Source organism: Symphalangus syndactylus, chromosome 6, assembly GCF_028878055.3.
Source record: "Symphalangus syndactylus isolate Jambi chromosome 6, NHGRI_mSymSyn1-v2.1_pri, whole genome shotgun sequence".
Lineage (NCBI taxonomy): Eukaryota > Metazoa > Chordata > Mammalia > Primates > Hylobatidae > Symphalangus > Symphalangus syndactylus.
Window position 1 is genome coordinate 139051762 of NC_072428.2, and position 549579 is coordinate 139601340.

The window sequence follows — 549579 nt, forward strand, 5'->3', positions numbered from 1 at the left end:
TGGGATTACAGGCGTGAGCCACCGCGCCCGGCCTCTCCTGTATTCTGTAGTTCAGCATCTGTCACTTCAAATATCCTGTCCAGAGCAGTAACAATAAAATTCTAGGGGAGGGGATGAAAAGCAGTCAGTTCCCACCTGAGAGACTGAGGGGCCAGGCCTGGGTCCTTCCCTAACAAGAAATGTGTGTTAACCATGATACATGGCATTTATAATCCACTTTATCCAGTGGCTCATTCTGCTCCTCAGTACATTAGATAACTGTCTCCTAGTCACCCAGTGATTTCTGGAAACCAGTCTTATGACTGAACACCTCTCCCACAGTGCAGGGTCTCTCCCACTCTTGGGGATCTCTCTGTCTCATCAGCCCGTTGATCATGGGAGGACCTATAATGGGGCCCACAGCCTGTGCAGCTACAGCAGCTTCCTCCTCATTCCCTGTTTGCTTTCCTTCTGGGAAGTTCTCCTTAATCACTCCCTTCACTACCTTCCTGCTGGTATCCACTACGGCCTTTTATGGCCTGTGGTTGCTAGGCTTGGTGGTTATAAAATAATGTTAGTGGCCAGGTGCGGTGGCTGATGCTTGTAATCCCAGCACTTGGGGAGGCCGAGGCAGGTGGATCATCTGAGGTCAAGAGTTTGAGACCAGCCTGGCCAACATGGTGAAACCCCACCTCTACTAAAAATACAAAAATTAGCTGGGCGTGGTGGCAAGCGCCTGTAATCCCAGCTACCTGGGAGGCTGAGGCAGGAGAATTGTTTGAACTCAGGAGATGGAGGTTGCAGTGAGCCGAGACTGAGCCACTGCACTCTATCTTGGGTGACAGAGTGAGACTCTTGTCTCAAAAATAAATAAAAATAAAATAAAATAATGCAAGTACATGCAAGTACAATGAAGCCTGTGCATTTAAATTCTGTTTGAGTTGAATAGCTTTGCTCATATATCTCTTTTTTTTTTTTTTTTTTTTTTTTTGAGACGGAGTCTTGCTCTGTCGCCAGGCTGGAGTACAGTGGCAGGATCTTGGATCACTGCAACTTCCACCTCCTGGGCTCAGCAATTCTTCTGCCTCAGCCTCCGGAGTAGCTGGGACTACAGGCGCACACCCCTACACCCAGCTAACTTTTGTATTTTTAGTAGAGATGGGGTTTCACCATATTGGCCAGGCTGGTCTCAAACTCCTGACCTCATGATTTGCCCACCTTGGCCTCCCAAAGTGCTGGGATTATCTTAACGATGAATGGGACCTCTAGCTCTGAGCAACTACTCTGGTCACAAAGGGTGAAAGTGTTGATGGCTGCATGAAAATCCACCCTCTGTGAAGGAGAAATGTGAAGTAGACACACTACAGTGATGTCTTACTGTGTAACAAAGGACATCATTATAACTAGTTAAGTGCTTAGGAAGGGAAGTCATTTTAAAGGCTTTATACTGAAAAGATGGCATAAATGTTTGGGACTAACCTATTCCTGCCTTTATCACCTCTAGGAAAGAGAAAAGATAGTTGATAATCTATAGTGCAGAAGATGTGTTCTGAAATGTGGCTCGCTGGTGGAAATGAATTTGCCTAGAGCTTTTCAGACTTAACTTGCCTGGTTCCTCTAATAAAAGTGGACGTGATGTTTACAATCAGGGCCAGGAAGCAGGGAAGGAAATCACTGACTTCTGGGAGCATGGGCTTTACTGGCCTATAAGCTCCTTGAGGATAATCTTAAGTCTGTGAAGTACTCATTTCTGTATCCTGGAAGTGTGCCTAGTAGAGAAAGTACTTGCTAACTGTTCTTCTGAATATGGCCCTCTAAGCACATGTCTCACGTAGGCCAATAATGTCCTTTATTTTACGAAGTGCAGTGGAACTTAAAGGTACTAGCAGGTCTGCCTCCACACAAGGTGATGAGCCTTAAAGATCTCTTCTTTAACAAGACAGGGACTGGTCCTTTAGGAAAACAAAGTAAATACTATTTTGAGAATAATTACAAAAACACCTTTGGGGGGTAACTATCTTTGCAGAATGCTCGCTATGTGCCAGGCATGATTCTCATCTAATTTTACAACATTAAAATAGAGTTGTCATTATTTTTTTCATTTATATATGAAGAGAATGAGGCTCAGAGAAGTTAAATAAGTTTCTCAAAGTCATAGCTAGTGAGTGGTGATTTCGGGATTTAAACTCAGGTGTATGCAACTGCAAAGCTCACCCTCTTCCTAAACAGTACCTGGCACACAGTAGGTGTTCAATAAATGCATTTGGAATGACTGAATTTTCCCCTCCTCCATCTTCATCAGCTTACACTGGCCTCTCCCTGGTTCCTTCTCTGACCTGGCCTGTTTCAAAGTGACACTGACCTGCCTTTAAAGGGTTTTATTTGTAGAGAAGGGGTCTTACTATGTCACCCAGGCTGGTCTTGAACTCCTGGCCTCAGCCTTGGCCTCCAAAGTGTTGGGATTACAGGCGTGAGCCACCATGACTGCCCGATTTAAAGGTTTATTTATTTATTTGACACAGGATCTTTGCTATGCCGCCCAAGCTGGAGTGCAACCGCACAATCACAGCTCACTGCAACCTCCAACTCCTGGGCTCAAGCAATCCTCCAACCTTAGCCTCCTGAGTAACTAGGAGTACAGGCATGAGCCATCATGACTGGGTAATTTTTATTTTTTATTTTATTATTATTTTTTGAGATGGAGTCTCGCTCTGTCGCCCAGGCTGGAGTGCACTGGCGCGATCTTGGCTCACTGTAACCTCCACTTTCCAGGTTGAAGCGATTCTCCTGCCTCAGCATCCCGAGTAGCTAGGATTATAGGCCCATGCCACCACGCCCAGCTAATCTTTTTGTATTTTTAGTAGAGACGGGGTTTCACCATGTTGGCCAGGCTGGTCTCGAACTCCTGACCTCAGGCGATCCGCCTGCCTCAGCCTCCCAATGTGCTGGGATTACAGATGTGAGCCACCGCCGTCGGCTAATTTTTTGTAGGGATGGGGTGTCAATATGTTGCTCAGTCTGGTCTCGAACCCCTGGGCTCAAGTCATCCTCCTACTTCAGCCTCTCAAGAGTGCTGAGATTACAGGTGTGAGGCACCACACCCAACCCAATTTCAAGGTGTTTGAAGAGGCCACTGTTAAAATGCACTGCACCTTACCTGGGAGAAAGAGCTCAGCCTTCTTTTGACACCTTAACATGAATCACTTCTCTATCATCCATAACAGTGCAAAAGCTCTGGGATGGGTCCAGGTAAATCTGGATTGGGAAGAAGGGGAGTGGGAGGTAAAGTCTGCAAAGGAGTGAGGGAAGGCAGAAGGCCAGAAGAAAATGTCTGAAGACAGAATTACTCTTGCAAAATTTTCAAAAGGGTCAGGCGCTATTTTCTCCCAGGATGCCCAATACATTTATAGAATTAACAGTAATCAAGCCGACAGTCCAGGTCCTCGCATAGTTTGGGCCTTTAAAGTCGGCCATCCCAGACTGAGGGGGCCTGACCCCTGGGCCAGGCCGCCGCCTCTCAGTTCTGGGGCGGCGGCGACCCCAGCCCAGGAGTGGCCCCGGTTGGTCCCCGCAGGCGGGCAGGAGCTCCGAGGCCATTGGCTGGCGCGCGGGCTGCCAAGGGGCGGGGAGCGCCGCCGAAGGGGACTGTTTGCTCCTACGGGCTGTAGATGGAGCTGTCCGGCCCCGGAGAGGGGGAAGGCGCCTGGAAAACGTTCTTCTTCTCCCTGGCCGGCCCGAGCGGGGAACAGCACTCCCAGGATGCAGTTTGTGTCAACACGGCCGCAGCCTCAGCAGCTGGGCATCCAGGGCCTGGGGCTGGACAGCGGGAGCTGGAGCTGGGCCCAGGCTCTGCCCCCGGAGGAGGTCTGCCACCAGGAGCCGGCGCTGCGCGGGGAAATGGCCGAGGGAATGCCGCCCATGCAGGTGGGAGAACCCCGCGGGCGCCATGGCCGCGCTGCCGTGGGGGCGGGGCGCGGGCTGGTCCGCGGGACCGGGCCGCGCCGTCCTCCTGTAGCCTTGCGGCGCCCTCCCAGCTCCCGCGCCCAGACGAGGCCTGAGGCGGGCGGGGCACGGCCGGGCTGCGCGGCGGGCAGGGCGGAGCGGGCCCGACGCAGGCCCGGAACAGCAGGCCTGGCCCGCGCGGCGCGGTGCAGCGATCGCCGGGCCCGAGTGCGGAGGCGTCGCGGGGCGGGGGCCGGGACCGTCCTTTCCGGGACCTGGCGGAGCTCTGACCCTGTGGCTGAGCCCTGGCTCGGGGCTCCCTTTGCGCCCGGCCGGCGGAGAGCTTCGCGGGCAGTGCTTCCGCCCAGCCGCAGGAGTGAATGCCTCGTTCGTGTTTACACGGTGGCCAATTTGACGGGGAGATTTTTTAAATGTTTGATTACCACCTTTCACCAAGTGTAATGAGTAATTCACTCTCCCCCTGCACCGGGTGTGATCCAGGGAGGAGGCCATGGAGAGGTGACTTTGGGGTCTTTCCTGCGGTTGACAAACTTGGCCGCATGTTGGAATGGCCTGGGCAGCTTTTAAGACTCCTGAGCCCTTGCGTCGTCCCAGAGCTCAGGGTCTCTGCCGGGTGAGAGTAGCACCAGGCATTTCTTCAGGTTCCGTCGATGATCTCCGTGGGCAGAACCGGTGCTCCAGAATTGGGTATAAAACCAGGGGAGGTGGATCCTCAGAGAGGCCTGAGAGCTTCCCCAGGGAAGAGTCTCTGGGCCCACCCGGGGGCTGGGCTTCTCAGGGGCCCCTCTGCTCACCACCCGGCTCTCAGCCAGGTGCTAACGAGGGAGCCAGGAGCTGCTGTGTTGTGTTGATCATTTTCAGAGTTAGGGCTTCAAACCCGAGAAAACTAAACTGGGCCTCGGGACTTTCTTAACTCCTACTGTGGACTCTGTCCCCTTCTGTGGGCTAGGGCAGAGTGGAGCCTCCGTGATGGAGGAATGGGTGCTTTTGATGGAAATACCAGCACCTCTTACTGGTATTACAGGGCCTGGCGATCCTAGGGCCCTGCTCTCCACTCTGCCCTGTCCCGGAGCAGGTTTCAGGAAGCTGGGGCTGCTCTGAGTCAGAGAGTGGGGCTGGTCTGCCCAGATTGCCCCAAGCAGCAGGCCTCCCCTTTTCCTAGCCTGAGGGTCCTTCTGCAGCCATCGGGAGGACAGAAAATGACACCTCTTTCTGTCCCAGGTGTGAAGGAGAGTGGGCTGCCAGCCCATGTGGTCCAGTGAGCCCTGAGTCTGACACCAGGTCCCAGATGACCAGTGAACTGTCATCAGCTTCAACCAGCCCCCCTTAGCCATAGGTCTCAGCTCTTAACTGCACCAATTAGTCTACCCTTCTGGGGTGAGGGCTCTGTGCTGGAAGATAAAAGGGGGAGTCCCCAGGATATGGGGCACCCCTTCCCCAGGAAGCAAGGAGGGGTCCCGGAGGAGTTTTTCTTTCTCTTGGTCCTCTTGAGTGTAAGGACATCCACTCTTCACCTCTAATGAGTGACCTTTTTTAGTGAACCTGTTTTCAATTTGGAAAATATTTATGAAACAATAGTTGTATATGGAGGGGAAGCTGCTTTTCTGCCCTAGCTTGGGCTCTCCGGTCTTTCCCTTGACCGCAGCCCTGGTAGGAACGTGGTGGTTTTTTGTTGTTGTTTATTTGTTTGTTTCGAGACGGAGTCTTGCTCTGTTGCCCAGGCTGGAGTGCAGTGGCACCATCTCGGCTCACTGCAACCTCCGCTTCCCAGGTTCAAGTGATTCTCCTGCCTCAGCCTCCCAAGTAGCTGGGATTACAGGAGCCCACCACCACACCCGGCTAATTTTTGTGTTTTTAGTAGAGACAGGGTTTCGCCATGTTGGCCAGGCTGGTCTTGAACTCCTGACCTCAAGTGAGCTGCCTGCCTTGGCCTCCCAAAGTGCTGGGAAGGTGTGAGCCACTGCACCTGGCCAGGAATGTGTTTTTTGTTACCTGTAGCACCTAGAGCTGCCCCAGCTGGCAGTGCAGGGAGGCGCTGCGGAGTGACCAGCTGCCTCCCTGTGCTTCAGTTTCATCATCTTTAAGGCAGAGATCATCATTCTTTTTTTTTTTTTTTTTTTTTTTTTTTTTTTTTTTGAGACGGAGTCTTGCTCTGTCACCCAGGCTGGAGTGCAGTGGCACAATCTCGGCTCACTGCAAACTCTGCCTCCCGGGTTCATGCCATTCTCCTGCCTCAGCCTCTCCGAGTAGCTGGGACTACAGGCACCCGCCACCACGCCCGGCTAATTTTTTCTATTTTTAGTAGAGACGGGGTTTCACCGCGGTCTCGATCTCCTGACCTCGTGATCCGCCCGCCTCGGCCTCCCAAAGTGCTGGGATTACAAGCGTGAGCCACCGCGCCCGGCCGAGATCATCATTCTTGCCCTAACCTGCTGAGAGATTGCCGGGAAGATTAGCATCAGATAACTTACATCAAAGTTCTTGGAAACATAAAACACTAGGCAAATACGAAGTTCGTCATTAAGCCTAGCCCTTGAAGAAATCAGTTGGTGTATTCAAAGAAAGTGGCCTGTGACATTTTAGACAGGGGTCACAGCCTTAACTTGCTAAGGGTCAGTGTGGGTGAACTAGTGACCAGCCTGACTCACCTAGGCAGGAGATGGGAGAGTGTTGAGTTGGGTGGGTGGGTGAGTGGGTAGCTATTGCTGGGGGCGTTAGTGTATCCTGAGTTACGGGGGCCTGGCAGAAGAAAGACAACATGTAGCATCTGATTAGTTGACCCCTGTTCCCAGCTGACTTACCCCGCTCACACAAGGTCTCATCCTGGCTTGTCGCTTTCTCCCTCTGCCTACAGGCTCAAGAATGGGACATGGACGCCCGGCGGCCGATGCCTTTTCAGTTCCCACCCTTTCCAGATAGGGCACCTGTCTTCCCTGACCGCATGATGCGAGAGCCCCAGTTGCCCACAGCAGAGATCTCACTCTGGACTGTGGTGGCTGCCATTCAGGCTGTGGAGAGGAAGGTGGATGCCCAGGCCAGCCAGCTGCTGAACCTGGAGGGGCGCACGGGGACAGCCGAGAAGAAGCTGGCCGACTGCGAAAAGACGGCCGTGGAATTTGGGAACCACATGGAGAGCAAGTGGGCCGTGCTGGGGACCTTGCTGCAGGAGTACGGGCTGCTGCAGAGGCGCCTGGAGAACTTGGAGAACTTGCTGCGCAACAGGAACTTCTGGGTCCTGCGGCTCCCTCCAGGCAGCAAGGGGGAGGCCCCCAAGGTATGTGGCGGTCCCCGGGGTAGGGATGGAGGTGAGAAACAGCACAGGTGAATAAAATCCTTGATTTAATTTTGTTAGCCCTTCTCATAAACTTCTCTGGCTCTCTGTTATCCAATTTCAGTGTTTTCTTTCTTTCTTTTTTTTTTTTTTTTGAGACGGAGTCTCGCTCTGTCGCCCAGGCTGGAGTGCAGTGGCGCAATCTCGGCTCACTGCAAGCTCCGCCTCCCGGGTTCACGCCATTCTCCTGCCTCAGCCTCTCCGAGTAGCTGGGACTACAGGCGCCCGCCACCACGCCCGGCTAATTTTTTGTATTTTTAGCAGAGACGGGGTTTCACCGTGGTCTCGATCTCCTGACCTCGTGATCCGCCCGCCTCGGCCTCCCGAAGTGCTGGGATTACAAGCGTGAGCCACTGCGCCCGGCCTTCAGTGTTTTCTTAAAGCCTGTCTCCACTGAAACAACCTGGTCTTGAACGTTCTACCCCAGCAAGGCTCACTCCATTCATTCCCCACAGTCTGCATTTCTGTCTGGGAGCTTTTGCTCTCGCTGTTCCTAGACCCCTCTGAGTTGTGTGGTTGTCTGCAAGTTCCTGCAGCTCTTCACTCCTTGGTTTTCCCACTTGACACCTACCAGCGACCATGTGTCATTGGCTGTCTTGGTATATACTCACCAGAATGTGGCTGGAGTCGCACCTCAAACCAGGCTCCCTGGAGTTGCTTTCAAGTCATGGTCACTGACCTCAGGGGGGCCCTTCTTAAAGTTCAGAATGCACACTCCGTATCTTATTCCGTTCCCTCTCCTACTTTCCTCCCGGATCCTCAACGCTGCTTTTCATTTCACTGAGAGAACGGAGTCACTCAGAAGAGGCATCCACATGCAGCCAGCTTGTTCTTCCATCTGCTGCTCGGTGGCCACAAGCTCTGCTTTCCCTTGTTCCTGTGGCTTGATGTCCCCTGCCCACCCTAGGAGGTCACCCCAGCATCTCTCTCCTTTCTCCTCTGAGTCATCAGCTCTCCCCCATCTGCTGGGCCGTTCCCACCAGCATGTGACTGTTCTGTCCTGCTGTCCATCTTTAACAGAAAACCTCCCTGGGCCTTGCATCTACCTGCATTGGTGCCTCATTTCTCCACTCCTCTTTAGAGCAGAATCCCTTGAAAGAGTTGTCGATACTTGTTATCTCCAATTCTTTCTTCCCCATTTTCTCTCCTTCCCTCCCTTTTCCCCTTCTCTTTATTATAGAATATTCAAATAAAAGTAGACAGAATAGTATAATGGGTCCCCATGTATCCAACTTCCAGCTTCATTAGCTGCCAATTCTTGGCCAGTCTTGTTTCACCTAAATCTCTGCCCACTTCCCCACTCCCATTTTATTTTGAAGCAAACCCTGGACATCAATCATTTCCTTTGCGAATATGTCAGTATTAGCTCAAAAGGTAAGGACTCTTTTTTTTTTTTTTTAAGTGATAACCTCAATGTTATTACCACCACCACCACCATAGTAAAAGCTTCAGCCTAGATCACTATCTAGTCAGTGATTAGATTTGCAGTTGTTTCAATTTTTAAAAACATTTTTTTAGTTTGAATTAGGATTCAAGTAATGTCCACACATTATGTTTGAGATGTCTCCTAAGTCTTTTTTAATCTGCAGGCATCTCTTCCATCTATTATTTTTCCTTTCAGTTTATCTGGAAGGAATTGGGCCATCTGTCCTGTTTTGCATCTCACTGTCTGGATTCCACTGATTACATCCCCTGTGGTCTCATTTAACATGTTCTTCTATTCTCAGTATTCCAGTTGATTGGTAACTGGATCTTTCTCTCTGGAATGCACTCTGATCAGGCCTTTGCTCACTAATGATGTCCGTGGTGTTACAGCCAGTGGTCGCTTCTCATTCTTCATCCTCCCTGTCCCGTCAGCAGCATTGTGTGTAGGTGACTACTCTCTCCTTGAAACCCCTTGCTGTGGCTTCTGGGACACCTCTCTCTGTTGATTGTTTTCCTACCTCACCAGCTGCTCTGTCTCATTGTTTGCCAATTTTGCCTTCTTTGGCCAACTTTCTAATGCATGGAGTGGGCCAGACCTCTGTCTTGGCCTTTTGCTCTTTATTCGCTCTCCTCCCTCATGACTGCATCCCCTCTCACAGTCTTTATTATTTATTTATTTATTTATTTATTTATTTATTTATTTATTTATTTTTCTGAGACAGAGTCCTGCTGTGTCTCCCAGACTGGAGTGCAGTGGCGTGATCTTGGCTCACTGCAACCTCTGCCTCCGGGGTTCAAGTGATTCTCCTGCCTCAGCCTCCCTAGTAGGTGGGATTACAGGCATCTGCCACCATGCCCACCTAATTTTTTGTTTTTTTACGGGAGACAGGGTTTCACCATGTTGACCAGGCTGGTCTCAAACTCCTGACCTCAGGTGATCCACCGGCCTCCCAAAGTGCTGAGATTACAGGCGTGAGCCACCATGCCCAGCTAGTCTCACAGGATTAAAAGCAATCTGTATACTGTCACCTCCCAAATAGATGCTTTCTCTCCCCTGCTCCCTTTCTATATGTTGCCCAGCTTTCTTTCTGGAATGCCAGATTCACATTCCTACCTATTAATTCATTTGGATGTCAGTAAATCTTAGATTTAACATGTCCAAAGTGAACTGGGGGTCACCTACCTGAGACCTGTTCTACCTGAAGTTGTCCTCATCTCCGTTGATGACGGATGGTTCCATCCTTTCAAGTGCTCAGGCCAAAGCCTTGGAGTCATACTTGTCTCCTCTCTCACACCCTACTTCCAATCTATTAGTAAATACCCTGATTTTTCTTCAGAATATACCCACGACCTGGCCACTCCTTACCACCTCCACTCCCATTGCCATCGTCTGGTCCCAGGCACCATGGTCTTTCATCTGATTTTTGCCATGGCCTCCTGGTGGGTCTCATTGTCTTCATCCTTGTCCCCTCACCCATACAGTCTATCTCAACACGGCAGCCAGAGTTGCAATGTGAAGCAGTCACATCACACCTCTGCTTAAACCTCCTAAATGGACGGGCACGGTGGCTCATGCCCATAATCCCAGCACTTTGGAAGGCCGGGGCAGGTGGGTCATGTGAGGTCAGGAGTTCAAGACCAGCCTGGCCAACATGGTGAAACCCCGTCTCTACTAAAAATACAAAAATTAGCTGGGCATGGTGGCAGGCGCCTGTAATCCCAGCTACTCAGGAGGCTGAGGCAGGAGAATTGCTTGAACCTGGGAGGCAGAGGCTGCAGTGAGCTGAGATCTTACCACTGCACTCCAGCCTGGGTGACAGAGTGAGACTCTGTCTCAAAAAAAACCCAAAAAACACCTCTCAAATGGCTTCCCATCTGATTAGAATAAAAGCCCATGTCTGTTTATGGCCCACGCTCTCTTCCCCTGCCTCTCTGACCTCCTCTGCATCCACTCCCTCGTGCTTGCTCCCATCTGTGCTGTTCTGCCAGCACACCACGTGTGCCCCCAACTCAGGGACTCTCCACTGAGAAGCTCCTGCCCTGAATATCTGCATGGCTGTCCTCACCTCCTCTTCCATCAGGGTCTGCTCAGGTGCCACTTCATCAGCGTGCCCTTCCACAACCATCCTATATGAAAGAACCACGTCCCCCCAGGACACTCGTCTCCCTGCCCTTACTCGAATTTTCTCCAAAGCACTTTTGCCACTGACATCTTAAATATTTAAGATATTCTTTTTTTCTTTTTGAGACGGAGTCTCGCTGTCGCCCAGGCTGGAGTGCAGTGGCGCGATCTCGGCTCACTGCAGGCTCTGCCCCCCGGGGTTCACGCCATTCTCCTGCCTCAGCCTTTTGAGTAGCTGGGACTACAGGCACCCGCCACCACGCCCGGCTAATTTTTTGTATTTTTAGTAGAGACGGGGTTTCACCGTGTTAGCCAGGATGGTCTCGATCTCCTGATCTCATGATCTGCCCGCCTGGGCCTCCCAAAGTGCTGGCATTACAGGCGTGAGCCACTGCGCCTGGCCTTCTTTTTTTTTTTTTTTTTTTTTGAGTCAGAGTCTTGCTCTGTCGCCCAGGCTGGAGTGCAGTGGCACAATCTCGGCTCACTGCAACTTCTGCCTCCCAGGTTCAAGCGATTCTCCTGCCTCAGCCTCCCGAGTAGCTGGAATTACAGGCACGTCCACCACGCCTGGCTAATTTTTCTTTTTTTTTTTTTTTTTTTTGAGACGGAGTCTTGCTCTATTGCCCAAGCTGGAGTGCAGTGGTGTGAACTCGGCTCACTGTAAGCTCCACCTCCCGGTTCACACCATTCTCCTGCCTCAGCCTCCTGAGTAGCTGGGATTACAGGCACACATCACCACGCCCCGCTAATTTTTCTATTTTTTTTTTTTAGTAGAGATGGGGTTTCACTATGTTGGTCAGGCTGGTTTCGAACTCCTGACCTCGTGATCTGCCCGCCTCGGCTTCCCAGAGTGCTGGGATTAAAGGTGTGAGCCACCGCGCCCGGCCTAATTTTTGTATTTTTTAGTAGAGATGGGGTTTCACCATGTTGTCCAGGCTGGTCTCGAACTCTTGACCTCAAGTGATCCATCCGCCTCAGCCTCCCAAAGTGCTGGGATTACAGGCGTGAACCACTGCACCTGGCCTGAAGATATTATTCCTAGGTTTACTATTCCTTTTTTTGTCTTCTTGGTTGGTTTTCCCCAACCAGAGCGTAAATTCTGCTCGGTTGCCTGCTGTATCCCTGTGCCTGGAACGGTACCTGGCTTAGGCTGGTGTGCAAAAAATGTTTGTGGAGTGCCTGTCTCCAGCTGGAGAGCTAACAGCTTCCTGGCAGGGACTGGGTCTTGTATGTCTCCGTGTCTGCTGAGGCAGCCACCCCAATGACTTTGCCAGAGGAGTTGTTTGACATTACTCATTGAGGCTTCACAGAACTGAGTTGTAATAGTGGCTCTGGTTCCTCTGCAAAACGTTCCCTGGCGCTGCAGCCACAGAGGCTGGTTTTTAGTATAGTTTTGCACATGTCGCTTGTCTAGCACAATCAGCATTTACGTACACACTGCCCTTTTCTTTTGTCTGTTCTGTGTGTCTCAGCGCATATCCTTGTGTGGCACTGTGGTGTGTTCTGTGCATTGGATTAGGCGTTAGAGGAGACTTGAGTTGACAAGGGCTCTTACAGAATAATGAAATGGTTTTGCAGTCTGGAATCAGAGGACTTGGGTTTAAATCCTGACTTTGCCACTTACTGGTTTTTTGTTTTTTTGGGACGGTCTCACATTGTTGTCCAGGCTGGAGTACAGTTACATAATCATAGCTCATGCAGCTTTGAACTCCTGGGCTCAAGCAGTCCTTCCACCTCAGTCTCTCAATTAATTAGGACTACAGGCACATGCCACCACACCCAGTTAAGTTTTTTATTTATTTTTATTCTCTGTAGTGACAGGGTCTTGCTATGTTGCCGAGGCTGGTCTTGAACTTCTGGGCTCAAGCAGTCTTCCTGCCTTGGTTTCCCAAAGTGCTGGGATTATAGGCTTGAGCCACTGCATGAGGCCTGCTTGTACTGATTTTCCTATCATTGGTCAAATGTGATTTTTGTTGTTTCTAAGCCTCCTTAATTCCTCTTTTGAAGGAAGTGAAGTATAAACAATTCAGTAAATTCCTCCAGCTGGTTTCTCTGAGTTTCAGGGTTATTATCAATAAAATGAAGATGATAATATGCTTACTTCATGGAGTTGTGAGGATTAATTAATTTTATTTGTGGGAAGACACTATGTAGATTATTGTGTTAGTTATCTATTGCTGTATAACAGATTACCTCAAAACGTAGCAGCCCAGCCTAAAAAAATAATTATTTATCATCTCACCATTTCTGTGGGTCCGGAACTGGGGAGCAGCTTAGGTGAGTGGTTCTGGCTCAGAGTCCCATGAGGTTACAGTCAAGCTGTTGAATGGGGCAGCAGTTATCTGAAGGTTTGACTGGGGCTGGAGGGCCTGATTCCAGCATGGCTCACTCACTTACCTGTTGGTGGGAGGCACGTGGTCTTGGGGAAGGAAGAGGAAAAAGTAAAGAAGACACATGCCAGATGGACGAAGGTAACATAGTTATGGGAACCAAGCAGGATAAAATTCTAGAAAGATGATTTGACCTTTCAAAGAGGTCAGAATTGTTGAGGATTTCAACAGAAGGTCGCTGATGATCTTCCAGAGTGTGGTTTCAGAGAATGGAGGGTACAGAGGCAGAATCTAAGGGGGTAAAGAATGTGCAGATGGTGAAGAGGAAAAAATAGAATGTGTCTCTTGGGATGTTCCCAGTGAATGGGGAGGGCAGAGTGACCTGAGGGAGCAGCGTTTTGAGGGAAGGTTTTTCTGAGGTTGGAATGACCCTGAAGGGACGGAGCCAGTGGAGAGGGAGAAACTGATGATGTAGATTAAGCTTCACAGGCAGGAGGTGGAGGAAGAGGTGAAGGGCACATACTGGTGGCCTTGGATTGGCAAGGAGAGGGGTAAGAAAGGAGCTTGCCGGCGCCTACCTGAGATCAAAGACAGACAGATGTGGAAGGTCACTTAAAGGTCTGGGAGAATGAAACATTTGAAACAAGCCTCCCGGGGAACATAGCAAGGTGTCAGCAAGAGACAAACAAGAAGCTTCTGAAGCAGCCGTGAGACAGCCGTATGAATTGGTGGTGGATGTCATCTGCGGAGTTCTAGTAACAGAGAATTAAAATGAAGAAAGGGGGCTGGGTGCGGTGGCTCACGCCTGTAATCCCAACACTTGGGTAGGCCAAGGCAGGCGGATCACGAGGTCAGGAGATCGAGGCCATCCTGGCTAACATGGTGAAACCCTGTCTCTACTAAAATAACAACAACAACAAAAAATTAGCCAGGCGTGGTGGCATATACCTATAGTCCCAGGTACTGGGGAGGCTGAGGCAGGGGAATCGCTTGAAATCAGGAGGTGGAGGTTGCAGTGAGCTGAGATCGTGCCACTGCACTCCAGCCTGGAGACAGAGCAAGACTCCGTTTCAAAAAAATTAAAATAAAAAAACAAAATGAAGAGGCCAGGTGCAGTGGCTCACGCCTGTAATCTCAACACTTGGGGAGGCCAAGGCAGGCGGATCACAAGGTCAGGAGTTCGAGACCAGCCTGGCCAATATGGTGAAACCCCATCTCTACTAAAAATACAAAAATTGGCCGGGCATGGTGGCAAGCGCCTGTAATCCCAGCTACTCGAGAGGCTGAGGCAGGAGAATCACTTGAACTCGGGAAGCAGAGGTTGCAGTGAGCTGGTATCACGTTACTGCACTCCAGTCTGGGCGACAGCAAGACTCTGGCTCAAAAAATAAATAAATAAATAAATAAAAATAAAATGAAGAAAGGGATCTATATTAATTTTCCCAGGTTGGGGCTTTTCCTGCATCTGGTGGAAGGTCCAGTAGTTAAAGATTCTATTTCTGATTGTAAAGATGGACAGTGAGTTGTCAGTCCGTAGGGGTGGGGCCATGGCATTGAGGTGTAGACATCGCACCTGTGCATGGCATTCTCAGAGTTACAAGCACCTGGTAAAACGGCTGGCATTTCTAACTTACATAAAGGTGCTGCCCACTCACCATGCTGAGTAGTGGTAGCTGTGCTCCTGACTTTGCTTTTTCTAACTCACCCCAAGGTGCCATAGAAGTCAGCTTTGGGCCTGTAAATGCAGATACGTAGACGAATGGACTGTAATCACAGGATGGGGGAGGATTGAAGGGTTGGATTTCAGACCGAGAGTGAGAGGCTGGTTCAGTCGGAATGTGAAAGTGGTAAGAGGGAAGGCTGTGTGTCCAGAGAAGGAAGTTCAGTTATCAAAGTCATGGAAGTGAAACGATTTTGGACAATTCGGTCCAAGTTGAGGTCGTGCTGGCGAGTGGCTGAAGTGAGTGATTGCAAACTGAAATCAGCTTTCTGTAACAGATCCGAACACACTTGTCATCAGTCTGACAAGTGACTGACACCACGTGACGACTCGAGCTGCAGTGGAGCTTCCTGGTATTGGCACTCGCTGTGCAGCACACTCAAGTATTTATTGATTCCCTACTGTATGCTCCTTGATGATCAAGATAGAGTAGTGAATGAAGTGGACCAAGGTCCTGAACTTTAGCACAGGCCTTAGATTTTACATGCTTTGCTGACAAAGAGGTAACTGTGTGCACAGAGGTGACCTGACCTGAAATACAGGTTTGGTAACCAGGTTTTACTCTACTTGTCTCGCGGATACCCACTCTGAGAACCCATCACCCCTCTGTCACCCTGAATACCAAAAGAAGCATATTGAGTACTCTTTACCCTCAGGTATCCAGTTGACCTAAAAGTGAAATAACAATGGATGTGGCTAAATGCTTTTTCTAAAAAGGCAGGGTTGACCATCCGTGTTATTGAAAGCATGAGAAGGTCCGGGACAGAGAGGACTGACTCCATTGAGATGGACATTGGGGACTGGGGAGCCACGGAGAGCAAAGGCTGGGCTTTGGTGGGGAGCGGGTCCTGTGGCCCGCAGGAGAAGGGGAGGTGGTGGGGAGGAGCAGGCAGGAGGCGCTAGATTAACCACTTGTTGGCTCAGGTTCCAGTGACTTTTGTCGACATTGCTGTGTACTTCTCTGAAGACGAGTGGAAGAACTTGGACGAATGGCAGAAGGAGCTTTATAACAACCTTGTTAAGGAGAACTACAAAACCCTTATGTCCCTGGGTAAGGATGCCTTCTCTCCTCTTTGGTGAGCCATCTCTGCAGAGGGTTGTGAAATGCTTATTCGTCCACGTTAGCACTGCCTAGGCAGGTTGTTTCATATTTTTATGTAATGGAAACTCAGGAAATCATTTGCTTATAATGCTAGTAGAACAGTTTACAATAGGATAAAAATTTAAAACCCAGTAACAGGGCCCATTACCACAGAACTCAACGTTACACCACTACCACATTGGATTACAGTAAAACAGCACCATTCGCACCTCACCATGCACCACATCCCAGCAGCCCGGGGTAAACCAGAGCTGGTCTGATGTTGGCTTTCAGAGACCAGCTCTTCCTACAGTAGAAATTTGGGCATCTATCGACTCGTTTTCAAGGTTCTTCATAAGAGATTACCTGCCTAACTCGCATAACTGCTGCCAAAGAGGGACACCCAGGTGGAGAGGGGGAGATGGGGTAGCGGAGAGTTCTCCTGTCCCCTTGCTGGATGCGTTGGTCAACTTCATTCAGCCTTTCCCTCCCTCCTTCTCACTTCCAGATGCGGAGGGCTCAGTCCCCAAGCCAGATGCTCCAGCCCAGGCTGAGCCCAGGGAAGAGCCTTGTGTGTGGGAGCAGCGCCACCCCGAAGACAGAGAAGTCCCAATGGATCCCGATGCAGGTGATGGCAGCAGAAGAGAGTGCGGGGTCCAGGGAAGGGCGAGAGAGGACAGCCGGCGGCCTGCACACTGCTGCTGGGAGGCGCCACTGTGTGTGCACCATGGGGCGAGGGTCTTGGGTGGCTCCCAGGGTTGAAATTTGGTAGTCACTTACAGGAAGAGATCTCAGGGCTCAAAATAGCACCCCGGATATTTGTCATTTGGTTTGTTAAAGCCGCGTAGCTCTGGACTCACAAGTAAGCTGGGTGGAAAGACGAGGAAGGGCTTAGGCTTACGCTACCGCCCGGGCCTGACGTGGAACTGCAGAGAGGCCCCAGGCCCGGGCTCAGAGAGGCTGACAGAGGAGGGAAAAAGGAGTCTGCGGCGCATGCGGGGTATCGCCCCGGCCCGTCGCTTATTGCTCTGCCTAATGTGCAGCGTCATCACCTCATTCTTCGGCCGACACATGCGGCTCACCTGCAGGCTCGCCCTGCAAGCCGCTTGCCTCACTCAAGAAGGAATCTTAAGCCTGAGGAAATCGGGCCCCCTGAGCACATCACACTTGATGAGCTCTTGCTGGGGTGGAAAGGGTGGAAGGCCCTAGGGTTCTAGGCCTGCCTCTGCCTTGGAAATCTTTCCTCAGGGTCAGCTTTCCTGAGCATTGTTGGACTAGGTGAAATCTGGTGCTCAAACTGTGTTCTCTACCTCGTTGGAGGAACTTTTGCCTGTCTGGGCCCTCTGTCCTTCCTTGTTTTTTTGTTTTTTGTTTCTTTCAGATGGAGTCTCACTCTGTGGTTCAGACTGGAATGCAGTGGTGCAATCTCAGCTCACTGCAACCTCCGCCTCCCAGATTCAAGTCTGCAACCTCAGCCTCACTGCAACCTCAGCCTCCCAAGTAGCTGGGACTACAGGCATATACCACCACGCCCAGCTAATTTTTGTATTTTTAGTAGGGACGGGGTTTCGCCATGTTGGCCAGGCTGGTCTTGAACTCCTGACCTCAAGTCATCCACCCGCCTCGGCCTCCCAAAGTGCTAGGATTACAGGCGTGAGCCACCACCCCCGGCCGTGTCCTCCCTTGTTTTTAACTAGAGAACATTTTCCTGAAACTCATCTAAGAATGCAGCTCTCAAGGCCACACTCTCCCCTCCTCCCATTCCCAATCTTTCCTTTTTATTGAGATGTGATTTACAGACCATAATATTTACTGTTTTAAAGAATGCAATTCAGTGGCTCACAAAGTCATGCAACCAAAATCATTATCGAACTCCAGAACATTTCTACCATAAGAAACCCCGCACCTGGCAGGGCATGGTGGCTCACGCCTGTAATCCTAGCACTTTGGGAGGCCGAGGCGGGCAGATTAGCTGAGGTCAGGAATTCAAGACCATCCTGGCCAACAAGGAGAAACCCCGTCCCTACTAAAAAATACAAAAAATTGCCGGGTGCGGTGGCTCACGCTTGTAATCCCAGCACTTTGGGAGGCCGAGGCGGGCGGATCACGAGGTCAGGAGATCGAGACCACGGTGAAACCCCGTCTCTACTAAAAGTATAAAAAAAAATTAGCCAGGCGTGGTGGCGGGCGCCTGTAGTCCCAGCTACTCGGAGAGGCTGAGGCAGGAGAATGGCGTGAACCCGGGAGGCGGAGCTTGCAGTGAGCCGAGATCGCGCCACTGCACTCCAGCCTGGGCGACAGAGCGAGACTCCGTCTCAAAAAAAAAAAAATACAAAAAATTAGCCGGGTGCAGTGGCGTGCACCTGTAATTCCAGCTACTCGGAAGGCTGAGGCAGGAGAATTGCTGGAACCCGGGAGGTGGAGGTTGCAGTGAGCCAAGATTGTGCCACTACTGCACTCCAGCCTGGGCTACAGAGGGAGACTTCATCTCAAAAAAAAGAGGGCCGGGCACGGTGGCTCACGCCTGTAATCCCAGCACTTTGGAAGGCCAAGGAGGGCGAATCACGAGGTCAGGAGATCGAGACCATCCTGGCTAACACTGTGAAACCCTGTCTGTACTAAAAACACAAAAAATTAGCCGGGCGTGGTGGTGGGCGCCTGTAGTCAGTCCCAGCTACTTGGGAGGCTGAGGCAGGAGGATGGCGTGGACCCAGGAGGTGGAGCTTGCAGTAAGCCGAGATCGCACCACTGCACTCCAGCCTGGGAGACAGACTCCGTCTCAAAACAAGCAAAAAAAAAGAAACCCCACCCCCACAAGCAGTCCTTCCCTGCTCCCTTTTAACCCCCGCCCCTGGGAACCACTAATCGACTGTCCATATCTATAGATGTGCCTGTCCTGGACATTTCGTCTAAATGGCTCCTTCCCTGTCTTCATCAAGCACTGCAGAAGTTTAAGGTCAGCAGCGGTAGTAACAGCACCGAGTCTTATGGGGTAGCTTTTTACGTTTGAAGCACTGTAATCTCAACAGTTTCAGTTGATTATCAAACCATCACTGAGCATGAGAAAGAACAGGGATCACTGTGTCCTTTTTTTTTTTTTTTGAGACGGAGTCTCGCTCTGTCGCCCAGGCTGGAGTGCAGTGGCGCAATCTCGGCTCACTGCAAGCCCCGCCTCCTGGGTTCACGCCATTCTCCTGCCTCAGCCTCTCCGAGTAGCTGGGACTACAGGCGCCTGCCACCACGCCCGGCTAACTTTTTGTATTTTTAGTAGAGACGGGGTTTCACCGTGGTCTCGATCTCCTGACCTTGTGATCCGCCCGCCTCGGCCTCCCAAAGTGCTGGGATTACAAGCGTGAGCCACCGCGCCCGGCCTACTGTGTCCTTTTTGTAGATGAAAAGGATAGACCAGAACCCAGAGAGGCTAACTGACCCATCCACTGAGTGGGTGCAGAGTTGAAGCCAGGATCCCAGTCTTCAGAGTCTTTGTCTTCTCTCTTTCCTGGTGCCTGAGCCTCCTCTTGCAGCAGGGGGCGCCATCAGAAGAAAAGGCCCTGTTTGTTGCATGCTGGGCTTCTGTGTAGAGGCTATGTCCTTGTCTTTTATGCACCGTGAGTCCTCACTTAATGTCATTGATAGGGTCTCGGAAACTGTGGCTTTAAAATGACATATAACACAACCAATTTTTCTTTCTCATCAATGTTACAACTAAACATCATAGAAGGAAATGACTTTATTCGAGGATCTGCTATGTGTCATTTCACTTGAACTCACTGTTTCCAAGAACCTGTTGATGACAGTGAGACTGACTGTGTAAGGAGGTTGTGCACTATCTGTCCAACAATAGAGCTTGGTTGTGCCTTTTTGCCCATCCCAGCTTCTTACAGATCATATATATGCACGTGTGTGTGCTTCTGACCTCAACCTGGCCAACTATGTGCATCTGGCCAACAAGGACTAATGACTCCCACAGAGAGGTCCAACTTGTGGCCCAGTCCTGATTAGGACCCAACCAGTTACACAGCTCTAGGTTATTTCTGAATTATCTCTTCAGCCTCATCACCCCTCATTTTGCTGCTTGCCTAGCCCTTTTTCTTGAATGTTGGCTTCCTCTGTGCTCCTGAGACCTTCTGCTCCTCAGAGTCCCCCATGGCTCCAACAGGAACCCAAGACCCCTGTCTTCTCCCCTGGCAGGTGCTGTCAGCCATGCTTCTGAGCCCAGAATGTCCTGGTGACCAGCATGCAGAAAAAAAGACACAAAGCAATGTCATTCTCTGTTCCCAGGAGCAGAGCTCCTGGTGCCTGCAGAAAAAAAGACACAAAGCAATGTGATTCTCTGTCCCCAGGAGCAGAGCCCCTGGTGCCTGCACAGGATGCATCTTCCCAGGTGAAGCGTGAGGACACCCTGTGTGTCCGGGGTCAGCGGGGCCTGGAGGAAAGAGCCATCCCCACGGAATCCATTACCGGTGAGTGAGCCAAGCAGCCATCCACACCAGGGAGGGGAGGGGAGGGGAGAGGGTTAGCATGGTCTGCCAGCCCCCAGAGTTGGCTGTCACGTGTGCCAGGCCAGAGGGCTGAGCTTGAAATGGAAGGGCTGTGCATCCAGGGCTGGGCTGAGCCAGGATTCCTCCAGGGGACACAGACGTGGCAAACAGCATTGACAATCTGCTGGTACACCTGGGCTCAGCGTGTTCTGTTTCCTCTTTCTCATATTATCCGTTTTTAACTATTCCATCTTCCCCTTTAGAAACAATATCCTGGCAGAGGTACTAAGTGTAAGGCTTCATGGGTGGGGGAACAGGGAGGTCAGGAAGACCTGTTGTTCCCTGATCAGGAAGGCCTTTCATTGTTTTAAACAAGTATTTATGGGCTGCTACCTCTGTGCCAGGCACCCACATACCTGCGGTCCTGTGAGGGACCTCCTGTTAGTTGGCATTGCAGCTGGACTCTGTCGTAGGTGAGAACTCTGTTAGAGCAGATGTATGTATCAATCAGAGTTTTCCAGAGAAACAGGACCCGTAAGGGTGTGTGTGTAAACGAGAGATTTATTTTATTTTAAGGAATTGGCTTGTGATTGTGGAGGCTGGCAAGTCCAAAATTTACAGGGCAGGCAGAAGGTTAGAGAGCCAGGGAATCGCTGATGTGGCTGCTCGAGCCTGCAGGCAGAAGTCCCTTTTCCTTGGGGGAGGTCTGTCTTTTCCCTTAGGCCTTCAGCTGGTTGATGAGGCCCGCCCACATCATAGAGGGCAATCTGCTTGACTCAAGTCTACTGACTTACATGTTCAAATCTCATCTAAAAATATACCTTCATAGTAACAGCTAAATAATGTTTGACCAAATATCTGGGTACCATGGCTGAGCCAAGCTGGCACATAAAATCGACAATCATGAGACATATTAACATACTGTAGCCCTTTACTTATCCACAGGTTAGAGCTCCACAAACCTCATCCCCCCCTTAGTCAGAGCCTCACACCCATCGGTAAGTGCTCATAGCGTCTGGGGAGAGGAAAGCCCGTTCACTTGTCATCAGGCATGACCCTTGAAAGCATCACAGTATTAGGATCTTTAAGGAGATCTTTAAGAGAATAGAAGGCAATAAGGGGTAAATTAGGTTTCAGAGACTCTGTAGAAGAAAGAAAATATAGGGTCTTTTTCTTACATCTTAGAAAAATCCCATTCAAAAGATTTAAAGGCTTCTTGTAACATTACTTTATACCCCATAAATATATACAACTATAATTCATCGATATATAATTTAAAAAAAAAAGGCTTTCTGGAAGTTGTCATCTTTCCAGAGGAAATACCTCTTTCCCTGGTGGTCTCAGCACCAGAATGGGAACCTCATTCTAAGGAGATTTAAGTTCCTGCAGCACAGAAAGGCTCTTTATTAAAGACTGTAATGTCACTCCCCTACAGCATCCTCTTATTTGCAGCAAAAGCTCCATTAATTGGGGCCAAGCTGACTTCAACCTTTAGTTAATGAGACTTATGTAATTGTACCTGATGTTTAGGGGAAAGAGATAATTGCATGAAATCAGAGATTTACTCAAAACAAACTTGCAGGAGATTTTGCATCTTCTAACACCTTTGCCGCTTTTGTTCCCGCGAGTAGACTCCCCAATTTCTGCCCAGGACCTCTTGTCCCGGATTAAACAGGAGGAGCATCAGTGCGTGTGGGATCAGCAGGATTTGGCAGACAGAGATATTCCCACGGATCCCAATTCAGGTGAGAACAAGGTCAGAATGAATATTGAGGGCAACAAGCATTTTTCAAAAGGAATCATTAAATTAATAATTTTTTGTGTCTATGCAACTGATACTAAAATTACTTCAGCACTGATTTTCTGTTTTTTGAGATGGAGTCTTGCTCTGTCGTTCAGGCTGGAGTGCAGTGGTGTGATCTCAGCTCACCGCAACCTCCGTTTCCCGGGTTTAAGCGATTCTCCTGCCTCAGCCTCCTGAGTAGCTGAGATTACAGGCATGTGCCACCACACCTGGCTCATTTTTTGTGTTTTTAGTAGAGATGGGGTTTCACCGTGTTGGTCAGGCTGCTTTTGAACTCCTGGCCTCAAATGATCTGCCTGCCTCAGCCTCCCAAAGTGCTGGGATTACAGGCATGAGCCACCGCGTCCAGCCATTCAGCACTGATTTTTGAACAATAAAAACCACCAAAAAGCATCTAAAAGCTGCATCTATTTCTGTGTCAGAAAATCATTTACATTTTCTGGAATTTCTCTTGAGTGAATACTAGTTAGAAGTTTCCCAAGAAACTTGTAGGGAGGGTCTAGGCATTCAGGGAGGCATAAAAGAACAATGGAAGCCCCACCTGCCCATGACCTATGTATGCATCTGTGTGTTTGCAGAGCTGAGAAGTCCAGTGTCATTGCCTGGTAGTTAGGACACAAGTCTCATCCTACCCACCATACTAGGGAGAGAGGATGAGAAGTTGAATCTAGGATTCCTTGTACTTTGTCAACTTCACCACAGAGAAATTGAGGGGACCCAGGGCAGAGGGAAAGCGGGGCCTTCCTGCTTCACTGTGGTACTTATCAGTGACCTCCGGTTGCGGCCTCTGCCATCGCTGGTTTTTAAGTCATACCTGTTAGCCATGGCCCTGAGGGCCGTTATCTGGGGCTTTCTTCTGGCCTGTCTTGGCCCCATGGGTTCCTCTGGGGCTAAGTGGCAGAGCTGGGAGATCTGGGTTTTAATCCTGGCCCTGCCACTGCACAGACCTTGGGCTAAGCCTCCTTCTGGCCAACTTGAAATGCAGCGAGCAGTGAGAGTCCGTTTAGGAAGGGGCTTACGAGGGTAAGGAGGATGGCCTGGAAATGCAACAGCGATACCAAAACATGCCCTGCAGGTTGCAGCCACTGCATGGGATGGTTTTCAAACCTTTGATGGGAGGCCGAGTAGAACTGAACAAAATCTAAGACTGCCTTCTTTCCATGACAACAGAGTCTCTCATCTCAGCACATGACATTTTGTCATGGATCAAGCAGGAGGAGCAGCCATACCCATGGGGACCACGCGACTCAATGGATGGAGAGCTCGGATTAGACTCTGGCCCTAGTGAGTAACGTCCCCACCTAGACCCCGGGGTTTCCCCTCTGGAGCTGTACAGCTGAGGCCTGGACAAAGGCTGGTCCTCTTCTCAGCTCACCCCTCGCAGGGTGATGTTCTGTTGATGGCAGCATTTCGAAGTTCTGCACCAAAGCATTCCCATTCTTTTTGGAGTGTGATACTGTATTAGTTCCCCAGGACTGTCATAACAGGGTACCATAGGCTGGGCAGCTTAAACAATAGAAATTTATTCTCTCACAGTTCCACAGGTTGAAAGTCCAAAATCAAGGGGTGGGCTGGGCCTTGCTCCCTCTGAAGTCTGTAGGGGATTCCTCCCTCGCCTCTCCCAGCTTCTGGTGGGTGCCGGGAACCTCTGGCACTCCTTGGCTTGTAGATGCGTTGCTGCAAGCCTCTGTTGTCACATGGCGTTCCCTTGTGTCTGTCCTCACATGCCATCTTATAAAGACACCAGTCATATTGGATCAGGGCCACCCTACTCTAGTATGACCTCATCTTAACTAACTACGTCTGCAATGACCCTGTTTCCAAATAAGGTCACATTCTGAAGTCCTGGGGGTTAGGACTTCAATATATTTGGTGGAGGAGGGGGAGGGCACAATTTAACCCTTTATGGCAGGGAGGGGCGGAAGGGAGAGGGGCCGGGAGATTGCTGAGCCAGTGTGCCTGAGGCAGTTGACAGCAGCAGGTGGCTCACATGCTGGAAGACACTCGCCACGTTGCACACAGTGGCTCACATCCGTGATCCCAGCACTTTGGGAGGCTGAGGCGGAAGGATCTCTTGAGGTCAGGAGTTTGAAACTAGCCTGGGCAACATAATGAGACCCACAGGGTCTACAAAAAAATTAACAAATTAGCCAGGCATGGTGACTTATGCCTGTGGTAACAGCTACTCTGGAGGCTGAGGTGAGAGGATCTCTTGAGCCTGGGAGGTCATGGCTGCAATCAGCCATGCTTGCACCACTGCGCTGTAGCCTGGGCGAGAGATAGATCCTGTCTCAAAAAAACCTGAAAGAAAAAACAAAAAACACTAGCTGAAGTACCCCAGGCATCCCTGAGCTACCATCCCAGAGTCACTGATGAACACACTGAAGCTCAAAGAGAAAGGGAGGATTGTTTTCCCAAAATGTCTCACCAGACTTGGGTCTCTTGGGTCTTTCTGAAGCTCCGCTTATTGACCTATGACCCTAGGCATATGTTTATGGATTGTTGAACACTCTTAGCTCAGGCTAATATTCCTCGCTAAAACCCAGTACCATCCCCTTGCCCTCAACGTGGCTGACCTAGTGTCTTCTGGATGGTCGAAGTGTTAACGGAATAGCTGAATGTGTGTTCCCTGTCCATATTTCCTGACTTTTTTTTTTTTTTTGAGACAGAGTCTCACTCTGCCACCCAGGCTGGAGCGCAGTGGTGCGATCTAGGCTTACCACAACCTCCGCCTACCGGGTTCACGCAATTCTTCCACCTCAGCCTCCCGAGTAGCTGGGATTACAGGCGCGTGCCACCATGTCTGGCTAATTTTTGAATTTTTAGTAAAGACAAGGTTGCACCATGTTTGCCAGGCTGGTCTCGAACTCCTGACCTCAGGTGATCCACCCACCTTGGCCTCTCAAAGTGCTGGGATTATAGGCATGAGCCACTGTGCCCAGTGCTGACATCTTGAAAGAGCTGAAACTCCACGTAAGAGCGGAGGACATGGGTTGTTTCTGGTTCTGAACAGCCATTTCAAACTCAGGCAAGCGGATCACACTCTCTATAAGACAAACTTAGTTCTAGAAGAGCCAGTGTGGGCCTGGAGGAATTGGCAGGAACGAGATAGGAACAACGTATGTCCTTATTTCAAGTAGAATTGAAAGCGGTCCTCTTTGTAACTGCTGGCTTGGTGGGATGAGATGGGGGAAGCCAGGAGACTGGCGGTGAGCACCAGAAGAAAGCCAACTCCACCTCTTCCTCCACAGCTGGTAGGCTACCGTTGCTAGCCCTGGCCCGAAGGCACAGGAACTAGTGCATCTGACCTGGGGCCAGGAAATTCTGCCCAAACCCTTCCTTAGAAGGGTTTGTCTCAGAAGACTCAATGCTGTCTTCTGATTCTTCCCAGTTGGCTGGGAGCGTGTGGGCCTGGAGGAGCCTGTTCCTGGGGACTTGTGCTGTGTGGAAAGCAGTCTAGGAAGGGCCCATGGAGAGCTTGCAAGGATTTGCAAAGGACCCAGCCATTTTCCTACTGAAGTGTGGATGTCATAGAATGATTCGCCTCATGTTGTTTTATCTTTGTTTGTTTAAAGACAGGGTCTCACTCTGCCACTCAGGCTGGAGTGCAGTGGTGTGATCCTGGTTCACTGCATCCTCGATCTCGTAGGTTCAAGCGATGCTCCCGCCTCAGCCTCCCAAATAGCTGGGTCTACGGCATGCACCACTGTGCCTCACTAAGTTTTTAAAATGTTTTGTAGAGCTAGGGTCTTGCTATATTACCCACGCTGATCTGAATTTCTGGCCTCAAACAATCCTCCCACCTGGGCCTCCCAAAGCTCTGGGATTACAGGCAGGAGCCACCAGGCCCAGCCCGTGTTATTTTATATTTGAGGGACCTTTGAACCCTAGCATTTGGGAGGAAATGCACAGAATTTGGAGATAGGAGTATCTGGAAATGGTTCTCTTGCCTGCCCAGTCATGACAGCCTCTTATCAGAACCTCTGTTCTTTCTCCCAAAGTGAGCCTGCTTCCTATTTATCAGTGTTGGAATGTGACACTGGCCTGTCATCTGTGGTTTCTTTGAGGTTTAAAACCAACCTAGTATTGTGGTTGCCAGGGACAGCCAGATGGTAGACATGCTATTATGTGGAAGAGTCTTCTGGAAAGGGCATGGAGGGGAGAAGAGTCGGGGTAGAGAACACAGTGCAGACATGGGATACCTGCCCCTGCCAACTTCTTCTCCAGCCCTGGGATATGTAAGAGGGAAATAACTGGTATCCGTTTGACTCAAAGGCAGACCTCAACCCAACTGGATATTACATTCTTGTAAAAGGGACTCCTGAATTTATTTATTAATGAGTGTGTACTGAGTCTCTGCTCTCAGCATGTTAGTGTAAGACAAGAAGAAGATTCAGTTTGCCCAAAGTGAATGTACATCAGTCCCTCCCCTGAAGCAGGAAGCGTAGCTAGGACTCTGGAGTCCAGTGGCTAACAGGTGCTTCTGGAGTGAGAGGTGGTCAGGATCCTGAAGCCGGGCCACCATTCCCAGATGCCAACACCCACAGAATATGACGTGAAAGCACCCTCTTGAAATTCCCACATTATTCACTGCATTGGGTTAAAACAGTGGTTCCAACCTTTCATAGTTTCTATTTTTTTTAGCAGGTATTTACTTAATGCCTGCTATGTGTTACACAGTATTGTAAGCACTTAGAATCAGCAGTGAAGGGCCAGGTGTGGTGGATCAGGCCTGTAATCCCGGCACTTTGGGAGGCCAAGGCAGGTGGATCACCTGAGGTCAGGAGTTTGAGACCAGCCTGGCCAACATGGTGAAACTCCGTCTCTACTAAAAATACAAAAAACAAAACAAAACAAAAACAAAACTAGCCAGGAGTGGTGGTGGCACCTGTAATTCCAGCTACTTGGGAGGCTGAGGCAGGAGAATTGCTTGAATCCGGGAGGCGGAGGTTGCAGTGAGCCAAGATTGCACCGTTGCACTACAGCCTGGGTGGCAGAGTAAGGCTCTGTCTCAAAAAAAAAAAAATTGGCAGTGAAGAAAGACCTTTTCTTTTGTGGAAAGAGGATGAATAAGCAGGCCAGCAAGCAGGCAAGGTAAAGCCAGGGTGCAGCAATGCTCGGAGAACAATGGCAGGGAGAACAGGAAGGAGTGCGGACATGAGGCAGAGCAAGGGCAGAGTGGTCAGGAAAGGCCTCTGAGGGGAAGCGGTGCCTGACTGAGTGTGCCCTTGGCAGTGGGAAGGAGCTGGCCATGGGGCTGCAGGGGGAAGAGAAGACCAAGAAGAGGGAAGTGAGGGCAGAGGCCATGGAGGCTTTGGGGAGGGGGATGGAGCCGTAGACTGAGGCACCTGAGCATGTATGACCTATGGGCCAAGTTAGTTTGGATTTTATTCTTACAAGAAAGGAGACTGGGCTGGGTGTCATGGTGGGCACCTGTAATCCCAGCTGCTCAGGAGGCTGAGGCGTGAGAATCCCTTGAACCCAGGAGGCGCAAGTTGCAGTGAGTGGAGATCATGCCACTGCACTCCAGCCTGGGTAACAAAGCGAGACCCTGTCTCAAAAAAAAGAGAGAGAGAGAGAGAGAGAAAGACTAATAAAGGGTATGAAATCGGACATGATCTGATTTACATTTTTATAGGATTTCAGGAGTGGATTGCCGGGGGGTGTGGAGCCATGTCTGAGGCTCATGCATTTGATGCAGACCAGGTGGAGAGATGCTGGTGGTCAGAGCTGGGGGAGCAGCAGTGCACAGGGAGAGAAAGGACAGATTCAGATGCACTTTGAGAGTGTCACTCATGAGTTGCCTGTGGGGGCTGCGGAATCAAGAATGACTCCTGGGTCTGGGTCCTACAGAAGTAGGTGAACGGTAGTACTGTTTGCTGAAGTGCCAAGCCCTGGAAAAGAACCTGTGTTGCTGGTTCTACTTTGGACCTATTAAAATTTGAGATAACGCTCAAGTAGCAGATCAAGTAGGTGAATATAGGAGTCTGAAGTTCAAGAGAGAGCTTGGGGATAGACTGATTTGGGAGTTACAGGTTGCAGTGACTTCCAACATCAGCGACCTGGAATTGGCCAAACCTCACAGGTTGAGGGCTCAGGCCTCCACAGGACTGTTCTCTCTTCAGACACCAGCCGCAAATCTGGGGGTTCTAGGCCACCCTCACTTCTGACCAGCTGGCTACAAGTTCTGGGCTTCCCATCGCCCCCTCATAATTTTCTAGAATGACTCATAGAACTCAGGAAAGTGCTATATATATCATTACAGTTTTATCACAGCAAAAGGATTCAAATCAGAGCTAGCCAAAAGGAGACCCATAAGGCTAAGTCTGGGATGGTCCTAAGCATGAAGTTTCCATTGTTCCCTCCCTGTGGAGTCAGGATGTGTCACCCTCCCAGCATGTCAATGTGTAAAAATATGCAGAGCATTGCCAACCAGGGAAGTTCACTGAGCTTTGGCGTTCCGAGTTTCTGTTGGGGCTTCTTTATATAGATATGATTGATTGAATCATTAGCCATGAGGTTCAGCTCAGTCTCCAGCCCCTTTCCCTCCCTGGAGGTTGGGCCTCAAACCCTAACCCTTTAGTCACGTGCTTGGTCTTTTCAGCATGGCAGCCCCACCCTTTGTCATCTCTTTAGTTTAAACTCTCTAAGAGCCCACCGTGAATAACAAAGGCACCCCTGTCACTCGGGAAATCCAGAGATTTAGAGGCTCCTTCCCAGGAACCGGGGACAACGGCCAGTCAAGTTATTACACTTAGGTTGTTGAGGACTATATGAGTTCTAGCGACAGTGTAAACAAAGAATTAAAGAGATCTTAGCTCTGAGCCTGGCAGAAAACCAGAGGAGCAAGGTGTTACAGAGGCTGGGAGAAGAGAATCTCTTGGGGAGGGTTAACTATGTCAGACACCCATGAGTGATTGCATATGCAGGACAGGGAAGAGGCTGGTGGATTTGGCAGGTTGGATATTGTTGGTGATCTTGACAAAGGTTTTTCAATGGAGGTTGGGTGCGGTGGCTCACACCTGTAATCAGCACTTTGGGAGGCTGAGGCAGGTGGATCATTTGAGGTCGGGAGTTCGAGACCAGCCTGGCCAACATGGAGAGACCCTGTCTCTACTAAAAACACAAAAATTAGGCAGCCATAGTGGCAGGCACCTATAATCCCAGCTACTTGGGAGGCTGAGGCAGGAGAATCGCTTGAACCTGGGAGGTGGAGGTTGCAGTGAGCAGAGATTGTGTCACTGCACTCCAGCCTGGGCAATAGAGCAAGACTTGGTCTCAAAAACGAAAAAGTTTTTCAGTGGAATGGCAAGGTGCATGCCTGATTGGAATCGTCTAAGAAGAATGGGAGGTGAAGAAGTGGTAAGGGCAAGCGCAGTGACTCTTGATGAGTCTTACTATGAAAAGGAATGGAAATGACATGTGAGGAGCTGGGGCAGGGGCCACGCGGGTCTAGGGAGGGGGTTCTTTTAAGGTCGGAGATAACTAGACCATTGTCTCGGGTCAGATGCTCCCAACTACTTTAGAACCCTGATTCAAACTGCCTTAAAGAATAAAGAAATTTCTTCTCTTACGTAACTAGAAGTCCTAAGATAGGTCAGGTTCAGGCTTAGTTGATTCAAAGACTCAGCATGTTTTCAAGGACCCAGGTTCTTTCCAACTCCTTGCCTGACCATCCTCGGTGTGGCTTCTTCCCCAGGCTGGTAGCACGGCAGCTGCAGCTGTCCCAAGCGTCACATCCAGACATGAGTGTACAGGAAAGCCCATCTTTTCCTGCACACTCTAAGGAGTGAGGAAATCTTTCCAGAAGCCTCCCAGCAAACTTCCCATACCCTACTGACCATAACTAGGTTACATGCTTGCATGTGAATCACTTACCAGCCAGTGACTGGAAAGGAAAAGCCCTCGTGGCCATGTGTGGGTCGGGGGGTGGGAGGGGGGTAGGGTAGAGGAGGAAGGATGACGTAATCGTTCCAGAGTGGAAAAGTAAAACCAACTAGAGACATGGACCAGGATGCCGGGCTGTGTGGAGGCCCCGGAGGGTTTTTTTTTTTTTTTTTGAGACAAGGTTTCACTCTGTCACCCAGGCTGGAGTACAGAGGCGCGATCACAGCTCGCCGCAGCCTCGACCTCCCAGGTTTAAATAATCCTCTCGCATCAGTCTTCTGAGTAGCTGGGACCACAGGCATGTGTCACAGTGCCTAATTTTTAAATGTTATTTTTGTAGAAATGGGGTCTCCCTAGGTTGTCTAGGCTGGTCTCAAACTCCTGGGCTCAAGCAATCCTTGTGCCTTGGCCTTCCAATGTGCCAGGATTACAGGCATGAGCCACGGTGCCTGGCCAGCTTGTGCAGTTTTTCAGCTGCCTGAGTGCAGTCACAGGACTGGAGCTCTCCAGGCAAGCACAACGGAGGAGCAAAGGCAATCACGGTGCCCTAGCAAGCGCCTGGGCTGCCGGGCCTGGAGAGCCAAGTTGGGTCAGGAAGACAGAAAAAGGTTGGAGGTGGAGGGCATGGCGGGATGGTGAGAACGTGGATTGAGGTTCACACTGGGTTGGAAGAATGGTCAGAGTAGGACTGTCTTAGGTGGGCTTCCTGGGAGACAGCCCCTGGGAGTTTATGTGCATGTAGTTTCTTTGCAAGTCCTCTGGGAATAACACCTGGGAAGGAGTGAGAGTCGCAGGACTGGGTAGACAGAGAAGCAAACACCCTCAGTGCTGTGGCCACAGAGGCCACAGCAATCTCTCCGGATGCTCTGGAGCTGGGATGACCCTTCCCAGGCATCCTGCACTGACGTGAAGAGAATTCTTTTGGCCTCTCCACCTGGCCGGTGTCCTGCAGAGATGGTTCTCTGCCAGGTCAATTTTGATTGAGAGAGAGAGGGAGGGCGGGCCCAGTCTAATAAAGAGTATCATATAAGGACAGACCTCAGTCAAACACCAACGAATATAGGAGGGCTGGGTGGGAACATGGCAGATGTGGCCTGAGAAGTGGCCTCCGGGGAGCAGTTGGGTCCTGGGCAGAGGGGTGTGAGCACGGAGAAGAGAAAAGGATGCTGAGAAGAGGTGGGAGGCAGTCTCTTTCTTCGGAGCTCTTCCACAGGCTTCCCCTAAATTGGGGAGCAGGGGTCCTCTAGGGAGAAAGGAATTCAAACTGAAGACCAGGGAGGTGATGGAGCCTGACACATAAGAACCACTTGGTTGGGGGGCAGGGTGGGTGGGAGGGGGAAGGACTGGGCCTGAGGTCACCATTCTGATTCTCAGAGCCTGGGCTTTGTCTCCCACTGCCCCCCAAGGTGGTGGAGAACTGTGCACTCGGAGGAAAGGGGACAAGAATCGCGTTTCCTGGGGTGGTAGGTTAGGCGGCCACTGCCACGAGTGCAAGGAGGGCCTGTTATGGTGCTGCCAAGGTCCAGGTGGGTCAGGTGCCAGGGTGGGACTCACGTGTCCCAGCTGCCCACACCTGCCCAAGTCAGATGCCCCACATGCTTAGCGGAAACATGACTGCCAACCCCTCTGATGCTTATGTTTCCAGCTCCCTGCATTCCTTTCCTGTGGGCCTCTAGATGGTTTTCACCTCGGATAAAATTCTTTCCTTCCCATTGAGAGATTGTCCTGAGATAAAAGTGAGCATTGTCAGTGTGTGTGCTGGCTCACATCTGTAATCCCAGCAGTTTGGGAGGCCAAGGTGGGAGGATTGCTTGATCCCAGGAGTTGGAGACCAGCCTGGGCAACATAGTGAGACCCTGTCTCAACAAAATTTTTTTTCTATTTTTTATTTTTATTTATTTATTTTTTGAGTCAGTCTCACTCTGTCGCCAGGCTGGAGTGCAGTGGTGGGATCTCAGCTCACTGCAACCTCCGCCTCCCAGGTTCAAGTGATTCTTCTGCCTCAGCCTCCCAAGTAGCTGGGACTACAGGTGTGTGCCACCACGCCCAGCTAATTTTCGTATTTTTAGTACAGATGGGGTTTCACCATGTTGGGCAGGATGGTCTCGATCTCTTGACCTCGTGATCCACCCACCTCGGCCTCCCAAAGTGCTGGGATTACAGGCGTGAGCCACTGCCCCTGGCCTTTTTAAATTGTATTTTATTTATTTACTTTTTTGAGAGACAGTTTCGCTCTTGTTGCCAGGCTGGATGCCTGGGCCAGTGCAATGGCAAGATCTCAGCCCACTGCAACCTCCGCCTCCCTGGTGCAAGCGATTCTCCTGCCTCAGCCTCCCGAGTAGCTGGGATTACATGCACGGGCCACCACTCCCGGCTAATTTTGTATTTTTAGTAGAGACAGGGTTTCTCCACGTTGGTCAGGCTGATCTCCAACTCCTGAACTAAGGTGGTCCTCCCACCTCGGTCTCCCAGAATGCGGGGATTACAGGCGTGAGCCACTGCGACCCGCCGAAAAAATTTGTTGTTTTAATTAGCTGGGCCTGGTGGCGCATGCTTATGGTCCCAGCTGCTTGGCAGTCTGAGGTGGGAGGATCACTTGAGCCCAGGAAGTCAAGGCTGCAGTGAGCCATGATCTCACCAGTGCACTGCAGCCTCGGCGACAGAGCCAGACCCTGTCTGGAAAAACAAACAAACAAAAAACATTGTCCATCAGACTGCAAGTAAGTCTTGTTGTTTCTGGGCAATTCTACCTTCCAAAATGACTTCTGGACAGCAGGTCCCCTACTCCTTAGCCCTTAGCGTTCTGGAGGGACTTCCTGTCCTTGTCGCGTGCCACCTGCTTGACCCGTTTCTGGGCTCCACAGCAGGGTGGCTTCGAACAGGTCGAAGGGCCATGTAGATCGTGGCCCAGCACCTTGTGCAATCCCTCGTAGTTAGTGGAACTGAGGCTCAGCATGCTTCCTGGGCCCCCTTCGGGAGCAGTGTGGGGTCCTGGCCGAGAACCCCTGTCAGCATGTCACTTCTTCCTATCTCCCCAGGTGACAGCCTGCTGATGGTGAAGAATCCACCCCCGGCCCCGCCACAGCCCCAGCCCCAGCCCCAGCCACCGCAGCCGCAGCTGCAGTCGCAGCCCCAGCCCCAGAGCCTGCCCCCGATCGCGGTGGCCGAGAACCCGGGCGGCCCCCCGAGCCGAGGGCTGCTGGACGACGGCTTCCAGGCGCTGCCTGGGGAGCGTGGCTCGGGCGAGGCGCCGCCGGGTGGGGACCGCAGCACCGGGGGCGGCGGGGGCGATGGGGGCGGTGGGGGCGGCGGCGCGGAGGCGGGGACCGGGGCAGGCGGCGGCTGCGGCAGCTGCTGCCCTGGCGGGCTGCGGCGGAGCCTCCTCCTGCATGGCGCCCGCAGCAAGCCCTACTCGTGCCCCGAGTGCGGCAAGAGTTTCGGCGTGCGCAAGAGCCTCATCATCCACCACCGCAGCCACACCAAGGAGCGCCCCTACGAGTGCGCTGAGTGCGAGAAGAGCTTCAACTGCCACTCGGGCCTCATCCGCCACCAGATGACGCACCGTGGCGAGCGGCCCTACAAGTGCTCGGAGTGCGAGAAGACCTACAGCCGTAAGGAGCACCTGCAGAACCACCAGCGGCTGCACACGGGCGAGCGGCCTTTCCAGTGTGCACTGTGCGGCAAGAGCTTCATCCGCAAGCAGAACCTGCTCAAGCACCAGCGCATCCACACGGGCGAGCGCCCCTACACGTGCGGCGAGTGCGGCAAGAGCTTCCGCTACAAGGAGTCGCTCAAGGACCACCTGCGCGTGCACAGCGGCGGCCCGGGCCCCGGCGCCCCACGGCCGCTCCCGCCGCCGCCCGAGAGAGACTAGGGCTGGGCTGGGGGAGGGCAGGGCCAGACGGAGTGGACTGGGGGCGGCCTGAGCACCAACCACCTTGCCGGGTGTCCTCGGCCACCGTCTGGAAATCGGCAACAGGCATTGCACTCCGGTTGGGGGTCCCCCAGGGTGGGGCAGGGATCCCCCAGATCTGTCTGGTCTGAATGGACGCCCAGCTTGTCTCTAGGGTGGAACCAGCTGCCGGGGAAGGGCCAGGGGGACCGCGAGGAGCCGAGCGTCCTTGGGCACCGCCCTCATACCCCCTCGGGTGCCCTGGGACCACTGGGTCACAGATGGTCATCAGGGGAAGCCACCAGGGAGTCCCGAAGCCCTTCCGAGATCAGGAAATCAGGTCCCAAGGTTAGGAGACGCCCTGAAAAAAAGCGAAGGCCGAGGGATGTGCTAAGGGTAACACCTTCATGATGACAACACTGCCTCGCGTTTCAATAGCGCTTTATACTTTTTTAAGTGTTTTCTATCCGTTATCCATTTCACCCTTGGCCTATCCCTCTAACATAGGTGGGGTAGGATTTTCCTGGTGACCGAGGAAAGTGAGAGGCAGGTGAGACGGTTCACCCAATCACACGGGAAGGGGGCGCGCTGCCCAACCGCGCTCACCGCCTACCTCCGCTGCCCGGGAAGCTGCTGGCCTGGTCCTCCTGGTCTCTCTTCCTTTCCTTGCTCTCACCCACGGACAAAACCAGAAGCGACAGGAGGCCGGCTCCTGGGGTTCCTGGGAGCGGGGAGCAGATTGGCTACGAAACGCCCCAGGTTGTATATTCAGTGGGCTGTTTCTCCATGGGAGCTCCTGGTGCCGCCTCGGCCCCAGCCTGTCCCCAGCCCCTCAATCTGGTGCAGCAGCATCTTGTCACTGCACAACAGTGGCCTGGTCCCCCACAGGCAGCTAGGGCCCCAGGTCAGACCTCACCATGATGATTTGTTCCAGTTTTCCCAGGGCAGAGGGGCGAGGGAAAGGCTTTTGCTGAGAGAGTAGCCGTCACGTGTCTCTTCCCAGCAGCGCCGGGCAAGTGGGTGCTAGAGTCTGAGCCTCAGGCTCTCCTGCCCTGGGCCTCCCAATTGGTGCTATCTGTTACTGCCCATGCTCGCGGACATGGATACAGACCCTGCTCTGCTCCACACCCTGCAGGCGCCTCGGGAAGCGCCCAAAGGATTCCCCTTAACGTTGGTGCACCTGCTCCATGGCTCCGGGCGCTGCGTCCCGAGGGGCCACAGTCTCCATTTCAGCGTCTTGCATGGCCTGGCACCGGGTGGGGTGGCATGCCCCAGGACCCTTGTTTGTGTCAGAAATGACTTTCCCTGCCACCACCGTGGGTCCGGCGTTCCTCCCAGCCGGGATCACAGTGGGCAGCCGGCACCCGGCACCACTTTGGCGAGCGCCCTGCTTCCGCCCTCGCCCTCATCTACGCTGCTCCGCTTTTCTCAGACCCCTTTTTGCCGTGCAAAGGGAATTCTTGACATTAAATAAAAGGTATCCAGATTGCAGACTGCATGTTCACAGAGCTGGGGGTTCTCCAGCTTGCCTACAGTAAAGCCTCAATGAACTGGAATCCATTTCAATGGGGTATTTTTTTTTCTTCATTCTGCTTTTTGAAGGAGACAAATCTTAAGAAAGCAAATTGAGATGAGAAATTAGACAGGGTTCAGTAGAGTTTTGTTAGAGCAGAAGGGGACCCTCCAGTGATCAGTTGCTGGGGGAGGGGGGTAGTGTGCCACTTTTCAAAAGCATATGCACAAAGTATTAATCTAGATCATGGAAAGGTCAGAATGTTTTTTGGTTGCAGGAGTGTGAGGAGAGAGGAGACGTCACTTGAGACATGAGTTTAAAACACCTGGCCGGGCGCGGTGGCTCACACCTGTATTCCCAGCACTGGGAGGCCAAGGCGGGCAGATCACGAGGTCAGGAATTTGAGACCAGTCTGACCAAAATGGTGAAATCCCGTCTCTACCCAAAATACAAAAATTAGCCGGGCTTGGTGGCGGGCGCCTGTAATCCCAGCTACTCAGGAGGCTGAACAGGAGAATCGATTGAACCCAGGAGGCGGAGATTGCAGTGAACGGAGATCGCACCACTGCACTCCAGCCAGGGCGACAGAGCGAGACTCCGCCTCAAAAAAAGAGAGAGACAGGATTTCACTCTTGTCCAGGCTGAAGTGCAATGATTCAATCATTGCTCACTGCAGCCACGAACTCCTGGGCTCAAGCACTCTCTTGCCTTAGCCTCCCCAGTGGCTGGGACTATAGGCATGCATGCATCACCACACCTGGCTATTTTGTTTTTCTTTACTTTTTGTAGAGATAGGGTCTTGCTATGTTGCCTAGGCTGGGCTTGAACTCCTGAGCTTAAGCAACCCTCCCACCTCAGCCTCCCAAAGTGCTGAGATTACAGGTGTGAACTGCTGCACCCGGCCATTTATTTATTTATTTATTTATTTGATGGAGTCTCACTCTGTTGCCCAGGCTGGAGTGCAGTGGTGCCATTTCAGCTCGCTGCAACCTCCGCCTCCTGGGTTCAAATGATTCTCCTGCCTCAGCCTCTGGAGTAGGTGGGATTACAGGCCCCTACCACCATGCCCAGCTAATTTTTGTATTTTTAGTAGAGAACGGGGTTTCACCATGTTGGACAGGCTGGTCTCTAACTCCCTACCTCGAGTGATCCACCCACCTCGGCCTCCCAAAGTGCTGGGATTACAGGTGTGAACCACCTCGGCCTCCCAAAGTGCTGGGATGACAGGTGTGAACCACCTCGCCCAGCCCAGCCTATTTTTTAAATTGACTTTTAATTTAAAAATCAATGCAGGCCAGACATGGTGGCTCACGCCTGTAATCTCAGCACTTTGGGAGGCTGAGGTGGGTGGATCACTTGAGGTCGGGAGAGACAAGCCTGGCCAACATGGTGAAACTCCATCTCTACTAAAAAACACAAAAATTAGCCAGGTGTGATGGCACACACCTGTAATCCCAGCTACTCAGGAGGCTGAGGCAGGAGAATCGCTTGAATCCGGGAGATGGAGCTTGCAGTGAGCCAAGATTGTGCCACTGCACTCCAGCCTGGGTGACAGAGTGAGACTCCGTCTCCAAACACACACACACACACACACATACACACAATGCATGCAATAAAAATTTGAATAGTTAAAAAAGAAAAAAAGAGGACACAATAAACAGTGAAACTCTTTCCTAACACATTTCCTGGAAGTATCCACTGCTGAGAGCTGCATCTGTGTCCTTACAGACCTGTGTTCAATTTCCCAGACATTCAAATTACTTCCTCATTTCAGGATATGCTTTTCTGGGCTTTCTGTCCTCATCAGCCTAGGAAGCTCTAACAGGGACATCTGGATTGTAGCATTCCTTCCTCAGCACTGTACCAGATGGTCAGGTGCAAGCAGTGCTCTGCAAAGGTTGCTGCTCCAAAAAGCTCAGAGAGGTAGAACGTTTCCTGAGATGGGTGGACAGCTCAGGGAACTTCAAGCTCATGGCCTCAGTTTGTGCCTTACTTTATGGAAAGGGCAAGGCAGGGTGTTAGGAGAATGAGATTGAGGATGGATAGATGGCTGCATTGTTATTATTTCATGAACACCTATTAGGGAACAAAGAAGTGTAAGACCTAGTCCTTGCCCTCTGGGAGCCTGATGTCTAATAGGAGAGAAGGTATTTGTGAGAACAACACTACTAGAAAGCATATGACTGCATGAGTGTGGGGGCTTGAGAAATATACACCTGATCTTCTGGAAGGCTCGCCGGAGGACATCCCACTGAGAAGTTGGGAAAATACTGGTCTATAGAAGCCATACTGAACTAGTGGTGGCCAAGGCTAAGTCTCCAGTTTCCTGGATCCTGGGCTGGGGGATCCCGCTGCACTAGTGCCCCTCAACTACACCATGAGTCACCCCAGCCCCCAGCACAGGCCCTAGGAGAGTCCCATAGGGAGCTCTAACCCCAGAGCTGATCAAAGATGGTGACACTCAGGATGCTGGCCTCTGCATTTTGTTCACTTGATTACCTCCTTAGTATTTAGCACGTGTCTAGCCAGGATGGGCACCATAGGGGGTACAAGTGATCAGAGTTGAGCGACAGACATGAAGAGGAAGTTGGCAACCTAAGGCGGTACAATGTGCTTGACAGCAGAGTTGATGGGAGAAGTCGGAGCTCATGATACGATGAGCGTGAGATTAACCTTCATGGAGAAGTCAGGGATTGGAGGATGAATTGGATGGGGCAGAGGGAAAGGAGGGAGGAGGCAATGTGGGACGAAGGTGAAACACACTGGGGAGACAGCAATTGGGATTGAAAGGCAGGAGACTGGCATAGCCAGAGGCCATGGACCAGCTGCTGGTGGTCTGGGCCCCACAGAGCTGCAGCCCCTTTGGAACTCCTCAGGAACAGGGAATGCATAGCGCTGAAAGGAGGCCAGAGGATGAAATGGAAGTCTCGAAAAGGTAGGTTTAAGTCAGACACCAACAAAAATGAAAAACACCCCAAAACACAAAGGTAAAGGCAGTTATGATCAAGGATTTGGGCACCATGACCGGCTCTCTGACATCTGGGCCCTGGGTATTGGGTATTGGCAGGGAATAAAGCGGAAAAGTAGGAAACTTCGTACCAGGCTCAGGATGAGCCAGCCTGTGCCTATAATTTCACAACATTGGTCCATCCAGCTGTGACTGTAAAAACATGCAATAGAGCATCCCAGAGGCCCAGAACCCTGTTTTGGAAGAGCACAGGACAGTTTGGGGGAGGCCATGGCTCCCCCCGCCCACTGACTCCTAGGGAGTCATTAGGGAGGCATATCCTGTTTCTTTCTTTCTCTTTGAGGCAGGCTCTTTCTCTGTCCCCCAGGGTGGAGTGTAGTGGCACGATCTTGGGTCATTGCAACCTCTGCCTTCAGGTTCAAGCGATTCTCCTGACTCAGCCTCCTGAGTAGCTGGGATTACAGATGTGCACCACCATGCTCGGCTACTTTTTGTATTTCTAGTAGAGATGGAGTTTCACCATGTTGGCCAGGCTGGTCTCGAACTCCTGGCCTCATGTGGTCTACTCACCTCAGCCTCCCACAGTGCTGAGATTACAGGTATGAGCCACCGCACCTGGCTAGGGAGGCATATCTCTAATCTGGTAATTCTTGAGATGAAAGGTCCTGAATATCTGTCAGAATCATACACAGCCCCCAGCCCCCCGACAAGGGCCCCAGATGTCTCCTTCCATAAGAATCACTCTGCTAGTGAGAGGCTGGCACCGTATCCCAGAGGTTGGGAATCTCTGTTCAAACTTCTTTAGACATATTTTAATTTAATTTAATGTGTTATTTTTTGAGAGAGGGTCTCGCTCCGTCGCTCACTCTGGAGGGCAATGGTGGGATCATGACCCACTGCAGCCTTGAGCTCCTGAACTCAGGTGATCCTCCTGCCTTGGCCTCTCAAAGTGCTGGGATTACAGGCGTGAGCCACAGTGCCTGGCCTAGACATATTTTAAATCCACATCACCCCTCAGCATGATAATTTCTATAGGTTTACCAGAAGACTCTCTTCGTTATAAAAGACTACCTTTGGGATGGGCACGGTGGCTCATGCCTGTAATCCCAGCACTTTGGGAGGCCAAGGCAGGCAGATCACCTGAGGTCAGGAGCTCAAGACCAGCCTAATCGACATGGAGAAACCCTGTCTCTACTAAAAATACAAAATTAGCCGGGTGTGGTGGTGCATGCCTGTAGTCCCAGCTGCTTGGGAGGCTGAGGCAGGAGAATCGCTTGAAGCTGGGAGGTGGAGGTTGTGGTGAGCCAAGATCGTGCCATTGCACTCCAGCCTGGGCAACAAGAGTGAAACTCCGTCTCAAAAAAAAAAAAAAAAAAAAAAAAGACTACCAGAGATTCCCAACCTCTGGGATACGGTGCCAGCCTCTCACTAGCAGAGTGATTCTTATGGAAGGAGACATCTGGGGCCCTTGTCGGGGGGCTGGGGGCTGTGTATGATTCTGACAGATATTCAGGACCTGTCATCTCAAGAATTACCAGATTAGAGATATGCCTCCCTAGCCAGGCGCGGTGGCTCATACCTGTAATCTCAGCACTGTGGGAGGCTGAGGTGAGTAGACCACATGAGGCCAGGAGTTCGAGACCAGCCTGGCCAACATGGTGAAACTCCATCTCTACTAAAAATACAATCTTTGATGTCTCCCATTCAAGATTGAAGTCCTGTATCTAGTATAAGAGGTGTAAGCCAGTGTTGACTATCTGGGTGTCCCCATACCTTTCATTCCGATGGTGTCAATATCCTTTAACTGAAAATAGCTTCAGACCCATCCTACATATAGTGTCAAAGCCAGTGCCCCTGCCCCATACTTCAAGGATTTGGGGATGAGAAGTGGTTCTTTTTTTTTTTTTTTTTGAGATGGAGTTTCGCTCTGTCACCCAGGCTGGAGTGGAGTGGTGTGATCTCAGCTCACTGCAACATATGTTGCCCGGGTTCAAGCAATTCTCTCACCTCAGCCTCCCAAGTAGCTGGGACTACAGGAGTGCGCCACCACACCTGGCTAATTTTTGTGTATATATACACACACACACACACATACATATATATATATTTTTGATATATATACACATATATACACACATACACATATACACACACACATATATATATTTTCGAGATGGAATTTCACTGTTGCCCAGGCTGAAGTCCAATGGTGTAATCTCAGCTCACTGTAACCTCCATCTCCTGGGTTCAAGTGATTCTCCTGTCTCAGCCTCCCGAGTAGCTGGGATTACAGGAGCTAGTTTTTTTTTTTTTTTTTTTTTTTTTTTTTTTTTTTTTTTGAGACGGAGTCTCGCTCTGTCACCCAGGCTGGAGTGCAGTTGCACAATCTCGGCTCACTGCAAGCTCCGCCTCCTGGGTTCATGCCATTCTCCTGCCTCAGCCTTTTGAGTAGCTGGGACTACAGGCACCCGCCACCACGCCCGGCTAATTTTTTTTTTTTTTTTTTTTTTGTATTTTTAGTAGAGACAGGGTTTCACCGTGTTAGCCAGGATGGTCTCGATCTCCTGACCTCGTGATCCGCCTGCCTCAGCTTCCCAAAGTGCTGGGATTATAGGCGTGAGCCACCGCGCCCGGCGACTGCCTTTAGTTTTTAAAGGAGCATTTCTTCTTTACACTGCCCCTATGATAGCAATACAGACATTTAGCCTGTCAGTGGAAGCTCTCTCTGCTCTATTGCCTGATACCCAAACTTGCCCAGCTGTGCTCAGCCCTTCCTCCCTCCCTCCTCCCTCCCTCCTCCTTCCCTTCCATCCTTCCTTCCTTCCTTTCTCTTTCTTTCTCTCTCTTTTCTTTCTTTCCTTTCCTTTTCTTTCTCCTTCCTTCCTTCCTTCCTTCCTTCCTTCCTTCCTTCCTTCCTTCCTTTCTTTCTTTCTTTCTTTCTTTCTTTCTTCTTTCTCTATAGGGTTTTGCTCTATCTATTTATCTATCTATCTGTCTATCTATCTATCATCTATCAATCATCTATAAGGTTTTGCTCTGTCACCCAGGCTGGAGGGCTGCAGTGGTGCAATCATAGCTCACTGCAGCCTTGACCTTCCAGGCCCAAGCAACCCTCCCACCTCAGCCTCCCAAGTAGCTGGGACCACAGATGTGTGCCACCATGTCTGGCAAATTTTTAAATTTTATGTAGAGATGAGGTGTCCCTAAGTTGCCCAGACTGGCCTCAAACTCCTGGGCTCAAGGGATCCTCCTATGTCAGCCTCCCAAGGTGCTGAGATTACAGGCTTGTCTCTTGAACACTTCCAAGCCATGCCGTTTTTTCCCACTTTTGTTCTCCAGGGGTCCTGGGCCAGGGGAGCTGTGTCCAAGTCCTGGTTTCTCAAGCCCCAGCTCTGGTTCCACTTTGTCCCTGAAGACTGCTTCACCACTCTAGGTCACAGCCTCCCCTGACTTCCCACAGAGCTTTTAGAAGTATCTCCAAGTCCAAGAAACTGTGCGGCTGAGAAAGACACGAAGACAGGATGGGAGGCACTCCTTGCCCTCTGGGACTTTCCATTCGGTTTGGGTATACAGAAAGCCATCCTTCTTCCACTAGTCAGTGTGCTTCCGGTTGCAATCAACAGAAGCTGACTGGCCAACCCGGAAGAAAAGGGAACATTCTGGAAGGAACCTGGAATCATTCACAGACTCAAAGGAACTGATGAAGAACCAATCTTGGATACTGACAAAAATGTGTCTCTCGTTTCTGCTCCTTTCACTGTATTGGGATCATTCTTTCAAACCAACTTATTCTAAAAAAATGGAGGATGGTTGGGCGTGGTGGCTCATGCCTGTAATCCTAGCACTTTGGGAGGCCGAGGTAGGTGGATCACTTGAGGTCAGGAATTTGAATCCGTGTAGCTAACATGGTGAAACCCCATCTCTACTAAAAATACAAAAATTAGCCAGGCATGCTGGCGCATGCCTGTAGTCCCAGCTACTCGGGAGGCTGAGTCACGAGAATCACTTGAACCCGGGAGACAGAGGTTGCAGTGAGCCGAGATTGCGCTACTGCATTCCAACCTGGGTGACAGAGTGAGACTCTGTCCCCAAAAAATTTATAAACAAAAAAAATGGAGGACAAGATTATTCCTGACTCATACAGTTACAATTCACCAGAGAGGAAATTAGCTTTTTCCCTCAGCTCAGTTAGAAGAATCCCAGGGGAAAGCTTGGATTGGTCCAGCTCAGGACACATCCCACCCTGGCTTAATGACTGTGCTATGACTGGGCCCATAGGTGGGCTGGCTTGAGCCAGGTGCTCACCCTTCAAACGGTTACTGAGACCAGGCTGGAGTTGCTATGCAAGAAGATGGCAACACACATTTGAATTACATGGGTAGAGCTTAGGGAAGCGCGATGCCCAGAGGAAGAAAGGAGACATGCTAGGCTGAAGAAGTTCGTGGGTGTGCACCACGGACACATAAACAGCAGGGGAGGCACCTTGAGCCAAGGCGTGTTCATTCCAGGATTCTCACTGACCTGCCGTCTAGCACGGCGTGCTCTCCAGAACATTGTTAGTGTGAGGGAAGGAATACAAAAGACATCGTACGGCCGGGCCTGGTGGCTCACGCCTGTAATCCCAGCACTTTGGGAGGCCCAGGCGTTTGGATCACTTGAGGTCAGGAGTTCAAGACCAGCCTGGCCAACACAATGAAACCCCCTCTCTACTAAAAATACAAAAGTTAGCTTGGCATGGTGGCACACACCTGTAATCCCGGCTACTTGGGAGGCTGAGGCAGGAGAATCCCTTGAACCTGGGAGCCGGAGGTTGTAGTGAGCCAAGATTTCACCACTGCACTCCAGCCTCGGCAAGAGAGCGAGATTCCGTCTCAAAAAAACCCCGAAAACCAAAAACCGAAAAACAACAACGTTTTTTTGAGACGGAGTCTCGCTCTGTCGCCCAGGCTGGAGTGCAGTGACACAAACTCGCTCACTGCAATCTGCACCTCCCAGGTTCACGCCATTCTCCTGCCTCAGCCTCCCGAGTAGCTGGGACTACAGCCCCCTCCACCACGCCCGGCTAATTTTTTGTATTTTTAGTAGAGACGGGGTTTCACCGTGGTCTTGATCTCCCGACCTCGTGATCTGCCTGCCTCGGCCTCCCAAAGTGCTGGGATTACAGGCGTGAGCCACTGCGCCCAGCCAACAATGTTTTTTAAAACAGCATATGTCAAGATTTGAATGTCAGTGGGAAAAAACAAATGGGTAGCTTCTAAGAGACACGACAAAGCCACATTTATCCTGCTGAATTCATTGCAATACAAGGCTTGGGCCTTGCAAAAGTAAAGCAGAGAGAAGAAATTGCCTGTTATCAAGTGCTTGCTGTATGCCGGGCACTTGGCTACATAAGCACTTTACATAAATTCTTTCTTTTAGTTCCATCAACAACCTCAGGATGAGGTGTTCACATTCTCAGCGGAAGACAAGGACACTAGGGCAGAGTGAGCATAAAGCCACGGCACTTAGTAAATGAAGGGTCTGGGACTAAACAACAATAATGATCGTGAGTACTTCTTGAGCTCTTCGTCTGTGCCAGGTACTGTTATAAGCACTTGACTTGAATTCACTCATTTAATTCACACAGCTCTATGAGCTAAGTACTGTTATCTATTCACCAATAATCACGAGGAAACAAGTACTGAGAAGTTAAAGATCTGACCAAGGTTCACATCTAGTAAGTGGCTGTGATGGTGAATACTAAATCAACTTGATCGTATTGAAGGATGCAAAGTATTGATCCTGGGTGTGTCTGTGAGGGTGTTGCCAAAGGAGATTAACATTTGAGTCCGTGGGCTGGGAAAGGCAGACCCACACTTAATCTGGGTGGGCACCATCTAATCAGCTGCCAGCACAGCTAGAATATAAAACAGGCAGAAAAATGTGAAAAGACTGGACTGGCCTAGCCTCCCAGCCTACATCTTTCTCCTGTGCTGGACCCTTCCCACCCTCGAACATCAACGAACATCAGACTCTAGGTTCTTCAGTTTTGGGACTCAGACTGGCTCTCCTTGCTCCTCAGCTTCCAGATGGCCTATTGTGGAGCCTTGTGAGCATGTGAGTTAATACTTAATAAACTCTCCTTTATATAATATTATGTATATATCCTATTAGTCTCTCTAGAGAACCCTAATATAGTGGCAGTGCTGGGCTAGGGACCCAGACGGTCTCACTCCCCAGCCCCACTTAGCAAATCACTGTGCCACACTGTCTTCACCAGCCCAGGCGACTGCAGGTGCCACACCATCTCCACCAGCCCATGTGATTGCAATCCTGGTGCCCGGTGCTGCCTCTTTTGCAGGCTGGAAATTTGATCTGAACCTTTTTCCAGACTTCCAAGCTCAGAGTCTGGGATGCTGAATCATGCTATTTGCAAGAGACTGAGGTATAAATGTGCATCAGCTTCACCTGCATGTTGCCTCCCAGAAGCTACCTGGCAACATGCAACATCAGAAGGTTGCCTCGTGAGTATAGAAATAGAATAGAGGGAATGAGTTCCACGACTGAACTGTTTAATGACCTCAGCATCCTATGTCCTAATATTGTGACTGTGGAGGATAACATTTTTATTTTATTTTTAAAGACAAGGTCTTGGTCTGTTGCCTACGCTGGAGCGCAGTGGTGCGATCGTGGCTCACTGCAGCCTCAAAGTACTGGGTTCAAATGATCCTTCCACCTCAACCTCTTGAGTAGCTGAGACTACAGGTGTGCACCACTACTCCTGGCTCATTTTAATTTTAATTCTGTAGAGACAGGGTCTGCCTATTTGCTCAGATTGGTCTCAAACTCCAGTGATCCTCCTGCCTTGCCCTCCCAAAGTGCTAGGATTACAGGCATGAGCCACCTCACCCATGACACATTTTTTTTTTTTTTCTGTGTCTGACACCAAGAGTTTGTTGGTCTGAGAGATTAGGTCAGACCCTCTAGACAGGATCTCCCTGACTGATTGGTTTCTTCAGCCTGGTCCATTCTTTCTCTAGATTTATTAATGATTCAATGAAGTCCCTGTTGATCTAGTTGCCCTGGAAAGAATGCGTCTGTTAGAGATGACATTTCATATCCTTACACTCTGATTCACCATTCAATCATTTACAAATATGAACAGTTCTGTGTACAACAAATAGAGGATACAGTAGAGAGACATTTCAGTGGAAGAGATACAGATAATTAATATGTAAACGAGTGAAAAAATGAGATTACTTCAGATGGTGATAAACAGTATGAAAAATTTCCAGCAGGGTAACGAGATCGAGTATTGAGATGGAGGATGATGTGGGGCTGTAGAAAGGGGGGACTGGGGATGTCTCTCTGAGGATGAGCCCTGCATGTGAGGAAGGAGCCAGTCATGATCTTAAAAGTTTCGTTCTCTGCCGGGTGCGGTGGCTCACACCTGTAATCCCAGCGCTTTGGGAGGCTGAGGTGGGCGGATCACCTGAGGTCGGGAGTTGGAGACCAGCCTGGCCAACATGGAGAAACCCCGTCTCTGCTAAAAATACAAAATTAGCCAGGCGTGGTGGCGCATGTCTGTAATCCCAGCTACTCAGGAGGCTGAGGCGGGAGAATCGCTTGAACCCGGGAGGTGGAGGTTGCAGTGAGCCGAGATTGTGCCATTGCACTCCAGCCTGGGCAACAAGAGCGAAACTCCATCTCAAAAAAAAAAAAAAAAAGTTTCATTCTCAGAGGAAACACTTCGCGCCTATCCTGTGAAGTGGCAGTTCACTGCTTGTCTCCAGACAGACAATGGTATAAATTAGGCAGGTATGGTTGCCGTAGTGTTGCTGGTAATGGGGATTAAGCACATGGCGATTAAATGGTAATGTGGCCGTGCTTTCCAACAAAAATTCCGAACACATCGTCTTACATGTAGCATGAGGACTGGAAATATTTGAAATCAGGGTTGTCTTGGACTTTCCAAGGCACATGATTACCGTAATAGGCTACAGAGGGCTGGCCTGGGCCTGACCCCACACTCCACACTGTTGATATGGAAACTGTTCTCAGTTTCTAAAAAGCCAAATAACAGGTGAACTTTTGGAATAAAATCACCTGCCTTTTGGAACCATATTTCTTTTCCCCAGCAACATTACATGTTCTTTCCTCAGCAAAAAGTCTGAGTTGTACACATTTTTGGATCCCTCAAAGCATTTAGCAGAGTGCTGGGCATACGGAAGACAGCAGGATCCCGTGGCTTTGCCCGAAACGCGGAACCTGGTCTTGACTTTTGAGTGACTGAGCCCTCCTGCTGCCGGCACCCTGGCCGGGAGTGTCAAGCAGCGTTCTCCCTCCCGCCGCACGGGGGCACAATGGGAAGCCTGCGCAGTGAGGAAGAGCGGCTGGAGCCGGTCTTGTGCCGGGGAGGTCGCTGCTCCCATAATGCACCTGGCATCAACACGGCGGCGGCGGTGGCGGCGGCTTCCAGCAGGCTCCGGGGCGCCGAGCGGACAGGAACGCAGCCCGGGGACTCTGAGGCGGGGTCTGGGTGTTGAGGGGCGACTGGAGCCATGGCGGAGTCGGCGCCTGCTCGGGTAAGAAGCACCGGCGCGCGGGCTCAAGGGCGCGTTGGGGATGGCGGAGTCCCCTGCCCGGGGCGGGGCTTCGCGGTTTGGCCGCCGCTGGAGTCTTGGTTTCCCCGGGCTGCAGTTGGCGCGGGTGAACGCGGACCCTCCTCCTCGCGACCCCAGTGCTCTGCCCTTTTTTCCCTCCGCTTCCTTCTGCAGCGGGGTCGGAGCCTCGGCGCCGTGCGCCCTTGCCCAGAAACTTCTCTGAAGCTTGCTTTAGGTTGGTGGATTTGTGACCCTGCCCACACGTTTTCTCTTTCGTGCCAAAAGAGCCCGTTCCCAGGTTGGAGCGTTTCCAGATTGGAAACGGTCTCCGTCGCTACGAGTGAGCTCTCCCACTGCCTGGGAGACCCCAGGACTTGCCTCTCTGCGACCACCTCCACTTCGGTCCGATGTGTTGTCGGTTTCTCCCGTGCTGCAGATTTCTGTCTTGGGGTTGCAGCCACAGGTTGAAGTCAGCCTGGGCTTCTCCTTGGGGACGGATGTTATCTACAGTGTAGTTGCTGCATTTTGTTTGTAGTGCTGTCCAAACTCTCTCCTTCATCCCCCCCCCAACCCCCCCCCCCCCCGCCCACCGACCATCCCCATTCTGGGAATGTCAAGATACGGAGCTTGGTGTGAGGAAAATCCTATTTGTGGAGTCACGAAGCTCTCAGCTATCCATTTGGGTGATTTTAGGCAACTGTGTTCGCCTCTCTGGGTCTCTTTCGTTTTCTTAACTGTAAATCGAGAGACTTGGAGTAGTTGCTAGATGATCTCTAAGGCTCTAAGTTTCCTTCCAGCTCCGACATTCTCATACTATTCCAAAGTGGTGGTTAATTTAACAACACCAGAGGGTTTGCAACGGAAAGGGCAGCTGGAATTGAATTGATTTTTAATGAAGTGTTCCTTGGTCTAGAAACACGTTGAGAATCATGTTAGATCTTTGTGAGAATGGAGGGCTAAGGAGATTCTGTGGGAAAATTTGACCATGAGCAGGGTGCGCTATATTTGATTCTTGTAGAAAGTGCGTTAAGAACTAAGAAGGGAGGGATTGGAAGACTTAGAGAACACAGTTTTTGCTTTCAAGGAAGTTAACAGTTGAATTGGGAAGACAAGACATAAATGTTTACAATATTAACCTCATCTGACTCCTATAAGCTAGGCTGAGGCAGTCAAAGACTTGGCTTTTCCACAAGATCTAGTTAGTGTTAGAGTCCGGCGAGAGGACTCTGCCACAGTTCTGCCTGCCAGGTCACTCCACAATTACCTACAGGTCATCAGTAGACCTTGTTAGGAAGAAGCCTTAAAGGTCCACCACAGGCCAGGCGCAGTGGCTCATGCCTGTAATCCCAGCACTTTGGGAGGCTGAGGAGGGCGGATCACGAGGTCAGGAGTTCAAGAGTAGCCTGGCCAATATGGGGAAACCCGGTCTCTACTAAAAACACAAAAATTAGCCGGGCGTGGTGGCAGGCGCCTGTAGGCCCAGCTACTCGGGAGGCTGAGGCAGAAGAATCGCCTGAACCCGGGAGGTGGAGGTTGCAGTAAGCTGAGATCGTGCTGCTGCACTCCAACCTGGGTGACAGAGCGAGACTCCGTCTCAAAAAAAAAAAAAGTCCACCACAGTCCCAAACTGTGCCTTAAATAACATGAATTTGTCGTTGTAGAACTTATTCAGATTGTTCTTGAGCCTGTTTCTCTTCTCAGACATCTCTTCAGGTGAGGATTCTGTGTCTCTCATTTGACAGTAAGATCAAGTAGGTGCCCTGATGAAACAACTAAAAATGCTGGAAAACCCTGCACATAAATGCATTTGAAATTTTTTTTAGTGAAGAATACTTGGAGCCCCAAAACTTAAGCGAAAGAGGAAACTCGAAAGTGATAGAGTTCTGAAGCCAACTTTGAGGGCATTGGCCGAACATTCATCTTTGGTATTTATGATTCAAGGGACCTGCAAAATAGAACACACATCTCAGAGCCTAAGATGGAAAGTCTAAGAAGCTCCCTAACCCAATCCCATGAAGCAGAGACTTCAAAGGGCAACATTCTGTGTAAGGGTGAACTGAAAGTAAGGTCTGACCTTCAGAAGATTGCAAAGTAAATTGTTAAACCTTGGCACAGATTACAGGCGTGAGCCACCGTGCCTGGCCATAGTTACATTTCTTTTCTTTCTTTTTTTCTTTTTTTTTTGAGAGAGTCTCGCTCTCTTTCTCTGGCTGGAGTGCAGTGGAGCAATCTCGGCTCCCTGAAACCTCTGCCTCCCAGGTTCTAAGCTATTCTCCTGCCTCAGCCTCCAGAGTAGCTGGGATTACAGGCACGCGTCACCATGCCTGGCTAATTTTGTATTTTTAGTAGAGATGGAGTTTCACCGTGTTGGCCAGGCTGGTCTCTGAACCAACCAAAAAAAAAAAAAAAGACTACCTTGAAATGAAGTACAGCAAAACTAATGGGGGCCAGCTTCTCAACAGCAACTATGGAAGCCAGACAAAAGTAGAATGATATTGTCAATAGGCTGAAAGAAAGTAACTATAGTCCCATAGTTTTATGTGCAGCAAAAATATGTTTCAGAAACAAGGATGTAATGAAGACATTTTCAGACAAATTAAAAATGACAGTTTGCTACCAATACACTCTTAGTAAAGGTAATTCTAAAAGATATACCTCAGGTAAAATGAAAATTTTCCCAAATAGAAAGTCTGAAAATGTGAGAAGATGTGATGATGCATGGAAATGGTTAAATCTAAACAAATAGTGACTTAATAAAACAGTAACAATATTTTGTTGTGTTAAAAACAATTAAAATACATAATGGCATTGATGTAAATATGAGGAAGAGATGATCAGAATTAAAGTGTTTAAAGGGCTTTGTTAAAGGGCCTTCTATGTATGTTTCCCATAATTTCTAGGATACTTGCTAAACAACTAGAAATTGGTTGTATAACTTATAGATCAGAAAGGGGGATAATAGAATAAGAAAAAATTAATGTAAAAGAAGACAAGAAAGTAGAGAAGAAAGATGGGATAAATAGCACAAAAAAGGTAAAAATAAATCAAAACTAATGAAGGATTACAATAAATGTAAATGAATGAAATGTTCAAGTTAAAAGGCATAGATTGTCAGGATGGGGGAAAAATCCAACTAGATGGTTTAAAAGAGATACAGCTGGCCAGGCGCGGTGGGTCACGCCTGTAATCCCAGCACTTTGGGAGGCAGAGGTGGGTGGATCACGAGGTCAGGAGATTGAGACCATCCTGGCTAACACAGTGAAATCCCATCTCTACTAAAAATACAAAAAATTAGCCTAGTGTGGTGTTGGGTGCCTGTAGTCCCAACTTCTTGAGAGGCTGAGGCAGGAGAATGGTGTGAACCTAGGAGGCGGAGGTTGCTGAGGCAGGAAAATCGCTTGAACCTGGGAGGCGAAGGTTACAGTGAGCCGAGATCACGCCACTGCACTTCAGCCTGGGTGACAGAGTGAGACTTCGTCTCAAAAAAAAAAAAAAAAAAAGAAAAAAGAGAGATACAACTAAAAGATAAGGATATAGAAACAGTTGAATATAAAAGGTCATGAAAAAATATGCCAAGCAAATACCAATCAAAAGAAAGTTGACTTAAATATATTTAGTATCTTTAGAGATAGAAGGCTACTACTACTTTTGTAATGGTAGAAGACTCAATTTACCAGCTAGATGCAAAATTTCTAAACCTGTATGCACCTAATTACATAGCCTAAAAATATATAAAACAAAACTGACAGAACTACGAGAAAGATTCACTGTTATAATAGGAGATTTTAATACAACCTTAGTATTTTGTCAAATAGAAAAGACTTATAAGGGTGTAGTGCATCCAGTAGAACTTTCCAAGATGATAGAAATGTTCTGCTCGGCAGTGTTTAATACAGTGGCCACTAGTCACATGTGGCATTTGAGCACTTGAAATGTTAGCTAGTATGATTGAGGAACTGAGTTTTAAATTTTATTTATTTATTTCGAGACAGACTCTCACTCTGTCACCCAGGCTGGAGTAGAGTGGTGCAATCTTGGCTCACTGCAACCTTGCAACCTCTGCCTCCCAGGTTCAAGTGATTCTTCTGCCTCAGCCTCCTGAGTAGCTGGGATTACAGTCATGTGCCACCACACCCAGCTAATTTTGTATTTTTAGTAGAGACAGGGTTTCATCATGTTGGTCAGGCTGGTCTTGAACTCCTGACCTCAAATGATCCGGCTGTCTTGGCCTCCCAAAGGGTTGGGGTTACAGGCATGAGCCACTGCACCCGGCTAATTTTATTTAACCAGCCATATGTGACTAGTGGATATTATATTGGAAGCACAGGTACAGAAATGATTATTTTTATTTTTGTTTTTTTTCTGAGACAGAGTCTCTCTCTGTTGCCCACGCTGGAGTGCAGTGGCACGATCCGGCTCACTGCAAGCTCCACCTCCCGGGTTCATGCCATTCTCCTGCCTCAGCCTTCCCAGTGGCTGGGACTACAGGCGCCCGTCACCATGCTTGGCTAATTTGTTTGTATTTTTAGTAGAGATGGGGTTTCACCGTGTTAGCCAGGATGGTCTCGATCTCCTGACCTCATGATCCGCCCACCTTGGCCTCCCAAAGGGCTGGAATTATGGGCGTGAGCCACTGCGCCTGGCCAGAAATGATTTTTTTTTATCCATATATCTATCAGTATATAATATCAAAGTATAGAGACAAAATGAAAACAAAAGAGAGGAGGCAAAAATAAAAACCTATTGGAAATGAAAATGTGTGAATTCCCATGTCTGTTGGTTGATGCTGGCATGTAGACGGAGACTGTAGGTAAGGCCATTGAACAGAACACCATGCACTCTCTTCATGTGGCTTGGGATTTCTCAAGGGATTCTAGCACCTGGCTGCCTGTGATTTGCCCCACTTGACAGAGAGTGGAGCAGAGATGAATCATCCATGTGCCACCCTCCTTTAATTGCAGATTCACGTGCAAAGTAGATGATGATGTCTTAAGCCACTAAATTTGGGGCTTATTTGTCATACAGGAGTTGATGGTTGGAATAGATACCTAGGGAAAATGTTAAAACATTGAAAGCTATTAAAAATGGAGTCTCAAAAGGCTGGGCATGGTGGCTCATGCCTATAATCCTAGCACTTTGGGAGGCTGAGGCGGGTGGATCATTTGAGGTCAGGAGTTTGAGACCTGCCTGGGCAACATGGTGAAACCCTGTCCCTACTAAAAATACAGAAAAATTAACCAGGAGTGGTGGCACACACCTGTAATCCCAGCTACTTGGGAGGCTGAGGCAGGAGAATCACTTGAACCTGAGACAGAGGTTGCAGTAAGCTGAGATCATGCCACTGCACTCCAGCCTGCAGCCTGGGCGACAGAGTGAGAGACTCCATCTCAGAAAAAAAAAAAAAAGGATTTGCATACTATGTTTATGAATTGAAATTCATCCTAAATGTGTCACTTTTCTGTTGGGTGGGGTGACTCATGCCTGTAATACCAGCACGTATAATCGTGCCACTGCCCTCCAGCCTGGTTAACAGAGTGAGACCGTGTCTTTATTTGAGGCAGAATCGCTGTCACTGGAGGGAAGTGGTGTGATCTTGGCTCCCTGCAGCCTCAATCCCCTGGGCTCAAGTGATCCTCCCACCTCAGCTTCCTGAGTGGCTGGAACTATAGGCACCTGTCATCATGCTCGGCTAATTTTCTTGTGTTTTTGTAGAGATGGGATTTTACCATCTTGCCCTGGCGCCCGTCACCATGCCTGGCTAATTTTTTTGTATTTTTAGTAGAGGTGGGGTTTCACCATGTTAGCCAGGATGGTCTCGATCTCCTGACCTCATGATCCGCCCGCCTTGGCCTCCCAAAGTGCTGGGATTACAGGTGTGAGCCACTGTGCCTGGCCTACAATCAATATTTTTCTCCTATCCCTAGCCCTTGGCAACCACTGATCTGATTTCTGTCCCTATAGTTTGCTTTTTTCCAAACATGTAAATGAAACACAAGTGTAGCCTTTTGTGTCTGAATTCTTTTTTTTTTTTTTTTTTTTTGGAGTTTTGCTCTTGTTGCCCAGGCTGGAGTACAATGGTGTGATCTCGGCTCACCACAACCTCCGCCTCCCAGGTTCAAGCGATTCTCCTGCCTCAGCCTCCCGAGTAGCTGGTATTACAGGCATGCGCCACCATGCCTGGCTCATTTTGTATTTTTAGTAGAGATGGGGTTTCTCCGTGTTGGTCAGGCTGGTCTTGAACTCCCACCTCAGGTGATCCGCTCGCCTCGGCCTCCCAAAGTGTTGGGATTTTAGGTGTGAGCCACCGTGCCCGGCCCTTCTTTTTTTTTTTTTTAAAGTGGTCTTACTTTGTCACTCAGGCTGGAGTGCAGTAGTGCGATCATGGTTCACTGCAACCTTGAACTCCAGGGCTCAAGTGATCCTCCCATCCTCAGCCTCCCAAGTAGCTAGGACTACAGGCACATGTCACCACTCCTGGCTCATTTTTAAAAAATTGCGGAGGTGGGGGTCTTGCTTCGTTGCCCAGGCTGATCTCGAACTCCTGGGCTCAAGTGATCTACCTTAGCCTCCCAAAGTGTTGGGATTATAGGTATGAGCCACCGTGCCTGACCTTTGATTCCCATCACTTAGCATGTTGTTATACATGTCAGTGATTTTGGTTCCTTTTTATTACATAGTAGTAGACTTAGTAGTCGAAGTAGTAGTCTACTACTAATTAGCAGGCTTAGTAGTCTATAAGCTATATAGGAAAAATACGCTAAATATATAATACGGTATATAATGAAGTGTCTTATATAGTGTATCTGTTTCCTAGGGCTGGTGTAACAAACTGGGAAGCTTAAATAACAGAAATTCTGTCTCACAGTTCCGGAGGTTAGGAGTCTGCAATCAAGATGTTTGCAGGGTTTGTTCCTTACGAGTTTTGTGTTTCTCTCCTGGCTTCTGGTGGTCCCATGTGTTTTCTTGGTTTGTGGCAGCATAACTCCAGTCTCTGCTGGAGACATGGCCCATTATGTATTGGTGTAACAGAATACATGAGGCTAGGTAATTCACGAAGAAAAGAGGTTTAGTTGGCTCATGATTCTGGTGGCTGGAAAGTTCAAGATTGGGCAGCTGTGTCTAGTGAGGGCTTCAAGCTGCTTAAACTGGTGGTGGAAAATGGAAGGGCAGCAGGTGTGTGTAGAGATCACGTGGTGACAGAGGAGGCAAGAGAGAGACCAAAGAAGTCAGACTGTTTCACAACCCACTCTAGTGGGAACTAATCCATTCCTGCCAATGACAGCTCACCCCTGTGGGAGCGCATTAATTTATTTATGAGGGATATGCCCTCATGACCCAAACACCTCCTACGAGACTTCACCTCCCAACACTGCCACATTGGGAATAAAATTTCAACATGGGTTTTGGTGAGGACAAACCATAGTAGACATCTTCTCCCTGTGTGTGTGTGTGTCTGCGTCTAAAGGTCCTCTGCTTTAAGGACATCGGTCATTGGATTAAGGCCCACCTAATGACCTCATTTCAGCCTGATTACCCTTGGAAGTACCTTATTTCCAAGTAAGATCACATCCTGAGGTACTGAGGATTAGGGTTTTACTGTATTATTTTGAGGAGACACAATTCAACCCATAACATTGGATGGATCACAATTTTTTCATCCATTCACTGGTTCATGAACATTTGAATTGTTCCCATCATGCTAGATAATTCAAAACAGAAGACGAGAAGAAACTAGTTTAATTATTCTTTTCAACCTCTTACTATGTGGAAGAGGAGGGGGCTTATTCCTTTGCACAGATTCTCACCTACGTTCCTGTCTAGAAAAAGTGCTACTAAGCACAGAATACTGGGCCACAGAAAGAGGAGACTCACAGACTTAAAGTAGAAGCAAAACAAACATGATGGCATGCATATATCCAGTTTAATATTTTGTTTTGTTTTGCTTGTATTTGTCTTTTACATTGAACTTTTCTTTTAATCTTTTGCAGGAGGATGTATTTAAGCTTTTGTCTCATGTGTTCCATGATGAATTAACTGACTTGAGTAACTAGAGTAGGTCCTGGCCAAACTTAAATGTTCAGTTCTGCACCAGTCAGTTTCCTTTTGTCCCATGTTGTCTGGACCACGACCCTTGGCCCCAGCAGTTCTTTCCGAGATATTTCCTCTACGTGTCTTGGTCTTGGTGGCCTCACTGTGGTTAGAGAAGCAGCCTTGAATAAAGTGTGTGCCATGAAAGAATATGAAGTTTGCAGAGGGGGTTAGGACTGAAGTGAACGTGCAGGGAGACAGTAAGGGGACAGCTTGGGGAAGACTTCCCCAGTGTTGGTTTCAGTAATTTTAGCTTCTAGGACAGCGATTTTCCTACTGTCAGAGACAGCTCATTAAAGTGAAAATTATAAGGAAAATGTCAGTAGACTTAGTCACATCATTTCAGTAAATATTTTCTAAGGATTTATTCACCATCCCAGCTGCTAGAGTGCAAAGATGAATGAATTAAGTCTTGTAGGTCCTGCTAAGGAATTTTGTCTTTATTGTGGAGAGCCATTGAAAGTTTTCAAACAGGGGTGACATGATCAACTATGAAGTCTGGCAGGGATGTGGAGGCAAGATAAGATGTAAATGACATCTTTTATCATATAGTCCAAAACATTAAATAAAAATAGGTTTAAAAATGAACACTGATACAGGAGTCTCAGAGAATATGCTAAGCGTAAAACATAGGTAACAGAACATGCACACTATAATTTCACTTTTGTTGAAAAAAAACAAAAGATGAAAAAAACTTTAGAAATACACCAAAATTCAAACAGCTTCTTTCTTTCTCTTTTCTTTTTGAGACAGGGTCTCACACTGTTATCCAGGCTGGAGTGTACTGGCACGATCTTGGCTCACTGTAGTCTCAACTTCCTGGGCTCAAGCCATCCTCCCACCTCAGTGCCCCAAGTATCTGGGACTACAGGCATGCATCACCATGCCTGCCTAATTTTTTGAACTTTTTTGTAGAGACAGGGTTTGCCTTGTTGGCCAGGCTGGTGTCAAACTCCTGAGCTAAAGTGATTCCGCTGCCTTGGCCTCCCAAAGTGCTGGGATTACAGTTATGAGCCACCACGGCCAGCGCTAACAGCTTATTCTGTGTGAGAATATTTTGTGTAATATTTTCTTTCTGTTCTTCAGCATTTTCCAACATTATTAATACAATATCTACATATAATTTTTAGTATCAATAAAAGACATGCTTTTTTTTTAATTAAAAGAAACTAGATAACTCTGAGCACTGATACACTTGAACATTGCTTTCTTTTTTTTTATTTTATTTTATTTATTTTATTTTATTTTTTATTATACTTTAGGTTTTAGGGTACATGTGCACAATGTCCAGGTTTGTTACATATGTATCCATGTGCCATGTTGATTTCCTGCACCCATTAACTCGTCATTTAGCATTAGGTATATCTCCTAATGCTGTCCCTCCCCCCTCCCCCCACCCCACAACAGTCCCCGGAGTGTGATGTTCCCTTTCCTGTGTCCATGAGTTCTCATTGTTCAATTCCCACCTATGAGTGAGAGCATGCGGTGTTTGGTTTTTTGTCCTTGCGATAGTTTACTGAGAATGATGTTTCCCAGTTTCATCCATGTCCCTACAAAGGACATGAACTCACGTATGTTTATTGTGGCACTATTCACAATAGCAAAGAGTTGGAACCAACCCAAATGTCCAACAACGATAGACTGGATTAAGAAAATGTGGCACATATACACCATGGAATACTATGCAGCCATAAAAATTGATGAGAACATTGCTTTCTTTACTTGATGTTTGGAAGTGACATTGTCTGACCCTGTGTCTTTGATCCTTCAGCACAGGAGAAAACGACGCTCCACACCTTTAACTTCTTCCACACTTCCTTCACAAGCAACAGAGAAAAGCTCCTATTTTCAGACCACCGAGATCTCACTCTGGACGGTGGTGGCTGCTATTCAGGCTGTGGAGAAGAAGATGGAGTCCCAGGCTGCCCGGCTACAGAGTCTGGAGGGACGCACGGGGACAGCTGAGAAGAAGCTGGCTGATTGCGAGAAGATGGCCGTGGAGTTCGGGAACCAGCTGGAGGGCAAATGGGCCGTGCTGGGGACCCTGCTGCAGGAGTACGGGCTGCTGCAGAGGCGGCTGGAGAACGTGGAGAACCTGCTGCGCAACAGGAACTTCTGGATCCTGCGGCTGCCCCCAGGCAGCAAGGGGGAGGCCCCCAAGGTAGTCTTATTTAGGATTAAAAGTTAGAAGAGAAGGGTGGACCAGCCCTTTGATATGTAAGCACCTCAGTTGCTGGCTTTTCTGTCATAGCTGTGGGTAGGAGCACTCACGGTGTGCCATTGGTGATTCCAGGTGTCCAGGTCACTGGAGAATGATGGTGTCTGTTTCACCGAGCAGGAATGGGAGAATCTGGAGGATTGGCAGAAGGAGCTCTACAGAAACGTGATGGAGAGTAACTATGAGACACTGGTCTCTCTGAGTGAGTAGCAGTTTTCTCCCTAGAATTGTGTCTCAGACATACTACAATTCCTGGCCGGTAGCTTGTAATTCAGACTACACTTGTGGCTCTTGTGGCTGTGGGTCCTCTGTTGGCCTGCACGAGTGGAGAAATGCAAGTCTCTAGGTCCTCCCATTTACAGAGACTTTTGGAAAGCTCTCAGCATTGTGCCTTTTTTTTTTTTTTTTCCCATGGTCACATAGTCTGTTCTTGATAGTATTTTCTAATAAATAAAATGTCATATACCCTATAGTGTGATATGGCTAGAGTTCCTCATGTTGTTTTTTAATTTATTTTGTTTTATCTTTTTTTTTTTTTTTTTTTTTGAGACAGTCTTGCTCTGTTGCCCAGGCTGGAGTGCAGTGGCACGATCTTGGCTCACTGCAACCTCTGCCTCACGGGTTCAAGCGATTCTTCTGCCTCCGCCTCCCGAGTAGCTGAAATTACAGGTGACTGCCACCACACCCAGCTAATTTTTGTATTTTTAGTAGAAATGGGGTTTCACCATGTTGGCCAGGCTGGTCTTGAACTCCTGACCTCGTGATCTGCCCACCTCAGCCTCCCAAAGTGCTAGGATTACAGGTGTGAGCCACTGCGCCTGGCCTGTTTTATCATTTTCTTTAAGACTCTGTCACTTAGGCTGGAGTGCAGTGGTACGATCTTGGCTCACTGCAGCCTTGACAGCTTGGGCTCAAACGATTCTCCCACCTCAGTTTTCCGAGTAGCTGGGATTACAGGCATATGCCACTGCGCCTGGCTAATTTTTTTAAATTTTTTGTAGAGACGTGGGTCTTACTGTGTTGCCCAGGCTGGTCTTGAACTCCTGGGCTCAAGTGATCCACCCACATCGGCCTCCCAAAGTGTAGGGATTACAGGCGTGAGCCTCTGCACCTGGCCTCTCATGCTGTTTTTAATATTTAAGACTATTTGAGATGGGTGTGGTAGCTCACATCTGTAATCCCAACACTTTGGGAGGCCAAGGTGGGAGGATAGCTTGAGGCTAGGAGTTCGAAATCAGCCTGGTCAACATAGTGAGATCTCTGTTGCTTAAAAAAAATGATTTGACAACCGTATGTTACCTTGGATGAGGCAGGCAGCACAGGCTGATCAAAACCATTTTCTTGGTGTTTGGCTGGAATTATAGCTGGTCATTGTGGTCTCAGTGATTTTTTTCTTGTTGATTAGAAGTGCTGCTTAATAGATAGAAGTCTTTATATGCAAAATGTTACCTATTACATAATAAATGTGTTTTGTTTGGTAGACAAAGTCTTTTAAAACCTAGGTACATGGAGGAGTGTCAAGTGCCTGGAGCAAAGTAAGAGGTAAAGGAAATAGAAAATGGGCCAGAAAAGTGACCTTGTAAGCTTGGTTGGGTCACATGCTCTCACTGTGACTGTTTCCTTGTCTGTCCCAATGCCCATCTTACCTTGCAGTGCCTTAGCAAGGATGAAATTAGACCCCCTGAAAGGAAGCATTGGCAAGACTTAAGCTGCACGCACATGGAGAGGCAGAGGTGGGTGGTGGTGCCATCAAGGGCAGTGGTGGCTCGGTAGCCTGCCTGCCTGAGCCACAGGCCCTCTAATGGAGGAGCACTGGAGGCAGCAGCTAGCCAAGTCAGTTGTTATGATTGGCCAGAATTTTATAATTGTCCCAAACTGCTAGGGGAAACTGACAAGGACAGTAGCCTTTGAATCTGTATTTCCTTCCTGCCATTGGTCACCTTGGTCATTGGCGGCTGATCAGTGCGCAGTGAGCTTTTGCTCTCTCCTGGGCTCACACTGTGCTGTTTCCCACCCAGAGGTCCTTGGCCAGACAGAGGGAGAAGCGGAGTTGGGTACAGAGATGCTGGGTGACTTGGAAGAGGAAGGTCCTGGTGGTGCCCACCCAGGTGAGTGGCTCTGGAATATTCTGTTCCCCTTCCATAGCCCTCTGTAGCCTAGAGAGAGCTTTCCCACGGCTGAACTGCCAGGTGCTGACTTGGTAACCTCATCTGGCATTTGCTTGTTCTGGACTCCTTCATGATTGTTGTTAGTTCAGCTGTTACATGTGCCTCAACTCCTACCCCCCTGTGGGGTCTTTAAGACTAACGGCCACATCAGTCATTCTTCTTCATGCCCTACAGAATAGAGTACCATACTAGGTGGTAGTCAAAACCTGCTGGAGATTGAGCGTGGGTACGTCAGAGCTTCAGGAGGGAAGGCAGTGCAGGGAAAGCACTTGTCAGTAGGTAATTTGGGAGGTTATGGAGGAAGAACAGAGCTGGACATGAATTTTTAAGCTGTAGGTTTAGTTTGTCTTTAATCATTCAAATTTGTTATTTTAACACTCTTAGTATAGTTGTTACAGTGTATTCTGTCATTTTTCACAGGGATTAAATATAAATTTCTAGACAAGCTTGGAGAACTATCATTTACAGTATTGTTTTATAAGAGTAATACATTTATATTTCCAATCAACATTGGAAAAACTGTACATGAATATAGTTTTATACAAGTCTTGGTACCTAGCCAGTGTCATTCTCCTCCACATTATCCTAATTCACTTATTCCTGGGGTGCTTCTGAAATTCACAGATGTTTGTTTGGTTCTGGAGAAACCAAAGGTGCTAGAATGTGATCTTTTTTGTTGGTCTTCTTCCACTTTGCAGCAGGTGGGGTCATGATCAAACAGGAGCTACAGTATACACAGGAAGGCCCTGTGGATCTTTCTGGAGAGTTCTCATGCATTGCTGACGAGCAGGCTTTCCTGAGCCCGGAGCAGACTGAGCTCTGGGGTGGTCAGGGCAGTTCTGTCCTCTTGGAAACAGGTCCTGGGGACTCTACTCTAGAGGAGCCTGTTGGTAGTAGAGATCCTAGCAGCAGCAGAACTGTGGGCTGCCCGAAGCAGAAATCTCATAGGCAGGTACAGCTCGGCCAGGAATGTGGGCAAGGCCTGAAGCTGAAAAAGGACATTTCCCACCCCTACGAATGTTCTGAGTGTGAGATCACCTTCCGCTATAAGCAGCAGCTGGCCACACATCTGCGCAGTCACTCTGCGTGGGAGTCTTGTACACCTGAGGAGCCAGAGGAGAGCCTTAGGCCCAGGCCACGGCTGAAACCACAGACCAAAAAGGCCAAGCTGCATCAGTGTGATGTGTGCCTGAGGAGCTTCAGCTGCAAGGTGAGCCTGGTGACCCATCAGCGTTGCCACCTGCAGGAGGGGCCCAGTGCCAGCCGGCATGTCCAGGAGAGGTTCTCACCGAACAGCCTGGTTGCCCTGCCTGGCCACATCCCTTGGAGGAAAAGCCGGAGTTCCCTCATCTGTGGTTACTGTGGCAAGAGCTTCAGTCACCCATCTGACTTAGTGCGGCACCAGCGCATCCACACGGGCGAGCGGCCCTACAGCTGCACCGAGTGTGAGAAGAGCTTTGTCCAGAAGCAGCACCTCCTGCAGCACCAGAAGATCCACCAGCGGGAGCGGGGCGGGCTGGCCCTGGAGCCCGGAAGGCCCAATGGCCTGCTTTAAGGGTGCAGCCCCTCGCCCGTCTGGGGGACGGAGGGGGGTGGCATTGGTTCCCCCGAGGAGACACTGCAGTCAGGGACTGAGTTCTTCCTGAGAGCAGTTGTTTGTGATTTGCCTTCCCTTGTCCCAGTACCAAGCCAAGCCCAAAGGCTATCCTGAAAACCCTGTGGAAGAAGAGTCCAGGCCAGGTCTTCACCCTGCTGCCAAGTTTGCTGTTTCTTGGCACCTTCAGGTCTCTGTTTTTCTCATTCATGCCAATGCTTGTGGGCTGGGGTTGGCGTTCTGACCCCACAGGGACTGGTCGCTGGTTCCAGGGCTCGTCCCAGCATTTCATGTCTTCCCACGGGGTTGAGTCGGGCCATAGGGGTGAGCAGCTGCCTGGAAGAGTTCTGGGAAGTATAACCCTCCATTTTTTCTTGTTTTGTAATCTCTTTGTTTAATAACAAGTAGAAGAAATAATTTAATTGAACTGCTTAGCCCTGCTCTGAAGAACCTTTTTTGGAATTAGATTTTAGTTGATTTTTTAAAGAATACAGCCCAACACTTGTTTTTTACATTTTAAGAGTTGTAGAAGTTGTTCCTAACTCGGGGACTGGACCTACCCTCTAGGAGGGAATTGTTAATGGGGCTCTTTTAGCCCACTGATGCTTACTTAGGCCAGAGAGCAGGGGACACGGTGCTAGGTTCCCTCGTGCAGTGCTTGGTGCTCTCAAATTGTCTCAGAAGGACCAAGAGGAAAAGAGTCGGAGGGGTAGACCCTGCAGCCCCTGTTGAGGAGAAAGATTCCAGTGAAGTTGCTGATGGTATGGCTGTGGTCTGGGACTTGCAGTGTCTCGGCATACCCCTCTCCTCTTCCCACTTCCTCCTGGCTATGTTCTGCAGCCTCCCAGAGTAGAAAACTACTTTGTTACTTAAGGTTGTTCACCTTGTACCAGTGGTTATTTGAGTTTGTTCCTATTACACCAATCCTAACTTGAGGTGGTTCGGATTACAGTTTCCAAATGCATTCTGGGATTGCCTATTCCAGAGAAGGTACAGAAAAAGCACACAGATGGCTTGTCTCAGGAGTGTTGAATGTGTGCCCCGCTGCTGTCTGGGGGGATGGGAGTGGGCTCTGGGGTCATATGTGAACATCCCCTTGGATGATTTGCAGTTGCCTAGAATAAAACTTGCTACTAGCAAAAAAAAAAAAAAAAAAAAAAAAGTTCATACTGGATGTTCTTCTCCGTTTGTCAAGAACACTTTCCTGGGGCCAAGGTGGAAGAGAGGCGCCTGACCTGGAGTGATGACAGGGAAAGACTGATGGCACAGCCTAACCTGCACTTTTACTTAAACCTAGGACAGAAGACAAGATGTGGCATGGGTGAAAATATTCAGGGGACTGTACTTACGATGGTGGAGAGCTGGAGACAGTCTGAGTGATGGCTATTGGGAGGTAGAAAGAGTAGGTGAAATGTGGGTACCCCCAGGGAGTGCCAGGCAGCTGTTATAAGCATTGGCTTAGATATATGCGTAGCCATCTGGATCCATCTTAAACACAATGCTGAGGGGAAAAGGTAAGAAATTGAGATCTATAATGTAACACCATTTATATAAATTAAAAATGCATGTACACAAAACATTTTGTAAGAACACTTAGTACCAAAGGAGACATGTTAAAGACATTACAGTTTTCCATGGGGAGATGGAACAAATAGATAGAAGGAAACTTGGGTTGCTATAAGGCAGAGGTCCCCAACCTTTTTGGCACCAGGACTGGTTTCGTGGAAGACAGGTTTTCCACAGACAGTGGTGGGGGATGGGATGGTTTTGGAATGAAACTTCCACCTCAGATCATCAGGCATTAGATTCTCATAAGGAGCGCACAACCTAGATCCCTCGCATGCACAGTTCACATTAGGGTTCATTCTATGAGAATCTAATGGCGCCACTGATCTGACAGGAGGCAGAGCTCACCTGCTGCGTGGCCTGGTTCCTAACAGGCCATGGACCAGTACTGATCCACAGCCCAGGGGTTGAGGCCCCCTGCTATAAGGTATGGGATTGTCTTGTTACAGAAACTGAACATGGAGGGAATCCATGTAGGGCTGGCACTGTGTGAGGTCAGTAGTAGCTTCGTCAGGAAAACCTTTGGAGTTTCTTTCCTAGGTTTCTTCTGCAGTCTTTTCTTACCCTCAAGCCTTTGCCTTATAGACACCCCTTCTGTCCTGTCCTTAGTTACTCTTACTTCCCAATTGTTGAGCGTTTTAATGTGACCAGCCTTGGGCCTTGTGTTGTGGGGAAAAGCGAAGCACAGAATATGGTCCTACTTCTCCAATAAAATTAAGTTTTCCTTGAGGCTGGGAAATAATTGTATCAAGCAATTGGACTCCTGCTGACACTTGTTGAATACTTGTGTGCTAGGCACTATTTATTTCCATGAAAACAAATCCTCATAGTTTTGGGTGGTGAGTATGATTTTACCTAGTTTTCCATATGAGATGTGGGAGGAGGCCTGAGAAGTGAAGTAAGATGGCAGAGGTGATGGAAACCCAGAGCATCTTGCTTCAGAGCCACAAACTTGGCTGTGGGGTGGTGGTGCTTCTGCAGTTAAGAACTCAGTGTCAAAGCTGGATTCTATGTCCTGAAGTGTGGGCTCTCTGCTGGCAGCAGCAGCATCCCCTAGGAGTGTGAAATGGTGCAGACTCAGGCTCCACCTAGACCCCCGAATCAGAACCTGCATCTCAGCAAGCTCTCCAGGTGATTCCGTGCATGCAGAGGCACTCTCTTACGGTATGCAAAAGATTTGCCTCCTGTCTGCTTCTGCCAACTTCCACTGAAAGCCTGTTCTGCCAGGTGCTGAGGAGAAAACAGGAAATGGACTGTAAGAAGGACAGAGATGATCAAGTTAGAAAGATTGAAGTCAGCAGGGAAGAATTAAATGCCAAATGTTAGTGACTCATCTATCCTGCCTTTTTTATCCTTCCTGTTCCCACAGTTAAGGTCCTAGTCATCATTCACCCAAATTTTTCAGTAACCAGTAGGTCTGCTGCTCTTAGTCACATCATTTTTGATTCCAGAGTTAATGTCCTTGCACACAACTGGATGTAGACTTTCCTCAAAACCTTGCAATGGCTTTCAGCAGCTACTGATAATGAGCAATCTTTTTAGTATAGAACTCAAGACTCTGACAACCTGCATCACCCTGCATTTTTTCTCTTTTTACTCTATGCTGCTGCCACACTGGGCTTCCTGTCATTCATTCATTCATTCATTTTTTTAAAAAAATTTTTGAGACAGGGTCTCTGTTGCCCAGGCTGCGTGTGCCATCACAGCTCACTGCAGCCTTGACCTCTTGGGCTCAGTGGACCCTCCCATCACAGCCTCCCAAGTAGCTGGGACTACAGGTGTGCACCAACCACACCCAGCTGATTTTTGTACCTTTTGTAGAGACAGGGTCCCACTATGTTGCCCAGGCTGATCTTGAACTCCTGGGCTCAAGCGATCCTCCTGCCTCAGCCTCCCAAAGTGCTGGGATTACAGCTGTGAACCACCACGTCTGGCTCCTGTCTTACTGAATAAGCCATGCTCTCTCCCTCTCTCTGCAGTGTCCTTCTCTGAACCAAACACTATTTTTCACTGTTTTGGTTTATAAGTCCCTTCTGTGAAAGCTTCCCTCATCTATTTCTTTCATTGAACAAATACATATTGAGTCCCTGTTATCTAGACACTATTTTAAATACACATCAATGAACAAAATGAAGATCTTTGCCCTTATTGAGTTTACGTTCTTTCAAAATCAGTTTTCTTCCTTTACTGCACCTTTGCACAGCCTTTTCCCAGGTGAGGACAGTATTCCATTCTGCCTTAGAGTTTGTTCACTCACAAATATCTGAGTATCCTCCCTGTGCAGAATTCTACAGAGGGGTACAGGGATAAATCTTGCTCTTGGACTTACAGGCTGCTAAGGGGATATAAGATAGAATAGTAATGTCTTCAGATAAGTGAGGGTAAAAGGCTGTAAGCATTCAGAGAACTATTATTTTAGATGTGAGACACTGGGGAAGACTTTGTGATAGGTGGTATTTGAACTGGCCTTTTAAGGATGGGAGGAAGGACATTCTAAATGGAGGTGACATGAGCAAGTCAGGAGACATCATGGGACATGTACAGAAGAGGGGTTCATCCAATTTCGGGAGGGTGGAGTGTGAGAAGGAGAGTAGTGGGTGTTAGAGTTGGGTCAGGCTTCAAGGAGTCTGGATTTTATTCGGTTGATAATGGGGAGCTAAAGAATTTTGAGCAAAAGTGACAATTCTAGCTGTGATTTGGGAATGCTAATAAGGATTATACTGTGCTTTTTTGGGGGTGTGAGGTTTGGGATATGTTAGAATGTTTCAAGTGAGATCAAGGAAGAGCCAGTGAGGGCCTACCTGATTGGGTGCAGCTGCAGTGGGAAGGGAGCAATAGATAAGACCAAGAAACAGTCACAGGCTGTGATGCTGTGGGGAAGGAGGGACCATGTGTGTGTGTGTGTTTGTTTTTTTTCTTTTGAGATGGAGTCTTGCTCTGTCGCCCAGGCTGGAGTGCAGTGGCGCCATCTCGGCTTACTGCAACCTCCGCCTCCTAGGTTCAGGCCATTCTCTTGCCTCAGCCTCCCAAGTAGCTGGGACTACAGGCGCCTGCCACCACGCCTGGCTAATTTTTTGTAGAGACGGGGTTTCACCGTGTTAGCCAGGATGGTCTCGATCTCCTGACCTTGTGATCCACCTGCCTTGGCCTCCCAAAGTGCTGGGATTACAGGTGTGAGCCACCGCGCCTGGCCCCAGGAGGGACTATGTCTTACTCCTATCAGCCTCCACAGCTCTCAGCACAGGTGCTCGGCACATAGGTGCTCAGCAAATGTTTGCTGAATGAGAAAGTATAATGCGTGTTCACAGGATAGGGAGCTGGGTGTTGTCTGAAATAGGGAAGGCTTCTATGGAGGAAGGGGGATTTGGTTGTACTTCTGGTCTCCCTCTACTAATGCTTCCGTTCCTAACATCTTTATAATTCTGTGTGGGCCCACCTCCTAATCTAAATTACATTCCTGGCTTGGAGGATGAGGGAGCCACAGGAATTCTGTCTCCGACCTGCCCCTATCTCTTGGCTGAGGATGTTCTGGTGGGGACAATGGCACTTGAGTGTGCTGACCTCTCGAGTGACCCTAGGTACTACTTTGGTGGCCCTCAAATTGTGACAACCCTACCTTCTGCAGGTGGAGTCACCCTTGTTAGTCCACGGATTGGGCCTCCGCTGGATGTTGTCAGTTCACCCAGAGATAATCAGGTCCTGGAAATCTGATCCCCAAAAAAGCAAACTCACAAGAGACAGATTAACAAAGATGAATGTAGGCTGAGCGTGGTGGCTCATGCCTGTAATCCCAGCACTTTTGGAGGCCGAGGTGGGTGGATCGCCTGAGGTCAGGAGTTTGAGACCAGCCTGGCCAACATGGTGAAACCCCATCTCTACTAAAAATACTAAAAATTAGCCTGGCCTGGTGGCAGGCACCTGTAATCCCAGCTACTTGGGAGGCTGAGGCAGGAGAATCGCTTGAACCTGGGAGGCAGAGGTTGCAGTGAGCCGAGATCGTGCCATTGCACTTCACCTTGGGCAACAAGAGTGAAACTCCGTCTTAAAAAAAAAAAAAAGCCACCATGTAATTTTAATTTATATCAGAGCTGGCTTGACACCCCGGCTGGTCTGCTCAGAAACCACATTATGGTGCAAAGTGTTCGTTTAATTAAATATATTTATAAAATCTAAGCATGGGAATGGGAGGTAGCTGTGGGACCCTGATAAACAGTGCCAAAGTTTTTGAACTGTGATCACCAGACCAATAGAATCAGCATTTCTTGGAAACTAGTTAGAATTGCAAATTCGCATCACTTTCATCCCCTCCTGCTTCAGACCTAGAAATGTTGAGGTTTGTGCCTAGCATCCTGTATTTTTAACAAGAACCCTCAGTGAAGATGATGCACACTCAAGTTCGAGTACCACTGACTTAGAGAAACTTTTTTTCTAAAAAACGAAGACTAGCTGTCAAACATTATAGCACTCTCTCCTCAAGAGCTCATTAAATCCTAACATTTTTGTCTCCAGCCCATTTTCCTGACCCTTTCTTTCTTTTCTTTTTTTTGAGATGGGGTTTTGCTCTTGTTGCCCAGGCTGGAGTGCAATGGCATGATCTCGGCTCACTGCAACCTCTGCCTCCTGGATTCAAGCGATTATCCTGCCTCAGCCTCCAGAGTACCTCACCACCACACCCAGCTAATTTTTTGTATTCTTAGTAGAGATGGGGTTTCATCATGTTGGCCAGGCTGGTCTCAAACTCCTGACCTGAGATGATCCATCTGCCTCAGCCTCCCAAAGTGCTGGGATTACAGGCATGAGCCATGGCTCCTGGCCCATTTTCCTGACCCTTTCTGTTTGCACTGGGCCTTAACTGTTATTCTATAATGTCACCATTTACAGGTATTTTATAATCCTGAATAGATTGGACTGATCCCTGATAAGATCCTAGGGATGCTCTTAATGTCTTTAGTGCATATTTGCAGTTTGTGTCTTAGGTTGGGATAGTTCAACAAGAATTTCCAAAATGAATAATGCCAAATATTTATTTGATTTGTTACCTTAAAGTAACACGTCCTAACCTTTCCGCAAATTCTAGGGGTGCACCTTACTTAGGGTATCAGTTTGTGTTTTTTCTGATAGTTGACCACGCTTTTGCTTGGCTCAAATATTTGTAAAAATAACCTCTCACCCTCCCCCCCCCAAAAAAGAAAAAACTAAAAACCAAAACCAAAAAACCCCAAACAAACCCAAACACAGAAAGAAACAAAACTGCAGATTTCTAGCGGGAAGAGTTTGCCAGCTTGTTGGACACAGACTGTGAGATGAGTGGGAAATGCAGAAAAGACAGAAAACAAAGCTTCAACTGCATACAGCACATTTAGTTCAATATGCCTCAGCACAGGCCGAGGAAAATGGGTCCTGCGGTTTATTCAAGATGCCTCGGGGCCTAAATGAGGGATGGACTGATTCACACTTGCTGTGATCTCAGCCTGGACCAAAGCTATAGAAGAGTCCTCGTGGGTGGCTGAGGACTTTCACCAGGCGGGCCCGGGAGGAGGAAGAGACCCCAGAGTCCCCAGGAGGGGAGGGCAGGCTTAGGAAAAAAAAAAAAAATCCTACAATCTTCACGTTTGTTCTGTCAAATTTAAAAGAGACTTTAAATCGTTCATCTAAGTTTCCCTGGCTTCTCCCTGGGTACACACGTATCCTTTTTACTTTCTCCAACTCAGTTCTGTGGTGCGTGGGAGGCGCTGCAACAGAGTCTCGGTCCGGACTGGAGCCCTGGCGAGGGCCGCCCCCGTTCCCCACGCAGCTTTCCCTCGCGAGGTTTCGCACTTTCCAGTGCGGTTCCTTCCCCCAGCCCTCCCGGCTCCCGCGTGGGACGCAGAGAGAGGTTGGGCGCCGCCCTGGCCCGGGAGTGGTTTACGCCTGATGCAGCCCGGCTGGAGGCCGTGGCACGCCCGCCCTGGCGTCAACTCCCGCGCCCCGCGTGAGGGTGGGTGGGCGCGCCTGGGTCCCGGACGCCGCGGGCGCTGAAGGCCTCGGGCGAGCGCGGGGCGGCGGCCGCCGGCGTGCGGTCCTACGGGCTGCAGGGGGCGCTGTGCGCGTCCTCAAGCTCGGCCGCCGAGTGCAGCTCTTTTTTAAAGGGCCAGCGGGGCACGTGGCTCGGGACGCAGTTCGCGGCCGCTCGGCAGTAGCTCCCAGGTTAGGCGGGTCCCGCTCCGCTTCCGCCGTCGCCGCCGCGCCGCCCCAGGCCCGACAGGCCGGGTCCAGGGACTGCAACCCAGCGAGGGACGCGGGCAGCCATGGCCGAAGCGGCGCCTGCCCGGGTAAGCGCCCTCGGCCCCGCGGACGCCCAGAAGGCCCAGGCCGCCGCCGCGTGAGCCCGCGCGAGGGACTCTGGCCGCGCGGGGCCACCGGGTGAGAGGGCCTTGCGCGCAGCCTCCACGCTCGTTGCCCCCGGCCCATCGCCCGGCCCGCTTCGAAGGCATTGACCGGGCGGCCCAAATGCCAGGCCCGGCGGGCGGGGCCCCGACGTCAGCGACTGACATTCGGCCCATCCGCGGCCTCTGCCAGGCCGGGCCCCAGAGTCACGCTCGGCGACGAGGAGGCCGCGCCTTAGAAGCATTGTCCCATTTGAGGCCTCGCGGCCCCCCCACAGCAGGCTGGGCGGGCAGGGGCCGCCAGCCCCACGGGACAGTAGCGGAGGCTGACATGGGAAGGGACAGGCCCAGGATCACGCATCTATTAGAGGCGGGAGCCTCACACCGGGGCAGGGATTTTGGAATTAGACACTTTAAAACGTCTCATATTCTACTTTTGCCAAAGAGAAAGATTGTGTCGTTTACAAGAGAGATTGCAGATTTTATTTAATTTTTTTTTTTGAGAGGGAGTCTCGCTCTGTTGTGCATGCTGGAGTGCAGTGGCACGATCTCGGCTCACTGCAAGCTCCGCCTCCCGGCTTCAAGGGATTCTCCTGCCTCAGCCTCCCAAGTAGCTGGGACTACAGGCGCCTGCTACCACGCCTGGCTAATTTTTCTATTTTTGGTAGAGACTGGGTTTCACTAGTTGGCCAGGCTGGTCTCGAACCCCTGACCTCGTGATCTGCCCGTTCCGGCCTCCCAAAGTGCTGGGATTACAGACGAGGGCCACCACGCCCGGCCATTTTAAAATTTTTTAATTAAAAAATTTTATATATGTGTGTGTGTGTATATATTTATTTACTTATTTATTTTTAGACAGGGTCTCACTCTCACCCAGGGTGGAGTGTAGTGGCGGGATCTCATCTCACTGCAACCTCTGCCTCTGCCTCCTGGGTTCAAGGTATTCTCCTGCCTCAGCCTTCCAATCCCAAGTAGCTGGGATTACAGGCGCAGGTGCCTGTCTCATTTATATCTATCTAACTGTCTATCTATCTGTCCAGATATGTATCTATATGAATAAGTTTATTCATAAGAATAAAGTGTATTTATAAGTATTCATATACAGAATTTTTCTCCTGGAGAAGGAAGAATCACATCAGTTTTTTTGGCATCTTCATCTATATAAACTAGGCCAGTTTAGCAGATTTTAGAATGTTGGTTTGATATAGTGCAGTATGTCCAATTGGGAGATTATAATCCTTTGGCCATTTATGACATACTGGAAAACGCTTGTAAAGAGCTCAATAGATGATACCTACTATTATTAATACACCTCAGTGAAGGTTTTGAAACCTTGATTTTTCTGGATACTTTTATTAAAGTAGAACTTCCTCTCCCTCCTCTTAGTGAGTGTGCTGAGCTTCTTTTTGGGTTCCCTGAGTGCAAGGGAGAGAAAAAGCGTTGGGGATTCTGCAGGTTTATAGCCCTGTTCCCTGGGAAGAGGGGGCCCTAGAAGGTGACATCATCCACTCCTCCTAACCTGGGGCTCACTGCTTCTCTACCTTTCAGATCACTCCTGTCCACCTGCTCCTCCCTTCTTGCAGCACTTGAGATGCCAAAAAACTCCCCAAAAGGGACAGATTTGCCCTGGACTCTTGTTAACCCATCCTATCACACTGTTGTTGTTTATAAGTGTTCCTATACAGAATTTTTCTCCTGGAGAAGGAAGAACCACATCAGTTTTTTCTTCATCTTCATCGTACATTTACTATGATAGGTGTTCAGTAATTGTTATTGAATGAATGAAGCAATTATAGATTACTAGTGCTAAGGAGGAAGGGGCAGTGAAAGTCTCTAGGATGCGTTGTCTAAGCTAGAATCTTAAAGACGAGAGAGACCCAGGCATATAGAGGATGCATATTGAGAGCTGATGTGAAGTTGGAGGAGGGCTGGGTGGGTCCTTGGAATCCACAGGAAGCTGGCATGGCTGGAGCACGGCAGGAACTGGATGGCTCAAGGTCAAGAGAGGTCGGCTGGGCCATGAAGAAGTCTAAATCTTATGCCAGGTACACTGGGAAGCTATCGAAGAGTTTTAAGCAGGGGACTGAAATGATCTATTTGTGTTTTTAAAAGATTACCAGGCCAGGAGCGGTGACTCACTGACTCACTCCTGTAATCCCAGCACTTCGGGAGGCTGAGGCGGGTGTATCACAAGGTCAGGAGTTTCAGACCAGCCTGGCCAATATGGTGAAAGCCTGTCTCTACTGAAAATACAAAAATCAGCTGGGTGTGGTGGTGGGCATCTGTAGTCCTAGCTACTCGGGAGGCTGAGGCAGGAGAATTGCTTGAGCTTGGGAGGTGGAGGTTGCAGTGAGCCGAGATTGCGCCACTGTACCCCAGCCTGGGCGACAGAGCAAGACTGTGTCTCAAAAAAAAAAAAAAAGATTAACAATTATTCTGTGGAAAGTGTATTGTTGGGGAGAAGGCTGGAAGTAGGGGAGATGGCTGGAACTGGGGGAGAAGGCTGGAAGTGCGGAAATCAGGTGGGCAGGACCGCAGTGGCCCAGGCCAAGCAAGGTGATGGGAACTTGGACTAGGCACTGGCAATGGAGAAGGACAAACATGGATGGATTTGAGGTAATTTTGGAAGTTAGGACCTGATGGTGATTTAACCATGAAGGATGAATGAAATTGAGGAGTGAGATATTGATTTGTCTCTCCAACAAGGCTTTTAGCAGCACCAACCAGGACTGTGCCCATTGCACATGCACAGTGAGAGATTGTGAATCAGATACCAGGGTAAGCTGAGGCACTTGAGAAGCTTTTTCCAAGGCACTGAAGGACAACGGAATAAAAGAGGTGGAGGTTAAAAAAAGGCCATATGAACTATTTATACCATATCCCTGAGCCGGAACCATCACCATAATCACTGTCATTGTCTCAGTCTGCTCAGGCTGCTCACCTGGTTCCCGGCAGGGCTCTTTTCCTGGTTTGCAGACGGCTGCCTTCTCCTTGTATCCTTACATGGCATACAGCAAGATCATCTCCCTTGTGTCTCCTCTTACAAGGGCACTAATCCTATTTATGAGGGCTCTGCCTTCATGGCCTAATTGCCTCCCAGAAGCTCCACCTCCAAATGCCACATATTGGGGATTAATGCTTCAGCAGATGGATATTGAAGGAGACACAAACATTCATTCCATAGCAGTCATCGTCATCTTAGCCCTGCAACATGGGGCTCATGTTTATTATCTGTGCTGTGCTACCCGTTGTACTAAGTGCTTTGTACACAGATTTTTCTTAATTCTGTCAGTGCTATTGTATAGGTACTATTATTATCTCCATTTTCTAGATAGGGAGGGGAAGTTGGAAGCTGTTGAAAACACCTTGCCCACAGTTGGCCAGCTTGTGAGTGGCAGAGCTGAGTTGCACCTGGGCTGTCCACTGGAGAGTCATGTTCTCTGTGCCACAAAGCCTTGTCCCTTCATTTTTAGAAGAGGAGACCGAGACCCAAGAAGGGGAGTCACTCGTTTGAGGCTGCACGTGGTTGCTCAAGCCTGTGGGGCATGCCCTGTCTCCATAGCTAGTGTATAGGACAGGAGCTGGGGCTGTTTTTTTTTCCACTTTCCCACTTGCTGACACGTTGGTCCACCACTATCTCTTGTAGCAGTTAGGCTGGATTCCTAACTGATACCCTAGCCTCTCCTTCTCCCCCAGTCTGCTGCTAACTCAGGAGCCCAGATGGGACTTTACCATGGCAGGTGTCATTTCTGAAGTGTGTTTTTGAGGTGGAAGTTTTGATTGTGTAATTCTCATAACATCTCTCTTTTCTCTTCTTGTGAGCAGGCCCCAGAGACAGACAAGCACACAGAGGACCAGAGTCCTTCGACACCCTTGCCCCAGCCAGCTGCTGAGAAGAACTCGTACCTCTACTCCACGGAAATCACACTGTGGACGGTGGTGGCCGCCATTCAGGCCTTGGAGAAGAAGGTGGATTCCTGCCTGACCCGCTTGCTGACTCTGGAGGGGCGCACAGGGACAGCTGAGAAGAAGCTGGCCGACTGCGAGAAGACAGCTGTGGAGTTCGGGAACCAGCTGGAGGGCAAGTGGGCCGTGCTGGGGACCCCGCTCCAGGAGTACGGGCTGCTGCAGAGGCGGCTGGAGAACGTGGAGAACCTGCTGCGCAACAGGAACTTCTGGATCTTACGGCTGCCCCCGGGCAGCAAGGGGGAGTCCCCCAAGGTAGCCCTGGGACACCCTGGGGTGGGGGAGCTCGAGGGGCTGAGCCTGTGAACATGTGGGTGAGTGAGTGCGACACTTATGGTTCCAGGTGCCTGTGACCTTCGATGATGTGGCCGTGTATTTCTCTGAGCTGGAGTGGGGCAAGCTGGAGGACTGGCAGAAGGAGCTCTATAAGCACGTGATGAGGGGCAACTATGAGACGCTGGTCTCCCTGGGTAAGGCCATGGAGGGAGGATCTGGGCCTGTGTCCACAGGTTGTCTGTGGACAGTCTGTGTCTTTGCTTTGGCTTTTGATACTTTGGGCATCTCTGCATCTCTGTGGGCATCTGGGGGTCCAGCTCTTCCTCATTTCTTGTTCTGTGCACAGATTATGCCATCTCCAAACCGGACATCCTCACCCGGTTAGAGAGGGGAGAGGAGCCTTGTCCTGACCGGTGGGGCCAGGAGAAGGGGAATGAAGTAGAGGTGGGGCATCCAAGGATGTTGGACACTGGTAAGTATAGGAGCAAGATGTAGGGGGTGGGGCACCAGGGGCTAGCTGCACCATCGCCTACCCTCTCGGGCTTCCCAGACAATCAGGGAGGGCAGGAAGGGAGCATAGACCATTAACCCAAAGTGAGACCACTCTGTACAAGGACACCCTGGGCAGGAGTGGGTGGCAGGCTTAGAGCCATAGGGTTTCTATATCTGTCGGAGATGGACCATCACACTCACGTTACGTGGTTTTGATGACCGAATGATAAATGTTAACCATGTACATACTGATCACTTTATAATAGTGGGGACTGGCCGGGCTCAGTGGCTCATGCCTGTAATCCCAGCATTTTGGGAGGCTGAGGTGGGCGGATCATGAGGTCAGGAGATCGAGACCATCCTGGTTAACATGGTGAAACCCCGTCTCTAGTAAAAATACAAATAATTAGCCGGATGTGGTGGCGGGCGCCTGTAGTCCCAGCTACTCAGAGGCTGAGGCAGGAGAATGGCGAGAACCTGGGAGGCGGAGCTTGCAGTGAGCCGAGATTGCGCCACTGTGCTCTAGCCTGGGTGACAGAGCAAGACTTCGTCTAAAAAAAAAAATAATGGGGACTTATTAATAGTAATAACCTCCACCAGCAGCACTGCTGCCTCCTGGCATCTTCAGGTGTGTCCATGTCCCCGCTATTGCTTGTGCCCCCCGTTGCAGTCCCACAACTCCAGCCTGTGGCAGGAAGGCCTGTCATGTGCTGGCTCCTATTTGTGTATGTGGCCTTTGGTAGGAGGGCCAGGCATGCCCTGTCCTTGTAGCTGGTACATAGGACAGTGGTTCCAAAGGGGACTGCACATCACAATCCTCTGGGGGGCTTTTTTTTTTTTCAATTAAATTTTAATAAAGTGGAATAGCCCAGTGAATCTCCAAATGATCGTCACCCAAACTCAACACTCTGCTGGGTTTTGCCACATTCGCTTCATCCATCTGTTTTTTCCCTTTTCCTGAACAATGACCACAATACCATGGTCACACCCACAGAATATCAGAATATCATCTAATACCATCTAATACCTACCTTTGTTTTGTTTTCCCCAGTTGTCTCAAAAACGTTTTCTATAGGTCTTTGGATCCTAATTGTAATATACTCTAGTCCACATTTTACATTTGGTTTATGTCTCTGAAGTATGTAAAAAAAACTTGTGAAAATCCCCCCAGTCTTTTTCAACAGCGTTATAGAGATACAATTCATATGCTATATATAATTCACCTGTTAAAGTGTACAATTGAGTACTTTTTAAAAAAATTTCAACTTTTAATTTGGATATAGGCGTACACCTGCGGGTTTGTTACATGGGTATATTGTGCCCAGGTAGTGAGCATAGTACCCAAGTTTTTCAGTCCATTCTCCCCTCTTTCCCTTCCCCCTGTACTCCACAGTGTCTGTTTTTGCCAGGTTGTGTCAATGTGTGCTCATTGTTTAGGTCCCAGTTATAAGTGAGAACATGCAATATTTGGTTTTCCGTTCTTGCATTAGTTCACTTAGGATTATGGCCTTCAGCTTCATGTTACTGCAAAGGACATGATTTCATTCATTTTTATGGCTATGTAGTATTTCATGGTGTAGATGTACCACATTTTCTTTATTCAGTCCACCACTGATGGACACCCAGGTTGATTCCATGTCTTTGCTATTGTGAATAACATTGTGATGAACATAGGTGTGCATGTATATTTTTGGTATAATGATCTATTTTCCTTTGGGTATATACCCAGTAACAAGATTCCTGGGTCAAATGGTAGCTCTGTTCTAAGTCCCTTGAGAAATCTTCAAACTGCTTTCCACAGTGGCCGAACTAACTTACATTCCCATCAACAGTGTACAGGCATTCCCTTTTCTCTGCAGCCTCGCCAGCATCTGATGGTTTTTTTTTTTTTTTTTTTTTGAGGTGGAGTCTCGCTTTGTCGCCCAGGCTGGAGTGCAGTGGTGCGATCTCCTCTCACTGCAAGCTCCGCCTCCCAGGTTCACGCCATTCTCCTGCCTCAGCCTCCCCAGTAGCTGGGACTACAGGTGCCCGCCACCGGGCCCGGCTAATTTTTTGTATTTTTAGTAGAGACAGGGTTTCACCGTGCTAGCCAGGATGGTCTCGATCTCCTGACCTCGTGATCCACCTGCCTCGGCCTCCCAAAGTGTTGGGATTACAGGCGTGAGCCACCACGCCTGGCCTATCTGATGGCTTTTGAGTTGTTAATAATCACCATTCTGACTGGTGTGAGATGGTATCTCATTATGGTTTTGATTTACATTTCTCTGATGATTAGTGATGGTGAGCATTTTTTCATGTCTGTTGGCTGCTTGCATGTCTTCTTTTAAGAAATGTCTGTTCATGTCCTTTGCTCATTTTTTGCTTGTTGATTTAAGTTCCTTATAGATGCTGGATGTTAGACCTTTGTCAGATGCATAGTTTCCAGATATTTTCTCCCATTCTGTAGGTTGTCAGTTTACTCTGTTGGTAGTTTCTTTTGCTGTGCAGAAGCTCTTTAGTTTAATTAGGTCCCACTTGTCAATTTTTGTTTTTGTTGCAGTTGCTTTGAGGACTTAGCCAAAAATTCTTTGCCAAGGGCAGTATCAAGGAGGGATTTCCTAGGTTTTATTCTAGAATTTTTATAATTTGAGGTCTTACATTTAAATCTTTAATCCATCTTGAGTTACTTTTTGTATATGGTGAAAGGTAGGGGTCTAGCTTCATTCTTCTGCACGTGTCTACCTAGTTACCCCGGCAACATTTATTGAATAGGGAGTCTTTTCACCATTGCCTTTTTTTTTTAGTCACACTACAGGTGCACGCCACCATATCCGGCTAATTTTTGTATTTTTTTGTAAAGACAGAGTTTCACTATATTGCCCAGGCTGGTCTCAAACTCCTGGGCTCAAGCAGTCCACCTACTTTGGCCTCCCAAAATGCTAGTCAGCCTTTTTAGTTACCCTGAAATTCAGTCTGCACTGAAAAGGCTGAATGGATGCTTAATTCTTTCCTTTATCAGTTTCAGAATGAATGAAGAGAGCTGCCTTAGTAGCCTCCAAAAGTGACCCTTGACTTGGGCTTCTTTTTTTTCCTGAGTGTTATTGTGACTTCACAGATGGTTGGATATTTCATATGTGCTAGGCCTTTGCAGCCATGATTTTCCTGCTTAAACTGTCCCATCTTTAGCTAGTGGGAGCCTCTTTTTTAAGTTGGCCCATAGGTTATTCTGATGTGACCTCAGTGGCTTTCAGACGCCACAAGATGTGCCAGATTTATGTGTGTGTTTCTTGCTCCAGACCTGGAATCAAAATGTCTCTGGATTTTTTATTTCTTTTGGTGAGGAGTGGTATTTAGAGATTACAATGTGAGTGTTAATTGTTGCTGATTTTTGGCACTACTTCTAGGCCTGTTCAGAAAATACATATTTTTGGAAAGAAAAAAGAAATCATGAGTTTATACATGGATATTTCTAATTCAAATTTAATGTTCTTTGATTTTTTTTTTTTTTTTTTGAGACGGAGTCTTGCTCTATCGCCCAGGCTGGAGTGCAGTGGCACGACCTTGTCTCACTGTAATCCCTGACTCCTGGGTTCAAATGATTTTCGAGCCTCAGTCTTTGGAGTAGCTGGGACCACACGTGTGCGCCACCACGCCTGGCTAATTTTTGTATTAGCAGAGGCAGGGTTTCATCATGTTGGCCAGGCTGGTCTCTAACTCCTGACCTCAAGTGATCCACCCTCCTCAGCCTTCCCAAGTGTTGAGATTACATATGAGCCACTGTGCCTGGCCCCAATGTATCTTTGAGATGTAATCCTGGAAGTTGGATTTCTGGGTCAAAAGGTAAATGAATATGTTATCTGGGGAGAATTTATCTCCAAATTCCCCTCCATAGGGCTCGTATCATTTGCATTCTAGTCTGTGTTGTGAAAAAGGTTCTCTTGCCAACAGAGGATGTGGGCAAACTTGTAGGATTCTTTTCAGTCAAATAGTAAGCAGTGTGTCAGTGTAGTTTTAATGGCATCTCTCTTACTGAGTGTGGATGAGTTTTTTTTTTTTCCTTTAGAACTCTTTCTATTTTAATCTCTAATTTTTATGGGTACATAGTAGGTGTACATATTTATGGGGTACATGAGATATTTTGATACAGGCATACAATGTGTAATAATGACATCAGGGTAAATGGGATATTCATTACCTCAAGCATTTATTATTTATTTGTGTTATAAACATTCCAATTATACTCTTTTAGTTATTATAAAATTACAATTAAATTATTGTTGACTGTAGTCACCCTGTTATGCTGTCACATACTAGATCTTATTCATTCTATTTAAGTATATTTTTTACCCGTTAACCATCTCTACTTCACCCCTCGCACCTTCCCCCAACCCTTCCCAGCCTTCGGTAACCATCATTCAACTTCTCTGTCTCCATGAGTTCAATTGTTTTACTATTTAGCTTCCACAAATGAATGAGAGCCTGCAAAGTTTGTCTTTCTGTGCCTGGCTTATTTCACTTAACATAATGTCCTCCAGTTCTACCCATGTTGTTGCAAATGACGGGATCTCATTCTTTTTTTATAGCAGAATATTACTCTATTGTGTATATGTACCACATTTTCTCTGTCCATTTGTCTGTTGATGGACACTTAGGCTGATTCCAAATCTTGACTATTGTGAATAATGCTGCAATAAACATGGGAGTGCAGATACCTCTTTGATACACTGATTTCCTTTCTTTTGGGTATATAGTTAGCAATGGGGTTCTGGGTCATGTGGTAATTCTGCTTTTAGTTTTTCTGAAGCACCTCTATACTGTTCTCCATAGTGGTTGCACTAATTTACATTCCCACCAACAGTGTATGAGGGTTCCCTTTTCTCCACATCCTCGCCAGCATGTGTTATTGCCTGTCTTTTGGATAAAAGACATCTTAACTGGGATGAGATGATATGTCATTGTAGTTTTGATTTGCATTTCTCTGATGATCGATTATGTTGAGCACTTTTTCATATACCTGTTTGCCATTTGTACTTTTTTTTTTTTTTTTTTGAGGCAGGGTCTCACTCTGTTGCCCAGATGTGACAGGTGTGCAGTGGCACAATCAGAGCTCACTGCAACCCAATCTCCTGGGTTCAACCCATTCTCCCACCTCAGCCTCCAAGTAGCTGGGACTAGAGGCATGTGTCACCACGCCCAGCTAAGTTTTGTATTTCTTGTAGAGATGGAGTTTTGCCATGTTGTCCAGGCTGATCTTGAACTCCTGGACTCGAGCAATCATCCTGTCGCAGCCTTCCAAAGCACTGAGATTACAGGCATGGGCCACCATGCCCAAGCTGGTCTTTTGAGAAATATCTATTCAGATCTTTTGCCCATTTTTAATCAGATTATTTTTAAATTTGGTTATTAGATTTTTTCCTATAGATTTGTTTGAGCCCCTTAGATATTATGGTGATGAATCCCTTGTCAGATGAATAGTTTGCGAATATTTTTTCCCATTCTGTGGGGTGTCTTTTCACTTTGTTGATTGATTCCTTTGCTGTGCAGAAGATTTTTAACTTGGTGTGATCCCATTTGTTCATTTTTTGCTGTGGTTGTCTGTGCTTTAGGGTATTACTCAAATCTTTCCCTAGACCAATGTCCTGGAGAGTTTCCCGAATGTTTTCTTGTAGTAGTTTGATAGTTTGAGGTCTTATATTTAAGTTTTTAATCTATTTTGATTTGATTTTTGTATATGATGAGAGCTAGGAGTTTAGTTTTATTTTTCTGCGTATGGATATTCAGTTTTCCTGGCACCATTTATTGAAATAACTGTCCTTATTCCAATATATGTTCTTTTTTTTTTCTTTTCTTTTCTTTTTTGAGATGGAGTTTCACTCTGTCACCCAGGCTGGAATGTGGTGGCACAATCTTGGCTTGCTGCAACCTCCGCCTCGTGGGTTCAAGCAATTCTTCTGTCTCAGCCTCATGAGTAGCTGGGACTACAGACGCCTGCCACCACTCCCGGCTAATTTTTGTATTTTTAGTAGAGACGGGGTTTCACCATATTGGTCAGGCTGGTTTTGAACTGCTGACCTCAGGTGATCCACCCACCTTGGCCTCCCAAAGTGTTGGGATTACAGGCGTGAGCCACTGCATCTGGCCTAATATGTGTTCTTGACACCTTTGTCAAAAATGAGTTCGCTGTAGATGTATGGGTTTATTTCTGGGTTCCCTCTTCTATTCTATTGTTCTATTTGTCTGTTTTTATGCCATTACCATGCTGTTTTGGTTACCGTAGATCTGTAGTATAATTTGAAGTCAGGTAATAGATTCCTCCAGTTTTGTTCCTTTTGCTTAGGATGGCTTTGGCTATTTCAGGTTTTTCATGGTTCTGTATAAACTTTAGGATTATTTTTTCTGTGAAGAATGTCTTTGATATTTTGATAGGAATTGCATTGAGTCTGTAGATTGCTTTGTGTAGTGTTAACATTATAACTAATTCATTCTTCTAATCTATGAACATGGAATATCTTTCCATTTTTTGGTGTCCTCTTCAATTTCTTGCATTAATGTTTCATAATTTTCGTTCTAGACACTTTTACTTCTTTTGTTAAGTTTTTTCCTAGGTATTTTATATTATTGATAGCTATTGTAAATGGGATTATTTTCTTGATTTCTTTTTCAGATTGCTCACTGTTGGCATATAAAAAGGCTACCGATTTTGTATGTTGATTCTGTATGCTGCAATTTTGCTGAATTTATCGGTTCTAATAGGTTTTTTTGGTGGAGTCTTTAGGTTTTTTTTTTTTTTTTTTTAGACGGAGTTCCGCTCTGTTGCCCAGGCTGGAGTGCAGTGGCGCAATCTTGGCTCACTGCAAGCTCCGCTTCCCAGGTTTGCGCCATTCTCCTGCCTCAGCCTCCTGAGTAGCTGGGACTACAGGCGCCCGCGACCACGCCCGGCTAATTTTTTTGTGTTTTTTTTTAGTAGAGACGGGATTTCACTGTGTTAGCCAGGATGGTCTCGATCTCCTGACCTCAGGTGATCCGCCCGCCTTGGCCTCCCAAAGTGCTGGGGTTACAGGCATGAGCCACCGTGCCTGGCATAGGTTTTTCTAAATATAAAATCATATAGTCTGCAAACAAGGATAATTTAACTTCTTCCTTTCCATTGTGGATGCTCTTTATTTCTTTCTCTTGTCTGCTCTAGCTAGGACTTCCAGGATTATGTTGAATAACAGTGGTGAAATTGCATCCTTATCTTGTTCATCCTTGTCTTGTTCCAGATCTTAGAGGAAAGGCTTTCAGTTTTTCCCCTGTTCAATATGATACTGGCTGTGCATCTGTTGTATATGGGTTTTATGGTGTTGAAGTATATTCCTTCTTTACCCATTTTTTGGATTTTTTTAATCATGAAAGTATGTTGAATTTTATCAAATGCTTTTTTAGCATCAATTGAAATGATCCTGTGGTTTTTGTTCTTCGTTCTGTTGGTAAGATGTATCACATTCATTGATTTGCAGAGGTTGAATGATTCTTCCATCCCTGCCTGGGATAAATCCCACTTGGTCATGATGAAAGATCTTTTTAATGTGTTGTTGAATTTGGTTTGCTAGTATTTTGTTGAGGATTTTTGCATCAATGTTCATCAGGATATTGGCCTGTAGCTTTCTTTTTTAGATGTGTCTTTGTTTGGTTTTGGTGTCAGGATAATACTGGCCTCATAGAATGAGTTTAGAAATATTCTCCCCTCCTTTATTTTTCAGAATAGTTTGAATAGCATTGGTATGAATTCCTCTTTAAATGTTTGGTAAAATTCAGCAGTGAAGCCATTATGTCCCTGGCTTTTCTTTGCTGGGAGGCTTTTTATTGCAACTTTGATCTCATTACTTGTTATTGGTCTGTTGAGGTTTTGGATTTCTTCATGGTTGAATCTTGGTAGGTTGTCTATGTCTAGGAATTTATCATTTCTTCTAGGTTTTTCAATTTATTGGCATATAGTCCTGGGAGGTGGAGGTTGCAGTGAGCCAAGATCACACCATTGCACTGAGACTCTGTCTCAAAAAAAAAAAAAAAAAAAATTGGTTCATCTAGACTTTCTACTCAAGATATGAGTCGCTTACACAGTACAATTACAGTATTATAATATTCTGTTTGTGTACTTACTATTACCAGTGAGTTTTGTACCTTCAGATGTTTTTTTTTAATTGCTTATTAATGTCCTTTTCTTTCTGATTGAAATACTCCCTTTAGCATTTCTTGTAGGACAGGACTGGTGTTGATGAAATCTCTCAGCTTTTGTTTGTCTGAGAAAATCTTCATTTTTCCTTTATGTTTGAAGGATATTTTTGCTGGATATATTATTCTAGGATGAAAGCTTTTTGCCTTCAGCACTTTTATTTTTAGTTTTTTGGAGACAGAGTCCCTCTGTTGCCCAGGCTGGAGTGAAGTGGCACAGTCTTGGCTCACCGCAACCTCTGCCCCCCAGGTTCAAGTGATTCTCATGCCTCAGCCTTCCAAGTAGCTGTGACTACTGGCATGTGCCACCACATCTGCCTAATTTTTTGTATTTTTAGTAGAGACGGGATTTCGCTGTATTGGCCAAGCTGGTCTCAAACTCCTGAGCTCTGGCAGTCCGCCCACCTCAGCCTTCCAAAGTGCTAGGATTACAGGCATGCGCCATCACGCCTGGCGCTTCAGGACTTTATGTCATGCCACTCTCCCGGGCGCGGTGGCTCACACCTGTAATCCCAGCACTTTGGGAGGCCAAGGCGGGTGGATCACGAGCTCAGGAGATTGAGACCATCCTGGCTAATACGGTGAAATCCTGTCTCTACTAAAAATACAAAAAATTAGCCGGGCGAGGTGGCGGGCGCCTGTAGTCCCAGCTACGCGGGAGGCTGAGGCAGGAGAATGGCGTGAACCCGGGATGCGGAGCCTGCAGTGAGCCGAGATCGCGCCACTGCACTCCAGCCTGGGTGACAGAGCGAGACTCCGTCTCAAAAAAAAAAAAAAAAGAAATAAAAGATTTGTAGATTATCAAGCTGAAACCTGGGAACTTTGGCAGGTATTGTTTCTGTGAGTCCAGTTTTTTTTTTTTTGGAGTCATAGTTTCTCTCTTGTTGCCCAGGCTAGAGTGCCATGGCTCGATCTTGGCTCACTGCAACCCCCATCTCCCGGGTTCAAGTGATTCTCCTGCCTCAGCCTCCCAAGTAGCTGGGATTACAGGTGTGTGCCACCATGCTTGGCTAATTTTTTTGTATTTTTAGTAGAGATGGGGTTTTGCCATGTTGGTCAGGCTGGTCTTGAACTCCTGACCTCAAGTGATCCACCTGCCTCAGCCTCCCAAAGTGCTGGGATTACAGGCATGAGCCACTGTGCCCGGCCTGTTTTTGGGAGTCCAGTTCTTTCATCCCTCTATGGCCAATGCCTGCCTACTCCGGGCACTGGTTGTCAACACCACGGTCTACTCTTTTTTTTTTTTTTATTCCCATTTTACAGATAAACTTTAAAATTTATTATTTATTTATTTTTTGTTCTGAGTGCTATACTCTTGTGTGTCGTCACTTGTAACAGCTGAGCTCATGGCATTTTCTGGGAGACAGTGCTGCTGTCTCTCCTGCCATTCTTTCTTTTTTTTTTTTTTTTTTTGAGACGGAGTCTCGCTCTGTCGCCCAGGCTGGAGTGCAGTGGCGCAATCTCAGCTCACTGCAGGCTCCGCCTCCCAGGTTCACGCCATTCTCCTGCCTTAGCCTCCCGAGTAGCTGGGACTACAGGTGCCCGCCACCACGCCCGGCTAATTTTTTGTATGTTTAGTAGAGACGGGGTTTCACTGTGTTAGCCAGGATGGTCTCGATCTCCTGACCTCGTGATCCACCTGCCTGCCCTCCCAAAGTGCTGGGATTACAGGCATGAGCCACTGCACCTGGCCCTCTCCTGCCATTCTTTCAAAATCATCTTCAATGAGGTTGCCTTCTTGGCCTGTGCTTCCCTTTATTCATCTGGGGGCACTGGAGGCCAAGGGGCTGTGTGGGGTTTTCACCTGATGGAACTGATGGAAGTGGCATTTTTGGAGAGGCCTGGGACTGCCCCAACTAGGAGCACCGCTGGCTTGCAGGCTGCTTGATCCTGGGGGTGCTGCCCCTTTGCCAGTGCTGTCCCCCAAATCCAACTGCAGCAGAATCTGGCTCTTCTTCCCAATATTTAAAAAATTATTCTTAATTTTTTTTTTTTTTTGGCAGGGTCTTGCTCTGTCGCTCAGGCTGGAGTGGTGCAATCATAGCTTACTGCAGCCTCAACTTCCTGGGCTCAAGTGATCCTCCCACCTCAGCCCCCTGAGTATCTGGAACTACAGGCATATGCCACCACACCCAGCTTATTTTTGTATTTTTTTTGTAGAGGCAGGGTTTCACCATGTTGCCTATACTGGTCTCAAACTCCTGAGCTCAACCAATTCTCCCACCTTGGCCTCCCAAAGTGTTGGGATTACAGGCATGAGCCACTGCGCCCGGCCTTATTTTCAATTCTTAGTGGCTCATGAACAGTCAGGATTCATATTTTCACTTGGACCGTTCTGTTTCTCATTCTTTGCTGAGGCTTCATCTTGCTCAGTCACCACCTTGTGATGCTTGGGGCTGTTTAGTAGGATGGATGAGTGTTTCTCTTTGTTGTAGGAAGGATCCAAAGATGAAACTTCAGAGGATGATCCACTGAAATTTTAGGATCTGCTGATGAAGCAACCGTCTTTAGGCTTGTCATGAAAGTAACATTTTTAGGGGCAGTGTAACCCGTTGGTTTATAACTCTCCCGTACATAAGGGGAGTCGGTAGCAGTGTTAGCAGGCACAGACTCAATTGGATTATTATTTTTCACCACCATTTCACCTTTTGATAACCTTCTAGCTGGTTTTACCTCTTCTCTTAGAAGAGAACCTCAGTTGAGGTAGAGTGGACAGGACCCCACTTGGGTTACTTTTTATTTATTTATTTATTTATTTATTTATTTATTTATTTATTTGAGACAGGGTCTGGACCCTTTGCCCAGGTTGGAATGCAAGTGGCACAATCATGGCTCACTGCAGCCTCATACTCCTGGGCTCAAGCCATCCTCCTGCCTCAGCCTCCCAACTAGTGGGGACTGCAGTCATGTGCCACCACACTCGGCTTTTGGTTGTTGTTGTTGTTGTTGTGTTTTTTTTTTTTTTTTTTTTTTTGAGATGGAGTCTTCACTGTGTCGCCCAGGCTGGAGTGCAGTGGTGCGATCTCGGCTCACTGCAAGCTCCGCCTCCCGGGTTCACGCCATTCTCCTGCCTCAGCCTCCTGAGTAGCTGGGAGTACAGGCGCCCGCCGCCACGCCTGGCTAATTTTTTGTGTTTTTAGTAGAGATGGGGTTTCACCGTGTTAGCCAGGATGGTCTTGATCTCCTGACCTTGTGATCCACCAGCCTTGGCCTCCCAAAGTGCTGAGATTACAGGCGTGAGCCACTGCGCCCGGTCTGGTTGTTCTTTGATCTCTGACAAGGCATTGTTCTCTGGATGCTTAAGTTTAGGAAGATCCAGCGTGGTAAATTCCAACCCAGGTTTGGAGGTAGAGCCACTTTTTCCATGATTCTGGGTTTCTTGTCTGCTCCATTCTGATCTGATGCCCATCCAATTTCAAATTCCTCTTAGCATCAAGTGGACAAACGATGTGAGCCATTTGCTGATTTCATCTCTGATGGTAGCATTCTGTCAGCTCTCTGTCAGCCTTTTGCTCATCATAGTTTTTTTCTCATCATCTTTTTTTGCTTAAAAAATCAGAGCTTTGGCCGGGCGCAGTGGCTCACTCCTGTAATCCTAGCACTTTGGGAGGCCAAGAGGGTGGATCACAAGGTCAGGAGTTCAAGACCAGCCTGGCCAAGATGGTGGAACCCCATCTCTACTTTAAAAATACAAAAATTAGCCGGGCGTGGTGGTGGGCGTCTGTAATCCCTGCTACTCGGGAGGCTGAGGCAGAGAATTGCTTGAACCTGGGAGTCGGAGTTTGCAGTGAGCCAAGATCGTGCCACTGCACTCCAGCCTGGGCGACAGAGTGAGACTCCACCTCGAAAAAAAAAAAAAAATTCAAAAAAAAAATCAGAGTTTGATTTCTTGTGTGAGAGGACAAGTGCTCATTTCGGGGCTTTACCATTTGAAAGTCTTGCTAACAGCTAGGTTGGTTACGATCACTCTGGGAGGCGGGCACTGATTAAACATGTATATAGACCCGGGTTCTAAGAAGTAGGCATAGGGGTGGAGTTATCTTGAAAGACAACTTCTGAGGGGAAAACCTTGACGCTCCTAACGCCATATCTTCAGTTGTGTTTCTGCCCTGCCTTGGGTCCCTTATGCCATAAGAGCAGCTTGGAGGAGGAGGAGGAGGCCTGACCATGGGAGGTGGTGACCACCCCACTGGCTGGTGGGACAGGCATGGTGTTTCTCCTTCCTGCCTTAAAATGCCAGATTCTGTCATGACCTGCCTGGTGATCATTACCATGAATTCCTGTCTGCTGAATTCCTGTGCTGCAGTTTCCTTCTCTGGGACATGAGGCTTTAGACTGGAATCTAGCTGCCAGGTATTCAGTGGGGTCCACCTCACTATCATGCCCTGTGCTGGAGCCGAGGCCCCAGGATCGCAGTGACTCTGACTTTCCCTAGAGGGTCCCTGGTCATCTGGGCAGGAGACCTCCATGTTGTGCTCAGTGTCACTGATTTGCATTCTCCAGGCCTCCCTCCATATCCAGAGCACCTCACCAGCCCACTCAGCCCTGCCCAGGAGGAGCTGAAAGAAGGGCAGGCCCCCAAGCAGCAGCAGGACTCAGAAGCGAGAATGGCCCCAGCCGGGCCAGAAGCAGGTGAGTGAGGACAGTGAGGCGGCAGGATAAACAGTGTCCCGAGGCAGCACGCGATTACCAAGCGATGGTGCTGAGGAAAAGCACTGGAAGCGTGGGGCTGGGAGAGAGGGCTGGGAGACTGGTTGGGCTGGGCTGGACGGGCTTTCTGGGAAAGAGGCCCCTGTGACAGGCCTAAAAGAAGGTAGGTTTTGGCATTTTCAGTGAGAGAAAACAGTCTGTATAGAGGGGTGGGTTCCTCTGCGTGTTGGGGGCCTGGGCACATGGGTCCGATGGAGTGAGAGGAGGGGGTAGATGGGTGTGTTGTGCCTCCCCAGGGTTTTTACGAGGGTCCCATCCACGGGGCAGTGTGTGTCCTGTGTCTAGTGCGGCGCCAGCGTGGTGTTTCTCAGCAAACACCCTCTTTCTGAAGACCTACTGGGAACTCTGGCTTTAGTCATCCTTCCAGACTTCTTTGTCTGCTTTTATTTAAAGGCAGTCCCTGCCTGTCCTTTCACAAAAATGTATATCAGGGCATTTAGCGGAACACTTGGCAAACAGTCCAGAGCTCTATTCTCTGTCGAGTGTTCCTCTGCAGGGCTGGCTCCTCCGCCCGGTCCTGCCGCTGACCCGACTTTCAGTCTCTAGTTGCTTTCTCTGCAGTGATTTCTGGGTATCTTCCCCACTGGATCATCCTCCCTTCCCTGGGTTTCTCTTTCCAGCCAGTGTGTAAGTCTGGGCTCTGCTCATGGAGTTGGAGAGATGGGACCCTCTTAGGTGGGAAGGCAATGTTCCTGCCACATTGCAGACCTGGAACGGTGTCCGGGAGCCTCCCAACCCTCTGTTCTTTTCAGGCTCATCAAGGTGACAGCTGCTGAAGGACAAGTCATTAGCACTGGCCTGCAGGAGTATTGGGGACGTGGCCTTCATAGCTCTTGTCTCACCTCTGAAGCCCTCTGGACAGAAGCCCTAGGCCTCCTTTCTCTGACAGGGAATTGCGCACGTCCAGGGCTGCTGGGGAGATGGCTGTGCACGCTGCAAGCTGCGGGTGTCCTGCAGCCGGTGTTGGGAGAGGCCCTCGCGGAGTCTTTCTCACATGGCCCCCAGCTAGCACCAGCAGTTTATCCTTGATTAAGCCAGAAGGAGAGTCTTTAGATGGGGAGTCTCCAACCTCCCCCGCCAGGGACATCCTGCCAGGCATGGGGCCAGGGGAAGAAGGGCGGAGGCACCTGTGGCCGCAGCAGAGCCCCACAGGAGCGTGGGGGCTTTTGGGAGTGGGGTGGGGTTGGGGTTGGGTGGTGGGACCTGGTGAGGGGCTTCCTCCTGAGGGTTCTTTCCCTCCTTCTCCAGCTGCTATCTCCCTGGGGACTGTGGGGACCCAGATCAGTCTGGGGTCCTTCCTGGTCTTTCCGTATCGTGGTCTGGTCTGGCCTGGCTGGAAAGGCAGTGCATGAAAACCCAGGCATCAGATCCCAGGCATGTAGTCTGATGATGATGGAAAAGCTGTTCACGTGGTCTTGGTGTGGCTGGGCTCCCAGCCCAGGTCCACAGTCTGTGTCCCTCTGCCTAGAGTCTGTGCTTCCCTGAGAGGGCAGGGTGCCAGGACACTCCCTCACATTAGGGACCCCTGAGAGCTGGGTGCTGAGACCTGGGGTCTCAGGTCTCCAGCACATTGTTGTGATCACCTGCCACTGCCTTGGTTGTCCTTGTCACTGCTGTCCCAGCAGCTCCTAGGCTCCACCCAACCTGGGAGTTGAGTGAGACTCACACAGACCCAGGCAGGAATCTCAGGTCCCAGTGCCTCCTCTCTGTCACCAGTGAGTGTAGTGACAGGCAGGTCACGGACGCTCTGTGCGGATTTGTCATGTGGATGAGCAGCTGAGCATGGGTACAGCACTCACCACTTCTAGTCCACAGAGGCCTCTTACGGTGGTCTGGGGGCATCCAGGGCCTCTGGGGCTCATTGTCTTTCACAGATGGTAACTAGTGTCACCAGAACTCTTGGGGGTGGGGTCCTGCCACCCTCTCTGCTGTGCCCAGGGTCTCTGCTTCTGTGTTCCACTCCAGCTGACCCCTGACCTCCGGGCTCCCTGGCTCCTGGCCTTGCAGTTTGATCTCCCCTCCCCTGATGTCCTTAGCTGGACCTCCAGGAATGAGGCAGATGACAACAATCAGGACTGAGTGACCGTGTGAGGCAGTGCCTGTGTGGGGGGCTCAGTGAGCAGGACCCCCGCAATGTGCTGTGAGCACTGTGGGAAGACAGGGCCCGGGCTGAGGCTGGAAGCCAGGACTGGGCCGAGTGACCTGGGGGACAGGGTGCTGAGGTCCACTTGGAAACCAACATAGACTCCTTTTGCCAGGTGGTGGTGTGGCCATCAAGACAGAGGCACAGTCTGAAGACGAGATGACTCCTGAGCGGCTCTTTCTGGGGGTGTCCCGAGGCCAGACCGAGTGTAGAATCCCACAAGGGCCCAGGAACAGGCCTGGGGGCCCCAGCCGTCATCAGGCCCAGGGCGTGCCCAGGGTGCGGGCAGGGGAGCCTCGGCCACCGGGGGTCGGCGGGGAGATGCCCCGAGTCCTCTCCCGCCGGCGGCAGCGGGCATTCCCCTGCCCCGACTGCGGGCAGAGCTTCCGCCTGAAGATCAATCTGACGATTCATCAGCGGACCCACGTGGAGGAGGGGCGGCAGGAGGCCCCCGGCCACTCGCCCACCAACTGCAGGGACAGCCAGGCCACGCTGGAGCCGGGGGAGGTGGTGGTGCCCGGCCCTGTCATCCGCTGGCTCCCCGAGGAGCCTGAGGGTCGCCACTCCGTGGCAGGGGGCCGTGCATTGGTGGGGCGGCGGCCTGCAGCCAGCAAGATGTACCACTGCAGCGAGTGCCTGCGCTTCTTCCAGCAGCGCAAGAGCCTGCTGCTGCATCAGCGCCTGCACACCGGCAACGGCCAGGGCTGGCCCGCCTGCCCCTACTGCGGCAAGGCCTTCCGCCGGCCCTCGGACCTCTTCCGGCACCAGCGCATCCACACCGGTGAGCGGCCCTACCAGTGCCCCCAGTGTGGCCGGACCTTCAACCGGAACCACCACCTGGCTGTGCACATGCAGACCCACGCCCGAGGCCAGGCGGGCCCACACTTGCCTGCCACCCCTGCCCGCCACGGGAGCCTGCACCTGCCCTGGCCCAGCCGGACGGAGGAGGGCTGACCAGGCAGGAGCCCACAGGGGACCCCTAGCGGGATCTCTCCCCTGTGCCTGACGCGGGTTCTTCCTCTTCCTGGGATGGAGAGAGGTTTGTTGTTTTTACCCATTCAAATGGGAAGCTAGCCGCCCTTCTGGTGACAGTGTGTGTGACCAGGTGCTTTCTCTTTCCTGTTTGCACTCTTCGCTGCCTTTTCTGCATTCCTGACTTGTAAAAGATTCCTTAAGGCTTAGGGATGCCTTATTTTTGGTAGGGCCTCTGGTAGGTACCACAGCCAAGAGGACCAGAGATCATGGCCCTTCCAGTATGGGGGCGATAGAGACATCGCGGACCTGGGATTTTTGTTTTGTGCAGAGATCTCCTGCCTGCTGTCACCATGAGAAACAGTGGAGCGGATGGATGGCCTGAAGAAAGGGCCCTGGAAAGTTTTCTACTTTGCTATTTTGAAACTTTTTTCCCCTTGTTATAGAGACTTTCAAGTGCTTTTGTAAATGTGTGTAGTTGCTAACGGAACTTTGCCTTTTGCAAAGTCGGAAAGAGCTGGCTTTTCCATGTGGGGCTTGCAGAGCTGGAAGGGGAGCTACCTCCACCAGCCTGTGGGTCTTTTTTTTTTTTTTTAAGATGGAGTTTCACTCTTGTTGCCCAGGCTGGAGTGCAATGGTACAGTCTCCGCTCACTGTAACCTCCGCCTCTTGGGTTCAAGTGATTCTCCTGCCTTAGCCTCCTGAGTAGCTGGGATTACAGGCACGTGCCACCACTCTTGGCTAATTTTTGTATTTTTAGTAGAGACAGGGTTTCATCATGTTGTCCAGACTGGTCTCGAACTCCTGACCTCAGGTGACCCGCCCACCTTGGCCTCCTGAAGTGCTGGGATTACAGGCGTGAGCCACCACTCTTGGCCCAGCCTGTGGGTTTTGATGGGGATGTCTTAGCTGCTGTCTTGGAAGCACAGTGTCTCCCCATGTGTGTGTTTCTTGGCCCAGAGTGACTCCCAGTATTCTTAGTCCTTCCCCACGGGATAGTCACATCCATTATTTACTTTTGTTGTCAGCTGGGAGGGGAAACTGAAGCCTGGACACTTCTCCCCAAGGGCTCAGTGTTCATGGGTAAGACCCATTGACTGGACCCCAGAAAGCACCCTGAGGGGCAGTGCAGAGAGAGCCCAGGAAGCCCCTCCACTAGAGGAGGCCCTTGGTCTGGCTGAGGACCACGTCCACCCTGGGCTTCCAGGCCTGCTTTTCACATTGAAGGCGGGACAGTCTCCTCTCAAAGGAGTTGTCCCTTGAGCACTTTGAGCTCTGGGGCAGAGTTGGGCTAGGAGATCTGGGTGAATCCTTTAGTCACGGCTAGTCTCATGTTCCTCTTCTGTCAAAGGGGGTCACGGCCCCAGTGTGTCCTACCTCAGAGTTGTCAGGGTCAAATTAACAGGCACTGGGACAAATATGAAGCCTAGCTTTGTGCTTCCTTTCAAATTCAGGGCCTCCTTTCTACTCCATTCCAGCTTTTTTTCCTGTCAGAATCCCTCAGGAAGGACCTTTATCTTCTGGAGTGAGTGGCAGTTCCACCGGGTTCAGTGAAAGACTCGCCCACGGGGCTCTGTTCCCCAGGAGTCCTTTGTATTTTGGTGAACAAGTTCTTACCGCATGAGATTCGGACTGTAGAAGTTCAGGCAATAATATCAGGCCTCATGGGGAAGTCTGGAGGTCAGCTGGCTTCTGGTGTCTCTCATCACACCACTGCGGGTGCTGCCTGTAGAGCAGCTTTGGTGTGGGTGACCCTGAAGCTGGAGTGATGGGACCCCAGCTATCTTTGTTTTTTACTGCCTTGTCTGGCACTGTGGCCACCCTTCAGGGCTGCTTCTGGGGGCCTTGGTCCCTGGATGTGCCATTTCCTTGCCCTTCTGACCCTCACACTTCTTCCAAAGTCTTGAGCAGAGTTGGGGGCCAATGGTAGCATTGCTGTCATCTCTGGGAGGAGGGTGAGTGTATAAGTCAGTGACAGTTCAGCCAGGCTCCCTTGGGTTTGGGAAGAGGCACTGCCCTTCTGTGCTGTGGATCCTGCTTGTCTGCCCTGGAGTCCTCCCACCCTTGCCAGGAGCTTCACTAATCAGAGACGGGCTGTCAGCAAGAGCTCAGACAGGATGTGGTGCAAGTGCAGGTGCACGAGTTTAACCCTCAGCTGCAGGAGCTAGTCTCAGGTGTTCTGGGGATACCTCAGGCTAAGAATTTTGCCGACTTTCTGGGCTTGTTTGGCTAATGCCAAATGCCCCTGCTTAAATATCACAAGGTGCTGATACTCCTTTTTTCTTTTTTTCATAGCAATGTGCTCAAACTTTGAGCAAGGTCTTGTGAGTTTGCCTAGCACTCAGACGTGTTTAAGTAACGTTCTTTACATTGAAACAAGTCAACCGAAGCTTTGTGGTGCAGGAGCTGAGGGTGCCCCAGACTCGGTGGGAGCCCTGGTTGGGCCCCAAACTCCCCCACCAGGGTCCTCGGCTTCCTCATTTGTGAAATAAATGGGTGGGCCACGACGTTAATAAGCCCAAGAGAACTGTGAAGGTGGTAGTCCCTTGCCCTAATTGGTGCTCAATAAACTTGGCATAAACGAGTGCGTGCGCGTGATCTGGTTTCTGCTCTCTGGGAGGTGAGTGGCCGTGCGGGGCGGTGGCAGCTGGCGACACCTGCGGGCTGTTGGGCACTAGCCCGGGGCGGGCGCTCACACCTGTCGGGCGTGCACAAAGGCCCGGCGCACGCTGTGGGGGCGGGGCCTCCCGGGCTGGCCAATGAAAAGCTGGCACTGGGTCGGAGGCTCCAGCCAAGCGGGGGCGGGGCCTCCAGCACCGGCCAATGGGGATCTGGCTTCGGGATGTGGGCGGTGCCCACCCGGTCGCAACCCGTTGAGTCTGTGCACAGCTGCCGCCCGGACGCGTTTTCCGCGTGTCTCCAGTCCCGGCGGCCCCGCGAGCTCGGTCCATGCGGGGAAAGCAGGGCTGACGCCGTCTGCGAAGACTGCGCAGCCGGGCTTGTGTGGGGCCGCGCGTAACAGCAGCGGCGACTGCCTGCCCAGGCCGGCCAGCACAGGGCCATGGCCAAGGCGGCTGCGCCTCCGGTAAGGGCGACTCTCTTGCAGGCTTGGGGACGTGGAGCCGAGTCCTGAATTCGCCAGGAGGATGTCCCACCCCCCACCATCCCCGGCGACCTCCTGGAACTGGGGAGGGCTCAGCCCGGGTGGCAGAAGGAGGACAAGGACTCCTAAGGCCACACGATAAACGCCCTTCTCGCTCTCCGTTTCCTTGCCTGTGGAATAAGGTGATTGGCAAACACAAGATTTGGAGGTTCCCTCCAGCCCTGATATCCACTGGACGCGGCTCTGGGGGGACAGTGGACTGTGGACGTCTTCATTCCCGACTCTCCAAGGTTCCTCTTTCTGGACCCGCCTTTTGGCACCGCCCCCAAGTCGACCATCTCAAAGATCCACCCCTCCCTCCAAGCTGAGACCAGTGCCATGGCCTGGGGAGGGATGTCCGCTGCAGTCTGGTGGAGCCAGAGTCTGGCTCCTGGCTGTGAGGTGGGCTCTAGACTTGAGCTCTGATTCCAGTTAGGAGGATTCTGATGCCTGCCCACTCTTTCCAAAATTCCCTGACGAGTCTTTCTGGCTGCTGCTGAGGGGATCTGCATTGTGAAGACTTTTGGTTAGGGGCTTCAGGCTCAGGCTTGACCTAGGCCATTGCTGGCCTGCGTAAGAACTGTTGATATTTTCATAGGTTTTTAAAGGTAAAGGGGCCATCTCCTAGTATAAATAGGTTTGCAGTAGTTTTGGATCCATTCCCGGGTGGCACATTTGTGGCAGGGCATTGCAGGGAGTTGAGGATGTTTGCCCCTAATCTGTGACGACAGTGCTGCCTCCTCTGGGCTCCACTTCATTGTATCAGACAGAGTCCAGACTTGAGGATGGAGAGCCATGCTGTGAGGGGAAGGAAAGGGCCAGGTATCTGATGTCTGGTACCTGGTATTTGTGGGACACTTTGCTAAGTATGTTTATCGGGGAGGTCTATGAGAAACTCAGTTGCACAGAATTGGATTAATCACAGTCTTTGGTTCATAACACATTCAGATCACTGGTCCATAGCCTTTATATTTGTTTTTAAGAATATAACAGGTGCTACTAATGTCATACACCATGAGTGCTTTTTCATATCTTCAGTGCATTTCATCCACACAGCCACCTTAGGAGTGAAGGAAGTTAGGATGTCCCCATAAGTGAGAAAATAGAACCTTGGAAAAGTAATGTGGCTTGACCTCAGGTTGTGCAGGATTCAGATGGCAGGAGAGGCACTGAGTCAAGTTCTAGGTGAGTTCCATTTCCAGGAGTGCTCCCTTTATACCTCAACTGTTCCCCACTGAGGCATTCCTGGATTTAAAATTTTATTTCCAGCAATACACAATACATTTTCCACCTCCTGTGAACAGGGTATTCCTTGTAATGTTTCCTTGTTCTTTCCTTTTCTGCTTTCAACTTTCTCTGGCCCCTGTTGCCTGGCAGCTAGGAGGGTGGAGACCACCCTGGGGCTGGTTGACAAGGCACCTGGATCATGGGGATGTGGTATCAGGCAGGGCAGGAAGTCACACCAGTAGATGTCAGGGTGGATGGGCCTTAGAGATCACCAAGGCAGAACAACAGGCCTTTCTCCCCTTGAGCCCACTAAGGGGTGTGCGCTTGTTCTAGAAGAAGGTGAGGACTCAGATTGCTGCCTGGGTGTGCATTGGACCTGAGGTCCCCTGGCAGGTGTTCTGGACTTGGGCTTCTCACCATTTCTTGGCTCCTGCTGCTGGCCATGTTCTCTAGTTGGTTAATTGGCTGAGTTAATAGAGCCAGTGAGTGGTAGAGCTGGGATCCACTCTCTGTTCATTTATGATGGTAATGTTGGTTATGTCATTTTCCATTGCCCCTGGGTCTTGGTTCAGGATTCTTCTCATGGGGGCTTTGTGGGGTCCAGTGTCTGCTGTCTTTGACTATTAGGTGGGTTCGTTTGGGGGTCTGACTAGTGAGGCCCCCTGGCACTCAGAAGACGTCTCCCCCATTCCGGAGAATCCTGACCTTCCCGTATCTGGGAATGGCTGCTCTCCTTCTGGTGGCTGATTCGTGAACTTGTGTCTGGTTGCAGGACTGGCATATGCGGACTGACCTCCAGGGAGAGGCCCAGATCTGATCTGCAGAGATCCCCCTTCTGGCTATTGTGGCTGCTGTTCAGGCGATGGAGAAGAAGATGGAACCCCAGGCTGCTTGGCTACAGAGCCTGGAGGGGTGCACACGGACAGCCAAGAAGAAGCAGGCCGACTGTGAGAAGGTGGCTGTGGAGTTTGGGAACCAGCTGGAGGGCAAGTGGGCCATGCTGGGGACCCTGCTGCAGGAGTACCGGCTGTTGCAGAGGCGGCTGGAGAACGTGGAGAACCTGCTGCGCAACAGAAACTTCTGGATGCTGTGGCTGCTCCTGGGCAGCAAGGGGGAGGCCCCCAAGGTACGGGAGCTGGGTGTGGGTGGAGAGACCCTGCCTGGACTCTGTAGGGTCGCCATACGCATAGCGGAGGGAGCCCCTTGGCTATTGAAGCCTGACCTCTGGGCATCCAAGGCAGTCACTAGTTGACTTTAAAGGGCTTGAAAAATGTCAGAGGAAAATTGTGACACAGAAAAATGTCTGCTTTGGAAGATGGAATGGGGTTTGTTGGGAGAGATATGGTTGTGCAGCAGTGGTTGTACATGATCTCTGAGAGTGAGGACTGGCACAAGTAGGAGATATGTGTGCCTGGGAGAGGGGAGGAGAACCCAGGAGCCCCGATCCTGGATCCCATTAGTCACTGGTTCTGCCCTTTAGCTGAAGGCAGTGTGATGGAGTTGAGTTTGCATTTGCTTAGTAGTTTGGCCTACGATGCCCTCTGCTTCGGGGGAAGGGAGCGGAGACCGGAGTTGGTTTTGGCTGCTCTGTGAAATGGTTGTTATTCGTGGTGGGTGCAGGCAACCCGTACTTCCAGGTGCCCGTGACTCCTGAAGACACGATCGGGTATTTCTCAGAGCAGCAGGGTGGCGGCCTGGAGGACTCATAGAAGGAGCTCTGCAAACGTGTTGTGAAGGGGAGCTGCGAGACCCTGAGCTTCCTGAGTAAGAGGCTGGCCTCTGGGGGCCTCCACACCTTGGTTTTACTCCTTTATTCAATCACATGAGACTCCTGAATCTCAGGAAGCATGTGGAGATCATTTGTTCAGCCCTCTGTCTTTAGGCAGGTAGAAGGTATCTGTCATTCTCATTTTGAGGTTTTATGTAATGAAATACAGAGGTTATGTGACTTGTTCCAGGTCTCATGGAGTAAAACTGGAGTCTGCTCCTCGCTGTCCTGCCCTTCGCGTGGTGCCAGAGGCAGCTCCTGCGTCCACACCTGTGGCTCGCCAGCCTGTCTGCTCCTGGGGAGCTGGGGCCTCCCCTGGTTTACATCTGCATCTCTAGGACTCCCACACTGCACTCTGCACACTGAGTTCTCAGGAGATTCCTGCTGAGCAAAGAAGGATGAATTGTAGGCCTGCTTTTTTTTTTGAGATGGAGTTTTGCTCTTGTTTCCCAGGCTGGAGTGCAATGGTGTGATCTCAGCTCACCACAACCTCCGCCTCCCAGGTTCAAGTGATTCTCCTGCCTTAGCTTCCTGAGTAGCTGGGACTACAGGCATGCACCACCACGCCCGGCTCATTTTGTATTTTTAGTAGAGACGGGGTTTCTCTATGTTGGTCAGGCTGGCCGTGAACTCCCAACCTCAGGTGATCCGCCCGTCTCAGTCTCCCAAAGTGCTGGGATTACAGGAGTGAGCCACCGCGCTTGGCAGGCCTGCTTTTAAGGATGCCCCAGGTCCAGAAAACGAGGGCCAGCCCTGGGAAGTTCGCTCCTTCAGGCAGGTGTGCGTCTTCGTGTGAGACTTGATCAGACCTGGGTTTTTATAGCTACCCAACTCCCAAGCTCTCCTGCATGAACCTGGAATTCTCACTGCTTTGGGCAGGTGAGCAGTTGGCTTTTTGTCCAGTCTCTCCCCTCGTTGGGAGGCTGAGGCCCAGAACACAGTGCCTTCCCTCTCTTTGCCTGGCTGCAGAGGTTCCTCCTTCAGAAAAGGGTCCCAGTGTGCTGTGGGAGGCAGGGTGAGGCGGCTGTCTGGCCTCAGGCGGGGAAGGAGAAGCACGTGGAAGGAAGGGCAGCAGGAAGCCTGAGCCTGACTGCCATGAATGGCCAGCCCCACTCTTGGGCCTCAGTTTCCTCATCTGTCTGGACTAGGTGACTTGTCTGTGTGGGCAGTGGATGGGAACTCTTCCTCTTGGCTTCATGGCACTCACTTCTGGCCCAAAAAACTGAGAGGCCTTGCCCGCTCTACTCTCCATGCCCCTCAACACATGCCTTGAAGAGGCTGCTCCAGGCCTGGCAGGACACCCTCCCTTTCCAGGCCTGCAGAGGACGGCCCTGCCACTGCCCTTTTCCTCCCCACAGGCCGGGCCACCACCAAGCCAGATCTTCTGGTGCCAGTGGAGAAAGGAGAGAGGCAGGCAGCTGCAGCCTGCCCAGTGTGGAGAGGGGCCAGAGCCCGGGCACTGGTGAGTCCCTCAGGGTGTGGGCCTGGGCCTCTCCGCCTGCATCTGGTAAGGGCGTCTGGTGTCAGGAGGCCCCCCCTGGAGAAACAGAGGCAGAGGTGGGGGGAAGTGAACTGCTGGGCCTCACAGCTGGCAGTCAGGGGCAGACCCGGGTGTTCTGATACCCAGAGAGGGCCTGGGCCATTTCCCACACTCCATGTCCCTTTCGAGCCATCGCTTGGCCTGAGACCAGTCTGGAGGCTTGAGGGGAAGGGCAGAGGGCATAGCAGACACCAGGAACCTGAGACAGGCTGTTGTGGTGCATGCAGGGTTCCGGGAGGAGCGACGGGCTGGCGGCCTCCGTGAGACCTGCCCTGACGCTGCGTCTGCTTCCAGGGCCCTTGGTGCCTGCGTGCAGGTCCTCCTCACTTTGCAGCCTAATTCCTGCTTCCTCTCCAGGCTTCACTCTCCTTGGGTGAAGGGACTGAGTCTTGCTGTGATATCCCTTTCCTCCAGCACCTTACATGGTGCCTGGCATGTACTGAGATTATAAATAATAAATAATTATTAAATGAACAGTGAACCAGAATAGGAGCTCAGTTGTCCAATGCAGTTTTTTTTTTTTTTTTTTTTTTTTTTTAGGGTGAGAACCCTTTATTCCAGTGATAACCAGAAACATGTAACATGGGGGACAGTGGGACCATTCTAGTTGAAGGACAGGAACCCTGGAGCTGGTTGCTTAGAACACAGTGGATCATGCCAAGATACTGCTGCTTGCTTTCTAGATTCTTAGATTTGGGGAGGAAGGCTCCCCTGTGAAGCAGACTCTTTGAGTAGGTAAATTAAGTCACAGTGAGCCCAGAGTGGGGAAGATGGTGGGGGTTGACAAGGGTACTGAGTGGCTGGCATGTAGGTCCAAGGCTAAAAGTGGCATTTCCAGGCACCTGCAGGGGGTGGGGGCACCACAGAGAGGGCAGGGTTGTTGAGTAAGGGGTGGGGTGTGGCAGGATGCAGGTCACATAACCCGAGCTGGGGAGCCCTGAGCGAGAGGCCAGCTGGGCGGACCGTGGATCTTGTGGTGTCACTGAGCGCTATTACAGCAGCAGCCTGGCCAACAGCTCCTCCCCTGTGGTGCAGGGAGGGGAGCTGGGCCCAGGCACTGCAGCCACCTTGGCTGGCCCCTGCAGCAGGTGTGGGCAGGACTGGGGCATGTTCAGAGGCTGTGGCCGGTGCCACAGTCCCCAGGGCTGAGCAGCTCCTAGGGGGATGCAAAGCAGCAGGCAGGGCCTGGCCAAAGAGCCCCAGGCACGGCTCTGCCATGAGGCTGGGCTTGCACCTGAAGGCAGCTCGAGGAAGCATGGGTGGAGGAATGAGGCCTGTGCAGGGGGGTTAGGGTTGCCCTGCGGTCTGGGTAGTCCTTGCCATTCTAGCAGTTACTTCTTGTTTTCCACTCTCTGTAAGCTTTTCCAGATTTCTCCAGGAGAGAGCTTTGTTTACCCCCCAGGTCTGGGCCTCACTCCTAAAAGCTGCTTCTAAACCCTTTGCGTGCAGGCCCCAGACAGTGTGGGTGCATGACTGCTTTATCTGTTGGATGTTTCCACAGGTGGGCTGTTCCTGCCAGAATTCTAGAAGCAGTGTAAACGGGCTGCTCATTCATTAGGTACGGGCAGGTTCTGGGCACTGGACTTTCAACATTTTCCTCCCGTGATTCTGGTGCCGTTAGTTTGAGAATCAAGGCTCAGAGATCCCTCTGAACAGAAAGTGACCCGCCTCTAGATGTTGAAAGTGTCTATGTTTTGATTATGCAAATGGATTCTTACACAAATACGTTGGCAATGTGGATGTCATGGGCAAAGCTAAGCAGCTGTCTGCTGGCCACCCGCCCAACCTTAGGCCCCTCCTAGGGTAGCCACTATTATCATTTTGCTGCATAACCTTTCAGGCTGTTTTCTCATGCAAATACATACTTGTGTGTACTGTAGGAAAATATAGGGGTTAAGAACACACAGATATACTTTACATATCTTCTGCAGTTTGCTGTTTTCACTCAACAATATGTCTTAAGGATCTTTTCGTGTTGATATATTTTGATCAACTTCCTCTCTGAAACGGTTTCCAGGGCCCTGGTTAATCGTGGAGCCAGCCTGGTGTGTAGCAGCCAGGTTGGGCTGGAGTCTTCAGAGTGGCTGTGTCAGAAGTGCCTCGTGTATGACAGAAAGAAGTGAGCTGTGCCCTGGCTATAAAATCTGGCAGCGTTGAGCGACTGGACAGCAGTTAGATATGGGTGGCTTGGAATGTTCTCCATTCATTTATTTAACAAAAAATGTGCCTACCCTGTGTCAAGCCTGGAGCAGGAAGAAGAGCAGTAACTATTCCCTGATCTTAAGATAGGCCTTAGAGGTGGGCACAGATTGGTGAGGCCGCCCAGTCCTTGAAGGACACCCACCTGAGGGCACTGTAGGGTCTGTGTTTGGCTGCTGTAACAGAGACTGAAGAAAACAAAACATAAAACCAAAACCACAGCTTCCATACGGCAGGGGGTGGTCTCCCTCCCGACAGAGCTTGTTTGGCAGCTTACAGGCCCAGGCTCCTTCCAGCCTATCGCTCCACCATTCCTGGGGCCAGGCCTTGTTGTTGTGGTTGGAGATGGCCCGCGACCATGCCCACGGCCCTGTTGAAGGAAGCAAGGGGATGGGCTGGGGGGTTGGGGTGCCCTTTCCCTTTTCCTTTTAGTTGATGCCTTTCCCTTTAACCAAACACATTGGTTTCTTGTACATTTAGTACTTACTGTGCACTTTATAAACATTGACCCATTTAAGCTTATTCCAACTCTCAGTTTCCTTATATCATAGATGAAGAAACTGAGGTACAGAGAGGCCGAATCCGGCCAGGCGCAGTGGCTCACGCTTGTAATCCCAGCACTTTGGGAGGCCGAGGCGGGTGGATCATGAGGTCAGGAGATCGAGACCACGGTGAAACCCCGTCTCTACTAAAAATACAAAAAAATTAGCCGGGCGTGGTGGCGGGCGCCTGTAGTCCCAGCTACTCCGAGAGGCTGAGGCGGGAGAATGGCGTGAACCCAGGGGGTAGAGCTTGCAGTGAGCCGAGATTGCACCACTGCACTCCAGCCTGGGCGACAGAGCGAGACTCTGTCTCTAAAAAAAAAAAAAAAAAAAAAGAGAGGCCGCGAATCCACTGTCAAAAGTCCTGTAGCTGGAGGAGGCAGCACCCCTCACATCCATTAGTCACACCAGCCACAGGGCACATCTACTTGCAGGGAGGCCCAGCAACAAGGTCTGGAGTCTAGGAGGCCACATGCCCAGCACGACACCAAATGCTCTGTTAGTGTTGAAGCGGGGTGGATGGCATTGGAAGATGGCTGGTCGTCCCCGTCGCAGCTCACAGCCCATCATTCACAGGCTAAGCTCCCCTGGCTTGACTCGCTGCCATGTCACACGTCCCCAGGATGTGCTTTGCTGGGACCTACAGTTCTGTTGGGAGTCTCTTTGGTGTCGTGGTCCCAACAGAGGCTGTGAGAGGAAAGATGCCCCGTGATACCTGCTGACCTCAGGGCCTCTTCCTCTTTCCCTTAGACACAGGCCAGCTGGAAACGCCCCCAGGAGTTCCGTCCTGGATCAAGCAAGAGGAAGGGGCAAGTGGGAGGAGCCAGCAGGGCCCACAGGAGACCACTGTGGCACACCTGTGCTCAGGTAAGGCATGCTGGGCCATGTCTTCCCCAGGCCTGTATCCCTGGGCCTTAGGAGACATGGCGTCCCCTGGGGGGCCTCACAGCGCCAGCGCCTCTAGCGGGGCCTTCTCCTGCAGGAGGTTCATGAGGGAAGGCAGCGCCCAGCCTTGGCTGTGTCTCCGCAGAATCTTGTGTGCTTGCTGCGTGGTGTCCTCCCATGTAGTTGCACGTAATTATTCTTTTGTTCCTGATCCTGTTTCCTGTTCATTCCATGAACTTGTCTGTAGGCAGCATGGTGCTGGGCGCTGCAGGGGCTCATTAATGCGTGAGACACAGATTCCACTCAGAGAAGACGAACACAGACAGTACACAGTGGGAAGGGGCACCGCTGTGTCTACAGCCAGAGCCCTTTCAGAATCTGACCCAAAAGATGGCCAGTATTCTTTTTTTTGTTTTTTTTTTTTTGAGACGGAGTCTGGCTCTGTCGCCCAGGCTGGAGTGCAGTGGTGCCATCTCGGCTCACTGCAAGCTCCGCCTCCCGGGTTCACGCCATTCTCCTGCCTCAGCCTCTCCGAGCAGCTGGGACTACAGGCGCCCGCCACCACGCCCGGCTAATTTTTTTGTATTTTTAGTAGAGACGGGGTTTCACCGTGGTCTCGATCTCCTGACCTCGTGATCCGCCCACCTCGGCCTCCCAAAGTGCTGGGATTACAAGTGTGAGCCACCACGCCCAGCCAAGATGGCCAGTATTCTAAGAAAAAGCACATATGCTTACGATGTGCAAACAGCTGAAGGTGTTCTGTCTTTCAACTATAGTAAAAGGGGTGTCTCAGTGGCCACAGGTGGCCCAGGTGAAGGTCCTGCTGGGGAATATGTCACCAGGCTGGTCTTGGAGCCTCCGTGAGAGGGAGGTGGGACTTGAGAGGGGCTTAGAGCCTGGGTGAGAGGCAAAGAGGAGGCCAGAGATGTTCTGGGTGGAGAGGACCCTCAGGCCAAGGCTCAGAGGTGGATGAACGGGGGAGCCTTAGGTGGAACAGCACAGGGTGGAACCTGGCAGAGGACAATGGGAGCTGACGGAGGCTAGGCCAGGGTGGGGCCTTTAGTGATGCTTGAGCCCCAGGCTTCAGACTCCAGGAGAGCCAAGGGCAGGTGGTCTGGCTGCAGAGCCTGTGGCAGGGAGGCCTCATTCGCTGTACCCTTCTGTGTCCTTTGCCCGCAGAGACCTGTCTGGGCCGCAAAGAGAAGAGGAGTCTGGAGGGAGGGTCTGAGGGCCACTAGCCAGTCTGGGCTGCTGGAGGGGGTGCCTGGCAAGGAGGGCTCTTGGGGAAGCACCTGTGGGGGTCTGCTTCCTGACCCCAGGGAGCGAGAGGTGGCCTCCCTCCCTCCAGGCCCCCCGAGCCAGGCTGAGCCAGCTGTTAGGGGCACAGAGCAGTGCCCACCTTGCGCCCAGTGTGGCCAGAGCTTCGGCTGGAAGGAGCTCAGTGCGCCGCACCAGTGCGCGTATCATGGCCCCTGGCTTTTCGCTGGTGCTCAGTGTCCCAAGAGCGTCGCGCAGTGGGCCACCCCCGCCAGCCACCATCGGGCACACGTGGCCGAGCGCACCTACACCTGCGCCCAATGAGGCAAGACCTTCGTCCACCGGTCGACGCGCACACCCACTACTGCGCGCACATCGGGGAGAAGCCCTACGAGTGCGCCGAGTGCGCCAAGCGCTTCGGCCGCCTGTCCACGCTGCTGGAGCACCGGCACGCACACAGGTGAGCGGCCCTTCCAGTGCGCGCAATGTGGCTGCTGCTTCAGCCGCCTGTCCACGCTGCTGGAGCACCGGCACACACACATCAGCGAGAAGCCCTTCCAGTGTGCGCAGTGCGACGAGCGTTTCACGCGTCTGGCCAACCTGACCGTGCACCAGAGGGTGCACTCGGGCAAGTGCGCCTTCCAGTGCGCCCAGTGCGGCAGGAGATTCACACAGAAGCCCGGCTTTCTGCGTCATCTGTATGGCCACTCGCAGGAGAAGCACTATCCTTGCAGCCCTTGTGGCGAGAGCTTCACCCGTCCCTCCTGGCTCGTGCGTCACCAGGACAGCCATGCTAGCCAGGCCTCTCCATCTTGCCCGGTTTTTGAGAGGGACTCCCCGACCGATGAGCTGCCCACGGGCCTCAAGGGTGCAGTGTGGGGGAGCCTCCCTAGTGATCCTTCTGCCTCACTCAGATTTGAGGGCACCGGTACAGAGCTGGGCCTCAGGAGGTGCCCTGGGGACAGGCAGCAGAGCAGTGGTGATCAGGAAGGTCTTGGGTGGGGGTCCCTTGCCCAGTTCTCTTTCTCGTGTGAAGATGGAGAATGTGGGTAGCACCCAGAGAGCTCCCTAAAGGGGCTTTCAGGGCGCAGGGGCAGTTGGTGCCCCTTAAATCCAGGCAGCGTCTCCTGGGGGGCACTTCTTGGCCAGGTCAAAGTATTCTGGCCATGGTCTTGGCTTCCCGGGAGAGGGCTGTTCTCCCAGGCACTGCGATTGCCCATGGGGCTTCTCGTTGCAGGGAGGCGGCTGGGATAGAGGCCAGTCCCAAACACCTGAGCCTCACTGAGGGGAAGGCCTGGGCTTGGAGATGGGGTGCGCAGGAGTGGTGGGCTTTGCCTTGTTCTCTTAGGGGAGTGATTTTCAGAGACAAAGGTCCCAGTTAGGAGATGTAATTACTCAGTGCTTTGAAGGGACACCCAAGGTGCTCACTCTTAGCCATAGCCGTTGGTTTCCTGGATGCTGACTGTGAAGATTAGTCTAAAGTGCTTCCTAGGGTGGGCAGTGGTGGCAGGAGGCCTTGGACGGAGTCCAGGCCTGACCCAGCCTCCTGTTTAATAAGCTGAGCCCAAGCGTCCCTCAGATGCGAATCCAATAGCCTTGGTGAGTTGTAAGATTTCATGGAAACGTTCTCTGATTTCTGCCTCCCCCTTGCTTCCCATTACCTGGGAAAGGCAGCTTTGTGGGCCATGTGTCCCAGAAGGGCCTGGGCTGGCTGTGGCCAAGTGCTCAGGACCAGCCATCTTGGCCCTCACAGGGCACTGTCCAGTTGGTATAATATTTGCCTTCAAGCCATTGTTGGTGCAGCCAGGCAAAGGGGGCTTTCTGAGGATCCAACCTGTGCCAGCCACTGGGATACAAAGAAGACTGAGGCCTGGTTCCTAGCTGTGGGGCTGGGAGGGGTATCTGACATCAATGGTGAAACCTGGCAGAGGACACACAGACAACGGCAGGCAACATGGGCTGCAGTAAATGTTGCGGAAGCACCTACAGGTTGAGCAGAAGGGAGATAGGAAACCTGTGGCCTGCCAGCAGCTGAGAAGCCCCCTTGAGATCCTGGCAGCCCCGCCACCATCTGAAGATTTAGGCCAATCCCTTGGGCTTTTCAGGCAGGCACTTATGGTGGCCGGCCAGTTTGGGACCCTCCCATTTTGATACATTAGTTCCTCCTCAGCTACTGGAGATCTCAGCCACAACTGGGCTCCAGCTGCGACCCAGACTCGGCCAGGATCCCCTAGATCCTCAGCTGTCAGATAATCCCGTCCCCCTCCTCCCCCCCACTCAACCCCCAGTGCTTGACATGAATGCATGTGTGCTTCCTAGGACTAGAGGCTGGTGCTGTCTTTACCATTGCCCTCGCTTTAAGGGGCACACGAGCAGATGGTAGCAAGCCCTGGAGAGCAGCACTCGGGCAAGTGAGGTGGCTCTGGCACTGCCCCTGGACTTTCACGTTTGTAGCTTGAGTTGGTTTTAGTTGGAAGCTCTGTGATTTACATAATCACTTACAACCTCTGTAAATAAGGAACTGTTTATGAGGAATTATAAATTTCTTCTCTCCCCCTTCTTACCCTGTCTGTGATCTTGTTTGTGATGCAGTAATGATATTCCACTCTAGGTTCCCATGATCAGTGGTGAAATGTAGTGATTTTCACCTGTGCTTCCATTCTGACGTTCTGAAAAGAAGTACTGGATGGACGGAAGTCCGGGACAACGTCCCAAAGAAAAGCAGAGTCCAGGTGGGCTGGGAGGACCAAGCCCTGGATGGGCACTGGAGGGCAGAGGCCTCAGTGTCCAGCACTGTGCCCTGCACATGGAAAGCCCCTATGTTTGTGGAATGAAAGAATAATTAAAATGTTTTCATAAGTGATGCCATTCTCAATTTTAACAACACATCTTTACCATTTCCTGCCTTAAATAACAGTTGTTAATACATTTCCAGTATTTCATTGAATCTAAGATCCATTGATTGTAAGACACACCCTTATTTTCTACTTCACTAAGCAAGGAAAAAATGTGTCAATTTCACCATGACTCTTCTCAATGCAGGATGACAACTAGGTGGTGACATGTGAGCCACTGTTACTATTCTTGACAATGTCAGATCAACTGATTCATTTCTTTGTTGAGACAGGAGTGGAGTGGCACAATCACGGCTCACTTTATCCTTGACATCCCAGGGGTCAGGTGATCCTCCCATTTCAGCCTCTTGAGTAGCTGGGACTACAGGTGCATGCCACCATGCCTGGTTTTTTTTTTTTTTTTTTTTTTTTTTTTTTTTTTTTGTAGAGACTGAGTTTCACCATGTTGCCCAGGCTGGTCTGGAACTCCTGGGCTCACACAATCTGCCCACCTCATCCTCCAAAGTGCTGGGATTACAGGAGTGAGCCACTGTGCCCAGCCAAATGATTCTTTTTTTTTTTTTTTTTTTTTTTTGTCCTGAGACGGAGTCTTGCTTTGTCGCCCAGGCTAGAGTTCTGTGGCACCGTCTCAGCTCACTGCAACTTCCACCTCCCGGGTTCAAGCAATTCTCCTGCCTCAGCCTCCTAAGTAGCTGGGATTACAGGCACGTGCCACCATATCAAGCTAATTTTTGTATTTTTAGTAGAGACGAGTTTCACTCGAACTCCTGACCTTGTGATCCGCTTGCCTCGGCCTCCCAAAGTGTTGGCATTACAGGCGTGAGCCACCATGCCCGGCCAATGATTCATTTTTAACAAAGGTCCTAGAAGTGTAAAAGTGAACCAAGAACAGCATTGGGTCCTATCAAGATGGGCTACCAATACTTCAGATCCTAGACAGCTCTTGAAGTTGGAATCCCATCATTTCTCTTGGCACCAGGGAGGTCAGTTTTGTGACAGCAGCTCCTATTGTCAACCCCAGCTACAGACAAATCACCCTGAGACACCTGAGCCTCCCTCACCTTAATAAGGTGAGGCACCTATTGCAGGGAGGATCCTCTGGTCCTTTAGGTCCTCTTGTCTCATGTAGCAAATTTATTCTAGGATTCTGCTACAGGCTGAATTGTGCCTCTCCTCCCCAAATTCATATGTTGAAGCCCTGACTTCTAGTATGATGGTATTTGGCAATGGGGCCATTAGGGAAGGTAGCTAGGCTTAGATGATGAGGTTATTAGGGTGGGGCCCTGACGATGGAATTGGTGCCCTTACAGGAAGAGGAAGAGACACCAGAACTCCCTGTCATGTGAGGATGGAAGAGTGTCCTCACCAGGACCTGGGCATGCTGGTGCCCTCATGCCAGCCTCCAGCACTGCCATGAATTTCTGGTGTTTAAGCTGCCCAGTGTATGGATATTTTGTTACGGCAGCCTGAGCTGACCAAGACAAGTTCCCTCCCTCAAGAGCTTCCTGATCCCTTCCTCATTACCGCACCTTTTAGAATTTCCACTGCATTTACTCTAGGCCATTGTCATGCCCAAGCTCTGAGGAGCCATGTCAGTAGATGATTAAGACCTGTTCCGGGTCTCCTTCCTAGAGAAGAATCCAGAGTCCTGGGGGAAGGCATCCATACCAGCACCTTCTCCAGCTCACATCCATCCTCTCCCTGACGATCCAGAGCCACATGTTGCTCTGATGGCAGCTGGCTCGGGGATGCAGTTTCAATTGTGTCCTCCCAAAGATATGCTCAAGTCCTAATCTTCAGTACCTGTAAGTGTGACCTAGGTTGGAAATAGGGGTTTTGCAGATATAATTAAGATGTAAGTTAAGATGAGGTCACACTGGAGTAGGATGGGCCCTTAATCCAGTATGGCTGGTGTCCATGTAAGAGGAGAATGCCATGTGAAGGGCGCAGATGTAGAAGGACATCATGTGATGGTGGAGTGAGTTTGGAGGGACGTGTCTGCAGGTCAAGGAAGGATGGTTGCCGGCAACACCAGAAGCGAGGAGAGGGATGTGGAACAGGTTCTCCCCTGGAGTCTTCAGAGGGAGCACAGCCTTCCTGGCACCTTGATACCACACTTGCAGCCTCTGGAAGTGTGAGGGAATATATTTCCATTGTTTTAAGCCCCACAGTGTGTGGTCCTTTGTTTCAGTGGCCCTAGGATACTCCTGGGGTGGAGACTGTGCTTCCTCACTGGGCCGGGACGAATGGGGCAGTGGAGGCACAGCTTTGAGGAGGAGAGTGAGGCTGGGCCCTGCTCCAGGAGAGGCTATTACTTGTTCTCCAGGTGAGAGGCAGCTGTTCCACTTTCTCCTGGCAGGAGTAAGGAGAAAACAGAATAGCTTTTCTGCCCTCAGCCCTGCTTTACCATCTGGAAAGTGCAGGGAGATTGGGTGGGGGTGGGGTCCCCATTTCTCAGGCTTGTCTATCCAAATCTCCCCATCCTGGACCCCATGTCCCACTGTCCCATGTGGACTCTGACTCTGACCTGGGCAGCCCGTTGCTGTCCCTTGTCTCCTTCCAGCCTTCTGTGCAGACTGCTGCATGGCTACAGGATGTGAGAGCCTCTTTCTTTTTCTTTCTTTCTTTTTTTATTTTATTTGAGACAGAGGAGTCTCACTCTGTCGCCCAGGCTGGAGTGCAGTGGTGCAATCTGGGCTCACTGCAAGCTCTGGCTTCCAGGTTCACGCCATTCTCCTGCCTCAGCCTCCCCAGTAGCTGGGACTACAGGCGCCTGCCACCATGCCTGGCTAATTTTTTTGTATTTTTTTAGTAGAGACAGGGTTTCACCATGTTAGCCAGGATGGTCTTGATCTCCTGACCTTGTGATCTGCCTGCCTCGGCCTCCCAAAGTGCTGGGATTACAGGCGTGAGCCACCGTGCCTGTCTGAGAGCTTCTTTCAAAGCGCCTTAATGACCTTCTGGTATTCAGTTTGTCTCAGTTGGCGGTTGGCTGCCCTGAGCCCGCTGTTTCATTTATGCAAAGCGTTCATGTTGTGAATGGAAGCCAGACCCCTCTCTATCCTCATCTTTATCATTGCCCTACACCAGGCATTGGCAACTGCAGCTTTGAGCTGAATCTGGGCAGCTATGTAATTTTCAGGGCTCAGTGTAAAATCAAACTGTGGGGCTCCTCATTCAAAGGCAGGAAGAAAGTGCCATGGAGGGTACTAAAATACTAAGCTTCTTCCTTTCATCCACACTCTTTCTTTTGACCTGTCATGGTGTTTTTTGTTTGCTCTTTACTGTTATTCTGAGTAAGGAAAAGTTAAAACATTAATTGTTAATGTAAAACAAAAATTAAAATCATTATGAGCGTGTGTACCATTCATCTTTGTATTATGAAATGATAGTTTTAAATGCAGATAGAAGAGCATTTACTGGGATGCAGAATCACTGAAATCACATGATTCCACACAAGTAAACAATATTTGTAGTTCACACATGCATATGCATTTCATTCTTACAAGAACCGTGGAAACTGCCCAAAGCTAACTTCATTGTTTTCATTTCACTTCCTGCTCCGTGCCCATTCTACCAACACTCTCTATCTTCAGTATAACCAGGAGCAAAGGACTGAGGGAAAAGGAGCCATGGGCTGCCCTCTCTTCTTCCTTCTAGCCCAACATTTTCAGAGTAAGTGATTGGCTAGCACATGTATGATAATACGAGTAGCATGGGGAAGAAAGTATCTGATACATTTCCTTGGTTGTTTGTGTTTCTCAGAACACGATGTGATATGGTTTGGCTGTGTCCCCACCCAAGTTTCATCTTGAATTGTAATTCCCACAATTCCCATGTGTTTTGGGAGGAACCTGGTGGGAGGTAATTGAATCATGGGGGCGATCTTTCCCGTGCTGTTCTAGTGATAGTGAATAAGTCTCATGAGATCCGGATCTGATGGTTTAAAAACTGGAGTTTCCCTGCACAAGCTCTCTGCCTGCTGCAATCCATGTAAGATGTGACTTGCTTATTCTTGCCTTCTGCCATGATTGTGAGGCCTCCCCAGCCATGTGGAACTGTAAGTCCATTAAACCTCTTTCTTTTGTAAATTGCCCGGTCTTGGGTATGTCTTTAGCAGCAGTGTGAAAATGGACTAACACACCCTGGTATTCTTTCTGTATTTGAACCAAGTTCTGGTCCCAAAGGAAAGTAGGACCTCTTGGGCTGTCAGCACCCTACTTTCTCGGTCATAGATGGAATGTGTTTACCTTGTATATATCCCACTGGGTCTTGCTGGACTCCATGCATTGTGGGCCTTCAGAATGCAATGGGGCACCACAAGCACTCTATATGCAAATTGGGCTGCAAGGAACATGCTGTGCTCATCTCTGCTCCTGACATGCTCATTGTCCTATTGGATTTCACCTGCAAAACACAAGTTCAAAGGTAAGATTATGAGTTTCCTGATGGCGACAGCAGAGCATGATAGCAAACTCGGGTCTTTCTAAGCACGGGGCTCTGTGCCACTGTGCACGTTCATGCCCATGAAGCACTCCTGATCTAAGTGATGCTTGAGAGGTGTTAGTATCGCCTGTTCCAGGCACTGCTGAATAGAGCAGGAGTTCCAGACAGAGTCCTGCTCTTTTACTATGAAATCACAGTGCAGTTGGGGTATGTGAGTTTATGTATTCAGTAACTCATGTGTTGAGTAGCATTTTCCATGCTAAGTCCTGTACATGAGATATATCAAATATGCGGGATCTGCAGTGAGAGTCCATGCTCTGAGATGTGTGTGAGCGTGCATGTGTTAGATGTGTGAAGGGCTGGAATGGCTCGAATCCAATACAAAGCAGCAATAATGAAATAGACTACATGTTGATGTGGGAACCCGGAGGAGGGGGATACTGGCTGTCGAGAGTCAGGGATGAGCTCACAGGAGCATGACGCTTGTGCTGGGTCTCAAAGAATGAGTAAATGTCTTCAGGGACTCTCGAAGGAGTGAATCCCGTCCAAAGTCCTCAGCCACCCACCTCCGCCACCTCCTCTGCTACCATCCTGCCTCAAACATCATGCTCCACAGCCAGGCCTTCCCCTGGCTCCCTGCAGTCTGCATTGCCCACTGGGAGCCTCCCTCATGGCCAGGGTAAAGGGCCCATCCTTCTACCTGGCCACGCTGGCCATGCTTCCAGGCCTCTGCTCTCGCTGGTCCTCTGCCTGAGAGCCCTTCCCTTCAGACATCCACACGGCTTGCTTCCCGCTCCCTTCAGATCACTTGCAGATGTCACCTCTGAATACTCCATCTAAAATAGCACCCTCCCTGCTGCTGGGGCCCCTTCTCTTCTCCCCACTCTGCCTTATGTGTCTTCACAGCACAGATTTGCACCTGACATTATTTGGTTATTATCTTTTTAAAAAAATTATTTATGTTTTGACACTGAGTCTCCCTCTGCCACCCAGCCTGGAGTGCAGTGGTGCAAACACAGCTCACTGCAGCCTCAACCTCCTGGGCTCAAGCAATCCTCCCACCCCAGGTGTCAAGTAGCTGTGACCACAGGCACATGCCACCATGCCTGGCTAATTTTTGAATTTTTTATAGAGATGGGGTCCCACCATGTTGCCCAGGCTGGTCTTGAACTCCTGGACTCACATGATTCTCCTGTCTCTTGCTCCCAAAGTGCAGGGATTACAGACGTGAGCCACTGTGCCCTGCCTGTTTGATTATTATCTACTCCATGAGAATGGGGATTTTGTTTTGTTCCTGCTTTATGTCCAGTACCTAGAATAATGCCTGGCACATAGTAGGTGCTTACTAAATATTTGAATTATGAAATGAGTGTATTGTGTCTCTTTCAACTAAAATGTAAATTCTTTGAAAGCAAGCACCATGCTCTTCATCTCTGCATCTATCCTGTTTAGCACAGAGCCTGGCACAGAGGAGATGCTTCATAAACGTTACCTGATCTCTTCAAATGGCAACATAACATTCCACTAAGTGAATGCTGTTAACCATTCCCCTACTACTAGACATTTAGAGTTTTTTTTCTAGTTTTAAATTAAAAATAATACAGTGGTAATCTTAGGTTTATTATTTTTCATGGGTGTTTATTTAAAATAGATTCTCAGAAGTGGTATGACTGAGTCAATATAATAAATACAATATTGCCAAAATTGCTTTCCAAAAGGGTTGGAGAGGATGGAAAATGTGGAAAATCCCATTTTACCAGACTTGCCATCTTAAAACGTTAGTGCTAGATAACAAACAAGCAGAAACAAAAACAAAACAACAACAAAAAGTACTGTGTTGATGGTATTGGTCAGCCTGGGCTGCTAAAACAAAATACCATGGACTGGGCAGCTTGAATAACAGAAATTTATTTCTCACAGTTCTGGAAGCTGGAAGTCCAAGATCAAGATGTGGGCAGATTCTCTCCTGGCTCTCCTAGGGCTCTTCTTCTGGCTTGCAGACATCCTCAATATGTTGGGGAGAGAGGGAGAGAGAGTGCGAGAGAAAAGGAGAGAGACAGAGATGTGGAGATGTGGTCTCTCTTCATGTCACGGCACTAATCCCACCCTGGGGCCCCACCCTCATGACCTCATGTAAACCTAATTACCTCCTAAAAGCCCTACTTTCAAACACTATCACTTTGGGGATTAGGGCTTCACCATATGAATTTTGGAGGACACAGACATTCAGTCCATAACACTAACCAAGAAAAGTTTCTGGAAGGCAACAGCATGACCAGATTCATTTTGTGTGTGTTATGGGTTGAATTATTTCCCCCTCCCTTTTTTTTTTTGAGATGGAGTCTTGCTCTGCCACCCAGGCTGGAGTGCAATGGCACAATCTCGATTCACTGCAACCTCTGCCTCCTGGGCTGAAGCGATTTTCATGCCTCAGCCTCCCCAGTAGCTGAGACCACAGGCGGGTGCCACCATGCCCAGCTAATTTTTGCATTTTTAGTAGAGACAGGGTTTCACTGTGTTGGCCAGGCTGGTCTCGTACTCCTGACCTCAAGTGATCCGCCCTGCCTTGGCCTCCCAAAGTGCTGGGATTACAGGTGTAAGCCACCTCCCGCCACCCCCCAACAAATTTATATGTTGAGGTCCCAAACCTCAGTACCTCATAATGTAACCGTATTCAAAGATGAGGTCTTTAGAGAGGTGATGAAGCTAAAAAGAAGCTGTTAGGGTGGGGCCCCAATCTAAGAGGACTGGCGTCCTTATGAGAAGGGGAAGAGACACCAGGATGGGCACACACAGAGGAAACGCGTGTGAGGACACAGCTAGAAGGTGACCACCTGCACGCCACAGAGAGGCCTCAGGAGAAACCAGTGCCACTGACACCTTGATCTTGGGCCTCCAGCCTCCAGGACTATGAGAAAATAAATGTCTGTTGTTTAAGCCACCCAGTCTGTGGCGTCTTGTTATGGCAGCCTGAGTGGATTCATGGTGGGTCAATTGTTGATGTTTTGGAGAGTGAACAGCTCATAGGACAGGGTGAACCAGCTGCAGCTTCCTTCGGGCTGCGTGGAGGCTGCTGGCACCACCCCACAGGATTCTTCTCTCTGTGGATGCTCCTGGGGGTTTGCTGAAGGCTGTTGGCCCCGGGAGGTGTTAACTCTGTTTGCTGGTGGGAGAAGGCATCTCTCCAGGGGCTTGGATTGGCTTTTATCATTCCAGAAATATTTGCTGAACCCGAGTCATGTGCTACGTGTTAGGTGATGGGGCTACAAGGCAAGCAAGGCAGGGTCCCCAGGGCTTAGACCAGCGGGGATGCCTGTAAGAAGCAAGTCACTACACTCATGCTACAGTCAGTGTTTTGGGATATTTAACTTAGGGTGCCTGGACATTGCAAGTATGTGTCCTTTTTAATTTGTATTTTATTATAATATACAGACAACTGGGTTTGGGAATCATATTACTCCTGGTATTTTTTTTTTTTTTTGAGATGAAGGTTCACTCTGTCGCTCAGGCTGGAGTGCAGTGGTGCCATCTTGGCTCACTGCAAACTCTGCCTCCTGGGTTCAAGTGATTCTCCCACCTCAGCCTCCTGAGTAGCTGGGATTACAGGCACCCGCCATCTTGCCCGGCTAATTTTTGTGTTTTTGTAGAGACGGAGTTTCACCATGTTGGCCAGGCTGGTCTTGAACTCCTGACCTCAGGTGATCCGCCCGCCTCGGCCTCCCAAAGTGCTGGGATTACAGGCATGAGCCACCATGTCTGGCCACTCCTAGTATTAAAAAAAAAATATGGTGGGTGTTTTAGTAACTTTTATATTTACTTTTTGTTAGGAAAAAAGTACATGTTTGTGTGGGAACATAGAGGCCCAATGGGAAGGGGGCAGAGAAGAGGGAGATGAGGTGTGACCCCATCACAGAAGGGGTGACACCCAGGCTCCGGTGAGTTTTTGTTCTTGTTACACTCTCTTCCTTTTTAGAAAGATAAGAAAATATTGACACAATAATATATTTACATGGTTCAAAATTCCAGTGGCACAGAAACAATGGTATCTCCTCTCACTCCTGTCCCCAGCCACCCATGTCCCCTCCTTGCAAGCAACTGATGTTCCCAGTTTCTTGTACATCTTTCTAGAGTTTTTTCATGACATAAATGCAAATATGTCATCTCCCCTTTTCTTCCCCTCTACTAACAGTAGCAGGCTATGGCGGAAACACATTGTCCTTGCTTGCTTTTCTGTTTCTTCTTGGCAGTCTTTCCCTATCAGTACATAAAGAGCATCCCCATTTGTAAAGGGTTGCCTGGCATTCAATCGTATAGCTGTATGTAATTTATTGAACAGTCCCCAGATGATGAACAATTAGGTTGCTTCTAATGTTTTATAATTTAAAATGATGTGGCTATGGAATAACCTCGCACAGACATCATTTCACAATGGTGTTCATAGACCTCTTAGTTTCTAGAAGCGTCTGGGTCAAAGTTACGTGCTTTTAGCATTTCAAGAGTTCTTGCCAGGTGCCTCTTTAGAGGTTGTATCAGTGTACACTCCTACCAACAACACAGAAACATGCCTGTTCCCCACACGCCCTGAATCCCTAGTGTGGTATCAGACTTTGTCGTTTTTAGCATCTTAAAGGAGTTTACCTGGAGGTCTTGGAGAATGAGGCTGGGGGAGGAGAGGTTGCTGGGGGAGGAGAGGGAGCTGGGATTGCAGCTGTTGTGAATGAGGCCAGAAAGTCAGGGAAACTGGAATGGGAGGCAGGGAACTCTAGGCTCTCTGGTGAGCTGTGCTTACTGTCTGCTGCGATAACAACACTAGCCATTGTTTATGAAACATTTGCTACGGGTCAGGCACCACTCTAAGGCTGTAAACATGGAGTCAGACTCTTGTTCTGAAAAGGGCCAGATTGTGCATGTTTGTTATTCTATAGGCAGAATAGTCTCTGTTGCAACCACTCAGCTCTGCCTTTTTAACAGGAAAGCAGCCACAGACACCAAAGAAATGAACCAGAGTGGCTGTGTTACAAGGAAACTTTATGGATGCTGAAATTTGATTTTCATATAATTTTTGCATGCCACAAAATATTTTTTAAAGCAACAGCAAATATTTATTGAACACTTACTCTGTGCCATTAAAAAAAAAAAATTGTCTCGTTTACTTTTCCCCAAGTCCCATGAGGTCCCATTTCCCATTCCCCCAACCAAGCCATTGAGAAGCGTGAAATCCATTCTTAGCCTGTGGGGCTGTACCCCGTGACAGGCCATGGTTTGCTGATTCCTGCTGTAGAGGTTCTCATTTAGACTGGATAAAAAAAATATGGTACACATATACCCTGGAATACTATGCAGCCATAAAAAAGAATGAGATCATTTCCTTTGCAGCAACGTGGATGCGGCTGAAGACCATTATCCTAAGTGAACTAAGAAATGAACATATGACCAAATACTGGATGTTCTCACTTGGAAGTGGGAGCTAAACATCTTCACATGGATACAAAGGAGGGAACAACAGACACCAGGGCCTACTGGAGGGTGGAGGGAGGGAGGAAGGTGAGGATCAGAAAACTACCCATTGAGTACTACGCTTATTATTTGGTGACAAGATAATCTGTGTACCCAACCCCCACGATACACAATTTACCCATATAACAAACATGCACATGTACCCCTGAACCTAAAATAAAAGTTAAAAAAAAAACGAAGGTTCTCATTTAATCCTCACAATTGTAGGACCTTCTATTTTTCTCGTTTTGAGATAAGGTCTCGTTCTGTGGCCCAGGCTGGAGTGCAGTGCTGTGATGATGGGTCCCCGAAGCCTCAACCTCCCAGGCTCAAGCAATCCTCCCTCCTCAGCCTCCCAAGTAGCTGGGGCCACAGGCACGTGCCACCACACTTGGCTAATCTAAAAAAAATTTTTTTTTGTAGAGTTGGGGTCTTGCCATGTTGCCCAGGCTGGTTTCAAACTCCTGAGCTCAAGCAATCCTCCAGCCTCGGCCTCCCAAAGTGCTGGAATTACTGGTGTGAACCACTGCGCCCCGCTGTAGGGCTTTTATATCCCCATTTAACAAATGGAAGAACAGAGTCCTAGGCCGGTCCAAGAGAAAAGAGGGCTCAGTTAGCACTCAAGGAGGCGGCCACACTCACGGCTCCAGCTGGACCATCAGAAAGGAGGGCCGAAGGACTCCCACCCCGCTGCGGGGCAGCCCCTTCCGCACCCTCCCAGAGCACTGCGGCTTCCTCCTCACTTGCTTCCTGCAGGTGAGAGGTGGTGGACAGGACCTATGAGGGTCTGGGCCAGCCTCCTGGCTTCATGGGTAAGGAATGGGGTTTTGTGTGGTGTGTGCGTCTCAGCCTTCACTGAGCATTCGTAACAGTTCTCTACTTCGCCACATGCAGTGAGGTCCACTTATTTTCTCCTGATCTGGGCTATTTCCTTCCCTTCCCTTACTCAGCCCTCCCTCTTCCTTGGGGAGCCAAGGTCTCCAGGGAAAGCTATTTATTTCCTGGCCAGAGAGGCCGCAGCCCTGGCAATCCCAGGGACCCCCACGTCTGCGCAGGCCAGCCAGGCTGGAGAAGCTGGAATTTCACAGCCTGGAGGTGATCAGGCCCGGTCGGGCGGCTTCACTCTTTTCTCTGCAGTCCCTGCCCTGGATGCAGGGACCAAGTAACCCCCTGCATGGGGACTGTATTAACTCCCTAGGGCTGCCATACAGGGTATTACAAATGGAGTGGCTTGAAACAACAGCAGTTTATTCTTGGACAGTTCTGGGGACCAGAAGTCAGAAGTGGAGGTGCCAGTCAGGCCTGCTTCCTCGGAGACGCTGGGTAGAGCTCTTCCTTGCCTCCTCCCGGCTTCTGGTGTGGCCTGGCTCCTTGGTGCTTTTGGCTTACAGACATTCGCTCCAGTCTCTGCCTCCATCTTCTCATGACATTCTTTCTGTGTTTGTGTCTGTCTCCTTTCCTCTTCTTACAGGCACACCAGTGATATTGGATAAGGACCCACCCTAATGATCTCATCTTGAGCTCATCATATCTGCAAAGACCCTGTTTCCAAATAAGGTCCCATTCACAGGTACCAGAGGTTAGGGCTTCTACATATCTTTTTAGGCGACCCATTCAACCCAAAGCAGGGACCTTGTCTCTTGGCGAACATGCACAGTGAAGACCACCCTTGAATACCAGAGTTCCTCTCTTAAGTGGGCTATAATATGAAAAATATGGGAAGACATTCATGTGCGAAAGCCAGAATAGGGAGAAGGCAACTGGATTTGAACCCCAACTTCTTTTTTTTAATTTATTTTTATTTATTTTTTTTTTTTGAAACGGAATCTCGCTCTGTCGCCCAGGCTGGAGTGCAGTGGCACAATCTCGGCTCACTGCAAGCTCTGCCTCCCCGGTTCACGCCATTCTCCTGCCTCAGCCTCTCCGAGTAGCTGGGACTACAGGCGCCCGCCACCACGCCCGGCTAATTTTTTGTATTTTTAGTAGAGACGGGGTTTCATCGTGGTCTCGATCTCCTGACCTCGTGATCTACCCGCCTCGGCCTCCCAAAGTGCTGGGATTACAAGCGTGAGCCACCGCGCCCGGCCAGAACCCCAACTTCTTGACCTACAGTCCAGTGCCCTAAGCTGCAGCCCCAACACATCAGCAGTTCTTATGGGTCCTTTTCTCCAGTGGGGTCACACTCAGGGCCCATGTTGACTATTAATTCTGCAAGGAGGTCCTGCTGTACTGTAGGCCTTGGGCCTCGATGCCTCTCTAGGATCCTCCCCCATCTTCTCACCCAACACTCTGCAATGACGATCCTTGAACTTTCTTGTCAAGGCTGCACCTGAATCCATTGCTCTTGCTGCCATTTTCACATGGAATTCCTTCCCACCTGCCTTGTTTATTAAGTAAGCCCTTCAGAGTGCAAGGCCCATTTTGAATAGGGAACATACCATTACCCTAGTTTTGGTCAGTTGTGTAATTTACACCATCTCCTCTGTATTTCAAGAGCTATTATCATGAATTGCCATGACAGGCATTTCCACTAAACTTTTAGCTCCTGAGGCCGGGAATTGTGTGTCCCTTGTCTGGGACACAGGAGGCACCTACTAGTGCTCGTTGAATTAATGCATGAAACCCATCAAGGAATCTGGCTGTGCAGGGCTTCCCATGGCTCTGTTTAGCAGAGGCAGGAGGTTGCTAGTCTCTCTGAATATGTTCCACTCTACTGAGAATACTGAGAAGCCCCTAGGGTTGCAGTGATGGTCCCCCATGGCCATATCCTGGCTACTGCTGACTTCTTTTAGAGAACCACTTTTCTCCTCATACTATAGACATATATTCTGAGTGGAAGCAGATGTACTCTTAGAAGACCTTACTCCTGAAATGGTTATACCCCTTACATACCTTAACCCTTGGTGGTAGTGGCTGGTCATGGATAGGCACAGAACCCAAGCCAAACCAACCAGAGTCCTTCTGTAGAATTTTTTAGACTCAAGTCTTTTTCTCTCTGGCAATCAAAGTGTAGAGCTATGAACCTACAAATGTTGGAGGCAGGGTCTCAGCTGCGTGGAGAGATGGGTTTGAGACATTAAAGCTAACTTAAGAGGGAACCAAAGAATAAAGCTACAGGGAGAGAGTCCTGAGAACATTTGAGTTCCTGGAAGTCAGCTTCTTGTCTGATATTTACATTACCTTTTATTTTCTATCAGCTGAAATTTAATCTCTGCCACTTACCATCATGTTAATACAACATGACTCCAAAGCTGAAATAAGATTATTAGGAAGCATGGTGGCAGTAGGGGGTATAGCTCAGTGGTAGAGCATTTGACTGCAGATCAAGAGGTCCCTGGTTCAAATCCAGGTGCCCCCTAATTTTCTTCACTTCTAGAATGCATCTTTTGGGAGACAGTATTTGAGACAAAAAAGGAGATGGAGAAACAATGAAAGAAGCTTAAGAAGATGGAGAAAGGGATGCTGGGTAAAAAGAATCAACAACTGTCCACCAGAGGGAGTGATATGGTCAGGTTGAAATCTGAAAAAAAAAAAAAAAAAAAAAAAAAAAAAATCTAGTTTGGCCCAGCAGTGTCTGAGTTGGAGGAGAAGACAGAAAGAGACGCTAGACTACTGCAATAATGATGTGCTGAGCAGAGCTGGACTGAGTATTGTTCCTTCTCAACAATTAGCCTCACTGGAGGTCTAGTCCCAAAGCCCTTGCAATCTCTTGATATGGTTTGGTTCTGTGTTGTCACCCAAATGTCTTGTTGAATTGTAATCCCCAGTGTTGGGGTAGGGATCTAGTGGAGGGTGATTATGGGGCAGATTTTTCCCTTGCTGTTCTTGTGATAGTGAGTGAGTTCTCATGAGATCTGGTTGTTTGAGAGTGTGTAGCACTTTCCCCTTTACTCTCTTTCTTTCCTGCCAGCCATTGAATATGTGCTTGCTTCTCATACCCCTTCTGCCATGATTGTAAGTTTCCTGAGGCCTTCCCAGAAGCAGGCTGTACATCCCACAGAACTGTGAGCCAATTACATCTATTTTCTTTATAAATTACCTAGTCTCAGGTATGTCTTTATAGCAGTGTGAGAACAAACACACTTCTCTTTCCCTTCCCCCATGCTGTGGACAAAGATATCAAGAAGAAAATTTTTCTTTGCTGGTCTCCGCATAAGCTCAAGCTCAAAAGAGCTGTTGGCCTGGGGTGCAGAGACCTCTCCTGGAGGCCTGAGACTAGGATGATGATCATGTTGTCCCTTGTGTATCCCGTATATACCTGCAGTGGGAACAGTTCTCTGGCCCATGAGCTCCTTGACTGCCAAAACAAAGTCTTCATCAGCTAGGGGTTCACAGAACGTGACACAGATGGGAACAGGTAGGAGCTCAATAAATGTTTGTTGAATACATGAACTAGTGATGACCTTTTTAAAAAATTTTAAATTTTAAACTCAAGGGGTACATGTACAGATTTGTTACATGGGTATATTGAGTCATGCTGATGTTTGGGCTTCTAATGATCTCATTGCCAAACAGGTAGTTTATTAACCCTTCTCCCACTCCCTCCCTCTCCCCTTTTGGATTCCCCAATGCTTATTGTTCCCATCTCTCTGTCCATGTGTATCTAATGTTTAGCTCCCACTTATAAGTGAGAACATGTGGCATTTGGTTTTTTGTTTCTGCGTTAACTCACTTAGGATAATGGCCTCCAGCTGCATCCATGTGGTTGCAAATGATGTGATTTCATATTTTTTTGTGACTGTGTAGTATTCCATGGTATATATGTACCACATTTTTTTTTGACAAGGCCTTGCTTTGTCACCCAGGCTAGAGTGCGGTGGTGCAATCATGGCAATCATGGGTCTCTGCAGCCTCAACCTCCTGGGCTCAAACAATTCTCCCACTTCAGGCTTCTGAGTAGCTGGGACTACAGGCATGCACCACCATGCACCATGCCTGGCTATTTTAAAAAAACTTTTGTAGAGATGGGGGTATCACTATGTTGACTAGGCTGTTCTCAGGCTCCTGGACTCAAGAGATCCTCCTGCCTTGGCCACCCAAAGTGTGGGATTATAGGCATGAGCCACCATGCCTGGCCCCATATTCTCTTTATCCTATCACTGGTGATGGGCACCTGGGTTGATTCCATGTCTTTTTTTTTTTTTTTTTTTTTTTTGAGACAGAGTCTTGCTCTGTCCCCTAGGCTGGAGTGCAGTGGCATGATCTCGGCTTACTGCAACCTCTCCCTCCCAGGTTCAAGCAATTCTCCCACCTCAGCCTCCCAAGTAGCTGGGATTACAGGCACCTGCCATCATCCCGGCTAAGTATTGTATAGTAGCGACAGGGTTTTCTCGTGTTGGCCAGGCTGGCCTTGAACTTTTGACCTCAGGTGATCCGCCTGCCTTGGCCTCCCAAAGTGCTGGGATTACAGGCATAAGCCACTGCGCCCAGGCTTCCATGTCTTTGCTATTGTGAATTGTGCTGCGATAAACATACAAGTGAAGGTGTCTTTTTGGCAGAACGATTTATTTTCCTTTGGGTATATACCCAGTAGTGGGATTGCTGGGTTGAATGGTAATTCTATGTGTAGTTTTTTTAAGAAATCTCCAAATTGCTTTCTACGGGGGCTGAACTAATTTATCTTCCCACCAATAGTGTATAAGCATTCCTTTTTCTTTGCAACCTGTCAACATCTGTTATTTAAAATTTTTTTAATAATAGCTATTCAGATTGGTGTGAGATGGTATCTCATTGTAGTTTTTATTTGCATCTCTCTGATGATTTATAATGTTGAGCATTTAAAAAACATGTTTGTTGGCTACTGGTGTGTCTTCTTTTGAGAAGTGTCTGATCATGTCCTTTGCCAACTTTTTAATGCAGTTATTTGTCTTTTTCTTATTGATTTATGTTTCTCATAGATTCTGGATATTAGACCCTTGTTGGATGCATAGTTTGCAAATATTTTCCCCCCTTTTGTAGCGTGTCTACTCTGTCGATAGTCTTTTTGTTTTTGTTTTTGTTTTTTGCTATGCAGAAGCTCTTTAGTTTAATTAGGTCCCACTAGTCAATTTTTTGTTTTTATTGCATTTGCTTTTGAGGACTTAGTCATAAACTCTTTGCCTAGGTCAATGTTTAGAAGAGTATTTCCTAGGTTTTCTTCTAGAATAAGACATTTAAGTCTTTAATCCATCTTGAGTTAATTTTTGTTTATGGCGAGAGGTGGGGGTCCAGTTTCATTCTTCTGCATGTGGTTAGCCAGTTTTCCCAGCACCACTTACTGAATAGGCTATCCTTTCCCCATTAAAAAAAAATCTATTTTGCTGAAGATCAATTGGTTATAGACGTGGCTTTATTTCAGTGGTCTCTATTCTGTTCCATTGGGCTATGTGTCTATTTTTGTACCAGTACTGTGCCATTTTAGTTACTGTAGCCTGTAGTATAGTTTCAAGTTGGGTAATGTGATGCCTCCACCTTTGCTCTTTTTACTTAGGATTGCTTTGGCTACTTGGGCACTTCTATGGTTCCATATGAATTAAGTTAAATTTATTTATTATTTATTTATTTATTTATTTTTAAGACAGGGTGTTGCTCTGTCGCCTAGGCTGGAAGGCAGTGGCGCAATTTTGGCTCACTGCAACCTCCACCTCTTTTGCTCAAGTGATCCTCGCACCTCAGCCTCCTGAGTAGCTGGGACTACAGGTGCACACAACCATGTCCAGCTAATTTTTGTATTTTTTGTAGACATGCGGTTTCACCCTGTTGCCCTGGCTGGCCTGACACTCCTGGGCTCAAGCAATCCGCCCACCTCGGCCTCCCAAAGTGCTGGGATTATAAGCATGAGCCACAACACCTGGCCCCATACAAATTTTAGAATAGTTTTTTCTAATTCTGTGAAAAATGATGTTGGTAATTTGATAGGACTAACATTAAATCTGTAGATTGCTTTGGGCAGTATGGCCATTTTAATGATATTGATTCTTCTAATCCATGAGCATGGAATATTTTTTTCAATTTGTTTGTGTCATCTGATTTCTTTTATCAGTATTTTGTAGTTCTTTTTGTAGAGGTCTTTCAACTCCTCGGCTAGATGTATTTTTGCATGTGTGGCTATTATAAATGGGATTGTATTCCTGATTTGGCTCTTAGCTGGAATGTTGTTGGTGTATAGAAATGCTACTGAATTTTGCATGTTGATTTTGTGTCCTGAAACTTTACTGAAGTAGTTTATCAGGTCTAGGAGTCTTTTGGTAGAATCTTTAGGGTTTTCTAGGTATAGAATCATATTGTCAGTGAAGAGAAATAATGTGACTTCCTCTTTTCCTATTTGGTTGCCTTTTCTTGCCTGATTGCTCTGGCTAGGACTTCCAGTATTATGTTAAATAGGAGTGATGATAATGAACATCCTTGTCTTGCTCCAGTTCTTAGGGGGAATGCTTCCAACTTTTGCCCATTTAGTATAACATTGACGTGGGTTTGTCAGAGATGACTCATTATTTTGAAGTATGTTCCTTTGATGCCTAGTTTATTGAAGGTTTTTGTCATGAAAGGATGTTGGATTATATTAAATGCCTTTTTTTGCATCTATTGAGATGATCATATGGCTTTTGTTTTAAATTCTGTTTATGTGTTGAGTCACATTTATCGATTGCATATGTTGAACCATTCTTGCATCCCATGAATAAAGCCGTCTTGATTGTGGTGAATTAGCTTTTTGATGTGTTGCTGAATTCAGTACGATATTATTTTGTTGAGGATTTTTATGTCTATGTTCATCAGGAATAATATTGGTTTATAGTTTTATTTTTTTGTTGTATCTTTGCCAGATTTTGGTGTCAGGGTGATACTGTTTTCATAGAATGAGTTAGGGAGGAGTCCCTCCTCCTCAATTTTTGGGAATTGTTTCATTGGGATTGGTACTAGCTCTTCTTTGTACATCTAGTGGAATTTGGCTGTGAATCCATCTGGTCCAGGGCATTTTTTGGGTAGGTTTTTAATTACTTATTTAATTTCATTACTTGATATTGGCCTGTTCAGGAATTCTGTTTCTTCCTGGTTCACTCTTGGGATATTGTGTGTTTCCGGGAACTTATCCATTTCCTCTAGATTTTCTAGTTTGTGTGCAAAAAGATGCTCATAGTAGTCTCTAAGAACCTTTTGTATTTCTGTAAGATCAGTTGTGATGTCTCCTTTTTAATTTCTGATTGTGCTTATTTGGATCTTCTCTTTTTTCTTTTGTTACTTTAGTTAGCAGTCTATCAATCTTGTTTATCCTTTCAAATTACCAATTTTTGGTTTTGTTGTTTCTTTCTATGGTTTTTTGGGGGTCTCAATTTCATTTAGTTTTGCTCTGATTTTGGTTATCTTTTCTTCTGCTAGCTTTGGGTGTAGTTTGTTCTCGTTTTTCTAGTTTCTTTAGGTGCAAAGTTAAGTTTTTAATTTAAGATCTTTCTATCTTCTTTATGTAGGCGTTTAATACTGCTTTTGCTGCATCCCAAAGGTTTTGGTATGGTGTGTCTCTACTTTCTTTGTTTCAGATAATTTTTAAATTTCTGCTTTAATTTTGTTGTTTACAAAAAAGTCATTCAGGAGCAAGTTGTTTAGTTTTTGTGTATTCGTGTGGTTTTGAGAGTTCCTCTGATATTTATTTCTATTTTTATTCCACTGTGGCCTGAGAAGATGCTTGGTATAATTTTGATTTTTTAGAATTTTGTGAGACTTGCTCTATGACCAAGCACCTGGTCAGTCAATCTTAGAGTATGTCCCATGTGCGGAAGAGAAGAATGTACGTTCTGTGGTAATTTGGGTGGAGTGTTCTGCAGACATCTATTAGATCTAATTGGTCAAGTGTCAAATTTAAGTCTGGAATTTCTCTGTTAGTTTTCTACCTCCCTGACCTAATTCTGTCAGTGGGGTGCTGAAGTCACCACAATTATTATATCAAAATCTTTTCTTAGGTCTAGAAGTAATTGTTTTATAAATCTGGGTGCTCCAATGTTGGGTGAGTATATACTTAGGATAATTAAGTCTTTTTTTTTTTCTGAGATGGAGTCTCACTCTGCCGCCCAGGCTGGAGTGTGGTGGCGTGATCTTCGCTCACTGCAACCTCCACCTCCTGGGTTCAAGCAGTTCTCCTGCCTCAGCCTTCTGAGTAGGTGGGATTACAGACATGCACCACCATACCCGGCTAATTTTTGTATTTTTTAGTAGAGATGGGGTTTTACCATGTTGGCCAGGCTGGTCTCGAACTCCTGGCCTTAAGCAATCCACCTACCTCAGCCTCCCAAAGTGTTGGGATTATAGATGTGAGGCACTGTGCCTGGGCCAGGATGGTTAAGTCTTCTTGTTGAATTGAATCCTTTATCATTATGTAATGTCCTTCTTTGTCCTTTTTTACTCTTGTTAGTTTGAAATCAATTTTATCTGATAGGAGAATAGTAACTTCTGTTCTTTTTTTGTTTTCCATTTGCATCATAGATCTTTCTCCACTCCTTTGCTTTAAGGCTGTGGATGTCATTACATGTGAGATGGGTGTCTTAAAGACAGCAGAAGCAAGGGTCTTGTTTTTTAAAAATGCAATTTGCCACTCTGTGCCTTTTAAGTGGAGTGTTTAGGCAGTTTGCTTTCAAGGTTAATGTTTATATGTGAGGTTTTGTTCCTGTCATAGTATTGCCATTTAGTTGCTTTGTAGTTTCAATTGTGTAGTTGCTTTCTACAGTCTGTGGGCTATGTGCTTGCATGTGCCTTTGTGAAGGCAAATTTCATTCTTTTGTTTCCATGTTCAGAACTCTGTTAAGCATCTCTTGTAAGGTCAGTCTGGTGGTGACAAATTCCCTTAGCAAATTGCTTATCTGAGAAAGACTTTATTTCTCTTTCGTTTACAAAGCTTACTTCGGTGGGATATAAAATTCTTAGCTGGCATTCCTTTTCTGTAAGAATGCTAAAAATGGGCCCCCAATCTCTTCTGGCTTGTAAGGTTTATGCTGAGAAGTCCACTGTTAGTCTGATGGGTTTTCCTTTATAAGTAATATAACCCTTTTCTCTAGTTTGCCATTAAGATTTTTTTTTTCTTTCACTTTGACCTTGGATAGTCTGGTGACCATGTGCCTTGGAGATGATTGTCTTGTTCAGTATCTCGCAAGTGTTCTCTGGATTTCTTTTTCCTGCCTGTCGATCTCTCTAGCAAGATCGGGGAAGTTTTCCTGAATTATACCCTCAAATATATTTTCCACGTTGCTTACTTTTTCTTCTTTTCTCTCAAGAATGCCAGTAAGTCATAGATTTGGTTGCTTTACACAATCCCATATTTCTTGAAGGCTTTGTTCATTTAAAAAGAATACTTAAAAAATTTGTGTGTGTTGAGTCAAAAGAGTGGTCTTTGAGCTCTGAAATTCTTTATTCTGCTTGGCCTAGTCTGTTGTTAAGGCTTCCAACTGTATTTTGAAATTCCTGTAGGGAGTCTTTCAATTCCAGAAGTTTTGTTTGGTTCTTTCTTAATATAGCTATGTCTTCTTTCAAATCTTGGATGGTTTTTCTGGCTTCTTTGTGTTGGATTTCAACTTTCTCTTGGATCTCATTGAGTTTCCTTGCCATCCATATTTTAAATTCTATATCTGTCATTTCAGACATTTCATTCTGGTTAGGATCCATTGCTTAGAAGCTGGTGGGATACTTTGGAGGTGATGAAACACCCTGGCTTTTTGTATTGCCAGAGTTCTTGTGCTGGCTCCTTTTCAGCTGAGAGAGCTGATGCTTTTTTTTTTTTTTTTTTTAAATTTGCTATCATTTAGGTGGAGGTTCTTGATATTTTATTCTTTTATCCCTTAGGGGTATGACTCTGGTGTATATTGTGTGTGACTGATTGGTTGGCTATGTTTCTGGGTGCTTTCAGGATACCAAGGCTCTGTATTGTTCCTTGGATGCAGATAGGTAGCTTTCTCAGACGTTGCTTGTAGTAGTGATGTAATTTTGCTTGGTGGCGTAAGTCAGGCTGCAGTCTAGTAGATGCCCTTAAGAGTAAGAGCCGACAGGGAGGGGTGGGAGTAGAGGCAATGGAAAAATGAAAAGAGCGCCCTCTTCAGGCATGCATTCATCTTCAGTGGGGTGGAGCAGCTGGAGAAGCTGTCTCTTTCCACCTCAACAGGAGGAGCCACTGCTGAGTATGCACCAGTGCACCGAGGAGGGCACCAGGGATAAGAGATGACCCCCTCTTGATGTCTGTTCTGGGCTTTGGTGTGTGCCCCCTGCAGAAGCTAGCATGGTGCTTGCATTTCCTTTGACCTAAGGGTGGCTTTGAAATTCTGTGCTCCCCATCTTCTTAGAGGGGACCATGCCAAGAGTTAGATTTCCATGGGAGTGGAGTGCAGTGCCCTCTAGCTTCTCAAATGGTGGTGGGGCACTTTCCCCCAACTGACCAAGAGAGGCTGGGGCACCCAGCAATGACACATACAAACTGGCTCCAGGTCACAAAACTGCCCCTGGCTGCCAGTCTTGCCACCCAGGGGAAACCTTGGCTTCAGCAGCTCTCCTCCTGCTGTAGCCCTGCAACAGGAGAGAGCCTAATTCCTGCACCTACCGCTGGGCACCTCCATGTTTGCTGCTCAATTCTGGCTGTGGAGGGCTTTTCCCCCATTCCAAAGCAAGTGCTCCGATGTCTAGCCTGAGACTAAAATGCCTGTTATGGCCACTGCTGCCACGTTGCCAAATAATGTCTCTAAACTCTCAAAATGGTGCCAGCTGTGAGCTTGTGACTGGAGAGGGTGGAGCCCCTCTCAGGAAAGCATGGAAAAAAGCTGTGGGGAGTGTGGTTTGCTTGACTCTCAGTCTCACAGAAACCTGTGGCAGGGCACTGGATATTGTTCTAGGTATGCATAGGAGAGTCTGGCTTCCTTGTCCCTCAGCTGGGCAGTGGCCATGGCCACATCAGTTTAAATTCAGGCTGAAGGCGGGGCCCAACCCAGTGTTACACCCTCAAAATGGCATCTTGGGCCTAGGACCAGAGAGAGAATGGGTTGCACCACCCAGGCAAGCAGTGTGAGCAAGAAGCTGTGGGGAGTGCAGTGCGCTTGCATCCCAATCTCAACAGCAGCTCATAGCAGTGTGGCAAGTACCCTCCTGGATGCACGGAAGTGCCCATTCTCCCTCCTCCCTCCTTGGAACATTGCAGCAGCTGCAGCCATGTCTATAGATCCCAGGAATCTGAGACAGCAGGTCATTGCTGGGGAAAAGCCATATAACTGTGTTGACTAGACTCACCTGTGACCGCTATTGGCACTTAACATTGCCAGGCAAACCTGTTAGTTTATGTAATACTCTTGCCTTATCACCTCCTGAGATGGCTATTTTACCTCTTCTATTCTCTTCTCAAATCCTCAACATGCCCTTCTCATCTTCTATTGTAGTTAAATATGCAAAAGTTTTCAGAATCAAAGTGGAATCACTTGCGTTAAAAAACCCTTACAAATAGAGTTGGGGGAGGGCATGAGGGAGGGTTCTCCGCACCAGTGCCTGATAAGAAGGACTATCACGGAAGACTGCAAGACCCACAAGGTTCCACAAAGGTAACCGCAACCTTACACATGCAAAACATACTTTTGTGAGAACATCTGTCCAGAAACTGCTAATCTTGGACTGGCACCCTCTTATTATTGATCCTTAGTGCCAAAGATAATTGTCTGAAAGCAATTATATAATTCCCCTTACTTTTTTCATTAAAAACCTTTGTTTTTCTTTACCTCCGTGAATACACACATAGTTACTATGGCACACATATTCCCATTGCAATGCTCTATTTCCAATAAGCATAATTTTTGAAGAGACTCCCTCTGTATTTCTTAGTTTGACAAAATCTCGAGTGGGACTGAAGTGAGCTCAGTTTGAACGGGTTGGTGGCTCCGGGAATCAAGTGTGGTACCACCTGAGCTCTTTGCACTCTGCTTCTGTCAGTTACCTTTTCTGTCCTGGTGAATCTCCTCTTACCTTTTCTGCCCTGGTGAATCTCCTCTTGAGTTTTTGGACTCCCTGTCTTTGATGAGTTCTTTTTTATTTTATTCATGTTCTGATTTGGTTATAAGGCCACCTCAGTAAAGAACTTTGCATCTCTCCTGGGATGACAGAAGACTTTGTTTTTCTGGCAAACCATTTCTGGTATAAGAACAATGTCCTTCTGGTTTCAGTACTCTGGTTTCTATAGAATTTATGTTCTGTCTGGTTCTCCATGCCTGGTTTAATATTTTGTTTGGTCTGTGCATTAGTCTGTTCTTGCATTGCTATAAAGAAATACCTGCGACTGGATAATTTATAAAGAAAAGAGGTTTGATTGGCTCACAGCTCTTCAAGCTGTACAGGAAGCATGATGCTAGCACTGCTTGGCTTCTGGGGAGGCCTTAGGGAACTTTTAACAATCGTGGAAGGTGAAGGGGAAGCGGGCACTTCTGCGGTGGAGCAGGAGCAAGCCGGGCGGGGGAGGTGCTACATACTTTTTTTTTTTTTTTCAGTTTCCAAATGGTTATTTTATCAGATTGTTTGAACATTTAATTTATCCTGTTTGCAATCCAAAGTAGTTACCTGAAGCTTGCTGTTTTGTGTGTATGTGTGTGTTTACTTGTATATTTATTTTTCTAAACTCTTTGGCACAATTTTCTGGGGGCGTTCAGACTGCCACAATACAAGTCAGGAGAGGGTGTTTTCTTTGTGCTGCCAATTCTGATCATTTAAATTTTGGTTTGGTTTGTGACTTTTTCGTTTTTGAAGTCTGAGTTATTTGTAACAATTGTACTTACATTTTTCTATATCCTCTAACGCCAGAGTTTTCTTTTTCTCCCCCTTCCCCCGCCCCCACTTCTACATTCACAGTTGAACCATATTAGGAAAGGCACCTTACTGAAAAGATCAGGATAGGAGCTCTGACCATTCGTCAGTGTTTTCCCTAGAGTAAAAAAAACAAAAAACAAAACCTAAAGAGCGTCTTTCCTCTGTGTTTTTGTTTGTTTGTTTGTTTGTTTTTACATCTCTTGTGCTGCATCAGTAGACAGAACTTCGGTAAGTTTTATGAAATGCAACATCTAACCCCTTGTTTTCTGGGAAAAAGAAACTGCAATGACTTGAAGTTGAGAATGTGGATACCGCCTCACTTACACACACTCATTCTCAGACTGTAAAAAATCCCTCACCCTCCTTCTAGCTGGCAAGCATACAGTACCATGTGGCAAAGGTACAGCGAAGGTGGGCTTGAGACCCAGGCTCCATCTTTCTCCTCAGTAGCAAAGGCCAGGCTGCCTTTTACAACAAAGCACCACAGCTGAACCCAGTCCCTCCTCCTCCCTGAAACCAGGCATTCCACTCGGCACCTGCCAAAGACAGAAAAGCTACTTCTAGCCTCTCCTGGGAAGAGACAGCTTGCTTGCTTTTCTTTTCTTTTCTTTTCTTTTCTTTTCTTTTCTTTTCTTTTTTCTTTTCTTTTCTTTCTTTCTTTCTTTCCTTCTTTTTCTTTCGTTCTTTCTCTCTCTCTCTTTCTTTCTTCTCTCTTCTCTCTTTCTTTCTTTCTTCTCTTTCTTTCTTTCTTCTCTTTCTTTCTTTCTTCTCTCTCTTTCTTTCTTCTCTCTCTTTCTTCTCTCTCTTTCTTCTCTTTCTTTCTTCTCTCTCTTTCTTTCTTCTCTTTCTTTCTTCTCTCTCTTTCTTTCTTCTCTCTCTTTCTCTTTCTTTCTTTTCTTTCTTTCTTTCTCTCTCTCTCTGTTTCTCTCTCTTTCTTTCTTTTCTTCATTGTTTTTCTCTCTTCCAAGATGGCCGATGTTATGGTTTTCTACAAAGTCAGTGCTTACATAGCTCACTAACAGCACTGCTGTTGGTGGCTGCGGCTGCTGCTGTGGCAGGATTTTCAATGTGGTGTGTTTTCAAGCCTCACTCACTCATCCTCTCATTCCCAAACATTTAGCATCTGTGCACACTCCTCACTTCCAGGTTTTTCAAAAGATTGGAGATTTCCAGTGGGGGTCCCTCCAGGGGGGGGTTATCATCCCAATGGTAACAGATCAAGCTTGGTCCTTCAGTTTCCTCAATTCTTTTGTTGCCCATGTAGCAAGGGTTTTTGCTTTGTTAATCTTCGATCTCCGCCCTTCAGTTAACAATTCATGGATCATTGGCCTAGCTTCTACTAATTTCAGTACATCCTTCCCAAATGCTGTACGTAAGTCCCCTATTCGTCCAGCAGCACAAGCTACTACTCCATCTGTATGATCCTCATCTCCAGCAATGTGGTCAATGAAAAGTTCTCAAGAGAACTCACTCACTCACTATCATGGGAACAGCACCGAGGGGATGGTGCTAAACCATTCATGAGAAACCACCCCCATGATCCAGTTGCCTCCCACTAGGCCCCTCTCCAACATTGGGGATTACAATTTGACATGAGATTTGAGTGGGGACACAGATCCAAACCGTATCAGTCTGCATACTTGGCTTAAAATTTTTATCAACACTCTTACTTTTGGTTTCATTTTGGTCAGGTCACGTGTATCTGTAAGTGATTTGGCTCTTTTCTCCCTTGTTTCTGAACATGTACTGAGAGGAAAAAAAAAAACATTCTAAATGGTGGGCATAAGATGACCAATTAAAAGCTACTAGGTGGTCACTGCTATCTATCATGCCAGTTCCAATTACTGACATTCTTTGACAGGATTTCTAGGATTTTTTTTGCCCTTGAGAGATAAACAAGAAGTAGAATGCAATTATCAAATTCTAAAGGCATACCACAAAAACCTTCCTTTGGGATTCCAGTCAGCTGTATTATAGTTGATTCTCATGCACATTTTAAAACTGATAGGCAAATTACACCAAGAAAAATTTAGAGCACAAATGGTCATTATTCACAGGCTCTAAGAAGACTGCAACCAACTATAGGGTTAACATGTAGATTCTTCCAAGTTCTCTCTCTACTTTTTTCTGCTTATTTTGACTCTGAAGACTTTTCTCCTGGTGTTAGGATGAATTCACTGCTTATGGCATTCCAGCCTCTCTATTTAAATATATATATGTATATTTAATATATATATATTTATATAAAATACATATTATATATTAAATATATATTATATATTAAATATATATATTTAAATAAAGATAGGGTCTCACTCTGTCACCTAGGCTAGAGTACAATGGCATGATCATAGCTCACTGCAGCCTCCAACTCCTGGGATCAAGTGATCTTCCTGCCTTAGCCTCTTGAGTAGCTAGGACCACATGTGAGTACAATCACACCCAGCTAATTTTGTTATTTTTTTGTAGAAACAGGGGCCTCACTATGTTACCCGGGATGGTCTTGGACTCCTGACCTCAAGCCATCCTCCTGCCTCAGCCTCCCACAGCTGGGATTATAGGCATGAGCCACCATGTCCAGCCCCTAGCCAAGATTATTTAAAAAGGAATCTTAAAGGGCTTTCAAATTAATAGCTTTACAAATTACAATAGCTCCATGACAACGAATAACCTAGAAACCTTTTGGAAATGAAAATTTAGGTTTGCCCAACTAACGACTGCTCAAGGTGATGGAAAAATTAATTAAAGATTGACATTCTAAAAAGAACTAAATAAATATTTATAAAAGTTAGGCTACCAGATCAAACAAGTCAAAGCCTTGAGCTCAGAGTAATAATATAAGGAAGGTATCTCCACCCAGCATAAAAATTGCTTTACCGGCCAGGTGCGGTGGCTCACACCTGTAATCTCAGCACTTTGGGAGGCCGAGGCAGGTGGATCACGAGGTCAGGAGATCAAGACCATCCTGGCTAACACGGTGAAACCCCGTCTCTACTAAAAATACAAAAAAAAATTAGCCGGGCATGGTGGCAGGCGCCTGTAGTCCCAGCTACTCAGGAAGCTGAGGCAGGAGAATGGCATGAACCCAGGAGGCGGAGCTTGCAGTGAGCCAAGACAGCACCACTGCAGTCCGGCCTGGGCAAAAGAGTGAGACTCCGTCTCAAAAAAAAAAAAAAAAAAAAAAAAATTGCTTTACCACATAGGGGCAAAGCAATTAAATGAACACTCACAGAAAATATATAATAATTAACCCAAATACCTTTTAGTTTATGTGACACATAAATCTTTGATAAATAAGCTAGTTTTAATTTGTTGATAGAAAGGCCTTTAAAATGGTCAGCATATACTTTTGCCTGGGTTGGCTGGCCAGATAAGATTATTTTATTTTATTATTATTTTTTTGAGACAGTGTCTTACTCTGTCATCCGGGCTGGAGTGCAGTGGCACGATCTTGGTTCATGGCAACCTCTGCTTCCCAGGTTCAAGCGGTTCTCCTGCCTCAGCATCCTGAGTAGCTGGGATTACAAGTATCTGCCACCATACCCAGCTAATTTTTGTATTTTTAGTAGAGATAGGGTTTTGTCATGTTGGCCAGGCTGGTCTCGAGCCCCTGACCTCAGGTGATCCACCTGCCTCAGCCTTCCAAAGTGCTGGGATTACAGGCATGAGCCACTGTGCCTGGCCTGGCCAAATGGGATTATATTTGCCTCTGCTAAATGGTTTAAGGTCATAAAACTAGAAGCCGTGCCCCTAAACAGAATAATTTTTTTTGTAACTCTTTGATAAATAAGACTAATTTAACATTGTTGATTTAGTAAAAACAGTTGTATCTTCTGAGGTATTGGCAAAATACCCAAATATGTAAAGTTACTTGTTACTCAGGTGAATACCTGATATTCACAGGCTACAGAAAAGGGCTAACAGGGAAATGACTTAAAATGATGACTAGTTTTGTCTACTATTTTAGTTTTCAATAAGTAATCTGGGTATAATTGTTTAAAATAAGTATAAATGGGATTCACATTTATAAACTTTTCATGCAATTTGAAATCTTAACATTATTAAATTAAGTGATACTAAATGTCTGGGTTATTTTTAAGTAAGACAAAATACTAAAACATAAATTGCTAAACATAAATATAAGTTTATTCTTGGCTTCTTAAATTTTATAGGAAGACTAAATAAATTTAGATCTACTAATACAAAATAAAAATTGTGTTATGGGGAAACATACTTCTAAAAATTATAACATGGTTCTCCATCTGTAAAATACTCATATGTGACAGGCAGCTCAAAATTTTTTGCTTCCTAGGTTTTCACTAGAATTTAAGGTTACTAAGAGTTAAAAATTCTAATATATATGATTCTGTCTACAAAGTACACAAAAATCATTTGTTTTGATGAGAAAAATTAGAAGAAAGGCTTTAAAACTGTGTTCTTTATTGAGAAAAAACAGTAATTTTGTCTAATTCAGAGATTATTTAAAGACTGTTTCAAAATATGTGTTTAGGAATGAAATAGAAACAATATAGAAAGTAACCAGTAAGTAGGAGAGAGATATGAAGAAACTAATAGGTATGGAGCTGTAATTTTGGTAAGGAAGGTTAAAAAGAAAAGAGAATAATTTTATATGAGGAATAATCTTGTGTGGTATATTTTTGTCCCAAAGTAAAATGACTACTTATTTGGGAAAGAGGAAGTATAGGACAAAGCAGAAAGTCTAAACATGTCATGGAAGGTCTGTGCAAGTCGTGAAAGGTTTGTGAAGGATGCATTTATGAAAGAACTTTTGTGTGTGTGATCAAGTAGGCTATAATTAGAAGGGAATTATTAAAATTATTTCTAAACATTGAGGTTTTATGTTAAAAATATACTAATACAAAACTAAAAATGTGATCCCTTATGTTAGAACAAGGTTTTCTTGAAGTAAAATTACAAGAAGTTTTGATTTTAATTATGAATTGTTTAACAGCCATATTCTAAACTGCAGCCTCTTCCTGTTTTATGGTTTCTATTTATGTCACATTTCATCCTGAGATGTATTCAATTTCCCTAGTTTCAGTTGAAAATACTGTCTTCGTCATTTAGAATGGTAATTTTATTTCTTGAGGTAGAGTTTTCCTCTACCTCAAGGTTCATATCTCAGAAATTCAAATTCCCAGGTTCATATCTCAGAAGTTCAACTTTGGCTGTGTCTCCCTGCAGGTGATTTGCAAGTAATATATTCATCTTTTTGCCTGGCTGGGGTGATAATTTTAACTTTTTCATCAGCTCAGTTCTCTAGTTCTAACTCTGCTGGTATGGCCTGACACTGAAATACTTATCTTGAAGGTCTAGAAATGTTTTTGTTTAATATAACTTGATTTCTTGATGTTTCTGAATTGTTCCATATAACCAGGAACTTCCCATGCTTTTTTTTTTTTTTTTTTTTTGAGACGGAGTCTTACTCTGTCACCCAGGCTAGAGTGCAGTGGCGTGATCTCGGCTCACAGCAAGCTCTGCCTCCCGGCTTCATGCCATTCTCCTGCCTCAGCCTCCCAAGTAGCTGGGACTACAGGTGCCCACTACCATGCCTGGCTAATTTTCTGTATTTTTTAGTAAAGACGGAGTTTCACCGTGTTAGCCAGGGTGGTCTCGATCTCCTGACCTCGTGATCCACCTGCCTCGGCCTCCCAAAGTGCTGGGATTATAGGCGTGAGCCACCACACCTGGCTGAACTTCCCATGCTTTTACCAAGAGCCATGCATTCTGCTGCTCAAGATACTAGTTTTTTGTTTACATTCCTCTATAATGTGTTGTATACTCATAACCTTGGACACACAATCTTTCTGTGTCTTATTAAGTTTAAAGAGCTTTTTCATCAAGTTCAACTTCCATGTTATATAAGTGAGCTTCCTGTAAGAATAAGCAATCACATTTCAGGATGTTTGTCTTATCTTTTTGGTAACTGTTCTAAGAAACAGTCTTTATTAGGTTTTTGATGACTTAGGAAAACTGAGCTTTGAATGCTTTAAGTCTACAAAAAAATCCATGTAACTTTCTGTATTGCTTTTGAAATTTTTGACTATCACTATGGTTAAATGAATGACTATTATTTCACAGTGATCTGTGATCCTGTTTTAATCAGGTGTTTAAAAACTTTTGGCATCTTTGACAGGCTTTCCCAATGTAAAAATTCCAAATTAAGTCTTTTTGATCTTGAATTTGCTTTGTGATTTTTCCAGTTGAGCCCCAGGAGAGCATCAAAAGATGTATCTCTCATTTTTATAGAGATAGTAAATGATTAGGCTTGTTTGGTAAATTATATGGGATGCATTGTCAGATGATAAGTGATGCTAGATTTTTTTCAGTCACATTTGTGATATGTTATTTTAATTTTTATTTTTTTGAGATGGAGTCTCACTCTGTTGCCCAGGCTGGAGTGCAGTGGTGTGATCTCAGCTCACTGCAACCTCTGCCTCCTGGGTTCACGGGATTCTCTTGCCTCAGCCTCCTGAGTAGCTGGGATTACAGGTGTGTGCCACCACACCTGGCTGAGTTTTGTATTTTTTGTAGAGACAGGGTTTCACTGTGTTGGCCAGTCTGGTCTCGAACTCCTGACCTCAGGTGATTCACCCACCTCAGCCTCCCAAAGTGCTGGGATTACAGGTGTGAGCCACCAAATCCAGCCACATTTGTGATATGTTATTGACCTAAATGTTCCAAAATTGTATTAAACTCTTAAAAATATAATGTCATTAGACATAATTTGGGTTATATTGTATGCCACAAAAACGACCAAATTTCTGTGTCAATTGCTGATATAATGAACTTACATCAGATTTTGAAACATGATTATTTTTTGTCATCCACAGTTATTGTTTTGATTTTTCTCTAAAAGCCTTTGGAATCAGATTCATGGAGGAGACTCTAACAAGTACACTTAAATATGGGCTTCTAATAATTTCAAGATCAATTAACTAAACAAAAATCTTTAGGCCAGGCGCAGTGGCTCACGCCACTGTGGCCAATCTTTTCCCTCCGACATGGGACCAGAGCAGCACTTTGGGACAGGTTCATCTCAGCACCAAGGAACATAATCCTAACTACAGAGTGATTTGATCAGCAATGCTTTTAGAGAAAGACCTTGATCAAAAGGGGGAAAGGTGGAAGTTGTCAGAATCAAAATGGAGTTAATTGTATTAAAAACTCTGACAGGCCAGGTGCGATGGGTTATGCCTGTAATCCCAGCACTTTGGGAGGCCAAGGAGGGCGATCATGAGGTCAGAAGATCAATACCATCCTGGCTAACACAGTGAAACCCCATCTCTACTAAAAATACAAAAAATTAGCCGTGTGTGGTGGCACGTGCCTGTAGTCCCAGCTACTCAGGAGGCTGAGGCAGGAAAATCTCTTGAACCCAGGAGGCGGTGGTTGCAGTGAGCCGAGATCACACTACTGCACTCCAGCCTGGGCAACAGAGTGAGACTCCATTTCCAAAAAACAACAAAAACAAAAACAAAAAACGACAAAACAAAAAGCTCTGACAATTAGAGCTGCAGAAGGCTATAAAAAGGAAGGGAGGGTTTTTTTTTTTTTTTTAATTTTTTGAGACTTTGTCTCACTCTGTTGCCCAGTCTGGAATGCAGTGGTGCAATCTTGGCTCACTGCAACCTGTGCCTCCCAGGCTCATGCAATCCTCCTGTCTTAGCTTCCCAAGTAGCTGGAACTACAGGCACATGCCACCACATCCAGTTAATTTTTAAAATTTTTTGTGGAGACAAAGTGTCTCTATATTGCACAGCCCAGTCTTGAACTCCTGGGCTTAAGTGATCTTCTTGTCTTGTCCTTCCAAAGTGCTGGGATTACGGGTGTGAACCACCATACCCAGCAAAAGGGAGAGTTCTTATGCATGAATGCCTGATAACAAGAACTATCACAAAAGACTCTGCAAAATCCGTAACTTTGCACAAAGGCCGTTGCAAACTTACACAAAAATGCTTCTATAGGGACATCTGTTCAGTGGCTGCCTGTCCAGCCTTGCACTGGTGCTGCCCTTGTTATTTATCCTTGTAGCCAAGAATTATCTCAAAACAATTATATAATCCTCACTTTTCCTTTAATAACCTTCGTCTTCCTTTACCTCCCTGAATATGCAAATAGTTTACTGTGGCACACATCATTTTCTTTTAGAGAGTCTCACTTTCTGTTACTTAAGTTGACAAATATCTTGAATAATCAGAAAATAAAGGCAATAAGATGAGAATCACTTCCGTCTTTCTTCTATCAATTCTAACCAAACAGTCTCCGTCTGTATTCACATAATCTGCCTTTCCCTCTGTTATGAGGAAGGGTTCCCATTCTTACCCAAGGCCAACTTATTACTTATAATTAAATTCCACCCCTCGCTTCCTTAAGGACCACACCATGATGATGTCTTTACTCTCCTGCATCATTTGCTCCCTCTCTATGGTATTATTATAAGCATATAAACATGCTTTACTGTCATTCATCTTTTAAAAGTTTCTCTTGATTCTATGACCCTCCAGTTCCTGTTCAATTTTTCTGCTATTTTCCTGAAAAACCACTCAAATTAATCAACTGTTCTCATCAACCTCACATCCTTGCTCCCATTCCAATCCAGCTTTCATTTCACCTGATCCATGGAAACAGCCTTCATCGAGCTTATTAATGGCCTATATTTGTTAATATTTTGCCAGTGCCAGGGGGCAATTCTCTCTCCCTGTTTACTTGGCCTCTCATGCTTTTGCAATCCTGCATATGCAGCTCCAACAGGCTTGGACTCTCTTCTTTGAATAGTAAAGGTCCTCTAAGTCCGGGGCCCAAGTGTGATGATGTGCAGGTATTATCTGGCAGGACTCAAGTAAATTGTTCTAGTTCCTGCCTTACTTCTCAGCACACATCTGGCCACTGCTGAACAGAGGCATGACAGAGCATCAATAGCAAGACCCTTTGACAAATTCACTGTTCATCACAACGCTCCTCCAAATAGTAAAGAATTGGAAATAACCTAAATGTCCAAACTCAATGGAATAGTGAGTCAAAATGTATCAAGGTACAAGGCCTTTAACAAAAGTGACCTTTCCTTGCCTTCCCAGCCTGGGCTGATGTTAGCTCCTTCCCTGCTCCTGTCCCATAGAGCCTGAGGCACACCCTTGGCTACTTCATGCCCTTAGGCCCATTTCCTGGCAGAATTACTCCAATAAGTCTCCACTCAGTGTTATAGGGGGTAGGAAGAGATGACATAATAGAGAGAGAGAGAGGGCTGGAGGTTCAGGTGTGGGGAGGAGTCAGCCAGTGGCCTCACTGCCAGGGGAAAGGTGCCCATGCAAGGCTGTTGAGGGAGAGGTTCCATCTAGGCAGGGATTGGGGCCCAGGACACTCAGTTAAGGGGCCAGTTTCAGCTCCTTCAGCAGAGCTGGCTGGCTGAAAATATCATGATCTTGGGCCAACAGAGGGAGGCTACGGTCGATTCTGGCATGTTGAAGTGGCCTTGAGAAAACAAAAAAACATGGTAAATATGAAATTACTTCAGAGAGACAGGCAAACTTGGTACAAGCAGCCCATGGGTGTTGGGGACCCTCCACAGTATTTCTGGACAAATTCACTACTTACCCAAAGTCCTTGTGAGCTTCGTGGACTTTATTGGAGACTGTGTCTATGGGAGAGAAGATGGATGGGGTGAGGCATTGGGAAGGGTTGATAGGTGAGTTAAAGTCTTTTTTGGCTTGTCTACCGGTGGTTGTGAGTCTCTTTTTGCTCTGCCCCCCATGCAGGACCCAGCTGTTCAGATGGGAGGAAGCTCCTGCCCCTACTGGCTCCCTATTCTTGCTGCCCATGCAGAGCCACCGCCCTCTGAAATGAATCTCGAAACCCAGCCTCCATACCCTGCATGGCTCACAGCTACTGACCACAGTGTTTCCCCAGCGCCCCCCAGTCAATTTCCTTCTTAAGGGAATCTGAAGCTGTTCACCTTATTTCTCCACAATATTTAGCATATTGTGGGGGATCAACCCCACAATCTGACTCATGCAGTAGAAAGGGGGACAGTAGGTCATCTTGTGTCTCAGGGTGTGAGGTTGTGGCCAGGTCTCGTTTCAGACATGCTAGTCTATCTATGAAGAGACTTCTCTGCTCCTCAGCACTCTAGTACAGGAAGGCAGGAGGGGAACCAGGCTTCTGTTAAGCTGGGACAGCCAGTGACTGCCCACTGCAGGGCAGATGGAACAGGGATGGCAGAGGTAAAGATATGCCTGACACATGAAATATGGTCAGTAGGTGTTCACAGGTAGACCAGGGAGTGAGTGATGGCAGTGAGGGCCAGGCTATTATGGGCAGGCTTCCCATACCCCTCAGGAACATGGCTGTGAGTCCAGAAACAGCCATCAGCTGCACAGTTGTAAAGGTGAAATTAAGACACAGAGCAAGTCCTGGGGGTATAGCTCAGGGGTAGAGCATTTGACTGCAGATCAAGAGGTCCCTGGTTCAAATCCAGGTGCCCCCTACTGCTTTTAATCACTGAAGTAGTACTGGGATTTCTGCCCCTTCTCCCCACACGTGACCATTAGTGTGCTTTATTTTAGGATAAAATTTAGTGTCTGGATCAGGACAAGGTCTAAGAATCCTCCCCTGATCATCACTCAGATAATATAATAACTACTAGGGTCACATTTGATTGAAGAGACTGACGAAGTTAGCCCAGACAAGCCCCACTTCTGGGTCTCTTGCCCTTCATGGTCTATATGTAGACTTCACTCTTTCTCGGTATCTCATTTCCTCAACCTCACTGTAATCTCCAGGAAGAAGGCACAGACTATCTCTTTGATCTTGCTACTACTTACTGTGAAGTATGAAGGAAATATATGCAGCTTCCTACTTCCCAGAGGCAACTATAATGATTTGAATGCCATGTCAAAAGTTGTCTCTTCTCTGTCTGTGAATTTCTTGAGGGTGCTGCCTCTACCACAGATTCTGGCCACCTGATTCTCCCTTCTTCTCTCCCAACACTTCTTATTTCTTACCCTGGGTCAGTATTTCCTTGATGAGAATACCTAGAAGTAGACCCTACTTTATATTATATTTACAAATTCAGATAAAATATTTAAGACATATAAATGGCTGTAACAAATCTTCAGAGAATTCTCTACTTTCCTTGATGAACAAAGAAATTTGAAATAATCTTTTATGAGTACAAATAAAAATTCAGAAAATATGAAAAACATCACATTAAAAGTATCAAAGAGCTAACATAGGAAATACCAGATGTAGATTTGGAAATGATGGGAAGCAGAAATTTAAATCTCCATACTAAACGCTGCTTTGGCCCTGAGTGTATTTCTCAGTTCAGAAGAGGCAGCTGAGAAGCTGAGTGGAGCTTTTGGGAGCCTCTCAAAACTAGGGAGATAGAAGTCAGAATTCTGGGCCCAACTTGAGTATAGACATTGATGAGACCAAATCTGGCTTTGGACTAGGAGCTCAAGGAGTAAGAGTGAATGGAAAGAAATTCAGCCACTGTGAGAATTTGTGGCTAGGCTTTTTAACTTTTGAATGGCTCAGGAAAACTCAAACCTTGAAATTATATTAAGGTGTCCTGATTGCTCAGATACTTGGAAAAAGCAAATAAAGGAAGATATTATTATCCCTGACCTTAGATTAGTTCTACAAATACAATTTAAAGTAAAATTTTAGCATACAGCCAAAGATAACCAAATACACAGGGAAGCAAAAAGCTATGAATGAGAATAAACAGAAATAACAGACCACAGAACTAAAGAAAGGGACTTTGGATATTAGAACTACCAGAAACATTATAAAATAACAATGTTACTATGTTCAAGGAGATAAAAGCCAACCTTGAAAATTTCAATAGGAAATTTAAAAGCATGAAAAGTAACTTAGAAGATTTTAAGACAAAATATAAATTTTATGTCTAAAAATATAACTAAAATTAAAAAACTCAATGAATAGGCCTATGCTCTTCTTAATAAATAGATTAAGCCAATGAGAAAAATCAGTGAACTAAAACACTGGGAGGAGAAACTATCCATCATAAAACATGGAAAGACAAAAGTATGGCAAACACAGAAGATAAGGTAATTAATATAGAAGAACAGAAAGAAAAAAGACTAAAGAAAAGTGAACAGAGCCTAAGGGACCTGTGGGACACCACAAGTGGACCAACATATGCATTGTGAGACTCCCAGAAAAGGAAGGGAGAGAAAATGGGGCAGAGAGAATATTTGAAGAAATAATAGTTGAAAACTACCCAACATTGACGAAAGACATGAATATAAAAATCTAAGAAGCTCAGCTGGGCACAGTGGCTCATGCCTGTAATCCTGGTACTTTGGAAGGCTGAGGTGGGTGGATCACTTGAGGTCAGGAGTTTGAGACCAGCCTGGCCAACTTGGTGCAATCCCATCTCTACTTTAAAAAAAAAAAAAAAAAAAAAAAATAGGCGGGCATGGTGGCACATGCCTGTAATCCCAGCTACTCAGGAGGCTGAGGCATGAGAATTGCTTGAACCCAAGAGGCAGAGGTTAAAGTGAGCTGAGATCACTCTGGTGTGATTCCGTCCTGTGCGGCTGTTCTCTTGAGCAGTGGTCGTTTATCTCCATCCACCTTCTCTCCCACCTAAGTGTGTACCACCACCTGATGGAAGATTAGTGGACATGGCGATGAGGCCCCTGAGGTCCCAGAACTATCTTTTCAGTTGTGAACTAAAGGCCAACAAATATTATCACTTTAAGGTGGATAATAATGAAAATGAACACCAATTATCTTTAACAACAATCAATTTAGGGGATGGTGCAACGGATGAATTGGACATTGTTGAAACAGAGGCAATGAATTACGAAGGCAGTCCAATTAAAGTAATACTGGCAACTTTGAAAATGTCTGTACAGCCAATGGTTTCCCTTGGGGGCTTTGAAATAACACCACCAGTGGTCTTACAGTTGAAGTGTTGTTCAGGGCCAGTGCATATTAGTGGACAGCACTTAGTAGCTGTGGAGGAAGATAGAGTCAGAAGATGAAGACAAGGAGGTTGTGAAGCTCTTAAGTATATCTGGAAAGCAGTCTGCCCCTGGCGGTGGTAGCAAGCTTCCACAGAAAAAAGTAAAACTTGCTGCTGATGAAGATGATGATGGTGATGATTTTGATGATAAGGAAACTGAAGGAAAACACCAGTGAAGAAATCTATATGAGATACTCCAGCCAAAAATGCACAAAAGTCAAATCAGAATGGAAAAGGCTCAAAACCACCATCAATACCAAGATCAAATGGACAAGAATCCTTCAAAAAACAGCAAAAAACTCCTGAAACACCAAAAGGACCTAGTTCTGTAGAAGACATTAAAGCAAAAATGCAAGCAAGTATAGAAAAAGTGGTTCTATTCCCACAGTGGAAGCCAAGTTCATCAGTTATGTGAGGAATTGCTTCCAGATGACTGACCAGGAGGCTATTCAAGATCTCTGGCAGTAGAGGAAGTCTCTTTAAGAAAATAGTTTAAACAATTTATTAAAAAATTTTCATCTCATTTCATTTCTGTAACAGTTGTTATTTGGCTGTCTTTTTTATAATGCAGAGTGAGAACTTTCCCTACCATGTTTGATAAATGTTGTCTAGGTTCCATTGCCAAGAGCATGTCCAAAATGCCTGTTTAGTTTTTAAAGATGGAACTCTGCCCTTTGTTTGGTTTTAGGTATGTATGGGATGTTATAATAGGACATAGTAGTAGCGGTGGTTAGACATGGAAATGGTAGGGAGACAAAAATATACATGTGAAATAAAGCTCAGTAATTTAATAAAAAAAAAAGCGAGCTGAGCTCATGCCATGCACTCCAGCCCGAGTGACAGAATGAAACCCTGTCTCAAAAAAACGAAGAAAAAATAAAAAAACTAAGAAGCTCAATGCATTCCAAGTAAGATGACCTAAAGAGACCCATACTGAGGAAAAAGGACACCCTATTCAAAAAATGGTGTGAAAAAATTGGCAAGCCACATGTAGAAGAATGAAACTGGATCCTCACCTCTCACCTTATACGAAAATCAACTCAAGATGGGTCAAAGACTTAAATCTAAGACCTGAAACTGTAAAAATTCTAGAAGATAACATTGGAAAACCCTTCTAGATACTGGCTTAGGCAAACACTTCATGATCAAGAACCCAAACGCAAACACAACAAAAACAAAGATAAATAGATGGGACTTAATTAAACTAAAAAGCTTCTGCCCAGCAAAAGAAATAATCGGCAGAGTAAACAGGCAACTCACAGAGTGGGAGAAAATATTCACAATCTATACACCTGACAAAGGATTAATGTCCAGAATATACAAGGAACTCAAATCATCAAGAAAAAAACAATCCCATCAGGAAGTGGGCTAAGGACATAAATAAACAATTCTCAAAAGAAGATATACAAATGACCAACAAACATGAAGAAATGCTCAACATCACTAATTATCAGGGAAATGCAAATCAAAATCACAATGTGATACCACCTTACTCCTGCAAGAATGGACATAATTAAAAAAAATAAAATAGCTGTTGGCACGGATGTGGGGAGAAGGAGCTCTTTTACACTGTTGGTGGGATTGTAAACTAGCACAACCACTGTAGAAAACAGTATAGAGATTCCTTAAAGAACTAAAAGTAGACCTACCATTTGATATGATATATAAAGATGTGATTTTGCAACATCAACAACTGAAAGGGGTAGTGATGGAGCTGTTAACAAAGCAGAGTTTTTGTATGTTACTGAAGTTAAGTTGGCATGAATTCAAATTGGAGTGTTGTATTGTTATAATATTAAATGTAATCCCCATGATAACCACAAAGAAAATAGCTATAGAATATGTACATATTAAAAAACCTATATATATATATACATACATATATCTAAGAAGCTCAATGAATTCCAAGTAAGATAAACTAAAGAGACCCACACTGAGACACATTATAATCAACTTTTGACATTCCAAGACAAACAGAATCTTGAAAGTGACATACATATATATATATATGAAAGAAATTTAAACATTTCACTACAAAAAAACAGTAATGCAGAAATGAGGGATAAAACTGCTAAGAGGCATACAGAAGATGAATAGCAAAATGACAGAAGTAGTTTTCTCTTTATCAGTAATTACTTTAAATGTAAATGGATTAAACTCTAATCAAAAGGCAGAGATTGGCAGAGTGTACACAAAAACATGATCTAACTATATGCTGTCTATAAAGGATTCACTTTAGACCTAAAGACACGAATAGATTAAAAGTGAAAAGATGCAAAAAGATATTCCATACAAATAGTAATCAAAAGACAGAGGGGGTGGCAAAACTAACACCAGAAAAAAATAGACCTTAAATCAAAAAAGATTACAACACAAAAAAGGACATTATATATTAATAAAAAGCTTAGACCGGGTGTGGTGATTCATGCCTATAATTCCAACACTTTTGTGGGCCAAGGTAGGAGGATTGAGAGGAAGTTGAGACCTGTCTGAGCAACATAGTGACAATCTGTACGAAAAGTAAAAAATTAGCTGGGCATGATGGCTTCTGCCTATAGTCCTAGCTACTTGGGAAGCTGAGGTGGGAGGACTGCTTGAGCCCAGGAGTTTGAGGCTGCAGTGAGCTATAATTGCACTACTGTACTCCAGCCTGGGCAACAGAATGAGACCTCAATCTCTCTTTAAAAAAAGTTCAATACAACAAGAATATGTAAGAATTATAAACATTTATGTACCTAATAACACATGGAGCAAGAACCAAAACAACATAATTGAAGGGAGAAGTAGAAAGTACTCAAATAATAAAGACTTCAGCACTCTACTCACAATAATAAGTAGAACAATCAGATTGACAATAAGTAAGGAAATAGAAGACTTAACACAATAAACTAATTATATGTAGCAGATATATATAGAACACTACCCAACAACAGCAGCAGACACATTTTTCTCAAGTGCACATGGAACATTTTCCAGGATAGATCATATTTTAGGCCACATATTAAGTTGCAATAGATTTAAAAAGATATCATAAAAAATATATTCTTGAACCACAACAGGATGAATATAAATAACAGAAGTAAAACTGGAAAATTCACAAATTTGTGGAAATTAAACAACACACTCTTAATCAATTGAAGAACAAATCACAAAGAAAATCAGAAATACAGTGAAAGTGAAAACACAACATACCAAAACTTATGGAACACAGTGAAAGCAATGATAAGGGAACAATTTATAGCTATAAACACTTACATTAAAAAACATGAAAAATTTCAAATTAATAACCTAGCTTTACAACTTAAGGAACTAGAAATTGAAGAACATGTTTTATTTTTTATTATACTTTAAGTTCTAGGGTACATGTGCACAATGTGCAGGTTTGTTACATATGTATAGATGAGCCATGTTGGTGTGCTGCGTCCATTAACTCGTCATTTATATTAGGTATATCTCCTAATGCTATCCAGCCCCCCTCCCCTCACCCCACGACAGGCCCCAGTGTGTGATGTTCCTCATCCTGTGTCCAAGTGTTCTCATTGTTCAATTCCCACCTATCAGTGAGAACATGTGGTGTTTGGTTTTCTGTCCTTGCAATAGTTTGCTCAGAATGATGGTTTCCAGCTTCATCCATGTCCCTACAAAGAACATGAACTCATCCTTTTTTATGGCTGCATAGTATTCCATGGTGTATATGTGCCACATTTTCTTAATCCAGTCTATCATTAATGGACATTTGGGTTGGTTCCAAGTCTTTGCTATTGTGAATAGTGTTGCAATAAACGTGTGTGTGTGTCTTTATAGCAACATGATTTATAATCCTTTGGGTATATACCCAGTAATGGGATGGCTGGGTCAAATGGTATTTCTTTTTTTTTTAATTAAACTTTAAGTTCTAGGGTACATGTGCACAATATGCAAGTTTGTTAATTATGTATACATATGCCATGTTGGTGTGCTGTACCCATTAACACGTCATTTACATTAGGTATATCTCCTAATGCTATCCCTCCCCCCTTCCCCCACCCCGTGACAGGCCCTGGTGTGTGGTGTTCCCCACCCTGTGTCCAAGTGTTCTCGTTGTTCAATTCCCACCTATAAGTGAGAACATGCAGTGTTTGGTTTTTTGTCCTTGTGATAGTTTGCTCAGAATGATGGTTTCCAGCTTCATCCATGTCCCTACAAAGGACATGAACTCATCATTTTTTATGGCTGCATAGTATTCCATGGTGTATATGTGCCACATTTTCTTAATCCAGTCTATCATTGATGGACATTTGGGTTGGTTCCAAGTCTTTGCTATTGTGAATAGTGCCACAATAAACATATGTGTGCATGTGTCTTTGCAGCAACATGATTTATAATCCTTTGGGTATATACTCAGTAATGGGATGGCTGGGTCAGATGGTATTCTAGTTCTAGATCCTTGAGGAATTGCCACACTGTCTTCCACAGTGGTTGAACTAGTTTACAGTTCCACCAACAGTGTAAAAGTGTTGCTATTTCTCTACATCTCCTCCAGCACCTGTTGTTTCCTGACTTTTTAATGATCACCATTCTAACTGGTGTGAGATGGTATCTCATTGTGGTTTTGATTTGCATTTCTCTGATGGCCAGTGATGATGAGCATTTTTTCATGTGTCTGTTGGCCACATAAATGTCTTCTTTTGAGAAGTGTCTGTTCATATCCTTCATACACTTTTTGATGAGGTTGTTTGATTTTTTCTTGTAAATTTGTTTAAGTTCTTTGTAGATTCTGGATGTTAGCCCTTTGTCAGATGGGTGGATTGTAAAAATTTTCTCCCATTCTGTAGGTTGCCTGTTCACTCTGATGGTAGTTTCTTTTGCTGTGCAGAAGCTCTTTAGTTTAATTAGATCCCATTTGTCAATTTTGGCTTTGTTGCCATTGCTGTTGGTGTTTTAGTCATGAAGTCCTTGCCCATGCCTATGTCCTGAATGGTATTGCCTAGGTTTTTTTCTAGGGCTTTTATGGTTTTAGGTCTAACATTTAAGTCTTTAATCCATCTTGAATTAATTTTTTGTATAAGGTGTAAGGAAGGGATCTAGTTTCAGCTTTCTACATATGGCTAGCCAGTTTTCCCAGCACCATTTATTAAACAGGGAATCCTTTCCCCATTTCTTGTTTTTATTAGGTTTGTCAAAGATCAGATGGTCGTAGATGTGTGATATTATTTCTGAGGGCTCTGTTCTGTTCCATTGGTCTATATCTCTATTTTGGTACCAGTACCATGCTGTTTTGTAGTATAGCCTTGTAGTATAGTTGTAGTATACATGTAGTATACATGTAGCCTTGTAGTATAGTTTGAGGTCAGGTAGCGTGATGCCTGCAGCTTTGTTCTTTTGGCTTAGGATTGTCTTGACAATGAGGGCTCTTTTTTGGTTCCATATGAACTTTAAAGTAGTTTTTTTCCAATTCTGTGAAGAAAGTCATTGGTAGCTTGATGGGGATGGCATTGAATCTATAAATTACCTTGGGCAGTATGGCCGTTTTCATATTGATTCTTCCTATCCATGAGCATGGAATGTTCTTCCATTTGTTTGTGTCCTCTTTTATTTCATTGAGCAGTGGTTTGTAGTTCTCCTTGAAGAGGTCCTTCACATCCCTTGTAAGTGAGATTCCTAGGTATTTTATTCTCTTTGAAGCAGTTGTGAATGGGACATCACTCATGATTTGGCTCTCTGTCTGTTATTCGTGTATAGGAATGCTTGTGATTTTTGCACACTGATTTTGTATCCTGAGACTTTGCTGAAGTTGCTTATCAGCTTAAGGAGATTTTGGGCTGAGACGATGGGGTTTTCTAAATATACAATCGTGTCATCTGCAAACAGGGACAATTTGACTTTCTCTTTTCCTAATTGAATACCCTTTATTTCTTTCTCCTGCCTGATTGCCCTGGCCAGAACTTCCAACACTGTGTTGAATAGGAGTGGTGAGAGAGGCATCCCTGTCTTGTGCTGATTTTCAAAGGGAATGCTTCCAGTTTTTGCCCATTCAGTATGATATTGACGGTGGGTTTGTCATAAATAGCTCTTATTATTTTGAGATACATCCCATCAATATCTAGTTTATTGAGAGTTTTTAGCATGAAGGACTGTTGAATTTTGTCAAAGGCCTTTTCTGCATCTATTGAGACAATCATGTGGTTTTTGTCTTTGGTTCTGTTTATATGATGGATTACATTTATTGATTTGTGTATGTTGGACCAGCCTTGCATTCCAGGGATGAAGCCCACTTGATCATGGTGGATAAGCTTGTTGACATGCTGCTTGATTCAGTTTGCCAGTATTTTATTGAGGATTTTTGCATTGATGTTCATCAGGGATATTGGTCTAAAATTCTCTTTTTTTGTTGTGTCTCTGCCAGGCTTTGGTATCAGGATGATGCTGACCTCATAAAATGAGTTAGGAAGGATTCTCTCTTTTTCTATAGATTGGAATCATTTCAGAAGAAATGGTACCAGCTGCTCTTTGTAGCTCTGGTAGAATTCAGCTGTGAATCCATCTGGTCCTGGACTTTTTTTGGTTGGTAGACGATTAATTATTGCCTCAATTTCAGAGCCTGTTATTGGTCTATTCAGGGATTCAACTTCTTCCTGGTTTAGTCTCGGGAGGGTGTATGTGTCGAGGAATTTATCCATTTCTTCTAGGTTTTCTAGTTTATTTGCATAGAGATGTTTATAGTATTCTCTGATGGTAGTTTGTATTTCTGTGGGATCGGTGGTGATATCCCCTTTATAATTTTTTATTGCATCTATTTGATTCTTCTGTCTTTTCTTATTTATTAGTCTTTCTAGCGGTCTATCAATTTTGTTGACCTTTTCAAAAAACCAGCTCCTGGATTCATTGATGTTTTGAAGGGTTTTTTGTGTCTCTATCTCCTTCAGTTCTGTTCTGATCTTAGTTATTTCTAGCCTTCTGCTAGCTTTTGAATGTGTTTGCTCTTGCTTCTCTAGTTCTTTTAATTGTGATGTTAGGGTGTCAATTTTAAATCTTTCCTGCTTTCTCTTGTGGGCATTTAGTGCTATAAATTTCCCTCTACACACTGCTTTAAATGTTTCCCAGAGATTCTGGTATGTTGTGTCTTTGTTCTCATTGGTGTCAAAGAACATCTTTATTTCTGCCTTCATTTTGTTACGTACTCAGTAATCATTCAGGAGCAGGTTGTTCATTTTCCATGTAGTTGAGTGGTTTTGAGTGAGTTTCTTAATCCTGAGTTCTAGTTTGTTTGCACTGTGGTTTGAGAGACAATTTGTTATAATTTCTGTTCTTTTACATTTGCTGAGAAGTGCTCTACATCCAACTATGTGGTCAATTTTGGAATAAGTGTGATGTGCTGGGAAGAATGTATATTCTGTTGAGATGGGGTGGAGAGCTCTGTAGATGTCTATTAGGTCCACTTTGTGCAGAGCTGAATTCAATTCCTGGATACCCTTGTTAACCTCTGTCTCATTGATCTGTCTAATGTTGACAGTGGGGTGTTAAAGTCTCCCATTATTATTGTGTGGGAGTCTAAGTCTCTTTGTAGGTCTCTAAGGACTTACTTTATGAATCTGGGTGATCTTGTATTGGGGGCATGTATATTTAGGATAGTTAGCTCTTCTTGTTGAATTGATGCCTTTACCATTATGTAATGGCTTTCTTTGTCTCTTTTGATCTTTGTTGGTTTAAAGTCTGTTTTATCAGAGACTAGGATTGCAACCTCTGCTTTTTTGTTTTCCATTTGCTTGGTAGATCTTCCTCCATCCCTTTATTTTGAGCCTGTTTGTGTCTCTGAACATGACATGGGTCTCCTGAATACAGCACACTGATGGGTCTTGACTCTTTATCCAATTTGCCTGTCTTTGTCTTTTAACTGGAGCATTTAGCCCATTTACATTTAAGGTTAATATTGTTATGTGTGAATTTGATCCTGCCATTATGATGTTAGCTGCTTATTTTGCTCATTAGTTGATGCAGTTTCTTCCTAGCATTGATGGGCTTTACCATCTGGCATATTTTTGCAGTGGCTGGTACCAGTTGTTCCTCTCCATGTTTAGTGCTTCCTTCAGGAGCTCTTCTAAGGCAGGCCTGGTGGTGACAAAATCTCTCAGCATTTGCTTGTCTCTAAAGGATTTTTTTTTCTCCTTCACTTATGAAGCTTAGTTTGGCTGGATATGAAATTCTGGGTTGAAAATTCTTTTCTTTAAGAGTGTTGAATATTGGCCCCCCCACTCTCTTCTGGGTTGTAGAGTTTCTGCCAAGAGATCTGCTGTTAGTCTGATGCGCTTCCCTTTGTGGGTAACCCGACCTTTCTCTCTGGCTGCCCTTAACATTTTTTCCTTCATTTCAGCTTTGGTGAATCTGACAATTATGTGTCTTGGAGTTGCTCTTCTCGAGGAGTATCTTTGTGGTGTTCTCTATATTTCCTGAATTTGAATGTTGGCCTGCCTTGCTAGGTTCTTCTGGATAATATCCTGCAGGGTGTTTTCCAACTTGGTTCCATTCTCCCCGTCACTTTCAGGTACACCAATCGATGTCGATTTGGTCTTTTCACATAGTTCCATATTTCTTGGAGGCTTTGTTCATTTATTTTTGTTTATTTTATTTTATTATTATACTTTAGGTTTTAGGGTACATGTGCACAATGTGCAGGTTTGTTACATATGTATCCATGTGCCGTGTTGGTTTGCTGCACCCATTAACTCGTCATTTAGCATTAGGTATATCTGCTAATGCTGTCCCTCCCTGCTCCCCCCAACCCACAACAGTCCCTGGAGTGTGATGTTCCCCTTCCTGTGTCCATGAGTTCTCATTGTTCAATTCCCACCTATGAGTGAGAACATGCAGTGTTTGGTTTTTTGTCCTTGCGATAGTTTACTGAGAATGATGTTTTCCAGTTTCATCCATGTCCCTACAAGGGACATAAACTCATCCTTTTTTATGGCTGCATAGTATTCCATGGTGTATATGTGCCACATTTTCTTAATCAAGTCTATCGTTGTTGGACATTTGGGTTGGTTCCACGTCTTTGCTATTGTGAATAGTGCCGCAATAAACATACGTGTGCATGTGTCTTTATAGCAGCATGATTTATAGTCCTTTGGGTATATACCCAGTAATGGGATGGCTGGGTCAAATGGTATTTCTAGTTCTAGATCCCTGAGGAATCGCCACACTGACTTCCACAATGGTTGAACTAGTTTACAGTCCCACCAACAGTGTAAAAGTGTTCCTATTTCTCCACATCCTCTCCAGCACCTGTTGTTTCCTGACTTTTTAATGATGGCCATTCTAATTGGTGTGAGATGCTATCTCATTGTGGTTTTGATTTGCATTTCTCTGATGGCCAGTGATGATGAGCATTTTTTCGTGTGTTTTTTGGCTGCATAAATGTCTTCTTTTGAGAAGTGTCTGTTCATGTCCTTCACCCACTTTTTGATGGAGTTGTTTGTTTTTTTCTTGTAAATTTGTTTGGGTTCATTGTAGATTCTGGATATTAGCCCTTTGTCAGATGAGTAGGTTGCAAAAATTTTCTCCCATTTTGTAGGTTGCCTGTTCACTCTGATGGTAGTTTCTTTTGCTGTGCAAAAGCTCTTTAGTTTAATTAGATCCCATTTGTCAATTTTGGCTTTTGTTGCCATTGCTTTTGGTGTTTTAGACGTGAAGTCCTTGCCCACGCCTATGTCGTGAATGGTATTGCCTAGGCTTTCTTCTAGGGTTTTTATGGTTTTAGGTCTAACATGTAAGTCTTTAATCCATCTTGAATTAATTTTTGTATAAGGTGTAAGGAAGGGATCCAATTTCAGCTTTCTATATATGGCTAGCCAGTTTTCCCAGCACCATTTATTAAACAGGGAATCCTTTCCCCATTGCTTGTTTTTGTCAGGTTTGTCAAAGATCAGATAGTTGTAGATATGCGGCATTATTTCTGAGGGCTCTGTTCTGTTCCATTGATCTATGTCTCTGTTGTGGTACCAGTACCATGCTGTTTTGGTTACTGTAGCCTTGTAGTATAGTTTGAAGTCAGGTAGCGTGATGCCTCCAGCTTTGTTCTTTTGGCTTAGGATTGACTTGGTGATGCGGGCTCTTTTTTGGTTCCATATGAACTTTAGTTTTTTCCAATCCTGTGAAGAAAGTCATTGGTAGCTTGATGGGGATGGCATTGAATCTATAAATTACCTTGGGCAGTATGGCCATTTTCACGATATTGATTCTTCCAACCCATGAGCATGGAATGTTCTTCCATTTGTTTGTATCCTCTTTTATTTCATTGAGCAGTGGTTTGTAGTTCTCCTTGAAGAGGTCCTTCACATCCCTTGTAAGTTGGATTCCTAGGTATTTTATTCTCTTTGAAGCAATTGTGAATGGGAGTTCACTCATGATTTGGCTCTCTGTTTGTCTGTGATTTGTGTACAAGAATGCTTGTGATTTTTGTACATTGATTTTGTATCCTGAGACTTTGCTGAAGTTGCTAATCAGCTTAAGGAGATTTTGGGCTGAGACAGTGGGGTTTTCTAGATATACAATCATGTCATCTGCAAACAGGGACAATTTGACTTCCTCTTTTCCTAATTGAATACCCTTTATTTCCTTCTGCCTGATTGCCCTGGCCAGAACTTCCAGCACTATGTTGAATAGGCGTGGTGAGAGAGGGCATCCCTGTCTTGTGCCGGTTTTCAAAGGGAATGCTTCCAGTTTTTGCCCATTCAGTATGATATTAGCTGTGGGTTTGTCATAGATAGCTCTTATTATTTTGAGATACATCCCATCAATACCTAATTTATTGAGAGTTTTTAGCATGAAGGGTTGTTGAATTTTGTCAAAGGCCTTTTCTGCATCTATTGAGATAATCATGTGGTTTTTGTCTTTGGTTCTGTTTATATGCTGGATTACATTTATTGATTTGCGTATGTTGAACCAGCCTCTCATTCCAGGGATGAAGCCCACTTGATCATGGTGTATAAGCTTTTTGACGTGCTGCTGGATTCGGTTTGCCAGTATTTTATTGAGGATTTTTGCATCAATGTTCATCAAGGATATTGGTCTGAAATTCTCTTTTTTGGTTATGTCTCTGCCAGGCTTTGGTATCAGGATGATGCTGGCCTCAGAAAATGTGTTAGGGAGGGGGCCGGGCGCGGTGGCTGACGCTTGTAATCCCAGCACTTTGGGAGGCCGAGGCGGGCAGATCACGAGTTCAGGAGATCAAGACCACGGTGAAACCCCGTCTCTACTAAAAATACAAAAAAATTAGCCGGGCGTGGTGGCGGGCGCCTGTAGTCCCAGCTACTCGGAGAGGCTGAGGCAGGAGAATGGCGTGAACCCGGGAGGCAGAGCTTGCAGTGAGCCGAGATTGTGCCACTGCACTCCAGCCTGGGCGACAGAGCGAGACTCTGTCTCAAAAAAAAAAAAAAAAAAAACACAATGTGTTAGGGAGGATTCCCTCTTTTTCTATCGATTGGGGTAGTTTCAGAAGGAATGGTACCAGTTCCTCCTTGTACCTCTGGTAGAATTCGGCTGTGAATCCATCAGGTCCTGGACTCTTTTTGGTTGGTAAGCTATTGATTATTGCCACAATTTCAGAGCCTGTTATTGGTCTATTCAGAGATTCAACTTCTTTCTGATTTAGTCTTGGGAGGGTGTATGTGTCGAGGAATTTATCCATTTCTTCTAGATTTTCTAGTTTATTTGCGTAGAGGTGTTTGTAGTATTCTCTGATGGTAGATTGTATTTCTGTGGGATTGGTGGTGATATCCCCTTTTTCATTTTTTATTGCATCTATTTGATTCTTCTCTCTTTTCTTCTTTATTAGTCTTGCTAGCAGTCTATCAATTTTGTTGATCCTTTCAAAAAACCAGCTCCTGGATTCATTAATTTTTTGAAGGGTTTTTTGCGTCTCTATTTCCTTCAGTTCTGCTCTGATTTTAGTTATTTCTAGCCTTCTGCTAGCTTTTGAATGTGTTTGCTCTTGCTTCTCTGGTTCTTTTAATTGTGATGTTAGGGTGTCAATTTTGGATCTTTCCTGCTTTCTCTTGTGGGCATTTAGTGCTATAAATTTCCCTCTACACACTGCTTTGAATGTGTCCCAGAGATTCTGGTATGTTGTATCTTTGTTCTCGTTGGTTTCAAAGAACATCTTTATTTCTGCCTTCATTTCATTATGTACCCAGTTGTCATTCAGGAGCACGTTGTTCAGTTTCCATGTAGTTGAGCGGTTTTGAGTGGGTTTCTTAATCCTGAGTTCTAGTCTGATTGCACTGTGGTCTGAGAGACAGTTTGTTATAATTTCTGTTCTTTTACATTTGCTGAGGAGAGCTTTACTTCCAACTATGTGGTCAATTTTGGAATAGGTGTGGTGTGGTGCTGAAAAAAATGTATATTCTGTTGATTTGGGGTGGAGAGTTCTGTAGATGTCTATTAGGTCCACTTTGTGCAGAGCTGAGTTCAATTCCTGGATATCCTTGTTAACTTTATGTCTTGTTGATCTGTCTAATGTTGACAGTAGGGTGTTAAAATCTCCCATTATTATTGTGTGGGAATTTAAGTCCCTTTATAGATCACTCAGGACTTGCTTTATGAATCTGGCTGCTCCTGTGTTGGGTGCATATATATTTAGGATAGTTAGCTCTTCTTGTTGAATTGATCCCTTTACCATTATGTAATGGCCTTCTTTGTCTCTTCTGATCTTTGTTGGTTTAAAGTCTATTTTATCAGAGACTAGGATTGCAACCCCTGCCTTTTTTTGTTTTCCATTTGCTTGATAGATCTTCCTCCATCCCTTTATTTTGAGTCTATGTGTGTCTCTGCACGTGAGATGGGTCTCCTGAATACAGCACACTGATGGGTCTTGACTCCTTATCCAATTTGCCAGTCTGTGTCTTTTAATTGGAGCATTTAGCCCATTTACATTTAAAGTTAATATTGTTATGTGTGAATTTGATCCTGTCATTATGATGTTAGTTGGTTGTTTTGCTCGTTAGTTGATGCAGTTTCTTCCTAGCCTCAGTGGTCTTTACAATTTGGCATGTTTTTGCAGTGGCTGGTACCAGTTATTCCTTTCCATGTTTAGTGCTTCCTTCAGGAGCTCTTTCAGGGCAGGCCTGGTGGTGACAAAATCACTCAGCATTTGCTTATCTGTAAAGTATTTTATTTCTCCTTCACTTATGAAGCTTAGTTTGGCTGGTTATGAAATTCTGGGTTGAAAATTCTTTAAGAATGTTGAATATCGGCCCCCACTCTTTTCTGGCTTGTAGAGTTTCTGCCAAGAGATCTGCTGTTAGTCTGATGGGCTTCCCTTTGTGGGTAACCCTACCTTTCTCTCTGGCCGCCCTTAACTTTTTCCTTCATTTCAACTTTGGTGAATCTGACAATTATGTGTCTTGGAGTTGCTCTTCTCCAGGAGTATCTTTGTGGCATTCTCTGTATTTCCTGAATCTGAATGTTGGCCTGCCTTGCCAGATTGGGGAAGTTCTCCTGGATAATATCTTGCAGAGTATTCATTTATTTTTATTCTTTTTTCTCTAAACTTCTCGCTTCATTTCATTCATCTGGTCTTCAATCACTGATACCCTTTCTTCCACTTGATCGAATCAGCTACTGAAGGTTATGCATGCTTCACGTAGTTCTCGTGCCATGGTTTTCAGCTCCATCAGGTCATTTAAGGTCTTCTCTATGCTGTTTATTCTAGCTAGCCATTCATCTCATCTTTTTTCAAGGTTTTTAGCTTCTTTGCGATGGATTCGAACATCCTTGTTTAGCTCAGAGAAGTTTGTTATTACCAATCGTCTGAAGCCTTCTTCTCTCAAGTTGTCAAAGTCATTCTCTGTCCAGCTTTGTTCCATTGTTGGCAAGGAGCTGCGTTCCTTTGGAGGAGACGAGGTACTCTGATTTTTAGAATTTTCAGCTTTTCTGCTCTGTTTTGTCCCCATCTTTGTGGTTTTATCTACCTTTGGTCTTTGATGATGGTGACGTACAGATGGGGTTTTGGTGTGGATGTCCTTTCTGTTTGTTAGTTTTCCTTCTAACAGTCAGGACCCTCAGCTGCAGGTCTGTTGGAGTTTGCTGGAGGTCCACTGCAGACCCTATTTGCCTGGGTATCACCAGCAGAGGCTGCAGAACAGCAAATATTGCAGAATGGCAAATTTTGCTGCCTGATCCTTCCTCTGGAAGCTTCGTCTCAGAGGGGCACCCAGCTTTATGAGGTGTCAGTTGGCCCCTACTGGGAGGTGCCTCCCAGTTAGGCTGCTCAGGGGTCAGGGACCCACTTAAGGAGGCAGTCTGTTCTTTCTCAGATCTCAAACTCCATGGTGGGAGAACTACTAGTCTCTTCAAAGATGTCAGACAGGAAAGTTTAAGTCTGCAGAAGTTTCTGCTGCATTTTGTTCAGCTATGCTCAGCCCCTAGAGTGGAGTCTACAGAGGCAGGCAGGCCTCCTTGAGCTGCAGTGGGCTCCACCCAGTTCGAGCTTCCCAGCTGCTTTGTTTACCTACTCAAGCCTCAGCAATGGTGGATGCCCCTCCCCCAGCCTCGCTGCCACCTTGCAGTTCGATATCAGACTGCTGTGGCAGCAGCGAGTGAGGCTCTGTGGGTGTGGGACCCACTGAGCCAGGCACAGGATATAATGTCCTGTTGTACCATTTGCTAAGACCGTTGGAAAAGTGCAGTATTAGGGTAGGAGTGTCCCGATTTTCCCGGTACCATCTGTCATGGCTTCCCTTGGCTAGGAAAGGGAATTCCCTGACCCCTTGTACGTACTGGGTGAGGCGATGCCCCACCCTGCTTCAGCTCATGCTCCATTGGCTGCACCCCATGTCCGACAAGCCCCAGTGAGATGAACCCGGTACCTCAGTTGGAAATGCAGAAATCACCCATCTTCTGCATCACTCACGCTGGGAGCTATAGACTGGAGCTGTTCCTATTCATGAAGAACATGTTAACCCTCAAACTAGAACAAAATAATAAAGATTAGAGCAGAAATAAATGAAATAGAGAAAAATATGAAACAAAATAGAGAACAGAAAATCAATAAAACCAAAAGTTGGTTCTTTGAAAAAATCAACAAAATTGACAAATCTTTAGCTGGGTGGACTAACAAAAAAAAGAGAGAAGGCTGAAATTACTAAAATAAGAAATGAGGCCAGGTGCAGTGGCTCATGCCTGTAATCCCAGCACTTTGGGAGGCCGAGGCAGGTGGATCACAAGGTCAGGAGATCGAGACCATCCTGGCTAACACGGTGAAACCCTGTCTCTACTAACAACACAAAAAATTAGCCACGTGTGGTGGCGGGCACCTGTAGTCCTATCTACTCTGGAGGCTGAGGCAGGAGAATGGTGTGAACCTGGGAGGCGGAGCTTGCAGTGAGCCGAGATCGTGCCACTGCACTCCAGCCTGGGCAACAGAGTGAGACTCCATCTCAAAAAAAAAAAAAAAAAAGAAAGTGGGGACGTTACTGCCAGTTTTACAGAAATAAAAATGGTTGTATTTTACAAGCCTTTGTATTATGAACAATTATATGCCAAGACAATGTATAACTAAGATAAAATGGGCAAATTTCTAAAAACAGAAAACTTATTAAGACTAAATCACAAAAAATGAAAAAATCTATATAAACCCATGACTAGTAAGAAGATTTAATCAGTGATCAAAAACCTCTCAAAAGAGAAAAGCCTTGAACCTGATTCACTGGTGAATTCTACTAAAACATTTAAAGATGAATTAACACCAACCCTTTTTAAACTTTTCCAAAAAAATTGAAGAGGATGTCATACCTTCTAAATTATTTTATGAGCTCAGTATTACTGCAATACCAAAGCCAAATAAGGACACTACGAGGGAAGAAAACTAAAGACCAATATATCTTGTGCACATTTGTATTACTTTGTTTTCACGCTGCTGATAAAGACATACCTGAGACTGGGTAACTTATAGGGAAAAGAGGTTTAATGGACTCACAGTTCCACATGGCTGGGGAGGCCTCACAATCATGGCAGAAGGCAGAAGTCATGTCTTACATGGTGGCAGGTGAGAGAGAATGAGAGCCAAGTGCAAGGGGTTTCCCCTTATAAAACTGCATCAGAACTTGTGAGACTTATTCACTACCATGAGAACATATGAACATTTATGCAAAAATCCTTGATAAAATAGTAGCAAACAAAATGAAGTAGCATATTAGAAGGTTTATACTCCATAAGTAAGTGGAATTTATTTGTGAGGTGCAACAATGGCTCAACATATGAAAGTTGATCAATATAATACACTATGCTAACAGAATGAAGGGAAAAAACACACATGATCATCTAAATTGATGCAGAAACAATATTTGACAAAATTCAACACACTTTTCTGATAAAAACACTTGAGAAACTAGGAATAGAAAGAAACTACCTCAACATAATAAAAGTCATATGTGAAAAACTATAGCAAATACCATACTCAATGGTGAAAGACTGAAATATTTTTCTGTAAGATAAGAAACAAGGCAAAGAGGCTCACTTTCACCACTTCTATTCAACATAGTACTGGAAGTTCTAGCCAGAGAAATTAGGCAAGAAAAACAAAACAGACATTCAAATTGGAATAGAAGAAGCAAAATGATCTCTGTTCACAGGTGATATAATCTTACACATAGAAAACCCCAAATATCCCACAAAACTGTTAAAACTAATAAATGAATTCAGCAAAGTAGCAGCATACAAAGTCAACACACAAAAATCAGTTGCATTTCTAACAATTAACAATCTGAAAAGGAAATTATGAAAATAACTCAATTTATTATAATATCAAAATGGTAAAATACTTAGGAATTAACCAAGAAAGCAAAATACCTGTACAATGAAAACTACAAAACACTGCTGAAATAATTAAAGAAGACAAATAAATGGAATCTCATCCCATGTTCATGGATTGGAAGACTTGATATAGTTAAGATGACAATACTACCTGTATTAGTCTGTTCTCATACTGCTATGAAGAAATACCCAAGACTAGGTAATTTATAAAGGGAAGAGGTTTAATTGACTCACAGTTCTGCATGGCTGGGGAGGGCTAAGGAAACTTACAATCATAGCAGAAGGGGAAGCAAACACATCATTCTTCACATGGTGGCAGGAGAGAGAAGTATGAGAGCCTAGTGAAGGGGGAAGTTCCTTATAAAACCATCAGATCTTGTGAGAACTTACTCACTATCCTGAGAATAGCATGGGGGAAAGCACCTCTGATTCAATTACCTTGCACAAGGTCCCTCCCCCAACACTGGATTACAATTTGGATTACAATTCAAGATGAGATTTAGGTGTGACACAGAACTAGGCCATATCATTCCACCCCTGGCCCCTCCCAAATTTCATCTGTATTACATTTCAAGACACAATTATGCCTTCTCAACACGTTCCCAAAGTCTTAGCCCATTTCACCATTAACTCAAAAGTCCAAGTCTATAGTCTTATCTGAGACAAGGCAAGTTCCTTCTGCCTATGATCCTGTAAAATTAAAAGCAAGTTAGTTACTTCATAGAAACAATGGAGGTACAAGCATTAGGTAAATACACCTGCCAAATGGGAGAAATTGGTCAAAATGAAGGGACTACAGGGCATGCTGATGAAAGAGGTGGGCTCCTATGGCCTTAAGCAGCTCTGCTTCTATGGCTTTGCAGGGTGTGGTCCCCCCTCCTGGCTGCTTTCATGGGCTGGCGTTGAGTGTCTGTGGCTTCTCCAGGTGCACCATGGTCCAAGCTGTCAGCAAATAAACCATTCTGGGGTCTGGAGGACAGTGACCCTCTTCTCAGAGCTCCACTGGGCAGTGCCCCAGTGGGGACTCTGTGGGGGCTCTGACCCCACATTTTCCTTCTGCACTGTTCTAGCAGAGGTTCTCCATGAGGGCTCCACTCCTGCAGCAAACTTCTGCCTAGACATCCAGGAGTTTCCGTACATCCTCTGAAATCTAAAAGGAGGTTCCAAAACCTTAATTCTTTACTTCTGTGTACTTGCAGGCCCAACACCCACATGTAAGCCATCAAGACTTGGGACTTGCACCCCCTGAAGCAATGGTCTGAACTGTACATTGGCCCCTTTTAGTCATGGCTGGAGCTGAAGCAGCTGGGACTCAGGGGACCATGTCCCAAGGCTGCATAAAGCATGGGGACCCTGGGCCTGGCCCATGAAACCATTTTTCCCTCCTAGGCCTCTAAGCCTGTGATGTGAGGGGCTGCTGTAAAGCTTTCTGACACGCCTTGGAGGCATGTTCCCTGCTGTCTTGGTAATTAACATTTGGCTCCTCATTACTTATGCAAATTTCTGCAACCAGCTTGACTTTCTCCCCAGAAAATGGGGTTTTCTTTTCTATTGCATCACCAGGCTACAAATTTTCCAACCTTTTATGCTCTGCTTCCTCTTGAATGTTTTGCCGCTTAGAAATTTCTTCTACCAGATACCCTAAATCATCTCTCTCAAGTTCAAAGTTCCACAGATCTTTGGAGCCAGGGCAAAATGCCACCAGTCTCTTTGCTAAAATATAGAAAGAGTCACTTTTACTCCAATTCCCAAAAAGTTCCTCATCTCCATCTGAGACCACCTCAGCCTGGACTTCATTATCCATATTATTATGAGCATTTTAGTCAAAGCCATTCAGTAAGTCTCTAGGAAGTTCCTAGAGAAGGAAGGAACAGGAAGACATTTTTCTGTCTTCTTCTGAGCCCCCCAAACTGTTCCAACCTCTGCCTGTTACCCAGTTCCAATGTTCCTTCCACATTTTTGAGTATCCTTATAACAGCAACCCCACTCTCTGTGGTATCAATTTACTGTATTAGTCTGTTCTTATGCTGCTATGAAGAAATATCCAAGACTGGGTAATAAAGGAAAGAGGTTTAGTTGACTCACAGTTCCACATGGTTGCAGAGGCCTCAGGAACCTTACAATTATGGTGGAGGGGGAAGCAAACACATCCTTCTTCACATGGCAGCAGGAGAGAGATGTATGAAATCTGAATGATGGAGGGAAGCCCCTTATAAAATTATCAGCTCTCAAGAGCACTTACTCAACATCATGAGGATAGCATGAGGGAAACCGCCCCCATGATTCAGTTACCTCTCATGAGGCCTTTACCCCAACACATGGGGATTACAATTTGGATTACAATTCAAGATGAGATTTGGGTGGGAACAAAGAGCCAGACCATATCACTACCCAAAGCAATCTAGGCTTTTGCTCAATTTAGGAGTTCTAAGCTGCAGTGAGCTATGAATAGGGATTGCATTGATAGGGATTTAATGCAATCCCTATTGCTATCCAATAATTTTTTTGTCAGAAATAGAAAAAATAAAATTCCTAAAATTCATATGAGTCTCAAGGGACCCTAAATTTTCAAAACAAATCTTGAAAAAGAAGAACAAAGCTGAAAGACTCATGCTTCCTGATTTCAAAGCTTATTACAAAGCTACAGCAACCAAAACAGTGTTATTGACATGAAGATAGACATATAATCAGTGGAATAGAGTACAGTGCCCCAAAATAAATCTTTGTGTATATAATCAAGTGATTTTTTGACAAGGGTGCCAGGACCATTCAGTGGGGGATAAGACAGTTTTTTCAACAAATGTTGCTGGGAATTATCTATCCATATGGAAAAGAATAAAGTTGCACACTGACTTCACACAATATACAAAAATCAACTCAAAATTAGCAAAAGCCTAAATTTAAGACCTAAACTATAAAACTTTTATTTATTCATTTATTTTTTGAGATGGAGTCTCACTCTGTTGGCCAGGCTAGGGTAAAGTGCTGTGACCTCAGCTCACTGCAAACTCTGCCTCCCGGGTTCAAGCAATGCTCCTGCTTCAGCCTCCCAATTAGCTGAGATTACAGGCGTGTGCCACCATGCCCACCTAATTTTTGTATTTTTAGTAGAGACATGGTTTCATCATGTTGGCCTGACTGGTCTCAAACTCCTGATCTCAAGTGATCTGCCCACCTTGGCCTACCAAAGTGCAGGGATTACAGGCATGAGCCACCGTGCCTGGCCATTAAACTATAAAAGTTTTAGAAGAAAATATAAGGCAAAATCTTCACAGCATTAGATTTGACAATCCTTTCTTAGATATGACATTAAAGACAAGTGCAGTAAAAGACAAAGTAGACAAATTGGGCTTCCTTAAAATTAAAAAGCTTTGTGCATCAAAAGATAGTATCAACAGAGTGAAAAGGCAACCCAGAGAATGGGAGAAAATACTTGCAAATCATATACAGTTAGCCTTCCACATTTGTGGGTTCCACATCTATGGATTCAACCAAACACATGTCGAGAATATTTGGAAAAAAAAATTCACAAAGTTTCAAAAAGCGAAACTTGAATTTGTCACTCACTGAGTACTACATTGAACCCATGCAAATGAAGTGATGTGTAGACATTGTATTAGCTTTTGTAAGTAATCTAGAGATGATTTAAAATATGCAAGAGGGCAGCCGGGCATGGTGGCTCACGCATGTAATCCCAGCATTTTGGGAGGCTGAGGTGGGTGGATCACTTGAGGTCAAGAGTTCAAGACCAGCCTGGCCAACATGGTGAAACCCCATTTCTACTAAAAATACAAAAATTAGCCAGGCATGGTGGCACGTGCCTGTAATCCCAGTTACTTGGGAGGCTGAGGCAGGAGAATAGCTTGAACCTGGGAGGTGAAGGTTGCAGTGAGCCGAGATAGCGCCACTGTACTCCAGTCTGGGTGACAGAGCAAGACTCCGTCTCAAAAAAAAAAAAAAATGCAGAAGGATGTGCGTAGGTTATATGCAAATGCTATGTCATTTTATCTAAGGGACATGAGCAGCCACATATTTTGGGATCTATGGGTGTTCCTGGAACAAATACCCTACAGATACAAAGGGACAACTGTATCTGATACTGGATTAATATCCAGAATATACAGAGAACTCTTAAAACTCAACCACTCCAAAAACAAACAACTTGAAAAAATGGGCAAAAGATTTGAATAGACGTTTCTCCAAAGATGGTACACAAGTGGCTAAAAATCACATGAAAAGATGCTCATCATCACTATTCATTAGGGAAATGCAAGTCAAAACTACAACGAGATACCACCTTATACCCAGTAGGACTGCTACTATCACAAAAACAGAAAATAACAAGTATTGACAAGGATGTGGAGAACTTGGAACCCTTGTGAACTATTGGCGGAATGTAAAAGGGTACAGCTGCTATGGAAAACAGTATGGTGTTTCCTCAAAAAATTAAAGATAGAATTATCATATGATCCAGCCATTCCACTTCTGGATATATACCCAAAAAGAATTGAAAGCAAAGTCTTGAAGAGATATTTACCCCTGTGTTCATAGCAGCATTGTTCACTATAGTTGAAACATGGAAGTAGCCCAAGTGTCCACTGGAAGATGAATGGATAAGCAAAATGTGGTCTGTCCATACAATGGAATACTATTCAGGCTTACAAGAAAGAGAAATTCTGACACGTGCCACAACATGGATGAACCTTGAGGACATTATGGTGAGCGGAATAAACCAATCACAAAAAGACAAATGCTGTGTTATTCTACATATATGAGATACTTAGAGTAGTCAAAATCATAGAGATGGAAAGTAAAATGGTGGTTGCCAGGGGCTGGGGGCAGTGGAGAATGGGGAGTTATTATTTTAATGGGTATAATATTTCAGTTTTACAAGATGAAAGGAGTTCTGGAGATGGATGGTCGTGATGGTTTTGCACAACATTATGAATTTTTTTTTTTTTTGAGATGGAGTTTCGCTCTTGTTGCCCAAGCTGGAGTGCAATGGCGTGATCTTGGCTTACTGCAACCTCTGCCTCCTGGGTTCAAGCGATTCTCCTGCCTCAGCCTCCTGAGTAGCTGGGATTACAGGCGCATACCACCACGCCTGGCTAATTTTTTGTATTTTTAGTGGAAACGGAGTTTCACTATGTTAGCCAGGCTGGTCTCAAACTCCTGACCTTAGGTGATCCACCCGCCTTGGCCTCCCAAAGTGCTGGGATTACAAGTGTGAACCACTGCGCCTAGCCATGAATGTTTTTAATACCACTGAATCATACACTTAAAAATTGTTAAGAGGGTAAATGATATAGGTTTTTTTAACCACAATAATAAAAATTGAGAACAAACCTAACAATTATATTTCTGTATTTCAGCCACAGTGAGAAATTTAAATTGTATAAACGATAACATTTATTATAGCATAAAAATTTCAAACATCTAGGAATAACTAACAAAATATGGGAAATGCTCTACTTAGAAAAGCATAAAACCTTGAGAGGAGGCAGGGCATTGTAGCTCACACCTGTAATCCCGGCACTTTGGGAGGCCGAGGCGGGCAGATCACGAGGTCAGGAGATCGAGACCATCCTGACTAACACGGTGTAACCTTGTCTTTACTAAAAATACAAAAAAATTAGGCGGGCGTGGTGGCGGGCACCTGTAGTCCCAGCTACACGGGAGGCTGAGGCAGGAGAATGGCATGAACCCAGGAGGTGGAGCTTGCAGTGAGACAAGACGACGCCACTGCACTCCAGCCTGGGTGACAGAGTGAGACTCTGTCTCAAAAAAAAAAAAAAAAAAAAAAAAAAAGAGTGGAGAGACCAGCTTGGACAACATAGCAAGACCGCATCTCTACAAAGAACAACAATAATAAATTAGCTGGGTGTGGTGGTGCATGCCTGTAGTTCCAACTACTTGGGAGGCTGAGGTGGCAGAATTTCTTGAGCCCAGGAATTAGAGGCTGCAGTGAGCTATGATCACAGCACTGTATTCCAGCCTAGATGACAGAGTGAGACTCTCAGTTACATGCAACATTATGTGTGAATTTTCCAAATGTAATATTCTGAATTTCAGGGTGGTTGTGAATTTTCGAGGAGTACCATTTGTTATGGGTTGAATTGTGTGCCTGCAATGGATGTGTTGAAGTCCTAACTTCTCACATTACATACTTGTGAATGTGATCTTATTTGGAAATAGGGTCTTTGTAAATGTAATCAAATTAAGATGAGGTCATTAGAGTGGGCCTTAATCCAGTATTGCTGGTGTTCTTATAAGAAGAGGAGAAGAGGCAGAGACAGACACACAGAGAGGAGCACACCATGTGAAGACACAGACACAAGAACGTCACATGGAAACAGAGGCAGAGACTGGAGTGATGCTTCTACAGCCAAAGAACAGCAAGGATTGCCAGCAACACTGGGAGCTGAGAAAAAGACCTGGAACACATTCTCCCCTGGAGTCTTCGGAGAGACTGTGGCCTTGCCGACAACTTCATTTCAGATTCCTGGCCCCCAGAACTGTGAGAAAATACAGTTCTGTTGTTTAAAACAACTCAGTGTGTGTGATTTTGTCACAGCAGCCCTGGGAAACGAATACAGCATTCGCTCAGTTCAGTTTATTAGGTTTTAGTCCAACTGACTGCTTTCTACTTGTCCCATTTTTCTTTTATTTTTTATTTGCAGCCTTCCTTTGGATTAACTACAATTTTTTTCCACCTCATTTATTTACTCTTCAAGCATGTGCCCTCCCTCCCCTTACCTCCCTTTGCTTGGCAAAGCCACAGCTTCATAAAATGATACACTAGGAATTTCTGCAAGCAAATTAAAAAAGTGCACAGTTAATCATCTTTGTCCTCCTCTCAAATTACATAAAGATATTATAATACTTAAACTTGGATCAGCTCTTTCCTTATATGTTATTGTGACCAGTATTTTAGTTTTATATTTAAAAAGACCTGTAAGTTAGACATTAATGTGATGTTATATGGTCAATGAAATTTAGATTTACTTACATATCTACCGATTTCCCTGTTTAACATTCCTTTCGTATCTCAGTCCTCCTATCTGGGATCATTTTACTTTTCTCTAAAGTACATATTTTGGAATTTTCTTTTTCTTTTTCTTTCTTTTTTTGAGACGGAGTCTCGCCGCGTAGCCCAGGCTGGAGTGCAGTGGCGCGATCTTGGCTCACTGCAAGCTCCGCCTCCCCGGTTCAAGCAATTCTCCTACCTCAGCCTCTTGAGTAGCTGGGATTACAGGCACCAGCCACCACGCCTGGCTAAATTTTGTATTTTTAGTAGAGACGGGGTTTCACCTTCCTGGCCAGGCTGGTCTTGAACTCCACCTGCTTGGCCTCCCAAAGTGCGGGGATTACAGGCCTGAGCCACTGCGCCCGGCCTGGAATTTTCCTTAGTAAGGATCTGTTGGTGGTAATTTTTCTCAGCGATTGTTTATTCTTGAAGAATAGTTTTTCAGGGAACAGAATTTTGACCTGGCTGTTGTTTCCTCTCATTGAATGTGTTACCACACTATCTTCTGGCCAGCAGTGGGTGATCTCATATTTCTTGCTAGCTACCCTCTAAAGGACCTAGTTCTCACCCATAGCCAGAAGATCAAAGTATATATTGCAAAGCCCAAGGACCAGGCAAAGGGGGTGTTGGGAAGATCAGAGGAGTGGGAGCTGAGAGAAACACAACAGCTCAGTGGGGGAGGGTGTCCTCTGATTCTTCAGCCTTTGCAGGGAGACTAAGAAACCGGGCTCAGCAATGGGAAAACAAACTAGAACTCCTTTACCACCTTCCATGTTTAAAATGCTAGGGGGCACCCAGATTTGAACTGGGGACCTCTTGATCTGCAGCCAAATGCTCTACCCCTGAGCTATACCCCCAGCTACATTAGTAAGGTCCAATTAACAACCTTTCCCCGTGCAGCCACACCCAGACCTGCTGTCCTAGATTCCGCTTCAGGATGGGTTTCTGAGTTACAAGGCCTGACTTGCTGCCAACTTAACACCCTGTCTTAGAGGAAGCAACCAGTTCCTTTTCCCACAGCTCTGCCACCTCTCCACTCTCAGTTCCTGAGTAAGTGCAGGGATCTGGGGAGCAGTCCCCCGATAGCTGGAAGGCTCTCTAGTGACACCCATGTTGTGGGTTTTGTGCCGAGGGCCTGCAAACAGAGACTCAAAATGCCCAATGGTTTGGCCAAGCCCACAATACTTTAAAGATAGAACCCACATTTTCTGGATACTGGATTTGCCAGCTTTTCGGCTGAGATCACTTTCTAATAACCCCCTGTGTGAGACCAGGACAACCTCCCTGAATTCTCCTTCAAATTCCACATTTGTTTAAGGCAGTTGAACATTAAAACAGTATTTTAGTTTTTTGCCTCATATATTGTGGTGCTTTGTTAGGGCAGACCTAGAAAACTAAAACATTCCTCCACAATTATGTTGAATTCTTTCTGCTAAAATAACTGGTACAGTTTTTGTCTCAGAACTGGACCCTGAATGATACAGAAATAGCTGCCAGTGGGGCACCAGGAAACATACCTTCAAGGAGGGTATTGGGATGGACCTGGTCTTGTCTTTGGTCTTTAAGGCAGTGCTGAGCACCTGGTTGGATCCTGAATTGTAGGGGATGGCCATAGGAAGAAGGTCATAAAGGCACTGTTTCATAAGCTCATCAGCTTCCTTCTGTGAGGGGACTAGACTATGGTCTCTACTCAAGTAAAACCCGATTGTGTCAGTTCGGCTCAAGGAGGAAAATGAATTCTTTAAAGGGGGCACCCGGAGTTGATCCAGGGACCTCTTGATTGCAGTTAAATGCTCTACCACTGAGCTATAATTGAGAATAGTATATAATTTGTACTTTCTTACAGTTCTACACATACATACAGGTGCTCATTCTGACTCAACAGAGTTGCTAGTCCTGTTCAAATGTAAGTGGATCTCCTTATGCCGTAACTATCTTCCTTTTCCAAAAAGAAACCAACATTTCTTGACATCAGCTTGGATGCCTACTGGGGGTTCTGTATGAGACAACAAAGTCTGTACCTGGCTTGGTATACAGGCAGAAGATGAAGCCCAGAGGGAAGGCGCTGCTTACAGAGCAAGGATTTGAACTTTCTTTGCCAGGTTTTCAGTTGAGATCACTTTCTAATAACCCCCAGTGTGGGACCAAGATGACCTCCCCGAATTCTCCTTCAAATTCCACATTTGTTTAAGGCAGTTGAACATTAAAACAGTATTTTAGCTTTTTTTGCCTCGTATATCATGCCCCTTACAAAGCAGGCTCACTGTGCACTGGTTACCACTTCAGCCCACTGCATCTCAGGCTGCACTCTTACAGAATCCCTGGGGTGTTGCTTTGCCAGCCAGAAACCTCTGTGGCCAGTGGTGCCTTTGCCTGAGTTTTGCTCTGGCCTTTGGGCTTGTTCTACCCACTCAGCCTGTCAGACTGTGCCCGGCTCAGGCTACTGGCCTGGATCCCACACTTGTCTAGGGCAAGCCAGACATGAAGTGGCAAGGGGTCTGTGAGTGAGCATGGGATCTGGCCGCTGTCCATAGCCAGACACACTGGCTGTGGTGGGGCGGGCAGTTCCAGGCACTGGCATGGATGCCAGCTCCCTGCAAGGCTGCAGCTGGACCAGGCATACCATAAGCAGCTTCCACAGCTCACACCAGAAAATGTGGTGGTGCCTGGAAGCTTGGAGATGCCAGGAACCACAGAGCCCTAAAGAGGGTGTCACAGCACTGGCTCAGGGAGCTCCTAGGTCTGGGGCTACAGCTCCTCTCTCCTTCTCTCTTCTCTTTTTCTTGTCACCCAACGTGGTGAGCAAGGGACATGTTTCAGGCCTGTTTGTCTTACAGCTCTTTTAGCACCCCCATTTGGTGGGTACTGAGTTCTTGTCCTGTGTCCAGGAAGAATGAAGTACACAGACAAGTGGAGGGTGAGCAAGACGAAGAGGAGCTTTATTGAATAATAGAACAGCTCAGAGGAAACCCACAGTTGGTAGCTCCTCTCTGTAGCCAGTGTCCCGATGAGTGTTCAGCTTTCAGCAGAGAGGGCAGCTCTTCTCTGCAGGCAGGTTGTCCCATCATCTCTTGAGCTCTCAGCAGAGAGGGTAGCTCCCTTCTGCAGCTGATTGTCCCATCATCTCTTCTGGTGTGGCTGAGTCCAGGGCTTTTTATGGGCCTTAGAGGGGAGGAAGTGCATGCCAATGGGTCCATGGGTGGCCATGGGCAGGCCAAGAAAAAGCACCATAAGTACCCACTCTGGTCCATGCAACTGGCAGCTTGGTCCCCAGGCTTCAGGCCCTCCCCAGCTTGAAGGTGGGGCTTCACTGGGGACCTGCCCCTTTCTGCCCAGGAGCCTGTCTGCCTCTTGCCACTGTTTGTGGTGCCCAGGCTGTTTATGCTGAACGGCACCTGCAGGCCAGCACCGAGCTGCCCTCAGCCCCTCTTCAGCCTCACTCCTGTGCTTGTTGGTGCCCAAAGTCCAGAGGGGGCCAAGTGGGCAGGCGGCTGGTGTGTCACTGCTGTCCCGAGTGCGCACATACTCAGCCAGGTTATGACAGTGCTTGGGCTCGGCCTCAACTTTGCCGTGTGATTGGAGTGGGTGTTGACAGCGGAGAGAAGCCAGACAGTGGGATCAGGCACTTCCAAGCCTACGGGAGACAGGGGGGACCCTTTCTGGGTCCCTGAGAGTGCAGAGATGCCTAGGTCTGCAGCTGCAGCTTGGGTGGCTGCAGCTGTGCCCAGGAGGGTGGGGCCATTGCCTGCTTCTGGCCCCCAAGAGCTTAGGGATGCCCAAGTCTGCAGTCACAGCTTGGGTGGCTGCATTTGCCCTTGGGGCGCTCCTGCCAGCTCTGTGGAGTGCAGCACCATCCCAGGCCTCACCCCACCTCAGGGCCCGTCTCTGCCTGCCCCTCTGTTCCCGGCTGCACTACTCTCCCGCCGATGGGTGACTCAGCCTGGCACCATTGTGGCAGCTCCCAGGGCAGCAGGCTCTGGGGGGCTCCTAGGGATGGGCTTTGGGGACTGCTCACCTCCTCTCTGTGTTTTCCCTGCAGCGATGGTGGATGAGGTGCAGGTGACACGGCAGCCCCGGCCAACCCCACATGAATAAACTCCATGCTTTTGGGGCTGGTCCCATGAGTCCTGGCTGCACCATTGGCTGGGTGTTTGCAGGCTCCCAAGATGCAGTGGGGAGTGAGGTTGAGGCTACAGTGGAGGCTCTGGGCCTGGGAGCATGTCTTGCCCGGCCATGTGAGGATGGGGGTGGTGCAGTCGGCTGCCTCAGGAACACAAGACACAGGGGCCCCACTGCCACCACTGCTGCTCCCGCAGCCTCCTGCCACCACTGCCCACACCTCCCCACTGCAGCCAGCATGATGCAAGTGGCCACTCTGCATGGCCTGCCGCTGCCATCACTCTACTTGCCTGACTCCAATGAGACAGAGCACTCCTAAACACGTGAGCTCCATGAAATGGGTTTATTACTTACACACAGGCAGCAAGGAACAGCAGAAGCCTAGGATTTGTGACAAACCAGCCCCCCAAAGCTCAGAAAATCGGCCCAGAATAAATGAAGTCTCGTCTGTGCATGCTTCACTTGCACCACAGCTCAGGGACCCTGGTAGGCAGCCAACCCTGGGTTTTATACCCCAGAGTCCCATGACTTGCTAGGATAAAGCCTTGGTGGACATCCTGTTTCTAGGAGGGACTGGAACAGCACCTGGCATGTTTTGGCCCCTTCTTCCATATCTCGGGATGTTGCATTCCCAGCATGTTATGGTTATTCCTCAGAACTACAAGCAAGAAAGTGGGGAGAACTTGGTTCATCTAAGGCCACCTAGAGAGCTGTCCTGCATTCCTCACTGCTCAGTTCTCCTTTTTGTCTTCCCTTTAACCCCTCCTCCCATCCAGGATGACATCAATCTTCTAATTTTTTTGATTCTTTAGGCTTTCTCATCTCCAGATCATTGTCTTTTTTGTACCTTCCCAATGTGGTCCAGAGGCCTGGCTGATCCTAGGAGAGATGTGTCAGTGCTAATGGGAGGGGAACTCTGATTACAGGAATACCTTGTTTTATTGAATTTCACTTTATTTTGCTTTGCAGATACTGGTGTTTGTTTTGTTGTTGTTGTTTTCTTTTGTTTTTTAACGCATTGAAGTTTTGTGGCAACCCTGCATCCAACAAGTCTATTAGCACTGTTTTTCCAACAAGTGCCCACTCCATGCTTCCATGTCATGTTTTGGTGAGGCTCACGTTATTTCAAACTTTTTCAGATAGGCAACAAGGGACAGCAGAAGCCTAGGATTTACGACAAACCAGCCCCACCCACCCATCCAATGCCCCAGAGCTCAGAAAACCTGCCCAGAGTGCAAGGAGTAATTCTCACATTGTTTCAGACTTTTTTATTGTTATTATATCTGTTACGGTGATCTGTGATCAGTGATCTTTGATGTTACTATTGTATTGTTTTGGGGTGCCATGAACCAAACCCATATAAGAAAGTGGACTTAATCGATAAATGTTGTGTATGTTCTGACTGCTCCACCAACCAGCCATTCTCCTGTCTCTCTCCCTCTCCTCGGGCCTCCCTAACAACTAAAACACAGCAATATTGAAATTAGGCCAATTAAATAACCCTTCAGTGGCCTCTAAGTGTTTACGTAAAGGGAGGAGTTGCACATCTCTCACTTTAAATCAAAAGCTAGGCATGATTGAATTTAGTATGAAAAGCACGTCAAAAGCTGAGATAGGCTGAAAGCTAGGCCTCTTCCACCAGTTAGCCAAGCTGTGAATGCAAAGGGAAAGTTCTTGAAGGAAATTAAAAGTGACACTTGAGTGAACCCACAAATGTTAAGAAAGCAAAACAGCAATATTGCTGATATGGAGAAAGTTTGAGTGGTCTGGATAGAAGATCAAACCAGCCATAAGATTCTCTTAAGCCAAAGTTTAATCCAGAGCAAGGCCCTAACTTTCTTCAATTCTATGAAAGCTGAGAGTGGTGAGGGAGCTTCAGAAGAAAAGCTTGAGGCTAGCGCAAATTGGTTCATGAGGTTTAAGGAACATAAGAAGACAAAGTGAAGCAGCAAGTTATCCAGAAGATCTAGCTGAGATCACTGATGAAGGTGGCTGAATAAACAACAGATTTTCAATGTAGATGAAACACTCTTCTGTTAGAAGAAGATGCTATCTAGGACTTTCATAGGTAGAGAGGAGAAGTCAATGCCTGGCTTATAAGCTTCAAAGCACAACCTGACTCTCTTGTTAGGGGCTGATGCAGTTGGTGATTTAAGATGAAGCCAATGCTCATTTACCATTCTGAAAATCCTAGAGCTCTTAAGGATTATGCTAAATATAATCTGCCTGTGCTCTAGAAATGGAATAACAAAGCCTAGATAACAGGACATCTGTTTACAGCATGGCTTAATGAATATGTAAAGCCCACTGTTGAGACCTACTGCTTAGGTAGATTCCTTTTAAAATATTACTGCTCTTTGACAATGTGTCTGGTGACCCATGAGCTCTGATGGAGATGAACAAGAAGATGAATGTTATTTTCATGCCTGCGAAGAAAACTTCCATTCTGCAGCCCATGGATCAAGAAATAATTTTGACTTTGAAGTCTCATTATTTAAGAAACACATTTTATAAGGCTATAGCTGCAACAGATAATGTGGTACCTCTGACAGGTCTGGACAAAGTAAATTGAAAACCTTCTGGAAAGGATTCACCATTTTAGGTGCCATTAAGACCACGTGGCTCACGCTTGTAATCCCAGCACTTTGGGAGGCCGAGGCGGGCGGATCATGAGGTCAGGAGATCGAGACCACGGTGAAACCCCGTCTCTACTAAAAAATACAAAAAATTAGCCAGGCGTGGTGGCGGGCACCTGTAGTCCCAGCTACTCGGAGAGGCTGAGGCAGGAGAATGGCGTGAACCTGAGAGGCGGAGCTTGCAGTGAGCCGAGATTGCGCCACTGCACTCCAGCCTGGGTGACAGAGCGAGACTCCATCTCAAAAAAAAAAAAAAAAAAAAAAAAAAGACCATTCATGATTCTTGGGAGGAGGTCAAAATGGCAACAATAACGGTAGTTTGGAATTTGATTCCAACCCTCATAGATGACTTTGAAGGGTTCAAGACTTCAGTAAAGGAAGTTGCTGCAGATGTGGTGGAAATAGGAGAACTAGAATTAGGAGGGGAGCCTGAAGATGTGACTGAATTGCTATAATCTCATGATCAAACTTGAATGGATGAAAAGTTGCTTCTTACGGAGGAGCAAAGAAAGTGATTTCTTGAGATGGAATCTGCTCCTGGTGACAATGCTGTGAACACTGTTGAAATGACAACAACAGATATAGAATATTTCTTAAACTTAGTTGATAAAGCAGCAGCAGGGCTTGAGAGAATTGACTCCAATTTTGAAAGAAGTTCTACCATTGGTCAAACTATCAAACAGCATCACATGTTACAGAGGAATCTTTCCTAAAAGGAAGAGTTAATTGATGTGGCAGACTTCATTGTTTTATTTTAAGAAGTTGTCACGACCACTCCAAACTTCAGCAACCATCACGCTGATCGGTCGGCGGCCATCAGTATCAAGGCAAGACCCTCTACCAGTAAAAAGATTTCAACTGAAAGCTCAGATGATCATTGGCATTTTTTAGCAATAAAGTATTTTAAATTAAGGTATGTACATTGCTTTTTTGGACATAATGTTATTGCACACTTAATAGACTGCAGTATATAAACATAACTTGTGTATGCACTAGGTAATAAGAAATTCCATGTGACTCACTCTATTGCAATATTCACTTTACTGTGGTAGTCTGGAACTGAACCTGCAGTGTCTCCGAGGTATGCCTGTACTTATATATTGCTGCATAACAAAATAACCCCAAACTTAGCAGCTTAAGTAATGAACATTTACTGTTTTATATCATGCAGTCTTGGAGCTTCAGAAATCTGGGAATGACTTAGCTGTGTGGTTCTGATTCAGGGTCTCCTATTAGATTGCAGGTAAGATGTCAGCTGCGGCTGCAGTCATCTGAAAATTTGACTGGGGCTAGAGGAACCACTCTAAGCTGACTCACTCAGATGGCTATTGGAAAGAGGACTCAGTTCCTTAATGGATGTTGGCAGGAGGCCTCAATTCCTTGCCATGTGAGCCTCTTACAGGGCTGTTTGATGTGTCCTTATGACATGACAACTGGCTTCCCCGAGTTTGTTACCCAAGAGAGAGCAAGGTAGAGCCACAGTGTATTTTATGACTTCATTTCAGAAGTGACACATTGTGATTTCCATTATATTCATTTCAAGTGTGTTACTAAACTCAGTAACACTAAACTTAGTGTCTTACTAAGCACATGGAAGATAATTGAGCTTCACATCTCCAAGGGAGAAATGTCAACATAACTTTAAAACTACCAAAGTCAGCTCAAAGTAGAAGGAATATAAAGTTAGATCAGGCTGAATGTATTTAAATGGGCTCACTGAGCTGAGATTTTCCAGATTTAATGTGTTAGCTCCAGGGACTGGGAATGACTCTGAAAGGACACCTTCAAAGGGGACATCTGGATTTGAACCAGAGACCTCTTTAATTTGCAGTCAAATGCAGACTATATCCACATTCTGCTAGTGTGGCTGACTGAAAAACAGGCTCAAAGGTAGCCTATACCAAATCAAATTGAAATGCCAGAGCTTCCTTGGTATGTTGTAGTGGAAGATGTGGTAGGTAGAACTGTAAGACGGCCCCCACAATTCCTGTACCCTAATATCCATACATTTGTGTAGTTGCTTCCCCATGAGTGTGGATGGGATGTGTAACTTTTTTCTAATCAATAACATATAGCAGGCTGGGCGCGGTGGCTCACGCCTGTAATCCCAGCACTTTGGGAGGCCGAAGTGGGTGGATTATCTGAGGTCAGGAGTTCGAGACCAGCCTGACCAACATGGAGAAACCCCGTCTCTACTAAAAATACAAAATTAGCCGGGCGTGGTGGCACATGCCTGTAATCCCAGCTAATCAGGAAGGCTGAGGCAGGAGAATAGCTTGAACCCGGGAGGTGGAGGTTGTGGTGAGCCAAGATTGCACCATTGCACTTCAGCCTGGGCAACAAGAGCAAAACTCCATCTCAAAAATAAATAAATAAATTAAAAATATATATATATATATATATAGCAAAGGTGATGGGATGTCGTTTCAGCAATTATGTTACTTATCTGGCAAAGATGAAGGGATTTTGCAAATGGAATAAACCTAATCTGCTGACTATAAATTAATCTAAAGAGAGATTATCCTGGATGTGCCTGACTCAATTGTAAGAGGACTTAAGCCTTCCTTGAGACAGAGAGACCTCAAACAGCCACTAGGTCTGCAATTCCTCTATTCTCTCTACATCCTCCTGCCTTTTGCCTGTGAACAACTAGCTTAAGCTTATGTCTATAGGGTTCCAAAGATCCAAGCTTGTCATTTTCCTCCTGAAAGACATCAAGTGCACTCAGAAGAATCAATCCCATATTATAGTTCTTACAGCCATCATTAAAACAGCAGCCACTTGGGCTCCCAAGACATCTGCATCATTTAACACTCAACACAATCAACCACAGTGATAGCTTGATTGGTTGTGATGCCAATGTATGCCATGGACTACTAGCATCCTATTATTTCTCATTGGCAAGGGGCTCCACATTGCACTCAAGCCAAGAATACAAACAAACCAATTCCCCAAACCATGGTGTGAAGCTATCTACTGATTGTTACCACCCCACTTCTGGTATCAATTCTGTTCCAATCAGGATCCAATAGGAAGATAGAAACTACATGGTAACTTAAATAGGAAAAGGTTAGTATACAGAAATAGTAACTTTAGCAGAGGATTGGAATAATGAGGGACATTGATTAGTAAGGGGCAAAGAGAACTCTAAAGAATATAGGAAGAGCAGATATAAGGAGTAAACCCTATCCTAGGGCTGAGAAAGGGCACCCAAGGAAGGAACAGATCTGGAAAAACCCCACCTCCACCACAGGCTGAGATTTAAGCTCTATTGAAAAGGCTGTTGTCATGGCTTACTGAGTGGAGAAATTCACTAAGATGCCACAACAGCTGGGTTCAAGGGGAATCCACCCCTTAGGGTACTGGGGACAATGATCCACAGGGAGATGTTGCACCTGCAGCAGTCACTGGGAAACTGCTTTTGGGAGTTCTTGGGGAAACCAACCATGAGAAAGTGCTGCCCTCAGGACTTGCTGCAAAGCTGCCTGAAAGGTGCTGAGGAAGCCATTCACAAGGAGGTGCCATGTGGCAACACTCCAGAGAAAACAGACAGATGCTGCTGGCTCAGTGTATTGTGGGAGCCCGGAGCTGCAGACACTGCACGCACTGCAGGAGCCTCCAGGCAGAGTGCACCACAACCAGGAATACAAAGCCTTTCCTTCCCCAGCATCCCTCTTGCACCTTCTACTGACAGAGCATAACGTTGTGCTGCTGACTAGGGAGAAATAGTTATAGAGTCCTGCTCTGTTATCACAGAGCAGGCAATGCGGGATGCATTTGGAGTCAAGAGACAATACTTTGATAACTGGCACAGGAGACATACCAACAGAGATTTTCAGCCCTCATCCTAGGGCAGGGCAACCATTCTACCTGTCCCAGAGCCCCAAACCAGCAGGTTGGCCCAGCTGGAGTTGCTGGGGCTGGACACTAAGTCTAGGTTCCCCAGAAACAAAGCTTAAACCAACAAGGGCTTCTGTGTTGGGACCAGAGACCCCTCCTCTGCAGGTCAATCCCAAGCCCTGAATGGGCAACTTTCCCTGAGGTAGGCCCACCTGCGGTGTGTCTGCTCACTGGCCCTTCTGTGTGCCTATGCTCCCCACCTGGATATACATTAGGCCACAAAAGTACTCCCCCACCTTTCAAAAATATTTTTTATTTTATAGAAAACCACATAGAATAATTTAAGAATCACCAATATACTTAACACCCAGAAGTGGTAACTGCTATCATGTTAGAATTGGCTCATCATTTTAAGGTAGTGAAACATCACCAATACAGCCATGTCCCCTGCAACATCCTCCTTCCCAATCCACTCCCATTCCTCCCCTCCCTAAAGACAACCATTATCATGAATTTAGGCTGCATCCTTCCACTTTCCACTCGGTTTTTATTTTTCAACTTTTTGAGATAACTGAAGTACTTTTCAGCTAATTTTCTCCAATAATATAAGTTTGAATAACTAGTGTACATTAGCTCCACCAGGAAACTGACATTGATACAAGCCCCGCCAATCTTATTCAGATGTCATTAGATTCACATGCACCTGTGTGTGTGTGTTTAGTTCTTTGCAATGTTATAACCGATGTAGACTTGTGTGGCTACCACCACAGTCAACCTATAGAACAGTTTCCTCACAAGGGTCCCTCGTGCCACCCTTTTATAGCCACAGCTACCTTCCCTCCTCATCCGTCCCTAATCCTGGCAACCACTAATCCATTCCCCACATCTATAATTTTATGATTTCAAGATTGTTATATGCATGAAACCATATAATATGTAACTTCTGAGACTGGCTTTTCTTCACTCAGCATAAATCCCTAGAGATCTATCCAAGTTTTTGTGTGTATCAGTGGTCTACTCCTTTTTATTGCTGAGTAGTGTTTCATCATATAGATGAACAATAGTTTGCTAAACCTCATTCACCTGTTGAAGGATGTTTGGGTTGTTTCCAGCTTTTGGCCATTATGAATAAAACTTCTGTGAACACTTGGGTACAGATTTTTCTGAGAAAAAAAAATTTTGCTTCTTTGGGGTAATGCCCAAGAGTGCAATTATTGGGTCCTACGGTTAGCACATGTTTGGCTTGGTCAGAACCTGCCATTTTACATTCCTACCAGTAATGTATGAGTAATCCAGTTTTTCTGCATCCTAAACAGTGTTTGATAATATCACTTTTCTATCTGAGTTATGCTGATAGGTGAGTAGTGATATCCCATTGTAGCTTTATTAGCATTTTCCTAATGGCCAATGAAGTTGACACCTTTTCATGGGCTTATTTGCCAACTGAATATCCTCTTCAGCAAAACGTCTTTTAAATATTTTGCTCATTTTTGAAATAGACTTTTTGTTAAATTTTGACAACTTTATGTATTCTGGATACAAGTCCCATTTTTAAAATACTTTTATATTTATATATGGGTATACAGAAACAATATTCCATATTTTCTGTGTATGTTTAAACAACCCAAATGGGATAATGCTAAACATATAGTTCTGTATCTCAAATTCTTTTGCACATGACACCGTTCTTTTGAGAGCTATCTGGTCACTTTTGCAGCTGTTGAACGTGGAGCACTCACGAGGTAATAATAAAAGCAACTTCATTTTTGCTCCTCACTGCCCCTTTTAAACTTTCTCAGTGAAATGGTTTTTTTCTTGTCAAGGAGACTTTAATGATCACTCTTAGGTAGCAGAAAGTCCCATAGCTGCAATCTTAATTCAGTCATTAAAATGTTCAGTCCCATGGAATAACTGATACTCTGAAATCGACTGGAGCATCTATCTTCTGCTAGAAGTGGAAGAGTTGAGTCATGGTCACTCCTTTCCCTGGCCCCATCTAGCATTCATCTCTAGCATCTAGGGTGGGGAGAGGGGGAAGGGGGGAGGAGAGGAAAAGGAGAATGAGAAAGTTCTTACTTGGCTGCCACTGTAATAAGATAGGTTTGTTTTTCCTGGGCTTGGCAAGTGTTTAAAATGACTCCCTGGATATTTCCATAGGATTCTTCAAAGGGCTCCACTGGGAACATCTGACTGCCTCTGTGACCTGGCAGCACACCTCTCTTGGGCTGACATTTCTACCTGCACCTCTGGCTTTCTGGGTTTCATGTCACACAGATTCTCTCTGTTGGGGTCCATGACTCATCGTCTTGGGCAGAGTTTAACATAGCTCCCGAGTAGCTCTCTGTCTTGTGTGGCCTGCAGGGAACGCTCCTGTGCCTTTGGTCCCCAGCCCATGCTGGCGATGCAGGCCCATTTCCAAGAGCTGCATCACACTCTCCACCGGCACGGCAGCCACCCCTGCTTAGCTTTGTGCCCTCCTTTGTGCTGGCCTCTGCTCCATCGCAAACCCCAACTCCAGGGCACGTGGACCAGGTTCTGTGAGCTAAGACTCCTTGAAGCTCCTTCACTAGGCTTGAGTTAGGGGAAAACACCCCCCTCCCAACTCTTTCCCCTTGAGAAGAGCAGGAAAATGTATTCCTCACCAACACTCTAGTCTCCAACAAACTGACCCTCTTATACCCTCCTGGTAGGAAGCCATCTGGTTATCAGACATGACTTTGAAATTTCCACATGGTGCTGTCTCATGCCTACTTTTGGTATCTGATACCTATTTTATCTTGGACCCTCAGCTTAAACTTTCTTTTAACTGCATAATTTAAAAAATTACATTATAAGAGTCCAGAAACTGTTATTCATCTATTCCACTATACATGGACATACTCAGGACATTTCTTTTTTGTTTGTTTGTTTTCAAATTAACAATAGTGCTGCAAAGAACATTTGTGCACATCTCCTGATAAACTTATGCTAGCGTTTCTCAGATGTACCAAGAAGTGAAATTCCTGAATTTTATGCATACTTTTAAGTATACTCTTATAGGTCTATATGATTTATATATTTATTTTGCCATTTTTCTTGCCAAAATTTTCTCCATAGTGAGTGTACCAATTTACCAATTTTACACTATCGGATATATAAATCTTAAACACAAGCCCCAAAGCTGTGCCCATCTGTACACTTCCTTATAAAGTCCAGTTTTAGCCAAGAGTTCTGCTAAGCCAGTTTAGCAAGAACCGCTACACCCTTGATATCTGAGCACCCTTTTCTTTTTTTTTATTATTATACTTTAAGTTTTAGGGTACATGTGCACAATGTGCAGGTTTGTTACATATGTATACATGTGCCATGTTGGTGTGCTGCACCCATTAACTCATCACTTAGCTTTAGGTATATCTCCTAATGCTATCCCTCCCCCCTCTCCCCACCCCACAACAGTCCCCAGAGTGTGATGTTCCCCTTCCTGTGTCCATGTGTTCTCATTGTTCAATTCCCACCTATGAGTGAGAACATGTGGTGTTCGATTTTTGTCCTTGCAATAGTTTGCTGAGAATGATGGTTTCCAGCTTCATCCATGTCCCTAAAAAGGACATGAACTCATCATTTTTTATGGCGCATAGTATTCCATAGTGTATATGTGCCACATTTTCTTAATCCAGTCTATCGTTGTTGGACATTTGGGTTGGTTCCAAGTCTTTGCTATTGTGAATAGTGCCGCAATAAACATACGTGTGCATGTGTCTTTATAGCAGCATGATTTATAGTCCTTTGGGTATATACCCAGTAATGGGATGGCTGGGTCAAATGGTATTTCTAGTTCTAGATCCCTGAGGAATCGCTACACCAACTTCCACAATGGTTGAACTAGTTTACAGTCCCACCAACAGTGTAAAAGTGTTCCTATTTCTCCACATCCTCTCCAGCACCTGTTGTTTCCTGACTTTTTAATGATGGCCATTCTAACTGGTGTGAGATGGTATCTCATTGTGGTTTTGATTTGATCTCTCTGATGGCCAGTGATGATGAGCATTTTTGCATGTGTTTTTTGGCTGCATAAATGTCTTCTTTTGAGAAGTGTCTGTTCATATCCTTTGCCCACTTGTTGATGGGGTTGTTTGTTTTTTTCTTGTAAATTTGTTTGAGTTCATTGTAGATTCTGGATATTAGCCCTTTGTCAGATGAGTAGGTTGCAAAATTTTTCTCCCATTCTGTAGGTTGCCTATTCACTCTGATGGTGGTTTCTTTTGCTGTGCAGAAGCTCTTTAGTTTAATTAGATCCCATTTGTCAATTTTGGCTTTTGTTGCCATTGGTTTTGGTGTTTTACACATGAATATAATAGCTGGTGAAGTTCCTCCTCCTTCATCATCTTCTAGGTGATGATGTCTGATTTCCCTGGCCTGTCTTCAGCAAGAATCCTGTTAGGCCAGTTTAGCCAGAATTCTCCTTACTCCTGATGTTACTTCTTAGTAATTTTCCATCCAATGACCCCTCACCCTGCTCCTTGGCTATAAATACCTACTTACCCATGCTGTATTCGGAGTTGAGCCCAGTCTGTCTCCCCCACTGCAAAACTCAGTTGCAGTGGTCTCTATGCCTATTGCAATGGCTTCCTCACTGTGCTTTAACAAGTATCATTGAATAACTTTTGTTTAACAATATATATGTATATGTGTGTGTGTGTGTGTGTATTCTGTATATTCTACCAAAAGTTTGAGTTCATATTTAGGTCTTTAATTCATCTGTTTTTTTTTTTTTTTCAGATGGAGTTTCACTCTTGTTGACCAGGCTGGAGTGCAGTGGCGCAATCCTGGCTCATTGCAACCTCTTCCTCCTGGGTTCAAGCAATTCTCCTGCCTCGGCCTCCTGAGTAGCTGGGATTACAGGTACCCACCACCACACCTGGCTACTTTTTTTGTATTTTTAGTAGAGATGGAGTTTCATCATGTTGGCCAGGCTGGTCTCAAACTCCTGACCTCAGCTGATCCACTTACCTCAGCCTCCCAAAGTGCTGGGATTACAGGCGTGAGCCACCGTGCCTGGCCTCATCTGTATTTTCTTAATGTAGTGAGGTAGGGGTCACATTGTGATTTTGTTTAGAAGACAATTATTCCAGCACCATTTATTGTATAGTCCACCCTTTCCCCACTGATTGGTGACACCATCCTGGTCTTATATTCTGAGGCCACACTTCATGTAGAGCAACACTGTCCAATAGAGATATAATGCAAGCTGCAAATGTGAGCCATATATGTAATTTCATAGTTTCTAGTAGACACATTAATACATAAAAACAAATCATTGAAATTTATTTTAATGCAATATTCCATTTAACCCAAATATCTAAAATATTATTATTGTAATGTGTAATTAAGCTAACAAGATAGTTTACATTCTTTTTGTACTGTATTCAAAAATCTGATGTGGTTGTGAGGGACATTTTCATGTTTTCTGACTGTGCAGAATCTTTGAGTGCACTAGCTGTTCATGGGGAACGTCTTCCTTATAAGACCAGCAACCTCAAAATAGAAGCTAGAAAACTTGTTCTCCAGGCCCCTTTGAGTTTATGGAATGGGCCTGGGCTCCAATGATGGGATGTACCCTTGTAAGGCCTAAAGAGGGAAGAGGGAGGGGCAGGGTCCATTTGGCTTGCAAGGATGGTGTTATTGTTTTCCAGTTTTGAGGGCTTGAGTTTCTGGTAGAGAAACTCTACCAGATATGAGTTGTGGTGTCTGGAATGTAGACTGTGTCATCTGGTGCAAGGTGGCACCTGCATTTTTGTTTCTTCAGTGGGCCAGTTCTGCAGGGTGGTTTGGGGCATTTTTTCTGAAAGGTTAGACTGGAGACTCATTTTCCACAACTCTTCCTTGTGAGAAAGATGCTTTTAATAAACTTTTACTGCTCAATCTAGGTTCTGTTGCTGGTCCCTAAGGGCCCTGACGAACACAGTGAGTGAAATCTTGAAGTGCCAGCTGCTCCACACTAAAGAGTTCTGAGAAATGAATCTCCAGGAGGGGTGAATTAAAGCCATGCTTTTCAATCTATCTGTGGTGAAAACCCAGCTTTATTTTTATTTCCTTAAAATCTGTCATGAATCAACACTGCTCCATCAGACTTGCAGACTTTGAGACCCACCACACTACCAGAACTGGCCAATGGCAGATTGTTACAGACTTTCTCAGCATTTACTCTCAATTTCTGAATTTCTCCCATCACAGACCCATAACAAAGAATTCATGAACTGGCCTCAGTTCATGGACCACACTGAGTAGCACTGAGCTGAAAGACATGCTAACCATGAATTCCTCTGGCATCCAGGGATGAGTTTACCACTCTGTTAAGTTAGTTATGCAAGCCCTTTGTAGAACTGCTTTTTCTAAACTAGTGGAAGAATCATGCACCAGCAGTTAGGAGCTGCTTTCAGCTGCTAGTAACCAACTGGAAATGAGAGTGACTACTGTGCTAAGGGGTACAGGCTCACTCACTACAGCATACCTTGCATTTCTAACACAAAGACAAGAAGTTCCTGGGGGAGCTTGTAGGCAGACGAGCAGCAAAAGTGCATGGTTCCCTGAGCTCTCCTTATCCTGTAGAGATGTGGACTTGGGCCAGGCAGAGCTGGGTGCACCATGGGATGTGGAACAGTAGAAGGACTTTCCTCCTACACTACTCTGTATCATTAGAGGGAAGCTGAGAAAGCTGTGGGAACACTTAGTTGACTCTGTAACAATGAAAGTTTCCTGGTCAACTCTCAACAATGAGAATTTCTACCAAGGAAATGGCCTTGGTAGAAAATCTTTTTCATGACTAACTCAGACCTACTGAGGTAGGTGCTTGGTAGGCTGTCAATGGAGAAAGGGGATGAACTTACAGAATCATCTGGATTTGTCTGTCCTTGGAGGTTTCAACAAGATAGCAATTTATATATTTTTCATAAAGGATGTATGGAGGTGTATTAGTCTGTTCTCACACTGCTATAAAGACTTACCCTGAGACTGGGTAATTTATGAAAACAAAAGAGGTTTAATTGACTCACAGTTCCACAAGTTGTATAGGAATTATGGCTGAGGAGGCCTCAGGAAACTTACAATCATGGGAGAAGGTGAAGGGGAAGCAGGTACATCTTCACATGGCCAGAGCAGGAGGAAGAGAGTGAAGAGGGAAGTGCTACATGCTTGTAAACAACCAGATGTCATGAGAACGTATTCACTTTCATGAGAACAGCAAGGCAGAAGACCACACCCATGATCCAATCACCTCCCACCAGGTCCCTCTTCCAACATTAAGGCTTACAATTTGACATGAGATTTGGGTGGGGACACAGAATCAAACACATCATTCCACCCCTGGCCCCTCCCAAATTTCATCCTTCTCACATTTCAAAACACAGTCATGCCTTTCCAATAGTTCCCCAAAGTCTTAACTCATTCCAGCATTAACTAAAAAGTCCAAGTTCAAAGTCTCACCTGAGATGAGGCAAGTTCCTTCCACCAATGAACCTGTAAAATTAAAAAAAAGAAACAGAACAAGTTAGTTATTTCCAAGATACAATGGGGGTACAGGCATTGGGTAAATGCCCCTGTTCCAAAAGGGATAAATTGGCCAAAACAAAGGGACTATAGGCCCCATGCAAGACTAAAATCCAGCATGGCAGTCATTAAATCTTAAAGCTCCAAAATTATCTTTTTGACTCCATGTCTCACATCCAGGTTACATTGATGCAAGGAGTGGGCCAAGGCAGCTCTGCCCCTGTGACTCTGTAGGGTACAGACCCCATGGCTGCTTTCATGGACTAGTATTGAGTGCCTGAGGCTTTTCCAGGCACATGGTGCAAGCTGTTGATGGGTCTACCATTCCAGGGACTGGAAGGATGGTAGCCCTCTTCTCACAGCTTCACTAGGCAGTGCCCCAGTGGGGACTCTATGTGGGGTCTCCAACCTCACATTTACCCTCAGCACTGCCCTAGTAGAAGTTCTCTATGAAGGCTCCACCCTTGCAGCAGACTTCTGCCTGGACATCCAGGTGTTTCCATACAACCTCTGAAATCCAGGTGGAGGCTTCCAAGCCTCAACTCTTGCCCTCTGCACACCTGCAGGCTTAACACCATGTGAAAGTCACCAAGACTTCTTATGGCTTGCACCCTCTGGAGCAGCAACCTGAGATGTATCTGAGGCCCTTTTAGTTACAGCTGGACCTGGAGCAGCTGGGAAGCAAGTGCCGTGTCCTAAGACTGCACAGAGTAGCAGGGCCCTGGGCCTGGTCCATGATACCATTTTTCCCTCCTAGGCTTCTGGGCCTATGATGGGAAGGACTACCATAAAGATCTCTGGATTGCCTTGGAGGCATTTTCCTCATTGTCTTGGCTATTAACACTTGGCTTTTCTTTACTTATTCAAATTTCTGCAGCTGGCTTGAATCCCTCCACAGATAATGGGTTTTCCTTTTCTACCACATGATCAGGCTGCAAATTTTCCAAACTTTTATGCTTTGCTTCCGTTTTGAATATAAGTTCCAATTTCAGACCATCTCTTTGTGAACATATATGATATGCTGTTAGAACCAGCCAGATCACATCTTGAAGGCTTGCTGCTTAGAAATTTCTTCTGCCAGGTACCCTAAATCATCTCTCTCAAGTTCAAAGTTCCACAGATCCCTAGAGCAGGGGCACAATGCCACAGTCTCTTTGCTAAAGCAAAGCAAGAGTGACCTTTACTCCATCCAGTTCTCAATAAGTTCCTCATCTCCATCTGAGACCACCTAAGCCTGGACTTCACTGTTCATATCACTGTCAGCATTTTGGTCACAACCATTCAACAAGTCTCTAGGAAGTTCCAAACTTTCCCTCATCTTCCTATCTTTTTCTCAGCCCTCCAAACTGTTCCAACCTCTGCCCATTACACAGTTCTGAAGTCACCTCCACATTTTCAGGTATCTTGACAGCAATGCCCTACTTCTCTGGTACCAATCTACTGTATTAGTCTGTTTTCACACTGCTATAAAGACATACCTGAGACTGGGTAATTTATGAAGAAAAGAGGTTTAGTTGACTCACAGTTCCACAGACTGTGGCTGGGGAGGCCTCAGAAAACTTAAAATCATGGCAGAAGTTGAAGGGGAAGCAGGCACATCTTCACATTGCCAGAAGAGGAGGAAGAGAGAGGGAGGAAGTGCTACACACTTTTAAACAGCTAGAGCTCATGAGATCTCACTCACTATCATGAGAACAACAGGGGGAAGTCTGCCCCCATGATCCAATCACTTCCCAGCAGGCCCCTTCTCCAACACTGGGGATTACAATTTGACATGAGATTTGGGTGGTGGCATAGAGCCAAACCATATCAGGAGGTGAGCAGACCAGAGCTGGCATGCTAACTCGAGGCTGTCTTTAGAGACGCAGGCTCCTTTTATCTCTCTGGTCAGCCTTCCTTAAAATGTGGATCCCATCCTCAAAGTTGACTCATGGTCCAAGTTGATAGCTTGTGCTCCAGCCATCACATCTATGTTATAAATAGGAAGCAGAAGTAAAGGCAAAAGGAGCACATGACATATTTGCCCTTCTCTTAAATTTTCCAGAAGTCTTAACTATTTCTTATCCCTCATGTGTATGCCACCCCTAGCCAAAGATGGCCCAGGAATGTGGTCTCTTAGCTGCGAACATAACTGCTCAGTATGAAACCTGGGTTCGATTACTACAGAGGAGAAGAGAATGAATATTGTGTACTTAACTAGTAGCCTCCTTTGAGACACACACATACACACACACACACACCCACACGTGTAGCACTGTTTCTGCAATTTTTAAAAAATGGATAAATTACAGCAAATATTCAGGGTCACTGTGTTGCATCATTCCAGGGTACCGTGTAATTGGTAAAGTTATATAATGTGCAACCTGTGTGTCTGCACATGGTTGCCCTGGCAGTCACCATCATCTGTCCAATGTTCTATCTATTAAGACCTATCATATTAATGCCTGCTGTTCTTCGAGCTAGTAAAATATTTTTATCCATTGGTGATTTGGTCTGTTTTCCCTCTGCATGATTACCAGGAGCTATGAGATGTTTTGAATTCCACAGTAAGAGCTTGTCCTAACCTAGGCTCTTGGGAATAATTATTTACCACCTCTCCTAGACATTTGGCTCTAGCCTTTTAATACTCGTTTTACCAGTTAGAGTTTTATTGTGTCTTTTACTGTAAGTTGGCTTGGGTCCTTTTTTTAAAGCAAGCTTGGTGTAAACAAATAAAATCTTGATGGTAATAATTAGGTATGAGGGAAACAGAAAAAACGTAGGGCAGCCTTCCTCTACCCCTCCAGGAAATGATTATGGCTGAGGAGGTAAAAATGAAATATGTGAAAAATGTCACAAGAGAAACACTTCAGTCTTTGCCATTGGTTGGAAAATTTGGTTCCTTGAGGCTGGCCTACCAGATAACAAGGAGCTATACTATAATTGCCCAGTGTAAAATGGTAGTGACTAAGGGGGCACCTGGATTTGAACCAGGGACCTGTTGATCTGAAGTCAAATGCTCTACCCCTGAGCTATACCCCCAAGGTACTCATCTTCTTTAAATAAAGATATATTAATAATCACAGTCATTCACAAGCTACACTCCGGCCACCCTGTCTCCTGTAGCTCCCCAGGAGCTACAGGTGTGGAGTTATGTGATGCACAGCAGAGCAGCTCTTCTGTACAACCCCCTCCACACCTGCCAGCACCAGGCCAGTTAAGCTGCAGCCTTAGCTTTTTGGGAAAAGGAGAGTGGTGGGGTTAAATCCAGACGTAGACATAGCTTGAGGGCCTGGGTTTGGGCCCTGGGCCTGATTGTTCTGGAATGCAAAGAGCCCCTACTTGATAGTAATAGATGTTCCAATATTGAGCCATCAGTGCATTTCTGTTTTAAGTCCTTCTTGGTTATGTGGGATTGTACTGTTGGATAAGGTTTTCTACTATTTTGTCTAGATTACTCTGAAATGAGATTGGCCTATAGCTTTCTTTGTGGTATATGCTCTTGTAATTTATTTTTTATATCAGGATTACATGAATTTCCTAGAACGATTTGGAGAAAATTTAAAGCGTTCTATACGCTGGAACATTATATATAACATAGAATTACATATTCTTAACTAAAGATTAGCAGAAACTCGCCTGTAAACCTCTAGGTGGGGTGCCTTTTGTGAGGAAGAGCTCCTTAATGATCTTTTAATGAATTCTGTCGTTACTGGTCTATTTAAGTGCTCTGCTTCATCTTAGGTCACTTTTAGTAATTCGTTTTCATTTAGAAAATGTAATAAAGTTGTACATAGTATTTGCTTTTCTTCCTTCCTTCCTTCCTTCCTCCCTCCCTCCCTCCCTCCCTCCCTCCTTCCTTTCTCTCTCTCCCTCTCTCTCTCTGTCTGTCTTTTTTTTTTTTTTTTGAGATAGAGTTTCGCTCTTGTTGCCCAGCCTGGAGTGCAATCTCGGCTCACTGCAACCTCCACTTTCCAGGTTCAAGCAATTCTCCTGCCTCAGCCCCCTGAGTAGCTGGGATTACAGGCACCCACTACCATGCCCGGCTAATTTTTGTATTTTTTAGTAGAGATAGTGTTTTGCCATGTTGGTCAGGCTGGTCTCGAACTCCTGACCTCAGGTGATCCGTCCGCCTTGGCCTCCCAAAGTGCTGAGATTACAGGTGTGAGCCACTGTGCTCGGCCCATAGTATTCTCTTATAATCTGAAATTTTATTTAGGTGTGTTATATTTTTTTTCATTATGTTGTTCATTTGTCTTTTTTGGCTTAGACAACATGAAGATCCGTTTATTTTTTGAGGTAAAAATTCAGATCCAACTTCAGTTACCAAAAGTTGATCAGTTGATCTCAGTACTTGTTACCTCTTGTATTTTGAAGCTCTGTTAATAGATGCATACACATTTAAGATTGTTATGTCCTCTTGATTAACTGATCTTTTTATCATTATGAAATATTCCTCTTCAATGCAGTAATTTTCCTTGTTCTGGTCTATTTAGTCTGTTATAAAATAGACTTTTCATCTTTCTTTTGGTTAGTGTTTGTTTGGCATATACTTTTTCCAGTCTCTTAAACTATTCATCTTATTATATTTAACGTGGCATTCTTATAGATAGCTTATAGATTTCTTTGCTCAAGTGATCCTCCTGTGTCAGCCTCCCAAGTAGCTAGGACTACAGGTGTGAGTCACCATGCCCAGCTAATTTTTTAAAAAATTATTTTTCGTAGAGGCAGAGCCTACCAGATAACAAGGAGCTATTCTATAATTGCCCAGTGTAAAAGGGTAGTGACTAAGGGGGCACCTGGATTTGAACCAGGGACCTCTTGATCTGCAGTCAAATGCTCTACCCCTGAGCTATACCCCCAAGGTACTCATCTTCTCTCCATAAAGAGGTATTAATAATCACAGTCATTCACAAGCTACACTCTGGCCACCCTGTCTCCTGTAGCTCTCCAGGAGCTACAGGTGTGGAGTTATGTGATGCACAACAGAGCAGCTCTTCTGTACAACCCCCTCCACACCTGCCAGCACCATGCCAATTAAGCTGCAGCCTTAGCTTTTTGGGAAAAGGAGAGTGATGGGATTAAATCCAAATGTAGACATAGCTTGAGGTCCTAGGTTTGGGCCCTGGGCCTGATTGTTCTGGAGTGCAAAGAGCCCCTACTAGCCTCAAACTCCTGGCCTCAGGTGTTCCTGCGGCCTCAGCCTCCCAAAGTGCTGAGCCAAACTCCCAAAGTGCTCAGCCAGTGTGCCCAGCCACATTTGGTTTTATTTGTTCCAAATATTAGATTTTGTTCTTGTTTTCCTGACTTCATTGGGATTGCATTTTTTTAATGATCTCATTTTGTCTCCACCATGAGCTTATTAGCTATTCCTCTTTGTTTTATATTTTTTAGGGTTCCTCTAGAGATCACAGTATCATCTTTAACTTATCACATTTTACCTTCAGATAATGTTTTACTACTTCTCTGATAGTGTAAGAATCTTATAACAGATTTCCATTTCCCTCATATTGTCCTTTGTGTTATTATTGTCATAGATTTTACTTCTATGTTTATTATAAACCCAATATATTATTTTTGCATTACTTATCTTTTTTTTCTTTTTGTTTTCAATTTTTTAATTTAAAAAGGAGACAGGATCTCATTATGTTGTCCAGGCTGGTCTTGAACTCCTGGCCTCAAGCGATATTCCTGCCTTGACCTCCCAAAATGCTGGGATTACAAGTGTGAGCCACTGTGCCCAGATACATTAATTATCCTTTAAAGAGATTTTAAAATGAGGCAAAATTATATTAATCTACATATGTACCATTTCTGACACTTTTTATTACTTTGGGCAAATCCAGATTTTCATCTGGTATCATTTTTCTCTTTCCCTGAAGAAGCCTACTCTACTTCCTATAAAGTAGGTCTATGGGTAACGAATTCTTTCAGCTTTTGTTGGTCTGAAAAAATGTTTACCTTCATTGATGAAGGTTATTTTCACTGGGTGTAGAACTCATTGAATATAGAAATAGTAGTATTTTAAAAAAGATATTCCTTTTCCCCCTTTCTAGACTGCATGATTTCTGATAAGAAGTCTGCTTTCATTCCTCTATGTTGGCTGTCTTTAATATTTTTTCTTTATCATTAGCTTTCAGCAACTTTATCATGATGTGCTTTGGTTTGGTTTTCTTTATGATACTTATGCTTGGGATTTGTTGAGATGATCTGTGGATTTCTAATTTTCATCAGATTTGAAAACTTTTGGACCATTTATTAAAATTTTTTTCTGTATTTCTCTTCTTTTCTTCAGAGACCACACACACGCACACATCACACCACACTTTTGTTTTTGAAAAAGGCATGTCTTGTTCTGTCACCCATCCTGGAATGCAGTGGCATGATCATAGCTCACTGTAACCTCAAACTCCTGGGCTCAAGTGATCCTCTCACCTCAGCCTCCCGAGTAGCTGGGACTATAGGCACACACCACCACACCTGGCTAATTAAAAAAATTTTTTGTAGACACAGGGTTTTGCTTATTACATAGGCTGGTCTTGAACTCCTGGCTTCAAGCAATCCTCCCACCTTGGCCTCCCAAAGTGTTGGGATTACAGGTGTGAGCCACTATGCCTGGCCAAATATATATGTATTAAACTGCTTGATATTGTCTCACAGCTCACTAAATCTACGCTTATTTTTTTCTGTCTTCTTCCTCTGTGTACATCATTTTGGTAGTTTATATTGCTATGTCTTTAAGTTTAATAATCTTTCCTTCTAAAACATCTAACCCAGTTACTTTTCATTTCAGATATTGTATTTTTATCTATAGAATTATATTTGGGCCTTTTTAATATTTTTTATTTCTTTCCTCATTATGTCCTTGTCTTCCTTTTCATATTTGAACACATTTATAAGATTTATAATAGCTGTTTTAAAGTGATTTTCTGCTAACTTCATCATCTCTTTCCTTTCTACATCTGTTTTTCCTCTGATTATGGCTCATATCTTCCTTTGTCTTTGCATTTTTGTTTGTATGTCAGACATTGTGAATTTTATGTTGTGAATGTAAAATTGGATGCTACGTTTGGTTATAGTCCTTTAAAGAGTACTGAATACTAGATTTTGTATTCCTTTAAAGAGTATTGAATTTTGTTTTGGGATGCCATTAAGTAACTCGGCTGTCAACCTACTCCATTTGAGGCTTGCTTTTACATTTTGTTAGAGTGAGTCCAGAGTAGCCTTTATTCTGTACATTAGTCCCCCTTTATCTATAGTTTCACTTTTCAAGGTTTCAGTTACCTGTGGTCAACCTTGGTCTGAAAATAGGTGATATAGTACAATAAAATATTTTGAGAGAGAAAGGGAGACCACATTCACATAACTTTTATTAAAGTATACAGTTATCATTATTCTATTTTATTATTGATTATTGTTGTTAATCTCTTACTGTGCCACACTTACAAATTAAATTATTATTATTATTATAGGCATGTATGTATAAGAAAAAACAGTATAATTAGGATTTGGTATTATCTGTGGTTTCAGGCATCCACTGGGGATTTTGAGATATATCCCCTGCAGCTAAGAGAAACTGCAATATAATTTACCTTCACTCCTATGGCAAGAACCTTCTGATAACTTTGCTCAATGCCTCAGGTATTATGAGAGCTCTCCACTCTCTTTGATTGGAACATGAATTCTTTCTGGTCCTGTGTGAACTCTAGGAGTTGTTTGCCTTGCTGCATACTGGTGTATTTTTGATGTGTTTTTTTTTTTTTTTTCTTTTGGACTTAAGGATTTTCCTGTTGTCTAGATAGAATTTTAAGATACCTCCCAGCTCCCACCAAGATTCCTAACCCCTGGGATATATGCACCATATAATCCTCTTCCTTTCCTTGTGGGCAAAACTTATGAATGTGATGGAGTTTCACTCTCATGATTAGGTTACACGATATCATAAAGGTAAAGGCATTTTGCAGATTAAGGTCTCTAATAAGTTGACTTTGATTCATCAAAAGGGAAATTATCCTGGGTAGGTATGACCTAATCAGAGGAGCCCTTTAAAAGAAGGTCCTGGTCTTTCTTGAAGGGAGAGATCCTCCTTCTAGCTTTGAAAAGGTGGGTTGCCATTTTCTGGAAGGACATGTGGCTAGGACCTGAAGGCAACCCTTAGGTACCTGGCCAACAGCCAGCAGGCAATAGGGACCTCAATCATATGGCCACAGAGAAATGAATTCTGCTCAAACCAGTGAGCTTGGAAAAGAGCCCTGAGCCTGAGCCTGGCTGCATCTAGATTTCAGCCTTATGAGGCCCTGAGGAGATGACCAGCTAAGATATTTCTGAACTCCTGACTGTCTCACTTGCACCTGTGAGATTTGAATTTATGGAGCAGACTGAGAGACAACACAGAGACCAATGCCATTGAAAGAGATATTTATTACTTATATTATCCAACAGAAGGAGGCATGCCCCACCATGCAGAGCCACATGGGTGAAGCACCAGTTTCGGTCAGAAGACAGAAGTGACAGGAAAGCATAGGCCAGAATCTTTATTGGGTTTTCCATGGGAAAGGCAAGGCAAAGCAGGGCCACCAGTTTAGGACTGGCTGGTTTGAATAATCCTGGTGAATCTTAGGGGCATAGAGGCTGTCCCTAGTTGTCTTGATACCTGGCCCTGGAGTAATTTAGAGTAGGGGAATATTGCCATGGTGTGTTAGAGTTTGATAAGGAGATGGTTTGAAGGATGGGCTCTGGGTTGGTTAGTTTGCATATAGAAGATGTGCTCCCGGGTGAGCCCTTTGCTGTCTCTAAGAATTGGCTAACCCTGACAGGGGCAGTCTCTGCCCAGTCAGTGAAGCCACAAATGCCAGAGCATCAAGAATACAGAACATAAGAAAATACAGTTAACATAATTGGCCCTGTAATGAATGGAGGCCAAAGGGACAAAGAATCTAAAAAAGCACAGAACACCAACCCACAGAAACTGTGAGATAATAAGTTTGTGCTGTTGAGGCCTCTAAGGCTGTTTGTCATGAACCAATAGAAAATGAGAACAGTCCTCCAGGCACACTCATCCTCGTCACGGGACCTCTCCTCAGTTTCCCGGAACTTTTCATGCAGCTTCCTTCTCTCTGGTACTTTTACCTACAAATTCTAGCTTCCCTGACCTCCTTGAAGTCTTATTTTTGCCTCTTCAACTCAATGAGACCCCTAAGTCTGCGTCGATTCCCTGTCCCTTCACTGCAGACCGCAGGCACTAAGCTGGGGGATTGCAGGGCTTGATCAGTGTAGGGCCATTGTTTTCCTTCTCACTGCTCTCCTCTGCTTATTGTTCAGTGTCTGAAAACCATTGTTTTATATATTTTGCCCAGTTATCTCATTGCATATGGCAAGGAGGCAATTCCTATAGTAGTTAGTTTTTTCATGGGTGGATGCAGAAATCCAGGAACCCCAAAACCATTTAACAGTCAAGATCACTACGCCTGAGCCATACAGACAAAGGATAACAATAAAATGTTACTTCCAACCGGCATGTTTTCACTTGTGTATACGTTTGTATTCTTTGGTTGCAGCCCACAGAAATTAACTCTGGATAATTCAAGCAAAAAGAAATTTATAGTGTAGCTATTGGGTAACTCACAGAATGGCTGGTAGGCTGGAGAGCTAGCCGGCAGGAAGCAGAGTAGCTTGGTCATCTGGATAGCAGAGAGCTTGGCACTCTCTAGTAGCTGCCACCACCAAACACTCCACCTCTGCTGGTTTTTTCATCCATCCTTGGGTTGCCCTGCTCAAGACCGCGGGTCCCCAAGGAAAGTGTTTGGCCTATCATGGGACAACTGTCTGACCTTGGCCAGAGTAAGGGGGTGTACCTTGCGTTACTATCCCACCCAAAAGACACCCAAAGGGAAAGAGGAGTTTCCCCCAAAAGAAGCTTAGGTTCCAATAGGAAGTGGGAAAGGATGTTGGATGGCCATGAAGAGACAAATGCCACTAGAGCCTTGAGGACGCAAAACCGCCAATGATGTCTGACATTCTGCACATCCCAGGAGCTGGCAAACTTCCTCTCTTGCAAACTGCTTCCCTTCCTGCCAGGATCCCCTCCTCACCATCTGGCCCCGGATGCCCCACAGCCGTCTGGCTGCCCTTTCCAAGTCTGTGGCTAAAAATGTTGACTCCAGCTGGGCGCGGTGGCTCATGTCTATAATCCCAGCACTTTGGGAGGCCGAGGTGAGTGGATCACCTGAGGTCATGAGTTCGGGACAAGCCTGGCCAACATGGTGAAACCCCCCCTCTACTAAAAAAAAAAAACCAAACTAAAAAACAAAAAAACAAAAAACAACTAAACAAACAAACAAAAAACCAACTAAAAATGTTGACTCCTACAACCAGAAAGGACTTCAGGATAACCTTTTCTGTGCCCTTCTGAGTTGGAGACAGCTGATCAATAACAGTCAGGCAGTGCCATGTGGGGTCTAGAGGCTGCATGTCTTGTCCTAAGTCATGGCCAGTCACACCCAGTGTGTAGCAGGCACTGATGACAGGCCAGGCTCTGAGCTGGACACTGCCCATGCATCCCTTACACAACCCACCCAGCCATCCTAAGTGGTAATTTCTCTTTTCGGTGCTTACAGATGAAGATGCTGGGGCTTGGAGAGGTTAGAGAACTTGCTCAAGGCTGCCAGCTAATAAATGGAGAGTCTGCCTTGGAACCTGGGGCCCTGCAAAGTCAAGGCCAGTGATCTTAACCACCAAGTAATACTGCACTGAATACAGAGGACATTTTCCCCTCTTCGCTTGGTACAAATAAGGACACAGGAGGGGTGGCCCCTGAGTCTTGAGGAAATGGTGACCACCCTCCCAGAGAGGGAGCAGTGAAGATTCACCATCATCTGTCTAGCACGTGCTTTTGTAAAGGTGTTCATCCTGGGAGAACGTTTGCCTGTGTGCTGCTGAGAGGAGAGTTGAATGTGGTTGAAAGACCCCCACTGCAAGGAACGGGCCTGCCTCCGTCCCTCAATGGTTTGTGCCTCAACAAAGCTGCAGGATATTCCCAAGTCTTGGCTTTCTCATCTGGAAAATGAGAGAAGGAAAGACCTTCTTATCCCCTGTATGAGTTCCCTTCCACCTGTTGCAGGGAGTCTGTCCTCCTTGCAAAAATTGTCTGTTCGTGGGGAGGGGTGAAAGTGGGGCCAGGGGTAAGCTCATGTGTGGGGGTTGAAGATGAGAGTAGGAGCTCGGTAGTAAACTTCTGTGTGAAGGAGTGATGAAGACAGGGTGGGATGAGGTAATAACCCCTAACTACACTTCCCATCACTGACCAGGGCACGTGTACACATCTGGGGTCCCTTGTGCTGTGGCGTCCAGAGAGGCAGACTCCACAGTGAGGCTTGGAGCTCTCCAGGCCATCCCATAGTCCCATAAATGACCCCCAAGTCCATCCAGCTCCTTTGGTCCAATCCTGAATTTGGCTTTGCGAAGCCACTCCCAGATTCTCTCATCACGGACCCTGCTCCCTGCCTCATAGTTCACAGAGACTCTAGAAGCTCTGTCTTTGACTTTCCCAACTTCCCACTCTTCCCAGGATCACTCTGTCCTCACCTGTCCTCACCTATCCAAACCCTGAGCTTTCCATGGCCCATTGTATCAATGATCCTCTTCTTGGAGTGTGTCCAGTCAATGGTGAAAATACGCTGAAACGCCCCTTCTGCAATGACTGACAGATAAATGTACAATGTCTTGGGCCTTTCTTTTAATTCTCCCAAATCTAGCCAGACACACATGTCTTCTTCTCTTTCTTCCAATTCTTAAATGATGCACACACGAAAATTTTTTAAAAAATTGTTTTGTATCAAAACAATGTGTGTGGCTTAAAAAGTTTGCATAGTATATGCAAATATGGAATATTACTCCGCCTTGAAAAGGAAGGACAGTCTGACACATGCTACAACATGGGTGAACTTTGAGGGCATTATGCTAAGTGGAATAAGCCAAATACTGGATGATTCCACTTATATGAGATGCCCAGTCAAATTCACAGAGACCAAATGTAGAATGTAGGTTGCCGGGGCTGTGGAGGGAGGTTAAAATGGGGAGTTAGTGTTTAATACAGACAGTTTCTGATTGGGAAAATGAAAAATTTCTAGAGATGGATGGTGGTGTTGGTTGCATGACAATGTGAATGTGCTTAACACAAGTGAACCATACACTTAAAAATAGTTAAAATAACCAATTTTATGTTATGTATATTTCACCACAATAACAAAAGAAAAAAGCTTATAAAGCTTATAACAGGCCAGGTGTGGTGGCTCACGCCCGTAATCCCAGCACTTTGGGAGGCCGAGGCGGGCGGATCACGAGGTCAGGAGATTGAGACCATCCTGTCTAACACGGTGAAAGCCCGTCTCTACTAAAAATACAAAAAATTAGCCGGGCGAGGTGGCAGGCGCCTGTAGTCCCAGCTACTCGGGAGGCTGAGGCAGGAGAATGGCGTGAACCCGGGAGGCGGAGCTTGCAGTGAGCCGAGATCGCGCCCCTGCACTCCAGCCTGGGCAACAGAGCGAGACTCCGTCTCAAAAAACAAACAAACAAACAAAAACTTATAACAAAAACCAGGTGGCGGCCCCATGTCACCTGTCTGCATACAATCCCTGCTCCCCGAAGGCAAGGCAACCAGTTTAAACTCTTAGCGTTCCCCTGTGGGTACTTCCGTTGGTCTGAAGAACAGGCTTATACTGTTATTTCTTCATTTTTTCAGTTTGAAATTTTATCTAACTTCCTCTAATGGAAGACAATAATTTAGCTCTTGTATAAGCCTCTTTCTTCCCCACAATCTACACACACACTCATATACACACACAAACACACACGTGTTCACACACGCACACATTTTCTCTCCCTTTAGTCTCTCAACTCAATATTCAGTATTTATGTTATGATCATACAAATTTTTTTTTAACAGCTGGGCTGTATAGCGTCCTCTGATTAGATTTTCTCTCATACAGCTCTTTGTTTTCCTGGGAATTTATGGTGAGCTTTTTGCTAAGGTTTCTGCAAACTTCATTAATCATCCGATATCTCTGAAAGAGGAATGAATCTCTATTTACTGGTGGAGTGTTTTTTTTTTTTTTTTTTTTTTCTTGGAGACACGCCTCCTTAATCGCTCTGAATTGTTTCATGTACTCTGGGCCTGCTGCCAGCTACTACTTGGGGACCTCTCTTCCCCACCAGCCTGGGAAGTCACCAGCCCTCCCTGCCTTTGATGGTCTGTTGCATTCTTTTGATGAAGTGCATCCTCCAGCGCTTCCCGGGACCTTAGGTCTCTGAAAGCACCTTCTTCTAACATCATACTCAGTTGGTCGTTAGACTGGGAATTTCATTCCCACAGTTGGTAATGATTTTTCTGCACAATATTCAAAAGCTTTCCCCCTTGTTTCCTAACTTTTTTTTTTTTTTTTAGACGGAGTCTCACTCTGTCACCCAGGCTAGAGTGCAGCGGAGCGATCTCGGCTCACTGCAACCTCCGTCTCCCGGGTTCAAGTGATTCTCATGCCTCAGTCTTCCAAATAGTTAGGATTACAGGTGCCCGCCACCATGCCTGGCTAATTTTTGTATTTTTAGTAGAGACAGAGTTTCACCATGTTGGCCAGGCTGGTCTCGAACTCCTGACCTCCAGTGATCCACCCATCTTGGCTTCCCAAAGTTCTGGGATTACAGGCATGAGCTACTGCACCTGGCCAACACACCTGTTTATTCTTGTTATTGTTTTTCTTCCTTTGCATATCCAACATTCCATTCATCTTTTCTGCCTGAATAATATTTCCTTTAGGGAGGTTAGCTGATAAATATTGTGTTTTTCTTTGCTCAAAACAATCTTTGTGTCATTTTCAGAGCAGAGAGACAGGCTATTCCAAGAGGTATATCTTCAAGAAAAACAAAATCAGAAGATTAACTAACTGATGTGTTTTACTGTGTCAGAGGAGATTTTTACTGAAAGGACAAAGAGAATCGGAATTAAATTAACAGAAAATGTCATCCCAGTTTGGGAGGGATGGCTGATTTCACAGACCCGAGGATGCTGAAAGCTAAATATCTTCAGTGACAGAACCCAGAGAAGCAATCTGCCTCCCAAGGTGACCCTAACCCCAGAAGGGCTCAGGAATTGGAGGCACTAGAGCCCAGCAGGTGGACCTTTGTCATGGAGCTGGAAACAGAAGCCCCAGTTGAAATTCTGTTTCCAAATCAGAAACACTCCAAATCCTTTCTTTCTGCCATGGAGTAATCCAGATGAGAGAGAGGTTTACCCGCTGAGAGGCTGATCCAGAGGAAGTCCAGACTTAGGAGTATCTGTGATGGTTGCTCAACGAGAAATAGTGGAATTCACTCATCCATTCAGAAAGCATTTGTTGAATGGATACAGTGTACATGGCACAATAACCCAGCTAATTTTTTGTATTTTTTTTTTCTTTTGAGACAGAGTTTCGCTCTGTTACCCAGGCTGGAGTGCAGTGGTGCTATCTAGGCTCACTGAAAGCTCCGCCTCCTGGGTTCATGCCATTCCCCTGCCTCAGCCTTCTGAGCAGCTGGGACTACAGGCGCCCGCCACCACGCCCGGCTAATTTTTGTATTTTCAGTAGAGACGGGGTTTCACCATGTTAGCCAGGATGGTCTCGATCTCCTGACCTCGTGATCCGCCCGCCTCAGCCTCCTAAAGTGCTGGGATTACAGTCGTGAGCCACCACGCCCAGCCCCTAACTTTCAATGTTACTACTGAGAATTCCAATGCGGTTTTAATTCCCTATGCTTCGACTCTGTCCTTCCCCCGGCTCTCCCCGCCACAGGAAGCCATTAAAAGCCTGCAATTTCTTGTAAATTTGTTTGAGTTCATTGTAGATTCTGGATATTAGCCCTTTGTCAGATGAGTAGGTTGCAAAAATTTTCTCCCATTGTGTAGGTTGCCTGTTCACTCTGATGATAGTTTCTTTTGCTGTGCAGAAGCTCTTTAGTTTAATGAGATCCCATTTGTCGATTTTGGCTTTTGTTGCCATTGCTTTTGGTGTTTTAGACATGAAGTCCTTGCCCACGCCTATGACCTGAATGGTATTGCCTAGGTTTTCTTGTAGGATTTTAATGGTTTTAGGTCTAACATATAAGTCTTTAATCCATCTTGAATTAATTTTTGTATAAGGTGTAAGGAAGGGATCCAGTTGCAGCTTTCTACATATGGCTAGCCAGTTTTCCCAGCACCATTTATTAAATAGAGAATCCTTTCCCCATTTCTTGTTTTTGTCAGGTTTGTCAAAGATCAGATAGTTGTAGCTATGCGGCATCATTTCTGAGGGCTCTGTTCTGTTCCATTGATCTATGTGTCTGTAGGAACACTTTTACACTGTTGGTGGGACTGTAAACTAGTTCAACCATTGTGGAAGTCAGTGTGGCGATTCCTCAGGGATCTTGAACTAGAAATACCATTTGACCCAGCCATCCCATTACTGGGTATATACCCAAAGGACTATAAATCATGCTGCTATAAAGACACATGCACACGTATGTTTATTGCGGCACTATTCACAATAGCAAAGAGTTGGAACCAACCCAAATGTCCAACAACGATAGACTGGATTAAGAAAATGTGGCACATATACACCATGGAATACTATGCAGCCATAAAAAATGATGAGTTCGTGTCCTTTGTAGGGACATGGATGAAACTGGAAAACATCATTCTCAGTAAACTATCGCAAGGACAAAAAACCAAACACCGCATGTTCTCACTCATAGGTGGGAATTGAACAATGAGAACTCATGGACACAGGAAGGGGAACATCACACTCCGGGGACTGTTGTGGGGTGGGGGGAGGGGGGAGGGACAGCATTAGGAGATACACCTAATGCTAAATGACGAGTTAATGGGTGCAGGAAATCAACATGGCACATGGATACATATGTAACAAAACTGCACATTGTGCACATGTACCCTAAAACCCTAAAGTATAATAAAAAAAAAAAAGAAAAAAAAAAAAGCCTGCAATTTCACAATGTAGTCCCTTGGTGAGAGTCTTGGTGTTGGGTGCTTGATGGGCCCTCTCTGTCTATAAATTCACTGCTTCTGCTCTGGGAAATTTTCTCCTGTCTTCTGAATTCTTCCTTCTTGGACATTGAAAGTTGGACTTTCTGAATCAATCCTCCAACAGATTTTTAAATCTGTTTTCTCCTATTGTCTTTATCACTGTCTTTTTTATTCTACTGTCTGGATGAGTTTTCTTTCAATCCTTCTACTGAATTTTTAATTTCTTGGGTCATATTTTGAATGTTCAGGCCCTTTTTCTTATGTTTTGAAGTTCTTTTTGGTTTTATACTGTGTTCCCTTTCCGTGCATGCAAAATCTGTCCTAATCTCCCTGAGGATAGCAATGACGCACACATACAGTTTTTGTTTTTATTTTTGAGATGGAATCTTGCTCTGTCACCCAGGCTGGAGTGCAGTGATGTGATCTTGGCTCACTGCAATCTCTGCCTCCAGGGTTCAAGCGATTCTCCTGCCTCAGCCTCCTGAGTAGCTGGGATTACAGGCATGCACCACCACACCCGGCTAATTTTTGTATTTTTAATACAGATGAGGTTTCACCATGTTGGTCAGGCTGGTCTCAAACTCCTGACTTCATGATCCGCCCACCTAGGCCTCCCAAAGTTTTAAGTTTTCTTCTGCTCCTAGTATTGTCTCTTTTTCCTTTTCTGTTTGCTTTCATCTATGTTTTTTATGTTAGAGGTATTGCCTCCAAAGTCTGTGGATCTTTAATTACTCATCTGTAAATCAAGAGTGAGGTGACTGACGCTGATTGGGGGTTCTCTCTGAGTGTGGGTGGTGCTTGTTGGCTGACGGCTTCATAGTAGGGAGATCCAGAAAAGCTTGATTTTGCAGATCACATGCAAAGGGTAAGCACTCCAAATGATATTGCTCATCTCCAGCCAGAAAATGTAATATGGCTACCAGTGAGCTGGGGTCACAGAAGAGGGGAAAGGGATGGAGGAAGTCTCACAGTTTAGCATGTAGGCTTCCCCTTAGTCCTCTCTAGAATGGGCAGGGACTTTGTCTTGTCTGGCACTGTAGCTGTGTTACTGTGCCATGTACACTGTATCCATTCAACACATGCTTTCTGAATGGATGAGTGAATTCCACTATTTCTCGTTGAGCAACCATCACAGATACTCCTAAGTCTGGACTTCCTCTGGATCAGCCTCTCAGGGGGTAAACCTCTCTCTCATCTGGATCACTCCACGGCAGAAAGAAAGGATTTGGAGTGTTTCTGATTTGGAAACAGAATTTCAACTGGGGCTTCTGTTTCCAGCTCCATGACAAAGGTCCACCTGCTGGGCTCTAGTGCCTCCAATTCCTGAGCCCTTCTGGGGTTAGGGTCACCTTGGGAGGCAGATTGCTTCTCTGGGTTCTGTCACTGAAGATATTTAGCTTTCAGCATCCTCGGGTCTGTGAAATCAGTCATCCCTCCCAAACTGGGATGACATTTTCTGTTAATTTAATTCCGATTCTCTTTGTCCTTTCAGTAAAAATCTCCTCTGACACAGTAAAACACATCAGTTAGTTAATCTTCTGATTTTGTTTTTCTTGAAGATATACCTCTTGGAATAGCCTGTATCCCTGCTCTGAAAATGACACAAAGATTGTTTTGAGCAAAGAAAAACACAATATTTATCAGCTAACCTCCCTAAAGGAAATATTATTCAGGCAGAAAAGATGAATGGAATGTTAGATATGCAAAGGAAGAAAAACAATAACAAGAATAAACAGGTGTGTTGGCCAGGTGCAGTAGCTCATGCCTGTAATCCCAGAACTTTGAGAAGCCAAGGTGGGTGGATCACTGGAGGTCAGGAGTTTGAGACCAGCCTGGCCAACATGGTGAAACTCTGTCTCTACTAAAAATACAAAAATTAGCCAGGCATGGTGGCGGGCACCTGTAATCCTAACTACTTGGAAGACTGAGGCATGAGAATCACTTGAACCCGGGAGACGGAGGTTGCAGTGAGCCGAGATCGCTCCGCTGCACTTCAGCCTGGGTAATACAGCGAGACTCCTTCTAAAAAAAAAAAAAGAAGAATAAATAGGTGTGTAATGTAAATAAATATTAATAGTATAACACAATGATAATGTCTAACATAGTTTAAAATATATAGGTAATTACAACACACAGCAACATTACATAAGATGAGAATAAATGGACTTAAAGTGTTTCAAGGTTCTTGCAATTTCTTGGAGAGGGTCAATGTACCATCAGTATTAAATTTTGACATGCTCAGCATGCATGCTATGCCCTCTAGGACAACTATTAAAAAAGAAGAGTAACAAAAATGAACTAGGAAGCAAAGTACAATAGAGGAGATCAATGAAGCCAAAAGTTGGTTCCCTGAAAAGATCAACAAAGGACAGAAATCTCTGGCAAGACTTTTAAGATGAAGAAAATAGAATGCGAAAATACCTACTACTAGGAATTTAAAGGGGAGCATTACTAGAGGTAACACAGATCAGATGGAAATTCAAAGTTAAAATGTGATAGACAACTTTACACTAAAAAATTGAAAATGTAGGTAAAATGGTAAATTATAGAAAACACAAATTTACAAAACTTACATATGCAGAAGTAGAAAGTTGGAATGCTCCTATGACTGTTAAAGGAATTAAATCCATAATTTAAAACCTTTCCCAAAGAAAACTCTAGACTCAGATGGCTTCACCCATGAATCTAACCAAACATTTTAGAAGAAACAGTGCCTCTGTTATACACAGCCTTTCAAAGAATACGAATAAAGGGAGAATTTCTCAACTTAGTTTATGAGGCCAACATAACCTTAATAACCTAAATCTGACCAGAACATTGTAAAAAAGGATAATTACAGGCCAATATCACTTATGAATGTAGATGAAAAAATTCTCAAAAATTACTAGCAATTCAGCAAATCATAAACAAGATAGTACATTCTGATCAATTGAGTTTACTCCAGAAATGTTGACTTAACATTTGTAAATCAATCAAGGTAATGTTCATATCACCACATTAACAGAGTAAAGAAAAAAGTCATATGATAATCTCAATAGATACAGAAAAAAGCCTTGATAATATTCAACATCTACTTATGATTTTAAAAATCATCCATTATAATAAAATAACAATAATCTCAATTTAAAAATAGAAAGGGGCCGGGCACGGTAGCTCACACCTGTAATCCCAGCACTTTGGGAGGCCAAGACAGGCGGATCACCTGAGGTCAGGAGTTCGAGATCAGCCTGGCCAACATGGTGAAACCCCGTCTCTACTAAAAATACAAAAAAATTAGCCAGGCATGTTGGCGCACGCCTGTAATCCCAGCTACTCGGGAGGCTGAGGCAGGAGAATCACTGGAACTGGGGAGGCAGAGGTTGCAGTGAGCCGAGATCGTGCCACTGCACTCCAGCCTGGGTGACAGAGTGAGACACCGTATAAAAATATTTCTCAACTGAACATGGCAGCTCAATGAACCTGCAAACCCAGCACTTTGGAGGCTGAGGTGGGAGAACAGCCTGGGCAATGCAGTGAGATTTTAATTTTTAACAACAACAAAAAATTAGCCAGGTGAAGTGGTGCACAGCTGTAGTTTCAGCTACTTAGGAGGCTGAGGTGGGAGGATCACTTGAGCCCAGGAGTTTGAGCTGCAGTAAGTATGACGGTGCCACTGTACTGCAGCCTGGGTGGTAGCAAGATCTTTCTCTCTGAGATTGAGAATAGGCAAGCATGATTCCCATCAACACTTCTATTCACATTTTTATGAAATTCATAATAACTGAAATAAGACCAGTAAAAGAAGTAAAAGTATATGTATTATAAAGTAAGAAATTAATCTGTTCTTATTCACAGAAGGTGTGCCAGAGTTCCTAGACAGTCCAAAAGGATATACAGATAAATCATTAGAATTGATATATGAGTTTAGCAAGTTTGTGACTTATAAGTAGTGGGAAAATGAAGTCTTAAAAATATAACAGCATCAAAAATACCAAAGACCTAGGGATAAATCTAACGAATATATTTACAGTGAAAATAATAATCTCTTTACACAGAAAGTGATAAAATATTACAGAGATAAATTCCTGAGAGAAATAAATAAATGAAGGAATATATCATCTTCATGGACTAGAACACACACAGCATAAAGATACTAATGTGTATATAGATTCAACTCAATCTAAATCAAAATTACTGCAGTTTTTCATGGTGGATGGAGGGAAGAGGTTAACAAGCTGATTCTAAAATTTACATTGAAAATGCAAACGGCCAGGAATAGCCAAGCTAATGTTCAAGGACAAAATAAGAGGAATTGCTCTTACATATAAAAATATTGTTAAAAAACATTGTTAGCAAGTTATCATGATTAAGATGATATATTTGCACAAGGAAGAACAAGCAAACCAAAGGAACTGAAATCCAAAGGAATCCAGAAATTGACTCACACAATTACGGATTCTTGATTTATGACAAAAGTGGCAGTGGCGTTCCTGAGCAGCTCAGAAAGGATGGCTTTGTCAATAAAGCTTCTGAGTCCATTAGACATCAATATAGAAAAAATGAAACTTGGACCCCTACCTTGCACCAAACACAAAATCAATTCTGGGTGAATTACAGATCCAAAGAGGAAAGGTGAAATAATTAACTTTCTAGTGGGCAACAGAAGAGACTCTTTTCTGCTCTCAAAGGAAGTAAAGATTTCTTTTCTTTTCTTTTCTTTTTTTTTTTTTTTGAGACAGAGTCTTGCTCTGTCACCCAGGCTGGAGTGCAGTGGTGCGATCTCGGCTCACTGCAAGCTCTGCCTCCCAGATTCACGCCATTCTCCTGCCTCAGCCTCCTGATTAGCTGGGACTACAGGCGCCCGCCACCACGCCCGGCTAATTTTTTGTATTTTTAGTAGAGACGGGGTTTCATCATGTTAGGCAGGATGGTCTCGATCTCCTGACCCCTCGGCCTCCCAAAGTGCTGGGATTACAGGCGTGAGCCACTACGCCCGGCTAAGATTTCTTAAGCAGACCTTAAGAAGAACCACAAAAGAAAAAGACTAATAAGACTATATTAAAATTAGAAATGCTTGTTTATGAAAAGTTGCCATTAAAAAGTTGAAAGGGGCCAGGTGTGGTGGCTCATGCCTATAATCCCAGCACTTTGAGAGGCTGAAGCATGAGGATTGCTTAAATCCAGGCATTGCAGACCAGCGTGGGCAACACGGCAAGACCTCATCTCTACAAAAAATTTAAAAAATTAGCTGGGCACAGTGGCATGTGCCTGTGTTACTTGGGATGCTGAGGTGGAAGGTTCACTTGAGCCCAGGAGGTGGAGGCTGCAGTGAGCCATGATCACACCACTGCATTCCAGCCTGGGCAACAGAGTGAGATGCTCTCTTAAAAACAAACAAACCAAAAGGTTGAAAGGCAAGTTATAGAGAAGGAGAAGATATTTGCATACATGTAACTAACAAGATACTTTATTCAGAATATATAAAGAAATCCTATGAACCCAGTACAAAAAAGGGCAATAGACCTCAACAAGAAGGTTATCCAAAGAAAGATGATCAACAAACACATGACAAATGGTCCAATCTCGTCATAATTAGTGAAATGCAAAATAAAATCACAAGATACGCTATACACCCAGTGGGATGCCTAAATTAAAATAGAAAAATACTGACAATAATTGTGTTGGTAACCAGATGGTGTAATGGAAAAACATATACTGCTGATGTGAGCATAAACTTGCACAACAACTTTATCCACTAAAGTTGACATTATCCACTAGAGTTGAAGATACAGACACCATATGAATGAGAAAATCCTCCCCTAGGTATATGCTCAAAAGAAATGTGCACTGAAAGACACGTACATGAATATTCATAGCAGCTTCATTCATAATGGATTCAAATTGAAAATAACCCAACTGCTTATAAAGAATAGAATGGATAAATACATTGTACTATTAGCCCAAGATAATCTTATGCAGCATTAAAATGAATGTGTTATAGCTTCATGCAATAACATGAATGAATCTCACTCTCTTAGTCCATTCCAGCCCCTATAACAAAATACCATAAACTGGAGAGCTTATAAACAATAGAAATTTATTTCTCACAACTCTGGAGGCTGGGAAGTCCAAGATCAAGGCAGATGTAGTAACTGGTGAGAGCTCCATATCTGGCTCATAGATGGTGCATTCTTGCTGTATGCTCACAGGGTGGAAGGGGTGAGGGGTCTCTCTCCAGCCACTTTTATAAGGACACTAATTCCATTCATAAGGGCTTCACCGTCGTGACCTAATCACTTTCCAAAGGCCTCACCTTCTAATACTATCACCATGGGGATTAGAATTTGGGGGAACACAGACATTTACACCACAGCACTCACAAACAGAATATTGAGAGAAAAAAGCTAGACAAAGAGGAACATATATTTTATGTTTCCATTTAAACAAAGTTCATGAACAGGCGAAATTAATTCATGGCAAGAGAAGTCAGAATAGTTTGATTCTTTTGGGGAGGAGAGGCCAGTGCCTAGGAGGGTCCTGCAGGTGGGTTCTGAGTTTCTGCTGCGTTATTTTCTCAGCTGGTGCAGTGGTTACCAGGCATGTTTGCTTTGTTTTAATTCATTGAGCTGTACATGAGGCTTTGTGCACTCTTCTCTGTGTTATGCTTTAATTTTCCAAAGTAAAAGGAAAAAACTAGCCATGAAAAGAAACCATCAGGGTCAGAGACTGTAGCAATGACTGTGACCTCATCAGCTGAATTGTCCTGCTCTGGGCCTGTGGTGGTGGCAGGTACTGCCCAGGTGCTACCCAGGTGCCACCAGGTCCTGTCCGGGTGCTGCCAGATCCTGTCAGGTGCTACCCAAGTGTTGCCCAGGTATTGCCCAGATGCCACCAGATCCTGCCCAGGTGCTGCCAGGTCCTGCCCAGATGCTGCCCAGGTCCTGCCCAGGTGCTGACAGATCCTGTCCAGGTGCTTCCAGGTCCTGCTCAGGCACTGCAACGGCAGCACAGGATCTTGGGGGCCAAAGCATCCCTGAGGCTGCTGCTAGGACCCCACATCTCTGGAAGGCAGTATTCCCAGGGCCACATCTTATACTTTCAGTTAAAATAAATAAAACAGTTTATAAGGAAAAAAGTTAAAACCCCACCCCCAACCTCACAAACAGCAGCAACAGCAGCCTCAACAATACAACAAACATTAGTAAGTCGCCCTTGTCTCCCCCTTCCTCCCACATAGCCTCTGCCTGCTGACACCATCTGCTTGCAAAACAAATACAAACCTTGGTTCCTTTGCTTCAAATCCTCAGTAAACTCCAAGATGTCGAAAATGTCAAAGCTTCCAAGCACAGTCGATATACAAGGCTCCCCACAACCTGTATCAATCTACTTTTCCATCGTGATCACCTCTCTCTCCCACCCCTCCCTGTTCCTCGCTCCCTGTCCTCATCCTCCATACCACCACCCCACAGACCCTCACAGGCACACATGCACCCTCCAGCCACCGTGTGCTCTCTATGGTCTAGCACGTCTTCTAATGTGCCATCCAACACATTTCCCAACCCCAGTGTCTGGACAAACATTCATCTCTCGCAGTAGAGGTGACCTATCAGCTGGGTTTTTTTGTTTGATTTTTGTTTTTTTGAGACGAAGTCTTGCTCTGTCACCCAGGCTAGAGTGCAGTGGCACGATCTCAGCTCACTGCAACTTCCATCTCCTGGGTTTAAGTGATTCTTGTACCTCAGCCCCCTGAGTAGCTGGGATTACAGGTACACACCACCATGCCCAGCTAATTTATTTTTAGTAGAGCTGGGATTTCACCATATTGGCCAGGCTGGTCTTGAACTCCTGGCCTCAAGTGATCCGCCCACCTCAGCTTCCCAAAGTGCTGGGATTACAGGCATGAGCCGCCAAACTGGGTATATTTTTTGAAGACTTTTCTCCCTTTCACTGGCCCCGGATTGAGTTGTTTTTTCTCTTTTCTGTTTTTTTTTTCCTTAATTTAAGATTTTGTTTGCAATTCTAGCACATATTACTATGTTGTCATTATTTCCATCTGGCTCTGAGCATGTCTTAGGCAGGAGGAATGTTCAAATATTCCTCATCTTCATATGTCTGGAGCCTTGGCACTCAGTAGATGCTCAAAAAAAATGTCAGTTGTGTTTAACCAAGGAGAGTTGATTGGCCTTTCCATTCTTAAATTTCAACAAGGCTATTCATGCATGTTTTGCCTTGGGACTGAGGAAGCATAGGCTGAAACATTGTGAAGACAAGAAAGAGATGGTTCATGGCAGTGAGGAAGACCATTGTTTAGAATTGGTGTTGCCAGCTCCTGAAAGCAAGCTTGAAGTCCTAAGTGTGTCCTCACAAGTGAAAGGTGGCAGTTGTGAAGTCACAGCAGGTCAAAAGGATGGCCCGGAGGTAGAGCATTTGACTGAAGGTCAGAAAGCAGTTGGTACAAAGAGAGGAACAAAAGACCATGGAAGTGACAGTGTGTGACTTTTGAAGCTAGACAATAAAAGCATGGCAGCTTCCACCTTGGTCTTTTAGATTTATCACTCCTGGGGGAAGCCAACCTCCATGCTGTGAGGATGCTCAAGCAACCCTGTGGAGGCTGATGTGGAAAGGGACTGAGGCCCTTAGCTCATAATCTGCATCAGCTTGCCAGCCATGGGAGATAGCTACCTTGAAAGTAGGCCCTCCAGCCCCAGTCAAGCCTTCAGATGACACAGCTCCAGCTGACATATGACTACAACTGCAGGAGAGGCCTCTAAATGAGAACTGCTCAGCTGAGCCCATCTTGAATTTCTGGCCAGTAGAAACTGTGGAAGTAAGACATGTTTAGTGTTGTTTGAAGCTCTAAGATTTGCTGTGATTTGTTCTGCAGCATTAACTAATCAAAATACCAGGTGAAGAAGATGAGTAGGAAAGGGAATTTGAGGTAGAGGATGCAGTATAAACAAAGGCTGGCCAAGGAATCACATGTGTCAGGGGAGCAGTGAGAAGGGTGGTGTGGGCCATAGGAGGCATTGAGGGCACAATGGCTGGAGAAGGCAGCAAAGTCTAAATTGCCATGGGCCGTGAGTTCCATGGGATGAAATTTATATTTTGTCCTGTGAACACTGAGGATCCACAAACGGTTTTATTCAGGAGATGAAAATAATCTGCTCAGATTGTTCAGGAATCTCATGGTGGTGATCACATTGGACAGGAGAATCCAGTGGAAGGAGTTACAGGGATGTGACTTTAGAGTCACAATGATTCAGGCAAGAGTACATGAAGCTGTGGCAGTTGGGGTGGAGACAGTGGAAGAAAATTTGGAATAAAAATCTATAAGATTTGGACTGGGTACAGTGGCTTATGCCTGCAATCCCAGCACTTTGGAAGGCCGAAGTGGAAGGCTCACTTGAGCCCAGGAGTTCAAGACCAGCCTGGGGCATCGTAGTGAGACCCCATCTCCACAGAAAATTTAAAAATCAGCCTGGCATAGTGGTACACACCTGTAGTCCCAGCTACTCAGGAGGCTGAGTTGGAAGTATTGCTCGAGTCCAAGAGTTTGAGGCTGCAATGAGCTATAATCAGGCCTGTGCACTCCAGTCTGGGCAACAGAGTGGATCTGGTAACTTTTTGGACTGAAAGGTGAGGTGAGATTGAAGCAGGGAGATGAAATACACAGAGGACCCCAGCTTGGAAGCCTTGAGGGCTTGCAATGTTCTTGCTGTTAATAATTTTTATTTTTATTTTTAAATTTTATTTTAAGAAAGAAATTATTTTATGATTATTATTCTATGTAGTCAGTCTTCTCTCCACCAAAGACAAAAAGTTAGGTATGCCTGGAAGTTAGAAGTTTAAATAGATTCCAGCGGCAGATGAAGTTGGGATCAGAAAATAAGGGGAATGAGAGGAAAAGAAATATGACTTTGCACCAGAGATGATTTTGTTCCAGTGATTGCCCTAAGCAGTTTGCACTGATATCTGGAGGAAGGCTTTTGCTAGTGGAGTGGGACCATCTGCCCACGATGCACCGCTTTGCCTCCACCCATGTACATATGGAATAAAAAATTCCAGGCCCCCCCTCCTCTCTCTTCCTCTCCCTCTGGAGGATGCTGGATGAGGGGTGGTGGGGGTGGGCTGCACAGAGTGTGGGAAAGGATGCGGGCATCTCTGGCCAGTCACCTCAGGGGCCGGGAGTCTGGGTTAGGTATTTGTTCCCGTTAGGTCATTGTGTCCAGGGGGAAGGGAGGCTTTCTGGAAAGAATGTGTTTAGTTTGTATCAGGGGCGGTGAGAGCCGCATTTCCACATTGGGACGTTTCCTGGATGCATTGCCCTCTGTCCACAAGCAGAAATGGAAGTAGCCAAGGCAGGCGGGTGGGGCCCAGGCAGCAACCAGAGCGGCAAGTGAGAGGCCAGAGGGAGCAGATGGAGCAAGTCCCGCTTAAAAGGTGGGTGGAGTCCTCGGCGATGTCGCAGCACAAACCGGCGGAAGTTGAGCTCCTGGGCATAACATACAGGTTTGTCCACACGTGGTCTCCTTGCCAGGACCCCAGTTGTCCTGGTTGTGAGGATTCTGAGAATCAGTGACTTGCTAACAATGACACAGATGGCAGGAGGCAGAATCAGGATTCAAACCTACTCAAACGTACCACAGGGTTTCGGCAGAAACAGAGAGAACCTGCTAGAAAAGTCATCGTGAGGCTAGCAAAGCTTGTCTGCTGCATTCTATTTCTTTGTCACAGACAAATAAGACATTACAGTCCTAGAGGCTGGCTTTTGAGGGGTGGGAGAGGAAGAAAACAAGATAGTCTTGCTGGATAAAAATGTAAACCACAGGAGACACCTGGTCTTGAAGCAGGGACCTCTTATGTGTAGTCAGATGCTCTGCCACCAAGCTATACCCTCTACAGTGGCAGGCTCCTCTCATTAGCGCCTTGCAAGGCTGCAGTCCCACGCCTCTTCTGATCTCTGGCTGTTCCTGGGCTCTCACCTTCAGGGAACTGGTGCTGGCAACACAGCTCCTCGCGCCGCCGCCACGACTCACTCAGGGATTCACTTCTACGCGTCACCAGCATCATCCTCCTGCCCAGGTGCCGCTCCCTTTTATGGAGTGTCTCTCTGCGTCCACCTCCCTCCAGCTCCTGCTTTGCTGTCCCTGGGGCAAGGGCTGTGAGAGCGAGGCCTGGAGAGCTCCCTGTAACCATAGCTCTCACCTTGCCTCAGGCCCGGGACACTGGCCAGGGAGCTCAACGCCTCGCCCTGCCTCCTCTGGGATGGAGTAGGACTGCAAGAAGAAGCTGTCCGGGACACCCGTTCTCCTCCCTTCCCTCATTGGCCTGACCCTCTTCCCTCTGCGGTTGCTGTTGTCCTGCTGTTAGCACTCCCTGCCCCTCCTCTACGCTGATTCTTATTCCCTGATTCCCAAACCGAAAGTCGTGGGACTTGCCAGCCTTCATAATTTCATGAATCAACTCCTTAAAATTCATCTCCGTATAGATAGATGATAGAGAGATAGATGATAGAGCTATCTTTCTCTGTCTACCTATCCAGATCTATCTATCTGTATCAATCTATCTATATCTATCTATCCATCTATCCACCCACATCTTATTGGTCCTGTTTCTCTGAAGAACCCTGACTACGATACCAGCTAAACCCCTGCTCAATAATAATGAAAAGATAAGAAACTTTCATTGATAAAAACTGAGAGAATTTGCCATCAGCAAACTCTCACTAAAGTAAATTTTATTGTATTTTGAGACAGGATCGTACTCTGTTGCTCAGGCTAGAGTGCAGTGGCATGATCGCGGCGCACTGCAGCCCTGACCTCCCAGTGGGGAGGTTCTTAGGCGATCCTGCCACCTCAGCCTCTCAAGTAGTTGGGACTACAAGGATGTGTCATCATGCCCAGCTAATTTTTTCTTTTTCTTTTTTTTTTTTTTTGGTATTTTTTGTAGAGACAGTTTCACCATGTTGTCCAGACTGGTCTCAAACTCCTGGGCTCAAGTGATCCTCCTGCCTCAGTCAACCAAAGTGCTAGGATTATATGCGTGAGCCACTGTGCCCGATCTAAAGTAAGTTTTAAAGGATATTTTTTCAGGAAGAAGACACTGTATACAGAAGGAATGAATGATAGGAAATAAGAGAATTAGAAAAGAAATTTAAGAATCTGGCTAATCTAACAAACATTAATTGAGCAGAAGACTAATAATACAATAATTATTAATTTATTTTTAAATTGATAATCATGCAGGTATTTGGGCATTAAGAAAACAAGGTGAAGCCAAATACTTGCTTTAACAATAAATTGACCAGGTGCAGTGGCTCACGCCTGTAATTGCAGCACTTTGGGAGACCGAGGTGGGAGAATCATTTGAGCCCAGGAGTTCCAGACCAGCCTGGGCAACATAACAAGACTCCGTCTCTACCAAAAAATTTAAAAATTAGCTGGGTGTGGTGGTGGGCCCCTGTAGTCCTAGCTACTTGGCAGGCTGAAGCATGAGAATCGCTTGAGCCCAGGAGGTTGAGGCTGCAGTGAGCCATGATTGTGCCACTGTACTCCAGCTTGGGTGACAGAGCAAGACCTTGTCTAAAATTAAATAAATAAATCATACAGAGAGATTTTAACATAGCTTTCTCAGTAATTGATAATTTAAGCAGACAAAAATGAGGATTTTAAAGATTTGAATAATGTAAATTATAACCTTAATTTAATAGACACATATATTATATACATACGTAAAACATTGCACTCAATAATAATGAGGCTGGGCGTGGTGGCTCATGCCTGTAATCCCAGCACTTTGGGAGGCCGAGACGGGTGGATCACTTGAGGTCAGGAGTTCGAGACCAGCCTGGCCACTATGGCAAAACCCTGTCGCTACTAAAAATACAAAATTAGATGGGCGTGGTGGCGGGTGCCTGTAATCTCAGCTACTTAGAAGGCTGAGGCATGAGAATCACTTGAACCTGGGAGGCAGAGGTTGCAGTGAGCCGAGATTGTGCCATTGCACTCCAGCCTAGACAAAAAAGCAAAACTTCGTGTCAAAAAACAAAACCAAAAACAATAATGAATGTACATTTTTCAAGCACAAATAGAACATTTATAGAAATTGACCGTATTTACAGGTCTAATTTTAGCACATTATAAAGAATTAGTGTAATACAAACCTCATTCTCTGACAAAACGTAGTAAAGGCAGAAATTTGTAACAAATAACTTCTAAATAATCCTGTATGCTTTGACAAAAATTGAATTACTCATGGGTCAAAGAAAAAATTACAATGAAAAATGGAAATACCTGGAAACAAACAATAATAAATATTATCATCAAAAACCTGTGAAATGGCTCCAGGGAGGGACATCCCCAGGCCTGACTCCTAACAGTGACAATGGAGCTCAGCAGAGCGGCTCACAACAGTGATGCTCAACAGTAACTCCATCTCCAGTGCTTCCGATAGGCTCTCTCCCTCTCCTTCCCCACCGAGGTACATGCTGGGTTACAGCAGTCAGTCTGCTCCTTACTGGAGTGCTAATAATTGGCTTCAGAAAGGCATCCAGAAACTCTGAACTGGCAGAACCTCAATGCGGTTGAAGGTATGGAGCCTGGGCCTCAGATTTGTAGCACCAGACCTCTGAACTTGTAGATGCAACCTAATTTGACCAGGCTCTCAAGGTGGCCCTAATTAGACTCTCAAAGACTGATACATAATAAGCCAGAATGGTCTTCAGGTTACCTGGGAAACTAAGAGCCATCAGAAGGTTGCTTAGTGAGGCTGCAATCAGAGCAAATGGAATTGAAGGCTGTTGAGGGGATTTTCTTAGGTCATAGAAAATTATTATGAGTGATTCTTGTTCCGAAGTATTGTCCCCTCTGTAGAGGCCAATATCTCACATCCACGGAACTGAGACCCTCAGTGACTCCTTGCTTATCCTCGGCAGGTCACTGAGTCCTGTCATTCAGTCCCCTGGACCTGGACACCCATCGTCACTGCTAGTGTCTTGGCTCTGTGATCTGCTACGTGTGTCCAAATCTCAGTCCACAAATTGAAGAGTAGAGGATCTGTGACTTTATTCCTTTACAGAAAAACTTGATTTCTATCTTGTGTCCTGTCCTGCTGGGCGACAGAAATTTAATGACTCGACTATAAATCCCCCCAATATTTCCCCCGTGTTGCCCCTAAATTCGGCAGTGGCTTTAGGAGTGCCACAGCACTGGAGGTGGGGATAGGGGTTTGCTTCTTCACATCATCTTGACCACATATGAGTGTGGGATATTCTGGTTTCCTGCTGCCTCAGGGTCCTTGCTGGTTCCCACTGTGCCTTCTCCTGTCAGCCTTGCCCATATGGCTCTCCCATGCGGGGACAGTGCTACTTCCATGCCAATCTTTATTGCCTGAGTCCCCCAGCACCCAGACTGCTGAAATTAAAAGATGAGCACCGACAATTTGCATTCTATGGCGTCATTCCTTCCCTGTGGTGTGAAAGGCACAAGGCCTACCTGTCTGGATGAGAGAGAGAGCAGGTGGCAACAGCAGCCACAGGAGGCAGAAACCTTGGTTTTTTTTTTTTTTGAGATGAAGTTTTGCTCTTGTCACCTAGGCTGGAGTGCAATGGTGTGTGGTCTCAGTTCACTGCAACCTCCGCCTCCTGGGTTCAAACGATTGTCCTGCCTCAGCCTCCCAAGTAGCTGGGATAACAGGCGCCTGCCACTACACCCAGCTAATTTTTGTATTTTTAGTAGAGATGGGTTTTCACCATATTGGCCAGGCTGGTCTTGAACGCCTGACCTCAGGTGATCCACCCACCTTGGCCTCCCAAAGTGCTGGGATTACAGGCGTGAGCCATGGTGCCTGGCCGTGAAACCTCGCTTCTTGTCTCCCATTATGAAGACCCAGCTTCTCAAATGTTCTCTGTCTTCCCTCCACCGCCCTATGACTCTCCATCCTTCCCAGAACAGGTCTTATAGGGGCTTTCATATGACCCGCCGCTACATGCTTTCCATTAATTGCCTCCTTTTTCTTCACAACGAGATAGGTACTGTTATTATCCCCAATTTACAAACAAAGAAACCAAAGCTTAGAGACATTCAGTAACCTAGACAGTCTAACTTCAGAACCAAAGTTCGTGACCATATTACAAGAATTCTTTCTAAAACAAGGTTACAAAGGGTCTTTGCCTACATGGCATTGTGAGATAAAACATCTGCCACTTCCTTATTGTCTGATTTCCCTTCTTAGATATTTGGGAAATAACAGCTCACCACCCATGACTTTAGGCTGTGAGGTTATGAAACAGTTAATTAGACTGCCATTTCATTTATTTTATTTTGTGTATTTTTTTCTTGGATGTGGGAAAATCTCATTTTAATTGCAAAAGGCTTCCTTTACATCACATTCATAATGAACTAACAGGAGAACTGCTGACTTTGGAACATATGAATATATAAAAATCCCTTGTAATACAGGTAGTCAAGATAATAAGTGCAAGCAAGGAAAGCAATCCTCCTCGTTTTTCTGAAAACTGTTTTACATTTTATTTTATTTTATTTTATTTTATTTTATTTTATTTTATTTTATTTTTTTTGAGACGGAGTCTCGCTCTGTCGCCCAGGCTGGAGTGCAGTGGCGCGATCTCGGCTCACTGTAAGCTCCGCCTCCCGGGTTCACGCCATTCTCCTGCCTCAGCCTCTCCGAGTAGCTGGGACTACAGGCGCCCGCCACCACGCCCGGCTAATTTTTTGTATTTTTTTAGTAGAGACGGAGTTTCACTGTGGTCTCGATCTCCTGACCTCGTGATTCGCCCGCCTCGGCCTCCCAAAGTGCTGGGATTACAAGCGTGAGCCACCGCGCCCGGCCAACTGTTTTACATTTTAAAAGGTGACTAGGCATACTTGGAAGTTCAAAGCAGTAGGATGCACCGTGCAGGCAAAGAAAGAGGAAAGCCCTTTTCCATGTTGTTAGGCAAATATATATCAAATATACCCCACTTCCACTTAATAAAGTCAGTTGGATGAGCTCTTTGAACCAGGCTAGGACAGGATACTTAGTAAAACTGGGCGCTGGGTGGGGATGCAAATCCAGGAGAAGAGGAGCACCAGATCCATCCGTTCCCCCTCTAACACAGACGAGGCACGCTGCCCCATGTCCCTGGACATGGGATGCACCAGCCCACAGTCATCAGATAGTTACTGCACCCACTGCCTGGTGCTTTCCAGTGGTCTTAATTTAGGCCGTGGAGAAAATCCTTTTCCACCAAACGCGCAAACTGTCATTGAACTTAAGTCATAAAGGATGTTATGGGGGAAATTCTTGTTTGAAGAAGAATTTCTTCGTCAGTTTGAAGAAGTCACTTTGGTTGTTCCTTCACATGAACACTTCTCTCTGGGTTACTTCTGCTGGCCTCAGTCCCACCCAGTGCGACTGGAAACAACATGGAAAAGGGCTTTCCTCTTTCTTTCCCTGCACGGTGAATCCTCCTGCTTTGAACTTCCAAGTACGCCTAGTCACCTTTTAAAATGTAAAACGGTTTTCAGCTAGAAGCAAGCGATTCTAGCTTCACGATCATTGGCTGATGTTATATTCAAGTGACTTTATCTTCAGGTTCCAGAAGTATCACCATCCCAAAACAAAAGTGGGAGGGTCCTTGGAGAAACTGGAGGTAAGCACTTTTCTGTTTTAAAAATCTCTGGGCAAGATGAACCAGGAAGCCCATCCCTGGGGCAGGAACCTACCTGCAGAGCAGCTAAGGTTTCTAAGGACATTTGTCACCTAGCCCTGTGTTGCTAGTGACGCTAGTGAACCAGAAACCATGGTGACTGGCTCTGAGTGTGCCTTCTTTTTTTGTTTCTCCTTTGTTTTTCAGCAAAGTTCCTATTGGAAATGTCAGCCTGTCTCCGTGGTGCTAAGAAAAGTAAGGAAAGAAAGTTTCCTCCAGACACACTAATATGAACTCCATTCACTTGAGATAGAAAACTAACTCAGAACCTCAAAATCAGACCCTCATTATGGAAAATTTCAAATATACACAAAAACAGTAGTCTCTTCCATCTAGATCCAGCAGTCCTGGTGGGTGAGATCTAATTTAATTAGATTTATTTTAAAATTTAAAATGTATATTTTAGGCTGGGCACAGTGGCTCATGCCTGTAATCTAAGAACTTTGGGAGGCTGAGGTGGGAGGATTACTTGAAGCCAGGAGTTTCAGACCAGCCTGGGCAACAAAATAAGACCCCAGTCTCTACAAAAAATTAAAAAAAAAAAAAAATTAGCTGGATATGGTGGCAGTAGCTGTGGTCCCAGATACTGGACAAGCTGAGGCAGAGGGTCCCTTCAGCCTAGGACTTTGAGGTGGCAGTGAGCCCCGATCGCACTGTCACAGGATGCTTTGCAGCGAGCCCTGACCTCACTGTCACAGGATCCTTCGCAGTGAGCCCCGATCGTGCTGTCATAGGATCCTTTGCGGTGAGCCCTGACCTCGCTGTCACGGGATCCTTCACAGTGAGCCCCGATCGTGCTGTCACTGGATCCTTCGCAGTGAGCCCTGACCTCACTGTCACAGGATTCTTCACAGTGAGCCCTGACTGCACTGTCACTGGATCCTTTGTAGTGAGCCCTCATCACACTGTCACAGGATCCTTCAGTGTTGACTTTGGTATTGCTTCACCAGTGGGAAACTTCTGTGGCCAGTGGCACCTCTGCTTGAGTTTTGCTCATGGCCACTGAGCTCGTTCCACCTACTTGGCCTGGCAGGCTGTGCTCAGTTCACATTACCAGCCCAGATCCCCCACCTGCCATGGGCAAGCCAAGTGTGGAGCAGCGAGGGGTGTGTGAGTGTGCAGGTGTGGGGTCTGGCTACTGCACATAGCCAGGCACACTAGCTGCTATGGTGGGGTGGGCAGCTCCGGGCACAGGCACAGGTGCCAGTTCTGTGTGAAGCTGCAGCTGGACCTTCCACCATAGGCACCAGCAACTGGACGAGGGGAACACATTGGTGCCCAAAAACTTGGAGATGCCAGGAACTGCAGAGCCCCAAAGGGTGTTATAGCATGTTACGGTCTCGGCTTGGGGAGGCCCACAGCTCTTCTCTCCTTCTCATCACTTGCAGTGTGGCAAGTGGGGTTGGGGGTGTTTTGGGGGAGTATTTCAGCCGGTTTGAGTCACAGCTCTTTCAGTCCCACTGCCCTGCTCTGGCCTGGAGCTCCTGGGCTAGTCTGGCCCTGCCTCCTGTCACTGCTGACAGAGGGCAGGAGGGCTATAGTGTTACAGCTCTGGCTTGGGGAATCCCACGGTCTGGGCCTCAGAAAGGTTGCCACTCTTAACTCCCACAGTCCAGAAGCATATCACTGCCCACAGCCTGGTGAGCCAGCCAGCAAAGTGTTACAGCTCCTTTTGCTTCCACTGTGTGGTGGGTCCCAAGTTCTTGTCCTGTGTCCAGGAAGAATGAGGCTACTTAGACAACTGGAGGTGAGCAAGGCAGAGAAGAGCTTTATTGGGTGACTGAACAGCTCTCAGTAGAGAGGAGACCCAAAGTGGGTAGCTCCTATCCACAGGCAGGTAATCCCAGAGTGTATGAGTCTGGCTGAGTCCAGGGGTTTTTATGGGCTCAGAATGGAGGAAGTGCATGCTAATTGGTCCATGGTGGGCCTGGAAGAAGCACCACTTGATTGGCTGAAAGGCATCAAGGAAGTTTTTTCACTCTGGGTACAGGGCTTCACTGGGACCTGGCAGCCTGGCCCCCAGGCTTCAGTCTATCCTTGGTTTGAAGGTGGGGTTTCATCTGGGACCCGCCTCTTCCTGTCTAGAAACCTGTCTGCCCCCTGCCCCCATCAGCACCATTGCACTCCAGCCTGGGCAACAGAGTGGAGGCCTTATCTCTTAAAAAAAAAAGAATAAATAAAATAAAAACAAATAAAAAAAGTATATTTTAAAAATAAATACTGAATTCATAGAACTCACACAATACAATATTCTAAAGGAATGAAAAAGTAGGCAGTGAAAATTCTCCCTCTTGTTTATTTACCAAGACTCCACTCACTGCGGGGAAGCCCATGTCTCGTGTTTCTTACATATTCTTCCATAGATAATTTGTACGTGTGAGGAGTTATTAGTGCATATTTTCTCCTACTTTTTCTATAAACACAAATGATAGCACAGCATATGCATCTTGGTTTTTTTCTACCTAATTTAATTTTATAGTCTCCAGATGCCTTTAGTGGTGTCATAGGGGTAAGTTTTCCAGTTGAAATTTGTAGTAACATTAATGGGAGGGGGAACATTACCACAAAGCCCGATAGGGGAAAGGGAAGGAAACTTGGGAATAGAGGGCATCCAGATTTGAACCAGGTCCCTGCCTCCAAATCTGGTAACTATTTTTTTTAGAATTTTTTGATTTCTATAGGTTATTGGGGAACAGGTGGTGTTTGGCTACGTAAGTAGGTTCTTTAGTGGTGATTTGTGAGATTTTGGTGCACCCATCACCCGAGCAGTATACACTGTACCCAATTAGTGACCTTTTATTCCTCAGCCCCTTCCCACCCTTTCCCCCTGAGTCCCCAAAGTCCACTGTGTCATTCTTAGGCCTTTGCATCCTCACAGCTTAGCTCCCACTTATGAATAAGAACATACGATGTTTGGTTTTCCATTCCTGAGTTACTTCACTTAGAATAATAGTCTCCAGTCTCAACCAGGTTGCTATGAATGCCATTAATTCATTCCTTTTTATGGCTGAGTAGTATTCCATTGTATATGTATACCACAGTTTCCTTATCCACTCATTGATTCATGGGCATTTAGGTTGGTTCTACATGTTTGGAATTGCCAATTTTGCTGCTATAAACATGCATGTGCAAGTATCTTTTTCGTATAATGACTTCTTTTCCTCTGGGCAGATACCCAGTGGTGGGATTGCTGGGTCAAATGATAGTTCTATTTTTTATTATTCAAGGAATCTCCACACTGTTTTCCATAGTGGTTGTATTGGTTTACATTCCCTCCAGCAGTGTAGAAGTGTTCCCTTTTCGCTGCATCAATAGCAACATCTATTATTTTTGATTTTTTTGATGATGGCCATTCTTGCAGGAGTAAGGTGGTATTGCATTGTGGTTTTGATTTGCATTTCCCTGATCATTAGTGATGTTGAGCATTTTTTCATATGTTTGGTGCCCATTTGTGTATCATCTTTTGCGAATTATCTATTCATGACCTTAGCCCAATTTTTGATGGGATTGTTTATTTTTTTCTTGCTAATTTGTTTGACTTCCTCGTAGATTCTGGATATTAGTAATCTTTGTATAGATTACAAAGATTTTCTCCCACTTTATGGGTTGTCTGTTTACTCTGCTGACTGTTTGTTTTGCCATGCAAAAGCTCTTTAGTTTAATTAAGTCCAGGCTATTTATCTTTGTTTTTATTGCATTTGCTTTTGGGAAATTCAGAACATTTAAACTGAGGTTATCTAAATGTGTGAATTAGTTAGCTTTTGTATGAGTAACGATTTCACATGGCTCAGAATTTAAAATGTACAAGATGGCATACAGAGAAAAATTAAGACTCTATTCCATCCTTGTCACCTGGCCAGCATGTAACCTCTTTACTGGTTTCTTGTACACTTTTAAAAGAGAAACATTTCTCTTAGAGCCCCAGAGTTAATTTTAGTTTATTTCTTAGTTTAGTTTAGTTCTTAGATCTGTATACACATATGTACACAAAACTACATATAAATGCCCTGTACTGACAGTTTTATATGGCTATAAAGACAAAATAATTTTAGAAATCAGGCCACAGGTGGTGGCTCAGGCCTGTAATCCCAGCACTTTGGGAGGCCGAGGCTGGTGGATCACCTGAGGTCAGGAGTTTGAGACCAGCCTGGCCAACATGGTGAAACCTCGTCTCTACTAAAATTACAAAAATTAGCTGGGCATGGTCACGTGTGCCTGTAGTCCCAGCCACTCGGGAGGCTGAGGCAGGAGAATCACTTGAACCCAAGAGGCGGAGATTGCAGTGAGCCAAGATCACACCACTGCACTCCAGCCAGGGCGACAGAGCAAGACTCTTGTCTCTCAAAAAAAAAAAAAAAATTTTTTTTAGAAATCATTACAAATGAAATCATAAATCAAATAACACTCAAATTGTTAGCCATTCAGAGGAAACTAACTTGCTAGAGCTAATAGGCTCTGTGTAATGTGTTTGTGAGGCTGTCTCCCTCACAAGCCTGTGAAGAGCCGCTGGTCCCCAGCACGTCTGGGAAACCGCCTCTGTGAACACAACTCTCATTTCCCTCTCTTGTGGACTTAGTTCAGCTTCTGTTCTTTTGCCATCACAGGTATTAAAGCACCACATGGTGACAAGTGAATCACAAACACACACGTACAGGCACACCCAAGCACACAGTGCCTAGAAACAGCTTTTGGTTATAAAGTGTCCACCTAAACAAGCCCTAGAATGCCCATATTAAAAATGTGAAGATTGTGATTAAAATTTGAACAGAAAAATTCTTAGGAGAGTTCAGAGACTGCTGGAAAACACGGATCTAGCTGCCTCCTCCATGCCACCCGCCTGGAAAGAGACTCAGAGGCCTGCCTGTGTCTCAACAGACCATTGGGCTGTTGACAATGGTCAGGACTATGACTCCAAGCTGGGCGCAGTTGCTCGGGCCTGTAATCCCAGCACTTTGGGAGGTGGTGGCAGGAGGACTGCTTGAACCCAGTAGTTGAGACCAGCCCAGTCAACAAAGCAAGACCCTGTATCTACAAAACGTACAAATCACCTGGGTATTTTTTTTGTTTTGTTTTGTGGCAATTGTGAATGGGATTGCTTTTCTGATTTGGTTCTCAGTTTGGTTATTGTTGGTATATAGGAATGCTAGCAATTTTTGTATATTGATTTTGTAGCCCGCAAGTTTGCTGAAGTTGTTTATCAGCTGACGAAGATTTTGGGCCAAGAATATGGGGTTTTCTAGATATAGAATCATGTCGTCTGCAAACAGAGACAGTTTGACTTCCTCTCTTCCTATTTGGATGTCCTTTACCTCTTTCTCTTGCCTGATTGCTCTGGCTAGGACTTCTCATACTATGTTGAATACAAGTGGTGAGAGAGGAAATCCTTGTCTTGTGCTGGTTTTCAAGGGGCATTTTCCAGCTTTTACCCATTCAGTATGATATTGGCTGTGGGTTTGTCATAAATGGCTCTTATTATTTTGAGGTACATTCCTTCAGTACCTAGTTTATTGAGAGTTTTTAACATGAAAGGATGTTGAATTTTTTTCAAAAGTCATTCCTGCGTCTATTGAGATAATCATGTGTTTTTTGTCTTTAGTTCTGTTTATGTGATGAATCACATTCATTGATTTTTGTATGTTGAACCATCCTTGTATCCCAGGGATGAAGCCTACTTAATCACAGTGGATTAGCTTTTTGATGTGCTGCTGGATTCTGTTTGCAAGTATTTTGTTGAGGATTTTTGCACTGATGTTCATCAAGAATACTGGCCTGAAGTTTTCTTTTTTTGTTGTGTCTCTGCCAGGTTTTGGTATCAATATGATGCTGGCCTCATAGAATGAGCTGGGGAGAAGCCCCTCCACCTCAATTTTCTGTAATATTTTCTGTAGGAATGATACTAGCTCTTCTTTGTACATCTGGTAGAATTCAGCTACAAATCCATCAGGTCCTGGGCTTTTTTTGCTTGGTAGGATATTATTACTGATTCAATTTTGGAGCTCCTTATTGTTCTGTTCAGGGAATTAATTTCTTTCTGGCTCAGTCTTAGGAGAGTGTAAATGTCCAGGAATTTTTCTAACTCTTATAGCTAACCAGGAAGGTGAAACATCTCTACAATGAGAATTACAAAACACTGATCAAAGAGATCAGAGAATACAGAAACAAATGGAAAAACATCTCATGCTCATGGATAGGAAGAATCAATATCATTAATATGGCTATACTTCCCAAAGCAATTTATAGATTCAATGCTATTCCTATTAAACTACCAATGACATTCTTCAGAAAACTAGAAAAAATACTTTAAAATTTATATGGAACCAAAAAAGGGACTGAATTGCCAAGGCAACCCTAAGCAGAAAGAACAAAGCTAGAGGAATCACATTACCCAACTTCAAACTATACTATAAGGCTGCAGTGAAAAAAACAGCATGGTACTGTTACTAAAACAGGCACATAGATCAATGGAACAGAATAGAGAGCCCAGAAATAAGGCTGCACATCTATGACCATGTGATCTTTGACAAAGCTGACAAAAACAAACAAGGGGGAAAAGATTCTCTATTAAATAAATGGTGCTGGGATAATTGGCTAGCCATACGCAGAGGATTGAAGCTGGATCCCTTCCTTACACCATATACAAAAATCAACTCAAAATGGATTAAGGACTTAAATGTAAAAAAAAAAAAAAGACTTAAATGTAAAACTGAAAATTATAAAAACCCTGAAAGACAACCTAGGAAATACCATCTTGGACATAGGAATGGGCAAAGATTTCATGAGAAAGACACCAAAAGCCATCACAACAAAAGCAAAAATTGGCAAGTGGGATCTAATTAAACTTAACAGCTTCTGCACAGCAAACCATCAACAGAGTAAACAGACAATCTACAGAACGGGATAAAATATTTGCAAACTATGCATCCAACAAAGATCTATAAGGAACTTAAACAAATTTACAAGACAAAAACAACCCCATTAAAAAGTGGGCAAAGCATGGTTGGGTGCAGTGGCTCACGCCCATAATCCCAGCACTTTGGGGGGCGGGCAGATCACGAGGTCAGGAGATCCAGAGCATCCTGGCTAACATGGTGAAACCCCGTCTCTACTAAAAATACAAAAAAAAAATTAGCCGGGCGTGGTGGCGTGTGCCTGTAGTCCCAGCTGCTGGGGAGGCTAAGGCAGCAGAATGGCATGAACCCGGGAGGCGGAGCTTGCAGTGAGCCGAGATCGCGCCACTGCACTCCAGCCTGGGTGACAGAGCAAGACTCCGTCTCAAAAAAAAAAAAAAAAAAAAAGTGGGCAAAGGACATGAACAGACATGAACACATGAACAGACAGGTCTCAAAAGAAGACATACATGCGGCCAACAAGCATGGGCAAAAAAGCTGAATATTACTGATCATTAGAGGAATGCAAATCAAAACCACAATGAGATACCATCTCACACCAGTCAGAATGGCTATTACTAAAAAGTCAAAAAATAGCACATGCTGGCGAGGTTGCGGAGAAAAGGAACCCTTAAATACTGTTGGTGGGAGTGTAAATTAGTTCAACCATTGTGGAAAGCAGTATGGTGATTCCTCAAAGAGCTAAAAGCAGAACTACCATTTGATCCCATTACTGGGAATATAGCTAGAGCAATGTAAAGCATTCTACCATAAAGACACATGCACACAAATGTTTATTGCAGCACTGCTCACAATAGCAAAGACATGGAAACAACCTAAATGCCCATCAATGACAGAGTGGATAAAGAAAATGTGGGACATATGCACCATGGAATATTATGCAGTCATAAAAAAGAATGAGATCATGTCTTTTGCGGGAACATGGATGGAGCTGGAGGCCTTCATCCTTAGCAAGGTAATGCAGGAATGGAAAACCAAATCCGCATGTTCTCACTTATAAGTAGGAGCTAAATGATAAGAACTTATGAAGACAAAGAAGGAAACAACAGACACTGCGGTCTACCTGAGGAGGGAGGGTGGGAGGAGGGGAAGGAGCAGAAAAGATCACTATTGAATACGGAGCTTAATACCTGGGTGGTGTGATAGTATGTACAACAAACCTCTGTGAAATGTGTTTATGTATGTAACAAACCTTCACATGTACCCCCAACCCTAAAATAAAAAAAAAATTAAAACAATCCTTGAAATTGAAAAAGAAAAAGAAATCGCCTGTAGTTTTAGGTACTCTGGAGACTGAGGTGGGAGGACTGCTTGAACCCAGGTGGTCGAGGCTGCAGCGAGCCATGATGGTGCTGTTGCACTCCTGCCTGGGCAACAGAGCAAGACCCTGTCTCAAAAAAAAAAAAAAAAAAAAAAAAAAGACTATGACTCCAAGGTTTTATTTCTGCTCCAGAATCTCAATCTCACATCTCAGGAGGAGCATGGACTACCCTACTTTGACTTTCTCCTCCTTCCAGTGCACCCTCCCCACCAGCCAATGGAAATGTTTCCTTTCTGAGGAAAACATTATCCTGGGGAATAATGAGTCGGTAAGCTGGTGATTAATGAAGTTGAGAAACTACAAAGCCATCATTAAAAAGGTGAACATAAGTCTGTTATTGAGGACAATCCCCTTTCAGGTCTGTAGTCCTGGCATCTAATTAATGGAACCAAAGCTTTTGGAAGTTCATTTTATAAAAGACGAAACAGTTGCCATTATTGTGAATGCCGGTGTACTCGGTTTAAAAGTGCAATATTGAAGGTAGAACTCTTTGTGCAGCAACAATACAAGGGTGCGATTTGGGGAGCACAGCACTGTGATAAAAGCAATCTTCTTGGCAAGGAAGTCTTTAGTAAATCCCAAGAAGATTCAGCAGGATGTCGTTGGAACCGGATGTGGTGTACACACAACTCACAAGTCCATCCAAACAGGCTGGGATAGTCTACCAATTCAGATAAAGTGTGAGGTTTTTTTTTAGGTGATATATATGCAAATAAACTAAATTATTTTTTGTAACAGAGCTGATTTAGTATAATAAAATATTTAGTTATGGTAGTATGCACTTTCTGCAAGTGTTTTTGAAAATAGCTATTGAGTAGAATCGCTATTCAATATTTGGTCTACCAAAATACTAAAACGAATCATACTCAGAATTATACTCCTCTCCAAATCATCCTTACTTGAACAATACATGTGGATGGGAACTTGACTGTGGCTCCAGGGGCGCAGGTGTGTGAGATGCGAGGCACTACTGAAGTCCGGAAACCCGCGGGCTTTTCTACCCCTTTCCAGGAGCAGCCGCTGGAGATCCTGCCTCTCCAAGAGCACCTGGCTAACCCCCACTTGGATCAGAAGAAATGTGTGATGGGAAACCAGCCCTCTCTGGGAGTATGAGGGTAAAGACGGTCCTGTATTTCAGTTCCAGTGGGGCTGCAGGGTCTTTCGCTATCAGTGTGCTGTGTATGCAGGCCTTGCTAGAGCCTGGGAGCCTCTAAAAGTCATTGCGCGCAGGAGGAGAGGGGAATGCGGACTTACACGGCAAGGTCTTTGAAAGACAGGACGCTCTGTATGCAGGTCTTGCTAGAGCCAAGAAACCTCTAAAAGCCACTGTGCAGGGGGCACCCGGATTTGAACCGGGGACCTCTTGATCTGCAGTCAAATGCTCTACCGCTGAGCTATACCCCCATCACGCAAGAAGAGAGCGTCACTCACATCTTCGTAGTCAGCCGCACGCAAGCCGCGTACAGCACTGCCGGGTCCGCGCTTTGGGCGGCGCTTTCCTCCGGCGGCCAGTTCGGGCCTTTGCGCTCTTACCGTCACACTCCAACGCACTTTCTTCCCCGAGTTTGGGAAGAAACCCGGGGTGACAGCCCTGGCTGACCGCGTTTACTCCTTCGGCCGCCCTCACCTCGAACCTTTTCTTTATCCGTCCCTTTTGGGCTCTTTCCCTTTTTGCTCTCCTCATCTTTATTCTCCACCTCTGTCCTCTTCCCAAGATCCTCTGACGTCACTCATGGCCCTCCCCCACACCCATTCTCCTCCCGGCAAACCACGAAGACCCTCTTAGGCCTTCATCTGATGCAAGCATTGTCTTTTTCAACTAACTGCTTATCTGCGATGAAAATGGAGGGCCTGGGGCAGTGAAGAAAAGGTAGACCATTTATTTCCTAAAACAAAATAGGCGACGGAGGCCAAGAAAACCAAAAAGCGACAGCAGCGGGAGAGACCCTGCCCCACTAAACATCAGCATCTGCCAGGGCACAAGAATGGACTCGGCGCAGGGACAGAACACCTGGAACGCAGACCTGGGAGCACACCATAGTCCACGCACGAGCTGAATGAAAGAGCGTCACTCACGTTTACAGAGCAGTCGTGTTCACAGCGACTCCATAAGGCAGGCGCTGTGACTGGTGTCCCAATTTTACAGATGAGAAAGCTGAGGCACAGAAACGTTGAATACGCTGTCCAACGCCAAATGGTTGGTAAATGGAAATGCAGACTCAAGTAGTCTGGCAACAGAGTCCATACACTCAACCACCGTATTTTACACGTCACAAATTCACAGGGGAAAGGAAGAGTCATTTACATATATTCTACTGGGAGACTTAGTTGGCCATTTGGGAAAAATAAAGTGGCAACTAAATTTCATATTATATACCAAAATAAAGTCCAAGTGGATTAAATTATTACATATAAAATATCAAATAAAAGCATAAGACAGTATAAATTGCATCTAACTGATTTCTGAAGGACTTTCTGATACGCAATGGAACAAATCCCAACAGAAAATACCAATAGATTCGGCTACATAAGCATTAAAGGTTCAGGTACGTAAACAAAATCAAAAGGTTAATATCAAGTTGGGAAAATATTTCTATCATGTATGACAGTCAAAATATTACAAATTAATATCCTTAATAAGTAAAGAGCCCACATGTAATAGCAAAGGCCATCAAAAGACAATTCACAAAAGGAAATAGTATAATAGTAGTTGATAGGAAAGTATAAGTATTATCTCAGTAAGTCAAAATAAATCTTAGTAAAACCAAAGACATGCAAATGAAAACAACACCATTTAACATTTTTCCTGTATTGAAATGCACAAAAATTAAAATAGCAATCCTCATATTGGCAAGGGCATGGTAAGACCATACTATTTTAGGCCTGTAAACTGGTACAATTTTTTATTTTTATTTTTATTTTTATTTTTTTGAGATGGGAGTCTTGCTCTTTCGCCCAGGCTAGAGCACAGTGTCGCAGTCTCGGCTCACTGCAACCTCCACCACCTGGGTTGCAGTGAGCCGAGATCCTCAGCCTCAGCCTCCCAAAGTCGCTGGGATTACAGGTGCCCGCCACCATGCCCGGTGAGTTTTTGTATTTTAGTAGAGAAAGGGTTTCATCATGTTTGCCAGGCTGGTCTCCAACTCCTGACCTCAAGCAATCCACCTGTTTTGGCCTCCCAAAGTCCTGGGATTACAGGCACCACGCCTGGCCTTGGTATAATCTTTCTCGAGAGGAAAGGCAGTATAAAATAAGAGATAAGTTAAAACAATTCCCTTTGACCTAGTAGTAATTCTATTTCTATGAACCCAGCCCAGAAAAAGCCTGAAATATGAACAAATGTTGGCTCTAAGATATTTAAGTGCTCTTAAGTGTTATTTAAAATATTTAAGCAAATAGATGGCAGGGCGCAGTGGCTCATGCCTGTAATCCCAGCACTTTGGGAGGCCGAGGCGGGTAGATCATCTGAGGTGGGGAGTTCGAGACCAGCCTGACCAATATGGCGAAACCCCCGTCTCTACTAAAAATACAAACATTAGCTGGCCTGTGGTGGTGCGTGCCTGTGATCCCAGCTACTCAGGAGGCTGAGGTGGGAGAATAGCTTGAACCTGGGAGGCGGAGGTTGCAGTGAGCCAAGATTGCACCACTGCACTCTAGCCTGGGCCACAGAGGAAGACCCTGTCTCAAAAATAATAATAATAATAATAATAATAATAATAATAATATAATAATAATTAAAGAAATGGAAACAGAAATGCCTACTATTAGAGAGATGGGTAAGAAACTATGGCATATCTACATGATAGAAAACTAGCTATTTAAAATGTTTGATATAATTCACAAGAAAATGTGAATTACATCTTAAGTCGGTGGTTCTCAATTCTGACTGTACCTTAGAATCACCTAGGGAGGTTTTAAAACTACTAATGCAGGTAGGAGGGGGCAGATCAGTTGAATCAGAGTATCTACAGTGATACCCAGACACTGATAGTTTGTACTGTCAGGGGATTCCAGTGTGCAGCCATGGTTGGGAATCACGATGTTAAATGAGGGGGGGTATTATCTCAAAGGTAAAAATAAATAGAATCAACCAAACAAAAAGCTAAAAAGAAATATTTTGAAATGCTAATATCTCCTAGCTCCATGGTGATGAGATTGTTAGTGACTATTTCTTCTTTATACTTTTCGGTATTTTCAGTAATTGTTTTATTTTCCTAAACCACTAAGAAATTATTTTTTAAGTTTAAGGGCCCCCAGAAGCACCTCAATTCAAATTGGAAGCTCTTAATCTATAGTTAAATGCCCTATTTAGGGCCATAGCCCCTTCTTGTGCCCTCCCTCCCATCCAGCCACTCCCAGGACTCAGTCAAACAAGCATCAGTGCGTGGAACAGGCGCAGGTTCTCTCCGTGGCCTTCTAGGAAGCCACCTACCTGTCAGCTTCCTGGATTACCCACCTGAGGGCATCTGAGTTCGGTGAGGATGCCGTTCACATGCACTGTTTGCTCCAGGGCACACATGTGAAGATTAAAGCATGAATACGGGGGTTATGGGTGATTTTAGAACGTTTTTCTTTATATTCCTCTATAGTCTTCACATTTTCTGCGATAAAATGTATCACTTTGAAAATCAGAAAAACCCACAAATATTAGAAATTTAAGCATATCTCTTCTAGTAATTACAAGCAACATCATTTCCTTTTGACATAATTAGTACATAATCGCTTAGATAAGACAAAAAAGACTCCAAGGAATGCTAATTTGGGAAATAAGTGCATTATAATTTACACATAACGTACTCATTCAAGTGCCTTTTTTTTTTTTTTTTTTTTTTTTTAAGAACCAAAGTCTTGCCCTGTTGCTCAGGAGTGCGGTGGCAATGATCATGGCTCACTATAACCTCAAACTCCTAGGCTCAAGCGATCCTCCCATCTCAGCCTCTCAAGTAGCTAGGACTACAGGCCTGCTACACCACCACAGCATCTGGATTTGTTGTCGTTGTTGTTGGAGACAAGGTCTCACTCTGTTGACCAGGCTGGTCTTGAACTCCTGGGCTCAAGCAGTCCTTCTGCCCCAGTCTCCCAAAGTGCCAGGATTACAGGTGTGAGCCACCATGCCAGGCCTCATTTATGTTTTAACAGGAATAATTAATTCCATTTTGCACAAGGACACAGCCTCAGAAAATTTCCAGGGAACTCAATTTCAAGACCTCTCTGTCCAAGTCCAGGGCTGTTTCCACAATACTATATTTCTTCCATCTTTTTTAGTAAAGGTGGGGTAACTGGAAGAACAGAGAGCTGATCACTGGGATCTGAAAGAGTTACCACCTCATTCCCAGTCCTGCCCTCTCCATGTGAGGATGGGTGAATCTGAGATAGAAATAACGGCTCACGTGTGCTGAGTGTTTATGTTGGAGGCTCATATGCACTATCCTACAGAATCCTCATAGCTCTCTGAGGCAGGTACAATTGTTATATCCCAGGAAATGGTTAAGATTGCCCCCATTTTACAGCTGAAGAAACAGATTCAGGGGGACTAAGAGACTCATTCAGTCATTTAACAAATACACTACGTTCCAGGGTCTAGTCTAGGCACTGAGGACTCAGCAGTGAATGAGGCAAAGAAACACAGCCCTGGCCCCATGGAGCTATATTCCCAGAGGCGCAGGGTGACAGACAAGCAAACTAATGCATGAATGAAACAATCACAGATACTGAAAACACTACAGGAAAATAAAGCAGGGTATTCTGATGGAAGACAACAGGGATGGTCAGGAAATGATGACTGGAGCTGAAATCCGAATGATAAGAAGCCAGCGAGTAAAAATCTAGATGGATGTCGGGGCTCACACCTGCAATCCCGGCACTGTGGGAGGCTGAGGTGGGTGGATTGCTTGAGCACAAGAGTTCAAGACCAGCCTGGGCAACATAATGAAACCTCATTTGTACAAAACATTAAAAAAAAAAAAAATTAGCCAGGCATGGTGGCATGCACCTATGGTCTCAGCTACTTAGGAAGCTGAGGCCAGAGGATCAGTTGAGCCTGGAGAGTCGAGGCTGCAGTGAGCTGTGATCGTGCCAGTGCACTGCAGTCTAGGTGACAGAGTGAGACCCTGTCTCAAAAAATAAGTAGATAAAAATAACTAAAATTCTGGATGCAGAGGATCCCAGGCCTTGGGTAGAGTGACCCACTTGGAAGTGGCTTGGCAGGATGAAGCAAGAACGAGGCCAGTGTGGGGCAGCAGAGGGGGCAGAGCAGGACAGTGATTTGAGGTAGAGGTGAGGGAGGTGAGGTGGGGTCAGGCCATAGAGGGCCCTGTGAGCCGGGTCAGGAGGTGGCATTTGTTTACTGTGTCATCCCAGGGAGAGTGGAGCCTGGATTTGGATCTCCCTCCCAGGTTCAGGGGCCACAGCTCTGAGCCCTTCCTCGGAGACTCTGTGCTGGGCTTGTCACGGGTCTTCGTCATCTCGGGCCTGTCCTGTGGAGACAGGCTTCCCAGGTCAGTCTGTAAGCCTCCTTGGCCATGCAATTAAGGTTATTGTTCATCCAGCTGACCTGGTTTCTGCCCCTGAGGAGCAGATTTAGGTGGAGGAGGCACACATGAACATCCACTGTCACTCGGTGTCACTTCAGTGATAACTGTCTTAAGTTCTGTGAACCTAGAAAGGGGAAGAGGGAGAGTGGGCACCACAGTTACCCTAAGCTGGGGTATTCCAGAGGCCTTCTCTGAGGGAGTGACATTTCCACAACACCGTGCAGGAGGAAGGAACGTTAGTTGGGAGATGAGTGGCCCAGGAAGTTGGGCGGCATGGATGAAGCCTGAGGCAGTGGGGTGCCAAGAGCAGAGAGAAGGTCAGGGTGCTGGAGTCTGGGGGGCAGCCTGTGTGGACTGAGTAGGGTCTTCCCAAAGTTCATGTCCTTCCAAGAACCTCAGGAGGTGACCTTCTTTGGAAATAGGGTCATTTTTCGATGTAATAGTTAATTAAGACCAGGTCATCCTGGAGCAGGGTGGGCCCTCGGTCCAATATGACTGTTATCAGAAGAGAGGAGACACAGGGAGCAGGCCAAGTGCACGCTGGCACGCTGCATCCAATGCTGAAGCCAGGAGAGAGGCCTGGGACGGTGTCCCTCAGAGCCTCCAGTAAGAACCAAGCTGGACCACACACATTGATCTTGGACCTCTGGCCTCCAGAACTGCAAGAATCCATTTCTGTTGTTTAAAGCCAACCAGTTTGTGGCACTTTGTTACAGCAACCCAAGACAGGGCCGAAAAGGCAGGCAGGGCCTAGTAGGCCCTGAAAGATTTTGGACGTTACCCTAAGAGCCATGGGGAACCGCCCAAGCAAGAGAGGACTATGATCAAATTTGCCTTTTCAAAAGATCCCCTGGCTGCCCAGTGCTCCCACAGCATTCAAATCCGTTGAGTGAGGCCCCACAATAGGACAGAGGCCCTGCCGCCTGCACATCACTCACAGGGAGGCACACGTCACTCAAATACACCGGGTGCTTGCCAGCCTTCCCGCCGGCCCACGGAGCAGGGCTTCCTTGCCTGCTCCCCACACAGAACTAGGGGAGACAGCCGACCTGCGGGAGGATCGTCTGGCCCTATGTCTCAAACGCCTTAGAAAACGCTCGTGCCCTGGACCGGGCAGTTCCACTCCAGGAGGTTACTCTTTGTATGGCATTTGTTTTCTTTATTAGGGGGCCACCGCAGCCTGGGCTAAAGAATTTAGTCTTCGGAAAAAACTAGGCAGACATTTGAAAATGTATCAAGGAAAAAAAGTGCAGGCCGGGCGCGGTGGCTCACGCCTGTAATCCCAGCACTTTGGGAGGCCGAGGCGGGCGGATCACGAGGTCAGGAGATCGATACCAGCCTGGCTAACACGGTGAAACCCCGTCTCTACTAAAAATACAAAAAATTAGCCAGGCGTGGTGGCGGGCGCCTGTAGTCCCAGCTACTCAAGAGGCTGAGGCAGGAGAACGGCGTGAACCCGGGAGGCGGAGTTTGCAGTGAGCCGAGATCCTGCCACCGCACTCCAGCGTGGGTGACAGAGCGAGACTCCGTTTCCAAAAAAAAAAAAAAAAAACCAAAACAACAACAAAAGTGCAGCCTATCATGAGAGAGCGCCTCCAGGTCCACCTCCGCATGGGACAAACAGCGAGCGGCCAGGAGCTGGGCCTCAGCCTTGGTTTCCTCATCTGCACAACGAGAAAAGTGGGTAGAATGCAGGCTGCCCGGGAAGGAGCTTGAGCAACCCTAAAGCTCGGGGTCAATTCACGGAGTCCCCTCTCCTTCTGGGACCCAAGGCCCTCCGGGTCTTCTGTGCTGTTTTGTGCCGTGGGTTGAGCCTTCGAGGTGGGGTAGGTCCCTTACTTCCTGTGCTCTCAGATTCCTGTGGCCGCACCTTTGTTCGCACCAACTGTGTTTGCATCAGCTGTGTTTGCATCAACTGTGTTTGCACGGGGATTTGCTGGGGCCTTGGGCCGGCAGGCCAGAGTGTGCAAGAAAAGCACCTCCTGAGTGCGGCTCCTGTTAACCAGGGCTGGCTCCGGGCTGCGGCTGGGCGGCTCCCGCACTGTGACTAAGGGCCAGCCGGCTGGCAGGCGGGACTGGGGCTCGGATGTCGGGACTAGCGGGTCCCTGGCGCTAGGCGGCCGCCACCACCGAGAAGGCCGCGCGCATTCCTAGAGCGGCCGCCAGCGGCCAGGTGAGGGCGCCGCGGCCTCCGGGGCCTCCCCGGCTCTGGCCGGCAGGGGGCAGCGCGCGGCCCCGCGCGGCCCGACGTGGCGCTGGCCCGGGAGGCAGCCAGTGAGCCGCCGGCGCGCCCTGCCGGGCACCCAGCAGCGCGCTCCCGTTCTCATCAGACGGGAGAAAAAACGCCCAGGCAGAGGAACGTCTAAAAGTCAAGTCATCAAAATTAATCGAGAAAATGTGTATATTTAAAATATGGAGACGCATACATCTTTAAAATAAAAATATAATCGTTTGTGTTAAGTCCTTGCTCCATCGGCTCGCAGCTGCACTCACAGCACCGCTGAGACCGACACGGTTGTGCCCCATCCCACAGGCGCCAAATGGGGGGCGCAGGGTTTTAGGAGCTCGCGTAGGGCCTCTCGGGCGGCGGCAATGGAGCCGCGAGGCCGGCGGGGAGACCGAGGACGGGACCCGCTGAGCTCTGGGTGAGCTGGGGGGACTCGAGGGGACCTGGACTGGGCCAGAGGCCTGGCTTGGGGGAGGGCCCCTTCCCGGGTCCCCAAGGCCCCGGTGTGCCGCTGCCGTAGGGAAGCAGGAAGGCACGGCCGCGTCAGGCGACCTGAACGAGAGAAAGCCCAGGGTCGCCGCCCGCGGGCGCGGCTGGTGTTCATACCCAGCCAGGAAGGGCGGGCGGGCCTCGGGTGCCACGCGGCGTGCCCTGGGTGCCACATGGCGTGCCTGGCGCTGTCCCCGCAGTCCTGCTTGCTGCCCGTCCCTGGACTCCTTATCAGGCAGCTAGGTGACCTTGCTGCAAAGGGCAGGGCCGTGGAGCAGGATTTCTGCCGCACACCAGCCACCTGCAACGGTGCTAAGAGGATTTGGCAGTGATCCGGGTACTCTACCTAATATTGGGGCTGAAATATCAGAAGGAATGATAAAATCCATTTTTAAGTGATAGCGTTTAAAGGTGTTGGATCAGTTTTAACGAAGGAAATCATCTCCATCCCAGCTGGGCAGAGATTTGGGATTGTACCCGTGTTTCTTCCCGCACATTGTCACCTGTGGCTTGTTCATCCGTTCATTTCACGTGCACTGAGGACCTCTGAGGACCTTGCGCCAGACTCTGGAGCAAGCGCGAAATGAACAAAAGCCGGCCCTGCCCTTGGGAAAAATCAAACACACAATGGCCGCTGAGTGCACGCTCCGAGCACGCGACAAGCCCTGGAAAGCCCTGTAGAGGGGACCCTTCAACCGCCCGCAGTGATGCGTGTGTGGCCAGGGGTCTTGCAAGGCTGCACCTTGCACCAGAATCTCCCGTTGCCTTCACTGTGGAAGCGTTTGCTGTAAAAATAACATGGGGGTTGGTGGGGGGAGACGTCTTTGTAGCTTTCTCACAGGGCTTAAGACATCTGTCCTGCTATCTTCCCCGGCCTTCCAGGGATTCTCAGTGGATGTTAGCTCTCTGGATTTCACTGGCAAGGTTATAGAGACTTACCATTTTCTGATAAGAACATCTGCCAAGTAACTTATAGAGAATAGGAAAGCATGCATATCCCACAAGGAAAAAAAATAAACCTAAGAAACTGTTCTATCAACGAATTAAGTAAGCATAGAGTGTGTCACTGGATAAATTAAACATACAGAGTTTGGATTGAGGCTAGGAAAAGTTGAAACAAGAGAAAAGGAGCCCTGGTGACTTGCCCAGGGCAGAGGTTTTTGAAGTGAGCTTCCTCCTTGGAGACCCCTCAGTACAGGGGGAGTTTGGGAAGACGGGGGCGCCAGAGCAGGTAGGCTTGGCTCCCTCTCCGGCCTCTTAAGGCACGAGTTATTTTACATATTTAGCTTCTGAAAATTGTTTTATTTAAACAAGGGATTCCAGAGGCTACAAACAAAAGCTTGAAAACACTGACAGATGAAGTGCAAAAAATTTGGCTGATCATTATAAATTTTATAAAGATTTCATGTCCTGAATCTGAAAGAGATTCTAAAATATATTACAGATTTAGTTCTACAGAGAAGGGATGAACTCGTCCAAGTAATTTCACAGGTGGAGACGGTTAAAAGTCCTCATACTGGGTGGTAAATAAAATTGATTTCTTCCACAGTTACGGAAAAGACTTGATATCTTCTCTTGGAGAAATAAGGGACTCATTCAATTTTAAGTTTTTATTGTTTAGAACATAGAAATTCCTTCTACAACCAGAAAAAAATGCTATTTTCATTTGGGGGCAAAGAATTTTAAATAAGATTCTGGAATTCTGTTATGTGATTATTACATACTAACGAGAGCTCATCTTTTTGGTAAAATGAACGCCCAAGCATGTTTGTATGCAATTAACGTTTGTTTCAAGACTCTGAAGAGCTGGCAACAATTTGGGCAAGGAAAATGTGTCTATGTCTCTCAATTTGTCTACTGTACGAATTAAACACACCAGAGATTGGCTTAAATTGGTCTGAATATTGACTTGCTTTTTTAGCAGCACTCTGAAACATTTGAGGTTTTTTTTCCCCCAAACATTTCAGAATGCATCACTAGATAAATTGGCTTGGTAAGGCATTGATTAATTCAAGATACAGTAAGGAACCACTGGGTTAAAGTGGGAAAGAAATAATACAAATTTTAGTTGGACAGTCATTATTATTGTTCAGGGGGTAACTATGGGAACCAACTTAGTGTCTTTACTTTTGGACAAAATTAATGTGATTTATAGTGATGACTATCATCCAAATAGAAAAATATATACAGAATTTTTTTTAAGAGACAGATTCTCACTATGTTGCTCAGAGTGGTCTCAAACTTCTGGGCTCAAGCGATCCTCCTTCTTAGACCTCCCAAAGTGCTGGGATTACAGGTGTGAACCACCACACCCAGCAGAAATTTTTTGCATAGGCCAGACGCAGTGGTTCATACCTATAATCCCAGCACTTTGGGAGGCCTATGGAGGAGGACTGCTTGAGTCCAGGAGTTTGGGACCAGTCTAGACAATGTAGTGAGACCCCGTCTCTACTAAAAATAAGAAAATTAGGCTTGGTGGCTCACGCCTGTGGTCCCAGCTACTCAGGAGGCTGAGGCGGGAGGATCACCTGAATGTGGGAGGTCCAGGCTATAGTGAGCCATGATGTCGCCATCGTACTCCAGCCTGAGACAGAGCAAGACCCTGTCTCAAAAATAAATAAATAAATTTATCTTAAATTTTAGAATTTGCATAATTTACCTGCAGCAAATTTGATCATGGGACCATGTAGTTCTTGGCTGGTACCTTCTGTGGAAAAATGGCAAATTTCACCTTTCATACTTGTTTACTTTTCTTAATTGAGTTTAGCTTAAATCCAAGCTATTTCAATCCTTTGAGGGCATACTTTGATTATTTGTGTATCCTGTAAATGAAGAGCTGATTGCATTTAATTTTTACGAAGATTTTACGCTTATTAGACTATAGTGATTTTAAGAAGAAACAGTCTGTTGTCCTGATAATCATTCTTTAAATAAAATTACTAGCAGGGATAGAAATTTTCATTGATACATTTTGTCATTAAAATTCAATTTTCCATTACCTAAATTAATAGGCAGCAGTGATGCTCCTGTCTTATAATACTTGAGTTATTTTGAGATATTATTTTACAAAGAGAAGCAGTGAGTTTCATTCATGCAGTAGTGGCGGGGAGGGAACGGTGAGAACTCAGAGGTAGCATTGAGCCGGCAGGATTAGAGTCAAGAGTGTATTTTATGTTATTAGGGAGCAGGTATGTCTTCCTTATAATAATCTCCTTCATGCAACTACTCCTCTGACTGATAAACAAATGGCTTCTTAGGTCCTAACATCAGAAATAAACAGAGAAAGGTGGCCTCTTGCCGTAACAGTGCTCTCCCCAAAGTCCCTAAGGTATAGAGGGCTCAGTCTAAAATGGGGGCTGGATTGCTGTTCTAACCAATGTGCCCAGGAACACCTATTCTATCCTGGTCAGGTGAACCTCAGCGCCTATCCCAATGTCGCCTGGGCTTGGCTGGCCAGGCAGCCAGGGAACTGTGCTTTCAGATGGGTCCAGACTCACATGCTGTGCCCATAGATAGTGAAAGCTGCAAATCAAAGAGAAATAGTCATGTTTTGCCCTTTTTATTAAGGATCCATGTTGAAATTATGAGGCAGTATATATCAGCGCTTAATAGCACACAACTGGGGTTCCCACCCACTTAGGTTTAAATTCTGGCCCTGTGACCTTGGCTGCTGATTGCTGAACCTCTCTAAACTTCATCTGTTCAAGGGGACACAAATGCCAGTTTCACAGGTTGTTGCAAGATAATATGAAAGGAAAGCATTTATGATTTGGCACAGTGACTGCAGCATGGTAAAACTCAATGAATTGTAGTGATTTTAGTTATTATCCTTAATAAACTTATGGCTAGTTCTGACTTCTGAACAGAACTTTTCATGTAAGGTTGCAATCAGTAGTACTATGTTTAATGTTTTCTTTCCTTTCTTTCTATCTTGGTCTTTTTCCCTTTTTTCCTTCCTTTCACCTTCCTTTCCTTTCATTTTTTTTTAGAAAAATCATTTAACCTGGAGCTATCCTTTGTAGAAAACAAATAAAAGGGCTAAAGTCTCTATTTTAACTAAAATTCCTCATTTCAAGGAAACCAACTAGAAGTGGTAGATGTAAAGTTGATTTTTTTTTACAAATTGTCATCTAGAAGTTGCCACTATGACTGGGAAGCAACAAGAGGCTTCAGCAGCAGTAATGCTTTCCAGAGCGCTGCAGGAGAGGCCCTGGCCTGACTCAACGTTGCCCTGGCAACAGTAGGGCCTGGAAGGCCTCTGTCCCTGATCCCTTAATCTGAGGAGCTGCCACCACAGTGCTTCAGGAAAGGTCTCCCACAGACACCTAGCTGGTTCAGGCTACATCCACTGAGGAGGAATGAAGAAAAGCTGGGGATGCAGTCCTTTGCCAGAGACAGCCGCCTAAAGGCCTCTCTGATGGTCCCAGCTTTCCAGATCCCCAGAGGCTTAATCAGGCTGCCAGTCTCCACCAGATGCTAAGTACTGTGAAGGCAGCCATGGATTCCTAATCCTCTTGTGTTTCTCCACAGAGCCCAGCACAATTCTTTGCACACAAGTGGTGCTTAATAAATACTGGGGGGGGGGGGCGCTGTGAGACAGTGCGCATCCCCTCGGCACTAGCTCTGCCTGTCCCACCTGTGATCTCGGAGGACCCAACTCCTCTCCTCTTCATTTCTCAGCTATAAAATGCTAGGGCTCAGCGCTAAGGGTTTTTTCCTGCCTTGAACGTTCTTTTTTATCCTCTTACTGTGTTCATCGTTTTGGCAAATGCACAGAGCATGTTCTGTTTAATATATTCTGTTTCCCCCAATTTTATCTTCAGTCAAAAAATCTGGAGGCAAAATGGAATAATTTAAAAGAGGTGCTGGCTTTTCTTTTTTCAGCAACCATACCGGCCCCAGGAAAAGAACTTTTTGGCCAAGCACATGGGCTTTGGAGTCAAAGAACTGAGTTCAAATCCTGGCCCTACTATTTGGTTGCTGTGTGACTTTGGGCCTACTTAACCTCCCTGAGCCTGGAGCTCTTCACCTATAAAATGGATGTAATGAAACATACATCAGAGCTATGAAGGGATGTATGTAAAGTCTTCCAAAGTAGGAAGCTCTCAATAAATCGTAGTTATTCCTTCTGCTACACAGCTTTATGGGGCCAACAGCAACAGGAAACTTAGGAGTTCACAAGCCTGACTTTCTAATTAAATTAAGGGCACCCAAGAAAAGCACTATGAAAGAGGACCAGAAAACCCAGCGAGGTGGGGTACTACCTCCTGCAAACTCTGGAGTGTGGCCAAGGGGTGAACTGAAACCCTGTCCACTCCTAGATAAGGACCATGATATAGTTGTGGTTTAATTTGTACTTTCTTACACCAAAATAATCTACATTTGCCTACTGAAATTTCTTTCTCAAAGATTCATTCTTTTAGGATGTAACACTGGCCCACTACCAACTTGAGCTTCTGTTTGAAATTAGTAAACTCTTATTGAGACCTTAGTATCTGCCAGTGTCTTTGCTATGTATTTATTGTGATTTAAGCCTCAGAACAATGGGAACTTTATTATCCCCATTTAACAGATGAGGAAATTGATGTTCTGTTAATTAACTTGTTCAAGGCCATACAACTATGAAGTTTAAAGCCACGTCTTTTTGACACCAAAGACTATCTACACTTTAGGAACCAATAGCAGAGATTAGGGCAAATGGAAAGTGAGATTCAAGATGGTGGCGAGAAGTCAGGACAAGGGGAGAGACGATTTGGGGCACAGGGTGCTGGGCACTTAGGAAGCAGAGGCATGAGGAGGGAGTCAGAGCCAAGGACGGGGAGGTAGAAGTCAGGGAAGTCATGGCAGCCCAGCTACGTGTAAGGGGAACCAATCTTGACATACTATGATGTGTCCTGAAAGACTTTAAATGGTATTCCAATAGACAGAGACGTAAGGATGCACGAACCAGGCTGTTCTAGTTGATGCAATAAATTGTCAGTTAAAAGAAAAAGAAATAACAATCTTTGACTATATTTGGTTTAATCCTTTTAAAAAACAAATTTCAGATGGGAGCAATGGCTCATGCCTGTAATCCCAGCACTTTGGGAGGCTGAGGTGGGAAGATGGCTTAAGGCCAGGAGTTTGAGACCAGCCTGGGCAACACAGAAAGACTTCCCCCATCTCCAAAAAAATTAAAAAAAAAAATTAGCTGGGTGTGGTGGTGCACACCTGTAGTCCCCCAGCTACTCGAGAGGCTGAGGCAGGAGGACTGCTTGAGCCTAAGCAGTTGAGGTCAGAGTGAGCCATGATCGTGCCACCACATGCCAGCCTAGGTGACAGTGCAAGACCCTGTCTCAGAAAACAAACAAGCAAAACAAAACAACCACCCAGATTTCCTAGGAAAAGAAAGCCTCTCAAGCACCATTCTCATTTGACCCCATAATGTCCTGCTAACTTCATGTGACAAAGGAAGTTCCTCTCTGAGTCTCCCACATGGATTCTGTCCCACACCACCTCCGTCTCCCTTCAAGCTGGACATTTCCGGCACTCTTTGGTCCTCCAATTCCAGAGCTAGTAAAAATTCAGGGCAGCAACAGCCCTCTACCAAATACCTCCCCAAATTCCTCCACTAACAACTCTTTGAGACTTCAAATATCCTCACGTTCAAAAGAACCATTTCCCCTGCCATCCCTTCAACCTCCACCCACGGGTTCTGTTATCTGCAACCCGGCCGTGGAACAGAGCTGGTTCTCCCACACCTGACTGTTTGTTTGTTAGATTTCTTTGCCTTCTACCAGATTCAGTCCCTGGATAGCTATTTGTATCATCTCTCTCTCCTACTCAGCAATCTTCAATAGTTTTTCCTACAAGATCCAATTCAAAGTCTGCAGCCTTGAAGTCTTAGATCCTCTCTGCACCCCTAGTCTACTCCAAACCAACATTTGGCCCTGTGTTTCCTAGACAGGCCCTTTCCTCCAGCTGAGGTTGAATCCATCACTGCTCCTGATCTTACATGCAGCCTACTCTGCACACTTTTCCTTTTATGACCACCCCCATCAAGAAAGCTTTCCTCATTTTTCTCATCTATGGAAATCCTCTCCATCCCGCAGGCCCAGCTCAGATTCCACCTCCTGGGGGAAGCTGTCCTCCTGCAGGCCCCCTCTGCCTGGCAACTGGTGAAGCTGACTGCACACTACCGGTACTACCTGCCCACGTATCTGCACCAGCCTCGCAGCTGATGCTTGAGGTCTTGGTGGAAACTGCCCATCAGTCCTTCACGCCAGCCCAGACCTCCGCTCCCTCCTCTGGCCACCATCCCTATGTCCTACCATCGACTTAGAAATTCAGTCTAAATGGAGAAGCTTCACGTGTGAGATCTTGTGCTATCACTTCCCCTTTCTGTGCTTAGCTTACGAACTCTTTTTACAAAGCAGAGGGAGTTGATGATCTCTGTGGTCCCCTGAAAGTCAAGAGTGTATCACCCTCTTCCTCCAAATCCCCTTTTTTGACCCCCCTTCAAGTATCTTGTCACAACTTGACAGGCCTGGCTTCAGCAGTGCTCTCCTCTCAGGCCAGTCTCTCCGCTTTCAGCCCAACTTCCCCAGTGTGCGAGGCTGAGCTGTGCACTCTGCTAGCCTCCATGAATTATCCTTTCGAATGGCCTGAATTCTCTCTGGGCCACTGCCAAACCCATCAGCAGAGTAAATCGCTCTGTGGGCAACGTAATATGCCTGCAGTTTCTCTTTCTGTAAGAGACAGCTGGAGACAGATGGGAAATGAATGAATACCTAGAGAAACCAGGGTTCGTCAGTGCAATCAGCAAGTCCAGAGTAGCTTTGGTGCAACATTCAAATAAAAAATGTTCTGACTGGTGCCTTTTGGGGCTTCCGCAGACTGGCACCAGGGGCCTCTGCACCTCTTCCCTAGGCTTCCCTCCCGCCACCCTACTCCTCAGCCAGCTGCATTTCAAGCTACGCAGGAACGCCTGGGCCCTGAAGGCAGCGCCCAGCTTTTGCTACAGGACCTTCTTTCCAGCTCATTCCAAACCTGACCGTCACTCTCCCTGACCACGCTAGTCAACTGGGACCTATTCCGTCCTGAGCTCCCAGCATCCTCATGGACTCCAGGGCAGACGCGATGGTCTGGGGCTCCCGCGGTCCCTTAGACGTCACTCCTGCCTCTCCTTCTCCATTTCAGAACCGGCGGGATCAGCAACTCCTTCACCACCCAAACGGAGAAGGAACACAAAAAAACGGTCCCAACAGAACCTGTCAACTGACACTAGCATATGTCCCTCGGGCCTTCTCAACCCCTCCCCTTCAAACCAAACAAAAACGGCAAACAGGAAACGCTCGTCTTTTAAAAATTACTCTATTATTATCAAATAGAACCACAGTATCCAAAAGGTAATTATAAAGTTCTATCCCCAACTAGATGGGCCCTACACCGCCCCTCTGAGTGGCCGGCGGCCAAATCACGCCCCCCGTGCTGATTGGTTTCATCCATTTTATTGTCAAGGAAATTAACAGCCCGAAAGGGTTCCCCAGGTCCGCGCCCTCCCCCCTGGGGCCCCCGGGGAAACGCGGCAGCAAGGGACCTGGTCTCACTGCCCCCATGTCCTTGGGAGGAGGGACGAGAGGAGAGGGGAGCTCACGGCAAAGGGGCTAGGGGGCGCCCCGCCCCCGCCCGCTGGGCTCGGGCCTGGCGGTGTCCGAGGGGGGCTCGGCCCGCGCACCTGGCCGGGCGGCAGCGGCGGGGCGCGCGCTCACTCGCCCGTGTGGGTCCGCAGGTGGTACTTGAGCGACTGCTTGTAGCGGAAGCACTTGGCGCAGTGCGTGCAGGGGTAGGGCCGCTCGCCCGTGTGCGCGCGCTGGTGCTCCAGCAGGTGGTGCTTCTGCGTGAAGCGCTTGCCGCACTCGGCGCAGTGGTAGGGCCGCTCGCCTGTGTGGATGCGCCGGTGCTCCAGGAGGTGGTGCTTGCGGATGAAGCTCTTGCCGCACTCGGGGCAGGCGTGCGGCCGCTCGCGCGAGTGCACGCGGCAGTGGTTGGTGAGCTTGGACTTCTCGCTGAAGCTCTTCTCGCACTCGGGGCACTTGAAGGGCCGCTCGCCCGTGTGAGTCCGCTGGTGGCGCAGCAGGTGCGAGGGGCGGCTGAAGCTCTTGCCGCACAGGCTGCAGATGAAGGAGACCTCATGCTTGCCCGCGTGCACGCGCTGATGGATCACCAGGCTGATGTGCAGGCGGAAGCTCTTCTTGCACTCGGGGCACGTGTAGGGCCGCTCGCCCGTGTGCGTGATCTGGTGTTTGGTCAGGCTGGACTTGTGGCTGAAGCTGCTGTCGCACTCGGGGCACTTGTAGGGCTTGGGGCCACCGCCGCCGCTACCCGAGCTGGGTGACTTGGGACGCGGCTTGAGAGCGTGCTTGGGGTTGAACGTGGGCCCGCGTTCGGGTGAGACGCAGCCTCCGCGCACGCGGTGGATGCGCTGGTGCAGTGTGAGCTGTTGCTTGTGCCGGAAGCTGATCTCGCACTCGGCGCACTCGTAGGGCCCCTCCTTGATGTGGTTGCGCTGGTGGATGATGAGGTTGATCTTCAGGCGGAAGCTCTTGCCGCACTCCATACAGGTGAAGGGCCGCTCGCCGCGCCGGTTCCGCTGCTGCTGGCTCGAAGCTCCACGGTTCTCGCTCAGGTGCCGCTCACCGTGCACGGAGGGCGCCAGCCTTTTCACTGCGGGATTTCCTAGCTGCAGGGGCGGGGGGCTCTCCTCGCCCTCGGGGGACATCTCCCCAGGCAGCGGGGTCTGGTACATACTGGCCTCATATCTCCCGGACAGCTGCCCAAGGGATTGCAAGTGCTGCGGCAGCTCATCCTCCTCCTCCTCTTCTTCCTCCTCATCTTGTTCCTCTGTCTTGATCACGATCCCCTCTGCTCAAGGGACAGAGAGAGAAAGTCGTTAGCTGCTGCCTGGCGCCCCTAACCTACCTGGATGGAGGTACAGCATTGCTTCACCCTCACCAAAACATTGCATTATTGGCCCAAATTCCTTCTTTTGGGAAAATTCCCCTCATTGCAGCCCCTGGTCCGCTCCCCTCCCCAAACGGGGTAGACGCGTAACCCAGACTGGCCTTGCTGTTTGGTTCAGGAATGAGTCCAGACTTAAAAGGGGCTAAAAAGAGTCCTCTTTGAATTTTATACGGAGGACCGCGGGGGAAATCGCTTCCTGTTGGTTATGATGCGAAACTGCTGGTACAGCCGGACACAGCAGGAAAGAAGGAAACCAGTACACACAGCCGGTGTGGGAACACCTGGATCCACCCATGCCTGATGCTGGAATGCTCACGATTCTCTATATATGAGCGATACACACCCCTTTTTCCATTAGGCTACTTAAAGGTTGGGTTTCTACCAGCTGTACCAAAGTGTCTCCACTCCTAAGGTTCTCAGTCTTTGCCCCTCTGAGGACATCTCTCCCCGAACTCTACTCAGACCGGCCCACTTCTTTCCTAATCCACTTGGAGATTTCTCCTCTTGGTGCCCTTCCTCGCCTTCCTCCAGACATTTCCCTCTCCTCTCCACGTCTGCCTTGATGATCAAAACCTACAGCACTCCACCCCTCCTTGGAGCCCACAGTACTCGCTGGTGCCCACCCCAGGAATCAGGAACCCAGCCTTTTGCAGCCTCTCATGGGTGGAAGATGCACCGGCACAGTCAGACTCGACCACCCTTGAATCTGGATCAGGTGCAGGCAGTGCATGCCCCACCCGGGGATGCCCCCTCAACTCTCTAGCCTGGTCCTTTATGATAATGTAAGTTTTAGAGAAAAAAAGTGGCTCCTGACTCCTGCTTGAGTTTTCTCAAGTGCCTTGTACTTATTTGGCACTAACTGGTGAGTTCTATTTTTAGTCACCAGCTTTGTGTGACATAAGAAAGTCACTTCTTATGTCACTTCTCTGGACCCATCTGTGACAGAAGTGGCACTTAAGTCACTTCTCTGGACCCATCTGTGACAGAAGACACAAAAACTCTGTGTTTGAAGAATAATTAAAAACAAACCAATGAGACCTTTTCAGAGCGCTCATACCTGTCCTCTCTTTTCATGAGCACAATATCTTCTTATAGGGCAGTCAAGCAAGAATTCTCCCCATTTTACAGATGGGTCCTCCAAGCCCAGAGATATCAAGTGATGTTTCCAAAGAGAAAACGAAGTCCTAGGCCTTTCCAGAGCTTGCAGGTTGGGACCCACCTGGTCTACCTCCTCAAGTAACATGGACCGAAGCTAGCAATGTTTGTGACCCAGCCAACGTCTTGTAAGGTTGCTAGTGACTCCCTGTCCTTAGAACTTCCTTGGCCCCCTCTACAGCCAGTGAACTACAGTGGTAAAATTAGGACACAGGTGTGCTGAGTCAAGGCTGCCTCAGCAGTGTTAGGACTCTCAGCAAGAAGCAACCCAGAACATCCTTGGAGCATGATGCCTAAAAGATCAAGGAGCAGGCAGCTGCACAATGTGGTAACTAGCTGCCCTGGTGTTTATCCCGAAAATACTGAGTATGTCTGAAAGGCAAAGGGGAAAATAGATCCTAAGAAGCGCTAAACTCTCCTTGAGCATCAAAGGTGCGTATTTCTTTTTTTCTTTTATTTTTTGAGACTGAGTCTGACTCTATCGCTCAGGCTGGAGTGCAGTGGCACGATCTCGGTTCACTGCAACCTCTGCCTCCTGGGTTCAAGCGATTCTTGTGCCTCAGCCTCCCGCGTAGCTGGGATTACAGGCACCTGCTACCGTGCCCAGCTAATTTTTGTACTTTTAGTAGAGATGGGGTTTCACCACATTGGACAGGCTAGTCTCGAACTCCTGACCTCAAGTGATCTGCCTGCCGTGCCCTCCCAAAGTGCTGGGATTACAGGCATGAGCCACCGCGCCTGGCCGAAGGTGCTTTTTTCTTAATGGAATGATAAACACCAAACATTTGGCCCTAAAACTCAAGACTCAAAACTCCACAAACTACTGTTTAGTAGTTTTCTAAAGTTCTACTGCAATTAATGGGGACTGCTCAAAAGGCAATCGAGTTTATACAATGATGGTCCCAATTTAGCATATACTCAGAATTTACCTTATGTCTTTGCACTATTCTTTTATGAAAGACAGCATGGTATGTCAAAAATACTTCTGAAATACCACGGAGTTACTTAAAAATAAGGTGGTAGATCCATATATGTACATATTTTTGAGATAGTGTCTTGCTCTGTCACCCAGGCTGGAGTGCAGTGATACAATCATGGTTCACTGCAACCTCAGCCTCTCAGCTTCAACCAATCCTCCCACCTGAGCCTCCCGAGGAGCTGAGACTGCAGGCATGTGCCACCATTCTCGGCTAATTTTTAAATTTTTTGTAGAAATGGGGTCTTTCTATGTTGCCTGGGCTGGCCATAAACTCCTGGGCTCAAGCAATCCCCCTGCTTTTGCTTCCTGAAGTGCTGGGATTACAGGTGTGAGTCACTGCTCTGGGCCTAGATCCATATCTTTTGACCAATGAGATGGTCATTAATAAAATGCCATGGGGTATTTTATTAAGTGCAAAAAGGCAAATTGTAGAGGAATTATCTACAGATAATTTTTAAACATTTTACATCAATATAATACTTTCAAAAACAGAAATGGATGTGGACCTATTTCTAAATATAAAAATACTATACAAACATGTAATGGTGAATGACTCACACATAAACGAAACATCCAGACAAAAACAAAAGTCCATGTGGGTTCTACCAATTTTTCAAGGAACACACTCAATTCCTATTTTTTTTTTCAGAATACAGAACCACAGCAAAAGCTGCCCATTTCATCTGATACGTCCAGTACAATACTGTTTCCAAAATTAGATGAGAATAATTCAAGAAAACGTTCATTTCATTTATGAATACAGTTGTCTAACTTGAGTGAAATATTTATTACCTAAGTCCAATAGTGAATTCAAAAAATACATCATGATGATCAAGTAGGGCTTTTCCTGGGCCTGCCAGGATGGCTCAGCATCAGAAAATCCATCACAAAAGATGTCCTGGGATCAGGCCACTGTGAGCCCCAGTGCCTTACTGTTCTTGAACTCAGAATGAGCAAGGGTGAGCAGCATGGTGATAAAGTTTTATAATTAAAACAAAAATGAAGACTAGGTTCGACCACAGAATGCCAGTGCTATCGTTATTTGAAAACCATGCTCTCCAGGGCTGAAATCTTCAAGGTAGTTGAGGCTTCTAGGGTGATATGAGATGACCAAGGACACGTTGGGAGAGTTCTAGCTTTGCCACTCTCTGTGTGGCCTTGCCCCATCTATTTAACCTCTGCCTGTAAAATGAGGGGTGGGATAGGTGAGCTCTGAGATCCCTTTGCCTGAACCAGTCTTTAGATGTAACCACTTCTTTCCTAGGTCGGAGACGGATTCTTACAAGTCCCGCATCATGGAGCCTATACTAGAGGCCGTGCTTGGTAATTCTTTCCCACCTGGTGCCCCATCAGTGTCCAGCTACCTCTCTGACGGAACCACAGCTTTCCCAGGGGGCAGGGGCCCTCCGGGAGGCCTCATGGCAACACTTCCCCGGCCGTCCCCGCCCAGCACTCACCCGTGCAGTTCCTCTGCTGCACCAGCATCTGCTTCAGTTCGCTGAACTCGCTGGAGCCTTCCGTGGACTCCTCCAGCGTGTTCTCTGGCTCCTGCATGTCCAGGTCTGGCTGTTCCCCACAGGGGTCACCCAGCTCTGAGTCCTGAAAGCCATGCTCTTCCACCTGTCCCATCAGGGGCTCAGGTGTCTCCAAACTTTCTGAGCCCTCGTCGTTGGTCTGTACCTCGATCTTAATCACGATCCCATCATGTGCTGAGAGAGGGTGGGCAGGGGTGAGGAGGAGAAAAGAACCCAGAACGTTCATGCCAACTGCCCAGGTTTCTGCAGCCCTGCAATTTACATCTCAATAAGTCTTATCTTAGAGACCCTGAAGAAATGTAATATTGAGTTGGAAATGAGTAGACACAGAATTTTCTGGACACCTTATAGCTTTGAATACCAATACAAACTGTAGTCAAGTTAAAATAGATGCAAAGTTTGTCTTCCATGAGCTCCATAATTTAAAAAAAATTCAGCATTGTCAGGGTTTATTTTTACTCTCATTTTTTCAATAGAGAAAGGTCTCACTCTGTCACCCAGGCTCAAGTGCAGTGGTGTGATCATAGCTCACTGCAGCCTTGCACTCCTGGGCTTACGGGATCCTCCCATCTCAGCCTCCCAAAGTGCTGGGATGACAGGCATGAATGAGTCACTGCACCCAGCCAGGGTTTATTTTAAAGAGATGCTCATTCCCTTTCTCAGTCAGACGTACAGTTAACACAGTTTCTCTCTCATCTGCTCACTCACAATCGGGCTGATGAAGAAAAGGCCACCTCCTGACCACTCCCATCCTTTGGCCCCATACCCTGAGGTGTCCAAAAAACAGACTCACATTCCCAAGCACGTATGCATGTACACCACGGGCATTTGGGTTTGTTTTTAGTTAAATAGCATCCTATTACACACTGCCTTGAAATTTGTTTTTAAACTTGCCTATAGGTCTGTAGATTAATTTCAAATGTATCATTACATACATAGGTGTCATTTTACATAAATGGGATTATAACACATTTTTGGTTTTCAGTGCAGTATTTTTTTCCATCTAATCTGCCTTCCCCTTCCCTCACTTCCCATTTCACCGCTATGACTTCCCAGGTAACTCCTATAATTTACCAGGTCTTTTCTCTGTGCTTATGTTGTTATTCTAAACAACACATACACAGTTATATGGTGTTTTTTTTTTTTTGTCACTATTGGCCTCTTCTGTGTTCCTCTACTCAAATATCTTGTAGAAATCCCTTCAAACCAATTTCTTTTTTTTTTGTTTTTCAGATGGAGTCTCACTCTGTCGCCCATACTGGAGTGCGATGGCGTGGTCTTGGTTTACTGCAAGCTCCACCTCCTGGCTTCAAGCAATTCTCCTGCCTCAGCCTCCCGAGTAGCTGGGATTACAGGCACCTGCCACCATGCCCGTCTATTTTTTGCATTTTTAGTAGAGACAGAGTTTCACCATGTTGGTCAGGCTGGTCTGGAACTCCTGACCTCATGATCTGCCCGCCTCGGCCTCCCAAAGTGCTGGGATTACAGGCGTGAGTCTCCTCACCTGCCTTTTTTTTTTTTTTCTTGAGACAGAGTCTCCCTCTGTTGCCCAGGCTGAAGTGCAGTGGCATGATATCAGCTCACTGTAACCTCTACCTCCCAGGTTCAAGTGATTCTTGTGCCTCAGCCTCCCAGGTAGCTGGGATTACAGGCATGCGCTACCACACCCAGCTAATTTTTTTTTTTTTTTTTTCAGACGGAGTCTTGCTCTGTCGCTCAGGCTGGAGTGCAGTGGCGCAATCGTGGCTCACTGCAAGCTCCACCTCCAGGGTTCACACCATTCTCCTGCCTCAGCCTCCCGAGTAGCTGGGATTACAGGCACACTCCACCACGCCTGGCTAATTTTTTGTATTTTTTAGTAGAGATGGGGTTTCACCATGTTAGCCAGGCTGGTCTTGATCTCCTGACCTCATGATCTGCCCGCCTCGGCCTCCCAAAGTGCTGGGATTACAGGCACGAAATTTTTGTATTTTTAGTAGCGATGGGGTTTCACTATGTTGGCCAGGCTGGTCTCGAACTCCTGGGCTCAAGTGATCTGCCCACCTCAGCCTCCCAAAGTGCTGGAATTACAGGCATGAGCCACCACACCTGGCTTCAAATCAATTTCTACAGTGCTAATACATTGTTAAAAATGCTGTATATATTCCATGGTCAGGATAATACCGTAGCTTATTCATTCTTTCCCTAATAGAAGAACATTCACTTTTTGTTCCCAGAGTTTTGCTATGGTGAACAAATGTTTACTGCAGTAACGATAGAATATGTCATGTACAAACATATTCATTCATTCATTGAATGTTTATTAGCAGACACTTACTGAGCACCAACTACATGTCATGTGGTCTAACGGCTTTTGATATATCCAGTGAAAAAAACATAGACCTTACATAAGGTGGTAGACACAATAAATAAATTACATTGTATGTTAGAAGGTGACAAGTGCTGTGAGAAAAAGAGAAAAGAAACCAGGAGATAAATGAACCAAGCAGCCTCAGTCCTGCCCTCCTGAGGCTCCTCATGCTCCTCTGCCAAATCCATTCATTCCCTTACTAAGAAATCAGACAAACTCATCGGGCTGAAAATGGGTGCTAGATGACCTAAGCTGGATTCCTTCGGATGCGCGGCACTCCTTTAATGCCTCTCTGATTCACCAACTCAACTGGTTTGGAAGTGGATGGAATATAAAGCAGCTCTAATGTTCTCTCGTTTACCCACCCCCCGCCACAGCCTTAAATGAAGACCTTTGATTCCCTCAGAACTGTGGGACTCTCCCACTCTCTCCAAAGATGTCTGTGTCCTATTCTCTATTAAAAGGAAAAGAAAAAGTCATCCATACCTCCATCCCCTACTTCCTACACTGGCTCAAAGTCACCATCTTTACCTCCCTTTTCTCTCCAGTCTCAGGGAAAGTAATGTCTCTCTTCCCTCCTCCTGTCACTGAACTCCTCTGCTTGTTTCCTTAGCCCTGCCCATTTCTTTCTCCCTGGAGTTTTGCTCCATTAGTTGTGTGCCTTTTCTCCTCTGTCTTCAATCCTTGTCTCTGCGCTAAATCGTTATGATCCCTCCACAAACATGACCACGACTCTAGCATCAGGAAAACTTCTTCCCTGACTTCACAAACTACTTAAAATATTTTGCTTGCTTACACCTTAAAATAATTTTTAAAACTACGTACTCCTTTGCACCTTTTTGAATAAATATATAAAATGCATCAGTAACTGCAAAAGATGTAATTTCTGGAGTACTGTAAATATTGATACTTTGAAATAAACTCTTCCATCACCCTTTAATGTCGCCAATGGAATCTAAGAACCCCAGCAATTTTAAACCCACCATTATTCACTTAAAAATACATGAACAAATTCTTCTTTGATAGCTAGAATTTTTATATCATTCCTTTTCACCCTGAACTTCTATTTCGATTCCCACTTTGCCCACAGAATTTTATCCTAATAGAACATATTTATATGCTTAGAAGACTTTTACTGATCACTTCATCTACCACTCTGCCACAAAAATGTGTATGTAAGTTGAAAATTTAATTTTGCTTTCATTTCTAATAACCACAGGTCTCTAAGTGTTCATTTTTTTTCCTGGCTTAAGTTATCCTTAGTGATTATCACTATAGAACGATAAATAATTATCCAAGATAGAAAATAAAGAAACTTTGGGAAATGTATCTCTTATAAGGATGAATAGAAATTTTTTCCAATTAGTTTACTTATCTAGAAATCAATATTCTTATTGTAGAATGTACAGTTCAGAATCAATTTTAGTCTTTTTCATTTTTATAAATGAAACCTCATTTACATTGGGAAACCTCATTTACATAAATATGTAGATGGGCTGGAAGAAGCTTTGTTATGGAACTGTCACTCAATTCTGAACTTCTGAATTATATGCCACGAAGATCACATGGTCAACATTATCATCAAAAACTGTTTCTAATGACCTATCAGCTCACAATATGATTAGGTTCTCTTTCAATTTTGTTAAAGGTAAAATACTGCAAACAACCTAAGCTGCAAGAGAACTTGCCATCCAGGCCCCAGAGTGACGCGCTGCAGGACATGTATCTCAAAATTCTGAATGTTCTCTCTGTTTGGTGACCTGGGGGCTTTATGCCTCTGAGAAATGCTTTATAGTAAGATGGAGATGGGCGGGAAGTGACTATTTTGTTTTGTTTTTTAAGAGATGAGGGCTTGCTCTGTTGCCTAGGCTGGAGTGCAGTGGTGAGATCATGCCTCACTGCAGCCTCAATCTCCTGGCTCAAACTACCTGCCACCTCAGCCTCTAGAGTAGCTGGGACTACAGGCATCTGCTACCATGCCCAGCTAATTTTTAAAGTTTTTGTAGAGATGAGTTCTCCCTATGTTGCCCAGGTTGGTCTCAAACACCTGGACTCAAGTGATCTTCCCACCTCGGCTTCCCACAGAGCTATGATTACAGGTGTCAGCCACCATGCCCAGCAGACCGTTTTTTTTTTTTTTTTTTTTTTTTTTTTTAAACTAATGGGAGATGTAGACGAGAAGCCACATTTCAGGGACCACGTGCATTGTGTGCTTTTGGCTGATCAGTTGGACAAGAAGAGATGGACTAAGAACTGGAAATTGTGCCCTCAAAGCCACTTGTATTATGTCCCTCTTGGGGAGTACCCTTGTCCCCTCAAGAGCATGGGTACCTCACCTTGAAGATTAGTGCCTTCAACACCTGGCCCTACTTCAAGACCCAACTCGAGTGTCCACCACTCCATCAAGCCTCTTCAGTGCTCTCAGCTGGACGTAGCTGTGCTCCTCCCTGCGCTCCAGGCATTTGCCTGCTCCTCTTTGTGGCACGTACTCTTTCTCCCCCAAAACAGGCAGTATGTACACACTTTCATCTCCCCTCCACTTGCTAGATAGCAGGGAACGCCAGTGTTTCCCACCAAAAACGTCTCCCCACCCCGAACAACTTTTCAAAGAGTATTGACAACCAAGCTGCATTTATTTATAAGCAGGAATTTGTTCTCCCATTTAAAAAATTAATTGAAGACACATACATTGTGGGAATATAGTTTATGAAAAAGGTAACATTTCAATCCAGTGGGGAAAAGTTTAAAAGGAATGGAGACAACTGGCTTCCTGACTAGAAAGGGAAAAAAGCTACTTCACATATTTCACATCAGATTCCTGATGAACAAAAAAATTTATGTATAAATAAGAAATTCATACCTAAGTTTTACAACTTTAAGCTGAGGAACAGGCTATTTGTAACCCTATGGGACTTCAGATATTCCTTCTGGAGGATGTTTGGTTATTCGTGCCAAACATATTAAACATGCCCAACTCTTATCAACTATAAATTTTGCTATAAATTGTTTTGAAAGGATTCTTGTAGCTTGCTGTTGCCATCATTTGGCTATAAGAAACTTATTTAATCTGTGATTGGTTTTTAATCTTTGTAATAATTCGTGTTCATAAGAACTCATGTGAGGTGGGGAAAATCCTATAAATTGTTTTCAAATGTATTAAACATTTGTGAAGACTGAATTTATTAGTTACTGAAACTGATATAATGCTATAGTTTTAGACATTTAGTTAAAATAAGCATTTAATTACTTAGCAATTTTCTTTTTGTTTTCTAGGGCAAAAAAAAATTTTATTTTGTGTTTCAAATATTTTTATAGGTTTTTTTGAGATGCTCACAGACCTAAGATCTGTGATCATAGTGTTTACTAAATAAAATAGCTTGAGTAAATATTTCTACATTTGATATGAAACCCAGACTGGGAGGCTGAGGCGGGTGATGTCAGGACAAACTCCTAACGTCAGGAGTTCGAGACCAGCCTGGCCATCATGGTGAAACCTCGTCTCTACTAAAAAATACAAAAATTAGCTGGGCGTAGTGGCAGGGGCCTGTGATCCCAGCTACTCGGGAGGCTGAGGCAGGAGAATCGCTTGAACCTGGGAGGCGGAGGTTGCAGTGAGCCGAGATTGCACCACTGCACTCCAGCTTGGGCGACAAAGTGAGACTCTGTCTCAAAAAAAAAAAAAAGACGGATAAATTTGAATACATAAAAGTTAAAAACTGCTATCATACACACACACAAAATATAAAAGTAAACCACAGGCCAGGCATGGTGGCTCATGCCTGTAATCCTAGCACTTTGGGAGGCCAAGGTAGGTGGATCACTGGAGGTCAGGAGTTTGAAACCAGCCTGGCCAAAATGGTGAAACTCTGTCTCTACTAAAAATACAAAAAAATTAGCTGTGCATGGTGGTGGGCGCCTGTAACCCCAGCTACTCGGGAGGCTGAGGCAGGAGAATAGCCTGAACTCGGGAGGTGGAGGGTGCAGTGAGCTGAGATAGCGCCACTGCACTCCAGCCTGAGCAACAGAGTGAGACTCTGTCTAAAAAAAAAAAAAACAAAAAACAAAAAACAGTAAACCACAAACTGGGAAAAGTATTCACATACATACTGTCAGACAAGAGCTAATAACCTTAATATTTTAAAAGCTTTTTACAAATCAATAATAAAAAGACGAGTAATCCAAAAGAACAACAACAAAGATTATTCACAGAGTAGTAAGACGTACTAGTAATCAATAAAGGTATGAAAATATGCTCAACATCACCCTTATAGAAAGTCAAATAAAAACATCCACATATTGTGTTTTTTCTACTTATTACTTTGGCAAATGAGAAAAAGATAAATAATACCTATTACTGGTAAGAGTGTGTAGAAACAAACATTCTCATGCTTAGAAGGGTGAAGGCATGTAAAACTGGCACAAGTGATTTGAAGGGATTTGCCAGGATCTATTAAATTTTTAAGTGGGTGTATCCTTTGACCCAGAAAATCCATTTCTAAATAAATTCCAGACAAGTGCATGAAGATCTATTTATAATAATCTTTACTGAAGCACTGAAACTTGTGAACACCCTAAATGCACATCAATGGGAACGTATTTAAATAAATTATTAAATCAATACACAGACTACTACTGTCAGCTATGAAAAAGAACACGACAAATTTACATATTCTGACATGTAAAAATGTCAATGATATAGTATTGAAAAAAGAAACTTGCCAATACTTCTATATTGTCTGAATTTTTTACAATGATAATGTGTATGTGTATTACTTATATAATTAAGGCTATGTGTATGTAATCACATGCACATAAAATTGGAACGAATAAACTGCTGACTCTTGAGAGAAAACTATGGGGGACTTTCACTCTCTCTGCACTTTGTGAAATTAAAAACCAGTATTGCCACATTAACTCTCTCTACCAGCTCAAAGTAAATAAATATTGGTTGACACTGACTTTCCAATCTTCGCATGGCTATACTTTGTTAGGTTTTTTTAATTAAAAAAATAGTTTTTAAGTTATACATGCACATAGGCTAGTTGAACATAGTTGAACAGTTCTTCAAAACTTCTTTTTTTTGAGACAGGGCTGCATCTTCCACCCCTCGGGTTCAAGTGATTCTCCTGCCTTAGCCTCCTGAGTAGCTGGGATTACAGGCATGGGCCACCACGCCCAGCTATATATACATATTTTTTGTACTTTTAGTAGAGATGGGGTTTTACCATGTTGGCCAGGCTAGTCTCAAACTCCTGACCTCAAGTGATCCACCTGCCTTGGCCTCCCAAACTGTTGGGATTAGAGGCGTGAGCCACCACACCCAACCCAAAACTTATTTTTTAAAAAGTTCTTTTCCACTCCTGTGCCCCCATTTCCTGCTCCCCGAGGCAATCACTTCAATGATTCCAGCTGACTCTTTGGTCATTTACCTCCATAACTCTAAGTAACACGCTTATATTGCTACTCTTTGAGTTTTCAATTTTAAGCATCATCCATCGACTTCCAAAGGATGAAGGTCAGAATCATCTCCTCCGAACTGATCCTGCCAATACAGTTTTGTTGAAATTTTAGTTGGATCAATATTGGGTGTTTACCTCGCTAGATTATATCAATGTTATTTATAACTAAACTCTGTAGTACTCAGTGAGTGCTTCCTATGCCTGTAAACCTTCTTGCTTTCCCTAGATCTGACACTTTCTTCTTTTGCCCAGCTTATGACTAACTGTCATGAACTCAGCCCCAAACTCCCCCAACCTTACCTTGCTGTGTAACTCTCCTCTCCAAACATGCAAATATATTGGGTATGTATCCATTTCATCTACTTGGAGACAAATTTCTGAGACCTGTGGAGGTGCCCCACTCGACTGGCTGCCTCTAGGTGCACTGCTGACCTCTCGGAATGCCCCTGTGCCGGGCGCCTGGAGTGCCTCCACCTCTCTCTCAAGTTGGGGTTTGTAATGCCTCCTCCTTGGTTTACTTCCTCATTTTGGCAAAGCGCCTGCCCCAGTTTGATAAAGGATTTGTGGAGACTTGAATATCTCAAAATGTCTCAGTTTCACTCATATTTAATCGAAACAGTCTGGCTAGATATTGAATTATAAGTTGGAAAATATTTTCCTTTGGAATTTGAAAGGCACTGCTCTACTGTCTTCTAGCTCCCAATGTGGTTACAAATGTCTGAGGCCATTCTAATTCTTGTTTCTTCACATGACTCTGTTTCTCTTCCCTGGAAGCTCGCAGGATTTCCTTTGTTCTCAGTTGCTCTGAAATTCCGTGCTGAAAGTGTAGGTCTATTTTCTTCCAGTGCTCTGGGCAGCTGGCTCTTTCAATCTAGAAAATTATGGCTTTAATTGGCGGGACTTATTCTTGAATTATTTTGTTGATAATTCCCACCTGTTTCTGCTACTCTGTTTTTCTGGATATTCCTATTATCTGGACGTTGGCTTCCATCCTTCAGTTTTCTTATTCTTTCCCTATTCCCTTCCATCCTTTATTTTTATTTTTTTTCCCTATTTTCTTTTCTTTTAGCTTTATTTTCTGGGATGTGTGCTTATCCTCCAACACTGCTCCTGAGTCTCTAATTTGTACTATTACATTTTTTATTTCCAGGAGTTCCTTTCTATTCTTTTTTTAAAAAAACAAGCATTACACTTTTGTGTCATGAAGGCATTCACTTATTTCATTTTAAGGATTTTACATGTAAGTATTCATATATACATTTTTTCCTCTCTGCATGGTCTCTGTTCCTCTAAATGTATTTTTTCTGATTTCTTTACTTTTCTCTGTACACTACAGACTTTTCCCAAATGTCTTCTCGTTCTTGGTTGTCCATGGAGACTTAAAAGGGGACACTCAAGAGAACAGGGAGCTGAGTGCATTTGGGTGGGGCTTGCTAACTATGGGACTCTGTTTGGCCCATAGGGTGCTTTGGCCAAGTCATTTTACTCAGAAACCTCTTGGGCTGGTCCCAAAAGTCTCCAGATAAGGCTCTTCCAATATCCTGCCCAATGGACTTAATTCTGGGTGTTGGCAACATTTTGGGAGTCGAGCTAGGGAAGAAGGATGGAGATCTCAATATCTGCACGTCAAGTCTCCTTCTTCCCCTGTTTTCAATATGGTGCCCCACCCTCAACTGAGCCTGGTGCCCATGTCCAGAGAGCCTCCTTTGCACCCTCTCCAGAGAATAAGGCTGTCACATATCAGGGCTAGGCAGAGGCAGATGCCTGCAGTAGGGACTAAGGGAGGCAATGGGAGCTGAGGGGAGCGTTAAGCGGTCTCTTTAAAAGATGTTCAGCCAGCTGTCTGTGTTTAGCCTCACTTCGTTCCTATTTCCAGGGATCCCTAGAGTCTCTGGTACTATTAACTCTTGAGCCCCAAGCAGGTGTGAGGGTGCAAATTAGGTTTCTTCTCAGTTTTCCCCAGTACCAATTTCAGATTCAGCTCACCACATCTGTCCACCTGCTTCAGGGCTGAAAAACTTCATTGCTATTTCTCCTTTCTTTTTAAAAGTTTCTTCACTCTTGTTTTAGAAGGATTTGGGAGGCCAGGCGTAGTGGCCTGTAATCCCAGCACTTTGGGAGGCCGAGGCGGGCAGATTACCTGAGGTCGGGAGTTCGAGACCAGCCTGACCAACATGGATAAACCCCATCTCTACTAAAATCCAAAATTAGCCAGGTGTGGTGGCACATGCCTGAAATCCCAGCTACTGGGGAGGCTGAGGCGGGAGAATCACTTGTATCCTGGAGGCGGAGGTTGCAGTGAGCCAAGATCGCGCCATTGCACTCCGGCCTGGGCAACAAGAGCGAAATTCCATCTCAAAAAAAAAAAAAAAAAAAAAGGATTTGGGAAGGTGGGAATAAATACATGTTCAATCTGCCCTGCTCAACTCAATCTTTCATTGTGTACTGTTTTAAAACATATATTTTTACTGAATAAGAAGTAATATATGCTCACATCAGAGCATTTTTAAAAACATAGAGAAATATGGCTTTGGTATGTTTCCATCCAGTTTTTTTTAATCTACTTTTGCTTACATCATTGACCTCACTATAGTTACATTTCCCACTTCTACATCCTTAATCCTCCTATCAATTGGATCATTCCCATCAACATTTCAAACAGGCTTTAGCGATCCCCATCTTAGGCAAACAAGAATCCCCTCAACTGTCCCATATTTCCACTCCCCCACAGCTACACTTCTTGAAATGACTGTCAGCACCTGCCATCTCTACTTCCTCGCCTCCCACACGCTCCTCACCCACTGACTATCAGGCTGCCACCTCCACTAAGGTACCGTTTGTCTTCCTAAGGTCACTGATGATTTTTAGCTTGCAATCCAATGGACACTTTTTAGTCTTCCTGTTCCTAAACCACACAGCAGAATACAACACTGTTGGGCATACTCTCTCTTTCTGGAAACATTCTTCTCTAGAAATACCCAAGAAGGCACTATCCTAATTTTCCTGCTAACTTTCTGGCCACTCTTTCTGTTTCCTTTGATTCCTCTGGCTCCTCCTTCTTTTTCCAAATCCTACAACAGTGGTTTTCAACCCTGGCTACTGATGAAAATCACCTTGGAAGCTAAAAAATACTAACATCTGGGCCCCATCATGAACGACATATTCCAAATCCCCGAATCTGCCCCAAAAGCCAGGGTTCTGCAGGGCATGGCTTGTGTTCTCCTCTCTTCCCCCTCTACAGACTGAGCAACCTAATCTATCTCTGCTGCCGACACCCAAATGTCCAAATGTGCCAAGGCCAGATGTCTCTAGCTCAGACCTCTGTTCTCAACTCCAGACTCCTTTATTCAGCTGCTTTCTCAACACCTGCTCTTTGATGTCTCACAGGGATCTCAAACCTAATGTGTTCAAAACGGAGTTCTCAGTGTTTCTCCAAATCTGAACCTTACATTACCCTCCCTCTACTCTTACTTAAGCCAGGGGCCTGGGGGCCATCCTTAGCCCCTCCCCAGCCCTCCTATTCAACACCCACCAATCCCTAAGTCCTTCCTAGTCCACTGCCAGAATATACCTTGACAACAGCCACTTCTCTCTCAGGGCGATGCCAAGGTTTCCTACCTGGAAGACAGAAAGAACCTCCAAGTAGTCTCCTAGTTTCCAGACCATCCTCCTCCAGTGAGTTCTCTACGGAGCAACCAGAACCCTACTTCAGGTTTCCACTAGAAATTCCACGTCCTCAAAGAGGCCTTTCTGACTTCCCAAACTCAAGGGCACCTTCCCTGTCGTGTATCTCGCAGTCCTGGATGCTCTGGGTCTCAGCTTTGTCACAGCTGGTGCCCGTGCTTTCATCTGTGGGGGGTGTTTTGGTTGTTAATGTCAGTCGCTCCACAGGAGTTAAGTCTGAGGGCAAGGGCCTCAGGGTTAATATAGTTCTTGACACAGTACCTGCTACCAAAGAGATCTGATGAACTAAATAAATATACGAGTGAAACTTATGGTTTCAAAACTCTTCATAAATGTGATTTTAGTGTGTAATAGTCTATCTTACTGTGATTTGTATTTGTACATCTTAATCTATATTTTGGATTCTTTTTCATGCTAGACTCTCAGGAAGTCAATTATTAGGTCAAATGTAAGAACATTTAAAATATTTAAAATATACTTAAAAATAAGCCAGTGGTTCACGCCTTTAATCCCAACACTTTGGGAGGCTGAGGCAGGTGGATCACTTGAGATTAGGAGTTCATGGGCGGCCTGACCAACATGGTGAAACCTCATCTCTACTAAAAAAAAGTACAAAAATTAGCTGGGCGTGGTGGCGCACACCTGTAATCCCAGCTACTCAGGAGGCTGAGGCAAGAGAATTGCTTGAACCAGGAGGTGGGAGGTTGCAGTGAGCAGAGATCACACCACTGCACTCCAACCTGGGCAACAAAGTGAGGCTCCATCTCAAAAACAAAACAAAACTATATATATATAGAGAGAGAGAGGGAGAGAGTAAAGAATACATATATATATTTTAAGACTAGAAAGCATCAAATTGCTTTCTCGAGAGACTGAAATGATGAACCCTCTGAGTGGCAATGTCTGAGCACACAGAGTTCAGCCATGCCTTCTGGTTTGCTTTACTTTTTGCTAATTTGCTAGGTGAAGATGGTGCCTGGCTTCTCCGGCCTCCATGGCCACCCTTCCAGGGCCGTGAATGAATGGGAGCCCCTGTTATGAGCATTTGGAGGGTTGACATCTGAATCATCTTTGGATCTCTTTGCCCTTGGGAAGCCAACCACTAAATGATAGTTTATTGAATTTACTTAGCCAATTCATACAATTGTCATGTTTGGTATATTTGGAATTATGAGAAGTCTCAACTTTCTGGACTTTTCCCCCTTTGTCTCATACTTTTGGTGTGGCCCATGGCTGGATTTGCTGCCATTCTGCAAAAGGAGAAGGCGCTTGGATGGACAGGTTACCACTGGAGTGCTACGACTCTGATACCTGCAGTTTTGCAGAACCAGCCTGCAATGGCGAGGCTGGGGCCTTTGGTTTAGCACAGAGGTGCGAGTGTGCAGCACACTCTGTGGGGCAGCGGTACCTATGTCCTCCCCTCTCCTCCCACTGCAGACTCCCAGGGCCTGGAGATGGTGACTGGAACAAATGACACATTTCAGCCACACAAGGAGAACTCTGTGAGGCTGCTTCTTCCAGAAGAAGCTCCTGTGGATGTGCATGTGTCAGAACAAACCCAGCCCAGGGCCGAATGGATTTGGGTTATTTGCTTTTCAATTCTGGCCCCATTCTGTGGGAGGCCATCTGTGATGAGGCAGGGAAAAGCAGACAGAGAAAGGGGATCCATGCTCTTGCATCCAGCCCTTCCAAGAAAATTCTATGAGAGCAGCACCTGAACCGCAAGGCCCCGCTGGGACAGCAGACTGTATTTTAGGATTTTTTCCACAAATTATCTCTCCTGACTTCTCATTCTCTGCCTCCCAACACTTCTTTCTCATTTCTTCCACCTAGAATCTATTTCTACTTGACCTTTGCTTTTGGATGTGGCCACGCAAATCTTTAAGGTACAGACTGATTTTCCTCAATCAAAAGTTCACCCTGCCATGTGCCACACTGTCACCAATCCCTCATCCTCATCAACTTTTAAATTCCTCTTTTCTGTCTGCCAGAAGGAACTCAGGATTAGCCCCTCCCCTCGAGTTAAATTTTAGGCAAATCCATAGAAAGTGACACCACTGGATTTCTCTGGGACATGCTAGCACTTGTATTTTTACAGGGTTCTGTCTCTCCCGGAAGTCACCTTCCCACTCAGTACATGGGGCCAACATTACTCCATGTTCCTAGAACATCTGCTTGGAGCCGGTTGATAGGTCCCCAAATCAACAACATTAGTTCCTAACAAGACCTGGCTGTTGGCCCCAAACAGAGTTCTCCAGGTGGATCATCCTCTTTCAGCAGACATGATCGCCAGTAACACTCAGCTATGTTCACACGCCACACCTGCCCACAAAGGACAAGGATCAGCTTCTGCTGACAACCATCGAGGTAAGTGATGCAAGTCCAAGGGCAGTTCCAAAGCAGGGGCTTCAGAGAGCAACCACGCACCACGAGAGCACCTGCAGTGTGAGTGTGTGAGCCACTGACCCAGCCGCTGTGAATGGGGCGACCTCCAGGCACACCAACAGTGGCTGGTGTTTACTGAGCCACTGCTATGTGCCAATCACTGTGCCAGGCCCTACGGTTAGATATTAGTGCCAGTTCTATTTTATAGATGAGGAAACTGAGACTCTAAAAAGATCAAGCAACTGAAATCCCACCACCAGCAAGCAGAAAAACTGTACTCAGATACAGGCAGCCTCACACCAGAGTGTGCACGTGAGCCACACGGCCTGTGGTCAGTATCGCTGGGCGCGTATCTGCTGACTCCACCTACGTGCTGTCCTGCTGAAGCTGTGCATGTAGGATGTTCCTGGTAAAGTCCATGCCTGCCCCTTATCCCTCCACTGACCACCTGCAGGACTCAGGGATGTGGCCCTTTTCTCGGAAGTTCCAGGAATTTTAAGCACTAATGACTGCTTGACAAGGGACTGCCTTTCTTTGAGTTTCTTGCTTTATTTCCTACAGAGAGTGAGGTGACACTTGGTCATGTCAAAAAATTCCTGAGACAGTGAACCCAACGGCATTCCCATTAATCAACAAGTTGGGCCACTGGTGATCATGGCACTCCAAAGCAGGTCCTGGCACCTGCGGGCCTCCTTCCTGCTAACATATCCTGGCAGGGCCTACCTTGGATTGTGCTGCCTCATGCTGGGGCTTCCTGGGTACTGAAAGATCTAGAATGCAGAGCTGCAGATCACCCTTAGCCACTCACCAGCACTGGGATCTGTCGGCGTTTCGCCCTCCTCAGAGTCTTCCTGCTCCTGCATGGTGGGCCGCTCCCCGCGCTCCATCTGTGACATGAGGTCTGGTTTGGAAATTGCATAGTCTGGGCAGAAGAAAGGGAAAAAATATGCTCTGGGATGAGGTTGCGCTGGATGTTGTTAAGGTATCATCTGTGGGCGCGTGACTCCAGGAGCAGCACCTCGATTGGAGACCACAGTGGAAAACCGCCAAGCCTCCCCCCCTTTTCCCAAGAGCCCACTGTGGGGGTGTGTGTGTGTGTGCGTGTGTGTGTGGCGGCGGGGGGTAGAGGGATCATGCTGCTCAGACGTGGTCAAAACCTGCCCAGGTTTTCATGACAAAGGCAGAAGATATTTGAAATTTTGTAAGGTAAAAAACTAATCCTGGCCGGGTGCAGTGGCTCACACCTGCAATGCCAGCACATTGGGAGGCTGAGGCAGATGCATCACCTGAGGTCAGGAGTTCGGGACCAGCCTGGTCAACACGGTGAAACCCCGTCTCTACTAAAAATACACAAAATTAGCCAGGTGTGGTAGCGGACGCCTGTAATCCCAGCCACTCGGGAGGCTGAGGCAGGAGAATCACTTGAACCTGGGAGGCAGAGGTTGCAGTGAGCCGAGATCGCACACTGCACTCCAGCCTGGGCAACAAGAGTGAAACTCCATCTCAAAAAAAGAAAAAAACAAAAAACTAATCCTGATAAAAATCTAAAAGCCATAAAATATCAATAGATTTTCTTACATAAAATGAGTTTGCAGTTCTTTGGAAATAAAGTTAAAAGATAAAGAAACTTGGAGGAAATATTATACATATATATACATGTTTGATATATGGCAAAGGGTTAATATCCATAGTTATACATAAAGAACTTCTATAACTAGTAAAATTGCAAAGCTATAAATAGGTAATTCATAGAAGAAATATGAATGGCCAATAAATATATAAAAAGATGCACAAGTTCGCCGGGCGCGGTGGCTCACGCCTGTAATCCCAGCACTTTGGGGGGCCGAGGAGGACGGATCACAAGGTCAGGAGATCGAGACCATCTTGGCTAACACGGTGAAACCCTGTCTCTACTAAAAATACAAAAAATTAGCTGGGCGCGATGGTGGGCACCTGTAGTCCCAGCTACTCAGGAGGCTGAGGCAGGAGAATAGTGTGAACCCGGGAGGCGGAGCTTGTCGTGAGCTGAGATCGCACCACTGCACTCTAGCCTGGGCGACAGAGTGAGACTCCGTCTTAAAAAAAAAAAAAAAGATGCACAAGTTCACTAATCATCAAAGAATACATATTTAAATAAATGAGGTAGGCTGGGCGTGTGGCTCACGCCTATAATCCCAGCACTTTGGAGGCTGAGGCAGCTGGATCACGAGATCAGGAGATCTAGACCATCCTGGCTGACACGGTGAAACCCCGTCTCTACTAAAAATACAAAAAAAAATTAGCCAGGAGCAGTGGAAGGTGCCTGTAGTCCCAGCTACTCGGGAGGCTGAGGTAGGAGAATGGCGTGAACCCGGGAGGCGCAGCTTGCAGTGAGCCCAGATCGTGCCACTGCACTCCAGCCTGGGCAACAGAGCGAGACTCCGTCTCAAAAAAAAAAAAAAAAAAAAGTAAATAAATAAATAAATGCATAAATAAGGTATCATTTTTCACCTATAAAAAAGGCTAATATTTAAAATAGAAGAACATCAGCTCAGGCCAGGGTATGAACTGGCATTTTCACACACTCTTGCAGAAATATCAACTGGCTCAGCCTTCTGGAAGGCACCAGGCAGTAGCCATAAAACTGCAAATGTGCATCCTGTTTACTTGGCAATCCCACTTCTTAGTATCTGTCCTACTGTAACACACAGAAGTGCACAAATACACAGAGATGTTTATCATAACACTTTGTAACAGTGAGAAAAACAGAATCAATCTACTGTTCAGCAACAGCAGAAAGGTCAAAAGCCCTAACGGTTCACGTGGAACACTGCACTGTCTTTCCAAGGAGGCCTACGTGTGCTGACATGGAACACTCTCTATACCCCTACATTAGGTAAAATAAGCGAACGGGCCCCTCTGTGCAAACCCCAAACTGCATGTGCATCAGTGCATGTATCATGCTTATAACTGCACATGCAAAAAAAGATGAGAGAGAACACAGGCCAAAGTGTTCATGGTGGTTACCTCTGGGGAGTGGTACTGGTGAATGGGTGGTGGTTGCTCTTAATTATATAAATCATTTAAATTGTTGAATTTTCACAATTAAAAAACACAATTAAAAAAAGAAAAAAGAATTTTAAAAGGAAGGGAATGTATCCTATGGAAAGGTATGTATAAAATTATCAGTTCTAGCTGGAATCAAAGTTTCTATGTGACAACACATTTAAATGTTTAAGATAACTTTTTTTGTATATGCCCAAAAAGTTCTCCATATCAGAGAAACAGATACACACACACACACACACACACACACACATATGTAAGTAAAGTACATTTTTCCAGGTTTTCATCCTTAAATATTCTTAATTAAAATCACAAGAATCTACAGACTTCAGGGTAAGACAGATCTCCATGAAATGAGCATTTAACCTCCCTGATCACAGCCTCAGTGTTCAGGCACCTGAATCATCAAACAGGAGTGTGAATGCCTGTCTTAGCCTCCCCAACATCTTGGCTGTGCGGGTCCAAGGAGGTGATTCTTGTACAGCACCTCAAATGTGGCTGGTACACAGTAGACACTCAGCACACTTTTCTTTCATTCTTTTTTCCTTCCTTAATAATAGTTTGCTGGACAAACTAATTTATTTAAAAAGGGGTCCCCATGGGGAAAAATATGATGATGGAGAGACCACTGATGTCTAGGTCTTTCTCTTCCTCCTTGCCCCAGCAGCTTCTCCGAGAGTGGGGTCTCAATTTACAAGCCATTCTGGCCTGGGCCACACTGATGTGTGTGGGTATATGAGGGCGTTTGCTTTAATCTGTTGTGATCTCTAAAATTCTGTTCTCCTTGCTTGCAACTATTGGCTCTGCTGGGGTTCAGAACTCCCTAAGTTTATGAATGCACCTTGAGCTGGTGTCCAGGCAGCCCCCAGTGAGCGAAGGCTTCTCCTTACCCATGGAAACCAGGGACTCGTAGTTGCCCCTCATCACGTTCTTGTAGAGCTCCTTCTGCCACTCAGACAGGTTTCCCCACTCCTGCTCCGAGAAGTGGACAGCAACATCATCAAATGTGACAGGGACCTGAAACCACACAACAACTCGGCTCAGACCTGCTGGAAGGCAGTGACAGGCCCACGGCTGGCCAATCCCAAGGCCCAAACTCCTGGCTCTGGGCCTTCACCTAGGACTTTTCTAGAAGTCTGGCCACTGTCCTGGCCCCAGAGAGTGAAGGGCCTGTCTTGTCGGATCCTTTTCCTCCCCTTCAGGATATAATTCTTGCAGCTCTAAAGCATGGTCTGTGGATCAGCAGCAATGGTGCTACCAGGAAACTTGTTAGAAATTCGGACTCTCAGACCCCACCTTAGACCTACTAAATAGCTTCTGCATTCAGTAAGATCCCGGGGAGATCCATGTGCACAGTTAAATTTGCGATATGCCGGGCTAGAGAACAGAGTCTGTTTTCTCCCTACATATGGCTGTGAAAGGGGGCAGCAGCACTGAAGAAGAGAAAGCAAGCCAGTCCACACTCAAGCTCTTTCAGAACCTTCTGGAAAATAATATGGAAACCTAACTTCTCTAGCTTTTGAAAGGAAACCTCTCGAAATCCGTTTTCCTGGCACTAACATGGCTTATAAGTGAACTCATAAAAATGTGGAGCAGGACAGAGCCTTGTGATGTTTAACCCAAGCTCCTTCCTCTGCTGCAAGTGTGAAGCTAACGCACCCTCAGTGGCTGATGGTAAAGGCTCTCCACGGCTCTCATCGGCCTGCGCTCTGCCTTCGTAGTCTCTCACACCATGGGCGGCTCTGCTGAACACCCTTCCAAACTGACAACCCCCGATCCCAGGGGCATTTCTGTACTAGCCTATACTCTCATCAACAGGAGAAATAATTTGATTTTGGCACGTCCTAGCAATTGGGATCACTATATTTTTTCCTTTCTCAACCACCCCTTTCTTTCATATTACACTACATTCCTAAACCACACTACAATTCAGATCACTTCCTTGGGAAGCCCCAGTTGGGATGTGCTTACCTTGGGAACTTCTCCATTGCTGCCGGGGGGTAGCCGCAGGATCCAGAAATTTCTGTTTTTCAGCAGGTTCTCCATGTTCTCCAGCCGCCTCTGCAGCAGCCCATACTCCTGCAGCAGGGTCCCCAGCACGACCCACTTGCTCTCCAGATGGTTCGCGAACTCCACGGCTGTCTTCTCGCAGTCGGCTATCTTCTTTTCATTTGTCCCCGTTCTGCCTTCCAGGGTCAGTAGCCTCATGGCCTGGGCCTCCAGCTTCCTCTCCACTGCTTGGACGGCAGCCCACACAGCCAAGCGGGTGATCTCTGCCGTGGGGAGCGGCTGTTCCTTCTGGACTGCAGAAGAGATCTGGAAGGGGGCATCCTTTTGGGAGACCGGGCTCTGGAGCAGGGGGTCCATGTCAGTCTCGGGAACTGTTGGGGAAAGGGTCAGGGGGTCTTTCTCAGGAGCTTCAGGGGAGTGAACAGGGGCTTCTTGGTGGTGGGGGGAGTGAGAGAGAAGGGAGACTTCTTGTTCAGCAGCAGCTGGGGGTGGATACTGGGTCCCTTCCTGGGAAGCCAGGGGGCCCTGGAGAGGAGTCTCTTGCTCAGAAGTGGCAGAACACAGGAGTGAAGGTCGCTTCTGGAGCACATGTGGCATCCGGCCAGAAGTCTCTTGCTTGGGAGCACTGGAAATTTGGGGCAGGGAGCCTTGACGGGGAATGGTGGGAGACAAAGAAGGAATTTCTTTGGGAGGAAGAACGCGGGACTGGAACAGAGTTTCTCGGGGGAGTCCAGCAGGGACCTGACGTAAGGTTTCTTCTTGTGGAACGCTGGGAAACGACAGAGGTGATGAGCGTTGGTTCTCCATGTCCAGCTGCTGAACCTGTGTTCATGGAAGAAAGGAAAAGAGGATTGAAGGCCACAGTCTCATAAAGCCCAAAGACAAGTATACACATAAAAAGTGCTTCCGTTTGGTAGCAATAACATGTGCCCCTCATATGTGAATCTCTTCTAGAGACCACAACACCAATTTAGACATCAATTATAACACTATTATGAACCGCAGACGAAAGATGATTATGCCACCTTTTGTTTCTTACAGAGCCATCTCCTTTTTCACAACATACACTGCACGGGTACCTTACGAACAGCAGTGTGGGAGAGGGGAAGGGTTCTCGACTCCTGTTAGAACATGTGGCTTTTGGTCCTGTCTACACCTATTGCCACCTGTGTCACTCTGGATCGATCATTTGACCTCTCTGTTCTTAGTGTCCTGTGTCCTCATCCATAAAACAAGGATAATAATATCTGACACACACACTACCTCCCTGAGTTGTTGGAGCACTGAACATAAAACTTTGAGAAACAAAAGAGCAGAATTTTGTAAAAGCCAAGCACTTACTAACCCACACCTCCCAGCAGTGGTATGGGGCTCACCAGCAGGGGCCAGAACTGTTAATGTTCTTAACTGGAAGGTGGACTTGGCATCCAGCCACCACCACTTCTACCAGCATTAGGCCTTTGTGGTGCCCTGGGTTCCTGCCTTCGCTCAGTCCAAAAGTGAGGACACGACATTATCTGAAGTTTCCCAGACTCCTACTCTTTGATAACAGTTGCATTGCAGACTCATCTCAATGAGTCAGTATGGTATATGTTTGACTTGGAAACATCTTCTGTGTGCCCAGCCCCTGCTGTAGAGGCTGAACAGGCTTCTGGGTATTCTGGCCTGGCTTCTGCTATAAGCAGAGTGAGACATCGAGGCAGGTGAAGGCAGGCAATTCAACCACTCTTAGGAGTGGGCAGCAGTCCACTCCAGTAGGTGTACTCGGGTGGTCTGGGTTCCACCCTGGGGTTTCCAACATGGGGAATGAGGAAGCAGTTGAAGCCTGGAAGGATGGGGAAGTAGAGCAGAAGTCAGCTGGACTAGTGACTTGTATCCAGATTTGGGGAGACTAGATCACCATAAAGACTTGGAGTCCTTCTGGGATCTCAATGACCCATGCTCTCCTTGTTCCCCACCCTGCCATACTCACACTGAGAGAATTCTTGAATCACTGGGGAGGCGAAGCCATGATCTTCTGTGAGTAACTAGTTATGTATTTACCTACGTAGATCATCAATATCTTTACTGGAACCTAACACAATTTCTCCTGTAACAATTTCTGTCCACTCCTTCATCATCTTCCTTCAGTCAATCTGCTCAGTCACTGTGCTCTATATCCAAGTGGTCTTTAATTAAAATTTCAATTTTCTTCCGTTGAAAATTAGCATAGCCCCAGTGTTCAGTCTGACATATAGTATGTGTTCGATAAATGTCTGCTGAAGGGTAAATTGTTGAGTTACAAAAAAATTATTAGAATAATGACATTCCTTTAGTCACCTACCAGAGACTTATCTAAAGCTATTCCATATCTTCTACAGCTTTTTTTCTTTTATTGGTTCATTTATACGTGACTTAACTGTGACAGCATCACACTTTTAAGCCACGGATCGAATATTCAAGATCCTATTCACAAAAGGTTTTTGAGATAGTATCGTCTAATAGTCTCTGCCTCGAACCAGACATGAGCGCTAATCAGCTGAGAATGGCTAACAATTATCCAGCATTTATTATGTGCCATGAGCTGTGTTAAGCATTTTAAAGGATTATCTCATTTAATCCTCACAAAATCTATGAAACAGGTACTACTAGAGTTACTATCCATACTTAGTACAGGAAGACGCTGGGGACAGGAGAGACTAAGCAACTTGCCCCAGGTCACCCAGTGGTCTGGTTCCACAGCCTGCAGGCTACCTTGAGGCCTTAACTGTCAACTGAGGCAGCTGGCCAGGCAGGTGTGTGCTTTGAATCCTTTTTACCTCTAAAATCCCGAGGCCTGGATATTATTTATACACAAAGACCTGTGGCAGGTTTGATAGGGTTGGGAGAGGTGGGGAGGAAGGCCTTGCCTTTAGAGATATTATAATTTAAGTTGGGGTCAGGGACCTCTTTGAAAACCTAATGAAAGTTTTGGGTTCTTGTCCTCAAAAAAGACACAAGGGCACATACACGGAATTTTGCAAACATCTTCAAGGAACTCACAGACCCCTAAACCTGCAAGCTCATCAACAGCTAAGCCACCTTTCAACTCTTCACTCCCTGTGAAGGAAGCGCTGGGGGCCCTCGAGGCTAGGCGCCTGGCTCTCAGGGAAAGTGACTGCCTAACGCAACACAATAGGCACATTACAGCCCTTGCCTCAGAGGGAGATTAGGGTATCTGCCTAGCACTAGAAAGATGAAGGGGAAAAAAATCCCTGGGGAGCAAGTTAGTCTGAGTAATGCAGAGGTTTAACTGAAACAATAAAAAACAAACAAACAAAAAAACCCCAGTATAGTAAACAGAGCCAGCAGACCAAGGCATCTTTACCAGCTAGACAAATCAGAGCTCAAAGGAAAATACTATTTCTTTGCTATTATTAGACTGTCTCTCTCCATTTCCGGATTTGGAGGACTGTAGAGGGGCCACAGGAGCGTGTTCCCTCCCTCGCCTCCCAAATAAAAGCCTTTTGCTATAATTTCATCCATCCCGGTAAACCTGCGGCTTATCTTACCCTAAGCAGAAAGAAATGACCAAAGAGAGGGAGGAAGCTGTAAATATATCTAAAACGAATAAGCTCAAATTCTCAAATTGCTGGTAGGGGGTTGGAGGGAGAATTCTTCTGAACCATATTTATAGGATTTAACCGTCCCTCCTTCCCCCACGGATCAGGACTGGACGGAGTCTCCAGGATTCATGCCACATTAGCAGAAGCATCCATAACCACAGTATCTGACTTATTAAGAAAGTCGTGGCATTTTTTTGAATGACCCAGTATGGTTCACCCAGCATTATATACCATTCAAGGGCCCCGAGGGCCTGAGTCCAGAGTAAGGCATGTAAAAATCTTCGTTTGATTTTATTTTCTCAAGAGTTTTTTTTTTTTTTTTTAATTAAAGAATTGGGAGGCTTTTTAGAAAGCTATATATCCTGCCTCCTTCCTGTGTACACAATAGGAAACTGAGGCTCAAAGGCACTGACTCCCATGCAGTAATCCTCTCACTAGCACGGCCAGGGCGTCTCAAAGAGCAGGTCTGCGGGAGGATCTGAGGGATGATTTTTTAAAAGTGTCTCCCTGAAGAGGAACATCAGCCCCCAACCCCTGAGAAGCTTACTCCCCAGACACCATCTGTCAGGGCACCCAAAGTTTAGCCTGCGACCTTCCAGACGCAGAGGCCGGAGGCAGAGGCTGGAGCTCAGAGGGTCACCTGCTCCCACCGCGGAGATGCCCAGCTGGGCGCTGCCCGGCCTCCCCCGCCGCCCCCGACGGGCCGTGTCTGCTGCCAAGGCGGCCCAGGCCCCTCACCTAGGGGCGGCCGCAGCCAGAGCCACCCCCTCCCCGTCCAGGCCCGCAGCCCGCTGGGCAGGCCTTTCTGGGGCTACCGCACCGTGCCACGGATGCCTTGCTACGTGACCTTGGGGCCGGCAGGGCGGGTCGCCGCCAGGTGTCTGTGCCTCAGTGTCTCCGTTCTGCGAAATGGGAGAGCCGCGTCAGCGCCGCGCCCGGGCCAGGGAAGGCTCCGCGGGGCCGAGCTCTGCGGAAAACGTGCCGGCGGCTACCCCGACGGACGCAGCGCGGGCCCCGCAGGGAGCGAGCGCGCCTCCGGGCGCCCCACCTCGGGGCCGCGTGTGTGCCGGGCCGGGCGTGAGCGCAGCCTCGCACGGACGGCGGCGGGGCCCGTAGCCCTCCCCCACCGCCCGGGTCAAGACGCGCGGGCCCCTCCAGGGCGCCCCCACCCCCCGCGACAACGTCGCAGCGTTTCTGCCCCTTACCGAGATCCCAGGCCGGGCCGCCGAGCCCGGGACACTCAGGCCGTCCCCGGGGCCCCGAGGCCGCGCGTCCGTGCGCGCGCGGGCCGCCCTCACAGGAGCCGGGGCCGCCTCGGCCATGGCCCTGCGCTGTCCGGCCCGGGCCCCCGGAGTCGCCGCCGCCGCTGCTGTGCGCGGCCCCGCGCAGGCCTGGCCGCCCGGCGCTCTCCGCAGGCGGCGCCGGCCCAGCCCTGTCTTCCCCGCCGGGGCTCGCGCGCGGCCGTCGGGCCCCGGCCTGCTCCGGGCGCGCGGGGCGAGCGGGCGCGGGGCCGCGGAGCCCGAGTGGCGGCGTCGGAGCGGGGCGCGCGGCTGTGCGGGCGGCCCGGCTGGCTGCGTCCCGGCGGCGAGCTGGGCCCCGGCCCTCAACGGCGGCCCCCGGCCCGCGCGCCGCCCCTCTGCGGCCGCGGCTGGGACCCCGGCTCCGGCCCCGGCCCCGGCTGCGAGCTGCGCTGCCGTCCCGGCGCCTCTTCAGCAGGGGAGCTGCACAGCAGCTGCCATGTTGCTACAAACTGCATCCTGGGAGGCATGTCCCTCTCAGGCCGTTTAAAGAGAAACACTCTGAGGCTCGTCGGAGGCTGCCGGAACCCAGACAGCTCCATCTACAGCCGGTAGGAGCGAACAGTGTCGAGCGAGCCGCCCGGCGGCGACGGACACGCCCTGAGCCCGGGCCAGCCCGTCGTGGAGCCCGGGCCGAACCGCCGGGGCCTCCCACCCTCCAGGACCCTCCGGCCTCTCACCTGGGGTCCTCGCCTGCCCAGGCACCCTCGGGCGAGGCCGGGAGGCGCGCGGGCGGAGGCGAAGTCGGAGCGCGCAGCCCAGGCGACGTGCTGGGGTCTGGAGGCGGCTTGATTGGCTCCGACAGCCTTCCTCCCGCCGATCCCCTGTGCCTCTCACACCCAGAACCCGGGGTCGTTCCCTTTCAAAACCTGCGCTCACAAAGGGATCTAAGAAACCCGTCACACCAGAGAAAGCCCGGAGTTCATGTGACCAGCTCAGTGCAGCCCGGGTTCCAGGGACGCGGGCTGTGCTTCCAAGGGGAGCCAGGGGGTTGGGTGCTTTTGTGAAATGCCCGAGTGTTGTTTTCGACATGAAAGGACCGAATTCCTAGAATCAGACCCTGCTGGGGCTGGAAGTGGCCAGACGGGTCATTTAGGAGGAAACTGAGGCCGAGTGGGCAGCGAATTGTTTACCCTCAGTCACAGTATGAATGAATGTTCTTTGTAACCATGAGAAGTCCCAAAAGAAATGCAGGAGCTTAGAGCTGAGGACTCCCCTTCCTGGACAGGTCCACTTAAACATGTATTAATTGAATACCTACGAGGTGGCGAGAACTGGGGATGAACTGAAAAGGAAAAAAAGAGAAGAAACTATAGGCAGGCGTCCTGGTTACTAGCGCCCAATGGAACTAACTTAAGTGGGGGGAGACGAGGGGAGCAGAGGACATTGTGTTTACCTAATGGAACCCCAGGAGTGGAGCTGGTCTTGGAAGGCAACAGGACTCAGTATGCTGGCAGCTCAGATAATGGAAAGTTATGGCCAGGCGCGGTGGCTCATGCCTGTAATCCCAGCACTTTGGGAGCCCGAGGTGGGCAAATCACGAGGTCAAGAGATCGAGACCAACCTGGCCAACGTGATGAAACCCCGTCTCTACTAAAAATACCAAAATTAGCTGGACGTGGTGGCGCGGCCCTGTAGTCCCAGCTACTCGGGAGGCTGAGGCAGGAGAATCTCTTGAACCCGGGAGGCAGAGGTTGCAGTAAGCCGAGATCACCCCACTGCACTCCAGCCTAGGGGACAGATCAAGACTCCATCTCAAAAAAAAAAAAAATGGAAAGTTACAGATAGAGGTAAGGCCAGAGCTATGCATCCTGTCCCCTCCCTTCCCGGAGGCTAGAGTTCTCACACAGAGCTTTATGCATTTCCTAACATGCGTGCATTCGTAAACAATGCACACTACTGGTTTTGGTATTTTTACATTTTATGTGAATGATATTCCAGTCCCTATCCTGTTGCAACTTGCTTTTTTCCATGGGTCATTTTGTTTTTGAGATACAGACATGTTTAAACAAGAATATCTGGTTCGTTCATTTTACCCACAATATAGTATTTCATTGAATACATAAACTACAGTTTACGTTCCATTCCCTCTAGAGGAATGAGAACAAACCTGCTGCCAGCGATATCTGCATGCATGTCTCATTGTGCACTGCTAAAGTGCGTCTCTAGAGACGCTTAGACATGGGACTCTGGATGGCAAGAGCACCTTCATCTTTCCTGGTCTTCCCGAACTGCTCACTGAAGGGATGGTGCCCAGTTACACACCCACCATCGTGTAATTTTCTCTTTCCCCATCCTGGCTCATACTTACTGATACTGGACTCAGAACGTTTGCCGACATGATGAGTGTGAAATGGTAGCTCATTATTTTAATTTGTATTTGTATTTCCCTGATTAATGAGGTTGGGCATCTTTTCATGTTTACGAGACATTTGGTTTCTTCCTCTGTGAATTTCCTCTTCATATCATTTGCTAATGTTTCTGTTGTGAGATCTTTTTCTTATTGGCTTATAGGTATTTCATTAAAAATCTATTCTGGATCTTAATCATATCACCAAACATTTAATGTAATTACTAATAGGATTGCATTTAAATCTATCATCTTACTATTTTCTGTGTTCCAGGTGTTCAGTGATACTTCTCTCTCTCTCTCTCTCTCTCTCTGCCTGCTTTGGGGTTGAGGTTTGTTTTTTTTTTAATTCTATTTTTATATTGGTATTCTACTTTTTGGTAATTTCTATTTTTCACCTTTCTCTTTCTAGTTACATATAATTTTAAATGGTTGTCCTCAGTTTTACAATATACATCTTTAATTTTTTAACAGTCTACATAAATTATGCCACTTCACATATGGTGCGATAACCTTACAACAGGTTATCCCTACCATCTTTTATACTGTTGTTGGCATACATTTTATGTTTATGTATATAATCTCCACAATACCTTGTTAGATGGGCAGATGGCAAATATCTTCTCCCAGCCTGTCTTTTAACATGTTTCATGGTAAGTGTTGCACAAACATTAAAATTATTTAAATTAAAGTATTATTTATATGCAGTGTAATGCACAGATTTCAAGTTTATGGCTTGTCTAGCTTTGACAAATGCAAAGACTTACGTACTCCATACCTGCCATCAAGATATAAAACATTTCAGTCAGGCATGGTGGCTCATGCCTGTAATCCCAGCACTTTGGGAGGCCGAGGTGGGCGGATCACCTGAGGTCAGGAGTTCGAGACCAGCCTGGCCAACATGGTGAAACTCCATCTCTACTAAAAATACAAAAATTAGCTGGGCATGGTGGCGGGCGCCTGTAGTCCCAGCTACTCTGGAGGCTGAGGCAGGAGAATCGCTTGAACCTGGGAGGTGGAGGTTGCAGTGAGCCAAGATCATGCCACTGCACTCCAGCCTGGGCAAGAGAGCTAAAACTGTCTCAAAAAAATAAATAAATAAAGATATAAAGCATTTCATTACTGAAGAAAGTTCCTTATGTTCTTTTTCAATCTTTGAGTTCTGATGAATCCATGCATCTGTGTTCTGCCATGGTAGATTACTTTTGCCTTTTCATAGAAATGGAATCATACATATACACTCTTCTGTATGTAGGTTCCTTTAGTCAGCATACTGTTTTTGAGATTCAGTCATGCTGTTGCATTTTCAGTAGTTCAGTCCTTTGTGTTTCTCAGTAGTACATATTTCATTTCATAAAATGACATGCTTAATATGAATTTACTCCTATAATTGTGTATACTCTTGGTTTATTTTCCCCCACAAGATTACCAACTGTATATCTGCACATTAATGCTAAATATTGTGTAATCAGCTGCAGATTTTTGCTATGAATTTATCACAATAGGAATTGTTTCAAAAACAGTATTAAATTGTTAGCAAAAAGTCTTTTGTATTTTCTTCAGTAAATGGTTCTTCTTTTTAAAAACATTTTGTATATTATTTTATTATTTCTTTCTGATTATTGCATTGTGGTTTTAAAGAGTAGCCTGAGTAAAATAGGTTATTTGGAATTTTTTGTGATTTGCTTTGCAACCTATTTTTGTAAATATTCCGTGTATACTTGAAAAGAACAAAATCTCTAATTGTTTGGATAAGACTAGTTGAATATGCTTTTGAAATTTTCTATATCCTTACTAATTTTTGTTTATCAATTACAGAGAGAAGTATGTAGAAATCTCCCATTGTGATTTTTCCATTTTTTCTTTGTAATTCTGTCGTTTTTTGCATTATGTATTTTGAGGCCATGTTGTTAGGAACATTGAACCTCATTTTTTTCATAACATTGTGATCTTATTTATCCTAGTAATGCTTTTTGCGTTAAAGCCTGTTTTGTCCAGTAATATTAATGCTCCAGCTTTCTTTTGGTTAATGTTTGCTGGTATGTCTTTTTCTGTCCAGTGAGTTACTTTGAACTATTTTGTGCCCTCAAGTTTTAGGTATATTGCTTGCAAACATCATGTGACAGGATGTTAAGCATCATTTTGCCTGTGTCTGGGAATTGAGGCTAAGGCTCAATACTAAGGACAAAAGATGTGAGGAACCCCGCATTTTAACTTCATGCGGCCAAAAGGAGTTGAGACAGTCACTTACTCACAGAGCTGACCAGGAGGTACCACCTCAGGACTGGCCCACCACTGACACCCCTCCTCCCTATACACAGAAAAAGACTTCAAGAGAGGGAGGTTGTTGGCTATTCCTTCCCTTTCCACCACATGAGAGTCTTGGTCTCCTTTTGTGGGAGCCCAGGACATGGCTCATGAGCCTTTTCAGTCTCCATCTTCCACTGTAGGGAAGAAGAGGAGGCCTTTTGATATGTGTCTCCTGAAGTGTGTGGATGTACTGAATCATGGAAACAGACAGTATTTCATGTCGATTTCTGAAGAAGTAACTCATCAGAGTAGGGCTTAAAGCAACATAGGGGGCAGGTGGGGCTATTCCCACTCCATCCCAGTTCCTCTCAACCCGATGGTGTGATGAGACCTCATCAGCTTCCTTGCCTCCCTAGGACAGAGCACAGAGATGAATGGGAGGGGCAGGGACTCTGTGGCTGCTGTGGGCCATAGGCCACAGGATGAGATGTCTGCCCCTGAGAAAGAGTTAGGGTCAATACTTTCCAGATCCCTCTCTTAGGAGTGATTCTCAGTGTCAGAGGGGGTGAGGGTGAAGCTGAGCACTACCCCACTTACCTGGACACCACCATACCAGCAGATGCCTGCAGTCACAGGTGGAACCAAGCTGAATGAAGGTTCTCCATCAACACATGTAAGCACATTCTCCTCTACCTCCTTTTTGACCTTATAAAGCCAAAAGTGAAGCTTTGTGAAGGCCTAGGCTGGTGTCTGTGTGAAGGAAGCAAGACAGGATCTGAAGAGCAGACCACATGTTCTCTTCACCCCAAGCTGTTAGTGGTCTAGGTAGGTCTAGCCTGAACTGGAGTTGAGGGGACCTGAGTTCTGTGTTGAGCTTCACTTAAAGTTCAAATGTGCCTCACACTGAGACTGAAATGAGACTTTTCTTATAACAGAAAATGATGAAATATAGTATTAGAATTTTGACAAGATGTCATATGGTATCAAATAGCTGGAAAGCAAGGAAGGGTTGATATAGCACAATTACAGGGTAGTCATGAAGAAAAAGGAAAACTATTTTATGGTTATGCTCCTATGAATTAATACTCCTCCTAAAACTTAAAAGCATAGAGCTGGATTTTTGTTTTCTTTTATAATCTGACAACTTGTTTTTAAACTAGAAAGCTTATTTTGTTTATATTTGTAGTGAATACGATACATTTAGATTTTTTTCATCATTTTATTTTGTCATCTTTTCATCACTTCTTTATCCCTTTCCCTACCTTCTATTAGATTAATGAAACTGTCTTCAATCAAATTTTCTCCCTCTGCTAGGCAACATTCTATTTATCTAAGTTTTAATGAACATTTTAAACGTGTGTTTGACTCACAAAGTCTATATGTAATTGATATCTCTGCCCTTTTCTTGAAGTCACAAGGACCATAGAATGCTTTCATTTTAATCATACTCCATCCACCTTACATGTGATTGTTTTCTAGTATTTTAGTTCCATTTTTTTGTATCCCTAAAATTTGTATTGTTTTATAAAGTCAGTGCATGTTAAGATTTACCCACATTTACTGATCTTTTTTCTCACCATTGTTTCTTCTTAGATCCTTCTCCTACAGGATTTACCTACTGAGTTCAAGTTTCTTCTTCCCAAAAGATAGTCCTTAGTAGTTTTTTTTCAGTGAGGGTCTATGAATGGAATATCTCAGTTTTTATTTTCTGAAAACATCTTTATTTGGTTTTGCTGTTGTATAATAGTTGATCAGGGTATAAAATCTTCATTGACAGTTATTTTCCCTTACCACTTTGTAGATGTTAGTCCATTGTCTTCTGACTTCCATGTTTACCGTAGAAGAGTCTATTGTCAATCTAGTCGTTTTCCTTAGAAGCCAATCTGGTTATTTCCTCTGGTTGTTTTCAGGATGTCCTCTTTGTTTTTGGTGTTTGATAGTTTTATCACAATATTTTTACATGTGACTTTACCTTTTGTTGATGAAGATAGTCAAACTATAAAATATTTGAAGAGATTTTTTTCTGAGCCAAATATGAGTGACCAAGAAGTAAACAAAGAAAAAAAAATGAGTGACCAATGGCCCATGACACAGCCCCAGGGGATCCAAAGTGGCTGGGCTACAGCTTGGTTTTTTATATTTTAGGGAGACACAAGACATCAACCAATACATGTAAGATATACATTGGTTTGGTCTGGAAAGGCAGGAAAACTGGAAGCAGGGCCTTCCAGGACATAGGTGGATTCAAAGATTTTCTGATTGGCAATTGGCTGAAAGAGTTATTATCTAAAGACCTGGAATCAATAGGAAGGAATGTCTAGGTTAAGATAAGGGGTTGTGAAGACCGAGGTTTTATCGTGTAGATGAAACCTCCAGCTAGCAGGCTTCAGAGCTTTTATGAGACCTAAAAAGATGCCAGACTCTTAGTTAATTGTCTCCTGGATCAGGGAAAAGACCTGGAAAGAAACAGATTTTCTATAGAATGTAGATTTTTCCCCTCAAGAGACAGCTTGGCAGGGCCATTTCAAAATATGTCAAAGCAATATGTTTTAGGATAAAATACTTCAATTTTTTCAGGGCCTGCTATTTTTCATGTGATGCCATACTAGAGTCAGGCTAGAATTTGTGTCTTATTGCTACAAAAAGTCTTTTCTGGCAGTCTTAGGATCTCCATTTTAATGTTAATGCTAGTCAGCTGTGCCTGGATTCCAAAAGAAGGAGAGTATAATGAGGCATGTCCAACCTCCACTTTCCATCATGGCCTGAACTAGTTTTTCAGGTTAGCTTTGGAATGCCCTTGGCCGAGGGAAGGGTCCATCAGTCAGCTGGGGAGCTTAGAATTTTATTTTTGGTTTACATTCTATTTACCTTATTCAGGACTTGTGCCTCTTAAATTTGAGGATTTATATCTTTCATCGAATTTTGAAAATTGTTAGCCATTCTTTTTTTAAAGAAAGTTTTTCTCCAGCTTTCCTAATCATTGCTTTCTAGATGAGAGCATCTGATTAGATAGAGGCATGGTAAATATTCCTAGCCTATGCTCTTAACATGTCGTGTTTTTGTCTATAATTTTCTCTCTGTGCCCTTCATTCTGGGTACTTTTCTTGTCTATCTTTGATTTAACTAATTCTTTTCAGCTGTATCTAGTTCTGAAGTTTCACTAGTCCATTAAAATTTTTCAATGAGTATATATTTTATTTCTAGAAATTCTGTTGGTTTCTTTTTCTTTTTCAAATGTTACTTTTTTATAATATCTTGATTTTTTAAAAAATTAAAGAGTCTTGCACTCCTAGTATCTTAATTTATGTTAGTGTTTGGTGATTTCTATTTCTATGCTTTTCCCACTCTGCTTTTTCTACTTTGTGCCATCTATTAGTTTTATACATTACAAAAATACTCATGCTATATTATCTTCTGAAATATCTTTACATGAATTCAAGCTCTTGGATTTTAATCCGCTGCTTGTGTTCTCACTGATGGTGGATTGTTTCCTTGTGGATTTTGCAACATGTGACTATGAGCTTACACTGAGCAGGGCTTGTGGTCTGGATTGTGGGATGGTTCCTCCTGTTTTTGAATTTACTTCAGCCAGAAACCTCAAGTGCAATCATTGGGCTAAGGCCAATTTTTATGTCAATTTATTAGCCCAGTGGATAATGTACATTTGAATCACAAACCTGTGTGAGGTACTAGCTGTGGTTTTGAATTCTCAAGGAAGATACTGCCCCCTCTGGTGCCATCACCCAGAGTCCGGCCTGAAACAGATAAACTCTCTGTCATCCGTGGCAGCCATGGAGCTATGCCACTCACATCTCCATTCAGGAACTTACCATTCAGCTGCAAGGAGCCCTGCTAACTGACAGCTCAAGTAGTGAACCCCTTCAGGAAATGCCTTGGTTTTCATGCTTTTCTTGGGCAGCCCCAGCCCATGGCTGTGCAGGTGGGGTCCTAGGGCCTGGTTATTTCTGCCCATCACAGGACTTCTCTGAGAGGCAATATTTGCCCTAGAGCCCCTCGTCGGGTTGGCTGAAACTCAGATCCACATCCTGCTCTGTTCCTGCTTCCTTACCTCTTTCCTTTCACAGGTATTGGCCCTGCCTTGTGGCCTAAGACTTGCCTGAAAGCTCCTGCTTCCTCCTCTATTTATCTTCTACAGGCAGTATTCCCCAGTAGACCTCCTGAACTCCAAGCCGTGTCTCAGTGTCTGCTTCCCAGAGATACAACTAACACATCATCCTTTGGTGTTGGGATGCATTTTTTTCTGAACCATGTATTTAATGAAGATGAGGACCTCGAAAATGAGGACTTCAAGGGGCTTCATGAGGAGGTGCCAGTTTTTACCTCTGTTGGCCCAAGGCCTACATATCCTTCTCCTCACCCCACTCCAGGTAGGCCCAGCAGCAACCCATGGGCTGACAACTTGGGTGTACAGTTTTGCCTTCATTTGGGGCATACTGGAGTTTCCTTTTATTTCATTCTATCTTAGCTCTATATTTAAAGTTATGTTTATTAGGTCCCATCTGGAACTTCCAGATGTAATTGGGTCATACAATCCATAATATTTGCATTTTTGACTCTTTGACCAAATTTTTTATAAAACATAATTATTTAAGTGTATGTATTTCATGTCTAAACTGTGTTTTTAATGTTTTTAAATAATCAGGTACAATTGTACAACTCTAGGCTAAAAGAAACTTGACAATTACAACAAAATTAGAAACTTCCATTTTATAGCTGTCAGGGAATGAAGGCCTCCTTATGACTTCTAAGTTTCTTGCCTTATTTTTTAATTTAATTCTTTTTAAAAATTTTTATTTTTTGAGACGGAGTTTCACTCTTGTTGCCCAGGCAGGAGTGCAATGGTGTAATCTTGGCTCATTGTAACCTCCACCTCCTGGGTTCAAGGGATTCTCCTGCCCAGCCTCCCGAGTAGCTGGGACCACAGGTGCCTGCCACCACACCTGGCTAATTTTTTGTATTTTTAGTAGAGATGGGGTTTCACCATGTTGGCTAGGCTGGTCTCGAACTCCTGTTCTGCCCGTTTCAGCCTCCCAAAGTGCTAGGATTACAGGCATGAGCCACCGCACCCAGCCTCTTGCCTCATTTTTAAACAACTTTTACACACAAAGTGAGAAATGGTCTCATGAGGTGACAGATAGATAGAGCCTGAGCAGGGGTCTGTGGGAAAAACAGGGGAGGTATCAGTTCCACCTGGAGAGATCAGGGAAGGCTGGGTGATGCCTTGGGCCAAGACCTGGGGGAAAGTGGGAGTGCACCAAGTGGTCCATGAGGAGGGGAAGGAGGACACCACATGCAGTGGGAACGGCATGGTGCTCAGGGAAAGGCTGGCAGTTCGATTTGTCTAGAGGGTGAGATGCAAGTGGAGGAGCAGGAGATGAGGAGAACAAGGAAGGAGTGCCCTCATGAGAGGCTGGATGTGCTGTGCTGAAGTATGGATTTCAGCCAGTAGATGACGGGGAGCCACTGGAGTACTTTAGATTAGGGAGCCTCAGTAAGCAGACTTCCCAGTTAAAAAGGCCCCCCTGGGTCAGTATGAAGGATGGACTGGTGCAGAGTGGGGGTAGGAGTTATACACTTAAGGCCCAGAGACCTCTAACAAGGCTTCAATGTGGAAAAATGATCGATGAATGTCAGAGGAAAGTCAGCATAATAGTTACAAGTGGTCAGGGCACTCTTCAAAGATCTTGCTGCTATTGAGATGGTTAAAGTGCAGCTTAACCAATCTTGTCTTCAATCTGCCTGTGAACATGACAATGATGCAGCATTGCTACTTAACAATGGAAAGAGTTGGAGGGAGGGGGCCATCTTCAGAAGCATCGGGAATAAGAGAACAAAACTGTAAAAAGATGAAGGAAAAGATGTCAAGAGGAGGTAACAGCAAATGAGCACCTTTTGATGGGCAACAGAGGGTGGCCAAGATGAAGGAATGGCTGGAATGATGAACCTCAAATGTTCTCATTTTGGCACAAGTTATTTCGGTACCAGAACATACATGATGTCCCAGGGAGTATTTGGCCTGGCCTCAGAGAAGCAATGAGGGTTGCCCTGAGTTTTGGGAGATGTGGTAAGCTGAATAATGCACCCCCACACCCCCACCCAGGATGTCCACATCCCAGTCCCCAGAACCTGTGAATGTATTAACCTTATATAGCAAAAGGGACTTTGCAGACGTGGTTAAATTTGAATCTTGAAAGGGAGAGATTATCTGAGTGAGCCCAATGTAATCCCAAGGGTCTTTAATGAAAGGAAGGCAGGACAGTGACAGTCAGAAAAAGATGTGACAATAAAAACAGAGGTCAGAGTGATTCCTGTTGGAGGAAGGGGCCACAAGCCAAGGAATGGAGGGAGACTTAAAGGTTGGAAAAGGGAAGGAAATGAATTTTTCTCTGAAGCCTCTGCCTCTGGAAGCAATTCTGCCCTCATGATACCTTGATTTTGGCTCCAGAACTCATTCTGGACTCTGATCACCATAACTGTAAGATAAACGTGTGGTGGTTTCAGCCACTACGTTCGTTATCATTTGTTACAGCAGCAGCAGCAGCAGCAGGAAACTACTAGAGGAAGGGAACCCTGTGCTTGGCCAAGCATGATGCTTTGGGACAGTAGTAGTGCAAGGGTTCCCAGGAAGTCCGTGGGGAGTGGTGGCCCCCTCATTCACTGGTACTCATCTGGTCTCCCTCACAACTGACCGGGCACCTCCTTTGGATGTATGAAGCAGAACTCAACTCCCTTGCCCAAACCTGCTCCTCCCTGTGTTCTGTCTTGGTGAGTGGCACCCAAACAAGAGACCAAGGAGTCCTTCACTTAGGAAACCACATGCCAGGATTCTGGCCATGATACTCAAGATTTCTGCACGTGGTGTGTGAATGAGAGAGAGTGTGAGAGCACACAAGATCACTGGGGAGGGTATGGGGTGAAGAGGTGCCCCAAGCTGGACAGACACCAGAGGCTACCCCAGCCAGCTTCCATGTGCTGGAGACCCATCCGGGGGCAGGTGGACCAGAAGCACAGCAGAGAGGTCAGGGCTGGCAAGGAGGGCAGCACGTTCCCATCCCCAGCTATCCTCACAGCAGCCAGGGCAGATCTTCTCCCATGCCCGCTGTGGCAAAAATTAAGGTGGATTTGACATTTTCATTTTCTTAAAAAGGCTATGACCAAAAGAAGACTGAAAACACGAGATAAAAGGGTAATGATTATTAACTCTGGCTGATGGGAATATGGGTGCTAGCCTGGCTCAACTGCTATTGGCTAGACTTTGCTCTAAGATCTGGATTACAACTACAGGCATCATGGTCCTTTCTTCACCTCCTGCCCAGTCAAGAAAAGATGCAAGAAGAGGCCGGGTGTGGTGGCTAACACCTGTAATCCCAGCACTTTGGGAGGAAGATCATGGGGAAAACCCATGATCACCTGAGATCATGAGTTTGAGACCATCCTGGCCAACATAGTGAAACCCTGTCTCTACTAAAAATACAAAAATTAGCCAGGTGTGATAGCGGGCGCCTGTAATCCCAGCTACTTGGGAGGCTGAGGCAGGAGAATCACTTGAACCCAGGAGGTGGAGGTTGCAGTGAGCCGGGATTGCACCACTACACTCCAGCCTGGACAACAGAGCGAGACTCTGTCTCAAAACAAAACAAAACCCCAAAAAGATGCAAGAAGAAAGCATCCAACATCCATTTATCTTGGATACTCTGCAATTTTTCTCCCAGATTTTCCTATCTTCATGTATGTCATCTCAAATCATATACAATGTAATGACATAAACCATGTTTATATCCTGTTGGAAAGTGATTTGATGTGTTTTGATTCTCTCTCTAAATGTCAGTTTTTCTTCACAGAGTCAAATTTCTCTGGAATCTTCCATTCCTAGTTCTCAAGGTCAGTTACCTGTCTGGGTCCAAGGTGACCAAGCCCAGAAGGAGGGCACTAAGAAAGCTGACCGGACAGTCCAGAGGGCATGTTTGGGGGCATCAGTGACAAAGACACATGCCTAGGAATGGAACCCAACAAACTGCCTTGGTGCTGGTTAGGTTTTATTTTAACAGGATGTTTTCTCTTATTTTTCAAAATATCAGTTATATCAATATTAGAAGTGTAAACAAGTACAAAATATACAGTACATAAAAACAATTTTCTTAACTAGTCTATCGCCTAATAAAAGTATGCATGAGGGGGCTGAATGAATGGGCGCTGCCAGGTCCCTCCCTCTGCAGGGGAAACAAAAGGACCGGTGGCTGCTTCAACAAAACAGGAATGGATATTTGTGTGGTAGGAACAGCACTGTGGTCGAATCAAGAAATCTGGGCCCACCTTTATGATGTTAGATGCGGGAATGAACAAGCCACTTGGCCCCCATACCCAGCCTCGCGAGCTGTGCCCTCTGAGAGTGCACACATTAAGGAGGCTTGGGCACAGGGAAGGCGGCTGCTACAAGCAGAAGTTCCTTTGAGGCCTGGTGACTGGACTCTTGTCGGTGTGGGACAAATATTTTAAGAGGGAAAACCTGGAAATCTCTGCTCCCCCACAATGATGTTCCAGTAGAATGAGGCGTCTTGCCTGTTGCTCTTCCCCACTCATGGCACACCACGTGTACCCACAGTGAGAGGCTGAGGTGTGTCCCCTCTGAGCAGTTTGCACCTCTAAAAAGAAATCCCTGTCCTGCTGCTTCCCAAGGTCACAGTAATGATCAAATGAGATGCATTTTGAAAATGAGAAACTACCACACAAAGTGAACAGGAGAAAGAAGCATCTCACGGAGTGGGAGGCAGCCCCAGGTTGGGGTGGGCGGCCAGGCTTTGCTCCTGGCTCTGCTGAGAGCTAGACGTTTGTGGTGCAGCTCCCCAGTTTCAGCTTCTCCATCTCTCCAGACCCAACGCTGTCATTTCAGACAACTCGTCCTTATGAGGCCAGGGAGTCACACACTAGGGGACACCACCAAGTGCCCTTGGGACGGGTACTGCAGATGGCCCAAAATAGAGAAAAGTTGGGGCCAGCACTTCTGGGGGGCCTTTTCAGGAGAGGCAAGCTGGGAAATGCAACTGCTACTCCCGGAGGGGTCCTTCCTGCTGTGCTGAGGTGTGCTCCAAGGGACCCAGTGGCCCTCACTGCCCAGGGGCTTGGTGCGCTAGGCCCACTCAGCCCACCTGGGCAGAGCAGGGGCACACACGGGACCCCATCCCCAGGAATCAGTGGGCCAGGGGTCCCCAACTGGCCAACCTTCCAACACACTATCAGACTCAGTGAGATAGTGACGGAAATGCACGCCCTGAAAACCAAAAGTACCTACAAAATTTAAATGGCCCTATTACTATTTTCCAGCTTTTTCCTCAATAATTAAAAAAAAAAAAGTTTGCAATTAAATTACTTAAAATTCTACAGCGCTCCCATTTCACAGAGAATTCTACTTGGTTTAGAGGTGGCAGCTGTCCTGGTGGATAGTTTCTCCTTCTCCAGTGATCATCAGTTCAGCAACTTGGACATTTTGGTTCTCCCCGTCCCGCGTCTGCCTGAAGCTTCCACGCCGCCCTGCTGCCTGCACACGGGACTTTTTACACGTGCGGCCGGCAGGGGCTATGGGGCTGGAGGCGCTCACATGTCCCCGCCATCGGTGGGTCCCAGGACGCTGAGGCCACAAGTCCAGTCAGTCACAAGGTCTGTGGAGGCCAAAGGTCCTTTGGAGGCAGGGCTCTTGAAGGGGTCAGGAGGTGCAGGCGGCGTCGGGAGTGGCTGGCCTCGGGCCGGGGTCTTGGCGCCCGCCGCATGGTTGCGCTGGTGCTTGCGGAGGTGGTCCTTGCGGATGAAGCTCTTGCCGCAGACGGTGCAGGTGAAGGGCCGCACGCCCGTGTGCGTTCGGTAGTGGTCAATGAGCTTGGAGCGTTCGGTGAAGCGCTTCTCACACTCGGTGCAGGGGAAGGGCCGCTCGCCCGTGTGCAGCATGCGATGGCGGATGAGGTGCGCGGGGCGCGTGAAGCAACGACCGCACTCCCCACACCGAAGGGCGCTGCCATCCCGTGCGCTGCCCCCACCGCTGGCGCCACCGCCGCTGCTGCTGCTGCCGCCACCGCCTGTGCCCGGGCCCGACCCGTCGGGCGCCCCGCAGCTGCGCTGGTGTGCGCTCAGGCTTACTTGCAGCTGGAAGCTCTTCCCACACGTGGCGCAGGTGAAGGGCCGGCCCCCGGGGGGCGCCGCGGGGTGCTTCTTCAGCCCTGGCTTGTGGCCAAAGCCTTTGGTCCGGCCAGGGTATTTACAGGGTTCGTTGAAGGGCCTTGGGGCCTGGCTGGGGTCCAAGACAGCCTCTCCATTGTCCGGGGTGGAGTAGGGAAGCCCCTCGGGCCCCGTCCTCGGGTTCAGGCCCACTGGCGGTTTACACCGGAAATTCCAGCCCCACCGGATCCCTCCGAAGAGCCAGTCCCCAGGAGGGGTCTCCTCCTGGGCCACAGCAGGACTGAGCTCACCCATGTCCCTCTCAGGCCGGGCGGGCTCTCGCAGCCCCAGCACAGGGTCCTGGCTGGGGAAGGAGCTGCCCTGGCTTTCCCAGGCTCCTTCCTGGGCAGGACTAGGGAAAAACCGTGTGGCTTGCCCTGGTCCAAACAGGGTCCCGTGAGCCTCTAGGTCAGTAGGATGTACGGGTGTGGCCACCACCTCCTCTTCCTGGACTTCTGTTTTTATTACAATTTTTACATCTGCTGAGAAAGACAGAAAGACAGATACTGACCTGTCCCTTACCTGCTGAGCGAGCCACGATCTGCCACCATCACCTGCTCAGCAGCTGCGTGGCCAAACTCCACCCAGGCCCTCGTGGCTGAGCCCAGAAGGCAGCTCAGCAGAGCAGCCTGGTGGTTGTGAGGCTGCCTCTCCCCGGAGGACACCAGTGTTCTGGCACCTTCACCACAGGACAAGCCACCATCATATCTGCTCCCCAGGTTCCATTTTTCAGTTTGGCTGTTAAGGCTAAGCATGAATTGATCCTCAGAAAGGAATTCAGACTGCTGCAGGCACTGTGCCCCACTGCAGTGCAGGGAATGGGGGTTCAGACAGCTCGGCCACATACCAGCTGTGGGCTGCAGGCAGTTCCTAACTCACGGCTCATCTGTGAATGCCCACTTCACTGGTGTGAGGATTAAACCAGACAACATGTCTGAAAGCACCTTAGTGAGCTATTTGACATGCAGCAGCATTCAATAAATGGACCCACTAGCTAATGATACAAATATCAGTGAGTAGGAATGTGTTTGGCCAGATGCGGTGGCTCACGCTTGTAATCCCAGCACTTTGGGAGGCCAAGGTGGGCAGATCATGAGGTCAGGAGATTGAGACCATCCTGGCTAACATGGTGAAATGCCGTCTCTACTAAAAATATGAAAAATTAGCTGGGCGTGGTGGCGGGCACCTGTAGTCCCAGCTACTCGGGAGGCTGAGCAGGAGAATGGCGTGAACCCGGGAGGCGGAGCTTGCAGTGAGCTGAAATCGCACCACCGCACTCCGCCTCAAAAAAAAAAAAAAAAAAAAAAAGAATGTGTTTGATTTTATATAAGCGTACTTCCACTTCACATTCTGAGGTTTCACATCAGGGATCTTGGCTATTAGCACGTTTTTTGGGTACTAAAATATGACGTTATTAAAGTAACAGGTGACTGGTCTTCAAAACAGAAGTAAACAGAAAGCTAATAGATAAATTTGGTGGTGGTTCTTCTGAAATTGGCCTTCAGACACCTGTCTTTGGTAGTACCAATATCTAAGAAGTGGTTTCAGTTCGATTTTGTTTTCTTCCACGCCAGAGAGAAGCCACAGTTGCTTAAGCTGGGGAGGAGGTATATCCTTCAAGAGATCGGCTTATTAGAATAGACCACTTAACACCATATGAAAAAGCAACAGACTGAAACATGGATGTCCTCAAGAAGGGCTGCTGACGCCTATGATTTGGGAAGGAGATAAAGAACAGAATGTGCAAAGGGTCATAAGAGTGCAGACACCCTAATGTCTGTTGGCTGGAAGGTCAGAGCAGTTCACCAGTGAAAATGGGACGCCTGGACCCAGGTACTCCCCACAGGCAAGCATGACCCTTCCCTTCCTCCTCTCGCCACCCGTACCTTCCGTGGAGGCTGCTGTGTTGAGCTTCAGGGTCCCGTCCGAGCATGCTGAAGAGGGATGGTGGGGAGGGAGATCCGCCTGCCAGGAGGTGGGCGGGATGGTGGTGGAAAAGTTGGAATGGACACCTGCGGTAAGGGGAGAGCAGAGCCAGTGGGTTAGGGGACAGATGGGGAGGACAGAAGACTGTTGGGGAGGAGAGCAGGCTAAACTCTGAGGTCCCCCCACTGGGGGCTTTTCTGAGTGAGCACGAGGACCCCGCCTCTCTGAACCCAGCATCTTTTATCCCCCTTTCTGAGGCACTGAGAAGCTCAGGCATCATCCCACGGGCCCCTCTTGAATAGAGGCAGCCAGTGACTTCCATGCCCAATGCTGAGGCAAGAGGAGCGGCCGCACGGTGATATAGGGGCCACTGGAATAGGACCAGAGAGACACCCAGGGACAGCATCAGCCACCTGAGACAGGCTCGAGACAAGTCCTTTAGTACAGTCCTACCTCAAGATGGGAAAATTTCTGAAGTTGTCAGGCCAGAAGTGTTGAGGGCCCACAGCTCCCCCATGCTGCCACGAGCCCTCCCCTGTCCCTCCCATGATCCCTGCAACTTGTTCCTTATGTCCCCGTCTCAGCCACTTACCAGAGGTGGCATCCGTGGAGATGTCTCCTGCTCCGGAATCCAGCTGGCTGAGGCCCCAGGGCTCCTCCCCGATATCTGGCTGCCCAGCTGCCCACGCCTCCACGCCTAGGGCCTGCTGCTCCTGGAGCTGGAGCTCACCCTCCTGCTTGATCTGCATCAAGAGGTCTGGGGCGGGAACTGGGGGCCCCGAGCCTAGGAAAGGGAGTGAGTGTGAGGATACAGCATCACGGCCCCTCAGCCCTGGGGCAGACACGCACCCAGCCGGAGAGGTAGACACAGGGGCCTTACAAGGGTCCAACAGCAAAAGAGCCTGGTGGGAAGGGAGGCAGCAGCAAACAGGAGCCTGGGGCAGAGCCTGAGGTCACATTGTATTGGGAATGCGGGTAGGGTAGGAAAGGGTGAGGTGGGGGAGGGGAAGAATACACAAGTACATTCTCAGGGCTAGGCTGCTGGTCCAGGGGGAGACTGAGTTGCCCTGGGGATGGCCTGCCCTCACTTGAAACACAAGAAATGCTGGACAAAAGTGAACCCCAAGTCCCCCCAAAACCTTCCCCCCCTCATATATTTAAGTGAGTACAAAAGAAAAGATCCCAGAGGCAAGAATGACAGAGAACACACAAAGTCAATCAAGAGTTACAGTGGAAGGCAAGTGACCTAGAGTTGTTGGAGTAAGATACAGGCCTTAGGGGCTGGGCTTTCATGTCCATGTGAGGTTGGGAGTGTGGCCGAGCCGCCTGCCTGAAGCCATGAGACATAGGCTCTGGCCTGTCTGTGAGATGGGGACTAGGAAAACTCCATCTGCCTGCAGGAGCCACCAGGAAGCAGCCTACTTGTCCAGGGCTATGTGTGGGAAAGAAACCCATAAAAACTTGGAATCCCATGTCCACACAGAATTCACACTACCCACACGGGCAGACACCATAAACTGAGAAATTCACAGAAAAATTGGCTGAGAGCCATGGCAACTCAGGAGGCCCCAGCATGGGCAAATGCAAATCTGCCTCAGAGGGGCACCCACACAATGCAGTCCACAGGGGGCTCCTAAGGGAAAACTAAAACCAGAAGAAAAACTAAAACTTACAAAACAGAAGAGGTGCCAAATGGCCATGAGAGTCATGGCAGAGTTCACTCCCAAGAGCTACAGAAAAAAAGGAGTGGCTGAATGATACAGTAACCTAAGTATGTCTAAGATCATCAAAGAGATAAAGAACAGAATCTTTAAGGCAAGAACAGCAAATTATTTTGAAAAAGGTAGATGTGAAAAAGAACTCAACATTCTAGAAATGACAGAGGCAGTTGTAGAAATGAAAAACTCAAATGGATGGCTCTGGCTCAACAACAACAGACTGAACACAGCTAGAGAGAATATTAGTGACTTGGGAGAGAGATCCAGGGAAATAACCCAGAGTACAACATTGAGAGATAAAGAATGAAAAATATGAAAAAGTTAAGAGACATGGAGGACAGAATGAGAAATTCCAACACATGCTGGTAGAAATCCCAGAAGAAGAGAATGCAGAAATGAGTAATGGCAATAGGTAAAGAAATAATGGTTGAGAATTTTCCAAAACTGAAGGCATTGTAAGTCCACAGTTTGAAGGAACAGACCAATTCCCAAGTAGGTAATAAAACAAACAAACCTAGACAACATTCATGTGAAATGGAACCACAGCAAAGACAAAGAGAACAATCTTAAAAGGTACCCAAGAGAAAATAATGACATTCAGACTAGATATTCTTCAGCAACTAGGATATCAGAAGATAATGGAATATCTTCAAATGTTGAGAGAAAACATCTGTCAACTAATTTTATGAGGCTAAGACAATTTTTATTGCACAAACTAGAGGGGTAATATATGAACAAATTTAAAAAATAATCTCATATATGAATAGATATGCAAAGATTCTAAATGAAAGAATTACAAATCAAACTCAGCAATATATTTTCAAAAAAGAAAAAGACATAATATATTATGAACATATTGGGTTTATTCTGAGAGCTCAAGGATAACACTAGAAAATATAATATTATAACGAACAAAGATAAGATTAATAGCAAAAACAATATAATCATCTCAACAGATGTAAAAACAGCATTTAGCTCTTCTATTTCTGACATATGGCTGGCTAGATGTGCAGAGAAACAGAAATTCCTCCCAATGTGGAATATCTAAAATTGCTGAGTAGGCTGGGTACAGTGGCTCATGTCTGTAATCTCAGCAGTCTGGGAGGCTGAGGTGGGAGGAGCTCTTGAGTCCAGGAGTTTGAGACTACAGTGAGCCATGTTTGTGCCACTATACTTCAGGCTGGGTGACAGGGTGAGACCCTGTCTCAAATAAACAAACAAAAAAAGCCAGCCTAGGCAACATAGAAGACCCTATCTCCACAGAGGTGAAAAAAAAAGTTTAAAAAAAAAGTTAGCCAGGCATGGTGGCATCCCCTGTGGTCCCAGCTACTCAGGAGGCCCATTGTGGCCCAAAAACTTCCAGGTCAAGACTGTAGCTTGAAGTGGTCCTAAGTCTGCACTGGCATCAGATGACCAGCTGAGGAACACACACACATTCTCAGGAGGAAAGCATTTTAAACATAGCTTTCAAATAATCAATGAGCTCACAATTACACATCACCATCTCAAGAAAACCAGCACCACAAACTCAGTAGAAATCATGAACTGGAGAATATGACCCATGACTTTGGATATTAAAATTATCATATAAAGAATATAAAGTTCAATTATTTACAGAAATAAAAAGGCGGAGTGAAAGTATGAGGAAATAAGACTATCAAAACTGACCAAATTTTGAAAAAGAATCAAATGTAACTTTAGAATGGTAAGAAAAAATAACTGAATTTTTTTTTTTTTTTTTTGAGACAGAGTCTCGCTCTGCTGCCCAGACTGGAGTGCAGTGGCGCGATCTTGGCTCACTGCAACCTCTGCCTCCTGGGTTCAAGCAATTCTCCTGCCTCAGCCTCCCCAGTAGTGCTGGGACTACAGGTGCACGCCTCCAGGCCCAGCTAATTTTTATGTATTTTAGTAGAGATGGAGTTTTACTGTGTTGCCCAGGCTGGTCTCAAACTCCTGAGCTCAGGCAATCTGCCAGCCTTGGCCTCCCCAAGTGCTAAGATTACAGGCGTTGAGCTACTGCGCCTGGCTAATAACTGAAATTTTAAAATCCAATATGTAGGTTAAACAACAGAATGGAAATGACTGAATGGTGAATAGTGAACTAACTAGAAGATAGAAGAAATTATTCCAACCTTAACATAGAGACTGAGCTAAAAATATAAAGAGGGGTTCGAAGTTATAAAGGATAATATGAAAAAGTTCCAGAATAAAAGGTTAGAGAGAAAGGGGGCAAGGCAAAATTCAAAGAGGGAAGGTAACACATTTTCCCAAACTGGGGAAACATTTCAGTGATTAAAGCAGGATAAAAGAAAATAAATCCACATCTAGACACATTGTATTAAAACTGCCGATCACCCAAGACAGAGACCTAAAAGCAGGGAAAGAAAAAATGCAGATCATCCACAAAGGAATCCTGATTAGACTGATGGCAGATTCTCAATAGCAACAACAAAAGCCAGAAAAAAGGGGCAAATTACCTTCAAAAGCTAAGAGAAAATAACACTCAAGCTAAAATTATGTCTTTCCACTACAGCTGTCCCTTGGTGTCAGTGGGGGATTGGTTCTAGGGCACCCCATGGATACCAAAATCCACAATACTCAAGTCCCTTATATAAACTGGTGTAGTATTTGCATATAACCCACACACACCCTCCTGTACACTTTAAATCACCTCTAGATTACTTATAATACCTAATACGACGTAAACGCTATGTAGATAGTTGTTACACTGTATTGTTCAGAGAATAATGACAAGAAAAAAGTCTGTATATGTTTAGTAGACACCTTTTTTCCTGAATATTTCAAATGTGCAGTTACTTGAATCCACAAATGTGGAACACATAAATACAGAGGACTCACTGTATAGGGATGGAATAAAGATATTTTCACACATATAAACACATATAAACTCATATACACACACAAACTGAGGGTTCATTACCATCAGACCCACAAAAAAAAAACTTCTAAAGGAAGAAAAAATTTCTAAAGATTCCTCTATAACAATAGAAAGAGAATACATAACTGTCAAATTAATTTAAAATAACAATAGTTTGAAAAGGAGAAAACCTAAATGAATAATTCCCAAAGGAGGGGCAGGAAAAATACAGAAAAGGCAGAACTAAAGATTAACAGCACAATTTAAGATGGTAAAAAGAATCCAAATAAACTAATAACCATAATCAATGTAAATGGTCCAGACCAGAACTAAGAAGAAAAAAGAATGTGAACCACATATCTAATTTTAAGTATTCTGGTAGTCATGTTAAAAAAGTAAGAACAGGTGAAATAAATTTTAACAGTAAATTTTATTTAGCCCAAGATATAAAAAATGTTACTTCAACATATAATCAATATAAAATGATTTATATTATTTTATACATGCATATTTTGTACACATGGCTTGTTTTTGTACACGGTTTTTGAAATGCGGTATGTATTTTATCCTTACAGCACATTTCACGTGCTCAGTAGCTACAGGTGGATAGTGGCTACTGTTTGGATATTTAAAAGGTAAAGGTAAAGATTTTCAGACTAAAACCAAACAAATCCCCCAGCTATCTGCTGTTTACAAGAGACATACCTAAACAGAAGGACGCAGAAAGCAATGTAAAAGAATTAAAGATGTACTAAGCCAGAACAACGTGAAGAAATGATGTAGCTATACCATATCACATGAAATAAACTTTGAAAGTAAAAATATTCATAGAAATAAAAAAGAATTACTGCATAATAGTAAACTAACCAGGAAGATAAAATAATTCTAAGGTTTTTTTTTTTTTTTTTTGAGATGGGAGCCTTGCTCTGCTGCACTGGCTGGAGTGCAATGGTGCAATCTCGGCTCACTACAACCTCCACTTGCCAGGTTAAAGCAATTCTCCTGCCTCAGCCTCCCGAGTGGTTGGGATTACAGATGTGTGCCACCACGCCTGGCTATTTTTTATATCTTTAGTAGAGACAGAGTTTTGCCATGTTGGCCAGGCTGGCCTCAAACTCCTGACCTCAGGTGATCCACCCGTCTCAGCCTCCCAAAGTGTTAGGATTACAGGCGTGAGCCACCACACCCAGCCAATAACTCTAATTTTTTAAGCTTATCATATAGCTTCAAAATAATAAAGCAAAACTGATAAAACTCTAGGGAGAAATGAGCAAATCCATCTTTACAGTGGCAGATTTTGATATATCTCTCTGTAATTGATAAATCTAGCCAACTAAAGGTTATATAAAATTTGACCAACTCTACTAACAAACCTGATTAAAGGGACCTAAGCAGATTCCAAACACAGAGAAAACACAAGCTTTTTAAGCTACAGAGCGTTAAGGAAAAATGAACACTTTCTAGGTCATAAAGCAGACTTCAGCAAAATTTAAACGACTAGTATTTTACACACTGCATTTTCTAGCTACAACACAATTAAGTTTGAAATCAATAACCCCCATACATACTAAAATTTTAAAATATATTGCTTTCTAAATAATCTGAGTCTAAGAAAAAAATTGCAATGAAAATTAGAAGATTTCTGGAACCCAATATTAATGAAAATATTATCTATCAAAATGTATGGGCTACAGCTACAATGGTACTTAGAGGAAATTTTATAGCCTTGTATGTTTATATTAAAAAAGATAACGCAGGGGCCAGGCACAGTGGCTCACGCCTGTAATCCTAGCACTTTGGGAAGCCGAGGCGGATCACGAGGTCAGGAGATCGAGACCATCCTGGCCAACATGGTGAAACCCCATCTCTACTAAAAATACAAAAATTAGCTGGGTGTGGTGGCATGTGCCTGTAGTCCCAGCTACTCAAGAGGCCGAGGCAGGAGAATGGCTTGAACCCGGGAAGTGGAGATTGCAGTGAGCCAAGATCGTGCCACTGTACTCCAGCCTGGCGACGAGCGAGATTCCGTGTAAAAAAATAAAATTAAAAAAAAATAACACGGGTCAAAAATTAATGGGTTAAGCAGTCAATGCAAGACATTAGAAAATAACATTTAAGAACCTTTTCAAAAGTAGAAGGAAATAATACATATGAGTATCATAAATTAATAAAAGAGAAGACAAAGATAGAATACAGTTAGTCAAAGTTGGTTCTTTGAAGAGACTATTAAATCAATTCACCTCTAGCAAGATTATCAAGAGAATGGGAGAGCACCAATAACCAATTGGAAGAATGAAAAAGGGAACATATTGATAAATGCAGCAGAGATTTAAAAGATATAGAGGATATTATGAATGTTATTCCAAGTAATTTGAAAACTCTGGGGAAACGGACAAATTCCTAGGAAAATTTCAATCTGCCAAAACTAAAGAAGAAATAGAAAACCTGAATAGTCCTATAATTAAAATAAATTAAATCGGTAGTAAAAAATCCTCCCCACCAAGAAAACTTAAGGCTCAGGTGGCCCCACTGGTGTTTTCTACTAAACGTTCAAGGAATAGATAATTCCAACATAAAACACTCTGAAAATTAAAAACAGAATGAATACATCATAGCTCATATTTTTAATACCAAAACCAGACAAAAACAGTCTGAGAAAAGAAAATTACAAGCCCATCTCATCCATGAACAAAGATTCAAAAATCCTAAACAAAATAATTAGCATACAGCAATGTTCATAAAGGATCATGACAAAGTTAGGTTTATTCCAAGACTGCAAGGTTGGTTCGACATTAGAAAGTAACATAATTTACCTCACTAGCAGGTTAAGGAGAAAAAAATGTATAATCATCTCAATGGATACCAAAAGAAATATAAAATTCAAGTCATTACTGTTAGAAACACCTAGCCAACCACAGACATAGGAAACTTCTTTAGCCAGATAAAGGGTATTTGTAAACAAAATCTTTAGCAAATATTATACTCAATGTGAAAAGTTAAAAAGTGTTCTCTTTAAAATCATGAACCAATAGGACACCTGTTATCATTTCTATTTAAGGATTTTCTGGGAGTTCTCAGTCAACACAATAAAACAAGAAAAAAAACCCATAAATATTTAAAAAAATTATTACTCATAGATATGATTAACTTTTCAGAAAATCTGAGAATGATTAGACAATTAATAGAAAGGTTATTAGCATTAATGAAAATTTTAGTAGGGTGCCTAGATTATTATCAATAAATGAAAGACAACTACATTTTTATATATTAATACTGTGAGGTTTTTGAGAAAGCCTATCAATTACAATTTTTCTTCCTTATGAAGGGTCTTAACAAACACAGAAATAAAACAAACAGGTGAAGCTAATCTATTTTTATTGCTGATAATTCAGAGCATAATTCTGCATAAAGGGCAGAGACATTGGAATGAGTTCTTGTGATAGGAGAAAAAGCATTTGGAGAGGGGTATTCTCTGCCCTCAAGTCCCCAACAGCAACAAACAGAAAATGCAAGTTAAAAAAAGATACCACTGACAAAAGTGATTTAAAAAAAAAAATAACCTAGGAATAGATCTAACAAAATATGTGCAAGACCTTAATATAAAACTTCATTGCGACATTATAGACAAACCAAATGGAGTGACTTAGGACATTCACAGATAACATAACTGAATATAGTAAAAGTGTCAATTCTCTCCAAAATGTTAATAGATGGAATGCAATTGCAACCATAACCCCAAATGGAATTTTTCATGGAACTTGACAAGGCAATTGGAGGGTTTATCTGAAAGAGCAAAGGAAAAGAAGAACCAAAGTGCAGTGAAAAAGAAGCAGGGTCTCCACCTCATAGCACCACAAAAGTCCATTTCTGAAGGATGAAGAACTTGAACATGAAAGATGAACTCTGAAAACCTTTGGTAGGAAATATGAGAAGGTGCACTGGTGTACTACAACATTGAAGAACGTAAACATTTCTTAATTGTTTAAGACACAAAAAGGACAAACCATAAAGGAAACACTAGTAAATCCAAGTACATTAAAATGAAAAGCATCTGTTCCTTAAAATATACCACAAATGGAGAAGATAACGGCAACACACATAGTTGACAAAAAGGTTAATATTTAGAATATGTAAAGAACACTTACAGGCCAGGCATAATGGTTCATGCCTGTAATCCCAGCACTTTGGGAGGCCGAGGCAGCAGATCACTTGAGGTCAGGAGTTCGAGACCAGTCTGGCCAACATAGTGAAACATTGTCTCTACTAAAAATACAAAAATTAGCTGGGCGTGATGGTGCACACCTGTAGTCCCAGCTACTTCGGAGACTGAGTTAGGAGAAATACTTGAACCCAGGAGGCAGAGGTTGCAGTGAGCCAAGATTGCACCACTGCACTCTAGCCTGAGCAACAGAGCAAGACTCTGTCAACAAAAAACAACTTTAAAAAATGCAAAGAAGACATAAACACGCATTTCACAGAAGAGGAGGAACAAATGGCTCACCAGTAGAGGATGTAATGCTCAATCTTATTAATTAGGAAAATCCAAGTTTTAAACCATAAATTTTAAACCATTTCACTCCCACCAAATGGGCAGAAATAAAAACAGCATTTTCCAGGGTGGTGAGGATGAGGTGTGATTGGAACCCCCAGGCCCTCCTGGGGATACCAGTTGGTATCCCCACTTGACATCACCTGGAAAAGTTTGAATACGTGTCTTTTCTTTCCTATGACCCAGCAGTTCCACTCCTGGATCTACACCTAGAGAAGCTTTTACATATGCATAAGAATGTTCACAACAGCAAAAAAAAAAGAAAAGAAAAGAAACAACACAAGCACCCACCAATGGTAGAAGGAATAAATACATTGTGTTATGGTCATAAAATACAAAACTGTAAAGTGGTGAAAATCATGAAAATGAATGAGCTACAGCTATACTACATTAACATGGATGGCTCTCAAAAACATAATGGCAAATGAGAAAAGCAGGTTAAGGAAGAACATATGTGGTATGATTCCATTTATAAAAAGTTCAAAAGCAGATAAAACTAAATGTGTTACTTAGGATACATACTGAGGGAATAAAAATGTAAAGAAAGGCAAGGGACTCTATTTCTGAATTTTCAGTTTATGTATACTGTAAGAGGAAGGAAGGAGTGTGATCAGGGAAGGATGGGGGTCCAGGAGGTTCAAGCTGTGGTATCTCTCATGCTGGGTGTTGGGAATACGGGGTTTACTACCAATTTCTAAACATCACATGAATTTTGTTCTGTATGTATTTTGTTTGTTATGTATAATACACAGTAACAATGTTGTAAAACAGGGGTCCCCATGCCCCAGGGAACCTGGACTGCACAGCACGGGGTGGGTGGAAGACGTGCAAGTGAAGCTTCATCTGTATTTACAGCCACTCCCTATCGCTGGCATTATCGACTGAGCTAAGCCTCCTGTCGGATCAGTGGTGGCATTAGAGTCTCACAGCAGCGCGAACCCTATTGTGAACTGTGCATGCGAGGGGTCTGGGTCACACTCCCTTCTTATGAGATGCAACAGTTTAATCCCCAAACCATCCTCCCGGTCCCCCCATTGGTGGAAAAACTGTCTTCCATGAAACTGGTCCCCGGTGCCAAAAAGGTTCGGGACTACTGTTTTAAAAGAAACAAAACACAATATTTTTAAAAAGGAAAAAAACAGCATTTGATACAATATAACAATTGTTCACAATAAAAACTTTTGGGTAGCGTGGTTAGTAGGAAATGTCTTTAACAGTATTTTCAAAAGCCGAAGGCAAAAATCATACTTAGGGCTGAAACTCTAGAAATATACCTTGTCCACAGACAGGATGCCACTATCACTGCTGCTATTCAACAATGTCCTAGTCAAACTGCGAAATAAGAAAAATAAATTTATAAAAAGTTACAAAAAACAGACACAATCTTTGTGTGATTTGTAGAGGATATAATTAACTACATAAAAAATCCAAGAGAATATATAAAGAAACAAACTATTAGACATGAGAGCAAGATTTTTTTTAATAAACAAAAGTCAACAGCATACCCGTACACCTGCAATAACTAATACATGTAATAAACTGTAAAAATCCCATTTATAATGAAAAACAACTATCAGAAGAAAACTGTAAAATCTTATTCAAGCACATAGAAGCCTTCAATAAATGAGTGTTCCAATGAGTAGAAAGGCTAATGTTGTCATGAAAGCAATTCTCCAGATATTAGACTGTAAAGTCAATGCAATTCCAATAAAATTTCCAACAGGATTTTCTTAGGAACTTGACATACAGATCCCAAAATTCATATAAAAGAACAAAGATCCAAGAATAGCCAAGACAATTTTTTGAAGAACAAGCAGAGAAGGATTAGTTTACTAGATATCAATGCTTATTATGAAGCTAAAAGAGCAAGGTGTTGGTGCAGAGACTGACAAAGAGACCAATGACACAGAAGCAGGCACCCAGAAACTGCCTTGTGCACATGCAGAAACCAGCTCAGGACAGAATCGCATCACAAATCAGTGGAGAAAAGCTAACACATTCAGCAAACTTTGTTGGAAAATCAGTCCATCGTTGTGGGAGAAAAAACTGAAACCCTCCCTTGCAAGCTACACAAATTTTAATTCTAGATAAATTAAAGACTTAAATTTGAAAAGCAAAACCTTTAAAAATTTATAAAAAAATAGAGAAGAGTATCCTTCTGACCTTGAGTGAGGTAAGCAAGGATATCTCACTACAGAAAAAGCACAGATCATAAAGGAAAAGACTGACATGTTTGACTCTTTCAACAGTGAAAACTTCCATACAAGAACTACAACGTTAAAGACCTACCACCGACAAGGAGAAAATGTTTGTAATGCAAATAATAGACAAAGGATTCGTATCTAGAACACATACAAAGAAGCCCTGAATCAAGAAGAAAATGAAGAATATCTCAATAGAAAAACAGAAGACAATTCACTGGAGAAGCAGCCAAATCATCATATGAAAAGGGCGTGCAACTTCACTAACAGTAAGGAAAATACAAGTTGAAATGAGAGGCCATCTCACTACCATCAGGTTGGCAAAAATGTAATTATGGAAATTGGACAGACGTTAGGAAGCAAGTTCAAGGAGCACCCGCTGGCACTGGGTACCCCTGGGGAGGGCCATACAGTAACGGAAGAGCTGAAATCAAGCCTACGACGTGGTGAGGCCACCGCTGGGTCTACTCCCTGGAGCGGCATCCCCACAGAGGCACAAAGAAACAGGCGCAAGAACGCTCACTACAGTATTGCTTGTGAGAGTGAACAATCAGAAAAAGATTAAGTGCCAATCAGTGGAAGACTGGAAAATAAATTACGATATAGTTGCTTCTGGAGTATTAAGCATCTGTTAAAAGGAATGAACTTGATCTATATGTATCAACATGGATAGGTCTGAAATACAGAATAATGAGTGATAAATATAATGACATCTATGTAATTTTCCAGAACACAAAAAACCATATTATATATTGTTTACAGCTACCAAAGTACACAGCAGACGTTTTAAAATGTGGATAGAAAGAATAAACAGAAAATTCCTAGGGAGGCCTGGGAGACCTAAAAAGGGATTTAAATGGTATCAGAAATACATTATTACACACACACACACACACACACACACGTTTTAAATTTTGAAACAGCATACATTCAGCAAATAGTTATTGAATTCCTACTCTGTACTAGGCAATATTCTAGGTTCCTAGAATGATTAAACAGATAAAAATTTTTATACTTTTGAAATTGACATTCTAATGGACATACGATGAATCTATGAATAGGAGACATATATATTACGTGACGCTGTCTAACACGGAAGACCCAAAGCAGGAAAGTAGGCCCGGAGTCCTGGGTGGGGAGGGCCTGCAGTGTTGATGACAGGAAAGGCCTGCAGGTGGGACCTGCCTGAGGAGCACTCCCAGCAGAGGGCACTGCAAAGGCCCTGGCACAGGGCGGAAGGAACAGCACCAGGGATGGTGCAGCTGGGCAGACAGTGAGAGAAAAGTGGAGGAGGTGAGCCGACGGTGCGGGTCAGATGGAAAGCCAGGACTTGGGTCTAAAAGGTGTCACTCTGCTGGGCTGAGACGAGACTCTGGGGGATCAGGGCAGGAGGAGAGGGGCTGGCAGGAGATGATGGGCCTACGTGGCAGAGTAGAGGGGACAAGGCCAAGGAAGAAGACAGACCATTCAGCACCATGGAGGGCCCTGATAAGCGAGGTTGGAGAGGTTTCGGTGGAAGGGTAACAGAGTGGGAGGGAAGGTGCAGGAGACAGCAAGCACAGATGTCCCCAAGGGGCTCTGCCACAAAGGTGAACAGAGAAGCGGGCAGTGGCTGCAGGGGTAGAGGTCAAGGCAGGATTGCTTGTATTGCCCTTGAGAAGGTGGCATGAGGTGGGATCTGGCGCCAGATCAAAGGTGGGCTTTGGCTGGAGGGTTGACAGTTTAGCAGTCACAGGAGTGAAGGCAGAGAAGGGAGCACAGGTACAGGCAGATGGCGTGGAGAGGGCTGTGCGAGTGGTGTGTTTTTCTTTAATTTAAAAAAAAGGATTAAAATATAAAACTGTTCTCAGTTGTGCACCATACAGAAACAGATGAGCTAGGTTTGGCCCTCAGCCACAGTCTGCTGGCCCCTGGGCTAAGGAGACACAGTGTGACTGTGTGGCAGAGTGCCCACTGAAGTCGCTGGTTGTGAATGTCACGTGACACCAGCAGCCAGCTTACCTGGTTCTCCGCAGCCACGTGCAGCTGCTTGGCTGCAGGTGCAGAACACCGATGGATTTCACCAGGTGGATAAAATGAACAAAACGGGCAAGAGCACTGAGGCTGTGTGCAAGGGGGGACCACAATGGTGGGCATGGAGGGAAATGAGGATGAGCCAGGGCAGTGAAAAGGCAGCAGGGTCGATGGCTTGCAGGTCTTGAAGGACTGGAAAACTGCTGGAATCAGGACATTAGACGGAATTGAAGGGACGGCAGGAGGCGGCCAGGGAGTGGTGTGCTGGAGATGGAGATGCTGGGTGTGGTGCAGTCACTGCCGTCACAGTCACGGATGGCCGTGGGATGGGTGGAGGGGGCACAGGACCATCAACAAGAAGGCTGCCATGGCCAAGACTGAGGGCAGGAAGAGTGATAAGATAGGGAAGGTCTGCAGAAGCAGCAAAAAGACAAGGCCTGAGACCCAAAGGCAGGTTCTCTAGAGAGGGATTGAGGCTGGCAGAGGCACAATTTGAGGGGTGAGGACCCTGTCCCTGGTGGGCCTGGGCTCAGAGGGAGGCAGGGAAGAGGATGACAAGCACTCAGAGGGCTGCAGTCCCCTGGAGCTCAGTCCGAGCAGGGAACACTCAGGACTCGGTGGGTCTGCTGAGCCCTGAGTCCCACAAGGCTCAATGGAGGGATGTGCAGGAGGTGAGGAGAACAGGAGGTGAGGTCTCACAAGGGGATGGGTCAGGCCAAATGTGGCAAGGGATGAGCTGGGAGTCCTGGCTTCTCAAACAAAGGGGACAGGGATAAAGGCCACACAGGATCCCTGCCGACAGGCTCAGGATGGACAGGGGAGTTTGTGTCTACTCATCTTGTCTACTGGTGGGTAGAGGCCACGGATGCTGCTGAACATCATACGATGCAGCCAAAGAGTGTTACGGGGTCTTACCAGCAACCAGCATATTTCCAGGCCCCTCTTTACTCTCATTTAAATGATGCTGTGGAAGTGAGGGAAGCCTCCACACATGGTGTAAATACAACGAAACCCACCCACCCAGAACCTCCCACCCAGGCTAGGAAGCTGGACGCGCACGGGTTGTAACCCTCTTTTCCAGCCCAATAGTATGTGTTCTCAGCCATCTTTCTGTCCTCTAGCATTCAGCGCTGTCCTTGACACCTAGAAGATTCTCAAAAATGCATCTGTAGAACTAAACTGTCAATGTCCTGATGACGACTAGCAATGCGGCCAGCCCGGAACATGCTTCTGCCCTTAGGAAAGTGCAAATCTGACTGAGATGACGAACATGGGGGATGCATTTAATTTCACAGAAGTGGAGCACAGGAGGGCCTCTGCGGATCACCACCTTTCTCAGTGTCAGACGAAAGGGAAAACCAAGGCAGGTGGGATGGTCAAGGGCAGGTCTTCTGGAGGAATCAGGGGTTGAGCCTGCAAGAGATGTGGTCTCCCTGGTCAAATGACCCAGCAGGTCTTCACTTTAGGAATTTGGTCTTTCTGCTGTGTCCACCTGTCCTTCCCTTCACTTTCAAAGGTGCTGACTGGCTCCAGGGAAATCTGAGACACTGATATCTGGTAACCAGATTCACCTTAAATAAATGTGTGCTTCTAATAATACCAAACCATAAGGCTGACCAATGTAGACCAAAGTAGCTCTACAACTGCTACTGGTTTAAATTAAGGTTGGTTCTTGGAGGCAAGGCTGACTCTTTGCACAGCTTTGAATTAATTTTGTTGTCAATATACAGCTGACCTTGAACAACACAGGTTTGAACTATGCAGGCCCACTTATAAATGGATTTTCTTCTGCTTCTGTCACCCCTGAGACAGTAAGACCAACCCCTCCTCTTCCTCCTCAGCCTACTCAATCTGAAGAAGACAATGAGGAGGATGACCTTTATGAAGCTCCACTTCCACTTAATGAGTAATAAATATATTTTCTTTTCCTTATGATTTTCCTAGTAACATTTTCTTTTCCCTAGCTTATTGTAAGTATACACTATGTAACACACAGAACATACAAAAGATGTGTTATTGACTGTTCATAGTATCAGTAAGGCTTCTGGTCAATAGGAGACTATTAGTAGTTAACTTTTTGGAGTCAAAAGTTATACATAGATTTTTGGCTGCGTGGGACTGGGGGCTGGTGCCCCTGGCCCCTGCGTTAAGGGTCAACTATGCTCCTGCCTTCCCTCTCAATGTCCTCCTCTCCCTCCCCTCATCTTGTGCCCTGCCTTTGTCTCTTCCTAAAAGATTAGGTTTGCCACCTGTTTCCCCGATAGAAAGCGTTCGTTTCTGGAGCATTAGTTGACTAAGGTAGAGATTAAAACTCAACTATAAAAAACTCAGACATAAAACCTGTAAGTTTCATGTTTCTCCTCGGCTCTCTCTGGAAAGATCACACCCTTCCTGGCCTTTCCGTCCCTGTTTCCCGCACATCACCTGATGTCTCCCTGGCCTTCTCCCAGCCCTTACCTGGACTGGGGTCCACAGGAACATCTGGAATCTTGGGGCCAGGGCGGCGCCAGTTGCAGGGCTCCTTCCCTTGTTCAATCTGGGAGAGGACCTCGGGCTTGGAGATGGCATAGTCTGAGGAAAGACAGAAGGTTAGTTTTTGTCACGTTCCAGTCAGAGCTGAGGACAGTCAGCCCGGAAAACCAACAATGGTCTAGAAACGAAATCTCTTGATCGTCATAGCGCAGTAGCTCTCAACCACGGCAATTTTGCTCCCTGGGGGCATGTGGCAAAGTCTGGAGACAATTCTGATTGTCGTGCCCAGGGCTGGGGGAGAGGTGACTGCCATCTGGAGATGCCCTGAGAGGCCAGGGCTGCTGCTCAACATCCTACGATGCAGAGGATGCCCCCAACACACAGAATCACCTAGTCCCAAATGTCAACAGTGCCGGGGTGAAGAAACTGCCACAGAGCGTGCATGTTAAACAGCAGTGCACTTGTGCTGATGAAACATAACCTCACGTCTGCACCTGCTCCTGCCCTCTCTAACAGGTCTCACTGCCCTCGGCTCCGGAGTCACACAGAAACCATTAGGAAGAGGAAGCCAGCCCAGGAAGAAACAGTCCAGGCCCTTCCTGGGCAGGATCAAACAAGGAGAAGAGCAGTAGCCCCAGGGGCTGAGGGAAGCAAAGTTTTGAGGCTTGAAGAAAACGTCTGCTGCAAGCAGCACCGTCTGCCCATGTTCTCCACTGACCTCGAGGCATGTTGCCATAACGGCCACGCATGTTTGTAGCAGAAGGCTGAAGGAAAGAGTCTTTCTCAAATGTGAGTCAATTACATACTGGATCTGAGAGTAGAAGGGGCCTTCCCTGCTCCAAGTCAGCAAGAACAGAAAGGTCCACATCCCGGGCCTGCGTAGCAGAGACGCCACCGCCATTCCCAGACTGGCATTCTGGGAAACTCAACACAGGGAGAAGGGAGCTTTTAACTCCATCACCCAGGGCTCATCTTTCACAAAAGGTAACAACTTGTAAGGTCAACAATGTTTCTGGTGATTTACATAACACTGACATGAAAACAACTATGTGGAGGGAGAAGTCTGAGGACTTGCAAAATCCCATTTAACAGAGAAATGAGTGTCAGGCCTTACCCAGGGAGACCAGTGTCTCGTAGTTGCCCCTCATCACGTGCTTGTAGAGCTCCTTCTGCCAGTCCTCCAGCTTGCCCCACTCCTGCTCGGAGAAATACACGGCCACATCATCAAAGGTCACGGGCACCTGGAACCACAAGTGTCACACTCGCTCACCCACCCGCTCACGGGTTTGGCCGCTTGGGCTCCCACACCCCAAGGCATCCCAGGGCTACCTTGGGGGACTCCCCCTTGCTGCCCGGGGGCAGCCGCAGGATCCAGAAGTTCCTGTTGCGCAGCAGGTTCTCCACGTTCTCCAGCCGCCTCTGCAGCAGCCCGTACTCCTGCAGCAGGGTCCCCAGCACGGCCCACTTGCCCTCCAGCTGGTTCCCGAACTCCACAGCTGTCTTCTCGCAGTCGGCCAGCTTCTTCTCAGCCATCCCGGTTCGACCTTCTAGGGAAAGCAGGCGAGCAGCCTGTGATTCAATCTTCCTCTCCATGGCCTGAATCGTGGCTGCCATCGTCCACGGAGAAATCTTTCAGAAACAAAAGAGAAACTGGCATCATTCATTCCATCCACTGTCTTCATTGAGCCCCTCTCTCCCTAGGCACGGGGGAGCTGGGCTGGGAGCCCATAGGTGTGGACAAGTGGGGCTATCCTGCACCACATGCCAGATCTCAGGTTGGCAATGCAGACCCTTATCACGGTGCTCACCACCCTACACAGTAATTTCCTACCCACGCCTACACTGTGGGCTCCCTGAACATGGTATTGCACCTTTTCACACCACGGTCCTTGACACATGCCTGGCACTCAGTGCAATTTTGCTACGTATACTGTGACTTAGCATTGCTGGGTATTTTAGTGGGGAAATGGTAAACTGCAGATTTACTAGAGCCCAGCCTGCACCTCCCCTCATGATTACACAGGAACTGTCTACTGATGATGACCCAGCAAAAAAAAACAGCTGGTTCACTGAAACGGCACAAACAAGAGTATTGCTCAATTTTTCTTTTTTTTTTTTTTTAAAGCATCTCATGTCCCCTTTTAACAAACATAAAAATCTAATGGCCAGTTCCTCTTCCCACAGGACAGTCTCATTTTGTCACCTTCCCATCTGCCCCTCCCCCACAAGCTAAAATCCCCATGATTGCAAATCTCCATCAGTCCAGAGTTAGGCTTTTTGACACTGCCTGAGCACTACAAGATTCTTTCTCTTTCCCAGTTCCCACCCCCTCAAGGTAAAAATGATGGCCTCCAACATTTTTATAGCTGCACCAGGAGCAGTGACATACCCTGCAGTCTGGTGAGGAAAGTACATATATGCCACAGTTAGACTTGTATATGGGCAGCAACCATCTAATTAGAGATGGGGGACTTCCCTGTCATTGGAAAGGTTCACATGGCGTATTAGTGGGACAAGGAAGAATGGGCACATTTTGCGGTGGGTAGGGAGCTGGACTGTTTGAGCCACCCACATCTGAATGTGGGACCTACAGGGCAGAGAGGCACTCCTGGTATCAGGACCTGAGGATCAACACCTTCTTACAACATTCTGCAAAATAGTTCCTCAACAAAAGGTTGGTGACTATTTCCAAAATGAAGAAGTGGCTACTAGAAACCAGTGTGGATTCACTTAGAGAAAGTCACTGAGAACTAGAATGTGGATGGACAGCTCAAAAAATAGAGACAAAAGGAGAGTTTGAGCAGAGGGAGAAACAAGCTTGTCTAGGACAGTGCTTAAGATACTATTTGGAAGGAAGCAGGACCCAAAAAAGGTAGGACTCTAAGGGGTCTTCAAGGCTGGGATGTTCTGGACAAGCTGAACTGTTTCTAGGCGAAAACCCCAGTGTGGGTGGGAGTCTTGCTCTCAAGGAGTAGGTGGTCCCACAGCACCTGGGGGGGCCAGCGTGGGTCTGGGCTTGAGTACACCCTCCACCTAAGGCCACTGTTCCTTCCCTCACCTCTCCTTTCTCAGATCAATCCCTGTCACATGATCCCAGACGCAAAGAGTTTACTCCAGAAGCTTCCTTTCAACTGGTCACCAGCTCCCCATCCACTGAAATCCTACCCATCCTCCACGTGCATTATTGCAGTCTTTGTGTGGCATGAAAGGGACCTCTGCATAAACTACTTTATTAAGAAAATATTGTCTTTTACTCATGGACAACAAGATGCCTGGTTTTCTTACAATTCTGATGGGGCCAGGAAACCCTGTGTAACGCCTTCACACTATGTGGTGGGAGGTGGCGACTGTGCGCTGCTCACTCCAGCCCAGCTTCTTACTGACAAGTGGCTGGAATATGTGGGGCTGTCCTTGGACTCCTGCCAGGGGAGCTGAAACTCTTTGCTTGAGAGGAGCTGATGGTAAGAGGAGCCCGATCCCTCACCCACTGCCCACCCGCAGGATGAAGTCCAGGCATGCAAGCCCCTTCCTAGTCTCTCTCTGCAGACTCCTTTCCCACTGCCTCCAAACCAAAACCATCTTCTCCAGGCTCATGGACTCCTTTCGGTGCCTGCACACGCCCTGCACTGTCCCGTCTCTCTACACCTTTGCCCAGGCACTCCTCCCTCCCTGGAAGCACCACCGGTCTAGCTGGGCCTGAAATCCTAGCCTTCCCTAAAAGCCCGGCTCAAATCACAGAGGTGCAGAGCATCAGGCCAGGAGGGGTGAGCAGCGGTACCAAGAGGCCCCCTGACACTCCTTCCCTCGGAGCCCACCGCAAGCTTCCACCTGGGCGCCAGCCCTCACCCCTTTCTGTTTTGCACGATTATTGCCCGTGTACCTGTCTGCCTGGTCCTTGAAGACACAGCCACTGTGTGTCTTTTCACACTTTCCAGCTGGGTAATCCTGGGCAAGTTAAGTTCTCTAGGCCCCGGGTTTTTCTTTTGTATGACAGAGATTAACACCAGTACCCACCCCACAGGCTTGCTGTGAGGACAGACTAACGCCTCAACAGGGCTTGTTGAAGTGCATGGCTCTATATTCCCTTCCGCGCCGACCCCGGGAAGCTAGGCACGTAGTGGGTGTCGGTGTATGTGGATTCGAAGGCGGACACCTCCCAGGTGCCACCAGGCCGCTGCGGGGGAGATGGAGAGGGACCTACAGGCCGAGCGCCAGGCAGAGAAAGGAGCCGCGGGTGGGGAGGCACCCAGAAGGAGGGGACAGCGGCTGGGGCGGGGGCAGGAAGCCCCGGAGGGCCCAAAGAACTTGGCGTGGGGCGGCCCCGGCGCGGGGACAACCGTTCCGCCAGCGCTCGGGCTCGGCTCGGAGTGGGGGCCCGGCCGACGTGCGCAGTAGGCCCCGGCGGACCCCGCACCCCATTCGCGGGAGCCCCAGGCCCGGTGGTCCGGCCCGGAGCCCGGAACCCCTCCCCAGGGCCTGCGGCGCCGTGTGCCGGGGCCGGGCCGCCTGGGGCCCCCAGGCCGCGAGTCCGTGCGCGCGCGGGTCGCCCTTACCGGAGCCGCGACCGCCTCGGCCATGGCCCTGCGCTGTCCCGCCCGGCCCGGAGGAAGTCGTCGCCGCCGCCGCCGCGCGCGGCACCACGCAGGCCCGGCCGCCCGGTGCTCTCCGCAGGCGGCGCCTGCCTGGCCTTTCCTCTGCCGCCGCTCCTCGCTGGCTGCCCCTGCGCCGCGCCGCCCGCAGTCGCGCCGCCTCCGTCAGCGCCCGGCCGGTCCACACTGCATCCTGGGAGCCGGCGCCGCGGCCCGGCCGACGAAGGCCCGTGAGGCTTCCTGGAGGCAGCGCGGCCGCACAGCCCCACCTGCAGCCTGAGAGGCGAACGGCAGGCGCGGCGCCCTTCGGCCCGCGGCCCCGCCCAGCCCCGCCCGCGGGGCCCGACGGGAGGACCCAGCGACCCCGGGCCGACCCCGCGACCCCGGCCGGACTGCCGAGCGCGGGGAGATGTCACTGCGCTGGCCCCGCGGCCCAGCCCGAGGACTTGGTTACCGAAAGGGTCCCCCTCATGGGACCCGCCTGGCCGCGCCCGCGGGCGAGCACGGGCTTCCGGGCAGGGCGTCCCCCGGGTAACCGCGGCCAGGGCGGCCCTCTCGCCCTGGGAGGCCCGGCTCCCCTTCCCCCGCCCCACGGGCACTTCTGCTGCCCGAGGTCCTGGGTCTGGAGGTTTGGGCTATTTTGGGGAGATCAGATGTAACTCATGCCCACCTGTGTTTGACATGGAATAAATACTTCCAACAACAGGAATATAGTTCGGTAAACCCCGGTAGGCAGCCACTTAGCATTTTCTGTAATGGGTTTATTACAGTAAATATTTTTTAATGGCATGAGCAATGGAACGCAATACCATCATTTAAAATTATTTCGGTGAAGGTCTTGGTAAGGACAGATGTTCATGATGTTTTAAGAGAAAAAGCCTGTCCAGGACAATCCTGTCTTTGCTTTAAAAATAACATTTTAAAACAATATAGGACATATGTAGCGTTATATACTGTGTACATGTATAATCATAGTTTTGAAAAGTTTGGAAGCATATATATCAACATGGCCTCAGTAGTTTCCTTTAATAGACCACAGGCCGTTTTTATGCCTTTTCTAATTTTTTCCAATTCATGTTTTTATTTTTCCATAACAAGGATAGTATTTTTAAACAAGGAGAGAAAAATAAAAATTTAAATGTTCTCAAAGAGGCCAACCAGAGCAGGGGAAGGAGGGTGGCTTGGACGGGTCCCCACGTAGTTTCAGAGGCTCATTGCCTTTCAGGAACACGACTTGCTCATCTGTGTATTCCCCAAGACTAACTAGCCAACTGCCTAGCACACACTGATAAGAAAATATGCGAGAGATCTGTAATCTTTTTCAAAGAAGGCAGACCTTACAGAATAGATAAAATTGGAGCTGGATCTTGAAGAATTGGCAAAATATCGATAGGCAGAGAGCATTTCAGACCAGAGGGTGGTAGTAGAGGTGTGAGCTGGATGACAGCCTAAAAAAAATTCATGTAGGAAGATACAAAGCATTTTAGGGCCGGGCGCAGTGGCTCACGCCTCTAATTCTAACACTTTGGGAGGCCAAGGTGGGTGGATTGCCTGAGCTCAGGAGTTTGAGATCAGCCTGAGCAACATGACAAAACCCCGTCTCTACTAAAAATAGAAAAAATTAGCGAGGCGTGGTGGCACGCACCTGTAATCCCAACTACTAGGGAGGCCGAGGTACGAGAATCGCTTGAACCCAGGAGGCAGAGGTTGCAGTGAGCAGAGATCACACCACTGCACTCCAACCTCGGCGACAGAGCAAGACGCTATCTTAAAAAAGAAAAGAAAAAAAGAATTCCAGAACAGCCCTAAGGCATTGGGTGAAATGGACGGAGAGTGCACCTGCAACAGAAATACAGTGATTAGAAATAAGAGACATTTTTAGTGTGCAATTTAAAAAGTCCACTTTTGACAGGCTGAGTCGGATATGCCAGCGTCATTTCTAGGTAGTAATTTCCAAGCCTGGCGCTCAGAGCAGCTGCATCAGTCTCTGGGGAAGCTTGTGAAGGATATGGATTTCTGGATCCTGTCTCATATCTACTGAATCAAAATGTATTTGGGATGGGTCCTGAGTATTGTGGATAAAACTTATTTTAAAAGAAGATCTGTTTTTAACAAGTTCCTTGTAGGGGTCGAGGTAAGGGTGAAGGTGGGGCTCTGCAGACAGCCAAGTTAGGGTAATGATGACTTGCTCTGTCCTCCACTGAAGACAGGGTTCTATCGCAAAGCATCTCTGGTGCTGGTCTTCCAGCCTCTATTTGTAAAAAGAACGAAGATAAACCTCCTTGGATTGATATATGAGGCTTCCAAAGCCTTTCCCTCCATTTTGGGCACAGGTGTCAAAAGCAGGCATGAGAGTTTTCACTCCTGTGCCTTTCCTCATGCTTTTCCCCTCTCCTCTTGCCCACCCAAAGTTCTCACACCTTTTCCAGACCAGCATATGCCCTGATTCTTCCAGTTAAGTCTCTCCATGCCAATCACACCTGCAGCAAGCTCTGCATTGTCCCAACTCTAATAATTTTTATTCTCGGTGCCATTCATTTGGCACTGAGAAAAAAATTACAATACAAGGTAATAGTTCCTAACTCACCTCTTGGATTATAAGTTCCTTGAGAGCAGGGACTATATCTTATTTCTCTTCTCTCCTGCAGTGTCTAATACTGGGCAGGTTTGGGCAACATAAAGTAATGATTTAGTACAAGTCTTAATTGATTGCTCTGTGTGGTATGATAAACTGTGGTCCAAAGAATCATCCCCCTCCTCTGCCCTAATACTTCTGCAGCCCCTACAGTCTCCACCTTCCTGCTGAGTATTCCTGGAAAAAAAGTCATAAAGCATTTTCAACACACCCAGAAGGAGCCTGGAAGGGCTGGAGAACATGAGACCACATGTCAACTCAAGGTGTCAGGGAGGCAGGAAGTGTGTGGTTCAGACTGCGTGCAGACTGTGTAGATGTAGGGGCTACGGACCCATGCACCCCTGTGAGTGCTTCCTATACTCCAGCAGGTACAGCAGAACAGATGGACCTCTATTCTTCCAGCTGCTCCCTTAGGCCTGAACTTTTCCCCTGGGACCAGGCACACAACCTAAAAGTTCAGGCTTGGGGTTTTCAAAAAGATTGTGGTAATCATTGCTGCCCACTAAATATTTCCAGCTGGTTTCCCTTGAAGAACATGGCTAGATGGCACTTCCTGGTTTCTTCTGGCTGGGTTGGACCATATGACAAGTTCTGGCTGATGTTTTTTCTTTCCCTCTACTATGGTAACCCAGCAATATTTGAGGAGGTGGGTGCTGTATTTGCCTGCATCCTGGAGGCAGGGGACATTGAGTAGAATCCCCAGCCACCCCATGATGAGCTACTTACAGCATGGACATGAAACTTTTTGTTGTAACATGGTTTGGGGGTGGCTTGTTCCACAGTTTAACCTAGCCTATCCGGACAGATACAAAGGCATGGTGAAAGTTGGCCAGGCATTGCAGCAGGCAGCCTTGGGCTCCAGATGGTGTCTGTTCGAGCTTAACTTCACTTACGCTGTCTGAGTGCTTTCACATTGAGCGTTACCCTGCAGCGGTTAGATGTGGTGAAGTGCTGGAGAACTTGCAGCTGGCCCTGGAGTCTCTCCCATGGAGCCAGTGCCAAGTTCCTGCATCAAATCCCTCAGTGAAATTTGCAGATGGGGATGGTCAGGACCATGGCTCTGAGGAGCTACCTCCTTTCCTTCTTCTGCTAGGAGCTGAGAGACACAATCGTCTGGGGTTGGCTGGCTGGAGGCCAGTGCCTCAAAAATATTCTATACCAGAGCCCTTGCATACAGAGAAAAGTGAATGTATGTCCTGTGGGTCTGGACGCTGCCTGAAATGGCCCTCGGTGAGCCAGAAGTTGTGATGAATTGTCATACTTTAACAATCGATGTAAATCTTGTCTCCTTTATAAAACTTCTGTGCTTGTTTTAATTTAAAAACATTATTTTGATTTATTGACCACAGTAAAAAATTTATTTGATGTTTCAAAACCCCTCTCTTGCTCCTGAAATGGGAACAATTCCCTCATCCCCCTCTCAGGCTGTGAGATGGGGGCTGTGGCTCACTTCATCGGTGCCCCGCTGCTCAAACCTCTAGCGGGAGCATGTAGGCAGGCAGGTTGTGGGGCTCCAACCCCACAGCAGCATCTAGGGTAGAGTGTTTACAGCTCCTGAAGCCCCAGTGGGTGTGTGTTACCGTGTGCTCTTTCAGTTTAGCCATCCACAGGCAGCAGCTCGATTAGACCCTTTGCCTTATCACAAGGACAGAGGGCTTGCTGTATCCTGGAGTTCTTGCCTTAGTGTGCCAGAAAAATTAGATCATGCGTGGGCTTGGGGGATGGGTGCAAGGTTTTTTATTAAGTGGTGGTAGCTCTCAGTGAGGTGGATGGAGAGGCCAGAAGGAGGATGGAGTGCGAAGGTGGCCTTTCCCTGGAGTCGGGCTGCCCAGTGGCCGGGCCCTCCTCTGACTGGCCTCGGCTGAACTCCATGTCGTCCTGTCACAGACGGCCTGCTGGCGTCTGCTGGTGTCTGCCAGTGTGTTCTTCTGCTGTTGAGTTTCTCTCGATGTCCAACTGCTTGTGTCTGTGTCCACTAGGGTCTCAGAGTTTTTAAAGGCACAGGATGGGGTGTGTGGCAGGCCAGGGTGGTCTTGGAAATGCAACATTTGGGCATAGAAACAGAAATACCTGTCCTCACCTAGGTCAGTGGGCACGGGCCTGAGGGTAGAGCCTTTGCCAGGGACCCTGCCTTTCTCTACCCAGCACTTTCCTGCCTCCCTCCTGTATCACTCCCACATCCCTCCTCACTCTGGACCTCCCTTTCAGGGGGTCCGTGCCTCCATCTGAGAAGCAGAGCTACAGGCATCTCAGGTGTTGCTGAGTTTCCACCATGATGGCATCACCCTCTGCCAACTTGGAGGTAAGATCCTGATGTGGCATTAGAAAGCCAGAGGCAAGGTGGGCAAGTGGCAAATGTGTGGAGGAAGTTTCAGTGCCCTGGCGTCCATGATTGCCTTACAAGTTTTCTAGAAGCTTCTGTAGCCTCAGTTATTCTGATATGGTGATGTTAAAACCTGCCTACACCAAGGGTGTTTATGACTGACAACAACTTAGAGAGTGACCCATCCCAGGGCCCTGGCATCTTCTCTGGGGTCAGAGCTTTGAGCGACAGGAATAAACAACAGGGCATTCTAGACGCCCTCAGCAGAGTGCAAGTCTCTGCACCTGAGCTCTCCAGGGTAGGAGTGAGGTCACCTTGTGCCAGTGGAGATGAGGTGGATGGTAAAAGAATATAGGAGGCACTTCCATATTTGGAGTTTGCTCCAAATATGGAAATATGGAAAAATCCAGACATATGAAACAAGCATCAGAGTTTTGTTTTTAGATTCATTAAAAATTTTTAATAACTAAAGTTATTGAATTTTCCCATAAGTAAAATCTCCACAGCTTTTGAAAATAGTGTTCTAGGTACAAAAATTAGATTTCTTAAGGAGTACTTACTGTGCAGAACATGGCCCACTCCAGCGATATTATTAATTATAATAGAAACAAGCTTATTACTCAGATACTGACTCATATTTACAAGAGATTTTGAATTTTTATAGTGCTGACCTTTGAGTCGTCAATTTTTGAGGACCTCACAATAGTCCCTCATGGCTTTCAGAGTGGGGGAAGCCTGTCACATCAAAGCCTAGCCAGATGAAATGAAGAATATTTTATAGGGACACTGAGTCCTTTTGAGCTTGGCTAGGGACAAAACCCCTCAGTAGAAATTAGTCAACAAGTCTATACTGAGTCCTCAGTGGGACTTACTGGGTCCTCAGCCAGATTATATACGTGAAACATATGTAATCAAGGTGACAGTATTTTCTAAACAGAAAACTCGGGGTTTTTGATATAACAAGAGATCTTTATGTCATTTATTGGTGCTAAGAGATAGTCTGGGAGATGCAATTTGGACCTCAAATATAGAAAAATATGGGCCAATTTATGCATTCATTTGAATAAAAGAGAATATGTGAAATTATGATTGTCCAAGTATGCATGGTCCTTTGTTCAACAAAAACTGCCCAGGGTTCAGCACAAAGATGAAAGCTGCAGTCCTTGCCTCAAAGAGCTCACTGTCTAGTCGGAGATGGATGTGCAAATCCACAAAAATAAGGGGATAGATGTGAAAACAAAATTCAGGAGAGTGAATAAGGAGTGCTAAGTCTTGCCTGGGAGTCAGGGATCGCTTCTCAAAGGAGGTAACTTGAACTGAACAGAGAAGGATCAGTAGATGTTTGCTAAACAAACTTCGGTCAAGGAATATTCCAGACAGGAAATAGAATGTCTGAAATATGGGGGAATTGGACCATGCATAGAGAATGACAAGAAAATTCAGTATGGTTAGGATGGTGGGTGGCCATAGGATGGGGTGAGGGATGAGAGGTGAGAAATAAGACTGAGGTGAGATCATAAGTAGTTCTGTATACCATGTTCATAATTTATTGTAATTTTTACAATTTTTTTGAGACAGGGTCTCACTTTGTCTCCTGGGCTGGAATGCAGTGGCATGATCTTGGCTCACTGTAGCCTCAACCTTCTGGGCTCAAGCAATCCTCTTGCCTCAGCCTCCTGAATAGCTGGGACTACAGGTATACGCCACCACACCTGGCTAATTTTGTTTGTTGGTGGAGATGGGTTTTTGCCATGTTGCTCAGGCTGGTCTTGAATTCCCGAGCTCAAGCAATCCACCTGTCTTGGCCTTTCAAAGTGTTAGGATTATAGGCATGAACCACTGTACCCGGCCTCATGCACATAATTTAGATGCTATATGTAAGTCAAGTGCTATCAAATCATTTTAGCTCCAAGCCCCTTTCTTCAAATAAAAATCTGAGAAGTGCAATATAGAAATCAGATCAATGAGAAACTGCCCTGTGGGAGTCTCTCTCTCTCTCTCTCTCTGTGTGTGTGTATATGTGTGTGTGTGAAGGGGGAGTTCACAAGCCCCCTGGCAGCACTTCCACATCCCTACTGGAAGTTCTAGAAGAATTTCCACAGAACACACTTTGGAAACCACTGATATAGGAATTGGAGAGTAGCTGATAAATTCTGAGGAGGGAGAATTAGGTATTTTGAAAGATTACTCTTGAGGTTTTATGACTGGTTGCTGTAAAAGGAGTGTGGCTAATACCAAGAGATAAGCACAAAAGTTCAGGTGAGATAGCAAGAGGACAAATTGGAGCTCTCATTGTTGAGAAAAGAGGCCCTGATAAACACACCACCCTTTCAGCTTTGACCCTTGCAGGGCTAGATCAGCTTCATAAAAACTCACATCAAATTTGGAATCATATAATTCCCAGATTGATCTATGATAATCTGCTTCTACTGTAACTGCCTGACAGGAGGAAAAGCAAATTTCTCTGAAAGAAGATAACATCTTGTACAACCTCAAAATATTACATTTTCAAATATAGTATCTGTCACTCAATCAAAGACAACTAAATATGCAAAAAGATAAAATTGAGTGAGAATCAAGAGAAACACAGAGGATAGATACAAATTCATGAGAAAGCCACATAGTAAAGTTACCAGACATAGACTTTAGGTTAACTGTTATTTATAAGTTTCAATGTGATTAATAAATGACCTGATGGATAATTTCAATGGAGAATTAGATATGATAAAAAGAATCAGTCATTCTATAATATAAATAAATAACTTAGTAGATGAGTTTAACAGCACAGTGGGCACAGCTGAAGCAAGAATTAGTAAACCAGAATGCAGGTCAGAAGAAAATATCCAGACTGATGCACAGAGAGAGACAAATAGTGAAAAATACATAAAATCTAAAAGAGAATATGGGACATGGAGAAATGGCGTAACATATGCATAATCAGAAACCCAGAAAGACAGGAGAAAGAGAAAAGAGGTAGGAGTAATACATAAAGAGATATTGACCAATAATTTTTCAAAACAAATGAAATGAGACAAGTGCAACTTGCATGAGTTACAAATTCCAATTAGAATAAATAAAAAGGGAATGATGTGAACTGATAAACATAGTATGGTTTATTTATCATGGGAACTCTCTGTACCTTCTGCTTAATTTTGCTGTTAACCTAAAACTGTTCTTAAAAATAGTCTATTAAAAAAAAAGAACCCTCACTTACAAAAAAGGGAAACTAGGCCTAGACTCACAGACAAACAACTGAAAACCGAAGGACAAAAGGAAATATTATATGTAGCCAGATAAAAAAGGACATTCATTTCAAAATAACATAAAATAAGACCTGTCACTAACTTCCAACAGAAAGATGGAAGCCAAAGGACAACAGAATGACACTTTGAAAGGACTGAAAGAAAATAACTGACAACCTACAATTCTATACCCAACAAAAGTATCCTTCAAACACAAACATAAAATAAAGACACTTCCAAAAAGCAAAAACAGATAATTTGTTAGCAGCATATCCTTACTAAAGAAAATAAAGAGGGGGAGTTTTTAAGGTAAAAGAAAGATGAGTCAGATGAAAGAAGGCGTAAATGCAGAAAGGAATGAAGAGCAACAAAACAAGTAAATATCCATGTAAGTCTGCATTAATTTCGACTATGTAAAGCAATAATAATAAATAATAATAATAATAACGTGTTTCATCTTTAAATTATAGTCAGGTTTTTCAAAATATGATAAAAATAATAGAAAAGGCAAGATAGAGAGTAAATGGACTTAAAATGTTGTAACATCCTATATTGTCCAAGTGTTAAGAGTAGTAACTTAAATAAGATTTTAATAAGTCATGGTTGTGTATTGTAACACCTAAAACGCTGAAGGAATAGTAAAAGAACATATAAATTAGTTTTCTAGGGACACTATAACAGATTACCACAAACTGGGTGGCTTAAAACAACAGAAATTTACTCTCTTATGGCTCAGGAGGCCAGAAGACCAAAATCAGGGCATTTTGGGAGCAGGGCCACACTCCCATCAAAGGTTCTGGAGAGGGTGCTTCCTTGTCTGGTGGCTTCTGGCATTCCTTGGCTTGTGGCTGCATCACTCCAATCCCTGCCTTTGTCTTCACATGGCCTTACCTATGTGTCTGTGCGGTCTGTGTGTCCTTTTCTGTCTCTTATAAGGGCATTATCATCATTTGACTTATAGCCCACTCTAAGCTCTACTTTAATTACATCTATAAAAACTATTTCCAAATAAGGTAACATTCTGAGGTTCTGGATGGACATGAATTTTGGAGGAACACTATTTAGCTCACTACAATAACTAGCAAAGAAGATTTTAAAAAGTAGAGAAAAAGGAATATAGAAGAGTTGAGACAATGAAAAACAAATAATAATAATAACATATAAAAGCAAATATATCAGTAATTAAGTGAAATGAAGTAATTAAAAACAAAAATTTCTAAAATTAGAATTAATGTAATTTCCAAAAAATGAAATTATAGGAGACATACTTTAGAGATGAAGATATGTAACATAAAATAACGGGGAAAATATGTACCATGCAAACCTAACAAAAAGGAAGTAGGTAAAGTCATAGTCCACAAATTATATTTTAAACAAGAAGCATTCCTATAGAGATATTTCATAATGATACCAAGGTCAACTCATCAGAAACATTAAAACAAATTTAAATTTCAGTGCACAGAATATCACAGTCTCAAAATAGATAAAGCAATAATTAAGAGAACTAAAAGAAAAAGTGTTTAAATATATAATCATAGTGGGTGATTTTATTTTATTTTATTTGTTTTAAAATTAGATATTCAAAGCCAATTGTTCTGAAGAGTGGGTGATTTTAATAACCTCTTTCCATAACTGATAGAAACAGTGGGGAAAATTAGAAAAGATGGGGGGCCTGAAAAATCTCAGTTAATAATTTTTTTCTAAGCTGGGCACAGTGATGCATGCCTGTAGTCCAGCTACTTCAGAGGCTGAGTTGGGAGGATCACTTGAGCTTAGGAGCCTGAGAACAGCCCGGGCAACATAGCAAGACCCTGTCTCAAATAAAAAATTTTGATCTACTTTACAAGTATAAAACAGTATGCAATGATTGAAGAATAAGCTTTCATTTAAGTACACATGGAAAATTTACCAAAATTGACCATATGTTAGGTCATCAAGCAAGCTTCAACAAATTTTGGAAGACTGAACTAATAAACTATATTCTTGGCCACAGTAGAATAAGCTTGAAATCCATAACAAAAACATGACGAGATAATCCTCAAATGTTTGGAAATCAAACAATACGCTTCTAAATAACTCATAGAAATTAGAAAATACTTTGAAGAAAATGATAAAATGAAAATCAAACATATGTAAAGTTTGCACATTACAGCTCAAGCCATGCTTAGAGGGAAATTTAAATCCTTAAATTCACATATTAGGAAGAAAGGCCAAAAAACCATATAAGTAGCCATACCACTACACTAGAAAAAGAAACAAATTAAACCTGAACAATGTAGAAGAAATGAAATAATAAAGACAAAAACAGAGCGACATCACCAAGATGGCAGAACAGAAGGTAATCCACTCATATACCCCCACAACAAAGACAACAACAATAATTCTACATGCATCAACAGTCAGAAATCTGTCTGTGGGAGCCTCAGGATTCAGGTAGGTGTTTGTGAAACCTCAGTGGAGTCGCAGACCTTGGAGGGTCATTTTGAGAGTACAGATTAACACCCAGGTGGCTGATTCATCAAACTTGCTCTTGGGTTCAAGCTCTGAAATGACTGTCCTCCAAGGTCCTGGCTATAGCTCCATTTGGCTTTGAGCCTGTAACAGAAACCATCTGCTAAGGGGCCAGGAGGAACTGCATACACTACTGCCTCGGTGGAAAAGCTCATCTGCCCACTGACATTGGTTATGGCGGTGAACCTGAAAGTTGCCCTGTAACTCAGCTACAGCTCTCCTTAGCTAAAATCCCAGCTCAGAGCTGCTCACACAAGGATCTGGAGGGAGACTTGCCCATATCTCACAACTCAGGAGTCTGGGCCTCCTTGTTGGGCTTGCCAACCTCCATCTCACCAGAGATCCCAAGGGGATCCAGCTTCAGCTCTGGCCCTCCTGCTGCAATCAGAGAATGATCCTCTCTGTGCTTAGATCTGCTGGGAAACCTATACTTGTCTGGGCCACTGAGACAGGCTCTCCAGCTTCTGTCTCACAGCACATCCCAAGGGGGCCCAATCCTAGCCCCAGCAACTCCTGCTGCAATCAAGGAACTATCTTGTCTGTGCAGGGACTTTCCAGGACACACATACTCCCCTAAGCCAGTGAGGGTAGGCTCTCCAGCTTTTGCCATACAACAGATCCTCAGGGGGCCTGGTCTCATCTCTATCCCCTCCTGCTGCAGTTGAGAGACTATCCTGTCTATGCAGGGACCTGCTGGGAGATGCCTGCCTCTATAAGCCAATGTGATAGCCTCTGTTCCACTGCAGATCCCGAGGGGAACAAGTCTCAGCTCTGGTCCCTCCTGTTGTAGTCAAGGAATAACCCTGGTTGTGCAGGGACCTGCTGGGTGATGCATGCCCATCTGAGCCAATGAGACAGGCCGACCAGCCTGTGTCCCACAGAAGATCCTGAGCAGGGGGCAATCTTAACTTCAGCCCATCTCACTATTTTTGGGGACCCATCCTACCCATGCAGAGGCCTGCTGAGAAGCATGCCCATCTGGGCCACCAGGACAGTCTTGTGGACTCAGGTTCCTGGCCAGCATTCCAGGAATGCTGGATCTTACCCAGGTTTATCGGACCTGGAAAGCCACATCAACCTAGAAGTCCTTGTGAGACTTGTGGTAAGCCTGAGTTTAGAGTATCCTCTGTTGCTGAGATGGCTGCAGTGGTCACAGTCTAAGGAAACTCAACAGTTAGTTCTTAGAATCCCTGGAAGACCTGAAGGACAGGCACGAACAAAGCCAGGCTATAAAGACTAAAATAAATACCTAACCCCTTAATCCAAAGACATTGTCACACATGCACAAGCATCAAGAACATTCAGGGAAATATGACCTTACTAACATACAAAATAAGGTGACAGAGACTGACCCTAAAGTGATGAAGATATGTAATCTCTCAGCCAAAGAATTTAAAAGAGCTATTTAGGCCAGGCGCAGTGGCTCATGTCTGTAATCCCAACACTTTGGGAGGCTGAGGCGGGCGGATCACAATGTCAGGAATTCGAGACCAGCCTGGTCAACATAGTGAAACCCTGTCTCTACTAACCATACAAAAATTAGCTGGGCATGGCGGTGTGTGCCTGTAGTCCTAGCTGCTTGGGAGGCTGATGCAGTAGAATTGCTTGAACCCAGGAGGCAGAGGTTGCAGTGAGCCAAGATTGCACCACTGCATTCCAGCTTAGGCGACAGAGTGAGACTTCATCTAAAAAAGAAACAAACAACAACAACAAAAACCCCAGCTATTTAAAAGAAGCTCAATGAACTTCGAGAAAGCACATAGAGCCAATTCAGAAATTTGTCAGAGATTGAAATAATTTTAAAAAACCAAACAGAAATCCTGGAGCTGAAAAACACAGTGAATAAAATGAAAAATGCAATAGAGATCATCAATAACAGAATTGATGAAACTGAAGAAAGAATCAAGCTCAAAGATCAACTATTTGAAAGTACACATCAGAGGAGCAAAAAGTTTGAAAAAATGAAGAAAGCTGACAGGTCCTATGGGACAACATCAAAAGAGCAAGCATTCAGGTTGTTGAAGCTAAGGAGGAAACTAAGAAACATGAAGGTGTAGAAAGCTTATTCAAAGAAATAGCAGAAAACTTTCCAAACCTGGAGAATGATATAAATACTCAGGTACAGTAAAGTCAAAGGTCATCAGTGAGATTCAACCCAAATAAGAATATCCTAAGACTTGTTATAATCAAACTCTCAAAGGTCAAAGAAAAAGAGAAGATCCTGAAAGTAGTGAGAGAAAAGAAGCAAGTAACATGTAAGGGAGATGCAGTATGCATGGAAGCACGCTTCTCAGCAGAAAACTTACAGGCCAGAAAGGGGTGGAATGATATATTCAGAATGCTGAAGAAAAAAGGCCGTAAACTAAGAATATTATACCCAGGAATGCTGTCCTTTAGAAATGAAGAAGAGAGAAATACTTTCCCAGACAAACAAAAGCTGAGGAAATTTATCATTACCAGAACTGTCCTCTAAGAAATGCTAAAGGAAGTTCTTCAATCTGAAAGGAAAGGATGCTAATGTAATTGTTACACTAATATTGTAATTGTGGTGTATAAACCATTTATATCTTTACTAAGTAGACTAAAAGACAAAACTATTAAAAATGATAATTACTAAGCTGGGTATGGTGGCTGAAACCTGTAATCCCAGCACTTTGGGAGGCCGAGGTGGGTGGATCCCCTGAGGTCAGGAGTTCAAGACCAGCCTGGCCAGCATGGTGAAACTTGTCTCTACTAAAAATACAAAAATTAGCCAGGCATGGTAGCAGGTGGCTGTAATCTCAGCTACTCAGGAGGGTGAAGCAGGAGAATCACTTGAACCTGGGAGGAGGAGGTTGCAGTGAGCCGAGATCACACTACTGCACTCCAACCTGGGCAACAGAGTGAGACTCTGTCTCAAAAACAAAAAAAAAAGATATCTACTACATGTTGTTGAGAAATAGGCAATATGAAAGGGCAAATTGTGACATCACAAATTCAAAATGTGGGGCAAAAAGGGAGAGAGTTAATGTGTATAGTTTTGTTTTTTTTTTCGATAAAAGTTAAGTTGGTATTCATGTAGTTTGGCTCTTTGTCCCTACCGAAATCTCACCTTGAATTGTAATCCCCATGATACCCACATGTCAAGGGTGGGACCTGGTGGGAGGTAATTGAGTCATGGGGGCAGTTTCACTCATGCCGTTCTCATGATAATGACTGAGTCTCACAAGATTTGATGGTTTTATAAGTGCCTGGCATTTCCCCTGCTAGCACTCATTCTCTCTCCTGCCACCCTGTGAAGAGGTGTCTTTCTCCATGATTGTGAGTTTCCTGAGGCCTCTCCAGAGATGCAGAACTGTGAGTCAATTAAACCTCTTTTCTTTATAAATTACCCTGTCTTGGGTAGAATGAACTAATAGAGTATTAGTTTTTTTTTTTCACTTTAAGAAAAGTCTTTATTGAGATTAAATTCACATACCCTAAAATTCACTCACTTAAAGTATACAATGGTTTTAATATATTCACAGACTTGTGCATCTGTCACTGCAATCAACTTTAGAACATTTTTATTACTCCCAAAAGTAACCCATACCTTGTAGCCATCACCGTATGTTACCCAAATCCCCCAGTCCTACACAATCACTAATCTACTTTCTATCTCTAGATTTGCCTACTTGGAACATTTTCTATAAATGAAATTTTGTGATATGTGGTCCTTTGTGAATGTCTTCTTTTACTTAGCATAATTTTCAAGGTTCATGTCATTCATTTTTTCAGATTTCCAAATTCTGTCCTGGATCAAGTTAGACCACCAGAAGTCTACATGCTAGGATGATAACAGTTTACCTCAGATGTTTTATTTATTTACTTATTTTATTTTTATTTTTTAAATTTATTTTTAAAATTTTTAAATTTTTATATTTCAATAGGTTTTGGGGGGAATAGGTGGTGTTCGGTTACATGAATAAGATCTTTAGTGGTGATTTCTGAGTTTTTAGTGTACCCATCACCTGAACAGTGTACACTGTACCCAGTGTGTAGTTTTTTATCCATCACCACCTGCCACCCTTTCCCCCAAGGCCCCAAAGTGCAATGTTTCATTCTTATGCTTTTGTGTCCTAATAGCTTAGCTCCCACATATGAGTGAGAACATATGATGTTTGGTTTTCCATTCCTGAATTGCTTCACTTAGAATAATAGTCTCCAATTCCATCCAGGTTGCTGCAAATGCCATTATTTTTTCCTTTTTATGGCTGAGTATTAATCTATGGTATATATATGCCACGTTTTCTTTATCTACTTGTTGATTGATGGACTTTTGGGCTGATTCCATATTTTTGCAATTGCAAATTGTGCTGCTATAAACATGTGTGTGCAAGTATTTTTTCTTGTATAATGACTTCTTTTCCTCTGGGTAGATACCTAGTAGTGGGACTGCTGGATCAAACAGTAGATCTACTTTTAGTTCTTTAAGGAAACTCCACAATGTTTTTCATAGTGGTTGCACCAGTTTACATTCCCACCAACAGTGTAAAAGTGTTCCCTTTTCACTGCATTCATGCCAACATCTTTTTTTTTATTTTTTTGATTGTGGCCATTCTTGCAGGAGTGAGGTGGTATTGCATTGTGGTTTTGATTTGCATTTCCCTGATAATTAGTGATGTTGAACATTTTTCCGTATGCTCGTTGGCCATTTGCATATCTTCTTTTGAGAATTGTGTATTCATGCCTTAGCCCATTTTCTGATGGGAGTATTTGTTTTTTACTTGCTGATTTGTTTGAGTTCTTTGTAGATTCTGAATATAGCCCTTTGTCAGATGTGTAGATTGTGAAGAGTTTTTTCCCATTCTGTGGGTTGTCTGTTAACTCTGCTGATTATTTCTTTTGCTATGTAGAAGCTTTTCAGTTTAATTAAGTCCCATCTATTTATTTTTGGTTTTGTTGCATTTGCTTTTGGGTTGTTGGTCATAAAGTCTTTGCCTAAGCCAACGTGTAGAAGGGTTTGTCCAATGTCATCTAGAATCTTTATGGTTTCAGGTCTTAGATTTAAGTCTTTGATCCATCTTGAGTTGATTTTTTTGTAAGGTGAGAGATGAGGATCCAGTTTCATTCTTCTACATGTGGCTTGCCAATTATCCCAGCACCATTTGTTGAAAAGGGTGTCCTTTTTCCACTTCATGGTTTTGTTTGCTTTGTCAAAAATCAGTTGGCTTTAAGTATTTGGTTTTACTTCTGGGTTCTCTATTCTGTTCCATTGGTCTCTGTGCCTTTATACCAGTACCATGCTGTTTTGGCGAATGTAGCCTTATAGTATAGTTTGGAGTCAGGTAATGTGATGCCTCCAGGTTTGTTCCTTTTGCTTAGTCTTACTTTGGCTATGTGGGCACTTTTTTGGGTCCATATGAATTGTAGGATTGTTTTTTCTAGTTCTGTGAAGTATGGTGGCAGTATTTTGATGGGAATTGTGTTGAATTTTTATATTGCTTTTGGCAGTGTGGTCATTTTCACAATATTAATTCTACCCATCTATGAGCATGGGATGTGTTTCCATTTGTTTGTGTCATCTATTATTTCTTTCAGAAGTGTTTTGCAATTTTCCTTGTAGAGGTCTTTCACATCCTTGGTTAGGTGTATTTCTAAGTATTTTATTTTATTTTATTTTTTTTGCAGCTATTGTGAAAGGGGTTGAGTTCTTGATTTGTTTCTCAGCTTGGTCACTGTTGGTGTATAGCAGAGCTACTGATTTGTGTACATTAATTTTGTATCCTGAAACTTTGCTGAATTCACTTACCAGTTCTAGGAGCTTTCTGAATGAGTCTTTAGTGTTTTCTAGGTATACAAATATATCATCAGCAAACAGCAACAGTTTGACTTTTTCTTTACCAATCTGGATGACCTTTATTTCTTCCTCTTGTCTGATTGATTGCTCTGGTTAGGACTTCCAGTACTATGTTGAAGAAAATTGGTGAAAGTGCCATCCTTGTCTTGTTCCAATTATCAGGGGGAATGTTTTCAGATCTTCCCTGTTTAGTATAATGTTGGCTGTGGGTTTGTCATAGATGGCTTTAATTACATTAAGTTATGTCCCATCTATGCCAATTTTGCTGAGCATTTTAATCCTACAGGGATGCTGGATTTTATCAAATGCTTTTTTCTTTTTCTTGCATCTATTGAGATGATCATGTGATTTTTGTTTTTTATTCTGCTTATGTGGTATATCACATTTATTGACTTATGTATGTTAAACCATCCCTGCATCCCTGGTATGAAACCCACTTGGTCATGGTGGATTATCTTTTTGGTATGCTGTTGGATTTGGTTCGCTAGTATTTTGTTGAGGATTTTTGCATCTATGTTCATCAGGGATATTGGTTGTTTCCTTTTCTTGTTATGTCCTTTCCTCGTTTTGGTATCAGGGTGATACTGACTTCATAGAATGATTTAGGGAGGGGTCCCTCTTTCTCTGTCTTTTGGAATAGTGTCAATAGGATTGGTACCAATTCCTTGAATGTCTGATAGAATTCTGATGTGAACCCATCTGGTCCTGGACTTTTTTTTGTGTTGGCAATTTTTTAAATTACCATTTCAATCTTGCCACTTGTTGTTGGTCTGCTCAGAGATTCTGTATCTTCCTGGTTTAATCTAGGAGGGTTGTACATTTCCGGGAATTTATCTGTCTCCTCAAGGTTTTCTAGTTTATGCATGTAAAGGTGTTCATAGTAGCCTTGAATAATCCTTTGTATTTCTGTGCTATCAGTTATAATATCTCCCATTTTGTTTCTACTGAGCTTATTTAGATCTTCTTTCTTCTTTTCTTGGTTAATCTTGCTAATGGACTATCAATTTTATTTATCTTTCCAAAGAACCAGCTTTTTGTTTCATTTATCTTTTGTATTTTTGTTGTTGCTGTTGTTTCAATTTCATTTAGTTCTGCTCTGATCTTTGTTATCTCTGTTCTTCTCCTGGGTTTGGGTTTGAATTGTTCTTGTTTCTCCAGTTCCATGGGGTGTGACCTTAGATGTCTATGTGTGCTCCTTCAGACTTTTTGATGTAGGTATTTAATGCTATGAACTTTCCTCTTAGCATCACTTTTGCTGTATCCCAGAGGTTTTGATAGGTTGTGTTACTATTATTGTTCAGTTCAAAGAATTTTTAAATTTCTATCTTGATTTCATTGTTGATCCAACAATCATTCAAGCGCAGGTTATTTAATTTCCATGTTTTTGCATGGTTTTGAAGGTTTCTTTTGGAGTTGATTTCCAATTTTATTCCACTGTAGACTGAGAGAGTACTTGATATAATTTTAATTTTCTTAAATTTAATGAGACTTGTTTTGTGGCCTATAATATGGTCTATCTTGGAGAATGTTCCATGTGGTGATGAAAAGAATGTATATTCTTTAGTTGTTGAGTAGAATGGTTTGTAAATATCTGTTAAGTCCATTTGTTGTAGGATATAGATTAAGTCCATTGTTTGTTGATTTTCTGTCTTGATGACCTATCTAGTGCTGTCAGTGGAGTATCAAAGTCCTGCACTATTATTGTGTTGCTGTCTATCTCACTCCTTAAGTCCAGTAGTAATTGTTTTATAAATTTGGGAGTGCCAGCATTATGCGCATATATATTTAGAGTTGTGATATTTTCCTGTTGAACTAGTCCTTTTATCATTATATAATCTCCTGTTTGTCTCTTTTAACTGCTGTTGCTTTAAAGTTTGTTTTGTCTGATATAAGAATAGTTACTCTTGATTGCATTTGCTGTTCATTTGCATGGAATATCTTTTTCCACCCCTTTACCTTATGTGAGTTTTTATGTGTCAGGTGAGTCTCCTAAAGACAGCAGAAACTTGGGTGATGGATTTTGATCAATTCTGCCATTCTGTATCTTTTAAGTGGAGCATGTTGGCCATTCACATTCAATGTTAGTATTGAGATGTGAGGTACTATTCTATTCATCGTGCTATTAGTTACCTTAATACCTTGTTAGGTTTTTTAAATTGTGCTATTGTTTTATAAGTCCTGTGAGATTTATGCTTTATGTATTTTGAGGACTTGTTTTAAGATTTAGAGCTACATTTAGCAGTTATTCTAGTGCTGGCTTGGTAATGGCAAATTCTCTCAGCATTCTCTCAGCAGTCACAGGCCTCACCCTGCACCCTGCTCCCATGCAGCCTGCAGTCCTAAAGGTCAGTCTCACTCCCATCATGCCCCCCAACAGTACCAAGTCTATTTCAAGACAGCCAGTGACCAGGGCTGAGAACTTTCCCCAGAACACAAGCCTCCCTGTTGGGAAAGCAAGCAGACTTACAGTTTTTTGGCATCTCAGGGAGTCTGCGGCACTGATTCAGTTCCTTCAGTGGGCTTGTGGATTCTCTTGGCTTTCTTGGTATGTTTATGTGGTAGCTCTTGGAGCAAAAGTTCACAAGGTGATTCTCCACATGCTGCTCTGTCCATCTGAGTGGGAGCTGCAAGCTAGTCTCACCTCCTATCTGCCATCTTCAACCCCCATTCTGGTATTAGTTTTAAAAAACTTGTTATAACTATGGAATTTTTTGTAAGCCTAATTGTAATCACAAAACAAAAATGTATACTAGACACATTAAAAATAAAAAGCAGCCCAGGCGCGGTGGCTCACACCTGTAATCCCAGCACTTTGGGAGGCTGAGGCGGGCAGGTCACAAGGTCAGGAGATCGAGGCCATCCTGGCTAACATGGTGAAACCCCGTCTCTACTAAAAATACAAAAAAATTAGCCAGGCATGGTGGCAGGCATCTGTAGTCCCAGCTACTCAGGAGGCTCAGGCAGGAGAATGGCATGAACCTGGGAGGTGGAAATTGCAGTGAGCCGAGATCCTGCCACTGCACTCCAGCCTGGGCAACAGAGCGAGACTCTGTCTCAAAAATAAATAAATAAATAGAAATAAATAAAAAGCAACAAATTAAAACATATTACTAGACAAAATCACTTAACCACAAAGGAAGACAGGAGTTAGAAAACAACTAGAAAACAAGTAACAAAATAGCAGCAGTAAGTCCTTAATAATAACGTTGAAGGTAAAAGCACTAAATTCTCCAATTAAAAGATAGAGAGTGGCTGAATAGATTTAACAACAAGACTTAAGTATATATTGCCTACAAGAAATTTACTTCATCTATAAAAGCCCAGATAGAATGAAAGTGAAGGGTTGGAAAAAGATATGCCATGGAAACAAACAAACAAAAAATAGCAGGAGTAACTAAAGTGTATATCATATATTTGTATCAGATATAATAGACTTTATTTATTTATTTGTTTTTTATTATTATACTTTAGGTTTTAGGGTACATGTGCATGATGTGCAGGTTTGTTACATATGTATCCATGTGCCGTGTTGGTTTGCTGCACCCATTAACTCGTCATTTAGCATTAGGTATATCTCCTAATGCTGTCCCTCCCCCCTCCCCCCAACCCACAACAGTCCCCGGAGTGTGATGTTCCCCTTCTTGTGTCCATGAGTTCTCATTGTTCAATTCCCACCTATGAGTGAGAACATGCGGTGTTTGGTTTTTTGTCCTTGCGATAGTTTACTGAGAATGATATAATAGACTTTAAATCAAAAACTGTAAGAAGAAACAAGAATGGTCATTACGTAATGATAAAGGTATCAATTCAGCAAGAGGATATAGCCATAATAAATACATATGCACTCAACACTGGATCACCCAGATATATAAAACAAGTATTAAAATATCTAAAGGGAGAGACAGACTGCGATACAATAATAGTAAGGGACTTCAACACCCCTCTTTTGGCAACGGGTATATAATCAAGGCAGAAAATCAACAAAGAAACATTGGAGTTAAATTTTGCTGTAGACCAAGTGGACCTAACAGGCATTTATAAAACATTGAAACCAACTGCTGCAGAATACATTTATCTCATCAGTCCATAGGACATTCTCCAGAATAGACCATGTGTTAGGCCACACAACAAATCTCAACAAATTCAAAACAGTGAAGATCATATCAAGTATTTTTTCTGACCACAATGGAATAAAACTAGAAATCAATAACAAGAGGCACCATGAAAACTGTACAGATACATGGAAATTACACAACATACTCCTGAATGACCAATGGGCCAATGAAGAAACTAAGAAGGAAATTGTTAAAGAATTTGAAACAAATGAAAATGGAAATACAACATACCAAAATCTATGGGATACAGCAAAAGCAGTATTAAGGGTGAAGTTTATAGCCATAACCACTTACATTAAAAAATGGAAAGACTTCAAATAAACAACCTAACAGTGCACCTCAAGAAACTAGAAACGAGGAACAAAGCAAACCCCAAAGTAGTAGAAGGAAAGAAATAATAAAGATCAGAGCAAAAAAGATGATATTAAGACTAAAAAGAAATATTTAAAAAATCAATGAAAAAAAGTTGTTTTTTTGCAAAGATAAAATTGACAAACCTTTAGCTAGACTACAAAAAGAAGAGTGAAAACCCAGATCAATAAATTAAAATATTACAAGGGATACCACAGAAATACAAAAGACCATTAGAGACTACTATGGACAAATATATGCCAATAAATTGGAAAACTTAGAAGAAAAGGATAAATTCCTGGGCACATACAACTTACCAAAGTTGAACCATGAAGATACAAAAAAACTTGAACATACCAATAACAGGTAATGAGATCAAAACAGTAATAAAAACTTTTTCATTGAAGAAAATCCCAGGACATGATGAATTCACTGCTGAACTCTACCAACCATTTAATGAAGAACTAATACCAATTCTTCTCAAACTATTTCAACAAATTTAAGAGGCGAGAATACTTCCAGACTCATTCTAGGAGGTCAGCATTAGTCTGATACCAAAACCAGACAAGGACACCATAACAACAAAAGAAAACAATAGGCCAATATCACTGATAAACATAGATGCAAGAACACTCAACAAAATACTTGCAAATGGAATTCAACAACACATTTAAAAAATCATTCACCAGGGATGCAAGGATGGTTCAACATATGTAAATGAATGAATGTAACACATTGCATTAACAAAACTAAGGGTAAAACTATATGATAATTTCAATAGATGCTGAAAAGCATTCAATAAAATTCAACATCTCTTCATGATAAAATCTATTGGATACAGAGGAATGTACTTCAACATGATAAAGGCCATATATAACAAACACACAGCTAATGTCATACTTAATAGTGAAAAGTTGAGAGCCTTTCCACTAAGATCTGGGAAAAGACAAGGACGCCCACTTTCTCTACTTCTATTCAACATAGTACTGTAAGTCCTAGGCATAGCAAGTTAGCAAGATAAAGAAAGAAAGGGCATCAAAATTGGAAAGGAAGAAGTCAAATTATCCTTTCTTGAAGATGATATGATCTTATATTTAGAAACACCTGAAGTCTCCACTAAAAACTCTTAGAAACGATGAACAAATTCAGTAAAGTTGCAAAATACAAAATCAACATACAAAAGTCAGGAATATTTTTATGCACTAACAGTAATCAACTTGAAAAATAAATCAAGAAAAAAATCCCATTTACAACAGCTTACAAAAAATAATAAAATACTTGGAACTCAATTTAACCAAAGAAGTAAAAGATCTCAACAAGGAAAACTGTAAAACACTGATGAAATCAATTGTAGAGGACACCAAAAAATGAAAACAAATCCCATACTCATGAATTAGAAGAATCAATATTGTTAAAATGTCTATGCTACCCAAAGCAATATACAGATTCAATGCAATCCCCATCAAAATACCAATGACATTTTCACATAAATAACAAAAATATCCTATAATTTGTGTGGAACCAAAAAAGATCCTGAACATGATACTGGCATAAAAACAGACATGTAAACCAATGAAAAGAATAGAGGACCCAGAAATAAATCCATGCACTTACAGCCAACTCATTTTAGACAAAGGCACCAAAACATACATTGAGGAAAGGATAGTCTCTTTAATACATGGTGCTGGGAAAACTGTATATACATATGAAGAAGAATGAAAATATATTCCCATCTTTCACCATGTGCAAAAGTCAAATGAAAATGGATTAAATTCTTAAAGGTAAGACCAAAAACTATGAAACTACTGAAAGGAAACATTGGGGAAACATTACAAAGACATTGGTATGGGCAAAGATGATTTTGGGTAAGAACTCAAAAACATGGGCAACAAAAGGAAAAACAGATAAATGGGATTACATCAAGCTAAAAAGCTTCTGCGCAGCAAAGGAAACAATCAACAAAATGAAGAAACAACATAAAGAATGGGAAAAAATATTTGCAAACTATCTATCATCTATCTATCTATCATCTATCTATCTATCTATCTATCTATCTATCTATCTATCTATCATCTATCATCTATCTATATCTATCTATCTATATATCTCAGAATATGTAAGAAACTTAAACAACTCAATAGCAAAAAAACCAAATGACCTAACTAAAAATCACGCAAAAGACCCGAATAGACATTTCTTACAAGAAGACATAAAAATGGTACAAATGGCCAAAGGTATATGAAAAACTGCTCAACATCACTAATAATTAGGAAAACGCAATTCAAAAGCACAATAAAATATTATCTCACCCCAGTTAAAATGGCTATCATAAAAAAGACAAAAGGGCTGGGCACGGTGGCTCACGCCTGTAATCCTAGCACTTTGGGAGGCCGAGGCAGGCAGATCATGAGGTCAAGAGATTGAGACCATCCTGGCCAACATGGTGAAATCTCGTCTCTACTAAGAATACAAAAATTAGCTGGGCATGGTGGCCTGCGCCTGTAGTCCCAGCTACTCGGGAGGCTGAGGCAGGAGAATCACTTGAACCTGGGAGGTGGAGGTTGCAGTGAGCCGAGATCACGCCACTGCACTCCAGCCTGGGGACAGAGCGAGACTCCGTCTCGAAAAACAAACAAACAAACAAGCAAAAAAAACGAAAAAATTCTGGCAAGGATATGGAGAAGGGGGAATCCTCATCTACTACTGGTGGGAGTGTGAAGCCGTACAGCCATTATGGAGAACAGTGTAGAGATTCCTCTAAAACTTACAAATTGAACTATCATATGATCCAGCAATCCCACTTCTGTATATATATCCAAAAGAAGGGATATCAGTATATTGAAGAGATACCCACATTCTTATCTTTATTGCAGCAAAATTCACAATAGCCAAGATATGGAATCAACCTAAGTGGCCATTAACATATGAATGGATAAAGAAAATGTGGTCTACATACATAACATAATATTATTCAGCCATAAAAAAAGAATAAAATCCTATCATTTGCAGCAGGATGGATGGAACTGGAGGTCATTATGTTAAGTAAAATAAGCCAAGCACGGAAAGACAAATACTGCATCTTCTCACTCGTATGTGGGAGCTAAAATAGTGAATCTCATGGAGGTAGAGAGTAGGGTGGTGATGACCAGAAGTTGGGGAGGGATGAAGGAAGGGAAGGCTGAAGAGAAGTTTGTTAAGGAGTATAAAAATACACTTACATCAAAAGAATAAGATCTAGTGTCTGATAGTAAAATAGGGAAACTATAATTAACAATAATTATTATAGATTTCAAAATAGCTATGAGAGAAGAATTGTAATGTTCCCAAGATAAGTGTTTGAGGCGATGGATAGTGAAATTACCCAGGTTTGATCATTATACATTATATATAGGTGTCAAAATATCACATGTACCCAAAAATATGTACAACTATTATATATCGGTAAAAAAGATTTAGAAAGTAAATAAATAATGAAGAACAGAAACAAAACATTTATAGATAGAATCAACAAAGCCAATGTTTGTCAGTGAAAAAGACTAACAAAATTGATAAGTCATTAGCAAGACTGATTGAGAGAGAAAAAAACAAGGCACATATAGCCAATATCAGTAATAATAAAATGGAAGAGCACTTCGGATCCTGGAGACAACAAAGAGATAAAAGAGAGATTTTATGAACAAGTTGATGCCAATACATCTGAAAAAATAGATGTAATTTTCAAGGAATTTTCAAATTCCTAACAACATAATTTATTAAAACTGACCAAGAAGAAATAAAACATTGAATTCACTTATATCTGTTAAATAAATTCTCTAACTAAAAGCCTTCCCAGAAAGAAAACTTGATTCTCAGATGGCTTCACTGGTGAATTCTCCTAAATATGTAAGGAAGAACTAATATTAATCTTACGTACAACCTTTCAGGGAATTAGAAACGTAGGACATACTTCTTAACATATTATATAAGGCCAATATTACATTGATATTAAAACCTGATAAAGACAAGAGAAGAAAATTGTAGGTAAATCTATCTTGTGAACTAGATGAAAATATCCTAAACAAAATATTAACAGATGAATCCAACAATATTTAAAAGGGTAAAGCATGACTGATCAGATTTATTCCAGGAATTAAAGGTTAACATTTGAAAATCAATATAATTCATTACATTAATAGAATAAAGGAGAAGAATCACACAGTCTTCTTCTTTTTTTTTTTTTATTATACTTTAGGGTTTTAGGGTACATGTGCACAATGTGCAGGTTTGTTACATATGTATCCATGTGCCATGTTGATTTCCTGCACCCATTAACTCGTCATTTAGCATTAGGTGTATCTCCTAATGCTGTCCCTCCCCCCTCCCCCCACCCCACAACATCACACAGTCTTCTTAATCAATGCACAAACAGCATTTGAAAAATTCAACATCTATTTATGATTAAAAACTATTAGCATAATATGGATAGAAGTTGTAGTTTCCTATGGCTGCTGTGACAAATAACCAGACTAGGTGGCTTAAAAGTACACATTTATTATTTTACAGGTTCTGTAGGCCAGAAGTCCAAAATGAGTTTCACCAGGCCTAAATCAAGGAGTCAGCAGGCTTCACTCCCATCATAGTCCCTAGAGGAAAGCCCACTCTTTGCTTCTTTTAGCTTCTTGTGGCTGTTGGCATTTCTTGGCTTGTGCCCACATCCCTTCAATCTTAGCCTCTGTGGTCATATTGCCTTCTTCTCTGTAAATCTCTCTTTGCCTGTCTTTTATACAAATACTCTTGATTTATTGCATTTAGGGTCCATCCAAATAATCTAGATTAATCTCCCCATCTCAAGATCTTTAACTTAATCACATTTGCAAAGACCCGTTATCTGTGTAAGGTGACAGTTAGAGGTTCCAGAGATTAGGACCTGATTTTTTTGGGGCCATTACTCAGCCTACTATTGAAGGCAACATTATTAATCTGATAAAGGGTGTTATAAAACTTCTATAGTAAGTACTACACTCAAGGAGGAAATATTGGAAAGGTATTCTTTGAGAGTGGGAAAAAGGAACTGATACCTGGGGTTATGATTTATATTCAAAAGGGAATGAAAAGCAAGAATGATAAGAATAGAAGAAATAAGATTGTCATTATTCACAGATGATATTGTGCATGCAGAAAATCCAAAATAATATACAGATCAACTATTAGAATTAATAAGTGAACATAGCAGATCATTATACACAAGATGAAGCCACAAAAATTAGTCCTATTTCTGTATGACAGAAATATGAAAGTTAGAAAAATTTCAAACAATTCTATTTACAACATAAAAATCCACTACAGAGGAATGAAAGTGAAGTTGTGCAAGATTTCTACACAGAAAACTATAAAATGTCATTGAACATGATATTTTATTTAAAAAATGATAGGATATACTAAATTAGTAGAATGATGGACTAAGTGTGGTAACAATATCAGTTGCTCCCTCATCTTTATAGACTCAGAAATCACATTTTTTTGTGGATATTGACATGCTAATTCTAAAATTGTAATGGACATTTCAAAGGCCAAGGACAGTAACACACTCATGAAGAAGGAGAACAAAGTTGGAAGAATTTACTAGATACACTCTATATAGTAATTAAGACTACAGGCCGGGCGTGGTGACTCACGCTTGTAATCCCAGCACTTTGGGAGGTCAAGGCGGGCGGATCACGAGGTCGGGAGATCGAGACCACGGTGAAACCCCATCTCTACTAAAAATACAAAAAATTAGCCAGGCGTGGTGGCAGGCGCCTGTAGTCCCAGCTACTCGGAGAGGCTGAGGCAGGAGAATGGTGTGAGCCCGGGAGGCGGAGCTTGCAGTGAGCTGGGATTGCGTCACTGCACTCCAGCCCGGGCGACAGAGCGAGACCCCGTCTCAAAAAAAAAAAAAAAAAAAGACTATAATAATTGGTGTGGCATTGGTGCTTGTGTAAATACGTAGATCAGTGGAACAGAAGAAAAGGTCCAGACACAGACCCACACCTATGTGGGCACCTGATTTATAACAAGCTTTGTGCTGCAGAGTTTGGGGAGAAGAATGGTTCTTCCAGTCACTGATGCAGAGTTAGCTAGATAACTGTATAGAAAAAAGGTTTAGACTTTCACTCTGTACAATAAAATGGACTCCTAATGGATTGTAGCTTGAATATAAAAAAATAAAACAATGTGCTTCTGGAAGAAAGTATAAAATAATATCCTTGTGTCCTGGTGTAAATGTAAAGATTTACTAAAGAGAACATAAAAAACACTAAACATAAAGGAAAAGATTGATTCATGAGACCATTATAATTAAGAATTCTGGTCATTAAAGGACACCACTAAGAAAGCTAAAGGTCAAAGAGAAGATATTTGGGCGGGGTGCGGTGGCTTACACCTGTAATCCCAGCACTTTGGGAGGCCGAGGCAGGCGGATCATGAGGTCAGGAGTTCGAGACTAGCCTGGCCAACATGGTGAAACCTCATCTCTACTAAAAATACAAAAAATTAGCCAGGCATGGTGGCACACGCCTGTAGTCCCAGCTACTCAGGAGGCTGATGCTGAAGAATCGCTTGAACCCGGGAGGTGGAGGTTGCAGTGAGCCGAGATTGTACCACTGTACTCTAGCCTGGGTGACAGAGTGAGACTCCATTTCTTTTTTTTTTTTTTTTTTTTGAGACGGAGTCTCGCTCTGTCGCCCAGGCTGGAGTGCAGTGGCGCAATCTCGGCTCACTGCAAGCTCCGCCTCCCGGGTTCCTGCCATTCTCCTGCCTCAGCCTCTCCGAGTAGCTGGGACTACAGGCGCCCGCCACCACGCCCAGCTAATTTTTTTGTATTTTTAGAGACTCCATTTCAATAAACAAATAAATAAATAAAGATATTTGAAGTGCACATAATTAAGAGAAAACTTACATTCAAATATAAAGGTAATGCCTACAAGCCAATAAGAAAAACGACAGAAAACCCAATAGAAAAATGAGACTGGAATAGAAAAATCATATCCAAATGGCCCATAAATTGGTACACACAACCACTTTGGAAAATTGTATTTTATTGACTACCAAAACAGAACAATTGCATATCTATGATCCAGCAATTCTACTACTAGGCATATATTTAATAGAAATGTGTACATGTGTTTCTCAAAGACACATATGAGTATATTCATAGCTGCTATGAATAGCCTTAATATTCCTAATAGCCACAAGTTGGCAACAACCCAAACACTTCAACAGGATGTTAGGTGAATAAGTCATGATGCATTTCCATAGTAGAATACTATACAGCAAACAAAATGAGTCAACCATTCTTACATACATTAGTATGGCTGGATATCACAAAAATAATATGAGGAAAAAGATACATAAAATTCAAAAATAGTGTTAGAAGTTAGAAAAGTGGTTACTTTAGGAGAGAGATATTATAAATGGGAGGAGGCACAAGAGTGGTTTCTGGGGTGCTGGTAATGGTTTTTTTGTTTTTAGTTTTAAAAATAATTTTTAGACCAGGTGCAATGGCTTATATTTGTAATCCCTACACTTTGGGATGCTGAGATGGGAGGATAGCTGAGATGGGTGGATAGATAGAAAAAAAATTCTCAGGAATTTGAGACCAGCCTGTGCAAGATGGTGAGCCCTCGTCTCTACAAAATTTTTAAAAATCTAGCCAGGCATGGTGATGTGTGCCTATAGTATCAGCTACTCACAAGGCTGAGACAGGAGGATTGTTTGAGCTAGGAGGTCAAGGCTGCAGTGAGATGTGACCATGCCACTGCACTCTAGCCTAGGCAACAGAACAAGACCCTGCCTTGAAAACATAAATAGATAAAAATAAAAATACAATTTTTTATTTTTATTTTGAAAATCTTAAACCTGTAGAAAAGTTATAAAAATAGTATAATGAAAATCCTTATACTTTTTACCAGGATCACCAATTGTTAACATTTTGCTACATTTGCTATTTCTCTTTCTTTCTATATATACACGTGTGTGTGTGTGTATGTGTGTGTGTACATGTAGATATATATATATATATATGTTTTTTTCTGAATCATTTGAAAGTTAGTTGGAGAAATCCTGGAACCCCTAAATATTTCTACATATATCTTCTAAGAACAAAGGCATTCTCCTATATAACCACAATATACTCAGAAAGTTTATAAATTACACAATCAGCTGTTATGCAATGCACATTCTGTATTTCTTCATTATCCCAATAATATCATTGACAGCCTTTTATTTCCACTGCAGGACCCAATCAAGGCTTTCGTTTGTATATGGTTGCCATGCATTTTAAGATCACTTTAATCTAGACTAGTTCTCTAGACTTCTGTTTTCTTTCATGATGTTGACATTTTTGAGGAGTCTGAGCCAGCTGTTTTGCAGAATGTCCTTGTATTCAATATCTATACAGCAGCATAACTGGATCTCACAAACATAAGAGTATGTAAAGTCAAAAATAGGCCCAAAATATGCTAAAATTAGTATATTAGTTTCTTTGGAGAGGATTTGTCTGATTGTTTTCTCATTATTTAAATAAAGTTCAGTATTTTGGTAAAATTACTACAGAGGTGGGTTTGTGTTCTTCTCAATGCAACACATCAGGAGGCAAGGAAGTCAGTTTGTCCCACGACTGGTGGAGTTGAATTTGATTATTTAACTTAAATGGTGTTTGACACATTTTTAAAAATTCTGTTCTCCAACAATTTTGAACTAACAAATTTAGCATCTGATAATGATTGTTACCCAAGTCAATTACTACAATGATGTTTATAAAATGATGTTTTATATTTCCATCATTCCATCTATATTTTTTAGTTAATTTTTTTGGTAAGGAAGAGATTTTCTTTCTCTCTTTACCTTAAATAAAAAAATAAATTTACTAATATGGATTGGCAGACTCTTTAATGAGCTATAAAATATTCCTATCTTTATTTGTGGCAATGCTTAAATTGCCCTAAATTTAGCTAGGAGTGAGTCTCTTCAGGCTGGCTCCTGTGTTCTATTGACATAACTCCATCAGTTTTTAAGCACTTTCTTCTGGCATAAGATGTTCCATTGTTTACCTTTTAGGTTTCCTGTCCAGCCCTGGAATCAGACATTGCTTCAGGAGTTCCTGATTTCTTTTCTTTCCCTTTCTTTTCTTTTCTTTTCCTTTTCTTTTTTCTTTTCTTTTCTCCCTTTCTCCCTTCCTTCCTTCCTTCCTTGCTTCCTTCCTTTTTCTCTTTCTTCTTTCTTTCCTTTCTCTCTCTCTCTCTTTTTATTTTTCTCTCTCTTTTTTTTTTTTCAGAGTCTCGCTCTGTCACCCAGGCTGAAGTGCAGTGGCACAGTCTCGGCTTACTGCAAGCTCCACCCCCCGGGTTCACGCCTCTGCCTCCCGAGTAGCTGGGACTACAGGTGCCCAACACCATGCCTGGCTAATTTTTTTTTGTATTTTTTTTTTTTAGTAGCGACAGGTTTTCACCATGTTAGCCAGGATGGTCTTGATCTCCTGACCTCGTGATCCACCTGCCTTGGCCTCCCAAAGTGCTGGGATTACAGGTGTGCGCCACCATGCCTGGTATCCTGATTCCTCTTAAGGGAATTTAATTCTAAAGTATGGGCATTAAGAGTGCTCATTGCAACTAAATGATTGTTTCTGGTCCCTTTCAGAAGGCAGTTATGAAATTGTGTGTGTGTGTGTGTGTGTGTGTATTCACACCACTACTTACAATGTCAGTCCAACACTGTGGTACTTCCTTGCCTCCCTCTGAGAGAGGAGAAAGGAAAAAAACCCAGTTGAGCAGATAGTTAAGGCAGGTACTAAGTAGAATTTTTTCAAACAGAGAAACAGCATGAAAAATCAAGCTGCAGGCCAGGCGTGGTGGTTCATGCCTGTAATCCCAGCACTTTGGGAGGCCAAGGCGGGTGGATCACAAGGTCAGGAGATCAAGACCATCCTGGCTAACAAGGTGAAACCCTGTCTCTACTGAAAATACAAAAAAATTAGCCAGGCGTGGTGGTGGGCACCTGTAGTCTCAGCTATTCAGGAGGCTGAGGCAGGAGAATGGCGTGAAACCAGGAGGCAGAGCTTGCAGTGAGCCAAGACTGCACCACTGCACTCCAGCCTGGGCAACAGAGTGAGACTCTGTCTCAAAAAAAAAAAAATCAAGCTGAAGCTGCACAGATATGGGAGCAAGCCCCAATAAAGAAATGCCTTTGTTCTTTGTATGATCAACAGGCTCCCAAGAAAAGGATTCATCCCCTTCTATGAACATGCAAATGGTGGGCTCTGTGGAAACTTGCATGTTGGGGGAGGCTTACCTGAGACATGCTGCAGCTGCACAGATAAGGGCAATTACACAGACAGCTACACAGATAGGGAAAGTTTCTTATAAAAGCCTTTGTATTCAACTGAAAAAATGGCAATGCTTCTGGACCCCCTGCTGTGGAGAGCTTTCCTCTTTTGCTTATTAAACTTTTGCTCCAACCTCACCCTTGGTGTCCACACTCCTTAATGTTCTTGGTTGTGAGACAAAGAGCTCGGGTAATACTTCAGACAACAAGACTGCAACATTGTGGTGTGTTGGCCGGGAAAGGATATATTGGAATGGTGAGTAGGAGCTGACTTCCAACTCTTTACTTTCATTTCTGAGACTTCTCATTCTGAGTTTTTAAAAATCAAACAAAACACTGGAACCCTGTCAGCCAGTTAAAGATGAATAATGTGGCTGCCAGCCTTACAAGATTAAGGGGACAGACATGCTGGAGAGGACTTTGTCAATCTCCAATCACCCTCAGGTGGTGGGAATGTTGGCTCTGTTCCAATCCAGTTTCCTTTCATGGAGGGCCTAGCAATTGCGTGGGGCTGGAAGGAGGTCCTGGGGCAACTGAAGGTTTCTGGCCAAGGCTACACCTCAGTGTTACCTGAAGGCCCCTGGACTAACTACAGTCCTCAGCAGGCCATCAGGATATTGGCACCAGGACTTCCAGATCTTCTTATCACATTTTCTTCCTTTCTTTTTTCTGGCTTTCATGTCTCCTATCCCTTTTTCGTATGCTATAGTAAGAGAGTTTTTACGGCCTGGGGAGATAATCTTGGTGGGTAAAGTTAGCAAATGTCTTAGTAACCAGGAATGTAACTGAAAGAATTGCTGCTTCTGTGATTTTCTTGGGATGGGGTGATTTCAAGATTTCATTCTAAACTTTCACCTAGTAAGGGCCTTTTTGTCCACCAGTGGTAGTCATTCATGGTACTGTATAGGGGGATATCTCACCCTGAGTGAATACCCTCTTCTCCATTTGGGTTGTTTTTTTTCCTTCATGTAAGAACTCAGCACTGCCCAATGAATTCAAAAAGTTCCTCCATGAGACAAATCATTTTTTTTCCTGCCAGTAGGCATATTGTGGGGACAGCCTACCAAGCCTCACACCTCTCTAACCTCTGCCTGGAAATAATTTGGAGTCAAAGTTTTAACCAAACATTTCAGTCCCTGCCATGCCACCTAGTGAAATGGAATTTTTCTTCATAGGGGGCTTTATCGGCCCTTTGCCCAAACCTCTAGTTCCCCAAATCCTTTCCCTCCTACATCCCTCTATCAGTAGTCAGACCCCATGCCCTATTTATAGGCAGGTAAACTCCACTTTCAATAGTTGGGAGGAAACCACCCTAAAGAGACAAATTCTAGCTTAGTACTGTCCCCATAGAAGGGATTACAGACATTTAATCCTTATGTTCTTTTGAGGCACCTGTTCTACATCCAGCTACATTGCCATTTAAACAAAAAGGGGATTTTATGCTTAGAAATCCATCGGTTCCATTCTTTGGGAATTCAGTACTTCATTAGAGCCACTGTAAGAGAAGCCAGGTATAGAGTCAGGACACTCCCTCCATTAAAGAGTCTTGCCCAAATCCAGTTACTGCACAATCTCTCCTGGGCTCATGGGGTACCTTGGAAGCCTTTTGGGCCGAGTAGGTTTGGGAAACCCAGAGACAGACAGAGAGCTAAAGCATCAAGTAGGTAAGTATGACTACTCATGCTGACTAGCTCTTACAGATTCATGGGTGAAGGTCATGCTTGCATCCATGGGCAGCACCTATGATGGTTGCTGGGACCCAGAGGAGACAAAAAGAAAGAGAAGGGGGACACCCTTTCTATCTTTCTCTCTACCCTGGGTCACTCTAATAGGAGGGGGAAGACTAAGGGACACCTTTCCCCCCCTCCCTTTCTAGATCTTCAAGCCTTCACTCCACTTGAGTGTAGCCTGGATCTCCTCTAACCCTCAAACGCTGAAGTTTGCTCTGGGAAAGCCCCAAATTCACTCATGTATAGAGGTCTTCTAGGATTTTACCCAAGTATTTACACTCTCTTGGAAGGATGTTATATTACTCTAAATCAAATCCTAACTGCTGCTGTGAAACAGGAAGCCCTGCAAGCAACAGAGAAATTTGGAGATAAACTTTCTGTCTCATACAGTGCCAGGGAAGGGGAAGAGCCTTAATCAATTGGGAGAGTAGTAATGCCCTTGGAGGACCCCAAATGGGACCATGATAATGGCATCAGAGAAGAAGAGGGAAATTCTTTCAAATGTGTATTTTGGAAGGCTTGCAAAAGACTAGAGCCAAACCTATTAACTACCTTAAGCTTTCCATAATAGATCAAAAACTAGATGAAAATCCCTCAGCCTGTCTGGAAAAGCTGAGAGAAACATTAGTGAAACACACCTCCCTGTCTCCCAATTCAATTGAAGGACACCTAGTCTTAAATAACATATTTATTACTCAGGGAGCCCCTGATATTACAAGGAAGTTGCAAAAACAGGCCCTGTCCAAAGATCTGATTTTTCTGACCGTCAAGTTGAAGTGTTGCAGTATGTCAATAACATTCTCCTCTGTGCCCCAACCAAGAAAGTCTCAGGAAGGCACTGAGGCTGTTCTCAATTTCTTAGCTAAAAGGAGATACAGGGTTTCAACATCTAAGACTCAGACTTCAGTAAAGTACCTAGGACTAGTCTTATCAGAAGGGACCAGAGCACTAAGTGAGGAAGTTTGAGATTACCCTGGCCAACATGACAAAACCTCGTCTCTACCAAAAATGCCAAAAAAATTAGCTGGGCATGGTATTGTGTGCCTGTAGTCCCAGCTACTCAGGATGCCGAGGCAGGAGAATCACTTGAACTTGGGAGGGGGGATTGCACTGAGCCGGGATTGCACTGAGCCAAGTTTGCACCACTGCCCTCCAGCCTAGGTGAGAGAGCAAGACTTTCTGTCAAAAAAAAAAAAAAAAAAGGCCTTTATGTTTTTTTCTTCTTGGATCTTGTTTTTCTGGAAAGGTTTTCTTTTCTTCTTCTTTTTTTTCCTCAGTCAACTAAATTACTTTTCTCCACTTTTTCTTGCCACTCTTAATGCATGCATAAAAAGCCCTAGGACAACTTCTAATGGCCTGGTACTCCTTGGAAAAAAGAAAAGATGTCATGGATTCCATTTTGGGAGAAATCTCTATTTTCCTCATGGAACATCAGGAATTGGAGGTAAATAGATTCCTCTCAAAATCTGTTTTTGTATATCAGATATGCCTGTTTATTAGGCCCTAGAAACTGCATGCTTTCCTAGCCCTTCTCTTTAAGGGCTTCACCCTGAGGCTGGTAATCCAATACGGAGATTGATAAACAAACAAACAAAAAAACCCTTATAACTGCTGCATCTTCTGTCTGTCTGTGTAGTCATACGTATTATGTGCGTAATGTTTATATTTAAAAAGCTCTAATCAATTGGCTTAAAAAATAAGCACTTAGATCAAATATTTTTTGAAGGAAAAATAAAAGCTATAATGCATTTAGTTCATGTCACTTTAATCTTTAAGAAATAAGACCAGTCTTTTTTTTTTTTTTTGAGACGGAGTCTCACTCTGTCACCCAGGCTGGAGTGCAGTGGCGCAATCTCGGCTCACTGCAAGCTCCACCTCCCGGGTTCACACCATTCTCCTGCCTCATCTTCTCTGAGTAGCTGGGACTACAGGCGCCTGCCACCACGCCCGGCTAATTTTTTGTATTTTTAGTAGAGATGGGGTTTCACCGTGGTCTCGATCTCCTGACCTCGTGATCCGCCCGCCTCGGCCTCCCAAAGTGCTGGGATTACAAGTGTGAGCCACCGTGCCCGGCCAATAAGACCAGTCTTAAAGATTATTAGTAAATACAAATGCCTTCATATGTAAATATGTGGTTTAAATTATGCAGGTCAGTTACTAGGTTTGCTAAATGTTTTAAGGTTGTAAACTGCTTCTTTGGTCTTTGAGAACTATTTGACTTGGCTGCTTCACAATTGATAAGCCCTGGGCACATATCAAATTTACCATGCCCTTAACTATGCTGGAAGGAGTCAGACTTTATCTGTGCCTAGTATATAATTAAAACAACTTACCAGGTTTTACATTAAAGTTAAAAATTGCTAAGAGTTACCATTATAACATGTAATTGAGATTACTGAAAATAGATTTACATGCAAGGTATGTAAAAACAGTAAAATGTTTTTTAGTAAAAGATTATAAGAAGGCATGGAAATGTAAATTTCTGTCTAGGGTTAAAGGGTTGTTTTAGATTAGAGTCATCATTTTGACTAAAATAAATAGCTTATAGTCATCTGGAATTGTATTTTGTAATGTCAAGTGCTTTGAACCTCTAACATATTTAACAGGCTTCCCAAAATCAAACTTCAGTTTCAAGGTTGTCTTTTCTAACCCCTAGCTTTTGGATGCTACAGAGGGCCCCTGGAGCGCCCAACAGGGAGGTAAACAGGATTATTTGTCATGTCTGGGTACATGGAATTGTCTTTTTTTTTTTTTTTGAGACACCGTTTCACTCTTGTTGCCCAGGCTGGAGTGCAATGGCACGACCTCAGCTCACTGCAGCCTCTGCCTCCCAGGTTCAAGTGATTCTCCTGCCTCAGCCTCCCAAGTAGCTGGAATTACAGACATGCGCCACCACTCCTGGCTAATTTTGTATTTTTAGTAGAGATGGGGTTTCTCCATGTTGGTCAGGCTGGTCTTGAACTCCTGACCTCAGGTGATCCGTCTGCCTTGGCCTCCCAAAGTGCTGGGATTACAGGCGTGAGCCACCGTGCCCAGCCGGGATTGTCAAAATGATGTTTAGTATTCTTCAGGTTATATTTTAGTAAATAATATCAATATATATTTCAACATTGTATGGGATTTTAAAAATTATAATGTCTGAATATATGCTACCAACTATAATTAAGGATATTATGCTAAGTTATTGAAAACCACAGAAATAACCAAATTTCTTTGTCAATCATGTTCTTGACTGTAAATAACATGGACATTTTATCATTTCACAGACAATTGATGTCTTGTTTTGATCCTCTTCAAAAGATGGTTATGATCAGCTATAGGACTTTGACAGGTGCTCTCAAATGCAAGTATCTGATAACTTTGGAGATTATAACATTGGAATAAAGTAAAAATGTACAGGACTCATGATGAGCTGAAATGTTCATGAATATTAAGCAAAACAAGAGTTAACAGAAGGGACTGAACTAACAGAAAACTGAAGTAACCTTTTTAGCCTTTTTGCTTAAAACGTTACTGATCCTTGTTTTGTTTTTCAGTCAAGAAAACTTATCTTGAGCTATTTACAGCCTTTAATAATTGAGTGAGGTATATTCCTGTAAACAAAATTTGAAGCATGTTTGTTTATCTCTGCCTGGCATCTCCAGAATTTGGAAACTATTTGTGAGTATTCCTAAATTATGGCAATATACTTATTTGCATCAGTGCAATAAGAATCCATTTTCTTTTGCAACAGGACACAACTGGAGATACTGGTCATTTTACCAAGGCTTTGACCAGAATGGTGTGCTTCCCTTTAAGGAATCAAGCTTCACCTGCAGAGTCAATAAAAGCCCCTTGGAAAAACTAACCTCATACCTTGTCTACATAGTCCCTGTACAGGGTTCCTAACCTGTGGTGAGTAAAGAATGTCACTTTCTAACAGGCGCAGGAGCCCCATATTCTTGGGACCTCAAGAAGAGAGCAATTTACCCAACTCATAGATATTTAAGGGTACAAACCCATGGGTGGGCTCAGGTTTAAAAGGTCTCATCTTGGATTTTTTTGTGGAGCAGAGTCCCATCAAGGCCAATTTAAAAGCCTCTGTGAAGGATTGGTATTCTTGCTGCACTTTACACAAATAATCAGGCCAAGTATAAAACTAAAGTTTATTTTGCAAACAACTAAGTCTTATCATGATTTGTTTTAGAAAAAATGAGGACTGAATGGAGAAAAATTATGTTTCAAGACATATACACTTGTCAATTAATTCTAATCTCAGTTGTTTTTAAGTTTTTGTCTACATCATAGATTCACCTTGCTTATTCCTGTAAACCAACCAGTGATCTATGGCTGCAGCTCAGAAGAAGCAAAAGGGATAGGTAATATAAATAATTTGGATCAATATTTTAATTCTGAGCAATTATCCTGCAACTCCTACCAGGTGATTGGAATAGATAGGGTGCCCATCACTCAGAGGTTTGTTTGTTTGGGAGAATAAGACCAAGAAACCTAACCAAAGTCAAGTCCCATGCACCCAAATCTTAACAGGCATAACTATAGCCACCAGTTACTGGGGAGTGTTGACAGCCTTGGGATTTTTGAGCTGTCCTTACCCCCACCTTGTTTGGTTTTGATACATGTCCTCTAATAATCCAAACTGTTTCTTCTCACTTACAGGCCATTGAACTTCAAATGGTAATGCAAATGGAACCACACATGGCCACACCATTCTTCTGGGGACCCTTAAATTAACCTCAGGAGGAGCCTTGACTGGTATAGTTCCCCACACGATGCCACTATTTAGCCAGAATTACCCAGGAAGATCATCACCCAACCTCCCTAAAAGCATTTGGGGTCTCCAGTCCTGAGTGGGGAAATGAGAGCAGAAAAAGGAAAAAAAACCCAGGTAAGCAGACAGTTAAGGCCAGTCCTCAGTAGAATTCTTTTAAACAGAGAAAAAAACCTGAAAAATCAAGCTGCAGCTGCACAGATAAGGGATCAAGGCCCAATATAGAAACACCTTTGTTCTTTGTGTAATTGGTGGGCTCCCAGGGAAAAGCTTCCTCCTCTTCTGTGAACATGCACACAGTGGGATCCATGGAAACTTGCATGGGAAGGAGGCTTGCCTGAGACATGCCTGCAGCTGCACAGGTAAGGGCAATTACACAGACAGCTACACAGATAGGGGAAGTTTTTTTTTTTTTTTTTTTTTTTTTTTTTAATAAAAGCACCTGTATTGAACTGAAAAAAGGGCAACTCTCTCAGGTCCCTCTTCTACTGCGAAGAGCTTTCCTATTTTGCTTATTAAACCTTTGCCACAGCTTCACCTTTGGTGTCCGTGGTCCTTAATTTTCTTGGTCATTAGACAAAGAGCTCGGGTAATACCTCAGACAACAAGACTGCAACACCTCCATCCCATGTTTATATTTCCTGTCTTCCACAAATGGAACACTAGCACCCCCAAATATCAACATATAGGTTTTGTAAGCTGTATCAAATGAACTTAAGTTCAATATCTAATTTTTTCAATATCTCAAGTTTTTCCTTAGAATATACACCATTGAGAGTTTTTTAATTCTTTGTAGGCATTGTATCAATGTAATATATCATTAGATTTATTGGTTTTATTTATATTTATTTTTAGGTTTATCTCCTCATACTTATTTTTTGGAAATGTAAAATATTAAAATGATTCAACTGTCAAGGCTATATAAAAATGTATACTTAGAGAATAGTCATTCCCTGCTCCATTCCTTGCATTTCATTTGCATCTACCCATGAGTAATGTTCTATTTCTTGATCTGGATGTGAGATTACACAGGTACATTTATTTCTTCTTATTCTTAGAGCTGATCACTTATTATTTGTGCTTTTTTGTATGCTTCACAGTGAAAAAGTTTAAAAATACCAATGAGATGTGTCAGTCAGTATTCAATTAGGGAAGCAGAATCACTTAAGTATTATTGAATCAGGAATTGTTATAGGACTAAGACCATGCACAATTATAGGATGAATTAGGGAAGATGGAGGATCAAAGAGCAGTCACTATCCAACCTTTCTGAAGTATGGCAAGGTGGAAAAACTGAGATTGCTGGGGGCCCTGAGAATCCAAGCATATTCAGCTGCTAGGGTGGGGCTACAAAGTATCTGGAGAAAAACTCCAAAGAAATTTAGCTACCACTTCTGTAGGTCCTCAGACAAGTATCTGGTGGTGGCATTGGGGCTACTGCTAATGGACAGGGCTGGCCATTGGGAAGAGCTGAACACGGAGTGAGGGAGAGCAGAATGAGCTGGAATCCACTGGTATCTGTTTGTATGTCATAACAACTAGCAACAACAGCCATCAGAGAGTAATGGCTGTGGCCTCTCTTCTACCTCCCAAATATCACTCAAATTCTTTTGTCCAACTCTAACCTAAATTTCGACGAGGAAATAATTCTGGGAAAGTAGTTTTAGCTATACCAAATTGACACAGTACAAACTGCCACCAGAGAGATGATAACAGTCTTAGAGCAGTGATTGTTGACATGGAGAAAAGGAGAAAGATTAGGGAGATGTATGTGAGTTAGAATTGATCAGATTAGTTAATAAACTAGATTTGAATAATGAGGGAAAGCGAAATCTAAAATGACTCTCAGGCTCTAACTTAGACAGCTGTGTGGGTGATGGTGCCATTGACTGAGGCAAAGACTCCAGATGGAGAACATGGAGATGATGGCTGCAGGGAGATAGGGCATTTAGTTTTGCCCATGTTGATTCTGAGAAGGTGGTGGGGCTTCCAAGTGAAGATATGCATTAGGACCCAAAAATATTACTACATTTTTTAAATGGGCTTTTGCTTATGATGACGATTTATCCTCATTGTGACTGGATTTATCCTCCTATCTAAAATAGCCAAAAAACTGAAAAATATAGGAAACAACAGTTTCAAGACATTGGACATCAAGCAGCAAGGGACATCCCTGAGCAGTGGAAAATAAATCCTATGAATGCTGCAATTGACTGCCTTGGGAAAGCTTCTAGGACACAGAATAGAGAAGAGAAACCCAGGCAAAGCCCTGTGGACTCCAGGAATTAAACAGATGGAGCTCTGAGCCTTGAGAGATAAAGGCAGTCAGAGTTTGCTAAAGAGAATACTGGAGAGAAGAGAGATGCCCAGAGATAGAGAACTCTGGAGCTCTGCAGAGGATCATGCACAAATGCTCAGCTAGGCACTGATCAGCACATGCACACGAGGAAACTCTCCAGGGCCAAGGAAAGAACCATCTGAAAGGATAAGTGGTAACAATGCACGGTGTTCACACTGGAAATAATACCTATTTTCACCAGCCAGACTGGAAAACCTCATGATTCATGGGGCACTGGGTAGAGAATACACAAGTGCCTTGCCCTGTTTTCAAGCAGCTTGACTGAATTCCAGAACAAAGCTCAAGAATATCTATGCAAGTATTAAAATATCCAGCTGCCAACAAGATAAAATTCACAATGTCTGCAGCCAAAAATTACTAGGTATGAAAGAAGTAGGAAAACAGCACCTATAATTAAGAGAAAAGTCAACCAATAGAAACTGACCCAGAAGTGACACAGATGTTAGAATTAGAGGGAAGAACATTTAAAGTCATTATAAATGCATTCTATATGTTCAAAAAGTTAAGTAGTAGACTGAATATTTGTATCCCCCTCAAATTCGTATGTTGAAATTTTAAACCCAAAGGTGATGGTATTAGGAGGTGGGAATTTTAGGAAGTGATTAGATCATGAGGGATTCATGCCCTTATAGAAGAGGCCTGAGAGAGGACCCTTGTGCCTTCTGTGATGTAAGGTTACAGCAAGAAGATGGCTGTCTGTGAACTAGGGAATGGGCCCTCACCAGGCATGGAATCTGCTGGTGACTTGATCTTGAACTTCCCAGCCTCCAGAACCATGAGAAATACATTTCTTTATAAACTACTCTGTCTCTAGTAGTTTGTTGTAGAAACCAAGCAGTTTCATTGAAGCTTTAAAAAAAATATATAATAGGGGAAAAAACCAAACTATTTTCTTCTATTATACTCTCAACACTCCACATAAAACACTTCTCGTCAGGAAAATACGGGGCTGTTTTTCCCCATAAAGCAATTCTCCAATTTTCTACAAACACCAGCTAGATGTTCTACAATTCAACTAATCTGACTCTATTTAAATGGAGTTAGAATGAGATGCCACAGGTTAAGGGCTTAGTCACACATGTCTGACCTCACTTCAGTTGCCGATTTTGAGTGCAAACTTCCAGTACTTCTGACAGGCTGGCTATAAACTGGGAGTTCCTATGACCTCCTTTTCATATTTGGTCTTTTGCTAGAATGGCTCACAAAACTCAGGGAAGTACTTACTTAAACTCACCCCTTTATTTTAAGGGACATTACAAGGGATGTAGATAAACAACCAGATGAAGAAGTACATGGAGCAAGGTACATGGGAATTGGCATGGGGTTTCCATGCCTTCTCCAGGCATGCCACCTTTCCAGAACCTTCACATGTTCAGCAATCTGAAAACTCTTTGAAGGCCATCCTTTTGGGGTTTTATGCAGGTATATTTAAAGAGGCTTCATTGTTAAATCATTGGTCAATAGTATTCTATTCAACCTTCAGTCCCTCTCCCCTCCCTGGAGGTAGGGAGATTGGGCTAAAATTTCCAACCCTTTAATCACAGTTGATTCTCCTGGCAACTATCCCTGATCCTGAGGCTATCCAGGACCCCCCAGCCATCAGTCCTCTTACTACCATATTCATCAGACACTTATCACTTCAGAGATCCCAAGGATTTTAGGAGTTGTGTGCCAGGAAATGGAGGCAGAAACCAAATATGTATTTTTTTAAATTATGTCACAAAGACTAAAAGTGAGTGAAAGAGATGAAAACTACAATGGTGAGTAAAAAAGACACTGTTTGATTAACAAAAGAGTAGACATTGTAGAAGAATATTAGCTTGAAACCATAGCAACAGAACTATTCAAAGTGAAATACCTAGAGAAAAGAGAATTTCAAAGAAAGAAAAAAGAACACAGCATAGTTAGCAGAAAAGAATTTCTGAAAGTTGGGGTGTAGGGCAGAAAAATATCTGAAAAAATAATGCTCCCCAAATTCCAAATTTTAGACCAACTCTACACCCACATATTCAAGAAGCTTAATGAAACCTGGGCACAAGAGATGTGAAGAAAATAACACCAAATTACATTACAGTCAAATTACTCAAAACCAGTAATAAAGCAAATCTTAAAAGCAGCCAGAGGGGGGCAAAATGCTATGTATGGAAGAACCAAAATAATGACAAATATTTTATTGGAAACAATGCAAGCAAGAAAACAGTAGGGCAAAATCTTTAGAATAGTGAAAGAAAAAGAACTCTCAACCTCATTCTATACTGAGTGGAAACACCTTTTTCTTTTTTTTTTTTTTTTTTTGGTGGAGTCTTGCTTTGTGGCCCAGGCTGGAGTGCAGTGGCACGACCTCAGCTCACTGCAACCTCCGCCTCCTGGGTTCACACCATTCTCCTGCCCCAGCCTCCTGAGTAGCTGGGACTACAGGTGCCTGCCACCATGCCCGGCTAATTTTTTGTATTTCTTTTAGTAGAGATGGGGTTTCACCATGTTAGCCAGGATGGTCTCAATCTCCTGACCTTGTGATCTGCCCACCTCGGCCTCCCAAAGTGACACCTTTTCAAAACAAATGTGAAATAAAAGCATGTTAGACATAATAAAGTTGAAAGAATTCACCACCAGGACACTCACAGTGAGCCAAATGTTAAAGAAGTTCTTTAGGCAGACTAAAAATGATACCAGGCCAGGCGCGGTGGCTCACGCCCAGCATTTTGGGAGGCTGAGGCAGGTGGATCACGAGGTCAGGAGATCAAGACCATCCTTGCCAACATGGTGAAACCCTGTCTCTACTAAAAATACAAAAACTAGCTGGGCATGGTGGTGTGTGCCTGTAGTCCTAGCTACTCAGGAGGCTGAGCCAGGAGAATCTCTTGAACGGAGGTGGAGGTTGCAGTGAGCTGAGAATGCACCACTGCACTACAGCCTGGGTGACAGAGCAAGACTCCATCTCAAAAAAGGATACCAGGTGGAAATATGAATCTATAAAAAGAAATAAAGAGCATCAGAAATGGTAACTATGTGGGTACATCTATATACTTTTTCTTAAACTTTAGATCTGTTGAAAGATAACCAACTGTTTAAGCAAAAATAATAACAATGTAGTGTAATATTTGTAGCACATATCAAAGTATAATACACAATAACAATAACACAAAGTTTGGGAGGGGAGAAATTGAAGTATAACATTGTGAAGGTCCCAAACATGCAATGGTATCATATCACTGGAAGATAGTCTGAGATAAGTTAAAGGTGTATAGTATAAACCATAAAACAATACTAAAATAACACAACAAAAAGTTGTAGCTAATAAGATAACAAAGGAGGAAACGTGAAATCATTTAAAAATACGCAATAAATATACAAGAAGGTAGAAATGAGGAAAAGTGGAATTAAAAAACACATGAAACACACAGAAAGTACAAAGATAATATATTTAAATTTAACTATGTCATAAATCTTATTAAATGTAAATGGTCTAAACACTCATATAAATGACAGAGATTGTCAGATTTGATTTTAAAAAATCAAACATCTACATGCTGCTCCAAAGAAATACACTTTTAATATAAAAACATAAACTAAAATATATAGCATGCTAACAGTAACCAAAAGAAAGCTGGATTATCTACATTAGCATTACAAAAATTGGCTTTTAGACGAACAAATATTACCATAGATGAAGACAGTAATTCCATATTGATAAGGGGTCAATTGATCAAGAGAACATAACAATCCTAAAAGTTGAGGCCCCTTATTAACAGAGATTCTAAATACATGCAGTAAAAAAGTTTCTGTATTAATTTGATTAGGATAATGGCCTCCAGCTGCATCCATGTTGCTGCAAAGGACTAGATTTTATTCTTTTTATGGCTGTGTAGTATTTCATGTTGTGTATGTACCATATTTCCTTCATCCAATCCACCATTGATAAGCACCTATGTTGATTCCATTTCTTTGTTAAATAGGCTACTTTCAAGAAACGCATTTTATTTATTTGAGACAAGGTCTTGCTCTGTCACTCAAGCTGGAGTGCAGTGGCATGATCATACCTCACCGCAGCCTCAACCTCCCAGGCTCAAGCAATCCTCCTGCATCAGCCTCCTGAGTAGCTGGGACTACAGGGGCATGCTACCACATCTGGCTAATTTTTGTTTTGTTTTATTTTGTTTTTGAGATGGAGTCTTGCTCTGTCGCCCAGGCTGGAGTACAGTGGTGTGATCTCGGCTCACTGCAAGCTCCACCTCCTGGCTTCACATCATTCTCCTGCCTCAGCTTCCCGAGTAGCTGGGACTACAGGCACCCGCCACCATGCCCAGCTAATTTTTTTGTACTTTTAGTAGAGATGGGATTTCACCGTGTTAGCCAGGATGGTCTTGATCTCCTGACCTCGTGATCCGCCTGCCTTGGGCTCCTAAAGTGCTGGGATTACAGGCGTGAACCACCGCTTCTGGCCTAATTATTGTATTTTTTTTAAGAGACAGGGTCTCACTATGTTGTCCAGGCTGAGATGCATTTTAAACATAAAAATACAGATAAGTTAAAAGTAAACAAATACAAAAATAAAGACTATGCAAACACTAATTATAAGAAAGATAGAGAGGCTATATTATCAGACAAAGTAGACTTTATAATAAGAAATATTGGCCGGGTGCAGTGGCTCACGCCTGTAATCCCAGCACTTTGGGAGGCTGAGGCGGGTGGATCACGAGGTCAGGAGATTGAGACCATCCTGGCTAACACGGTGAAACCCAGTGTCTACCAAAAATACAAAAAGAAATTAGCCGGGCGTGGTGGCGGGCGCCTGTAGTCCTAGCTACTCGGGAGGCTGAGGCAGGAGAATGGCATGAACCCGGGAGGCAGAGCTTGCAGTGAGCTGAGATTGCGCCACTGCACTTCAGCCTGGGTAACACAGTGAGACTCCGTCTCAAAAAAAAAAAAAAAAAAAGAAAGAAATATTTCCAGTGATAAAGATGGATATTTCATAATGATAAAACAGTTAATTCATTAAGAAGATGTAAGAATCTTAAATGTGTACATGCCTAATTACAGAGTTCCAAAACACATAAAGCAAAAACCAAGCACAAAGAAAATTGACAAATTCACAATTATAACTGGAGATTTTAGTACTTTCCTTAGTAACAAGTAACACAAACAAGCAAAAAGTCAGTAAGAATATAGCTTTAAACCACAATATTAACCAACTTATTTAAATTGCACTTATGTAACACAACATCCAACAACTACACAATACACATTTTTTTTCAAGTGCATATCGAATATTTACCAACATAGACCATATGTTGGGCCATAAAACAAGTCTGAATCAATTTTAAAAGATTTAAATCATACAGAGTATGAACAGCTATGAATGTGTCTCCTGGTGCACATGTAGAAGAGTTTCTATAGGGCATATGTGCAAGACAGAAATGAGGGTATATGCATGAGTAGCTTTACTAAATAATGCTAAACTGTTTTTCAAAGAAGTTATACAGGTGTATGCTCTTACTAGCAGTGTAGAAGAGCTCTCATTGGTTTACATCATTGGAGTAGAAAATGTACTCTGACACCATGGAGTGCCAGGAAATTTAATTTCTTACCAATTTGGTGATGACTGTAACATGGTATTCCATTTTAAGTTGCATTTACCTGATTACCACTGAGGCTAAGCATTTTGTATATGTCTAGTGGTCTTTCCTGTTACTTCTAAGAAATGCTTGTCAAGTTCTTTGCTTATTTTTCTCCTCTCCTTTTGGCTATTTTCTTATCAATATAGTCTGTATTCTGGATAGAAGTCCTTTGTTGATTACCTGGTTGTGCCAGAAATTAAACTATATTGTCTCTTAGCTCTGAGCCCACCCTTCTTGACCCTGCTTACTGAGGCTGTGGCACTCTGCAAACCACATTTCTCATCTACCTGCTGGCTTCCTGCAGGTTCTGCTGATTGAAGCAATAGATGAGGATGGGAAGGCAGAAAGAGAACAGGACATGCTTTTGCTCCATTTGTTGTTCCCATCAGCACAGCCCCAGCAATGACCCTTAATGCTGGAAGCACTGGGTCTAGTGCCAGCTTTCTTATGGCACTCCTGGAACCACCCTCATTGGCAGTGCTTTACCTTGGAAGACCCACCCTCTGAGCTCCTGAGTCACTGGCACCAGCTGGGCAGCACCTCATCCTCACAAGTGTGAGGTCCAACTCTTCAGAGCCCCTGCTCCACACTTCTCCATTCTGATAACTGCAGCCTCTTCACTTTTTCTCTCAAAACTAGCAGAAGGAGAAAGCTGCTTCCAGGCGTTACTATCTCTGCATCACCTTGGGGTTCTCTTTGCCTTTCCATTTCATGAATGCCTATTTAACCAATACTTTATAATCAATTCTTTCTGTTGAAATGCCGAGTGTAGTTTCTGATTTCTTACTCTACCGTGGCTGATACAATGATTCACAAACTTCTCCTCCTGCTATGTCACTCACCTTTTCACTCTCTGAGGACTTTTAGAACACAGATGTTTCTTAACTGCAATGAACCAGAATGAATACATGGATTATCAAATTTATATTGTGTCTTAATTTGAAAATCCTTCTTCTACTCCAATATCATAAGAATTTTCTCATATTTTCTAAATTTTTAAAATTTTTTTATATTTAGGTCTTGAATCTTCTTGGAATTTATTTTGTGAATGAATATCTAATTGTCCTAGCACCCTTTTATCAGAAAGTACACCCTTTCTTCACTGGTCTACAATGCTGTCTCTCATATATCAGGTTTCTGTCTATGGATAGGTCAATTTTTAGAATCCCCATTCTGTTCATTAGCTTTGTTTGTGTACCCTTGTGCCAATACTCGCGGTCTTATAGCATTATAATAGTCTTTATATCTGGTAGAGCTAGTTTCTTTGCCTAGTTATTTTTCTTCAGATAAACTCTACCTCTTCCCAACTCTTTCTTTTCCCACATAATTTTTAACATTAGTGTGTCAATTACTATAAAAATCACTATTAGGATTTTGATTGCAATTGCACTAAATCTGTAAATTTGGAGAGCAGTATCTTTACAAAATTGTCTTGTCCTATCCAAAAACAAAGCATACTTCTCTACTTATTTAAGTGCCCTTTAAGTATCTTTCAATGAAGCTTTAAAACAGTCTAAACAAAGGTCTTGTACACCTTGTATTTATTCCTAGGGAGCCTGTATTTTTGTTACTCTGTTAAGAAATTTGTTACTGCTGTGTGGAAATATATTTGATTTAAAATAAGTTTATTGTATAACTTATTTGAATTTATTAAAATTAGTAATTCAGATAATTTGTAGATTACTTTGTTTTCTATATAATCACAGTGTCACTGAAATAATGGGTGTTTTGTTTCTTCTATTCCACTGAAAAACCCTACTTTTTTGGTCTTAAATGCACTACCTCTAGCTTTTGGTGGTTTTAAATAGAAACAAAGCTACCACGCATCTTTGTCGTTTCCAGTTTTTAAGAGAATGCTTCTAACGTTGCACCATTAAGTATGACGGTGGCTGGTTGTAGACTTTTGGACTTTTTAGAGTCTTATTGTTTAACAAGAAGAATTTTAACATGAGGATTTCTTTAATTCCTTCCTTGCCTTTTCCCTTTTCAGTAAGAGAGGACCATTGCTGGGGGAGCCAGAAGACCAACAAGAGTAGCCAGTGACAGAGCTCCACGTGTCTGTGAATTGGCTTATCTCCTCCAGCAAGAAAGATGGAATCTGAGCTCAGAAGAGTATGCATGCTCAGGTTTGGAGAACTGAACACCAAAATAGCAACAGAGTTCATTTGACTGGTGCTACCTCAAGTAATTTATATTAACTATCCTTAGTTATTAACCTTGCCAATTTTGCTGTCTTTACTTCCCCCCAATAAATATTTGTTGCATCCCAACTTTTATGCTCAATATTGTGTTTGGCACTGTAGAAAGACAAAAAGAGATTGCATTTTCCTTTGTGAGCCTCTGTGCATTCTGAGCTTTGGTCTCCGTGACGGTTATCACAGGCACTGCCACCATCTCATGTGACCCTTTGGGTGGGTGTCCTTTCTCTATATTTTTGAGATCTGTATGGCCTTTTAACATCAGAAGTGGCCTTTTTTTTTAAGAGACGGTGTCTCGCTCTTTCGCCCAGGCCGGACTGCAGTGGCGCTCTCGGCTCACTGCAGGCTCCGCCTCCCGGGTTCACGCCATTCTCCTGCCTCAGCCTCCCGAGTAGCCGGGATTACAGGCGCCCGCCACCATGCCCGGTTAATTTTTTGTATTTTTAGTAGAGACGGGGTTTCACCGTGTTCCAAGATGGTCTCGCTCTCCTGACCTCGTGATCCGCCCGCCTCGGCCTCCCAAAGTGCTGGGATTACAGGCATGAGCCACCACACCCAGCCATAAGTGGCCCTAATGTAGGATGTTGGCCAAGGGCCAGGTTCACTTTGCAGGACCTGTGGTGCTGTGCCTCAGGGCAGGGGTCTGCCCAGCAGAGGAGACATTTCTGGTCCTTGCTGCTTCAGTTGTGCTTCTAGCCTGAGGCCCCTTGGAAGAGCTGGGGAAGCTTCCTGAGCTCCACGATGGGACTCAAATAATTCGAATTATTGGTATGGGCTTTCCTGGGTTCAGTCAAGACCACGCAAAAGACCAAGAATAGCTGAGATGAGAATAAAAAGAGAGATGAGCAGAAAAGCCCCTAAATCCATCCACTAGGGTAGGGGTGAGGGTGGAAAGAAAGGATGTGGGCACACATTCAAGTTAGTGGACTTCAAGGAGGAGATGAAAGAAGAAAGGAGTGGCCCTGCTCTTGGCAATGATTCTTCAAGCAGGTGTCTTCGAAGTGGTCCGAAGACAAGATGGAAGTGAGCTGAGGAGGCTTCTAGGGGACCAAGTAGGGAGGGATTAATAAGGAAGAAGAGGGCCCAAAGGGCTAATTTGCTGTGAGGCAAAATGTCCAAATCTCTAAAACTTTCTGAGAGTCAATGTAAATTTCAGTGCATAGATGTGAGTATTGCAACACAGGTGAAAAGGTATTTAGTAGAGACTCCTAGAAGCCGAGGGGGTATAGCTCAGGGGTAGAGCACTTGACTACAGATCAAGAGGTCCCTGGTTTAAATCCAGGTGTCCCCTGGAAAGAGTCTCTTTTTAGTACCACATACCAATTGGTACCTTCAGGTTGTCCCAGGTCCTATGGCAGGTTGAGGGGAGGTTCCTGGGAGGGAGAAGAGATGGAAAGGAATCTAGTCATCTTTTGAGCTGGGGCAATGGAAAGTCCCAAAACCAGGAATGTGGTTCTAGCTATGATCTTGTTATTAAGGTGATGTGTGAACTCAGGCAGGCCTTTAATTAGTCTTTGTTTTTTCTTTCAGGCATATAACATGCAAGTATAGACTAAAATCAAAGTTGCCAAACATGTCTGAGAACCAGAATGACCTGGGAGGGTGGTCAAGTATACAGATGCCCTGGGTCCCACCTTGAGATTCTGATTCGTTAGGTGTGAGAAGTTTCATTTTTCTTTCATTTCATCCTCCCACATCACAGAAACACCAGATGATCTCCTGGGCTGCAAAATTCAGCAAACACTTATGAAGCAGATTCACCACGTACCAGTTATTAATCTGCAGTTTGTATCACTTGCTCGAGTCCAGTGACGCAGAACACTCACACAGCAAGTTAAGCAAAGCAACTTTATTCCTTGCAGGCAGGCAAGGGACAACAGAAGCCTGGGATTTAGGGTGAGCTGCTCCCCTAAGGCTCAGGAAGCTGCCCAGGGCAGATGGAGTCTCACCTGTGTGTCCCACTTCACACTGCAGCTGAGGGACTCTGAACGCCCTCTGCTCTCAGTTTTATACCCCAAGGGCAATTTGGATCATGGGGCTAAAGCGCTGCAGGACATCCTGTTCTAGGTGTGATGGGAACAGAGTCCGGGTTTAGGACAGTTCCTCCTTATCTCAGGACAACACTCCCAGTACATTCTCTAGTTATTCTGAGAACTACAACCAAGAAAAGAGGGAGGCACTGGGTTGGCCAAGGCCATCCGGGGACTTGTCCTGCTGGGTCATTTAAAAAGCTTTTATAGGATAACGTTGGCTTTCCAAGTGGTTTCTCAAGCTGATGTCTTTCCCACTGAGGAGAAGCTGTAGGCCTGTGGACTGCCAGGTGGGAGGAGGTTGGGGTTTAGAGAAAAGAGGAGAGCAGGAATGGGTTGTTTGCAGTGGGGCTGTTCCCATGGACTCACCAAGAAGAAATCCAGGTGCTGATGGGGCTGCACAAGTGCTTCTCAGAAACAGTTGTAACAAGTGAGGGATGCAACTAAAGTTACAGCATTTGCCTGCAGGCCAAGCGGTCTCTCGTTCAAATCCATGTGCCTCCCACCCCCCTTCAGTTTTCTACTTATTGAACAAAAGCCTTTTCACCTCTGGGGTCTATTATACTGGAATCTTGCTGCAAGGAGAGAAGAGAGAATAGATGGCATACAGCTTTGCCAGGAAGCCTCTCTAGTTTCTTGTAGGCCCCAGTGAACGTCTCCAGGTGACTCTGTCCCCTCATTAACCCTTATCCTCAGAGCCTTGAAATGGGCCCAATTGTCTCATAGAACTGATGTTTATGGTTTCTCTTGAATAAAGCTAGAAATTGACCCTCTCAATTTTGAAAACCAAGGAGAAATTTACATTTGTGTTATCTGAATTCCTTTCTCAGGAAACCAGCCAGCAATCCTCCCAGGCAGTATCAAGAAACTGAAATTTACCAGATCCCCACATCTGGAAAGTGAGAAGCCAGACCCCTTACCCATCATGACTGCCCAGGTGACCACCTGCTGCCTGTTGACCAACTCCTCTTCCTTGCCCCTCCTTAATCCCTGTTTTCCCACATGTAGTTACATTTCTTCCCTGTTATATAAACCCCTAATTTTAGTCAGTCGATGACAATGAATTTGAGACTGATCTCCTGTTCACCCTGTCTGTAGCACCTGGATAAAGCCTTCTTCCCTGACAATACTCGTCTCAGTGACTGGCTTCCTGTGAGATGAGCAGCAAGACCTAGATGGAACCCCTGGTGTTTCCGTAACAGCCTTGCAACTTTCACTTTCGCTGTGGGAACACTCATCTCCACCACCCAGGGCCATCCCCTGGAAGGGTGGGTAGGGAATTGACTCCTCTGGAATCCTCACCCCCAGGGACTGTGTAGCATAGGGCCTTGCCTGGAGCAGTTCCCATGGCTGCAGCTGCTCCACCCTGAGCTGCTCTGGCAGGGTCTATACAGAGTGAAGGAACTAAAGGAAGAGCGGTGAGGAGCGCTCATAAGTGGCACAATGACTGCCAGGAAGTGGCTGTTATAGGCAGGGGTTTGCAAGCTACTTTCAGTCAGGAGGCCCCACACTGTGCCCTGGGGATACTTCCCTGCACCTTGTGTGTTTATGAAGCCCCAGTATCTGCTTCATAAACACCAGATGTGCATGTGGGGGGCATCTGTTTCCCACCTGAGCAGAGGCTCCCAGTGCCCACTGGGGTGAGTGAGCTGCAACGTCTTCTCAGGGAGGTGAACAAGGTGAAATGCTTTAACACTGACTGTTGGAATCTGGGAGAAAGACTGAAAGAGGCAGTGGTTTCCCCTGTGTCTGAGTGAGTGCTCAATTATTCCTTGTGGCAGTATCCCGCAGATGATCTGTTGTTGCTTGCGGGCTTTCTTTTTTCAAGTCAATAAAACCACATCCTTACCAATTGGGAGACATCTATTCAATTCCCTTCTGCAAGCGGTATCAGACTTCCACGTGTGGGTTTGCTGCCTCGTTTTATACTACCTGAAATTCTTATTTGGAACTCGGGAGACCTCTCTTGCCCAGCATGCCCTGCTGGTCTCACTCCATTCGGTCTCTCCATGGAGTTAAAAGCAACAACAGCTAAAAGCAAAGATTTGAAACAAACAAAAAATAATAATTAATTTTTAAACAAAGAAAGAAAAAGCAAAGATCTGAACCCAATTCTGCTTAATCCCTAGCATATTTTTTCTCCCTGAACAAGAGTATAATAGTCCATAATAACATAATTGTAGCTGCAATCTGCTTACTCCCATAAAATATTAGCCTAAGAGACAAACACTGCCACTTTCTAAGGTGCAAGTCAATTTCTTTTCAAGTTTTGAAGAGTGCGGAAGTCGGAGCCTCATGTAGGAAGCTGGGCCTTGCTCTTGCAGAGCTACAGGCAGGAGCCGTGCAGGCAGAAGGAGCCTCAGCAGAGGCCAGCATCAAGTGCGGGCCCTGGAGTGCCTGAGGACGGGGAGCCTGGGAAGTGGAGCAGGGAAGGTGGGGCAGGGAGTAGCAGGGGAACCGGATGCTAAAGATGGAAGGGCTTTGTAGTCACCACACAGGATTTGGTTCCATGGAATGCAGCTCAGAGCTACCCTTCGTCCTTTTTCAGCTCTCCAGACTTCTTTTTCCCCTACGACCTCTGCCCACCAACTTGCAGTCAGAAATGCGGATATAACTTTTGACTCCCCTGAAATGTAACTACAAATAGCCTACTGTTGACTGGAAGCCTTTCTGATAACATAAACAGTCAATGAACACATATTTTCTATGTTCTATGTGTTATATACTGTATTCTTACAATAAAGCTAGAGAAAAGAAAATATTAAAAAAATCACAAGGAAGGGAAAATTTATTTCCTATAGAATAAGTAGAAGTGAAGTGAATCATCATAGAGGTCCTAATCTTTGTCATCTTCACAGAGTAGGCTGAAGAAGAAAAGAGGAGGGGTTGGTCTTACTGTCTTGGGGGCAGCAAAGACACAAGACAATCTGTCTGTTAAGTGGACCCACAGTTCAAACCTGTGTTGTTCAAAGTCAACTGTAGTTTTACTTACAGACTTTATAGATTCAGGACCAGGCTTCCTGGGTCAAAGCAATGAGAAGTGCAGAACCATCTTTGCTGACTAAACACAAGCCCAGATGAAGGGCGCTTGAACTGGAAGCAAGGCCTCTTGGTCTGCACTCAGCTACTGCACCCTGGCACTGGCACCTGGGCTGGCTGAGCAGTATCTCTGACTCTGGGAGCTGAGCCCCACACTCTTGTTGCCTGCGGCTCTTTCTTCACACCCAGAGTGGCTTTGGTTTACTAGCAGGCCTGCTCCCCTGCTAAGAGGACACCTTGCTTCCCTTTTAGTCCCCTCTTCTGGCCATTTCAGCCAGCCCTCCTCAGCCTGAAGTCTTCAGCTCCTTGGAGGGCGGGTGGATAGAGAAGCTAGAACCACTTCCTCAGATCTTACTTGGGCTTTTCTGGTAGCTAGGGAGCTACTGTAATTTAAAAATCAGCTCACCCGCTGGGCGTGTCTCTCTGCAGAGGTATGTGCTCTAAGAGGCAGTTTGTGCATGTGTTGCTGAAGGGGACTTAGGAAGTGCTTACCTTTATTCGAGATGATGGGGAATCTTCCAGACCAGATATGACCACTGGGAAAAGCGACCGTCTGGAAAGCTGGGGTTGCCTACAAACATATATGAAGGGGAAAGGTACTGTGACTTGGTGTTTGTTCCTCCCAGCAGGACCTGAATAATCCCTGGAGAGGGGGCTCTGCTGTTGGGCAGGCAGAGGACAGGATGCTCTGGCCCAGTGCAGCAAACACTTCTGGGGCTGCAGGCCACCTCCATCCTAACATCAGCCTTGCTGCAGACCCCCCTGCCTGTGCTGATGTGGGAAGGGGTCCTGATTAGGGAGTGTGAATAGTCCTATAATTGGGAAGATCTAGAGTTGTGAAATAATGTTCATTTTTTGAAATTGTGGCTTTGGGTGAAATTCAAACATTGCAGAAAGGTTAGACCTAAACATGGTACTTATGCTGAGACTCTGCTTGGGGGGCCCACCTGAGCAGCCAGCCAGCCCCCACCCTGATGATATTGCCACTGGGTTACAAGGCATGGAGTGTCTCAGGCTCATCACAGGTAGGGGTGAGAGTAAAACAGGAGTCATGGGCTTTGCATGGAGATACAGAAATAATCAGACAACTGAGGCCTTTGAAGCCTCAAAAGGACTGTGACTTTTGACATCACTAACAAAGCTTTAGGACTCAGGCCTAGACAACTCTTTCTCTAGCAAGAGTTCATTGATAGCTGACCTGATCAATGGCTTTACTGTTCTTCTACAAACACCTGTACCATATCACTCGTAGTTTCCGATCATTAATCACTCAACATACTCATATCTTTTATGGCCATTCTTTGTGCATCTTTTCAGCTTCTCCCTCTGCTGTCAGCTCCTCTTCCCTTTCTTGGTGTCTGTTATGTTAACCATCTTGAAAAGAGAGAATCTGATTGGTCATTAACCCTGTGTGGGCAGAACTGCAGGTCACTGGTTCACCTGTATATTAGCTGGAAAGAGAGGAAAACGTCAAAGAAACTAATTAATATTCTGAGAGAAATATGAGAAAATATTCCATCTGTTAAACAAAAACATAAAAGGGTCAATTATAGAACAGATAACTTAGAAATTAAGAAAAAAGTATAGAAGATATAAAAAATTAAATAGAAAGTTTGAAAAATAAAGCTGAGGCTGTTTCCCAGAAAGTAAAATAAAACAAAAAGACAAAGGAAAAGACAGTAAGAGAGATAAAAATAAGAAAGTTAGAGGTTAAAACCAAGATATGTAAAAACCAACTAATAGGCTTGGTGCTGTGGCTCACACCTATAATCCCAGCACTTTGGGAGGTCCAGGTAGGAGGATCACTTGAGGCCAAGAGTTGAAGACCAGCCTGGACAACATGGTGAGATCCTTGTTTCTACAAAGAAAAAAAAAAATCAGCTGGTCATCGTGGGGTGTGTCAGTAAGCCTAGCCATTCAGGAGGCTAAGGTGGGAGGATTGCTTGAGGTCAGAGGTTCAAGGTTATGGTGAGCAAGACACTGTCTCAAAACAAACAAAAACTAATAAAAGTCCCAGAAAGAGAACATGATGGAAAGGACATTATACAAGAACATTACTCATAATGAAAGAACTTGGCTATGCATTAGAAAATATTCTCCAAATGCCCAACAAAATGAATAAAAAATTATCTTCATCAAGTACATCATAGTGTGATTACAGAATACCAGGACAAAAGGGAAGATCTTCAAAACTTAAAGAGTGAAAGAAACAGGTGATATACAAAAGACAGAGGATCACAATGGCACTTGACTTTTCTATAGCAATACTAGACACCAGAAGACAACAGAAACAATCCTTCACAATATGAAGGATTATAAGTTGAAACTAGAAATCTGTGTCTGTCCAGACTGCTAATCAAGTGTGTAGGTGGAATTATGGACATTTTGAGGCATGTGAGGTCTTAAAAAATTCACCTCTACTCACCATTCCCAGAAAACAACTGGAGGACATCCTCTGCCAAAATGAGGAAGCAAATGAAGAAACATTCAAGACACAGAATCCAGGAAAAAGGGACTTGCACACAGGAGACAGAGATGGAAAGAATGTCCTGGTGAGGGTGGAGGAAGTCCCGGGGCATGGGCTGAGCAGCAGGCTTTCCAGGGCAACCAGAACAAACAGAGCAGGAAGCTGGAGAGCTACTGGAAAACAAGAAGTGAAAAATGTTAATTATCTAACAGCTTTTACAGTGTGGTAAATTGACTTGACAGGCATTTCATGGAGCAATGAAAGGTTGTGGAAAATCACAGATATTCCAAGAAAACCAAGCAGTTGAAACTGTGAGGCTATCAGCAACTTGAGGGAAAAAAAAAAGTTCCATCAGAACTCTTAGTTCAGCTTAGGATTATGTACATTGGCCATAAACACTATTAGCTAATCATAATAATTAAAACATGGAAGATAAAATTGAACAGAAAGTAAATATATAGCATTTTATCTAAGAAGTTGATATATAGTAGGTATACTGGAAAACAGAAAAGAACGCACATGAGTGATAATCCTCACCTACAAAAATAAGTCAGCTAATGATGTCTAAATTAGACATGTCTAATTACGTCATACCATATTATGACGTATTTCTATTACTTAAAATTATAGAGGCAAATAGACTAGAAGAAACAGCCAAAAGGGTGGCGAGTGGCTGCCTCTGGGTGGCAAGAGGAAAATACAAAGGACTGAGGTTTCTTTTATTATAAGCTTTAAAAGCAATATTTGTCTTTCAAAAATAGTTGCACAAGATACTTAGATAAAAACAAAAATATATGTAAGGTTTAAAATAGCCTTGCACTGAGAATGGGGGTGTAGTTCAGGGTAGAGCTTCCACACTAGCAGCAGAGTTTTCTGGCCAAAACCTGGAGAAGCTCTGTGGTCCTCATGCTATGTTGTCTCCATGATGCTTCCCAGGACTACTCTCTGATCCATGTCAGGGCCTGGGAACTTCCCCAACTTCACCAACTGTTTCATGAACTGGATTTAATGCAAAGATCCCAGACTGAGAGATATCGTTATATGTCAGTACTGCATGTGTCTCAATTTGTGTCTCCAAACTGCTATTTTGTAGTGTAAACAAGAAGACATCAAACATGTAGACCTAAAGGCTGTTCCAGCAGGAAACGGAAACACTCCTCCCAGCTGCTCCTGTCACCACGGACTGAGGGAGAGCGGGGAGATGTGCAGGCATGTGAGTGGGGCTAGGGTTTGGGAATTGGGGATGGACTTTTCTGGGGTGAGTTTGTGGTAAAATCAGTTGCTGGTCTTACTCTCTAAAAGCAAGCAGGAACTTTCAATGTGCTGTAGGACTGCTGGGTGTGATTACCAACATGAAAGGTGCTTATTGGACACTTACAACAAGCAGGGGGTATAGCTCAGGGGTAGAGCATTTGACTGCAGATGAAGAGGTCCCCAGTTCAAATCTGGGTGCCCCCTACTGCACTTTTTCTATTCATACAAGCTGTTATGTTCTTCACAGAAGCTGTTGGTCATATTCCAGTTTTCTTTTCATCCGTTCCACCTATGATTTTCCCTGGAACTGGACGCTACAGCTCAGGCCTACCCAGCTGCAACCTGGCTGGATAACTTCTTCTCATCTCTTCCAGCGCCGGTTCCATGGGTATCCCTCATATTCTTGGTATCTAGCTCCCTGCTCCCCCTATATATGTAATTTCTCAAGCTGTGATGCAGTATGCTTCTGGGTTTTTCCAGGGCAGACCAGAGAGTAGTACTACAGCAGGCTCCCCAGAAACAGACAGGGAATGGTACCCCAAGTTATCACTCTCCTGGCTCCTTCCCACAGCAGCAGTTCGGTGCACTGGAGTGATGGCCAGACCTGGAGAGACACATCACAGCACACAGCATTCCCATGGAGGGCAGATGTTTCCCCTGGAGAATTGGTTTCTCCCATGCGAGAGCTCACTCACACCTTTGCTTCAACCTTGTAGGCCAAAAGCCTGGCTCAGCTACTCTAACAAGGGAGACAGAAGCTCTGCATTGCTGCCCCTACGACCAAACTCCTGCAGCTCTACGGCTGCATGTGAACTACAGCCCACTCTGTGACTGTGGCCCAAGGATTGGAGGTGGGGGATTAGACTCAAGAGTCTGTTCGTATGAGATGATTTGGAATTCCAACTTTGTTCTGTGGGCCACAGGGAGTCCTGTGTGCTGCAGTGAAGAACCAGGTCAGGTCCTTTGTCTAAGGAGGTCATTTAGAAGACATTACAGATACTGGTTTGGAGTTTGCCAAAAGACAAGAAAAGGAACTGGTGTTATTTTTTGAATGCTTACTATGCCGTACTATGTGCTAGTATCACGCTAGGCAGTTGATCATTAGTTATCATATTTGTCCACTCTGTCTTCACTGTAGGAAAAAGGATGCCAGGCTGGGAGCTTCGGTTAGAGTCTGTGGACTGTTTTGAAGACCAGTGGCCAGCTCTTGGGTTAAACCGAAAAAACAATGGGAAATGGCTCGGGGTTCTGCAGACAACCTCCAGCCTTTTCTCCTGTTCATGGCTCCACCCAGGGATAGGCCTGGTGAACTGCAGAGCTGAGGGAAGGTGTCTACCTGTGAATAAGCTCTGGCAGCTTCCAGAAAGGCAGTCCTGGAGGGAAGCCATCATTTAATTTTACAAAGCTGAGTGTTCCCACACTGCTGAAATGTATTAACTAGGTAACCCCAGTGTGCCATGGGGGTAAAGCTCAGGGCTACAGCATTTGACTGTAGAGCAAGAGGTCCCTCGTTCAGATCCAGGTTCTCCATTCTTTATGTTCAATGTTGGCAGCTAACTTTATCCACATACAACTTAGACTGGCATGGGCCACACAGAGGGTGAGGTCACCTTCTCAGTCTCATTCTCCATGTTGACCCAGACCCCGGATCCTCCACCATCTCTCCATGCTTCTTCTCTCTCAAAGCCATCTTCTTTCACCACTCTCTCCTCTCAACATTCATGCCTTCTCTGATATACGGGACTCCATAAACCGTGGACACTTTTAGAACCAGGCTAACAATCTTATTTTCCTCACCGCCCTCTCCTCCTGTCCTCAGGAATGTCAAACACCATGGCAATGTGCTTCCAATGCTAAGGCCTCCCGAGATTTCCATCCTGCTGCCTCTACGAACGTTCACAAACTCCACTCACTGCGGCTCTCAAGGGGTGTGGTGAGGCAGACAGTCAGCGTTTTCCACTAGTGTCTTTTACCCTGCTTCTTGAGGCAGGAGAATCGCTTGAACCCGGGAGGCGGAGGTTGCAGTAAGCCGAGATCTTGCCATTGCACGCCAGCCAGGGCAACAAGAGCAAAACTCCGTCCCCCAAGCAAAATAAAACAAACAAAAAAACAAACAAATAAACAAAGAAAACACGAACCTTTCCCTTACCACAACTTCCTCAAACATAGTTTACTGTGACACCTGTATTCCCATTGCCAATGCTCAGTCTCTAAATAAGTTACATTACTTTTCAGAGAGCTTCTCTTTGCCTGTTATTTAGACTGACACCATCTTTTATTGGCTTCTTTGCTTTCTCTGACTGACTTCCCACTCCCTACTGGTGTTTCCTGAACTTATCTTCCAAATAAACTACTTGCTCTTACATTTTAGTTTCAGAGTCTCTTTCTAAAGAAATCTAAACTAAGACAACAGATTAAAGGAGAAAAATCACGTCATTCAAATAGATAAAGAAAAACATCCAATCAAATCCAACACAGCCTCGTGATTTAAAAAAAAATTCTTGGAAGCGAGGACAAACATTCTACCTCCTTGATACGCTACTACCTGTCTACCTGAAATATAAAAAGAAATATTATTTAACGGTGGGGTTGTGAAAGCTTTAAATTGAAAACTGAAAGACAAAAATGTTCTTAAATAAAAGGGAAATGGAAACTGAATCGAGGAGCAAAAGACTCTATTTCTTTAAATGAATCCACTAAGACATTCCAGAAATGAAGACAACTATCAACATCTTCCTTTTTATTTACTCTTCACTAAAATATAACTTACAATAAGGTATAGAAATCTTTAACGTACAGCTCAATTAATTTGTACACACACACACACACACACACACACACACAAATGTACCCACCTCCTAAATCAAGATACAGAAGACTGAAAGGAATGCCGCTACGAACAAGAATCCTGCATGTACATAGACACTCTCTAATCTCCGTATCTAGGAATACAATTGTTGAGGAAGTGGGTGTTTCTAGTTTTGGCTTTAGCCAGTAAGGTCGGACGGTTTTCTAAAGTGGTTCCGGCAAATGACACTACCACCAGCAGGGGATGAGAGTTACTATGGCTCCACATACCATCACTGAGTAACATCGGTCTCTTTCACTTTAACCAGCCTAGCAACTATTCTAGCGATAGTTCACTGTGGTTTAACTTGCACCTTTCTTTTCTTTTCGTTTGGAGATGGAGTTTCGCTCTTGTTGCCCAGGCTGGAGCACAGTGGCACGATCTCGGCTCACCGCAACCTCCGCTTCCCGGGTTCAAGCAATGCTCCTACCTCAGCCTCCTGAGTGGCTGGGATTACAGGCATGCGCCACCAGGCCTGGCTAATTTTGTATTTTTAATAGAGATGGGGTTTCTCCATGTTGGTCAGGCTGGTCTGGAACTCCTGACCTCAGGTGATCCGGCTGCCTTGGCCTCCCCAAGTGCTGGGATTACAGGTGTGAGCCACCACGCCCGGCCTAATTTGCGCCTTTCTAGACTCATGAGGTTTGAGCATCTTTTCATAGGCTTATTGGTCGCGTGGATGTCCTCTTCTGTGAAGTGACTGCTCAAGTCTCTTCTTCATTTTTCTACTAAGTTGTCCATTTTTTAATTGTCTTCTGCAATACTCTATATATTTTGGGAATAAACCCTTCATCAGTTATGTGCAATAAATACCTTCTCCTGCCATGTGGGTTTTTATTCTCTTACTTGTGTTTATTGGCTCTCATGGATGTTAGCTGATTTCTCTGTGAGCTTTCTATCTGTTCAGCAAACGGTATACAGAATTTACTACGTGCCAGTCCTGTTTTAAGTGCTTTATGCAGATTAACTCATTCAATCTACACAACAATCCATGAAATACACGCTTTTTTTTTTTTTTTTTTTTTTTTTTTTTGAGACAGAATCTCCATCCGTTGCCCAGGCTGGAGTACAGCAGCGCGATCTCGACTCACTGCAACCTCCGCCTTCCCATTTTAAGCGATTCTCCTGCCTCAGCCTCCCGAGTAGCTGAGATTACAGGTGCCCGCCACCACACCCGGCTAATTTTTGTACTTTTAGTAGAGACCGGGTTTCACCACATTGGCCAGGTTGGTCTCCAACTCCTGACCTGGTGATCTGCCCACCTCAGCCACCCAAAGTGCTGGGATTACAGGAGTGAGCCACTGCGCCCGGCCACTGCTTAGCCCTTCTCGTATCCTGCCTTTGTGCAAGACTGTCTCCTTCCTGATTCCTCACCATGGGTGGGGCCTAAGACTTCTTCTTGGAAATGCCCATTCATCATTGCACTACCGACATCTGGGCCTCCAGAATCCAGTGATGTCCAGGGTCTTCTGCGACTTCCTGGACGTCGCTCTTGTTGCCCAGGCTGGAGTGCGATGGCGCGACCTTGGCTCACGGCAACCTCCGCCTCGCGGGTTTGAGCAATTCTCCTGTCTCAGCCTCCCGAGTAGCTGGGGTTACAGGCAAGAGTCACCAGGCCCGGCTAATTTTGTATTTTTAGTAGCGACGGGGTTCCTCCATGTTGCTCAGGCCGGTCTCAAACTCCCGACCTCAGGTGATCCGCCCGCCAGGCTGCTGCCCAGGCCCTGCCAGTGGGGGAGTTCTGTGCTCTTGCAGGCTCATCAATCCTCCGCATCTTCCTTGGCAGTCCACCCTACTGCCGAAAAGGGAAACCCAGAGGATTTTAACGCTATCATAGAAACCACTGCGGAATTGAGTGTTTCCCGAGGCTGTCGGGCCAGGAGCAGAGAGGAGTGGCTGGCTGTTGGCTGCCTTCGGAGAAGGTGCCCAGGGCTACAAGGCAAAGGCCTGTGGGTAAAGGACAAAATTCCAGTAGGAAAGAAAGGCAGTTTGAAGAAGAGACAGTTTACCAGCTCCTATGACAAGAGCAGAGGCGGGGCCTTGGCACAGCTGAGGAGGTGAAAAGGAGTTAACCCAAGTGTTCCTCCAAGTCTGCCTTCTAGAAACGACAGGGTTCTGCCTGCCATCAGGAAGGTCACGTGGGAGGCTGGACACAGTGGCTCATGTCTCTCACCCCAGCGCTTTGGGAGGCCAAGGCAGGAGGATCGCTTGAGGCCAGGAGTTTAAGACCAGCCTGGGCAACATAGTGAGACTTCACCTCTACAAAAAAAAATAAAATATATTATCTGGGTATGATGGTACACACCTGTCTGTGGTCCCACCTACTTGGGAGGCTGAAGTGAGCTATAATTGTTTCACTGCACTCCAGCCTGGATGACAGGAAAACACCCTGTCCCTTGAAGACAAAAATGAGTCAAGTGGGGTTGTTGTCTAGCAACATATTTTGGTTCTTGAAACTATGGTAACGTTGGCCCTCTTAAGGCTTTTGGGGATTCCAAAATCTACTCAGCTAGCGCCTTCTCACTATTTCTTGGAGTCGCTCCTTCTCTATCATTCTCCATTAATATTAATTGAAGAAGTGAAAGTTGGAAGAATCACCTTCTGTCCTAGATTGTAGTTGTGTTGCAACACTGGACCAGGAGAGCCAGGCCCAACTCTGTCATTAAGTGTTTTAGAACAGACACCTCAGTCACACAAAGTTTCTCTTGTACGTGCCCACCATAACAGGTACTGGAGGTTGACTCTCAAGGCCATTCTAGCGGCCACTGGCAGTGCTTTTCCAGGCTGCTGCCCGCAACCAAGGACTCAAGGCAGGGAAGACACAGGCACGGGGGTATTTGAGGAGCGGGGACTGCCTCCTGTTATGCACAAGGTCAATGAGTTTTCACTGAGGTAGACCGGGCAGCTCCTAGGAGCTTCCATTGTGAAGTGGCAACGCATAGGTGACTGGTCATCTGGGTGTGACCGCACAAGTCAAAGACATTAATTGACCCCCACAGCAGCAGGAGGGGGTATAGCTCAGGGTTAGAGCATCTGACTGCAGACCAAGAGGCCCCCAGTTCGATTCCAGATACCCCCTCCGCATTTTCAATGTTGACATTTTTACATAGGTGCCCACATTTTAACTTCTTCCTTATTAGACACTTAGACACTAGGGTAAATGTTTCTTTTTTGTTTGTTTGTTTTGTTTTTTCCTGAAACCAGCAATGGTGAGGCTAGAATGTGATGGTTCTTAACCCCAGGTATAAACTAGAATCACCTGAAGAGTCCGTAAAAGTGCCATTTCCCGGGCCCCACCCCAGACCAATTAAATCGGAACATCTAGAGTGGGGCCCAGGCTGGTGAAAGCTTCCCAGGGGGCTCTAGACTGCAGCTAAGGGCAAGACCCCGCTTCAGCAGAGCTTCCAAGAAGACTCCTTAGCCCAAGACTGCAGTGTTCCCACTCTGCCTCTTCTTATTCATCCTTATTTGAACCCCGAATATCTAGAGAAAGGTCTCAGTTAATTAGGAAAGTGAATTTTGCCAAGGCCGCGGATGCGCGTCTGTGACACCGCCTCAGGCGAGTCCTGACGGACGACCTGTGCCCAAGGTGGTAGGGGCACAGCTTGGTTTTATACATTTTAGGGACACATGAGCCATCGATCAATATGTGTAAGATGCACACTCGTTCCATCTGGAAAGGTGGGACAATGCCAGGCGAAGGTGGGACAACTGGAAGCTGGGAGGGGGCTTCCAGGTCACAGGTAGACAGAGAAGGTTGCATTCCTTTGCGTTTCTAATGAGTCTCTCTAAAAGAGGCAATCTGATACAGATTTATCTCGTAAGCAGAGGGGTGACTTGGAATAAAATCAGGTTTGCCCTAAGCAGTTCCCAGCTTGACTTTTGCCTTTAGCTTAGTGATTTGGGGGCCCCAAGATTGATTTTCATTTCACGCTTATGTGGACAGCACTTAATACTAGACCAGAACAGCATCTTCCAGGAACAAAGGCTCGTTCAGCATTTCCTAGCTGTCTTAATTGTACCCCTTCTGGATCCAGTCATTCTGCCTGGGATGGGGTAGTACTGGTCTTCTATTTCCAAGACGAACCACCATGATCTATTGCTCCATGAGTAAGCCCTCAGAAGGCCAAGACAGTTTGCAGAGGATGAAATGTCAACATGTTAAAGCATAAGTAAAGTTCTACGTTGTGTTCAGATGTTCCAATTATCAACGGCAATTTTACGTCACAGCTAAGCTTTAAAGGCGAACTTCTGCAGAAGGGATCACTGAATCACATCAACCATCTCAAAAACTAGAGGATGTCATGGCGTTCTATGCTTTAGAGAACAAACAGCTTTTCTGACACAAATCTTAAAATTCATGGAGGTTCAGCTACACAGCATAGAATTCAGAAGCACAATTCATGATTTTTAGTATCCCTTATACTAATCATGTTTTATGAACCTTTTTAAAAAGTACCTAAAATACATTTAATAATTCAGATTTATGTACACAACAGAAGTTTATATTTTAGATAGGTTAAAAACACGTTCCTGTAATAAAACTATCTGAAAGCAAGAAAGTCTTACTATCTTTACATTGAATGGCAGGAAAACACAACAGAGAAGCAGGCATTGAAGACAGAGCCTGGTCAAGTGTAGTGTCACTTGAGGCTCTGTCTAATTTGATCATTTAGCAAATGGCGCTTTGCTCTACTCCTCTGAGTTGAAAATATGCTGCATCCTGTGACTCTCCTTATTAGTACAAGATGTAGTGGCCTGAAAAACAGAGCTGCTTTTATTTTCAGTGATGTGCTGCCTAATTTCCTATTCATTAAAGTAGATTCCTTTTGTTAACAAGAGATGTGAACTTTTTATTTAGTACTCCCCCCACCCACACCCACCCCCACGCAAAAAAGTGGCATCGGTAACTCAAAGGATAAACGCTAGAGGGGATGGACACCCCATTCCCCGTGATGAGCTTATTTCCCATTGCACGCCTGTTTCATAACAGTTCATATACCCCGTAAATATATACGCTCACTAGATACCCACAAAATCTTAAGGTTTTTAAGAAGTAGCTTTTGCTGTTCCAGTTTCACAAACACTTAGAGCTTTGGCCTAGAACGTGGGTACTTGCCCCTTTACCGTCCCTGCCCTCCAATGCCTTCTATTAGTGGAAACGGTCTCTCGGGGCAGTCTCCTTCCTGTATCCCCATTACTGTTTCAGATCCTCCACCCAAGCCCGCCAGCCCTGCAGCCACTCTGTAAACAGGCTCCTTCCTCCTTAGCCTTTCCCTGCAAGTCTGCCTTTTTATTCAACCTTGTACACCTGAAGGCCAGCTTTCCCCTGAAGCCATCCCTCCCCTTCAACCTCTGGAACGGAGAGGGTGGGGTCATCTTCTCAGCCTCATTCTCCACGTTGCCCCCAGACCCCAGCTCCTCCACCATCTCTCCATGCTTCTTCTCTCTCAAAGCCATCTTCTTTCACCACTCTCTCCTCTCAACATTCATGCCTTCTCTGATATACGGGACTCCACAAACCGTGGACAGATTTAGAACCAGGCTAACAATCTTATTTTCCTCACCGCCCTCTCCTCCTGTCCTCAGGAATGTCAAACACCATGGCAATGTGCTTCCAATGCTAAGGCCTCCCGAGATTTCCATCCTGCTGCCTCTACGAACGTTCACAAACTCCACTCACTGCGGCTCTCAAGGGGTGTGGTGAGGCAGACAGTCAGCGTTTTCCACTAGTGTCTTTTACCCTGCTTCTTGAGGCAGGAGAATCGCTTGAACCCGGGAGGCGGAGGTTGCAGTAAGCCGAGATCTTGCCATTGCACGCCAGCCAGGGCAACAAGAGCAAAACTCCGTCCCCCAAGCAAAATAAAACAAACAAACAAACAAACAAATAAACAAAGAAAACACGAACCTTTCCCTTACCACAACTTCCTCAAACATAGTTTACTGTGACACCTGTATTCCCATTGCCAATGCTCAGTCTCTAAATAAGTTACATTACTTTTCAGAGAGCTTCTCTCTGCCTGTTATTTAGACTGACACCACCTTTTATTGGCTTCTTTGCTTTCTCTGACTGACTTCCCACTCCCTACTGGTGTTTCCTGAACTTATCTTCCAAATAAACTACTTGCTCTTACATTTTAGTTTCAGAGTCTCTTTCTAAAGAAATCTAAACTAAGACAACAGATTAAAGGAGAAAAATCACGTCATTCAAATAGATAAAGAAAAACATCCAATCAAATCCAACACAGCTTCGTGATTTAAAAAAAAATTCTTGGAAGCGAGGACAAACATTCTACCTCCTTGATACGCTACTACCTGTCTACCTGAAATATAAAAAGAAATATTATTTAACGGTGGGGTCGTGAAAGCTTTAAATTGAAAACTGAAAGACAAAAATGTTCTTAAATAAAAGGGAAATGGAAACTGAATCGAGGAGCAAAAGACTCTATTTCTTTAAATGAATCCACTAAGACATTCCAGAAATGAAGACAACTATCAACATCTTCCTTTTTATTTACTCTTCACTAAAATATAACTTACAATAAGGTATAGAAATCTTTAACGTACAGCTCAATTTGTACACACACACACACACACACACACACACACAAATGTACCCACCTCCTAAATCAAGATACAGAAGACTGAAAGGAATGCCGCTACGAACAAGAATCCTGCATGTACATAGACACTCTCTAATCTCCGTATCTAGGAATACAATTGTTGAGGAAGTGGGTGTTTCTAGTTTTGGCTTTAGCCAGTAAGGTCGGACGGTTTTCTAAAGTGGTTCCGGCAAATGACACTACCACCAGCAGGGGATGAGAGTTACTATGGCTCCACATACCATCACTGAGTAACATCGGTCTCTTTCACTTTAACCAGCCTAGCAACTATTCTAGCGATAGTTCACTGTGGTTTAACTTGCACCTTTCTTTTCTTTTCGTTTGGAGATGGAGTTTCGCTCTTGTTGCCCAGGCTGGAGCACAGTGGCACGATCTCGGCTCACCGCAACCTCCGCTTCCCGGGTTCAAGCAATGCTCCTACCTCAGCCTCCTGAGTGGCTGGGATTACAGGCATGCGCCACCAGGCCTGGCTAATTTTGTATTTTTAATAGAGATGGGGTTTCTCCATGTTGGTCAGGCTGGTCTGGAACTCCTGACCTCAGGTGATCCGGCTGCCTTGGCCTCCCCAAGTGCTGGGATTACAGGTGTGAGCCACCACGCCCGGCCTAATTTGCGCCTTTCTAGACTCATGAGGTTTGAGCATCTTTTCATAGGCTTATTGGTCGCGTGGATGTCCTCTTCTGTGAAGTGACTGCTCAAGTCTCTTCTTCATTTTTCTACTAAGTTGTCCATTTTTTAATTGTCTTCTGCAATACTCTATATATTTTGGGAATAAACCCTTCATCAGTTATGTGCAATAAATACCTTCTCCTGCCATGTGGGTTTTTATTCTCTTACTTGTGTTTATTGGCTCTCATGGATGTTAGCTGATTTCTCTGTGAGCTTTCTATCTGTTCAGCAAACGGTATACAGAATTTACTACGTGCCAGTCCTGTTTTAAGTGCTTTATGCAGATTAACTCATTCAATCTACACAACAATCCATGAAATACACGCTTTTTTTTTTTTTTTTTTTTTTTTTTTTTGAGACAGAATCTCCATCCGTTGCCCAGGCTGGAGTACAGCAGCGCGATCTCGACTCACTGCAACCTCCGCCTTCCCATTTTAAGCGATTCTCCTGCCTCAGCCTCCCGAGTAGCTGAGATTACAGGTGCCCGCCACCACACCCGGCTAATTTTTGTACTTTTAGTAGAGACCGGGTTTCACCACATTGGCCAGGTTGGTCTCCAACTCCTGACCTGGTGATCTGCCCACCTCAGCCACCCAAAGTGCTGGGATTACAGGAGTGAGCCACTGCGCCCGGCCACTGCTTAGCCCTTCTCGTATCCTGCCTTTGTGCAAGACTGTCTCCTTCCTGATTCCTCACCATGGGTGGGGCCTAAGACTTCTTCTTGGAAATGCCCATTCATCATTGCACTACCGACATCTGGGCCTCCAGAATCCAGTGATGTCCAGGGTCTTCTGCGACTTCCTGGACGTCGCTCTTGTTGCCCAGGCTGGAGTGCGATGGCGCGACCTTGGCTCACGGCAACCTCCGCCTCGCGGGTTTGAGCAATTCTCCTGTCTCAGCCTCCCGAGTAGCTGGGGTTACAGGCAAGAGTCACCAGGCCCGGCTAATTTTGTATTTTTAGTAGCGACGGGGTTCCTCCATGTTGCTCAGGCCGGTCTCAAACTCCCGACCTCAGGTGATCCGCCCGCCAGGCTGCTGCCCAGGCCCTGCCAGTGGGGGAGTTCTGTGCTCTTGCAGGCTCATCAATCCTCCGCATCTTCCTTGGCAGTCCACCCTACTGCCGAAAAGGGAAACCCAGAGGATTTTAACGCTATCATAGAAACCACTGCGGAATTGAGTGTTTCCCGAGGCTGTCGGGCCAGGAGCAGAGAGGAGTGGCTGGCTGTTGGCTGCCTTCGGAGAAGGTGCCCAGGGCTACAAGGCAAAGGCCTGTGGGTAAAGGACAAAATTCCAGTAGGAAAGAAAGGCAGTTTGAAGAAGAGACAGTTTACCAGCTCCTATGACAAGAGCAGAGGCGGGGCCTTGGCACAGCTGAGGAGGTGAAAAGGAGTTAACCCAAGTGTTCCTCCAAGTCTGCCTTCTAGAAACGACAGGGTTCTGCCTGCCATCAGGAAGGTCACGTGGGAGGCTGGACACAGTGGCTCATGTCTCTCACCCCAGCGCTTTGGGAGGCCAAGGCAGGAGCATCGCTTGAGGCCAGGAGTTTAAGACCAGCCTGGGCAACATAGTGAGACTTCACCTCTACAAAAAAAAATAAAATATATTATCTGGGTATGATGGTACACACCTGTCTGTGGTCCCACCTACTTGGGAGGCTGAAGTGAGCTATAATTGTTTCACTGCACTCCAGCCTGGATGACAGGAAAACACCCTGTCCCTTGAAGACAAAAATGAGTCAAGTGGGGTTGTTGTCTAGCAACATATTTTGGTTCTTGAAACTATGGTAACGTTGGCCCTCTTAAGGCTTTTGGGGATTCCAAAATCTACTCAGCTAGCGCCTTCTCACTATTTCTTGGAGTCGCTCCTTCTCTATCATTCTCCATTAATATTAATTGAAGAAGTGAAAGTTGGAAGAATCACCTTCTGTCCTAGATTGTAGTTGTGTTGCAACACTGGACCAGGAGAGCCAGGCCCAACTCTGTCATTAAGTGTTTTAGAACAGACACCTCAGTCACACAAAGTTTCTCTTGTACGTGCCCACCATAACAGGTACTGGAGGTTGACTCTCAAGGCCATTCTAGCGGCCACTGGCAGTGCTTTTCCAGGCTGCTGCCCGCAACCAAGGACTCAAGGCAGGGAAGACACAGGCACGGGGGTATTTGAGGAGCGGGGACTGCCTCCTGTTATGCACAAGGTCAATGAGTTTTCACTGAGGTAGACCGGGCAGCTCCTAGGAGCTTCCATTGTGAAGTGGCAACGCATAGGTGACTGGTCATCTGGGTGTGACCGCACAAGTCAAAGACATTAATTGACCCCCACAGCAGCAGGAGGGGGTATAGCTCAGGGTTAGAGCATCCGACTGCAGACCAAGAGGCCCCCAGTTCGATTCCAGATACCCCCTCCGCATTTTCAATGTTGACATTTTTACATAGGTGCCCACATTTTAACTTCTTCCTTATTAGACACTTAGACACTAGGGTAAATGTTTCTTTTTTGTTTGTTTGTTTTGTTTTTTCCTGAAACCAGCAATGGTGAGGCTAGAATGTGATGGTTCTTAACCCCAGGTATAAACTAGAATCACCTGAAGAGTCCGTAAAAGTGCCATTTCCCGGGCCCCACCCCAGACCAATTAAATCGGAACATCTAGAGTGGGGCCCAGGCTGGTGAAAGCTTCCCAGGGGGCTCTAGACTGCAGCTAAGGGCAAGACCCCGCTTCAGCAGAGCTTCCAAGAAGACTCCTTAGCCCAAGACTGCAGTGTTCCCACTCTGCCTCTTCTTATTCATCCTTATTTGAACCCCGAATATCTAGAGAAAGGTCTCAGTTAATTAGGAAAGTGAATTTTGCCAAGGCCGCGGATGCGCGTCTGTGACACCGCCTCAGGCGAGTCCTGACGGACGACCTGTGCCCAAGGTGGTAGGGGCACAGCTTGGTTTTATACATTTTAGGGACACATGAGCCATCGATCAATATGTGTAAGATGCACACTCGTTCCATCTGGAAAGGTGGGACAATGCCAGGCGAAGGTGGGACAACTGGAAGCTGGGAGGGGGCTTCCAGGTCACAGGTAGACAGAGAAGGTTGCATTCCTTTGCGTTTCTAATGAGTCTCTCTAAAAGAGGCAATCTGATACAGATTTATCTCGTAAGCAGAGGGGTGACTTGGAATAAAATCAGGTTTGCCCTAAGCAGTTCCCAGCTTGACTTTTGCCTTTAGCTTAGTGATTTGGGGGCCCCAAGATTGATTTTCATTTCACGCTTATGTGGACAGCACTTAATACTAGACCAGAACAGCATCTTCCAGGAACAAAGGCTCGTTCAGCATTTCCTAGCTGTCTTAATTGTACCCCTTCTGGATCCAGTCATTCTGCCTGGGATGGGGTAGTACTGGTCTTCTATTTCCAAGACGAACCACCATGATCTATTGCTCCATGAGTAAGCCCTCAGAAGGCCAAGACAGTTTGCAGAGGATGAAATGTCAACATGTTAAAGCATAAGTAAAGTTCTACGTTGTGTTCAGATGTTCCAATTATCAACGGCAATTTTACGTCACAGCTAAGCTTTAAAGGCGAACTTCTGCAGAAGGGATCACTGAATCACATCAACCATCTCAAAAACTAGAGGATGTCATGGCGTTCTATGCTTTAGAGAACAAACAGCTTTTCTGACACAAATCTTAAAATTCATGGAGGTTCAGCTACACAGCATAGAATTCAGAAGCACAATTCATGATTTTTAGTATCCCTTATACTAATCATGTTTTATGAACCTTTTTAAAAAGTACCTAAAATACATTTAATAATTCAGATTTATGTACACAACAGAAGTTTATATTTTAGATAGGTTAAAAACACGTTCCTGTAATAAAACTATCTGAAAGCAAGAAAGTCTTACTATCTTTACATTGAATGGCAGGAAAACACAACAGAGAAGCAGGCATTGAAGACAGAGCCTGGTCAAGTGTAGTGTCACTTGAGGCTCTGTCTAATTTGATCATTTAGCAAATGGCGCTTTGCTCTACTCCTCTGAGTTGAAAATATGCTGCATCCTGTGACTCTCCTTATTAGTACAAGATGTAGTGGCCTGAAAAACAGAGCTGCTTTTATTTTCAGTGATGTGCTGCCTAATTTCCTATTCATTAAAGTAGATTCCTTTTGTTAACAAGAGATGTGAACTTTTTATTTAGTACTCCCCCCACCCACACCCACCCCCACGCAAAAAAGTGGCATCGGTAACTCAAAGGATAAACGCTAGAGGGGATGGACACCCCATTCCCCGTGATGAGCTTATTTCCCATTGCACGCCTGTTTCATAACAGTTCATATACCCCGTAAATATATACGCTCACTAGATACCCACAAAATCTTAAGGTTTTTAAGAAGTAGCTTTTGCTGTTCCAGTTTCACAAACACTTAGAGCTTTGGCCTAGAACGTGGGTACTTGCCCCTTTACCGTCCCTGCCCTCCAATGCCTTCTATTAGTGGAAACGGTCTCTCGGGGCAGTCTCCTTCCTGTATCCCCATTACTGTTTCAGATCCTCCACCCAAGCCCGCCAGCCCTGCAGCCACTCTGTAAACAGGCTCCTTCCTCCTTAGCCTTTCCCTGCAAGTCTGCCTTTTTATTCAACCTTGTACACCTGAAGGCCAGCTTTCCCCTGAAGCCATCCCTCCCCTTCAACCTCTGGAACGGAGAGGGTGGGGTCATCTTCTCAGCCTCATTCTCCACGTTGCCCCCAGACCCCAGCTCCTCCACCATCTCTCCATGCTTCTTCTCTCTCAAAGCCATCTTCTTTCACCACTCTCTCCTCTCAACATTCATGCCTTCTCTGATATACGGGACTCCACAAACCGTGGACAGATTTAGAACCAGGCTAACAATCTTATTTTCCTCACCGCCCTCTCCTCCTGTCCTCAGGAATGTCAAACACCATGGCAATGTGCTTCCAATGCTAAGGCCTCCCGAGATTTCCATCCTGCTGCCTCTACGAACGTTCACAAACTCCACTCACTGCGGCTCTCAAGGGGTGTGGTGAGGCAGACAGTCAGCGTTTTCCACTAGTGTCTTTTACCCTGCTTCTTGAGGCAGGAGAATCGCTTGAACCCGGGAGGCGGAGGTTGCAGTAAGCCGAGATCTTGCCATTGCACGCCAGCCAGGGCAACAAGAGCAAAACTCCGTCCCCCAAGCAAAATAAAACAAACAAACAAACAAACAAATAAACAAAGAAAACACGAACCTTTCCCTTACCACAAATTCCTCAAACATAGTTTACTGTGACACCTGTATTCCCATTGCCAATGCTCAGTCTCTAAATAAGTTACATTACTTTTCAGAGAGCTTCTCTCTGCCTGTTATTTAGACTGACACCACCTTTTATTGGCTTCTTTGCTTTCTCTGACTGACTTCCCACTCCCTACTGGTGTTTCCTGAACTTATCTTCCAAATAAACTACTTGCTCTTACATTTTAGTTTCAGAGTCTCTTTCTAAAGAAATCTAAACTAAGACAACAGATTAAAGGAGAAAAATCACGTCATTCAAATAGATAAAGAAAAACATCCAATCAAATCCAACACAGCTTCGTGATTTAAAAAAAAATTCTTGGAAGCGAGGACAAACATTCTACCTCCTTGATACGCTACTACCTGTCTACCTGAAATATAAAAAGAAATATTATTTAACGGTGGGGTCGTGAAAGCTTTAAATTGAAAACTGAAAGACAAAAATGTTCTTAAATAAAAGGGAAATGGAAACTGAATCGAGGAGCAAAAGACTCTATTTCTTTAAATGAATCCACTAAGACATTCCAGAAATGAAGACAACTATCAACATCTTCCTTTTTATTTACTCTTCACTAAAATATAACTTACAATAAGGTATAGAAATCTTTAACGTACAGCTCAATTTGTACACACACACACACACACACACACACACACACACACACAAATGTACCCACCTCCTAAATCAAGATACAGAAGACTGAAAGGAATGCCGCTACGAACAAGAATCCTGCATGTACATAGACACTCTCTAATCTCCGTATCTAGGAATACAATTGTTGAGGAAGTGGGTGTTTCTAGTTTTGGCTTTAGCCAGTAAGGTCGGACGGTTTTCTAAAGTGGTTCCGGCAAATGACACTACCACCAGCAGGGGATGAGAGTTACTATGGCTCCACATACCATCACTGAGTAACATCGGTCTCTTTCACTTTAACCAGCCTAGCAACTATTCTAGCGATAGTTCACTGTGGTTTAACTTGCACCTTTCTTTTCTTTTCGTTTGGAGATGGAGTTTCGCTCTTGTTGCCCAGGCTGGAGCACAGTGGCACGATCTCGGCTCACCGCAACCTCCGCTTCCCGGGTTCAAGCAATGCTCCTACCTCAGCCTCCTGAGTGGCTGGGATTACAGGCATGCGCCACCAGGCCTGGCTAATTTTGTATTTTTAATAGAGATGGGGTTTCTCCATGTTGGTCAGGCTGGTCTGGAACTCCTGACCTCAGGTGATCCGGCTGCCTTGGCCTCCCCAAGTGCTGGGATTACAGGTGTGAGCCACCACGCCCGGCCTAATTTGCGCCTTTCTAGACTCATGAGGTTTGAGCATCTTTTCATAGGCTTATTGGTCGCGTGGATGTCCTCTTCTGTGAAGTGACTGCTCAAGTCTCTTCTTCATTTTTCTACTAAGTTGTCCATTTTTTAATTGTCTTCTGCAATACTCTATATATTTTGGGAATAAACCCTTCATCAGTTATGTGCAATAAATACCTTCTCCTGCCATGTGGGTTTTTATTCTCTTACTTGTGTTTATTGGCTCTCATGGATGTTAGCTGATTTCTCTGTGAGCTTTCTATCTGTTCAGCAAACGGTATACAGAATTTACTACGTGCCAGTCCTGTTTTAAGTGCTTTATGCAGATTAACTCATTCAATCTACACAACAATCCATGAAATACACGCTTTTTTTTTTTTTTTTTTTTTTTTTTTGAGACAGAATCTCCATCCGTTGCCCAGGCTGGAGTACAGCAGCGCGATCTCGACTCACTGCAACCTCCGCCTTCCCATTTTAAGCGATTCTCCTGCCTCAGCCTCCCGAGTAGCTGAGATTACAGGTGCCCGCCACCACACCCGGCTAATTTTTGTACTTTTAGTAGAGACCGGGTTTCACCACATTGGCCAGGTTGGTCTCCAACTCCTGACCTGGTGATCTGCCCACCTCAGCCACCCAAAGTGCTGGGATTACAGGAGTGAGCCACTGCGCCCGGCCACTGCTTAGCCCTTCTCGTATCCTGCCTTTGTGCAAGACTGTCTCCTTCCTGATTCCTCACCATGGGTGGGGCCTAAGACTTCTTCTTGGAAATGCCCATTCATCATTGCACTACCGACATCTGGGCCTCCAGAATCCAGTGATGTCCAGGGTCTTCTGCGACTTCCTGGACGTCGCTCTTGTTGCCCAGGCTGGAGTGCGATGGCGCGACCTTGGCTCACGGCAACCTCCGCCTCGCGGGTTTGAGCAATTCTCCTGTCTCAGCCTCCCGAGTAGCTGGGGTTACAGGCAAGAGTCACCAGGCCCGGCTAATTTTGTATTTTTAGTAGCGACGGGGTTCCTCCATGTTGCTCAGGCCGGTCTCAAACTCCCGACCTCAGGTGATCCGCCCGCCAGGCTGCTGCCCAGGCCCTGCCAGTGGGGGAGTTCTGTGCTCTTGCAGGCTCATCAATCCTCCGCATCTTCCTTGGCAGTCCACCCTACTGCCGAAAAGGGAAACCCAGAGGATTTTAACGCTATCATAGAAACCACTGCGGAATTGAGTGTTTCCCGAGGCTGTCGGGCCAGGAGCAGAGAGGAGTGGCTGGCTGTTGGCTGCCTTCGGAGAAGGTGCCCAGGGCTACAAGGCAAAGGCCTGTGGGTAAAGGACAAAATTCCAGTAGGAAAGAAAGGCAGTTTGAAGAAGAGACAGTTTACCAGCTCCTATGACAAGAGCAGAGGCGGGGCCTTGGCACAGCTGAGGAGGTGAAAAGGAGTTAACCCAAGTGTTCCTCCAAGTCTGCCTTCTAGAAACGACAGGGTTCTGCCTGCCATCAGGAAGGTCACGTGGGAGGCTGGACACAGTGGCTCATGTCTCTCACCCCAGCGCTTTGGGAGGCCAAGGCAGGAGCATCGCTTGAGGCCAGGAGTTTAAGACCAGCCTGGGCAACATAGTGAGACTTCACCTCTACAAAAAAAAATAAAATATATTATCTGGGTATGATGGTACACACCTGTCTGTGGTCCCACCTACTTGGGAGGCTGAAGTGAGCTATAATTGTTTCACTGCACTCCAGCCTGGATGACAGGAAAACACCCTGTCCCTTGAAGACAAAAATGAGTCAAGTGGGGTTGTTGTCTAGCAACATATTTTGGTTCTTGAAACTATGGTAACGTTGGCCCTCTTAAGGCTTTTGGGGATTCCAAAATCTACTCAGCTAGCGCCTTCTCACTATTTCTTGGAGTCGCTCCTTCTCTATCATTCTCCATTAATATTAATTGAAGAAGTGAAAGTTGGAAGAATCACCTTCTGTCCTAGATTGTAGTTGTGTTGCAACACTGGACCAGGAGAGCCAGGCCCAACTCTGTCATTAAGTGTTTTAGAACAGACACCTCAGTCACACAAAGTTTCTCTTGTACGTGCCCACCATAACAGGTACTGGAGGTTGACTCTCAAGGCCATTCTAGCGGCCACTGGCAGTGCTTTTCCAGGCTGCTGCCCGCAACCAAGGACTCAAGGCAGGGAAGACACAGGCACGGGGGTATTTGAGGAGCGGGGACTGCCTCCTGTTATGCACAAGGTCAATGAGTTTTCACTGAGGTAGACCGGGCAGCTCCTAGGAGCTTCCATTGTGAAGTGGCAACGCATAGGTGACTGGTCATCTGGGTGTGACCGCACAAGTCAAAGACATTAATTGACCCCCACAGCAGCAGGAGGGGGTATAGCTCAGGGTTAGAGCATCTGACTGCAGACCAAGAGGCCCCCAGTTCGATTCCAGATACCCCCTCCGCATTTTCAATGTTGACATTTTTACATAGGTGCCCACATTTTAACTTCTTCCTTATTAGACACTTAGACACTAGGGTAAATGTTTCTTTTTTGTTTGTTTGTTTTGTTTTTTCCTGAAACCAGCAATGGTGAGGCTAGAATGTGATGGTTCTTAACCCCAGGTATAAACTAGAATCACCTGAAGAGTCCGTAAAAGTGCCATTTCCCGGGCCCCACCCCAGACCAATTAAATCGGAACATCTAGAGTGGGGCCCAGGCTGGTGAAAGCTTCCCAGGGGGCTCTAGACTGCAGCTAAGGGCAAGACCCCGCTTCAGCAGAGCTTCCAAGAAGACTCCTTAGCCCAAGACTGCAGTGTTCCCACTCTGCCTCTTCTTATTCATCCTTATTTGAACCCCGAATATCTAGAGAAAGGTCTCAGTTAATTAGGAAAGTGAATTTTGCCAAGGCCGCGGATGCGCGTCTGTGACACCGCCTCAGGCGAGTCCTGACGGACGACCTGTGCCCAAGGTGGTAGGGGCACAGCTTGGTTTTATACATTTTAGGGACACATGAGCCATCGATCAATATGTGTAAGATGCACACTCGTTCCATCTGGAAAGGTGGGACAATGCCAGGCGAAGGTGGGACAACTGGAAGCTGGGAGGGGGCTTCCAGGTCACAGGTAGACAGAGAAGGTTGCATTCCTTTGCGTTTCTAATGAGTCTCTCTAAAAGAGGCAATCTGATACAGATTTATCTCGTAAGCAGAGGGGTGACTTGGAATAAAATCAGGTTTGCCCTAAGCAGTTCCCAGCTTGACTTTTGCCTTTAGCTTAGTGATTTGGGGGCCCCAAGATTGATTTTCATTTCACGCTTATGTGGACAGCACTTAATACTAGACCAGAACAGCATCTTCCAGGAACAAAGGCTCGTTCAGCATTTCCTAGCTGTCTTAATTGTACCCCTTCTGGATCCAGTCATTCTGCCTGGGATGGGGTAGTACTGGTCTTCTATTTCCAAGACGAACCACCATGATCTATTGCTCCATGAGTAAGCCCTCAGAAGGCCAAGACAGTTTGCAGAGGATGAAATGTCAACATGTTAAAGCATAAGTAAAGTTCTACGTTGTGTTCAGATGTTCCAATTATCAACGGCAATTTTACGTCACAGCTAAGCTTTAAAGGCGAACTTCTGCAGAAGGGATCACTGAATCACATCAACCATCTCAAAAACTAGAGGATGTCATGGCGTTCTATGCTTTAGAGAACAAACAGCTTTTCTGACACAAATCTTAAAATTCATGGAGGTTCAGCTACACAGCATAGAATTCAGAAGCACAATTCATGATTTTTAGTATCCCTTATACTAATCATGTTTTATGAACCTTTTTAAAAAGTACCTAAAATACATTTAATAATTCAGATTTATGTACACAACAGAAGTTTATATTTTAGATAGGTTAAAAACACGTTCCTGTAATAAAACTATCTGAAAGCAAGAAAGTCTTACTATCTTTACATTGAATGGCAGGAAAACACAACAGAGAAGCAGGCATTGAAGACAGAGCCTGGTCAAGTGTAGTGTCACTTGAGGCTCTGTCTAATTTGATCATTTAGCAAATGGCGCTTTGCTCTACTCCTCTGAGTTGAAAATATGCTGCATCCTGTGACTCTCCTTATTAGTACAAGATGTAGTGGCCTGAAAAACAGAGCTGCTTTTATTTTCAGTGATGTGCTGCCTAATTTCCTATTCATTAAAGTAGATTCCTTTTGTTAACAAGAGATGTGAACTTTTTATTTAGTACTCCCCCCACCCACACCCACCCCCACGCAAAAAAGTGGCATCGGTAACTCAAAGGATAAACGCTAGAGGGGATGGACACCCCATTCCCCGTGATGAGCTTATTTCCCATTGCACGCCTGTTTCATAACAGTTCATATACCCCGTAAATATATACGCTCACTAGATACCCACAAAATCTTAAGGTTTTTAAGAAGTAGCTTTTGCTGTTCCAGTTTCACAAACACTTAGAGCTTTGGCCTAGAACGTGGGTACTTGCCCCTTTACCGTCCCTGCCCTCCAATGCCTTCTATTAGTGGAAACGGTCTCTCGGGGCAGTCTCCTTCCTGTATCCCCATTACTGTTTCAGATCCTCCACCCAAGCCCGCCAGCCCTGCAGCCACTCTGTAAACAGGCTCCTTCCTCCTTAGCCTTTCCCTGCAAGTCTGCCTTTTTATTCAACCTTGTACACCTGAAGGCCAGCTTTCCCCTGAAGCCATCCCTCCCCTTCAACCTCTGGAACGGAGAGGGTGGGGTCATCTTCTCAGCCTCATTCTCCACGTTGCCCCCAGACCCCAGCTCCTCCACCATCTCTCCATGCTTCTTCTCTCTCAAAGCCATCTTCTTTCACCACTCTCTCCTCTCAACATTCATGCCTTCTCTGATATACGGGACTCCACAAACCGTGGACAGATTTAGAACCAGGCTAACAATCTTATTTTCCTCACCGCCCTCTCCTCCTGTCCTCAGGAATGTCAAACACCATGGCAATGTGCTTCCAATGCTAAGGCCTCCCGAGATTTCCATCCTGCTGCCTCTACGAACGTTCACAAACTCCACTCACTGCGGCTCTCAAGGGGTGTGGTGAGGCAGACAGTCAGCGTTTTCCACTAGTGTCTTTTACCCTGCTTCTTGAGGCAGGAGAATCGCTTGAACCCGGGAGGCGGAGGTTGCAGTAAGCCGAGATCTTGCCATTGCACGCCAGCCAGGGCAACAAGAGCAAAACTCCGTCCCCCAAGCAAAATAAAACAAACAAACAAACAAACAAATAAACAAAGAAAACACGAACCTTTCCCTTACCACAACTTCCTCAAACATAGTTTACTGTGACACCTGTATTCCCATTGCCAATGCTCAGTCTCTAAATAAGTTACATTACTTTTCAGAGAGCTTCTCTCTGCCTGTTATTTAGACTGACACCACCTTTTATTGGCTTCTTTGCTTTCTCTGACTGACTTCCCACTCCCTACTGGTGTTTCCTGAACTTATCTTCCAAATAAACTACTTGCTCTTACATTTTAGTTTCAGAGTCTCTTTCTAAAGAAATCTAAACTAAGACAACAGATTAAAGGAGAAAAATCACGTCATTCAAATAGATAAAGAAAAACATCCAATCAAATCCAACACAGCTTCGTGATTTAAAAAAAAATTCTTGGAAGCGAGGACAAACATTCTACCTCCTTGATACGCTACTACCTGTCTACCTGAAATATAAAAAGAAATATTATTTAACGGTGGGGTCGTGAAAGCTTTAAATTGAAAACTGAAAGACAAAAATGTTCTTAAATAAAAGGGAAATGGAAACTGAATCGAGGAGCAAAAGACTCTATTTCTTTAAATGAATCCACTAAGACATTCCAGAAATGAAGACAACTATCAACATCTTCCTTTTTATTTACTCTTCACTAAAATATAACTTACAATAAGGTATAGAAATCTTTAACGTACAGCTCAATTTGTACACACACACACACACACACACACACACACACACACACACACACACACACAAATGTACCCACCTCCTAAATCAAGATACAGAAGACTGAAAGGAATGCCGCTACGAACAAGAATCCTGCATGTACATAGACACTCTCTAATCTCCGTATCTAGGAATACAATTGTTGAGGAAGTGGGTGTTTCTAGTTTTGGCTTTAGCCAGTAAGGTCGGACGGTTTTCTAAAGTGGTTCCGGCAAATGACACTACCACCAGCAGGGGATGAGAGTTACTATGGCTCCACATACCATCACTGAGTAACATCGGTCTCTTTCACTTTAACCAGCCTAGCAACTATTCTAGCGATAGTTCACTGTGGTTTAACTTGCACCTTTCTTTTCTTTTCGTTTGGAGATGGAGTTTCGCTCTTGTTGCCCAGGCTGGAGCACAGTGGCACGATCTCGGCTCACCGCAACCTCCGCTTCCCGGGTTCAAGCAATGCTCCTACCTCAGCCTCCTGAGTGGCTGGGATTACAGGCATGCGCCACCAGGCCTGGCTAATTTTGTATTTTTAATAGAGATGGGGTTTCTCCATGTTGGTCAGGCTGGTCTGGAACTCCTGACCTCAGGTGATCCGGCTGCCTTGGCCTCCCCAAGTGCTGGGATTACAGGTGTGAGCCACCACGCCCGGCCTAATTTGCGCCTTTCTAGACTCATGAGGTTTGAGCATCTTTTCATAGGCTTATTGGTCGCGTGGATGTCCTCTTCTGTGAAGTGACTGCTCAAGTCTCTTCTTCATTTTTCTACTAAGTTGTCCATTTTTTAATTGTCTTCTGCAATACTCTATATATTTTGGGAATAAACCCTTCATCAGTTATGTGCAATAAATACCTTCTCCTGCCATGTGGGTTTTTATTCTCTTACTTGTGTTTATTGGCTCTCATGGATGTTAGCTGATTTCTCTGTGAGCTTTCTATCTGTTCAGCAAACGGTATACAGAATTTACTACGTGCCAGTCCTGTTTTAAGTGCTTTATGCAGATTAACTCATTCAATCTACACAACAATCCATGAAATACACGCTTTTTTTTTTTTTTTTTTTTTTTTTTTTTGAGACAGAATCTCCATCCGTTGCCCAGGCTGGAGTACAGCAGCGCGATCTCGACTCACTGCAACCTCCGCCTTCCCATTTTAAGCGATTCTCCTGCCTCAGCCTCCCGAGTAGCTGAGATTACAGGTGCCCGCCACCACACCCGGCTAATTTTTGTACTTTTAGTAGAGACCGGGTTTCACCACATTGGCCAGGTTGGTCTCCAACTCCTGACCTGGTGATCTGCCCACCTCAGCCACCCAAAGTGCTGGGATTACAGGAGTGAGCCACTGCGCCCGGCCACTGCTTAGCCCTTCTCGTATCCTGCCTTTGTGCAAGACTGTCTCCTTCCTGATTCCTCACCATGGGTGGGGCCTAAGACTTCTTCTTGGAAATGCCCATTCATCATTGCACTACCGACATCTGGGCCTCCAGAATCCAGTGATGTCCAGGGTCTTCTGCGACTTCCTGGACGTCGCTCTTGTTGCCCAGGCTGGAGTGCGATGGCGCGACCTTGGCTCACGGCAACCTCCGCCTCGCGGGTTTGAGCAATTCTCCTGTCTCAGCCTCCCGAGTAGCTGGGGTTACAGGCAAGAGTCACCAGGCCCGGCTAATTTTGTATTTTTAGTAGCGACGGGGTTCCTCCATGTTGCTCAGGCCGGTCTCAAACTCCCGACCTCAGGTGATCCGCCCGCCAGGCTGCTGCCCAGGCCCTGCCAGTGGGGGAGTTCTGTGCTCTTGCAGGCTCATCAATCCTCCGCATCTTCCTTGGCAGTCCACCCTACTGCCGAAAAGGGAAACCCAGAGGATTTTAACGCTATCATAGAAACCACTGCGGAATTGAGTGTTTCCCGAGGCTGTCGGGCCAGGAGCAGAGAGGAGTGGCTGGCTGTTGGCTGCCTTCGGAGAAGGTGCCCAGGGCTACAAGGCAAAGGCCTGTGGGTAAAGGACAAAATTCCAGTAGGAAAGAAAGGCAGTTTGAAGAAGAGACAGTTTACCAGCTCCTATGACAAGAGCAGAGGCGGGGCCTTGGCACAGCTGAGGAGGTGAAAAGGAGTTAACCCAAGTGTTCCTCCAAGTCTGCCTTCTAGAAACGACAGGGTTCTGCCTGCCATCAGGAAGGTCACGTGGGAGGCTGGACACAGTGGCTCATGTCTCTCACCCCAGCGCTTTGGGAGGCCAAGGCAGGAGCATCGCTTGAGGCCAGGAGTTTAAGACCAGCCTGGGCAACATAGTGAGACTTCACCTCTACAAAAAAAAATAAAATATATTATCTGGGTATGATGGTACACACCTGTCTGTGGTCCCACCTACTTGGGAGGCTGAAGTGAGCTATAATTGTTTCACTGCACTCCAGCCTGGATGACAGGAAAACACCCTGTCCCTTGAAGACAAAAATGAGTCAAGTGGGGTTGTTGTCTAGCAACATATTTTGGTTCTTGAAACTATGGTAACGTTGGCCCTCTTAAGGCTTTTGGGGATTCCAAAATCTACTCAGCTAGCGCCTTCTCACTATTTCTTGGAGTCGCTCCTTCTCTATCATTCTCCATTAATATTAATTGAAGAAGTGAAAGTTGGAAGAATCACCTTCTGTCCTAGATTGTAGTTGTGTTGCAACACTGGACCAGGAGAGCCAGGCCCAACTCTGTCATTAAGTGTTTTAGAACAGACACCTCAGTCACACAAAGTTTCTCTTGTACGTGCCCACCATAACAGGTACTGGAGGTTGACTCTCAAGGCCATTCTAGCGGCCACTGGCAGTGCTTTTCCAGGCTGCTGCCCGCAACCAAGGACTCAAGGCAGGGAAGACACAGGCACGGGGGTATTTGAGGAGCGGGGACTGCCTCCTGTTATGCACAAGGTCAATGAGTTTTCACTGAGGTAGACCGGGCAGCTCCTAGGAGCTTCCATTGTGAAGTGGCAACGCATAGGTGACTGGTCATCTGGGTGTGACCGCACAAGTCAAAGACATTAATTGACCCCCACAGCAGCAGGAGGGGGTATAGCTCAGGGTTAGAGCATCTGACTGCAGACCAAGAGGCCCCCAGTTCGATTCCAGATACCCCCTCCGCATTTTCAATGTTGACATTTTTACATAGGTGCCCACATTTTAACTTCTTCCTTATTAGACACTTAGACACTAGGGTAAATGTTTCTTTTTTGTTTGTTTGTTTTGTTTTTTCCTGAAACCAGCAATGGTGAGGCTAGAATGTGATGGTTCTTAACCCCAGGTATAAACTAGAATCACCTGAAGAGTCCGTAAAAGTGCCATTTCCCGGGCCCCACCCCAGACCAATTAAATCGGAACATCTAGAGTGGGGCCCAGGCTGGTGAAAGCTTCCCAGGGGGCTCTAGACTGCAGCTAAGGGCAAGACCCCGCTTCAGCAGAGCTTCCAAGAAGACTCCTTAGCCCAAGACTGCAGTGTTCCCACTCTGCCTCTTCTTATTCATCCTTATTTGAACCCCGAATATCTAGAGAAAGGTCTCAGTTAATTAGGAAAGTGAATTTTGCCAAGGCCGCGGATGCGCGTCTGTGACACCGCCTCAGGCGAGTCCTGACGGACGACCTGTGCCCAAGGTGGTAGGGGCACAGCTTGGTTTTATACATTTTAGGGACACATGAGCCATCGATCAATATGTGTAAGATGCACACTCGTTCCATCTGGAAAGGTGGGACAATGCCAGGCGAAGGTGGGACAACTGGAAGCTGGGAGGGGGCTTCCAGGTCACAGGTAGACAGAGAAGGTTGCATTCCTTTGCGTTTCTAATGAGTCTCTCTAAAAGAGGCAATCTGATACAGATTTATCTCGTAAGCAGAGGGGTGACTTGGAATAAAATCAGGTTTGCCCTAAGCAGTTCCCAGCTTGACTTTTGCCTTTAGCTTAGTGATTTGGGGGCCCCAAGATTGATTTTCATTTCACGCTTATGTGGACAGCACTTAATACTAGACCAGAACAGCATCTTCCAGGAACAAAGGCTCGTTCAGCATTTCCTAGCTGTCTTAATTGTACCCCTTCTGGATCCAGTCATTCTGCCTGGGATGGGGTAGTACTGGTCTTCTATTTCCAAGACGAACCACCATGATCTATTGCTCCATGAGTAAGCCCTCAGAAGGCCAAGACAGTTTGCAGAGGATGAAATGTCAACATGTTAAAGCATAAGTAAAGTTCTACGTTGTGTTCAGATGTTCCAATTATCAACGGCAATTTTACGTCACAGCTAAGCTTTAAAGGCGAACTTCTGCAGAAGGGATCACTGAATCACATCAACCATCTCAAAAACTAGAGGATGTCATGGCGTTCTATGCTTTAGAGAACAAACAGCTTTTCTGACACAAATCTTAAAATTCATGGAGGTTCAGCTACACAGCATAGAATTCAGAAGCACAATTCATGATTTTTAGTATCCCTTATACTAATCATGTTTTATGAACCTTTTTAAAAAGTACCTAAAATACATTTAATAATTCAGATTTATGTACACAACAGAAGTTTATATTTTAGATAGGTTAAAAACACGTTCCTGTAATAAAACTATCTGAAAGCAAGAAAGTCTTACTATCTTTACATTGAATGGCAGGAAAACACAACAGAGAAGCAGGCATTGAAGACAGAGCCTGGTCAAGTGTAGTGTCACTTGAGGCTCTGTCTAATTTGATCATTTAGCAAATGGCGCTTTGCTCTACTCCTCTGAGTTGAAAATATGCTGCATCCTGTGACTCTCCTTATTAGTACAAGATGTAGTGGCCTGAAAAACAGAGCTGCTTTTATTTTCAGTGATGTGCTGCCTAATTTCCTATTCATTAAAGTAGATTCCTTTTGTTAACAAGAGATGTGAACTTTTTATTTAGTACTCCCCCCACCCACACCCACCCCCACGCAAAAAAGTGGCATCGGTAACTCAAAGGATAAACGCTAGAGGGGATGGACACCCCATTCCCCGTGATGAGCTTATTTCCCATTGCACGCCTGTTTCATAACAGTTCATATACCCCGTAAATATATACGCTCACTAGATACCCACAAAATCTTAAGGTTTTTAAGAAGTAGCTTTTGCTGTTCCAGTTTCACAAACACTTAGAGCTTTGGCCTAGAACGTGGGTACTTGCCCCTTTACCGTCCCTGCCCTCCAATGCCTTCTATTAGTGGAAACGGTCTCTCGGGGCAGTCTCCTTCCTGTATCCCCATTACTGTTTCAGATCCTCCACCCAAGCCCGCCAGCCCTGCAGCCACTCTGTAAACAGGCTCCTTCCTCCTTAGCCTTTCCCTGCAAGTCTGCCTTTTTATTCAACCTTGTACACCTGAAGGCCAGCTTTCCCCTGAAGCCATCCCTCCCCTTCAACCTCTGGAACGGAGAGGGTGGGGTCATCTTCTCAGCCTCATTCTCCACGTTGCCCCCAGACCCCAGCTCCTCCACCATCTCTCCATGCTTCTTCTCTCTCAAAGCCATCTTCTTTCACCACTCTCTCCTCTCAACATTCATGCCTTCTCTGATATACGGGACTCCACAAACCGTGGACAGATTTAGAACCAGGCTAACAATCTTATTTTCCTCACCGCCCTCTCCTCCTGTCCTCAGGAATGTCAAACACCATGGCAATGTGCTTCCAATGCTAAGGCCTCCCGAGATTTCCATCCTGCTGCCTCTACGAACGTTCACAAACTCCACTCACTGCGGCTCTCAAGGGGTGTGGTGAGGCAGACAGTCAGCGTTTTCCACTAGTGTCTTTTACCCTGCTTCTTGAGGCAGGAGAATCGCTTGAACCCGGGAGGCGGAGGTTGCAGTAAGCCGAGATCTTGCCATTGCACGCCAGCCAGGGCAACAAGAGCAAAACTCCGTCCCCCAAGCAAAATAAAACAAACAAACAAACAAACAAATAAACAAAGAAAACACGAACCTTTCCCTTACCACAACTTCCTCAAACATAGTTTACTGTGACACCTGTATTCCCATTGCCAATGCTCAGTCTCTAAATAAGTTACATTACTTTTCAGAGAGCTTCTCTCTGCCTGTTATTTAGACTGACACCACCTTTTATTGGCTTCTTTGCTTTCTCTGACTGACTTCCCACTCCCTACTGGTGTTTCCTGAACTTATCTTCCAAATAAACTACTTGCTCTTACATTTTAGTTTCAGAGTCTCTTTCTAAAGAAATCTAAACTAAGACAACAGATTAAAGGAGAAAAATCACGTCATTCAAATAGATAAAGAAAAACATCCAATCAAATCCAACACAGCTTCGTGATTTAAAAAAAAATTCTTGGAAGCGAGGACAAACATTCTACCTCCTTGATACGCTACTACCTGTCTACCTGAAATATAAAAAGAAATATTATTTAACGGTGGGGTCGTGAAAGCTTTAAATTGAAAACTGAAAGACAAAAATGTTCTTAAATAAAAGGGAAATGGAAACTGAATCGAGGAGCAAAAGACTCTATTTCTTTAAATGAATCCACTAAGACATTCCAGAAATGAAGACAACTATCAACATCTTCCTTTTTATTTACTCTTCACTAAAATATAACTTACAATAAGGTATAGAAATCTTTAACGTACAGCTCAATTTGTACACACACACACACACACACACACACACACACACACACACACACACAAATGTACCCACCTCCTAAATCAAGATACAGAAGACTGAAAGGAATGCCGCTACGAACAAGAATCCTGCATGTACATAGACACTCTCTAATCTCCGTATCTAGGAATACAATTGTTGAGGAAGTGGGTGTTTCTAGTTTTGGCTTTAGCCAGTAAGGTCGGACGGTTTTCTAAAGTGGTTCCGGCAAATGACACTACCACCAGCAGGGGATGAGAGTTACTATGGCTCCACATACCATCACTGAGTAACATCGGTCTCTTTCACTTTAACCAGCCTAGCAACTATTCTAGCGATAGTTCACTGTGGTTTAACTTGCACCTTTCTTTTCTTTTCGTTTGGAGATGGAGTTTCGCTCTTGTTGCCCAGGCTGGAGCACAGTGGCACGATCTCGGCTCACCGCAACCTCCGCTTCCCGGGTTCAAGCAATGCTCCTACCTCAGCCTCCTGAGTGGCTGGGATTACAGGCATGCGCCACCAGGCCTGGCTAATTTTGTATTTTTAATAGAGATGGGGTTTCTCCATGTTGGTCAGGCTGGTCTGGAACTCCTGACCTCAGGTGATCCGGCTGCCTTGGCCTCCCCAAGTGCTGGGATTACAGGTGTGAGCCACCACGCCCGGCCTAATTTGCGCCTTTCTAGACTCATGAGGTTTGAGCATCTTTTCATAGGCTTATTGGTCGCGTGGATGTCCTCTTCTGTGAAGTGACTGCTCAAGTCTCTTCTTCATTTTTCTACTAAGTTGTCCATTTTTTAATTGTCTTCTGCAATACTCTATATATTTTGGGAATAAACCCTTCATCAGTTATGTGCAATAAATACCTTCTCCTGCCATGTGGGTTTTTATTCTCTTACTTGTGTTTATTGGCTCTCATGGATGTTAGCTGATTTCTCTGTGAGCTTTCTATCTGTTCAGCAAACGGTATACAGAATTTACTACGTGCCAGTCCTGTTTTAAGTGCTTTATGCAGATTAACTCATTCAATCTACACAACAATCCATGAAATACACGCTTTTTTTTTTTTTTTTTTTTTTTTTTTTTGAGACAGAATCTCCATCCGTTGCCCAGGCTGGAGTACAGCAGCGCGATCTCGACTCACTGCAACCTCCGCCTTCCCATTTTAAGCGATTCTCCTGCCTCAGCCTCCCGAGTAGCTGAGATTACAGGTGCCCGCCACCACACCCGGCTAATTTTTGTACTTTTAGTAGAGACCGGGTTTCACCACATTGGCCAGGTTGGTCTCCAACTCCTGACCTGGTGATCTGCCCACCTCAGCCACCCAAAGTGCTGGGATTACAGGAGTGAGCCACTGCGCCCGGCCACTGCTTAGCCCTTCTCGTATCCTGCCTTTGTGCAAGACTGTCTCCTTCCTGATTCCTCACCATGGGTGGGGCCTAAGACTTCTTCTTGGAAATGCCCATTCATCATTGCACTACCGACATCTGGGCCTCCAGAATCCAGTGATGTCCAGGGTCTTCTGCGACTTCCTGGACGTCGCTCTTGTTGCCCAGGCTGGAGTGCGATGGCGCGACCTTGGCTCACGGCAACCTCCGCCTCGCGGGTTTGAGCAATTCTCCTGTCTCAGCCTCCCGAGTAGCTGGGGTTACAGGCAAGAGTCACCAGGCCCGGCTAATTTTGTATTTTTAGTAGCGACGGGGTTCCTCCATGTTGCTCAGGCCGGTCTCAAACTCCCGACCTCAGGTGATCCGCCCGCCAGGCTGCTGCCCAGGCCCTGCCAGTGGGGGAGTTCTGTGCTCTTGCAGGCTCATCAATCCTCCGCATCTTCCTTGGCAGTCCACCCTACTGCCGAAAAGGGAAACCCAGAGGATTTTAACGCTATCATAGAAACCACTGCGGAATTGAGTGTTTCCCGAGGCTGTCGGGCCAGGAGCAGAGAGGAGTGGCTGGCTGTTGGCTGCCTTCGGAGAAGGTGCCCAGGGCTACAAGGCAAAGGCCTGTGGGTAAAGGACAAAATTCCAGTAGGAAAGAAAGGCAGTTTGAAGAAGAGACAGTTTACCAGCTCCTATGACAAGAGCAGAGGCGGGGCCTTGGCACAGCTGAGGAGGTGAAAAGGAGTTAACCCAAGTGTTCCTCCAAGTCTGCCTTCTAGAAACGACAGGGTTCTGCCTGCCATCAGGAAGGTCACGTGGGAGGCTGGACACAGTGGCTCATGTCTCTCACCCCAGCGCTTTGGGAGGCCAAGGCAGGAGGATCGCTTGAGGCCAGGAGTTTAAGACCAGCCTGGGCAACATAGTGAGACTTCACCTCTACAAAAAAAAATAAAATATATTATCTGGGTATGATGGTACACACCTGTCTGTGGTCCCACCTACTTGGGAGGCTGAAGTGAGCTATAATTGTTTCACTGCACTCCAGCCTGGATGACAGGAAAACACCCTGTCCCTTGAAGACAAAAATGAGTCAAGTGGGGTTGTTGTCTAGCAACATATTTTGGTTCTTGAAACTATGGTAACGTTGGCCCTCTTAAGGCTTTTGGGGATTCCAAAATCTACTCAGCTAGCGCCTTCTCACTATTTCTTGGAGTCGCTCCTTCTCTATCATTCTCCATTAATATTAATTGAAGAAGTGAAAGTTGGAAGAATCACCTTCTGTCCTAGATTGTAGTTGTGTTGCAACACTGGACCAGGAGAGCCAGGCCCAACTCTGTCATTAAGTGTTTTAGAACAGACACCTCAGTCACACAAAGTTTCTCTTGTACGTGCCCACCATAACAGGTACTGGAGGTTGACTCTCAAGGCCATTCTAGCGGCCACTGGCAGTGCTTTTCCAGGCTGCTGCCCGCAACCAAGGACTCAAGGCAGGGAAGACACAGGCACGGGGGTATTTGAGGAGCGGGGACTGCCTCCTGTTATGCACAAGGTCAATGAGTTTTCACTGAGGTAGACCGGGCAGCTCCTAGGAGCTTCCATTGTGAAGTGGCAACGCATAGGTGACTGGTCATCTGGGTGTGACCGCACAAGTCAAAGACATTAATTGACCCCCACAGCAGCAGGAGGGGGTATAGCTCAGGGTTAGAGCATCTGACTGCAGACCAAGAGGCCCCCAGTTCGATTCCAGATACCCCCTCCGCATTTTCAATGTTGACATTTTTACATAGGTGCCCACATTTTAACTTCTTCCTTATTAGACACTTAGACACTAGGGTAAATGTTTCTTTTTTGTTTGTTTGTTTTGTTTTTTCCTGAAACCAGCAATGGTGAGGCTAGAATGTGATGGTTCTTAACCCCAGGTATAAACTAGAATCACCTGAAGAGTCCGTAAAAGTGCCATTTCCCGGGCCCCACCCCAGACCAATTAAATCGGAACATCTAGAGTGGGGCCCAGGCTGGTGAAAGCTTCCCAGGGGGCTCTAGACTGCAGCTAAGGGCAAGACCCCGCTTCAGCAGAGCTTCCAAGAAGACTCCTTAGCCCAAGACTGCAGTGTTCCCACTCTGCCTCTTCTTATTCATCCTTATTTGAACCCCGAATATCTAGAGAAAGGTCTCAGTTAATTAGGAAAGTGAATTTTGCCAAGGCCGCGGATGCGCGTCTGTGACACCGCCTCAGGCGAGTCCTGACGGACGACCTGTGCCCAAGGTGGTAGGGGCACAGCTTGGTTTTATACATTTTAGGGACACATGAGCCATCGATCAATATGTGTAAGATGCACACTCGTTCCATCTGGAAAGGTGGGACAATGCCAGGCGAAGGTGGGACAACTGGAAGCTGGGAGGGGGCTTCCAGGTCACAGGTAGACAGAGAAGGTTGCATTCCTTTGCGTTTCTAATGAGTCTCTCTAAAAGAGGCAATCTGATACAGATTTATCTCGTAAGCAGAGGGGTGACTTGGAATAAAATCAGGTTTGCCCTAAGCAGTTCCCAGCTTGACTTTTGCCTTTAGCTTAGTGATTTGGGGGCCCCAAGATTGATTTTCATTTCACGCTTATGTGGACAGCACTTAATACTAGACCAGAACAGCATCTTCCAGGAACAAAGGCTCGTTCAGCATTTCCTAGCTGTCTTAATTGTACCCCTTCTGGATCCAGTCATTCTGCCTGGGATGGGGTAGTACTGGTCTTCTATTTCCAAGACGAACCACCATGATCTATTGCTCCATGAGTAAGCCCTCAGAAGGCCAAGACAGTTTGCAGAGGATGAAATGTCAACATGTTAAAGCATAAGTAAAGTTCTACGTTGTGTTCAGATGTTCCAATTATCAACGGCAATTTTACGTCACAGCTAAGCTTTAAAGGCGAACTTCTGCAGAAGGGATCACTGAATCACATCAACCATCTCAAAAACTAGAGGATGTCATGGCGTTCTATGCTTTAGAGAACAAACAGCTTTTCTGACACAAATCTTAAAATTCATGGAGGTTCAGCTACACAGCATAGAATTCAGAAGCACAATTCATGATTTTTAGTATCCCTTATACTAATCATGTTTTATGAACCTTTTTAAAAAGTACCTAAAATACATTTAATAATTCAGATTTATGTACACAACAGAAGTTTATATTTTAGATAGGTTAAAAACACGTTCCTGTAATAAAACTATCTGAAAGCAAGAAAGTCTTACTATCTTTACATTGAATGGCAGGAAAACACAACAGAGAAGCAGGCATTGAAGACAGAGCCTGGTCAAGTGTAGTGTCACTTGAGGCTCTGTCTAATTTGATCATTTAGCAAATGGCGCTTTGCTCTACTCCTCTGAGTTGAAAATATGCTGCATCCTGTGACTCTCCTTATTAGTACAAGATGTAGTGGCCTGAAAAACAGAGCTGCTTTTATTTTCAGTGATGTGCTGCCTAATTTCCTATTCATTAAAGTAGATTCCTTTTGTTAACAAGAGATGTGAACTTTTTATTTAGTACTCCCCCCACCCACACCCACCCCCACGCAAAAAAGTGGCATCGGTAACTCAAAGGATAAACGCTAGAGGGGATGGACACCCCATTCCCCGTGATGAGCTTATTTCCCATTGCACGCCTGTTTCATAACAGTTCATATACCCCGTAAATATATACGCTCACTAGATACCCACAAAATCTTAAGGTTTTTAAGAAGTAGCTTTTGCTGTTCCAGTTTCACAAACACTTAGAGCTTTGGCCTAGAACGTGGGTACTTGCCCCTTTACCGTCCCTGCCCTCCAATGCCTTCTATTAGTGGAAACGGTCTCTCGGGGCAGTCTCCTTCCTGTATCCCCATTACTGTTTCAGATCCTCCACCCAAGCCCGCCAGCCCTGCAGCCACTCTGTAAACAGGCTCCTTCCTCCTTAGCCTTTCCCTGCAAGTCTGCCTTTTTATTCAACCTTGTACACCTGAAGGCCAGCTTTCCCCTGAAGCCATCCCTCCCCTTCAACCTCTGGAACGGAGAGGGTGGGGTCATCTTCTCAGCCTCATTCTCCACGTTGCCCCCAGACCCCAGCTCCTCCACCATCTCTCCATGCTTCTTCTCTCTCAAAGCCATCTTCTTTCACCACTCTCTCCTCTCAACATTCATGCCTTCTCTGATATACGGGACTCCACAAACCGTGGACAGATTTAGAACCAGGCTAACAATCTTATTTTCCTCACCGCCCTCTCCTCCTGTCCTCAGGAATGTCAAACACCATGGCAATGTGCTTCCAATGCTAAGGCCTCCCGAGATTTCCATCCTGCTGCCTCTACGAACGTTCACAAACTCCACTCACTGCGGCTCTCAAGGGGTGTGGTGAGGCAGACAGTCAGCGTTTTCCACTAGTGTCTTTTACCCTGCTTCTTGAGGCAGGAGAATCGCTTGAACCCGGGAGGCGGAGGTTGCAGTAAGCCGAGATCTTGCCATTGCACGCCAGCCAGGGCAACAAGAGCAAAACTCCGTCCCCCAAGCAAAATAAAACAAACAAACAAACAAATAAACAAAGAAAACACGAACCTTTCCCTTACCACAACTTCCTCAAACATAGTTTACTGTGACACCTGTATTCCCATTGCCAATGCTCAGTCTCTAAATAAGTTACATTACTTTTCAGAGAGCTTCTCTCTGCCTGTTATTTAGACTGACACCACCTTTTATTGGCTTCTTTGCTTTCTCTGACTGACTTCCCACTCCCTACTGGTGTTTCCTGAACTTATCTTCCAAATAAACTACTTGCTCTTACATTTTAGTTTCAGAGTCTCTTTCTAAAGAAATCTAAACTAAGACAACAGATTAAAGGAGAAAAATCACGTCATTCAAATAGATAAAGAAAAACATCCAATCAAATCCAACACAGCTTCGTGATTTAAAAAAAAATTCTTGGAAGCGAGGACAAACATTCTACCTCCTTGATACGCTACTACCTGTCTACCTGAAATATAAAAAGAAATATTATTTAACGGTGGGGTCGTGAAAGCTTTAAATTGAAAACTGAAAGACAAAAATGTTCTTAAATAAAAGGGAAATGGAAACTGAATCGAGGAGCAAAAGACTCTATTTCTTTAAATGAATCCACTAAGACATTCCAGAAATGAAGACAACTATCAACATCTTCCTTTTTATTTACTCTTCACTAAAATATAACTTACAATAAGGTATAGAAATCTTTAACGTACAGCTCAATTAATTTGTACACACACACACACACACACACACACACAAATGTACCCACCTCCTAAATCAAGATACAGAAGACTGAAAGGAATGCCGCTACGAACAAGAATCCTGCATGTACATAGACACTCTCTAATCTCCGTATCTAGGAATACAATTGTTGAGGAAGTGGGTGTTTCTAGTTTTGGCTTTAGCCAGTAAGGCCGGACGGTTTTCTAAAGTGGTTCCGGCAAATGACACTACCACCAGCAGGGGATGAGAGTTACTATGGCTCCACATACCATCACTGAGTAACATCGGTCTCTTTCACTTTAACCAGCCTAGCAACTATTCTAGCGATAGTTCACTGTGGTTTAACTTGCACCTTTCTTTTCTTTTCGTTTGGAGATGGAGTTTCGCTCTTGTTGCCCAGGCTGGAGCACAGTGGCACGATCTCGGCTCACCGCAACCTCCGCTTCCCGGGTTCAAGCAATGCTCCTACCTCAGCCTCCTGAGTGGCTGGGATTACAGGCATGCGCCACCAGGCCTGGCTAATTTTGTATTTTTAATAGAGATGGGGTTTCTCCATGTTGGTCAGGCTGGTCTGGAACTCCTGACCTCAGGTGATCCGGCTGCCTTGGCCTCCCCAAGTGCTGGGATTACAGGTGTGAGCCACCACGCCCGGCCTAATTTGCGCCTTTCTAGACTCATGAGGTTTGAGCATCTTTTCATAGGCTTATTGGTCGCGTGGATGTCCTCTTCTGTGAAGTGACTGCTCAAGTCTCTTCTTCATTTTTCTACTAAGTTGTCCATTTTTTAATTGTCTTCTGCAATACTCTATATATTTTGGGAATAAACCCTTCATCAGTTATGTGCAATAAATACCTTCTCCTGCCATGTGGGTTTTTATTCTCTTACTTGTGTTTATTGGCTCTCATGGATGTTAGCTGATTTCTCTGTGAGCTTTCTATCTGTTCAGCAAACGGTATACAGAATTTACTACGTGCCAGTCCTGTTTTAAGTGCTTTATGCAGATTAACTCATTCAATCTACACAACAATCCATGAAATACACGCTTTTTTTTTTTTTTTTTTTTTTTTTTTTTGAGACAGAATCTCCATCCGTTGCCCAGGCTGGAGTACAGCAGCGCGATCTCGACTCACTGCAACCTCCGCCTTCCCATTTTAAGCGATTCTCCTGCCTCAGCCTCCCGAGTAGCTGAGATTACAGGTGCCCGCCACCACACCCGGCTAATTTTTGTACTTTTAGTAGAGACCGGGTTTCACCACATTGGCCAGGTTGGTCTCCAACTCCTGACCTGGTGATCTGCCCACCTCAGCCACCCAAAGTGCTGGGATTACAGGAGTGAGCCACTGCGCCCGGCCACTGCTTAGCCCTTCTCGTATCCTGCCTTTGTGCAAGACTGTCTCCTTCCTGATTTCTCACCATGGGTGGGGCCTAAGACTTCTTCTTGGAAATGCCCATTCATCATTGCACTACCGACATCTGGGCCTCCAGAATCCAGTGATGTCCAGGGTCTTCTGCGACTTCCTGGACGTCGCTCTTGTTGCCCAGGCTGGAGTGCGATGGCGCGACCTTGGCTCACGGCAACCTCCGCCTCGCGGGTTTGAGCAATTCTCCTGTCTCAGCCTCCCGAGTAGCTGGGGTTACAGGCAAGAGTCACCAGGCCCGGCTAATTTTGTATTTTTAGTAGCGACGGGGTTCCTCCATGTTGCTCAGGCCGGTCTCAAACTCCCGACCTCAGGTGATCCGCCCGCCAGGCTGCTGCCCAGGCCCTGCCAGTGGGGGAGTTCTGTGCTCTTGCAGGCTCATCAATCCTCCGCATCTTCCTTGGCAGTCCACCCTACTGCCGAAAAGGGAAACCCAGAGGATTTTAACGCTATCATAGAAACCACTGCGGAATTGAGTGTTTCCCGAGGCTGTCGGGCCAGGAGCAGAGAGGAGTGGCTGGCTGTTGGCTGCCTTCGGAGAAGGTGCCCAGGGCTACAAGGCAAAGGCCTGTGGGTAAAGGACAAAATTCCAGTAGGAAAGAAAGGCAGTTTGAAGAAGAGACAGTTTACCAGCTCCTATGACAAGAGCAGAGGCGGGGCCTTGGCACAGCTGAGGAGGTGAAAAGGAGTTAACCCAAGTGTTCCTCCAAGTCTGCCTTCTAGAAACGACAGGGTTCTGCCTGCCATCAGGAAGGTCACGTGGGAGGCTGGACACAGTGGCTCATGTCTCTCACCCCAGCGCTTTGGGAGGCCAAGGCAGGAGGATCGCTTGAGGCCAGGAGTTTAAGACCAGCCTGGGCAACATAGTGAGACTTCACCTCTACAAAAAAAAATAAAATATATTATCTGGGTATGATGGTACACACCTGTCTGTGGTCCCACCTACTTGGGAGGCTGAAGTGAGCTATAATTGTTTCACTGCACTCCAGCCTGGATGACAGGAAAACACCCTGTCCCTTGAAGACAAAAATGAGTCAAGTGGGGTTGTTGTCTAGCAACATATTTTGGTTCTTGAAACTATGGTAACGTTGGCCCTCTTAAGGCTTTTGGGGATTCCAAAATCTACTCAGCTAGCGCCTTCTCACTATTTCTTGGAGTCGCTCCTTCTCTATCATTCTCCATTAATATTAATTGAAGAAGTGAAAGTTGGAAGAATCACCTTCTGTCCTAGATTGTAGTTGTGTTGCAACACTGGACCAGGAGAGCCAGGCCCAACTCTGTCATTAAGTGTTTTAGAACAGACACCTCAGTCACACAAAGTTTCTCTTGTACGTGCCCACCATAACAGGTACTGGAGGTTGACTCTCAAGGCCATTCTAGCGGCCACTGGCAGTGCTTTTCCAGGCTGCTGCCCGCAACCAAGGACTCAAGGCAGGGAAGACACAGGCACGGGGGTATTTGAGGAGCGGGGACTGCCTCCTGTTATGCACAAGGTCAATGAGTTTTCACTGAGGTAGACCGGGCAGCTCCTAGGAGCTTCCATTGTGAAGTGGCAACGCATAGGTGACTGGTCATCTGGGTGTGACCGCACAAGTCAAAGACATTAATTGACCCCCACAGCAGCAGGAGGGGGTATAGCTCAGGGTTAGAGCATCTGACTGCAGACCAAGAGGCCCCCAGTTCGATTCCAGATACCCCCTCCGCATTTTCAATGTTGACATTTTTACATAGGTGCCCACATTTTAACTTCTTCCTTATTAGACACTTAGACACTAGGGTAAATGTTTCTTTTTTGTTTGTTTGTTTTGTTTTTTCCTGAAACCAGCAATGGTGAGGCTAGAATGTGATGGTTCTTAACCCCAGGTATAAACTAGAATCACCTGAAGAGTCCGTAAAAGTGCCATTTCCCGGGCCCCACCCCAGACCAATTAAATCGGAACATCTAGAGTGGGGCCCAGGCTGGTGAAAGCTTCCCAGGGGGCTCTAGACTGCAGCTAAGGGCAAGACCCCGCTTCAGCAGAGCTTCCAAGAAGACTCCTTAGCCCAAGACTGCAGTGTTCCCACTCTGCCTCTTCTTATTCATCCTTATTTGAACCCCGAATATCTAGAGAAAGGTCTCAGTTAATTAGGAAAGTGAATTTTGCCAAGGCCGCGGATGCGCGTCTGTGACACCGCCTCAGGCGAGTCCTGACGGACGACCTGTGCCCAAGGTGGTAGGGGCACAGCTTGGTTTTATACATTTTAGGGACACATGAGCCATCGATCAATATGTGTAAGATGCACACTCGTTCCATCTGGAAAGGTGGGACAATGCCAGGCGAAGGTGGGACAACTGGAAGCTGGGAGGGGGCTTCCAGGTCACAGGTAGACAGAGAAGGTTGCATTCCTTTGCGTTTCTAATGAGTCTCTCTAAAAGAGGCAATCTGATACAGATTTATCTCGTAAGCAGAGGGGTGACTTGGAATAAAATCAGGTTTGCCCTAAGCAGTTCCCAGCTTGACTTTTGCCTTTAGCTTAGTGATTTGGGGGCCCCAAGATTGATTTTCATTTCACGCTTATGTGGACAGCACTTAATACTAGACCAGAACAGCATCTTCCAGGAACAAAGGCTCGTTCAGCATTTCCTAGCTGTCTTAATTGTACCCCTTCTGGATCCAGTCATTCTGCCTGGGATGGGGTAGTACTGGTCTTCTATTTCCAAGACGAACCACCATGATCTATTGCTCCATGAGTAAGCCCTCAGAAGGCCAAGACAGTTTGCAGAGGATGAAATGTCAACATGTTAAAGCATAAGTAAAGTTCTACGTTGTGTTCAAATGTTCCAATTATCAACGGCAATTTTACGTCACAGCTAAGCTTTAAAGGCGAACTTCTGCAGAAGGGATCACTGAATCACATCAACCATCTCAAAAACTAGAGGATGTCATGGCGTTCTATGCTTTAGAGAACAAACAGCTTTTCTGACACAAATCTTAAAATTCATGGAGGTTCAGCTACACAGCATAGAATTCAGAAGCACAATTCATGATTTTTAGTATCCCTTATACTAATCATGTTTTATGAACCTTTTTAAAAAGTACCTAAAATACATTTAATAATTCAGATTTATGTACACAACAGAAGTTTATATTTTAGATAGGTTAAAAACACGTTCCTGTAATAAAACTATCTGAAAGCAAGAAAGTCTTACTATCTTTACATTGAATGGCAGGAAAACACAACAGAGAAGCAGGCATTGAAGACAGAGCCTGGTCAAGTGTAGTGTCACTTGAGGCTCTGTCTAATTTGATCATTTAGCAAATGGCGCTTTGCTCTACTCCTCTGAGTTGAAAATATGCTGCATCCTGTGACTCTCCTTATTAGTACAAGATGTAGTGGCCTGAAAAACAGAGCTGCTTTTATTTTCAGTGATGTGCTGCCTAATTTCCTATTCATTAAAGTAGATTCCTTTTGTTAACAAGAGATGTGAACTTTTTATTTAGTACTCCCCCCACCCACACCCACCCCCACGCAAAAAAGTGGCATCGGTAACTCAAAGGATAAACGCTAGAGGGGATGGACACCCCATTCCCCGTGATGAGCTTATTTCCCATTGCACGCCTGTTTCATAACAGTTCATATACCCCGTAAATATATACGCTCACTAGATACCCACAAAATCTTAAGGTTTTTAAGAAGTAGCTTTTGCTGTTCCAGTTTCACAAACACTTAGAGCTTTGGCCTAGAACGTGGGTACTTGCCCCTTTACCGTCCCTGCCCTCCAATGCCTTCTATTAGTGGAAACGGTCTCTCGGGGCAGTCTCCTTCCTGTATCCCCATTACTGTTTCAGATCCTCCACCCAAGCCCGCCAGCCCTGCAGCCACTCTGTAAACAGGCTCCTTCCTCCTTAGCCTTTCCCTGCAAGTCTGCCTTTTTATTCAACCTTGTACACCTGAAGGCCAGCTTTCCCCTGAAGCCATCCCTCCCCTTCAACCTCTGGAACGGAGAGGGTGGGGTCATCTTCTCAGCCTCATTCTCCACGTTGCCCCCAGACCCCAGCTCCTCCACCATCTCTCCATGCTTCTTCTCTCTCAAAGCCATCTTCTTTCACCACTCTCTCCTCTCAACATTCATGCCTTCTCTGATATACGGGACTCCACAAACCGTGGACAGATTTAGAACCAGGCTAACAATCTTATTTTCCTCACCGCCCTCTCCTCCTGTCCTCAGGAATGTCAAACACCATGGCAATGTGCTTCCAATGCTAAGGCCTCCCGAGATTTCCATCCTGCTGCCTCTACGAACGTTCACAAACTCCACTCACTGCGGCTCTCAAGGGGTGTGGTGAGGCAGACAGTCAGCGTTTTCCACTAGTGTCTTTTACCCTGCTTCTTGAGGCAGGAGAATCGCTTGAACCCGGGAGGCGGAGGTTGCAGTAAGCCGAGATCTTGCCATTGCACGCCAGCCAGGGCAACAAGAGCAAAACTCCGTCCCCCAAGCAAAATAAAACAAACAAACAAACAAATAAACAAAGAAAACACGAACCTTTCCCTTACCACAACTTCCTCAAACATAGTTTACTGTGACACCTGTATTCCCATTGCCAATGCTCAGTCTCTAAATAAGTTACATTACTTTTCAGAGAGCTTCTCTCTGCCTGTTATTTAGACTGACACCACCTTTTATTGGCTTCTTTGCTTTCTCTGACTGACTTCCCACTCCCTACTGGTGTTTCCTGAACTTATCTTCCAAATAAACTACTTGCTCTTACATTTTAGTTTCAGAGTCTCTTTCTAAAGAAATCTAAACTAAGACAACAGATTAAAGGAGAAAAATCACGTCATTCAAATAGATAAAGAAAAACATCCAATCAAATCCAACACAGCTTCGTGATTTAAAAAAAAATTCTTGGAAGCGAGGACAAACATTCTACCTCCTTGATACGCTACTACCTGTCTACCTGAAATATAAAAAGAAATATTATTTAACGGTGGGGTCGTGAAAGCTTTAAATTGAAAACTGAAAGACAAAAATGTTCTTAAATAAAAGGGAAATGGAAACTGAATCGAGGAGCAAAAGACTCTATTTCTTTAAATGAATCCACTAAGACATTCCAGAAATGAAGACAACTATCAACATCTTCCTTTTTATTTACTCTTCACTAAAATATAACTTACAATAAGGTATAGAAATCTTTAACGTACAGCTCAATTAATTTGTACACACACACACACACACACACACACACAAATGTACCCACCTCCTAAATCAAGATACAGAAGACTGAAAGGAATGCCGCTACGAACAAGAATCCTGCATGTACATAGACACTCTCTAATCTCCGTATCTAGGAATACAATTGTTGAGGAAGTGGGTGTTTCTAGTTTTGGCTTTAGCCAGTAAGGCCGGACGGTTTTCTAAAGTGGTTCCGGCAAATGACACTACCACCAGCAGGGGATGAGAGTTACTATGGCTCCACATACCATCACTGAGTAACATCGGTCTCTTTCACTTTAACCAGCCTAGCAACTATTCTAGCGATAGTTCACTGTGGTTTAACTTGCACCTTTCTTTTCTTTTCGTTTGGAGATGGAGTTTCGCTCTTGTTGCCCAGGCTGGAGCACAGTGGCACGATCTCGGCTCACCGCAACCTCCGCTTCCCGGGTTCAAGCAATGCTCCTACCTCAGCCTCCTGAGTGGCTGGGATTACAGGCATGCGCCACCAGGCCTGGCTAATTTTGTATTTTTAATAGAGATGGGGTTTCTCCATGTTGGTCAGGCTGGTCTGGAACTCCTGACCTCAGGTGATCCGGCTGCCTTGGCCTCCCCAAGTGCTGGGATTACAGGTGTGAGCCACCACGCCCGGCCTAATTTGCGCCTTTCTAGACTCATGAGGTTTGAGCATCTTTTCATAGGCTTATTGGTCGCGTGGATGTCCTCTTCTGTGAAGTGACTGCTCAAGTCTCTTCTTCATTTTTCTACTAAGTTGTCCATTTTTTAATTGTCTTCTGCAATACTCTATATATTTTGGGAATAAACCCTTCATCAGTTATGTGCAATAAATACCTTCTCCTGCCATGTGGGTTTTTATTCTCTTACTTGTGTTTATTGGCTCTCATGGATGTTAGCTGATTTCTCTGTGAGCTTTCTATCTGTTCAGCAAACGGTATACAGAATTTACTACGTGCCAGTCCTGTTTTAAGTGCTTTATGCAGATTAACTCATTCAATCTACACAACAATCCATGAAATACACGCTTTTTTTTTTTTTTTTTTTTTTTTTTTTGAGACAGAATCTCCATCCGTTGCCCAGGCTGGAGTACAGCAGCGCGATCTCGACTCACTGCAACCTCCGCCTTCCCATTTTAAGCGATTCTCCTGCCTCAGCCTCCCGAGTAGCTGAGATTACAGGTGCCCGCCACCACACCCGGCTAATTTTTGTACTTTTAGTAGAGACCGGGTTTCACCACATTGGCCAGGTTGGTCTCCAACTCCTGACCTGGTGATCTGCCCACCTCAGCCACCCAAAGTGCTGGGATTACAGGAGTGAGCCACTGCGCCCGGCCACTGCTTAGCCCTTCTCGTATCCTGCCTTTGTGCAAGACTGTCTCCTTCCTGATTCCTCACCATGGGTGGGGCCTAAGACTTCTTCTTGGAAATGCCCATTCATCATTGCACTACCGACATCTGGGCCTCCAGAATCCAGTGATGTCCAGGGTCTTCTGCGACTTCCTGGACGTCGCTCTTGTTGCCCAGGCTGGAGTGCGATGGCGCGACCTTGGCTCACGGCAACCTCCGCCTCGCGGGTTTGAGCAATTCTCCTGTCTCAGCCTCCCGAGTAGCTGGGGTTACAGGCAAGAGTCACCAGGCCCGGCTAATTTTGTATTTTTAGTAGCGACGGGGTTCCTCCATGTTGCTCAGGCCGGTCTCAAACTCCCGACCTCAGGTGATCCGCCCGCCAGGCTGCTGCCCAGGCCCTGCCAGTGGGGGAGTTCTGTGCTCTTGCAGGCTCATCAATCCTCCGCATCTTCCTTGGCAGTCCACCCTACTGCCGAAAAGGGAAACCCAGAGGATTTTAACGCTATCATAGAAACCACTGCGGAATTGAGTGTTTCCCGAGGCTGTCGGGCCAGGAGCAGAGAGGAGTGGCTGGCTGTTGGCTGCCTTCGGAGAAGGTGCCCAGGGCTACAAGGCAAAGGCCTGTGGGTAAAGGACAAAATTCCAGTAGGAAAGAAAGGCAGTTTGAAGAAGAGACAGTTTACCAGCTCCTATGACAAGAGCAGAGGCGGGGCCTTGGCACAGCTGAGGAGGTGAAAAGGAGTTAACCCAAGTGTTCCTCCAAGTCTGCCTTCTAGAAACGACAGGGTTCTGCCTGCCATCAGGAAGGTCACGTGGGAGGCTGGACACAGTGGCTCATGTCTCTCACCCCAGCGCTTTGGGAGGCCAAGGCAGGAGGATCGCTTGAGGCCAGGAGTTTAAGACCAGCCTGGGCAACATAGTGAGACTTCACCTCTACAAAAAAAAATAAAATATATTATCTGGGTATGATGGTACACACCTGTCTGTGGTCCCACCTACTTGGGAGGCTGAAGTGAGCTATAATTGTTTCACTGCACTCCAGCCTGGATGACAGGAAAACACCCTGTTCCTTGAAGACAAAAATGAGTCAAGTGGGGTTGTTGTCTAGCAACATATTTTGGTTCTTGAAACTATGGTAACGTTGGCCCTCTTAAGGCTTTTGGGGATTCCAAAATCTACTCAGCTAGCGCCTTCTCACTATTTCTTGGAGTCGCTCCTTCTCTATCATTCTCCATTAATATTAATTGAAGAAGTGAAAGTTGGAAGAATCACCTTCTGTCCTAGATTGTAGTTGTGTTGCAACACTGGACCAGGAGAGCCAGGCCCAACTCTGTCATTAAGTGTTTTAGAACAGACACCTCAGTCACACAAAGTTTCTCTTGTACGTGCCCACCATAACAGGTACTGGAGGTTGACTCTCAAGGCCATTCTAGCGGCCACTGGCAGTGCTTTTCCAGGCTGCTGCCCGCAACCAAGGACTCAAGGCAGGGAAGACACAGGCACGGGGGTATTTGAGGAGCGGGGACTGCCTCCTGTTATGCACAAGGTCAATGAGTTTTCACTGAGGTAGACCGGGCAGCTCCTAGGAGCTTCCATTGTGAAGTGGCAACGCATAGGTGACTGGTCATCTGGGTGTGACCGCACAAGTCAAAGACATTAATTGACCCCCACAGCAGCAGGAGGGGGTATAGCTCAGGGTTAGAGCATCTGACTGCAGACCAAGAGGCCCCCAGTTCGATTCCAGATACCCCCTCCGCATTTTCAATGTTGACATTTTTACATAGGTGCCCACATTTTAACTTCTTCCTTATTAGACACTTAGACACTAGGGTAAATGTTTCTTTTTTGTTTGTTTGTTTTGTTTTTTCCTGAAACCAGCAATGGTGAGGCTAGAATGTGATGGTTCTTAACCCCAGGTATAAACTAGAATCACCTGAAGAGTCCGTAAAAGTGCCATTTCCCGGGCCCCACCCCAGACCAATTAAATCGGAACATCTAGAGTGGGGCCCAGGCTGGTGAAAGCTTCCCAGGGGGCTCTAGACTGCAGCTAAGGGCAAGACCCCGCTTCAGCAGAGCTTCCAAGAAGACTCCTTAGCCCAAGACTGCAGTGTTCCCACTCTGCCTCTTCTTATTCATCCTTATTTGAACCCCGAATATCTAGAGAAAGGTCTCAGTTAATTAGGAAAGTGAATTTTGCCAAGGCCGCGGATGCGCGTCTGTGACACCGCCTCAGGCGAGTCCTGACGGACGACCTGTGCCCAAGGTGGTAGGGGCACAGCTTGGTTTTATACATTTTAGGGACACATGAGCCATCGATCAATATGTGTAAGATGCACACTCGTTCCATCTGGAAAGGTGGGACAATGCCAGGCGAAGGTGGGACAACTGGAAGCTGGGAGGGGGCTTCCAGGTCACAGGTAGACAGAGAAGGTTGCATTCCTTTGCGTTTCTAATGAGTCTCTCTAAAAGAGGCAATCTGATACAGATTTATCTCGTAAGCAGAGGGGTGACTTGGAATAAAATCAGGTTTGCCCTAAGCAGTTCCCAGCTTGACTTTTGCCTTTAGCTTAGTGATTTGGGGGCCCCAAGATTGATTTTCATTTCACGCTTATGTGGACAGCACTTAATACTAGACCAGAACAGCATCTTCCAGGAACAAAGGCTCGTTCAGCATTTCCTAGCTGTCTTAATTGTACCCCTTCTGGATCCAGTCATTCTGCCTGGGATGGGGTAGTACTGGTCTTCTATTTCCAAGACGAACCACCATGATCTATTGCTCCATGAGTAAGCCCTCAGAAGGCCAAGACAGTTTGCAGAGGATGAAATGTCAACATGTTAAAGCATAAGTAAAGTTCTACGTTGTGTTCAGATGTTCCAATTATCAACGGCAATTTTACGTCACAGCTAAGCTTTAAAGGCGAACTTCTGCAGAAGGGATCACTGAATCACATCAACCATCTCAAAAACTAGAGGATGTCATGGCGTTCTATGCTTTAGAGAACAAACAGCTTTTCTGACACAAATCTTAAAATTCATGGAGGTTCAGCTACACAGCATAGAATTCAGAAGCACAATTCATGATTTTTAGTATCCCTTATACTAATCATGTTTTATGAACCTTTTTAAAAAGTACCTAAAATACATTTAATAATTCAGATTTATGTACACAACAGAAGTTTATATTTTAGATAGGTTAAAAACACGTTCCTGTAATAAAACTATCTGAAAGCAAGAAAGTCTTACTATCTTTACATTGAATGGCAGGAAAACACAACAGAGAAGCAGGCATTGAAGACAGAGCCTGGTCAAGTGTAGTGTCACTTGAGGCTCTGTCTAATTTGATCATTTAGCAAATGGCGCTTTGCTCTACTCCTCTGAGTTGAAAATATGCTGCATCCTGTGACTCTCCTTATTAGTACAAGATGTAGTGGCCTGAAAAACAGAGCTGCTTTTATTTTCAGTGATGTGCTGCCTAATTTCCTATTCATTAAAGTAGATTCCTTTTGTTAACAAGAGATGTGAACTTTTTATTTAGTACTCCCCCCACCCACACCCACCCCCACGCAAAAAAGTGGCATCGGTAACTCAAAGGATAAACGCTAGAGGGGATGGACACCCCATTCCCCGTGATGAGCTTATTTCCCATTGCACGCCTGTTTCATAACAGTTCATATACCCCGTAAATATATACGCTCACTAGATACCCACAAAATCTTAAGGTTTTTAAGAAGTAGCTTTTGCTGTTCCAGTTTCACAAACACTTAGAGCTTTGGCCTAGAACGTGGGTACTTGCCCCTTTACCGTCCCTGCCCTCCAATGCCTTCTATTAGTGGAAACGGTCTCTCGGGGCAGTCTCCTTCCTGTATCCCCATTACTGTTTCAGATCCTCCACCCAAGCCCGCCAGCCCTGCAGCCACTCTGTAAACAGGCTCCTTCCTCCTTAGCCTTTCCCTGCAAGTCTGCCTTTTTATTCAACCTTGTACACCTGAAGGCCAGCTTTCCCCTGAAGCCATCCCTCCCCTTCAACCTCTGGAACGGAGAGGGTGGGGTCATCTTCTCAGCCTCATTCTCCACGTTGCCCCCAGACCCCAGCTCCTCCACCATCTCTCCATGCTTCTTCTCTCTCAAAGCCATCTTCTTTCACCACTCTCTCCTCTCAACATTCATGCCTTCTCTGATATACGGGACTCCACAAACCGTGGACAGATTTAGAACCAGGCTAACAATCTTATTTTCCTCACCGCCCTCTCCTCCTGTCCTCAGGAATGTCAAACACCATGGCAATGTGCTTCCAATGCTAAGGCCTCCCGAGATTTCCATCCTGCTGCCTCTACGAACGTTCACAAACTCCACTCACTGCGGCTCTCAAGGGGTGTGGTGAGGCAGACAGTCAGCGTTTTCCACTAGTGTCTTTTACCCTGCTTCTTGAGGCAGGAGAATCGCTTGAACCCGGGAGGCGGAGGTTGCAGTAAGCCGAGATCTTGCCATTGCACGCCAGCCAGGGCAACAAGAGCAAAACTCCGTCCCCCAAGCAAAATAAAACAAACAAACAAACAAATAAACAAAGAAAACACGAACCTTTCCCTTACCACAACTTCCTCAAACATAGTTTACTGTGACACCTGTATTCCCATTGCCAATGCTCAGTCTCTAAATAAGTTACATTACTTTTCAGAGAGCTTCTCTCTGCCTGTTATTTAGACTGACACCACCTTTTATTGGCTTCTTTGCTTTCTCTGACTGACTTCCCACTCCCTACTGGTGTTTCCTGAACTTATCTTCCAAATAAACTACTTGCTCTTACATTTTAGTTTCAGAGTCTCTTTCTAAAGAAATCTAAACTAAGACAACAGATTAAAGGAGAAAAATCACGTCATTCAAATAGATAAAGAAAAACATCCAATCAAATCCAACACAGCTTCGTGATTTAAAAAAAAATTCTTGGAAGCGAGGACAAACATTCTACCTCCTTGATACGCTACTACCTGTCTACCTGAAATATAAAAAGAAATATTATTTAACGGTGGGGTCGTGAAAGCTTTAAATTGAAAACTGAAAGACAAAAATGTTCTTAAATAAAAGGGAAATGGAAACTGAATCGAGGAGCAAAAGACTCTATTTCTTTAAATGAATCCACTAAGACATTCCAGAAATGAAGACAACTATCAACATCTTCCTTTTTATTTACTCTTCACTAAAATATAACTTACAATAAGGTATAGAAATCTTTAACGTACAGCTCAATTAATTTGTACACACACACACACACACACACACACACAAATGTACCCACCTCCTAAATCAAGATACAGAAGACTGAAAGGAATGCCGCTACGAACAAGAATCCTGCATGTACATAGACACTCTCTAATCTCCGTATCTAGGAATACAATTGTTGAGGAAGTGGGTGTTTCTAGTTTTGGCTTTAGCCAGTAAGGCCGGACGGTTTTCTAAAGTGGTTCCGGCAAATGACACTACCACCAGCAGGGGATGAGAGTTACTATGGCTCCACATACCATCACTGAGTAACATCGGTCTCTTTCACTTTAACCAGCCTAGCAACTATTCTAGCGATAGTTCACTGTGGTTTAACTTGCACCTTTCTTTTCTTTTCGTTTGGAGATGGAGTTTCGCTCTTGTTGCCCAGGCTGGAGCACAGTGGCACGATCTCGGCTCACCGCAACCTCCGCTTCCCGGGTTCAAGCAATGCTCCTACCTCAGCCTCCTGAGTGGCTGGGATTACAGGCATGCGCCACCAGGCCTGGCTAATTTTGTATTTTTAATAGAGATGGGGTTTCTCCATGTTGGTCAGGCTGGTCTGGAACTCCTGACCTCAGGTGATCCGGCTGCCTTGGCCTCCCCAAGTGCTGGGATTACAGGTGTGAGCCACCACGCCCGGCCTAATTTGCGCCTTTCTAGACTCATGAGGTTTGAGCATCTTTTCATAGGCTTATTGGTCGCGTGGATGTCCTCTTCTGTGAAGTGACTGCTCAAGTCTCTTCTTCATTTTTCTACTAAGTTGTCCATTTTTTAATTGTCTTCTGCAATACTCTATATATTTTGGGAATAAACCCTTCATCAGTTATGTGCAATAAATACCTTCTCCTGCCATGTGGGTTTTTATTCTCTTACTTGTGTTTATTGGCTCTCATGGATGTTAGCTGATTTCTCTGTGAGCTTTCTATCTGTTCAGCAAACGGTATACAGAATTTACTACGTGCCAGTCCTGTTTTAAGTGCTTTATGCAGATTAACTCATTCAATCTACACAACAATCCATGAAATACACGCTTTTTTTTTTTTTTTTTTTTTTTTTTTTGAGACAGAATCTCCATCCGTTGCCCAGGCTGGAGTACAGCAGCGCGATCTCGACTCACTGCAACCTCCGCCTTCCCATTTTAAGCGATTCTCCTGCCTCAGCCTCCCGAGTAGCTGAGATTACAGGTGCCCGCCACCACACCCGGCTAATTTTTGTACTTTTAGTAGAGACCGGGTTTCACCACATTGGCCAGGTTGGTCTCCAACTCCTGACCTGGTGATCTGCCCACCTCAGCCACCCAAAGTGCTGGGATTACAGGAGTGAGCCACTGCGCCCGGCCACTGCTTAGCCCTTCTCGTATCCTGCCTTTGTGCAAGACTGTCTCCTTCCTGATTCCTCACCATGGGTGGGGCCTAAGACTTCTTCTTGGAAATGCCCATTCATCATTGCACTACCGACATCTGGGCCTCCAGAATCCAGTGATGTCCAGGGTCTTCTGCGACTTCCTGGACGTCGCTCTTGTTGCCCAGGCTGGAGTGCGATGGCGCGACCTTGGCTCACGGCAACCTCCGCCTCGCGGGTTTGAGCAATTCTCCTGTCTCAGCCTCCCGAGTAGCTGGGGTTACAGGCAAGAGTCACCAGGCCCGGCTAATTTTGTATTTTTAGTAGCGACGGGGTTCCTCCATGTTGCTCAGGCCGGTCTCAAACTCCCGACCTCAGGTGATCCGCCCGCCAGGCTGCTGCCCAGGCCCTGCCAGTGGGGGAGTTCTGTGCTCTTGCAGGCTCATCAATCCTCCGCATCTTCCTTGGCAGTCCACCCTACTGCCGAAAAGGGAAACCCAGAGGATTTTAACGCTATCATAGAAACCACTGCGGAATTGAGTGTTTCCCGAGGCTGTCGGGCCAGGAGCAGAGAGGAGTGGCTGGCTGTTGGCTGCCTTCGGAGAAGGTGCCCAGGGCTACAAGGCAAAGGCCTGTGGGTAAAGGACAAAATTCCAGTAGGAAAGAAAGGCAGTTTGAAGAAGAGACAGTTTACCAGCTCCTATGACAAGAGCAGAGGCGGGGCCTTGGCACAGCTGAGGAGGTGAAAAGGAGTTAACCCAAGTGTTCCTCCAAGTCTGCCTTCTAGAAATGACAGGGTTCTGCCTGCCATCAGGAAGGTCACGTGGGAGGCTGGACACAGTGGCTCATGTCTCTCACCCCAGCGCTTTGGGAGGCCAAGGCAGGAGGATCGCTTGAGGCCAGGAGTTTAAGACCAGCCTGGGCAACATAGTGAGACTTCACCTCTACAAAAAAAAAATAAAATATATTATCTGGGTATGATGGTACACACCTGTCTGTGGTCCCACCTACTTGGGAGGCTGAAGTGAGCTATAATTGTTTCACTGCACTCCAGCCTGGATGACAGGAAAACACCCTGTTCCTTGAAGACAAAAATGAGTCAAGTGGGGTTGTTGTCTAGCAACATATTTTGGTTCTTGAAACTATGGTAACGTTGGCCCTCTTAAGGCTTTTGGGGATTCCAAAATCTACTCAGCTAGCGCCTTCTCACTATTTCTTGGAGTCGCTCCTTCTCTATCATTCTCCATTAATATTAATTGAAGAAGTGAAAGTTGGAAGAATCACCTTCTGTCCTAGATTGTAGTTGTGTTGCAACACTGGACCAGGAGAGCCAGGCCCAACTCTGTCATTAAGTGTTTTAGAACAGACACCTCAGTCACACAAAGTTTCTCTTGTACGTGCCCACCATAACAGGTACTGGAGGTTGACTCTCAAGGCCATTCTAGCGGCCACTGGCAGTGCTTTTCCAGGCTGCTGCCCGCAACCAAGGACTCAAGGCAGGGAAGACACAGGCACGGGGGTATTTGAGGAGCGGGGACTGCCTCCTGTTATGCACAAGGTCAATGAGTTTTCACTGAGGTAGACCGGGCAGCTCCTAGGAGCTTCCATTGTGAAGTGGCAACGCATAGGTGACTGGTCATCTGGGTGTGACCGCACAAGTCAAAGACATTAATTGACCCCCACAGCAGCAGGAGGGGGTATAGCTCAGGGTTAGAGCATCTGACTGCAGACCAAGAGGCCCCCAGTTCGATTCCAGATACCCCCTCCGCATTTTCAATGTTGACATTTTTACATAGGTGCCCACATTTTAACTTCTTCCTTATTAGACACTTAGACACTAGGGTAAATGTTTCTTTTTTGTTTGTTTGTTTTGTTTTTTCCTGAAACCAGCAATGGTGAGGCTAGAATGTGATGGTTCTTAACCCCAGGTATAAACTAGAATCACCTGAAGAGTCCGTAAAAGTGCCATTTCCCGGGCCCCACCCCAGACCAATTAAATCGGAACATCTAGAGTGGGGCCCAGGCTGGTGAAAGCTTCCCAGGGGGCTCTAGACTGCAGCTAAGGGCAAGACCCCGCTTCAGCAGAGCTTCCAAGAAGACTCCTTAGCCCAAGACTGCAGTGTTCCCACTCTGCCTCTTCTTATTCATCCTTATTTGAACCCCGAATATCTAGAGAAAGGTCTCAGTTAATTAGGAAAGTGAATTTTGCCAAGGCCGCGGATGCGCGTCTGTGACACCGCCTCAGGCGAGTCCTGACGGACGACCTGTGCCCAAGGTGGTAGGGGCACAGCTTGGTTTTATACATTTTAGGGACACATGAGCCATCGATCAATATGTGTAAGATGCACACTCGTTCCATCTGGAAAGGTGGGACAATGCCAGGCGAAGGTGGGACAACTGGAAGCTGGGAGGGGGCTTCCAGGTCACAGGTAGACAGAGAAGGTTGCATTCCTTTGCGTTTCTAATGAGTCTCTCTAAAAGAGGCAATCTGATACAGATTTATCTCGTAAGCAGAGGGGTGACTTGGAATAAAATCAGGTTTGCCCTAAGCAGTTCCCAGCTTGACTTTTGCCTTTAGCTTAGTGATTTGGGGGCCCCAAGATTGATTTTCATTTCACGCTTATGTGGACAGCACTTAATACTAGACCAGAACAGCATCTTCCAGGAACAAAGGCTCGTTCAGCATTTCCTAGCTGTCTTAATTGTACCCCTTCTGGATCCAGTCATTCTGCCTGGGATGGGGTAGTACTGGTCTTCTATTTCCAAGACGAACCACCATGATCTATTGCTCCATGAGTAAGCCCTCAGAAGGCCAAGACAGTTTGCAGAGGATGAAATGTCAACATGTTAAAGCATAAGTAAAGTTCTACGTTGTGTTCAGATGTTCCAATTATCAACGGCAATTTTACGTCACAGCTAAGCTTTAAAGGCGAACTTCTGCAGAAGGGATCACTGAATCACATCAACCATCTCAAAAACTAGAGGATGTCATGGCGTTCTATGCTTTAGAGAACAAACAGCTTTTCTGACACAAATCTTAAAATTCATGGAGGTTCAGCTACACAGCATAGAATTCAGAAGCACAATTCATGATTTTTAGTATCCCTTATACTAATCATGTTTTATGAACCTTTTTAAAAAGTACCTAAAATACATTTAATAATTCAGATTTATGTACACAACAGAAGTTTATATTTTAGATAGGTTAAAAACACGTTCCTGTAATAAAACTATCTGAAAGCAAGAAAGTCTTACTATCTTTACATTGAATGGCAGGAAAACACAACAGAGAAGCAGGCATTGAAGACAGAGCCTGGTCAAGTGTAGTGTCACTTGAGGCTCTGTCTAATTTGATCATTTAGCAAATGGCGCTTTGCTCTACTCCTCTGAGTTGAAAATATGCTGCATCCTGTGACTCTCCTTATTAGTACAAGATGTAGTGGCCTGAAAAACAGAGCTGCTTTTATTTTCAGTGATGTGCTGCCTAATTTCCTATTCATTAAAGTAGATTCCTTTTGTTAACAAGAGATGTGAACTTTTTATTTAGTACTCCCCCCACCCACACCCACCCCCACGCAAAAAAGTGGCATCGGTAACTCAAAGGATAAACGCTAGAGGGGATGGACACCCCATTCCCCGTGATGAGCTTATTTCCCATTGCACGCCTGTTTCATAACAGTTCATATACCCCGTAAATATATACGCTCACTAGATACCCACAAAATCTTAAGGTTTTTAAGAAGTAGCTTTTGCTGTTCCAGTTTCACAAACACTTAGAGCTTTGGCCTAGAACGTGGGTACTTGCCCCTTTACCGTCCCTGCCCTCCAATGCCTTCTATTAGTGGAAACGGTCTCTCGGGGCAGTCTCCTTCCTGTATCCCCATTACTGTTTCAGATCCTCCACCCAAGCCCGCCAGCCCTGCAGCCACTCTGTAAACAGGCTCCTTCCTCCTTAGCCTTTCCCTGCAAGTCTGCCTTTTTATTCAACCTTGTACACCTGAAGGCCAGCTTTCCCCTGAAGCCATCCCTCCCCTTCAACCTCTGGAACGGAGAGGGTGGGGTCATCTTCTCAGCCTCATTCTCCACGTTGCCCCCAGACCCCAGCTCCTCCACCATCTCTCCATGCTTCTTCTCTCTCAAAGCCATCTTCTTTCACCACTCTCTCCTCTCAACATTCATGCCTTCTCTGATATACGGGACTCCACAAACCGTGGACAGATTTAGAACCAGGCTAACAATCTTATTTTCCTCACCGCCCTCTCCTCCTGTCCTCAGGAATGTCAAACACCATGGCAATGTGCTTCCAATGCTAAGGCCTCCCGAGATTTCCATCCTGCTGCCTCTACGAACGTTCACAAACTCCACTCACTGCGGCTCTCAAGGGGTGTGGTGAGGCAGACAGTCAGCGTTTTCCACTAGTGTCTTTTACCCTGCTTCTTGAGGCAGGAGAATCGCTTGAACCCGGGAGGCGGAGGTTGCAGTAAGCCGAGATCTTGCCATTGCACGCCAGCCAGGGCAACAAGAGCAAAACTCCGTCCCCCAAGCAAAATAAAACAAACAAACAAACAAATAAACAAAGAAAACACGAACCTTTCCCTTACCACAACTTCCTCAAACATAGTTTACTGTGACACCTGTATTCCCATTGCCAATGCTCAGTCTCTAAATAAGTTACATTACTTTTCAGAGAGCTTCTCTCTGCCTGTTATTTAGACTGACACCACCTTTTATTGGCTTCTTTGCTTTCTCTGACTGACTTCCCACTCCCTACTGGTGTTTCCTGAACTTATCTTCCAAATAAACTACTTGCTCTTACATTTTAGTTTCAGAGTCTCTTTCTAAAGAAATCTAAACTAAGACAACAGATTAAAGGAGAAAAATCACGTCATTCAAATAGATAAAGAAAAACATCCAATCAAATCCAACACAGCTTCGTGATTTAAAAAAAAATTCTTGGAAGCGAGGACAAACATTCTACCTCCTTGATACGCTACTACCTGTCTACCTGAAATATAAAAAGAAATATTATTTAACGGTGGGGTCGTGAAAGCTTTAAATTGAAAACTGAAAGACAAAAATGTTCTTAAATAAAAGGGAAATGGAAACTGAATCGAGGAGCAAAAGACTCTATTTCTTTAAATGAATCCACTAAGACATTCCAGAAATGAAGACAACTATCAACATCTTCCTTTTTATTTACTCTTCACTAAAATATAACTTACAATAAGGTATAGAAATCTTTAACGTACAGCTCAATTTGTACACACACACACACACACACACACACACACACACAAATGTACCCACCTCCTAAATCAAGATACAGAAGACTGAAAGGAATGCCGCTACGAACAAGAATCCTGCATGTACATAGACACTCTCTAATCTCCGTATCTAGGAATACAATTGTTGAGGAAGTGGGTGTTTCTAGTTTTGGCTTTAGCCAGTAAGGTCGGACGGTTTTCTAAAGTGGTTCCGGCAAATGACACTACCACCAGCAGGGGATGAGAGTTACTATGGCTCCACATACCATCACTGAGTAACATCGGTCTCTTTCACTTTAACCAGCCTAGCAACTATTCTAGCGATAGTTCACTGTGGTTTAACTTGCACCTTTCTTTTCTTTTCGTTTGGAGATGGAGTTTCGCTCTTGTTGCCCAGGCTGGAGCACAGTGGCACGATCTCGGCTCACCGCAACCTCCGCTTCCCGGGTTCAAGCAATGCTCCTACCTCAGCCTCCTGAGTGGCTGGGATTACAGGCATGCGCCACCAGGCCTGGCTAATTTTGTATTTTTAATAGAGATGGGGTTTCTCCATGTTGGTCAGGCTGGTCTGGAACTCCTGACCTCAGGTGATCCGGCTGCCTTGGCCTCCCCAAGTGCTGGGATTACAGGTGTGAGCCACCACGCCCGGCCTAATTTGCGCCTTTCTAGACTCATGAGGTTTGAGCATCTTTTCATAGGCTTATTGGTCGCGTGGATGTCCTCTTCTGTGAAGTGACTGCTCAAGTCTCTTCTTCATTTTTCTACTAAGTTGTCCATTTTTTAATTGTCTTCTGCAATACTCTATATATTTTGGGAATAAACCCTTCATCAGTTATGTGCAATAAATACCTTCTCCTGCCATGTGGGTTTTTATTCTCTTACTTGTGTTTATTGGCTCTCATGGATGTTAGCTGATTTCTCTGTGAGCTTTCTATCTGTTCAGCAAACGGTATACAGAATTTACTACGTGCCAGTCCTGTTTTAAGTGCTTTATGCAGATTAACTCATTCAATCTACACAACAATCCATGAAATACACGCTTTTTTTTTTTTTTTTTTTTTTTTTTTGAGACAGAATCTCCATCCGTTGCCCAGGCTGGAGTACAGCAGCGCGATCTCGACTCACTGCAACCTCCGCCTTCCCATTTTAAGCGATTCTCCTGCCTCAGCCTCCCGAGTAGCTGAGATTACAGGTGCCCGCCACCACACCCGGCTAATTTTTGTACTTTTAGTAGAGACCGGGTTTCACCACATTGGCCAGGTTGGTCTCCAACTCCTGACCTGGTGATCTGCCCACCTCAGCCACCCAAAGTGCTGGGATTACAGGAGTGAGCCACTGCGCCCGGCCACTGCTTAGCCCTTCTCGTATCCTGCCTTTGTGCAAGACTGTCTCCTTCCTGATTCCTCACCATGGGTGGGGCCTAAGACTTCTTCTTGGAAATGCCCATTCATCATTGCACTACCGACATCTGGGCCTCCAGAATCCAGTGATGTCCAGGGTCTTCTGCGACTTCCTGGACGTCGCTCTTGTTGCCCAGGCTGGAGTGCGATGGCGCGACCTTGGCTCACGGCAACCTCCGCCTCGCGGGTTTGAGCAATTCTCCTGTCTCAGCCTCCCGAGTAGCTGGGGTTACAGGCAAGAGTCACCAGGCCCGGCTAATTTTGTATTTTTAGTAGCGACGGGGTTCCTCCATGTTGCTCAGGCCGGTCTCAAACTCCCGACCTCAGGTGATCCGCCCGCCAGGCTGCTGCCCAGGCCCTGCCAGTGGGGGAGTTCTGTGCTCTTGCAGGCTCATCAATCCTCCGCATCTTCCTTGGCAGTCCACCCTACTGCCGAAAAGGGAAACCCAGAGGATTTTAACGCTATCATAGAAACCACTGCGGAATTGAGTGTTTCCCGAGGCTGTCGGGCCAGGAGCAGAGAGGAGTGGCTGGCTGTTGGCTGCCTTCGGAGAAGGTGCCCAGGGCTACAAGGCAAAGGCCTGTGGGTAAAGGACAAAATTCCAGTAGGAAAGAAAGGCAGTTTGAAGAAGAGACAGTTTACCAGCTCCTATGACAAGAGCAGAGGCGGGGCCTTGGCACAGCTGAGGAGGTGAAAAGGAGTTAACCCAAGTGTTCCTCCAAGTCTGCCTTCTAGAAACGACAGGGTTCTGCCTGCCATCAGGAAGGTCACGTGGGAGGCTGGACACAGTGGCTCATGTCTCTCACCCCAGCGCTTTGGGAGGCCAAGGCAGGAGCATCGCTTGAGGCCAGGAGTTTAAGACCAGCCTGGGCAACATAGTGAGACTTCACCTCTACAAAAAAAAATAAAATATATTATCTGGGTATGATGGTACACACCTGTCTGTGGTCCCACCTACTTGGGAGGCTGAAGTGAGCTATAATTGTTTCACTGCACTCCAGCCTGGATGACAGGAAAACACCCTGTCCCTTGAAGACAAAAATGAGTCAAGTGGGGTTGTTGTCTAGCAACATATTTTGGTTCTTGAAACTATGGTAACGTTGGCCCTCTTAAGGCTTTTGGGGATTCCAAAATCTACTCAGCTAGCGCCTTCTCACTATTTCTTGGAGTCGCTCCTTCTCTATCATTCTCCATTAATATTAATTGAAGAAGTGAAAGTTGGAAGAATCACCTTCTGTCCTAGATTGTAGTTGTGTTGCAACACTGGACCAGGAGAGCCAGGCCCAACTCTGTCATTAAGTGTTTTAGAACAGACACCTCAGTCACACAAAGTTTCTCTTGTACGTGCCCACCATAACAGGTACTGGAGGTTGACTCTCAAGGCCATTCTAGCGGCCACTGGCAGTGCTTTTCCAGGCTGCTGCCCGCAACCAAGGACTCAAGGCAGGGAAGACACAGGCACGGGGGTATTTGAGGAGCGGGGACTGCCTCCTGTTATGCACAAGGTCAATGAGTTTTCACTGAGGTAGACCGGGCAGCTCCTAGGAGCTTCCATTGTGAAGTGGCAACGCATAGGTGACTGGTCATCTGGGTGTGACCGCACAAGTCAAAGACATTAATTGACCCCCACAGCAGCAGGAGGGGGTATAGCTCAGGGTTAGAGCATCTGACTGCAGACCAAGAGGCCCCCAGTTCGATTCCAGATACCCCCTCCGCATTTTCAATGTTGACATTTTTACATAGGTGCCCACATTTTAACTTCTTCCTTATTAGACACTTAGACACTAGGGTAAATGTTTCTTTTTTGTTTGTTTGTTTTGTTTTTTCCTGAAACCAGCAATGGTGAGGCTAGAATGTGATGGTTCTTAACCCCAGGTATAAACTAGAATCACCTGAAGAGTCCGTAAAAGTGCCATTTCCCGGGCCCCACCCCAGACCAATTAAATCGGAACATCTAGAGTGGGGCCCAGGCTGGTGAAAGCTTCCCAGGGGGCTCTAGACTGCAGCTAAGGGCAAGACCCCGCTTCAGCAGAGCTTCCAAGAAGACTCCTTAGCCCAAGACTGCAGTGTTCCCACTCTGCCTCTTCTTATTCATCCTTATTTGAACCCCGAATATCTAGAGAAAGGTCTCAGTTAATTAGGAAAGTGAATTTTGCCAAGGCCGCGGATGCGCGTCTGTGACACCGCCTCAGGCGAGTCCTGACGGACGACCTGTGCCCAAGGTGGTAGGGGCACAGCTTGGTTTTATACATTTTAGGGACACATGAGCCATCGATCAATATGTGTAAGATGCACACTCGTTCCATCTGGAAAGGTGGGACAATGCCAGGCGAAGGTGGGACAACTGGAAGCTGGGAGGGGGCTTCCAGGTCACAGGTAGACAGAGAAGGTTGCATTCCTTTGCGTTTCTAATGAGTCTCTCTAAAAGAGGCAATCTGATACAGATTTATCTCGTAAGCAGAGGGGTGACTTGGAATAAAATCAGGTTTGCCCTAAGCAGTTCCCAGCTTGACTTTTGCCTTTAGCTTAGTGATTTGGGGGCCCCAAGATTGATTTTCATTTCACGCTTATGTGGACAGCACTTAATACTAGACCAGAACAGCATCTTCCAGGAACAAAGGCTCGTTCAGCATTTCCTAGCTGTCTTAATTGTACCCCTTCTGGATCCAGTCATTCTGCCTGGGATGGGGTAGTACTGGTCTTCTATTTCCAAGACGAACCACCATGATCTATTGCTCCATGAGTAAGCCCTCAGAAGGCCAAGACAGTTTGCAGAGGATGAAATGTCAACATGTTAAAGCATAAGTAAAGTTCTACGTTGTGTTCAGATGTTCCAATTATCAACGGCAATTTTACGTCACAGCTAAGCTTTAAAGGCGAACTTCTGCAGAAGGGATCACTGAATCACATCAACCATCTCAAAAACTAGAGGATGTCATGGCGTTCTATGCTTTAGAGAACAAACAGCTTTTCTGACACAAATCTTAAAATTCATGGAGGTTCAGCTACACAGCATAGAATTCAGAAGCACAATTCATGATTTTTAGTATCCCTTATACTAATCATGTTTTATGAACCTTTTTAAAAAGTACCTAAAATACATTTAATAATTCAGATTTATGTACACAACAGAAGTTTATATTTTAGATAGGTTAAAAACACGTTCCTGTAATAAAACTATCTGAAAGCAAGAAAGTCTTACTATCTTTACATTGAATGGCAGGAAAACACAACAGAGAAGCAGGCATTGAAGACAGAGCCTGGTCAAGTGTAGTGTCACTTGAGGCTCTGTCTAATTTGATCATTTAGCAAATGGCGCTTTGCTCTACTCCTCTGAGTTGAAAATATGCTGCATCCTGTGACTCTCCTTATTAGTACAAGATGTAGTGGCCTGAAAAACAGAGCTGCTTTTATTTTCAGTGATGTGCTGCCTAATTTCCTATTCATTAAAGTAGATTCCTTTTGTTAACAAGAGATGTGAACTTTTTATTTAGTACTCCCCCCACCCACACCCACCCCCACGCAAAAAAGTGGCATCGGTAACTCAAAGGATAAACGCTAGAGGGGATGGACACCCCATTCCCCGTGATGAGCTTATTTCCCATTGCACGCCTGTTTCATAACAGTTCATATACCCCGTAAATATATACGCTCACTAGATACCCACAAAATCTTAAGGTTTTTAAGAAGTAGCTTTTGCTGTTCCAGTTTCACAAACACTTAGAGCTTTGGCCTAGAACGTGGGTACTTGCCCCTTTACCGTCCCTGCCCTCCAATGCCTTCTATTAGTGGAAACGGTCTCTCGGGGCAGTCTCCTTCCTGTATCCCCATTACTGTTTCAGATCCTCCACCCAAGCCCGCCAGCCCTGCAGCCACTCTGTAAACAGGCTCCTTCCTCCTTAGCCTTTCCCTGCAAGTCTGCCTTTTTATTCAACCTTGTACACCTGAAGGCCAGCTTTCCCCTGAAGCCATCCCTCCCCTTCAACCTCTGGAACGGAGAGGGTGGGGTCATCTTCTCAGCCTCATTCTCCACGTTGCCCCCAGACCCCAGCTCCTCCACCATCTCTCCATGCTTCTTCTCTCTCAAAGCCATCTTCTTTCACCACTCTCTCCTCTCAACATTCATGCCTTCTCTGATATACGGGACTCCACAAACCGTGGACAGATTTAGAACCAGGCTAACAATCTTATTTTCCTCACCGCCCTCTCCTCCTGTCCTCAGGAATGTCAAACACCATGGCAATGTGCTTCCAATGCTAAGGCCTCCCGAGATTTCCATCCTGCTGCCTCTACGAACGTTCACAAACTCCACTCACTGCGGCTCTCAAGGGGTGTGGTGAGGCAGACAGTCAGCGTTTTCCACTAGTGTCTTTTACCCTGCTTCTTGAGGCAGGAGAATCGCTTGAACCCGGGAGGCGGAGGTTGCAGTAAGCCGAGATCTTGCCATTGCACGCCAGCCAGGGCAACAAGAGCAAAACTCCGTCCCCCAAGCAAAATAAAACAAACAAACAAACAAATAAACAAAGAAAACACGAACCTTTCCCTTACCACAACTTCCTCAAACATAGTTTACTGTGACACCTGTATTCCCATTGCCAATGCTCAGTCTCTAAATAAGTTACATTACTTTTCAGAGAGCTTCTCTCTGCCTGTTATTTAGACTGACACCACCTTTTATTGGCTTCTTTGCTTTCTCTGACTGACTTCCCACTCCCTACTGGTGTTTCCTGAACTTATCTTCCAAATAAACTACTTGCTCTTACATTTTAGTTTCAGAGTCTCTTTCTAAAGAAATCTAAACTAAGACAACAGATTAAAGGAGAAAAATCACGTCATTCAAATAGATAAAGAAAAACATCCAATCAAATCCAACACAGCTTCGTGATTTAAAAAAAAATTCTTGGAAGCGAGGACAAACATTCTACCTCCTTGATACGCTACTACCTGTCTACCTGAAATATAAAAAGAAATATTATTTAACGGTGGGGTCGTGAAAGCTTTAAATTGAAAACTGAAAGACAAAAATGTTCTTAAATAAAAGGGAAATGGAAACTGAATCGAGGAGCAAAAGACTCTATTTCTTTAAATGAATCCACTAAGACATTCCAGAAATGAAGACAACTATCAACATCTTCCTTTTTATTTACTCTTCACTAAAATATAACTTACAATAAGGTATAGAAATCTTTAACGTACAGCTCAATTAATTTGTACACACACACACACACACACACACACACACACACACAAATGTACCCACCTCCTAAATCAAGATACAGAAGACTGAAAGGAATGCCGCTACGAACAAGAATCCTGCATGTACATAGACACTCTCTAATCTCCGTATCTAGGAATACAATTGTTGAGGAAGTGGGTGTTTCTAGTTTTGGCTTTAGCCAGTAAGGCCGGACGGTTTTCTAAAGTGGTTCCGGCAAATGACACTACCACCAGCAGGGGATGAGAGTTACTATGGCTCCACATACCATCACTGAGTAACATCGGTCTCTTTCACTTTAACCAGCCTAGCAACTATTCTAGCGATAGTTCACTGTGGTTTAACTTGCACCTTTCTTTTCTTTTCGTTTGGAGATGGAGTTTCGCTCTTGTTGCCCAGGCTGGAGCACAGTGGCACGATCTCGGCTCACCGCAACCTCCGCTTCCCGGGTTCAAGCAATGCTCCTACCTCAGCCTCCTGAGTGGCTGGGATTACAGGCATGCGCCACCAGGCCTGGCTAATTTTGTATTTTTAATAGAGATGGGGTTTCTCCATGTTGGTCAGGCTGGTCTGGAACTCCTGACCTCAGGTGATCCGGCTGCCTTGGCCTCCCCAAGTGCTGGGATTACAGGTGTGAGCCACCACGCCCGGCCTAATTTGCGCCTTTCTAGACTCATGAGGTTTGAGCATCTTTTCATAGGCTTATTGGTCGCGTGGATGTCCTCTTCTGTGAAGTGACTGCTCAAGTCTCTTCTTCATTTTTCTACTAAGTTGTCCATTTTTTAATTGTCTTCTGCAATACTCTATATATTTTGGGAATAAACCCTTCATCAGTTATGTGCAATAAATACCTTCTCCTGCCATGTGGGTTTTTATTCTCTTACTTGTGTTTATTGGCTCTCATGGATGTTAGCTGATTTCTCTGTGAGCTTTCTATCTGTTCAGCAAACGGTATACAGAATTTACTACGTGCCAGTCCTGTTTTAAGTGCTTTATGCAGATTAACTCATTCAATCTACACAACAATCCATGAAATACACGCTTTTTTTTTTTTTTTTTTTTTTTTTTTTTGAGACAGAATCTCCATCCGTTGCCCAGGCTGGAGTACAGCAGCGCGATCTCGACTCACTGCAACCTCCGCCTTCCCATTTTAAGCGATTCTCCTGCCTCAGCCTCCCGAGTAGCTGAGATTACAGGTGCCCGCCACCACACCCGGCTAATTTTTGTACTTTTAGTAGAGACCGGGTTTCACCACATTGGCCAGGTTGGTCTCCAACTCCTGACCTGGTGATCTGCCCACCTCAGCCACCCAAAGTGCTGGGATTACAGGAGTGAGCCACTGCGCCCGGCCACTGCTTAGCCCTTCTCGTATCCTGCCTTTGTGCAAGACTGTCTCCTTCCTGATTCCTCACCATGGGTGGGGCCTAAGACTTCTTCTTGGAAATGCCCATTCATCATTGCACTACCGACATCTGGGCCTCCAGAATCCAGTGATGTCCAGGGTCTTCTGCGACTTCCTGGACGTCGCTCTTGTTGCCCAGGCTGGAGTGCGATGGCGCGACCTTGGCTCACGGCAACCTCCGCCTCGCGGGTTTGAGCAATTCTCCTGTCTCAGCCTCCCGAGTAGCTGGGGTTACAGGCAAGAGTCACCAGGCCCGGCTAATTTTGTATTTTTAGTAGCGACGGGGTTCCTCCATGTTGCTCAGGCCGGTCTCAAACTCCCGACCTCAGGTGATCCGCCCGCCAGGCTGCTGCCCAGGCCCTGCCAGTGGGGGAGTTCTGTGCTCTTGCAGGCTCATCAATCCTCCGCATCTTCCTTGGCAGTCCACCCTACTGCCGAAAAGGGAAACCCAGAGGATTTTAACGCTATCATAGAAACCACTGCGGAATTGAGTGTTTCCCGAGGCTGTCGGGCCAGGAGCAGAGAGGAGTGGCTGGCTGTTGGCTGCCTTCGGAGAAGGTGCCCAGGGCTACAAGGCAAAGGCCTGTGGGTAAAGGACAAAATTCCAGTAGGAAAGAAAGGCAGTTTGAAGAAGAGACAGTTTACCAGCTCCTATGACAAGAGCAGAGGCGGGGCCTTGGCACAGCTGAGGAGGTGAAAAGGAGTTAACCCAAGTGTTCCTCCAAGTCTGCCTTCTAGAAACGACAGGGTTCTGCCTGCCATCAGGAAGGTCACGTGGGAGGCTGGACACAGTGGCTCATGTCTCTCACCCCAGCGCTTTGGGAGGCCAAGGCAGGAGGATCGCTTGAGGCCAGGAGTTTAAGACCAGCCTGGGCAACATAGTGAGACTTCACCTCTACAAAAAAAAATAAAATATATTATCTGGGTATGATGGTACACACCTGTCTGTGGTCCCACCTACTTGGGAGGCTGAAGTGAGCTATAATTGTTTCACTGCACTCCAGCCTGGATGACAGGAAAACACCCTGTCCCTTGAAGACAAAAATGAGTCAAGTGGGGTTGTTGTCTAGCAACATATTTTGGTTCTTGAAACTATGGTAACGTTGGCCCTCTTAAGGCTTTTGGGGATTCCAAAATCTACTCAGCTAGCGCCTTCTCACTATTTCTTGGAGTCGCTCCTTCTCTATCATTCTCCATTAATATTAATTGAAGAAGTGAAAGTTGGAAGAATCACCTTCTGTCCTAGATTGTAGTTGTGTTGCAACACTGGACCAGGAGAGCCAGGCCCAACTCTGTCATTAAGTGTTTTAGAACAGACACCTCAGTCACACAAAGTTTCTCTTGTACGTGCCCACCATAACAGGTACTGGAGGTTGACTCTCAAGGCCATTCTAGCGGCCACTGGCAGTGCTTTTCCAGGCTGCTGCCCGCAACCAAGGACTCAAGGCAGGGAAGACACAGGCACGGGGGTATTTGAGGAGCGGGGACTGCCTCCTGTTATGCACAAGGTCAATGAGTTTTCACTGAGGTAGACCGGGCAGCTCCTAGGAGCTTCCATTGTGAAGTGGCAACGCATAGGTGACTGGTCATCTGGGTGTGACCGCACAAGTCAAAGACATTAATTGACCCCCACAGCAGCAGGAGGGGGTATAGCTCAGGGTTAGAGCATCTGACTGCAGACCAAGAGGCCCCCAGTTCGATTCCAGATACCCCCTCCGCATTTTCAATGTTGACATTTTTACATAGGTGCCCACATTTTAACTTCTTCCTTATTAGACACTTAGACACTAGGGTAAATGTTTCTTTTTTGTTTGTTTGTTTTGTTTTTTCCTGAAACCAGCAATGGTGAGGCTAGAATGTGATGGTTCTTAACCCCAGGTATAAACTAGAATCACCTGAAGAGTCCGTAAAAGTGCCATTTCCCGGGCCCCACCCCAGACCAATTAAATCGGAACATCTAGAGTGGGGCCCAGGCTGGTGAAAGCTTCCCAGGGGGCTCTAGACTGCAGCTAAGGGCAAGACCCCGCTTCAGCAGAGCTTCCAAGAAGACTCCTTAGCCCAAGACTGCAGTGTTCCCACTCTGCCTCTTCTTATTCATCCTTATTTGAACCCCGAATATCTAGAGAAAGGTCTCAGTTAATTAGGAAAGTGAATTTTGCCAAGGCCGCGGATGCGCGTCTGTGACACCGCCTCAGGCGAGTCCTGACGGACGACCTGTGCCCAAGGTGGTAGGGGCACAGCTTGGTTTTATACATTTTAGGGACACATGAGCCATCGATCAATATGTGTAAGATGCACACTCGTTCCATCTGGAAAGGTGGGACAATGCCAGGCGAAGGTGGGACAACTGGAAGCTGGGAGGGGGCTTCCAGGTCACAGGTAGACAGAGAAGGTTGCATTCCTTTGCGTTTCTAATGAGTCTCTCTAAAAGAGGCAATCTGATACAGATTTATCTCGTAAGCAGAGGGGTGACTTGGAATAAAATCAGGTTTGCCCTAAGCAGTTCCCAGCTTGACTTTTGCCTTTAGCTTAGTGATTTGGGGGCCCCAAGATTGATTTTCATTTCACGCTTATGTGGACAGCACTTAATACTAGACCAGAACAGCATCTTCCAGGAACAAAGGCTCGTTCAGCATTTCCTAGCTGTCTTAATTGTACCCCTTCTGGATCCAGTCATTCTGCCTGGGATGGGGTAGTACTGGTCTTCTATTTCCAAGACGAACCACCATGATCTATTGCTCCATGAGTAAGCCCTCAGAAGGCCAAGACAGTTTGCAGAGGATGAAATGTCAACATGTTAAAGCATAAGTAAAGTTCTACGTTGTGTTCAGATGTTCCAATTATCAACGGCAATTTTACGTCACAGCTAAGCTTTAAAGGCGAACTTCTGCAGAAGGGATCACTGAATCACATCAACCATCTCAAAAACTAGAGGATGTCATGGCGTTCTATGCTTTAGAGAACAAACAGCTTTTCTGACACAAATCTTAAAATTCATGGAGGTTCAGCTACACAGCATAGAATTCAGAAGCACAATTCATGATTTTTAGTATCCCTTATACTAATCATGTTTTATGAACCTTTTTAAAAAGTACCTAAAATACATTTAATAATTCAGATTTATGTACACAACAGAAGTTTATATTTTAGATAGGTTAAAAACACGTTCCTGTAATAAAACTATCTGAAAGCAAGAAAGTCTTACTATCTTTACATTGAATGGCAGGAAAACACAACAGAGAAGCAGGCATTGAAGACAGAGCCTGGTCAAGTGTAGTGTCACTTGAGGCTCTGTCTAATTTGATCATTTAGCAAATGGCGCTTTGCTCTACTCCTCTGAGTTGAAAATATGCTGCATCCTGTGACTCTCCTTATTAGTACAAGATGTAGTGGCCTGAAAAACAGAGCTGCTTTTATTTTCAGTGATGTGCTGCCTAATTTCCTATTCATTAAAGTAGATTCCTTTTGTTAACAAGAGATGTGAACTTTTTATTTAGTACTCCCCCCACCCACACCCACCCCCACGCAAAAAAGTGGCATCGGTAACTCAAAGGATAAACGCTAGAGGGGATGGACACCCCATTCCCCGTGATGAGCTTATTTCCCATTGCACGCCTGTTTCATAACAGTTCATATACCCCGTAAATATATACGCTCACTAGATACCCACAAAATCTTAAGGTTTTTAAGAAGTAGCTTTTGCTGTTCCAGTTTCACAAACACTTAGAGCTTTGGCCTAGAACGTGGGTACTTGCCCCTTTACCGTCCCTGCCCTCCAATGCCTTCTATTAGTGGAAACGGTCTCTCGGGGCAGTCTCCTTCCTGTATCCCCATTACTGTTTCAGATCCTCCACCCAAGCCCGCCAGCCCTGCAGCCACTCTGTAAACAGGCTCCTTCCTCCTTAGCCTTTCCCTGCAAGTCTGCCTTTTTATTCAACCTTGTACACCTGAAGGCCAGCTTTCCCCTGAAGCCATCCCTCCCCTTCAACCTCTGGAACGGAGAGGGTGGGGTCATCTTCTCAGCCTCATTCTCCACGTTGCCCCCAGACCCCAGCTCCTCCACCATCTCTCCATGCTTCTTCTCTCTCAAAGCCATCTTCTTTCACCACTCTCTCCTCTCAACATTCATGCCTTCTCTGATATACGGGACTCCACAAACCGTGGACAGATTTAGAACCAGGCTAACAATCTTATTTTCCTCACCGCCCTCTCCTCCTGTCCTCAGGAATGTCAAACACCATGGCAATGTGCTTCCAATGCTAAGGCCTCCCGAGATTTCCATCCTGCTGCCTCTACGAACGTTCACAAACTCCACTCACTGCGGCTCTCAAGGGGTGTGGTGAGGCAGACAGTCAGCGTTTTCCACTAGTGTCTTTTACCCTGCTTCTTGAGGCAGGAGAATCGCTTGAACCCGGGAGGCGGAGGTTGCAGTAAGCCGAGATCTTGCCATTGCACGCCAGCCAGGGCAACAAGAGCAAAACTCCGTCCCCCAAGCAAAATAAAACAAACAAACAAACAAATAAACAAAGAAAACACGAACCTTTCCCTTACCACAACTTCCTCAAACATAGTTTACTGTGACACCTGTATTCCCATTGCCAATGCTCAGTCTCTAAATAAGTTACATTACTTTTCAGAGAGCTTCTCTCTGCCTGTTATTTAGACTGACACCACCTTTTATTGGCTTCTTTGCTTTCTCTGACTGACTTCCCACTCCCTACTGGTGTTTCCTGAACTTATCTTCCAAATAAACTACTTGCTCTTACATTTTAGTTTCAGAGTCTCTTTCTAAAGAAATCTAAACTAAGACAACAGATTAAAGGAGAAAAATCACGTCATTCAAATAGATAAAGAAAAACATCCAATCAAATCCAACACAGCTTCGTGATTTAAAAAAAAATTCTTGGAAGCGAGGACAAACATTCTACCTCCTTGATACGCTACTACCTGTCTACCTGAAATATAAAAAGAAATATTATTTAACGGTGGGGTCGTGAAAGCTTTAAATTGAAAACTGAAAGACAAAAATGTTCTTAAATAAAAGGGAAATGGAAACTGAATCGAGGAGCAAAAGACTCTATTTCTTTAAATGAATCCACTAAGACATTCCAGAAATGAAGACAACTATCAACATCTTCCTTTTTATTTACTCTTCACTAAAATATAACTTACAATAAGGTATAGAAATCTTTAACGTACAGCTCAATTAATTTGTACACACACACACACACACACACATACACACACACACACACAAATGTACCCACCTCCTAAATCAAGATACAGAAGACTGAAAGGAATGCCGCTACGAACAAGAATCCTGCATGTACATAGACACTCTCTAATCTCCGTATCTAGGAATACAATTGTTGAGGAAGTGGGTGTTTCTAGTTTTGGCTTTAGCCAGTAAGGTCGGACGGTTTTCTAAAGTGGTTCCGGCAAATGACACTACCACCAGCAGGGGATGAGAGTTACTATGGCTCCACATACCATCACTGAGTAACATCGGTCTCTTTCACTTTAACCAGCCTAGCAACTATTCTAGCGATAGTTCACTGTGGTTTAACTTGCACCTTTCTTTTCTTTTCGTTTGGAGATGGAGTTTCGCTCTTGTTGCCCAGGCTGGAGCACAGTGGCACGATCTCGGCTCACCGCAACCTCCGCTTCCCGGGTTCAAGCAATGCTCCTACCTCAGCCTCCTGAGTGGCTGGGATTACAGGCATGCGCCACCAGGCCTGGCTAATTTTGTATTTTTAATAGAGATGGGGTTTCTCCATGTTGGTCAGGCTGGTCTGGAACTCCTGACCTCAGGTGATCCGGCTGCCTTGGCCTCCCCAAGTGCTGGGATTACAGGTGTGAGCCACCACACCCGGCCTAATTTGCGCCTTTCTAGACTCATGAGGTTTGAGCATCTTTTCATAGGCTTATTGGTCGCGTGGATGTCCTCTTCTGTGAAGTGACTGCTCAAGTCTCTTCTTCATTTTTCTACTAAGTTGTCCATTTTTTAATTGTCTTCTGCAATACTCTATATATTTTGGGAATAAACCCTTCATCAGTTATGTGCAATAAATACCTTCTCCTGCCATGTGGGTTTTTATTCTCTTACTTGTGTTTATTGGCTCTCATGGATGTTAGCTGATTTCTCTGTGAGCTTTCTATCTGTTCAGCAAACGGTATACAGAATTTACTACGTGCCAGTCCTGTTTTAAGTGCTTTATGCAGATTAACTCATTCAATCTACACAACAATCCATGAAATACACGCTTTTTTTTTTTTTTTTTTTTTTTTTTTGAGACAGAATCTCCATCCGTTGCCCAGGCTGGAGTACAGCAGCGCGATCTCGACTCACTGCAACCTCCGCCTTCCCATTTTAAGCGATTCTCCTGCCTCAGCCTCCCGAGTAGCTGAGATTACAGGTGCCCGCCACCACACCCGGCTAATTTTTGTACTTTTAGTAGAGACCGGGTTTCACCACATTGGCCAGGTTGGTCTCCAACTCCTGACCTGGTGATCTGCCCACCTCAGCCACCCAAAGTGCTGGGATTACAGGAGTGAGCCACTGCGCCCGGCCACTGCTTAGCCCTTCTCGTATCCTGCCTTTGTGCAAGACTGTCTCCTTCCTGATTCCTCACCATGGGTGGGGCCTAAGACTTCTTCTTGGAAATGCCCATTCATCATTGCACTACCGACATCTGGGCCTCCAGAATCCAGTGATGTCCAGGGTCTTCTGCGACTTCCTGGACGTCGCTCTTGTTGCCCAGGCTGGAGTGCGATGGCGCGACCTTGGCTCACGGCAACCTCCGCCTCGCGGGTTTGAGCAATTCTCCTGTCTCAGCCTCCCGAGTAGCTGGGGTTACAGGCAAGAGTCACCAGGCCCGGCTAATTTTGTATTTTTAGTAGCGACGGGGTTCCTCCATGTTGCTCAGGCCGGTCTCAAACTCCCGACCTCAGGTGATCCGCCCGCCAGGCTGCTGCCCAGGCCCTGCCAGTGGGGGAGTTCTGTGCTCTTGCAGGCTCATCAATCCTCCGCATCTTCCTTGGCAGTCCACCCTACTGCCGAAAAGGGAAACCCAGAGGATTTTAACGCTATCATAGAAACCACTGCGGAATTGAGTGTTTCCCGAGGCTGTCGGGCCAGGAGCAGAGAGGAGTGGCTGGCTGTTGGCTGCCTTCGGAGAAGGTGCCCAGGGCTACAAGGCAAAGGCCTGTGGGTAAAGGACAAAATTCCAGTAGGAAAGAAAGGCAGTTTGAAGAAGAGACAGTTTACCAGCTCCTATGACAAGAGCAGAGGCGGGGCCTTGGCACAGCTGAGGAGGTGAAAAGGAGTTAACCCAAGTGTTCCTCCAAGTCTTCCTTCTAGAAACGACAGGGTTCTGCCTGCCATCAGGAAGGTCACGTGGGAGGCTGGACACAGTGGCTCATGTCTCTCACCCCAGCGCTTTGGGAGGCCAAGGCAGGAGGATCGCTTGAGGCCAGGAGTTTAAGACCAGCCTGGGCAACATAGTGAGACTTCACCTCTACAAAAAAAAATAAAATATATTATCTGGGTATGATGGTACACACCTGTCTGTGGTCCCACCTACTTGGGAGGCTGAAGTGAGCTATAATTGTTTCACTGCACTCCAGCCTGGATGACAGGAAAACACCCTGTCCCTTGAAGACAAAAATGAGTCAAGTGGGGTTGTTGTCTAGCAACATATTTTGGTTCTTGAAACTATGGTAACGTTGGCCCTCTTAAGGCTTTTGGGGATTCCAAAATCTACTCAGCTAGCGCCTTCTCACTATTTCTTGGAGTCGCTCCTTCTCTATCATTCTCCATTAATATTAATTGAAGAAGTGAAAGTTGGAAGAATCACCTTCTGTCCTAGATTGTAGTTGTGTTGCAACACTGGACCAGGAGAGCCAGGCCCAACTCTGTCATTAAGTGTTTTAGAACAGACACCTCAGTCACACAAAGTTTCTCTTGTACGTGCCCACCATAACAGGTACTGGAGGTTGACTCTCAAGGCCATTCTAGCGGCCACTGGCAGTGCTTTTCCAGGCTGCTGCCCGCAACCAAGGACTCAAGGCAGGGAAGACACAGGCACGGGGGTATTTGAGGAGCGGGGACTGCCTCCTGTTATGCACAAGGTCAATGAGTTTTCACTGAGGTAGACCGGGCAGCTCCTAGGAGCTTCCATTGTGAAGTGGCAACGCATAGGTGACTGGTCATCTGGGTGTGACCGCACAAGTCAAAGACATTAATTGACCCCCACAGCAGCAGGAGGGGGTATAGCTCAGGGTTAGAGCATCCGACTGCAGACCAAGAGGCCCCCAGTTCGATTCCAGATACCCCCTCCGCATTTTCAATGTTGACATTTTTACATAGGTGCCCACATTTTAACTTCTTCCTTATTAGACACTTAGACACTAGGGTAAATGTTTCTTTTTTGTTTGTTTGTTTTGTTTTTTCCTGAAACCAGCAATGGTGAGGCTAGAATGTGATGGTTCTTAACCCCAGGTATAAACTAGAATCACCTGAAGAGTCCGTAAAAGTGCCATTTCCCGGGCCCCACCCCAGACCAATTAAATCGGAACATCTAGAGTGGGGCCCAGGCTGGTGAAAGCTTCCCAGGGGGCTCTAGACTGCAGCTAAGGGCAAGACCCCGCTTCAGCAGAGCTTCCAAGAAGACTCCTTAGCCCAAGACTGCAGTGTTCCCACTCTGCCTCTTCTTATTCATCCTTATTTGAACCCCGAATATCTAGAGAAAGGTCTCAGTTAATTAGGAAAGTGAATTTTGCCAAGGCCGCGGATGCGCGTCTGTGACACCGCCTCAGGCGAGTCCTGACGGACGACCTGTGCCCAAGGTGGTAGGGGCACAGCTTGGTTTTATACATTTTAGGGACACATGAGCCATCGATCAATATGTGTAAGATGCACACTCGTTCCATCTGGAAAGGTGGGACAATGCCAGGCGAAGGTGGGACAACTGGAAGCTGGGAGGGGGCTTCCAGGTCACAGGTAGACAGAGAAGGTTGCATTCCTTTGCGTTTCTAATGAGTCTCTCTAAAAGAGGCAATCTGATACAGATTTATCTCGTAAGCAGAGGGGTGACTTGGAATAAAATCAGGTTTGCCCTAAGCAGTTCCCAGCTTGACTTTTGCCTTTAGCTTAGTGATTTGGGGGCCCCAAGATTGATTTTCATTTCACGCTTATGTGGACAGCACTTAATACTAGACCAGAACAGCATCTTCCAGGAACAAAGGCTCGTTCAGCATTTCCTAGCTGTCTTAATTGTACCCCTTCTGGATCCAGTCATTCTGCCTGGGATGGGGTAGTACTGGTCTTCTATTTCCAAGACGAACCACCATGATCTATTGCTCCATGAGTAAGCCCTCAGAAGGCCAAGACAGTTTGCAGAGGATGAAATGTCAACATGTTAAAGCATAAGTAAAGTTCTACGTTGTGTTCAGATGTTCCAATTATCAACGGCAATTTTACGTCACAGCTAAGCTTTAAAGGCGAACTTCTGCAGAAGGGATCACTGAATCACATCAACCATCTCAAAAACTAGAGGATGTCATGGCGTTCTATGCTTTAGAGAACAAACAGCTTTTCTGACACAAATCTTAAAATTCATGGAGGTTCAGCTACACAGCATAGAATTCAGAAGCACAATTCATGATTTTTAGTATCCCTTATACTAATCATGTTTTATGAACCTTTTTAAAAAGTACCTAAAATACATTTAATAATTCAGATTTATGTACACAACAGAAGTTTATATTTTAGATAGGTTAAAAACACGTTCCTGTAATAAAACTATCTGAAAGCAAGAAAGTCTTACTATCTTTACATTGAATGGCAGGAAAACACAACAGAGAAGCAGGCATTGAAGACAGAGCCTGGTCAAGTGTAGTGTCACTTGAGGCTCTGTCTAATTTGATCATTTAGCAAATGGCGCTTTGCTCTACTCCTCTGAGTTGAAAATATGCTGCATCCTGTGACTCTCCTTATTAGTACAAGATGTAGTGGCCTGAAAAACAGAGCTGCTTTTATTTTCAGTGATGTGCTGCCTAATTTCCTATTCATTAAAGTAGATTCCTTTTGTTAACAAGAGATGTGAACTTTTTATTTAGTACTCCCCCCACCCACACCCACCCCCACGCAAAAAAGTGGCATCGGTAACTCAAAGGATAAACGCTAGAGGGGATGGACACCCCATTCCCCGTGATGAGCTTATTTCCCATTGCACGCCTGTTTCATAACAGTTCATATACCCCGTAAATATATACGCTCACTAGATACCCACAAAATCTTAAGGTTTTTAAGAAGTAGCTTTTGCTGTTCCAGTTTCACAAACACTTAGAGCTTTGGCCTAGAACGTGGGTACTTGCCCCTTTACCGTCCCTGCCCTCCAATGCCTTCTATTAGTGGAAACGGTCTCTCGGGGCAGTCTCCTTCCTGTATCCCCATTACTGTTTCAGATCCTCCACCCAAGCCCGCCAGCCCTGCAGCCACTCTGTAAACAGGCTCCTTCCTCCTTAGCCTTTCCCTGCAAGTCTGCCTTTTTATTCAACCTTGTACACCTGAAGGCCAGCTTTCCCCTGAAGCCATCCCTCCCCTTCAACCTCTGGAACGGAGAGGGTGGGGTCATCTTCTCAGCCTCATTCTCCACGTTGCCCCCAGACCCCAGCTCCTCCACCATCTCTCCATGCTTCTTCTCTCTCAAAGCCATCTTCTTTCACCACTCTCTCCTCTCAACATTCATGCCTTCTCTGATATACGGGACTCCACAAACCGTGGACAGATTTAGAACCAGGCTAACAATCTTATTTTCCTCACCGCCCTCTCCTCCTGTCCTCAGGAATGTCAAACACCATGGCAATGTGCTTCCAATGCTAAGGCCTCCCGAGATTTCCATCCTGCTGCCTCTACGAACGTTCACAAACTCCACTCACTGCGGCTCTCAAGGGGTGTGGTGAGGCAGACAGTCAGCGTTTTCCACTAGTGTCTTTTACCCTGCTTCTTGAGGCAGGAGAATCGCTTGAACCCGGGAGGCGGAGGTTGCAGTAAGCCGAGATCTTGCCATTGCACGCCAGCCAGGGCAACAAGAGCAAAACTCCGTCCCCCAAGCAAAATAAAACAAACAAACAAACAAATAAACAAAGAAAACACGAACCTTTCCCTTACCACAACTTCCTCAAACATAGTTTACTGTGACACCTGTATTCCCATTGCCAATGCTCAGTCTCTAAATAAGTTACATTACTTTTCAGAGAGCTTCTCTCTGCCTGTTATTTAGACTGACACCACCTTTTATTGGCTTCTTTGCTTTCTCTGACTGACTTCCCACTCCCTACTGGTGTTTCCTGAACTTATCTTCCAAATAAACTACTTGCTCTTACATTTTAGTTTCAGAGTCTCTTTCTAAAGAAATCTAAACTAAGACAACAGATTAAAGGAGAAAAATCACGTCATTCAAATAGATAAAGAAAAACATCCAATCAAATCCAACACAGCTTCGTGATTTAAAAAAAAATTCTTGGAAGCGAGGACAAACATTCTACCTCCTTGATACGCTACTACCTGTCTACCTGAAATATAAAAAGAAATATTATTTAACGGTGGGGTCGTGAAAGCTTTAAATTGAAAACTGAAAGACAAAAATGTTCTTAAATAAAAGGGAAATGGAAACTGAATCGAGGAGCAAAAGACTCTATTTCTTTAAATGAATCCACTAAGACATTCCAGAAATGAAGACAACTATCAACATCTTCCTTTTTATTTACTCTTCACTAAAATATAACTTACAATAAGGTATAGAAATCTTTAACGTACAGCTCAATTAATTTGTACACACACACACACACACACACACACACACACACACACACAAATGTACCCACCTCCTAAATCAAGATACAGAAGACTGAAAGGAATGCCGCTACGAACAAGAATCCTGCATGTACATAGACACTCTCTAATCTCCGTATCTAGGAATACAATTGTTGAGGAAGTGGGTGTTTCTAGTTTTGGCTTTAGCCAGTAAGGTCGGACGGTTTTCTAAAGTGGTTCCGGCAAATGACACTACCACCAGCAGGGGATGAGAGTTACTATGGCTCCACATACCATCACTGAGTAACATCGGTCTCTTTCACTTTAACCAGCCTAGCAACTATTCTAGCGATAGTTCACTGTGGTTTAACTTGCACCTTTCTTTTCTTTTCGTTTGGAGATGGAGTTTCGCTCTTGTTGCCCAGGCTGGAGCACAGTGGCACGATCTCGGCTCACCGCAACCTCCGCTTCCCGGGTTCAAGCAATGCTCCTACCTCAGCCTCCTGAGTGGCTGGGATTACAGGCATGCGCCACCAGGCCTGGCTAATTTTGTATTTTTAATAGAGATGGGGTTTCTCCATGTTGGTCAGGCTGGTCTGGAACTCCTGACCTCAGGTGATCCGGCTGCCTTGGCCTCCCCAAGTGCTGGGATTACAGGTGTGAGCCACCACACCCGGCCTAATTTGCGCCTTTCTAGACTCATGAGGTTTGAGCATCTTTTCATAGGCTTATTGGTCGCGTGGATGTCCTCTTCTGTGAAGTGACTGCTCAAGTCTCTTCTTCATTTTTCTACTAAGTTGTCCATTTTTTAATTGTCTTCTGCAATACTCTATATATTTTGGGAATAAACCCTTCATCAGTTATGTGCAATAAATACCTTCTCCTGCCATGTGGGTTTTTATTCTCTTACTTGTGTTTATTGGCTCTCATGGATGTTAGCTGATTTCTCTGTGAGCTTTCTATCTGTTCAGCAAACGGTATACAGAATTTACTACGTGCCAGTCCTGTTTTAAGTGCTTTATGCAGATTAACTCATTCAATCTACACAACAATCCATGAAATACACGCTTTTTTTTTTTTTTTTTTTTTTTTTTTGAGACAGAATCTCCATCCGTTGCCCAGGCTGGAGTACAGCAGCGCGATCTCGACTCACTGCAACCTCCGCCTTCCCATTTTAAGCGATTCTCCTGCCTCAGCCTCCCGAGTAGCTGAGATTACAGGTGCCCGCCACCACACCCGGCTAATTTTTGTACTTTTAGTAGAGACCGGGTTTCACCACATTGGCCAGGTTGGTCTCCAACTCCTGACCTGGTGATCTGCCCACCTCAGCCACCCAAAGTGCTGGGATTACAGGAGTGAGCCACTGCGCCCGGCCACTGCTTAGCCCTTCTCGTATCCTGCCTTTGTGCAAGACTGTCTCCTTCCTGATTCCTCACCATGGGTGGGGCCTAAGACTTCTTCTTGGAAATGCCCATTCATCATTGCACTACCGACATCTGGGCCTCCAGAATCCAGTGATGTCCAGGGTCTTCTGCGACTTCCTGGACGTCGCTCTTGTTGCCCAGGCTGGAGTGCGATGGCGCGACCTTGGCTCACGGCAACCTCCGCCTCGCGGGTTTGAGCAATTCTCCTGTCTCAGCCTCCCGAGTAGCTGGGGTTACAGGCAAGAGTCACCAGGCCCGGCTAATTTTGTATTTTTAGTAGCGACGGGGTTCCTCCATGTTGCTCAGGCCGGTCTCAAACTCCCGACCTCAGGTGATCCGCCCGCCAGGCTGCTGCCCAGGCCCTGCCAGTGGGGGAGTTCTGTGCTCTTGCAGGCTCATCAATCCTCCGCATCTTCCTTGGCAGTCCACCCTACTGCCGAAAAGGGAAACCCAGAGGATTTTAACGCTATCATAGAAACCACTGCGGAATTGAGTGTTTCCCGAGGCTGTCGGGCCAGGAGCAGAGAGGAGTGGCTGGCTGTTGGCTGCCTTCGGAGAAGGTGCCCAGGGCTACAAGGCAAAGGCCTGTGGGTAAAGGACAAAATTCCAGTAGGAAAGAAAGGCAGTTTGAAGAAGAGACAGTTTACCAGCTCCTATGACAAGAGCAGAGGCGGGGCCTTGGCACAGCTGAGGAGGTGAAAAGGAGTTAACCCAAGTGTTCCTCCAAGTCTTCCTTCTAGAAACGACAGGGTTCTGCCTGCCATCAGGAAGGTCACGTGGGAGGCTGGACACAGTGGCTCATGTCTCTCACCCCAGCGCTTTGGGAGGCCAAGGCAGGAGGATCGCTTGAGGCCAGGAGTTTAAGACCAGCCTGGGCAACATAGTGAGACTTCACCTCTACAAAAAAAAATAAAATATATTATCTGGGTATGATGGTACACACCTGTCTGTGGTCCCACCTACTTGGGAGGCTGAAGTGAGCTATAATTGTTTCACTGCACTCCAGCCTGGATGACAGGAAAACACCCTGTCCCTTGAAGACAAAAATGAGTCAAGTGGGGTTGTTGTCTAGCAACATATTTTGGTTCTTGAAACTATGGTAACGTTGGCCCTCTTAAGGCTTTTGGGGATTCCAAAATCTACTCAGCTAGCGCCTTCTCACTATTTCTTGGAGTCGCTCCTTCTCTATCATTCTCCATTAATATTAATTGAAGAAGTGAAAGTTGGAAGAATCACCTTCTGTCCTAGATTGTAGTTGTGTTGCAACACTGGACCAGGAGAGCCAGGCCCAACTCTGTCATTAAGTGTTTTAGAACAGACACCTCAGTCACACAAAGTTTCTCTTGTACGTGCCCACCATAACAGGTACTGGAGGTTGACTCTCAAGGCCATTCTAGCGGCCACTGGCAGTGCTTTTCCAGGCTGCTGCCCGCAACCAAGGACTCAAGGCAGGGAAGACACAGGCACGGGGGTATTTGAGGAGCGGGGACTGCCTCCTGTTATGCACAAGGTCAATGAGTTTTCACTGAGGTAGACCGGGCAGCTCCTAGGAGCTTCCATTGTGAAGTGGCAACGCATAGGTGACTGGTCATCTGGGTGTGACCGCACAAGTCAAAGACATTAATTGACCCCCACAGCAGCAGGAGGGGGTATAGCTCAGGGTTAGAGCATCCGACTGCAGACCAAGAGGCCCCCAGTTCGATTCCAGATACCCCCTCCGCATTTTCAATGTTGACATTTTTACATAGGTGCCCACATTTTAACTTCTTCCTTATTAGACACTTAGACACTAGGGTAAATGTTTCTTTTTTGTTTGTTTGTTTTGTTTTTTCCTGAAACCAGCAATGGTGAGGCTAGAATGTGATGGTTCTTAACCCCAGGTATAAACTAGAATCACCTGAAGAGTCCGTAAAAGTGCCATTTCCCGGGCCCCACCCCAGACCAATTAAATCGGAACATCTAGAGTGGGGCCCAGGCTGGTGAAAGCTTCCCAGGGGGCTCTAGACTGCAGCTAAGGGCAAGACCCCGCTTCAGCAGAGCTTCCAAGAAGACTCCTTAGCCCAAGACTGCAGTGTTCCCACTCTGCCTCTTCTTATTCATCCTTATTTGAACCCCGAATATCTAGAGAAAGGTCTCAGTTAATTAGGAAAGTGAATTTTGCCAAGGCCGCGGATGCGCGTCTGTGACACCGCCTCAGGCGAGTCCTGACGGACGACCTGTGCCCAAGGTGGTAGGGGCACAGCTTGGTTTTATACATTTTAGGGACACATGAGCCATCGATCAATATGTGTAAGATGCACACTCGTTCCATCTGGAAAGGTGGGACAATGCCAGGCGAAGGTGGGACAACTGGAAGCTGGGAGGGGGCTTCCAGGTCACAGGTAGACAGAGAAGGTTGCATTCCTTTGCGTTTCTAATGAGTCTCTCTAAAAGAGGCAATCTGATACAGATTTATCTCGTAAGCAGAGGGGTGACTTGGAATAAAATCAGGTTTGCCCTAAGCAGTTCCCAGCTTGACTTTTGCCTTTAGCTTAGTGATTTGGGGGCCCCAAGATTGATTTTCATTTCACGCTTATGTGGACAGCACTTAATACTAGACCAGAACAGCATCTTCCAGGAACAAAGGCTCGTTCAGCATTTCCTAGCTGTCTTAATTGTACCCCTTCTGGATCCAGTCATTCTGCCTGGGATGGGGTAGTACTGGTCTTCTATTTCCAAGACGAACCACCATGATCTATTGCTCCATGAGTAAGCCCTCAGAAGGCCAAGACAGTTTGCAGAGGATGAAATGTCAACATGTTAAAGCATAAGTAAAGTTCTACGTTGTGTTCAGATGTTCCAATTATCAACGGCAATTTTACGTCACAGCTAAGCTTTAAAGGCGAACTTCTGCAGAAGGGATCACTGAATCACATCAACCATCTCAAAAACTAGAGGATGTCATGGCGTTCTATGCTTTAGAGAACAAACAGCTTTTCTGACACAAATCTTAAAATTCATGGAGGTTCAGCTACACAGCATAGAATTCAGAAGCACAATTCATGATTTTTAGTATCCCTTATACTAATCATGTTTTATGAACCTTTTTAAAAAGTACCTAAAATACATTTAATAATTCAGATTTATGTACACAACAGAAGTTTATATTTTAGATAGGTTAAAAACACGTTCCTGTAATAAAACTATCTGAAAGCAAGAAAGTCTTACTATCTTTACATTGAATGGCAGGAAAACACAACAGAGAAGCAGGCATTGAAGACAGAGCCTGGTCAAGTGTAGTGTCACTTGAGGCTCTGTCTAATTTGATCATTTAGCAAATGGCGCTTTGCTCTACTCCTCTGAGTTGAAAATATGCTGCATCCTGTGACTCTCCTTATTAGTACAAGATGTAGTGGCCTGAAAAACAGAGCTGCTTTTATTTTCAGTGATGTGCTGCCTAATTTCCTATTCATTAAAGTAGATTCCTTTTGTTAACAAGAGATGTGAACTTTTTATTTAGTACTCCCCCCACCCACACCCACCCCCACGCAAAAAAGTGGCATCGGTAACTCAAAGGATAAACGCTAGAGGGGATGGACACCCCATTCCCCGTGATGAGCTTATTTCCCATTGCACGCCTGTTTCATAACAGTTCATATACCCCGTAAATATATACGCTCACTAGATACCCACAAAATCTTAAGGTTTTTAAGAAGTAGCTTTTGCTGTTCCAGTTTCACAAACACTTAGAGCTTTGGCCTAGAACGTGGGTACTTGCCCCTTTACCGTCCCTGCCCTCCAATGCCTTCTATTAGTGGAAACGGTCTCTCGGGGCAGTCTCCTTCCTGTATCCCCATTACTGTTTCAGATCCTCCACCCAAGCCCGCCAGCCCTGCAGCCACTCTGTAAACAGGCTCCTTCCTCCTTAGCCTTTCCCTGCAAGTCTGCCTTTTTATTCAACCTTGTACACCTGAAGGCCAGCTTTCCCCTGAAGCCATCCCTCCCCTTCAACCTCTGGAACGGAGAGGGTGGGGTCATCTTCTCAGCCTCATTCTCCACGTTGCCCCCAGACCCCAGCTCCTCCACCATCTCTCCATGCTTCTTCTCTCTCAAAGCCATCTTCTTTCACCACTCTCTCCTCTCAACATTCATGCCTTCTCTGATATACGGGACTCCACAAACCGTGGACAGATTTAGAACCAGGCTAACAATCTTATTTTCCTCACCGCCCTCTCCTCCTGTCCTCAGGAATGTCAAACACCATGGCAATGTGCTTCCAATGCTAAGGCCTCCCGAGATTTCCATCCTGCTGCCTCTACGAACGTTCACAAACTCCACTCACTGCGGCTCTCAAGGGGTGTGGTGAGGCAGACAGTCAGCGTTTTCCACTAGTGTCTTTTACCCTGCTTCTTGAGGCAGGAGAATCGCTTGAACCCGGGAGGCGGAGGTTGCAGTAAGCCGAGATCTTGCCATTGCACGCCAGCCAGGGCAACAAGAGCAAAACTCCGTCCCCCAAGCAAAATAAAACAAACAAACAAACAAATAAACAAAGAAAACACGAACCTTTCCCTTACCACAACTTCCTCAAACATAGTTTACTGTGACACCTGTATTCCCATTGCCAATGCTCAGTCTCTAAATAAGTTACATTACTTTTCAGAGAGCTTCTCTCTGCCTGTTATTTAGACTGACACCACCTTTTATTGGCTTCTTTGCTTTCTCTGACTGACTTCCCACTCCCTACTGGTGTTTCCTGAACTTATCTTCCAAATAAACTACTTGCTCTTACATTTTAGTTTCAGAGTCTCTTTCTAAAGAAATCTAAACTAAGACAACAGATTAAAGGAGAAAAATCACGTCATTCAAATAGATAAAGAAAAACATCCAATCAAATCCAACACAGCTTCGTGATTTAAAAAAAAATTCTTGGAAGCGAGGACAAACATTCTACCTCCTTGATACGCTACTACCTGTCTACCTGAAATATAAAAAGAAATATTATTTAACGGTGGGGTCGTGAAAGCTTTAAATTGAAAACTGAAAGACAAAAATGTTCTTAAATAAAAGGGAAATGGAAACTGAATCGAGGAGCAAAAGACTCTATTTCTTTAAATGAATCCACTAAGACATTCCAGAAATGAAGACAACTATCAACATCTTCCTTTTTATTTACTCTTCACTAAAATATAACTTACAATAAGGTATAGAAATCTTTAACGTACAGCTCAATTAATTTGTACACACACACACACACACACACACACACACACACACACACAAATGTACCCACCTCCTAAATCAAGATACAGAAGACTGAAAGGAATGCCGCTACGAACAAGAATCCTGCATGTACATAGACACTCTCTAATCTCCGTATCTAGGAATACAATTGTTGAGGAAGTGGGTGTTTCTAGTTTTGGCTTTAGCCAGTAAGGTCGGACGGTTTTCTAAAGTGGTTCCGGCAAATGACACTACCACCAGCAGGGGATGAGAGTTACTATGGCTCCACATACCATCACTGAGTAACATCGGTCTCTTTCACTTTAACCAGCCTAGCAACTATTCTAGCGATAGTTCACTGTGGTTTAACTTGCACCTTTCTTTTCTTTTCGTTTGGAGATGGAGTTTCGCTCTTGTTGCCCAGGCTGGAGCACAGTGGCACGATCTCGGCTCACCGCAACCTCCGCTTCCCGGGTTCAAGCAATGCTCCTACCTCAGCCTCCTGAGTGGCTGGGATTACAGGCATGCGCCACCAGGCCTGGCTAATTTTGTATTTTTAATAGAGATGGGGTTTCTCCATGTTGGTCAGGCTGGTCTGGAACTCCTGACCTCAGGTGATCCGGCTGCCTTGGCCTCCCCAAGTGCTGGGATTACAGGTGTGAGCCACCACACCCGGCCTAATTTGCGCCTTTCTAGACTCATGAGGTTTGAGCATCTTTTCATAGGCTTATTGGTCGCGTGGATGTCCTCTTCTGTGAAGTGACTGCTCAAGTCTCTTCTTCATTTTTCTACTAAGTTGTCCATTTTTTAATTGTCTTCTGCAATACTCTATATATTTTGGGAATAAACCCTTCATCAGTTATGTGCAATAAATACCTTCTCCTGCCATGTGGGTTTTTATTCTCTTACTTGTGTTTATTGGCTCTCATGGATGTTAGCTGATTTCTCTGTGAGCTTTCTATCTGTTCAGCAAACGGTATACAGAATTTACTACGTGCCAGTCCTGTTTTAAGTGCTTTATGCAGATTAACTCATTCAATCTACACAACAATCCATGAAATACACGCTTTTTTTTTTTTTTTTTTTTTTTTTTTGAGACAGAATCTCCATCCGTTGCCCAGGCTGGAGTACAGCAGCGCGATCTCGACTCACTGCAACCTCCGCCTTCCCATTTTAAGCGATTCTCCTGCCTCAGCCTCCCGAGTAGCTGAGATTACAGGTGCCCGCCACCACACCCGGCTAATTTTTGTACTTTTAGTAGAGACCGGGTTTCACCACATTGGCCAGGTTGGTCTCCAACTCCTGACCTGGTGATCTGCCCACCTCAGCCACCCAAAGTGCTGGGATTACAGGAGTGAGCCACTGCGCCCGGCCACTGCTTAGCCCTTCTCGTATCCTGCCTTTGTGCAAGACTGTCTCCTTCCTGATTCCTCACCATGGGTGGGGCCTAAGACTTCTTCTTGGAAATGCCCATTCATCATTGCACTACCGACATCTGGGCCTCCAGAATCCAGTGATGTCCAGGGTCTTCTGCGACTTCCTGGACGTCGCTCTTGTTGCCCAGGCTGGAGTGCGATGGCGCGACCTTGGCTCACGGCAACCTCCGCCTCGCGGGTTTGAGCAATTCTCCTGTCTCAGCCTCCCGAGTAGCTGGGGTTACAGGCAAGAGTCACCAGGCCCGGCTAATTTTGTATTTTTAGTAGCGACGGGGTTCCTCCATGTTGCTCAGGCCGGTCTCAAACTCCCGACCTCAGGTGATCCGCCCGCCAGGCTGCTGCCCAGGCCCTGCCAGTGGGGGAGTTCTGTGCTCTTGCAGGCTCATCAATCCTCCGCATCTTCCTTGGCAGTCCACCCTACTGCCGAAAAGGGAAACCCAGAGGATTTTAACGCTATCATAGAAACCACTGCGGAATTGAGTGTTTCCCGAGGCTGTCGGGCCAGGAGCAGAGAGGAGTGGCTGGCTGTTGGCTGCCTTCGGAGAAGGTGCCCAGGGCTACAAGGCAAAGGCCTGTGGGTAAAGGACAAAATTCCAGTAGGAAAGAAAGGCAGTTTGAAGAAGAGACAGTTTACCAGCTCCTATGACAAGAGCAGAGGCGGGGCCTTGGCACAGCTGAGGAGGTGAAAAGGAGTTAACCCAAGTGTTCCTCCAAGTCTGCCTTCTAGAAACGACAGGGTTCTGCCTGCCATCAGGAAGGTCACGTGGGAGGCTGGACACAGTGGCTCATGTCTCTCACCCCAGCGCTTTGGGAGGCCAAGGCAGGAGGATCGCTTGAGGCCAGGAGTTTAAGACCAGCCTGGGCAACATAGTGAGACTTCACCTCTACAAAAAAAAATAAAATATATTATCTGGGTATGATGGTACACACCTGTCTGTGGTCCCACCTACTTGGGAGGCTGAAGTGAGCTATAATTGTTTCACTGCACTCCAGCCTGGATGACAGGAAAACACCCTGTCCCTTGAAGACAAAAATGAGTCAAGTGGGGTTGTTGTCTAGCAACATATTTTGGTTCTTGAAACTATGGTAACGTTGGCCCTCTTAAGGCTTTTGGGGATTCCAAAATCTACTCAGCTAGCGCCTTCTCACTATTTCTTGGAGTCGCTCCTTCTCTATCATTCTCCATTAATATTAATTGAAGAAGTGAAAGTTGGAAGAATCACCTTCTGTCCTAGATTGTAGTTGTGTTGCAACACTGGACCAGGAGAGCCAGGCCCAACTCTGTCATTAAGTGTTTTAGAACAGACACCTCAGTCACACAAAGTTTCTCTTGTACGTGCCCACCATAACAGGTACTGGAGGTTGACTCTCAAGGCCATTCTAGCGGCCACTGGCAGTGCTTTTCCAGGCTGCTGCCCGCAACCAAGGACTCAAGGCAGGGAAGACACAGGCACGGGGGTATTTGAGGAGCGGGGACTGCCTCCTGTTATGCACAAGGTCAATGAGTTTTCACTGAGGTAGACCGGGCAGCTCCTAGGAGCTTCCATTGTGAAGTGGCAACGCATAGGTGACTGGTCATCTGGGTGTGACCGCACAAGTCAAAGACATTAATTGACCCCCACAGCAGCAGGAGGGGGTATAGCTCAGGGTTAGAGCATCTGACTGCAGACCAAGAGGCCCCCAGTTCGATTCCAGATACCCCCTCCGCATTTTCAATGTTGACATTTTTACATAGGTGCCCACATTTTAACTTCTTCCTTATTAGACACTTAGACACTAGGGTAAATGTTTCTTTTTTGTTTGTTTGTTTTGTTTTTTCCTGAAACCAGCAATGGTGAGGCTAGAATGTGATGGTTCTTAACCCCAGGTATAAACTAGAATCACCTGAAGAGTCCGTAAAAGTGCCATTTCCCGGGCCCCACCCCAGACCAATTAAATCGGAACATCTAGAGTGGGGCCCAGGCTGGTGAAAGCTTCCCAGGGGGCTCTAGACTGCAGCTAAGGGCAAGACCCCGCTTCAGCAGAGCTTCCAAGAAGACTCCTTAGCCCAAGACTGCAGTGTTCCCACTCTGCCTCTTCTTATTCATCCTTATTTGAACCCCGAATATCTAGAGAAAGGTCTCAGTTAATTAGGAAAGTGAATTTTGCCAAGGCCGCGGATGCGCGTCTGTGACACCGCCTCAGGCGAGTCCTGACGGACGACCTGTGCCCAAGGTGGTAGGGGCACAGCTTGGTTTTATACATTTTAGGGACACATGAGCCATCGATCAATATGTGTAAGATGCACACTCGTTCCATCTGGAAAGGTGGGACAATGCCAGGCGAAGGTGGGACAACTGGAAGCTGGGAGGGGGCTTCCAGGTCACAGGTAGACACAAAAGGTTGCATTCCTTTTGCGTTTCTAATGAGTCTCTCTAAAAGAGGCAATCTGATACAGATTTATCTCGTAAGCAGAGGGGTGACTTGGAATAAAATCAGGTTTGCCCTAAGCAGTTCCCAGCTTGACTTTTGCCTTTAGCTTAGTGATTTGAGGGCCCCAAGATTGATTTTCATTTCACACTTATGTGGACAGCACTTAAAACTAGACCAGAATAGCATCTTCCAGGAACAAAGGCTCTTTCAGCATTTCCTAGTTGTCTTAATTGTACCCCTTCTGGATCCAGTCATTCTGCCTGGGATGGGGTAGTACTGGTCTTCTATTTCCAAGAGGAACCACCAAGATCTATTGCCCAATGAGTATGCCCTCAGAAGGCCAAGACAGTTTGCAGAGGATGAAATGTCAACATGTTAAAGTATAAGTAACTTTAACGGAGAGGGTGGGGTCACCTTCTCAGCCTCATTCTCCAAGTTGCCTCCAGACCCCAGCTCCTCCACCATCTCTCCATGCTTCTCCTCTCTCCAAGCCATCTTCTTTCACCACTCTCTCCTCTCAACATTCATGCCTTCTGTGATATACTGGACTCCACAAACAGTGGACACTTTTAGAACCAGGCTAACAATCTTATTTTCCTCACCGCCCTCTCCTTCTGTCCTCAGGAATTTCAAACACCATGGCAATGTGCTTCCAATGCTAAGGCCTCCCGAGATTTCCATCCTGCTGCCTCTACGAATGTTCACAAACTCCACTCATGCGGCTCTTAAGGGGTGTGGTGAGGCAGACAGTCAGCATTTTCCAGTAGTGTCTTCTACCGTGCTTCTTGTTTACCAGCTGGGCACATGGCTTCCCAGAAGGAAATCTGCATTTCCCAGACCCTCTTGGAGCTGTGAGGCCACAGCCATAAGGCTGGTCAATGAGATTCAGGTGAAAGTGATGGGCGTCCTTACAGGAAAGACTTGTCTTTTCCATCTTCCTGCTGCCTCTGAGGTCGATGAGATGCCAATGTGGGTGATGTCATGCTGGAATGAAAGCGAAGCCAGCCAGACAGCCAGAAAGAAGAACTTGAGTTCTTGACCCTATGGAAAGCCATGCCTGCACCACCTAGCTGCGTACTTTTAAGTGGTAGCTGTTAAGCTTCTGGTTTGTTTGCTTCTTTCCATTTTGCTATAATCCTTTGTTATTTTCGTTGTTCAACATTCATTGCCAAACTTGGTCACCACTTATTCCAAGATCTTAGAATCCGAAAACTCCTTCAATGACACCTCTTCTGATGTTTACGTGTACTGACTGTTACAGAAAAGGGTTCATTATCCTCATTTTGACCTTAATCTTGTTTACCTCTCTGTTCCCATGACCTCAGAGCCACCTTGGGGCTCAGCTATCTGCCTGCCTATTATGGACCCCATGTTTGGCCTCTCAGTCATGATTCCAGCTCCTTTGAGGGCTTGGCCTGTGGTCTGTATACCTCCCTCATGAGCCCTTCTGCTTCTGCGGATACACTTGCCATTGGCCTTTCCCACCTTTGCTCTAGGGGAGCCAGTCTTTGCTGGAGTAAATTGTAGAGCCAGACAAATGGTCCCACTGCAAATCTATGCCAGTCTGACCTCAACCAGTGCCTCTCTCTAATGAGCAATGAGTCTATTCCTTTCTAATTCACCTCTTCTCCATTTCCCACAGTGCCTGGTTCAGGCTTTGCCCTTCTTCCCAAGTAATGATTCCCACCCTACCTCCTTTATTCTCTTTGGATGACCTGTTTTCTACCTCACAGAGAAGACCAAGGTATAGAGTCCCCTCAGCATCCTCTGCTTCTCTGCATCTTCACATTCTCCTCATCCCCTCCAGGGTAAGCGACAAAGCCTGGTTTTAACCAATTCCCTGCCAATGGATATTTAGATGGTCTCCAGTGTTTGCTGTGAGGAATTTAAAAACCGCTGTCCATGAATCTCCACATATATGTGTCTTCATGCAATGACAGGAATATTTTTGAAGGACAAATTCCTACAAGTGGTACTCTGTAGAAAATCTTTTTTTTTTCTAACTTTATTTTAGGTTCAGGGGTACACGTGCAGGTTTGTCATATTGGTAAACTCATGTCATGGAGATTTGGCATATAGATTATTTCGTCAGCCATGTACTATGCATATGTATTTTTTCTGATCTCTCCTGTCACCCTCAAGTGCAAGTGTGTAGTGTTCCCGTTCTGTGTCCATGTGTTCTCATCATTTAGCTTCCACTTGTGAGAACATGCAGTATTTGGTTTTCTGTTCCTGTGTTAGTTTGCTAAGGATAATGCCCTGCAGCTCCATCCATGTTGCTCCAAAGGACATAATCTCGTTCTTTTTTACAGCTGCATAGTATTCCATGGTGTATATGTGCCACATTTTTAAAAGACTATTATTTTTGGGGTATCTTTTTTTTTTTTAGCAAAAGAAATTTGCTTTTCACTTGACAAATTATCACGAACAGTATTCTATGTCAAATACAAGTCTCCAGACACAGCCACTGGGTCTCCTTTCAGTGCAGGGAAAGGTGGTGTCACCTAGTTACAGTTCTGTCCCCAGCCTAGCACACCTCACATGATGCCCAACAATTGCTACTAAGAGAATTATCTGGATGACCTGAAGGGTCTCTCCATTTATAAAGGTCAACAAGGCCACCAGGGTGTCCTTAGCCAGAAGTGATGATGGAGAAATAAGTATTAGTGACGGGAGGCCAGAGTTCAGAGAAACAGAACTGGCCTGGACATCCAAACCGGCAGAGCTGGGTCTTGCTCTTGTTGTGTCAACACATGAAAATTGTGTTAATTACACTATCCTCCTATGACTGGGTGTATGGCTCAGGGGTAGAGCATCTGACTAGAGATTAAGAGGTCCCTGGTTCAAATCCAGGGGCCCCCTACCCTGTTTTAATCACCGAAGTGGGTCCTGGGTCATAAGCTCCACCCAATCCACCCACTTGGGGAAAAATGACATAGCCTATCTAATCCCTGATGCATAGCATCTCTGAAGTGCAGACTCAATAGCCCTCAAATGATTTTATGGACTTTAAAGTTTGTAAGGCACAGACCCCTGCCTCCTGCAGCCCTCTGGGTACCACTCCAGCACTTTTGCATAGTAGTCCAAAATCTCCCCAAGGACATCCACGTGATCCCCAAGAGGGCTGGGCCATGTCTCTAAGTCCTGCTGTATTCTGCACAGCACCCAGCCTCCACTGTGGCACAGGAGAACCTGAAACAGCCACAGTCTCACGCCCGCCTTCAATGGGCATGAGAAATCTAATGAGCTTAGATTTCTGAGCTTAGTGTGCTGCACCCTGGACTTTGGCTCTGTGCCCTCAGGTTCTGGATTTCCCATCTGGGGCTGCTGCAGACTCACACCCTGGCCTACCCAGACCAAGGATTGGGGAAAAGTAGGATTCTGGGAGGCTCTGTGAGACTGCAGGCAAGGAGCGAGATGATGGAGGAAGTCAGCTGGGACTTCCCAGAGGACTGACCTGATGTCATCAACCTCTTCTCTCTCCTCCATGCAGACAGATACAGATCATGGGCTCCAGTAAGAGAAAGGAAGCTGGAGTCAGATTCCAAAATCAGTAAATAAAAATAAGAATAGGTAAAGGGCAAGCCGACTGGAACCTTTTGATCAGTCCTCTAAGGCTCATCTCATTATTATGTGATGAAAACCTTGCAGTCTGTAGCCTTTTGGGTGAGAGGAGCACACCATGGGTAGTAACTGTGGTCTCTCGAGCCCCCTCTGATGGTGGTAGCTAAACAAAGCAAGATGCAGGATGTCTTCTTTTCTGGGATATTCTGATGTTACCCAAATTACTGGATCTCCAGAAGCTTCACAGATGCAGCAGAGCCACCAATAATCCCAAATTATGTGGATATTTCCTACTCCTCCATGTAGTTTCCAGGCAAATAGCTGAAGGGCCTAATATGGGAAATCGGGCAGAAGGATTTACTGTCCATGACTGGATATTTTGGCAGAGTCCTTTTCTCAAGCTTGGCTTCCCTATCATCAAGGGAGGCAGGTTCTTTGAGCAGATTCAGACCTGGGGAATGGGTCAGAGGTCAGGAACCTCCATTGTGCCAGCTATGGTGGTAGTTCAGGTCTACACATCTAGGGGGTCACGATGGGCTCCCCATTCTCAGGCCAAAAATCCTCACCACTGATGAGCCACAGCCAAGACCTGTGTGGCACAGACCATGGAATAACAGCCAAACTTCACTTCGGGCTAAAGTATCACAGTGCTTGGCCTCTGACACCCTAGGATCCTCCCAGCCCCACTGAAATCAGAGGCTCCCTTTCCGCTATCATCCCTCCCACCAGCATCTCTGTCCACAGACAACAGCTACCAGAACTCTTTTTACGAATGTAGAAGCTCCACACACCTACGTATTTTTCAAGCCAGGTTAAGTCACATGTGATAAATCCACTCTAACTTACCTACCCCCTGAAGCCTATGGATTCTTTCTACATTATAGCAAGAAATCCCTAGTATCTCAAATGCATTTAGAATTGGCCTCCTGTGAATCCAGGCTTAGGTCCACCAACAGAGCAAACAGTTTTATCCCAGCTGCTCTAGCTATGGTATCTTAAATAGAATTTTAATTGGGTACACTCCTAATAAAAAATTCAGGCTCATTTAAAACTACAGTCTTTCTACTTTATGAAGTACTCCAATAATCTGTATCCACACATGGTCTTGAAGTTTTTGCTGACATACATTAGCCAGCTGGAACTGATTTTGGTATCTGTGTCTTCGCCTCCCAGCAACTGGTGCCCAGGCTCAACTGAGATCTTACTCTCACTGCAGGTCAAGAGACCATGAGGGTGGGGAACCCAATCTCTTGCAGTGAAAACCCTTCCATCTGGGCTGGTTGGCTTTCAGGCAGGAAGAAGCGGCAGGCTTGGAGATTAGGTAGGGTTGGTGATTTGGGATAAATCAAGTTTTCCAAATGCTCCCATAAATCCATCTTACAATTCCTGAAGTTCTGCCCTCTTAATCACTGACCTATTTGCAGCTGGGAGACTGGGGGAAGCTGCCAATTCCATGGACATCAAAGTTTGGCAAGCCACAGGGATCAGCCCTGGCTCTCATTTTCAGCTGTTCCACTTATTCGGTGGCAGGAGATCAGAGTTTTGTTATACAGTCAGAAAAAGGCCTGTGTTTTAGTCCATGTAGAACACATCATACAGGGTGACACGTGAGCTATCTGCCTTAAAACTGGTAGGACCAGCCATCCTGCCCAGAGGCCACTTATAATCTGGGAACTACAAATCTGTCCTGATGGAACTGCAGGCAAAAGTTACTCAACTTTTCTACAGTCTGATATGGACTTCTGGAATTCTATCCCCATAAACTACCTAGATTATCATTACCTTCAAGTTTAATGAGGCCAGATTTCCAATTCACATTCCCTTCACGTTTCTGTAATCACTTGTTACACATCCCTGGTACCAGCAAGGGCGCTTTGATTAAAGAAGACGTCATCTAATGTTACTGTAGACACAGGGGGCAATTGCTCACAGGGTGGCAAGAAACTCATGCACCTCAGAGAAGCCTGCAGAGCCAGGCTCGTCAAATAGGCAGGACCGGCTGGGTGCGGTGGCTCATGCCTGTAATCCCAGCACTTTGAGAGGCCGATGAAGGTGGAGCACGAGGTCAGCTGTTTCAGACCGGCCTGGCCAAGATGGCGAAACCTCGTCTCTACTAAAAATACAAAAATTAGCTGGGTGTGGTGGCGGGTGTCTGTAGTCCCAACTACTCGGGAGGCTGAGGCAGGAGCATCGCTTGAACCCCAGAAGCGGAGGTTACAGTGAGCCAAGATCGTGCTGCTGCACTCCATCCTGGGCAAGAGAACGAGACTCTGCCTCAAAACAAACAAACAAAAAAACCAGGCAGGACCTCAGCCCACCCTGGCTTGGGAGCCGCCACTGCCACCACAACAGACGCTGGCTGCAGCCTCTGGCCCTACTGCCATTGCCAGAGCTCTGCCATCTCCAGAATGAATTCCAAATTCACCCTGCCTCTATGTAGGATTTATTCAACATTCACAGTCTTGTTTAGGAGAATATAGTTGGCCAAACTGAAGCCATTACCAATTGTGCTGGTTAGTTTTATGCGTCAGCTAGGCACAGTGGCTCACGCCTGTAATTCCAGCAGTTTGGTAGGCTGAGGCATGTGGATCACTTGAGGTCAGAAGATTGAGACCAGCCTAGACAACATGGCGAAACCCTATCTCTACGAAAAATACAAAAATTAGCTGGGTGCGGTGGTGCGCACCTGTGGTCCCAGCTACTCGGGAGGCTGTGAGCCCAGGAGATGGAGACTGCAGTGAGTTGAGATCACGCCACGACACTGTAGCTTGGGTAACAGAGGGAAACCCTGTTTGTCTCAAAAAAAAATTTTTTTTCCTTAAATGTGTCAGCTTGGCTAGGCCATGGTGGCCAGACGTTTGTCCATAGCAATCTGGATGCTGCTGTGAAAGTATCTTTTAGATGTGATTAACATTCAATCTATAGACTTTGAGTAAAGCAGATTACCCTCCAAAATGTGGGTGGGCCTCATCCGATCAGATGAAAACCTTATGAGGAAATGTCTGCTGTCTTCCAAGAAAGGAACTCTGCCTCCACGCTGTCTTCAGGCTCGAGCTGCAACCTCAACTCTTCCTTGTGTCTCCAGACTGCTGCCATGCCCTGCAGACATCAGATTTGCGAGCCCCCACAATGGCATGATCCAATTCCTTAAAATCTCTATGTGCGCGCGCATACACACACACACACGCACACACACACACACAGCCCCTATCGGTTCTGTTTTCTCTGAGGAACCCTCATTCACACACCAACATTCGGGGGGGGACATATCTGACCTCGTTTTTTCCTTAACCAGAGACAGGATCCTCTTCCACCAAAACTTACACAATTGTGAATTCCCCAAATGAGGCTTGAGATGTGCAAGAAAAAAAAGAGTTCTCTCCAGACCTGTGAGCACTGACTTAGCCTTCAAGAAACTGGGTTTCTCTAGGCTTCTGGTGTCAGGCAAGGCTTTCTAGTGAAGACCTGACCTGCTTCCTCTCTTTCCTGCTTTGCAGAATGAATCCATGTGTGTTGAAGAAAAGCTAAGAGTAGAACATCCTATCATGATCAGTGAGTGAAAAGATGTTGGGAGAAAAGCTGAGTGTTGGGAGAGAAGCTGAGGCAGGGCTTGCATGTCTGGCTAGACTTGCTGGCTCCTTGCTTCTAGCACTCCCATTATTCGTATGTTTCTCATTCACTTGATACACTGTCTCCTTTCAATCCCCACATCCTCACCACCTGTTTGAGCACCAATAAAAAGCGTGTGCTCCTAGAGCTCCGGGCCTTCACTGCCTCCAGACTGGCCATGGCCCCCTGGTCCCACTTTCTCTCTCAAACTGTCTTTTTCTCATTCCTTTGACTCCACTGGACTTCGTCACCCCGACCTGGTGTTGGGTCTGATCACCCCAACAAAAGAAAATAGGGAGGGGGCACCTGGATTTGAACCAGGGACCTCTTGATCTGCAGTCAAATGCTCTACCCCTGAGCTATACCCCCATTTAATTGCCTGTCTCCAGTAAGAACTATAAACCTGTATGGCCACACCCTGACTGTCATCATCATGAGATGTGTACTTGCTTTGTCACCATACAACCCGTTCCTACTCCACACCTGCCTGCCAGCTCTACTTACAACCAGCATCCTTCCTCCTCCAGTGTCTGAATGAAGGCAGGGACATTAAAATCACTGAGGTTTGAAGCCAGAACATCCTTTAAACTCGCCTAGAAGGGCAGGACTCAAAGAATTGGTTGCTCAACAGACCCTTTAAAGGTGAGGCTGGGCTGGGCAGAGCCAGGTAAATGCAAAAGTTCTTGAGCCCCACTTGAGGACTCCTAAGCCAGACTGTCTGGGAAAGGACCTAGGGACAATGTGTGCTTCTAACCAACTCCCTGCACCATTCTGACTCATGGTTTGGAGACACTGGTTTAATGTGTTCCCTTACATGGTACAGATCTAGAAAAAAATGACAGTATTTAAAATCATGCCCAAACAAAAAACACCTGATTAATGACCAAGTCATGACTAGAATCCACATTCATGCTAAAGGGCCTCTTTGCACTGAACACTCTGGGGCAGGAGTTGAACTGCCTTTTCCTTTCCTCTTCTTTCCTCTTATCCTCCATTCGCTGAATCCCACAATGTGTCAGATAAAAGTAGTGACCAGAAGACAGGATCCAATCCATGGAAAAGTGGAGAAGTGGGGAATCAGAGAAATCTGTGGTCACTGGGACATGACACAGGACGGAGTGATTGCAAACACGTGGGCAGAGTGAAAGGAAGGGCCAACAAGTGACACCGTCTTGAACCGGGGACTACTTGATATGCAGCCAGATGCTCTGCTCCCAAAATGTGCCCTCTCATCTGTTTAGACTTTCCTGATTGACGCTGTTTCACCTATGTTCCCATGCCCAAGGATCTAATATACATTGTAATTTCTCATCATTTTCAGTGAACCACTGGCAATGGTTCTTCAGACAGACCTTTATCTGGCTTTGAACTTACCCTGTCCTTCCCCATGGACCTATCAGAGGACTTCTAGAAATCTTTCCTGCCTAGAATCCTGCAGCCGCCTCCTCAGTCCCTGTGTGGGGCAACAATTTGGATAATTGCTGTTTAGAGCTGGAGGCTTCCTCTCTCCTTCTCTCCTGCTTCAGTTTTATCTTCTCTTACCTACATCCCATACTCTCTCTCCCCTTCACTTTCACCCTCTGCACAGTGGGGTACTTTAGGCCTTGGCCTACATTTTCCCGACTGTCTTCTCTTCTTCCCTCTCCTCATTTATTAGTCTTTGCCTTTAAAAGGGAGACACCTTAACAGATGGGACCCAGCCCCATGCTGGCCCCAAACCATTAGCTCAGCACAACTGGCAGGGCCAGGAACAGGCATGAAGGCAAATATTTGAGCCCTGAAGCTCAGGCCTCTGGTATCCTGAATTAAGACAAGGATCTCTCCCCATTAGGTTGGCAGAAATGTAATTACAGAAACTGGGCAAAGACTAAGGAAACAGGTTCTTCATAGTTAGCTGCTGCTGGGAGCACCGGGTGGCACTGGGGTACTCCTGGGGACAGCAATATGGCAACGGCAGAGACAAAATCAAGCAAGCCTATGACGTGGTGAGGTCACTGCTGGGTCTGTTTTCTGGAGTAGCATCCCCACAGGAGCACAAAGAGACAGGCCCAAGAATGATCACTACAGAATCGCTTGTGAGCGTGAAAAATCAGAAAAAGCTTAAGTGCCAATAAGTGGATGAATGGAAAATAAGTTACAATATAGTTGCTTCTGGAATATTAAGCATCTGTTAAAAGGAATGAACTTGATCTACATGTATCAACATGGATAAGTCTGAAATACAGAATAATGAGTGATAAATATGATGACATCTATGTAACGTTTCAAAACACAAAAATCCATATATTGTTCACAATTACCAATGCACACAGTAGACGTTTTAAAATGTGGACAGCGCAGTGGCTCACCCTGTAATCCAGCACTTTGGGAGGTGAAGGCAGGTGGATCACGAGGTTAGAAGATCAAGACCATCCTGGCTCACACCTGTCTCTAACAAAAATACAAAAAATAGCCGGGTGTGGTGGCATGAGCCTGTAGTCTCAGCTACTCCAGAGGCTGAGGCAGGAGGATTGCTTGAACCTGGGAGGCGGAGGTTGCAGTGAGCCAAGACCGTGCCACTGCTCTCTAACCTGGGCAACAAAGCGAGACTCCGGCTCAAAAAAAAAAAAAAAAAATGTGGATAGAAAGGATAAACAGACAATTTAGGACAAGCGGACAAGCGGCTGCCCTAGGGAGGCCTGGGAGACCTAAATGGCATCAAAAGTCCGTTATTTTGCACACACACATCACACACACATTTTAAATTACACAGCATGGCATACATTCAGCAAATAGTTATTGAATTCCTACTCTACGCTCAGCAATATTCCAGGTGCCTAGAATGAATATACGAAGAAAACAGCTAAAAAGTCTTTGTACTTTTGAAACTGACATTCTAATGAGGGAGACCTGACATACAATGAATCTATAAATAGGAAACATATATATTACGTGAGGCTAACACGGAAGACCCAAAGCAGGAAAGTAGGCCCGGAGTCCTGGGTGGGAAGGGCCTGCAGGTGGGACCTGCCTGAGGAGGACTCCCAGCAGAGGGCACTGCAAAGGCCCTGGCACAGGGTGGAGGGAACAGCACCAGGGATGGTGCAGCTGGGCAGACAGTGAGAGAAAAGTGGAGGAGGTGAGCCGACGGTGCGGGTCAGATGGAAAGCCAGGACTTGGGTCTAAAAGGGATCACTCTGCTGGGCTGAGACGAGACTCTGGGGGATCAGGGCAGGGGCAGAGGGGCTGGCAACAACCTCAGCAAGAGACGATAAGCCTGGGTGTCAGAGTGGAGGGGACGAGGTGTGGACAGACTCTGGGCAAACCTGGCAGGGTGGGCCAGTAGGGCTTCTGGTGGAGTGGATGGGGATGTGGAGGAGGAGGTCAGAGAGGACTCCTGGGGTTTTGCCTGCAAATGGAAGGATGGAGCTGCCATTTACTGGGTTGGGGAGAATGTGGGAGGAGCAGGCTATTCAGAGAAGACAGGAGCTCAACTCTGGGAATGTTTAGGGGGACGTCTATGAGACACTCAGGTGGAGATGCAGGCCAAGCAGCTAGATGTGCGGAATTTAGGGCAAAAACCCAGGTTTGAGGCACACATTTCTAGATGGTACGTGTGGCCCCAAGACCCTGGGAGACGATGGGAGTGAGGAAATGCAAGTAGAGAGGGGGTGTGAAAACCAGGGGCGCTCTGGGGCTGAGAGGCTCTACAGGGCAACAGGAACCAGCGAAGAGAGAGCAGTGAAGGTGGGTGGCAGGTGAGAGGAAAGTGAGCGGCATGGCAAGTGTTACGAACAGGCCAAGTAAGAAGACAGACCATTCAGCACCACGGAGGGCCCTTGGTAACCGAGGTTGGAGAGGTTTTGGTGGAGGGGGTAAGAGAGTGGGAGGGAAGGCGCAAGAGACAGCAACCACAGATGTACCCAAGGGGTTCTGCCACGAAGCAGAGCAGAGAAGCAGGCCGTGGCTGTAGGGGTACAGGTCAAGGCAGGATTGACTGTGCTGCCCTTGAGAAGCTGGCATGGGGTGGGATGCAGCGCCAGGTGGAAGTGGGGCTTTGGCTGGAGAGTCAACAGTTTAGCAGTCACAGGACTGAAGGCAGAGAAAGGGGCACAGGTGCAGGCAGATGGCATGGGGAGGGCTGTGCAAGTGAGTGGTGTATTTCTCTTTAATTAAAAAAAGGGAGTTAAAATGTGAAACCAATCTCAGCTGTGGGCCATACAGAAACAGATGAGCTAAATTTGGCCATCAGCCACAGTTGGCCGGCCCCTAGGCTAGGGAAGCACGGTGTGACTGCGCGGCAGAGCACCCACTGAAGTCGCTGGGCGTGGATGTCACGTGACACCAGCAGCCAGCTTATGTGGTTCTCTGCAGCCACGTGCAGCTGTTTGACTGCAGGTGCAGAATACCAACGGATTTCACCAGGTGGATACAATAAACAAAACAAGGGCAAGGGCACTGAGGCTGTGTGCAAAGGGAGACCACAATGGCGGGCATGGAGGGAAATGAGGAGTGAGGGCAGTGAAAAGGCAGCAAGATTGATGGCTTGCAGGTCTTGAAAGACTGGAAACTGCTGGAATCAGGACACCAGACAGGGAATTGAAGGGACAGCAGGAGGCGGCCAGGGACTGGTGTGCTGGAGATGGAGATGCTGGGTGTGGTGCAGTCACTGTCATCACAGTCATGGGTGGCCATGGGATGGGTGGAGGGGGCACAGGACCATCAACAAGAAGGCTGCCATGGCCAAGACTGAGGGCAGGAAGAGTGATGAGAAGAGAGGGAAGGTCTGCAGAAGCAGCAAAAAAGATGAGGCCTGAGACCCAAAGGCAGGGTCTCTAGAGAGGGAGTGAGACTGGCAGAGATGCAATCATGAGAGGCGAGGACCCTGTCCCCGGTGGGCCTGGGCTCAGAGGGAGGCAGGGAAGAGGATGACAAGCACTCAGAGGGCTGCAGTCCCCTGGAGCTCAGTCCGAGCAGGGAACACTCAGGACCTGGCGGGTCTGCTGAGCCCTGAGTCCCACAAAGCTCAGTGGAGGGATGTGCAGGAGGTGAGAAGGGAAGGTGAGATCTCACAAGGGGACGGGCCAGGCCCAATGTGGCAAGGGATAAGCTGTGATTCTCGGCTCCTTGGAAAAATAGGACAGGGATAAAGGCCACACAGGATCCCAGCCAACAGGCTCAACGTGGACAGTGGAGTTTGTGTCTACTCATCTTTTCTACTGGTTGGTAGAGGCCACGGACGCTGCTGAACACCATACGATGCAGCCAGAGAGTGTTACGGGGTCTTACCAGCAACCAGCATATTTCCAGGCCCCTCTTTACTCTCGTTTAATGATGCTGTGGAAGTGAGGGAAGCCTCCACACATGATGTAAATACAACAAAACCCATCCACCCAGAACCTCCCACCCAGGCTAGGAAGCTGGACACGCACGGGTTGTAACCCTCTTTTCCAGCCCAAAAGTATCTGTCCTCGGCCATCTTTATGTCCTCTAGCGCTCAGCACTGTCCTTGCCATCTAGAAGATTCTCAAAATGCATCTGTAGAACTAAACTGTCAATGTCCTGATGACGACGGGCAAGCGGCCAGTTCAGAACATGCTTCTGCCCTCAGGGAAGTGCAAATCTGTCTGAGATGAGATGATGAATATGGGGGATGCGTTTAATTTCACACAAGTGGAGCACAGGAGGGCCTCTGCGGATCACCACCTTTCTCAGTGTCAGACGAAAGGGAAAACCAAGGCAGGTGGGATGGTCAAGGGTGGGTCTTCTGGAGGAATCAGAGGTTGAGCCTTGCAGAGATGTGGTCTCCCTCGTCGAATGGCCCAGCAGGTCTTCACTTCAGAAATTTGGTTTTTCTCCTGTGTTCATCTGTCCTTCCCTTCACTTTCAAAGATGCTGACTGGCTCCAGGGAAATCTGAGACACTGACATCTGGTAACCAGATTCACCTTAAATAAATGTGTGCTTCTAATCATACCAAACCATAAGGCTGACCAATGGATTTATGTTCTACAACTGCTACTGGCTTAAATTAAGGTTGAGTTCGGACGCGGTGGCTCATATCTGCAATCTCAGCACTTTGGGTGGCCAAGGCGGGCAGATGGCCTGTCAGGAGTTCAAGACCTGCCTGGCTAACATCAGGTGTGAAACCGTCTCTACAAAAATACAAAATTAGCTGGGCATAATGGCAGGTACCCGTAATCCCAGCTACTCGGGAAGCTGAGGCAGGAGAAATACTTGAACCCAGGAGGCAGAGGTTGCAGTGAGCTGAGATCGTGCCACTGCACTCCAGCCTGGGTGACAGAGCAAGATTCCATCTCAAAAATAAATAAATAAGCAGACATTGGTTCTCGGAAGCAAGGCTGACTTTTTGCAAAGCTTTGAATTAATTTTGTTTTCAATACACAGCTGCCCCTTGAACAACATGGGTTTGAACTATGCAGGCTTATAAGTGAATTTCCTTCTGCCTCTGTCACCCCTGAGACAGTAAGACCAACCCCTCCTCTTCCTCCTCAGTCTACTCAATCTGAAGATGACAATGAGGATGATGACCTTTATGATGACCCACTTGCACTTAATTCGTAAATATATTTTCTTTTCCTTATGATTTTCCTAATAACATTTTTTCTCTAGCTTACTGTAAGTATACAATACATAACATATACAGCATACAAAATATGTGTTATTCCCTGTTCATAGTATCAAGGCTTCTGGTCAATAGGAGACTATCCGTTAACTTTTTGGAGAGTCAAAAGTTAGACGCAGATCTTCAGCTGCGTGGGACTGGGGGCTGGGGCCCCTGGCCCCTGTGTTGTTCAAGTGTCCACTATGCTCCTGACTTCCCTCTCAGTGTCCTCCTCTCCCTCCCCTCAACGTGTGCCCTGCCTTTGTCTCTTCCTAAAAAATTAGGTTTGTCACCTGTCTCCCTCATAGAAAGTGTTCGTTTCTGGAGCATTAGCTGAGTAAGTTAGACATTAAAACTCAACTATAAAAAACTCAGACATAAAACCTGTAAGTTTCATGTTTCTCCTCGGCTCTCTCTGGAAAGATCACACCCTTCCTGGCCTTTCCGTCCCTGTTTCCCGCACATCACCTGATGCCTCCCTGGCCTTCTCCCAGCCCTTACCTGGACTGGGGTCCACAGGAACATCTGGAATCTTGGGGCCAGGGCAGCGCCAGTTGCAGGGCTCCTTCCCTTGTCCAATCTGGGAGAGGACCTCGGGCTTGGAGATGGCATAGTCTGAGGAAAGACAGAACGTTAGTTTTTGTCACATTCCAGTCAGAGCTGAGGACAGTCAGCCCGGAAAATCAACAATGGTCTAGAAATGAAATCTCCTGATCGTCATTAGCGCAGTAGCTCTCAACCACGGCAATTTTGCTCCCCGGGGACATTTGGCAAAGTCTGGAGACAATTCTGGTTGTCGTGCTCAGGGCTGTGGGAGAGGTGACTGGCATCTGGAGGGTAGAGGCCAGGGCTGCTGCTCAACATCCTATGATGCAGAGGATGCCCCCGACACACAGAATCACCTAGTCCCAAATGTCAACAGTGCCGGGATGAAGAAACTGCCACAGAGCGTGCACGTTAAACAGCAGTGCACTTGTGCTGACGAAACAACCTCACGTCTGCACCTGCTCCCGTCCTGTCTAACAGGTCTCACTGCCCTTGGCTCCAGGGTCACACAGAAACCATCAGGAAGAGGAAATCAGCCCAGGAAGGAAGAGTCCAGGCCCTTCCTGGGCAGGATCAAACAAGGAGAGCAGCAGTAGCCCAAGAAAATGAGGGAAGTAAAGTTTTGAGGCATGAAGAAAATGTCAGCTGCAAGCAGCACCATTGGCCCATGTTCTCCACTGACCTCAAGACATGTTGCCGTAAGGGCCACGCGTATCTGTAGAAGAAGCCTGAATTAGAAAGAGTCTTTCTCAAATGTGAGTCGATTACTTACTGGATCTGAGAGCAGGAGGGGTCCTTCCCGCTCCAAGTCAGTACCAATAGAAAGGTCCATACCCTGGACCTGTGTAGGAGAGAAGCCACCACCTTTCCCAGCTTGGCATTCTGAGGCCCTGCGCACAGGGCGAAGGGAGCTTTTAACTCCATCACCCAGGGCTCATCTTTCACAGGAGGGAACAACTCTCAAGGTCAACGCTTCTGGTGATTTACATATCATTGTCATGAAAACAACCACGTGGAGAGAGAAGTACAGGGACTTCCAAAATCCAATAATGAGTGTCAAGCCTTACCCAAAGAGACCAGCGTCTCGCAGTTGCCCCTCATCACATGCTTGTAGAGCTCCTTCTGCCAGTCCTCAAGCTTGCCCCACACTTGCTCAGAGAACTACACGGCCACATCATCAAATGTCATAGGCACCTGAAACCACAAGTGTCACACTCGCTAACCCACACGCTCGGCCTACGGCCTCCCCAACCCCAAGGCGTCCCACGGCTACCTTGGGGGACTCCCCCTTGCCGCCCGGGGGCAGCTGCAGGATCCAGAAGTTCCTGTTGCGCAGCAGGTTCTCCACGTTCTCCAGCCGCCTCTGCAGCAGCCCGTACTCCTGCAGCAGGGTCCCCAGCACGGCCCACTTGCCCTCCAGCTGGTTCCCGAACTCCACAGCTGTCTTCTCGCAATCAGCCAGCTTCTTCTCAGCCATCCCGGTTCGACCTTCTAGGGAAAGCAGGCGAGCAGCCTGCGATTCAATCTCCCTCTCCATGGCCTGAATCATGGCTGCCATCGTCTACGGAGAAATCTTTCAGAAACAAAAGAGAAACCGGCATCATTCATTCCATCCGCTGTCTTCATTGAGCCCCTCTCTCCCTAGGCACAGGGGAGCTGGGCTGGGAGCCCATAGGTGTGGACAAGTGGGGCTATCCTGCACCACATGCCAGATCTCAGGTTGGCAATGCAGACCCTTATCACGGTGCTCACCACCCTACACAGTAATTTCCTACCCACGCCTACACTGTGGGCTCCCTGAACATGGTATTGCACCTTTTCACACCACGGTCCTTGACACATGCCTGGCACTCAGTGCAATTTTGCTACGTATACTGTGACTTAGCATTGCTGGGTATTTTAGTGGGGAAATGGTAAACTGCAGATTTACTAGAGCCCAGCCTGCACCTCCCCTCATGATTACACAGGAACTGTCTATTGACGATAACTCAGCAAAAAAAAAAAAAAACAAACCACAGCTCGTTCACTGAAACGGCACAAACAAGAGTACTGCTCATTTTTTTTTAAAGCATCTTATGTCCCCTTTTAATAAACATAAAAATCTAATGGCCAGTTCCTCTTCCCCCAGGACAGTCTCATTTTGTCACCTTCCCATCTGCCCCTCCCCCACAAGCTAAAATCCCCATGACTGCAAATCTCCATCAGTCCAGAGTTTTTTGACACTGCCTGAGCCCTAGAAGATTCTTTCTCTTTCCCAATTCCCACCCCCTCAAGGTAAAAATGATGGCTTCGATCATTTTTGTACCTGTACTAGGAGTGGTGACATATAGTCTGGTGAGGAAAATGGACATATGCCACAAACTTACACTTATATATGGGCAAAAACCATCTTAATCCGAGATGAGGGGCTTCCCTGTCCTTGGAAACATTCACATGGCGTATCAGTGACTGGCAGCTGGGGACAAGGAAGAAGGAGCTCATTTTGCCTTGGGTGGGGAGCTGGACTACTTGAGCCACCCACATCTGAAAGTGGAACCTACAGGGCAGAGAGGAGCTCCTGGTATCCATGCCCAAGGATCAACGCCTCCTTACAACATTCTGCAAAATAATGCCTCAACAAAAGGTTGGCGATTATTTGCAAAATGAAGAAGTGGCTACTAGAAACCAGTGTGGATTCACTTAGGGAAAGTCACTGAGAAATACAATGTGAATAGATACCTTAAAACATAGAGACAAAAGGAGAGTTTGAGCAGAAGCAGAAAAAAACTTGTCCAGGACAGTACTCAAGGGCCTGTCTGGCTGTTTGGAGGGAAACAGGACCTAAAGAAGGTAGAACTCTAAGAGGTCTTCAAGGCTGGGATGTTCTGGACAAGCCGAACTGTTTCTAGGCAAAACCCCCAATGTGGGTGGGAGTCTTGCTCTCAAGGAGTAGGTGGTCCTACAAGTCCGGGTGGGCCTGCTTGGTTCTGGGTTTGAGTTCGCCCTCCACCTAAGGCCGCTGTTCCCTCACCTCTCCTTTCTTAGATCAGTCCCTGCCACGTGAAGTCAAAGGCCAAGAGTTCACTCCAGAAGCTTCAACTGGTCACCAGCTCCCCATCCACTGAAATCCTACCCATCCTCCACGTGCATTATTACAGTCTTTGTGTGGCATGAAAGGGACCTCTGCATAAACTACTTTATTAAGAAAATATTAGTCTTTTACAGATGGATAACAAGGTGCCTGGTTTTCTTACAATTCTGATGGGGCCAGGAAATTCTGTGTAAGGCCTTCACACTATGTGGTGGGAGGTGGCGACTGCGCGCTGCCCATTCCAGCCCAGCTTCTTACTGACAAGTGGCTGGAATATGTGGGGCTGTCCTTAGACTCCTGCCGGGAAGCCGAAACTCTTTGCTTGAGAGGAGCTGATGGTAAGAAGAGCCCGATCCCTCACTGGCCGCCCACCCGCAGGATGAAATCCAGGCATGCAAGCCCCTTCCTAGTCTCTCTCTGCAGACTCCTTTCCCACTGCCTCCAAACCAAAACCATCTTCTCCAGGCTCATGGACTCCTTTCTGTGCCTGAACACGCCCTGCACTGTCCCGTCTCTCTACACCTTTGCACTCCTCCCTCCCTGGAAGCACCACCGGTCTAGCTGGGCGGGAAATCCTAGCCTTCCCTAAAAGCCCGGCTCAAATCACAGAGGCGCGGGGCATCAGGCCAGGAGGGCTGAGCAGCGGTACCAGGCGGCCCCCTGACACTCCTTCCCTCGGAGCCCACCGCAAGCTTCCACCTGGGCGCCAGCCCTCACCCCTTTCTGTTTTGCACGATTGTTGCCCGCGTACCTGTCTGCTTGGTCCTTGAACACACAGCCACTGTGTGTCTTTTCACACTTCCAGGTGTGCGAGCCTGGGCAAGTTAACTTCTCTAAGCCCCAGGTTTTTCTTTTGCATGACAGAGATAACACCAGTACCCATCCCACAGGCTTGCTGTGAGGACAGAAGGACAGACTAAGGCCTCAACAGGGCTTGGTGCAGTACTTGGCTCTATATTCCCTTCCGCGCCGAGCCTGGGGAGCTGGGCACGTAAGCGGTGTCGGTAGACGCGGATTCGAAGCCGCGCAACTCCCAGGTACCACTAAGCCACTGGGAGGAGCTGGGGGAGGGACCCACAGGCCGGGCGCCAGGCAGAAAAAGGAGCCACGGGTGGGGGGACGCAGATGTAGGGTTCAGCGGCTGGGGCAGGAAGCCCCGGAGGAGCTTGGGTCGGCCCGGGGCGGGGACAACCGTTCCGCCAGCGCTCGGGCTCGGCCCGGAACGGGGGGCCCGGCTGGCAAGCGCAGTAGGCCCCGGCAGACCCCGCGGCCCTGTTCCCCGGAGCCCCAGGCGCGGTAGTACAGCCCGGCTCGTGGAACCCCCGTGTGCCGGGCCCGGGTCGCCCGGGGCATCCAGGCCGCGAGTCCGTGCGCGCGCTGGTCGCCCTTACCGGAGCTGCGGCCGCCTCCTCCATGGCCCTGCGCTGTCCCCCGCGGCCCGGATAAAGTCGTCGCCGCTGCTGCGCGCGGTCCCACGCAGGCCCTGCCTGCCAGTGCTCTCCGCAGGCGGCACCCGCCCAGCCCTGCCTCCGCCGCCGCTCCTCCCGGCGCTGCCCTCAGTCGCGTCAACGCCTTTAGCGCCTGGCGGGTCCGCACTGTACCCTGGGAGCCGGCGCGGCCGACGAAGGCACATGAGGCTTCCTGGAGGCAGGCAGCCGCACAGCCCCACCTGCAGCTCCGGAGGCGAACTGCAGGCGCGACGCCCGCCTGGCCCGCGACCCGGAGCTGACCCCGCGACCCCTGACCGACCCCTCGCCCCTTCCCCGACTGCCGAGTGAGCGCGCGCAGTCACTGCGCTGGACCCGCGACCCAGGCCGAGGGACTCGGTTACCAGAAGAGTCCCCCTCATGAGACCCGCCTGGCCGCGCCCGCGGGCGAGCAGGGGCCTCCACGCAGGGCCCTCCCCGGTGACCGCGGGCAGTGCGGCCCCCTCGCCCAGCTGGGCCCCGGCGCGGCCGAACAGGCACTTCTGCCGCCCGAGGTCCTGGGCCTGGAGGTTTGGGCTGTTTTCGGGGGGCAGCTGTAACTCATCCCCATCTGCGTTTGAAGTGGAATAAATACTTCGAACAATAGGAATATACCAGTAGACGCCACTTAGCATTTTCTACCATGTGTTTATTACAGTAAATATTTTTTAATGGCATGAGCAATGGAACGCAATACCATCATTGAACATTATTTTGGGGAAGAACTTGGTATGGACAGATGTTCATGATATTTTAAGAGAAAAAGCCTGTCCAGAACGATCCTGTTTTTGTTTTAAAATTAACACTTTAAAACAATATACGACATCATATGTAGCATTATATACTGTGTATCTGTGTATCTATAGTTTTGAAAGTTTGGAAGCAAACATGTCAACATAGACTCAGTCGTTTTCTTTAATGGGGCACAGGCCGTTTTTATGCATTTTATTTTTCCAATTCATGTTTTCATTTTTCAATAACAGGGATAGTATTTTTAAACAAGGAGAGAAAAATAAAAATTTAAAAGTCCTTAAGAGGCTGGGGATGGAGGGCGCCTTGAACGGGGGCCCCCACGTGGTTACAGAGGCCCATTGCCTTTCAGATTCCTAGGCTGAGTGGGGCTCTTTCCAGCTGGGGAAACTGCGACATGTGGCGCGGAGTCTATGAGGCTTGCCAGGCCTAGGGACCGGGATCTGAACATTCTCCCCTAGTTTCTCTTCATCAGCGTGGGCTGTACGTTCAGTACAGCCCGGGCATCATCCCGGTTGCATTCTTGTTTGTGTATAAAGATGGAATCGCCCCAGGAGTCGTGTGGGAGAAGACCTTACTCATAGTGTTGCCAATGCTCCTGCATCCGACTTGCTTCTTCGGGTCACAGGCACAACCTAGCTATTCTCTGCTGCCTCTCATCTCTGGGCGATTGTCCCTCAAATGAGGGGGTTTAGAGATTTGCTGCCTGGAGCCCTTGGCATCATTTTGTCTTTTGGAGTAAATCCCACAAAGGGTAAAATCACCCTACTCACCCCATGAGCTGTAGGAGAATGTCCCTGGACCTGCCCCAGGTTTTTTCTGTTTTTTTTTCCCTTCAGCTCTTCCACATGATTCCTTCCCCTCTCAAGTAACACATCTCCTCTCATAGGGGTGGACTCGTGTTTTATGGGTCTGAAGCTTGTGTAATCAGGAAGAACATTATTAAGAAAAAGCCTCATAAAATTACAAATTTAGAAGGAGGCACAGAGCTGGTGCAGGGAAGGCACTCTGAAGCTTCCTTAGCTTCACTGTAAAGTCCTGGATTAAAAAAAAAAAAGCCAGCAGGGACATCAAACATACCCAAGCCTTGTCTAGGCTGGGACGTGTGCACCAGGGAGATTGTAGGGGGAACTGGGAATCAGGAGACCTGTCAGTTCTGTCATTAACCAGTCGAGATCCTTGGGCAAGTCAGTCAGCCCTTGCCTCACATGTAAAGTGAGGAGATGGGACTAGATCATTCTGCAAATGTCCCTGAGTCCAGCCTTCCTTTCACCACTTGATACGGGACCCAGTAGAAGACCACTGCTACCTCTCTCACTGTGGCCTTTTTGTGGGTCACCCTGCATAATAATTTACCTCTATTATCAAGACAACAATGTGTTGGCAAGTCCCTGACATGTTGCCTGGAAGAGCTACTCCCGGATTACCTTGGAAAAGCAGCTTATTCCTGTTTGAGGAGACAGAGGTGTTATCTCCATGGCAATATGGCCCCTAGGGAAACTAGTGCTTTCATGGTGTGTCCTGGAGGACGTGAGCAGTGGGGCAAAGTGCAGTCTGGACTTAAGTGACCATCTGTGTGTCCCTTGAAGGAATTTATCATCATCATAGAAATCACTGTGGAATTCAGTGTTTCCCAGGTCCTCAGACCAGAAGTGGAGAGGAGTGGCTGGCTTTGCTGCCTTCTGAGAAGGTTGCCAGGGCTACAAGGCAAAAGGCCTGTGGGTAAAGGAGACAATTCCAGTAGGAGGAAAAGACAGTTCACAGAAGGGACAGTTTACCAGCTCCTGTGACAAGAGAAGAGGCAGGGCCTTGGCATAGCTGAGGAGGTGAAAAGCTAACCAAAGTGTTACTCCATGTGTTCCTTCTAAGAGGGACAGGGCTCTGCTTGCCATCAGAAAGGTCACGTGGGAGGCTGGACGCAGTGGCTCATCCCAGCACTTTGGGAGGCCAAGGCAGGAGGATCGCTTGAGGCCCCAAGTTTCAGACTAGCCTGGGCAACATAGTGAGACGTCTGCTCTACAAAAAAATAAAAGTAGAAAGTATTGGGTATGGTGGCACACACCTGTGGTCCCAGTTAGTTGAGAGGCTGAGGTGGGAGGATTGCTTGAGCCCAAGAGTTGGAGGCTGCAGTGAGCTATGATTGTTTCACTGCACTCCAGCCTGGGTAACAGTATAATACCCTGTCGCTTAAAAAAACAATGAAAGAGTCAAGTGGGGTTGTTCTCCTGCAGCATTTTTTGGTCCTTGAAACTAGGTTAACATTGGTCCTTTTAAGGCTTTTGGAGATTCCAAAATCTACTCAGCTACCACCTTCTCACTATTTCTTGGAGTTGCTCCTTCTCCATCATTCTCCATGTATATTAACTGAAGAAGTGGAGCTGGAAGAATCATCTTTTGTCCTAGATTGCAGTTGTGCTGAAAGTGCCCTGAATGGAACACTGGGCCAGGAGAGCCAGACCCAACTCTGTCATTAAGTGTGTTAGAACAGACACCTCAGTCACACGGAGTTTCTTTTGTAGGTGCCCATCATGACAGGCACTAGAGGTTGACTCTGTAGGTCATTCTAGCAGTGCTTTTCCAGGCTGCTGCCCCAACCCAGGGACTCAAGGCAGGGAAGACACAGGATCCGGGGTATCTGAGGAGGAGAGACTGCCTCTTGTTATGCACAAGGTCAATGAGTTTTCACTCAGGCGGGTCTGGCAGCTCCTATGAGCTTCCATTTTGAAGTGGCAACTCATAGGTTCCTGGTAATCTGGGTATGACTATAAAAGTCAAAGATATTAATTAACCCACACAATAGCAGGATAGAGTATAGCTCAGGGGTAGAGTATTGGACTGCAGATCCAACAGGACACCAGTTCAAATCCAGATAACCCCTCCGGCTTTTCAATTTTGACATTTTAAATAGGTGCCTACATTTTAACTTCTTTTCTATTAGACACTAGGGTAAAGATTTCATTTTTTCTGGAACCAGCAAATGGTGAGGGTAGAATGTGGTGGTTTTATACATTTTAGGGAGACATGAGACATCAGTCACTATGTGTAAGATGTACATTGGTTAGGTCTGGAAAGGTGGGACAACTTGAGGTGAAGGCAGGATAACTGAAAGCAAGGAGGGGGCTTCCAGGTCACAGGTATATAAGAGAGAAATGGTTGCATTCTTTTGAGCTTCTGATGAGCCTCTCCAAAGGAGGCAATCAGATATGCATTTATCTCAGTGAGCAGAGGGCCGACTTTGAATAAAATGGGAGGCAGATTTGCCCTAAGCAGTTCCCAGCTTGACTTTTCCCTTCAGGTTAGTGATTTGGGGGCCCCAAGATTTATTTTCCTTTCACACTTAAGTGTACAGTACTTGAAACTGGACCTGGGGCTGGGTGCGGTGGCTCACACCTGTAATCCCAGCACTTTGGGAAGCCAAGGTGGGTGGATCACGAGGTCAAGAGGTCGAGACCAGCCTGGACAACATGGTGAAACCCCATCTCTAATAAGAATACAAAAATTAGCCAGGCATGGTGGCAAGTGCCTGTAATGCCAGGTACTGCGGAGGCTGAGGCAAGAGAATCTCTTGAATCTGGGAGGCAGAGGTTGCAGTGAGGCGAAGGTTGCAGTGAGCCGAGATCGCCCCACTGCACTCCAGCCTGGGCAACAGAGCGAGACTCCATCTTGGAGAGAAGAGAAAAAAAAAAAACTGGACCAGAACAGCATCTTCCAGGAACAAAGGCTATTTCAGCGCTTCCTAGTTGTCTTAATTTTTCCCCTTTTCGATCCAGGCATTCCCCCTGGATGGGGTGGTATTGGTCTTCTAATTCCAAGACAAACCACGAGGATTTATAGCTCAGTGAGTGAGCCCTTATAAGGCCAAGAGAGTCTGCAAAGGATGAAATGTCAACAGGTTAAAATATAAGTTCCATGTTGTGTTTAAATTTTGCAACTATCAAAGGCAATTTTATGTCATATTTAAGCTTTAAAAGCAAACTTCTGCAGAAGGGATTATTGAATTATATCAACCATCTCAAAAGCTAAAGGATGTGATGGCGTTCTATGCTTTGGACAACAAACAGCTTTTTTGGTACAAAATCTCAAAATTCATGGAGGTTCAGCTACACAGCATAGAATTCAGAAGCACAATTCATGATTTTTAGTATCCCTTATACTAATCATGTTTTATGAACCTTTTTAAAAAGTACCTAAAATACATTTAATAATTCAGATTTATGTACGCAACAGAAGTTTATATTTTAGATAGGTTAAAAACACGTTCCTGTAATAAAACTATCTGAAAGCAAGAAAGTCTTACTATCTTTACATTGAATGGCAGGAAAACACAACAGAGAAGCAGGCATTGAAGACAGAGCCTGGTCAAGTGTAGTGTCACTTGAGGCTCTGTCTAATTTGATCATTTAGCAAATGGCGCTTTGCTCTACTCCCCTGAGTTGAAAATACTCTGTATTCTGTGACCTTTCTTTTTAGTATAAGATGTAGGAGCCTGAATAACAAAACTTCTTTTATCTTTGGTGACGTGCTTCATAATTTTCTTTTCATTAAAGCAGATTCCTTTTGTTAACAAGATATTCGAATATTTTATTTAGTACTCTTTTTTTTCCTCCAAAAAGTGGCATTGGTAACTCAAACAAGAAATGCTAGAGGGGATGGACACCCCAATCCCCATGATGAGCTTATTTTGCATTGCATGCCTCTTTCAAAACAGTTCATGTGCCCCATAAATATATATACCACTTTGTACTCACAAAAACTTACATTTTTTAAGAAGGGGCTTTTGCTGTTCCAGTTTCAGAAACACTTAGAGCTTTGGCCTAGAACGTGGGTACTTGCCCCTTTCCCCTCCCTGCCCTCCAATGCCTTCTATTAGTGGAAACGGTCTCTCGGGGCAGTCTCCTTCCTGTATCCCCATTACTGTTTCAAATCCTCCACCCAAGCCCGCCAGCCCTCCAGCTACTCTGTAAACAGTCTCCTTCCTCCTTAGCCTTTCCCTGCAAGTCTGCCTTTTTATCCATCCTTGTACACCTGATCCCCTCCAAGCTAAGAGGAAAAGCCTGCCTGCTCCTCTCTAGAGCACATCCTGTGTTCTTTATCCACGCTTTGGCTTTCCCTGGGATCTCATTCCATCAATATATCCTCTCTTTTTTGTTGACACATTTCAGCATATTCATATATGTATTGGCCATTTACGATATACAGGGAACCCTACAGGCACATCTTTGCAGCAATTATGGCAAACTGTGTGTGCTTTGATAGACATATAGGTGCCATGGAGCATGTGGCAGGGGTCCCACCCATCAGGAGGGTCAGGAGGGCTTCCCAGGAGAACACCCACCCAAGTGCTCCACTTCACTGAGACTGTGCTTGTTACAGTCCTTGGTGACCACGTGTCATGGGTGATTCTCATCTTTAATTCAAGCCTTCAGTAGCATTTTTTTTTTCAATCGACATTGGGGCTGTCACTCTTTTTCTGTTGTTTTCTTTGTACTTCTCTGCCACTTTTCCTCAATCTCTTTTGCTGATTTCTCCTTAACATCCCCATTTTTAAACATTCGAGGGCCCAGGTCTTAGTTCCTAGACCACTTTTCTTTTCACTCACACTTCCTCAGTGCTCTCATTCCATCCTGCGGCTTTAATGGGATGACGACCCTCAAATTTATATCTTTAGCCAACACCTCCCCTTCGAACTCCAGCTTCATTTTTGACATCTCCATTAGACCACTTAACAGATGGATTCAATTTAATACATCACAGACTGAACTCCTGACTTCCACCACCCCCTCAAATTTCATTTCTGCTGCAATGAGAATGGCCATCTCAGAGAATGGCCACTCCATCCCGCCGGGTGCTCAGGACAGAAAACCTTGACATTATCCTTGACTTTTCCCTTTCTCTCACACCCTGCTCTCAAATCATCAGCAAATCCTGTTCACACTGCTTCAAGATATATCCAAAATCTGACCACTTCTCATTGCCTCCACCATCAGACAAAGCTACAATCATCTCTCATCCAGGTTATGGTGACAACTTCCTGAACTTGTGTCCCTGCTTCCATACATGTCCTCTAGTGCCCTCAGGCCAGCCAGAGGATGAAATCAGCTTATGTCATTCCTCTGCAAGAAATCCTCCAATCGCTCCCATCTAATCCAGAGTGAAAGCCCATGTCTGTACACAACCTATCCCAATGGCAAGTGAAACAGACATGGGCTCTTGAAACTAGAGGAGTAGATCAAGATGTGCAAATGTTCACAGAAGTTAAAAATGGAAAATATGAGAAATACTAGATGGTAAGATGCAGGGATATTGTAAGACTATTACTGGGATATCAAAGCGATTGCAGGAAGTAAGGACACTTTCCTTGAGGAAGTGATGTTTCATTCATGGCATATTGGTAAGGTAAAATATTTGTGGTAGTTATTATGCATAAGTAGTGTGTATCCCATTGGGGCTGATGTGAAAAATTCTCTCTTGGGTAGTGTGGCCGTCCTGCTGGCTTTTTCCAGGGCACCTACTGTCCATTTTAGCCATAGAAGCTGGTGCTTTGCCCAGCTAAGGCTTCTGCACAGTGAGATGAGGCAGGTAGTGACTCCCGCCCCAGGAAACTCTCACTGATCCCTGTGGTCTCCTTGGGCTGCCTCTGTCTGTGCCTTGTGTGTGTTTCACTCTCCCAACCTCTTTTAGGACCCCCTGAGAGAAGATCATTCTAGAGATTCTATTATCTAGACAGTCTAGATAGTCCTAGATATGCCCTAGACTGCCACTTTGGGACACTGGAGCCAGTCTTCACCACACCATGCCCACCAGAGGAGACAAGTTCTCTTTTATGAAGGTGGAATTTGCCATCACGAAAGAGGCTTGCCCGTCTGCTCTCTTCTTCCTTGCTGAGGGCAATATTGCATAGTTTCCGGAAGGTGGGGCAGGGAAATTTGAGAGGAAAATTTGCCCAACTGCCTTCTTTTCATCTACACTTTTACTTCCTTGGCCTCTTAGGTCTTCTTACTACCTCTGGTTTTGTGAAGAGCCACCCCCTGGCAAGGTCAGTCATGCCTGGAGTTCCCATGCCATGTAAAATTGTCTATATGCTGGTATAAGGACTCCAACTATTGCTAACCTTCTAGTCTCCTTACAGTTAGCACATTGGTCTGAGTAATTTATGTAATTTCCCTATTGGAAGCTTAGGGCAGTTTCCGAGGGGAATTCTAATGTAGGAGGAAGAGGGGACTCTGGGGTAGGGTGGCCACGGTGTGCAGTCGATTCCTTGTTGACGTTCGCTCCAGCATGAGCTGCACACGGCTGGCTACTTCCACGGGCACACTCAATGCAGGAAGCCGTCTCCCAAGGACAGTCACTGACTCTTTTTAGGGCCACCACAGTGAGACCCAGACTGGGAAGACAGGAGCTCGCCTGGTACTTGGAGTTGTAGGACCATTTCAGGCAGAGAGGCCTTCAGATTCCTCCTTCTTCATACAGGGCCATTGGAATTGTACAAGAGCTGCATTAGTTGCTCTCTTTCTTGCTCTTCAGGAGGGCTTCCTAGCAACTGCCCTGCTGCCGCTACCCCAACTCAGCCATCTCCCTCATATAGGGAAGATGACTTGTTTATTTCTCTTGCTGTATATGTGGTTTTATCACTGAGAAGGGGACTTATCCCTTCCTTGATCATCTTCCTCGAGGTATGACTAGAAAGACCTTTCTCTGCCTTTAATAATGCTGACACCATCATTTTGACCTGATTGTAAGCCCCAGCTGACTCAGGAGGGTAGCATTGGCATTTTTATTTTCACTGATTCCTGCAGAGTTTATACACCTCCTTGGACATGGTACTACCTGACTATACTAGGTCCTCACCATCCGAGACACCTCTGGAGAGGTGGTAGGTCAGGGTGGAGAAGGCAGGTGTGGAAGGGGGTGCCATGGGACTCAACTCAAGTGTGGCTGAGGGACAGGGGGTCAGGGCCTGGGTGCTGGGCACAGGACACAGGCAGCAGGGATGCCCCTGGCCCATCGTGGGTGCCTTTTGCCCTCAGACTCACCACCCCCATCGTGATGTTCCAGCCAGGTGGACAGTGGACAACTGCTGTGTGAAAAAAGAGTGACAGCATCAGAGGGGAGGGGCTGAACACCGGGAGGGATGAGAGCTGCCTGGAAGGAACGGGGCAGAGGAACTGGATGAGAGAAAGCCTGGGAGGATCTGAAGAAGGAGGAGGAATTAGGACAAGGCCAGCTGCAGAAGGCAGAGAAGACTTCCTGGGGAATATTTTATCAATTTCTGTCTTTTATTTTTAACCACCCAGAAGGCTCAGTACCTGGAAGGCTGGAAACATGGATATTTGAGTTATCACACGTAAATTGGAAAAGAGAAGATTCCCCCACCCACTCCCTGGTCTCTTCACCTGCTGCCAGGGGGTTACCATTAACTATTGGTCTATTATCATTCTTTTTTTATGGCCACATAGTATTCCATGGTATATATGTGCCACAGTTTTGTAATACTGAGTATTATTATTTAAGTAACTTTCTTTTACAAAAGCAATTTGCTTATCACTTGGCAAATTATCATGAATAGTATTGTATGTCAAATACAAGCTCCAGACACAGGCACTGGGCCTCCTTGCGGTGCATGGGAGGGTGGTGTCGCCCAGTTAGAGTTCTGTCCCCAGTCCAGCACACCTCACATGATGCTCAACAACTGCTACTGTCAAAGAGGATTATCTGGATGACTTGAAGGGTCTTTCCAGTCATAAAGGTCAACAAGGCCACCAGAGTGTCCTCAGCCAGGTCCACACAGAAGTAATGGGAAAAGAGGTGTTAGTGACAGGAGGGAGGCCAGAATTCAGAGAGACAGAACTGCCCTGGATATCCCAACCTGCAGAGCTGAGTCTTGTTCTTGGTGTGTTGACACATGAAAAGGGTATTAATTACACCCTCTCCCTGGGCCTGGGGGTATAGCTCAGGGGTAGAGCATTTGACTGCAGATCAAGAGGTCCCTGGTTCAAATCCAGGTGCCCCCTACCCTGTCTTACTTTTAATCACCAAAGTGGGTCCTGGATCACATGCTCCTCCCAATTTGGTCACAACCAAATTCCACATGGCTGGTCTTGGGCTCTCTCTATTAACCCAACCCTGGGCAAGACATGACCAGGCCTGCTGCCCCCTCTGCTCGTACTCCCCATCTGCTGAGCCCTCAACAGGCCCAACGAGATGCCCGCCTGCCCCCCTTCCCTCGCCCCGGTCCCCGGAAATCACCCAACTGACTTCCAGTTGAAAGTCTAGCACTAAGAGGCACTAAATTTGCACCATGGACCTCTTGACCTGCAGGCAAATGTTCTTCCTCTAAGCTAGAAACCCACTTCAGATGAGTTCCCAATGGACACTGCTTGGGGATGTGGCCTGCCCAGGGGAGGGATCCTCCTGAAACCCACAATAGTTTCTGTTTACTCCAGGTCAGGTCCCACGTCCTAGCAGACCTATCTCATACCAACCGACCCTCTCTGGCCGTTGGCGCTATCCCTCTCCCACTGACCCCTCATTTGAGTCCCTGAGCCTCCTCTGTACTGTGTGGTCTGTTCTCCTCCTTCTGTCTCAAGCTGAGTGCGTGAGCTTTGACATCACTTCTTGCTGGAATGATCATCTGCTACATCTCTCCTTCCTTCGCCTCTTCCTCACGCACATTTATTCTAAAATCAACCCCCCTCCACCCCACCCTCACCCTCACCCTTTAGACGACGGCTGGATTTTGCTTCTTTTCTTTTTTTTCTTTTTTTTTTTTTGATGGAGCTCGTTCTGTAGCCCAGGATGGAGTGCAATGGCGTGATCTCTGCTCACTGCAACCTCCGCCTCCTGGGCTCAAGCTATTCTCCTGCCTTAGCCTCCCAAGTAGCTGAGATTACAGGCATGCGCCACCACGCCTGGCTAATTTTTGTATTTTTAGTAGAGACGGGGTTTTACCATGTTGGCCAGGCTGGTCTCGAACTCCTGACCTCAGGTGATCCGCCTGCCTCGGCCTTCCAAAGTGCCGAGATTACAGACGGGAGCCACCCAGCCTGGCCCTTTTTTTCCATTTTCTACCTTTTCCTCCTCTTTTATCCCAAGGCCAAATTCAAGGCCTTGGACTGCAGGGCTGACCCTAGAGGAGGTGGAAGCTGCCCTCTTGGTGAGCAGCCCAGTTGTCTCAGAAGGCATCACTCAGCAGGTCACCACATATGAGGGATAGGGATTGGGCATAAGCCTGTCTGTCTGGGGGTCCAAAGCCCAGGCCCAAAGGGGCTTCTGAACTGGGATGAGGAATCCCTCCCTCCAGTGGCTGAGCCACCGCCGCAGGCACGTCAGAACACAGGCAAACCGGGCTCCTTCCCTGACAAGACACATCCACAGGGACACGTGGTGTCTGTCCCTTGCTGTAGTCAAAGGCCACGTAGATTCCAGACTTGTGGCACAGGGGTCCCGATGGGTGGGAAAGCCCCTAGATATTTTCTGTTACTACAATGAGTGGGCAGCTTTGGCATTTGGTGGGCAGGGGCCAGGGCTGCTGGGAGTTCTATGAGACACTTCATCAGCTAGGAGAGGAGGCTGCTTTTGCTATCATGGAGATTTGGCAGAGTTTGGAGTTTGTTTGGATGTTTGTTGTGAATTCTCCACATCTTCTCACAAATTCTCTCTACAGTTCTTGGATTGCTGTTCTTTCCTGAAAAATGTCCCAGCCTTCACATGAGAGTCCAGGGAGGCTGTGCATTTAACTGAATGCAGCAACTGCAAGATCCAGTTTTGCCTCTGGTTTTCTGCTATGACACGCGGGAGCCTTAGAGAAGATTCTCTCAGCATAATGCTGGAAGCTCTGCGAGCCGTTCCACGTGTTGCACGGAGAAGCTGGGCCTTTGCTGTAGCCTAGTAGTTCTCCATGCATTAGAATCAGCTCCTTACCTGCAGCTTCTCCTGTTTTATGGCAGCTAGGTCTCTTGCCCTCAATGGGCTCCATTTCAGCCAATCACAGGCACCAGTGTATGTAGCTCTTCTGCTATTGTGAGCCCTGGTCTGCTGGATTCCCATCCAGGAAGAACCAGCTGGATTTTATTGACTTCAGTACAACTAGATCTGGCAACTCCAGTGTCCTCCCACATACCCATTTTTCTGAGGATCTCTTGCTTGCAAATCACACCTGGTACCAATTTCTGTTCTGGTCACAGACACAGGCAAAAACTAGAACCTGACTTTGTCTAATGGAAACAGATGAAACCATCGCTGACAGTACCAGGAGCTCACAGCACTGACGGGAAGGTGTGAACCTAGAATCACAGCAAGGTCACAGCAGAGGGGTCACTGCAGCTCTGCCGGATGCTGGATGCAGCTGCTAGCCCTGCTGCTAGACCAGAGCTCTGCCATCTTGGGATGCAGTTTATCAGCCCTGCCCTGCACATCGTCCAGTCCACATTCAACATCTGAGCAGGCCCTTACCTCCCGAGGTCGAGGTGGGAGTATTTGGCACACCTATTTGATGTAGCATGTTGCAGAGCTATGCTTTCCCCCAAGACTCACATTATTTTGGGTTCCTAAAGTCATATAATAATACAAACATCCACCTCAAGCCACAAGAGAGGGACTGAGTCAGCACCAGAGGGCTGGGTGGCAGAGCCCGTTGCCTTCCTCCTAAGTTTTCAGAACAACAGCTGGCTCAGGGGATAAAAGCATAAGAGCTAGGGGACAGCTGGATTTGAGCCAGGGACCTCTTGATCTGAGTCAAATACTCTACTCCTGAGCTATACTTTCTCTCTGCTGTAACTTAGGTTTAGCATATTGACCACTGTGGCCTCACCCACAGACTCCAGCACACTGTAACTTCCATCTGCTGATCTTAGTCTACCCCTGGCACCCAGCAGATTGATCTCACTACACACTGCCTCTTTGGGCCATGAGCTCACCCTGTCCTGTGCTTCTTGTGAACTCCAGAAGTCTCCTCTGCCCTGACCTGAGGTTTCCCTCCCTCAGTACCCATCTGGGGTCACCACCACTTCCCTCACCCCAGGACCACTGGATGCGCTTTTGGGATTCTCTACCATATACTCCTCTGTGGTCTTCTTCCCTCATCCTATGGCCAAGACTTGGCAGGGTCTGCAGAGACTTGCTTGACACTGCGGGAGACATTTGTCCAGAAAGGCTGCCATCTCCATGCTAGGCCAAGATGCAGCCCCATCTCTCACAGGAGGCCCCACACTGGCAGATCAGCACAAATGGGGAGGCACCAAGCCTGGATATCTGGAGGACTTAAAGACCAGGCCCTAAGGGCCTCTGAACCAGGACTAAGGACTCTCTCTTTGTCCTGCCCAAGCCCTGGCCTCCCTGGCAGCAGGACAGACCACACTGAAGAATGTGCACCTTTTCTCTGGCAGGCAAACCTGTAGCGAGGGATGCCACTCCCAGACCATCTGAGCACCTAGGACGCCTGATGGATGCCAGGATCACAGCCACCCCGGGGGCTACTGATGATGTGGCAAAGATCTGTTAGGAATGGATTCAATAATTCTTATTACACAGACAAGTTCCATGTGAGAAAGAAAGAAAGAGTGAGAGAGAGACAAAGAAAAAGAAAGAAGATAGAGAAAAAGAAAGAAAAGATGAAATAAAGAAGAGAAAAAGAGAAAGAAAGAAGAAAGGGAGAAAGAAAAAGAAAAAGAAAAGAAGAAAGAAGGAAGAAAAGAAAAAATACTACTTTTCTTAAAAATCTCATGTCAGTACCTCCTGGCCTCTTCTTGAGTACATTATAGATTCTCAACAAATGCTTGTTGACTTAAAAATACATAGAACATTTAGGAAACACAAATAAAAATCAGGAAGAAAACAAATACTCCTATAATCGCACCAGCAAAATAACTCCTGTTCAGAGGTCTGTTTCTATTCTTCCAAACTTAAAATGCACAGCCCTGGGCAGAGGACTGAAGTGCTTGCTGCCACAGGGTTGACCCAGGCCCAGCTCCTTGGTGCTCTCCCGTCAGCTCCCTTTCTATTGGGAGTAGTGTCCCCTGTCCTGTTCTGTAAGCATAAGAATTTTGAATTTAACAGAGGGCATATCCCTGAATTTATCTTCCTTTTATATCAAAATTATTGTAATTCTTTAAAAGGTGGTGGGTACTTTCATAAGGGGCTGCTGGGATGAATTGCAATTGGGGTATCTTTTCTGGAAGGCTGCTTGGCAATAAAAATGTTTAAATATCTGCATTTGCTTTGTCTCATATGAGTGTGCAAAAATGTACATACATGGTTGGTCATTGTAGTGCTCTCTGTAAAAACGAAAAAAGCTGCGCCGGGTGCGGTGGCTCATGCCTGTAATCCCAGCACTTTGGGAGGCTGAGGCGGGCGAATCACGAGGTCAGGAGATTGAGACCATCCTGGCTAACACGGTGAAACCCCGTCTCTACTAAAAATACCAGAAATTAGCCAGGCACGGTGGTGGGCGCCTGTAGTCCCAGCTACTCGGGAGGCTGAGGCAGGAGAATGGCGTGAACCTGGGAGGCGGAGCTTGCGTAAGCGGAGATCGCGCCACTGCACTCCAGCCTGGGTGACAGAGCAAGGCTCCGTCTCAAAAAAAAAAAAAAAAAAAAAAAGCTGCATAGATACACATTCTGTGTAGGTGCTGAGAACTCCATGAGAAGACCATTTGAATGGACACTGTGTGTGGCTCTGCAGGCTATGAAGGCAGCTACTGCCACCCAACATGTGGTGGTCAAGGGCAACTTCTAGCCTCTTCCCTTTCATCCTCAATTTGAATTAGAGAATTCATTTTAGCTGTAGCGTTTGTCACTGGTTGACAAAGATATGCAGTTAAAATGGTTTTCAAAGATGCCAGAGCTCCAGTAAATAAAGTGCTTCTAAATAATGTATTGAAGGGGTTTTCTCCTAACCATTGTGTTGGTGGAAGCTATGGGGCTGGGAGTGACGGCATGTCACGTGAATTTAGTACATTTCACCTTTCCAGTCTCTTCAAGTCTAGAGTTGGCCAGGCATAGTGGCTCACGGCTGTAATCCCAACACTTTGGGAGGTTGAGGCGGGCGAATCACGAGGTCAGGAATTCTAGACCAGCCTGGCCAACAGGGAGGCAGAGGTTGTAGTGAGCCGAGATCGCGCCACTGCACTCCAGCCTGGGCGACAGAGTAAGACTCCATCTCAGAAACAAACAAACAAACAAACAAAGTCTAGAGTTACTGTTCAGGGGTTTTCTGGCATCTCAATTTCATCTGTCTTTGAACAATTTTGATTTCTGATTTTAATCAGCAAGTTGAGCAAATAATAAAATAATCCCCAGCTGCTCCAAGTAAGACATCAAATGCAGAATTCAATAGCACTAAATGCAGTAGAATTTAACTGTTTCCACCCTCCTTAGACAAGTGCTGTCGAGAAATCACTTCTGCACACCTTCCCCAGATTTTTGGTGCTATAAATCAGAATAGTCTGGTGATTATTTTTGTGTTGAAGCCTCCACCTTCAAGGTGTGACTTTGTAATTGACTCTGTGGGTATGCTAAGATTTTCTCAAATTATAGATCAAAAGAAAAACGGAGGGTGTGGTGAAGTAAGAGGCAGAGCAGCGCTGGAACAGGGGCAGCAGGAGAAGCAGGGCTGTCTTTAGCTGGCAGAGGAGGTGCAGAAGATTTCATGTTAGGTATAGTTTGGGTTCTACAAATCTTCCATGGATCCCTGTGACCATTCCTTGGGGTCTCACCCTTTCCAGATCAAAGCCCTAGATGTTCTTATTTTTAATTAATTAATTAATTAATTAATTTGAGACAGAGTCTTGCTCTGTCACCCAGGCTGGAGTGCAATGGCATGATCTCAGCTCACTGCAACCTCTGCCTCCTGGGGTCAAGCGATTCTCCTGCCTCAGCCTCCTGAATAGCTGGGATTACAGCTGTCCATCACCACACTCAGCTAATTTTTGTATTTTTACTAGAAACGGAGTTTCACCATGTTGTTCAGGCTAATCTCAAACTCCTGACATCAAGGATCTGCCTTGGCCTCCTAAAGTGCTGGGATTACAGGCATGAGCCACCGCAGCCGACCCAGAGTCCTAGATGTTCACACTAGGAAGGCTGTAATTGAGCAATCTTGCAGAATCAAACACTGCCTTTGGCTCTCTGCTAAGCCTCACGGCTGCTAGAAAGGAGAGATTTTGGTTCTTTTCATTGGACTTTTTGTTGTTTCTTTCTCTAAGCTATCCCAGTACATCAGCTACACTGCCAGCTTCCAGTTCAATGACAAGAAGCAAATGTGTATCTGGAAGCCTGGTCCCTAGTGAGCACTTCATTCCAGATGACCACCAGCAGTAATTTTCTTAGTTATTTTGCCAGTGTGGGCTATAGGTTATACCATATTCCCAGGCCCAAAGATTAACTGGATTGCCTCCAAATTTAGCCTAAGCCAGTCTGAATAATCAATACCATTTTCATAATGATCTGTTGCCTGAAACCCACTCCTAACATCAACTTATGTAGCAGGTAGAAAATTTGGGTACACAGCCAGGTGCGGTGGCTCACGCCTGTAATCCCAGCACTTTGGGAGGCCAAGGTGGGTGGATCACGAGGTCAGGGGATCGAGACTATCCTGCCTAACATGGTGAAACCCTGTCTCTACGAAAAATACAAAAAATTAGCCAGGCATGGTTGTGGGCACCTGTAGTCCCAGACTACTCAGGAGGCTGAGGCAGGAGAAAGGCAAGAACCCAGGAGGTGGAGCTTGCAGTGAGCCAAGATCGTGCCACTGCATTCCAGGCTGGGCGACAGAGCGAGATTCTGTCTCAAAAAAAAAAAAAAAAGAAAAAGGAAAAAAAAGAAAGTTTGGGTACAAAACCAGAAGCTAGCTTTGACTACCTGAAACAGACAAGGTGACTGTTGTCAGGCAGTTCCTAACACTGAAGGAAAGCCTGGAGCAAGAGGCTTAGGAGTTGGGCAGGATCCCAGAGGCACTGGGCAGCCAGGCTTTAGTCAGAGTCACACCGGCACAATGGGCTGTGAAGAGAGACTTCACACTGTTCTGAGCATTAAAGTGTAGGGAAAAAAGAGAGTGACTCCATACTGGATCCATGCCAGAGCTACCGCACCAGCAAAAGAAACTCTAAACTCTTTTCATTTCTGTGTTTCACTCACTTGATTACCAAAGTCTGAATGACAAAATTCCCCTACCCAAGCTTGCTGGAGATGTCAGACAGCATCTCCATCCACCGGTGACCCTCGATGCACCCAAGACCAGCTGTGTCAGCACAGCCAGGTGGCAGGGCTGCTTGTACTGCCCCTGCCGCCAGCTGGAGGGGTTTCTCTTGCCCTAGGCCCTATACAAAGCCTTTTGGGTGGGAGCAGCACACCATGGGTAGTAACTGTGGTCTCTCAGGTCCCCTCTGATGGTGGTGGCAACCAGGGCAAGGTGCAGGATGTGGTCTTTTCTGGGATATTCTGATGTTACTCAAATTACTGGATCTCCAGGATGCAGCAGAGCCACCAATAATCCCAAATTATGTGGATATTTCCCACTCCTCAGTGCAGTTTCCAGCCAAATGGCTGAAGGGGCTATTATGGGAAATTGGGCAGGAGGATTCACAGTCCATGACTGGGTATTTTGGCAGAGTTCTTTTCTCGAGCTTGGCTTTCTCGCCATCAGAGGAGGCAGGTTCTTTGAGCAGATTCAGACCTGGGGAATAGGTCAGAGGCCAGGAACCTCCATTGTGCCAGCTATGGTGGTAGTTCAGGTCTATGCGTCCAGGGGACCACGATGGGCTCCCCATTCTCAGGCCTAAAATCCTCACCACTGATGAGTCACAGCCAAGACCTGTATGGTACAGACCACAGAATAACACCCAAACTTCACTTCAGGCTAAAGTATCACAGTGCTTGGCCTCTGACACACTAGGATCCTCCCAGCTCCACTGAAATCAGGGGCTCCATTTCCACTATCAACCCTCTCACTAGCGTCTCTGTCCACACAGAATGGCTACCAAAATTATTTTCAAGAATGTAAAAGTGCTGTCAGGCTTGGTGGCTCATGCCTGTAATCCCAGCACTTTGGGAGGCCAAGGCGGGTGGATCACGAGGTCAGGAGATGGAGACCATCCTGGCTAACATGGTGAAACCCCGTCTCTACTAAAAACACAAAAAATTAGCCAGGCGTGCTAGCGGGTGCCTGTAGTCTTAGCTACTTAGGAGGCTGAGGCAGGAGAATGGCGTGAACCCGGGAGGCAGAGCTTGCAGTGAGCCAAGATTGTGCCACTGCACTCCAGCCTGGGCAACAGAGTGAGACTCCATCCCAAAAAAAAAAGAATGTAGAAGTGCCACACATCTATGTATTTTTCAAGCCAGGGAAAGTCACATGTGATAAATCCACTCCAGCTTACCTACCCCCTGAAGTCTATGGATTCTTTCTACATTATAGCAAGAAATCCCTAGTATCTCAAATGCATTTAGAATTGGCCTCCTGTGAATCCAGGCTTAGGTCCACCAACTGAGCAAACAGGTTTATCCCAGCTGCTCCAGCTATGGTGTTTTAAATAGAATTTTAATTGGGTACACTCCTAATAAAAAATTCAAGCTCATTTAAAATTATACTCTTTCTACTTTATAAAATACTCTAAGAATCCACATCTACACATGTTCTTGAGGTTTTTGCTGACAGACATTAGCCAGTTGGAAATGATTTTGGTGTGTGAGTCTTCTTCTCTCAGCAACAGGTGCCCAGGCTCAACTGAGATCTTACTCTCATCATAGGTCAAGAGACAACGAGGGGTGGGGAAATTGGTCTCCTGCAGTGAAAACCCTTCCCTCTGGGCTGGTCGGCTTTCAGGCAGGAAGAAGAGGCAGACTTGGATATTAGGTAGAGTTGGTGATTTGGGATAAATCAAGTTTTCCAAATGCTCCCATAAGTCCACCTTACAATTCCTAAAGTTCCACTCTTAATCACTGACCTGTTTTCAGCTGGGAGACTGGGGGAAGCTGCCAATTCCATGGACATCAAAGTTTGGCACCCACAGGGATCAGCCTTGGCTCTCATTTTCAGCTGTTTCACCTATTCGGTGGCAGGAGATCAGAGAGTTTTGTGATACAGACAGAAAAAGGCCTGTGTTTCAGTCCACGTGGAACAGATCATACAGGGTGACACGTGAGCTATTTGCTTTGTTTAAACTGGTAGGACCAGCCATCCTGCCCAAAGGCCGCTTGTAATCTGGGAACTAGATTGGTCCTGAGGGAACTGCAGGCAAAAGTTACTCAACTTTTCTACAATCTGATACGGGCTTCTGGATTTCTATCCCCCCAAACTACCTAGATTTTCATTGCCTTCAAGTTTGATGAGGCCAGATTCCCAATCCACATTCCCTTCATTTCCCTGAAATCACTTTTTACACATCCCTGGTACCAGCCAGGGCACTTTGATTAAAGAAGAGGCCATCTAAGGTGAGTGGAGACAGGGACATCGCTGACAGGATGGCAAGAAGCTCATGCACTTCAGAGAAGCCTGCAGAGCCAGGCTCATCAAGTAAGCAGGACCTCAGCCCACCCTGGCTAGGGAGCGGCCACTGTCTCCACGATGGATGCTGGCTGCAGCCTCTGGCCCTATTGCCATTGCCAGAGCTCTGCCATTTCCAGAATGGATTCCAAATTTGCCCTGCCTTTTATGTGCAATTTACTCAACATTCATAGTCTAATGTTTAGGGGCATATAGTTGGCCAAACATTAGCCATTACCGATTGTGCTGGTGAATTTTATGTCTTGGCAGGGCACAGTGGCTCAAGCCTGTAATTCCAACAGTTTGGAAGGCCGAGGTGTGCAGATTGCTTGAGCCCAGAAGTTTGAGACCAGCCTGGGCAACATGTAGAAACTCCATCTCTACAAAAAATACAAAAATTAGCTGGGCTTGGTGGTGTGCACCTGTGGTCCCAGCTACTCCGGAGGCTGGGGTGGGAGGATTTCTTGAGCCCCAGGAGGCAGAGGTTGCAGTGAGCAAAGATCATGCCACCGTACTCCAGCCTGGGTGACAGAGCAAGACCCTGTCTCAAAAAAAAAAAAAAAAAAAAAAAAAAAGTTTTAAATGTGTCAACTTGGCTAGGCCATGGTTCCCAGATATTTGTCCAAACCAATCTAGATGCTGCTGTGAAAGTATTTTTTAGAGGTGATTGACATTAAATCCATAGACTTTGAGTAAAGCAGATTACCCTCCAAATTGTGCGTGGGCCTCATCCAATCAGATAAAGGACTTACGAAGAAATGTCTGCTGTCTCCTGAGAAGGAATTCTGCTCCCACGCTGTCTGTGGACTCCAGCTGCAACCTCAACTCTTTCCTGCAAGTCCAGCCTGCTGCCATGTCCTGTATCAGACTTGCCAGCCCCCACAATTGCATGATCCAACTCCTTAAAATCTCTATGTATACACACACACACACACACACGCACACACACACACACACACACGCATGTACCCTATTGATCTATTTTCTCTGAAGAACCCCGACTCACACACCAACATCGGGGGGAGGAAATATCTGATCTTATTGTTTTCCTTAACCAGAGACAGGATCTTGTCTTCCACCAGGAGTTACACAATTGTGAATTCCCCAAATGAAATTAAGAGGGTTGAGATATGCAAGAAAAAAAAAAGGTCACCCCAGACCTATGAGCACTAATTTAGCTCTCAAGAAACTGGGTTTCTCTGGAGCTTCAGGTGTCAGGGGGAGCTTTCTAGTGAGGACCTGACCTGCCTCCTCTTTCTCCTGCTTTGCAGAATGAATCCATGTGTTGAAGAAAAGCTAAGAGTAGAACATCCTATCATGTTCAGTGAGTGAAAAGGAAATAGGGGGCCAGGTGTAGTGGCTCATGCCTGTAATCTCATGATTTTGAGGGGGCGAAGGAGGGCGGATCACCAGAGGTCAGGAGTTCAAGACCAGCCTGGCCAACATGGTGAAACTCCATCTCTACTAAAAATACACAAATTAGCTGAGCATGGTGGTATGAGCCTGTAATCCCAACTACTCAGGAGGCTGGGGCAGGAGAATCGCTTGAACCCAGGAGGGGAGGTTGCAGTGAGCTGAGATCACGCCACTGTACTCCAGCCTGGGCAACAGAGTGAGACTGTATCTCAAAAAGAAAAAAAAAAAGTGAAATAGAGAAGGGGGCACCTTGATTTGAACCAGGGACCTCTTGATCTGCAGCCAAATGCTCTACCCCTGAGCTATACCCCCACCTACTCACTTGTTTCTACTAACCACTATAAACCTGTATGGTCACACCCCTGGCTGTCACCATCATGAGATGCATACTTGCTCTGTCACCATGTACCCCTTTCCTATTTTACACCTGCCTGCCAGCTCTACTTGTAACCAGCATTCTTCCTTCTTTAATTCTATTAAAATCACAGGTTTGCAGACAGAACATCCTTCAGACTCACCTAGAGAAGCAGGACTCAAAGAACTGGTTGCTCAACAGACCCTTTGGAGATGAGGCTGGGCTGGGCAGAGCTGGGTTAAAGCAAAAGTTATAGGGCCCCACTTGAGGACTCCTAAGCCAGACTCTCTGGGAAGAGAACTTGGATGACTTATGCTTCTAACAAACCTCCTGTACCACTCTGACACATGGTTTGAAGCTACTGGTTTAAACTGTTCCCTTCCATGGTACAGATCTGGAAAAACTGACAGTAATTAAAATTGTGCCCAAACAAAACACACCTGATTAATGACCAAGTCATGACTAGAATCCACATTCATGATAAAGGGCCACTTTGCACTGAACACTCTGGGGCAGGAGTTGAACTGCCTTTTCCTTTCCTCTCCTCCTCCATTCGCTGAATCCCATGATGTGTCAGATAAAAGGAGTGACCAGAAGACAGGATCCAATCCATGGAAAAGTGGAGAAGTGAAGGATCAGAGAAATCTGTGGTCACTGGGACGTGACACAGGATGGAGTGATTGCAAACACCTGGGCAGAGTGAAAGGAAGGGCCAACAAGTGACACTGTCTTGAACCAGGGACTACTTGATATGCAGCTAGATTCTCTGCCCCCAAAATGTGCCCTCTCATCTGTTTACACTTGTCTGATTGACGCTGTTTCACCTATGTTCCCACGCCCAAGGATCTAATATACATTGTAATTTCTCATCATTTTCAGTGAACCACTGGCAACTGACCTCCTTCAGACAGACCTCTATCTGGCTTTGAACTTACCCTGTCCTTCCCCATGGACCTATCAGAGGACTTCTAGAAATCTTTCCTGCCTAGAATCCTGCAGCCTCCTCCTCAGTCCCTGTGTGGGGCAACCATTTGCAGAATTGTTTAGAGTCAGAAGCTTCCTCTCTCTTTCTCTCCTAAGTTTCATCTTCTCTAATAAACTTCCCATACTCCCTCTCCACTTCACTTTCAGCCTCTGCACAGTGGGGTACTTTGGGCTTAGTCCTACATCTTTTTAACTTTCGGCTCTTCTTCCAGCTCCTCATTTACTAGTCCTTGTCTTTAAAAGGGAGACACCTTACCAGAGGGGTCCCAGCCTCATGCAGGCCACAGACTAGTAGCTCAGCACAACTGGAAGAGCCAGGGCCAGGCACAAAGGCTGGCTGTATGAGCCCCAAAGCTCAGGCCTCCAGTATCCTCTGTATTAGGACGAGGATCTCTGCCTCTGTGGACCTTTCCCCTGGAAGTTTCTACTATAAGGCCCAAAGACCACACAGATCCTGAGGATGCAGGAAAAGGACAATCATCTAAAAGGGTGTAGCAGATGAAGGCAAGGGACTGTGGGAGTGATGACAGCAAGGCTGAAGCCAAAGATTCACTGGGATTGCAAAGGATCATCATGGCACTATGGAGTGTTTTTCTTTTTTTGTTTTTTGAGATGGAGTCTCGCTCTGTCGCCCAGGCTGGAGTGCAGTGGCGCAATCTCGGCTCACTGCAAGCTCCACCTCCCGGGTTCATGCCATTCTCCTGCCTCAGCCTCTCCGAGTAGCTGGGACTACAGGCGCCCGCCACCACGCCCGGCTAATTTTTTTGTATTTTTAATACAGACGGGGTTTCACCGTGGCCTCGATCTCCTGACCTCGTGATCTGCCCGCCTCGGCCTCCCAAAATGCTGGGATTACAAGCGTGAGCCACCGCACCCGGCCTCTTTTTTTCTTTATTTCCTCTTTCTTTTCTTTCTTTCTTTCTCTCTTTCTTTCTTTCTTTTTCTTTCTTTCTTCCTTTTTTTTCTTTCTTTTTTGCAGTTGCAAGATTTAATAGAGTGAAAACAGAGCTCCCATAAAATGGGAGGGGACCCAAAGGGGGTTGCCCCCACATGGGGTTTTGTACCCCCCCAGCTTGAATGTCTGGGGTTTATATCCCAATCATTGTCCCTCCCCCTGTGCTCTCAGGCGATATATGATTTGACTATTTCTTTACCTCCTGCTTTTAGCCTCGTTTGTATTTTAGTGAGCCCTCTTTACTACCTGATTGGTTGGCTGTGAGCTGAGTTACAAGCCCCGTGTTTAAAGGTAGGTGCGGTCACCTTCCCCAGCTAGGCTCAGGAATTCTTAGTCAGCCTAGGAAATCCAGCTAGTCTTGTCTCTCACTTTTTCTAATTGTTCATTAACTAAGTCTTCTAAAGCCTCCAGTTTCTCTTTACTTAGCGGCCATTGTTCTATCCAAATTGGCTTATCTGTTAACCATTTTAAAGGTATAGGTTCTAGAGGCTTAACAATAGCCGCCATCAAAAATAATATCCTAAACTTTGGTGGGAACTTTGTCTTTCCTCTTGAAGCGGTTCCTTCAAACCTTGCAAATTTTTTCCCTGTCCCATACCGGGGACATACCCCATTTCATGCATCATATGTTGACTTTGAGGGCTGTATAATTGCTCTGGAATTAGAACTTGTGCTTCCCATTGTTGTAGTAATAAATCTCTTCCCCATAAATTTATAGGTACAGAAGTTAGAATTGGTTGAATAGTCCCAGATTGTCCATCGGGCCCTTCACAATGCAAAATATAACTACTTTGATATACTTCAGGGGCTTTACCAACTCCAGCTATGTTAAATTGAGCAGGTTGAATTGGCCACGTGGATGGCCAGTGAGAATTGATTGAAATGTCCACTCCTGTGTCTACCAAACCTTTAAATTTCTTTCCCTGAATAGTCACTTCACAGGTAGGATGTTTATCAGTAATTTGATTCACCCAATAAGCTGCTTTGCCTTGTTTATTTGTGTTTCCAAATCCTCCTGTTTGTTTAATTTCACTTTTCCCCATTTCCACATATGGCACAATTAGGAGCTGTGCTATACGCTCTCCTGGCTCTGCTTTCCAGGGAACAGAAGTAGATGCAACAATTTGAATTTCCCCATTGTAATCTGAATCAATGACTCCTGTATGTATTTGTACTCCTTTTAAATTTAAACTAGACCTTCCTAGAAGTAATCCTATTGTCCCTGCTGGCAAGGGTCCACTGACTCCCATTGGGACCTTTTGCAGGGGTTCCCCAGGCAGAAGGCTCACAGCTTTTGTGCAACATAAATCTACTGTGGCAATACCAGCTGCAGTGGGGGACAGACATTGTACAGGGGTGAGGAAATGGCCTGAGCTGGAAATGCCCCAGTTTGGAATGGGGCTCGGGATGGGCCCCTCATGGCATTTCCCAAAATCAGGTTCCGATCTTTATCAAACTTAGAATGACACTGATTAGCCCAATGTTTTCCTTTTTTACATTTTGGACATATTTCAGGCTCAGCAGTTTTCTTTTTTCTCCTATCTGGTGGCCTGACTCACTGATTTTTTCTACATTCTTTTTTAGTATGACCATGCTTCCCACAGTCAAAACAAGCTCCAGGAAATGGAGTATTTCCTTTACCAACTCTCAACCCTGCCATTGCCTGGGCTAGCAGAGCAGCCTTATGCAGATTACCTCTGATACCATCACAGGCCTTGGTATAATCAACTAAATGTGCTTTCCCTCTAATAGGTCGCAGAGCAGCCTGGCACTCGGGATTAGCATTGTCGAAAGCTAATAACCACAACTCCTGAGCAGCCAAATCTCCAATCACCTTTTTAAGAGGCTCCTGTAACCAAGCTATAAAATCCACATATGGTTCTTTTGGTCCCTGTTTTACAGCACTAAAGGAAGGGTATTGTTCTCCACCTGAAGTGATTTTTTCCCAAGCTCTAATGCACACTCCTGCATAACCACTTTGCATCTAAACCAGCCCAGCCACTGACCCCCAAAAGTTGTTCTGCAGTTATATTAATTTGAAGTTGGGCCTGGGCATTGTGAGCAGCCTGAATGGAAGCTTCATCTACCCAGCAACTTTTAAATTGTAAGAACTGAGCAGGAGTTAGACAAGCTCGAGTAAGAGCATCCCAGTCAGTAGGAGTCATCCAACTGGAAACAGCAACATTCTTTAACAGTCCCATTACAAAAGGAGAACCTGGTCCATATTGATTAATATCTTGTTTAAATTCTTTGAGTAATTTAAAAGGAAAAAGCTCAATGTAGCTATAATATTTCCTTATTGATCTGGGGGGTGTATTCTAACAGGGAACTGCCAGTCATCTATATCACCCTCTCTTCTAGCTTGCTGAATTCCTACCTGAATAGAACTGAGAGCGGTTGCTTGAGGCGCTGCTCGAACAGTCACTGGGGCAACTACTTTTCAACCAGTGTCCTCTGGAAAAGGAAGATCTGGAGGATCATGCCACTCTTTTTCTTCAAAATAAGGAGAGGGTGCAGAAGGGTAGGGATGAACCTCTTCCTCCTTTGCTGCTTTACCTTTAGCTGGCAAACAAACCTGCTCTGTTACTTCATTATACTCTTCTTCCTCCTCATGATCAGTGTGGAAAGGTTCCAAGGTAGAATGAACCAGAGCCCACACTTGTCCCACTGTTACTCTGATGCTCCCAAGCTCTCCTTCTTACTCACCACAGGGATTGCTTAAGAGTACTCAGGTGTCCTCCAGCTTAGTTCCACATTCTCCAACCATCGCTCTGGTGACCCTTTCACCTGGGTTCAAGCCCCATATATGGGCACCACTTGCTGAGACCAGCTCGGTTGTGGAGACCCTAACCCAGCAGCTCTAGAGGAATTAAAGATGCACACACAGAAATATAGAGTGTGGGGTGGGAAATCAGGGGTCTCACAGCCTTCAGAGCTGAGAGCCTTGAACAGAGATCTACCCACATATTTATTGATGGCAAGCCATTGATAAGCATTGTTTCTATGGATTATAGATTAACTAAAAACATTTCTTATGGAAAATAAAGGGATAGGCCAAAATAAAGGGATGGGCTCTGGCTAGTTATCTGCAGCAGGAACATATCCTTAAGGCACAGATTGCTCATGCTATTGTTTGTGGTTTAAGAATGCCTTAAGTGGTTTTCCGTTCTGGGTGGGCCAGGTGACCCTTTGCCCTCATTTTGGCAAACCGACAACCTTCAGCGTGGGCATCATGGCCATCACGAACATGTCACAGTGCTGCAGAGATTTTGTTTATGGCCAGTTTATGGCCAGATTTGAGGGCCTGTTGCCAACACTAAGAAAAATAACAGGGAAGATCTAAATAAACAAACTCAGAGATGAAAAAGGAGACATTGCAATTGATACTGTAGAACTCCAAAGGATCATAAAGGCTACTATGAGCCTTTAGGCTCAGATGAGCCTAACCCTAACCTAACCCTATATGCCAATAAATTGGAAAACCTAGAAGAAATGGATAAATTCCTAGACACATACAACATACCAAGATTGAACCAAGAAGAAATCCAAAACCTGAACAGACCAATAATAAGTAACGAGATTGAAGCTGTAATAAAATCTTCTAGGAAAAAATATCTCAGGACCTGATGGCTTCATTGCTGAATTTTACCAAACATTTAAAGAAGAATTAGTATGAATCATGCTCAAACTATTCAAAAAAATAGAGGAGGGAATACATCCAAACTCATTCTATGAGGCCAGAATTACCCTGATACCAAAATCAAAAAGACACATAAAAAAAAAAGAAAGAAAGAAAACTACAAGCCAAGATCTCTGATGAACATTGATTTAAAAAATCTTCAACAAAATACTGCAAATCGAATTCAACAACACATTAAAAAGATCATTCACACTGGGCGTAATGACTCATGCCTGTAATCCCAGCACTTTGGAAGGCCAAGGTCAGTGGATCACTTTGAGCTCAGGAGTTGGAGACCAGCCTGGGCAACATGGTGAAACCCTATCTCTAAAACAACATAAAAATTAGTTGGGGTTTGGTGGCACGTGCCTGTAGTCCCAACTACTTGGGATGCTGAGGCTGGAGAATCACTTGAGCCTGGGAAGCCTAGTTTGCAGTGAGCAGAGATCATGCCACTGCACTACTGCCTGGGTAACAGAGTGACCACCATCTCAAACAAATAAATAAATAAATCATTCATTATGACCAAGTGGGATTCATCTCAGGGATGCAAGGATGGTTCAACATATTGCAAATCAATCAATGTGATACATCATCAACAGTGAAGGACAAAAAACATATGATCATTTCAATTGATGCCGAAAAAGCATTTGATAAAATTCAACATCTCTTCATGATAAAATCCCTCAAAAAACTGAGTATAGAAGGAACATACCTCAACACCATAAAAGCCATATGCAACAGACCCACAGCTAGTATCATACTGAATGAGGAAATCTGAAAGCCTTTCCTCTAAGATCTGGAACAAGACAAGGATGCCCACTTTCACACTGTTATTCAAATAGTACTGGGAGTACTAGCTAGAGCAGTCACACAAGAGAAAGAAATAAAGGGCATCCAAATTAGAAAGGAAGAAGTCAAATTATCCTTATTTGTAGATGATATGATCTTGTATTTCAAAAACCCTAAAGACTCCACCAAAACCTATTAGAACAGATAAATTCAGTAAAGTTGCAGGGTACAAAATCAACATACGAAAATTAGTAGCATTTCTATATGCCAACAGTGAACAATCTGAAAAAGAAATTAAGAAAGTAATCTCATTTACAATAGCTACAAGTAAAATAAAGTATCTAGGAATAACATTAACTAACGAAGTGAAAGATCTCTATGATGAAAACTATTTAAAACATTGATATAAGAAATGGACAAAGACACAAAAATTGAAAGATATTCTATGTTCATGGATTGAAAGAATCAATATTGTTAAAATGTCAGTGCTACCCAAAGCAATCTACAAATTTAATGCAATCCCTACCAAATACCAATGACATTCTTCATGGAAATAGAAAAATTAATTATAAAATTGATATAGAACCACAGGAGACCCAGAATAGCCAAAGCTGTCCTGAACAAAAAGAACAAAACTAAAGGAATCATATTATCTGACTTCAAATTATACTATAGAGCTATAGTAACCAAAAAAGCATGGTACTGGCCTAAGAACAGACACACAGACCAATGGAACAGAATAGAGAACTCAGAAATAAATCCATACATCTACAGTGAGCTCTTTTTTGACAAAGGTGCCAAAAACATATATCGGGGAAAGGACAATCTCTTTAGTAAATGATGCTGGGAAAACTGGATGTCCACATGCAGAAGAACAAATCTAGACCCCTATCTTTTGCCATATACAAGAATCAAATCAAAATGGATTAAAGACTTAAATCTAAGACCTTAAACTATGCAACTACTATAAGAAAACATGGAGGAAACTCTCCAGAACATTGGACTGGGCAAAGACATCTTAAGTAACACTCCACAAGTACAGGCAATCAAAGCAAAAATGGACAAATGGGATGACATCAGGTTAGAAAGCTTCTGCCAGCAAAGGAAAAAATCAACAAGTGAAGAGACAACCCTCAGAATGGGAGAAAATATCTGCAAACTACCCATCTAACAAGTGATTGATAACCAAAATTTATAGGAAACTAAAACAACTCAATTAAAAAATTTAATCATCCAATTGAAAAATGGGCAAAAGTTCTGAATAGTCATTTCTCTAAAGAAGACATACAAATGGCAAACAGGTATGTGAAAAGATACAGCTCAACATCATTGATCATCAGAAAAATGAAAATCAAAACTACAATGAGGTATTATCTTATCCCAGTTAAAATGGCTTATAGACATTTTAACTGGGGTAAGATAATACCTCATTGTAGTTTTGACAGGCAAAAGACAGGCAATAACAAATGCTTCTGAGGATGCGGAGAAAAGGGCACACTTGTACAACCACTATGGAGAACAGTTTGGAGGTTTCTCAGGAACCCAAAAATAGAACTACTATATGATCCAGCAATATACACAATAGCCAAGATTTGGAAGCAACTTATGTGTCCATCATCAGATGAATGGATAAAGAAAATGTGGCATGTATACACAACGGAATACTATTCAGCCATGAAAAAGAATGAGATCCTGTCATTTGCAACAACTTGGATGGAACTGGAGGTCAATATGTTAAGTGAAATAAGCCAGGCACAGAAAGACAAACTTTGCATGTTCTCAATTATTTGTGAGACCTAAAAAAATTTAAAATCGTTAAATTCATGGAGATAGAGAGTAAAGTGATGGATACCAGAGGCTAGGAATGACAGTGGAGCAGGGTGAGTGGGATAGTTAATGGATACAAAAACATAGTTAGATAGTTAGATGGAATGAATAAGATCTAGTATTTGATAGTACAACAGACTGCAATCAATAATAATTTGTTGTACACTTTAAAATAACTAGAAGAAACACGAAGAAATGATAAATGCTTGAGGTGATGTTTATCCCATTTACCCTGATGTGATTATTGTGCATTGAATGCCTGTATCACAATATCTCATGTATCTCATGAATATATACACCTACTGTGTAGCCACAAATTTTTAAATTAAAAAATAATAAAAAGAAAATCAATATAATAAATCATATACATAGAACAAAACAAAAATATCACATGATCATCTCAATAGATGCAGAAAAAGCATTTAGCAAAATCAAACAGCCTTTCTTGGTAAAAACACTCAAAAACTAGGAATAAGAAAACTTCCTCAACCTGATAAAGGGCATCTTTGGAAAATCCCACAGCTAACATTGTACTTAGTGGTGAAAGACAGGATGCTTTCCTCCTAAGATCAGGAATAAAACAAGGATGTCTGCTCTTACCATTTCTATTCAACATTTTATTGCAAATTCTAGCCAGGACAATAAGCAAGAAAAATAAAAGTCATTCACAATGGAGAAGAAGTAAAACTATACCTATGCACAGATAATATGATCTTATATATAGCAAATCCTAAGGAATTCACTAAAAACTGTTTAAACTAATAAATGAGTTCAATAATGTCACAGGATATAAAGTTAACATACAAAAATAAGTCTATTTATATAAACTTACAATGAACAATCTAAAAATGAAATTAAGACAATTTCATTTACAATAGCATCAAAAATAATAAAATACTTAAGAATAAATTTTACAAAAAACCTATTATCTGGAGCTAAAACACTGTTCAAAGAGATTAAATAAGATCTAAGTAAAAGAAAAACATTCCATGTTTGTGGATTGGAAGACTTTATATTGTTAAGATGATGAAATAGACTGAAGGTTTGTGTCCCCCTCCCCACCCCTCAAAAAAATCATATGTTGAAACCAAATCCTTAGTGTGATGGTATTTGAGGTAGGACATTTGGGAGGTGCTTAGATCACGAGGATGGAAACCTCATGAAGGGGATTAGTGCCCTTAAAAGAGACCCCAAAGGGCTCCCTCTACCTCTTTTGCCCCTTCTGTAGCATGAGGACACAGTGAGAAGATAGCCGTCTATGAACCAGGAAGTGGGCCTTCATCAGACATTAAATCTGCAAGTGCCTTGATCTTGGACTTCTCAGGCTCCAGAACAGCTAGAAATAATTTTTTGTTATTTATAAGCCACCCAGTCTATGTTAGTTTGTTATAGCAGCCACAACAGACTAAGATAACGATACTACTCATCAAAGTGATCTACAGATTCAGTGCAATTGCTATCGGAATCTCAGTTGACTTTGTAGAAATTGGCATGCTGATTGTAAAATTTGTATGGAATTACAAGGAACCCAGAATAGCCAAAACAATTTTGTAACTCAAGAGAAATGAAAACAAATATTCACACAAAGACCTGTACATAAAAGTTTATAGCAGGCCGGGTGTGGTGGCTCATGCCTGTAATCCCAGCACTTCGGGAGACCACGATGGGCAGATCACAAGGTCAGGAGTTCAAGACCAGCCTGGTCAATATGGTGAAACCCCGTCTCTACTAAAAATACAAAAATTAGCCAACCGTGGTTGGGGGTGGGCGCCTGTAGTCTCAGCTACTCAGGAGGCTGAGGCAGAAGAATCGCTTGAACCCGGGAGACGGAGGTTGCAGTGAGCCGAGAATGCACCACTGCACTCCAGCCCGGGCAACAGAGCAAGACTCTGTAACCCACTCCCCAAAAAAACTTTATAGCAGCAATATTCATAATAGCCAAAAGGTGGAAAAATCCTAAATGTTCATCAACTGATGAATGGATAAACCAAATGTAATATATCCATATATTCACACAATGGAATATTATTTGGCCACAAGGGGAGTGAAGTCCTGCTACATACTACAATATGGATCAATCATGGAAACACTATGTTTAAGTGAAAGAAGGCAGTCACAAAAGACCATGTATTTTATTATCCCATTCATAGGAGATGTACAGAATAAGGAAATGTATAGAGACAGAAAGTAGATATGTGATGGCCTAGGCTTGGGGGTGGGGAGTATGGAAGGATAGGATTATAGCTGAAGAGTATGGGTTTTGGTTATTTTTTAAATTTTTTTGAGGTGATAAAAATACTCGTAAAATTGTCATGATGGTTGCACATACCTGTGAATATACCAAAAAACCTATTAAATTGTGTACTTTAAATGGGTGAATTGCATAGGATGTGAATTATATCTCAGTAACCCTTTTCAAACCTTTATTTACAAACCCAGGTAGAAGGTGGGATTTGGCTCTCAAGCTATGGTTTTACTTCTTTTTTTTTTCTTTATATATATATTTTTGAGACAGGGTCTCACTCTGTCACCAGGCCAGAGTGCAGTGGTGCCATCTCAGCTCACTGCAACCTCCGCCTCCTTCCTAACCAAGGAAGTGAAACATCTTTACAAAACACTGCTGAAACAAATCATAGGTGACACAAACAAATGAAACACATCCCATACTCATGGATGGGTAGAGTCAATATTGTGAAAATGACCATACCGCCAATAGCAATCTATACATTCAATACAATTCCCATGAAAATACCATCATCATTTTTCACAGAACTAGAAAAAAAAATCAGCAGTGTTTTGTAGAGATATTTCACTTCCTTGGTTAGGTATATTCCTAAGTTATTCATTTATTTATTTATTTTGCCCTTGTAAAAGAGGTTGAGTTCTTGATTTGATTCTCAGTTTGGTCACTGTTGGTGTATAGCAGTGCTACTTACTGATTTGTGTACATTGATTTTGTATCCCAAAACTTGACTGAATTCATTTATCAGATCTAGGAGCTTTTTGGATGAGTCTTTAGAGTTTTCTAGTTATATGATCATATTCTCGGTAGACAGTGATGTTTTGACTTCCTCTTTACTGATTTGGATGCCCTTTATTTCTTTCTCTTCTCTGATTGCCCTGGCTAGGACTTCCAGTACTATGTTGAATAGAAGTGGTGAAAGTGGGCATCCTTGTCTTCTTCAAGTTTGCAAGGGGAATGCTTTCAACTTTTCCCCATTCAGTATAATGTTGGCTGTGGGTTTGTCATAGATTGCTTTTATTGCCTTAAAGTCCCTTCTATACTGATTTTTTTTTTTTTTTGAGATGGAGTCTCACTCTGTTGCCCAGGCTAGAGAGCAGTGGCACGATCTCGGCTCACTGCAAACTCTACCTCCCAGGTTCACGCCATTCTCCTGCCTCAGCCTCCTGAGTAGCTGGGACTACGGGCGCCTGCCACCACACCTGGCTTATTTTTTGTATTTTTAATAGAGATGAGGTTTCACCGTGTTAGCCAGGATGGTCTTGATCTCCTGACCTCGTGATCTACCCACCTCGGCCTCCCAAAGTGTCTATGCTGATTTTGCTGAGGATTTTAATCATAAAGATGCTGGATTTTGTCAAATGCTTTTTCTGCATCTATTGAGATGATCATGCAATTTTTGTTTTTAATTCTAGTTATGTGGGGTATCACATTTACTGACTTGTGTATGTTAAACCATCCCTGCATCCCTTGTATAAAACCCACTTGATCATGGTTTATTATCTTTTTGATATGCTGTTGGATTCAGTTAGCTAGTATTTTGTTGAGAATTTTTGCATCTATGTTCATCAGGGATATTGATCTGTAGTTTTCTTTTTTTGTTATGCCCTTTCCTGATTTTGGCGTTATGGTAATACTGGCTTCGTAGAATGATTTAGGGAGGATTCTCTCTTTTTATATCTTTTGGAACAGTTTCAGTAGGATTGGTACCCATTCTTCTTTGAATGTCTGATAGAATTCAGCTGTAAATCCATCTAGTCCTGGACATTTTTTGTTGGAAATTATTTTTATTACTGTTTCAATCTCAGTACTCATTATTAGTCTGTTCAGAATTTCTATCTCCTCCTCGCATAATCTAGGAGGGCTACATATTTTCAGGATTGTCCACAGTCCTCTAGGTTTTCTAGTTTGTGCACATAAAGGTGTTCATAGTAGCCTTGGATGGTCTTTTGTATTTCTGTGGTATCGGTTGTAATATCTTCCGTTCCATTTCTAATTGAGCTTATTTGGATCTTCTCTCTTCTTTTCTTGTTTAATCTCAATAATGGTCTATCAATTTTGTTTACCTTTTCAAAGATCCAGCCTTTTGTTTCATTTTATTTATTTATTTATTTATTTATTTAGACGGAGTCTCACTGTGTTACCCAGGCTAGAGTGCAGTGGCACAATCTCAGCTCACTCTGACTTCTGCCTCCCAGGTTCAAGTGATTCTCATGCCTCAGCCTCCTGTGTGGCTGTGCCACCATGCCCAGCTAATTTTTGTATTTTTAGTAGAGACAGAGATTCACCATGTTGGCCAGGCTGGTCTTGAACTTGTGACCTCATGTGATCCACCTGCCTTGGCCTTTCAAAGTGTTGGGATTACAGATGTGAGCCACTGCACCCAGCTTCATTTATCTTTTGTATTTTTTTGTTTGTTTCAATTCCATTTAGTTCTGCTATGATCTTTGTTATTTATTTTCTTCTGCTGGGTTTGTCTTTGGTTTGTTCTTGTTTCTCTAGTTCCTTGAGGCATGAACTTAGATTGTCTATTTGTGCTCTTTCAGACTTTTTGATGTAGATATTTAATGCTATGAATTTTCTTCTTAGCACAACTTTTTCTGTATTCCAGAGGATTTCATAAGTCACTATTATCATTCAATTCAAAGAATTTTTAATTTCTATCTTGATTTCATTGTTCATCAAATGATCATTCAGGAGCAGATTGTTTAATTTCCATGTATCCATACAGTTTTGGGGGTTCCTTTTGGAGTTAATTTCCAATTTTATTCCACTGTGATCTGAGTGAGTACTTGACTGATATAATTTCAATTTTCTTAAATTTACTGAGACTTGTTTTGTGGCCTATCATATGGTCTATCTTGGAGAATGTTCCATGTGCTGATGAAAAGAATGTATATTCTGCAGTTGTTGGGTAGAATGTTCTACAAATATCTGTTAAGTTCATTTGTTGTAGGGTATAGTTTAAGTCTGTTGTTTCTTTGTTGACTTTCTCTCTTGATGACTGGTCTAGTGCTGTCAGTGGAGTATTGAAGTCCCCCACTATTATTGTGTTACCATCTATCTCATTTCTTAGGTCTAGTAGTAATGTTTTGTACATTTGGGAGCTCTGGTATTAGGTGCATATATAATTAGGATTGTGATATTTTCCTGTTGGACTAGTCCTTATATCATTACATAATGTCCTTCTTTGTCTTTTTTAACCATTGTTTCTTTAAGGTCTGTTTTGTCTACTACAAGAATAGCTACTCCTGCTTGCGTTTGGTATCCATTTGCATGGAATGTCTTTTTTTACCCTTTACCTTAAGCTGATGTGAATCCTTATGTGTCAGGTGAGTCTCCTGAAGACAGCAGATACTTGGTTTGTGGATTTTGATCCATTCTGCCATTCTGTATCTTTTAAGTGCAGCATTTAGGTCATTTATATTCAACATTAGTACTGAGATGTGAGGTACTGTTCTATTCATTGTGTTAGTTGTGCCTGAATACCTTTTTTTTTCATTGTGTTATTGTTTTATAGGACCTGAGAGATGTATGCTTTCAGGAGGTTCTATTCTGATGTGTATTTCAAGGTTTTGTTTCAAGATTTAGAACTCCTTTTAGCATTTCTTGTAGTGCTGGCTTGGTAGCAGCAAATTCATTCAGCATTTGTTTGTCCAAAAAAGATTTTATCACTCCTTCATGTATGGAGCTTAGCTTTGCTGGATACAAAATTCTTATTTTGTTTAATGAGGCTAAAGATAGGACCCCAATCCCTCTGGTTTGCAAGGTTCCTGCTGAGAAATCTGCTGTTAATCTGATAGGCTTTCTTTTATAGTTTACCTGATGCTTTTGCTTCACAGCTCTTAAGATTCTTTCCTTTGTCTTGACTTTAGATATGTGCCTTGGTGATGATTTTTCTGTGATGAATTTCCTGGGTGCTATCTGAGCTTCTTGTGTTTGGATGTCTAGATCTCCGGCAAGGCCAGGGAAGTTTTCCCTGATTATTCCTTCAAATCAGTTTTCCAAACTTTTAGATTTCTCTTCTTCCTCAGGAACACCAATTATTCTTAAGCTTGATTGTTTAACATAATCCTAACTTTCTTGGAATTTTTGTTCTTTTCTTTCCTTTTTTTTTTTTTTGAGATGGAGTCTCACTCTGTCACTCAGGCTGGCTGGAGTGCAGTGGCATGATCTTGGCTCACTGCAACCTCTGCCTCCCAGGTTCAAGTGATTCTCCTTCCTCAGCCTCCTGAGTAGCTGGGTCTACAGGTGCACACCACCACACCCAGCTAATTTTTGTATTTTTAGTAAAGGCGGCGTTTCACCATGTTTCACTCCTGACCTCAGGTAATCCACCCGCCTCAGCCTCCCAATGTGCTGGGATTACAGGCATAAACCACCATGCCCAGACTGTTCATATTTTAAAATACTTTTTTCTTTGTCTTTGTCATAGTGGGTTAATTCCAAAGCCTTGTCTTTGACCTCTGAAGTTCTTTCTTCTACTTGTTCTAGTCTACTGTTGAACCTTCCCAGTGTATTTTGTATTTCTCTAAGTGTGTCTTTCATTTTCAGAAGTTGTCATTATTTTTTCTTCATGATACCTCTTTCTCTTGGAGACTTTTTCATTCTTATCCTGTAGGGTTTTTTTAAATTTATTTAAGTTGGTTTTTACCTTTCTCTGGTACCTCCTTGAGTAGCTTAATAATTAATCTTCTGAATTCTTTATTTGGCAATTCATAGATTTATTCTTGGTTTAGATCCATTGCTGGAGAGCTAGTGTGATCTTTGGAGGGTGTTATACAACTTTGTTTTGTCATATTCCCAGAATTACTTTTCATTTGGATAGATTGTTTCAGTGGAAAGATTTGGAACTTAAAGGCTTCTGTCCAGATTTTTTTGTCCCATGGGGTGATCCCTTGATGTGGTGCTCTCCCCCTCCCCCTACAGATGGGGTTTCCTGAGAGCTGGACTGCAGTGATTGTTATTGCCCTTCTGGGTCTAGCCACCCAGTGGGGCTACCAGGATCTGGGCTGGTGCTGAGGAATGTCTGCAAAGAGTCCTGTGATGCGAGCCATCTTGAGGTCTCCCAGCTGCAGATACCAGCACCCTGCTCTGGTGGAGGTGACAGGGGAGTGAAATGGACTCTGTGAGAGTCCTTGGTTGTAGTTTCATTTAATGCACTGATTTTCTTAAATGTTGGTTGTCCTAGCAATAAAGCTGTCATGAGGATAGACTCAGGACCTCTGGTTAGGCAGGATGTTACTGGCAGTGGAATTAACTGTTGTTTTCTCCTTTGGTGAGGGATGCTCTGTTATACATTGCTGTAATGGCTTGAGTTGGTTGGCATTTAGCCAGGAGGTGGTGCTTTCAATAGAGCACCAGCTGTGATAGTAGAAGGGGAATATAAGCTTGCCCTAAATTGGCCAGGATACGTATTCAAGTTTCCCAGGTGATTGGTGGGGCTATAGAGCTCCCAAGAGCTTATGTCTTTTGTCTTGGGCTACCAGGGTGGGTAGAGGAAAGCCACCAGGTGGGGGCAGTGTTAAGCGGGTCTGAGCTCTGATATTCCTTGGGCGGGGCTTGCTGCAGTCACTGTAGGGCATAGGGTGAGTGGTTCTCAGGCCAACAGAGTTATGTTCCAAGGGGGATTATGGCTGTCTCTGCTGCATTATACAGGTTGCCAGGGAAGTGGGAGAAAGCCAGCAGTGACAGGCCTCACTCAGCTCCCATGCAGTCAGCAAGGCCAGTCTCACTCCCTCCACGCCCTGTCAACAGCACCGAGTTTATATCCAGGCAGCTGACACACAGGGCTGTGATCCTGCTTCAGGCTACAAGCCTCTCCACTGAGAAAGCAAGCAGGGCTTTCAGGCCTCATCCCTGTCTGCCCATGATGTCAGCTGCAGCTCCTGTACTCATACCTACACATCTCATTCATCCACTGGATTCTGCTCAGGAAAATTCGTGCTCAGTTGAAATTATTACAAAGCTCAACTAGAAGCTTCTTTTACTCTGTAGCCCCTCCCTAATTCTGCTCTCTGCCTTCCCCAAGGACCCCTGTGAGATAAAGTCAGGAATGGCTTCCCTGGGCTTGAGCTGGAGTTTGGGAGTACCTATGGGGCCCTTCTTACTGCTTCTTCTACTTTTATATTTTGCTCAGCTCCCTAAATCCGTTTCAGCTCTACGTAAGGTTAAATCCCATGATCTGGGTTTTTAGGTTCCACAGTGAAGATGTGTGTTCAGAGGTAGACCTTCCCCACTCATACATTGGGAACTTACAGTTTTTTGTCTATCTCATAGAGTTTGCAGCAGCAAGCTGCTTCTTTAAAAGGGTCTGTGAGTTCTTTTGGTTTTTCTGGTGTGATCCTATGGTAGTTCTTGGAGCAAAAGTTCATGATGTGAATTTCCACATGCTGTTGTTTGTCCAAATGGGAGCTGCACATTGGTCTTCTCTTCCATCCACCATTTTCTGCACTCTCAGCATTTTAGTTTCCATGAACCAGTTTCTGTGACTGTGCATGCTTTCCATTTTGTCCAATCTTTGAATGTAAATGTTTATTGCAATAATTCTGTTCTTGTACCATCATTGTACTTGAGGTGTTCAATGGGTAGAAATTTTCTCTTTTGAGTTCATAGATCTTTGAGTCAAGAGAAGCCTGATCTGATTTAATGTAGATCACAAGAGCTTAGACTTTGTCTAATTGAATGAGGCTTTGAGAACCTTGGGATAGAGGTGAGTATATTTTGCATGTGGGAGAGATGTAAGTAATTATGACCAAGAGGGCAGTTCATGGTAGATGAAACTGTTGGCCCTGAATGTTGACTTATTTCTGCATCTGTGGCCTTCACCTTCTTTTTAGATCTTCCCACTGGAGGTGAAACATGCTTTCTTGCTCTTCAGTTACAGCTTGGTCTTGTGACTGGCCTTGATCATTGAGGTGTTCTCATATGTAATGCAAATAGGGGCTTGAAAGCTGCTTTCATAGTTGGGCCTACCTCTTTGCATTTCTGCTGTCACCATAAGAAAAGGGTCCCCTTGCTAGCTGCTACTCCTCCACCCGGGATCATAGAAGGAACACACATGGAGCAGATCTGAGCCCAGCTCAGACAGAAACCAAGCACAGATGGACCCACAGCTTGAAGCAGATACAGCAGGTCAAGCCCAGCCTACATCAGCTGATTGGCATCCATGCTGCTGACCTATGAGCATGAGAATACATGCTTATTGTTTCATGCAGCCAATTTTGGGATGATTTATGACACATTGTTGTGAAAATAGCCTTGATACTTACACCTGCCTCTCCCCCAACCCCTACTCCCATCCTCCCATCAGGTACTGAGTAAGGGAACGGGAGGAGACCTCAGTTGAAGGATTTCAGGTTGTGGCTACAAGGTAGAAAGATGCCATTAGACAAGTGACAGGAGGTTATTTGGGGAGTGAAGGAGTGAACTCATGGCCTGAAGAGCAGTCTCTAGTCATTTGTGATAGGGCTGCCAATTTCCATAAGCTGGCCAGGAATTAATACAATTTACAGTGCACTATAGAATACTTGGGTTTGGTGACACAAGTGAAATATGCTAAGGAGGAATGTCCACCAGGCAAGGGGGTATAGCTCAGGGGTAGAGCATTTGACTGCAGATCAAGAGGTCCCCAGTTCAAATCTGGGTGCCCCCTGCTGCCACTTAGCTGTGGGTTTTCTTTTTCTGATGTTAGGCTTGCTTGTCATCTTCACCACTGTCCTTCCTATAGCTTGTGTCAGTTTTCTCAGGTGACTTCATTTTTCTGGCACAAGTCATGATCAAGTCACTAATAATCTGCATGTATTTCAGAAGTTCTAATTAGCTGCTCTTCTTTGAAGTTTATATTATGGCAGGACAGCCTGAATCAGAGGTCACCCAGTCCGAGTTTGCATCAGAATTACTGACAGATCTTATCAAAAATACAGATTACTCCCTAGAAATTCCAATTTAGTAGGACTGAGGAGGAATCAGAGAACTTCTACTTTTGGGGGTCATTTGGGGCATAATCCCCTTAATACCTGTTCTAACATCCAATAATTCTAAGTGGCTGGAAAACTGTTTTGGAACTTACAACAACTTGTCATTCTAAACAACATCCCAGTGGGAAGTATCAGTGATGTTCAAGCTAGTGCCTGCCTTCAGTCCATCACTGAGGGCATGTGGGGTGCTGAGCTGCAGGCATAGGCAGTGGCCAGGTGTGTAGAGGTGGGAGAGTGTGGGAAGGTCAGGGAAGTCAGAATGAAGCTGTGGGCATGGTAGGAGGGTGACCAATTGCAATGGCACAGTCAGCTAGGGGTGGTGGCAGGCCATGAGTGATTACTCAACTCCCTGCATTAAAGTTCAGAATTGAAGCATGCTCAAGGCAACACTAGTTGTTTTTGAGTAAAGCATTTGATTGATGATCCACAGGTCCCTGACTCAAATTCATATGCTTCCTAACTACACTAATTTCTTCCCATACTGACCAGAGTATTCAAAAACAGTTTCCTTTCACCTCCTAAGGCCCCTGCAGCTGACTCTGCCTGCAAGGAGGACAAGAGGGTAAGGAGGTCGGTTTGTCCCATGCTCTCTACTTTACTGCTGCCCCATGTGACCTGCCCAGATCTGCTCTGCACACCTGATCAGTCTTGTCTTGCTTTTCTTTGGTGAGAATTTCTCTTGTGTTTTCTTTTTTTTCTTCCTATTCTTCCCCACCCTGTGAACCCTCTGTCCACATTTTGAGGATCTCCAGTTGTGTGAGGCACAGTGGAAGACATGGCTCTGCTTGCAGCCCCCGAAGCTGAAGGAAAAAGCCATGTTCTCTCTTTGTCTTCCTGGCACTTCTGGCCACCCAGTGCCACCGACTGACACTATGCATGCAGACTGAGTGACTTGTAGAGGCAGAGACAGCTTAGCATTCATTCCCAGGCTGGCAGAGCTCAGGCACTGTCTGACAGCTTCCTAACCAGTGTGACTTCCTGAGAGCCAGGCTGCCTAGGTCCCCCTGGATCCCCCCTGCTTCAGAAGCCCAGGCTCCCTAGCACATGGACAATGGCCATCTCATCTGTTTTACTGGACAGAAGCAGTTTCTGTAACAATGTACCTAGGCAGATATAAAAATTGCAATTGGAGAGGGTTGCAGAAAAAGGATTCTAAAGAAAATGGAGTGAATATAGGATGGACTTTCTGTCATGATTGGGATTGCAGAAAGTAGAAATCCATTTGATTGTTCAGGGTTGACAGTCTGGGAGCCCAAGGGTCTCAGGGATAAAGTAACTGAGTAGTTGATCACCCGGATTCAAGGCTGCTTACTCACCTGGTAGGCATTCAATGGTTGCTTATGGCTGGCATTCATTCTGATTGGTCAGTGTCTGTGCTGTAGCTGTTGTTAAATATTTCAAGTGTCACTTCTTCTTGGAATAAAGTTCCCACTGAAGGACAAAACTTTTAGAGACCAGCTGTTGTTACAGAGCAGTAAGAAACGCCCAGCCAAGTCTGACGGCATTAGGAAGCTCAAAGACATACAATGGAAAGCTCAGATGTCTACAAAGCCTTCTCCAGACACAGATGGAATGTGCAGATGTCCCCACGACTACACCAAAACATTCAGCTGTTGCTGCTGAATAACTGAGATTGCTGAAAAATGAAAAGGCAGAATTGCCAATCTGCAATTCTTGTTGGTTTCACATTTCCCCATCTCTTGTGTTATGAATTGCTACTTCAGTGATAGCTGCAGGGAATTTTTGGAAGATGTCAGGAGAACTTTTCAAACTTGGAAGAAGTTGCTACACTCTACTCTCACCTTAGCCTTTGTTGGGATATTTTTCTGTTCCTGAGATAATGGTGCCAGGGAGGATAAAATGCTGAAGTTCAATCATTCTCCCTGATTAGTTAACAAGAACACTAGGGAATGGGTTCTACTTACCAAATTCTACCTACATGTATATATATATATATATATATATACACACACATATATATATACACACAAATATATATATATATATTTCTATATTTCCAATAATCCAGAAAGTGTTTTTCTAACAGTTAACTCATGTGCACACACACACATTTGATATTTCTCATTTTGAGTGTCTATGGTGGCCTATCCTTTCTGCTTGCTATCCAAAAATAAGTTGAACTTCATGATAAGAGAAACAGCCTTGGCACTAAGTGTTTCTACAGTTTATTGGTTTTATTATTTCCAATAAATCAACTTTTGGCTTTGTTGCTTTTCTCTGATTGTACGATTGTTTTTTATTCCATTGATTTCTCCTCTGATGTTTGTTATGTACCTCTTTTTAATTTAAGGTTAAATTGCTGGGTTTTTTCTTGATATTTAGATATAGGCATAGATATAATGCTTGTTAAAACTCATACTCCTAGTTGAAGATATAAGAAAAGAAAAAAGGCTGAATATCAGTTATCTGATACTCAGTTATCAGTTATCTGATATAAGAAAAATAAGGCTAAATATCAGATAATCTGATCAGTTAAGAGTATGAGTTTTGGCCCGGTGTGGTGGCTCATGCCTGTAATCCTAGCACTTTGGGAGGCTGAGGCAGGTGAATCACCTGAGGTCAGGAGTTCGAGACCATCCTGGCAAACATGGCGAAACCCTGTCTCTACTAAAAATACAAAAATTAGCCGGGCATGGTGGCACATGCCTGTAATCCCAGCTACTTGGGAGGCTGAGGAAGGAAAATCACCTAAACCCGGGAGGTGGAGGTTGCAGTGAGCCAAGATCACACCACTGCACAATGGGAGCAAGACTCCATCTCAAAAAACAAACAAACAAACAAACAAACAAAAAAGAGCGTGAATTCATGACTTTACCTGTACCACATGAATTTTGATTTGTTATATCTTGGTTAACATTTGGTTCAAGATACTTTCTAATTTCTATTTTGGTCTCTTCTTTTGCTTATAGGTTCTTTGGAAGTGTATTGTTTGGCTTCCAAGAGGCTGGGGGTTTCTAGTTATTTCTGTTTCTCACAACTTAGCCTAACTCAGCTACAATATGATCTGAAAACATTCTCTATGATTTCAATCCTCAAATTTGTGGCAACTTACTTTATATAACCAAATATTGTTAACTTTGATAAATGTTCTGTGTGCATTAAAAAATATAAAATGTGCTATTGTATGGTGCACTGTTTATTATATATCAAATAGGTCATACTTTCTGGTTGTGTTATTCAGATTCTTCATATGCTTACCAACATTTTATTTGCCTGTTCTATTAGCTACAGGAAAAGGTGGGTTAAAATCTGCCACTATGATTAAGGATATGTGTATTTCTATGTTTAGTTCTATCCATTTTTATTTTATTTATTTTCACACTATATTTTTGGGTGCATTCAGATTTGGGATTATAATAGCTTCCTGCTAGATTGACCTCCTTATAATTTTTAAATATCCCCTTTATCTGTAGAAACTCTTATCAAATTAAAGTCTATTTTGCATCATATTAATATTGCCATACTAGCCTCTTTGGTTATTGTTTGTATGGTATATTTTTATTTATACTTTCACTTTCTGCTATATGTGACCCTATGCTTAAGCTTCATCTAAGCAACTTATAGTGTGGTTTTGTTTTCTCGTTCAATCTGAAGATTTTATCTTTTAATTGGAGTTTTAAATACTTTTATATTATTTAAAGTAATTGGGCTATTTACTTTCAGCACTGTAAAAATATTGTTTTATGTCACCTGGCTCCCATAATTTCTTTTGGCAAATCATCTGCTAATTGTAAAATTTGATTTTTTTTCTCTACAGACAGCTTTTTCAGATTTCTCTTCCTCTCTCTCTCTCTCTTTTTTTTTTAATTTTTCTTTGAGATGAAGTCTCGTTCTGTCACCCAGGCTGGAGTGCAGTGGCACAATCTTGGCTCACTGCAACCTCCACCTCCTGTGTTTGAGTGATTCTCCTGCCTCAGCCTCTCAAGTAGCTGGGATTACAGGCACGTGCAACCAGGCCTGGCTAATTTTTGTATTTTTAGTAGAGATGGGGTTTAACCATGTTGGCCAGGCTGGTCTTGAACTCCTGACCTCAAGTGATCCACCCACCTCAGCCCTACCAAAATGCTAGGATTACAGGCGTGAGCCACTGCACCTGGCCTCTTCCTCTCTCTTTAAAAATTGGTTTTATGATAACATATCTAGACATGGTTTCTTTTGGTTTTGTTTGTATGTTTTGTCTTCTGTCTTTTCCTCCATCACCTACAGACAGTGTTAATTTTCTCCTTTGTTTTTATTTCCTTTTGACTAACTGAATTTCTTAAATAAGTGGGTTGATGTTTTTCATTAGTTTTGGAAAATGCTTGTCAATTATCCTTTCACATCTTAGTTTTGCTTCATTCACTTTCTTACCTCCTTTTGGAATTTCAATGACATGTAAGAACTTTTAACTGTTTCCCATTTATATCCTATTTTCCTTTTCTTTTCATCCATTCTTTACCTTTCTGCGCTTCAGTTTAGATATTTTTCTATTGATTTGTTTTTCTGTTCACTAATCCAGTGATCCACTGTGACTAAGTTTCTGTTAAATGCGTGTATTAAAATTTTAATGTTAAATATTGTAATTTTTGTTTTAGAATTTTTTTGATTTTTTTCTTACAAATTAGAATGTGAAATTCACACTTTTTCTCACATTTTTTCTATGTTCCTGTTTTCCTAAATATATTATCAAAGTTATTTTAAATTCTAAGATATCTAGATCACTTGCTTCTATGTTTTTTTCTTGGTTTTGTTCATATTTCTCTGACTCTTGATATACCTAGTAATCTTTATTGAATGCCAGACATTGTGTATTAAAAGAATAAAGGCTCTCAATGAAATTATTGTCTACTAGACAAAATTCACCCTCCTCCTCCTCCTTCTCCTTCTTCTTCTTTTTTGAAAGAAGGTAGAGTGGAGGGCTGATGATTTTAAACCAGTAAGGAAATGAGTGGTCTTTCCTGCTAAGAAAAATGAAAATGTAATTTTGGTAATGCTCCTTCTATCTGTGACTTGTTCCACTTTTTGAGTGTTGCCCTACCAGGTTTGCAATAAAAATCCTGGCAGGTCTTTGTCTTCTCAACCCTCAAATACAGAGAAATCCACTCTTGTTTTTAGAGAGTTTGGGCTTATATTTCTAGATTCTTGCTTCATGGAGCTTCACAACTCAGCAATTTTCTTGAGGAGTGAAACCAGCTATGTATTTAAGGACTCTAAAGTCCCCATTTTTATGCTTCAGCATTGCACATCTGTTCAAAAGCTCCTTTGGTGTTCCTATTTCCTGACACCTGTATGCTGGTGCCAACACTGGGAGCTCAGCCTCTAGCTGGGCTTAGAATTGGCAAGTGTCCCAGAGAAACAGTGGCTGCAGATCCTCAGTGTCAATTCACTACTTTCTTCAGGGCTTTCACTCTCTCCCAGTGTGTTCTTTCCCCTTTCTCTACCCCACAAATTTTCATTTTCTTAGTACCATGAAATTGTTATAAATTCTGTTCTTTTTCCTAGAGATTTTCCTTAATTTTATAACCTCTTGCCCCACATAGTTTTAGAATTCTGAAAATGTCTAGAGGTAAAAAACAGCTATATGTTTAATGTCCCCCAAGTCTACAGTCTTGTCACAGCAACCCTGAGTGACCAACAAAAGTTTCACTGGGTTTCCAGTACCTCAGCAGCAGCCCTATGCTTGGACCTAAGGCAGATTATCAGCCTGCACCCAAGATTGGAAAATGTTCCCAGGTAAAATGTGACTGCAGTCCATCAACTCACTTCCAAAAGGTTCTCTCCTCTCTGGAATTTTAGTTCTTCTAGTCCTTGCTGCTTCTGCAACTCTCTGATGCTTTTAAAATGTGAATTGCCTTTTTAAACTGGCTTTTCTAGCTCTCTTTGGCATGACACAAACTCCTTCATCCAACCTGAAAGAAAATTATACAAACGTGGTTTTAAGAATTATTTTGGGTAGAAATAGGAGAGCAACAAGTGAAAATGTCTGATGATAAAACTGAATTCCTTAGCTCCTATTTCCTTTTTTATTTTTAGGAAAGGAGTAGGATTATTTCTAAGTGAATACAGGAGGACAAAGAGATGGAAAGCCTGATAGGAGACCACCAAGTGGCTAGTGATTAGCTGAACTTTTCCCCCAGGAAGAGATTTGGTTCTTAACTATAAGTTTGGATGAATAGGCATCAAAATATCAACATTTGTTTAGCTTGTGGCATTATAGGTAATTTTACTTTTTTCTTGATGCTTATTTGTGTTCCCTAAGTTTTTAATCTTTGTAATATGTAATTTTACATATTGTTAAATCCTGTGAGGCACATTAGAGAGATTCAAAGAAGTTATATTATTAATATTTACATTGAAAGTATACTTGCTTGATAATCCAAATAACAAATTATTGATCCAAGAATAAAACACTCCAGGGCAAAACCCCTTTGTGGGGCAACCCCCTTTGAGTCCCCTCCTATCGTAGGGGAGCTCTGTTTTCACCCTATTAAATCTTGCAACTGCACACTCTTCTGGTCTGTGTTTGTTACGGCTCAAGCTGAGCTTTCATTCACTGTTCACCACTGCTGTTTGCCGCCATCGCAGACCTGCCACTGACTTCCACCCCTCCAGATCTGGCAGGGTATCCGCTGCATTCCTGATCCAGCAAGGCACCCATTGCCACTCCTGACTGGGCTAAAGGCTCACCATTGTTCCTTCACACCTAAGTGCCCGGGTTCATCCTAATCAAGCTGAATACTACTTGCTGGGTTCCACATTCTCTTCCATGATCCATGGCTTCTAATAGACCTATAACACTCACCACATGGCCCAGGGTTCCATTCCTTGGAATCTGTGAGGCCAAGAACCCCAGGTCAGAGAACAAAAGGCTTGCTGCCATCTTGGGAGCAGCCTGCCCCATCTTGGGAACTCTAAGAACAAAGACCTGCTGGTAACATTTGGTGGCCTGTATGGGGATTCTCCAAAGCAGTGAGACCACTTTTGCTTGCTATTAGACCACTTTTGCTTGCTATTCTATCCTATCCTTCCTTAGAATTGGAGGAAAATGCCGGGCACCTGTCAGCTGGTTAAAAACGATTAGCGTGGCTACCAGACTAAAGACTCAGGTGTGAGGCTTCCTGGGAAAAGGCTAACAACCCCCAACCCTTCTGGGTTGGGAGCATTGGTCTGCCTGGAACCAGCTTCTGCTTTCACAATTTTCCTGGGGAAGCTGAGGGCCGACTAGAGGCAGAAAGCTGTTGTCCCGAACTCCCAGCATTGGCCGATTGAGATCATGGTGCAGCCAGAAGTCTCTACTCAACAGTTGCCCATGCATGCGCCCCTACCTCTCCTTCTGACCCATACCTCCTGGGTCCTGACCATGACTTTCTTGAAAGTGTAGCCCCCAAATTCTCTTTACCTCTGATTCTACTTCCTCCGATCCCTGCCTCCTAGATACTAATGCTTCAGACTTTCACTTCCTCTCCCAAGTATTTGTATCTCCAAAGGGATCTAAGGTAGCTCTATGCTGTGTCCTTAGGCACCTAGGCTATGAACCCAGGGAGTCTTATCCCTGGTGTCCTCCCAATTTAGGCATACAGCTCTTGACATGGGCAGTTATGTGGGACCCATTCCCCACCACCCTTTCCAGGGCCTTAGAACTGACAACCCAGTATTTTAACAACTGGAACTGGATCTACAACAACATAATAGATCAGGATGAAAATGAATTGAGTAAATTAAAGGGAGGCGCATATTCCTATAGTGGCAAATGGGAGCAACGAGTGAATGTCCTTCCACTGTGTTTCCAAAATCCATCTACAAAGACAGAGAGGAGAGAGAGAGGAAAGAGAAGAGAGAGACAGAGAGGAGAGAGACAAAGAAATAGAGAGGGAGTCAAAGAGAGAAAGTCAAAGAGAGAGACAGAAAGTCAAAGAGAGAAAGAAAGCGAAAAATAGAAGTAGTAAAGAAAAAAAAGTGTACCCTATTCCTTTAAAAGCCAGGGTAAATTTAAAACCTATTGTTAATAATTGAAGGTCTTTTCGGTGACCCTATAACACTCCAATATCACCTTGTTGTCAGTGTAATCAAGGGCATAGCTCGAAAGCACTGAGGCCACTGACAACTCAGACTTCCTATCAAAAATCCTTAACCCAGTAACCCGCAGATGGGACAAATGCATTCAGTCGTAGCAGCAACTGCTTTGTTAAGAGTAGAAAAATAACCTTTAGAGGAAACCTCATTGTGAGCACACCTTACCAGTTCAGAGCTATCCTAAGTCAAAAAAAGCAAAAAGGTAGCTTACTAACTCAAAAATCTTAAAGTATGGGGCTATTCTATTAGAAAAAGGTGATTTAACACTAACCACTGAAAATTCGCTTAACCCAGCAGATTTCCTAACAGGGGATTTAAATATTAATTACCATACAAAGGTCCAACCAGACCCAGGAGGAACTCCCTTCAGGACAGGACATAGATGGTTTCTCCCGGGTGATTGAGAAAAAAACCACAATGGTTATTCAGTAATTGATAGGGAGACGCTTGTGGAAGCAAAGTTAGAAGAATTGCCCAATAATTGGTCTGTGCGAGCTGTTTGCACTCAGCCTGGCCTTAAAGTACTTACAGAATCAAAAAAACTCTCTCAATCCTGACTCAAAAGGTTACCTACACCCTCTCTGAAATGAATTTGCATAAGAACTGTTGTTTATGGGAATGCATCTTGATGGGGCAGCTGGGTTGTTACGAAATACTCAGGAACCCAGCCCACTAATGCTCATCGGAAAATGACTAGGGGTTTGGCATCCCTATGTTCTTTTTTCAGATAGGAAAAGTTCCCCCCAAAGGAAAAACGCCCCTAAGATGCATTCTGGAGAATTCGGCCCAGTCAGAGTGCATGAACCTTTTTCCCTCTCAGACTTTAGGCAAACTAAAATAGACCTAGGTAAATTCTCAGATAACCTTGATGGCTATATTGATGTTTTGCAAGGGTTAAGACAATCCTTTGATCTGACATGGATATAATGTTACTGCTAGATCAGACGCTAACCCCAAATGAGAAAAGTGCCGCCAAAACTGCAGCCCAAGAGTTTCGTGATCTCTGGTATCTCAGTCAGGTCGAGGATAAGATGACAACACAGGAAAGAGAACAATTCCCTACAGGCCACCAGGCAGTTCCCAGTGTAGACCCTCAGTGGGATGCAGAACCAGAACATGGAGATTGGTGCCACAGACATTTGCTAACTTGCGTGCTAGAAGGACTAAGGAAAACTAGGAAGAAGACTGAATTACTCAATGATGTCCACTATAACACAGGGAAAGAATGAAAATCCTACTGCCTTTCTGAAGAGACTAAGGGAGGCATTGAGGAAGCATACCTCTCTGTCACCTAACTCTATTGAAGGCCAACTAATCTTAAAGGATAAGTTTATCACTCAGTCAGTTGCAGACATTAGAAAAAAACTTCAAAAGTCCACCTTAGGCCCGGAGCAAAACTTGGAAACCCTATTGAACTTGACAACCTCAGTTTTTTATAACAGAGATCAGGAGAAGCAGGTGGAACAGGAGAAACGGGATAAAAAGAAGGCCACCGCTTTAGTCGTGGCCCTCAGGCAAGTGGACTTTGGAGACTCCGGAACAGGGAAAGGCTGGGCAAATCGAATGCTTAATAGGGCTTGCTTCCAGTGCGGTTTGCAAGGACACTTTAAAAAAGATTGTCCAAATAGAAATAAGCCACCCCCTTGTCCATGCCCCTTATGTCAAGGAAATCACTGGAAGGCCCACTGCCCCAGGGGACGAAGGTCCTCTGAGTCAGAAGCCACTAACCAGATGATCCAGCAGCACGACTGAGGGTGCCCAGGGCAATGGTGCCAGCCCATGCCATCACCCTCACAGAGCCCTGGGTATGCTTGACGATTGAGGGCCAGGAGGTTAACTGTCTCCTGGACACTGGCGCAGCCTTCTTAGTCTTACTGTCCTGTCCCGGACAACTGTCCCAGATCTGTCACCATCTGAGGGGTCCTAGGACAAGCAGTCACTAGATACTTCTCTCAGCCCCTAAGTTGTGACTGGGGAACTTTACTCTTTTCACATCCCTTTCTAATTATGCCTGAAAGCCCCACTCTGTTGTTAGGGAGAGACATTCTAGCAAAAACAGGGGCCATTATACACCTGAACATAGGAGAAGGAAAAAAGGGTAAATATATATACAGACTCTAAGTATGTTTACCTAGTCCTCCATGCCCACACAGCAATATGGAGAGTAAGGGAATTCCTAACTTCCAAGAGAACACCTATCAAACATCAGGAAGCCATTAAGAGATTATTATTGGCTGTACAGAAACATAAAGAGGTGGCAGTCCTACACTGCCAGGGTCATCAGAAAGGAAAGGAAAGGGAAATAGAAGGGAACCACCAAGCGGATATTGAAACCAAAAGAGCTGCAAGGTGGGACCTTCCATTAGAAATGCTTATAGAAGGACCCCTAGTATGGGGTAATCCCCTCCAGGAAACCAAGCCCCAGTACTCAGCAGAAGAAACAGAATGGGGAACCTCACGAGGACGAAGTTTCCTCTCCTCAGGATGGCTAGCCATTGAAGAAGAAAAATACTTTTGCCTGCAGCTAACCAATGGAAATTACTTAAAACCCTTCACCAGACCTTTCACTTAGGCATTGATAGCACCCATTGGATGGCCAAATCATTATTTACTGGACCAGGACTTTTCAAGACTATCAAGCAGATAGTCAGGGCCTGTGAAGTGTGCCAAAGAAACAATCCCCTGCACTTCAGGCCATAAATTTCAATCCCTGTATCTTTAACTTCCTTGTTAAGTTTGTCTCTTCCAGAATCGAAGCTGTAAAACTACAAATCGTTCTTCAAATGGAGCCCCAGATGCAGTCCATGACTAAGATCTACCGCGGACCCCTGGACCAGCCTGCTAGCCCATGCTCTGATGTTGATGACATTGAAGGCACCCCTCCCGAGGAAATCTCAACTGCATGACCCCTACTATGCCCCAATTCAGCAGGAAGCAGTTAAGAGCTGTCATTGGCCAACCTCCCCAACAGCACTTGGGTTTTCCTGTTGAGAGGGGGTACTGAGAGACAGGACTAGCTGGATTTCCCAGGCCAACTAAGAATTCCTAAGCCTAGCTGGGGAGGGTGACTGCATCTACCTTTAAACACGGGGCTTGTAACTCAGCTCACACCTGACCAATCAGGTAGTAAAGAGGGCTCACTAAAATACAAATGAGGCTAAAAGCAGGAGGTAAAGAAATAGTCAAATCATATATCGCCTGAGAGCACAGGGGGAGGGACAATGATTGGGATATAAACCCAGGCATTCGAGCAGGGAGCGGCAACCCCCTTTGGGTCCCCTCCCGTATATGGGAGATGTTTTAACTCTATTAAATCTTGCAACTGCACACTCTTCTGGTCTGTGTTTGTTACGGCTCGAGCTGAGCTTTCGCTCACCATCCAGCACTGCTGTTTGCCGCCGACCCAGACCTGCCATTGACTTCCACCCTTCTGGATCCAGCAGGGTGTCCGTTGCACTCCTGATCCAGCGAGGTGCCCATTGCCACTCCTGATTGGGCTAAAGGCTTGCCATTGTTCCTGCATGGGTAAGTGCCCAGCTTCGTCCTAGTTGAGCTGAACACTAGTCACTGGGTTCTATGGTTCTCTTCTGTGACTCACAGCTTCTAATAGAGCTATAACACTCACCACATGGCCCAAGGTTCCATTCCTTGGAATCCATGAGGCCAAGAACCTCAGGTCAGAGAACAAAAGGTTTGCTGCCATCTTGGGAGTGGCCCGCCCCACCTTGGGAGCCGCCTGCCACCATCTTGGGAGCTCTAAGAACAAAGACCCGCCTGTAACACTGATTCCAATCCAAGATCTACCTGGTCTAATTTCAAGACAAAAACTCTTTCTCTGAAGGAGAATTGCCACTTGCTGAATAAGGCATTGATTTGCACCAAGAATTTGCAATCCTCCCTGGTGATTGTCCTGTCCTGGCTTGTCACAGGCCCTTTTCAGTATCCTGAGTGGCCATAGACACTGAACACAGATCTATTGGGTATTAGAGTCAAATGGCAGAAGTGACCCAGCTAGAGAGTCTTCCCCTGTTCTTGGCCCCACTTAATTCTGGCCCACAAAGGCTCCAATTTCTCCATATCCTCTCCAACACCTATAAATGGGCTGAGAAAGTACAAACAAATGTAGTGTAGGCAATTTTCCCCCACTCCATCAAAGCAAAGAGGCTTATCAAATACTATGCCTCTCTCTTAGTGTTAATGATGGCTGTGGGAAGGGTTAGGGCAATGTTTACCAATTCATCATTCACATGAGAGGAGTAGCCTGACAATCCCCAAACCACTAGATACCCAGAAACCTCACTGAGGTGTCAGGTACTTGTTATTTTATGCAATTTTTCTCCCATTCCCTGGCACTCTTGTGACTTATCAGGGCACCTAGACTACTTTATATTTGGTATTCTCCAGGTCCTAGAAGAATACTATCAATATGTAGGCACACTGTGGTGTCCTATGGGATAACGGCTAAGTTCCCTGTGGACCAAATTGTGGCACTAAGCTAGAGTCAATGTAACTCAGGGGCAAGACAGTGAAGATGCACCTAAAAAGCAAAAACAAGTTGCTTCTAATGCCTTCTGCCGACTAGTATTGAGACAATATACATTAAATCAATATTTAATTTGGCAGACAGAATTGAGATTACCACATAACTATTCATTATAAACCATCCCCATTCTCTAAGGCCCATCGATTTTCACCACTAAGTGGTAGACACAAATTGACAGGTGTTTGAAATATCCATCCTTGCAACTTTCAACTCTTTAATGGTAGCTCCCCTTTCTGAGACTTCTTCAGGAATGTGGCGTTGATTTTCTTTTTCAATTTTTTTACTGTGGTAAATTACATTTACCATTTTAACTGTAAGTTCAGTGATATTAAATACATTCATAATGCTATGCAACCACCACAACTATCCATCTCCAAAACTCTTTTCATCTTGTAAAACTGAAACCCTACATCCATTAAATAATTTCTCATTTCCTCCTCCTCTGAACCCCTAGCAACCACCATTCTACTTTGTTTCTATGACTTTGACTACTCCAAGCAGCTCATGTATGTGGAATAATAAAGTATTTATATTTTTGTGACTGTTGTATTTTACTTAGCACAATGTCCTTGAGGTTCATCCATGTTGTAGCATATGTCAGAATTTCCATCTTTTTAAAGACTGAGTAGTATTCCATTGTATGTATTTACTATATTTTGCTTATCCATTCATCCATCAATGGACAGTTGGGTTGCTTCCATATTTTAGCTATTGTAAATAATGATGCTATAAACATGAGTGTACTAACATCTCTTCAAGACCCTGCTTTCAATTCTTTTGGGTATTATTCAGAAATGAATTGCTTGATCATATAGTAATTCTATTTTTAATTATTTAGGAACCATCATACTGTTTTCCACAGTGGCGTTACCATTTTACATTCCCAAAGATGGTACACAAAGGCTCAAATTTCTCCATATCCTCTCCAACACTTATTATTTTCTGTTTTTGTAATAGTAGCCACCTTAATGGGTGTGAGGTGGTATTTCATGGTGATATTTCATGCATTTCTCTAATGATTACTGATGTTGAGTGTCTTCATGTGATTATTGGCCATCTGTATATCTGTTTTGTAGAAATATCTATTCAAATCCTTTGTCTATTTTTTAGTTGAGTTGTTTTGTTGTTGAGCTTTAGGAGCTATCTACATACTCTAGATATTAATCCCTTGCCAGACTTATAATTTGCAAATATTTTATTTTATCCCATTCTGTGAGTTGACTTTTTACTCTATGGATAGGTGTTTTGTTTTGTTTTGAGACGGAGTGTTGTTCTTGTTGCCCAGGCTGGAGTGCAATGGCACGATCTTGGCTCACTGCAACCTCTGCTTCCCAGGTTCAAGTGATTCTCCTGCCTCAGCCTCCCAAGTATCTGGGATTACAGGCACTTGCCACCAAGCCTGGCTAATTTTTGTATTTTTAGTAGAGATGGGGTTTCGCCATGTTGGCCAGGCTGGTCTCGAATTCTTGACCTCATGATCGGCCTGTCTCAGCCTCCCAAAGTGCTGGGATTACAGGCATGAGCCAACGCACCTGGCCTGGATAGTGTCTTTTGATGCACACAATTTCAAATTTTTCATGCAGTTCAATTTGTCTATTATTTCTTTTGTTGTCTGTGCCTTTGTTATCATATCCAATAAATCACTGCCAAATCTAATGTTGTAAAGTTTTTATCCCATATGTGCTTCTAAGAGTTGTAGTCTTTTAGTTTTACATTTAAGTCTTTAATTCATTTTGAGCTAATTTTTGTATATGATGTAATAATGAAGTTAATAACTTCTAGGATATCTATTCTATTTCATTGGTCTATATGTCTATCTTTTTGCCATTACCACAATTTTGATTATTGTAGCTTTGCAGCAAGTTTTGTCATGAAGTATGAGTCCTCCAACTTTGTTCTTTTTCAAGATCATTATAGCTATTTGGGGTCCCTTGAGATTTCACTGGAACTTTAGGACACATTTTTCTATTTGTGAAAAACAAAAGCTTTTGGGATTTTGATGGGATTTTTGGTGATTTTAATCCACAGATAATTGCATTACATCTGTAGATTTTTGGGGGTAGTATTAACATCTTAACAATATTAAGTCTTCCAATATATAAACATGGGATGAGTGCTTCCATTTACTTACATCATCTTTAACTACTTTCAGCAAAGTTTTTGTAGTTGTTTTTTCTAAAATCCTAAAACTTCCAAGGCCATGTCTTTTGCCATCTTGGTTAATTCCTATTTTATTCTTTTTGAAACTATTATAAATGGAATTGTTTTCATAATTTCCTTTCCAGATTGCTCATTGTTAGTGTATAAAAATGCAAGTGATTATTGTATGTTGGCTTTGTATCCTGCTATTTTGCTGAATTCATTTATTAGTTCTAACAGTTTTTTGTGGATTCTTTCAGATTTTCTACATATAGATCATACCATCTTAAAGCAGAGATAATTTTATTTCTTCCTTCCCAACTTGGATGCCTTTTATTCCTTTTCCATGACTAATTGCTCTGGCTAGAACTTCCAGGACTATGTGGAATAGAAATGGTGAAAGTGAGCATTCTTTTCTTATTGCTGATCTTAGAGGAAAAGCTTTCAGTCTTTTAACATTGAATATGATGTTTCCTGTGGGTTTTTCACATATGGCTTTTATTGTGCTGAAGTAGTTTCCTTCTATTCCTAGTTTGTTCAGTGTTTTTAAAATCATGAAAGGATGCCGAATTTTGTCAAATGCTTTTTCTGCATTAATCAAGATGATCACATGGGTTTTTTTTCCTTCATTCTGTTAATGTGATATAATGATTGATTTTCATACGTTGAACCATCCTTGCATTCCAAAAATAAATCCCCCTTTGTCACTCTGTCGTGGTGTATAGTCCCTTTAATATGCTGCTGAATGTAATTTCCTAGTATTTTGTTGAGGATATTTGCATTAACGTTCATAAGACATATTGTATGTAGATTTCTTTTCTCATAGGTCTTTGTCTGGCTTTCCTAACAAGGGCCACACTATTCTACCTGGAGATAGTGTCAGATTTCACAGGGTAAGAGTTCAGTCTCATGAGACTGACCCCACTTCATATGCTAATGGAAAGTCCCAGATTGTGACCTGTGCTTCTGATTGCCAGCTATAAATCAGGATTCCTATGACCCCCTCCTCAGGTTCAATAATTTGCTAGGATGGCTAACAGAGATCAGATAAATGCTTTACTTATGTTTTCCCATTTAATATAAAGGATACAACTCAGGAACAGCCAAATAGAAGAGATGCAAAGGGCTAGATATAGGCATGAGCTTCCATGCCCTCTCCAGATGTGCCATCCTCCAGGCACTTACAGGTGTTCAGCAATCCAGAAGCTCTCTGAACTCTGTCCTTTGGGGTTTTCATGTAGGCTTCACTACATAGGCATGATTGATTAAATCATTGGCCATTGGTGACCAGCTCAACCTTCAACCCCTCTCCCCTTTCTGGAGGTCAGGGGGTGGGGCTGACAGTTCCCACTCTCAAATGACATAATTGGTCCCCTGGCAATCAACCCCCAGACTGAGGCTATCCAGTGAGCCCCAAACAACCAGTCATCTTATTAGCACACAAAAAGACACACATTACTTCAGAGATTCCAAGGGTTTTAGGAGCTTTACGCCAGGAAGGGGAAAAGTGGACCAAGTATGTATTTTTAATTTTGCCACAGTCCTTGTAAGAAGAGAAAAGACTAGAGCTCACTCTCTCTGCCGTGTAAGGATACAGCAAGAAAGTGTCCCTCTGTAAGCCAAGAGAGGGCCCACATCAAGAACTGAATTGGGCAGCATCTTTGTTACTAGAAAAAGATCCCAATCCAGACCCCAGGAAATGGTTTTTGGCTCTCACACAAGAAAGAATTCAGGGTGAGTCCACAGAGTAAAGTGAAAGTGAGTTTCTCAGAGAAGGAAGAAACAAAACAAAAGAATGGCTACTCCATAGGCAGAGCAGCCCCAAGGGCTGCTGGTTGGTTATTTTTATGGTTATTTCTTGATTATATGCTAAACAAGGGGTGAATTATTCATGAGTTTTCCAAAAGAGTGTTGGGCAATTCCCAGAACTAAGGGTTTCTCCCATTTTTAAACAATATAGGGTAACTTCCAGACATTGTCATAGCATTTGTAAACTGTGATGGTGCTAGTGGGAGTGTCTTTTAACATGCTGATGCATTAGAATAAGCATATAATGAGCAGTGAGGACCACCAGAGGTCACTTTCATTACTATCTTGGTTTTGGCAGGTTTTGGCTGGCTTCTTCACTGCATTCTGTTTTATCAGCAGGGTCTTTGTGACCTGTATCTTGTGTTGACCTCCTCTCTCATCCTGTGATAAGAATTCTCAGGAATGCAGCCCAGCAGTTCTCAGTCTCATTTTACCCAGTCCCTGTTCAAGAGTCACTCTGGTTTGAACTCCTCTGACATATTTCCCCCTCTCCCTTTTATAAGGGAACCTTTAATTTTAAGGGTTGCAGAGGAATGAAGCTCCATATTCTATAGCTTCTTCAAGCTGAATAGGGGTGGTGATACTTCTTCCTATCAGGTCTCTTGTATTCAGAGTAGAGAGGAATTCAGTCAGAAAGCATCAGTATGGTGAAGGTCATTCATAACTCTGAATCCCAACAAAAGATGGTATCTGGAAGCTTAATAAGTGTTCAATTTAAGAAAACCTTGACTAAGGTTATCCTGCATTCTTACATGAAGAGTAAAGCAGTAATATAAGTCAATAAGAAGACTTTTCATGAACTGGAAAATTGTTGGAACCAAGCTGATATAAGGTTGCTAGCCAATTCTAATACATGCCCAGAATAAGAATACTTATCCAGATTTTTACATTACCCATCCCTCTTGTTTCCTCTGAGCAGCAGCCAGAGATCACTGATTGGTTCACAGGACAAGCAGGGTCAGTCTTAATTGCAGAAAAAAACTCAAAAACAATAGATGAGACTAGAAATCTAATAAGAGGTGTATCATAGTTTTTGAAACATAGTTTTTCTCTATCTAGTCCCCATTTTTATTTTTAAAAAATCATGGCAAGACTGATTCGTTTACAAAATAAGCTTTAGTCTTATTATACTTGGGCTGATTATTTGCATAAAGAACAGCAAGAATAATTATTTGCCATATATGCTCCTTTTAAATTGACTTTGGTGGAACTTTGTTCTATTAAAAAAAAAAAAAGAAAATCTCCTATTAGACTTTTTAAAGCCATGAGCACAACCGTGGGTTTGTGTCTGCAAGTACCTGCATGAGCTGGGTAAATTCTTCTTCTCTTGAGGTACCAAAATAACTCGGGGGCTGCTGAGCCTGTCAGAAAGTGACATTGTTTACTTACTACAGGTCAGGAAACTTGTACAGGGATTTCATATGCAAAGTATGAGACCAGTTTTCCCAAGGGGCTTTTACTGGCTCTATAAGCCAACTTTGATTCCTTAAAGCAGTATGTTTGTATCTGAAAGCATGCCATTCCAGTCAAAGCCTTGTAAAATAACCAGTGTCTCCAATTGTGTCCTGTTATAAAAGAAAACAGATTCTTATAGCCCTTATGTAAAAAACTACATTGTCATACACTGAAGGTTTTAACATGAAGCTTTATCCTATCTAACTTAAAACAACATTTTAACCCTCTAAACTAGGCAAAACAGCAATGACAACAACAACCCACATTCCTATGCCTTATTATAATCTTTTACCAAAAACACATTTTATTTTCCTTATACACCTTGCATGTAAAACTATTTCTCCAGTAGTCTTAATTATATATGTTACAATATTTACTCTTAGCAACTTTTATTTTTGGTGAGAAACCTGTTAAGTAAGCAATTTTCATTATGTACCAGGTGTGGAGCCCAGGACACCAGGCAGAAGTGCAGAAAAAATCTGACTCTTTCCATCCCATAGTGAGCATGGCCAACTCCACACATCCCCAGGCCTTAGCTAGAATCTAATGGGTCCAAAGCAGGAAGTTGAACAATTATCAAAAGTCAAAGAAGTAGTTTATGTAGCTTAGTAAACACAGTATATGACCTGCCTAATCTAGACCAAATATCTAAATTTTGAAGACATTTTAATTTTACCAATAATTTTTAAAACTCTTTATTTCCTAAAGATTACTAAAGTCACATGAACTAAAAGGCATTAAATTTTCTATTTTTCTGACAAGATATTTGATTTAAGTGCTTATTATTTTTAAGTCAATTAATCAGAGCTCTTTCATATTTTTAATAGTAAAATATCACACATAACACATAAATAGACAGAAGCAGATCTGCTATTGTTTCAAAGCTTTTCTTTCCTATTTTCATGCTGAATTCTGGGTCCCCAAAAAGAGGGAAGTGCTACAGGACCAGAAAGTGCAATGCTTTTACTATGCATTTTACTTCCAGGCCATTCCCCTGAAGCTGGTGGGCAACCCAAAGCCAATCAGCCCATCTCCTGTAGGACTTTTACCTCTCTGGGGGTGGGGGTGGGGAATGTTTTCATACTTTCTAGGTGGTCAAAAGTATGCTTCTCTGATCCAAACATGCAAAGAGCCAAGAATCCCCTCATAACTGCCATTATCCATCTCTAAAAGTATATTTTCTACCTAGCTATTACATACTAAAACTAAAAGCTCTCTCATAGTGCAAAGTAATTTCTGACACCCCCAAAAGTAAAAACATGCTAGGTAGCACAATGCAAAACAGAATGGAGCTTTAGATTTTGAGAGGCATCTATCCACTTTCAATTTCTGGGGTTCCGGGAGGAAACTAGAGGTTTTTCCAAAAACAGGGACTGTGGCACCTCCTCTGTTTTTCCCAAGGAGTCCCAGGCTGTTAGAAATTATCTTAGGTCCCTTCATATGAGCATCAAGAGTGGCAAGACGACAAAATGGAGAAGAATAATTCAGTGTACTCAGAAAAAAAAAAAAAAACAAAACCTTTTTTCAGAAAAACAAGATCCAAGAAGAGAAGAAAACATAAATGCCTCTTAAATATATGTATAGCTTGGATATCTGTTTTTAATTAAGCTGACTTTTAACCAAACTTCTTATTTCCAGACTCCATCCGGGACAAAGAGCCAATATTTCTGGCTTTTCAATTTTACTAAACATAACCTCTGAGGTGAAACCAATAAGCCTAACTGAGGTATATAAGTTATACCTTAAGTTATACCATAAGTTGTGACTTAACCATGGCATAAAAGATATTTTGTAAGAAGCAGTAAGCAGTTTTTACAAGATCTAGAATCTCCAAAGGTAGCTCAGAGAAAAGAAAATTCAAGATAGGAAGTTAGAAGTTGTTCACACAGGGGAAAACAATCAATAAATGACAAAAATCACACACATAGGCCAGGTGCGGTAGCTCACGCCTGTAATCCCAACACTTTGGGAGGCCGAGGCAGGCGGATCACCTGAGGTCGGGAGTTCGAGACCAGCCTGACCAACATGGAGAAACCCCATCTCTACTAAAAATACAAAATTAGCCGGGTGTGGTGACGTATGCCTGTAATCCCAGCTACTCAAGAGGCTGAGGCAGGAGAATCACCTGAACCTAGGAGGTGGAGGTTGCAGTAAGTCAAGATCGCCCCATTGCACTCCAGCCTGGGCAACAAGAGTGAAACTCGCTCTCAAAAAAAAACAACAAAAAAACAAAATCACACATATGTCAAACCAGAAATGACTCATTCCCTAAGCTGGGAGTTGAACCTGGGATACCATTGTAAAAAGACAAAGCCTTAGCTACTGAGCTACAGCATTAGGTTGTTTCTAGTGTACTTCCCAGAAGGAGCCTAGAGCAGCCAATCTTGAGCTTGCAAAGGTTTTTTACTGTTCAAGATAATTTTTAGGGCTAACTACGACATGAACCCCAAAGTCCCATCCTCCAGTTGGTGGAAGTCAAAAGAAACTACTTCCACATAGTCACAAGGTCAAGCTCCCAAGGATATAAAACAAAACCAGAGGAAAATCTCATCCAGTTTTTGTTTCAGGGACCTGCAGCAAAGTTTGTAACTGACCAGTTTGCTAGGTTGGCTTGAACAGTGGGCTTGGGTCCTACACCCACATTTTATCCTTTGGTATCCCTTTTTATGATAGAACAACACAGACAAATTCATAGCACAAAGTACACCAGATTTGCTACAGCCTAAGAATGGCTTCACAAACCCTTTTCCCATTAGTCAAAACCTTGCAGAGGAGACAGTGACTTTTAACATTCATTCAACTGGTTTACCTAGAAAGAGAGAGGCCAGAAGTCTAATTGGTAAGAAATTCTTGCCCTATTGCCAGCATGCTAGGTTTCTGGGTTCCCTTTCTCTAAGTGGCTCTGATGGCCTTGCTTGTTGCACCATAGCTATGGGGGTTAAGCCACATTACAAAGGAACCAAAGGCAAAAAGCCTCTCAATTTTGCAAGACGCCACCCGACTGGCTGCATAGGGAAACCAAATTAACATTTTCCTTTCCAGTTGGAGCAAAATATGTGTGACAAAACATAGACACTAGCCACCCTGCTCAGTGCCCAAAATCAACCTAGCAAAGCTCAAACTTGCCCCCGTTAGTCCATGCTGTCTTTGATCCACTCAAAGTGGAGTGGAATGATCTCTTACTAGGAGTTTCAACGTGTGGTCTCTGGGCAAGATGGAACAGCAGACAGTCGCCCTGAGTGAAAGAAAAGATAGAAAAGGGAAAGGTGAGACAGAGAGAGGGAGGAAAGGGAAAGGAAGAAAGTGCTGCTTGCAGTGAGGCAGGGGAGGTGAGGAGCTCAGGAAGGCTAGAGAAAGACCCACTCATCGCAGCTATACTGAATCAAAAGTTCAGGAAGCTGCTTATCAGTCATGAAGGAATCTTTTCCAGCAGTTCCATCAGCTCTCAAGTTTCCCCCTTTCAGGAGAAAAAAGCTCCCCATATCTCGTGATCCTGCATATGCTCAGTCCTGTCACCCACAGCTGTCAGCAAAGAGTGCAAGGTGAATTAATCCAAAAAGAATAGCAATTAACATCCTGTAGAGCCAAATCCATTCTTTATTTTTGAGACAGGGTCTCACTCTGTCACCCAGGATGGAGTGCAAGTGGTGCAACTACATCTCACTGCAGCCTCAACTTCTCAGGCTCAGATAATTCTCCCACCTCAGCCTCCCAGGTAGCTGAGACCACAGGCATGCACCACCACACCTGGCTTTTTTTTTTGGTAGAGGTGGGGTTTCACCATCTTTCCCAGGCTGGTCTCAAGCTCCTGGTCTCAAGAAATCTGCCTACCTCACCCTCCCAAAGTGCTGGTATTACAGGTATGAGCCACCATGCCCAGCCTAAATTCATTCTTAATCAAGAGGGGCCTTACCAAGGGGGACCATATAGGGTATCTTCCAACATTGCCATGGCATTTGTAAACTGTCATGGTGCTGGTGGGAGTGTCTTTTAGCATGCTAATGCATGATTAACATATAGTGAGCAGTGAGGACCACCAAAGGTCACTTTCATCGCCATTTTGGTTTTGGTGGCTTTTGGCCAGCTTATTGACTACATCCTGTTCTATCAGCAGGGTCTTTATGACCTATATCTTCTGTCGACCTCCTATCTCATCTTGTGACTAAGAATGCCCAGCCTCCTGGGATTGCAGCTCAGCAGGTCTCAGCCTCATTTTACCCAGCCCTTATTCAAGATGGAGTCACTGTGGTTTGAATGCCTCTGACACCTTGATCTTGAACTTCCCACCCATCACAACTGTGAGGAATAAAGTCCTATCGTTTAAGCCACTCATTCTATGGGATTTTTGTTACAGCAGTCTGAAGTAAGACACAGGACTCCCTCAAGTTTACCCAAGATCCTCTTTATTCCAGGAAAATTGAGTCTGGGAATGAACTCAGTTCAGGCAATTTGGTCAGAGGCAAAGATGCTCCACCTTGTTGGCTCTTGTCCAACCTCTATTCACCATACCTGGGATTATCTACAAGTAGGATTCTAGTGGCAGGACCAGGATGAGGGGGGCTCCAGGTAACCGTGCAGGTTGCCCCTTTTTCTTTTTTCATTTCAAGGACTTGTTGACCTAGAGAAATAAGCTGAGTCACAAAATATAATATTAAGTTTACTTGAGCCAAAGCAAGCACAGCTGTCCGGGAAATGCTTCCAAGTTGCCTTGGGATATGCTCCATTAGGCCTTTGTAATAAGCAGGTGTTTTTTTTGTTGTTGTTGTTGTTTTTGTTTTTTTTTGAGACGGAGTTCCGTTCTTGTTGCCCAGGCTGGAGTGCAATGGTGCAATCTCAGCTCACCACAACCTCCACCTCCCAGGTTCAAGCAATTCTCCTGCCTCAGTCTCCCCAGTAGCTGGGATGACAGGCATACGCCACCATGCCCGGATAATTTTGTATTTTAGTTGAGATGGGATTTCTCCATGTTGGTCAGGCTGGTCTCGAACCCCCGACCTCAGGTGATCTGCCCGCCTCAGCCTCCCAAAGTGCTGGGATTTCAGGCGTGAGCCACCGAACAAGCAGGTTTTTAAAGGTGAAGGAAATAAGGAGTGGGCTGATAAAAAAAATTCTTTGACAGGAATTCTCATTGGTTTACAGAAATAACATTGATTAGTGATTGGCTATACATTGTTGAACTACTGGGTATGAATTAGGGTGTCCAGCCTATGGCATTGTTAGGTTAACTCATGGCTGGTTTGCATCAGTCAGTCTAGAACCCACATAGTAAGTGGCTTCAAATGCTGGCATTACGAGCATGAGCCACTGTGCCAAGCCAATGCAAGCTTTTTTAAAATAGCAACATTCATCCATTCATGAGGGCAGAGGCCTCATGACCTAAACACCTCCCATTAGGCCCCACCTCCCACACTGTTGCATTGGGGATTAAGTTTCCAGTACATGAATTTTGGGAGACACATGCAGACCATTGCTAATACCAAGAGATTTAGCCGCCCTACTCCACAGTGCTTCACGCTGTTCTACAGTGACTTAGTACACCAAAACCAAAGTGCCCCCGTGGGCACTTCATTCCAAGTGACTTGTGATATTCAGATCACCTATTTTGTTACTGTGTATCGATGACTCTCAGATTCTAATTCCTGAATAACTAGCCAGATGCTCACTGCTTTTGGTCCCAATAAAAGCAGGTATCCAGTGCCATATTCCTCTTACTTTCTTCACCCCACTCCTAGTACTAGTTTTCATACTCTCAGCATTCTGTCTCAAAAATAGAAACTGGCAATGGCTACTTGAATCAAATAAGGCAATTATTGGCAGGATGTCAGAAAAAAATCTCACAGCACTAAAGGAAGCCTAGAGATCTATACTCAGAAAATGGCTAGGACTAAAAGGCAGCCAAGTGGTCAGAATAATTTACTCCCACACAACGTCCTGGTTAGGGAGCTGATAGTACCTCCACTGAAAGCTGGCTGCAGCCACCAGCCCCGCTGCCAATGACAGAGTTCCGCGTTCCCTGGAGCGCATTCCAAACTCTTCCTGCTTCCATGTACCTCATTCCACATTCCAAGTCTCACATGTACATGTGACTGGGCAGGCTTAGGGCACTTCTAGGGCCTATGGGAAGAAAAAACTCTGGTACTTTTGGCTTTTGTAGTGTAGTTAGGTCCTGGTTTCTACTCCGAGTCACATATAGATTTGGATTTGCCCCAAACATAGAAGAGAATTTCAAATGTTGGGGGTGCAAAAAAGACAACTACAAATACCTTCCACAAGCAACATAAGTGGGACTGAGCCTATGCCAGAATAAAAAATCATGGAAATTGCTTGAGGCTGCCAGAGCCTGGGGTGGTTTTCTGGCAAAGGCCTCATCTGCTTCTTGTCTCTCTCTTTGCAGGAAGTGCAGTCTAGCTAGAATGCTAACTCCAAGCCTGAGTAAGAACGACAAGTCCACAGAGTGGAAGAGTATTTAGCAATAAGAAGAAATGAACTACCAAGCCACAAAAAAGACATAGAAAGACCTTAAATGCTTATTGTTAAGTGAAAGAAGCCAATCCCAAAAGGCCACATAGTGTATAATTCCAATTCTAAATACTCTGGAAAAGGCAGAAGACGGAGATAGTGAAAAGGTCAGTGGTTGCCGGGGGTTTGTAGGGAAGGAGGGATGAACAGGCAGGGCATGGGGTGGGGGGGGTTTCAGGGCAGGGAAGCACTTCTATATGATACTGTAATAGTGGATACAAGACGTTATGCATTTGTCAAAACCCATAAAACTGTGCAGTGCAAAGAGTGAACTGTGATGTAAACTATAGATGTCAGGTAATGATAATGTATCAATATTCATTCCTTAATTTTAACAAATGTACCACACTAATCCAAGATGTTAATGAAGGGGAAATGGGTGGAGGGAACTGTCTGTACTTTATGTACCTTTTTCTGTAAACCTAAAACTGCTCTGAAAAATAAAATCTTAATTTAAAAAAATGACAGCAGGTTGGGGCTACCTGGATTATGAATCAAAGACCATGTGATCTGTGTTCAAATGATTGACCTATGAGCCATTGTTGTTCTCTGACAACCACCTTTTCACCCAGTAGTGATATCCAGAGCTCTCACACAGTAAGTCACCGACGTTTTCGTGGTCTTCCATGAAACCTAGGAGGTCTCCACGGCAGACAGACACACCTTTCCTACCAGTCTCCTTCCCACGCTCTCCGTCCTCTGCCCACCAGGCAGCTGTCTGCGCCTGTGGCTCTCAGTCCCCTGCAGAGGACATCAGCTTTGATAATCAGGCCAGTTTGGGTGAAATGTCCTTTAGAACCATCCAGCATAGTTTTCCCCGAAATGTCCCTATCAGAATCATCTAGTGTGTGCTGGGTGGGAGGAGGCAGGAGGAAGAGCGGAGGTACGCGTTGTTTTTAAAACAAAATATCCACTGCTCTCCTCAGACCTACACATTGGAGCCTCGCGCTGAGGTCCAGGTACACTGCGCAGGAGCAGAGCCCAGGCGGTTCTGGTGCTGTCAGTGCAGTCTGGTGCAGTCGTTCAGCCTGCTCCCCCGACTTCCTGCCTACGCTTCTCCCTTGGAAAGATAAATAGTAAACGAGAGCTCCCAAAGCACATGGAATCATGATGAAAGCCTCCCATAACCACTTCCTGAGCCAGATTACCTCGGAGCCTCCTTCGCTCCTTTTCCTTCCTCTTCCCCTACCAGTCCATAAGCCACTTGGATGAAATTAGCCACCTGAAAAACTCACCTAATATGCAGGCTGATGGTGACTTGGATGGACTCAGAGTGGTCGAGTTCATAGAGTATCCTGAAACAGAAAGAAAACCAGCAGGGGGCACCCGGATTCGAACCGGGGACCTCTTGATCTGCAGTCAAATGCTCTACCCCTGAGCTATACCCCCATGGGCCACACAGCTTCCCAGCGGGCATTATTTCATGGTGTTGCAATGCTCGGGTGTCCTACAGTGTACAGTGATCCTCGTTCACTCCCACTGAGCCCGCGAGGATCTGCTGGCTGCATCCCTCACACCCACGTCTTCTGCCCTCATTTTCCCCAGGGGGTGTTTCCTCCCGGTGGGACGATTCCTCCGCAGGCTCTTGCGGTCGCTGCCTTTTCTTTCTTCTGTGTGAAATCAGTTATCGCTCGCCCATCTGCTTTTTGTCCTGTGGGTTTACACTTTTTAAAAAATTGCTTTCTTTTAATTAGGAAATATTCTTATTTTAAAAAGTTGTATAGTTAAGTAAAATCTTCACATAAACAAAATAAAATAGAGTAAAATAAAATAGATACAACACTACCGTATTTTAGTAGGAAAAAAAGTTTTAGAAAAAAACTCTAACCATAACTCAAATTCCACGACCTCAAATCTAATACATGCACTGTTATACATAGTTTAAAAAAATTAATATTCTCAGATTAAATCCAGGATGGTCACAATTACTAAGAATTTTTTTGTTTTTATTTTTCATTTTTAATTGCATTTTTATTATTTTATTTTTATTTATTTCCTTTACTTGTAACATTTCTCTCCTCAAGAAGGATTGTTCAAAATGTATAGTTTCCTCGTTTTTAAATTATGTAATTTTGGCTGGGCGTGGTGGTTTACGCCTGTAATCCCAGCATTTTGGGAGGCCGAGGAGGGTGGATTATCTGAGGTCACCAGTTCGAGACCAGCGTGGCCAAAATGGTGAAACCCCGTCTGTACTAAAAATACAAAAAAGTAACCGGGAGTGGTGGCCGGAGCCTGTAATCCCAACTACTCGGGAGGCTGAGGCAAGAGAATCACTTGCACCTGGGAGGCAGAGGGTGCAGTGAGCTAAGATCGCGCCATTGCACTCCAGCCTGGGAGACAGAGGAAGACGCCGTCTCAAAAATAAATAAATAAATAAATAAACAAACAAACAAAGTAATTTCTTCCTTTACTATTTGTGTGTTAGTTAAAAAAAAAAAAAGTTTAAGGCCTGGTAGACATATCCTTTTGGCTGTCAGGGTCCTCGAACCATGTCATTTCAAAATAAAATAATGTCACGATGCTTTGATGAGATGATAATTTAATAATAAAGTTGTGTTACTGACACTGTACTGTTGGGAAATGCTTTTTCAGGGCTGAAGAAAAATAACCCCCGACCTAGAATTCTGAACCCAGGTAAACCGACAGCCAAACGTGCGGGAGAAATAAAGCCGTTCCGGATGCACACCACCTAGGCGCATGTATTAGAGCGGAGCCTCCCTGAAGGAGCAGCCAGAGAGAGCGAAGGGGAAGCCGGGGACACCCTGCGCCGCCGCAGCCTCCTCTGGCCCCAGCGGAAGGCGCCCTCGGTTACTAGGTCCTTCCTCGGGAAGCCCGCAGGCATCTCCAGCCGCGCGCAGTCCTGGGCGCTCCCGCCGCCGCCCACCGAGGCACAGGCGCCTTCTCCGTGAGCCGGGCCCCAGGCACCGCCACTCAGCTCTGCGACGGCCCCGTGCGGCCCCAGCCCGCCCTCGCCTCCTCACCCTGGGGAGCCACCTGTCCACTTCGGAGCTGCTGTCACAGCCCCACCAGCTCCGGCGCTGGGATTATAGGCGTGAGCCACCGCGCCCATTCCCCCATCACTTGTTATTCCCTTGCTCAGTTTTCATAACAGTCCTTATTAGGTATGCATTAGAGTAATACCGAATTTTGTCAATGATGCTCTCCCTCCCTAGGATGGAAGCCCCATGAAGGCAGACACTTCATCTGTCTTGTTCTATGTGCCGGGTGCTTACTCACCAATCAAAAGTATTTGTTGAATAAATGGATGAATAAACAGTAAACAAAGAGATAAATATGTAGATACATTTAAACATAAATGTTATGTATAAAAATGATAAAGAACTAGTTTCTTAGGGTTTAAGAAATGTGGTGGTGAAGGGGTGTAGTATACCAGGTAATAATACAAGAAATACGAGAGTTCTGAGAGAAGTTAAGATATTCCAAATTCCCTATCTTAGTTTACAAGTGAGAAAATATATTATTAGAAAAATTGGGCTGGGCGAGGTGGCTCACGCCTGTAATCCCAGCACTTTGGGAGGCCGAGGCAGGTGGATCACCTGAGGTCAAGAGTTCTAAACCAGCCTGAACAACATGGAGAAACCCCATCTCTACTAAAAATACAAAATTAGCCGGGAGTGGTGGTGCATGCCTGTAATCCCAGCTGCTCCGGAGGCTGAGGTAGGAGAATCACTTGAACTCGGGAGGCAGAGGTTGCAGTGAGCTGAGATCGGGTCATTGCACTCCAGCCTGGGCAAAGAGAGCAAAACTCACTCTGAAAAAGAAAGAAAGAAAAGAAAGAAAAAGAAAAGAAAAGAAAGATTAAGTATACACGTTAAAAAAAGTACTGGGTAACCACTAAAAAAATAAATAAATAAAAAATAAAATAAAAATACATAACTTACGAACCAGTAGGGATAGGAGTAGATTTTTTTTAAGTAATCCAAAACAAAATAGAAAGAAGGATGAAAAAGAAGGTACAGAAGGTAGAAGAAGGAAAAAAGAAAATGAAAAAGGCAAAATGATAGGAACAAGTTTAAATCTATTAGTAATCACAAAAAAAGATGAATTAAACTCAAATATATCCATGGCTAGACATTCGTAAGAGATTTTCTCAAAACATAAAAATAAAGGTTAAAAAAAAGTAACTGAAAATGACTGACCAAGAAATCAGAATATTTATATCAGAAATAAAAATTTATAGCAAAAAAATCATTAATAGAAACAGAGATTTTACATTATAATAAAAGAAAAAAAATCCTTCAAGGTATAACAATCATGCCAAGTCTTGAACTATCTAAAGCAAAAATTGACAAAATTACTCAAAAACATTATAAATCCCCAATCAGAGATTTCTATACAACTCTGTCAGAAACAGATCAAATAGGTGAAAATATGAGTAAGGCTAAAGGATATTTTAAAAAATAAATAAGCAAATTACCAAGAATATATATGTATAAATATGTTAAAATCTCTCTTGCCCTCTCTAGAGGACAAGAAAGATGAGAGAGAGAGAGAACTACAATCAACAAATACAGCAAATACACTGTTAAAGTACTCACAGAATATTTACAAAAACTGAGCAAATACTAAGATAGAAAATAAGTCTTTAAAAAATTCTGCCAGGCACAGTAGTGCAACCCTGTAATCAATCCCAGCACTTGGGACGCCACGCAGGAGGATCACTCGACTCCAGGAGTTTGAGACCAGCCTGGGCAACATGGCAAGACCCAGAACAAAAACACAAAAACTAGCTGGGCTTGGTGGCACGTACCTGTAGTCCCAGCTACTTGGGAGGCTGAGGAGGGAGGATCACTTGAGCCTAGGAGTTCCAGGCTGCAGTGAGCCGTGCTTGCACCCTGCCTGGGCAGCAGAGTAATACCCTATCTCAAAAAAAATTAAAAGTCTAAGGAATCACAATTGTATGACCACAATGCAGAAACATCAGGAAACTCTAATAATATAAAAATGCCACATATGTTCAGAAACACACTACCAAAAAATGACAATATAAACACAACAAAATACTGTATATGAAAGATTTCTTTAATGCAGCATTCAAATAGATGTGTTTGAAGATGAAAGAATATTAATGAGCTGATCATTCAACATAAGATTATAGAAAAATAACAATAAAGCCTAAAAATACTAGGAAGAAAACTTAGAAGATACAAGGAGAAAAAAGATACAAATAAAGATACAAAACAACAGAGAATAACAAATCCAAGAGTTAGTTATTGAAACAAATCATAAATTAGACAAAGCTCGGGCAAAACTGCTCAAGAAAAAGACAGAACATACAAATAAAAAACAAGAAGAGGCCGGGCGTGGTGGCTTATGCCTGTAATCCCAGCACTTTAGGAGGCCGAGGCAGGCAGGTCACGAAGTCAAGAAATCGAGACCATCCTGGCCAACATGGTGAAACCTCGTCTATACTAAAAATAAAAAAAATTAGCTGAGCATGGTGTTGCATGCCTGTAATGCCAGCTACTCCAGAGGCTGAGGCAGGAGAATCGCTTGAACCCAGGAGGTGGAGGTTGCAGTGAGCCAAGATTGCGCCACTGCACTGTAGCCTGGTGACAGAGCAAGACTCTGTCTCAAAAAAAAAAAAAAGAAAAAAGAGAAGAAAGGCAAAGGGATACAAATAAAGATATTGTAGAAATGTAAAAAATCATGAGCTACCATAAACGAGTTTATAACAACAATTAAATATGTATAACTATAAAATAAATTGTTACATAATTTCATCTTATGTACTTAGATGAAATGTATATCTTTTAAGTAAATTTAATAAATGATCAAAAATTTCATTTAAAAATGGACAAAACAAAGATAGCTTTATAGATGATTTCTACAAAACTTTTATGAACAAATGTGAACCTGGGCTGAGTGCAGTGGCTCACACCTGTAATCCCTGCACTTTGGGAGGCTGATGGAGGTGGACGGCTTGAGCCCAGGAGTTCAAGACCAGTCTGGGCAACATAACGGGACCCTGTATCTACTAAAAGTACAAAAACTTAGCTGGGCATAATGGCGCACACTGTGGTCCCAGCTACTCTGGAGGCTGAGGCAGGAGGATAGCTTGAACCCTTGAGAGGTGGAGGCTACAGTGAGCCATGATCACACCACTGCACTTCAGAATGGGTGACAGTGAGACCTGTTTCAACAAGAAACAAAACAAAAACAAAACCATCAAATGTGAACCTGAAACAGCCAAACTTCAAGATAGATCCTGAGTGGCTAACTGGAACTAAATTTAACATGGAGCCAAGGCACCATTTGCCGACTAGGGGGTCATGCAAAACCCTTAGCTTTTCTCCCAAAGCCCACATCTTTTTATCTTTGTGTCTTTTCTCCCAAAAGCCCACATCGTTTTATCTTTGGGACTTTCAGAGCTCATGTGCCTCAGCCACTCAGGGCTGAGCCATTTATCAACCAATCAAAGCTCAGCTCTATTGACAAAACAGAATTCCTCTGTATCAACCAATCAGTACTCAGCTGGGCAACATAACAGGACCCTGTATCTACAAAAAATACAAAAAATTAGCTGGGCATCATGGTGTATTGACCAATCAAAACTCAGCTGCCTCAATCAGAACTATGCAAGTTTCAAGCCTTCATTTGCATAAACGGACCTTATAGAGAACCTGGGTAGAAACTTTTGCTGTAAAACCCAGCCTTCCTTTTGGTCTCTGGAAGGCATCTTCATTTACATCAGAGGGTGTGCCTCCCTGGTTTGCAAACTGTTCCTAGAATAAAATCTGTTTCCTCCAAAGTCCTTTATCAGAGAACTTTTGTTCACACTTTCAAGAAACAGATCATTCCTGTCTCTCCCAGATGGTAGGAAAAGAACTACCCAATTTATTTTATAAGGCTAGTATAATATCATTTCCAAAGTTAGACAAAGACTGTGCAAGAACAAACAGATACAGATGCAGATAAACTCCACTTACAAAATTAAATGTAAAAATCCTTAATAAATATTAGCAAATTAAACCTAACAACGTTTTTTAGAAATAATTTATTATCAGGAAGGGTTTATTCTAGGAATACAAGGATGTTTCTTCACTAGGAAATTGGTTAATGTAATCCATCACATTAATATATTACAGGAGTAATATATTTTACAGCTGTAAAATTCCTCTCTTTGTACTGTCTCTCTTTATTTCTCAGCTGGCCGACACTTATGAAAAATAGAAAGAACCTATGTTGAAATATTGGGGATGGGTTCCCCCAATACTACAACAATGAATATCATTTCTCATAAACCTACAGTAATCAACTAGATAATGAATTACAGTAAAACTCCTACTAATAACAAAAACAAAAACAAAAACCATAAGGTAACGAAAAATAAAGTAATATATGTGTAAACTCTTTACAGACAAAATGATAAAATATTACTGAAGGATATAAAGGAAACTTGAATTAATGGAGATGATACCATATTCACAGAGAAGGAACTCAATATTATAAAGATGTCAGTCCTCTCCAATTTTATTATTTTGTTTGATGTAATTAAAGCAAAAGTTAAAAAGGATTTTAGTAGAACTTGAAAAAACAATATAAAATAAAGAACAGCAGCAGTTTAAGACTTGCCATGGCAATTTCGGATATGAAAACAAGAAGGTAGGACTTGTTCTACCAGATGATGCGACTTATAAAGGGAATTAAACTGGTGAAGCACAGCAACAGACAGACAAACAAATGGAACAGAAAATGTGCCCCGTGCATAGGTGGGAACTTGGTATTTGAAAAGGGTGACTGTATGTCCTGCTTTACTTGGGACAGTCCCAGTTTATGCTTGTTGTCCCAGCACAAATGTGAATAGCATTCCCTTTCACTCTTTAAAGTTTCAGGTTGGGGTTGGGTTTGGTGGCTTAAGCCTATAATCCCAGCACTTTGGGAGGCTGAGGCAGGTGGGTCACTTGAGGTCAGGAGTTCAAGACCAGCCTGGCCAACATGGTGAAACCCCATCTCTACTGAAAATACAAAAATTAGCCGGGCATGGTGCTGGGTGCCGGTAATCCAAGCTACTCGGGAGGCTGAGGCAGGAGAATCACTTAAACCCAGGAGGCAGAAGTTGCAGTGAGCCGAGATCGTGCCATTGCACTCCAGCCTGGGCAACAGAGTGAGACTCCGTCACAAAAAAAAAAAAAAAGTTTCAGGTTGGATGATTAATATACGGTCCTCCTATATATGATGAAAGTGGAATTACAAACTAGTGGGGAAAATACTGAATTGTTCAACAAATGGCATTGAAATAACTAGTTTTCCATACTAAAACAACAACAACACAACAAAAAAACAACTTAGAATCCTCATCATATAGAAAGGTAGATTCTGGGTGAATTACATAACTAAATGTGGGAAAAAACTTTTAAAATTAAACAACACAAAAGGCACAAAATATTTTAGAAAGATAAATCAATTTGTCTTCATCAAAATAAAAAGTAAAATACGATATTTAAAATGAGTAATGGTTGTTTCTCAATGGTTAGAGGCAAGATATCATTTGTAGTGTTTCACCAAATTATCTTTATTTGGCTTAAAGACAGCTAGATTGAACCATAGGTTAAATCTCTAAAACTGTTGATTTCATTTCATATTATTTATTTCTGCTAAACTTTAGAATCATAACTTTTTAAACTTTTATTTTTTATTTATTTTGGAGATAGGGTCTCACTCTGTTGCCCAAGCTGGAGTGCAGTGGCATGATCTTGGCTCACTGCAACCTCCACCTCCCAGGGTTCAAGTAATTCTCATGCCTCAGCCTCCTGAATAGCTGGGACTACAGGGGTGCACCACCATGCCTGGCTAATTTTTGTATTTTTAGTAGAGACGGGGTTTCACCATGTTGCCCAGGCTGGTCTCAAACTCCTGACCTCAAATGATCCACCCATCTTGGCCTCCCAAAATGCTGGGATTACAGGCGTGAGGCACCATGCCCAGCCAAGAATCATAACTTAAAGGTCAGAAGGAACCGCAGCAAATGTTTGGGGACTCTGGCAGATAGTTATGAATATTCCTATTAAATGAACCCAGAAATTAAATTTCTCACTAAAGACTGCTTTCAGCATTCACTTGGATAATACATTGACAAGTCCTTAAGTCCAGAGAGGTGAATATTCCAACATGGGAGACACTAGTGTATGAATTTCTAGTTCACTCTTTGGCTCTGGGAGGTATTTCTTTAGACTCAATTGTAGCATTCAAATGTGGTTTCAAAATAAGCCCAGTAATACACCATTGATTCCTTTCTATACCATGGATGAAGAAAATCATCAAGCATAGAGAATAAGCTAGATACTCAACTATCAAATTGTGTGCACCACAGACAGGTCTTCTTAACCAAACAACAAAGCATGGTACTGAAGCCCTGGTGAGATAAATTCTGGGTATTCAAAATACATGTATGCCTGAGATATTCCTCTTGAGCCATGCCTCTCCATGTCACAGAAATGGTCCTTATCAGCATTTTGAAGAAATGTTTTCATCTCCTCTCTCATTTCTAACACTCGTGAAAGCACTCTTAGTGACACAGGATTTTTTTTTTGGTTCCAGTTCCCTAACCAGAAACCTCTGTGGCCCATGGCTCGGGCCACTTGGCCCAGCAGGCTGCACTCAGTCCATACTACTGTCCTGGATCCCATGCCTCCAAGGGCGATCCAGGTGCAGAGTGGCCAGGGGTAGGTGAGCAAGTGAGTGCAGCGTCTGGCCACTGTGCACAGCCAGGTGCGCCAGTTGTTGTGGTAGCGGGCAGCTCCAGGCACCAGCACCGGCACCAGCTCTGGTTCCATGCAAGGCTATGGCTGGACCAGATGTAAGGCAAGCAGCTTCCACTGTGGGCACTGGGGTCTGGACAGGGGAGACGCCATGGCACCCAAAAGCTTGGAGATGCCAAAAGCCACAGAGCCCCAAAAAGGGTGTTACAGCCCTGGCTCTGGGAGCCCCTAGGTCTGAGCTCCCTTAAGGGCCACTGCTCTTCTCTCCTGTTGCCTGCAACCTGGCGAGCTGGAAGGCATGTTTCAGCCGTTTATGTCACAGCTCTTTCAGTCCTGCCATTCAGTGGGTCCCCAGTTCTTGTCCCACATCCAGGAAGATAGAGGTACATGGACAACTGGAGGGTGAGCAAGGTGGAGAGGAGCTTCACTGAGCGAGAGAACAGTTCAATGAAGACCCGAAGTGCGTAGCTCCTTCCTGTAGCTGGTAGTCTGGCCATCTGTCTAAGTCTGGCTGAGTCCAGGGTTTTCATGGGCTCAGAAGGGAGGAAGTATGTGCTGACTGGTCCATGTGTGGCCATGGGCGGCCCAGGAAAGCACCATAAGTTCTCACTCCCTGCCGAGGGACGCACCCGGATCCGACAGCCTGGCTTCAGGCCATCCCTGGCTTGAAGGTGGGTGAGGACCTGCCTGTTTCTATCCAAAAACCTGTCTGCCTCCTGCCACTGACATGCCATCATGGCATCCAGGCTGTTCATGCCAAGGGCACCTGACAGGCCCACACTGAGCCGCCCCCCAGTCCTCGTGCTGTGCTCCTCAGTGCCCAAAGTCTGGAGGGGGCCGAGGTGGCAAGGAGCTGGCGTATTAGTGCCACCCCAAGTGCACGCACACACACCTGGCCGGGTCATGACAGCACCCAGGCTCAGCCACAACTTTGCTCTGCACTGAAGCAGCAGGCACTGGGAGTGGGGAGAGGCCTGGGAGTGGGGGCAGGCAGCACTTTCAAGCCTGAGGGAACATGGTGTTTCCTGGGCCCCTGAGACTGCAGGGATGCCTAGGTCCAGAGCCGTGGCTGGGTGGCTGCACCTGTACCTAGGAGGGTGGGGCTCCCACCCCGTCAACTCAGTAGGAGGCAGGGCTCCCACCTGTTCCTGGCCCCCCAGCAGGCTCTGCAGCGCATGTGCCTGGGATGCACCTACCCCACTGCAGCTGGCGTCTTTGTAGCAGCTGCTCCAGACGGGCCACTGCTGCCATTATTAGTGGCCAGCACACATTAGAAAGCAGAATCCTGTACTCTTTCCCTGTTGCTTTGGCCAGGAGGCTAAAACAACATATGTTTAGAGACCACAGGGATGCCTAGGTCCAACAATGGCAGCCTAGGCTGCCATTTTGTCAGTGCCAGTTTTCCCTATTTCCTTCCACGGTGATCAAGAAACATATTTTTTCTGCAAATGAAGCAGTGGGTGGATTAATGTTTAGGAGCAGGCTCTTCTGTGTGGCACTGCCCTTGGTGACTGCACCCAGTTGGGCCTGGTGAAACTGATGCCCACACACTTTTTCTAACATCAACACACCTCATCAGATAAGTATTAATCACATGGAAAGTATCTTCTCCAGAGCAGAGGTTGTCAGTGATGAGCAGAACAAAGAGTTGAGAAGCACTTTCCCCACATCTGGTTCAGACTCTGCTCATCAGTAATTTCATCCAGAATTAAGCAAAGTATTTGTTACTACACACACAGATCATAAGTGCTCTGCTACACCATACATCTGAAATGCAACAACCACCGGTTTGCTCTGTCTTTCTCTCTCAACTTGATCTCTATCATCAACTTCACACCTGATTTATCATCTTCTTGGGGAAAACTGATTTATAATAACTTTTGCTATTCCTGGAATACAGTAGCATCCATTCCTGGCCCCTGCCTACCACGTCTCTGCACTACCGTCAGAGAAATGGAGGCTGCATTTCTGCCCGAACTTTCCGTGAGATATTCCTGGTTGTGACAATAAATTCTCCCTTTTGGGTTCCACTACCCTCAGGTTAATTGTGTTACTTGCAGCACAGTTCATTCCTTGCATGAGATGAATCTGCCTTAGCACACTTCTATGGAGAGAGAGGCATTGAAGATACAGGAGAGAGAGCTAGGAGGAGGTTTGCTGAACCAGGAGCTAAAGTCAGGAGCTGGTGTGCATAGAAGCAACAGCATGAGAGAGGGATGACCTTTAAGAAAGAAAGGACAGTAGAGGGGAGGGAAGATGGAGTGTGGATGGGGAAAGACAGGGAGTCTTTTGATGGTGTGAGGCATTGAGGGAGCAGAGGCCAAAACCAGTTTAATCTGGTCATTGTTGTATCCCAGCATCCAGCACAATGTCTGGAGCATGACATACACTGAAATGTTAGTTAAAGAAATGAAGGAGGTCAGGCCAAGTGGCTCCTTATTTTTTCTGACATAGAAGGCGAGGTCAAGCACTGCTTCCTGTGAGAGGAAGTGATGAGGAGGAGGGGGCTGGTGGCGTTGCTAGAGAGTCCCCTGCCCCATAATAGTGCTTCCCCTGACACTGACTGCACATCTGTGTCCCCGCAGTAGAGGATCCCTTTCCAGGTCAGTTCTAGAAAAACATGGATGACTTTGACTTTTTTTTTTTTTTTTTGAGACAGAGTCTTGATCTGTCGCCCAGGCTGGAGTGGTGCAGTGGCGTGGTCTCAGCTCACTGCAACCTCTGCCACCCAGGTTCCAGTGATTCTCCTGTCTCAGCCCCCTGAGTAGCTGGGATTACAGGCACGCACCACCATGCTCGGTTAATTTTTGTATTTTTACTAAAGACGGGGTTTCACCATGTTGGTCAGGCTGGTCTCGAATTCCTGACCTCAGGTGATCCGCCTGCCTTGGCCTCCCAAAGCGCTGGGATTATAGGCATGAGCCACCACACCCAGCCACTCTGCCTCTTCTTATAAAGATGTTAGTCATGTTAAGGCCCACCTAATCTAGTGTGACTCAACTTGATTACATCTGCAAAGACCCTCATTCTAACTAGGTCACACTCACAAGTACTGGGGGTAGGACTTGAACATCCCTACGTGGAAGGCCTGCTCTCTGCTGGGACATGCGGAAGCAGCAGCGGAGTCTTGGATGTGGTGCCAAGAGCTAAAAGGTGCCAATTAAGTATGTTAATACGCTTGGGGCAGCATTTGGCTGCAGATCCAGAGGTCCCTGGTTTAAAGTCACATCCACCTTGTTTACTTGCTTTTTTATTCACAAAAGGTGGCTGAGAAAGTAAAACTGAGCTAAGAGAGAGAATAAAAATATGCTCAGGTAACACTGGGCAGGACTAAAGACAGCTATAAAGTCAACATGAAAGACCGTCTCTCCCGGACACACCACAGCTCTAAAACATCATGACAGTCTCCTTCTTTGAGAGATTACTATTTTCTTATTTGCTGAGAAACCTTGTTCTCTAAAATCATAGACTGTCAGAAACTTTGAAATATTATCAGGAAGAATGAAACAGCCCACTTAAAAATTGTTTAACTTAAAACAACTCAAATTTATTCTCATACAGTTCTGGAGACCTGGAATCCAAAATCCATTTCAGTGGACCAAAATCAAGGTGTCAGTGGGGACATACTCCCACCAAAGGCTCCAGAGGAGAATGTGTTTCCTTTCCTTTTCCAATCTCTAGAGCTGAACAGTACACTTTTGCCTGGAGGACACAAGTTGCTTTGAGGCAGAGAAGCAGCCTCAACTTCTGACCCATGTACAAAACTTCAGATAAGAGGCTTCTGGACACAGCATCTCATGTCTATTTCCCAGGCCCACGGTGCAGCCCACACCCAAGGCCCATCTCCACAGCCACAGCCTTGCTTTGCTTAGAGCTCACTTCACTGAAATTTCCCCAAGCCTCCAGCCTTGCCCAAAAGCCTACCTGTTCCTTTGTTTGATGAAGCCCCCCAGGGTTCCTTGGTGCACACTCTCCCTCAGTGCAGGGGTGAATAAACTTGACTTTGTCTACTGTGATGCTAAGAGGCTGGGGCTGGCACAGTGATGCGACATCACCACCTCATCTCCTGCTGGGCTGCATGAGTTTGGATGAAGACAGAGCCCCAAGCAATCTTCTGGTCCTGACCACTGCCCACCCCCAGCAAGGGCTCTGGGACTTTGCCCTGCTCAGTCCTCTACTGGGATTTAACTCTTTGTGATTTTTTTCCCCTCTTTCTCTCAAATAGACACATACCCTTTCTTTAACCTGTGTCCCTTTTTCTCTTTCCTTTCCCAGGCACTCTTTTTATTTATTTTAATTTTTAATTTTGTTTAGAGACAGGGTCTCACTCTGTCACCCAGGCTGGAGTACAGTGGTGCAATCACGGCTCACTACAGACTCGAACTCCTGGGCTCAAGTGATCCTCCTGCCTCAGCCTCCCAAGTAGCTAGGACTACAGGTGCACACCACCATGCCCGGCTAAATTTTTCATCTTTATTTTTGTAGAGGTGGGGTCTTGCTACATTGCCTAGGCTGGTCTCAAACTCCTGGCCTCAAGCAATCCTGCCTTGGCCCTCCAAAGTGATGGGATGACAGGCTTGAGCCACTGCGCCCAGCCCAGGCATTTCTTCATCAAGGTGTGGTCTATTTCAGAGGTCAGGAAAAGATAGCCCACAGCCAAACCCTGCCTGCTTCCTGTTTTTGTAAATACAGTTTTATTGAAACGCAGCCACACTCATTCATTTACTTCTTGTCTATAGCTGTTCTCAAACAACAGCAGAGCTGAGCAGTCGTGACAGAGACCATCTGGGCCAGTGAGCCGAAATGGTTACTATCCAGCCCCTGGAAGAAAAGTCTGCTCATCCAGCTCTGTCTTCACAACTCTGTCAATTCCATTCATTTCTCAGCTCAAGGCCGGCTGTCTTCCCTGCCCACCTGCTACCTCTCTTCTATCAAAACTGCCTTCCAATAATAATACTCAGTTGCCAATAAATATATATAAACACTTAGACCAATGCCTGGCACAGAATATGCATTGTGTAAGAGGTGTTATTAGTTTTTTCTGAGACGGAGTCTCGATCTATCGCCCAGGCTGGAGTGCAGCAGCATGGTCTCGGCTCACTGCAAACTCTGCCTCCTGGGTTTAAGCAATTCTCCTGCCTCAGCCTCCTGAGTAGCTGGGATTGCAGGCATGCACCACCACGCCCAGCTAATTTTTGTATTTTTAGTAGAGGCAGGGTTTTGCCATGTTGGCCAGGCTCGTCTTGAATTCCTGATCTTAAGTGACCCACCCACCTTGGCCTCCCAAAGTGCTGGGATTACAGGCGTGAGCCACTGTGCCTGGCCTATTATTATTATTTTTTAATTATTATTGTCCCCTTCCTCCCCCTTCG

The 549579-nt window shown here is 45.3% G+C and overlaps 6 protein-coding genes, 3 long non-coding RNA genes, 11 other non-coding genes and 2 pseudogenes across 36 annotated transcripts; 12 read left to right on the top strand and 10 right to left on the bottom strand.

The window, feature by feature from the left end:
- Positions 1 to 3601: 3601 nt before the first annotated feature.
- On the top strand, positions 3602 to 35506 carry ZNF282 (zinc finger protein 282). Of its 2 annotated transcripts, XM_055284427.2 has the most exons (9): positions 3627 to 3903; positions 6797 to 7216; positions 15795 to 15921; positions 16460 to 16579; positions 20295 to 20414; positions 22064 to 22177; positions 23407 to 23520; positions 33162 to 33340; positions 33598 to 35506. In XM_055284427.2, the coding sequence occupies exons 1-9, from the start codon at positions 3739 to 3741 to the stop codon at positions 33628 to 33630; spliced, it is 1392 nt and encodes a 463-aa protein (XP_055140402.1). In that variant the 5' UTR covers positions 3627 to 3738; the 3' UTR covers positions 33631 to 35506. The 2 variants fall into 2 exon arrangements, with proteins under 2 accessions (XP_055140401.1, XP_055140402.1); XM_055284426.2 differs by having other exon boundaries at positions 3602 to 3903; positions 33162 to 35506.
- Positions 35507 to 46853: 11347 nt separating this feature from the next.
- On the top strand, positions 46854 to 61585 carry ZNF212 (zinc finger protein 212). Of its 6 annotated transcripts, XM_063641711.1 has the most exons (7): positions 46914 to 47060; positions 47364 to 47541; positions 53893 to 53982; positions 56938 to 57327; positions 57460 to 57586; positions 59403 to 59492; positions 60251 to 61585. In XM_063641711.1, the coding sequence occupies exons 4-7, from the start codon at positions 57076 to 57078 to the stop codon at positions 61105 to 61107; spliced, it is 1326 nt and encodes a 441-aa protein (XP_063497781.1). In that variant the 5' UTR covers positions 46914 to 47060; positions 47364 to 47541; positions 53893 to 53982; positions 56938 to 57075; the 3' UTR covers positions 61108 to 61585. The 6 variants fall into 6 exon arrangements, with proteins under 6 accessions (XP_055140417.1, XP_063497779.1, XP_055140419.1 ...); XM_063641709.1 differs by lacking the exon at positions 47364 to 47541 and having other exon boundaries at positions 46897 to 47060; XM_063641710.1 differs by lacking the exon at positions 53893 to 53982 and having other exon boundaries at positions 46917 to 47060.
- A 7207-nt stretch (positions 61586 to 68792) lies between these two features.
- Positions 68793 to 92413, top strand: ZNF783 (zinc finger protein 783). Of its 2 annotated transcripts, XM_055284439.2 has the most exons (6): positions 68793 to 69023; positions 72903 to 73298; positions 73387 to 73513; positions 73666 to 73791; positions 86508 to 86636; positions 88973 to 92413. In XM_055284439.2, the coding sequence occupies exons 1-6, from the start codon at positions 69000 to 69002 to the stop codon at positions 89809 to 89811; spliced, it is 1641 nt and encodes a 546-aa protein (XP_055140414.1). In that variant the 5' UTR covers positions 68793 to 68999; the 3' UTR covers positions 89812 to 92413. The 2 variants fall into 2 exon arrangements, with proteins under 2 accessions (XP_055140414.1, XP_055140415.1); XM_055284440.2 differs by lacking the exon at positions 73666 to 73791.
- Positions 92414 to 92588: 175 nt separating this feature from the next.
- On the top strand, positions 92589 to 347041 carry LOC129485490 (uncharacterized). The gene is made up of 7 exons (XM_063642392.1): positions 92589 to 92914; positions 94971 to 95324; positions 97325 to 97428; positions 97734 to 97942; positions 100998 to 101114; positions 102312 to 105667; positions 347008 to 347041. Exons 1-6 carry the CDS (start codon positions 92589 to 92591, stop codon positions 102711 to 102713), a joined length of 1512 nt encoding a protein of 503 aa, XP_063498462.1. The 3' UTR covers positions 102714 to 105667; positions 347008 to 347041.
- Positions 118473 to 118544, top strand: TRNAC-GCA (transfer RNA cysteine (anticodon GCA)). The gene has a single exon. It is a non-coding gene; the product is annotated as a tRNA-Cys (tRNA).
- Positions 139407 to 139478, top strand: TRNAC-GCA (transfer RNA cysteine (anticodon GCA)). Its single transcript has one exon. It is a non-coding gene; the product is annotated as a tRNA-Cys (tRNA).
- LOC129485177 (nucleophosmin-like) lies at positions 141450 to 142472 on the top strand (annotated as a pseudogene).
- On the bottom strand, positions 166587 to 166658 carry TRNAC-GCA (transfer RNA cysteine (anticodon GCA)). The gene has a single exon. It is a non-coding gene; the product is annotated as a tRNA-Cys (tRNA).
- Positions 188690 to 188761, bottom strand: TRNAC-GCA (transfer RNA cysteine (anticodon GCA)). The gene has a single exon. It is a non-coding gene; the product is annotated as a tRNA-Cys (tRNA).
- Positions 212826 to 213591, bottom strand: LOC134736964 (uncharacterized). Its single transcript, XR_010121470.1, has 3 exons — positions 213446 to 213591; positions 213092 to 213221; positions 212826 to 212940 (listed from the first exon to the last, which is right to left on the bottom strand). It is a non-coding gene; the product is annotated as an uncharacterized lncRNA (long non-coding RNA).
- TRNAC-GCA (transfer RNA cysteine (anticodon GCA)) lies at positions 226199 to 226270 on the bottom strand. The gene has a single exon. It is a non-coding gene; the product is annotated as a tRNA-Cys (tRNA).
- ZNF777 (zinc finger protein 777) lies at positions 242452 to 272536 on the bottom strand. Of its 3 annotated transcripts, none has more exons than XM_055284429.2 (6): positions 272282 to 272536; positions 266681 to 267541; positions 265600 to 265726; positions 262473 to 262586; positions 247709 to 247960; positions 242452 to 244018 (listed from the first exon to the last, which is right to left on the bottom strand). In XM_055284429.2, the coding sequence occupies exons 2-6, from the start codon at positions 267524 to 267526 to the stop codon at positions 242862 to 242864; spliced, it is 2496 nt and encodes an 831-aa protein (XP_055140404.1). In that variant the 5' UTR covers positions 267527 to 267541; positions 272282 to 272536; the 3' UTR covers positions 242452 to 242861. The 3 variants fall into 3 exon arrangements, with proteins under 3 accessions (XP_055140404.1, XP_055140403.1, XP_055140405.1); XM_055284428.2 differs by lacking the exon at positions 272282 to 272536 and adding an exon at positions 271509 to 271740; XM_055284430.2 differs by lacking the exon at positions 272282 to 272536 and adding an exon at positions 271124 to 271284.
- On the bottom strand, positions 284242 to 309049 carry ZNF746 (zinc finger protein 746). 5 transcript variants are annotated; one of them, XM_055284438.2, is made up of 7 exons: positions 308739 to 309049; positions 305515 to 305814; positions 305300 to 305381; positions 304171 to 304284; positions 288947 to 289138; positions 288315 to 288440; positions 284242 to 286907 (listed from the first exon to the last, which is right to left on the bottom strand). In XM_055284438.2, the coding sequence occupies exons 1-7, from the start codon at positions 308760 to 308762 to the stop codon at positions 285814 to 285816; spliced, it is 1932 nt and encodes a 643-aa protein (XP_055140413.1). In that variant the 5' UTR covers positions 308763 to 309049; the 3' UTR covers positions 284242 to 285813. The 5 variants fall into 5 exon arrangements, with proteins under 5 accessions (XP_055140413.1, XP_055140412.1, XP_055140407.1 ...); XM_055284437.2 differs by having other exon boundaries at positions 284242 to 286910; XM_055284432.2 differs by having other exon boundaries at positions 305300 to 305426; positions 308739 to 309047.
- Positions 347042 to 357999: 10958 nt separating the features above from the next.
- Positions 358000 to 358071, top strand: TRNAC-ACA (transfer RNA cysteine (anticodon ACA)). The gene has a single exon. It is a non-coding gene; the product is annotated as a tRNA-Cys (tRNA).
- A 543-nt stretch (positions 358072 to 358614) lies between these two features.
- Positions 358615 to 470620, bottom strand: LOC129485176 (zinc finger protein 746-like; annotated as a pseudogene).
- On the top strand, positions 365703 to 365774 carry TRNAC-GCA (transfer RNA cysteine (anticodon GCA)). The gene has a single exon. It is a non-coding gene; the product is annotated as a tRNA-Cys (tRNA).
- Positions 459107 to 459178, bottom strand: TRNAC-GCA (transfer RNA cysteine (anticodon GCA)). Its single transcript has one exon. It is a non-coding gene; the product is annotated as a tRNA-Cys (tRNA).
- Positions 470621 to 474941: 4321 nt separating the features above from the next.
- LOC129485179 (uncharacterized) lies at positions 474942 to 537085 on the bottom strand. 4 transcript variants are annotated; one of them, XR_008658629.2, is made up of 6 exons: positions 535721 to 537085; positions 533920 to 534080; positions 515711 to 515856; positions 511264 to 511583; positions 489180 to 489280; positions 474942 to 475112 (listed from the first exon to the last, which is right to left on the bottom strand). It is a non-coding gene; the product is annotated as an uncharacterized lncRNA (long non-coding RNA). The 4 variants fall into 4 exon arrangements; XR_008658628.2 differs by lacking the exon at positions 474942 to 475112 and adding an exon at positions 485166 to 485374; XR_008658631.2 differs by lacking the exon at positions 489180 to 489280.
- TRNAC-GCA (transfer RNA cysteine (anticodon GCA)) lies at positions 480184 to 480255 on the top strand. The gene has a single exon. It is a non-coding gene; the product is annotated as a tRNA-Cys (tRNA).
- On the top strand, positions 509551 to 509622 carry TRNAC-GCA (transfer RNA cysteine (anticodon GCA)). The gene has a single exon. It is a non-coding gene; the product is annotated as a tRNA-Cys (tRNA).
- LOC129485180 (uncharacterized) lies at positions 534044 to 537772 on the top strand. The gene is made up of 3 exons (XR_008658632.1): positions 534044 to 534101; positions 534361 to 534592; positions 537078 to 537772. It is a non-coding gene; the product is annotated as an uncharacterized lncRNA (long non-coding RNA).
- Positions 535803 to 535874, bottom strand: TRNAC-GCA (transfer RNA cysteine (anticodon GCA)). The gene has a single exon. It is a non-coding gene; the product is annotated as a tRNA-Cys (tRNA).
- Positions 537773 to 549579: the final 11807 nt, after the last annotated feature.

Excerpts from the sequence above, each read along its gene's own strand:
- ZNF282 (XM_055284426.2), top strand. The coding sequence starts at position 3,739 with ATGCAGTTTGTGTCAACACGGCCGCAGCCTCAGCAGCTGGGCATCCAG. Across the intron at positions 15,922-16,459 it reads CAAAACCCTTATGTCCCTGG|ATGCGGAGGGCTCAGTCCCC; the intron begins GTAAGGATGCCT and ends TCTCACTTCCAG. Across the intron at positions 22,178-23,406 it reads TCCCACGGATCCCAATTCAG|AGTCTCTCATCTCAGCACAT; the intron begins GTGAGAACAAGG and ends CCATGACAACAG.
- ZNF212 (XM_063641709.1), top strand. The coding sequence starts at position 47,037 with ATGGCGGAGTCGGCGCCTGCTCGG. Across the intron at positions 47,061-53,892 it reads CGGAGTCGGCGCCTGCTCGG|GGCTGGTGTAACAAACTGGG; the intron begins GTAAGAAGCACC and ends TCTGTTTCCTAG. Across the intron at positions 53,983-56,937 it reads GCAATCAAGATGTTTGCAGG|CACAGGAGAAAACGACGCTC; the intron begins GTTTGTTCCTTA and ends TTGATCCTTCAG.
- ZNF783 (XM_055284439.2), top strand. The coding sequence starts at position 69,000 with ATGGCCGAAGCGGCGCCTGCCCGG. Across the intron at positions 73,514-73,665 it reads TGAGACGCTGGTCTCCCTGG|ATTATGCCATCTCCAAACCG; the intron begins GTAAGGCCATGG and ends TTCTGTGCACAG. Across the intron at positions 86,637-88,972 it reads CCCAGCCGGGCCAGAAGCAG|GTGGTGGTGTGGCCATCAAG; the intron begins GTGAGTGAGGAC and ends TCCTTTTGCCAG.
- LOC129485490 (XM_063642392.1), top strand. The coding sequence starts at position 92,589 with ATGAAAAGCTGGCACTGGGTCGGAGGCTCCAGCCAAGCGGGGGCGGGG. Across the intron at positions 97,943-100,997 it reads CCTTACATGGTGCCTGGCAT|ACACAGGCCAGCTGGAAACG; the intron begins GTACTGAGATTA and ends TCTTTCCCTTAG. Across the intron at positions 101,115-102,311 it reads TGTGGCACACCTGTGCTCAG|AGACCTGTCTGGGCCGCAAA; the intron begins GTAAGGCATGCT and ends CTTTGCCCGCAG.
- ZNF777 (XM_055284428.2), bottom strand. The coding sequence starts at position 271,625 with ATGGCCGAGGCGGCCCCGGCTCCTGTGAGGGCGGCCCGCGCGCGCACG. Across the intron at positions 267,542-271,508 it reads CGGCCCGGCCTGGGATCTCG|GTTCAGCAGCTGGACATGGA; the intron begins GTAAGGGGCAGA and ends CCATGAACACAG. Across the intron at positions 244,019-247,708 it reads GCAGCAGAGGAACTGCACGG|AGGGGATCGTGATCAAGACA; the intron begins GTGAGTGCTGGG and ends TCCCTTGAGCAG.
- ZNF746 (XM_055284431.2), bottom strand. The coding sequence starts at position 308,762 with ATGGCCGAGGCGGTCGCGGCTCCG. Across the intron at positions 304,285-305,299 it reads CGAGACACTGGTCTCCCTGG|ACTATGCCATCTCCAAGCCC; the intron begins GTAAGGCCTGAC and ends GTCTTTCCTCAG. Across the intron at positions 289,139-304,170 it reads TCCTGTGGACCCCAGTCCAG|GCTCGGGGCCCCCAGTTCCC; the intron begins GTAAGGGCTGGG and ends TCCCTTTCCTAG.